The 573465-nt window shown below is 49.8% G+C and overlaps 3 protein-coding genes across 11 annotated transcripts; all 3 read right to left on the bottom strand.

Annotated features, from left to right (window-relative positions):
• Nucleotides 1-136305: 136305 nt before the first annotated feature.
• On the bottom strand, nt 136306-141778 carry EDN2 (endothelin 2). Its single transcript, XM_085081137.1, has 5 exons — nt 141639-141778; nt 141276-141408; nt 140073-140192; nt 139000-139104; nt 136306-138314 (listed from the first exon to the last, which is right to left on the bottom strand). Exons 1-5 carry the CDS (start codon nt 141694-141696, stop codon nt 138203-138205), a joined length of 528 nt encoding a protein of 175 aa, XP_084937263.1. The 5' UTR covers nt 141697-141778; the 3' UTR covers nt 136306-138202.
• A 39385-nt stretch (nt 141779-181163) lies between these two features.
• On the bottom strand, nt 181164-445175 carry HIVEP3 (HIVEP zinc finger 3). 9 transcript variants are annotated; one of them, XM_085081168.1, is made up of 11 exons: nt 444985-445175; nt 444438-444544; nt 316415-316486; nt 288193-288285; nt 265345-265439; nt 232970-238638; nt 228873-229018; nt 201520-201695; nt 192068-192166; nt 185107-186176; nt 181164-182484 (listed from the first exon to the last, which is right to left on the bottom strand). In XM_085081168.1, exons 6-11 carry the CDS (start codon nt 238073-238075, stop codon nt 181726-181728), a joined length of 7356 nt encoding a protein of 2451 aa, XP_084937294.1. In that variant the 5' UTR covers nt 238076-238638; nt 265345-265439; nt 288193-288285; nt 316415-316486; nt 444438-444544; nt 444985-445175; the 3' UTR covers nt 181164-181725. The 9 variants fall into 9 exon arrangements, with proteins under 9 accessions (XP_084937294.1, XP_084937295.1, XP_084937291.1 ...); XM_085081169.1 differs by lacking the exons at nt 444438-444544; nt 444985-445175 and adding exons at nt 319122-319327; nt 320618-320890; XM_085081165.1 differs by lacking the exons at nt 444438-444544; nt 444985-445175 and adding exons at nt 317372-317462; nt 317564-317666.
• A 106948-nt stretch (nt 445176-552123) lies between these two features.
• On the bottom strand, nt 552124-564695 carry SERINC2 (serine incorporator 2). Its single transcript, XM_085081063.1, has 10 exons — nt 564554-564695; nt 557594-557755; nt 556685-556872; nt 556216-556295; nt 555969-556106; nt 555277-555446; nt 555020-555110; nt 554769-554904; nt 553760-553981; nt 552124-552855 (listed from the first exon to the last, which is right to left on the bottom strand). Exons 1-10 carry the CDS (start codon nt 564590-564592, stop codon nt 552717-552719), a joined length of 1365 nt encoding a protein of 454 aa, XP_084937189.1. The 5' UTR covers nt 564593-564695; the 3' UTR covers nt 552124-552716.
• Nucleotides 564696-573465: the final 8770 nt, after the last annotated feature.

Below are 573465 nucleotides of genomic sequence, written 5' to 3'. Positions count from 1 at the left end.
GATGCAACCCTTGATGAGTCGCCGCCTCAGCCAGTGAGCTGATAGCAGACAAGTTTATGGCTCTCCTGGAAAACACAATTATAAATTGCATCCCCACCACAAGCCCTGGGAAAGGTTAACCCTTTCACTGCGGGGATTCACTGACTGCCCTTTCCCAGCAGGAAGGGAGAAGAGGAGAGAGGAATCACTGCTGGGGAGATCTGACAGGAAATGATGAATAAGAAAAGTGGGATGCACTGGCCTAGTTCCTGTTTACACCAGGGCTTTCCAAAAAACAGGACTGAGTTTTGGCAGGGAGCTGCAGGTCAAGGGAAAGTACCAGGAGATCCACTGGATTTGGCCATCCTGTGCATCACAGCCCTGCACAGGTCAGGTTGTGGCACTGCTGAAGCCACCCTGGTCCCAGATCCTTCCCTGGGATATGTGACCCACTCAAAGCTGCTCTTCATATTATTCCTCTTTTCCTCTTCAGCTCTGCACAGCTGGAATTGGGGAACAAACATCAGCAGGACTGGACACCCAGTGCAGACAGGAGCAGTGACTCAGGGGCACAGCATCTCCCATGCATGGCCCAAGACAACTCGGGGTGCTGTGACAAGGACAGATGGGATGGTTCTCCACAGCAGAGCAGCCCAGCACAGATAAATCAACTCTGTAAAAAACCACAACTGGGAAAGGGCTCAGAGCCTTTCACTCTGCTTGTCTCTGGGTGCAGCAGGACCTGCTTCTGCAGCCCTAATGCACCCTGATCTGCCCCGAGCTGTGCCCAGACACTGCAAAGGGTTAAATCCTGACCCAGGGCAACTCTAGCCTATCACTGATCCTGGCATCAAAAAGCTGCCTGGGGTTTGTGCAGAGAGCAGAGGGCAAACCCCACCGAGCTGCAGCCAGTGCTGCCAGGCACTGAGCCAGGGGTGATTCCAAACTGTGCTCAAAGACAGAAACACCTTCCACAAATAGAGAAGAAATGAATATATCTTGATTTCACTCTAGCTATTGGAAACAGGCCGAGAAGCAGCTGCCTGTCCTGGCCACCTCCTGTGCCCCAGGAGCACATTTTTGATGCAGAAGGGTGCCCAGAGAAGCTGTGGCTGCCACATCCTTGGAAGGGTCCAAGGCCAGGGTGGACAGGGCTTGGAGCAACCTGGGAGAGAGGAACCCATGGCAGGGAGTTGGATTTAGATGAGTTTTAAGGTCCCTTTCAACCCCAATCATTCTGTGATTCTAGAAGACTGCTAGACTATCTGAACAAATGCACCAGGTCTAGTTAATTAAGTTAATGGAGTGAAACCTTTAATAAAGCACTTCAGTAATAAATGTGGATTGTGCTGGGCCCATCTCAGCCATAAACCTTTCCCATGGCACCATTTAGAGTTTACTCTGCAATATTCCATGGTTAAGTCTGGGATGGAGCTGCCCTTACACCTGGGAAATCCTGCATCCTTCTCCCACCAAGCCCCAAACTGGGCTCACTGAGCCTGTGGTGGCACTTGCAAACCTTGATGAATCCAAGCAGCTCTAGAGAAAGCTCTGGAAAGCCTTTTCCTCGTCCTGCCCTGGATGGTCTCAGGCTCCTCTGGCAGGTTACACTGTCCTGAGTTCCAGCTCTGAGCCAGAGCCCAGCACAGGCAGAGCAGGGAGGATCACACAGGGACTGAGCAGAGGCTTGGAGCTCCCCTGGTGCAGGGCTGGGTGAGCAGGGAGGATTTCTGTGCTTGCTGGGTCACTGGCCAGAGTGACCACGTTGGTGCTGCTGCCTAAATCCAGGAGAAGAAATGGCCAAGGATGGCCACACCCAAAACTTCACTTCCCAGCAGTGTCACCTCTGAGAGCCTGCTCCAGCCATGGCCACAGCTCCCTCTCTCCTCCTGAGCTGCAGAAGGTGCAGAGGATTGGTGGCACAGTCCTGACTCTGTCTGGTGCTCAGTCAAACCTCTCGTTCACCCCAGAGTTTTCACCTTGGAGCTTTTATCAGGAAAGATTATATTCATTTCCATTTTCATATTTAATATCCATTTTCATTTTTAATTTTCATCCCAGGGAGAAAAAAACTTCAGGAATTTCTTGAGCTTCTCTAATTCAGAGCATGATGCTGCTGGGCTGGGCTGGGCTGAGTCGCAGAGGTCTCGAGGTGACCCCTGTGGGCCATCAGCTTGTGGCCATTTCCTTGCACCTTCTCCACTCAGCTCCTGCTGACTCAGGGCACAGAACCAGCCGGGAGCAAATCAACCCATCCCCTCTTCCCAAACCCTCTACAATCCGGGCCCAGGAATATTTACAGCCCCTCTGCCTGTCCCCGACCTTCAGCTTTTATTTGCGTACGTAAATTTGGTTCTATTCTGGGGCTACAAGTTTCATATCAGGGCAGTTCAATCTTTATGAGGATAAAGTGTTTGCAGTGCTCTTAAGCAGCTTAACGTAAGCATGGGTGTGAAAGATTAACAGCTCTGTGAGCCGGAGCAGTTAAGTGACAACATAAAGAGAAAGGGAAGGAGAAAACATCATCAATCTTCAGCAGCACCAGGAATATCTGGGATGAGTTACTGAGGGGAATGGGCTGCCAAGCCCAGCAGGGCATTGATGGCCAGAACAGGAAAGGATCATCATCATCCCACTTGAAAGGGTCATCAACAGCTCCCAAACTTGGAAGACAAAGGAAATGTAAATTATTCCCTGGTGTTCATGTCCATCACTTGGTGTTGTGTTCAAAGCAGAGCCTTTCACTTTTTTAGTCAAAAACCAATTAAATCTGGGAAATATAATTCCTTCTGCTAACCCAGGAAACACCCCAATATTTTTGATTCCAAAAAAAGACTAGTAAATAGAAACCCTTAAAAAATCTGAAAGCTATCAATGCTGCAATAGCCCCAATAAGCACACAGCAACCCAGAATTCCTAATCCAACAATGATCCCTCCATAAAGACTGTTTATCACATATTGCAAGGGAACAATGTTATAGAATACAACAGAGAAAGGGAGTGGAGGAAGGAAGAAGAAGCATACTCTGAGCATAGCTCAGCCTGTGCTTCTTCAAGGCACTGTCAGCTTGTAGAGGACAAATTCATCCCACAGCACCACAGGAACTGGTTCCCTGCATGGGACACTCCCCTTCTCACTGCTGAGGCTGAGGAAAAGCTCCCAGATGGTTCTTGCAGCTCTGGTGGACACAAGGACCATCTCATCGTGCTCTCCCCAAAGCATGAGGTAGCAGAAGAGCTTCCAGAAATGCTGGAAGACCAACCAAACATCACAGGGTTGTTTTTTACTGGAGAGGCAGTCTCTGCACCTGCACCATGCCCCAGAAACCTGTGCCAAGATATCGATTCCAAGGACAAAGATTTCTGTGCCCTCTGGCAAACCAGCTGATGGCTGTGACCTTGACCCCACTGACAAGGGCTAGCTCTGCCTGTTTTCCAAGGCAGGCGGCTGGTTTATGAAGGAATGGTTGTGAAATGTTCTGAGATCCTCTGATGAGGCATCCCTGGAGGAGAAAAATATGACGATGCCCACGGGAATTGGCTGTTTGGCTCTGGATTTTCACTGCACACACAACAAAAAGAGTGAGGCAGCAGGAGGAACAGGGAACAGCACTGGATGTCATCAAGCAAATGCTGGAGCTTTTCCTGCCCAAATCAGACATTGTGGCTTTGTCAAGAAAAGGAGAAGACTCCTCAAGGCTGCACTGGAGAGCTCCTGGACCAGTCCCTGGGATGAGATGCCCCATGAGTTTATCCCTGGATTCCCCATGGATTACAAATGAAGCAATGCACCTGCTGAACGACTGACATTCCCATTTTCTCAGGGAAATTTTTCCCCTTGTCAGAGCCTGGTAGGAGGCCTGACCCTCCTGGACTTTGTCCTGCTGCCTGTGTTTTTCTCCAAACATCTAATCCTCTCCAAATGTGTTGTGCACGAGTCATTCCTGCCTTTCTGGGATCATCCATCCAGGTTATCTCCAGCTTAGTGACAGGAAAGTTGGGCTTCAGTGATAACATCCTGTGAAACACCATGATTAGAGCTGGGGAATGTTTGGAAATAGAGAATATCTCTCTTGGAAAATGCCTGCACATCAAAGCAGAACTTTCTCTCCAGGGATTTGCTTTTGGCAAATTTCAGCATTGGATAAAAAGATCGAACCAAAATATTTGGGTGAGGTCAGAGGGCTTCACTCCAGAGCTGCTGGAATTTCCTTTTATGAGGAAGCCCAGAATTGCAGCAGCACCCAAACATCCAGATTCCATCAACATGGAGTATTTCATTTATCCTGATGGGGGACCTTTTCCTGTGTTTTTGTTCTCTTTTCAGTTCAGACCCAAAGAGATCTGTGCCAGTGGAATGGGAAATCAGACTTCAAAGCAAATCCTGACCAGGGCCATGAAGAATTGCCCAGGGTCACAGCTAATGGGGGTCCCCAGCGATGACAGGGAGGTCACCAGGGCAGAGCAGGGGAGCTGGAGGTTAACAAGCTCCAGAAATGTATTCCAGTGCCTGCTGTGCTCCCACACCAAGTCCAGGCTGTTTTCCAGGGAGAATAAAACCCCCACTCCATGCATCCAGGGAAACCTGCACTGTGCAAACAATAAAGATAACAGGGAAGATAACTTTGCAGACTGTTGTTTTTACATCTTGGCAGGAATAGAAATAAACCCGAACTGTTGCCTTAGAGATGGGAGAAGCCTGAGGATGGGGCTGGGAATGAATGTGCCAGGCAGTGAGCTCCAGTCAGCTCCCACCACACAGGCAGGAATCCATTCATCCATGCCTCCATCCATCCATAAATCCATCCATCCATCCATCCATGCATCTGTCCATCCATCCATCCATCCCTCATCCATCCATCCATCCATCCCTCATCCATCCATCCATCCATCCCTCATCCATCCATCCATCCATCCACCTCATGTCTTTATTTATTTCTCTCTCACCATGCTGTCAAGGCTTTGCCCATCTCATTTCCAGGCTATTTAATTTGGATTTGGGGCCATGTGTTGACAGCCATATTTGGATAAATGCACTGCAGGGGGAAAGAAAAGGATCCAAGGGGTATCCTTGGGCCAACTGGAGGTTTTCATGTGAAGGTTTCTTCCCCCTCTCACCCCAGAAAAGGCACGTTTTGGAAATTTGTGCTTCTTTGGGAAAGTCATTGGTTTCAGTGGCACCTGCAGGGACAGGAGAAAGGCCATGCAGCTGGTGGCACCCAAAGCTCTCCTCAAGCAGCTCACTTGGCCTGGTCACTTCTCTGCCTCATTTATTCCAGAGCTGAAAAAGAAAAGACTTTGTTAGTTTTTGTACAGGACTGAATTCTCCTGTCCAGCCAGCTCCCCCAGTGCTGGGGAGCACCCAGTTCTCTGAGCTGATGGATCCTGGATGGCCAATTCCCTGAGAACCTAAAGCTTCCAGCATCTGAGCATTTAATTTTACAATATTAATGATACTCATTCAGTCAGGTCTCCCTTTCCCCTCCACAGACTCTGCTTCCTTCAGAGCTTCCCTCTAACTGCTTATAAAAAACGAGATGAAACCACCTGTATGTCAAAGCACAGACCAAGAGGTGACACTCCTGACCCCAGTGTTGCTGACCATGTGTTGGAAGCCGAGGGCAGAGCAAATATTTCAGATCAGGGCAATCTGAGCACATCCAGCCCAAGGAACTGCTGCTGCCCTGGCAGGAAACTCCAGAGCTGAAATAAGATGGAATTGTTAACATTTTAAGGGTTACTCCTGAGATAACTTCCCAGGCAGGGAGTTAGACATGGATTACGTGGAGGATCAGTGATTCTCCAGCTGTTTTTCCACGTTAGGCAGAGTTGAACTGATCCATGTGTTCCCAAATTCATCGCAGTATTTACAGAGTGTTGGCCAACTCTGTGCTCCAGCAAGGACATCAAGGAAACCCAGGACACCTTCTGCTCTCCATGGCAGCCACATCCACATCCCACAGCCAGAGCCCCCACGGACAGAGCTGGCCACGTGGAGAAAGGCTGAAATCCTTCCAAATCCACAGGCAGCTTTCTCCCAGGGAAAACCATCAAATCCTGGATTTGGAAGAAGCTGGCTAAGAACCATTTCTTGAGCTTCTGTTATTTATAAATCAGGATGCATCTTCTGCACAGCTGGGATTTGTTAGGTGAAGTCAAATTCCTGCTTTTGGCTGTCTGGGCTCTGCCATGATATTAATACTGATTTGAATAAAACCTCAGATCTTTCTGGGATATTTTCTCCATGTTCTATTCCCTGCCTTTCTTTTCAGACTGCTTAGAGTAGGGAAGAGGATCTCACTTTGGTGACACTGAATTTCAACCTGAGATTTTTCAACATGAGCCTTTCTCTAGGATGGATTTTTTCTTACAGGTATTATTTGAATAGGTGTAAAACTAAGAATAACTCTTATCTAATACAGTCAGCACAATTCCCTTCAAGGAAATCCATTCAGACACTGATGTCCACTCAGTCAGATTTTCTGCTGTTCTGCATTATAAGAACTGAATTTTGAAGAAGAGAGAAATTCTCATTGAGTTATTTATACAGAATGTGGTTTTCCAAAGATTTCTTCTGGTAGTTGGCTTCACTCAGGTCCTGGGCGCTGCCCACCAGGAGGAATACAGAAAAGCTGTGCAGAAACTTGCACAAACTCTGTGATGGAACCCAGAAGGGTGAGATTTTTGATCAAATGAGGTGTCTCTGTGCCTTGGGATGGGGTTAGCCTCTGGTGGGTGCCTTGCACTTCCCCAGGATTTTCCAGTCCTTGTCAAAACCAGTGTGTTCCCAATACCTGTGCTGCTGGTCCCTCCCAGACCACCCAGAACAACCTCTGTTCCCTGTTGGATGTCCCTGTCCTGGCTGTCCCCAGGAGGGCTGCAAGGACAGGGATGGGAGAGACCAGCCCAGCCCAGGGTGTCCTCTGCCCTTCCTCCTCCTCAGCAGCTAAAACAGGCCATGGGATAAAGAGCAGCGAGAGTTCCAGGAGCAAAGTGCCATGGGGGTTTTCCCAACCATTCCCTTGGAGCACTTCCAAAGAAGCTGCTGGAATATTCTCCCCAGCAGCATGGCCCAGGAATGATGTCCTTTGGAAGCAAGGGGACTTTTGGGAAAGGTGCCTGGAGAGCTGGGGGAAGAAGCAGCCTCCCCAAAGTGCCCTCCCCACCTCAGACCCTTCACTCCTTCCTCCTTCCCACCCTCACCAATGCTAATGGACACTCACTGAACAGAGGCAGCCCTCCTCCAGCCATCCTGGCTCACTCCTGGCACCAGGATTTTATCCAAGCTCACCTGGGAAATCTGCTTTTCCTTTGGGATGCCTTCCCTGTAAGGGGCTGGCAGCAGGAGCTCCTGGGCTGTTCAGCTGTGGGATTGCACTACCCTTCTGGCAGGAACCAAGCCGTGATTTATGAGGCTGCTTGTTCCCAGAGCTGTGCAAATATCCTGACATTTCTGCCTGTCTCTGTTCCTGGTGTTGCAGACAGGGTTTTCCTGGTTTCTGTGTTGTGCCTGGAGCTCAGGGACCCTGGGGAAGGGCAGGACTCGGCTGCCTGGGGCGTGCAGCTGTGCCCAGGGTGTCTGAGTTCCCTTCTCCCTGCTCCCAGCACTCCCAGGGTGGCCATGGCAATGTGTTTGCCACCAGGATGCAATCCCATTTTAGGCTTTAATGGGACTTTTTCCCTCATGGGCTTTGTCTCTGTCTGGTAATGACTGGGATCTTCTCCAGGAGCTCAGCTACTAAACAAGACAGGCTTGGCTAAGGTTGTGCTTTCCAAGAAATGCATGGAAAACAACTCTCACAGAGTTTAACTCTTACAGAGGAACAGCAGAGAAGGTTTTGTTTCACTCCTCCTCCCACCCCTGGCTGTCCCGTGGTGCTGCTGATGTGACAGGAGCAGCCACTGGTGCCACAGCCACCGCTGACTCCTGCTGCAGAGGGACAGCTCCCTGCTGCTGGCAGCTGTGCCAATGTGTCACCTCCTCTTCCAGAGGGGAATTCTTCCATTCCAAAGGATCTGAGACTTTCCTTGGTGTTTGTTCACAGGGTGCCTCGGCAGGAGGCAGAAATAGTGGGAGCAGCAGAGAGAAGGGAATGGGAGTGGGATGTGTCCTCTGCACACTCCAGGCCTCCCTGTGAGGAGACTGGGCAGACTGGGCAGACTGGGCAGACTGGGCACGGGGCAATGGCAGGATGGGGCACTGGGAACTGGCAGAGGAGGGTCTGCTGCAGCCCGGGGTGTGCAGGGTGGGGGTGAGGGAGAGTTCCAGACATGCAGAGGTCCTTGCAGGAGGGTGGGAGAAGGGAATCCCCTCAGCACAGGACAGACAGTGAGGGGCTGGAGGTGTCCAGGGCAGGGAACAGAGCTGGGAAGGGTCTGGAGCAGCAGGAGAGGCTGAGGGAGCTGGAAAGGAGCTCAGCCTGGAGCAAAGGAGGCTCAGGGGGACCTTGTGGCTCTGCACAGCTGCTGACAGGAGGGGACAGCCGGGGGGTCAGGCTGTGCTCCAGGGAACAGGGACAGCAGGAGAGGGAACAGCCTCAGGCTGGGCCAGGGGAGCGTCAGGGGGGATTTTAGGAATTTCTTCACTAAAAGTGTGGTTAAGCCCTGGCATAGCTGCCCAGGGCAGTGGTGGAATTGCTGTCCCTGCAAATGATCAAAACCCAAGCAGATGTGGCTCTCCATGATGTGGTTTAGTGGCCATGGGGGTATTTGGTCAAAGGCTGGACTCAGCGATCTGGAGGTCTTTTCCAACCTTACTGATTTTGTGATTACATGAAGGGCCCTGAGGGAGGCCATGGGCTGTGGGGATAGAGGGGTGGCAACCACCAGGGTCCTTTGGCCAGCAGAGAGCTGGGTGCTGTGGCAGGGCCATGGGAACTGTCCTAGCCAGGACATGGGCAGGGATTTCTCCCTGTGGAAGGAAGGAAGGAAGGAAGGAAGGAAGGAAGGAAGGAAGGAAGGAAGGAAGGAAGGAAGGAAGGAAGGAAGGAAGGAAGGAAGGAAGGAAGGAAGGAAGGAAGGAAGGAAGGAAGGAAGGAAGGAAGGAAGGAAGGAAGGAAGGAAGGAAGGAAGGAAGGAAGGAAGGAAGGAAGGAAGGAAGGAAGGAAGGAAGGAAGGAAGGAAGAAGGAAGGAAGGAAGGAAGGAGGAAGGAAGGAAGGAAGGAAGGAAGGAAGGAAGGAAGGAAGGAAGGAAGGAAGGAAGGAAGGAAGGAAGGAAGGAAGGAAGGAAGGAAGGAAGGAAGGAAGGAAGGAACTCAAAGGCAAGAGAGCACTCAGCTGGCAGGGAAGAAGGGTTTGCTGCAGGATTTATTGCTCAGCTCTGGCAGTGATCCAGCCCTGCTGAGACCATCACCACCCCCCAGCTCTGCCACCCCTCCTGTACAAGAAGATGCTCTGGGGTCCCCCAGGCTGCCCAGCCCCGTCCTGCCTCCTCTCCTGTGGAAGGTGCCCTGCAGCTGACAAGGCTTTGCTGGAGCCAGACGCAGGAGGGAGCTCAGCACATCCCGGGAATGCTCAGCATCCCCTCGGAGCTGCCGGGGAGCAGGGCTGCCCCTGGGCTGCTGTGCGGCTCCTAAAGCTGTCATCAGGAGCCTCCCGAGCCGGGAGCAGCCTGTTCCCGAGCTGAGTGCCACCTCCCCGGGAGCTGTGCCCTCCAGGTGACAAGCTGCGGCTCCTGCCCTTGGAGAGGAGCCAGCGAGGAGCATTACAAGTTAATTAAATGACTAGCAGCTGCGAGGCAAAGAGCTCTGAGGAGAGAGAGAAAACAAGGTTTGGCTGTTACCTCTGGGAGAGGGGTGTGTGTGAGGAGCTGTGAGGCTCTGGCTGCACTCGGGATCCCCTAGCAGGGTACAATGAGGGGTAACCTTTTTTAGGTTCTCTCTGAAGTCTTGGGCAGCACTGTGGGACTCTCACAGCCCTGTGCAAGCCCAGGACAAGGCTGTAGATGTTTCCTCCTGCCCACCCAGAGCTCCTGTGTCTCAGCCTGAGCCCTGCTCTGGGTCCAGCCTTGCAGCTCCATCTCCTTGGAGAAGGGCAAGCAGACATTGGTGGCTGTGTGAATGGGCTGAGGTGCCCTACGGCCATGGAGAGCCAAGGAAACATGGGAAAATAAAGTTTTCCACACCCATTCTCTCCTTGTTTGCCTCTGGAGGATTTGCTGAGGTCTCCTCCTCCCTTTATTCCCACGCCTGTGTCCATCAGCTGATCCAGCAATAAAACCAAACCTTTGCCCCGTGCCTCACCCCCCAATTCCATCCTCCTCTAAATCCCTCTGGGTTTTCACTGAGTCTCCTGAGTGTTGTATATTTAAGTGAAAGTGCTGGAGAATTTTTGCTCCTGCTGTACCTCCCAAGGGAATGTGGTCACTGAAACATCCAGGGAGAAAGGGAATGTTATAGCTCAGGACAAAAAAGAGAAGATCCCTGGAAGGTCCTTTACCAGCTGGAGCACTGAGTGCTCCACATCAGCCTTTCCACAGAGCCTGGTGGGACACCAGAGCTCTGCAGCAAGCTGAAATCGTCTCACAGGCTTTAGCAACACCAGGAAAAATGGGATTTTCTTGATAAGAAATGAAAATAAACAAGGATGGTGTGGGAATGAAACTGCTTGAGATGCACTGAGATGGGATTTCATCACTCCAACATATAAAAGGGGGAAAAAAAAGCAGAGAGACTAGGCAGCAGAGCTGATAGAAGTCTGAAAGAGCCTGGGAGTTGGAGGGTGGTGGTCAGGCTGTTGTGGAAAGGTCTGAGGGTGGTGAAGCAAACAGTCCCCATCAGGGGAGGGTTAGGTGGGATTTCAGGGAAAGGTTCTTCCCCCAGAGGGTGCTGGCACTGCCCAGGCTCCCCAGGGAATGGGCACAGCCTGAGGCTGCCAGAGCTGCAGGAGCCTTTGGACAGCACTGCCAGGGATGCACAGGGTGGGGTTGTTGGGGGTCTGGGCAGGGACAGGGGTTGGACTGGATGATCTTTGGGGTCCCTTTGAGCTCAGGAGATTCAAGGATTCTGGGATTGTGAGAGGAGCTCTCAGATTCTGTGGCTCCTACTGGGAAGGTGGTGTCTTTCTGGGCAGGAGGTATCAATGTGTGACTCTTGGTACCTCCTGTGACCTCTTGATACCTCCTGTTTCTCCTCCCTGCCCTGGACCCTGAGCAGGGATGATTTCCCAACACCTCCTGCCTCAGGAGCTGCTGCATCTTTGTGCTGAGAGCTTTCCATGGTGATGTGTCTGGATTTCTCCTCCCAGGTTATCAGGGCTCCTTGTCCTGCCAAAATCATTTCCCTCTTTTGTCATGGTTGTCATGGCTGGGGAGTGGAGTTACTCTGCTCTGACCACATGGACACTTTTCCAGAGCACAGAACCCTGTCCTGGGCCTTTTCCAACTCGGCCATGGCTTGGCCACCCTTCCTGGAGGGACAAACCCAGTGCCTGTGTCAGCTGGACACAGTCCTTGGGCTGGACTCTCCTGGATGTCCACAAGACTTTGAGATGAGGAGCATCAATGAATCGGGGGTGGTGATGGAATCTCCTTGTTCCTGATGAGGCTGAGGGGGCTCTGGGGGTGGTTGAGGCCCTGGGTGCCCAGGACAGCATCTATCCCCTCTGGTGCCATTCTTCAGGCCCATGGATCAACCATTGCCCGTTGTCTGGGTGGGCAGACATTGAAATCCCCCAGCGACTGGGTCAGCTCCCTCTGGATGCTCCCAGAGCTCCACAGGCTGACTCCCAGGAGAAACGAGCATTCCCAAAGGGGCTGCCATTCCCTCCCACCCCACACAGGGAGCAGAGATGGACCTCAAGCCTCTGCTGATGCCAAGGTCTGGTTCCCTCCTTTCCCCCAAAACTGCAGCTGCAGGAACTGCAGGGATGGTGTGAGTGGATGATCCTGTCCCAGCCTCAGGAATTCTGTGACCCAGGGCGCATTGTCACCTCTCCCAGTTCATAATGTGACAGACAAAAAGGCACCTGCAGGTGCCACAGGCTTCCTGAGGAGGCCAAAGCAGGGAGGACATGGTGGGTGTTCAGCTGAGGGGTTTTGGGGTCTGCACAGGGGAATTGCATTGGGAAATGGGCACAATCCCCCAACAAAGCACATTCAGAGCTGCCAGACAGGGCCTGTGGCTCCAGACACTCCTGTCACCCTCAGAAACACTCATGATAAAGGCAGGCAATAAAAGCCATGGATGGAGGAATAATTACCCAGGGGCAGGAAGGGGATAAAAAGGGAAAGAGCCTTGATGTAACACAAACATCATAAAAGGCCATAAAAGCAAAGCAAAGGGAAGTGTGAAGGAGGCTGAAGGTTGGCAGCAAATGTACATAAACACAAGGAGCTGGGCTGGAACGGGCTGGAAATGAGGAAGGTTATGGATGAAGTGGAGAAAGATGAAGCTGAGATGAAAAGGAGCAGGGCAATAGATTGGTGGAGCAGGTAATGGCACGGAGAGCTGCAACCCAGAGCCACAGAGCTCATGGGGACACTGGTGGGGGACATTGCCAGGAGGATGAGTGAGGGGCACTGAGCAGGGGGATGAGGGAAGGCCAGAGCATCCCAACCACACGATGGGGAGTGAGGCCCAGGTGGGCAGGATGGCTGAGAGAGCCCTGACTGATGTCACACACACAGCAGAGGAGGTGGCCCTGCTGGGGAAGCTTCCAGGAGAGCAGGGCAGTGAGCACTCTGTGCCATGCCTGTGCCATGCCTGTGCCTGCTTGCACCCAGCAGGGGAGGCTGAGCCAGCACCAGCAAGGCTGCCTGGCCATGGGGCACTGTCCCCTCTGCTCACCCGAACTGTCCTGCTGTCCTCAGGGCCTGGTGCTCCCTGGCCATGGGGCACTGTCCCCTCTGCACACCAGAAGTGTCCTGCTGTCCTCAGGGCCTGAGGCTCCCTGGCCATGGGGCACTGTCCCCTCTGCACACCAGAAGTGTCCTGCTGTCCTCAGGGCCCCTCACTCCCAGCACATGAGGCCCATGGTGAAGCAGACAGCAAGAGGAGCCTCCAGGCCCCACTGACACCATCCTGGAGCCCTGGAGATGCTGCTGGGAGCGAGGGGGATGTGTCCTCCAGCCGCTGCTGGTGCCAAACACTCCTGTGCTGCTGTTAACACCTCCTCACGCAGCAGAGCCGTGAGCAAGGCCTTCCCGAGCCCTGCTAATTATTAACACACTCTGTGAAGTTTAACCAGGCGTGCCTGTCAGCTGCTGGCAGCAGCAGAGGGGTGGGAGAGCCCTGAGCACCAGGGATGACTCAGGGCCAGCCCTGCCAGCTCCAGAGCTGCTGCCTTCAGGTGTCGTTGTGTAGCTGGAGATCAGCCTGGGCCTGCTCTGGGCTGGGATCAGGGGCCAGGCAGGGGCTGTGCTGACAGCAGTGCTGGAAACCATATAACTTCTACATTTTTATTTTATTTCTCTAGTTAAGCGTGGTTTGACTTCGCCTTGGGGAAAGGGATTTTTTAAAGTTTTTTTTGGAGATGGGGTTAATATATTAACAGACTCTGAGTAGCCCAAAAGATACCCAGAAAGATAAAAGGCCATCAGTGGAACATCCACAGAGCATCAGTGGTCATCTACAAACATCTACCCCAGACACTGCCTCTGGCATGGTTGGAAATACCTAGTCCAGAGAAGAAAATCAAGGAATAAAGATCTAATTAACATCAGAGGCGAAGAAATTCAGATCCAATGGCAAACTGAATACTGGGGGCTGCTCAACTCTGGACCAATGAACTTTGAAACAATGCATGTCTGTGAGTTTTGACTGTGTAAAGTTTGGGGGGAAAATCATGTAAAAGAATGTGTGTTTGGAATATTTTCCTTGGCACATCCCAGCTAGAAAACAAAGTAATGCCTCATTCTCTATATAGTGGAGAGGGTTTTTATTCCCGATTTTCAGTGACAAGGGGAGGAGTTTTCAGGCTCCAGCACCTGCTCTTGACCACATCCAGAGGGTCCAGCAGGACCTGGGCTGCCCTGGGGCTTGCAAAGGCTCCTGTGGGATGATCTGCCCACCACAGAGGCTCCTGAGAGTGCTGCCTTGAAAACTTTTGCTGCTTCTCCAGGGGTTGGGTCAGCTTGAAGGGGATCGGGCAGCTGCTGCACCAGGAAAGGGGCTTTTAGGCTTGTGCAGGACAAACCTCACTCCTTCAAGGCCACTCCAGCCCCACTCAGAGCACACAGAATGCTCTGTTACCTCCCTGCCTTGGGTGCTTTGTACAGAGAGGGCAAATTCTCTGCTCCCTGGCTGCTTCACAGCACTAAATTCGTGCTGATGTAGGGAAGAATCCAGGGTGGATTATTGCCCTTCTCAGCCTGTTCAGAGGAGAAAAAGACTGTATATATTGTATATACAGATCAGCCAGTTAAAATCTGTGAAAATCTGAAACATTTCAACTATTGGATCGTAACTCCTCCAATGGGAAGTGCTGCAGAAAACATCCTGACCGGTTATTGTTTATTCACTTCTCATATTTTCTGAAAGTAACCAAAACTGAATCTTCCCTCGGGATGGCTTTGAGATCTGGAGGAGCTTTTTGCTCCCTTCAAACCTGTTGCTGTTGAGCCACTAGCAGAGAAGAAGACCCCGATTCTCAGCGTGGCAAGAGAAAAGAGGTTTATTATTTTGATTCCAACTTATATAGACTTTTCAGAGGTCACCCAGATTGGTCAGTCAGAAACCTCCCCCTAGGCCTGATTGGCCAGGCCTGAACTGTCCAAATCTCGAGACACTGTTTTTAATAACATCCAAACTTTATCTTTGTTTATAAAACACAGGAGAAAATTCTCATGGGAAAGACCTGTGCTAGCCACACAAACCTACCTGCAGCACAGAGGATTTTACTCCTCAGTGACAAAAGTCAGCCCTGGGTCAGAGCAATGCCTGGGATTGATACAGTCTGGGAGATGAACAGATTGAGAGCAGCAGGTGATTCCCCACCTGCAGAGCTCGGATCCAGCAGCAGGAGGATGTGGAGCTGCTGGAGAGTCCAGAGGAGGCCATGGAGCTGCTCAGGGCTGGAGCCAGGCTGGGAGAGCTGGGAATGTTCCCCTGGAGAGGAGAAGCTCCAGGGAGAGCCCAGAGCTCCTGCCAGGGCCTAAAGGGGCTCCAGGAGAGCTGCAGAGGGACTGGGGACAAGGGCTGGAGGGACAGGAGACAGGGAATGGCTTCCCAGTGCCAGAGGGCAGGGAGAGATGGGATCTTGGGAAGGAATTGTTCCCTGGGAGGGTGGGGAGGGGCTGGGATGGAATTGCCAGAGAAGCTGTGGCTGCCCCTGGATCCCTGGCAGTGTCCAAGGCCAGGCTGGAGCAGCCTGGGACAGTGGGAGGTGTCCCTGCCATGGCAGGGGTGGCACTGGATGAGCTTTAGTATCCCTTCCAACCCAAACCATCCTGGGATTCCATGAAAAAGCATGGAATGAAGATGAGGATTAACTTCCTTCCATGCTTCCTGCTGCAGAGCTCTCCTGGCTCTGCTCCTCCACCATCCACCAGAGGTGACTCCAGTTCTCAGCTCCAGGCAGAGGTGAAGCTGATGAGACCCCTGAGTCTGACTGGGATATTTTGGCACCACATGAGGCAATTAACCCCTTGGGGTGACCAAGGCCAGGACTGGGGTGGGAATGTCCCAGCTGAGTTCCCATCCATGGAATGCATGCCTGCTGTGCAGTGCTGAGCCTGGGCACACAGCACCACTGGCTTACAACTTCTTGTGTAGTTTTGGACACCCAATTGACACCATAAATAACAATCTCTCAGGCTGCATGCTGACCCAGGAAACAGGAAGAGAAATCCTGCATGTTCCCAAAGTGGCCAAGCAAATTCATTAATACCTTCGCTGTCATATCCACACTTCCTCTATAAAGATCTGTAATTTTCATCCCCTTTTTTTTTTTTTTTTATATATATAGAAAGGAGGCAGAAAGAGAAATTGCCTTTGTTTGATAATGTTAGGATTTAAGTACCCTTAGGTAGTCATGGGATAGATGTGCACAAACTGTTAGCTTCCTGTGCTGCTGTTTTGTGTTTGGAGTCTGTTTTTCTACCAGAGTGGGTTCAGGGCTGCACCATGGTTAATTTGGGATAGGAAAAGTTAGAGGGTTTTTTAAATTTGCTTGGGGTTCTTTGGGGTGTTTTTGGGGTTGTTTTGAAGGTTGTTGGTTTGTTGCTGTTTTGGGGTTTTTTAATGTGAGGATTATAATTTATAGATTATATCAAAACTCAAGGGCAAAACCTGAAAACTGAAAAAACCCCCTGAAAACCCCATTCCCATCCTTCCTGCAGGAATGTTTCTGTTAAGCTGGATAGAACCACAGAACACTGGAATGTTGGGATGGGTTGGAAGGGACTTGACCAACCATCTCATTCCAACCTCCTGCCACAGGCAGGGACAGCCGCAAGCAGAAATTCCTGATAGTCATGGATAGTGGACTCTGCAGAGAGAAGCCTGAGAGCCTCATGCCCTGTCCTCTGCAAAGCCCCTGGTGAGGGAAGGTGTTAACAAGAGTCAGAAAGGTGACACAGGGATTAGGGAAAACTTTGGGAACACAGGGATTGGGGAACACTCTCTCCATGGAATGCAAACTGCTTTTCTCTCTGAAACCCCAGAATTTATACTCCTTTGCCTGCAGCTGGGGGAGCAGCCCATGGGCTTTAACCCCTGCTTTGCTGGAAACCAGGCTCCAGATGACCCCAGGGATGTGCAGGATGCTCCATCCTTCTGTGAGTCTCTTTGAGAGTGAAGGGCAGAGATTGAGGAGAGGAGGGGAAGTGACCCCGAGAACCCCGGGGTTGTGTCTGTGCTCCCAGGGCTGTGCAGGTGGCTGGCAGCCAAAACTGTGCCCAGAATGGCAGAGCAGGGCTTTTATTTTAAGGTTGCCCTGAGCAGTGGCACACAATAAAATCTACTCCCGAGATAAGGAATGTTCCTAATCTTTCCCTTTCTGCCAAGAATAGAGTCCCTATCTCCAAACCCCTCCGCTCCAATCCAGTGAAACAAAGCCCTGTTGGTGAAAACAACAAAACCAGGAGCTGGGGAAGTATTTGGATTCAGGAAAGACTAAATATTTAACTTGTGAGGCCAATGCATCCTGGAATGTATGGGGCACTCCAGGAACAGCTCCCCATTGTCCAGAGGCCACAGGAGAAAGTCCTCTTGACCAGCCCATGTCCTGCAGGGCCACCAGGCTGTCCCAGTCACCCCAGTGCTGATGGGAGGCCAGCAGGTCCTTGCAGAGGTGAAGGTGAAGGTGTTTTCCATGCAGGGAGTCACAGGCAGGAGCAGTGCAGGGGCTGCAGCCCAGGGTGGTGCTGCTTTCCTTTGCTATCGGCACAACAAGGCACCAGTTCCTGCCTGGGCTGTTCTGGGATTGCATCCTTTGCTGGTTGCTGCCTCAAACATCCCACATTTATCAGCACCTGGAGAAACCTTTTTAGCTCAAGGAGCATCTCCAGGTTGTCTCTTCCACAGGGGAAAGCAGGAGATGCCATGAGTGACCCACCGGATGGAGCAGCTCAGGTGAGTGCAGTGAGGAGCACCAGGGGCAGCTCTGCATTCCCAGGAACATCCCAGCCTTCTCTGTCTGCAGGACCCTCCTGCTGGGCCAGCTGTGGCACTTTGGTGACATCACCAGCCTCTGGTCACTCCCCAGCCCCTGGCACCTCCAGCAAAACTACAACTGCAAAGGCAGAGGTTTTGCTGCTGAGATCAATGTCCCAGCTCCTCAGAGCCTGGCCTGTCCTGTCCTGGCAACTGCTGTCCCTAAAGGCTTGGCTAGGCCCTGGGCAACCTGGGCTAGAGGGAGGTGTCCCTGACTATGACATGGGGTGGAGCTTTGAGGTTCCAACCCGAACCATTCCATGACAGAGATGCCACCCTGACCATCCAGATCCTGCTAAGAGATCCAGGAACTCCAGATCCTGCTGAGAGCAGTCAGAACTCATCCTGTGAATTAATAAGGAAAGGCAACATCTCCTCTCCTGCTGTGTCCCTCAGGGGCTGTGAGGGACAGGAACCCAGGACAGATCCCAGGGCTCCCCCAGCCCAGCTCCCTGGGCAGCAGAGTGGACAGACCTGGGTGCAACCCAAATTTGTGCATAGGGGTGAAAGTGCAGAATTTTGTGAGAGCATTCTCCAGTCAGGAGAGACCAGCCTTGTGGAGTGGGAACTGGGAATGCCTTGATAAGATCCTTGGAGAACCTTGGAGAACCATCCCCTTGGTGCAGTGGTGCCTCTCCAGCCTGTTTTAGCTCTGTGTTCCCTTTCCTGACCCCCAGAGCCAGATCTCTGCCTGCCAAGATCTTGTAATCACAACATAAGACACAAATGCAAATCCAAAGTGTCCTGGGTGCTTAATAGCAAAAATAAGCACAAACCCAGGGCTCAGACTCCCAGAAATAGTTTGGGATCAGTGGATGGGGATACCCAAGTGTGTCAGGTGACCTTGGTGGCACAGAGAGGAAGGTCTGGACCCTGGGGCCTTGTGTGTGTCTGTGCCTCAGCCTGGAGAGTCAGGAGCTCAGGGAATTCATCCACACAACCAGCAAAGGGCAAATCTCCTCCAGCCCTGTCCCCAACAGTGCGAGAGAAAGACCAGGGGAAGGCAGCAAAACAACAAGACACTTGTTTTCCCATTTCCCCCCATTTTTATAGATATCTGTATGTATTTTTTACAAGAAAAGCAGCTCCTCTGAGTGAGGAGAGTGGATTTTGCCTGCCTTGCAAAGTTCACCCATTGTTCAAAGCAAACCCTCCTGTCCAACATAAACAGGGCCTCTTAAAAACATTCTCATCCAAAACAATTGCCATGACTTTTGATGTTTTCATGGTCCTCGCTCTCCCCCACTGTTTGATCATTATGTTTTACAATATTTTTTCCCCTTCCTCACAGGCTCTGTTCCAGGTGCCCCTGCTCTGGAATTCGTGGCTTCATCATCCAAGCTTCTGTATTCAGTGGGATACAATGGAAAGAATTCCAGGGCATTTATTTTGACTGGGAGGACTGGCTGCCCCCCGGGCCTGTTTGCACACCCTCAGCAGGGCTCCCAGATGTGCCTGTGGCCAGGCTGGAGGAGTTCAGCTCCAGAGGATCATCCCTTCCTTTCCAGGAATCCCATCCAGGGCTCTCCTGCAGGTCACCTCTCTCTTGGAGTTCCACCAGAAGTGCTGAGTGCTTTGCTGGAATTGTTATAAATGAAGCTTCAGGATCTGGCCAAGGGCAGGACGTGCTGGATGCTGCACTCCTGGATGATCCTTGCTCCTGACAACGACCCTGACAGTGCAGAAGGCACCTGAGGACACAGAGGGAACGTGAAGGGAGGGGTGGGGATGGAGTTGGAGAGCTCTCTCCAGAGGAACAGCCCCAGCCAAGCCAAGCTCTCCTGACCACAGCCCTGGCAGATGTGCAGCCCTTTCCTAGACAGGCTCGAGACTCCTGGGGGAAAGGAGGAAATCCCCGGAATTAAACCCAGCCTGGATCAGAACAGTCAGTTCTTTGTAATCCCAAATCCCTGCTCTTCACTGTCCAAGAGTGTGGAATCAGGGGCAGAACCAATTCATCTTTTCAGAGTGAAATCCAGGGAATCAGGCTCTGTGGAAACTGTTACATCTAGGGGGTTTTGAGCTTTGTTCACACTTCTAACCCTGTATTTTTAAAGCAATATGAGACTGGGCTAACCCTAAATTACATGGCTTGGATTAGGCACAGAATCATGGAATGGTTTGGGTTGGAAGGGACATTAAAATTCATCCCATTCCACCCCTGCCATGGCAGGGACACCTTCCACTGTCCCAGGCTGCTCCAAGCCCTGTCCAGCCTGGCCTTGGACACTGCCAGGGATCCAGGGGCAGCCACAGCTTCTCTGGACACTCTGTGCCAGAGCCTCCCCACCCTCACAGGGAAGGATTTCCCCATTTTCCCAACCTAAACTTCCCCTCTTTCAGTCAAACCATTGCATTAAAAAACTTCAATAAACTTAAAGCATTCCAGAGGCTGAAGGTCCAGTCCAGCACTGTGCAGGAAAACTCATCTTCCTTTACAAAATAAAAGAAAAAACAGACTCAAAGACTTCCAAATATTTCTGGAACACGTGAATTTTATGCAGTAAAATCAAAAGGACTGCTCAAGCTGGACTGTCCTTTTGGGAATTTTCTCTATATGGATCACCCTGAACTAAGCACTGGCTGAAATTACCACATGTGAGGAGAGCCAGGGGTGGCCAAGGGCACATTGCCACCCTCAGGGCTGTTCTTACCCCTGCCATTGGCTCCGAGGGATGGACAGCTCTGTCCCCTCTGTGTTTTTATTGCATAAAACATTCAATACCAGCAGCAAACAACTGCACAGAGCTCAGCCAAGGGCAGCTCCTCCATTCTCAGGGTGATTTTGGGGACAGTGACACCCTGCTCTGGGGTGTTCCATCCTACACCAGCGATGAGGCTTTGTCCCTGGGGCTTCCCCTCCACGTGGGGACACAGCAGGACCCCACCTTGGGAGATCCTGGGGGTTCCACACTCCCAAATGGGCTCTCAGCAGCTTTTTGTCCCATTCTGGTGGTGCTCAGAGGGGTGGCAAAACTTCCACAGTGACATCCAAGCACTCATCCAGCTCTGCTCTGCTCTGGGCAGAAATTAAATTATTTAAACCCAGCTTCTCCAACTTAACTCTTCGCTGTGTGGTCATTAAAAAAAACTAAAAAAGCTTTAAAAAAAACCCAAAAAAAAACCAAACAAAAGAAACAAAAAACCTCCAAACTTAAAAAAATGAAGAAATCTGGTGGTTGTGTTAATTGGGACAAAATAGAGCAGGCCTGTAGGGCCTTCCCTTAATTCACTCCCTGAACAATGTTCACTGATCAGGACTAGAGATTCAATTAAGTACCTTAGGGTGGTAATTCACAAAGACAAAATAAGGAGTTTGCAGATAATTTGTCTTTCCTTCTCTCCCAGAACCGCTCCTGCTGAGCGACACAGGGTCTGCCTATAATTGGCAACATTAATACAATTAAGATGGTAATTTTGCCCTGTTTTGCTGCTGTAGTACAAAGTATCTCCCTTCACATCCCTCGGCACATTTGACTCTGTTAAATTCCATCATTATTTCTTCCCTTTGGGCTAAGATGGAGTCAAAGCCAGGGCAGCTTCCCCCAGAGCACAGGAGCTTTGTGCTGCTCCTGCCTGAGGAATTCTCAAGGATAAAAAGGTGTCAAGGCCCGGGGAGGGGCAGAAGGAGGTGATTTGTTTATTTGGATTAAAGCACAGAGTTAATGAATCTCTCACGGAAGCACTGGGCACGTGGAGGTAATTAGGAGGAAAATGGGAAAATAATTACAATATCCAAACGCCCCCGCCAGGCTCCTGCCAGCCCTCCCGAGAGGCAATCCTGGAGATCCTGCCTGCTGGAGATCCTCCCCAGCATTGACTCAGCTCTTCCCATTGCTGAGGGCATGTGGGGATGGTGGGGGACACGGTGGGCCAGCAGGGAGGGCTAAGGGTTCCCGGATGGGCTGAAGGGCTCCAGGATGGGCTGTCCCTGGAGGGCTCAGACAAAAGGAGAGCTCTGGGGGTCAGGGACAGGGTGAAACGAGGTGAAGGCAAGGGATAAACCTGGACAGTGACATCATGTAGCAATAGGGAAGGATTCACCTTTCTCTTCCCTTTTCCCTTCCCTCTTAGACATCCCAGGAGCTGCTCCCTGTGTTTTGGCTTGGCTTCCCTTTTCCCTTTTCCCTTCCCTTCCCGTCCCTCTCAGACACCCCAGGAGTTGCTCCCCGTGTTTTCCAGGTCAAGGTCCTTGGGCAGTGTCCCCAGCAGCACCCAGAGGTTGTGCACCCACACAGGTCCCTGTCCTCACCCCAGCCCAGGTGCACCAGGAGCTCTGGGGGGAGATCCCTGCTCTGGGCTGACCCCAACCATGCCCAGGAGCAGCTTGGGAGAGCCCTGCTTGCTCTGGGGTGGAATGGCCCAATAGCTCTGGTAACTAATCACCCCAATAAATGAGTGCCAGCAGGCTGGAGGGATCCCAGGCTCTCCTGGATTTCCACTCCGAGGGAGCTGCTGCAGGGCTGGTGAGGATGGGAACTCCTTGGGGTGACTTGTCACTGTGTTTGGGGCTGCTCAGAGCCACTCAGAAGAACCAACAAAGAAATTATTCTCCTAAAAACCCACAAGCTTCTGCACACGGCCAAGGCAGCCTCTCCTGGGTCTGCTTCCCCCCTCCCACTCCACAGAATCACCTGATGGAGCACAGGTGGCTTCGAGCACTTCCCACTCCTGTGGCTGGTGGTGTGAGCAAAACCCCACAGGGCTGCCTTGCCCTGGGCTTTGCCTCCTCCAAACTCCTCCTTTGGGAGAGGAAACCGCTGGATTTGCTTTTCCTCCTGCCTGCTTCGAGCAGGGATTTTCTGGAAGCCAAACAAAGGCAATGGAGATTGTCTGGGGAGATAAAGAGGGAACAGTCTGAACAAGCAGGAAGCTAAGGGGGAACGAGGCTTAAACGTGGCCAGTAAACAAAGGCATTTCTATCCCATGCCTTGCAGAGGAGGAGGAACCCGAGGGGCTGTGAAGGTCCTTGCTTTGGGAAATGTGGAGGCTCTCCACAAGACCTGGGAGAAGTCTGGACTCTTCCAGGTTTGGTTCCCCCCAGCCAGGCAGTCCCTGCTGAAATCCAGCGGCAGAAAATCCCTGCACCTTCCCACAGACAGAGGAGCAGGACACACACAGGGTCCCACACCCCTGGTGGTCCCAAACCCTCCCCAGAGCTGCCCCTGCTCCCAGCCCTGCCAGGAGCAGCTGGGTTGGGGAAGGATCATGATTTAATCTCTTCCTACCTCAGAGCTCCCTGATGGATGGAGCAGCCCCGAGAGGGCTGAGGGCAGCTCCTGGGCTGGAGAGTCTTGGCCTCAGAAGAGACAAGCAAGAGCTCCCAGAGTGAGGAGAGGAGCAGGGCTGGGTGCCACCACCCCAGCATGTGCCTGTCCCTGACAGGGACCTGGAAAATGGCACCGTGCTGTCCCTACACCTGGGGAAATGCTTCCAGGGGGTGTTGGGCATGAGGTGCCAGCTTAGAAAAGGGACAGGGAGGCTTGGACAGGGAGATGGGGCTTTGCAGGCTCTGCAGGCTCTGCAGGCTCTGCTGCTGCTGGAGTTGGTGACCTCTGCTGCCTCCCTCTCTCACACAGCCAAAGTTAACCAGTGATTCCCAAATCATGAGCTGCTCAGGCTATCCCAGGGTAAGTGACATCAACTCTCATGAGGATCCAGAGTCCCAGCCTAAGCTGGAAAAAAGTAAAAACCTGCATGTTTGTGTCCACAGGAGGGGCAGGGACTGCCCTGGATGTGCTTTCCTCCTCCATGGGGGGGTCAAGCTGAAGATTTGGAGCATCATTTCTGAACTTGTGGGTACTCCAACTGCCCCGAGGTCCTTCCTGCTCCCTGGGCAATGTCTGAGCCTAAATCAAAGCGGTTTTCTAAAATTCTAGGTCCAAACGCATCATTGTTTCAGTTCAAGTCATGAAGTTCCTCTCTATAGAAAGGTGTGCCTTGTGCCTGCTCCAGCTTGGTCCTGCTCCCAGTTCCACCCACTCTGGGTCCTGTTTCTCTCGTGCCTGATGGGTTGTGGGGTGTTTAATGAGCAAATGCTCATTAGGTGCTCAGACACTGAACTTGTATTAGATCATCACTGTGCCTGCTCTGCTCTGCTCTCCTCTCCTCTCCTCTCCTCTCCTCTCCTCTCCTCTCCTCTCCTCTCCTCTCCTCTCCTCTCCTCTCCTCTCCTCTCCTCTCCTCTCCTCTCCTCTCCTCTCCTCTCCTCTCCTCTCCTCTCCTCTCCTCTCCTCTCCTCTCCTCTCCTCTCCTCTCCTCTCCCTGTGGTTCTCAGACACCCCAGGAGGTGCTCCTGGTATTTTCCAGGCCAGGTTTTGCAGGCAGGTCACTGTGAAGTGTCCCCACCAGCACCCAGAGGTTGTGCACCCACTCTGGAAGCAGGTCTGGGTGGAAACACCTCCTGTGCAGAGCAGGAATATTGGTGAGACCAGCAGTGCCCTGTGGCTGGAGCTCTCTGCAGAGGCCAGAGCAGGCTGGGCAAGTGTGGCCTGGCTGTGCCTGGGGATGAGCTGAGTTATCCTGGGTCTTTGTCCCTTTCCTGTCCCCACAATTGTCCCTGGGGTGGTGGCTGTGCCCCAGGACAGGCTGGTGCCCCAGCAGTGCTGGATCTCAGGCTGTTGGGCACCACTGGCACTGCCAACCCCCAGCTCCTGAGGCAGCCCAGCCCAGGCACGTGTGGCTCACACCCAAAGGAGCCCTCTTTGGATTCTCCAGGGATCAAGGGCTTGGCCAAGGCAGAGCTTCCTGCAGCTCTGAAGTCCTGGAGGCCACTGGGCACGTTTCTCCAGACCTGCATTTCTCCTTTCCAAGCAGTTTCCTCCCACTCAGCACAGTTGTATTTTTTGGCCTTTCCCCTGTGTTTCCTGCTGGCTTCCTTCTCTCGAGCTGCTGTGCTGGATCACTGCTCTGCCAGCTCCTCTCAGCCCTGCTCTGACCCTGCTGATGTTTGGAGCAGCCTTTGCCTCCCTCTCTGCCTCTGGCCCCATGTGACGAGGATTTTGGGTCCCCTCCAGGAGGTGATGCCCAAGAACCAGGGGTGAGGACACTCATTCCTTGCCTGTGCATCAGCTCCAAGGGCTCTGTGATTTCTGGCACCGCAGCCTCGACTCTCAATTGTTTCCTTAAGAGAGATTCCACTTGGAAACGTGAGAGAGGATTTGAAAAAGGGAAGCAAGGAACGCTCCAGGAGCCTGCCAAGTGGGGCAGAGGAGATGCTGAGCCACCAATCCCTGCTGTCTGCTGAGGCTAGAGGAGCTGCCAGTGACTGTGGGCAGATCCACAACTCACACACAGACAAATTCACAGCGACGTTTTCACCAAAGGGCCAGAATTAGTGTGATTTTTTAAGTTTCATAATAATAGAGTCACAAAATCAGGGAATATTCTGAGCTAGAAGAGACCCACAAGGATCATCCAGTCCAACTCCCAGTCCTGCACAGACACCCCAACAATCCCAGCCTATGCCTCAGAGCTGAGCTCTCGCAGAGGTTGAATGGGATTTTTAAAAAGGACTAATAATTTTCACTTTTATTCTTCAAGTCCTGATCCTTGTACACCTCTACCTGCAATCCCAAATACTAAGGTACTCTGATGCAGAAGCCAAGGGAGCTGCTTGAAATCCATTTACCTGCTTTACATCCCTCCATTCCCCAGGTCTGAGCCAGGGGCTGAACTGTGCACACCTGAGCAGTTCAACACCATTAGATTTATGGGAAAACTGAGATAACAGCAGCTCTCAACAGTCCTTGCAGATGGGGACAGAGGATTTTCTCCACTCCCTGAACATTTTGCTGTTGAGGATGGGTGGCAGCTCCCAGCTCAGACACCCCCATGCATCTGTCACAGTGTGTGACACCTTATTGTGGGGTGATTTCCCTCAGCTGAGGTGGCTGTGGTGGGGACATGGCTTATTGAGGGACCTGCCAGTGGGACTGAAAGGTCTTAGAGGTCTTTAATGATCCTGTGGGATCCCTTCAGGTGCAGAGGTGTCTCCATGGGGGTGATGCAGGGATGGAGCACTCACAGTGTATTTTCATTTCTTAGGCTTTCCCAAAGCACCTGCTGAGCTCAGCCTGGGTCCTGCCTTGCTCAGCGTGGCTTTAGTGGGCTTGATACAATTCTGCACACTGGTTTAGCATCTTCTCCTTCTCCTGCACCAGTCCTGACATCTGGAGAATCCCAGAATTCGGGAATGGTTTGGGTTGGAAAGGACCTTAAATCCCATCCCATCCCATCCCATCCCATCCCATCCATGGCAGGGACACCTCCCACTGTCCCAGGCTGCTCCAGCCTGGCCTTGGACACTGCCAGGGATCCAGGGGCAGCCACAGCTTCTCTGGCAATTCCATCCCAGCCCCTCCCCACCCTCCCAGGGAACAATTCCTTCCCAAGATCCCATCTCTCCCTGCCTTCTTACAAAGCAGGAGGCTCAGGTGCTGGGAGGTCACCTATGCTGTGTCACCTGGAGCGAGGATACCTCACATTTTCTATTTTCTGGAGGGAGCTGGGCTGTTTTACTCTGGGAACTGCCAACATCCCTGCTCCGCCAAACTCTCCATTCCCTCTTCTGCCTGATCATCATCTGCAGCTTTTGCCTCAATAACCCATGAGAGAAACGAGCTCCACTGGTTAATTATCCACTGTACAAGAGCAGGGATGCAATTCTTCCCTGGGCTGGGTTTCACATCCATCCCTCGCTCCCTGTCGATTGGCTCAGCGTGCCCTCAGCAATCTCCACACTCATTTGGATCTCAGTCTCCATCACGTGGATCAGGACACCCTGCTGGGACAGAGGGGAGGGCTGGCAGAGCCCCTGGGTCAGACACACACACACAGCCCCTCCCCAGCACTGCTCCAGGCCATCCATCACAGCTCGGCTGTCACTGGGCCTTGCAAAGCCTCATCGCCATCAGTGCTTCTCCAGCCTTGGCACAGAGCTCTGCTGAATCTCCTTGCAGGCATCACTCCTTGCCAGGAGGTTTTAGGATGGAGGAAAAGCACTCAGAGCAGCTGGGTTTGGCTTTTCCAGGGTGAGAGGCCACCGAGGGATTTTTTGGGTGCTGAGGGGGTCAGTACTGCAGCCAAGCCAGTCCCTGGGCAGGGTTTGGCTGTTATGCAGCATAAAGGCCTTGCAAAGTAAGGGCCTTGCTGCCCTTGTGAAATCCTTGCTCACTTCTGCTCCTTTGGCTAACTGGAAAAGCATTCTGGGAATGACTCAGCTGAACTAGAGGTGAAAAACAAGTTCCATAACTGTAAAGCAATGATTAGAACAATCAGTGCTCCCAGTGGGGCTGTGGTTGGTCACACCTGATGCTGTTCCTGTCTGCTCTGTGGTGTTGGTTAAGGACATTTGTTGTGCTTCACAAGGATGGAAACTCCTAACAAACAAACAGTTTAAGAACCCTGGATTTTTGCAATAAAGTGTCTTTGCCATACCATGGTGGAGATCATGTGTTTAACACCACATTTGGCCAGGCCTGGGCTGACCTGCAGGGTCACACTCAGTGACCAGAGAGCAGGAACCAGGAACATCCTGTTCCTATCCCTCAGGAGCCACAGAGCCATAAAGGTTGGGAAAGACCTCCAAGGCTGAATTTCTCTTTGACCAAATCCCACATCTGAGCCAGGCTGTGAAGTGCCACCTTTACCAGCTTTTTGAGCACTCCCAGGGATGGTGACTCCACACTGCCCTGTGCCAGTGCTTAACCACATCCTCAGTGGGGATTTTTCCTAATATCCCACCTGAAATCCCCTTGGCATTGCCAGGCTGTGCAAGGAGACCAGCAGAATGCTTCCGTATTAAATTCCAGCAATCCTGCTTTCCCAGGCATGCCCAGCCTGCCAGAGCACAGCAGGGCTGGCACAGGACTGGCACAGGGATGGCACAGGACTGGCACAGGGATGGCACAGGAATGGCACAGGAATGGCACAGGGATGGCACAGGGATGGCACAGATGTGGATCCCAGCTGTTTGGCTCTGTGCAAACACTCCTGGCAATGCCACCTGCTGCAGGTGCCAAGTGCTGGGACAATGTCCCCTGCAGGAGAGCTCTGTCCTTGGGCAGGCAGTGCAGAGAACAAACCCAAACCTCTCAGTCTTTAACATCAGCAGGAAGAATTAGAGGAGATTCAGGGTCCTGCTGTATTTGGAATAGTCAAGGTTTCTCCACCAAAAACTTAGCAGGCATTAATTTTTTGTTGTTTTTCTTTTTAACGTTGATATTTTTTGGCCTGTCCTGCTTTCTTTGACCCCAGAAAGGGAAATGAAGATGAGAATCCAGACTGCTCCTACAGGGCTGCAGCTGGGGGTTGTTCCTATACGTGGAGCAGCTATTTCCATTCAGCCCAAATTCCTTCACTTTTGGGTGGTGGGGAGAGGAGAAGCAAACCAAGCCCCAGAGGAGAGCTCTGAGATCCTTTCTGCAGCCCACAGCTGTGGGGCTCATCCTTGTGCCCAGCTGGGGAAACTGAGGCACAGGAAGGGACAGGGCCTGCCTGACACAGCCCAGCAAGGAAGGCAGGAAGAGTAAGTCCTTCATGGTGAATCCCAGAACCACTGAGGTTGGAAAAGCCCTCTCTGATCATCAAGTCCGGTCACCATGTCCCCAAGTGCCACATCCAGGCGTTTTTTGAACACTTCCAGGGATGGTAAATCCATCACTGCTCTGGGCACCCTCTTCCCATGCTTTAAAACCTCTTCCCTGAGGAATTATTTTCCCAATACCCAATCTAAACTTTCCCATTTTTTTCTCCTCAGTGGAGCTCACCACAGGCCATGAGGCTCATGCTGGGGTACAGGACTGGTTTTACTCCCAGTAAAACAAATTCCTCGTGGTGTCTGGAGTGGGGCTGGTTTGGGGGATCCCCCATAGCTCTGGCAGAGCATTTCTGAAGGCACTGATCCTCTGTGCCACATCAGAGCTGGGCAGGGAAACAAGAAGCCTGATTTAAGGGGTTTGGACATCTCTCTGAGGCGCAGATAACAGCTCCCAGGAGGACAGGAGGCACTGCCAAGGCTGCTGCTGGCTCCAGGTGTGTTTTCTGTGGCTCACAGTGCCCTGGCAGGTCCAAGGGGAGCTGGAGGACAAGCCAAGGGTGTTGTGCTCCTGGCTGGGCTCGCTCCTGCCTGAGCCAGGCAATGTCCTCACCCCCAGTGCCCTTGGGGACAGGGAGCACCCCGAGCATTTGCAGGAGATTTGGTTTTGTCATTTGGCTAGCCAGAGCCACATGTGCACATCTGGCACCACCAGCCCCTGGTGCTGCCCAGCCAGGATGGGCTCAGCTGTGCTCTCACCAAGCTCCCCCACCCCAAGGACAGCCTGGCTCCATGGCCAGATGTCCCCTCTGCTTCCCAGCCCCTCGTCCCATGCCATGGGGCAGCCCTGGCCCACAGGAAGCCCAGCTGGATGGGAGGAGTTTGTCCAGGAAGGAGAAACCATGGACCCTCTGAAGGCAGATCTGGGGCTGAAGGAACCTGCAGCTCCTATCTCCTGGAAGCCTGGAACCCAAGCAGCTGCTCCTGTTTACCCCAATGGGACAGAAATACCCCAAAGCAGGACAGAGTCCAACCAGCTCCACCTGAGCCTTCAATGTGGATCCCTCAGTGTGGATCCTCAATTGAGGATCCACCTTGCCTTCACCTTGGCATGCAGGTGCTCCCAGAAACTTGAAAACTTCCCCCCAGTCTGTATTTTGTCCTCCTGTCCCCTCCTCTTCCCAGTGTTGGATCGATGCACTCGCTCCCAGCAGGATTTTGCAGCTTCCCTGCAAAGCATCCCACAAAGTCACAGTGCCATGTACAGATTAACCACAACAAGACCAGCTGGAGTCCTCGTTTAGGTTTTAATTAAGGCAAAAGTATCATTAACTTCAGCAGGAGCTGCTTGATCAAATGCTGCATGTAAATGAAGAGGAGCTGAGTGAGGATTTGGCCAGCAATTATCAAAAAATCCTACTTGGATGCACCATGCCAGCAGGCCTGGGATGGGATTTCTTTTTTGGGAAAGATTCTAAAAGTGACCATCCTTGGTGACAAGGACAGCTCTGCTCAGGCCCCGGGGTGCAGGGTGGCTCTGTGCCAGCTGCTGCACACTCTGCAAAGGTGTCTTCTTCCCAAAGCCAGGAAGCTGCAGCAGGGATGGGATTGTTTTTCCATGTCTGGGCTGGCCTGATAAGGAGCCAGGGCTCCCCAGCCCTCAGAGCTCAGGCAGGAAAATGTCTCCTGGTATCTGCGAGTGCAGATGAGCCAAATGTGTGCCCTGGGCATTGCTCAGCTCTGAATGGAGCTGAGAACACACTTCAGAGCGTGGTGAGCACGAACATTCCCAGTCTGGGGGTGTCTGAGGAGGGTCTGGCTCCGTGGGAAGAAGGAGCAGCTTACCAGAGGGGACAAGGGGACAAAATGGTATTTAATGTAGGGGAGTGTGGACCTGCTGGAGCAGCAGTGCAGCCTGGGCAGAGATCAAACTTGAGAGCTCCTCTCTCGGGGTGGGCAGTGCCTCACTGAGCACCTCAGCTCCCAGTGAAGATCCTGACCAGCAGCAAATTCCCACCTGCTCCAAGAGAACTCAGAAATCCCAGAATGGTTGGGTTGGAAAGGACTTTAAAGATCATCCATTTCCATCCCCAGGGACACCTTCCACTATCCCAGGTTGCTCCAAGCCCTGTCCAACCTGGCCATGGACACTTCCAGGGATCCAGGAGCAGCCACAGCTTCTCTGGGCACCCTGTGCCAGGGCCTGCCCACCCTCATAGAGAGGAATTTTGAGGATTTGCAGCTCTCAAATGCCAATAAATCAGCACCAGAAGTCTCTTGGCCACACCCTGAGGGCAAGGGCTGTTGTGATGATTAACACTTGGACAACCTTTGCTGAGTGAGATGGATCTGACAGGACAAGGGGGAATGGAGAGAAACAAAAATACAGTAGGTCAAGATTAGATGTGAGGAGAAAGATTAGAGATTAGATTAGATTAGGATTAGAGGAGGATGAAGTTCTTCCCTGGGAGGGTGGGAAGGCTCTGGCACAGGTTGTCCAGAGAAGCTGTGGCTGCCCTATCCCTGGAAGGGTCCAAGGCCAGGCTGGACAGGGCTTGGAGCAACCAGGGATAGTGGAAGGTGTCCCTGCCATGGTTTGGGGTGGAATGAGATGATCTTGAAGGTCCCTCCCAACCCAAACCATTCCATGGTCCCATGATTCTGTGATTTAGGGCCAAATTCTGTGATTTGGAAAGCAGAGGCTCAGAGCTCTCTCCCACCTCCCAGCTCTCTCCAAAATCCTGGTGTGCCTGAAGGCTGCTCTCGCTTTGCTGCCTCAAGTCAGGCGGTTTCTGCTCCTGTTGATGTTTCCAGAAACAGCAAATTCTCTCCAAAACAGCCCTCCCCAGGATTTACTAAATGTGCCCTGAGAAAACAGAGAGAAGGTGAAGGGCAAAGGAGGGGGAATGGGAAGGTTGGGGATGTCAGATGCCTTTAAAATGTATTTTATCCAAGTAAGTGAATCCCCTCTTGCCAGCCTGGAGCCTCACAGGATGCCTCTGGCAAAGCAGCCAGGGGCACTGCCAGGAAAACCTCCTGGCCTCCCTGAAATGCCAAGCTGAAACATTTTCAAGGTAAAGAATGAAAAAGAAAAAACAAAGCTCTGTTTCAGATATTTTTATTTCTTTTCATACTTCTGGGATTGAGATAAGGGACAATAACAGGAAAATATCCGATTCAGGGTGCTGGATGAAGAAATTCCATGACAGATTTCCAACAAAACAAACCAAAAATCATTCATTCAAAATGAGTGGTGGAAAATTCCTCGCTGTGGCCAGTTCTGCTTTGAGGATTGTTTTCCCCCTGCACATAGTCATACTTCACATCCAAAAACCATAACCATGAGTTTCCCCCTGTGCACTACATAAAAACTGAGTCAATCAAACAATTAGGATGTTTGGGGTTTTATTTCTGTTTCCACTCACACCTTTTGCTCAGGATGGGTCAAGGATCAGTCAAGAGGTGCAAATCTAAGGGAGAAGAAATTCCTGATGAGAATGAGGAAAATGTAAAACATGCAAAAATATCTGGAATTAAAAGAAGGAAGCTGATCAATGGCTCCCAGGGAAATAGTTGGCTTATAAACTTACTCAAATGTCACTGAATAAATCTTTAATTTGTTATTAGAAGATTGTAATATAATGACACTGAGTTCTGAGTGCCATGGAGCCACTGAGGAAAATTTATCACTACCAGATTTGCAGCTCTGGTGGTTTAGGGGGCAGTGCAGATAACGTGTGCTGAGTACTAATGACCACTAGAGATCTGGAGGATTTTGTCAATGAATATAAAATATAAAACTATATTTATATATATTTTTTAATACAGCAGAAAACCGCCGAGCAAAGGGAAGAGACACAAACAGAGTACAGCAAAGCCTGAAAACCTGGAGGCTTTGCTTCTGCAATGCTTTTCCTTGGTCCCTTTCTGCCTCCTCCCTGTGGTTTCCCTGTCATGGCCAAGCCTGCAGTTCCCAGCTCCCACCAGGCTGTTCTGGGCACTGCTGGGACCACCAGGCCCTCCTCCCTCCTGGAGATGAAAGGTGAACAGAGGGCAATGGCTCATCCCTGTCACCCAACTGTCCCTGAGCACCCTGGTGCCCCCCAGGTGCCCCCGTGGTGCTCACTGCCTTTCCAAGGGAGGGTTCAGGGGGTTAAAAACCCTTTGGGGGTTTTTAAGAGTGGTCAGGCACTGGAAGAGGCTGCCCAGGGCAGTGCTGGAGCCACCATCCCTGGAAATGCCCAAAAACCAGGCAGATGTGGCTCTCCATGCCATGGCTTAGTGGGCATTGGGGGATTTGGTCAGAGATTGGACTGGAGGATCTTGGAGCTCTTGGAGGACATGGAAAGGTTATTTCTCCACAGAAAATGCTTTGATTTATTTGGAATCCCTCATTCATTAGGGTTTGATGCCAGGTCAAACCAAACATTGCTCCTCAGCTGCTCCATCCCACATCCTTCCCCCAGCTCTGGGAAGCATCCTGCTGTCACACTGACTCTGTGAGGATCCAAACCTCCCCTGAGTGCAGCACTCCAGCTGCTCCTTCAGCACTGAAGGAACCATCCTGAGCCATGGTCCTTTCTGGGGAAGAGGTGGTGCCACATCAGCTGACCTGGGCAGAGCTGAGCTACCACAGTTTTCTCCTGAAATTCACCTCTAAAATGCTGGTGATTTTGGGCTGCTCTTTGTGGTTCCAGAGCAGAGGCTGACTCAGGAAAATGATCCCATCCAAGCCATTTCTCAAAGTCATCATGACTAAAGCAGCCCTTCTTAGTCAGCACCCAGATAAGGCATTGCCTGCAATTATTTGTGGCAAATAATTTTTACAGTCTCCCTTTCATAAAAAGAAAAGCCCTTAAGTCTTCATAGTTGGGGTTGATAAATTTAGATAATGTGTGTTTGTGTATTGAATTGAGTTTATTATTGTCAGATAAGCTCCTGCATGAGCAAGGACCTCCCTGTTCAAAGGAAATTGTTCAAAGCTGACCCAGAAAAGTGGCCACAGGCAAATCTGGGCTGGCAAAGAGCACAGGGAGGCTGGGAATCCGTGCAGCTCCTTCCTGGGTCCCTTGAATTCTCAGCACACCAACACTGGATCTGTGCAGGATCTGTCAGCACTGCCCAGAGTAGCTCTGGCTGCCCCTGGATCCCTGGGAGTGTCCAAGGCCAGGTTGGAGAGGGCTTGGAGCAGCCTGGGATAGTGGGAGGTATTGCTGCCAATGGCAGGAGGTGGAACATGAGCTTTGGGGTCTCTTCCAACCCAAACCATTCCATGTTCTGTGATACCAAGGAGGGTTTGGGAGGGCAGTGGTTGGGCAGCCTCACTAACGTCTCTGCTGGAGGTTCCAGCAAGCAGCAGGAAGATCTGCACTGGAAGGGTGGTCAGGCACAGGGAGAGGCTGCCCAGGGCAGTGCTGGACTCACCATCCCTGGAAATGTCCAAAAACCAGGCAGATGTGGCTCTCCATGCCATGGCTTAGTGGGCATTGCGGGATTTGTTCAGAGATTGGACTGGAGGATCTTGGAGGTCTTTTCCAACCTTAATCATTCATTCTTTGATTCTTTGAACCAAAGATGCAGGAGCTGTGGTATTTCTGTGCATTCTCCTGGTGTGGGGAGCAGCAGGTCCCTCCCCAGTGCTGAGGGATGGGGGATTCCCCCACTGCCTCCCAACAGCCCCAGAAATTAAAGAAATGTTGGTTCTCTCGAGTGCAGTCGAAAGAAAAGTGGATTTCACTCCGGCAGCTTCAGAGAGCAGAGCAGAACAGCTCAGATTTGGCCGTGAGTCAAGGCAGATGACACATCCAATATTCCTCTGAGTGTGAACTATGCATTCCTCTTAGTCACACCTCAGGTATCCCTTTATTTCCCGGAGCTGCTCCAGCCAGCGACCTGCTCTGTAATTACCCAGCCAATGTCATGCAAATACTGCCCGGGCAGTATCTGGGGCAGGTCGGCGCAGGTTACCTGGTAATTATCCTCCCAATTACTGAGTAATTCCCAGATGAATTACCGGGTAATTGGCTGCCTGTAGATAGCATGACCAGCGCTGGGCTGGGACACACGGCGGATTCTTGTCTCATTGCTGGAGCCAGGCAGCTCTCCATGGACACACACAGCCACCAGGAAACACAGCTGACATCAGGAACCAGAGGCTCATTCCTCACTGGGAGTTCCAGATCATGACTTGTTGGTGGATTCCTAGCCGTGATAATAACAGGGTAATGACAATAATAATAATAATTAATAATAATAATGATAACATGGCAGCAGTGACTCATGGCCTGCAGGAGCCTTGCTAAGGGCTCACTTATGCTAAAGAAATCCTCTGGCTCTTTTCAAACCTTCTGTTAGCCTCAGTGGGAGTGGGGTTGGGCTGGATCCCAGCCCTATGACATGGAAAGGTTAATTCTCTGCAGAAAAGTGCTTTGATTTATTTGGAATCACTCAGTCATTAGGATTTGATGCCAGGTCAAACCCAAGGATTGCTCCTCAGCTATTCCATCCCACAAACAGCCCCAGGGGAGTCCCAGACACACCAGCTCTGACCCTTCTCCACCGATTTCGTGGCAGTGTTGGAAACAATGTAACTTTTAAAAATTTTATTTTCTTTTGTCTCTCTAGTCAGGCTTGATTCGCCTTTGCCTTGGGGAAAGGAATTTTTGAGGTTTTTTTTAAGGAATGTAGCCACTCTATGGAGATGAGCTTAACATCTCAACAGACTGGGAGTAGCCCAAAAGATACCCAAAAAGATAAAGACCATAAACGGAACATCAATGGAATATCAATGGAACATCAAAGGAACATCAACAGAACATCAACAGAACATCAACGGAACATCAACAGAACATCAACAGAACATCAACAGAACATCAACGGAACATCAACAGAACATCAACGGAATGTTAACGGCCATTCAACAGAACATCAATGGAACATTAATGGAACATCAACAGAACATCAACAGAACATCAAGGGAACATCGACGGAACATTGACAGAACGTCAATGGAACATCAATGGAATATCAACAGAACATCAAAGGAACATCAACAGAACATCAAGGGAACATTGACGGAACATTGACAGAACGTCAATGGAACATCAATGGCCATCCATGACCATCTAGCCCAGACACTGCCTCTGGCATGGTTGGAGACATCTAGTCTGGAAAGGACTGAAAACAAAATCAAGGAATAAAGATCTAACTAACATCAGAGGCGAAGAAACTAGGATCCAATAGGAAACCAAATACTAAGGGTGATGCAACTTAAGACCTCTACATCTCTACAAGTTTTGACTGTATAAAGTTTGGAGAAAAATCTTGTAAAAAGAATGTGTGTTTGGAATATTTTCCTTGGCACATCCTGGCCAGAAGATAAAGTAACGCCTGATTCTCTATCACTTCAAACATGGTGTTAGAGGGTTTTTGCTTTCTTCCTGACTTTCAGTGACAAGATCATCCTAATCCCAGCAGAGAAAGACAGATCTCAAATTGTAACCACACAACAAGACCATTTCCAATGAATGCATGGAAAAATATTAACTCTTCCCCAAAAATATTCCTCATGGCATCACTCCCAACCTTCTGGAAGGCCAGAGCATCCTGTTGGGTATTAATGCACAAACACAGGCGAAGAAGAGATAATTTTTTTAGGTTTCCAGTCCTGGGCTCAGCTCTGTGAAGATTCACAGCAGTGTTTGATTTGGGTTGTTGACCAAATCTTCCAGGAGAAGAGGTGGGAAGTGGCACAGGAGTGGTGTTCACCCAGACACAGCAATTCTTGTCCTGCTGGGGATCAAATTGGTGCCACTGTCACTCCAGGCTGTGCAGGAGCTAGTGTCAGCAGGCTCAGAAACGAATTTGATTTATTTATTAGATTTTTCCCTGGGCAGCAGGTCCCTGAACACATATTTCAAGGGAGAGGCAGGGAGGTGTGTCAGTTAAAGATGCTCAGTGAACAGAGGGGAATGGGCAGCACAAAGCAGCTCTGTGCTCTCCTGAAATAGCAACTCCACTGCTGCTCCAGAGACAGAGCCCTGGGCAAGCTGGGCCATCAGTCTGACCCATTTCTCTCAGGATTTTGTGCATAGAAATAATTCTACTGAAGGAAACCGTAGAAAGATTTGCAAACTTGAGCCTTCGATGAGGTTCACTAAATCTACCAGAGCTTCCTGAGCTGCCTTGGCCCCTGTGGGAAGGAAGGGAACAGATGTGAGCAGATGTCCCAGGACTCCCAGCAGAAACAGGACTGTGAATGGAATCAGAACTCAGCCCAGCAATGACTCCTTTGTGAGACACTTTGTGTGCTCAACAGAGATGAGTGACAAACCCTCAGATCCCTCAGCATCTTTGGGGTAAAAAGGAATTGGGATTTTTTTCTTCCCTTTGCCTCATAGTAATTTACACCCTCGTGGTGTCTTCCTTCCTCCTCCTGGGGTTATCCAGCACTTCTGCAGTGCTATTGAAGACCTTCAGGAAATAGAAATGTATTTCAGTGCCTGCACACCTCCAAGCCCTGCTGCAGCTTGTGAGTGCTTTAAGAACCCAGACAGGTTAAATCAGCAGCATCTGCCTCAGGATGAGCTAATTTTCTCTTCTCACAGGGCTCACTTTGGATCAGCCATTGCCTCGGTTGTTTCCAGCGATCCTAAAGCAGGGTTAGCCCATCTCTGGTTCCCAGCATTGCTCACAGCAGCTTTCCAAGGAGCTGTCCATGGCTGGCTGTAGCTTGGCCCTGGGGGTGGCACAGCATTGTTTTTAAATGTTTTTTTCCTGTCTGTCCAACAGAAGCTTCAGAAAGCAGGAGTGACTTCAGGGGAAGCATTTCTTTATCAGTCTGTGGTGAGGACACACAGAGAAATGTTTAGCAGCTTTGAAATGTGTTTTTTAAGACTAGATTCCTGTGTCTGGCAGCAGGGACTGAGGCTATGGAGGAAGTTTTGCCTGTGGCAGGGTCTCAATGAGATCTTCAGTCCATGTCAGGCCCTTTGGCATCACAGCCCCCTTTCCTGGGCACTGGAAATGCCCCTTTGGGAGCACTCCAGGGATCCCTGGGGAGCAACATTCCCCACTGAGCACTGCCCCTCAGCCACCCACAGTCCCTGGGTGGATGGACCTCACTCCATGGGTAAAATCCTTTAAAGAAGTGGTTTTAAACTTCCTAATGTTCCCATCACTTGTCTGTGTTTCCTTCATCATTCTCTTCTCTCTGCCCATTTCTCACCTCAACCCCCACAGTGTTTTTTTCTTTGGTTTTTGAGTTTTCCTTTCTTCCTCTTCTGGAAAATCCTATTCCCTTCCCTTCCCTTTCCATTTAAAAGGGTGAAAATGGAACAATCCAGTTTAGCTGAATCATATCTTTTTGGGGGAAAACTTCTCCCTTCCCCAAAGGAAACCTGTGCCTGCTGTCCACTCCTCAAGGGAAGGAAAAACTGGTTTTCCTCAACATGAATATCACCTGGTTTCCTTCTCCACTCTGTACTTTTGGAAGGATAAATCTCCACAGTGACCTTCCCATTTCATGCTAAAATTCCTCCCATGGCATGCAGAGAGCAGAGCTCTGGTGAATCTGTGTCATCCCCTGCTGTGGATAAAGCTCTGAAACAGCCCCTCCTCTTTGCCCTGTGCTGTTCTCTCTCTTATATAAGTTTTGTTTTGAATATTAACCAGCAAAATGTCCAAGGACAGTTGAAAAGGCAGAAATGGCTTGGTCAGGTAGGGAGCCTTGGCTGGTTTTTCTCACCTGCATAAGCAGTAATATTCAGTTTGGAGTTCAGTTTCTGCTGGAATGTGCTTGTGCCTCAGACATTTTCAATCAGGAATTGCCAGGAGCTAAGTGAGAGGCGATTTTCTGTTCAGGGCTGAGAACACCCAAAGTCCCTCAGCAGCTGTAAAACCAAGCCCTGGAAGGGAATTGGGATCCCCTGGGCTCTGGAGCAGAGGCTTTTGCTCTGACCAGGCTTCTCCATCCTCCTGGGATGGGCAATAAAGAGAATAAAGATGGCATCACCTCCGTGTCCCAGCTGAGGGGGGAATGTTCCTGTGACAGTGACAGAAAACCAGGAGTTCCCAGTGTCAGATGTTGCTGTCCACCACCCCTCTGGCTTTCCAAGACAAAACCTCCTCTGCTCCTACTCCATGCAATGCTCTGCTCTCAGTGGACCTCAGAAAACATTATTGAAAGAGACTTCTTTTATTATCTTATTACTATTTGCACAGCAGGACTAACTTGAACTGCCAATACAACAGTCTTTTTACAGGAAAGAGAGGAGAACCCTGTTCACTTTCCTCCAGACATTTGTATTCAGCATTTTTTTCCTTCCTTTTCCACAAGCAGCAGAATGCGTGGAGAAGGAAGTGTCCCATGATGGGCCCCCAGACCCTGCAGTACCTGGGACAGGATGAGTAATTTGTTCCTCCCTCGTGCACAGCAAGCTCCTGTTCGCTCTCTTTATTTATTCTGTCTTATCTTTCTCACATTTCATCACTTTCTTGTTATGTTTGCTCAGTTAAGTCATCAAAACCACTTTGTTTTTTCTCTTTCCATGTTTAGCCCTAGGAAAGCAGCTAAGCCTATGTAATTGATTTAGCATTTAATTTCCCTAAATCCCCCTCTTTCCTGCCCTCAGACATTCCCATTCCTGGCTGGATTGGGTGGTGGGAGAAGGAAATCTCTGAGCCAGCTGACGGCTTTGAGAGGCCATGGGGAGGTGTCTCCACCTCCAGGGCAGGTGCTCTGCTACCTGTGGGGGTGTTGTGGGGGAAATCCTTCTTTCAGGGGGGCAGCAAAAGAGAGAAATTTCTTGTAAGGAACTTCTGCATTTCTATTGTCACCCGTGGTGGTGGTTTGGGTTAAATCTCTGTTTCAGGGGCCATGAAAAGAGAGAAATCACTTGTAAGGCACTTCTACTCTTCTGCATTTCAGTTCTCACCTGTGGTGGTGTTTTGGGTTAAATCCCTGTTTCAGGGTGGAGGAAAAGAGGTAAATCACTTGTAAGGAATTTCTGCATTTCAGTTCTCACCTGTGGGGGTGTTGCTGAATGAAATCCCTGTTTCAGTGGGTAGGAAAAGGGATAAATAATTTGTAAGGAATTTCTGCTCTTCTGCATTTCGATTCTCCCCTGGGGTGGTGTGGAGAGCTGAGCTCTGCTGTTTCCATGTTACAAATCTGCATGGTGGGGGTTAAAAAACAGGAGAAGGGAAAGCAGGAATATCCAAATCCAAATAATTTGGCTTTCATAGAATTGTAGGGACTTTAAGGTTGGAAAAGAACTCCAAGATCCAACCTTTGACCGAATCCCAACTGAACCAGATCACAAAGTGCCAAATTCACTCGTTTTTGAACACTCCCAGGGGTGGTGACTCCAGCACTTCCCTGGGCAGCTGTGCCATTCCTACCACCCTTTCAGTGCCTCATTTTCTCCCAAGCCCAATTTCCTCAGAGACACCACCATGACTCCAACATGGACTTGTCCCTTCTCTGGTGAGATCTTGATGCTCCAACACCTCCTCAGCTCTTCTGGACCCTTTGCAGGAACCAGTCACACTCTGGCTCAAAGAGAGGTGACTCTCACCCGAGGGAATTCACCTCCTTGGGATTTCCCGAGGTGTTTGTACTCATCTCCTTGATCACTGAGGTCCTTAAGTTTATTCCCTTGGTAAACCTTCCTGATCTTCTGCTCTCTGGTAGATTTACAGAAGATTTGGGTCTTTGTTCTGCTGGATCAGATGAGTCAAGTTTTTGGGCTTCTCTTCTGGACACAACAATCCCAGAATTGCAGAAAAGACCTTTAGGATCATCCAGTCCCACTGTTCCCCCAGCAGTGAACCCTGAACCACATCCCTGAGTGCCACCACTGTCCCCATGTGCCACATCACATCCCCACGGGTTTTAAACCCCCCCCAGGGCTGGGGGCTCCACCTCTTCCCTGGCCAGCCTGTCCCAATTCCTGACAACCCTTTCCACAAAGGAATGAGGATGGAGCTTTGAGGGCCTCCTTGCCAGCTCCCAGCCCAGTTCTCAGGCTAAAAGAGCTTCATTTGTCCCACCCAGACAACCCAGACTGACCCAAACCAGGTCCCTTTGACACATCCTTCTGCAGAGCATCTCCACCCTGAACCCAGCACGGTCCCAAACCCAGCCTGCCAGGAATTCCTGTCACCTCCCCTGGCTTCAGGGGCTGAGCAGAGCCCTTCCCTGGCCCTCAGCATCTCCTCAGACAGAGGGGCTTTGTTGGAAATGGATTTAAATGGCTTTTAAAGAGGATGATATTAAAAAAAAAAGCCCAGACAAACAAAGCAATCCCAGCCAAGCGCATTACACATTATTGAGTTAAATCAGGGGATTTTCACAGGCTCTAATTGGGGTTTAAATCCTGGTTCCCAGCAGCTGCTGAGCTCCAGAAAGCTGCAGAAGGAGGTGCTGAGGCCCAGCCCTGCCACGAGTTGAGCTGCCCCAGCCCTGAATGGGCACATTCACAGCCCAGATTTTCTATCTGAACAAGGAATTTGCTGACTGCTAATCTCTGCTGATTAATGATGTTTTCACAAAGCCACCGCAGAAGGTTTGCTGGTCTTGTCTAGAGAACCAGACTTTGGCCAAGCAAAGCCCTTTATCCAAAAATGTATTTGTCTAGAAAGTGCCATTATTATTCTGAGGAATGCCAGGTATGGATGCCCGTGTTTCTTGGTCTTGTTAAATGCCAGTTGTTCTGCAGATAAGGAGGCGAAAGAGTACAAGATAGGCGAGGTTTGTCAGGACAGATAAAATCTTCAATTAGACCAAAAGCAGCAGGAGAAAATTCAGACAAACTTTCAGACACGGAAGCAGACGTGAAGGAAGCCTGGGTGTCCAAGAGCTGACAAATTTTTTTCTGCCTATTTATCACAGGAAAGATACCACCCCCCCACCCCCACTCCCCCAAAAAAAAAAAAAAAACTTGCTTTGTTTGGTTTAATTCCCATTAAAAGGGGATTAAGGCAGAGAGGAACAAGGCAGACTTGTTCCACATCCACAGTGTGGGTTCTGAGTCAGATAACTGTGCTTAACAGCAACCTTTAGCTTTTATCAATGTCAAAGCCAAATCTCTGGTGCTAAAATTATTCCAACTTTCATCTGGGTGTTTGACTGCTCTGGAGCAGGGCTATGGGGTGATCCAGTCACTGGGATAAGGGTCCCTCTGAACATGTGGGTAGGAAGATCTGCCTTTCATACATTGAACTGAAATAGGATTTCTGACAGTTTGACATCCAAATCCCACCAGGAAGAAGAACATTTCTGGCAGTGTTGAAATCTGGCACCTTTCTCCAGAGAACATCATCTCACTCCCAATAATCACCAAGTCGTTCTGAATAACAAATGATTTCCTAGAAATCAGCATCGAGGAGAGCATGCCAGTCAATATTGCAGCAGGGTGAATTATTTGGCTGCAGAGCTGGGGGAAAACAGCCAGGCCAGAGCTGTTCCTAATAACCACGAGTGAGGATCAAAGTGCTCTGTCCCAACAGATGCAGAGGGAACAGATTGTTCCTCAAACTGCTGCTCTGCCAGCAGCTCCAGCCCTGAGCTGAGCTCTGCAAGGATCCTTTGCTTGGAGCAAAGGGGGATCAGGGGGACCTTGTGGCTCTGCACAGCTGTGACAGGAGGGGACAGCCAGGGGGTCAGGCTGTGCTCCAGGGAACAGGGACAGGAGGAGAGGGAACAGCCTCAGGCTGGGCAGGGGAGGGGCAGGGTGGACATCAGCAGGAATTTCTCCATGGAAAGAGTGGTCAGGGATAGGAACTGCCCAGGGAGGTTTGCAGTCCCCATCCCTGGAGGTGTCCAAGGAACTCCTGGCTGTGGCACTCAGTGCTCTGGGTTGGGTGACAAACTGTTGTTTAGTCACAGAACAAGGAAACAGCCTCAAGTTGTGCCATGGGAGGTTTAGTTTGGCTGTTTGGGAACATTTCTTCATGGAAAGGACTGTAAAACATTGGAATGGGCTCTCCAGGGCAGTGTGGAGTCACCTTCTCTGGAAGTCTTCAAAGAACCTCTGGATGTGGCACTTGAGGCCATGGTGACCACAGTGGTGATTCTGTGCTGATGGTTGGACTCGATGTTCTTAAAGCTCTTTTCCAACCTCAAAGATTCTGGGATTTGGTGTTTCTGCTCCCCTGCAGGTGCAGTAGGTACATCCCTGACTTTGAGAGAGCAGCAGGCAGGTGGGATGTTCTCAGGGTCAGATCTGAGTGCTGACAGGTGCCAACACCACCTGGGGTGAGCAAAATAACCCACAAATCCTCAGTGGGAGCGGGGACAGCTCCGTGCTGCAATTTAATTTACAAATTAGAACTCATTTACTCATTCACACCAGTCCAGCTGCCAGGGCTGGCATCAGAAAGCACAGTTTGTGCAGTGGGGTTGTCCTGCACACCTCACACCCTTCACCCTTTGCCTCAGCGGGGCTTTGAGGGGATTTGCAAATCCAGTAAGTCACCAGCAAAGCTGGGAAGAAGCTGCTTGGTCACTGGGAAGTGCAGGGAACTGGCTGGGGAGAGTTGTTGTAGGAATTTATCAGATTCCATGGCCAACTTACAGCCTCCCAGCACCCTGAGGGCTCCAGCCTGGGTCAGGGGGTGGCTGAGGGGAACACAGATTGAAGGTCACAAACACTATGGCTGAACTTGCCCAAGTCTAATGCAGGAATTGGTGAGAATAACGATTTCTGTCACACTCCCAAAGGGATTTAGGTCCTGTGAGAACACCAAATCTGCTGTGTGGCACCTGAACAGCTCTGTGCTTTGAGTTCACCCTGAGTCATGGGGGATTCTGTCAGGCATTTCTAAAATCATGGCTGTGTTCTCTGTGTCCTTATCTTCGCTTAGGACAGAGGATACAGGAAATACAATTTACAAGGGGCACTTTGACAGTGTCCCCCACCCAACTCTGAAGACACAAGAGAGTTTTTGAAGCTCTCAAGGACTCGAGTCTGCAGCTCTCCACAGTCCCAGCATTGTCCTTGCCCAGAGCCAGGAAAAGGCAAGGAAAAGGCAAAATGCCCATCCTAGAGCAGCTTGCCTGGTGCAGGGGAGCTTTACCCTCTTATTTGTATCCCCAGCCAACCTCAGATCACTGCAGCACCACAGGGGATATTTTGGATTCCCCTCGGGAAAGCCTTTGGCTGGTGCATCCAAGGGGAAGGGGAAATGCAGCTCAGCCTCAGAGCAGCCATTGCTCCCTGCCAGCAACACCTTCAACCTGTTAGTCTTGGGGTTCAACTGTTCTTCAAAGTTCTTGGGGTTAAATCCCCCAAATCTTGGCTTAAATCCCCCAAAAGACCATCAAACCTTTCCCTCATGGACCATGTGTCACCTCCCAGCTCAGGTCTGCAGAAAAATCCCTTTCAGTCCCTCCTGAACCCACCATTCCCACACCAGAGATTGCAGGGAGCTCTCTGAGGTTCTTCTGTTACGGATCAGAAAAACCTTGCAAAATGAGGGCCTTGTTACTCTTGTAAAACTCTTGCTCACTCCTGTTCCTTTGGCTAACCAGAGAAGCATTCTGGGAACAACTCAGCTAAACTAGAGGTGAAAACCAAGTTCCAGAACCCTGGGAAACAAGTGACAGAACCAGTGAGTACTCACACTGTGGTGTATGGTGGTTGGTTCTAACCAGAGCATGTTCATATTGTGGTTTATTGTGGTTGGTTAAAACATGTTTGTTGTGCTTCACAAAATGTAAACTTATAACGAACTAACTGTTTAAAAATGCCAGGTTTTTGCAGTAAAGTGATTCCTCTTTATGGCTGCTAAGGGGAGTTCATGTTCATCTGTCACAGCTCCTGCTCTCTGGAACACAAAATCCTGGTTTGATTGACCCAGCAGGTGACCAACAATTCCCCCACATCTCCACAGTGCTGCTGAGGGCACAGAAACGGGAAATGATGCTTCAAACACACCGAGTGGGATCCTGCCAGGGAGGGGCTGCCCCACTGGACACCACACACACCCAGCATCTCCCTCTTTTAAAAGAAAAGAAAGGAGATTTTATGGTTTTGCTCCTGTATCAGCACCCGACCCTGGTAATCCACATCATCCAAGGAAGATGAAGAAAGCAGGTAAAAATAGCAAATGGGTCAGAGGAAGGTTGGAGAAACACCAGAGGATTGTTGATATTCCTCCAGGTGGCTGCGAGGAACAGTTGAACCCCAAGACTAGCAGGTTGAAGGTGTTGCTGGCAGGGAGCAATGGCTGCTCTGAGGCTGAGCTGCATTTCCCTTTCCCTTTGGATGCACAAGCCAAAGGCTTTTCCGAGGGGAATCCAAAATATCCCCCATGGTGCTGCAGTGATCTGAGGTTGGCTGGGGATACAAATAAGAGGGTAAAGCTCCCCTGCACCAGGCAAGCTGCTCTAGGATGGACATTTTGCCTTTTCCTTGCCTTTTCCTGGCTCTGAGCAAGGACAATGCTGGGACTGTGGAGAGCTGCAGACTCGAGTCCTAGAGAGCTTCAAAACCTCTCTTGTGTCTTCAGAGTTGGGTGGGAGACACTGTCAAAGTGCCCCTTGTAAATTGTATTTCCTGTATCCCCTGTCCTGAGTGAAGATAAGGACACAGAGAACACAGACATGATTTTAGAAATGCCTGACAGAATTTCCTCCTCGTGTGTTTTGGCCCTGATTTTCAGTCACTTGAATTTCATCTGTCACAGGAAGATCCATCTGTAAAAACCTTATTAGATTCAAACTAACATGAGACAGATGAGGCCAGAAAACTGTTTTTCTGCCTACTCAGAATATTTTTTTTTTTAATTCAATGCCATGTGGGATTTTTAAAGCAAATTTGCTTAATTGACAACAAAAGAGGATGAAAAAAGAGCTCTTTATGCCACAGGTGCCTGGCATTTGGCCAGAGTCAAAAGCACGACATTCTTGGTGGAGAAGGTGGGCAGTCATGAGTGCTTTGAGATAAGGAAACCAACTGGGAGAAAATAATGGGCAAAACAAGTGTTGAGCTATGTTTTAAAGTAGAATGATAGTCGGAAATTTGAGCTGTAGTGGCAGTGAAGGGTTGAGGGGTGGATTTTGTGTCATTTGTCCTTCCTGTTCTGTATTGTCATGATGTCATTGCTCAATATAGACTGGGAAACTTTTTTCTTCCTGTTGAGTTTGGTTGTTTGTTTCTTCTGCTGTTCTAAGTTCAGGTTGTGTGTTATATATGGATTTTGATGGTGTTGGCCAGGCAGGAGCTGCTGATCTCCCTGGGGACACCAGGGGCTGATCCATCTGCCAGCAGGAGTGGAAAAGCGAGGGACACTGACAGCCCAGAGCTGGTGTCATTCCAGTGCCACCTCAGGGGGACTTGGGGGTGTTTTTGGCACTCTAGATGTTGAATGTTCTGTGTCTGGGCGGCAGAAGGTGCTGGATTGTCTCAGGGAGGGCTGAGCAGCACAAGCCATGAGCACAGGGTGTGCTGTGCAGGGGACAAGGCAACCACTGAGCCACCCAGAGAGAAGGGAGACACTCATTTGTGGGGTGAGGAGATGGCCTGTGGGGCCTGGATAACCCCAAAGGGGCAGAAATGCTGCCACAACAGGAGGAATTGGCCTGGCAGGACACTGTCCCCAAAATGGGAGCAGGTTGAGCACAGAGAGATTGACTGTGAGACAGAGAAAGGGGAAGGGGATGCTGGAGGGGATGGAAAAGCTGCATTTGGAGGAGTGAGAAAGGTCTTTAGGAAAATGAATGGTGTCACCTCTTCTGCTCAGCCCAGACAGGTGTGAAAAGGAATCTTCAAGCATTTTTCTTCAAAAATCATATTCCTTTCCTCCTTCCCACCAGCTCCTGAGAGGGAAAATAACCCAATAAATCCACAGAAAACCTAGGCAGCAAAAAATCCCTACTTGACTTTAGATTTAGGGTTGCAAATATTTCTAGTGGAGACAAAGGTATCTCAGAGGAAATAATTCCTGGGAAGTCAGAGTATATTCAGGGAATCATGGAATGGTTTGGGTTGGAGGGAATTTAAATCCCACCCAGTGCCACCCCTGCCATGGCAGGGACACCTCCCACTGTCCCAGGCTGCTCCAGCCTGGCCTTGGACACTGCCAGGGATCCAGGGGCAGCCACAGCTCCTCTGGGGGGAATTTTGCCCATTTTTTGTCAGGGATATATTTAGATGCTTCCCTTTAGAATGATTTTTTCCCTAATTCCTGCTCTGGCAATGTCTGATGGTCTCCCAGCTGACAGGCAGTTCATCCCACAGCACAGAATAAAATGACCTGGAGCCCCAAACTTGCAGAATTTGCTCCCACAACCTCAGTTTGTTCATTTAAAGTCAGTTCAGCCCTGCAGTCACTCCCAGCCAGTGATGGAGACAGGAAGTCTCAAGATAATAAGCATGGGATCATTCTGGCAGTTCCTGCTCTGGGCTCAAAGCAAACTGAGCAGCTCCTTCAAGGTACCACACAAACCCTTTGAACTTTGCAGCAAGAGAAAGGATATTCAGTTACTTCCCTCATTTTTCCTTGTATTTATCAGGTGTCAGGAGAGATTACTTATCTGAGAACCCAGGAAACAAAGGAGGCTCCCCAGAGCTCCCCATGCAGCAGCTCCTGGGCAGTAGGGAATGTTCCCTTCAGCCCCAGCCATGCCTTGGGATGGGCATGGAAAATTCTGGATGCAGGATGTGGTTTAATGGCAATGAGAGCTTTCCTTGAGATCACAGAATCCCAGGATGGGTTGGGTTGGAAAGATCTTAAAGCTCATCCCATCCCATCCCCACCGTGGCAGGGACACTTTCCACTGTCCCAAGCTGCTCCAAGCCCTGTCCAGCCTGCCCTGGGACACTTCAGGGATCCAGGGGCAACTCCCTGACATTCCCATCCACAGGCCAGTGGATTGTTCCCAGCTCAGTTTCACAGAACCACCTGAAGAGAAACCAGAGCACATCTGGGGCTCTGTCATGGCCATGGGCTTCTTTCCAGGAGTAATTCTGAATTCTGGACAGGAGCCACTTGCTCTTGTACCAAACCCACAGCCAGGAGATTTCAGTGCCACCAAACACAGAGACCTCAGAGGCATTTCCAAATATCCCTGACCTCTAGCCTCAAAGGGAATTCTGCCTTCAGCTGGGATCTAAATGCTGCTGAACTTCAAAAATGTGCCTTGTCCTTTGATGGCTGAGATTTTTCTCTCCAGGAAGGGTGGAACAGCAGCATGGTGGGTGTGCAGGGAACAGGGTAGGAGACACAGAGAAGCTGTGGTGCCCCTGGATCCCTGGAAATGTCCAAGGCCAGCTTGGACAGGGCTTGGAGCAGCTGGGATAGTGGAAGGTGTCCCTGCCATGGCAGGGGGTGGCACTGGATGAGCTTTCAGGTCCTTTCCAACCCCAAACCAGTCTGGGATTCCATGGCAGTGTGCAGGTGGAGCCAGCCTGGTAGAGCAGCCTCTAAATTATTGAAATTCTTTGCCCAGTATTTGCCAGTGAAATTAATGTTTTGTCCTAAATGCCATTTTTTGGACACAGAACTGAGCTCCATTTCTCCCTGAAGGTGAGGAAAGGGTTGGATAACCAGAGCTCCTGGGATGGGAGCCCATCAGGGGCACAGATGGAGAGCTCTGTCCGGATCTGGGCACCAGCAGAGCTCAGGGCACTGAGGCCCAGCAGAGCAGAAGCTCTCAGAGCCTCCTGGGGTGAGGAAGGAACAACACCAACTCCTTTTTCCAGCGAAAACGAAGGGACTGAGAGAGCCAAAGGGCAGGGGCTGTTATCGGGGTGGGAAGGCTGGGCAGAGCAGCCTCTCTGGCGGCTGCAGGAGCACAATCTTATCTGCTGAGAAATGGCAGCTCAGCCCCTCCTGCCAGGGAGAGCCACCCCAGGGGTGTTCCCCACATTCCTGCTCCTCTTCCTCACCCTGGGTGTGCACAGGGCACACTGCTAGCCCAGAGCTGGCCCAGCCCCATGGGATGGTGACACCTTCACTGCCCCACATGAGAGGTCTGAGCATCTTGGTTCCAGAGTAGGTCCCTCAGAGCCCTGGACACTGCTGTGAGACACTGCTTGGTGTTGTGGGTGAGAGTTCCATGTTCAAACATGTTCAGCCTCACATCCAGGTGGTGAATGGTTATTTGTGACATCCTTAGAAATGCCCAAATCCTCTGTGCCATCCGTGGGCAGTCAGGAATACACAGCAGCTGTGGTTTCCCATCTCTGGGGGTTGCTCCAGGTGTTCCTGCACAGGGATGTGCTGGAGTCTGCAGGTGTCACCGTGGGACAGCTCCTGGTGACAGAGCACCATGTCCAGCACTGCCCCTGCCATCACTGGGGTGTTGGGCACTCCAAGGAAGACAATAACTTTGCAGATGAGCCCTGCAGGTCTCTGCTCCTCTCAGAGTGGCAGAGGTGACTTGAACTACATCTCCTGGCTCTGCTCATGGTTAGCATCACAGACTTAGAGCAAAGCATGGGATTGTTCTGTGTGCTCACCCTGCAGAGCTGTCACTGGGACTCTGCCCTGGCTCTGCTCAGTGGGCAAATGGACAGGAAGAATTTGGGACAGAGTCATTTGTAGGTTCTGCACTTCTTTTTGTTCCTTTCTCCCTGAACATTGAGTGAGGTGCTCACAGCCTTTTTTCCTGGCGGGGGAAAGCTTTGCCCCAGCAAAGGGAACAGGTGACAAAGGTGTCACCAAGCACAAGTCCCTGGCTATGTGCAAATCCCTCCTCTGGTGCTGCAGCTCTCCGCAAACTTCAGCTCAGAGGGGTAATTAATGAATTGAGTCCCTGCGGGGGTCTGTGTGTCCAGGGTGAGCTGTGGGTGGGGCATTTGTAGGTATATGTAGAGTACCACAGAATATCCTGAGCTCAAAGAGACCCACAGGATCATCCAGTCCAACCCCAGCCCTGCCCAGACCCCCAACAACCCCAGTCTGTGCATCCCTGGCAGTGCTGTCCAAAGGCTCCTGCAGCTCTGGCAGCCTCAGGCTGTGCCCATTCCCTGGGGAGCCTGGGCAGTGCCAGCACCCTCTGGGGGAAGAACCTTTCCTGATCTCCAGCCTGAGCTGCCCTGGGCAGTTCCCAGCTCCAGCCCTTCCCTGCCTCCTGTCCTGTCCCAGGGAGCATCAGCACCTGCTTGTGTGAAAGTTCCATGTTCAAATATATTCAGGTGGCAAATGGTTCTTTGTGACATCCTCAAAAACAACATTTTGCATGTTTTCTTCAGCAGTATTTATATATTTAAATTACACTGGAAGAGAAATGCAATTTGCATCTCGAAAACAACATTCAGCATGTCTGTGCTTCCTTGGAAAACAAGAAACTGCATCTATAGGCAGGAGTCTCTTTGGAAAGGTATTTTCAAGTGTTTTTTGCCTTCCCTGTGCTCTGTGGGAGTTGAGGCAGCAGCCTCCAGCCCCTTCTCTCCTGATGGCAAATCCATCTCTTTCAGCACCGTTGGCTTCAGATTTTCAGATGCCAGTTGGAGGTGCCATCTGACACCATCTCACATTTGAATATCTCGGTATTTTTAGTCACTTGTCATACTTATGGCATCCAAAACGGTGCTGGGAGCTGCTCGGGGAGGAGCACAGGGGACAGAGTCCTGCCCTGGCGGGTGTTGCATCACACGAGGTGCTCACAAGGACACCTCGTGTGTCTGCTCCTCAGGGCAGGGACAGCACAGGACAGGACCCCTCTGCAGGTGTGGGACAGGAGCTGCTCAGGTGTGGGACAAGAGCCCTGCTCAGGTGTGGGACAGGAGCTGCTCAGGTGTGGAACAGCCCCAGCAGGATCCCAGATTTTCCCTCGGAGTGCAAAGGGAACAAGCTCGGAGTTGCCCAGCTGGGCAGGCTGAAGCTCCCCATGCAGGTCACACCAGGCATTCTGGTCATCCCTGTGTTGTCCTAAGGGTGCACAGAGCCTTCCCCTGACTTCAAGGGCTCCCCTGGGGTGCAGGGGGAGGGCAGATGTTGAATGAATTAATGAATTTATTCCCTCCTTGCCATCTCTCACCCCAAGTGTTCCCTCAGTCTGCCCCGGCCAAGGCTGTGGCACTGGGACAGGGGACAGGGGACAGAGTTCACCCTTTATGGCCCCGGCTTTGATCTCCCAGATGTTTTCTTTGGATGTCCTTTCCAGAGAAGAGTTTACAGCTGCACTGAGCCGTTCCTGTCTGTGCTCCTGGAAGATTTGGCTCTCGTGTCCTCTGGGCTCTGCCAAGGTTTCCTTTATGGCCTCACCTTTGAGCTCCCCCATGAAATGATCTCGCTGAGGCACTCAGCTGTGACCCAGGCTGGCCCTGCCCAGCACCTGGGTTGGATTCCTTTCTGCACAGGCCCAGGGTGAGTCCAGCTCTGCCACAAGGAGATTTTGCTCCCTCTGAGGTCCCTGGGCTGGTGCCAGACTCACCACGCTGGCACAAGTGGTTGGAGGGGAAAGGGGCAGGGATGGTGGTGGTGCTCAGGACAGGCACAGAGTTTTTTAGAGTGTTGAGAAGAATAAATATCTGCCCAAACACAATCTTCCAGCCCCATTTTGCACCTAGAGACATCTGTTCCTGCTCAGCCCCACAGCTCTGCCTTGCTGGGGCACTATGTCCATGATTTCCAGCCCAACCCCTCAGCCACAGGTCAACCCAAGGGGGACAGGAGCTGGACAAGTAGCCCATGGAGGAGATGTGCATCCCATGCACCCCCTTTGCCCATGGAGAGCTGAAAATGAAATTCTTTCAGACCCTGAGAGAATCTCAGATGAAAGAAAAACTGAGAAATGAGCCCAAACTGGGACAGGTTGCACAGCAATGGTTTGGGTTGCACTCGAGTTTGCAGTTTTTAGCGATGCTCCAAGACCTGACTGCAGGGGCAGAACTGCAAACAACAGGCAGGGTTGGAAATAAAACTTGGAGGGATTCCTTTGCAGATGAGCCCTTCAGGAATCTCAGAGTGGCAGAGGTTCCTTGAACTACATCTCCTGGCTCTGCTCATGGTTATCATCACAGACTTGGAGCAAAGCATGGGATTATTCTGCTCACCCTGCAGAGCTGTCACTGGGACTCTGCCCTGGCTCTGCTCACTGGGCAAATGGAACAGAGTTCACTGGCAATTTGGGACCGAGTTATCTGTAGGTTCTGCACTTCTTTTTATTCCTTTTTCCCTGAATGTTTCCAGGATGTGGCCCTTCCTCCTCGATTCTTTCCACCTTTCAGGTGATTCTGCTCTGGCATCAGCCCTTGGCATGTCCCAGGGGGATGTCCCATCCTGGTCTCCTTGTTCCCAGGACAAAAAACAGGTGAAGGAATGGTGACAAAGACTCGACTCCCTGCTGCAGGGACCTCCTCCCGTGGTGGCATCTGGGCAAGAACCCTCCACTTCCAAAACAACCTCCCCACGCCCCACCCGAGGGTAAATTCCCCCCAATTCCTGCTCCCCTTCCCGAGGGGAATTCAGGAATGGCGAATCCGTGCTGTTCCATGAGAGGGCAGTGTGGTATGAGAGCAAAGAGCCTCTGGAAGCTGCAGGGATGGCTGGGCTGGAGGGGGGAAACCTCCCACAAACTTGGGTGAGGATGGGTTCAGTCCTGCTCGTGGAGACTGCAGAGCTCCAGGATTTATGAGATGAGATCCTCTCTCCTTTTTTCCAGAGTCTGGAATGGAGCTGGAAATCTCTTTGGAACGCTGGTGGAGAAAGGAAGGTAAAAAAAAGCGGTGATTATCCATGAAATTCCATGAATACTTTTGTCCAGAGTGGATTCTGAAGGACTCTGGGCTCTCTTTGGTAATTCTCCCTCTCTCCAAGGTGCCTGAGCTTTGTACTCCCAAAGACAGATCAGAGTGGACTCTTCTCACTGTTTTTCCCAAATCTCACTCAGGTTCCTGGGACATCATCGCACCTCCAGGAGACACTTGGACCTGCTGGCTGCTGGGACATGGAGCTGCAAAGGGAAATCTGGGGAGCCTTTCACCCCTGAAAAGAGCTCCCTGACCTTCCTTCTTCCCTCTCTGCAGAGCTCCAGGGAGGGTCAGGAGGCTTCTCAGCAGCTCCATCCCACAGCATCTCTCCCACAAGCATTTCCCACTCTGTGGATGAACCACAGCTCCGGAAGTTGCTTCTCAAGAAGGTCCAATCTCAAGCAGAAGCTGCTGTCCAGCACAGCTGGGGCTCATCCTAGCTTCCTCTGCCTTCTCTCCTCCACCAAGGAGCCACAGGAGCAGTTCCTGGTGGCTGAAGAAACCACAGCACCTGTTCCTGGTGGCTGAAGAAACCACAGGAGCAGTTTCTGGTGGCTGAAGAAACCACAGGAGCAGTTCCTGGTGGCTGAAGGAGCCAGACTCTGTCACACTTTGGTGGGAGAAGATCCCAGGTGAAGGAGAGGAAGGGATTCTGTCTCTCCTGACTTCATCCCTGTTTTGAATGTGCAAAAAAAGAGGATTTTCCTCTCTCCCACCGCCCTTCTCTGGAAAGAGGAGATATCCTCTCCTTCCTCCTCCTCCCTCCCGGCTCATGGCAGAGCAAAGGGCAAACCCCAAACATCCTCCCCTGAGCCAGAAACAGCCACCAGAGAGGCACAGGGACATCTCTGCTCCTTCAGCTGCTCCTGCTGTGGCCCCACAATCTCGGGGACTCTCCCAGTCCCTGCTGTGTCCCACCAGGTGATGCCTCAAGTTCCCTGTCTGACAAAAATGACATTTTTATCATCTCCCACCTCAAAAAGAGCCCTGAGTCCTGGAAGGAAGTGGCACAGGAGGGGCAGGTGCCATCCCTGTGCCCACAGAGCTTCCTATTGATTCCCAGCCTTGGACTGAATCCCACGTGCCTCAGATGCCTGTGGAGATGTCCCCAAAGCCTCTGCTGCCCATCAGTGTGGTTATGTAACCTTATTGGCCTCTCTGCTTCCAGAGGCCCCTGGGGCATCGGTGCTGATGGAAAATCCACCCCAGCAGGGAGAGCAGCCACAGGGTCAGCAGAAAGGCTTGGATTTGTCCCCCTGCTCTGAGGTCACTCCAGGAAAAATAATACAACAAAGCAGATGACAACCCTTGGATTTTGCAGTGCTACAGAGTCTGTTTCCAGCAGGCTGCACCTCTCCTTTTTGATTCCTCCTGTTGCTTCTCTAAAGATATTTTTTCACCTGTTAAACACGCTCTGCTCCACAATTTCCCTTGAGCTTCAGGTCTTTGGGGAGCCTTTCCTACAGGATCTCCCTCTGCCCCACAGCTCTGTAGGGAGTTGCCTCTGCCAGGGATTGGATTCTCATGCCAAGATACTCCCACATCACCAAATGTGGGTTTTTTATGATTCTGCTGAACCAGTTGCTGGAGGGATCCCAAGGTGATTAAGATCTTATGTCACAGGTCTTTGGAACTGCAACCAGCATCAGTTGTTTCAAATCAGCACTGCTGGGGTAGATCTTCGAAAGATTTATTTTTCAGGTAACTCTGAGGCACTTCCCAGTGCCATCCTCCATCTAAGGAGGTGCAGCAGCCAACAAACCCCAGATCTTGGTGTTTCTCAGATGTTGATGGGGAATGTTAGTGATGCAGGAGAGCAGATGAGTCTGTCATTCAAATTTCCAGGGGATGACAGTTAAAAATCGAAGTCAGGAACCACTGGAAAGGAGTGAACTGTGAGGCTGAGCAACCACTGCCAGAAATCCCTTGCTTTTACACCAAAACACAGACTGTCCCAGGCGATCCCATTTCTTCTGGCTGAGCAGGACTGTTTTGTGGGAACACCTCCTAATCCTGGTTTCAGGTTAAGTGAAGATTTCCCAGCGTGCTGCCCGCAGGATCCTCGGCAGTGACACATAACCACAGGATGATGAACACACTGGGTTTGCCAGCCTGCAGCAAATCCCAAACACAGCCAGGCCCACAGCACCCTACCTGCCCCAGATTTCCAGCTGTGGGCTGCAGGAGGCTGAGATCCTTGTAGGCAAGGATGGGAAGTGTGCCCAGCTGGCTGGGGAATCACTCCAGCAGTGGCAGCATGGCAGGAGCACAGCTCATGGGGCAGTGGATGAACCTCCAGTGCAGAGAACAAGGACAGCCTGGGCATGGAGGTATTGGGGAGCCACAAAAACAGCTCCCCTGACAGTTCTTGCTGAGGGACTATGAAATCCTTTGCATTTTTCACTTGGACCCAGCAGTGCCTGGAACTCCAGGGAACATTGGTCTGAGCTCAAGTAGCTCCTCGGAGCTCTTGTCTCTTGGAGCTGAGCTTTCCCTTGGGATCTGAGCTTGGAATCAGAGTACCACAGAATATCCTGAGCTGAAGGGACCCACCAGGATCATGGATTCCAACCCCTGGCCCTGCCCAGACACCCCAAACCCCACCCTGTGCATCCCTGGCAGTGCTGTCCAAACGCTCCTGCAGCTCTGGCAGCCTCAGGCTGTGCCCATTCCCTGGGCAGCCTGGGCAGTGCCAGCACCCTCTGGGGGAAGAACCTTTCCTGATCTCCAGCCTGAGCTGCCCTGGCCCAGCTCCAGCCATTCCCTGCCTCCTGTTCTGTCCCAGAGCAGAGATTGGAGCTTCCCTCAGGAGGAGCTGCAGATCCCTGAGCTCTGCTCCAGCTGGACACACCAAGTGCCCTCAGCCCCTCCAGACTCTTCCCCATCCTCATGTCTCTCCAGCTCAGTTGCCTCTCAAGCTTCAGTTTCCCTTTCCCTTGGGCAATTGTGAGCAGAGTTTGGAGGTTCAGGGCAGTGCCTCACACTCTCTGAGCTCAGGTGTGTTTGCAGCCGTGACTCAGAGCTCAGGCCCGGCTCATCTCTCATAAAGCTGGATGACTTCATCATACCTTCCCTGTGAACTCATGCTGCTGCACCTTCCCTCCTGGCTACCCCAGCCAGCATTCCTGGGCACTAACAGCCCTTCCAGCAGCTCCTGGCACAGCCAGCCCTGGCAGGGTGCTGCGAGGAGCTGCTGGGTGCTACTGCAGTGACACCAGAGTGCCCAGAGCTGCCCCTGCCTGCTCTCTGTTCCCACCCCACAGAGATCCCAAACCTGCTCCTGGTGCCTTGACTTTCTGAGCTTCCCTGAAACCAAGGCTAGGCAAAGTTAAGAGAATAACAAGCAGATAAATTTATTTAAGGCCTTCAAGGTGCATTTAGGGCAGTCACAGCCCAACCAGGGCTACACCCAAAATGGATGATGGATCACGAGTCAAAACTTTATAAGTTTTGTCCATTTGCATATCGAGGTTTAATCCTCTAATTACACCTTCGGGGAATAATGTCAATTACTCCAAGTTTGCTCCCCCAGTTCACTGTTGTTTAAATATTTTAGGACCTGAGACAGTGAGGTGTCCTTGAGTTTTGGACTTAGAGACGAATTGTTTTATCTAAAAACGAGAGTAAAAATGAGTACCTTAGCACCCTATATGGAGTCCAGAGTTACACACTAAAGAATTACAGGATTACAGACACATGGAAAATATAGAAGCTAAAATCTTAAGGCATCACTCCCTCCAGAGCTCTGCTTGCAGGCGAGGCTCCCTCCTGGACTCACCAAAATTTGCCCTGGCAGCTCAGCAAGAGGTGTCTGAAGGGGTCAGTTCAGCCTGGCAGAGGTGCAGACTGGCCAGAGTGCAGCCCCTGGTGCCTCCTCACCCGCTGGGCAGTGCCAGGGTCAGTCCAGCTCCAGCCCTGCTCCTGCAGGAGGAGAAGCTGCAATGAGGCTCTGCCAGATCCGTGCTTGCCAAGGAGAGGAGAGCAATCCTCCAGCATGACAGTGTGGTCTCCAAATAGCATCAAGGAACCTTTAACAGGAGGAGTTTTTAATAATTTAAATTGTTATTAATTAATTTGAATAGAAGGAGGTTTTAATAATTGAAAAAAACTACTTTCAGGAAGGTGAGAAGGAGAACGTTCCCTTGTTCACTGAGTGTGGCAGCTCACTTTGGGCACACCAGGGGAGGTCAGGTTGGATTTTAGGGAAAATTTATCCACTGGAAGAGTGGTTAAGAACTGGAACAGGCAGCAGTGGAGTCACCAGCCCTGGAAGAGTTCAAAAATTGCACAGATGTGGCATTTGGTGACACGGTTTGGGGACACGGTGATGTTCAGCCCAGGGTTGGACCTGGCAGTCTTAGAGGTCTTTTCCATAAAATGGTGCAGCTGATTGAAAATAACTGATGTTTCCAAAAGTCCTGAGCTTGGGGACCTGTTTGTGACAGTGCCCTTCTTAGAAATGGAGCAATTCTGCCTTGGTTTGGATTTTTGGGGTTGGTTTGTTTCGGTTTAGGGTTTTTTGTTTGGTTCAGATTGGTGCAGAGTGGCAATGGGAGAAAGAACACCACGCAGGAGGACATTTAGGGCATTTCTCCCACAAGTTCTCCCTGTAAATATTCCTGAAATGGCAGAAATAAACACTGCTCCTTGCTAGAAATAAGGAAAATTATTTGCTTATTTTGCAATAATATTGCAATAATTATTCGCAATATATATTTCCCAACCCACCTCCCCAAATAGCAAAGTTCCTATTGAAATCCTGAATTTCCCCAGGAGCCTCCAGACTCTCACAACAATGATTAGATTAAAAGCAGAACTTTCCAAGGCCAGGCTGGACAGGGTTTGGAGCAGCCTGGGATGGTGGGAATTGTCCCTGCCATGGCAGGGGTGCAATGGGGGATCTTAAAGGTCCTTTCCTGCCAAACCCCCCTGTGGTTTTAGGATTTTAGAGGGAGCATTTATGAGGTCACTGACTCATTCCTCAGGGTGCCCTCACAGCTCTGTGAAGGGTCAGTGCAAATTCTGGGATGCAGCACTGAAAAAAAAATAAATAAACAAAAAACCAAAGCATAACCCCCCCCCAACAAAAAACACCAAAAACCAAAACAAAACACAAAAAAGCCCTAAAAAAACCAAAAACCTGAAAAAACAACAAAAAAACCCAACCCCACCAAAAAAACCCACCAAACCCAAAACCAACCAACCAAAAACCAAAATACAACCAAACAAAACAAAAACCCAACCAAAAAAACAAAAAAAAACCCCACAAAAAACCCAAGTCACACCCCAAAAAAAACCCCAAACCCCAAACCAGTGCCCTCAGTGAGAGTTTACAAACTGCCACTGACCCCTAATCAATGGCCAGCTGGTGATCAGTTCTTCTCTATCCATCTGATGACATCCAGGGCTGTGTTACAGACCCTTGGCAATGACCTCTTTTGTATTTTAGCTCATTTCATGCATTATTTCCAAAACTGATCATATCTCACCACCAGTTCCACGAGACCTCCAGCATCAGTCATCCCTTTGGAGTCAAACCTGCTCCGTGTGGCATTTGTGCAGGAAAACCTGGCTCATCCCAAAGGATGATCCCAAAGGATGATCCCAAAGGATGATCCCAAAGGATGATACCAAAGGATGATCCCAAAGGATGATCCCAAAGGATGATCCCAAGGGATGATCCCAAAGGATGATCCCAAAGGATGATCCCAAAGGATGACCCCAAGGTGCCCTGGTGGTGTTCAGCCAAGGGTTGGACTTGACCATCTTGGAGTTTTTTTCCAAATTCAGTAATTCTGTGACATTCCATGTTTGCCTCCAGCTTTAGATCCATCCCTCACCAGTCCCTGCCCCACAGCCTGCTCATATTTTCGATGTGGGCAATGTTGCCACAAAACCCACAGCGCGAAAACACACATTCTTCAAACAATAATGAACAAAAGCAAACCAAAACGAAAAGGAAAAAAAACCAAACTAAAATGAAATGAAAAGAAAAAAAACCCAAGCCAAAATGAAATGAAAAAAAAACCCAAACCAAACCAAAACGAAAAGAAAAAACCCAAAACCAAACCAAAACTAAAAGAAAAAACCCAAAACCAAACCAAAATGGAAAGAAAAAAAACCCAAACAAACCAAAACAAAAAGAAAAAAAACCAAAACCAAACCAAACCTAACTAACAAAACACACCCCCAGAAAAACAACCCCCCCCAAAAAAAAACCCAAAGAAAAAAACCCACAAAAGCACCCCCAAAACCACCCCAAAACCCCAAACCAGTGCCCTCAGTGTGAGTCACCCTATTCCTGCCTCTACTGAATCCTTTGGGACTGCTGGGACCTGTCAGCAGCTGATGTTCTGAACACAAATGTTGAACTCTGCTGTGGGGAAAAGCCTCCCCAGGTCAGAGCTGTGGGAGGACAGGAATGCTCTGCCCACATCTCCTCAGTGCCCAGCAGGAAATCAGCAACACTCAGGTTCATGCCTTTAAATTCCGAGTGCAGATCCCAAAACCCACCCAGCTCTGGCAGCAGAGAGGCCTTTAGCTCAGGAAATAATGGGCAAAGAAATGGAAATAAATCCATTTCCCCACCTAGCTGGGGAACAAAGAGAGGCTGGCTGATAAAAATAGGATGGGGACAGCTCATGCCTGAAGCTGCGGTGACATTATATAATCCATCAATAAACTGAACCCTGGTGCTTCTGAAGGGCAGCAGAGGGGAGAGGGGGGTTGGTTTTGCACTTCAAAAATGCTTCTCCTCTTGCTGTGCAAGCAGGAGTGAGCAGCAGCCCAGAGAGCACAGCTAAAGCGGGTTTGGCCCCAGTCATTTTGGAGAAAATGCCCTTTTAAGGGTGGGTCTGGTGAAAACACCCTGCAGTGTGCGTGAGGGAACTTGTCTGTGCCCTCGGAGGCTGCCAGGCCTGCTGTTCACTGCCAGCTCCAGCTCGAGGGGTGCAGGAGGGCACCGAGCAGGGAATGTGCAGGTTTGGTCAGGGTGTTCCTCAACAGTCCCTTTTTTCTGTGTGTGGAAAGGCTGGAACTGCAGCTGAGCTGGGATTGGAGCTCACCTGCCTCCCCCATGAGCACTGAACAGAGGCTAGGCCCTGGCTCATGCACACCTGGCTCCTCTGCATTCCTGCTGGCTGTGACAGCCCCAAAAGCAGCCATAATCCCATTAAAAAGCTGCTCAGGATGGTTTCTGAGGCACAACAGTCCCTGACGTCACCCCTGAAGCGCTGTGCACGTGCAGTGGCTCTGCTGGCAGCGCACAGAGCTGTGCCTGGGCAAGGAGCCTGGGACAAGGGGACTCCCCAGGGCACAACCCACTGCACTGCCTGCGGGGCTGCTTGGGTCTGCAGGGCAGGGGGAGGGCTGGGGAAAGCAGGAGCTGCTTTAGCCCCATCCCGAGGGAATCCCAGTGTCCCGTTCTGGTGTGAAGAAATTCCTGCCTGTGAGGGCAGTGAGGCTCTGGCACAGGGTGCCCAGAGAAGCTGTGGCTGCCCCTGGATCCCTGGCAGTGTCCAAGGCCAGGCTGGACAGGGCTTGGAGCAGCCTGGGACAGTGGAAGGTGTCCCTGCCATGGCAGGGGTAGGATGGGATGAGCTTTAAGGTCCCTCTCAACCTAAACCCATCTGGGATTCTGGGATTTTGGGATTTTCTCGAGTGAGTCAGGGATAGTTGTATTTCTCAATGTGTTTCTCCCATAAGACAGATTTCTCTCTGTTCCCAAGCTTTGGCCCCAGGAGTTACTGGACTTTACTCTGATCCCAATGACTGCTGCCCCAACCCTCAGATATAGGATCAATCTGCAGCCAGGACCCAAATTTCCTAAGGCTGTTGAGGATGTTTGGACATGTGGGACAGCCCATTTCCCTCTGCAGGATGTGAGCCAAGATCACACAATCATGGAATCATAGAATCCCAGAATCCCAGGATGTCTTGGGCTGGAAGGAACCTTAAATCCCACTCAGTGCCACCCCTGCCATGGCAGGGACACCTCCCACTGTCCCAGGCTGCTCCAGCCTGGCCTTGGACACTGCCAGGGATCCAGGGGCAGAATCCCACATTGGATCAAAACCCAGAGCTCTGACAAATCCCCAGTGGTGTTTAAAGTCAGCAGGAACATTTTCCCTTCCACCTATTTGATGGGAAGAAGGAAGAAAGGTGAAAAGTATGAAATTTTACCAAGCAAATGAGGATTCAGCAAGGAAATTCTCTGCCTTGGATCCCCCCGTGCCTGCTCACAGAGTATTGGTAGAAGTGCCTCTGATAGGAACACAACCCCCACCTTGCCCAAAGTGATCCAGGCCAGTTCCTGTCAGCACAGACACCTTTCGTGATGGGAAAGGAAAAAAAACCCAGATCCTGGCTTACAGTGTGAAGATAAAATGAAATTGCTCACCAGAGGGAAGAAAATCACTCTCCAAACGGAATCTTTTTTTCCCCTTCTTTTTTTCGCTCTACACTTGTTACTCAATGCCAAAAGGCTCTCTTTGAATTGTACAGTGTGTTTTGAAGAGTTCTCCTCACTCCCATCCTGGGAAATGACTTATTCATCATGCTGGGCCTCGGAATAAATTGGATTCTTCTTTCCAGTTAACAGTGTGGATTGACACAACGTGCAGAGCTATTGCAGCCTGGTGAGCATTTCCAGCCTCAGCCTCTCATTTGCTCCCATTTGGAATCTGTCAGTTTATTTACATCAGTCAAGCAATTCCTCTACAGTCCCAGGAAGTGCTGTTCTCACTAAAAAAACCTCACCAAGCAGTGAGTTCGTCAGCACTGAAAGGGGATTTTTGTTCTGGACGGGGCTGGGAGATGTTTTGCCTCAGAAACACTTTGTCTCGAAGGAATGAACACCAAACTTCCCCAGTCTCAGGATCAGAGCCACAGAACATCCGGAGCTGGAAGAGATCCACAAGGATCATCAAAGTCCTGATGGTGTGATGGGAGCTGAGCAATTCCTGAGCTCACACATCAGCTGAGAGCATCTCGGGCAGCAACAGCCAGGCTTTGGCCAAGGTTTCCATGCCTGGCTGGAAGGTCCATTTTTGGTTGCCTAACCTGAGATTTTTCACAGCAAACAAGTTTCCCACAGGCAGCTGAGGAGCACTTCCCAGAAATAATGCATCCCAGGCACCTCGTGGCTAGAAAACTGGGCTGCAGCCGAGTGGGTGGCTGGAGAAGAGCCTTTCCACAGGGGCAGCAGCTGTGGAATTCACTTCCTCCGTCAGGCAGTGGAGCAGACTGTGAAATGCAGACAGGAATGTGCTGCTTCAGGACACAGCCCAGCCTTAGCTCAGGTTCTGGTCTGGGCACAGTGATGAGTCTGTGACACATCCTGCTTCACTGGGCATGGGAACTCCACTTTCAGGATTTCAGGAGCGAAACTCCTGGAGTTTTTATAAAACTGGCAGCGCAACCACCAGGGATTGGATCTCTCAGCAGGTCCCTTTGGCCCACGAGCCTTGCTCAAAGGAGGCAGCCAGGCCGGTGGCCAAGAAAAAATTGATAGTAAATAAGTCAATCTTATTTTCTGTGAAAAGGTGTGTGCAGAAGTACAGGCAGAGCCAGCTCTTGTTGGCCTCTCTTGTTGGTCTCAGGTGATCCAACTTGAAATCTACACCCACTGAGGATTGTCCACATAGCTGGTGTCCTGTTGATGCTTGAATCAGGCTACCTGAAACAGAAGCCAAAACAATTAGGGGTATAAAAAGCAGACAAATTTATTCAAGGCCTTCAAGGTACATTCAGGCAAGCAAAGTCCCCATTGAGGGAAAACTCCCAAAATGGACAATGAGTCAGGAGCTCTTCACCTTTAATAAGTTCTGTCCTGTTAGCATATTGGTCCCTAATTCTCCAATCACACCTTCAGGCGATGATATTGATCACCCCAGGCTCTGCTTCCCCCTTTCCACCGTTGTTTACATATTTTCAGGCCCTAGGGTAATGAATGAGTCCTTGAATGTCTATCCAGAGAGCTTTGTTTTGGCTAAAGGTGCTGAGAACAGAGGTTTTCAGCATCCTGTAAGAGCACTGAACTACACCAAGCTACAGATAAATGAAGAGGGGAAAACACCCCAAAATTATTAAGGTATCACTGTCACCATGACCAGAGCTCTCCTGGGCCCCCCCGTGTTTATTGGCTGCAGCCCCCCAGCCCCAGGGTGGGCTCTGGGTGTGGACAGCCCGTGGTGGCCTTGCTGCAGCCCCTGGTCACCTGCAGACACAGGTGGCTGCACTGAGACTCTTGGGAAGAAAGGGCAGGATTGATGTCACAGATCCCCAAATGTCCAAGAAGAAAGATCCAGTGAATAATGGATACTGGACAGTGAATGGGTGAATCCAGGAGATGGGAACCAGGGTGTGCAGCACAGACAAAAATCAGGTGCAATTACCAGACAAAAGCACGACAAGTTCAGGAGGATCAGAAAACCTCCTGCACATTTTCCTCCAGATGATCTCTGTTTTCCATTTGCTCCACAAAGAATGAGTAGCAGCATCAATTCCACTTTCCAGGAACAGCAACTTCTTATCAGCTCAGCTCCTGCACTCTTTCCCATCAGAAGTGCTGGGTAAGGTTTTGGAGCCAGAGAGCATCCAGGCAGTGGAGCAACTGCTCCCTCCTGGAGCAGCCTGTGGCTCAGATGTTCATCACATGGAGAAGAACAAATTCCAGTTCCTGCTCCAAATGAACCTCAGCTGTGACTTGACCTGGATGTGCCTCTGCTAACACTGAAATCTCTGCGTTATTTTGGGGTGACTCAAATGCCCTCATCCCCTCCACACCCTGCCAGAGACACCATCCCGGGCCTAGGAAACCTTTGTCAGCAAGCAAACACTTCAGCAGCACCAGTTCCTCCTGTGAGGAATCCCCGTTGCTCCCAATCCACACCCAAATGAGTGTGCAGACAAAGGAAATGCCATCTCCTCTGACAGAGAGGACAGAGATGTGGCCAGAGCAGGGGTGGGGGTCCTGACGTCCAGGTACTTCCCCAGTTGTTCAACCATCCATGGGGAGGCCTTAAAGCAAAGCCATGGATGCTGAGCATTCAGGAGATGCTTTCATGTCCTCCTTCCGAATTATTTGTGATGAGCACTTTGGGACAATCCATATATTTATCTGCTTTTGTTGGCTCCACAACTCACAGAACACCTCTGCCTGGCTGCTGGGGGCAGCGACCTGGGAGCCCCAGGGATGACAGGATAAATGTCATTAAAATTTCCTGGTCAGAGGTATTCATTGTTCTGTCTGCCTCTTTCTTGCTCCCAAGGTGCTTTCCTTGCAGCGGTTCTGGGTAGGGAGGTGGGTGGAGAGTTTGGAGCAGAGCACATCCCAGGGAATGGCTGTGGAGAGTTTGGAGCAGGGAACATCCCAGGGTTGGCTGTGGAGTTTGGAGCAGAGCACATCCCAGGGTTGGCTGTGGAGTTTGGAGCAGGGAACATCCCAAGGTTGGCTGTGGAGATCCCTGCAGCAGGCAGCAGCAGGAAGGAAGGCTCCATGGCTGTGGGATGGGAATACAAAGTCCCAGCACAGCCTGGCTTTGCTCTCCAAGTGTCTCCTCTCCTCACTGAGCAGCAGCTCCCCAGGGCTCCTCTGCCCTTGTCAGGACATCAGACAGTGCCAGAAAGCACCACCATGCCCATGGCTGCTGCCCAGCCCTTCCAGACGCTCCTCTGATGCTGACAGACAGATCATGATCACGTTTGGCATCCACTAACCCCCACACAGCATCCCTTGGTCTGCTGTCCCCTCAGCCCTGGCAGGGAGCACTGCAGTGCCTCCTCTGGGGCAGCTCTGAGTGGCTCTGGTTAATTCTTTTGGGCAGCTGCCATGGGCAGCGAGAGCTGCAGTGCCCCTGGACACTGTGTCACTGTCCCCAGCCAGCCTGCAGCTGAGGGCTGCCAGAGCCATCCCAGCCAGCAGCTGCTCGCTGCCCTGTGCCATGGGCACTGCTCCAGCCAGGGAGGATGTTCCCAAGAGTTCACTCTGCGAGCTGCAGATCCTGCAGGGTGACAGAGCTCTGTCATTTCAGCTCTGCAGGCCTGGGAGGACATTGGTGCAGAGCAGGGGTGAAAAGGCCACAGAGGTGGGAAGTGTAGATCAAGAGCTGAGCTGTGGCTGCAGACACCTCCCAGGCTGTGCCCTGGGCTTGTCTGAATTCCAGCAGCCCCCGGAATAGGTGACAAGGAAGAAAGTCACCTTTGCTTCCCATTGTCACTCTGCTGAGGGCAACTGCATCACCTGGTCACTCACTGAGCTTGGGAAGTGCTCTCAAACAGCCTGAGAGAAAATGGGGGAAGTGTGGAAGGCTGGAGAGCAGGCAGTGCAAATCCTTCTGCCATAAAGCACCTCTTCCTCCTTTCACTAAACAGCCCCAAAGTGCAGTCCCCCTGCTCCCCTTCCCTGCAGGGCCTGGTGCTTCACCTCCTCTCCAGACCTGGCCCTGCCTGGGAGCGGGAATTGAGGGAGCTGCTTTATCCTTTACTTTCATCCTTTTATTTTTATTTCTATCCTGCCCCGAGGCAGGAGCTCAACCCCAGGTTTGCTGTTCAGGTCTCACCTTTATCCAAGGAGCAGCAGGAAAGGGTAAAATCCTGTTCTGGGGTAGGAGCACCAGGAGCTGTGGGAATGCACTGGAGTGGCCATTCCTCAAATCCTGGGATCAGTTCTGGGCCTCTCAGGACAAGAAGGACACTGAGGGGCTGGAGAGTGTCCAGGGAGGGAAATGGAGCTGGGAAGGGTCTGGAGCACCAGGAGAGGCTGAGGGAGCTGGAAAGGAGCTCAGCCTGGAGCAAAGGAGGCTCAGGGGGACCTTGTGGCTCTGCACAACTGCTGACAGGAGGGGACAGCTGGGGGGTCAGGCTGTGCTCCAGGGAACAGGGACAGGAGGAGAGGGAACAGCCTCAGGCTGGGCAGGGGAGGGGCAGGGTGGACATCAGGAAAATTTCCTCATGGAAAGAGTTGCCAAGCTCCAGGGCAGTGGTGGAATCACCATTCCTGGAGGCATTAAAAGCCATGTGGATGTGGCACTTAGGGACATGGACAGTGGTGGCCTTGGCAGTGCTCAGAGATGGCTGGATTTGAAGATCTTGAAGGCTTTTCCCAACCCTAGTGATTCTGTGACTTTGTGCCACAAACTCAGATCCCTCTGCACAACCTCTGGCCTGGGTTAATACCAGAACTAAGGAATCAGCTTTGCAAGGATCTGCTCATCCCTTCCAGGAGTCCATGGAGAATTAGGGAGGAGCCCAGCAGGGTCAGGGTGACCCTCAGCAGGACTTGAAGAGCTCCAGCAGAGCACAGAGCCAGGCTGGTGGCAGTGGGGACACCCCCAGCCTTCAAAAATGGGGAAATTTGCCATGAAAAATGAGGAGACAGAGCTCTCCCCAGGAAGGTGTGGCAGGAGAGGAGGAGGAACAAACAGCACATCAACCCCACTCTGAGATCCTGCTGGAATAAGACAGCCAAGGGTGTTCTGGATGTAGCCAAGGAGTCCCCAGACCACAAGGGAATCGTTGTTTTCCCATCACTGCAAGAAACACATGAGCTCACTTCAATTTTTCCTTCAAAACACAAGTTTAAAGGAAAAAAATCTCCACTTAGAGAAAAACTCGGAGTGTAAAATGTTAGATTTTACTCTATTACCTCAACACAGAAAGTTCAATAAAGTAATTTTTTCCAAAACTATGTATTTTTGTTGAAAAAAATCTTAGACATCACTATTAACAGATTTTTAAAGCTAAAATAGACTTGGAGATATGAGATTTTGTCAGATTCCTTATGTTTTCCAGATTCCACTTCCAACAATGCATAAAGAGTAAAATAATTTAAACTTCCCCAAATCAATTTCTCAGCATTCACCTGGAAAGAGTTGCTTTGTTTTAAGCCCTGTGGCCAAGGAACTCTGTCCCAGAGCTCCCAAACCAAGGTGCACATCAAAAAGAACAAAATCAGAGATTACAGAAGATTCCAAATTCCAAATGACATCCAGAGGATGAAACTCCATTACTCCACTTCCCATGGGAAGGACAAGGAGCTGGTGTGGGATGAAGGACCACTCCAGACATCCTGGAATGAGATGTCCTCTCCCAGGAGCAGGGATGAGCTGTGGTTTCTCTGGGCTGAGCTCATTTTTCTGTGTCTGAGGAATTTCCTACAGTTCCCTTTGAGCCCAGACAAATCCCACAGCCTGATTTTGGAGGCAGGGACAGGCAGCCTGAGTTTTCTGGGACACCTCCCTCACTCCAGAGGCAAAGGCAGTGTTTCCCAGGGATGGAATTCCCCAGGGAAAGCTGCAGGACATAATCCATGGCCAGGTGAGCCTGCCAGGGACCTGGGGACAGAGCTCAGAGCTCAGCCCTGCAGCCCCTTCCCTTCCCTTCCCTTCCCTTCCCTTCCCTTCCCTTCCCTTCCCTTCCCTTCCCTTCCCTTCCCTTCCCTTCCCTTCCCTTCCCTTCCCTTCCCTTCCCTTCCCTTCCCTTCCCTTCCCTTCCCTTCCCTCCATTCCAGCTGGAAGAACATTTTTGGGGCTCACCAGGGCCCTGACAGCAGCTCCACCCTCAGCACAAGGTTAATTTGTGCCACTTTATGTTTGGCCTCAGCCTTTAAGCTCTTCTCCCACCTCACAACTCCTCGGATTGACCCTGCTCCGTTCATTGCTCCCAAGACTCATCACCCACAGCCTTTGGGAAGAGCTTTCCGAGCGATTCCTCTGCTCACTCGAGGTGTTGTCATCGTTGTGGTCTCATCTAATTACACTTTTGTTTTTCCTAATTACACTTTTATTATTCTTACCTTCTCCTGGCTCATTTGCGCTGCAGAATTTGCAGTGAAGCAAAGGGCAGCCCTTGCCAAGCCTGCAGGAGCTCTGTGCCCCACAAAGGCCACGTGCCCTGAGTGAAATCAAAGGAATCTCATAAAAACTGCAGCAGAAGAGCTGGACAAGTGGCCAGAACGGCACAGAACAGCACTATTTCACAGGGGGCAGTTTGTGGTTATCCCACATTGCCACAGAGGTAAAATTGAGGAAATTTCTAAATCTCTGGAATGAATTCCCCTCTCTGGAGCTTGAGAACCCAGCTGGGCTCAGCCTGGGCACTTCCTGCTTGGCTCTGGGGACAAAAGCTGTGGTTTAATGGCACAGATCTCCTTTAAATGGTTTGGGGTATTTTTCTGAGGTTTATAACATCTTATGTTGCCCATCATGGAAGGTTTTGACTGACACAGGAGATGGAAATCCCTCCATCACTGTTTTGTAGAACTGGAAAAATTCTACCTACAAGAAGTGCTGAAGTTCCTGGTTTTATGTTTTTTAATGATTTTTAGGGTCTAGTAGATAAAGGCAGTTGCAGAGCATCAGCTGCAGTGGCAGCTGCTCTGCCAGGCCCTGTCCTCACCACAGCTTCTCTGCCTTCCCACAGAAAATATTAACCACAGAGATCCAGCAGGAATTAGGGATTTTTGCAGCTACAATTCCATCTCTGCACACCCTGCTGCCCCAGGGCTGGGGAAGATTCTGGAAGTGTCCAAGGATGTGGCAGTCAGGGTGACAAGGTGGTGACAATCAGGGTGACAATCAGGCACAGGTTGGACTCGATGGCCTTGGAAGGCTTTTCCAGCCTCAGGGATTCTGGAGTTCCAAGGCAAGGCCAGCAGAGGATTGTTCCCAATGATTCCTGCACATTTAGGATTGAGATTTAATTCCCTTTTGGTGTCTTCAAAGGATATCCCAGCCATGAAATGCACAGCAGCAGAAGGGAAAATGCCATTTTTCCACAGCACAGAGGTGCTCCCTGTGGGGCTTTGGCCCCAGGCTGGTGACAAACCCTTTTGTCAGGGGTTAAAGGCATGGATTCCATTTCAAATTCAGGATTTCATGGGGATGCTTCAAGTTAGAAACATTAAACAAGTGGTTTTCCTGCTCTGTCAACAGAAGGATGTGACATCAGGGCTCTGAACACCCTGCTCCAGTGGGACAAAAAACTCATTTTTCCAAGTCTATTTTAGCTTAAAAAAAATCTGTTTAATAATGATGTCCCAGATTTTTTTTCAATGAAAATATGTGATTTTGGAAAAAATTATTAACATTTCTGTGCACCAACAGCATTTCTCCATCACTTCTTTTCAGGAATGCTAAACTGCTAAAATAATCAGTGCCAGCTCTGTATGTTATCTATTATTATCTGTTATTATTCAGAAGGGCAGGTAGAGCATTCTGACTACTCCAACTGCTCCAAGAATTCTGTACCCTCTGCTGGAACCCAGCCTTTTCTGGGGTGAAAACATCCCAGAAAATAGGAAATAATGATGAGTGTTCCAGTTTGAAGGCATGATGGGGAATTTGGGCAGAGTTTGCTGACGAAGGGGACTGAGCAGCTGAGAGGAGACTTGATTACAGTCTGTAATTAGCAGATCCCTGAGGGGGCAGCCAGGCTGAGGCAGAACCCCTGCCACACCTCCAGAGCGTGGATTCTCCATCACCTGGAGATTTCGGGGAAAATACAGGGCAATTTCTGTCCACATCAAAGCATTTCTCCTAAACCACTATTTACCCTCAATAAGCGTCAGAAATGTGATTTAAACCCTGCCAGAGAGGAGATTGGATGTCACTGGGATGATTCTGTCAGGGCAGCAGTGGTGCTGGGGATGTCTGACCTCCTCCTCCTCCTCACTGCTGTTTTCCCTGGGACTGGACAGGACTCTGGCCTGAGGCATAAACACCTCACTCCTTCCCAGCACCCCTAAATTGGCTTCCTGTGGGTAATGACTGAGACCTTTCCTCTTTAAACCTCCGAGCAGGGTGGGATAAATGTGAATTAACTGTGTGGGACAGATGCTGACAAACAGATCAGCGTGGGCTGCACCTTGACTCAAATTGGGCTAAAGTGGCTAAAGAGCAGGAAAAGGGGGAGCAGGGCAAATGCCAGACGTGTCAGAGGAGCAGGGAAATGAGCTGGGACTTCCCAAAAGCGCAGGCAGCAAATGAATTCCAAGTGCTGATAATAAATGAGGAATTTCTGCTTGTCGGGTGGGAGAGAGACTTGCAGCAGTGATGAGACAGAAAATGAGGAGTTCCTTCAGGGACAGAGCTGCTGCTGCCCTGAGCTGCACCAAAATCTGCTCCTCATTAAAACTCAGGGCTGCACCACGGAGAGTCTGAGCCCTGGGAAGAGCCAGGCTTTTCTGGTGAGCCTTAGAGTCTGTCTGAGCTGCTGTTGGGTAGCTCATGAGTGATTTGCACACACTAATTCATCAAAACTTAGCTATTCCAGGCTTTTTTGGTGCGGTTGTGGTGCTAAATGGCCAGGTTTAAATTCAGGGTTGGATGTTTTATCCCTGTAGACATCTTGCTCCAAGCCATGGCAAGAATGCAGCCAACAAGACAGGGACACTGAAATGTAAAATTGGACACTAAAATGTAGAATTGGATACCAAAATGTAAAATTTCCTGCCCTGGGGCACTCTGTGACCCTGAGGTCTCCCACGAAATGCCATCTGTGGGTCTCTAATGCAGGCAGAATGGGGTCAGGTGGGGTTTGGGGTCCTGTGGCTCGCCCCCAGCAGGACCAGCTGTGCCCAGGGGTTTGGGTGGCTCAGGCTCAGCCCCAGCACGGCCACAGTCCAGGATATCCTCATCCCCAGCAGCCCTCAGAGGTGCAGCCTCAGCACAAACCATTTACAAACCAACTAAACCAAACCAAACCAAACCAAACCATTCCCCCATCCCAATGGCCAAACCCTCTGCTGCCAAGTCCTGGGCCTGTTTTCCCCAAGCTGCTGGAAGGGAGATGGGAAATATTTGGGGCATCTCCAAGCAGGTGTCTGGGTATTTATTATTTCAATATTTAAATATTTAATTATTTTTAAATTATTTTATCATTTTAATTATTATTTCATTATTTATTATTTTCTACTCTGGGTATTAATTCACAGAAGCTGCCCTGAGCAGATCAGATTCTTGATCTCCATTATCAATCAAACCTGTCCCTGTGCTCCATCCTGCATTTTGTTTCCTCCTCAAACCAAACTATTCCTTCTTCCTGCACTTCCTTGTAGAGCTCAGCTCCAAATCCCACTGAAATCAGGAACCAGCAAACCTTCAGAACAGTTTTATCCCATTCCTGCATCATTTAATTGCTCAGTTGAACTGCAGCTGGGCCTGAGCTGGAGGAGAGATGGCACCACCTTGGTGGGTGTGGGAAGAAATTTATTTCCAGATAATGAATTATTAATTTCCAGACCCACGGAACACCTTCTGTGGGTACTCCATGGAGTTTTCTTGAGATTTAGGAAAAATTCTGGGAAAATAGTGAATGGTGGGGAGGAGGATCAATCTCCAGGTAACTTTTTTGTGTCACTACACAGAGCAGGAGCAGTGAGATAAATTCCCTCAGGGTCCAACCCTGCCCTGCTGGCCTCAGAAGGAGCCTTTAGTGGAATTCCCACCACGAGAGCAGCTCCAGGTGGTCCTGGATCCATGGTGGGTATCTCTGCAGGGATTGCTGAGAGCCTGGTGCTGACAGGGTTGGAAAACATAGCAGTTTAAAAATTTTGTATAACTTTAGTCAAAGGTTCTGTTTGTCTTCACCCGGGAAAAGGAATTTTAGGTTTCTCTCCAGGGCATTGTTCTACCAGGTGAGGTGTGATGAACTCAACATACCAACAGACTGGAGGAACCCAAAAGATCAAGAGCTCTCAGCAGAACATCAGCAGCCAGCAGTGGCTATCTACAAACAGCTACCTGCAGCAGGGCTGAAGACATCTGGGCAGGAAAGGACTGAGAGGGAAATTGGAGAATGAAAAATCGAATTAACATCAGAGGTGAGGAGATTCAGATCCAATGGGAAACTGAATCCTGGGGGTTTGCTCAGCTCTGGCCCAATGAACACTGACCCAATACATTTCTGTGTATTTTTACTGTATAAAATATCTGAAAAATCCAGTAAAATCCATGTGTGATGGAATGATTCTCTCTGCCCAGCCGGGCTGTGTGTGGATGAGATGATTTCTGTGGTACATCCTGGCCAGAACAACATCCTGGCCAGAGAATAAAGTAATGCCTTGACTCTCTAACATTAAAATGCTGTTGGAGGGGTTTGTTTTTCCTGCAGTTTCAGTGACAACAGGAACCCTCTGCTCTGAGGTTTCAGCCTCACCACACCCTCAGCAGGGTGGAAAGTGAGGCTGTGGCAGCTTTATGGCTGAAAAATTTAAAGCCAGAAGGATGTGTTTGCTTGAAAGCATCAATTTGCAGTAATGGAGCAGAGTTGCAGAAATATAAAACAATAAAACACATTATTACATTTGCATATAAAGTGAAGGAACGTCCTTGTGTGGCAGCTTGTCTGGAAAGGTGGCCAAAGTCTCTGACCCCAATTTCGGGGCTGGCAAGCCCTGGGAGCTCTCAGAGATGAGTGTTTCCTGCTCTGATTGAAAAGCTGGTGGAGGATATCAGTCTCCCTGGGCAGCCCCTCTGCCTCCAGAGGCAACTTAACTCCTCATTCCTTAATTCCTTCCTGCTGCTTCATTCCTTCATTCTGAACTTCCCCTCAATCCTTGCACTGAAGCCCAGGATACCCTGCAGGGCTGTGGGCTCAGCCACTCATCACAGAGGTGTTTTGATTCATAAATGCAGCTTTAAACTTCTTTCTCTGTGCTCTGCCTCCTTGGGGTGGCTCTAGGTGTGATGCCCTCAGTTCTGTGCCTTTGTCAGTGTTTCACATGGAGAAATCATCACCTGAGCTGCAGCCAGGCCCAAAGCCAGCCTGCTTCAGGCACCTGCAGGACAAGGACACAGCTGGACACTTCAGCTCCTGGCAGGAGACAACATTCACTGGCCTTGGCACTTCTGCAGCACACGGTGTCAGGGGCTGGGAAGCTGGAGGTGTCCAGGGCAGGGAACGGAGCTGGGAAGGGTCTGGAGCACCAGGAGAGGCTGAGGGAGCTGGAAAGGAGCTCAGCCTGGAGCAAAGGAGGCTCAGGGGGACCTTGTGGCTCTGCACAGCTGCTGCCAGGAGGGGACAGCTGGGGGGTCAGGCTGTGCTCCAGGGAACAGGGACAGGAGGAGAGGGAACAGCCTCAGGCTGGGCCAGGGGAGGCTCAGGGTGGACAGCAGCATGAATTTCTCCATGGAAAGGGTAGTCAGGCCTTGGCAGGGGCTGCCCAGGGAAGTTTGGAGTGCTCATCCCTGGAGGTGTTTAAGAAAAACCTGGATGTGGCACTCAGGGCCATGGGTTGGGTGACAAGGGGGTATTGGGTCACAGGTTGGACTCAAAGACCTCAAAGATCTTTTCCAATTTATTCTGTGACTCTATGACTCTGTGATTCCATGATTCTGTGATTCTGTGACTGTCACTCTGTGACTTCAGGATTCTGTGAATATGTGACTCCCTGACTTTGTGACTCTGTGTCTCCATGACTCCGTGACTCTGTGGTTCTGTGACTCTGTGACTCTGTCACTCAGTGACTCCATGACTTCATGCTGTGATTCCATGATTCTGTGACTCTGTGATTCTGTGATTCTGTGACTCTATGATTCCATGATTCTGTGACTCCATGTCTCTATGACTTAGTGACTCTGTGATTCCAAGATTCCCTGATTCCATGATCCCATGATCCCAAGATTCCATGATTCCACGAGTCCGTGATTTTATGATTCCATGATCCCATGATTCCATGATCCCATGATTCTGTGACTCCATGTCCAGCAGCCCATCCCTGGCTCAGCCAGCTCTCCCTCTGGCAGCACCAGACCCAGTGTGTCCCACAGACGGAGCTTTGTGCTCCTCAGAGTGGGAATTGCCCAGCTGGCAGCCTCAGGAAGAACCGTTTGGAATTCCTGCTGTTGTCAGCCTCAGCCTGCTGCAGGTGCAGCTCTGCCGGTGGCACACAGCTCAGGCTGCTCCCCTCACTCCTCACTTTGGGGCAGTTTTCCCCAGCCCCACTCTCCTGCCCAGTGTTTGCTCCCCGTTTGCTCAGCCCTGAGCGCTGTTATCTCGGGGTGAGGCTCTCGCCCAGCTCCCTGGAGCCTGCAGGGATCTGATAAGCCCATCGGGGCACAGCAAGCCCATCCCAGCCCGGCTGAGCCCAGCCTGCCTGCTCTGGGCCGGGCCAGGCAAAGTAGGGCACTGTGATACCAGAGCAGCCCAGCAGCTCGGTATCTGCTGATAATGAGGTATTTAGTTAGTGATAAATGAACTAATGGGCCTGATAGTCTGGGAGGACATGCTAATACCAGTAAATCCCCATTTATCAGCTTGCAGAGAGCCCCAGAGTGGTTTGGGTGGGAAGGGACCTTAAATCCCATCCCATTCCCCCCCTGCCATGGCAGGGACACCTTCCACCATCCCAGGCTGCTCCAAACCCCGTCCAAGCTGGCCTTTGACACTTCCAGGGATGCTTTCCTGCTGCATCTCAATCCCCCCAGGTCCAAGTCCCCCCTCTGCAGCAGATTTGTGGACCAAGATCTTCCCTCCCTCTCCCAGCCTCAGTCCGCTTTGAGCAGAAGCTGCTATGGGGTCTTTTTGGGGAAAATTGATGCTGCAGACCCACATTTTCTCTGTCTTCACAAACCAGCTCTCACCAGGTTCTCCGACCTCCTCTCTTGCACTCCTGGTGACAAAAAAGGATGTAGAGCTTCGGGTTTCAGGAAGGAGGCCAATAAATCACTCACCTGCTGCTGGGAGGAAGCCATAAAATGGGGTTTGTCGTTTTGCAATTGTATCGAAAGTCCCACGAGGTTTCATCATTGTGCAATGAGAGTTTCAGCTCTTCTGAATGGAGCACAAATGAAAATATTTATCACAAAGCAGCAGAAGAAACGGTGGAGCAAAGATTAAAGGAAGGTATTTATTGATAAATTAGGGCAGTATCAGGATCAGACAGGTATGTACTCAGGAATGTGCATTTGCATAAAGCCCAGAGAGCTGCTGAGTCACTGGGGAAGGATGGGGCAGTAACTGGAGGATTTCTGAGGAACAGCTGTGTCTTACTTCCCCTGAAATTAATTCCTGACTGAATCAGATGGAACAGCCCTGCCAGGGCAGCCAGTGAGCCCTGGTTGGTTTAGGCATCTTCTCAAAAGATGTCCTGTCCTGGAGCCACAGTCCAGCCTCAGTCCTGCCCCGCTGCACTCCAGGGAGCCAGGGCTGGAAAAATATGGACTTAACCCAATTCTGAACTTCCTGCACAGACTTTGCTCACTTCTCCTGCAGCAAAATATAGCTACCTTCACACACACAAAAAAAAAAAATTAAAAAAGAGAGAGAAGCCCAGCCCTGTGATATCCCAGTACAGCCAACCTGAAAGTCTCACAAGTCAGAGATTGGCTTGGCAATAACTCAAGGGTTAAACATGAAGGGTTTGGGGTGCAGGAGGTGATTCTGAGCCTGTGTGTGATCCTCCAGCTCCTCTCTGCACTGCTGAAATGTTCAGGAGATTGCAAGAGAACCCCCAGGGCTTTGGGAAGGCTGTGTCTCCCAAACCCTTACACCTTCCTTGGCCAGGGAGCAACAGAGAGAAGGTGATTCCAGGATGGTAATTCCAGGATGCCTCCTCAGCTCTATTTCAGATATTCCAGGACATGGCACCAGCTGTGTGAGGAGAAAATTCTGAGCAGGATTTCGGAGAGCAGAAGCTCAAATCCGTCAGGAGAAGGTGTAAAACACCAGTCAGGAGAAGCTGAGAACAGCCAGGAATGCTGGCAGCACTCCCTGGTGGGTCAGGATCTCCCAGGGATATCCCAGTGCAGCTTCAGTTATTCCATCCTGCTGATCTGCATGCAGTGAAAATGTGAATTTTACAGCTGCAGAACTTTGCCTGAGCAGCAGCATCCCAAACCTTGGCCTGTGAGCACCCATGGGGCCACTCAGGGTGTGTTATTTCAGCTCAGAGTTGGCCTGAAGAGCGTTTGAACCAACAGCACCCTTGGGAATTGAAATGGAATAATGTTTTCTCAAAGAGCAGCTCTACACTGGCTGAGCTTCCTCCTCTGCCCCTCTTTCCAGGAACAATCACCTCCCTGCTGGGTGCCAATCCCCTCTGCATTTCCAGCACATGGATCCTTGCCGGGCACACCTGGCACCTTCCCTGCAGGGCTTGGTACAGGAAATTGGCCCAAGAACAGCTTGTCCTGAGCCTAGAGGGGACAAATCCCCGGGAAATTACCATCCTGGAATCACCTTCTCTCTGCTGTTCCCTGGCTGAGGAAGGTCTAAGGGTTTGGGAGACACAGCCTTCCCAAAGCCCTGGGGGTTCTCCTCAGTCTCCTGAACATTTCAGCCGTGCAGAGAGGAGCTGAAGGATCACACACAGGCTCAGAATCACCTCCTGCACCCCAAAACCTTCATGTTTAACCCTTTGAGTTATTACCAAGCCAATCTCTGACTTGTGAGACTTTCAGGTTGGCTGCACTGGGATATCACAGGGCTGGGCTTCTCCTTTTTTTTTTTTTTTCCGTGTGAAGGTAGCCATATTTTGCTGCAGGAGAAGTGAGTAAAGTCTGTGTAGAAAGCTCAGAATTGGGTTAAGCCCACATTTTTCCAGCAGTGGGAGAGGTCTGGCTCCCTGGAGTGCCTTCAGGGATGCAGTGGGGAGAGCTGAGGGTGCTGCATCTGACAGGGAGAGGGAGAGGGAGAGGGAGAGGAGAGGGAGAGGGAGAGGGAGAGGATCCCTGCTCTGTGGGAGCAGCTGGAACTCTCCACGGAAAACTCCATATCTGGAAGAGGGGATCCTTGGGCTGAGGGTGCTGCTGTTCCCAAAACCCTTTTTCCTTCGACACAGCACAGCTCACCTTCAGCAGCAATCCTGGGATAATCAGTCCGTGCACAGATACAGAAATGACTTAACTCTCCCATATCCATCTCTCTCCCTGGGATTCCACTGGTTATTCCCAAAGCCTGGGCTCACCACCCAGCACACATTTCATCCCTTTCCTCACTGACTGAACAGGGGATGAAAGGATTGATCTGTGCCTTGTGCCCAGCCCAGGCCAGGGCAGAGCAGGGCAACATCTGCTCTGCAGGGAAAGGGATGGGATGGGATCAATGGGATGGGATGGGATGGGATGGGATGGGATGGGATAATGGGATAGGATAATGGGATGGGATAATGGGATGGGATGGGATAATGGGATGGGATAATGGGATGGGATGGAGCCCAGGGACAGCATCAATGGGGTCAAATCCTCCCTGCTCACCCAGAGCTGGGCAGGGTGTTCTGGGTGCCTTCAGCCAACCCCAGGCAGCAGGACTCAGCTTTCCCACCCTGGAAAAGGAGCATTCCCTGCATTTGCCATGGAGCCACAGCACATCCACAGCCATTCCCATCCCCTGGCACGCTGTGCTGTGTTTGGTGGTTGGAATGGGACAAATCCTGCTGCTTCTGGGAGTCCTGAGCTCCTCAGGGCTGACGGCACTTCTGAAGGGAAGGCTTAGGTGTGCCTGTGACTGGGGGAGGAAAAATTGTAACCCTGAAGTCATTGGGAAATTTGGGAAGTTCAGCAGGGCTGGAGTGAGCTGAGCTGTGGATTTGCACTCATGGCCTGTTCTAGATTTGAGACTCCTCTGGGCCAGCTAAGTGACCAAAGCTTCAAGGCACAGGTGTCCACCCTCAGTGATGATTTTGGGATCTTTGGAGCTGTGTTTAGTTTTCCTCATGGTGATGGAAGAGAAGTGAGTGTTGAACTTTGATGATATTTGTGGGTCCTTTCTAACCTAATTTATATTTCTATGTCTCCACAACTGTGGTGGCTAACAGTGATTTGAAGAACTAGTCCAAGCAGGAAATTATGTTGCTTTGGGTCTTTGCTGAAGATCTTTCTATTACCTGCACTACATTTTTTTTTAATTTCCCCTTAAAATGTGGGGGAACCACCCCCCTGTTCCCTTCAAAGTGCTCCTATCCCTGTTCCAGGGGGATTCCTGCAGGAATCCCACAGATCCTGCTCCTGGACAATTGCTCTGAGGACCAAAGGTGGGCCCAGGAAAGGTAAATCCAGCCTGTGTAACTCCAAATGGTAAAAAGCCATGGAAGGTCTAGATTGGATATTGGGAAAGATTTATTCACTGCAAGGGTGAAGGCAGTGGTGGAATCCCCATCCCTGGAGGGATCTGAGATCTGTGTGGCTGTGGCACTTGGGGACATGGGGCAGTGGTGGCTGTGGCAGTGCTGGGGGAGGGTTGGACTCTGATCTCCGAGGGCTTTTCCAGCCTTAGGGATTCTGTGATCCTGAGAGACTGCAGGCAATTCCCAGCCCTGCCCTCCTGCTGCCTCCTGGGTGGGGATTGAGGGAGCAGGGCTGGCCCAGCCTGGCAGGGCTGTCCATGTTTAGGTCCCCACAGGTTGGGGACCTAAAAAAAGGCAAGAGGTCTCCTAGTAGTTGGGGACCTAAATAAGAAGGCAGGAGATCTTCATCATCCTCTCCCCATGCACAGGAGTTGGCCTGGCAGCAGAGCCCATCATGCCTGGACTCATTTCACAGCTCCATGGAACCTCTGCGGCCTGGTGAGCTCTGTGCATCCTCACCAGGTGCCAAGGGTGGATGTCCAGTTTCTGCTCGTTAATGTGCTCGTTAATGTGCTCGTTTCCATCTTCTGCTCATGACTGTGCTGTCCCTGGCTCTGGGGCAAGGCCAAACTGCTCCAGGTGATGTCCCCAGGCTGCAGCTTGGAACCAAACCCAGCTCAGTGCTCTGCCAGGGCCACAGTGTGGCCCCAAGGCAATGGGCAGGGGTGCCATGCTGAGGGATCTCTCTGTCCCAGGGCTGCACTGATGGGCTGTGCCCAGGGGCAGGTGACATTCCCTGGGGCAGAGGATATTCCCTGGGCAGGTGACATTCCCTGGGCAGGTGACATTCTCTGGGCAGGTGGCATTCCCTGGGCAGGCACCTTCACCATCACAGGATATCACAGAACACCCTGAGCTGAAGGGACCCCCAGGATCATCCAGTCCAACCCCAGCCCTGCCCAGACCCCCAACAACCCCACCCTGTGCATCCCTGGCAGTGCTGTCCAAAGGCTTCTGGAGCTCTGGCAGCCTCAGGCTGTGCCCATTCCCTGGGGAGCCTGGGCAGTGCCAGCACCCTCTGGGGGAAGAACCTTTTCCAAACATTCCTGGCAGTGGGATAAAACCAACCTGAATATTCTTCTCTGGACAGCAAGGCTGACATTTCCCAAATGGTGTCTTGACTACCGTGCTGTTGCCACCACTTCAACCTTCAATCCCATTTCTCAGTTTTCCTACGCTTAACTTCCAAAATAGGGACCACCAAGACCCTTCAGGGGGATTGTGAGAAAACTGGAAAGCTCTGAACACAGAAAAAAAGTTTGGCAGCAAAAAGTCCAGGCTGAAGGGAATTTCTGATTGACAACTTCCCCATTGTACATGATATGCACAAGGCTGAAGTTCAGATCAGAAGAACGGTTTTGCTTTCATCCTTGAATTGCACAATAATGAAATCTTCCAGCTCTTGCCATCCCTTGAGCTGTTTCTGATGAAGCTGCACTAAAATATGTCAGTCCAAGTCAGAGCTGTCTGTTAGAGGAACTGCAGAGAAATAAAGAGAATTCATTTGAGGCTCCTCACACCCAGCTACCCTCACTCAGCAAAGATTTGTAACCCTAAACCACTGCTCCCAGGGAACAATTCCTCCTATTATCCAATCTAGATCTACCTTATCCAATCCAACCCTTCCAAATTTTCTTGTGCTCATTTTTCCTAAGTTATTTTCTTTTAGGGTTTTACAGGTAAGAGTACTTTTATTCTTTAATATTTTTTTAATCATCTTTCCAGCACACCCCAATGTGTACAGCAGGCTGGGGAAAGGCTTCAGGTGTGTTTTGTGATTCTGTGATTCTGTATGATTCTGTGATTCTGTGATTTTGTGATTCTGTGTGATTTTGTGATTCTATGATTTTGTGATTCTGTGATTCTGTAATTCTGTGATTCTGTGATTCTGTGATTCTGTGTTATTCTGTGATTCTGTGATTCTGTGATTCTGTGATTCTGTGTGATTCTGTGATTCTGTGATTCTGTGATTCTGTGATTTTGTAATTCTGTGATTCTGTGATTCTGTGATTCTGATATCCTGTGTCTGGCACAGCTCGGTCTGGGGCTTCTCCTACCTGCCTGGGTTGCAAAAGGAAGCTTTGCCATTTCATTCCCCATGCTGGGAGCTGAAAAGGAACCCTCTGCCTCCTTCCCCACCCGTCTGCTTCACAGACAGGAAAATCCCTGATTTTTTCCTTATCCTACCTGAAGTTCCTTAACTCTCCCGTGTGCAGCAAACTCAAGCCCCAGACTGACACCCAATTCTCCCACCTTGAGAAGTCAATTCCTACTTGGGATTCCTGTTCAGAGCACTCCCAGAGCGAGTCCTGCCCCTGCCAAGGGCACCCAGCTGGAGCCGTTGGTGGGAGTGCAGCTCCCTGCCCTTGGCAGCCACCCACGATCACACCTCGTGTGCTGCTCCTCCAAACTGCCACGAGGAACAGGCACAGCTTCCAGGAATAAAGCTGGCCAGGCTCCCATCCCAGGGCCCTGACTGAGACAAACCAGGCAGGAGTGACCATCCCAGGACAACCCTTTGGGTTCTTCTTGTCACTGATTTGTCCTGCCAGAGCCTTCAGACCTCAAGTCCTGCTGATCCAGGATCTCCTTGAACTGGAACTGGGTGACAGTGGAAGCTCCCAGTGAGACCTGGTGGCTGCAGCAGACAATAAAACATCTCTAGAATAATCATTGAGGTTTCCAATGCATAAATCCTGATTTATCTTGTTCAGGGTTGATGTGATTTGCGAGCCAGAACAGGGCAGCTCCTGAGCTGGGCATGGAGAATCGACACAGTTCAGGAAAAGGCAAGTAGCTCTGGAGCCAGATCTGAAGCCAGATCCCCCACTGACATTAAAAGGCAGAAGATCTTTTCCTGCTCCACTGTCATTGCAGAGGTGCAGCCTGGCCCTGGCTCCGGGCAGAATTGTCAGACAGATGTGGTAATCTCTGCTGGAATCCAGGAGCACATTGGATCAGTGCCTTTATACAAAATATATAGCCAGGGGTCTTTGGAGAGCATAACCCATCCCAGCCTCCTTCCAGATCCCAAATCCATGGAGGGAGCTGTGACTCACAACTCAGCACACCAGGATGGAGCTTCCCTTCCCTTCCCTTCCCTTCCCTTCCCTTCCCTTCCCTTCCCTTCCCTTCCCTTCCCTTCCCTTCCCTTCCCTTCCCTTCCCTTCCCTTCCCTTCCCTTCCCTTCCCTTCCCTTCCCTTCCCTTCCCCTCATGGTCTCCATGTGTTCCTGGCAGGTGGCACAGCTTGGGTACAGCAGGAGAGCCTCCCGGGGGCTCAGGGGGTGACACAGCTCAGTTATGGGGACAGGACCCTCCCTTTGGGGTCAGGGGGTGCTCTGTGCCCCTGTGGGACTGCAGAGCTCCTCAAACCCTGCAGTTTGTGTGAGCACAGCAGGGCTTCCCCTGGGGCAGATTTCTGTGTCCTAGCCTGAGGCACCATCTCTGCTGGCCTGGTGCAATTTCCCTTTTCCAAACTGCCGCTTTGGGGTCAAAAGGAGAGCAGCCATTCCCATGCCTTGCCCCAATGTCCCTCCCTGCAGGCTCCCCCTGCGCTGGTGGCCTGGGGACAGCTGGACAGCAGCCTTTCCCAGTTCAGAGTGTGCTTGGGCATGGAATTCCACCCCCTCTTTGTCCAGCCTGCTGGCTGTCATCTCCAAATATTCCAGCTTTCTGCAGTTTTATTCATATAATTTAATTGGTTTTTTATTCCTATAAAACAGCAAGGCACGTTGTGAGGCATGAACCAGGATATGAGCCCTGGTTGGAAATATCCCCTGTTAAATATCCTTCAGTCTGGGGTAGTTCCTCCCCAAGGGCAATTCCAGCTGCAGCTCCTCTGCAGGGTGACAGAGCTGTCCCAGCTCCCAGGAGCTGTCCCAGCCCAGAAAAGAACATTTCACAGAAACCCCAAAGTGAGAGTGCAGTCACAGTGCCCGATGCCATCCCAGAGAATTGCTCAGCTCCTGGCTTTGCACTTCCAGGCTCCCTGGCAATGGATTGCAGCACAGCCTTGCCTCCCTGAGACACTGTGCTGGGTGTTCTGGATAAATCCTGGGCAAAGGAAGGCAGGCAAACACGTGGAGCTCCAGCTGCTTTGCAAACCCAGCTGCTTTTTGGAACTGCAAAATTGTGGGAAAGTGTAAATCCTCGGGAGGGAAACAGGAGGGCAGGGTGCAGAGGAGCCAAAGGTAGCAATGCACCTGTTCATTACATAATTCCTGGCTGATAAAATCTATTTATCTCCCTTTTTTTTTCTTTCCTGCACTTTGTCAGGCAAACTTTCTCCAGGACAGACTTCCAAAGTCCCAGGGCAACTTCACTCAGTGAATGCTTTTTATCAAAAGCAGTGTTTCTCTCCTTCCTCAAGGCATTGTTGTTTGGGGTGAATGACATTTGTCAGATAAACTGTGACCTTTCTGAGGCAAGAGCAGCAGCCTGAAGAGGGAGATCTGGCACTTCCCTGGCCAGGAGTCTGCATTTCCCAATCCCTTACCCAAGGATTTCATCTGGACCTGCACTGACTGTGCCTCAGCAGCTCCCATTTTATCAGTGAATACCCCACAAAGCACCTCCTTGTTCCCCTGCCTTGCTGCTCATAGCCAAAAACTGCCATCCCCTAGGAATTAGGTGCCTAATCTTGGATCAAAATCCTAAATCTCAGCTCAGAGTTACCCTGCAAGGATTAAAATCAAATTACTTGATATCCCAAAGAAAAAGGGAACAGCTTGAGTGTCCACAGCCACAGGAACCTGTCTGATTTGTGGGACCTTTCTCAATTAAAGAGGGATTGTTCTACCCCAAAGTTTTTGAAACTGCTCACATATGGGGTGATGTGCCGTGGGGTAGAGCCTGGATTATTTACAAGGGCCTGGAGTGGGGAATGGCTTCAGACTCAAAGAGAGGGCTTTGGATGGGATTTCAGGAAGGAGTTGTTCCCTGGGAGGGTGGAGAAGGGCTGGGATGGAATTTGCAGGGCACAGATAACACTGACTGAGGATTTTAATGGCAGCCTGGGCACACAAACCCACACCAAAGCCAGCCCTGTGGCCCTGCTGATGGACAGGTCACTCCTTCTGCAGTGCAAAAACCCCTCTGTTCTTCAGCTTGAATCTCCTCCAGTCTGCTCTGGGTTTGCTTTGTAACTCCAAATTCTTTGCTCTTCGTTGTTTTGCATTTTTTCATCTCCTTATCTCTGAGGTAACAGGTGGATTTGACTGACCCCAAAATCTAACCCTGTGCTGCTCCAGGCTCAGGAACCTTCCCTGCAGGTGAGAGTGGCCTGTGAGCCCTGGGGCTGCCAACGCTGGGGCTGGGAGTGCAGGAGCCCCAGGACATGAGCAGCATTCCCAGGAGAACAGCCTGGAATCTCCCTTCTTCAGGTCAGGTGTGAAACCACAATTCCCATCTACTAACCCGGGAGAACAGCGTGGAATTTCCCTTCTCCAGGCCAGGTGTGAAACCACAATTCCCATCTATTAACCCAGGATGTGTTTCCCAACAGCAGAGCCAGCAGACTCCAGAGTTCATTTTGCAGCTCCAACCATCCCACTCCCAGCTACTTCCAGGACAATATTTCCTTTCCCCAACATGTTCTGCAATATGTTATCAACCGTTGCCCTCTCCCTAGAGAACATGCCTTTTTTGGGTTCAAAACCTGAGTCCTATAGCATCCTAAACAAAGGGAATTTGATGTTTCATTTGAAAATGTCTTTGCAGTGGTTGGGTGCCTGGAAAGAACCTGAAGATTTTTCTCCAGAAAAGGAAGACCACATGAAAGTTTTTGGAACAGCACAAAGAAGGGGCCTCCAAATACCAAATCCACCCAGGTACTGAGGCAGGTTTGAAACTCAGCAAAATGAAGCTTCTTGGTGTAGGTACTTGTACTCAAACCCATGACATACTTCAAGAAGCTGTGGCCCTAAATCCAGGGATGCTGCAGCCTCCTGAGAGTCTGGGCCACAGAATCATTGGAGAGGAGGAGATTCTGGTGCTTTTATCACTTTGAAACTGTTGCTTTCTCATTTCCAACAATCCCTAAAAGATTATACATTATTTGGGCAGTGTTTGCTCACTGGTTCTTTGCTTTCCTCCTCCAGGCTGAGTAGAACAGGGCAAACCCTGGGCTTTGGTGGGAGTGCTTTTGTTTGGACACTGGAGTGTGATGGAGAGGCTAAAAACTGCCTCACACAAACAGATCCTTCTGCAAGGAAACCTCGTCCAGTTTCAGAAATAAATCTGGAGTAGAAAAGGGGAAAAAATTATTTGCATCCTCAAGGCTCTGCTTAGCCCTCTGACCCTCCTGTTTTGCATGGACCTGGAAGTTCAACACCACAGAGCCTTGCAAAACTCTCAGCTCTGCCTTTGGGGCAGATGACATGTCCTTCACTGCTGCTCCACCTCAGTTTTTTCCAGAGTGTGCCCAGGTGGCACAAAGGCCAGTGGCACCTGGCCTGTCCCAGCCATGGAGTGGCAGCAGGACCAGGGCAGTGTCCATCCCCTGTGTACCTCCAGTCCTGGGGTCAGTTTTGGGCCCCTTTAGGACAAGAAGGGCATGGAGATGCTGGAGAGTGTCCAGGGCAGGGAACAGAGCTGGGAAGGGTCTGGAGCAGCAGGAGAGGCTGAGGGAGCTGGAAAGGAGCTCAGCCTGGAGCAAAGGAGGCTCAGGGGGACCTTGTGGCTCTGCACAGCTGCTGCCAGGAGGGGACAGGCAGCAGGGGTTGGACTCTGCTCTCATGTGCCAGAGGAGGCTTAGATTGGATAGTAGGGAAATTTTTTTTGTGGAAAGGGTTGTTAGACATTGGAATGGGCTGCCCAGGGCAGTGGTGGAATCCCCATCCCTAGAAGTGTTAAAAAAACGTGGCTGTGGATGCACATGTGGCACTTGGGGACATGGCTCAGTGGTGACCATGAGGTGCTGCTGGTCAGTGGTTGGGGTTGACGATCTTGAAGCTCCATTCCAACCTTAAGGGTTCTGTGGTTTGCTGACTCTGTATCTTCCTGACAGTCAGATGGACAGAGAAGGGTTAAACAGATGGAAAACACACTGAGATTTGGCCATGGCAGGAATAGTTGCAGCCGTGGTGCTTTCCAAGAGCTTTTATCATTGCGAGGAGGGGAAATGAGAACAATGCAGAGTGGATCTGTGAGCTGCGAGTGCTCCTGGCCTTGGCAGTGCCCTGGCTCAGCCTCAGCCTCAGCCTCCCACCGTGGAACAGCAGCTAATGAAGCAGCCAGGGGCTCAGGGCAGCAGCTCACTCCGAGCCCTGCTGCTCGTTTCCCTTTCCCCTCTCTGCCGGCGGAATTCGGAACCGGCGGTGATTAACCCTGGGTTAAGGCAAAACAGCAGCGAGAAAAACAAGGGCAGGCCTGGCGGGGCTGCTGCTGGTGCCCTGAGCTCTGCTGGTGCTGCTGGTGCCCTGAGCTCTGCTGGAGCTGCTGGCTTTCCTGAGCTCTGCTGGTGCTGCTGGCTTTCCTGCCCTCCCCAGAGCTGGGGTGCTGCAGGAGCACCAGGAGTGGGGATCTGGGGCAGGAGCTGCAGGGAATGGCAGCAATTACAGCTCCCTGGGAGCTCAGCTCTGGAACACAACCAGGGGTTTCCTGTGGGCTTATGGAGGCTTTGCTTTTCCTGGAATACGGAAGGGATGAGGCTGAGGAAGAGGAGATGCTCACACAGGCAGGGCTCAGGTTCCTCTGGTGTGCCTTGTGGGGTTCCTTTGAACCCTGGAATTGCAGAGTGGTTTGGGCTGGAAGGACCTTAAATCCCACCCAGTGCCACCCCTGCCATGGCAGGGACACCTCCCACTGTCCCAGGCTGCTCCAGCCTGGCCTTGGACACTGCCAGGGATCCAGGGGCAGCCACAGCTTCTCTGGGAATTCCATCCCAGCCCCTCCCCACCCTCCCAGGGAACAATTCCTTCCCAAGATCCCATCTCTCCCTGCCCTCTGGCACTGGGAAGCCATTCCCTGTGTCCTGTCCCTCCAGCCCTTGTCCCCAGTCCCTCTGCAGCTCTCCTGGAGCCCCTTTAGGGCCTGGCAGGAGCTCTGGGCTCTCCCTGGAGCTTCTCCTCTCCAGGAGAACATCCCCAGCTCTCCCAGCCTGTCCTTTGTGCCAATCCCTGTCCATGCCTGTGCATTTGGAGCGAAATCCTTGAGATTCCCCCACAAAGTTCCCTCCTGAGGTCCCAACTGACCCCAATTCGAGACCCAACAGGAAACACCCAAACCTCAGCCCAGCTGGCTCTACAGACTTTCCTCCTGACTGTGTGTCCTCACACTCCAAAGCCTGACCAGAAAACGAAGAAAGGATTTTCCAGTGCTTCCAGGGCTCACTTCAGTAGTTCCATATTCCTCAGTAAAAGGAAGGAACGTGCAAACCTGAGGGTGACAAGAATTTGAGAGGGGATTGAAAATGTGTTGAGAGATTTAAACAAAATTCAAAACACTCAAGAAATGTCAGGGAAAAAAAACTCCAACCAAGGACAACAACAACACCCAAAAAAACACCCCAAAACTCTTCTAGAGGGGAAGATGTCTCCAGAGGGGGATTTGCCTTTGGACACCTCTCCTGGATGCCCTAAGCTGCTACCTTGAGATGTTTTTATCTCCCAGTGACTGGAGGCACCCAGAGAGTGACAGACTCAGAGCTGCACCTCACTAGTGGGTGTTGAGATGGGAATTCTGCTCACACTCTGGAATAAAGAGCTCCAGGAATGCTGGGAAGCTTCAGATGCTGCGGCAGATCTCTAAATCAGTGTTTGGTGCCAGGTGGGAAAGGGAAATGTCCCATTTTGGTGCTCATAAATGGAAAAGGAGCTGCAGGATCTTGTGCCCAGGGGTCCAGGACACTCCAGGAGAGCTCTGGACCACTTGGAGATCATCCCCAAGGAGCTGCACATCTGGAAGGTGTGAACTGAGTGGAAATACTGTGTGATTTGGGCTGTGAAGGGGAAATTTCCATGAGTGAGAAAGTGCTGTATGGGAATATTTTGGGAATATTTTCCCTGGAGGGTGATAAAAACTTCTTCACGGGGGGGTGTTTAGGAAGGACAGAGACACAAACAAAGTTGGTCTGCCTTGGGCAGGGAGTGTTAGCTCCATTTCTTTATGAATCCATGGGTTTATGGTTTCTTTTCCTGAAAAAGGATATTCTTCCCCTAAGGAGGTGAAGGAAGGAGACAGAGCACAGGCACAGGCAAAGCATCCATTTCCTCAGAGAAATCTTCCTCCAGAGAGCCAAGACACAAGAAGGGAGGATGAGAAGTTTTCACCAAAGCCAAGACATGCAGGGGAAATGAAGATTTCACCCCAAGTCACTGTGCAGTCTGAGAGAAAGGAGGTAACTGAGGGCAGCCCTTGTGAAGGGGAAAAAATGCTGACTTTAGATCAACTTGTGAATATTCCCAGTCTCTGCTCATTTCTTGCCTCTGCTTATAAATATTTTGCGAGGAGTAGTGGCTGCTTTTTCAAAAAAGGTGTTAAAATGAGCACAGTGGGAGGACTGAGCTGCCATGGCAGGTGAGGCTGACAAAAGCTCTGCCCAGAAATTCCTGCAGCTCCTCAGGACCCTCAGAGTCATTTGATAAACAGCAGAAAAGCAAAAAAAAAAAAAAAAAAAAAAAACAACCCAGAAAAAAGAAAAATTTCAGAGAGAAATCCCCAAAGCCCAAAGCTTTTTGTGACAAAGGTGGACTTTTGCCACCTGGGTTAAATCCTGAAGAGGGAAATGGTTGTATCATCTTCAAACCCTCGTGCGGTGAATGCCCTGCGGCAGCTCAGCACGGCAATTAATTTCAGGAGGTATTACCCAACCCTTAATTTTTCTGAGCAATTATCAGCTCAGGTACCAGCCAGCAGCCGAGCGCTCCCTGCTCCGACGAGGGCTGGCTGCAAGTAGCTGCAGGATCCCTGCCAGGCTGCTCCTGGCCGGGAAGGCTCCTGCGGGATCTGTCTCCAGATGCCCCCACGGGCAGAGCGTCCCAGATAGCGATCGCAGCCTCTCCCGGGACCCAGCTCCGCTCTGCTCTGCTTGTCCTTCCGAGAAGTAGTGCAAAGGGCTTGGGCTGGGGAAGGAGTTCAGCCTTCCTCTTCTTCCTCCTCCTCCTTTTCAGCCTTTCTCCTCCTCCTCTTCCTCCTTCTTTTCAGCCTTCCTCTTCCTCCTCCTCCTCCTCTTCCTCCTCCTCCTCCTCCTCCTCCTTCTTTTTCTCCTTCTTCTCCTTCTTCTCCTCCTCCTGCAGAAGCAGAGTTGCAGATGGCAAAGAGGAGTTTTGGGTTCTGCACTTTGGGTTATTTCTCCGTGAGGACCTCACTGGGGGCTGCAGCTCCTCCCGAGGACAGCTCTGATCTCTGCTCTGGGACAGGACAGGGACAGGGAAGGGCTGGAGCTGGGAACTGCCCAGGGCAGCTCAGGCTGGAGATCAGGAAAGGTTCTTCCCCCAGAGGGTGCTGGCACTGCCCAGGCTCCCCAGGGAATGGGCACAGCCTGAGGCTGCCAGAGCTGCAGGAGCCTTTGGACAGCACTGCCAGGGATGCACAGGGTGGGGTTGTTGGGGAAACTGGGCAGGGCCAGGGGTTTGAATCCATGATCCTTGGAGTCCCTTCAGCTCATGATATTCTCTAATTGGCTTTGTAGGGTGACTGGCAGGGGCCAAGAAAAATCCTGGAGTATCACAGGGTTTGCGAAATGCTGATGATGCCTAATAGATAAGGCATTGGCCTTATAAGACAAGGATCTTAGCTGCACAGCTTTTCAAAGGAGGAACACACTGAGATGCACATTAAAATACCAAGGTAAAACCCTTTTAACCCCTGTAACCATGTCTGCCTTGTAATTCTAAGACCAGCAAAAAAGTAACAATTTTCTGGCACCCCAGATGGGACCCAAACCCACAATCCCTGCTTGGGATGCCAATGCCTTATCCTTCAGGCATCACTGACACCCAGCTCACAATGGGTGGGGGAAAGCAGCTGGGGATGCACCAGGGGACTCCTGCACGAGCAGGGACATGGGGCAGGCAGCTCACGGGGACAGTGGTCAGGAACATCTGTGAGCCGAGTGGCTCAGTGCTGGAAAAGCAGTTTTTTCCCTGGATGCAGCTAAATATTGACACAGCCAAACTGCAATGAAGACAACTCAGAACTGCAGCTTGGTCACTCCAGGAGTAACTCTGGAGACAGCAGGAGGACATGGAATTGCTCTGAGACCTTTGTTTCACTTGCAGAGCTGATGATCCATTCTGTAGATCCACAGGAAATATGGGTCTGACTGCCAGGACAGTGATGTGAGTGGAAAATAAGCTGTGATTTCCACTTCTTGCAGCTCCTCCCTGAGCAGGCAGGCCTGGCAGTCCCTGAGGTGTGATGGTTGTGATGGGCAGAGAGTGATGCCTTAGGATTTTAGCTCCTATATTTTTCCTGCATCTGTAATTCAGTGTATAACTCTGCACTCCATACAGGGTGCTGAAGCTGCTGTTCTCAGCATTTTTAGACAAAACAATTCCTCCCTAAGCTCGAGATCCAAGCACACTGTACTGTCTCAGGCCCCAAAATATGTAAACACCAGTGAATTGGAGGAACAAACTTGGGGTAATTGACTTCATCACCTGAAGGTGTAATGGGAGGATTAAAGATCCATATGCAAATGGACAAAACTTATAAAATATGAAAAACTCGTGACCTGGCATCAATTTTGGGTGTAGCCTCTCCAGTAGGCTTTGTCTGCCCTAAATGCACTTTGAAGGCATTTAATAAATTAATCTGCTTTTTATTCTCCTAACTTTGTCTAAGCCTCTGTTTCAGGTAAGCCTGTCAAGGCATCAAGAGAACAGAAACAGGATCCTGATGAAAATCCCTCGGGAATGCAGTGCATTTCCAGTGTGTACTGAGCACCTGGATTTGGGGCTGCAGCTGATCTGCCTGTTCCTGGGGCTGCCATGAGCCTGGCTGAGCACTGCTTTTGGACAAGGCTTCATTCCTGATTCATTTTTAGCTCTGCCTGGCCTGGCTGTGGATGCCAAAACTGCTGCCATGAACTCAACATTCCCTGGGACCGCTCTGAACCCACGCCTTTAGAACCCTGAATGTTTTTCCACATGGATGCCAAGCACAGCCAGGTGTTTAGGGAGTCTGAGGCAGGTTGAAGCCCTGCTGGAGATCCCTCAGTGCTGTCACCAGCTGGCCCTTCCCTGCTGACTGCAGCAAAAATCACTGTGGCTCTGCTCTGCTTAGCTTGGCTCTTGCTCCCAGGTGATGGAGGAGCTTGAACCAGAGCCCACTGAAGAAGAGGTTGGAATTCCTTGAATTCCCAGGGTCCTCCATGAGCCCCACACACCCTGTGCTGTGTGCTTGGGAGAGAAACTCTCTGAATCTTCCCGTGCTTCACTCCTCTTCGGTGGAGCATCCTGCATCCCTCAGAAATGTGGATCCAAATCTCTCCCCACACGAGGGTGGCTCTGCCCTGCAGGGCCTTGGAGGTGCCAAGCTCACAGCTGGGACAGGCTGGGGTTCAGGTGACACCAGGGACGTGCAGAGGTCACACAGGTGGCGCATGGTGAGTTCAGCTCTGAGTTTGTTTTTGGGCAGCATCCTCGGTGTCCTCAGTCCCTGATGTCCCCATCACACACACCAAACCCTCCAAGCTCCAGAGCCACATTTCCAGGGGATGGGGATCATCTTTCCAGGTGGAGAGAGGAAGGAAGCCTGTTCTAAGTGCATGGATTTACACAGGAATAACCATTGTGGTGATGGCTCCACACCTGAGCTCCCACCAAAACCCAGGATCAATCCCCTCAGGGTTCTGGGAAGCTCAGTGAAGCCATGCCCCAACCCATCAGGCTAAAGTTCCTTTTCATCTTTTCCTTTCATTTAACTACGAAGATTGTGAAAAAGAAATCCAGCATTTTCACAAAAAAAAGGAAAATATTCCCTCCTTTAAAAATGTTGATTTGGTTTTGCTTTCTTTTCTAACATTTTTGGTTCCCTCTTTGCTCATCCTTCCTGAGGCTGAGCCTGCCAAGCGGCCAGAGTGCTCCAGAAATGCTTCACCACACAAGAGAGCACAGAGAAGTTCCCTTATCTAAAGGTTTCTTTATCACATCCTCTCTTCTGATTTAAATAAAAATTGCAGGTCTTACTTTACCTGGATCTCCAACAGGTCAGGTTAAGGGCTGTGGAGCTCCTCAGCATCAGTTACCCCAGCTGGAAAACCAGTTGGGACTGGGCAGGGACTGGGCAGGGACTGCAATTCTGACCCTGCAGTGCCTTATTTGATGTCATTTGATATGTTTGCTCCCCCTGAGCTCCCCGAGCTCCCCAGACCCGCCCAGGGTTTGTGAGGAGCACCAGGGATGGGTTTGGTGCCTGCTGGAGGAGGTGCCTGGCCAAGGAGCAGGACCAAGGGCTGGCTGAGCTCCTGGGAAGTTCTCCTGAGGGAATTTTCTCCCTGTAGCACCCTTGACACCCATTTGAAGCCTTGGATTCTGCCCAGAGATTCACAGATTGGAAAGGAGGAGGTGCTGGGACACCTTATCTGCCTTCCCAGGTGAGAAAGGCCTCGAGATTGTGGGGAATAAATTCCTGAGCGAGGCAGACTCTGTTGAAAAAAATTTCATCTTTTTCTCTACTCAGCAGTGCTTTGTACTGAGTCTGGAGGACCTCAGGGCTGTGGCTGTCAGGACTGCTCCAGCTGAGCTTTTCCTGGTACTTTTGGACCTTTATTTCCCAGGATTTGCTGGGACATCAGTTTAGGAAATTGGCAGGAGTCTGTGACTGGTTTTTTTATTTCTGTTCTATTTGTGTGCCACAATCAGAGGTTTTTAAAGACTGAACCAACCAGGGCTTATCCCAGGCACAGTGAGAAGTTTCAGGCTCTCAGACAAAGTATTAAAGTCAGGAAATACAAACCAGGGACAGCAGCAGAGAGGCTGAGGAGCAAAGGCCCAGGATGCAGAGCAGAGGTGAGGTGAGAAGGCATCATCATCATCATCATCATCAGGGGGCTGAGGGACCTCTGTTCTTCTCAGGCTGGGAGAGCTGGGAATGTTCCCCTGGAGAGGAGAAGCTCCAGGGAGAGCCCAGAGCTCCTGCCAGGGCCTAAAGGGGCTCCAGGAGAGCTGCAGAGGGACTGGGGACAAGGGCTGGAGGGACAGGACACAGGGAATGGCTTCCCAGTGCCAGAGGGCAGGGAGAGATGGGATCTTGGGAATTAGGAATTGTTCCCTGGGAGGGTGGGGAGGGGCTGGATGGAATTCCCAGAGAAGCTGTGGCTGCCCCTGGATCCCTGGCAGTGTCCAAGGCCAGGCTGGAGCAGCCTGGGACAGTGGGAGGTGTCCCTGCCATGGCAGGGGTGGCACTGGGTGGCATTTAAGGTTCCTTCCAACCCAAACCATTCTGGGATTCCTTGCACTCTGTGCTGGACAAGGAAGCAGCCTCAGTGCCAACCCAAAGGAAAGGAGGGTGTGGGTGAGGAGATGCCCAGGGGCACTCAGAGAGCTCTGCAGGTCCCACTCCTGTCACTGAAAGGGTGGTCAGGGATTGGAACTGCCCAGGGAGGTTTGGAGTCCCCATCCCTGGAGGTGTCCAAGGAATTCCTGGATGTGGCACTCAGTGCTCTGGATGGGGACAAGGGGAGGATGTGGCACAGCTTGGACTCGGTGGTCCCAGAGGTCTTTTCCAACCTAAATGATCCAGTAATTCTGTGATTTTGTGATTTGGTGATCACTGCTCTGCACCAGCAGTGTCTAAAGGCCTTTTCCATGCCTTTTCCCACACCTAGGAATGCCAATGCAGGCAGCAGCTGAAGCTGATTGTGTGGGATTGGAGCCTGAAGGACTCAACATCTGTTTGCAGCAGCTTGGAAAGCACTGGCAGCACTCCTGTCCCCATTTTTCCTCCAGCATGCAGGAAAATTGCCTCCCTGCTGAACATCAGTGACAAAGCACCGATGTCCTCATGCTCCTGCAGTGCTGAATTATGGCAGTGACAGCAATGTGAGATTATTCTGGGCCAGGGCTGTGCCTGCAGGCAAAGTGGGGCCAAGCAAAACTAACACCACTTTGTGGCTCTGCTTGGAATCACTCCTTGAGCACCAAAGCAAAATACAACTCTTTAGTAGAAGGGTTTGTTAAAATAAAAATAATTAAAAAAAAAAAAAAAAGATAAAAAAATGTGGCCTGAGGTATGGCAGTGCTTCTGGGAAAGTTGTTTTTCCCACTTTTGCCAGGTGAAAAAGCCGTGTGGAAGGGTTTGAAAATTAAATTTCCATCCTGACAAACTGCAGCAGACAGGGTTGGGGAAGGAGGTGATGGGGGAAAGAGGATTATTTGCCCTATTTCTGCCTCAGCGCTGCCAAATTCCTGGGCTGTTATGTAATTAGCACATTCTGCCGGTGCTCCAATCATGACAGCACGTGCCTTCCTGCCGTTCCCCAGGCACTGGCGAGGCTTTTATCCATTCACAAGTGCCTTAAAATCTGTAACTTACAAGTTCTTATTGAGAAATAGGGCGGGAGGGCAGAGAGGGGGAAGAAACTTTGTGATTTCTGTTGTTGTTATTCCGTTTCCAGGCGAGATTTCTTCCTCCCAAGCTCCATTTCCCGGTGGGATTTCTCCCTCTCCCACTCCCTTCTCACTTTCTGGATGCTCCTGCTTGGCTGCAGCCCAACCCTGTGGTTTGTGCTGTGCCAAGGCCCAGTAGGATCCACGTTTTGGGGGATTTTTTTGGACACAAAGATTGCTCCCAAACTACCATCCCTGCCTCGAGATCTTGCAGATATTTTCACAGATATCACACTTTATTTCTTGCCTGAGTCACCCACCCAGAAAAAGAGATATGCAAACAACTTCCTGCCAGCCCTTCCCATTTTTCCTGGTAGCAGCAGGTCCCTGGTGCAGCGAGCTTCCCAGGTGACAATTCCTGAGGGGAACAGAGATAAAATCATCCAGGAATAGGAACAAACCCATCCCCATTTCTCAGCACTCAGACCTCGCTCGGCACCTCTCGGGGCAGATGGTGAAATCCCCTTTGCCAAGGTTACTTTCACGCTTTTTAATGAGCTCTTATCTTGAGAACCACAATGAGGTTTCAGGGCTTAATCCAGCTCGGGGAGGAGCAGTTCTAGGGCTTTTTAGTGCCTCGGGACAGAACATCCAGGGCCAGACCCAGAGGGACAATTGGAGGACACCAGAAATCAGAGCTGAAGTGCACTTGGTCCATGTTTTCCTCGAGGCGCCAGAGGGAAAAGCAGTTTCTCCAACAGTGGTTTTAAAAATAGATATATGTCATGATTTTACTTCATAAAATGGAGTTTCTACAGAAAATTTGGGGTTTTTTTAAGGGAGGCAGGTGGGGATCAAGCTGTGCTCCCAGGGAACAAGGGACAGGATGAGGGGAAATGGCCTCAAGCTGTGCCAGGGGAGGTTCAGTTTGGATTTTAGGGAAAATCTCTTCATTGACAGAGTGGTTCAACATGGGATCAGGCTGCCCAGGGCCGTGATGGAGCCACCATTCCTGGAAGTTTTTGAAAATCCAGTGGATATGGCACTTGGTGATGTGGTTCAGTGACTCCAAACCCTCATAACTCTCATGGTGGGATTCAATTTTAGGACCTCAGAGGTCTCTTCCAACCTCAATGATTCTGTGATTCTGTGATTGAAGCACTCAGCTCTCTGGGACCACAGAAATTACAGCTGAAAAATGGGAATCATCCCCACACTGGGACCACTTCACTGAAATTGGGCGAATCTGGGTGGTTATTCCTCATTTAATGTCAGGAAAGGTGTTGGACCTTTGTGCTCCAAGTCATCAAAAGTTCCTGACAATAAAACTGTTCCCCATTTTCAGGATTAGTTGAGAAGGATGATCTATGGGTGGAACTTGTTTCCCGCCAAGGCTGACTGGAAATTGAGATATTTTCAGTGGAAAACCTCCACAGCCTCTCTCCAAGGCTTTTAACATAGCTGTTCTCTCTCCTGCTCTTCTCTTTTTCCCTATTCCATGCTATCCCAGCACCTGCCTCTGGCTGGGTTTGATGCTCCTGGTGCTGGGAACAGACTCACCAAACCTGCACATTGTACACCTGGGGTCAGCTTCCCCACATCAGCTCAGAATTAGGATTCCCACTATTCCTTTTCCCAGTTCAGGGGACATTTTAAGACCTGAAAGTTCCAAAAGTTCCCAGAAGCTGCATAAGCACCAACTATTGCTTGATCTGCAAAGTTGACCTGAGTTTGGAGAAAGCAGCTCTTTAAACCAGTAAAGGATCAGGTGGGGGTTGGATACACCAGAGCATCCCATGGCACTGGCATGAGGAAAGGCACTGCAACAGGCTGCGAAAAGCCCTGGGCTTTCCAAGCAGGTGAGGGCAGAGCTTCCAGTGGAAAGTGACCCTGCCTGTGGAATGAAATGATTCTTGGGGTCATTTCCAACCCAAACCCTTCAAATATTCTCTGATTCATTCCCAGCTGAGTTCCCATTTATGAGTTGGCCTAAGGATTCCTCATCTGCCTCGTGTCTGGGTGATATTGGTGATCACACCCTTAAAAACAAACGCTCCTCGCTCTTTAGGGAGCCTCGTTTCTCTTTTGTGCTTCACCATAAATCATCTCCCATGGTCAGACCTCACACTAATGAGACCTTCAGAAATTATGAGTAATAAACCTTAATGAGAGCCCACCAGTGCAGCCAGGCAGGCTGTGCACACAAGATCTTTCTTTAGGCAGTGTTTTCCCCAAAAGGGAGATGGAAAACCTTCCTTCCCTTAATTCCAGAGGTCAGAGCTTTTCTGCTCCCATCCCGGAGCAGTGGCACCAGCCTGAGGCAGATCCATGCACCTCCCCATTCCCACTCTCCCCGAGCAATTCCTGAAAGCACCACATTTATCAGAGATCAGCAGGGGCTGGAAATCCAACCTCCTTTGTTTAGTCTTGGGGAATGTGCAGCAGGAAAACATCGCCATCCTGTTTTCCAGGCTCTAGCACGCAAATAAGGATGGAGGAAAAATACAGCAGCGTCTCTGACAGGCTGTGATTAATCCTCATTGTGTCCCGTGCTGAAGAGGTGCCAGAGGTGCTGCTGGCCAGGCCATGTCCCCCCTGGCTGCCCCAGCCTGGGGACACCTGCTGGGCTGATCCCGTGAGTGGGGACAAGGAGGATCTGCCAAAATCCCGGGCTGGAAGAACCCATGGAGCTAAAAGATGTAAAAGAGCTGCTGGGCCAGGGTGAGTGGGACTGGGACAGGGCCAGGGAGCAGCTCCTTGTGCTCCTCCCTGGGCAGCCTGACTCACCTGCCCCTGGCCTGTCACTGTCCCCTGGCCACCCCTGGCCAGCTCAGCCCGGGAAGGGCTGCTTGGCTTTGCTTCCCTCCTCCCAGCACTGTCCTTGTGTGGAAACATCCCGAGGCAGCAGCACTGAGGCTGCAGAGCAGGGAAGCTGCACAGAGCTTTGGGGTGAGTCAGTGGCAGCCCACAGAGTGTCCCCAGGCTGTGACCCAGCTCAGAGCACCCCAGGACCTGTTCCAGCTCAGTGTGGGGCCAGCTGGGTCACAGTGGTGGGGAAGGGAGTGACAGTGGGTTAAAAGCCTCCTCCTAAGACAGGGCAAAGCTTTGAGAGCCATGGATGTGCCCTGAGTCCTCACTGTGTGCACTTTTCCCAGCACAGCCTGTGCACCTTTTGCAGCCAAACCCTGACACCTGTGCAGCCTGAACGGTGCAAGGGTGAGGGGGACACTGGGACCAGGCTGGGGTGAGGGGGACACTGGGACCAGGCTGGGGTGAGAGGGACACTGGGACCAGGCTGGGGTGAGAGGGACACTGGGACCAGGCTGGGGTGAGAGGGACACTGGGACCAGGCTGGGGTGTCTCTGCCCCTGGGATCAATCTAGGGGCTCACTTCAGCATAACCATCTGCCCACAAAGTTGCTGTGATGTGCTGCACCTTCCAGAAGAGCAAATCAGTGAGGATTTGTTCTGTTGCTCTGCACCTCTTTGGTCTTTGCCACAGCTCACCTCTGCTCATTTTGGATTTCAGGGACTTTGGGGAGTGATGGCATTTGAGCCATGACTGTGCAGTGAGACCCATCCTTGTCCAGAGGCCTCTGGGTCCTACCACGATACAGATGATAAACAGCCTCATTGGTAATGCCAATAATGGCGGATAATGGCTTTACTCATGTTTGCAAAAACAGTTCAGTGTTATTTGAACCAACCAGGAGCTGTGGCTGCCACAGCCAGGAGGGAGCAGTCAGGGCAGGATGCACCACAGTGGGATCAGGGGCTGCTGTTTCTGTGCTGATACAGATCTCTGTGCTCGGCAGCCTCCAGGGAGTTCCAGGATTTAAACAGTGATGAGATCTGAACACAAGTTTCAAACGTGTTTACATCCCACAGAGGTCAAAGCCTCACGTTTGGGCTCATAGCTGAGCTTCCCTGGGCCACCTGCACAATCCTGGGGGGAATGAGACACCCCAAAACTTCCCAAACAGTCTCCTGCTTCCTTCATTCCGGGTTGTTCCATGAGGTGGGAAGAGGTGGTGTGGAAACAGGGGGACAAAGCACAATCCTCTGTTCTTGCTGGACAGGGCAGCTGATTCTAAACCTGGTGTGAATCAGGGTGGGATTCTCAGGGCTGTCCTGTGCAGGGCCAAGAGCTGGACTTGGATGGTCTTGGTGGGTTCCTTGGGGGAGCTCAGAAGATTCGATTCTATTCTATTCTATTCTATTCTATTCTATTCTATTCTATTCCATTCCATTCCATTCCATTCCATGATCTCTCTAGACCAAAGTCTTGCAGGAAAAGCACAGCCTGGAAGCGAGCAGTGTATTCTGAGCAGGAGTGGAGGCTGTGTGCTGTGGTAACCTGGCAGGTCACAGGCTCAGGGACAGACCCCCCTGTGCCTCAGGCTCCCTGTAGGACAGCCAGGAGCGATGGCCTCGGCGTGGGAATCACCAAGTGTGATTCCAAGGCTGTGCTCCCTGGGAAGGCAACATGACATAATTACCATGGTCCCTCCTGACCTTGCAATCTCCAAACCCTCATAATTTGTAATCAGGATACAAATTATTTGCCTTGTGAGCTGAGGAAGGAAGTCTTCTGCATCACCTATCTGCTCCCAAACATCCGCTATTGCACAACTGCTCTGGGCAAGGGCAGGGCTTTCCCTGCAGCCTCCAGCCCAGCTGCAGCCAACAGAGCTTTGGCCAGCCTGGGTGCTCCAGTTCAGCCTGGATGCTCCAATCCTGGCTGCACCAGTCCAGCCTGGATGCTCCAGTTCAGCCTGAATGCCCTAATACATCCAGGCTGCTCCAATCCACCCTGGCTCTTCTGATCCATCCTGGCTGCTCCAATCCAGTCTGGCTGCTCCAGTCCATCCAGGCTGCTCCAATCCTGGCTGCTCCAGTCCATTCAGGCTGCTCCAACCCAGCCTGGCTGCTCCAATCCACCCTGGCTCCTCTGATCCATCCTGGCTGCCCTAACCCAGCTTGGATGACCCCACCACCCTCTCAGTTATGCGTTTGAACATTTCATTTGGGGAGGAAATGCATATTGTTTACCATGATACCAATAACAGTGGTTCTTCCTTTCAGCTTGGTTTAAGGCAGAGTTTGAGGAAGCTCAAAATGTAGCCAAAACATTTCTGTAAAATCAATCACCTCATTTTTCAAATTATTTTTTTCCCACAAAGACATGGAGTCAGTTCACATCTGCCTAATGGGTAGCAGAGGCTGTGACCACCCTGTGATGGCCACTGTCACCTGCCCTACATGGGACACTCAGAGGAGGTGGCTGTGTTTCAGAGCATGTCTGTCACATGCCACTTGGCACATTCATCGCTCCAAAACCTCTGCATCCCAAAGTGCTCTGAAGCACCATGGCTGTGCTACATCCCAGAGCAGCTGTGCTGCCCCTGCATCCCTGGCAGTGTCCAAGGCCAGGCTGGACAGGGCTTGGAGCAGCCTGGACAGTGGAAGGTGCCCTTGCCATGGCAGAGGTGGCACTGGATGAGCTATAAGGTTGCTTCCAACCAAAACCATTCCACGATTCTGTGATTCCATGATCCCAGTGTGCAGCCCTGTCCCAGCCAGGCCCTGTGGTGTCACAATGAAAACATTCCTGTCCCCTGTGGAATGTGCAGGGTGACACCCTCACCATCACCACCCCAGCCCTTGGTGTTGATCAAGGACCTCACCACAGTGAAATTCCTTGTTACAGCCTCATCATCTGTCCTTCAGCTCCATAAAATGAAAATATTTGGAGGAATGGGGACTTTTCCACATTCTGAGGTTTGCTTTTCAATTTATTTATCCTATACATTCCCAGAACTCTGATTTTAAATCACCCTGATAACAACCTGGCAGAAGTGGAAAATGCAACTCCTGTCATTTGCTCTCTGCTGTGCAGCATGAGGAGGCAGAAGGGCTTCAGTGAGGGAAGAACTTGGGATTCCACCTCGGAGCTGAGTGGAGCAGACAGGTCAGCAGAGGGAGGGAGCTGCAGTGCCCTGAGGCTGTCCCCAGGACAGGATTAGAGTCCTTTGCAGGGCTCAGTGCTCCTGCAGCAGCTCCTGTCTGAGCTCCTGTCTCATTGCCGTGGGAGGGAACACCAGCAGAGACATCTCCAGGACACCAGGGACCCCATGGCCATCCCTGGAGGAGGGACCAAGCTGTCAGCCTGCTCTGCAAGTGCCTCTCCACATCCAAAGCAGCTCCTCCAGGCCAGCCCTGACCCATGAGCCACCTCCAGTGCTGTGACCTCGGGGAATTGTACCTGGAGAGGTTAAATCCCCGATTTCCTCACACTTCAGCACGTGTGCTGCTCGGAGGAAATGCACTTCCCCAGCCTTGACTCAGTGCCCTCGGCGCAGAGGAGAAATGAGCCTGGAAGCACAGGGAACTGGAGCAGGGATGGCAGCATTAGTCAGCAGCACTCCTGGGGGCACTTCCAGCAGGAATCCGGGCTGAGCATGGAAAATGCACTGTGCAAAATATTTGTGCAGAGCAGGAAAACGCTGCATTCCTGGGATGACAATGGCCCTGTGTCACTGTCTGTGGCCACAGCCGTGACTCAGGCTGTGGCCGGGGAGGGACAGCAGGGTGAGCAGGCAGTGCTTGCTGCCAGCCATGGGTGTGCTGCTGACTCTGCTGGGGCTGACAGCTCCAAAGAAAACACGGAGCTATTGTTTGCTGTTGCTTTTCTCCGAAGGACTGGGACTCTGGCAGAGGGAATGCTGCTCCTGGGGCATGTGTGCAAGGCACAGGGAGCACAGGGCTTGTGTCCCTGGGCAGGGATGGGTGCAGTGTCCAGGGCAGCTGGCCAGGCCTGGGGCAGCTGATGCACCTCTGCTCCCCAGCGCCCTGAGCCCAGGAATGTGCAGTGTCTGCCCCAGCTCTGAACTCAGGGGCTGGAAGGAGAAGATTCCACCCCAGCTTGCAACATTTGGAAAGTCCCTGCGCATCATTCCTGTTTGTGACCCCGTGGAAGATGCTGATGTGTGTGGTTCCTGCACATCCCTCTGGCTGAGCAGGGCTGGAGCAGAGCTGCCTGGGCCTGGGAGCTGGCCAGGCTCTGCAAGGCTGAGCTCAGGCTCTGCTGCAAACCCCTGGGTGTGTCTCAGGATGGCAAAGATCCCACTGGGACAGGGCAGCTCTGCCCTCTCTGCATGACCCTCAGCCTGTGGGATGGGATGGGATGGGGTGGGATGGGCTGGGATGGGATGGGATGGGACGGGCTGGGATGGGATGGGATGGGATGGCAGCTGAGCCAGCCTTGGCTCCATCAGGAGTCTGATGTTCTCACTTGGCTCTGTTCCCAAGTGATGGCCAGCTAAGAAATCTGGATGAACTCCTAAAAATAACAAGTCTTAGCACAGAGGGCAACAAACACTGCAGCGAAAGCAACTAATTGGGGGAAAATGGTCAGAATCTGCATCTTTTGCAGCTCCTCACTCTCTGCTGGACTCTGAAGGACCAGCATCCTTTAGAACTGTGTCTCTTTCCAGCACTTTGTCCACATGATACTCTTAGCTCTTTTCAATCCCTTGGACTTGGGAGACAGGTGTGGGTGAAACTCTCAGGAAAAAATGCCCAGGGGGCAGCAGGCTGTCCTCTGCCATCGGAAAATCATGATGGGTGGCAAGATGGGGACAAGGAATGTGGAAAGCTTTCCACCCAATTCCTTTGGAGCCTCAGCAAGTGGGCTGGACTCTGTCAGAGCAAGGAACCGGAGGTGGAAGGAGCTGCTGTGGCCAAACCCCTCAGTTTTATCTCCCCAGGTTAAATTAGAGTGATTTGTCTGGGAAATTTGGCTGCTGGGGGAATCCCTGGGGAATGCAGCCCTCCTTTCCCCTGCCTCAAGGCACAGCTCTGGGCTCAGCTTGTGCTGACCAACACACGCTGCAGTGAGGCTAAAAATGTGGGAACCTCTGCTGGCACAAAGCCACAGCAACTTCTTCATTAACTTCTGCTGGGGGAGAGAAATGGAAAACAATTTTCCTTACTTTCCTCATTTTCCTGCGAATGGGGAGTTTTTGTGCTGCTCTTGGAAACAATTTTCTTTCTGAGAGGAGGGTGTGGATGGAGCTGGATTGAGGCACTGGAAGAAAACATCTTTCTCCTTCACTAGCAGCTCCTCCTCCCATCTGTGAGGCAGGAAATTCAGGAAACCTTTGAAAGGCTGTGGAGCATTAACTGTGAGCATCCAGGGCTCCAGGAACAAAGACCTTCATCCCATCCCCACCGCTGGGGAAAACTTCTCAGCCCTCGACTCATTTCTGTGCAAAACAGAGGAGGAGGAACACGACGTTCTGTCAGCATGGAAGAGGCAGGAAGACACTTCTCCTGTGCCCTGCCAGGACCTGGATGGCATGTCCAGGGAAATACATGTGTTCCCTGAACTTCCTGGCACTGGTGGTGGGGTTGGCCTTTGCTCCCTGCCAAGGACAGTGCTGTGTGTCCTGGTGACAGTTCTGATTTCCCCTTTGCTCCAAGGCTCCCAGGTGGAGCTGCCTTTGCCAGGAGAGTGAGCTGGGGAGAAAACCAGCATTGCACACCTTGAAATGAGCCCAGGGCAGATGGCTGTGTCCCACTCCAACACGTTTTTCCACACTCAGAGGGACTTTTGGCTTTCCACCTCTACCCCAAGCTCCCTTCCCACAAACATTTCGCGCTTTTCTTATAAAATCCCCAATTTCGTGACCTGCTGGCAGGATGGAGGCTGCTAGAAGCACCTCTCACCCTCAAAGGAGCCTTCAAGATCGAGGGCTCTGTGCTAACTCCTTCTCCTTTCAGGGAAAATTAGGTGGGAAATATTTCCAGCAGAAGGTGTCAGTGAAATGCAAAGGGAAATAAAAAAGGCTGAGATTAGAGCAGGAGTGCTGCAGGCAGGCAGTGTGGGAAGTGCAAACAGAGAACTTCAGGCCAGCTTACAAAATCCCTGGGAAGGAGTCAGGAGCTCACCACTGCTCCTCCTGAATTCCAAATGACACATCCAGGATTGTGCCCATGACTTCTGTCAGTGTGGGTTTGCCTCTTCCTCAAACCCTTCTTCATTTTGCTGTGGATTTCCACTCTGAGCTCAGCCCAGATTTCAGGCAGAGCCCTTCGAAAACCACAAGTGATTTGTTCTTGGTTGTTTGGCACAGGAAGGCAAGGAGCAGGTGTGCCCTGAGGACAGCAGTCAGATTCCAGAGCCTGACAAGTCTTCAGCCTGAAGAAAAATTAGGGAAATGCCCAGGTTTGCAGACATTAATGATTGTCCTGCAGAAGCTGGAATGTCCCCTGGCTCAGCAGGGCTGAGGGTTGGGCTGTGGTGAGCACTGGGGCATCTCTGAGGCAGGGAGAGCTGCAGGTGAAATTCGGATTTTTCCTGGTGCCATTCATACCAGGGACTGGCTAGCTTTGCAGATATAAATCCCCTCTGTGCCCATGGCTGCTGTTCCAGGGAACTTCTGCTTTAGCTCCTGTAAATCTCCCCTTTTCCTGTGCTCCACAGGCACCAGCAAACACATTCCTCTGGGGAATGCAGGCATGGGCAGAGCAGCACAGCTTGGCTCTTCAGATTCCATGGCCTTCAGTGAGGTGGGATCTCAATTCCTGCCTCTTTCCCCACTGCCCTTTCCTCTCCCAGCCCCAGGACAGGCACTACCTCCATCCCATCACTGATGGAGAGGGCAGTCTCTGCTGCTGTGGCTTCTCTGGGGTCCCCAGCTGACCCCAAAACTTCCAGTATTGGAACCATCATCCCAAACCTGCCCAGCAGTCAATGGCTTCACTCCCCAGCCCTGCTGGGCTCTTCCAGGAGATGCTGTTGGAAGTTTTTCCTCTGCTTTCTCTCTTGGAATGAGAGCCAGAGGCCCAGCAGAAGGTCAGAGAGATCCCTGGTGCACAAGAGAGAAAGGCAGAGTCCTGCTGTGCTGAGCTGCTGGGCTCCTTCAGCCTCAGCCCTGCAATTCCAAAGGAAATAAAAGTGCTCTGCAAATCTTCTGTTGAGGTGCTGGGAGGTGGGGAGGCCCTGGAGCAGGGAAGCTGTGGCTGCTCCTGGATCCCTGCAAGTGTCCAAGGCCAGGCTGGATGGAGTTTGGAGCAACCTGGGACAGTGGGAGGTGGAACAAGTCTGTGTTTAAGGTCCCTCCCAACCCAAACCATCCCATGACTCTGTGGTTCTAAGATCCTGAGTGGAAACTCCACCCAGAAAGAGGGAAGCTGTGGAAGGACAGCCAGGCTCCAGTTTGGGAACATGTTTCCTGGGTTTTTCAGCAAGGCTGCGACAATGAAATTTTATCCCAGGCAGGCTCTGGAGCATCCCCTGGGCAGGCCCTGTGCTGTGCCCTGGGCTGGGAAGGGCTCCAGGGTGGGCTGTGTGCCCTGGCTGCTGCAGTGGGCACAGGGCACCATTGGCACGAGACAGGGGGACAAAAACCCCAGATTTGGAGGCCCTGAAGTGACCCCAGAGCTCCAGGAACAGTGGGGAAGCACTGAGGGGACACTGAGGGGACAACGAGCAGAGCAGGAGCTTCCCACGTGGGACAGTCCCACAGGTGATAAGTTTGTTCATTTGTCCATTGCAACCTCTTGCCTGGGAAGATCCTCTGCCCCCTTGGGAATGCACAGCCTCCTTCTCCACTTCTCCAGGCCAGGCTGAGCAGGAATTCTCTAGCCTCATCCTCCCCCTGAGCCCTCTCCACCTGCTGCTGAGCACCTGCAGTGTCCCCAGGCCAGGGGGCTCTGTCACTGTTCCCACACAGAACTGCTCTCCCTGCCTTTGAAGGGACCTGATCCCAGAAATATCCATTTCTATCTCTTCATAGTCAGTTTCTACCTCATTTTCACATCCTGGGCACCACAGCTCATTCCTGGGGCAGTTCTGTGATGTCCTCTCTCCACCTGCTCTCTCTGCAGAGGAGCCTTGGCTCCTTTCTCCCTCCCTCCCATCTCTGCTCAGCCTGGGGTTTTCCACCTGAGCAGGCTCTGTCCAGCCCTCCAAGGTGAGTAATTTGGTTTCCAGCCAATTCCTTTGGAGCCTCAGCAAGCTGGCTGGACTCTGTCAGAGCAAGGAGCCAGAGGTGAGGGAACTGCTTTGGCCAAACCCCACAGATTTATCTCCCAGGTTTAATTAGAGTGATTTGTCTGGGAAATTTGGCTTTCTGTGATAAAAGACCTCTCTAATGAGAGCGACCATAATCACGAAGTGGATGCTGATCTCTGAGCTCCCATCTGAGTGTTCCCATGCCAGTGTGCTCTTGCATAAATAAATCTGTTTACCAAACAGCTTCAACCTGCTGCACCACACAGCCTGGGGTTATCTTATCTGTCCTGCTGAGGAAAATAAACAGATGCATCCAAACACCCAAACACTCCGGGATGAGGAGCTCCTTATCAGCCCTGCCTCCCCCCACTGGCCCAGTTAAACCTGCAGTCAGTCATTCATTTATTTCCCATCCATGGCTTTTTAGGAGCATCAACCAACATTCCAACCTTTCCTATCAGCGTATTTTTGATCTTGGGAAGCTGCAATTCCCTGATGTTTTGGTTGCTTTCTGCATCCATCCCTTCATCTTTGCCACTGCTTTCCCACCTCTGCTAATTAGCACCTCTTTTCCCACATTTCCCTCCTGGATAACTCCCTCAAAGCCTTGGCAGAACAAAATCCTCCCCAAAAAGAGAAATTATCCGAAGCCTGGCAGCAGTTTTGCTTTTTGTATGTTTCCTCAAGGAAGGAAATAAAAGGGATAAAGTTCCAGGATATCCCTCATTCTGAGCTCGTTTCTCCACGCCCCAGTTGTGGTGAAGCTCCTAAAATTCCCTGACCTTTGGCAGAGATGCCTGTGTTGCCCTCTGCCGTCTCCAGGGGAAAGGGAGTGGCAGCAAGCAGAAGGAGGTCTGGGTTCCCCCTGAGCACTCGGGGACAGTGGGACACCACATCCAACCCCTGCAGGTGCCACCTCTCCGTGCACCCCTGAGCCCAGGGACACCAGCACGGGCATCTCCTGCTGTCTGGAGCTGTTTGGGAAGGACCTGCAGGAAGGCTGGGACACCATGGAGTCAGCATCAGGCACCACCCTCTCCTCCCAGACCTCTGGCTGAGGATCTCTCCCTCTCTCCAGCCGAATTCCCACCCTGTGGGTTTTCCAGGACAAGCCAGACCAGCCCCTTCCAAGGCCAGCTGTGAAATACTCACCTGCTGTGCCCCAAGGCTGAGCCCCAGCATGAGGGAGCTCAGCTCAGCTCCCTGCCCTGCAGGAGGTGGCAATGAGATGGTCTTTACCTCCCAGCCCAAACCATCCTGTTCCGTTTGTAAAACCTTTTTTTTTTTTTTTTTTTTGGTAAAAAAACCTTTTTTTTTGTAAAGAGCATCCCTGAGTTCCTTTTTGCAGCACCACCAACAGAGCAAGGTGCAGGCTGGGAGAGCATCCTTAGCTTGGGGATATGGGAATTCCTGAGCCTCAGCACTGATAAGAAACTTTCTTTCTCAGTTCACAGCACTACTGGGACACTGCACCACCTCCCTCTGCCTCCCTGCCAAAACAATGCATGGCTTTATCCCCAAATGTCCATCCCTGGACATTTCTGATCCACCTTTTCCTGAAACCATGGCCACCCCAGGGACTTTCACAGCTTGGTGTCCGTCAATGCCATCTGTCACTGTCCCCCTGGGTCTGCTCTGGGAGGATTCCACAGCTCTGGGGACACAGGGAGAGACTTCTTTTCTAGGGGAAAAAAAGTCAAGAATGAGTCAAAGAGGATGGGTCAAAGGACTCCTCTAGAAATTGTGTTCACCACTTAGAGAAATGCAAAATTCTTAGGATTGTTTAGGGAATAAAAAGATGAACCCATTCACAGGCTTATTAGGGTTTTATTAGGGATAAATTTTTCATTGAAATATGGCTAAAATCTAGTTTTTCATGGAATATTTGAGCGAGGCTGGAGTGGTAGCAAAGGATGAGAGCTGCAAGAAAAGGACTGCAGGGATATGGAAGCCAGGGGATGCCTCCAGTGCTGACTGTGGCGAGCAGAACTTCCCCAGCATTGCCAGAGAGATGCTCAGAGGCTCAGGGTCAGGATTTGGGATTTGGACAATGCTGACATCAAGCCAGGACCCCTTGGCCCAAGAAAGAGTTTGTAAGAAAGGGCATTGCCGACCCAACCAGGTTCTGCTGAGGCTTAAACCAAAACCCTCCCATTGCTCACCCCAGGGCTTCATCAGCAGAATGTCCTCAACTCCCCTGTGACCTTGCAGTAAGGCAGAGCAATTTCCCTGCACTCTCAGCATGCAGTGCACATTTCTGCCCAGAGAAACCCCATTTTTCACTGGGATTATTCCAGCTACATCTCCATGATAAAGGGTTATTTTAAGGACAACACAAAAGATGCTCATATCTGTCTTGATATAAAGACATAAAGGATTCTGCCTCAGCCCAGAGCCTCCTGCTGTCTCTCCTGCTGAACCTGCAGAGGATTTTTCTCGCCTGTCTTTGAGGTTGAACATTTCCTCAATGACTCTGAGCAGGAGGCCTGATGGAAGAGGCTTGGGCAGGAGTGATCATAACTCAGATTTCACAGAAAATTAACTCATTTGTTTTCATATTTACACACAGGAGATGACTCTGCTGTTGTCAGTCAAAGATCAAGTTAAATCAGAGGCCTCATCAACCCCTCCTCTTGTGGGGATCAAGCCAAGGAGAAGGAGAGAAAGTCACCCCAGATAATTGACTGTACATGGATCTGAGCAGCTTCAAACATTTGGGAAAGCAGTTGGCAAACCCAGGGATTAGGAAATTATTTGTCTGGTTGTCTTTATGCAAAGATAAAACTCAAAAAAGCAGTCAGAGAAGAGCTGAAAAATATCCTTGAGTACAATAAGAGAACCAGAGAGTGGGAAAGAACCCTCAAGGATCACCCAGTCCAGCTCCTGGCCCTGCACAGACACCCCAACAACCCCACCCCGAGCTGGGCACCCTCCAGGGACAGCAGCATTTCTTAGCCTGATAAAGGCTCTTACCAGATGCAAAAACCCAAATAGAAAAGGTGTTATGATGCTGGAAAACAGGTTAATACTGGAAATTAACCCCCAACAGCATCAGGGATAATCAGCAGAATTAGGCACCAAATGGGAGCAAAGGGAATTTGCAGTTTCCTAAGGGAAGGAGCAGAAAGAACCAACAATAGGGTCTTTTATGGTTGTTTATGGAGAACACTAGACTGAGATCAGAATTTGGGAGTTGTACAACCCCACAACCCAGGCCACGCCATGCAACTGAAATTGGGGTTTGTACAAGGCAAGGAAAGCCCTTAAACCCCAAAATCTGTGCATTGAAAAGAGGAACAAAGGAAAAAGAAAAATCATTGACAGCATCTCTGTCTCACAGGGTTGTTTGCACTAAATATCCTTGCACTAAAAAGCTGCATTTCCTCCTGGTTTGTTTTTCTGCTGCTCCACCCGAGGAATGGTCTGCACAGAAAATGAAAATGGCTTTTGTAGTAACAGAAGAATAACACCAAAATCATGAAAGATCTTTCTTCAAAAGTTGTACAATCTAATGCAGCATTCACCAGAAAATGTTCTGAACTGTTCCAAAGGCCAGAAGTGCTGGGATGCATTCTGCATTTGAGACACCCAAAATCCACTGCATCCCTGTGCCCTGCAGCTCTGAGCTTCCAGGAAAGGTGATGGACAGGTGGAGTGCTCTGTGCTTTTGTCTGGAGAGACAGCAACTGGAGTTTGAGACACCTTCAGCTATCCCAAACATCCACAAGGAATAAATTGTCACAGGAGCCTGGAGTAAGTGATTTTCTATGGTGTGAGCTGGGATTGGATGGGATAAAGCAGTGATTTGAAATGTTTGGGATGTTTCTGTGGAAGGGAAGGGGTTGAGCCCTTGGTCAGTGGAGCTGAGGAGTGACCCAGGTGATCCAGGGGGGCTCAGGACCTGGCTGATCCCCTGCAATCAGACCCTGCTGAGCTGCAGCTCCTCAGGGGTGCACAGCGACTTCTACCTGCCTTAACTGAGCCTTGACCCTCACCCTGAAGTTGTGTGGGACGCTGTGGCTAGCACAGGTCTTTCCCATGAGAATTTTTCTCTTGTGTTTTATAAACAAAGATAAAGTTTGGATGTTATTAAAAACAGTGTCTCGAGATTTGGACAGTTCAGGCCTGGCCAGTCAGGCCTAGGGGGAGGTTTCTGACTGACCAATCTGGGTGACCTCTGAAAAATCTATATAAGTTGGAATCAAAATAATAAAGCTCTCTTTTCTATGCCATGCTGAGAATCTGGGTCTTTTTCTCTGCTAGGGGCTCAACAGCGACAGGACACCACCAGGTTTAGGATCACTCTGGCCCTAAACTCCACAGACGAGGGCAGCTGAGTGCAGGGATGCAGCCCCACTCCAGGGGCAAGGGCAGCCCCATCCCCACCAGCTGCCACCCAGCACGTCTGTCACCCTCTGCAGGTGTCCCAGACACCCCAAGGTGTCCCAAAGGTCCCCAGAACTCTGTGATCCTTCATCGACCCCAAAGGGACAGTCATGTCCTGTGACCTTGCAATAAGGCAGAGCAATTTCCCTGCACTCTCAGCATGCAGTGCACATTTCTGCCCAGAGGAACCCCATTTTTCACTGGGATTATTCCAGCTACATCTCCATGATAAAGGGTTATTTTAAGGACAACACAAAAGATGCTCATAAATGTCTTGATATAAAGACAGAGAATTTTTTTTGCCATGTCTGTGCAGGGCCAGGGGTTGGACTCAGTGGTCCCCGTGGGTTCTTTGCAGCTCAGGATGTTCTGTCATTCTGTAATTGCATTCAAGGATATTTTTCAGCTCTTTTGTGTCTACTTTTCTGCTGCTTTTTGAGCTCTATCTTTGCATAAAGACAACCAGACAATTCATTTCCTTACCCCAACGTGTCATGGCTCTGGATGGGGCTGTTTTCAGCAGAGGATTACCTGAAATCCCAGACCCTGCCAGGCAAATCAGCACTCCATGAAAATGGAATGAGAGAACTTCCAGGGGGCTCTGAGTGAAGGCAAAGTTCAGCCCACAAATCAAAGCTGGCTAAAATCAGAAACAAGCTGATGTCTTGCTGATATCTCTGCCAAATCAGCTGTGCACTTCAAAGCCAGGGGTTGGGATTGGGATTCCCAAAGGATCCCGCAGCATTCAGCTCCCCAGATCTCCTTGGAAGTCAAGAATCAGTTCCTGCCTCACTCTGAATTAATTCACTGAGAGCACAGACCTGATCATTGTGTTTCTCCTCTGCTCTCCACCCCCAGTTCTGCACCCCCTGAAGTGAGGCCATCCCAGCAGCTCCAAGCCCGAATTCCCTTCTCCTTCCTCTGCAGGGAAAGCATCGCCCAGGGAACAATTGACACCAGGGTCTTGCAACACCCAGGCTCTCCTCGGAGGTCTGCAGGGAAGGAACAAACAGGCCCAACCCTGCTCTGTTAGGAGGTCTGATAAGATCACTGCCCACGGGCCGTGGCTGCCGGCCAGGGCTCGGTCCCAATAAACCATTTTCGGCAGGACCACCTTGCCTGGACTTGTCTCGCCACACAGAGCCAGGCAAAGCAAAGCATTCAGATGCTAAAAATGTGCACCCCTGGTTGGTGTTTGTCCAACATCGGGAGGCTCATAAATCTCCCGGGAAAGGTGGAATAGGAGTGTGATTAAGAAAACAAGAAGCTTTCTGCATTGATTGCTCTCCTGCTGCTTCCAGAAAAGCTATTGCCTGTTGATGAAATGCCTCCCTGTCTGGCTTCCAACTCAGCACTATCCCTGCAAGAGTTCTTTCCAAATCTGCTGCATTACAGGGCAGACACACACATGGGCTCAAAGGGAAAACACCAACTCAGGTGTGAGACCTGGCCAAAGGCGGAGAGCAAAGCCAGCAGCAAGAGAAAGTGAAGAGACCCCAAAGAGAGAATGTTTAGAGACCTCAAAGAGGAAAGTTTAGAGACTCCAAAGAGAGAAAGTTAAGAAACCCCAAGGAGTCTCTTTTCTGCCTTTTCACTGCAGCTAAAGCCCCAAACTGAGGAACTTAAAAAAAACCCCAATTGGCTCAGTGCTTGTGCTTTGCAGGGACTGATCAGTGCTGTTTGCAGCAGCTGAGATAAACCCAGCCCAGCCATCTCCACACTGTTCTTTCTGTGTCCAGCTGTTCCCTCGGGATGTGCTGCCTGTCTCCTCCATGCAAATGAGAGAGCCATGACCAAAATCCTGCTGGGGAACAGGAGAGCAGGCTCAGCCCGGCATGGCTGGAGAGCAGCGCCGAGGAAAGAACATTTCCTGTTTTCCAGCAGCCAGCAGATACAAGGAACAATCCTTTGTGCTCACTGCCAGGCAGGGAAATAGCTGGAGCTGCCGGCATTCTTGAGGATGTGGTGTGAATACACAGCATCTGGGGAGAAGGGGAGGTGGAATGTCACGTAGGGAGGACAGGAGGACACCTGTGTCCACAGACAGCACAGCTGACCAGTCCAGCTGACCAGTGCAGCCCTGCTGCCTTCTCCCACTGTCCCAGGGGAAGGGAATTTTGTGCAGGAGCTGGGCTGGAACAGCTCTGCACTGAGAGGGACTCAGGAAGTCCCAAATTCTGTCACAACTCCCTGACAGGAGTGCTGAGGTGGAATTGTTCCCTTGTGCCACATCCCGGGAGGAATGGCCTTAAGTTTCACCCGGGGTGATGCAGTAAGGATTTTTAGCTTCTAGTCTTCATGTACCTGTAGCTTTGTGTGTAGCTCTAGGCTTCACATAAAGTGCTAAAAACCTCTGATCCCAGCATTTTAGACAAAACAATTGCTCAGTTAGAAAATCCAAGGACACTTCGCTGCCTCAGAGCCCCAAAACCTGTAAAACACAGTGAACTGGGGGAGCAGGTTTGGGGTGATTGACATCATCACCTGGAGGTGTAACTGGAGAATTGGGGCTGATATGTTAATGGACAGAACTTACCAAATGTAAAGACCTGGTGACTTGGTGTCCATTTTGGGTGTAACCTCACAAGTGAGCTTTGTTTGCCCTGAATGCACCTGAAGGCATTTAATCAATTTGTCTGCTTTTTATTCTGATTTTGCCTGGCCTCTGTTTCAGGTAACCCTGCTTTAGGCATCAGGGGAGGTTCAGATTAGATGCAAAAATACCCCAATAATCACTGAAAAAGTGCTCAGGCATTGGAATAAGTAGCCCAGAGAGGTGGTGGTGGAGTCACCCTCTCTGGAAGTGTTGGAGAAGTGTCTGGATGTGGCACCTGGGGACATGGTTTGAGTAGGATTTGGTGGCACCTGGGGACATGGTTTGGGTGGGATTTGGTGCTGCTGGTTTGATGGCTGGAGTTGAGGATGTTGAAGGTCTCTTCCAGCCTTGATTCTGTGGCTGAGGTGGGTCTGGAAGAATTTGGGGTCAAAAAAAAGGAGATTCCTTTATTTAGGAGCCTCCTGCCTCTTCAAGGATCCCTCCTGTTCCCAGACTGGAAATGCAATGGAGCATCCTGCCCTGGAGACATTGCTTTGCAATTCCCAGAGCAGGGGTGAGCTGGAACTGGGATAAAGCTCATCCCTACTCTGGGATAAACTGGGATAAACCCTCACAAAGCTGCAGTTCAGGAGGTTCAGCTCAGCCCTGCAGGTGGGATTTCAGCCATGCCCACACCTCCTGTGCCACAGGGCAAGGTGGGGATTAAAAGGCCTTTGGTGAAACATTCCTGCCAAACACTCCATAAGTGTGGAGGGTTTCCAGACATGTTCAGGAAGAGGCCAGAAGCTGGTGTTGGTGGCATTCTGGAAAGACATGGAAGAAGAATATTTCCACGCAGAAACCTTTTCCTACTCTTTCCTTGGGATCCCTGTAACAATTCCAGTAGAAGACAGAATAATTAAGCCTCTTAACCTTGCAGAAAAAAAAAATATAAAAGAAGATAACTGGAGGAGGGTGAAGCATGGATGAAGAAGAGCCTTCAGAGAGCCCTTTTGAAGAAATAAAATCCTTTTATTTGCAGGACTAGGGAGACACTTACAGCTCTGTGGTGCAGCTCCTCCTGTAAGTGCTTTCCTGGGCTGTCCACAGCCAGGAGCAAGACTTGGTAAGGACAATCATGGGAAATCAGTGTCTCTCTGAGCAGGCAGCTCACCCCAAGGTCACCCCAGACCTCTCTGGGGCTGGGCTGCACACTGATCTGCACAGACACACAGCCACGGTGGGTTTATCCAGCCAGGAATTCCACCAGTGTCCAAAGCAGGACCTGTGTCTGCCTTGGCCATGTCCAGGTGTGTGCAAAGCTCTGCCACAAAGGCATGGCCAGGTGACCTTTAAACAGGAGCCCAAAGTGAGGGCAGGGCTGAGTCACATCCGTGGTGCTGAATGCCAAGGCTGACATTTGGGGAAGGAAAACAGCCTCTGTCTTCAGCTAAAAATAGAAGGCAAAGTGGAGAGAGGTCCAGCCTTTCACTGGGGGAGCAGAAGGTGCAGACACCACACAGCTCTCGGGACTGAGGCAGAACCTCCAGGCTCTGCTTCAAAGGAGAGGAACAAACAGCAAGACAATGGAATGTCCCATGGAGAGAGAGCCCCAGGTGTGTGTCCTGCACAGCAAACACTGCTGGGAGCAGCTGGAACAGCCTGGGCTGCACTTCTGTCACTGCCAGGGGGATTTCAGTGTGCAGGGAATGGATGGGCTTTGCTGGACAGGTCAATAGCTGCTGGTGGGAGCTGGTGGTGCAGAATGACAGAGATTGTGCCTGCAAGGTCCTGGCAGCTGAGCTAGTCAGGGTATTTCATACAGAGATTGAACCTGCAAGGTCCTGGCAGCTGAGTCAGTTGGGGTATTTCATACAGAGATTGAACCTGCAAGGTCCTGGCAGCTGAGTGAGTCAGGGTGTTTTACACTGAGCTTACAAGAGTTACACAAACAGCTCAGCTTGGTACCATCCATGTCATATTTAAAAATATAAACTGTTAAGTGGCCTGTTCCCTGCTCTGGGGAAAACGAGATGCAGAGACAAGTGGCAGTGTTTTGGTTGTGTTCCAGCACCAGCCTGGGCCTGTCAGTTCCCATGGGAGACCTTTACAGGCTGGGGATGCTGCACGGGGCAGAAGGAATGGCAATTCTTCTGCACCATGTCCTTGCCTTCATCTGCTGCCTTCCCTTTGGCTTGGAAAGGGAATTTTGGCCTCTTTTGCACAGTTTGGTGATGGGTGACAGTGGGGTGAGCTGAGCACACAGTTCTAAACTCTCCAGGACCTGAGCAGCCTCACTGGGTCCCTTTAGGGATAACTCAGAACAAGCTCTGGAGAGCTGAGCCAGTCAGGCCCCACAGTCACTCTGAGCAGCTCTCCCTCCTGAACTCACACATCTGCACAGCAGTCACTCCAGCACTGGGACAGCCCTGACTTTGGTCCCAGCAGGTTGATTTCCTGCAGCCTCAGGCTGGGGTTTGCCAGCTGTGCCCATGAGAACTGCTGTGCAGGGAGCCTGGCAGAGTGTGACACCCGTGTGAGAACGTGGCCAAGGCACAGAGCCACTGCAGAGCTCCTGGGGGAGTTCTTGTCCTCTGTTGCTGCACAGCTCAGCCCAGGAAAGTGTGTTTCTTGACACAGCAGGAGCACATGGAGCATCACTGGGAGCTGCTGGATCCACATTGTACACATTCTGGATGCAAGGGGAGCCCCCAAATTCCCGTGTGACACTGGGGGATGTACCTGTGTCACCTCATGCTCCCACATCCCCCTGCATTGTTTGCTGTTTCTCGAATTATGGCACCCAAAGCTGTCCCCAGATCTGAGCTCAGGCCACTTGTGTGCCCTCAGTGTCTTTGGGGTTAAACCCATCCCTGTGTCAGCTGTGGCTTCAAGCCCCTCTTGTTTATGCTCCTTTCCCCAGCACCTCTGCACAAACATGGATTTCACAGTTTCCCACCTCCTCCCACCTCTCCAGGAGGAGCTGAAATGAATTCCCATTAACGTGCCAGCCCGGCACACTCCCCTCTTCTTTCAAGCAGCTCCCGTGGCTGTTGCTGCCAGCCCTATCTGGAGCCACATCTCTCCCCATCCCTGTCCAAAAGCCACTCTGCCGTGTGCAGCTCCTCCCTTCGTGCCAAGAGCTGCAAACACACCCCAGAGATCTCAGGTGAGAGATACCAGGGGTGAGGAGGAATCCTGCTCTTGAGGGTGATCAACAATCGTGTTTTATTTTCTCTTTTGTAATCTTCTCTCGAACTATTGGAATGAGGAATTTAACCTCTTGTTTTGCCAGAATAAACTTGTTTTCACCCTTAAGCATGTCTGGTATTAAAGGCAAGTCTAGGTGAAGCTCTGAAATCGGGATGAGCATTCCCTGTTCGGAGACAATGCATCCAAACACAGCACTGGGGGACACCTGGGAGCTGGCAGCCCTTGGGATTGTGCTGGAGCTGCTCAGTGTGCCAGGCCAGGCACGGATTTGCCACATTCCAGCTCAGATGGGATCAGCAGGAAGACACTTTGCAATGCAGGCAACCCCCAGGCTGGGACATTTGTGGTGGGGTGACACTGCAGCCTCCCTCCCTCCAAAGGGACACGCAGGTGTCACCTTCCAGCAGAGCCACAGAGCTGCTGCCAGAGGAAAATTACTTTTGTCTCAACTGCAGAATTCTCCTTCTGGGCTGGGAGCTGGTGCTGAGGGAAGTTCTCCTGCCAGCTCATGCAATCTGCAGCCAGGTTCAGATATGACCATTTTTCATATGGAAACAGGTGTCACCAAAACTGCAGGAGAAAAAAAAACCCTCCAACAACATCTTTAATGTCAGACAGTCAAGGCATTACTTTATTTTCTGGCCAGTAATGCCTTGACTGTCTAACATTAAAAATGTTGTTGGAGGGTTTTTTGTTTTTCCCACATTTTCCGTGACGTTTTGGCGACTACTTTCAACACTCTAGGGATTCCAGGACCTTGAAGGCCTCCAAGTATGCATGACAAAGGGAGCAGTGAATCCTCTGGAGCAGTTCTCAGCCCTTCCTTTGAAGCTTGGCCTGGCTGCTCTCAGTTCCACAGACTCAGGAGGTTCTCACTGCAGGATGAGGGAGAACTGTGGGACTCGGGAAGGGTTTGTGGAGGTGGCATCCTCCTGAGTGGTGGTCCTGAGTGGTTCTCCTCTTGCCCACAGGAGTTGTATGCAGATGTCACCAGCTCATCCCCTCCAGACTTTGGTTGAGAAGAGGCCAGAGCTGGGCAGGTGGGCAGGAAACAAACCCCAGGGCAGGCTGAGTCCAGAGAATGAATTCTGCATTCCCTGAGGCAAAAACCAGCTGTAAAAAACCCCATGGGCAACAAAAATCCCAGTCAACATCCAAGGGAGATCTGTGGCTCCTCCCCAGGAGCAGCTAAGACCAGAGGAAGAGCAGCACTGAAACCAGGCCCAGGAGAGGTTGGATCAAGGCTTTTGGCAGGGAACATCAAAGAAGATCAAAGCTGCCCTTGGGGAAAATAAAAATGGAACTTTGCCCCCATTTTCACTGTGACAGACACTAGGTCAGCATTTCTGATGGAATTGCTGATTGATTTCCTCCCTGTCATCATCCTCTGCATTTCCATGGACAGGCAAACTGGAATTCTGCCAGGGAGGGATCTGGCCTGGGGTGACACAGAACCACAGCCCCTGCTCTGCCCATCATGGTCCCCATTCTCCTCCTTTGTTTCTCACCAGGGCAGTAAGGCGAAAAGAAACTCCAGTTTTGGAGTTTGATCCCAAATGTTATCAAAACCTCTCAGATTTAGTGGGAAAAGGCATCAATTCATGGACATATCAACACTGTTTTGCCACTGCTGACCCTCCGAGAGTTTGGGCCAACTCAGTGGTGAAAGGACAGCAAAAAATCAATTCATTGAGAGCTCATGGAGAACTCTTTGGAGTAGAACGTTTAGAGACCAAGCTGGAATTGCTGGTTTTTTTCTCATCACCATCTGTTATTCACCAAAGAGAGGGAAATGTTACCCTCCAGCTAAAGATACAAACGACCAAAAGGGAAAACAATGGGAATTTGCATTGTGATGTAGGAGAAAAGACAGAATCACAGAATCATTTGGGCTGGGGAAGTTCTCCAAGACCATTGAGTCCAAGCTGTGCCCAACCCCCACCTTGTCCCCAGCCCAGAGCACTGAGTGGAATTCCAGGAATTCCCTGGACACCTCCAGGATGAGGACTCCAAACCTCCCTGGGCAGTTCCTGCCAAGGTCTGACCATCCTTTCCATGGAGAAATTCCTGCTGCTGTCCACCCTGAGCCTCCCCTGGCCCAGCCTGAGGCTGTTCCCTCTCCTCCTGTCCCTGTTCCCTGGAGCACAGCCTGACCCCCCAGCTGTCCCCTCCTGGCAGCAGCTGTGCAGAGCCACAAGGTCCCCCTGAGCCTCCTTTGCTCCAGGCTGAGCTCCTTTCCAGCTCCCTCAGCCTCTCCTGGTGTTGCCTGAGGAGCAGCTCAGGGCTCTTGGAATGTCCAGCTGGAGCAGAGAGCTCAGGGATCTGCAGCTCCTCCCGAGGACAGCTCTGATCTCTGCTCTGGGACAGGAGAGCAGCCAGGGAACAGCTGGAGCTGGGAACTGCCCAGGGCAGCTCAGGCTGGAGATCAGGAAAGGTTCTTCCCCCAGAGGGTGCTGGCACTGCCCAGGCTGCCCAGGGAATGGGCACAGCCTGAGGCTGCCAGAGCTGCAGGAGCCTTTGGACAGCACTGCCAGGGATGCACAGGGTGGCATTGTTGGGGGTCTGGGCAGGGCTGGGGTTGGAATCCATGATCCTGTGGGTCAGTTCCAGCACTGGATATTCTGTGATTCTCAGACTTTGTGTCCTGCTCTACCTGTTGTGCTGGGAGTGCACAAGTCCAGCTCACACAGGATCCATCAAAATAATTTTCTTTTCCAAAATGGCAATTTGGGTGTTCCTGCTGAGTCCTGCTCCCCACTCACTCCTGGTCCCTGACCCTTCCCTCTCTCTGAACCATCAAAACCATTCTTCTTTTCTAGAATTATGGTGTATTTAAACCTGAGCCTGGCTGACACCTCAGAGCCCATCTCAGTCCCTCTCTCTGCCCCTGGCAATGTCACACAGAGCTCAGAGCTGCCCCATCTCCTGTCCCCAGCCCTGCCCAGGGCTCACCTGCCCTGGGACACCTGCACAGGTGCCCTGCAGCCATGGAGGTCCTGGCTTGTGGGTCACAGCAGCAGCACCTGGGGACACTCAGGACTGGATGAATTTCATCTCTCTGGACTCCAAACGTAATTAATCCTTAAAATTCTTCCTATCCTTTAAATAGTACATCTGAAGGAGGAGTCAAGCAGTGCTGGAGTGCTCTAAAAATCCTCTTTAGATCCACCTGGGAACCCCCTTGGAGGGGAGGAGTCCCTGGGAAGATGATGGGAGAGGAGCTGCAGCCCCTGGAGAGGTGGGATCCCTTCACAGGACAGGGGATGCTGCAGATGCTGCAGACCTGTCACTGGGCAGCTGCAAACAGCTGGAATTAAACCCTCACGGATGGTTTGGGATTTATGGGATGCAGAAACCCATCTGTGGAATCTCACACAGAAGCCACAAGCGACATGAGGGGGAAAAAAAGCTAAAATTTCTTTCAGGTATCAAAATTAAAATGCTTCCAAATTAACAGAAAACTCACAGTTTTTCAGGCACTTTGTCTTTTAATAAGAAAAAAAAAGTCAAACTTCTGAAGGAAGCGACTGCTTCTGGGAAAGGCTTCATAAACTCCAAGGGTCCATAAACTCCAAGGCTCATTATTTTGTCAAAATAAAAAAAAAAAATCAGCCTAAGCTTTTCAGCAGGCACTGCAGTATTATTAATCACCTCCTTGGACAGTGTGTGTAATAAAACAAACTAAAATTAGCTGGAAAAAAAAAATTTCAAAGAAAAGGCCACTTTCCAACATCCTGACAAATGAAATAAGTGGATGGCCAAACAAAGGGCTAAGAGCACAATTAAGGCAAAGCAGGAACTGGAGGGGCAACGCTGGTCCAGTGCACTTCACATGGAGCCTTTCATCCATCAGAGCCCCCAAAAGTGCTTAATCAAAATAATGGAGAGCAGGAGGAGAACAAAACGACTTGGAGGCAAAGGGAGAAGATAAATGGAGGCTGTGGCACACAGCAGAGAGCTGGGCAAGGAGCTCCTCACCATTTCCTCTCACAGAAATTCCTTCAGGTCACTTCTCTCCATTCCTTGTCTCTGAAATGAATCCTTATTTTGTCCCTAAAGTAAGGTGACAACTGCCCAGCACATTGCCAGTGAGAACAGCACTGACTGATCAAATGTTTGTATTTTTCAGTGCCATTTTTGTCTCATCCTTTCCCCAGCCCACCATCACCTTCACTCTTTCTCTCCCGCTAACCCAAGTTTTTGGTGGAGATCTTGCAGCTTTTCCTTGCCCAGCCAAAACAAAAAAAAAAAAAATTATCAGTTTATCCCTCCTAACCCAGTGGTTTTCCACCTTACATTTCATCCACCCCAACCTGCTCCCTTGGCAGGTCCCCCTGGAGTTTTTCCCATTCTCCCGAGGTCCTGGCTGCCCTCAGCAGTTCCCTGTGATCTGTGGATGGTTCATTGTTCCCTTTCCTTTCAAGATCACACACGAGGCCGCCTGGGACAGTGTTGGGCTCACGAGTGAAATGCAGAGTGGCACTTGCCCAAATCTGTGAGTTATGGCCACACACAGAGCCAGCAGAGGAAGCTGAGAAATAAAAGCTTGTGTTTGAATAATACCCCAGTCAGCCTTGATTTGATCCATTATTTTGGGGTCTTTTGGTTAATGGTTGCCTGTTTTTCCCAAGTGGGGGAGAATTTCAGCATGGAAAGAGCTGTGTTAACATCAGTGGAGCTGCAGAGGACAGGAGAGAGGGGACATGGTGCCATGGCAGGGCAGTCAGCACAGCCAGGGAGGGATGGCCTTGCTGTCCCATCCTGGAGCCATTTGCTGCTCTCCTGAGAGCTCTCTGGAGCACTTCTCAAGCCTGGAAGGTTCCTGAGGAGCTCACAAAGCCCAGAAATGTCTTTGGCTGCCTTAAATGTGCAAATAGTTTGTGTATTGTGACAGCAAAATGCCGAGTCCTGCTCCCCACTCACGCTTGGTCCCTGACCCTCCCACCTCTCTGAACCATCACAGCCATTTATTGTGGCTAGCACAGGTCTTTCCCATGAGAACTTCTTCTGTGTTTTATAAACAAAGATAAAGTTTGGATGTTATTAAAACAGTTTCTCGAGATTTGGACAGTTCAGGCCTGGCCAATCAGGCCTAGGGGGAGGTTTCTGACTGACCAATCTGGGTGACCTCTGAAAAGCCTATCTAGGTTGGATTCAAAATAATAAAGTTCTTTTCTATGCTATGCTGAGAATCCAGGTTTTTCTTCTCTGCTAGCGGCTCAACAGCGACAATTTATCTCTTCTAAAATGGCAATCTGGGGGTTCCTGCTGAGTCCTGCTCCCCACTCACGCTTGGTCCCTGACCCTCCCACCTCTCTGAACCATCAAAGCCATTTATCTTTTCCAAAATGGCAAGCTGGCTGTTCCTGCTGAGTCCTGCTCCCCACTCACTCGTGGTCAATGACCTTCCCACCTCTCTGAACAATCAAAACCATTTCTCTTTTCCAGAATGGCAATTTGGGGGTTCAAGGTACAGTGTCACTGGTCTCTCAGCTAACCCACCAGAAATGGGAAATTAAAATCAGGATTCTTGCCTGGAAGCAAGAGGAGAGGTTGTGAACAGAGCTGGCAGTGGAAGAATAATGATCATGAAATGAAAGCAGCTCTGCTGGCTGTTCTGATGGGACACAGCTCCCCTGAATGAAGAAATTCAGATCATCCCACAGAGCATTTCTGTGTTAGCTCCACCAAAATGAAAGGAAAAACTCCATTGCAGAAAATCTAGAAAGGGATAGATAAAAACTATGAACATTGCAAACTTTAAAGCAAATATCCACACAGAAGAGATAATAAATTTTGAAATAGAAATAGCAATTTGATAGAAATTTTGGAGATAATAAATTTTTACCCGTGCAGGGGTTCTGAGCTCATCCAAAGCAAAACCCTTTGGTCTCTGTCTCCAGGGATTTCTTATCCTGACCTCAGCCAGCCAGCGAATCACTGGAGCAGGTCCTGGACTTGTGTTCACATTTACTGTGGATTTGGTGGGACAGCAAAGGGCAGAAGTGCAGAATGCAGGACTCCAGAATGTATTTTCTTGTGGATTTGGAAGGAATTTAAGGCACATGATCAAAAGCAAGGGAAAAAGTGAGTGGTAGGAGGGAGTGCAAGCCCTAATTCCTGCCTGGCTTAATTTTTAATATCTGTCATATGCTTTGAGGACACGAAGGGGACCAGGGTTTGTGTTGGTCATTTACCTGGAGCTGGGTAAGAACCTCCTTGAGTTTTGGAAGCAAAACCCTGACCCTCAGCTTTATTTTTCATTGCACCAAAACCCTGACCCTCCTTTTGCATGTCTCTTTGACCAAGGCTTCCTCTCACCCAGGGACTCCAAACCCTTCTCTCTATTCCATCCACTGACCTGGGAGCAGACTTTGCTCCTCTCCTACCATCCTTTGTCCACTCCATGAGGTCTCACATCCATTGGCTCTTCAGATCTGTCCAAAGGGACTCCTGCTCTCCCTTTTAGTGGTTTCTCTCCCCTGCTTGTGGAAATCTCCATCACATCCCTTCTCCAGCTTCAGTTGTTCCTTCTTCCCAGAACATCTGCCTTGTTCCAAAGTGTTCCCAGGGCTAAGCTTGTGAGCTGTGTCCTGAATTTCCCCTGTGGAACCATGGAATGGTTTGGGGTGGAAGGGACCTTAAAGCTCAGCCCATCCCATCCCATCCCATCCCATCCCATCCCATCCCATCCCACCCAGTGCCACCCCTGCCACGGCAGGGACACCTCCCACTGTCCCAGGCTGCTCCAGCCTGGCCTTGGACACTGCCAGGGATCCAGGGGCAGCCACAGCTTCTCTGGCAATTCCATCCCAGCCCCTCCCCACCCTCCCAGGGAGGAATTCCTTCCATAATATTGAACCTGAATTTCCCCTCTTTTGGTGTGAAGCCATTCCCACTTTTCCTATCACTCCAGTTCCTGATGAACAGTCCCTCTGCAGCTCTCCTGGAGCTCTTGGAGTTGGACCAACCTGGTTATCCTTCAGGAGTGCCCTGAGCATCTCTCCCCAGGCAGGGGTTTGAACTCATTGTTCATGGCTTCAGCAATCATTCACAGCTCCTTTGTTTGCCTGCCATGGTTAAATTGGGGAGGTTTGCAAATGGAGTCACAGTTTGGAAATCCAGAGGGAATGTCTGATGGCCCTGCTGGTGTCCTGCCGGGGAATAAGGAGATTTTCCCAATGATTTGTGTGTCAAGACTCCCCATGACATCAGCAGGTGGCCACAGCCCCCTGACCTGGATCTGAGAGAGGCAGCTGTGACTTCATCCCTACCTCAGACATTGTTTGCACAGGAGTGGGGAGAGAGAGGTCACAAAACGTGAACTAAAAAAGTATTTAATTACTCCAGTTCCAAAGTTCTTTTTGTAGTGCAAACAAGTGCATAAATTACAGGGAAAAAATCCACTCTAAAGTGGGTGAAATAACTGGAATTTTATCCATTTCTTTTGCCAAAATGAAACATTTCCTTCATTCCAAACTGGCTATTTTAGCTTGTTTAAACTCCCAACAAATCAATAAAGAAGAAAATAATTATTGACCAAGCTTTTCCATTTATTTTTTTTTAATCAAGACTTTTTCTCCTTATAAGGAAAGTCAACAGCCTTTGTTCTGAGGTAATTCAAGTGTCTCCACTGGCAGGAAAGTTTCCAAGTTTTCGGTTTAGATGTTTTCCTTTGTGTTCTGACCTTTCCTCCAAGCTCCCGCCCTCTCCCTTTAATCTCTAACCAGCGCTTTGGTGCCGTGGTTGGGTTGGGTTTTGTGTTTTCCTTGAGAGCAATCCATGCCTCTGGAGTGCAGTCAGTGCTCCTGCTTTCTTCCTGGCAAGGGAAAACTGATCCCTGGTCTTACAGACACAATTCTGAGGTATTTGGATATCGCCCAGCACTGGGAAAGATGAAGTTTGTTCTGTGGGTCACCCATTGAAACCAACCTGCATCCCTGGAATGTTCCAGGCCAGGTGGGACAGGGCTTGGAGCACCCTGGGATGGTGGAAGGTGGAATGGGATGGGATTTGAGGTCCTTTCCAGCCCAAACCATTCTGGGATTCCATATCTGAGCACCTGCATCCTATTTTCAGTGTCCTCTTGTCCAAAAAAGGGTGACTGATGCCTTGTGCTCCAAGCCTCCACCTTTAACACGGATTTTACTCTTGGTTTGACCCTGCCTCTGAGGGACACCGGGAAAATCATGCCTGGAATCAGCAGATTAAAGTCTCTGCTGGGGTAGCTCCATCCAGGAGTGATTCCATAACCTTTCCACACACTGAAGGGGTTTGACATCCCACCTGAACATGAGGAGGAGATTATTTCCTGAGAGCAGTGGAAGAGCTGCCCAGGGAGGGTGTGGAGCTTCCTTCCCTGGCGCTCCAGGAGCAGGTGACCCTCTGTGTCCCCTGCCAGCACCCTGGGATTCTGTGGGATCAGGGACTGGGAAGCATGAGGTGACCCAGGAGAAAGCCCTGGAATGTGTTAGACACCAACACAGAGCTACTGGAGGGGAGCAGTGGGACTGGGATGGACTGGGAATGGGAATGAGGCTGGGATGGGGATTCAAACCAGGACTGGGAATGAGAATGGGAGTGGGAATAGGAATGGGACTGGGACAGGGATTGGGACTTGAAATGGGAATGGGAATGGGAATGGGAATGGGACTACAACTGGGACAGGGACTGGGACTGGGACTGGGATTGGAACTGGAACTGGGACTGGGACTGGAATGGGGACTGGAACAGGGACTGGGAAGGAGACTGGGATAGGGATTGGAACTGGGACAGGGACAGAGACTGGGATTGGGAATGGGACTCAGAATGAGACTGGGATTGGGAATGGGACTGTGTTTGGAACTGGGACTGGGACTGGAACTCAGACTGGGACCTCCTGCCATGGCAGTCCCAGCCCAGAGCGCTGTCTCAGGAGTGGCCAGCTGGCTGTCCTCTGCAGTGTCCAGCTGCTGAAGAGGCTCTGGACATTCGCAGGCCAGCAGGCAGAGTTTGGAGCTCCCTCTGGAGCTGAGGCTTCTCACCTGCAGCATCACAGGCACCTCCAGAGAGCTGAGGCACAGACTTTTCCCCCTCGTGGCTCTGTGGGGGCTAAGGGGAGCTCTTTTCCCACCCATTTTTTTGGGATGGGGACCTGTGGACAGAAACCAAGAGCACTCAGAGAGGAAGAACCAGCACAGGGACCAATCCTGCTCCTTGATTTGTTTCTGTTTGTGACAATGGCACCACTGGAAGCATGAATTATGTCATAGGATGTATTAGTCATCATGGAAAGGCTGGTAAAGAATTCCAAGACTCCAAGACCTCCAAGTCCAACCTTTGCCCGAATCCCCCCATGCCCACTGAACCACATCTCAAGTGCCACGTCTGCTTGGTTTTTGAACACTGCCCTGCAGCCTGTGCCAACCTTTAAACACTCTTTCAGTGGAGAAATCTTTCCCAATATCCAGCCTGAACCTCCCCTGGCACAACTGGAAGCTGTTTCTCCTTGTTTATCTCCAGGTTTCTGGAAGAAGAGGCTGAACCCCACCTGGCTACAACCTCCTTTCATGTAGATGTGGAGTCCAGGCTGGTGAAGCACAATGGGCTGAAAACTTCAGGGCCCACATACAATTCTGAGTTTTCATCATTTATGGAAAAATCACATCCTTTTGGGACAGTGGGACAAAGTCTCTGAGGTGGCACAATGAGCCCACAAATGTTACAGCAAATTTGCCTCTTTGGTGGAGACCTCTCTTGGATCTGATGGAGAACTAAAATATGAACCCAAAGCAGGAACAATAGTTCCTGGAAGAAGATCTGAGGTAATCCCTGAGTCTCCTCTGGAGAGGGGAACCCCAACATGGATCAGGCAAGGAGCAGGTGTGGTGGGGAAGGATGGAAGAGTTAAATGGAGATAGCAGGAGATCATGGAGAAGGAAAATAACCTGGATCCAACCTCACCTGACTCCAGGTGCTTCTGGATTGAGGTTTCCTTAGAAAGACAGCAGGGAAATGGAAAGGGAGAGTAGATAACAAAGGGAGATGGGATGCAGGAGGACTGGAGATAAGAGGGGCTTGGGATGTCCCCCAGTGGAAACTCCAGGTTGCTGGAGCCATCAGTGGCACAGCTGATGAGCTTTGATGAGCTCCAACATCCTTTGGAGAACAGGAGTGGGCAATAAGAGGAAAGAGGATCCCCTGGAGCAAGGGGGTCTTCAACAGGGGCTGCAGCAAGCAGGAAAACCCTCCAGGGACTCCTCTGCAGGGTGGCTGGGGGAGCTCAGTGCTCCATTCCTGTTCCAACAGCTCTGCTCAGACAGCCGTGAGTCACCCCAGCATTTTTAGATCCTTACATAAGCACTGCCAAAAGGGAAGGTGTTCCAGCAGAGCTGCCAACACAAATGCCCAGGGACCAGCTCCGCAGCCGGCGGGATGAGTAAGCAGCGGCTGCGGGACGGGCTGGGAGCATCTCTCACACCTCACCAGGTGTTTTGCAACAGGGCTGAGCTGGAGCTCTGCCTCTGGTGGCAGCTGCTTTACAGAACGCAGCCTTGGTGGGGCAAAGCTGGGGAAAAAACACCCAGGAAAATGTCCATGTTCCCAGGGCAAAACCCTGCCCGTGGAGTTATCCCCGTGCACAGCCCCTGGCTCATTCTCCAGCATCTCATCTGAGGTGTTTCACCTCTGCAGACCCCAGAGGTGCTTGTTACCAAATTTTGCAAGCCTTGTTTCTCTGCTAGAAGTCCACAGGCACTGTAGAAATTGAATTAACACTTTTAAGCATCACTGCAGATCCCCTACAAACCAGAGCTGGGTTTGCAAGTCCCAATCAGTCCTGAACAGCACCAGGAAACTTCTCGAACCACTCAACAATGTTGAGTCCCACTGAGTTGGTCCTTCAAGTCTTGTGCCACTGAACAAGTGTGGAGTGACCTCAACAAGAAGAACCTTTTCTGTGTTCCCCAAATTTCGCATCTCCCCCGGCTCCCCAGACCAGCAGCTGCCTCACACCTGCCCAGCGCGAGGAGGGAAACTCCCTCTATTAAACTTCTGTCCCCAGGAAACAGAATGGCACCCTGGGCTGCAGATCCACACCACGCCCTGCACTTACCAGCCTGCTAACCACTTCAAAGCAGAGCTGCCCTGAGCAACGCTGATCCCGAGAGGGTTCAATCAACATTTCCTAGCGAAGAACACCACAGGGTGCTGCTGGGCAGAGTCTGGTGTCTCTGCAACAGCAGGACGTGGTTTGGGTGAGGGATGAACCCAGAAACTCTGGTGTCTCTTTGTATTTCAGAAGAAGTGAAGGGAAACTGCCAAATTCAGCTTAGAAAAGTTTTCTTGCCCCAAACCTGGTGATAAGGTGGGGCCACGGGCAGGTAAGGAGGTGCTGGAGGGTCTCTGTCCCATCTTGGTACAAAATCCCAACTCATCTGGGGTGTCCTAGGGGAGGTAAAACAGAATTCAGAACCCTCAGGCAGCAAAGTCCCAAATCGGCAGCACAAGATTAGAGCAAAATCCTTGTTTTACCAAAGGAAGAATCCCCTTTCCTCCAGGAGGGATTGAATATCCCACTCTGTCCAAACCCTCAGCACCAGGGCAAAAGCTGCTCTGTCAAACATCTCCTGGTGCTCAGGGACCTCCTCATGGCACCAAGTCAGCTCCTCGGGTCTGGGGTTATCAAAGAGAAAACTCCTATTTTCATTGCCAGGCTCCCTTCCTTCCTACAGACAAACCTGCTCACTCGAATGGCTCTGCTCTAAATCTACAGCTCTTCTTTCACCCCAAACCACCCTGCTGTGCTGCTCCTCGAGCCTCAGAGCTCAGCAGGTCTCAGGTAGTTGCCCAGTTAAAATAAAATATCACCAAAGAGGTCTCTCCATATCCCTCCTCCAAATGGATTACCCAGAATCTTGGCATTTTTGTCGTAATTCCATGACTGACACATTTCCATCCTGGCTCTGGGAAAGGATTAAAGCTCATTATCCCACATTTCTTGTGCCCTTGCAGCCTCCTCACCACCGTCACCCCCTGATTTCCAGGGTGGATCTGATATTCCTGGAGTAAGAGAATGGCTCCATGTGGGCTGGACCAGAACTGGGGATCACCAGAATCATTTTTCCTGTCCTTCAAGCAGATCTCCCTGATCAGCTGCTCCCTGTAGAAATTCCTCCATTTTCCCCCATCAGAGGCAACCATCTCTGATGTCTCCTTGCCCAGTGATGTCACAGGTTCTGAGAGAGTAAAACAAACACCCATTAAACACATTTGAAACTCTTCAAGTGACATTAAAGTGCTTTTTCCTTTGGGAAGAAGGGCTGGCTGAGCCTGCTCAGTGCCCAGGAGCTGTCAGAGTTCTGCTTTCCATCACAACTCGTTCATTGTAAATCATGCTCAGGCTGAGAACTTCTGCACCAGCCAGGTTTATTTTGTGGAGCTGAGGGGACAATCCAGCAGCTGCAGGTGGCTCCACTCTGAGAAGCTGGGCCTGGCTTTTCCAGCAATAAATGCAGTTAAAAACATGCACAAAACTCATTCATGCTCCAGCAAATGGAGTTAATCATTCACAGTGCCAGTGCAGGACAAGAATTCCACTGACAATAAACCACAACAGATTTCCTTGAAACACCATCCCTTCATTCCAGAGCGACTTCTTCAAACGCCTGATAATTTTCTAGATCAGTGTCACAGGTAGGTCAGCAGGAGGACAGATTGTCCTCCATTCCTGCCTGATTACACCTGTAAGCAAAACTCTCTTATCAGCTTCAGAATTGCTTCCAAGTTGCTGCCACCAGGATCCCTGGCTGCAGCACCAGCATCCCTCTTCTCCAGCACCAGAATCCCTCTTTTCCACCACAGCAACCCCTCCTGCCTCTGGAGACACAGGCTGGGGAGGAAGAGGAGCACAGAACTGATGGATCTGTCTGTGAGGATGAAGAGAAGCTGTCGTGATCGCCCAGGAGCAGCCAGGCTTCTCACAGCCAAAGTGAAAGTGAAAGTTCTGGAAATGCCACACCTAACGGGTGGCAGTAGGTGGGAAGATCTAGGTAGGCACTGGAGAAGGTTCACGTTGGGTATTTGGAAGTGTTTCTTCCCTGGAAGAGCAGTCAGGAACTGGAAGGGGCTGCCAGGGCAGTGGGGGAGTCACCATCCCTGGAAGAGCTCAAAAACCAGGCAGAGGTGGCACTTCGTGACCTGGTTCAGTGACATGGTGGGATTCAGTCAAAGGTTGGACTTGATGGTCTTGGAGGTCTTTTCCAACCTTAATGATTCTGTGGAATGGAGAATGTGATCCAAGAAAGCTTTGCTTGGTCACAGTCCTTGAGTTATCCGAGAGGAGATTCAGGCAGAGCTCTCCCCACACACCTCCTGATGGGATCAGCAGCATTCCCAGGTCTTCCCAGCTCCAGGGAAGCAGCAAACAGGCAGCTGTGTCCTTGGTTCTGCACTCACCCTGGCCTTGGGAGCAGCACCTCCCTCAGTACCTGATTCCCACCCACTAGTGCAGCTCTGAACCTCAGGAGGATGAATTCCTTCTGCTGGAATTCTGCTGGAGCAGCACCAAGAGCCACAGAGAAATCTTTAATTGACCCTGCTTGTGCTGCAAAGCTCAGCACCATCCCCTCTCCCACCCCACTGAGCCATGGCAGGCTTTCCACATGCTGGGAATAGAGGATCATTCAGCTTTGGTTGAGAGACACAGGGTGGGATGATCTGAGCAAATCCCAGCTCTGATTCCAGTCACAAGAGACTCCTTCCATGCCCAGGACAGTGAGGAACACCAGGAGCTGTCCTTTGGGGAACACCAGGACCTGTCCTGTTCTCCTTCCCTGTCAGAGGCTTCCTGGGGGCAGCTGAAAACTCACACTGGAGATGATGTCCTGACATCCATTTCAAGGGGTTCTGCAGAAAAAGAGCTCCAGAATTATCAATTAATCACCAATTCAGGTGATTAAACAGAACCTCGACAGGACAGGACATCTCTGAGGGGCAGCAAACCTCTCCCCTCCACCAGCAGCTCTCTGACCCTGCTGCTCCTTCTCCTGTCTGGATGACAAGTGTTATTCCAAGCCTGCAGGCGAGCTGTAAATACAAAAACATGCACACCCTCCATTAACATTAGCAACAATATTTAAATCACACTCTAGAGGCTAATTGGCGAAAATTCAAAGGTGACACAGAGAGAGCAGCCCTTGAACAAAGCATCAGATGTGGAGGTGCTGTTCCAGCTTGCCCAGGCTCTCCTGCTCCCCCTGATCCGAGAGGGATCCAGCACAGCCCAGGCAGTGGGAACTGAGCTCCCAGGGTGCCAAAAACACACTGAAGGGCTGAAGGGCTTCACGGGGAAGAAAAGTGAGTTTCTGTCCAAGATGGCACAAACAGCTGCCCAAGGAATCCCAGAATCATGGAATATCGGGGTTGGGAGGAACCCTTGAGCATCAGAGTTCTGCCAAGGCAGGGCCACCTGGAGCATCCAGGTGGGTTTGGGATGTCCCCAGAAGGGACACTCCATGCCCTCCCCTGGTGGCTGTTCCAATGCTCTGACACCTCCATGGAAAGAAGTTCCCTGTCTTGTTGAGGTGGAATGTGTTGTGTTTTAGTTTATGGCCATTGCTCCTCATCCTCTCGCTGGATGAGGCTGAAGGGCTTCACGGGGAAGAAAAGTGGGTTTGTGTTCAAGATGGCACAAACAGCTGCCCAAGGAATCCCAGAAACATGGAATATTGGGGTTGGGAGGAACCTCAGAGCATCAGAGTTGTGCCAAGGCAGGGCCACCTGGAGCAGGTGACACAGGAGTGCATCCAGGGGGTTTGAGATGTCCCCAGAAGGGACACTCCACATCCTCCCGGGGCAGCTGTTCTTGTGCTCCATGGAAAGAAGATCTCTGTCATGCTGAGGTGGAACTCATTGGGTTTTGTTTTATTTTATGGCCACTGCTCCTCATCCTGTCCTGGGCACCACTGAACAGAGCCTGGCACTGTGCCAGGGGGGCTAAAACTCCAGGTTTTTAATTGGAAAGTGGATCCCTCCTCAATTGGAGTTACGACCTGTATTTGACATCTCCCTTCACTCCCCAGCTCCTGGCTGGATGGTGGGATGTGAGACTCTGCTCTTTCCACAAAGGCTCCCTGTTGAAAAGCACACTTCAAACGTGACATTTGCTGGCTCAGTATCAAAAAAATGCCTTTAAATAGACCCACACTGACATTCTCTACACAGCCAGATGTTGAAGTCAGTGTTAAACTCGAGTCATTTTCATACAGATTCGTGATCTTTAACATTTCTGAGCTAGGAGAGAGAAAGTACTTTACAAACCCCTCTGGGGATATGACCCATAGAAGAGTAGCTGAACCGTGGACTCTCAGGAACTGAAACTTATGCAGTGTCTTTATTTAAGTGGCTGCACTTCATTTTCTCCCCAATTTCCATCCCTTTCCCAAAGCCATGAGTCACAGCCCCAAGAAGTCTCCCGTTGCCCCCCATGGCAGCTCTCCAGCTGCTCTCTCAGCAGCCAGGATGAGATGAGTTCGCAGGAGCAGCTCGAGGTGTGGTCGAGGAGAAAGGCAGGAGGAGGAGGGTGGAAGGGGCAGCAGCCCGGGGCGCTGTGGCTGCTGTTTTCCCAAGGGAATGGCTCCCGCAGGAATGTGCCCACAGCTCTGCAGGGCAGGGGGGGTGTGAAGCACTTCTGGGCTCTCCTTTCCCTGCCGTGTCCAGGATCTGACACATTCCCGTGGCAGCAAAAAGGGAACTCCTCTCTATATTTAGGATGGGAGCTCTGTTTGCTTAGCGCCTTTCACCCGAGGTTTTGCACATCGTAAAACGACCTGGGAAGGAGCAAACCCTCGAGGGGCAGCATCTGACTGTCCAGCCTTTCCCTCACAGCAGCCACCTCTGCCCAAGGCTCCTCTTTGCCAGTTCTCTCCATCATCCTCAGAATTTCTCCTGCATTCTGTCCTTCCTTTCCAGGGAGAGACTGTGAGGTTGGAAGGACCTGTCCAGGTGGAACTAAGCAAGGTGTCAAACCAGACATCTCCCCTGCTCCCTGTCACGGTTCTTTTCACTGCTGGACCCAACATTGGCCACAAATCTGCACCTCAAGGAAATTTTGGCCAAAAAACATCTCCATGAGAAGCCCAAATCTCCCACCCACAGTGCCCAGAGGCTGCAGCTGTGGAGTGAGAGGGTCCTGTGCCCAGCACAGCACCCAGAGCTGGGCACACCATTGGTGTCACCTTCCCCTGGCTGCTCAGGGCACTCCTGCCCACGTGGCTCTTCCTCAGAGCATCCCCTGAGGCTGTTCCTAGTTGGATTATCCTGCTGGGACCTGGGAAACCACCACAAAACCAATGAGAGTTCAAAAAACCCTCAGGATCCAGGCCCTGTGCCCTGGAGCAGCTCCCCTGAGCAGTGGGACGTGAGCTGCTCATTCCCACAGGGTTGGGGATAGGGTCTGCCTGTAGTAGTATAAATTTAATATATTTAGTATAAATATTTAATCTAAATGAGACCAGCTCATTTCACTGCCCACCCCAAAGGTGTGAGGTGACATTGGGATGCCCTTTCCTGCTGCTTCTTTCTCTTTCTCTGCTCCACAGGTCCTGTCTTGACCTTTCTCACCTATCTCTTTTCTTTCCTGTTGCCCTATTTTTTTACTCAAATCTAAAAGCTCGCCTGCTGTAGAAAATACAAGGAAAAGCAGAGAGGAATAGATGAAATAAAGAAAATTGAATTAATCATGGTGTAGTCATAACAACAAAAAGGCAGAAAGATAAAAGAAGGGGAAGGAAAAGTGGAGCAGGAGAGCTCAGCAGTGGGATGGAAATGGAGAAAGGGAAAAGTGGAGCAGGAGAGCTCAGCAGTGGGATGGAAATGGAGAACGGTGTGCAAAGAAAGTGTGGAAAGCTTTAGTCAGGAAAATGTGGGAAGAGAAGAGGAAAGGAAAAGGCTGCCCTGATCCAACAGCACAGACAGGGAGCAATAAACTGGGACAGGATTGCACATCTGGAGCAGATGTGATGGTGTGCAGTGACTGACAGGCACCAAGCAGGAGATGCCCAGGGCACAGAGCACAGAGGTCTGGAAGTTTCCTGCAGGTGGGAACAGCCCAGAGAGCACAAGAAGCTCCTGCTGAGCATTTCCCCGTTAACTCAGACACTTCACCCCCTGGGCCAGCCTGGCTGATCCCTGCCCTGCCCACCATCTCCACTTGCTCCATCAGGCGCTGATGTGCCTGGCCTCCCCCACATCCTGTCCCTCCTGGCTGGGCTTCCCCTGACCTGACACGGCTGGGGGAGAAGCTTTGGCTCCCAACTGTGTCTTTATCAGCACCACCTCCTGATGGGTGTGCCCAGGAGTGGGGACAGTGTCCAGAGAGATGCTCCAGGACACCAGGGGCTGAGTGCCACGTGTCCTTGCTGGCTCTTGGTGTCAGCTCTTTGGCTTGGGGTCTGCAGGGCCTGAGTTCTTACTGAGCCAGGGTTTGCAGGGCTGAGTTCTTAACTGAGTCAGGGTCTGCAGTGTCTGATTTCTTACCTGATTTCTCATCTGATTTCTTACCTGATTTCCTACCCAAGTCAGGGGCTGCAAGGCCTGATTTCCCACCTGATTTCTCACCTGGACCAGGTGTGTCTCCCTGAGCAGGTGTGTCTCCCTGAGCAGGTGTGTCTCCCTTGCCCCAGTGACTCCAATCTCACACCTCTGCCCACACCGCTGCCCCTCAGGTGCTGACAGAGCCATTCCCAGCTGCCACCACCCAGGAGGACAGACAGGAAAGCCCCTGGGATGCCTGCAGAACCCCGTTTTTCCTGGAGATTCCATCCCTGCGCTCCAAGCTCTCCACTCTCGCACATCACCCGCGGGCTCGGAGGAGCTGCCGCCTCTCCCATCACCCTTCCCGGGAGCTCGGCGGCTGATCCCGGCGCTCCGGAGGCAGCCCTGGCCGTTGGGGCAGATCCCAGCCCGATGGAAAGCTCAGCCCCACCCTTCGGACCGGGATCATGTTTTCCCAAAGCCTCGCCGTGGTTGGCTTTTGTTTTGCTGAGCTGTTGCTACGCACCTGAGGCTCCGCCGGGGCTCTGCGGAGGAAACAGCCCTGGCAAAAGGCACCAAATCATTGTTCTGGCGCTTTCTGTGTCATGGACAAACACATGAATCTGCCCTTGTTTATCGGGAGGCAGCGGGGCAGGATTTCGCTGGGTATCCGCAGGGCTGATTTGTCTGTCGGAGCTGCTGCTCCCCGCGGCAGCACTTAGCCCCAAAAAACAAAACCAGGAAGAGACTAAGTGTTCCCATACAACTTCCAGCACAATCAGCAGCCCTCCTCGAAAGCGCCTTTGAAACAAAAAAATGCGAGAGGGAAAAAACAATTAACTCCAGGGACTTTATTGAAAAAAAAAAAAATACAAAAAGACAATTCTTCCATTAATCAGAACCTTATCAGCAGCAAGGTGATATAAAGGCAGGGTTTAATTGGAAGTGAGCAATGTGTTTGTGCTGCTGTGGAGAGCCTTGTCTATGCGAGCAGGAATGTGGCCTGCATCCTGTTTTCCTTGCTGCTGGGGGAGGAATCCGCTCGGCCATTCCTTGAAAGGCTGCGGCGTGTTTGCCACCAGCTCCATGCTGGGCTCGTGAATCGAGTTCCTGCTCCTCAGCATCCTCTGTGCTCCCAGGGATCCCAAAACACCGGGATGTTTTGGAGGAAGGCAGCAGCCATCCTTGCAGCAGCAGCAGCAGGTGTTTCTGCTGCTGGCCCTGCTGTCCCTTTGTGCTCCATGCAGCTCTCCTGGGGACAGCAGGACAATTCCCAACTCAGGGAGATTCCAGATTCCAGCAGTGTTTTATTCACTGACCCTGTTATTCACCTGTGCCTTTGCAAAGGGCAGCACAGACAGATCTTGGCTTGCAGAAGGGGTTTTGCTCCACCCTGCCCTGCGCAGTGCCTGGGGCTGCCCAGAGCTCCCAGGAAAAGCAAGACAAGGCATGAGGCACGGCAGGATCCTCCTGTCCCTCTGCTCCTCTGAGGGACCTTTGAAGGGCGCTTGGTCAGTGCCTTCCTTGGCAAACACTCAGGGACAGGATTTGACCTCTGCCAGCCCCTCAGCCCCATCCCAGTGCCCAAAGGGATCTCCCTGGTTGATTCTGGCTTTCTGCTCTTTCTGCTTCCTTAATTCCACCCCTTTTCAGCACAGGGAACCTTCACCCTGTTCCGCTGTCATGGCATTAAATGTTAGGCTGCCTTTAACACCAGGATGCATAAAATTTATAATTTTTTCCCCTCTTCCCAGCCCCAACCTCTCAGGAGGGGAATCACAGCGATACCTTCATCCTGCATTTTGTCATGATGAACAGCCCCAACCCAAACTCAACACCTTTTGCTGCACCAAAACGCCACTTGGCTTGGATGGAGATGTGTCCAAACCTCTTAGGGACACACCTCTTGTCCCTGGAGCACACAAATCTGAAGTTTGGCTTTCCCCAGGCAGGGGTGGCAATGTCACCCAGGAGCAGCTCGGTGGAAGCGTGGCAAACGCACCCAGCAGTGCAGCCTGGCATAATTAAGCAGCATTCTTATTCACGTCATCCCCTGGCTTTGGCATGGCTTTTATTACAGTCATTACAAAGACAGATATTACTTTTGGATTGACTCACTTGATGGGTTGATCAGCACTTTATTGTAGCCTCCAGTTATAGCACTTTTTATGGCAGCCAGGAGAACTTAACCATTAGCACACTATTAGGAGGAACACTGGCAACTGATTAAGTTGCTGAAGGTCAAAGACATTTTTCTTAATTGCTCCATGTGTGCTCCCTCCTCCTCCTCCCCCTGCAACGGAGCTGGAGGGAGATTGTTCCCTTTTAATAACAAAGTCACAGAGCAGCGCCTCGGATTTGCCATCAAATCCCCAGGGAGAGGCTCATTCCCCACCCCAGATCTTCTCTAAACTGTCACAGTCTCGCTGCTGAAACGAAGCCTTGGAGATTTTCATCGATGAAAACTAAAAAAGTCATCAGGGTGACTTATTGGGCACCACAAAATACAAATAATGGGGTCAGAATGAAAGGAGTGGGGATGCCAAGGGGTGGTTCTTTTATGGAAGATGATTTTCCAGCCTTTGAGGGCTCTCACAGCTCAAAGTTGAATTTTCCAGCTTTGCTGAGCTCTCACAACTCCTGGCTGGATTTTCCAGCCTTTCTGGGCTCTCTCAACCCCCAGTTGGATTTTCCAGCCTTTCTGGGCTCTCTCAAACCCCAGTTGGGTTTTCCAGCCTCTGCAGGCTCTCCTGGTTTGTCTGCTGCCAGAACAACTCCACCACAGGCAGGAAGAGATCCCAGAGTTTGGGAAAGGCTCTCAGGTCAGCCTTGTCATTCTCTCCCCTGGAGTGCAGCACTTGAGGTGTTTTCCCACTAGTTCACAGGGAAAGCTGCTCAGCAAGGTGTTCCTTCCCCATTCTCCAGGCTGGGCTCCCAGTGTGCTCCAGAAGCACCACAGGAATGACAATTCCCAACACAGGCTGAGCCAGTGGCACTTCCCTCGCTGTCCCCAGCACAGGCACAGAGTTTCTCCTTGTGGGATCCAGGATGTGCTTACCTGGAGCTTGTTCATTACCCAGCACAGCTAATTAACACAATTACAAAGTGTGGGATTCCTTCATTTGACTGTGGCCATTTAAATTTTGTCCTCCAGCTCCTCCCCTCTCCCTGCCCACCTGAGCTGAGAAGTCAAAACCAGCAAAAGCCATTTCTGTGGCGAATTCCACCTGCAGAATCTCCATGCTCCTGGTGGTTTCCCACCTGTCAGAGCCTCAGCCCAGGTTTAGCTGCTCCTGGGGCTTCTTCTTCCAACCTCATCCTAATTTCTGTCACCACGTCTTCTCCTGAGCAGAACCTGCCAGTTCTACGAATATGGGAAGGGAGAAAGGTCCCATGAAAAAAAGATATTGCCCAGCTTGATGAGGACAGAATTGTCCCAAGGTGTAGAAGGGAATTTTGCTGCCCATGGGTCATTTAAGAAGTGCTTTTTTTCTCAGGAATTCTGGAAAAATGGGAGAGTCACATGCAGGGCACAAAATGTCCATTTTGATGGGAATTGGCAATAGGAAAAAATCTGTATCATATTAAAGATGCCCCATCACTTCTGCTCAGAACTGCCTGTGGAAGTTGCCTGATTTCCTGGATTTTCCACTTAAACGAAATTTTATTATTCTGCTCTTTCCTATTACACGCGAGAATTTATAAAATACACCTCCTTCAACCTCCTTCAGCTAATCTTTATCAGCGAATTCAATAACCTCAAGAATAAACACAGTCCTCTCTTATCCCTTTTCACCCTAATTAAGATGCTCTTAAGCATCTTCTTCCCTCGGGCGATACCTAATTAGGGCTTGTAATTAAAGCTGTGCCCGAAGGCTTTGCTCAGAGGTTGGCATCAGTCCAGACCCCACCACGGGGCTCCTGCCAGGCTCAGGTTGTCCCTCAGCCCTTGGTGGCATTGAGGGGCTCTGCAGGACATCCCAACGAGGAGCTCTGATGAGGTTTTGGGATGAGAGAACTTTTCTGGCTGTCTGGAATTTCAGGATTTCCTTTTGTGATTCTCTCTGGTCCCAATTTTCCCCATTTGAATGTGTGGAGCCTACCCTGAAGACTTCCCACCATTCAGCCCTGTGCCAAATTTTCCTGTTAATCGATCTTATGGCCCCAAAACCCTATCAATCCACCCCTAAAAAGAGTTCAGATTTTCTCTCTCCCCCTCTGCTCCCAGCCCAGACACTGGCAGGGCTGGAGAGCATTTTTCATGGTCCCACCTCCCGAAATGTGGTGCTCCCCTGGTGCCATGACCCTCTGAGCATCCCAAACAGGGACATGTTCCCTCTGAGACTGAGGTTGTAGCTCCTTTGGGACTTGAAGAGGATAAATACAAAGCTGAGCCCAAGGCTGGCTCAGGGGACATTGCACAGGGTGGGGAAATCTTTCCTGGGAAATGCACCAAGCCCCAATTTCCCTCATTCACACCCCTGAAATCAGCCCAGCAGGACACCATGGGATTTCACCCAAACAGGCAGTTTCAGGCCTGTCCCAGCAGAAGAGGAGAGATGTTCACTTTAGATATAATAAAAACTAGACAGGACATTTGCAGGGGTTTGGAATATTTTTTTCTCACTTTTACCTGTAATTCCAGGTCCTTTTTATCATGCACCTTTACCATTAAAGCTACATAAACAGTGATTTATTGTCCCAGAAACATCTGAAGGACTCTGGTTTTCACACCAAGCCCGAGGGTGGAGGTTTGGCTGTGGGAGATGCAGCTCAGCCACAAAAAATCAGGGAACAGGAAAGGATGGAGCCTCTCCTGACCTTTCAGCATTCTCACATCCTCCTTTGGATGATGGCTTTTGAACTGCACTTTAAAAAATGATAAAAACATAAAAACCACAGAGCCATTCCCAGATCTGAAGCTCTGTCGCTGCCCTGCTGAGCCCCCAGCCAAGGGGCTGGGAAGAGGATTGGACTGAGCCATGGGGAAACACCTCCAGGATCCCCTGGCACAAGGATCTGAACTGCTCACCCCCTCAGCAGCCTGGGGATGATTTCACATCCCTGCTCCTAGAGAAACCCAGGAAGGAAGAAGGTGTTGAAGTTAAGGAATATTTAATCCAGCCAGATGGATCCTAGATGGGTTCTCTTTGAACTGAAATGTGTCCAGGACCATTGCCAGCCTCCCCAGCCCCATTTCTTTAGACCATCCTGGATTTCTTGCACTTCACCCACCACCCTCACCCAGCCACCAAATAAGGAACAGAAGCACCATTGACTGTTGTCATTATTTATTACAAATTAGATCTTGAAAATTACTGTCTAAAAAACCAAAATCAATAGATTTAAATAAATATACAGATTTCAGGATGCTACATATGGCAAGTGTGCAATAAGTCACTTAAGGAGAGGACATTACACACACGAGGAGATTGACATAGTACTTTACAGCAGTAGTTTTATTTTAAATTACTCACATTAAACCATGTGCAAAGTTTCCTCTGGAACAAATCCTTTCAGGATTTTCTTTTTTTTTTTTTGGTTTTTGAGAATGACTCCAACCTGCAGAAGGTCAAATATGAACCAGATTCTCTGCAGCTTTAGGGACCAAATGATTCACCTGCTGTTTCATTCAGGATACAATCAATTGGTCTTATTTTTCCCCACTCTGGGGCTTAAAGCAAAATCAAGGAATAATTTTTCATGTCAATCAGGACTATGCTTGCAACAGCCACAGATTTTGGTCCACCACCAACTTCAAGCAGCCTTTCCAAAGCTCCTGTGTCATCCTGGCTTGGGCAGCAGAGGGACCCAGCAGTGGCTCCAGGAGAGCAGTTCTTTACCTGCCCTGCCCAGGTGACAGCCACAGCTTCTTGAGAATTTCTTACAGAATTTTCTCTGCCCAGGCAAACAAAAGTGCATTTGTGACACAGCTCTGGAGCCTTGAGGCTGTTTGCCTGCAAGGCTGGTTTCTAAAGCCTGGGATCAATGGTTTTCCCAAATTCCTCCTTTTCCTGGGCCAGCAGATCTGGGATTACCTCTGAGCCTGAGCACAGACAGGGCTGTGTTCTCTTAGAGGAGCACACGAGGTTGGGGTTGGAAGGACCTCAAAGATCATCCAGTTTCACCTCTTCTTCCTGCCAATCCTTTCCCCACACCATTCCCACCTGGCTGTCCCTCTCCTGATGCACTCCCCACCCAGGCTCCCCTGCCCAAGCTGACCCATGGCTGGTCATTTACTGTCCAGAGCTCAGCTCAGACCTAAGCCAAGCAGCAAGCCATGCTTTGGCTGCTCTCTGCCCACCTCCCATCTCCCCACCTCAAATCTTTCTCTCCAGGCAGAGCTGGAGGGAAGCTGGGATGTCAGGAGCTCAGGTGCTCCCTGAGGGTGTGCAGGGAGAGGGGATGGGGTCACTGCCCCACAGCAGGGCTCAGCCCCTCCCCTGCCCATGGGGGTCCTGCACAAAGCCACCCCACAGCAGCCTCCCCACCCCACAGCTGCCAGGGGACACCCTGGACAGGATGCCAGCCTTGGGGTCACTGATCCTCCAGCTCAGCTACAGCCACTCCAGGACCTCCCAGTGATTTCTCAGCCAGTGAATGTCCCTGACTGCTCAGCTGGCTTCCAGGTGATGAGGATATTAACTTTTAATACAAACTGGGAGCTGTTTCAGCACAGGAGTCTCATCCATAGGCACTGACTGACAAGAGCAAATAGTGCAAAGGTGGGCTGGAGGAGCTCAGCCCTGACTGCAGCAAGCAGCCAAAGCCCTCGGGATGGGGCCAGGCTGGGCCAGGCTCAGACTCAGCTGAGGCAGAGCAGCCCAGGACAGTGCCAGGGGCTCAGTGCTGCCATGTCCAGCACTGCCCAGAGCCCCCTGGCCGTGATTCACCCAGCGTGGGCTGAGGGCAGAGTCCAGCTGCTGCTGCTCCAGCACGACCCTTGCCTGATCCAAAGAGGCACAGCTCAGCTCCAGGACACTTCTCAGACTGTATGGAGACAGTTTTCCCTGCACAGCAGTCCCTGGAGTGCTGATCCACGCAGCAGGAACATGGAGACTTCCACTTCCTTCCCTTGCACTCACGGCCTTTCCTTCAGCTCTACCAACCAGAGCTGGTGGCACCCGCAGGACTCCAACTTCTTCTGGTGAACTCGGTCTGCTCCTGTCTCTTATCTCTTCTTCTTCCAGATGTTTTGTTCCCACGGCAGCTGCGGTGGCTGTGTGTCCCTCCGGGAGCGCTGCTGGTGTTTGCCGGAGCGCAGGCTGGACACCCTGAGGTCCCTGGGGACAGAGGGGACACTGTGGTCACTCTCAGCCCTTCGCCCACCCCTCAGTACCCCACACTGTGACATTTATCCACCCCCACCCCATTTGCTGGGAGGCAGCAGATAGAGGAAGAGAAGGAATTCCTATCTGCAGCTGGATGAAGCCCCAGTGGAGCTCCATCAATCCATTCTGCAAGGATTGGGGAATCAGAGGCTTCAATCAGACTTCAAGTGCTGCTTGCCTAGATCTGCCTTTCAGAAAGCATTCCCCTCACTTTTGATTTAACTGCCACCAATTCGTTAATTTGCCAACCCCCTTTAATCACTTACACTCAAGCTGTTGTTGTTTCTCCCCACAATTCCCCGATGTGGGGTTAGAAAAGTTCTGTCCTTTGGTCCAAAGTCGCTGCCCAATAAATAATCCTCCTACACGATGCCATTCCCCCTCCCTCCCTGCCCCACATCAGAGGAACTCCAGTCAAGAATCACATTTCATGTGGCATTGCTCTGGTTTGGGAAGGACACAAGCAACCCTCAGCTGGAGCCTTCAGTGCCACAGAGAGCAGAAACAGCCAAGCCTCCTCATGGAAAGCAGACAGGAGGAGGAAGGGGTCAGACCCAAGAGGAAACTGCAGCCTGGGGCCACAAGCACAGATTGTCAGGTGTTTGTGAGGGATGCTCAGAGAGGGTTAGGTGCTCACCTGAGAGCTCTCAGCAGGCTCTGATGGGGAGGCCTCGTGGCAGCGCTCTGCAGAGACCTGGCTGATGCTCCAGAGCTCGTGGGGAGCTTCAGACTCTGCAGGTACCTAGAGAGCAGGAGGAGAAGCCTGAGCCACCCACAGCCGGGCCGCGGGGAGCACAGGGGGAGCTCTGCCGGTGACAGACAGCTGAATGCACGGCTTTGAAGGGTTAATTGCAGCTATTTGAGAGCTATTCACGGCTCACTTTGACTGCTATTCCCCTCTGCCAGAGCTCCTCTATTCACAAGAGTATTTAATGATCGGGGATTTTAACTATTGCCTTGCTATGGAATTAATGAGATTATCCACCTTGACTTTGCTCCTACCTCCCTCCAGCAGCGCTGCTGAAGCTGAGCAACTGAGACCCCACATGCACCACGAGCAGAGGTGGCCACAGGGGATGTTTGACTTCTGGGTCCCAGCAGCACAGCAGTCCTGCTCTGCTCCCCTCTGAGCCATGCAGGGGACACAGGAGTCCCAAAACCCCACATCTCACTTGTCCCCATTCCCAGGGTGCTGCCAGCTCTCCCATCCAAGCAGAGGACACTGGTGTCCCAAAGCTCTATACCTTGACTTGTCCCCATTCCCAGTGCACTGCCAGCTCTGCCCTCTGAGCCACACAGGGGACACTGGTGTCCCAAAGCTCTGCACCTTGACTTGTCTCCATTCCCATGTGCTGCCAGCTCTCCTTTCTGAGCAGAGGACAATGGTGTCCCAAATCCCGACACCCTCACTTGTCCCCATTCCCAGTGCACTGCCAGCTGTCCCTTCCCACCAGCCCACCCAGCACTTCCCCAGCCTCCTGGCAGCAGCAGCAGCAGGGATGGAGGTCACAGTGCTGCCTCTCAGCTGCTCGAGGGACTGCTGCACACCCAAACCAGCCGGTGACACTGCCAGGGCTCTTGGGAGGGGAGAAAAAAGCCACCAGACACATCCCAGCTGTTCAGAGGCATCCCCAGGGAGGCTGTGAGCTCCTGAGCTCTGCCTGTCTCTCATCCCGGCTGAGCAGCCCCAGGGACATCCCCAGCACTCACCCAGGCTTCCCCTGGCAGAAGGTGGCACAGATGCTGTCCCTGGAGTGGGAGCACTCACACCTGCCCGCTGACCTCTTGCGCCGCCTTGGCGGGCTGCCCAAGCCGTAGGGAGCGGTGTGCCTGGGAAAAACAAAGGAATTCAGCTATGCCACCAACTTTTTATTGGCCAGCAGGTTTACAGCAGGGTCCTGGGAGGCAGCCAAGCCAGTGCCAGCATAGTAAAAGACTCATCTATAGACAGAAGGTGAAAAGGTCACTGGTAGGTCTGAGCCTTGAAACTCCAGCTCCTCTGCCACTGACTGTTCTCCCCACCCAGGAAAACAGGAGAACCCCTCCCAGGAGATGCTGGAAAGGGGAGTTTTCTCTCCTTGCAGCAGCCCAGCTGCCCGTGCCAGGGCTGCCACACGGGCTGGTGGAGCTGGCAGCTCACACGGCTGGCACAGCCCCCGAGGAGCACGGCTGGCCCAGTCCAGCAGCCCCAGCCCAGCTCTCCCTCCCCGCGGGCTCAACACACACAGCACACTGCACAGCCCGAGATGTCCCGCGGCCAGAACAGGTTGTTGTGCTCACAGCCTGCTCCCGGAGCTGCGAGCACATTCCCGCTCCATCTCTGATGGCAATCTACTCTCCCAGAGGCTCCGGCATTGGCAGGGACTGCAGCTCTTCCCCGAGCAAGCAGCGAGTTGTAAATGCATGTCAGCGAGCGCGATTCTAACCACACCTGAGCGCGCGTGTTGTGCTCTGGTGCGATGGCCATTGGTCTGAAAGCGCTGGGAAAGCTGCTGGAGCATTCCTGAGGGCAGGACTTGGCAGCCGCGGCCCGCAGTGCCAGCCCACCACTGTCTGATGAACAATACTGCAGGCAGCAGCCAGGGCTGCAGTTGCGAGCGGGCAGAGGAACTTTCTGACTCGCAGCTACAACATCTCGGTGCTGCTCTGGGCTTGCAGAGGTGCAAACCTCAGGAAGAGCTGAGCCCGCGGGGAAACAGCGCCCTGTGCTCTGCCCCAGTCACTGCGGGTTGGACAAACGCCTGAGCAGCAGCAGCAGCACAGACTGTCCCTGTGAGGCTGAAGGTGCTCCCTGGAGCAGGTGCTGCCAGAGCCTCGCCGCGCTGGGACCTTTTCCCACCTCCCTGCAGCCTGACCGTGTCCTCCGGCAGAAAGTACAGCCAGAGCCACCCCCAGCGCTGCCCCGCTGCTCACCCAGGTGTGTTGACCCAGATGATGTCCAGGTGACAGAAGTAGATGCATTCCTTATCCAGCCAGCTGTTGCAGGAACATCGCTTGGTCCTGGGCGGCGCGGCCAGCTGGGGCTCGGGCGGGGGATGACCCAGACCTGCGGCACAGCGAGCGAGGGGTGAGCGGCCCGGCCGGCTGTCCCTCCGAGGGTCGCGGCGATGTCCCCGTGCCGGAGCGCCATGAGGCTCCGCAGGGACCGCGGGGGCTCCCCGGAGCGAGGGTCCCGCAGCCTCCCCGCACACCCGGGAACACCCTGGGCACCCCCAGCCCCGCTCCCCGCGCCCAGAGGCCACAGAGGTCCCCCAGCGTCCCCAGCCCGAGGCTCACCGGCTTCCAGGAGGGCGCACAGGGCGAGCGCCAGCAGCACGGCGGGGTGGCTGCCCATGACCGCTGCTCTGCGCTGCTTTGGGCTTCTGCTGAGCTTTTCCTCCTCTCGCTGCCGTCGCTGCTCTTCCAGCGGAGCCGCCGCGTCTGCGTCTGGAGCCAACGGGCGCCCGGCAGGTGCTTTATAGCCCTGGCCCGGCGCGTCAGCCGCTCCGCCCCCGGGGAACGCCGGGCTGCCGTGCGGCGGGCGGGGACCCCGCGATCCTCCCCGGGGTGGCACAGGGCGCAGACCCTCCGCTCCTCCCCGGGATGGCACAGACCCCCGCTCCTCCCCGGGGCACACAGACCCTCCGCTCCTCCCCGGGGCCCACAGACCCCCTGCTCCTCCCCGGGTTGGCACAGACCCCCTGCTCCTCCCCGGGAGCACACAGACCCCCTGCTCCTCCCGCCACACGCCGGGGCTCCTCTGCTGGGTGCGATGGGGAGAAAGTGACGGGAGCAGGAAAAGTCGCCGGGGGCAGTGCGGAGTGTGCCCCGAGGGGTCCCGGCGGGGCTGGGGCTGCAGGGGAAGGCAGCGAGCAGCCAGGGGGGTTTGCAGGCAGTGTCCCCCTGGGAGCCCCAGGGGATGCTTTAAGCCGCACCGCTGGGCAGAATTCAAGATATCATTCAAGTTTTCGCTTGAAATGTCTTGGTTGTCCTTACTTTATTTTTATAAAAAACTTATTGATAAACTTGTTATTGATAAACTTATTGTTGATAAACTTACTTGAAATTGCTGCTCAATTCCTGCAGTGACAGTCTCATTTTCTCTCCTTTTTTTTTTATTCCTCTCTAAATCAATTTAAAGATTTTTGCTACGTTGAGCAATTAACAACTCTCGCAATAAATCCACCCGAGCGCTGACTGATTTCACTTCAGCTTTCATGTGGTGCATTAATTCGCCATTATCTGCACATTTTTAGGATGCGAATCATGTGAAGCAGAGTCACCTCCTGGCATGCACGAGAGGGAGTCAAAGCCCTTCACCTTGCCCGTGCTGTGTCAGGCTGAAGCAGGAAACTCCTCCGGAGAAGTCCTGACAGCACCAGGGATGGATCACAGCTCCAGGCACCCTGAATCCCCTGGGATCACCGTTGCAGCTTGGAGAATCAGCTCCAGGCATCACAAACCTCGGGCAAACCCTGCGAGCAATTTGGAAAAGCGAAATCACCGCTTTTGCCTTTTGCAAGAGGTTCTCGAAAGCTTCTTGGGGGAGGGAGTGTATTTTATTTGTTTACCACGAGCAGTTCAGCTTTTTATGGCCCTGTTGGCATGGGCAGATGCAAGGTGGTGGCAATTACAGCCACAGTGAGGTCTCATGCACAGGAACACGTGCGTGGGGGAAAGGAGAGGGAAATAAGGAAAAATTCAGGGAGGGAGAGGGAGGAAAACAGTTCCTGAGCCAAAAGTTGTGCTCACCGCAGATCCTGGAAGTAAAACAGGTGATGACTGCAATCCTGCAAGAAGAAATGGGAGGATTCAACATTCCCTTGGTCCGAGGAGCAGTGGGAATTCCTCTCTGCACTCATGCAAAATGCACACAGATGTGTGCAGGGAAAAAGTAGTGAGAGCAAAAAAACTGCACAGGAGGGCACAGGCATTTACAGAGGGCTTGAAGTGAGGGGGGAAATGTATATATGGGCAGGTGGGAAATGTATATATGGGCATGCCATTAAAATAGCAGAGCGGAGGACAAGTCAGGCAGAGCAAATCAGGAAGAGCGCAAATGATAAAATAATAAGAAAATAAAGTAGAGCTCATAAAATAAAGCAAACAGAGGGAAGTGTTTAACTTCTGCACCAATGCAGCAATTATTCTAAAGAAAACAGGGAAGCACAAAAGCAGCAGTACCTGTTACAGCCCAGATTCCAGCTGTGCCAAGTTTCAGAGTTATGTCACAGCTCGGGCGCTGGGTGACATTCCAGATGCCAGCCCAGTGATACAATAAATCTCCCTTGGCTTCCGTTCCTGCGCTCCTCACCGCGGGCACCGCGGGCTGAAAGACGATCCCCTGGACGTGGGGAAGGCAACGCAGCCGTGTTTGCTCACCCCGGGGGAAGGCTGGCAGGGCAATGACATCATCGGACACAAAAAGGGGCTCTCTCTGCCGAGGTGCCCGGCGGGGTTGGTTTGCCCAAGGGATCAGCTCTGTCACACACACACACCTCGTGGCTCGGGCGAGGAACAAGAGGCTCGAGTTAACCCGAGGCTTTGGGCATCTGGGTTCAAGGAATTTCCTCCATTTTCGAGGCTCTGCCACCCAGCTCACGTTTCCAAGGAGCACCTGGAGCTCCACGTAGCTGTCTGCAAGCTGCAGGGGGCTGGAAGTGCCCAGATGTCTGCTGCTATCTGCCTTTTGTGCCAGCTGCAAAAACATCTTCACAAACCAGGCCTTTCATCCAAAGATTTCTCAATTGCTTTCTTCATTTCCCATAAATCCCACCCGACTTGACACTGCCACAGAAAATGGAGCAAATGTTACACCTTTGCGTTCATCTGTGCCTGCTGAAGGGAGCCTGAATGCCTTTTTTTTTTCTGCAGGAAAAACCCTCCTGTGCTGAGCAGGCAGCAGCCTGAGCAGCACACCTTGGGATGTCCAAAGATCCCAAAGGATGTGGGGTTAGGTGTGAATGTCTCTGGGTCTTGCAGGGATGTGGGAACTGCAGAGAAGAGGTGGGATTGGCACTGAATTGGCTTTGAACTTAGCCAGCTCAGAGAGCTAAAGAGTTCCTGTGGAAAAACAATCCTTGAAAAAGTCACTTTGCCTTTAGGGCTTCTGAGGGAGAATGTCCAGGCAGAAGGGGAAGCAGCTGCTTCAGCATCAAACATCCCCATGGAGCAGGTGGGACTTGGTGGCCTTGGAGGTCTTTTCTGACCTTAATGATCCCATGATTCAGAGATGATTCTGGTGTCTGTGGTGGTTTCAAAGGTAGCTGCTTGTTTTAGGCTGAATCATGGAATGTCCTGAGTGGAAGAGACCCTCAGGGATCCTGGAATCCAATCCTGGCCCTGCCCAGACCCCCAACAACCCCACCCTGTGCATCCCTGGCAGTGCTGTCCAAAGGCTCCTGCAGCTCTGGCAGCCTCAGGCTGTGCCCATTCCCTGGGCAGCCTGGGCAGTGCCAGCACCCTCTGGGGGAAGAACCTTTCCTGATCTCCAGCCTGAGCTGCCCTGGGCAGTTCCCAGCTCCAGCCATTCCCTGGCTGCTCTCCTGTCCCAGAGCAGAGAGCAGAGCTGTCCTCGGGAGGAGCTGCAGATCCCTGAGCTCTCTGCTCCAGCTGGACACACCAAGTGCCCTCAGCTGCTCCTCCTGACCCTTCCCCGTCCTCATGTCCCTCCTTTGACCACTCTCAAATCCCTTCAGATCTCATTATTTGGGTGCCCCAAACCCACAGCTGTTCAATCCCCCATGCTCTGATCTGGTGCTCACCCTGCACTGGGAGCTGTGCTTCTCCCTGACCTCCCGAGCAGGAGAACCTGCCCAGCTCCTGCCACTGTCCCGTTGCCCCGATAAGGATCAGGACCAGGAGCCAGCTTCTCGAGGCCAATCCTCCTGGCACTATCACCACGCTAAATTCACAAAGGAAAACAACAGGGCTGGAGGAGAGCCCTGCCCGTGCTGCACAAACACAGCTCCCAAAGAGGGAACAAAGACTCACGCAGGGTCCTAAACGCCAAAGATGGGCTTTGCCTCCTGCAGTTATTTTTTCCCTTTTGTTTCTGCCTGCAGGAGAACGTTGTTGGTGTCACTGTGAGGAGTTCCAGGCAGACATGACGAAAGGGACAAAGCAGCCCAAGACAGGAGACATCCCGTGCAGCCTCCACGAGCTGCACTGTTTGGAAACACGGAGTGAGCAAACAGGAAAGGCCTTTAACCACCGAGGAGTCGGGATCCCGGCGTGCTCTTGGCACCAGCAGGAACAATGGGCTGATGTCACGAGCCAGAATTCCCCATGGTGGATGGCAGCCCAGCAAATAATCATAATTCTTGTCGCGGGACATGAGCAACATTTTTCCAGCGTCGGTCATCCCCCGCGGAGCCGCCGCGAGGAAGTGTAGGAAAGAGACATTGTCAAGTGAGGCTTCCTTTGGGATTTTCGCTGCCCCCCCTGCCCTGGCCCAGCTCAGCACATCAGCTGGAATCAATCCCAGCGTTCTGGATGTGAGGAGGTGCCGGGAGGCTGAGGGAGATGTTTCACACAGGGAAAGGGGTGAGCAGCATGGGCTGGGTGTTTGGAAGGCAAAAGGGCTGAGTTTTCTGAGCTCTGTGGGGCTTTGAGCTGACACAGAGTGAATCTGGAGCATTGTCCATGTGATTCCAAAGGTGCTGAGGATGGCCAGGGGCTCAGGATTGAGTCCTGCACAAACAGGGGTGGTTGGGGGATTTCAACAGTTTTTTCAACAAATTTTTCAACAATTTCAACAATTTTTTAAACAATTTTTATTATTATTTTTTAAGGTTCTAAATGACATGAACAATATGAAGGCATCCTCCAGATCCCAGTTTCCTCCTTGTTTTGGCTTAAAGTCAGCTCTGTGCTGAGTATTCTGAAGTTGGTTTGCAGCACCCAGGGCTCTCCTGAGGCAGCTCTTGAATTCCCTCTTGGCTCCTTTCCTTTGATGGGGACTGGTGCTGTGGGAGGACAGGGAGAGCTGGGCAGCCCTCAGGGCTTGGGGTGGCTTTTGGTCATTATTGGGCTGTTACTGAAAATACAGATTTGCTCTGTGAGCCAGTGTTGATCTGTAGGGATGGATTAACCAGTTGTGTTCTGCAGGGATGGATTAACCAGTTGTGTTCTGCAGGGATAGATTAACCAGTTGTGTTCTCCAGGGATGGATTATCCAGTTCTGCACTGAGGGGTGATTTATCCAGTTGTGTTCTGCAGGGATGGATTAACCAGTTCTGTTCTGCAAAAATGGATTATCCCAGTTTTTCAGGGATGGATTATCCAGTTCAGTTCTCCAGGGATGAACTATCCAGTTGTGTCCTGCAGGGATAGATTAATGAGTTCTGCTCTGTAGGGATGCATTATCCAGTTGTGTTCTCCAGGGATGGATTACCCCAGTTCTGCACTGCAGGGATAGATTATCTAGTTCTATAATGCAGGGATAAATTATCCAATTGTGTTCTCCAGGGACGGATTATGCAGTTGTGTTCTGTAGGGATGGATTAACCAGTTGTGTTCTCCAGGGATGGATTATCCAGTTGTGTTCTCCAAGGATGGATTATCCCAGTTTTTCAGGGATGGATTATCCAGTGCTGCTCTGCAGGCCCAAGAGACAAAGCCAGAGGTGCTGTCCTGTAGGATCTGGTGGCACTTAGCAGCCTGAGAACTGAAATTTCCAGTGGCCACAAGTGGCTCTGGGATGGCAAAGGGGGAGGACAGGAATGGAGGCAAATCCTGTTCCCTTTCTGCAGGGCTTTCCCCTCTACCTGCAGCTCTCAGAAGGCACTGATCAGGGCAGTTTGGTGTTCCTGGGATTCTGGCACTGATGGGATGCTCTGGGATGTCTGTCAGGCAGGAATCGCCAGGGCAAGGAAAGAGAGGTGTGAGCTGAGGGGTCTTGAAGGAAAAAAACCCCAAAATTAATGTCCCTGAGACCTTTGAAATGTCCTGAGCTGTCTGTCTGCAGTCTGAGGTGATTCTGACCCTGGTGCACTAATGTCATTGAATTTTCAGCAAAATACCCAGGCTTGGAGTCAAACAAAAGAGGGCAAGATGTGCCTATGGGACAAAGGTGTGAATTAAATCCGGGAAAGCAGCAGATAAACTGGGAATATTGGGAGTACCTGGATGTGTGAACAGCACGTTGAACTTCATGCAGAGCTCTGGATAAATCCTTCTGGATAAATCCTTCAGGAGCAGCCAAACCTGGTCCCTCATGGCCTCACCTTCTGCTGGCCACAGACCTGCTCTGGCTGTGCAGTTACTGTAAAATCATAATAAATGTGCTCCTGATGATCCATCCCTCTCCGTGCTGCTCTGGGAGCTCTTGAAGAGGGAAACAAACACTGGGAAAAACGTACAACTCTCCCACATCAAGAAATCCACTGAGGATTTTCAAAAATGTCAGGACTCCAAAGGTTCCAAACTCCTGCTGCTCCTTTCCTCGCTACCTGGGAAGCAGAGCACGTTTCCACCCTTTCTCTGTGGATGGAAAAGGAAATATTTGCAGTTAGGAAAGGAGTTTTTTAATGAAGTGAATGACAATTACAGTCAGCCCCGTGTGCCTGCCTGATCACACACTTTTTGTGCCCAAAAGGCAAGAAAAGCAAAGTGCAGAGTGTGTTCAAACAGCCCCGTGGAGACATTCCTGCTCTGTTGAGTGTTCATTGGAACACTTTAACAGGGATGTCTGCCTTCACTCCACCCTGATGGCTGAACCCCTGCAGCTTTCCAGCACGATGAGTGACCTGGAATTTATAATTACCAGAGGTGTCATGCAATTAATCACCACCTGGGAGCTCTCAGGGCTTCCCGAGCCCCAGCCTCGGCAGCAAGTGCAGGGGAGCAGCTTGTGCAATTCCAGGGCTGTTCCAGCTGGGACAAGCCTGCTGGGGCTCCTGCCACCAGGATGGGCACAAATCCCCTTCCTGCAGCAGCTGCAAACACCGAGGTGCTCCAGGTTCAGGCACTGCCATGGGAATCAGATCAGATACCAGGAATAAAGTGATTTCAAGCCATCAGTTTGGATGTGTTCAGCAGCTTCAATCCAGTCCAAATCTCTCCTTCTAGGTTGTTTCTTCTAGGGGAGATATGTGGGGTAAGCTGGGGCAAGGGAGCTGCAAAAATCAGAGATGGAAATTCATGCAGAGAACAAGGCAGAAGTTAAAGAGAGAATCACAGAATTCCAGAATGGTTTGGGTGGGAAGGGACACTAAATCCCACCCAGTGCCACCCCTGCCATGGCAGGGACACCTCCCACTGTCCCAGGCTGCTCCAGCCTGGCCTTGGACACTGCCAGGGATCCAGGGGCAGCCACAGCTTCTCTGGCAATTCCATCCCAGCCCCTCCCCACCCTCCCAGGGAACAATTCCTTCCCAACATCCCATCTCTCCCTGCCCTCTGGCACTGGGAAGCCATTCCCTGTGTCCTGTCCCTCCAGCCCTTGTCCCCAGTCCCTCTGCAGCTCTCCTGGAGCCCCTTTAGGCCCTGGCAGGAGCTCTGGGCTCTCCCTGGAGCTTCTCCTCTCCAGGTGAACATTCCCAGCTCTCCCAACCTGGCTCCAGCCCTGAGCAGCTCCATGAATTCCTCTGGACTCTCCAGCAGCTCCAGGTCCTCCTGCTGTTGGAATGCCCAGGGCTGGGGCAGCTCAGCAGGTGAGGAATCACCTGAGCAGGGCAGAGAAGGACAATCCCATCCTTTCCCTGCTGATCCCAATTCCTCTGCTGCAGCCCAGGACATGGTGGGAGGTTTGGGGCTGCAAACCTTCACTGCTGAGCTCCCAACCCCAAACCATCCCCACTTCCTTCCCCCAGGGCTGGTTTGGATCCATCCACCCAGCCCTGCCTGTCCTTGGGATTCCCCAGCCGCAGGACCTTGCCCTTGGCCTTGGTGAACCCACGAGCTTCTCCCAGGCCCCCTGTGCAGCCAAAGTCCCTCTGGGTGATGCCACAAAGCTCGGAGAAAAGCCAGGAAAACAAACAAAATGCAAGTGTCTGCCCTTTACACCTCAGCACCTTTAATAGGAGGTTAATTATTAATGATTGATATGGTTTATTGGCGCATTGATTGTGCCACCTGCAGGACGGATCCCATTGTTCTGAACAATGTGCAAAGCCAGGGAAGTACCCAGAGGGGTGACAAAGGTTTGCCAAGGAAAAGTGCTGATGCTGGAAAATGCGAGCATTGAGAATATCTCGCTTTCCCCCCTAAATTAAGGGTAGAGAAAAAATGAACTCCTAAGGTTTTGAAATTGTTTTTTACCTTCAGTGAAGTTATTCCAGCTCTCAGTCTTGCAATTTATTGAAAATAATTGGATTTGTTTAATTTTCTTTACTCAGGGACTCAAAATCATAGTGGAGAAAAAATTCTCCTGTCAAATTATCACATTTTAATAGACTTGCAACTTTTCAAAACATCTTGTTTTTAGAAGAAGCCAGAAACACTCGATTTGGAGGAAAAAAAACCAACCTCAAATTAGGGGTGGAGAAGAAATGAACTCCTGAGTTTTTGAAACTTTTTTTACCTTCAGTGAAGTTATTGCAGCTCTCAGTCTTGCAATTTATTGAAAATAATTAGATTTGTTTAATTTTCTTTACTCAGAGACTCAGAATCAGAATAGCACGCTTTAATCAGACTTGCAATTTTTCAAAACATCTTGTTTTCAGAAGAAGCCACAAACACTCGATTTGGGGAAAAAAAAAACCAACAAAAACAAACCAAACCCAAAACTACAAAAACATCTCCAGCAAACCAAGAAGGTCATAATTTCCATCCAGCTCTGTTTGGGAGGAGAGGAGAGGAGAGGCTGCAGCAGCAGATCAGTTAGGGAAGGAAACAAGGAAAGTTGTGCGAGAAAGTTTAATTAAAGTGGGAGTAATTAGGGGCTGAGGAATCCCGAGCAGCACTTGGCACAGGATCAGTCTGGGCAGTGTCTCTGCCCTTGGCCACATGGAGCTGTAATTTCAGTTACTCGTTAACCACTTTGCCATGAAATTCCATTCCCTTCCAGCCTGGAACTCTCGGGATTTAACTCCAAGTGCAGAGGGATCAAAGCTGAGGGGAGCAAACCTGATTTTCTGCTCCGCTGGGAATTCTGTGATTTTTCTATTCGGACCTAAAAATGATGTTGAATATCTTGGAATTTCTATTTAAAAAAAAAAAAATAATCTCGCAAGCAATTTTATCTCACGTCACAGAAATGTGTTATTGTGAGCAAACAGTTGCAATTTTTTCATGTCCTAAACAACATTTTAGCAGATTAGGACAAGTGTTGCAATTTGAAATCTAAATTTAAACATAATGGAGACACAACCTGTTCCCAAACTGATAGGAGATGTTGCAAAATTCCTAACAATGGCTGATTTTGTGACCTCTGCCGCTGATTTGGTGGTTTCAGAACAATCAGAAGGATTGTTTGGAAAGGACTGGGAAGGATGGATTTATAAAGGATGTTTGTCAACACTGGCTGTGCTTGGGATTCAGCAAATGGAGCTGCATTTGAATATTCACTGCCTCAGTCTCCCAATAGGAAAAGGGAAGGGAAGGGAAGGGAAGGGAAGGGAAGGGAAGGGAAGGGAAGGGAAGGGAAAGGGAAAGGGAAAGGGAAAGGGAAAGGGATCTTGTTTTGTCTCTTTACCCCAGCACCTCCTGTCTGTCCATGGTGGTTCTCAGCTCTCCAGCCCCAGCTCCAGGAGCACTTTTCCAGCAGGAGCTGCTGGGCAGGAGCTTGGGGCTGCCCTGGGTGGTTTTGCCCCAAAGGCCACACTTTAGTTCTGTCTGACATCCCCTGGATGCCACAAACCCCTCCTTTGTCACTGTAGATAAAGGGAAATCTGGGAGAAAACAAGATGAGGACAGAGGAGGGGAGAGGACTCAGCTCCCCATGGGGTTTTTACTATTTATAACCTCAGGGCTTCCTCAGAATAGCCCTGGCTGCGTTTGCAGGGTGGTTTTGTCTGCCATGAGTCGTGGGGATGCACATTCCTGCTGCTCAGCATTCCCTGAGGATCCTGGGGTCTCACCTGCTGAGGGACAAGCTCGGCCCTGGGGGAGCTAAAACCCAGAAACTCTCTTAATCCCCCAAAACTCCTTCCTTTGAGCACTGAAGCCTCATCCACTGTGAGTTTGGAGCAAACCCAAACCTAGGTTCATCCCCTCAGGGCCCAGCTGATGCCATGGCCTGAGGCTTCTGCAGTGGGGAAAGCTCAGCTCCCAGCCCAGTTCCCTTCTCTGGGGGTCACCAGCCCTGGCAGTGCCCCAAAAATCCATCAACGTGGCTCATGGGGCCATGGGAACACAGTGTGGGGCTGGGCTGATGGTTGGGGTTGACCTTAGAGGGTTTTTCCCACCATTCCAGCTCTGGGTCTGGGATCAGAGTGCAGGACAAGCCCGGGGGGCTGGCAGGGCATCCCAGCCCATCCCGGTGCTCCAGGGGTTCTTGGCATCCAATCCCAATGGATACTGAGAGCCCAGGTGCAGTTTAGGGTGCTGGAATTAGAGAACATCCTCCTTAAATCCCATCTACAGCCAGCCTGAGGAAGCATCAGGAATTTCAGCCATCCTTGGCGTGGTCTCTGCTGCATTTTTCAGGCTTTTCCTGAGGAAAGGTTTGGATAATTCCACTGAAAGCCAAATAACCCCCAGCCCTTCCATAATCCCAGTGCCCTGTGCTGAGCTCTGCTCCTCAGAGCTGCCCCAGAGCTGCCCCCACACTGTTCCCCTTCCCCCCAGAGCATCCCCTGTGCCTCCTGTGGGGCCTCAGCTCCATCCCTGTGTCCCTTGTGTCCCCTGGGCTCGGATGTCACATCTGCAGCTCAGATATTCCTCTTGCTGTTCTCCCAAGACCCAAATTACCACTTTACTCCACTTCTCTCTGCTCAATAACCCTCATCTCTCTGCCTCAGCAATTGTCAGACTTTCTAAATTGATCATTACCCAGCGCTTCATTGGAAAGCAGCTCCAGCCCCATTTTTCTGCTCCAAGCCTCCTCCAGAGCCCTGGGAAAAGCCAAAACACAGATTTTTTCAGTTTTAGGTTTCTCCTGCTTGCATGGCAAGACAGGGTTGCTTTAGGAACATGGATTTCCAGAGGTGCTTTTGTCTCAGATGGTGAATGCACAGAGCAGGGCTCACAGAAGGCCCAGTGTGAGCAGAGAGCTGCCTGAATCAGTGGGAAACCCAAAGGATGGGGTTGTGCACCAGGAGCAATGGGAGCTGGGAATGCTCTCCAGGAGTTCAACAGGAGATGTGGTCATTTATCCCAGGATAAATGAGGCACTGGAACAAAGGAGGATCGAGGTCTCTCCTCACTCCACCCAGCAGCCCATGGATTCCCAATCTTTGATTTTCCCCACTACTTAATGATCTGTGCAAACTGCAAGGAAAGATACACAATTCCATCCCAGAAAACCTCTCAGTCTCCTCCCCAGGGGGCTCTGGAAGAGGCAGGGCAGATCCCAGGTGAAGTGATTCCCACCTGGCCTCTCCCTGGCAGCAGCGGGCTGGGAGGCTGCTGCACTCTCACACGTCTGAGGGCTCAGCTCTGCCTCTTTTGTGTGGCTTTGGCAAGCCCTGCACATGCCTAACGGGGCAGCTGTGCCAAACCAGCAGAAAGTGGGGCACACCCAGCGCCAGAGCTCGGCAGGGCCGTGCACGAGCAGCTCCCGTGTCCAAAGAGCTCGATCCGCAGCGGATTAAGCGCTCAAAGCTTGCGTGAGGCATCCTCGAGAAACCTAAAACCCGAGGTGCCACCTCACTCTGGGCTCCCGGCGCTGGTGTTCCTCCCCAGGAGTGCCCAGGCCACTGTCACCACCCCGGGCCGGGTGCCACTCGGGGTACGTGCACATCCTCATGGCTCCCCGGGAGGCCGGGCTGCTCTCCCTGCCCCGGCACTGCAGGGCTGTCCCTGGGGGTTTGGGACATCTTGGGAAGGAATTCAGCAGCACTGAACCCCTGAACTGAGATCCCAGCATCAGTGCAGGGCACACGGGGCAGGGACAGGGCTGGCAGAGGGGCACACGGGGCAGGGACAGGGCTGGCAGAAGGGCACACGGGGCAGGGGCAGGGCTGGCAGAGGGGCACACGGGGTGGGGGTTGGACTGAACCCCAAAACAGGCTCTGCTGAGCGATGGGAGAAGTGCAGACAGGACATCCCTGCAGGGTGTCTCTCCAGGAGAGGCCCAGCCTGAGTTTCTGTCTGCAGAGGGGTTGGAGCCAGCAGGGCTTTTCTTGTGTAAGAGAGAAAACAAGACAGAACAGAAGTAGTCTTGATGTGAGGAGCGTGTGAGTGTGAGAGTGAGTGTGTGTGGCAGTGTGTGTGAGTGTGAGTATGTCAGCGTGTGAGTGAGTGGCAGTGTGAGTATGTCAGTGTGTGAGTGCTAAAGATGAGGTTTTAGGAAGGCCTTGAGTGGTTGTGCTGCAAATTAATGCTAATTGGCTGTTGTCACTGCTGGGAGTTGATTTATGGTGGAAATTCATTGGGATCCCAGAATGGTTTGGGTTGGAAGGACCTCAGATCCCACCCAGTGCCACCCCTGCCATGGCAGGGACACCTCCCACTGTCCCAGGCTGCTCCAGCCTGGCCTTGGACACTGCCAGGGATCCAGGGGCAGCCACAGCTTCTCTGGGAATTCCATCCCAGCCCCTCCCCACCCTCCCAGGGAACAATTTCTCTCTAATATCTAATCTTTCGATTTAAATCCATTTCCCCCTGTCCTCTCCAGGGAAACAGGGCCACATCCTCCCCTGGGCAGTCCCAGCAGAGGGTGAAAGTGTTGAAAGTTAAAGCCAAGGTTTCCACTGGAATGACCTGCTCAGGACACCTTGTTCCTGGAGTTTTATTTCTTGTGAAGGAAGCAGGGAAATTGAGTACAGAGAAGAGAGATGTTAGAAGAGAAAGCTGCAGGGAGAGCCCAGAGCTCCTGCCAGGGCCTAAAGGGCTCCAGGAGAGCTGCAGAGGGACTGGGGACAAGGGCTGGAGGGACAGGACACAGGGAATGGCTTCCCAGTGCCAGAGGGCAGGGTTATCCCTAATTGCTCTTCAGAATCCAGGACTGTTTCAGGAGCACACATCAAGGAGGGATCAAGAGTCTGGACAACAGAGAAGTGTCCAAAAGAGCATCCACAGCCAAAAACTGACCAAGAGTCTGTCTGTCAGGGGCTGAGCATCCCGAGGTGGGGACCTAGAGGGATGTGCCTTTGGAGGGTTCTGCCAGGGCAACCCAAACCCAGGTTCCTCTGAAGTGTTGGATGCAAGAATCCAAACCTTTGGAGCTGTCTGTGCCCTCTGAAGATCTGTCCATGAGACAAAGTTCATTTCAGAAAAGTCTTTCCAAACTCAGCTTTGGTGTGCAAAACACAGGAGGTCAATTTGTCCTTTCCCTGGGTGTCCTGAAAGCTTCAGCACAGGCTGGGAGCTCTCCCCATGCTCCCAGGAGTGCTCCAGGTGTTCTCTGTGCACAGCGAGGGGGAAAGGACCTCACCAGAACAGCTTTAGAGGGGAAGAACTCCTCCAGAGCAGATTTAGAGGGGAAGAACTCCTCCAGAGCAGATTTAGAGGGAAAGAATTCCACCAAAACAGCTTTAGAGGGGAAGAACTCCACCAGAACATCTTTAGAGGGAAAAGATTCCTCCAGAACAGGTTTAGACTGGAAGAACTCCTCCAGAGCTTTAGAGGGAAAGGACTCCTCCAGAAGCTTTCAGGCCCACTGTTAACATTTCCCCCAGCAAGCTGGAAGGACATTTAAACTCATCCAGTCCCACCCCTGCCTGTGCAGCCCTTCCACCATCCCAGGTGCTCCTGGCACAGCAGTTAGGACCCACGAGGGGCTGTGAATGCTTTGGAGGCTCAGCTCTGGCTCAGCCATCCCCTGCCCGGCGTTTTGCTCAAATCCCCGTGTTTTGGGGCTGAAACGTTTGGAATTGGGAGGCAGCACTCGGGGCTGCTCCGCTCGGGGAGTTGCAGGCAGCAGCAGATGCCTGCCGTGCTGTGGCTGCCCGGACATGAAGCAGAGCTGGGCTGGGGATGGCAGAGGGATGAGCTCGGCAGCAGGGAGGAGCTGATCTGCCCTGGGTTAATGGCATAATGAGTGAGGTGTGAAAATGACGAGTCGTGGCAGCCCTGCGAGGCAGCAGATTTATCTGCCCGGTGACAGCTGCCGGCCGAGGAAGGGCTGAGCGCTGCAGATGTGATGAAACCCAAATCTGGGCGAGCACGAGGCGCTGGGAGCAGCAGGGCAGGTCATGGAGAGTGCCCATTCCTGCGGCTGGAGAATTCCCAGCTCGGAGCAGAGCAGGAGCTGCTGCTCCCAGCTCAGTGCCATGGGGATTGGAGCCACAAGGACACTGCTGGGGATGACTGTGGCACAGGGATGGTGGAGAAGGGAAGGTCATGGAAACATGGAGTGGTTTGGGTTGCAAGGGACCTCAAAAATAATCCAGTACCACCCCCAGGGACACCTCCCACTGTCCCAGGCTGCTCCAGCCTGGCCTTGGACACTGCCAGGGATCCAGGGGCAGCCACAGCTTCTCTGGGAATTCCATCCCAGCCCCTCCCCACCCTCCCAGGGAACAATTCCTTCCCATGATCCCATCTCTCCCTGCCCTCTGGCACTGGGAAGCCATTCCCTGTGTCCTGTCCTTCCAGCCCTTGTCCCCAGTCCCTCTGCAGCTCTCCTGGAGCCCCTTTAGGCCCTGGCAGGAGCTCTGGGCTCTCCCTGGAGCTTCTCCTCTCCAGGGGAACATTCCCAGCTCTCCCAGCCTGGCTCCAGAGCAGAGCAGCTCCAGCCCTGGATCATCCTTGGCCCTCAGCTTCAGCTTTCCCACCCTGTTGCCCTGTGCAAGCAAAACAAAATCCCAGGCTGATGTGCAGCACTGCTTTTTTGGGATACTGGATGACTTCAGAAGTCCATCAGCACCAGCCATAAGAGTATGATTGCAAATCTAATTAAAATCTCCCTTAAAATCCCAGGTTCTGGGATTACATGGTTTGAAAGGAGGCTTCTTAGTCTGTGTGGCTTTAAAGAAAAAGAGTAAAGCAGAAATCCTAACTCAGAAACAAATAATTACTGGAGGAGCTCTCCAGCCAGTTTGAGAGGAGCCGTTGGGGATGCAGCCTGGAGGTGATGACCTGAATTCCCTCTGGAGCAACACCTGTGGCTGCTGCAGTGAAACTTCCTCCCGAGGACAGCTCTGCTCTCTGCTCTGGGAGGAGCTGGAGAATGGCTGGAGCTGGGAACTGCCCAGGGCAGGTCAGGCTGGAGATCAGGAAAGGTTCTTCCCCCAGAGGGTGCTGGGCACTGCCCAGGCTCCCCAGGGAATGGGCACAGCCTGAGGCTGCCAGAGCTGCAGGAGCCTTTGGACAGCACTGCCAGGGATGCACAGGGTGGCATTGTTGGGGGTCTGGGCAGGGCTGGGGTTGGACTGGATGATCCTTGTGGGTCCCTTCAGCTCAGGATATTCTGGGATTCCGTGATCCCCACTGCAGGACTCTCCCTCAGGTTTGCAGCAGGATTGTTCCTGAGCTCATAGACACTGATACCTCCTGGCAGAGATCCCCATGCTGGGGTTGCTGCTGCAGTGGGACAGAGCTGGGGCAGCCAAAGGCTCAGCAGAACCTCTGCAAGGTGGTGCTTCCCAGCACGTAGGACTGAGAAGGACCACGGGATGCTTTCACTGCACCACGTTCCTCAGCTGTCAAGAAGCAAACACCGCCGTGTGGTCAATCAAAACAACAAAAAAAAAGTATTTTAATCCACTGAGATGCTTCATTTGGCCTTGACTGAAAGTGCTGAGAGAGGATAAAAGCTTCTGGGAGGACCAGATGGGAGGATTATCCGCGGTGCTTTGGGACTTTACAAACACTCGGGGGTGTTACAAAGGCTCAGCAGCGAACAAAAGCATCTCTCGCGGTGAGCTGCGTGCCCCGAGCCCTCTCCCGCTCGCTGATATGCAAATCCCAGCGCACGCGGCTCGCCTGGCACCTTCTCGGCACCAATTTTGGTCATGGCTTTCGACGTGACTCGGGGCTGAGTCAGCAGAGAGGAATTAGCGGGGACTCTTTGTTCCCAGAGCTCCGCCGAAATACGGACGTGCCGGGCTGACAAAAGGCGGCTTTGGCAGCGGGAAAGCAGCGAGGGCTGGCAGGTCAGGCGGTGACATAATGGGCTCTCTGGGAAGTGCGGGCAGGCCAGGAATGACAGCAATGTGCGCGGCAGGGAATTGGATCCCCGCGGTGCTGCGCTCACCTGGGGCAGAGCGGAGTCATCAGAGCATCCACGGAACGGAGATCGGCGGGGCCAGGAGGGAGCAAAGCCTTCTCGGGGCTCTGCTGGACCTTTGGGTGTTCCCAGGAGGGAGCAAAGCCTGCCCAGGGCTCTGCTGGACCCTCGGGTGCTCCCTGAGGAGGAGGAAGGCTCTGGAGAGAGGCTCTGGCACACAGGTGTGGAGGTGCAGACTCTGCAGGTGAACCTCAGATGTGCAGGACAAGCAGGGAGTGCTGCAGCTTCTCCCCACCCGGGTTTGGTTCTGCTGCCAGGGATGAGAATTCCCATTCTGGGCACTGAGTGGGAGCCTTGGAAGCTCTGAGTTATTTCCCAAAGTTGGAAAACAGCTCACAAAGATCCTTCCTTGTTCTCTGTGGACAGGGCTGGAGGTGTCCAGGGCAGGGAACAGAGCTGGGAAGGGTCTGGAGCAGCAGGAGAGGCTGAGGGAGCTGGAAAGGAGCTCAGCCTGGAGCAAAGGAGGCTCAGGGGGACCTTGTGGCTCTGCACAGCTGCTGACAGGAGGGGACAGCCAGGTGGTCTCTTCTCACAGGTAACAAGGAACAGGATGAGAAGAAACAGCCTCAAGTTGTACCATGGGGAGGTTTGGATTGGATATTAGGGAAAATTTCTTCACAGAAACAGTAGGGAAACATTGGAAAAGGCTTCCCAGGGTGGTGGGTGAGTCTCCATCCCTGGAAGTGTTGAAAAACCTAGTGGATGTTGCACTGGAGGACTTGGTGTGATGGGATGTGGGGTTCCTCCATCCCCAGCTGCTCCTCTCAAACTGGCTGGAGAGCTCCTCCAATAGTTATTTGTTTCTGAGTTAGGATTGATGCTTTACACTTTTCCTTTAAAGCCACACTGAGTAAGAAACCTCCTTTCAAACAACACAATCCCAGAACCTGGGATTTTAAGGGAGATTTTAATTAGATTTGCAATCATGATCTTGGGGGGCTTTTCCAACCTCAAGGATTCCATGATTCCAGTGAGCAGAACTTTGCTGAGTGAGGCTGTGGAATCCTGAGAAGCTTCCCAGGACATCTCCTGAGCTCAGGAAATCAGGCTGTGACCTCCCTGGCCAGGTCCTTGCAGGGATGGACTAAACCCTCTGCCTGCTCAGTGGGGCACATCTCATGCCATGCTGAGGACCTGGGATGGAGATCAGGAGCTCTGGGGAATGAATTTCACCCCGAATGCTTCAAAGGGAAAGTGGCTGCTGTGTCAGGAGCCTGCTAAGGCCAGGATGATCCCAGAGGGGTGCTGAAGGGTTTCTCTCAGTGCAGTGGCAGCAGGGGAGGAGGTGAATTTGTCCCTGTTCATGGCAGGGGGTTGGGAGGATATGATCCTAAAAGTCCTTCCAACCCAAACCGTTTTATGGTTCTGTGAATCCCAAACCTGATTCCTCTCCAGGCCAGGAGGGAGAGCATGGCAGAGGCTTGGAACACGATGATCTTCAAGGTCCTTCCAGCCCAAATCAGTCTGTGATTCCATGAATCCCAAACCTGATTCCTCTCCAGCCTGAGGAGAGCATTTCTGGGCTCGTGCTCTTGCCACAGCTCCCTGGAAATGTCAGATTTCCCCTTTCAACAGCCACCCCAAGGTGAAAGGCATTTTCTGCAGGTATCCTGGGCTCCCAGGAGCACCCTGTGGGGTTTTCCTGGCCACTGGAATGCAAACCCTGGGGTATAAATCAGCCTTGAGATGCTGCTCATTGAAGCAGAGCAAGGGGGAGTTCTTTGGAGGATGATAAATGGGAGCCTTACGGGGTAATGAGAAGCTCAGAAGAGCTGGAGGAATCTCAGGAAGATAAAATCAATCCCCAGGGGATGTCCTAAGGAGGCAGAAGCCCCCTGGGGAGTCTCATAAATACATGTTCAGTGTTTGCTTTGCCCCTTGCTCCAGCCTGCCCTGGACAGTCCTTCCCTGGAATGTGCTCCACTCTGCTCCTCCAGCCTGGCCAAGGCCCCAGGTGCCTCCTCAGCCTGGCCAGTGAGGTGTGGAGGTGTGAGGGACCAGGGAAAAGGGCACAGTGCAGCTGGAACCCCAAATAACCTGCCAGGATGAGGGAAATGCTCTGGCAAAGGGGCAGAGGGGACAACCTTCAGCCCTGTGGCCTCCTCTGGGGTGGCTCCAGCCCCAGTATTTTGGACTCTGGGCAGCTCTTGGTTTGGTCTTTGCCAATGCTTCCCTCTCTCCAGCACTGCCCTCAATCCATCCCTGCTGGAATCTCCTCTCACCTGCACTGGGCTGGCAGCACCACAGCCACTCCCAGATCAGCCCCTCTGGGAATTATGGGCAAATGAGCCCCAGGGTTGACTCCTAAATCTGCATCTCACGGGAATTATAGCCAAACAAGGCCCAGGGTTGATTCCTAAATCTGCACCTCATGGGAATTATGGCCAAATGAGGACCAGGAGTGATTCCCAAATCAGCACCTAGTGGGAATTATGGCCAAACAAGGCCCAGGGCTGTCAGACAGAGCTCAGCCACTCCTGGAGCAGGAAAGGCTCACCTGCCACCTCCTGACATCCACGTGTGCAGCCAGAGTGGCTCTTCTGGAGCCATGGACCACTGGAAAAAACAGTGGGGAAGAGGAGACTTCAACCCCCTGCCCCCAGAGCACACTGCACCCACACCCTCAGCCCCAGCTGCCTCCCAGGAGCTCACAGCACAACTTGTCTGGCAGATCCACAGCATCCTCTTGCCTTGTCTTCCCGTGGAGAGGCTGGAAAACAGGCTCTGAGCAGATTAGAAGGGATATCAGGGAAAGTTTCATCCCATAAAAAGGTTGTCAAAGTCTGGCACAGCTGCCCAGGGCAGTGGTGGGGTCAGCAACCTTGGAGGTGCTCAAAGAACAGGTCAGTGTGGCACCTGGGGACATGGGTGGCTTTGAAATGCTGGGGGAATGGTTGGACTCGAGGATTTGAGGTTTTTCCTGTCTTAATGACTCTGTGATTCCATGATTAACCATCCCAGCCTGAGGAGATCCTGGTGGCACCTGCCCTGTGCCCAGCCCAGCTCTGCCTGCCCTGCAGGGCTTGGCAGCCATGGCACAGCTGGGACAGGACTGAGCCAGGGCTGACCATCAGAGCTGGCCTGGCCCTCCTGGGTCACTCCAGACTGTGTCTTGCCTGACAATCCCTGAGAAATGCAGAGAAATTTCCAGAGGGTAGCACTTGAATCAGACATCTAAATCAGCAAACTGCCAGGCTGGGAGAGCTGGGAATGTTCCCCTGGAGAGGAGAAGATCCAGGGAGAGCCCAGAGCTCCTGCCAGGGCCTAAAGGGGCTCCAGGAGAGCTGCAGAGGGACTGGGGACAAGGGCTGGAGGGACAGGACACAGGGAATGGCTTCCCAGTGCCAGAGGGCAGGGAGAGATGGGATCTTGGGAATTAGGAATTGTTCCCTGGGAGGGTGGGGAGGGGCTGGGATGGAATTGCCAGAGAAGCTGTGGCTGCCCCTGGATCCCTGGCAGTGTCCAAGGCCAGGCTGGAGCAGCCTGGGACAGTGGGAGGTGTCCCTGCCATGGCAGGGGTGGCACTGGGTGGCATTTGGGGTTCCTTCCAGGGGGAAGATGCTACACCTTTGTCACACCTGATATAATCCCAAATGCAAGCCTTGCCCTGACAATTCCAGGGCTCCCAGGGAGCTCAGGGCACAGATAAAACTCAGGTGGGTCATTCATTCTCATGTCCCATTCATTCATTTACTGCTGAGCAACTGCCCAAAGCTGGCATAACATACTTTTTTTAAAATTTTTACTTTATACAGCAATTAAAACACTGCCATGAGAGAAAATCCTTCAACAAGTCCATTTTTGCCACCAGAGAAGCTTTCCAGCACTTCACTTGCATGCAGCTGGGGTCATCTCCCTGCTTTCCCTGGGAAGGCTGAGCAGGAAAAGGAGCTGGGGGTGAGTGGGGCTGTGAGCAGTGACTTCACAGAGGGTTTGGGGGTCTGGGGGCTGCATGGAGGGGTGGATCCTGAGTCCATCTGCTCGGTTCAGCGAGGGCTGAGCAGGCTGTGGGTCACAGAATCACACAGAATCACACAATCACAGAACCACAGGGTTGTCAGACACCTCCAAGCTCACCCAGTCCAACCCATGCCCTAACACCACCTCAGCTAACCCATGGACTGAGTGCCACATCCAACCTTTTGTTAAACACACCCAGGGATGGTGACTCCACCACCTCCCCAGGCAGATGATTCCAGAACTTTATCACTCTGTCAGTAAAAAACCTTTTCCTAACATCCAACTTCAATTTCCCTTGGTGCAGCCTGAGACTGTGTGCTCTTGTTCTGTCAGCTGCTGCCTGGAAAAAGAGACCAAACCCACCTGACTACAACCATTCAGGTAGTTGTAGAGAGTGATAAGGTCTCCTCTGAGCCTTTTTTTCTCCAGGCTAAACAGCCTCAGCTCCCTCAGTTGTTCCTTGTGTTCTGAGCCCTTCACCAGCCTCGTCGTGCTCCTTTGGACATGTTCGAGTGTCTCAATGTCCTTCCTGAGCTGAGGAGCCCCGAACTGGACACAGCACTCGAGCTGCAGCCTCACCAGTGCCGAGTACAGGGGGAGAATGACCTCCCTGCTCTGCTGGCCACACTATCCTGTCCTGGCCGCGCTCGGGGCAGCAGAGGCTGCAGCAGCCTGGCAGGGCTGGCAGAGCGCTGACAGCGCTTCAGAGCTGCTCTGCCTGCCCGTGGGAGGTGAGAATGAGCCGCTGGAGGCTCCCCGTGCCAGTGATTAGCAATCCGCCGCTATAAATAGCTGCAGCCTCGCTCCCCGCGGCTGAGTGATCGCCCTGCTCACGCTCCGCGCTCCGTGACACGCCGCTTGCTCTCCCGCTCCGTCCCGCTGGTGCAAGGCAGCCTCGGATGAGCTGCCAGGGCAGCACAGCCCCGGGACAGCGAGCAGAGCTCCGGGGAACCCTCCCCGGGAAGCCAGGCACATTCCGAGCTCTTTCCCCATCCATGTGCAAGGAGGGAAGCAGCGGGAGAATCGCAAAATTGTGCTGGAGGGAAAGAGAGAGATTTCTTCTGACCCCAGCTGCACATGAGCTAAATGCTGAAAAGCTGCTCTCGTGTCAAAAATGGGCTTGTTTAAGCGTTTTGTCTCCTGGCAGTATTTTAATTGCTGTATACATTAGAAAAAGAAAAAAAAATGTGTGTTACAAGAGCTTCCTGCAGTTGCTCAGCAGTGAATGAATGAATGAATGAATGGGACATGAGAATCAACGACCCCACCTGAGTTTCAGCCAGAGAGTTTGCAGCATTTTGGTTCATTTTCCTGCTCTTTCCCCCTGTATTTTGGCGCCAGAAGCACTATGGCAGAGGCTGTTCTGACAGCACCACGGAGCTCCCCAGATGCCAGGGGATGCTGGAGAAGATGACCCTGTGTCCAGAGCCTGCTGGTGCCCATCAGCATTCCCCCTGGGCACAGACTGACAGCAGCTCTCTCCCCTCTGAGCTGCTCCTTCCCTCAGCCAAGCAGCTCTCAGGTGAAGGTCTTTCCTTCCTGGGCTTTCTGAGATGCAGCAAGTGGAGCTGGGATTGAGCAGGGCTGAGCCAAGGAATTACTGGGATCAGTGACCCTGGGCTCAGAGCCCCATTCCCTCATCCTGCCTCAGTGAGGGGATGGGGACCACACACCTCCTCTGGCCCATCTGGGCCACTCCAAAGGGCTGCAAAGCCGCCCCGGGCTGGGTTGGGAGCCCCAGGTCCCTGTCACACCCTGTTTCCAGCACTTCTTCACACCCACAAGGTCCTGAGGATGCAAAAGGGCCATGGAGGATTCACTGCCCTCTGGGGATGTCCTTCTCTGCAGGTCTGGGAGCTTTGAGCAGCCAGGGATCCCAGCAGTGGGGGGAGCTTGTGACACACAGAGGCAAAGCCAGGACTGTCCCTGCAGATCCCTCTGGATGCTCTGCTGTGTCCCTAATCCCTGCAGATCCTCTGGATGCTCTGCTGTGTCCCCGTTCCCTGCTCTGCTGTGTCCCACAGGAGCAGATTCCAGCTGCTGACCCCAGGCTGGTCCCTGTCCCCACATTCCCACCCCAGCCCCAGTTCCAGGGGCTGAGCCAGGAGTTCCCAGCCCCAGGAGGATGAGGTTTCCCACTCCCCAGCCAGCCCCAGTGCTGAGGGGCAGATGTGTGGCACAATCAATGACAATTCTTGGATGGCCACCAACAGCTCTGCTTGGGCCCAATTCCCAAAAAGGGCCCTTTGCTGCTTCCATGGTGGCTGTGGGCAAATCCCTGGAGAGCAGCCTGCTCCCAGCTGGAATCTGGTTTGGATGAGCAGTGTTGGGTTGTAGCTCAGCAGCCTCGAATGCAAACCCAACCCCAAACTCAGCTCTCCTGGGGGAACCATGGCAGTGGCTGTGGGGCCACCATGGATGGAGGACACTGGGAAGTCCTTCATTCCAAGAGAAACCTCAGCAGGGGGATATTTCCCTGTGGGTTGTGGTGTTGCACTGAGCAGCTGCTCCTAGTGGAACTTTGGGATGATTTGGGATGGTGATGACTCCACCTGCAGGACGCAGCTCTGCTCCCCTGCCTCGTTATCCTTGAGAAGGAGAACTCGTGTGGGATTAATTAAACAACTTCTCCTCTCTTCCCCTGCGAGAGAAACCCTGGCAGGAATTGCCTGTGGAGCCAGGGGCTGATCCTGGGAATAAACAGAGCCTTTTCCCAAGGCTCCTCCCGGCTCCAGGACTATCTGAGGATTAATGACAGCAAATAAGAGAGCCCAGCAGCAGCCAAGAGTGCAGAGACAGGAGCCAGAGCCAAGCTCAGTGTTTCCAAACCCAGGGATCCATGTGGGAATGCAGGCCTCCAGCTGGGCTGGGAATTCAGTGCAGCCTTTGGCTCTGCCTTGCCTGGGGCCATCCTGGGCAGGAGGGAGAAATTGCATGGAGGAGACAACTCCTGGAGACCTGGATCAGCCTGCAGAGCACATCCCAGGTCCCCAGGCACACCCTGGGCTGTGGGGAGCAGTGATGATGCCATCTGGGATGACACAGGTTTGGGGTGTTTGGGGTCTCCTGGTGATGAGTATGCAAATAAACGCAGGCAGAGAGCTCAGTCTGGATCCTTTTGCCTCCTCAGCGCTCACACGAGGCGTTTGTGGGTGGTGACTTGAGTAAGGAATGAATAAAGGATGATTAATGCTCCCTAGGACTGGCTCTGACAGAGAGACTCACAAGGCCCACAAGAGAAATGACACCACTCTGGCTGCTCCTCCTGTCTCACTTCATTCTGAAACAAAATGGAAGTTTAGGGTTAATTTTCAGCAATTAACTTTGATAAGCTGCTGATGATTTTTTTCCTGTTTTTTAAGACTTCAGGCTTCAGTCAGGGCCACATCACTGGTACTATGGCAGATGGGATTTAGAAATCCCAGAAGGGTTTGGGTTGGAAGGGAAATTTAAAGGCCACCCAGTGCCACCCCTGCCATGGCAGGGACACCTCCCACTGTCCCAGGCTGCTCCAGCCTGGCCTTGGACACTGCCAGGGATCCAGGGGCAGCCACAGCTTCTCTGGGAATCTGTGCCAGGGCCTCCCCACCCCCACAGGGAACAATTCCTTCCCAATATTTAATCTAAATTCCCATTCTTCCAGTTTGAAGCCATTCCTGTTGTCCTGTCCCTCCAGTTCCTGCTGAACATCCCTCCCCAGCTTCCTTGGAGCCCCTGGAGATCCTGCAAGGTGCTCTGAGGTCTCCACACAGCCTTGTCTCCTCCAGGCTGATCAGCTACACCTTTTTTCTACCCCATGAACAAATGCTTTTCTAAACTGAGGATTTCTAAGAATTTTCTGAGGATTTTCCAGCAGCTGAAGCTCTTTGGCATTTTGCTCCCAGCAAACTTTGCCTTGTGCTCCCAGGGCAGGTGACCTGGCTGGGTGATCATTCATGCAGAGTCTCCTCACTCACCAGGGGCATCTCCTGCATCCCTTTTCCAGCATTTCCCTGGAGAAACTTCCTCCAGCCTCTGTGCCCAGCCAGCAGAGAACAGCTGGAGAACAGCTGGAGCATCCGGGTGGTGGAGCTGGAGCAGCTGTGCTGGGAGGAGAGGAGAGGAGAGGAGAGGAGAGGAGAGGAGAGGAGAGGAGAGGAGAGGAGAGGAGAGGAGAGGAGAGGGGGAAATCCTCATCCCAGGTGATGTGGCCTCTGAAGGGCTGAGTTTCTTGCAGCTTTAAACCTGACCCTCAGCACAGGACTGGCCCTTCCCAGCTCCAATTCCCTTACACAATCCTACAGAAATTATTCCATGTTTTCTGAAGCTGTTGCTGTGTGTTGGAGGGACAGAGACTGAGACTGTCAGTTCATTTCTTTGGGGTCACAGTGTCCCTGTGAGCACAGGGGGGTGTTGGCACCTGCCCAGGGCACATCCATGGCTTTTTCCAAGGGACAAGGAGTGTTTCTCCTAGTTTCTCCCAGTCCTGCTCCCCTCTTGGCCCTGCTCTTGGTGTCCCTCTCTCCAAGCTGGCATTTCCAGGCAGGAGCTCAGCATCACCCACACCTCACAGAGACCCCCACGAGCACATCTGGGCACATCTGGGCACATCTGGGCCAGGAAAGCACTGGAGAGGCTTTCCCAATCTCCCTCCAATGGCTCCACGCTGGAATTACCAGGAGCACAAGGATCAGGCTTTCCCTGCTGGAATTCGGGCTGCTGCTGCCTTTGGCTGGTTTTAGAATTATTATTTAGAAAGGGTGAAAGGGTTTGATTTTGATATTTTAATAGGATTTTAGGTGTACAGCTCATTGAAGGTGGAATACACTGAGATGCACGTCGTATAATGTGTATACAATTTGTATGGACTTTGCAAATTAGTGTATTTGTTTAGATTTTTCAAGAAGAAATTTAATAGATGAAGTAATTTTTTCTAATGTTAAGATTATTTTTTAATGAGGTTCGAGTTTAGTTTATAACATATGTTTTAGAGAGAACCAAGGTTGAAACTCGAGAGTTTCAAGATATTATAAGGGATTTTTGGTTTTTTACTGTGAATGTTTGGGGATTTTATCTTGCAGAACTTTAAAATTAAGTTAGAATATTAGACTACAAAAATTACAAGTATGTAGGTTAAGGGTACAAAGAATGTATAAAGGGTACAAAGAAAATATAAAAAGCATATAGAAAATATATAAAAGGGTATATATTAAAAAAAAGGCAAAAATTATCAGGCTGCAATTATATGCAAAATTATCGCTGCAAGGAGCCAAATCTTCCATTGAATGTCTTTGGGATTGGCACCAGCATGGAGAAATACACAATGTCCTTGGAGAAACTCTCTCTCACAAGAGGATCTTACAAAGAAATCGACATTTTACAATATTTATCCACCCCGCAGTAGCCCTGAATGGCCCTTTAAATACCACAGAAAACCTGCACCATTTCCCTCCTGGAAATGTTCTAAATCAAGATTGATCTGATGCCAGGGAAACGCAGGCATTGAGCAAAGGGAGCTGCAAGAGCAGCGCTGGGAAGGAGCTGCCAGGAGAGCAGGCGAGAGGGAAAATTTGCATTAATTAGTCGGTGTTCTCCTCTCGGACGTGCAGCAAATCTGTGCACAGCGCTGCTTTTAGGCAAAGGCAGTTTTCTTGTTGAGGAAATGTGGATGGCGAGATGGAATCCCACTAGATGGCACTCGGTGGACGCGCAGGATTCACTGCCGCTCCGCGGATGGGGCTGGCTGGGGACATCGCAGGGGCTGGGGGGATCCCAGGGGTTGGGGACACCCCAGGGGTTTGGGACATCCCAGGAGATGGGGACACCCAAGGGGTTGGGGACACCCCAGGGACTGGGACATCCCAGGGGTTTGGGACACACCAGGGGTTGGGACACCCCAGGGGTAGGGGACATCGCAGGGGCTGGGGACATCCCGGGGGTTGGGGACATCCCAGGGGCTGGGGACACCCCAGGTGTTGGGGACTGGGGAATCTCCTTCCCCTCGTGCAGCTCTGGGTTCTGCACTTGCGGGAACTTGAGCCCCGAGGGCAGGGAGAGATTTGCTGCGATGAAGGGAGGGAAGCCCTGAAAATGCTGCTCCTGTCCCTCTGCTCTCTTTGGGGGGTTCACCCAGGCACGAAGGGTGGCATTGCAATGGTGTCCCCAGCACCCCCCAGCCTGGTCTTGGGTGACATCACAGTGGTGTCCCCAGCACCCCACAGCCTCTTATTGGGTGGGACTAGAAGGGTGTTCCCAGCACCTCACAGCCTGGTCTTTGGTGGCATTGGAATGATGTCCCCATCATCACAGCCTGGTCTGGGGTGGGGCTGGAATGGTGTCGTTATTACCGCAGAGCCTTTTCTTGGGTGGCATTGAAATGATGTCCCCACATCCCCCAGCCTGGTGTTGGGTGGCATTGCAGAGGTGTCCCCATCATCACAGCCTGGGCTGGGGTGACAAATCTTGCTTTGACTCATCCATCAGTGCCAGGGAGCTGCCCTGTAATGGAGCTGTAGGACAGGGACAACAGGAAGGGACATGGAGATGCTGGAGGTGTCCAGGGCAGGGAACAGAGCTGGGAAGGGAATGGAGCAGCAGGAGAGGCTGAGGGAGCTGGAAAGGAGCTCAGCCTGGAGCAAAGGAGGCTCAGGGGGACCTTGTGGCTCTGCACAGCTGCTGCCAGGAGGGGACAGCCGGGGGGTCAGGCTGTGCTCCAGGGAACAGGGACAGGAGGAGAGGGAACAGCCTCAGGCTGGGCCAGGGGAGGGGCAGGATGGACATCAGCAGGAATTTCTCCATGGAAAGGGTAGTCAGGCCTTGGCAGGAGCTGCCCAGGGAGGTTTGGAGTGCCCAGCCCTGGAATCAAAGCCCTGCTCAGTCACAGGTGGGACTCGATGACATTGGAATCTTTTCCAACCTCAACAGCTCTGTGATTCTGTTATCAGGGTGGCTGCAGAGCCCAGTGAGGGGCACAGTCTGTCCCCCTGTCACCCTGCTGGGGACTGTGAAGCACCCAGGGGAATCCAGGTGTCTCTGGCTCGAGCTCACCCAAGGCTGCTGTGAGCAGCCAACACCCAGATGTGCTCTGTCCTCGCTGAGCTCTGTTCCTCAGCCCTGCAGAGCCCTCCGTGCCAATCCAAGCTTCTCCCTGTTAGAAAACACAGCAGTTTAAAAATTTTGTATAACTTAAATCAGGCTTGGTTAGCCTTTGCCTTGGGGAAAGGAACTTCTAAAGTATTTTTAAGGGATGTAGCACCACTACATGCCTTGTATGAGTTAAACCCTGAGATGAGTTTAACATTTCAACAGACTGGAGTAGCCCAAAAGACTAGCAGTGGCCATTAATGGAATGTCAGCTCCAAACCTCACCCTTGGCTGCTCCAAGACACACAGTGTTAAAGAAAAGAGATAAAGAAGGAAGACCTAATTAGCATCATAGGGAAAGAAATCTGGATCCAATAGGAAACCAAATACTAGAAACTCTGCAACTTGGGACCAATGAACACTGACCCAATACATTTCCATGAGTTTTGACTGTATAAAATATCTGAAAAATCCAGTAAAAGCCATGTGTCATAGAATTACTCCCTCTCCACACCCAGGCTGTGTGTGGATGAGATGATTTCTGTGGTACATCCTGGCCAGAACAACATCCTGGCCAGATAATAAAGTAATGCCTTGACTCTCAAACATTAAAATGTTGTTGGAAGGTTTTTGTTTTTCAGTGATGTTGCCTTCATCCCTGTGCAGAGTGGGCTGACACAGTTTTTGTTGGGATCTGGAGCCCAAGCAGAGCCCCTGGATGCACCCCAGTGTCACTGAAACTGCGGGAAAAACAAAACCCTCCAACAACATTTTTAATGTCAGAGAGTCAAGGCATTACTTTATTATCTGGCCAGGATGTTGCTCTGGCCAGGATGTACCACAGAAATCATCTCATCCACACACAGCCCGGCTGGGCAGAGAGAATCATTCCATCACACATGGATTTTACTGCATTTTTCAGATATTTTATACAGTAAAAATACACAGAAATGTATTGGGTCAGTGTTCATTGGGCCAGAGCTGAGCAAACCCCCAAGATTCAGTTTCCCATTGGATCTGAATCTCCTCACCTCTGATGTTAATTCGATTTTTCATTCTCCAGTTTCCCTCTCAGTCCTTTCCTGCCCAGATGTCTTCAGCCCTGCTGCAGGTAGCTGTTTGTAGATAGCCACTGCTGGCTGCTGATGTTCTGCTGAGAGCTCTTGATCTTTTGGGTTCCTCCAGTCTGTTGATATGTTGAGTTCATCAGACCTCACCTGGTAGAACAATGCCCTGGAGAGAAACCTAAAATTCCTTTTCTGGGGTAAAGACAAACAGAACCCTTTGACTAAAGTTACACAGAATTTTTAAACTGCTATATTTTCCAGCCCCAGGATAAACGGTGCCTTGTGCAGCTCCCTGGGTGAGCCCAGCCCGTGGCCAGTAGCCCAGGCAGGTCCTTGCCCGCCTCCTCCTCAGTCTGGCCGCGATTTCTGCTGCTGGCTCTCTCTGTTTTCCCATTCCGAATGGGAAACGCAGCCCCTTCTCCTCGGCAGGAAAACGAGCCGCGAGTTCGCCCTGGATGCTCTCAGCCTGCTGGGAATAGCTCATGGGCCAGGAATGTGCCTCTTCCCCACCGCTGCTATTTTCCCACTTAAATCCAGAGGAAAGAAAAGAGATCAGCGGCTAATTAGCGGCAGGGGAGCTCGCTGCAGGTTTATGAGGATTTTCCCCTTCTCCAAAGTGCCTGATTAACGGGGAGGCCGCAAAACGGCCGGAATTCTTCCAGCCCTGCCCAGAGAGCTGCCGCTGCCCCGAGGATGGATAAGGAGGAGGGAAGGATGGTGCAAAGGCAGGAAGGGAGGATGTGAGGCTGCCTGGAGGGCTGATGAGTGCCAAGCAGCATCCCTGGTTGTGCCAGGGGCTCCCAGCACTGCCAATCCCCGGCTGGGTTTGATCGGCGGGATGACCTAAGCCCGGAGCGAGCTGAGCTGCCATAAAAAGGCTGGCGGCTGCCGAGAGCTCCAGCCGTATCACGGCAACAGCAGGAACATTTCCGAGCAGCCTCGGCTCCGCCGCAGCCCCTGGGGTTCTGGGGAACAGCTCGGTAGTGTCTGCAGAAGCGCTCGGAGAGCCGGCGGGGGAAATGGGGAAATGGTGGGAACAGGGGTTGGGCTGCAGGCAGCTCTGGGCTAAACAGCTCAGAGGAACCAGAGCTCAGCTCACATTGCTCCCCAGGACCCAGCTGGGGAAGATCCAAGGAGATCCAGGAGCTGCAGGACCTGCAGGTGGGAAAAGAGCAAGTGGGCAGTTGGTGATGATGAGCAGTGCCCGAGCTGGCAGGGCTGGGCTGGGCAGGGAGAGCTGGGATTTCTCCTGCTGCTGGGCACATGGGGATTCTGGACTCCTTCCCTCACACCCAGAGCTGGCTGCATGTCCCTGGAAGGGTTCTGGAAACTTCTGTCCCCCCAAAAATAATTCCTCTAGATCACTGAGTCCCCCTGGGGGATTTCTGCCTCAGCCTCACTGGAAGGCAGAGTGGGGTTTGTGGCCATCGTTGTCACCCCCAGGATGGACCCAGGCTGGGCCAAGGTCACTGCCGCCTCCTGTGTACCCCTGGAAGGAGGAGGCAGAGAGAGGAGAGCCCAGAATGAGCCCCTGCCCGGAGGGGATGTGCTCTGCCACCCCCAGGTGCCCTTTGGCTCGATCCATGCCCGCTGCAGGGTCAGCCAGGAACAATCCTCGCCAGGCTGCAGGACACAAACCCACAGGAGATGCCAATGGGGTGAAGGGGAGCAGGGCAGGAGCTGCCCAGAAAGGTTTCCAGGTGAAAAAAGGAATGGATGAGCTCAGGGCAGCTCAGTTTCTGGAGGGGAGCAATTAGCAAGGGGAAATTCCAGACTTTTCTTTATTCCTGTTATTTACTTATTTAATTATTTTTCTAAAGTTTGTGTCCAATGTGCCTTGCACATTTTGGGATTGGAGCTGGCGAGGCACAGAGCTCTGGATCTCTTCCTTGCCAATGTCAGAAAGGACTCCAAATGTCCTAATGGGGCCTCTGGTGTCCAGCAAAGCAGTGACTGTTGGATTTCACAGCTTCTCCTCCTGGCTGCAGCAGCACCCCTGGGTTATTGCACTGATGAAATTAGGAGCTGTAAAGCAATTGGGTAAATAATAAATTGCTAGGAGGAAATAAAAAAAAATAAAAAAACCTTCCACCTATTCCAGTTATTAGTCCAGATGAGTGAATTAGGTGTGGAAACAGCAGCTTTGAAGTTCGCCTCATTAAATCACACACCAATTCAGCACTTATTAGGTCTCCAGTCAGAGATAAAGCCCTGAAGATGTGGCTGCTGTGAGCAAAAGCCATCACTGCTGCTCTCAGCCAGGCTCTTTCCTCAGAGGCTGCCAGAGGAGGGTTTAAAGCTCCTGGTGCCTTGTGTGAGCTGTGGAGTTTGTCCCTGAAGGAGGAGCTCAGAAAGGGGTGATGACTGCACAGGAGTCAGGAAAAGAGTCAGGAAAGCATGGCAAATGGGATGGGAGGGGATTTGCAGAGCTGGGGTTTCACCCAGCCTCAGCCACCACCGCAGTGTGTGCCTCAGCAAGTTGGGCTCTTCCTCTGAGCACATAAATGCACATTTCAAGGCTGCTCCCTATATCCTCATCCATCCATGCATCCATCTGGCTTCCTTCCCCATAACCCTCACCTCCCCTTCTCCCCACACCTGTCCCCTGCCAGCTGGCACTGGGTGACAGCCCAGCAGTATCCACAGCCCAGGCCAAAAGCCACGGGCACAGAGCTTGTTAAAAAATACGAAAATCCCTTCCTTGAGCACAATATCACCTTAAAACACCACCTGGTTTTTATCTAGCCCGACTCCTGTTGTAAATTTGCACCCTAATGGGTTACAGAGATCCTAAAGCTGGAGATCTCTGCTGGAGCTCGGTGTCACACAGGACCCTGCTGGCTCTGTGTCTCCAGAGTTATGAGGTTAAAGGAATAACACATTTTGCAGCCCTCGTTTCTGCCATGTGTTAGGAAAGATAAGGTCATGATTTCCAGCTCTTTTCGCAGCCACGGTGCTTAGAAATCTATTTTTGTAGTGAAAGAATCCGGATTCTCAGGGAACAACCTGATTCCAGGAGGGGAAAGCTGTGAGGGAAAAGCGCTGAGGGAGTGAAGGATCTGGAGGCAGCAGTGGCACGGGAGGGCTGGGAATTCCCAGTGCTCACACACTTCCAAAGGTTTGACCAAATACTGGGACCATGAAGCCAACTGGGAGTTTAGGATTTCATCTCCTAGCCCAAGTATTTCAGCTGGAATGCTGCATTCCTGTAGGACTGAACGATGGGGCAGAGCTGTGGCCTAAAGTGCAATTTGCAGTGAAAATGGGGAAAGACCTTCTGAGACCAACAGTACATGGAATATGTCGTCATCCACAACCATCTCCTGCCGAAAACATGGCCTTTGTGCAGCTGACCTGGGATTCGAGGAAGAATAAAGCAAATTTACCTCATGGGCTTTACTTTTTTAAAGTTTAAAGTGGTTCTGGTTACGTGGTTAAGGTGAGTCCCCAGGGCAGGACATCCTTCTGGGATGGGTTTGACTCACAGACCCCTCTGGGCACACGGGACAGAAGCAAAGTCTGGCCAGTGCTGCCTTCTGTGGAGTACCTGGGAGGCTTTAACCCATCCCTGACTGCCTGATGGATCACTTGGATCACAGGATAACCCAGGATAGCCCAGCCAGGGAGTCAGCCCAGCTTATTCTGACCTTTGTCTCCTCTGGGCTTGGAAACTTTGCATTTCCCCCCTCTGGCAGAGTTCCTGAGGGATGTGAGCAGCTCCCGGGCAGGCAGTGCAGACTCCTGTATTCCACAGGGCTGTTAATCCCTCCTGGCAGGAGCACGGGGTCACACTGCCAAGTTTTCCCCCATAAAGCACAGGACACTGCTGTTTGCATCCTCAGGATGAAAGCCAAGCTTTCACTTCACCCTCTGGGCGCAGGAGCTGTGGGTTCATGGAGAAGGAAACGTCAGGAGACTCTTGATTCAAACAAAAGCACAGCCTGACACCTCGGGCTTCCCTCGGCAGCTTTCTGCACCTCCCCTCTGTGCCCCTGTTGAGGGAGGGAGCCTGGTGACCCCAGCAGGACACAGGGTTTGTTACCAGGTGATTTTTTGGGTTTCTTACCAGGTGATTTTTGGTTTGGTTTTTTTTTTTTTTTTTTGCTGACTTTCTGGTTTGTTAATAGGTGATTTTTAGTTTGCTTTGCTGATTTTTTGGGTTTGTTCCTGGGTGATTTTTGGTTGGTCACCAGGTGATTTTTGGTTTGCTTTGCTGCCCATCCAAGCAGTGTCTGTGAGCAGGATGAGCTCACAGCTCGGTTTTCCCCAGGAGGGATCTGCTGCAGGAACCCTCAGGCTGTCATTTTGGGCATGATTTTCCCAGTTTTTGCCCACTGCAAAGTCCCACCTGTGGTGAGGTTTGGGCTGCTGGGACTCAGCCCTGCAGGCACAGCCAGGCCCTTCTGTGCCCAGCAGTGGCATGAGCGAGGCACAAACCCAACCCTGATGTCCACCCTGGCTGCACCCCTGGGGCTGCTGATAGCCATCTCTGGGGCTGCTGATAGCCATCTCTGGGGCTGATATCCATCTGTGGGGCTGTTCTCCATCCCTGGGGCTGCTGATTTGCATCCCTGGGGCTGCTGATCTCCATCCCTGGGGCTTCTCTCCATCCCTGGGGCTTCTCTCCATCCCTGGAGCTGCTGATATCCATCCCTGGAGCTGCTCCCTCTCCCTCCCTGCCCCGTGCTCACCCCATCCCTTCCCCAATCCCTTCTATCCCCCCAAAGTCGTGCCCTCTGTGGGTGGGTTCCGTGGGGACTGTGGGATTCAGTCGAAGGTTGGATTTGATGCTCTTGGAGGTCTTTTCGAGTCTCAACGATTTCACAATTCCCCGATTCTCTGATCCCTTTTCCTGCCTTCCCTCCCCGTTCCCTGCTCTCCTCCCGTTGTCATAACAACGAGCAGCAGCCCGGCTGGCCTGCCAGCCCTGCCAGCTCCAGCAGCTCCTGCCGGGATGCAGCTCCAGCCCCGAGCCATCTGCCCGTGCTGGGGAGGAGCCCCGCCTGCCCCGGGCACAGGGGATGCCTTAGGATTTCAGCTCCTGTACTTCCCATGCGTCTGTAATCCTGTAATTTCAGTGTACAACTCTGGGCTCCATGCAGGGTGCTGAGCTGCTGTTCTCTCAGTTTTGGACAAAACAATTCCTCTCCAAGCCCAAAACTCAAGGACACCTCACTGTCTCAGAGCCCCAAAATATTTAAACAACAATTTGGGGGAGCAAACTTGGAGTAATTGACTTCATTACCTGAAGCTGTAATTGGAGGATTAAACCTCGAGATGCAAATGAACAAAACTTATAAAATGTGAAAAACTCATGACCTGCTGTCCATTTTGGGTGCAGCCCTGGGTGGGCTGTGAGAGCCCTGAATGCCCCTGAAGGCCCAAAGCTCTGCCCTCTGACCCTGCTGAGCTGCAGTTTGCTCTGAGGTGCTGCCCGGAGCTGGGGAAACTGAGGCACAGAGCAGCCGAGTCCTGGGAATTGCATAAAGTTCCTCCCTTGAAAAGCAATAAATCCTGCTGGAATTCATTGCTGGAAATCCAGCAGATCTCAGTGAGGGGGAAGGTGGAGGTTTGTACCCAGCACCTCTCCCTCCTCTTCAGAAAAAAAGCACAAATGTGGCTTTTGTGAGATTCACAGAGACCAAAGAACCTTCCCCAGCCCTTCCCTCCCCTCCCTCACCCAGCTCAGCAACCAGGGCTGGAAAATCCAAATATTCAGGTCCTGGGCTCTGATGTTTGGCCGAGGAGCAGCAAGTTCTGCAGCCCCCGGGAGAAATCCCATGGCAATTTCCTTCCCTGCCCTGTTTTTCGGAAGCCCTGGGGCTGATGGGGTGAAGGGGAGCAGGGCAGGAGTGCCCAGCAGGGTTTCCAGGGAAAAAAAGGGAATGGATGAGCTGAGGGCAGCTCACTTCCTGGGGAGGAGCAATTAGCAGGGGGAAATTCCAAATTCTTATTTAATATTACTATTATTATTATTATTATTATTATTATATATAATTTTTTCCTGAAGTTTGTGTCCAAGGCCAGGCTGGACGAGGCTCTGAGCACCTTTGTCCAGTGGAAGTTTCTGGAATGAGAGGATCCCAAACCAGTCTGGGATTGTGGGAATTCAGCCTGGACCCTGCAGAGCTCCCTCAGAGCATGCTGTGCTCACAGCCTCAGTGCTGCCAGGAGGAAAAACTGAAGAAAAAAGGGAGAAAAACTGGAAAAAACCCACAATTGAGGCATTTCCACGAGGGCAGCACTTCCCCTGCCCTGGGGGTTGAGCAGGGATGGGGTGACTGCAGCAGAGCAGGGATTTATCCAAATTCCATCATTTGCCAGGGAAAATCAAACGGGAATGAAAGAGTGCCACTCATACAACTGGGGATATGTTGGGACTTTAAAATTTATTCCAACATGCTGTTTTTTTAAAAATACGCCCAGACCGAGCAGACAATCTGAGCTGTAGTAAAGGCAATATTATACTTGTAAAAACTTCTCATTCACAGTACAGATGTCATTTACAATAAGGGTCACAAACATCAAATACTGAGTATTTCTCTTCTTTTTTTTTTTTTCTTTTTGTTGTTTTCTTGTTTTTTGTGAGTTTTTTGTTCTTTTTTTTTGTTGTTGTTTTTACATCAGACTGTGCTTTTTACCTGCATTTATTTTTTTTTTGTTTTTTGCACTGATATAACCATACAGACATTGCAAGATGCAAGTGTAGAAACTGGAGTTCAAATAAAATTACAGGCAAAACTACCAAATTCCATTGGACGCTGTACATATTTACAGTACCTTTTTTTTTTTGGAATGTATTGCCATTTTAAGAACATATAGAAACTTTCTACAGACTATTCCACTTACAGAATACATACACCTTTTAGAAAAAAAGGCAAATATTTATCTTACATGAGACCATGTATATTAAATTTGCGTACACATTATTATTATTAATTATTATTATTATTTTTTTTTTACATTACATTTACTAAAGTGATCGTAAGTGCCATCGTATCTCAGTAATGAAAACAGATTGGTTTTATGCCATCAGGACTGATGTTTTTAATTTTTTTTTCCTTTTTATTTTTTTTTTTGTAAATAATTTACAATACGGTTTTACTTGTAAATACTGTGCAATAGACAGAAATGTTCAAAGGAAAAGGAAAAAAAAAAATAAAAAGCAGATGATGAGCAGAGGAAAAGCAAGGAGAGCAGGGAAGGGCTAGATCAAATCCTGGAGGATTTTGCCTGGAAATTGGGATAATTTGAATGACTTCTCCCAGGATATTGCTCATTCAGGTGCTGTCTCTGTGGATTTGAGACAAACCCAGGGCAGGGAAAGCTGCAGGTTTGTTGGGGAGGCGAAGGCAGAGCCACAGGCAAGGCTGGAAGGATTTTGGGATGCTCTGGTTGGATACAATGGGAATTCCCTGCTCTGCCAGAGGCTCTCCTGCCCCAGGGTTGGGCCAGCAGGACCCACAGCAGGGCTGGGGCAGGATTTGGGATCAGAGCAGGGACCAGTGGGGACCCCAGGGCTGGGATGTCACCCCTTAGGAGCAGGTGAGGAACTGCATTTCTCTGCCAAAAGCTGTAAAATCACAGCTGTTTCACCATGGGTTTGTTCCCTGCTGCAGCTCCTGGGGATCCAGCCAAGGAACTGGGAATAACTGGGAATAACTGGGAATAACTGGGAATAAGCAGAGCTGTGCCTCGGGCAGGCAGCTCCCCCTCTCCCCATCCCATGGGCTGCTGGGCCCTGCAGACCCCAGTGAGTAGCTGAATCCCTGCTGCAGCACTGAGGAGTCCCTGAAACTCCAGGGATGCTCAAGCTTAAAATCCAAGATCTTTCTGAGCTCTGGATGTCAGTCTTGGCATCGGGAAGATTGTCCAGGAGTGATTCCAGAGCTCGGGCCAAGTCCTGCCTGTGCAGGAGGAATTTTGGCTGCCAGAGCATCTGTGTGATCCAGGAGCTGCAGGGATGCAGGGAAGGAAAAATCCCAGCAGGGAGGGAAAAATCCCACTGGGATTTGGGCTGAGGGAGCAGCCAGACAACAAAGAGGAGCAGCCAGGCCAGGTGCCCTCATGGATTATAAATTGGAGCAGCTCTGCCATGAGAAAAGCAGGGGATTTTATTTCCACCTGCTGATGGAAAGGAAAGGCCAGGCTCTGCTTTTTAATTTGCCTATTTGCATTATTAATACATTCTCTGGCAAATAATGCCGCTAATTGCTCTGCGAAGCAGCCCAGCCACCCTCGCAGCCCTTGTGGGAAGCAAAAAGAGGTTTCCATCCCTATTTCCAGCCCTGTTCCGCAGGCAGAGCAGACATTCAGAGCGACAGGACAAGCCGTGAGCAGCAATCAGCTTTCACCGAGGGCCACACGGGGAATTCGGGGCGGATCCGGGGGGGAGCGGCAGCCACCGGGGAGGGCTGGGAATGACACCCAGCCCTGTGCAAATCCCGGGAGTGACATTCCTGCGCCCCTGGGCAGAGGGGACACTCCAGCCCGGGGTCACCGGGGGCTCCAGGCGGGGCTGCCCGGGACAGATGCTGGTGCTGGCGGGCTGGGGCTTCCTTCCCGCGGAGCTCGGAGCTGGCAGTGCGACCATTAGCCCTTAATTAGCAATTAGTGATTAGCGGGGGCGCCTTGTCGCCCCGTGGGTACAGCGTGAAGCACCAATGTCACCCCAGCCGGGGAAGCCAAAGTGGGCTGAGACTCGGTTTTTGCGCCCATCTCCTGAGTTTGCGGCGGTCCCTGCCTGCCCCGCTCCGCGCCTGCCGGGGTGCGATGGGCTCCGGGCAGGGAATATCCCCGGGAGCACCTCAGCCCTTTCCCAAATTCCTTTTCCTGCTTTGTTTTTGGCCCCGGGTGAAGGGATCCGGACGGTTACACATTCCCACTGCCCCGATGCCCCGCGGCTGCAGGAAAAGCTGATAATGACAATAAAAATCCTGATGATGACGATAATAAAACCCCGAAACATCGAGAAAACAATCAATAAACCAACGCAAAGACTTTTGGGTTTTCTTGGGATTTTTTCCCTCTTTCCCCAAATGACAGAGAGGGGGGAGAAAATCCACACAAAGTTGAAATAAGTTAAGGATTGAAACGCAGTTACAGAAGGAAGCCGAGCAGATTTGATCTAGCCCAAACCTCATGGCAAATGCACCAAAAATCAGAACGCTGAGTGCACAACTGCTGTATTTGTCTTTATGTACAATTTATATATATATATATATGTGCGTGTGTGTGTGTGAATATATATATATATATAATTAACTACAAAAAGGTACCTTGGATCAAGTTAAGAGTGTGACAAGAGGCAAAAAGTGGCAGGAATGGGGGAATTCACTCGATTTTGTGGATGTTTCCCAGGGATGCTCACACCAGCCCTGGCCGAGCACTCCACTCCCACTCAGCCCGGGATTAAGCACATTTTAAGCACATTTTAAGGACGTTTTAAGCACGTTTTAAGCACGCACTTAAAGCCTGAGTGGGGCTTAAGCTGGTGCTGAAGAGCTCGAGGCAACAGCCGAGCTCCAGCCCCTGCAGCTTCCAGGCTTGGGGCCAAAAAGGGGGCGATGGGAAAAAGGGAAACCTGATCAAAGTGCTAATTAGGGGGTAAAGGGGGTCTGGATGTTATTTTGGTCAGTGTCACAGCCTTAATGGTATTTCCATGATATCTTTTTTTTTTCGTACTTAATTCCCTTTACAAGAAGAGCCAAAAAAAAAAAAAAAGAAAAAAAAAAAGAAAAAGAAAAAAAGAGAAGATTATTAAAAAAATTCTATTCTTTGCCCGTGAAACGGGAACAGTTCGTAGCTCATCAAGTCTGGCAAGGAAATATGTTTTCATTCAGGGTTTTATTTGATTCCTTTAAATTAATTTTTTTTTGTATTTTTATATATTTTTTTTAAAAAGTGTATTACGTACCCGATAAACTGGAACAGCTCTGAAAGAAGAAAGAACTGGTCCACTGGTTAAATATTTATATATTTTTTCTTTTTTTTTCTTTTTTTTTTTTGTTAAAATAAAAAAAAAAACAAAACAAAACAAAAAAGAGGTTTGTACAGATTTCCATAGACCAGAAAACCCTCTGAAGTAGTAAAGAACCTGCTGGGGCAAACGGCTCGAAGCTTTGTGGTTTAAAAAGGTGTGACAGAGGAGCAGCTCTGTCGGGGTTGCTCTGGATTTGGTATTGGGTTCATTGGCAGTTGAGGCCTTTGCTCTGCCAGGGGTGCTCATCCCGAAACATCTGCTCTGGAAAAAGCTGCTGCGCATGCATCACGAGCTGATTCTGCAAGCATTCACCGCTCAGCATCGCTTTTTTATCTCCCAAAAACACTCCAAAACACCCCAAAATGGGGCCCTCGTGCACCGGAAGGGCTGAGCTGGGGATGTCCTGCTGGGATAAATAAATAAAGGGGAGAAGAAGAGGCAGAGCCAGCGGGGAGTCCCAGCAGAGCCCAGAGCCCTCCTGCATCCCTGGAGCTCAGCGGGGCCAAAGCGGCCAGGATTGAGCTCGGGGTGGGATAAGGGGATAGTGGGATGGATGGGATAGTGGGATGGATGGGATGGGGTGGGATGGGATGGGATGGGATGGGATCAATGGGATGGGATGGGATGGGATCAGTGGGATGGGATGGATGGGATGGGATCAATGGGATGGGATTGGATGGGATGGATGGGATGGGATCAATGGGATCAATGGGATCAATGGGATCAATAGGATCAATGGGATGGGATGGGATGGGATTGGATCAATGGGATGGGATGGGATCAGTGGGATGGGATGGGATGGGATTGGATCAATGGGATGGGATGGGATCAGTGGGATGGGATTGGATCAATGGGATGGGATGGGATCAATGGGATCAGTGGGATGGGATGGGATGGGATGGGATCAATGGGATAGGGTGAGGGCAGCATGTCCACAACTCAAAAATGCCGGGGGGAGAAAGGGTTTCATGGCTGAATTTCTCCCGCCCGGAATGCAGGGAGGGGTTGGAGGCTCCCCCAGCCCCAGAGGGCTCAGGCACGGCAGGGCTTTGCGGGAGGATTAAAGCAAAGCAGGAGGCTCGTCCAGCGAGAGACCCTTCCTGGCACGGGCTCTACATTCCATACATTCCTACCTTCTCGCAGGTAAATCTTTGAAGAAGAACATTATTTTTTTTCCTTTTTTTTTTTTTTTCCTTTTTTTTCCCTTTTTTTTTTGTCCGTTTTTTTTAGAAAAGTGCTTTGCTGGGTTCTGCAGGAGGGAGGGGTGCCCGCGGTTCGTTTTCCTCTTTTCGAGGGACAATTTCTCTCCCTGCCGGCAAACCTCCCCTCCTCGAGGAAGTGCTACTTTCAGTCACAAGGTCAGGGTAAACACTTTTTTTGTTTTTTTTTTTTCAAATGTAAAGCAGTTTCAACTGTTTAAAGCACAACCATAGGGATGCGAGGAAAAAAATAACCAAAACAAAAAACCCAAGCACTTTGCAAGAATTAAATAAAGCATGTAATAAATATGAATCATAAACTTCTGTACACAGGAGCAAGGGTTTGGGTTTTTTTTCTTTTTTTTTTTTTTTAATCATTTAATCAATATAAAAAAAAAGTTTTTTTTCTGTTTTGCTTTTGTTTTCAGTGCATCGTCTTCCTCTTTAAAACGCTTAACCCTTTCCTTTCTGCATCTCTCAGGCCCAGGATTACGCACACCTCAATGGCAAAAAAGACAAGGTCTAACAAACCCCCTTTCCAAAAAACTCTAAAAAAATATTCACAGCCTCAAACAGTTTTGTACATTTCAAGCAACAAAAGGTATAGAAAAAGGCACAAGTAACTGCATACATGTGGAGATAATACCAGACTGGGACAAAGAAAAAACCAGGAATTTTTCCATGGGTTTGGTCATTCACTAGAGTGCTTCTTATGATTATACTAAAGGAAATAGTGTTGAAAACGTCTGCTGATTTTACAGAGGAAGCCTAAAGGTGGAACAGCTGGCGGAGGCTTTGGGAACTCCCCGTGTTTCCATCCAGCGGGGTGGGATGTGCCCTAAATCGGGGCGCTGGGGCTGCGGGCTGCTCCTGCCGGGCTCGGCGGGGATGTTGCTGCTGCGGGAGCTGCGCTGAGGCTGGGGCTGGCCTGGGGGGGTCCTGGGGGGCTGCTGTCCGCCGAGGGCGCGGCTGAGATGAAGGTGCAGGCTGGCTCCGGGGGGCTGCTCGAGCTGCCCGATGGCTGCTGGCCCGATGGCTGCTGGCCCGATGGCTGCTGGCCCGTGGCTCCGGGGGGATCATCCCTGCCGGCCGAGGGCTCCGCAGGAGGGTCCGGGGTGGCGCTGGGGCTGCGGGGGGACAGCGGGGGCTGCTCTGCCGGGCTGGGCTCAGCCGGGGCTCCTCGCCGCTCCTGCTCCTGCCGGACATCGCTAGTCCTCGGCTGCTCCTCCGCCTGCTCCGGGGACAGGGCGAACTTGGACACCTTGGCCACGGGCGACACGGACGCCGACGATGGTTCCGGAGGGGTCGGGGGCTCCTCGTCCCTCCGGGCAGCCCGGCCGAGCTGGGCGAAGTGTCCGGCCGGCAGGGTCACTGGCACCAGGCCGGGGTGGGCGCTGGGCCGCGGCTGCACCATCTGGATGCCCCCGATGGGGATCATGGGGTACGGGGTCCTGGCCAGCTGCTGCGAGTGCAGCGGGAGGTGGCTGAAGACATTCTCCTCCCCTCGGCCGGGGCTGTGCGGGTCGTGAGGGGCAGCCAAGGGCCGGGGGCACTGCGGGCTGGCCGGGGAGCAGGGTGGGCTGCGGGGTTCCAGCTTCTGTGCCGGGGGAAAAGAAAGAGCCGGGTCAGTGTGGCACGCGAGTGACGTGGTTGGCAGCTCTGGTGGCACTGCGAGGACTGGGGTTAGTGGTTTATTCTGCTCTGAGGGAGGTCAAGCGACCCGGGGAGATGTGCAGCTCCAAACCTTGAAGGTGAGGAGCAGCACAACCCCGCAGCGTTTGGGGACAAATGTGCCCCTGGTGTGTTGGGGCACAGAGCAGGGATTTGGGTTAGGCCTGGATCTCTGTGAGAGGTTGGGTTGGGAGGGACCGTTAAAGGTCATCTCATCCCACCCCTGCCATAGGCAGGGACACCTTCCACTGTCCCAGATTGCTCCAAGCCCTGTCCAGCCTGGCCTTGGACACTGCCAGGGATCCTGGGGCAGTCACAGTTTCTCTGGGAATCTTTGCCAGGGCCTCCCCACCCTCACAGTCAGAAATTTCCTCCATCTCCCCTCTTTCAGTTTCAAACCATCACCCCTTGTCCTGCTCTCAGAGCTGCCTCTGCAGCCCTGGCAGAGGACACCAGTGTTTGCTGCCAGCTGAGCTGCTCTGGATCCCTGACAGCGCAGGAGGTCCCCGAGAGCCCAGAATGCTGCTATTTATTCATTTTTATTGTATTTTCCTGAGGCAGGATTGCACCCTTCCAGCTGCTGAGTGCAGGGATGCTCCCGGTGAGAGGTGGCATCAGCTCCAGCAGTGGATCCCCACCACCACCCTCATGGGGTGCTCGGTACAAATCAAGGGTTCAGACCCTACATTTTACCTTTTCCTCTTTCTCTCCCGGTGCTTCCCATAGTTTCCTAACGTACATCATGGAGAGATATGTGGCTAAACAGAAAGGGATTAATTAGTGATGAGGTTAGAACTAAACCCCTGCGCAGGGCTCCCGAGAAGAGGAAAACCGAAACTGAACTCAACTTTCCATTTAGATGGGGTTAAAGTGGGAGGGACCACTGGAGGGCACATTTCTTTGTAGGATTATGGGGAATAATTTGCTGAGCCTGTGAGCTGGGTGTCTGTGAAGAGGCAGCAGAGGAGGGCAGGAAGAGAGAACAGACAAGAGAAAAAGGAAGAGCCACCAAAGGCAGTGTGTGCTGGGTCAGCAGTGACAAGCCCAACCACTGCTAAATGTCACTTATCCACAGGAAGTCTTGGCTAAATCACTTCAGGGATGCTGGGAAACCCCAAACAAATTCCTTCAGTGGTGCAACAATCACCACGAGGAGAGACTGCCCCAAGCAAGGGCCAGTGGGAGGAGAGATGGTCGTGGTGAGATTTGGCAGAGAGCCTGACACAGAAACTGAGCTAAGATCATCTTCAAGTTCCATTTGATAAATCCTCCTCTGGTCCTTCTGTCTCTTGTGGCCTCACCAGGAATGTTAATTTTGCAATGAAGGCCCAGATGTCTATCGTGCTGATAAATGGGAAATTTCCCGTTCAGGTTGTTGGTTTGGAGGAACACGGAAAACCCACCGTGGTGGCTCTGGGTGCAGAAAAGGAGCAGGAAAAGGAAGCCAAAGGGTGAATGTGAACACAGGTGGGGATGGCAGACAAGCAGGGAGTAAAACATCATCTCCTGCTGTGGATTTGGGAGCTGAGGGGATTTGCTCCAAGGAGAGGCAGCAGGAAGTTATCCTGACAGAAGAGATGAAGGATGGGCTTTTTCAGAGCCCTGAGATTCACCACGAGAAGTGAATTGACAGGAAAGGGAAATAGCATTACAGGAAGCCAAAGCTTGGACCTAAACTAAAGGACAGTCTCTGAGAAGGTGAGACAAAGAGTGAAAGGAGAAGGAAGGAGGCAACACAGGACAGAAGATTGTCATGGCATGGGAGGAAGGTCTGGAGAAGCCCTGGCTCAGCACCTGGGGGGGCAGGGCCTCTCGAAGGTCTCTCCCTCCTCACTGCAGCCCCTGAGGGCTGAGGTCTCTCCCCACAGCAAGGGGATCTCAGCTCATCACACAACTGACAGCAGAGCCAGGCACTGCAGCGGGAATGGGAAATATCCTGGGAAATATTCCACCAAACCCCACACAGAACGTGCCTGCAGAGCTGGGGGAACAGGCGAGTTCCTTTCACCTGCAGGATTGGGTTTGTCTGAATCCCTATTTCAGAGAGGTGAAATAATGTTCTGGACCCAGGGGCAAACTCTCTCTGTGTTTTTTGAGATGGAATCAGAGAATTCCAACAAGCATTTCTCAGCAGTTCGCCCAGCAGAGCTGGCTGGGGTGGACACAGCCCAGGGCTCAGGTCACCGAGCAATGGCAAATAGTCACAGTTCCACCCTGGCTGGGGAAAGCTCAGGGATGGCAATGAAATTCCTGGGAGCAAAAAGGCTCTTAGTGACAATTCATCATGAAGAGGTTGTCCTTGCTGATTGTCGCAGCAGGACTGGCTGGCTCAGGAGTGGGAATAACCCCTTGGAGAAGGGAGAACTTTATTTCTCTCCGACTGAGAAGGGTAAGACCCAAATGGGTGCAAAGGCCACTGCTGTCCTCTGACCCTTTCCTCTGTGACATTGGTCACAGAGTCCCTGTGCACTTCTGCATCACAACCTTGACCCAAACCACATCAGAGAACACCTGAGGGGAGCAGAGGGCAGGAGGGCACTGCACTTACCAGCTTGGACTCGTAGAGCTGTAAGTTTTTGCCAAAGAACCTGTGAGGTAGAGGCATCGAAGAGAATATCCCGGGCTGGGCTTGATATGAGCTTGGAACTTTGTCCTCTGCTGCTTTGCTCGTGCCAGGCAAGTCCTCTTTGCCAGGGGATGGATACCTGGCCAGCTCCAAGCAGCCTGGAGACAAGACTTTCTTCAGGGAGAAGTACCTCAGCGATGCCATCTCTCTGCTGGGCGACGAGTGCCTGGCAGGGGACACTTCTCCTTCTGCCGGCAGGGGTGTCCTCGGGGACAGCTCCCTGCGGGGGGACAGGTGCCTGCTGGGCGACAGCTCCAGCCTCGGGGACACACACCTCAGGGGAGAGGCCTCCCTCCTGGGGGAGAGGCGCTGGCAGGGGGACAGTCCCCTCCCCGGGGACAGGCACCTCAGGGGGGACAGCTCCGCCGTGGGGGAGAAGCGTTTGGGGGAAGTTTCGTTTTTGGTCAGTAAGTGCTTCCTGGCTAGCACTGGTCTGCTGCTGCCACCCCCTCTGCCACCCTCCTGGCTCGGGGACCACCTCCTTCTGGGGGAGGTGTCTTTGGAGGTCGACAGGTCCATGGCCAGGGACATGGGTGACCTGGTGACAGACTCTCTCTCAGCAGAGGCCAAGTGCTCGGTGGAGGTCAAAGCCGGTCTGTGGAGGCTCAAGAAGCTGTGGCACACAGCAATGTCACTGCTGTCTGCCGACCACTTGCTCTCCAGCCCTGAGGAGGAGGAGGAGGAGGCCTGCTGGCCTTCTTCCCCTGCTTTCGAGGGGCTAGGAGCAGTTTCTCGAGCTGTGGATGGTGCTGGTTCAATGCCCTCCTCTCGAGAGGACGGGGAGCCCCCCGAGGAGCGCGGCAGGACGGGGCTGAGTTTGCCCTCGGGCAGCCGCGGGGTTGGCTCGTCCTGGCTCTCCTCCTCCTCCTCGTCTTCCTCGTCCTCGTTGTCGTCGTCGTCGTCAGATTCCTCGAGGTCTGAAAACTGGTGCTCCTCGATGGGCTCAGATCCCTCCCGCCCCTCAGAGTCCTGGAAAAGGTCTTCACTGGTTCCTGGGGGCAAACAGAGAGCACAGGCTGTGAAACACACGCTCAGCGGATGGGTTTTGCTAAATCTGCTCGCAAAACACACTCTCGGGTTATTTTTGTGTTAGAGCTGCTCAGAAAACACATGTAAGGGGCTATTTTGGTGTGAAATCTGCTCACAAAACACATGTTCAGGGTTTATTTCTGTGATAAATCTGCTCATGAGCTCGAAGGGCACAAGAGGAGAGAGAGCCCTGCTGCTTCCCAGGGCTGATCACCTCCTGCTTTGAATCTGCAGCTTTGCCCTCTGTGATGCCTTAGGATTTTGGCTTTTGTATTTTTCGTTTATCTGTAATTTTAGTGTATAAATCTGGACTCCATACAGGGTGCTAAAGCTGCTGTTCCCAGCATTTTTATACAAAACAGTTGGAAAATCCAAGGACATTTGGCTGTCTCAGAACCCCAAAATATGTAAACAACAATGAATTTGGGGAGCAAACTTGGAGTAATTGACATCATCACCTCAAGCTGTAATTGGAGGATTAAAGCTCAATATGCAAATGGACAAAACTTATAAAATATGAAAACCCCGTGACCTGGCATCAATTTTGGGTGTAGCCTCTCCAGTAGGCTTTGTCTGCCCTAAATGCACCTTAAAGGTGTTTAATAAATTAATCTGCTTTTTATTCTCCTAATTTTGTCTAGCCTCTGTTTCAGGTAAGCCTAGCAGACATCATCTGTGCCAACTCCACTGTGATGATCCAGAAGATCCCAGTGAATCCCAGTCTATCCCAGTTCCAGTTCCAGCTGCCAGCACAGGCAGCTCAGTCCCTGCTGGGCCCCTGCCACACTCTTTTATTTGCTCTAAAATGCCAAAAAAACCCCTTAAATAGCTGAGAACAGCAGTACCTTCATGCTTCAGAAGGGTTTGATGATTATTTGTCACAATAATAATAACAGTCTGGTGACTCCAGAATATCCACAGCTGCCAAAGCTCCGAACTCCACAGGTTGGGCCTTTTCCTGCCTGGATTTCACCACAGATAAACATCAGCAAGGCAAGACTTTTGCTAAATTCAAACAGCAGGGTGGAAGGAACCTCAGTGGGTTTTCCCTTTCTTGGATAAATCCCAGCTGTGGTTCAGATGCTCCTTTGGGCAGAGGGTTGGGTGCTGTGTGTGGAAGGCCTTGCACGGGGATGCTTTGCAAATCACAGCAGGGAGGACAGAAAAAGCAAATTCAGAAGGATTTTAAATATTTCTGCAGCTTAAAATACATCTTCCTTCTTCTTGAAGGGCCAGCGGGAGCTTGCTGAGCTGAGTGCTGAGCTTTCAACGCGCAGAGAAAAATCTGCTTTTGCCCTGCCAGATGTGCAGAGCTCCTAGCAGCTGGAAAGGTCCGTCGGGAACAACCACTGGATGTCACTGCAGCTCAGCAGAACCACACCGCCAGGGCTGCGGGTGCCCTGCTCCCCAGGGGCAAAACAAGCAGCAAATCGGATTTTGAAGTAGAATGATGGCTGGAAGTGTGTGTTGTAGTGAAGGGCTGAGGGGTGGATTTGGAGTAATTTGTCTTTTTGTCTTGTATTGTGATGTTATTTTGATGTTATTTGTTGATTTGATATAGAGACTTTTTTGTTTGTTTGGGATTTTTTTTTTTGGTTTGTTTTGGTTTGGGTTTTTTTGGTGGTTTTGTTTGTTTTTGATTTTTTGGGGGTTTTGTTTCTTTTTCGTTCTTTTTTTTTTTCTGTTTAATTGTTCTTTTGGGGTTTTTTGTTGTTTTAAGTGAAAATTACAAGTTAACTGTGGATTTGAATGAGAAATGTCCAGCTGTGCCTGTTGCAGGCTCCCAGAGCATGGAGCAGAGCTGCTGGGACTCGCTGGGATGCAGCTCTGGAGGGGATCCCGGCTGCTGGGGACACCTGGCTGTGACAAATCGCAGCCCTGCTGGCTCTGTCCCCGTGGGTCAGCCTGGGCCACTGCTGCTCCCTGAGCTGGAGCTGCTCCATGCAGAGCTCATCTGTCTGCAGGGGACAGCAAGGGAGCTCAGCTGGGCCACACCTGTGGTGCCAATTTGATTTTGGCCTTTTTTGTTTCTATATTCTCTGTATTCCTAGTATTTGTAGCCTATTATAGTATTAGTGGCTACTTTTCCCAGTTGATTTCCATACCCTTTCCCTAGGCAGAAACACAAAACTCATTCCAAAGCCCTACCCTGTCTTGGTTGTCCCTGGCTAACGAGGTTGAGAGCAGCTCTTTGAGACACAATTTCATTGACAAAGTTCAGCTTCCTGCGATGCCAGATTGATTTTTGCCTTCTTTTTCTTTTCTTTTCTATATTCCCTGTATTCCTTGCACATATATTTGTTAGTGACCACTTTTCCCAGTCATTTTCCATACCCTTTCCCTAGGCAGAAACACAAACCTCACTCCAAGGCCCTACCCTGTCTTGGCTCTCCCTGGCTACTGAGGTTGAGAGCAGCTCTTTGAGACACATTTTCATCCACAAAGTTCAGTTTTTATCTGAGAGGGGAGGATCTGCAGAGGGGGAAATCACCTCACCTCTTATGTACCTATTGGGTGCTTTTTGTCAAATATGCCAATTTGCTAAACCTATAAAACTCACCCTGTGGGGGGTGGAATTTTGTGGACATTTTCCACATCTGCCCCAGGAGGCCTCTGATAAAGACCAACCTTTTTATTACCTCCTATATGAATATTATCCTGAAAATGAGGTGTTTTTTGTTTTCTAGGGTTTTATTTTCTAGGCTTTAAGGCATTCCTGCCTGCAGCAGCCAGGGTGGCTGCCGAGGGGACACAGCACGAAGTGGCTGTGATGGACTAAAAAGTCAAATTCTGTTTATTTTGAATGCCAGGGCCTCACAAATAACTGCTCACAGAGTGCTTGGCATTCCCAGCCACACGGATTTTCCCATGGCTGATTATCCATCCAAGAGTTTGCCTGAAACTGGGAATGGAAAGGAGCATCTCATCCCTGTTCAGAATATCCCTGGATGTTCCCTGCAGGCAGAGCTCTCCCAGCAGCTCTCCACAGAGAGGGATTCTGGCTCACATTGTGAAATCCTCCACACTGCCGGGGGCTGCTGGGCCCAGGCTGTTTGCAAACTCCCAGAGGAACTGAGCTCAGAACAAATATTATTCCAAACTCCCAGCTGTAGGCTGAGCCGTGCAGATTTCCTGCTTGGAAAAGGAATGTGTTCACTGGCAGAGCTCGGAGCCAGGCCTGAGTCTGGTTTTGGGGTTTGGGGACAGACAGGAGCTGTGCCTGGTCCTGCTGCTCTCCTTCCTAGGACAGAGCAATGTCAGGGGTCAGGAGTGAAGGGAAGCCAGACCCAACTTCAGGAGCTGTTTGTGTTTGGCACCCCAAATTCCAGCAAGGGAAACATTCCAGTGAGTCCAGGGCTCTGCTCTGGCCGTCTGACACCATCCCTGCCGGCTGGGACAGAGCTCAGGCCTCAGCCCAGGCTCCCAAAATTCATCTGGCTGAGCTCACGGGGACAGAAAGGGCAGGACAGGGAGGGAGGAAGGAGAGAGGGAATCAGTGGGAATGAATCCTGCTGACAGCTTTGTCTGAGGTTGCATTTCACTCCATGTGTTATTTATCCTCCCCAGCTGGTGCCATCCCACCCAGCCCAGCCCAGGCAGGAGTGAGGAATTCTACTCCAATCTCCTTTTATAGTAACACCCCTTGCTTTCTGTTGCCCCTTAAATAGAAATACAAACAATCAAGTGAAACACAAGCCCGGTTTAAAATAATCCAGGGAGTTTTAGGAACTGCTGCTCCCTCCCCGCCTGCCTGCCCCCGAAGGAAAGCACAGCAACCTCCCTGGGCTGCTTTGTGTCACATGGAAGTTGTGGGGGTTTTTATTATTATTATTATTATTATTATTATTATTATTATTATTATATTAAAACAGTCCTTTCAGTTCTTGTTGTGAGCCTCTTTGCAAAGAAGAGAGAGGACACAGGGGAGGACTCTTTGTGACTCTGAGAACTCTGTGATCACAGCTGGGATCTCAGATTTCTCAGGCACCTTTCTGCCATGCCTGGGTTATTTTCTCATCCATCCAAACAGCCCCAACCATCAGAGGACAAAATCCCATTTTCGGCCTATTTTCTCACTGCTGCATTCAGTATTCCCTTGACATTTGTGAGCAATGGGTCTGATGGAGCAGAATATTCCCATCTCCAGCAGAAGTCCTTTGCTGGCTTTAACCAGGTGGGAGAGAAGCTGGGAGGGAAGAAAGGGAACTTGCTGTGATCCCAGCTGTCCCGAGGGCACCCTTGTGCATCCTCTGCACACAAACACCAGGGCTCTGTGCCCATGGGAGCAGCAAATGGGGACTGGGGGTTGGGGTTCACCTCACTCCTGCCCAGGAACTGCTTTTTGGGAGGATCTCAGGACAATCCAGCTGCAGACACCACCAGCCAGGGTGCGAATTCCCAGCTGGGAGAGCCACATGTCCTTGGCACAGCCCAGAGTCATTCCCAAACTCACAGAGCCTTGGGCAGACCCTGGTGAGAGTTGGTGCAGCAGGAGATGGAAGGAGCAGCAGGTGAGGCAGGGGAGGTGGATCTCATGGGAAATCCCTGGAATAATGTCCCTCCATATCACAGCACTGCTCTCCTTGCCCTGTGGAAAAGGGGGAACAGGAAAGGATCCCTTTCCTTTCCTTTCCTTTCCTTTCCTTTCCTTTCCTTTCCTTTCCTTTCCTTTCCTTTCCTTTCCTTTCCTTTCCTTTCCTTTCCTTTCCTTTCCTTTCCTTTCCTTTCCTTTCCTTTCCTTTCCTCTTTCCTTTCCTTCTTTCCTTTCCTTCTTTCCTTTCCTTTCCTTTTTGTCATTCTGGGGTACAAAAGGAGGTCCTGGGGGACATTTCAGGTACTGTGCAGCCTGGAAAAACTGGGAGAAAAGTCTATGGGGCATCTGTTGGGGTTGGGGGAAGGAAAGGCCTGGGTTGCTTTCAGCTGTGAGGTTGCAGCAAACAAAAAATGGTAAAAAATTAGGGAAAGGAAACCCATCCCAATGTGGCATCACCTCCAAGCTCATCCCTACGGAGAAATCTGCCAGATCATTCTCAGCCTGGATGATTTCCCTTCATCCACCCATGGAAGAGACCCCTGGGAGCAAGGGATCCCCTGGGATGTCCCCAGGCTGTGTCCCTGCAGTTGGCAGCAGGGCCTCCAGCTGCAGCCCAGTTTGCACTGGGAATTTGGGAATTCCTGTATCAGTAGGATGGGCAGGGCCCTAGAAGATGAAGATGATCCCTGGGGAAAATCCCTCTCAGGATAAAAATATCACCTGAACCATGAATCCTCCTGCATTGCTGGCGCAGGAACACCAAAGGGAACCCCAACACTGCCATCCAGCACTTGCAATGATCAAATATCCCCCAGATCCAAATCCAGCCTGCCAGGACTGCTTCTTCCCTCTCACCCTCCAGCCTGTGCTCCCAGTGGGGCTCCACAGCCTCATGCAGTGAATCCTTGGGGGTCTCATTTTGCCGCTTCGGAGCCTTTGGACACATCCAGGACAGACCTGGGCTCTTCCAGAGCTCGGCAGAGACACCATTGGAACACCAGCAGTGTCCTTCCCATGCCACAGATCCCATTTTCTGGGATGCACACACAGAACTCAGCAGCATGAGCTCTGCCCATCCCTGCAGCACCAAAAACCTCAGGCAGGCTCAGAACCAGAGGCAGGAAAGCTGGAAAAACCCTCTGGGATCATCACCCCCAGCAAAGCTCACACATCCCCATGGATGAGGATCCCAGGATAACCCCATGGAAACTTCTAGAAGGAACCTGGGGGAACAAATGCTCCCATGTGGGGCAGGATGGTCTGGGGGGTCCTGCCCTGCTCTGAGCATCCCCAGCAGCTTTAGGAAAGGAAAGGTTTTACCTTCTTCGGCTTCCAGATCCACCAGTGAAGATACCAACACGCCCAGCTCCTGACATTTTTTGCTGTGGGCCTTTGACTTCATGTGTTTAGTCAGATTCCCTGAAAAGAAGCAGAAAACACATTTTGGTCCTTTTTTTATATTTTCTTTTTCTTTATTTTTTTTCTTCCCCCCCCCCTTTTTTTCCACTTTTTTTTTCATTTTTCCTTTTTTCCTTTTTTTCTTTTTTTTCTTTTTACCTTTCCCCCTTATTTTCTTTTTTTTTTTCTTTTTCTTTTTTTCCCTTTTATCTTTTTCCCTTTTTTTCTTTTTCTCCTTTTTCTTTTCTTTTTCCTTTTTTCTCCCTTTTTCCTTTTTCTCCCCTTTTTTTCCTTTTCCCCTCCTTTTTTCTCTTTTTCCTTTTTTTCTACTTTTTTCCTTTTCACCTCCTTTTTTTTTCCTTTTTCCTTTTTTTCCCCTTTTTTTCTTTTTTTTTTTTCTTTTCCTTTTTTCCCCTTTTTAATTTTTTTTTCTTGTTGTGCAGCCTGGAAAAACTGAAAAAAAAAATCTGAAAAATATATTTGGGCTTGGGGGAAGAAAAGGCCTGGGTTGCTCTCAGCTGTGAGGGCGCAGCAAAGAAAAAATGGTAAAAAAATTTGGGAAAGAAATCACATCCCAACGTGGCATCACCTCCAAGCTCATCCCATCCCACCTGCCCACCACAGGGCAGAGTGGCTCCACCCTTGAAATGTCCCAAAAACAAGTGGAGGTGGCACTTGGGGACATGGAGCACAGGTGGTGGCCTCAGCAGGGCTGGGGGATTGGTTGGACTTGATGATCTTGGAGAGCTTTCCCAGCTTTAATGATTTTAGCATTCTACAATAAAATGAGGGTTTGGGTTGCCAGCAAGAGGGAAAAACCCTAAATTCCCCTTTTCCCCCAAAAGGATGGCTCAGGGGCTCTGGAAAGCCCTGAAGTGCCAGGGCAGAGTTCTCAGCATCCTGAGGAGCTTTGGACACCTCTGGAATTGAGCAGAGGAGCTTTGGACACCTCTGGAATTGAGCAGAGGAGCCTTGGACACCTCTGGAATTGAGCAGAGGAGCTTTGGACACCTCTGGAATTCAGAAACCTCCCAGCAAGGCTTCCTCGGGGCCAGGAGGGGAAGAGCAGCCCCTGGAGGGGAGAAGGGGGATGTGGGGTCAGTGGGGCTGCTCTGGGATGGGAGAACTCCTGAGCACCTCGGCAATTGCACCTCCCAAATTACAGGCAGGTTAATTAGATGCTAATTAACCCTCCGTACTGCTCAGGGAAATGCTGAACAAAGGGGAGGGGGAGAAGCTGGCAGGTGGAACAGACAGGAGAATAAAGGGTAGGAGAATTAAAGGGAAAACATCCCATTTTCCCTTTTCCTCTCCTACAGCTCTTCCTAAAATCCCAGACTGGTTTGGCTTGGGCAGGACCTTAAAGCCCAGCCTGTTCCACCATCCCAGACTGCTCCAAGCCCCATCCAGCCTGGTCTTGGACACTTCCAGGGATTTCTGGGCTGAGGGGATGATGAGGAGGAACCTGAACCCTGCTGGTGTGAATTTCCCAGGAGTGCTGGCTGAGCATTCCCACTCCCTGTGAGCCCTCAGCCTGGCACTGACACCTCAGGGCACTGAGGAAAACCAGGGCTGCTTTTCTCACCAAAAAAAGGAGCAAAAAAATGAATTCTCCCACTTTATTCCAACCTCCAGCTGAGGGCTGAGGTCCTGCAATCCATGGGGTTCCTCTCTGAGCCTCTCCTGCTGGTGCTCTGGATATCAGAGCAAAAAAGCCACTATTCACCGGAGCAGAGCATTCCCCATGGTGCCCTCACCTCTCAGAGAGTGCCACAACCACCCAGCTGCCACCTTCATTCCTCCTGAGCCCATGAATTATTTATTCCAGCCCGTTTGATCCAAAATAAATGGAACAGCTCCAGCAGGAAAGACCACGAGAGACAAAGGCTGACTCTATATCCCTGTGTATCTGGCACCCAACCTGGGCGTGGATTGAAGGGATGTTTAATTACTCCAACGCAGCCAAACAGCTCCAAAGAGGAGAGATTTATTATTTTTAAGCCTGGTGTTTAACTCCCCTCAGCCCCAGGGGCAGCACTCAGGTGTGGGGATGGGGCCAGCCTGGCTCAGTCCTTGCTCAGGATCAGAGCTCTCTTTCTCCACCCCAAAGCAGCATCTCTGCTGTGGCCCCAAAGCCACCCTGTGAGCCAGGAGTGTGTTCTCATGGACACCTCTGCTCCCAGTGAATCACCATTGTCTGAAAAGGGAAAAAAACCCTCCAGCCAGTCCAAACTGCGGCCTCATGGAAGTGGAATTTCATTTTGGAAAGGAAACGGAGCACAAACACAACCTCAGTGTGCTGCAATCCCCCCTGCTGCTGCTGCCTGTCCAGCAGGGCAGCCCTGGCACAGCCTGGCTGGCAGAAATGCCCTCTCCCTGCTCAAAATCCACAGCAAAATCCCTGCCTGGAGTCACTCCGAGGGCAACAAAGGGAGAATCAGCCCCAGGCAGTGTGGGCTGTGGGCAGAGACACCCTGGGAAGGGACATCCCCAGGGTTCTGGTGCCACCCCAGCCCCTAAAGCAGCCCTAAATCCCCTGTGCCACCAGCACCTGGCCTGGGAAACACGAGGAGGGAAGAGCAGGAATTCCTGAGGGGGCAAGAGCAGGAATTCCTGAGGAGAGGGAGCTGTTTGGGGCCTGCTTTGGGCTCTGTGCCTCAGTGGCACTCAGAGGCCACCATGGCTACCTCGGGTGTCTGAGGGGAGGCTGGCTGGACACCCCAGTGCCCCTGGAGCTGCAGGAGCCTGGCAGTGTTCCCAGAGCCCTCCCTGCCCCTCTGCTGGGCTGCTGAGCTCTGCCAGGAGCCATCAGTGTCCCTCCTGTCCTTCCCTTCCCTGGGCTGGCCCTGGGCAGGGCAGGCTGTGCTGCTCCTTTCCCTGCCAGCCCCCAGTGCCAACACACTCACCCCAAACCACAGGACCAACTCATCCTGTTGGAAAATATAGCAGTTTAAAAATTGTGTATAACTTTAGTCAAAGGGTTCTGTTTGTCTTTACCAGAAGAAAAGGAATTTTAGGTTTCTCTCCAGGCCATTGTTCTACCAGGTGAGGTCTGATGAACTCAACATATCAACAGACTGGAGGAACCCAAAAGATCAAGAGCTCTCAGCAGAACATCAGCAGCCAGCAGTGGCTATCTACAAACAGCTACCTGCAGCAGGGCTGAAGACATCTGGGCAGGAAAGGACTGAGAGGGAAATTGGAGAATGAAAAATCGAATTAACATCAGAGGTGAGGAGATTCAGATCCAATGGGAAACTGAATCCTGGGGGTTTGCTCAGCTCTGGCCCAATGAACACTGACCCAATGCATTTCTATGTGTTTTTACTGTATAAAATATCTGAAAAATCTAATAAAATCTGTATATCATGGAATTATTCTCTCTGCCCAGCCGGGCTGTGTGTGGATGAGATGATTTCTGTGGTACATCCTGGCCAGAACAACATCCTGGCCAGATAATAAAGTAATGCCTTGACTCTCTAACATTAAAATGTAGTTGGAGGGTTTTTGTTTTTCTGCAGTTTCTGTGACAATCCCAAGCCTTATTTTCCTTCCTTTCCCAGCTCTTCCTGCTCTGCTCTGTCTCTCTCTCTCCTTCCCCCCTGCTCAGAGCAGGTCATGCTGCTGGCCAAGATCCTCTGGGTGCAAATGCTGCCCTAACCCCAGGAGAAATCCCAACAACACTGGGGTGCTGAGTCCTTTTAGGGAAGGGAGACCCAGCAGGATGGATCCTCATCTGCCCCCTCTGCATTATATGAGGGAAATTAAAATCTGGAGCCTCGTTTGGACCAGCTGAGAAGCTGAGTGATCATCCTGGAGGACAAGGATATTTATCTTATCAGGGCTCTTCCTCCAGTTCTGTGGTTTTTCAGACCCCTTAATTAATGCTGGCAGGATTAAATGCTCAAGTCCTCCGGCAGATTTCCAGGAAAATCAACACCACTTTGCCTGAGAGAAAGCTGGATCCGAGTCCTGCAAGGAAAGGCTCCCAGCTACTTGTTGCCTTGCAGAGTTCTGGCTCCTGAGTTAAAAAAAGGGAAAAAAAAACCACCAGAAAGAAAACCACACAGCGTTGCTTCCTTGGAAACCACAGAAAAATATCTTGGAGGGAGCAAGAGAAAAAGCAGCAGGGAAGCTGGATTTAAATAGCAGAGGAATTTCACTGAACCCTGAGCAGGTAAGTGGCCCTCATTTGGGGTTGTTTACTGAAAAATTCCCAGATTTGAAATAAACTGGCTATATTTAAAAAAAAACTCAGGAATTCGTGGAAGTTGTGAACCCCCAGGAGGAGCAGAGCTCCCATTACGCCTGCCCAGAACTATGTGCTGCAGCTGCTTAAGCTCTCCTGATGCTGTGAGGTCTTATTTGGGACTTAAAGCAGCTTAAATGCCTGTGTTGTTTGGAGAAAGCTGAGACTCAAGGCTTCCAAAAGCACCTAAAGCAGCTTAATAGGGACTAGAAGTGATTTCCCAGTTAAATTTCCAGAGGGAAATTAATTTTTTTTTTTTTGGAAGAGCCATTATCGTATTTTCAAGGTGACAGAGTTAAAGCAGAATGTAGGGAGCTGAAGCATTAAAATTCCTGGGGAAATGCTCCTGGCTGTGCTGGGGATGCACCACAATTTCTGTTTCTGCTGTTAAATCTCATCAATTTAGCACCATCCAAAAAAAAAAAAAAAAAAAAAACAACCCAACAAGTGACTGAGGGCAGGAGCTCAGCATTGGGGCAGCACTGTGACACAGAGAGTCAGAGCCTTCCAGGATTGGGAATTGTCACCTTCCCCTTGGAAAATCATTTGCAAGGAGAGGAGAAACTTCTCTGGAAGGAGGAGACTCCCATGGAGCCAGGCTGGGAGAGCTGGGAATGTTCACCTGCAGAGGAGAAGCTCCAGGGAGAGCCCAGAGCTCCTGCCAGGGCCTAAAGGGGCTCCAGGAGAGCTGCAGAGGGACTGGGGACAAGGGCTGGAGGGACAGGACACAGGGAATGGCTTCCCAGTGCCAGAGGGCAGGGAGAGATGGGATCTTGGGAAGGAATTGTTCCCTGGGAGGGTGGGGAGGGGCTGGGATGGAATTCCCAGAGAAGCTGTGGCTGCCCCTGGATCCCTGGCAGTGTCCAAGGCCAGGCTGGAGCAGCCTGGGACAGTGGGAGGTGTCCCTGCCATGGCACTGGGTGGGATTTAAGGTTCCTTCCAGCCTAAACCGTCCCAGGATTCTGGGATGTTGCTGTGGGATTCACTCACACCCAGAGAACAGCCATAACAGATACCCTTCATCCCAAATAAATCCTTGAAACAGGTTTGATGTGGGATTTAAATAATGCACAGGCCTTGATTTAGGTCTTGGTGGGGAGCAAACATCCCCAGGTGAGACTTTATGAGGAGGAAAGCTTTAATTTATAGAATTCATTGGGCAAAAGATTTCAATTTTTTAAAAAACTGATGATTATCTTTTATCCTTATTGACATAGAGATAAGAGGAGTGAATTTGCACAGCCAGCCTGTATCCTCACAGGCCAGAAAACATCAGCCACCTCCTGGATCAAACCATCCCTTACACCAGCCAAAAGCTGATGTTCCAGAAGGTCACCCAGGATTTGCAGATTTCCAAACCCCAACAACGAGCAGATTTCCCAGTGAAGCTGAGACTTTAATGGCTGAGCTGGTTAAAGAAAATCCCAGTTAATATTTCACTGCCAGTCCTTTCCTTCCAGCCCTAATTCCTGGATGGTTTTCCCTTTCCCTGGAGAGCCCCAGAGGCCTTTTTCTCAGTGTTTCATCTCCTGGCTGGACCACAGGGACATTTTCTGATTTTCTGTTCTGCCCACACATCCCCCAGCAAATCCCTGTGGATAACTCACTCCTCATCCCAGGAGAATTTGGGACATCCCAAAGAGCAGAGGCACCAAACCCAGCGATGCTCATCCCCTTCCCCTCCTCCAGGAAGAGCCAGACCCTCAGGATATTCTGGAAATCTGTCCATGCCTGAGCCCTGCTCTCCCAGAAGAGAATTCTGCTGGAGTTTTCCAGCAGCTGGATCCATTCTGCTCTTTCCAGAGGAGGCAGAGCAGGAGCTAAGTCTGTGATAACAATAAACTGGGCAGCCCTTTAAGGGCTGCGGGGTGCATTTAATATATTTAATTTAATATATTTGATTTAATATATTTAATTGAATCAATTTAATTTAATGCATTTAATCTATTCGCATGTGCAGTCACCTCGGTGCTGTCAGGGGCTGATTTAAGGAACTGCAAATGAATTTAGGAAAGGAGAAGTCTGGTGTCTGGGAAGTGTGAATGGCCCAGACTGTAAAATGGGAATCTCCAGCCAGCAGCACCTAAAATGTCCTTTACACTGCACTCTTTAAATGAAAATGAAACTCCTCGTCCCTTCTGAGCTCCCAGCAGAGGCAGCAGCATCCACACAGAGCTGCTCCATGCACTCTGCCCAGGAATTTTGAGGAAACTTGAAATAATCAGGATGTGAGAGGGCAATGTGAGTGTGGAGGAGGACAGAAAACACCTGGAAAAGGGGAATGTCTGCACAGGGGGGAATGAAGCCCTGGAAAGAAGCTTCAGTTGTTTTCCCCCAGGGCAAAGTGACCAAATCTGACTAAAGTTATATAAAAATATTCAAATTGGTATATTTTCTAACAGCAGCACTGCCCTCATCCCAGCTCCCCCCAGCCACGGAAAAGCTCTCCCCAGCCTTCCTGAAAGGGAAAACAGCTTTTGCTCCATTTCCATTTCATTTTTTCAGCATTTCCTTCCTGCTCAGGAAACAATGAAGGAGCTGCTTGGCCTCCTTTAGACAACCTCGGTCACAAAGCTGCCGTGGAGGCACAGACACCTCGTTAAAGAGGAGCCTTTAATCTGCTCCAGGAACATCCAATCCAACCAATCTCCACAACCCAAATTTCCAAGGCTGCTGTTTCCATCAGCTGAGCTAGCACACAGAAAGAAATCTCATGGATTTAAAATAATTTAAAAAAATAAATTTTCCCTGCAGGTCTGTAACCCAGAGGAACAGCTTTGCTTCCAGTGACAGAAAGACACAAAAATCAGACAGTTAGTGAATAAAGGGGGAATATTTCAAGCTTTTTCTGTTGCAAAAGTTTTCCCAGTTCTTGGAACACGGAGATGGATTTTCTGGAGTGGGAGGTGTGGGGGGGGGGTGAGGTACATTTGAACCAGATAAAGATCCTCATTAAAAATAATAGTAACAATAATAATAAAACCCCATTTAACTGCTTCCAGCCTAGCTGAGAGTTTAGAGCATTAGATCATGCTGGAGAGATCGACCCCAGGCAGAAGGCAGCCAGCTCTGCAGATCTCCCCCTGGAGCTGCTGCTGCAGGCTAAAATTAACTCTGGAAAGCTGATTTCTAAAAAAGCTCCGTGTTTGTGCAAGTGCAGCCCGGCAGGAGAGCTGCAGCTTCTGCATTCTGCACTCCCCGGGGCTGGCAGAGGCACCCGGGCCGGGGAGCTCCCGAAATGAGGCAGGGAGCAGCAAAGCCTCCGGAGAGGCTGCAAAATGAGCTGTGCAACCCCAAATCCGCAACCCCTCGCTCCCCCAGCAGCACCCACGGCGAGGAGGCTGGAAATGAAGCTTTTATCGACACACAACGGGCTCTTCCCCACTCTTCCAGAGCTCCTCGTGCCCCCAAAGAGCTTTTATCCCATTTCTGAGCACAGCCCGGGGCTCTGCCCGTCACCCCTCCCAGCACACAGCCCTTCTCATGCAGCTCCAAGTCACCATCATGCAACTATTTCTCCATAAACCACAGATCCAGGGGAGTTCTGCCCATTCCATGCATCCGTAGGCAAACGGATACTTTGCCATTCAAATCCCAACAGAGCGTTGATGATTTATTTCGGTTTTTTGGAAGGAAGCATTTCCATGCTCCCTTGCCCATGGCAAGCGGGAGAAGGGAAGTGTCTGTTTGCAATGTGCAGCCAGAGCTGACAGATCCTTCAAGGGAGCAGAGATGAAGAGCAAAGCAGGCAGAGAGGTGGTGGAGAGGATGGTTTGATCCCAGAATTCCTGAACAAAAGCCTGCCAGGAGCATGGTGGGGAGGGAGGTGAAGTGATGGGAGAGGCTGAGCGGATCCAGCTCTCCGAGGGAAACCTCGGAACAAAGTCAAAGCAAGAGGGGAAGAGAGAGGAAATGAGTCAGAAACAGCTCCAGGATGGGAGGGAGAGCAAGAACCATCGCTGGGATGAGCAGAGTGAGAAGCTGACCCCAAAGCCGGTATCACTTCCCCGTCCTGCCCCGGCCCCAGTGAGCACCCGCACGTTGTCACCCCGAAATGCCCCCAGCTTTCCCGGCAAAGCCACCAGCTCCGGGCACTGCCCACCCCGAGTCACTCTGGTCACTGCTGCTGCCCTCCCCTGTCGCCTCTGGGCCAGCACAGAGCACACGGTGCCACCTCCCCACACGGTGCCACTGCCTGGGGACACTGGGTCCTGCCTGGGTAATGAGCCCTCCTGGCTGTGCCACCCCTGAGCCTGCTGGAGCCACACACCACGGGCAACTCACAATATCCTGAGCTGGAGAGACTCCCAGGGATCACCCAGGGCAGCTCCTGCATGGGACAAACCCCAAACCCCCCCAGGTGCCCCAGAGCATTGTCCAAAGGCTCCCTGAACTCACCGATTTCTGCCAAGCTGCAACCAAGAACTGAGCTCCACACCTTTACCCCAAGCCTTGCTGCCAGCACAGATCTGTCCAACCCCCAGTGCCAGACCCCTGCGAGAAGTTAAAGGCACCTGGGCACCTCTGGCACATCTGGAAAGACCCATTCCCCATTTCTCTTGGAAGAGAGGGGGTTATATTCCATGTGGTTTGCAGGCTCCTGCCAATGCTCACTCACACCCTCCCCGAGGCAATGGCAAATGGGGCAGTGAGGCTGTGGATTGCTGATGTCCTGGGATGGAGATCTTTAGGGAGAAGGTCCACTGATGGCATACAGAGAATGTGGAAGCCACATGCAACTGCAGAGGATGAGAATGGGCAGATCTGGAGAGCACCAGCAGGAAAAGCCACCCAGAGCCTGGATCCAGGGGCTCAGCCAGGAGCCTGGAGCTCCAACTCTCATTTTGGGGTGGTTTCGTTTGGAAAGCCCTGCCAGAGAAGCTGCATTCTGGGATTTTCTCCCCAAGGAGGATGGCAGGGATGCTCTGCTGCAGCCTGACAAGCACAGCTGAAGGCAGAGCTGCTCCTTTCCGAAAACACCAACCAATTTCCAACTCCCTCATCCCCCTCCCTCCAGCTCCTGGCCATTTCCATCCCCTGGGAAGGCCTTCCCTTCCCCTTCGCCAGTGCCCCCCAGCAGGCTGGCAGAGCCACCAGGGTGGGCTGCGAGGTGGCTGTGGCTTACCTTTGGTTTTAAAAGCAAAGTTACAGTACTTGCAGACGTACGGCCTGACGTCTGTGTGCGTGCGAATGTGCTTCTTCAGCATGCTGGGTTTCTTGCAGCGAATTCCACACTCCTCACAAACATACTTCCCTCGTCCGCGGCCTCGCACATACACATACTCTTCGTTTGATTTGTACCTATGAGCAACAGGTGGCGTGATAAAGGGGAAAAAAGGGAAAAAAAAAAAAAGATTCCCACCTCAGCGGAAGAAGTCACAAGTTTGCTGGGTTAGTTCAGAGCGTTATGGACACCAGAGGTCTTGGTTGCTGTTTGGTAGCTTGGGGTACTCAGGCTAAATGGAAATTGTCCAAAAAGTTGTCTCAAAGCTTGTGCCCAGATGCCTCCAGACACCTGATTCCTCTTCTGGAATGTTCTATGTCCTACATCTGCTCCGCGCAGGCCAAGAGCCCAAAGGCTCAGAGAAGTCACAGGGCACTCCTGATGTCCCCATCCTCAATCTGAGGCACTCAGGCCAGGCTGGATGAGGCTGTCCCAGTCCAGCCTAGCTGCCCCAAGCACCTCACTCCCTGCCTCTGAAAATCTGCCCAGGCTGCCTCTGCAGGGAGCTGGGAAAACACATCACATCCCAACAAACCTGTGGGGAAAACACATCCCAGCAAAGCTCTGGGAAAACACATCCCAACACACCTCCTTGGAAAACACATCCCAGCAAACCTCTGGAAAACCACATCCCAGCAAATCTCCAGGGAAAACACATCCTAACAAATCTGCTGGGAAAATATATCCCAACAAACCTCCAGAAAACACATTCCAACAAAACTCCTGGGAAAACATCCCAACAAACTTCCTTGGAAAACACATCCCAACAAACCTCTGGAAAACGCATTCCAGCAAACCTCCTTGGAAAACACATCCCAACAAATCTCTGGAAAACACATCCCAGCAAACCTTCTGGGAAAACATCCCAACAGAGCTCCTGGGACTCAGCCTCCCCACCCACCAAGGCTGCAGCAAAAGCCACCTGCGAGGTCACTGATGCCACATTTCCAGTTGTGACCCCTGAATGAGACACCCAGAATGGACACAAAGAGAAGAAAACATCCTTTTTTTCAAAAAAAAAAAAAATTGTGCTGCCACTAAATGTAAACACTGCAGCCTCCTGACTCTTTTATCCGTGGCACAGGATCACGATTTAGGTTTCCCCAAGAGAATGAGATTGGTCATCCTTCCTTCCCATGGCGGATTTTATTTTCTGTCCATGAATTAATGCACGGGGAAGGCTGCAGGATGGGGTTTGAAAAACCCTTGCAAGACTGAGACAAATCTTCCAGCCTCCTGCTGCTCAGCAAATGAAGTCTGCAATTTCCTGTGCCTGCAGCACAAGAAGAATAAGGTAACACGAAATTGCTCCCCTCAGATCTTAAAGAGGCCAAATTTTTGAAGCATGGCACTTCTTGCAAGTCGTTTTTCTACCCAGGAGGAATTAAGGTTGGCCTTCAGAAATCTCCAAACATCCACCCTGGAAAAATCAGGCTGTCTAAAGCCTCTTAATAGGAGATCCACAGGCATCCAGCGCCATCAGTCAGGTTTTAGTATCTTCCCAATGAAGCTTATTCCAAACCAGAATGGTGAGAAAAGAGCAGCCAGGCTGAAGGGAAACTCGAACAGAAACAGCTGCACTGGAATAGACTGAGCACTTCAATAAATTAATATATAATAAACACTAAAATGTATGTATTTACAGTGAAGGAAAACAGGGGTCACGTAAAATTGAGTAAAAAAAATACACAAAGGTCCTTAAATGCAGCCAGTTTGGGAATGGCATGAATGCATCCATGGAAAAACATCCCAGCTGCCTGCAGGGATGGGTCAGGAGTGGGGGAGTCCCACTGCAGGGACCCCTGGATCCTTTTGTCCCATTCCCTCAGGAAAACTCCAGGCAATCCCAGCTCCAGGGGGTGTTTGGGGCAGCTGGAATTCGGGATGATCCCCCTGGGGTGGGAAGGGAGTTGGGACTGAGCCTTTCCCGTGCTCCAGTCCTGGCTGAGCCCTCTGAGGGGTGGGAGGAGCTCAGAGGGGGTGAGCTGCTCAGGAATTGAGGGGATGAGGCCACGGATTCAGGTTTGGACACAGATTAGGGATGAGAGAGGAAAACTGGGTGTTTGAACAGCCCCAGTCTGCCCCAGTAGCATAAACCAGATTTTGGTGTCCAGAACAGTTTCTGTCCTTCAGCAGCAGCAGAAGTTCTCCAGATCATCCCCAAGGTCACCTGGTGGCCCAAATCCTCCATTTTATCTCCTGTGACCGAAGTCACAGCAGTGCCACCCCATTGTGCCACTCCCAACCACCCAAAACCCCCAAAAAACCCAACACAGACACCCTGTGTCACAGGGCTGTCATTATCCAGCCAGGAGGGGCTGAGCTGGTGCCTGAGGAGCTCCCATCATATCCCAGTCTCCATCCCAGTATGCCCAGTTAGCTCCATTTACCCACACAGACTCCAAGGCGCACAGAACTAATTCTCAGCAATGTCTGCTGTCCCTTTTTCATTCTGTCAGGGACTTCACATCAAGCATCAAAAGGAGCAAAAGGAATCAGGAATCCTGATTTTTTTTTTTCTGTTCAGATTTTTCCTACAGGCTTCCTTCTCTGCCTCCTTCCTGCCTGTCACTGTGCTGGGAACCACCTGGCCAGTGAAAAACTGGAATTGCTCCTTCATCAGCCTTGTACTTGCACTGCCCTTAGTTCCACCCTCCCCTGGAAATGCCTTTGTGTTTCTTCCTCAGCCTCATTAAAGCCATCAGGGTTCATTCAGAGGGACGTGGGATTTAATTTGGAATCAGGCACTGCACTTTATCTGACACTCTGAGAGACTCCAGCTCAGATATTCCCCTACAGCTCCCTGAAACCACATGGAAAAGAGGCAGGGAGAGAGAGGGAAAGCAATTAATTTAAGGAATAGCAAACCAAACAGGAGGAAAGCAGGAGGTGACAGTGCCATAACCCAGAGAATGCTGCTGCAGATGCCATCTGCCTGCTCTGAGGGCTGCAATGGATTTATGGACATAACTCCTTCCATGTGATGCTGGTTTTTCTGCTCCTGTGCCCATTTGATTTGCATCAGAAGGACAAATCAGCCCCAGCTCTCTCTGTGTGAAGACTCACCACGGGCACAGGATGCTCCTTGCTGCAGGCAGATCCTGGGAATTGCCATGGCCAGAGTTTGTGTCAGCAAATCTGAGCTCCTCCAGCCTGGGGGAACTGTGGGATTCCTGATCCCATCTGAGCAGCTCCTGCAGTGCCTCATTCCCTCTCTCCAGGATGGCTGGGAACCCAGGGGTTAATGGGCCATTAGGAGCCCAGACCCTGAGTTAGGGAATTTAGGGATTTAGGGAACAGACCTTTCAGACTGGCCCACAGAAGGGTAAAAACTCAGCTGGTTGAGGCATTTCTGGAAGGTTCTTGGGTGTGTCCTGCTGGCACACTTTGGGCCACGGCTACAAACCCTCCTCAGGGCAGGAGGGACTGGCACAGTGCTGCTGTCACCCTGGGCAGCACCTGGTGGCCCCAGAATGGGCCATGCCTGCCAGGAGGCACAGGAAACCCAACCATGGGAAACCACAAACCTGGAGAAAGCTTTGTCTCAGCTCCTTCCCTTCAGCTGAAACCCAAACCACAGAGCACTGACTCTGCAGCCTTCAGGAGCTTTGGTTCTCAGTATCTGCTGTTACAAATTCCTGACCATCCTTTCTAGCCACAAACACTTCTCTTTTTTCCCCTCCGTGCTGTGAGCCACATCCAACATCTCCATGTGGCTGCAAACCACAGGATAAAGCCTTGGAGAGCCAGGGGGAAGGAAGTTTGGTGGTTGGCAGGAGGGAAGGCAGAGCAGGTTTCTGGGGGACTCATTGCTCACAGCTGGGCTAAATCACCCCTTCCCTCCTGCTTCCTTTTTCAAATTTTTTTTTTTTTTTTAATTCTACCAGGAATTTACCTTGCCCTGCAAAGGCTTTGCTGATGTGACCTTCCTGGGCACAGTGGTGACATTTTTATCATTAAGTTGAGCAGCCTTAATTCTGTGAATTCTCATGATTTGAAGCTTTCCTCCTGCTTCCTTCTTCAATTTTTTTTTTTTAATTCCACTTGGAATTTACCTTGCCCTGCAAAGGCTTTGCTGATGTAAACTTCCTGAGCACGGTGGTGACATTTTGATAATTAAGTTGGGCAGCCTGAATTCTGTGGATTCCCACGATTTGGAGCTCACTGCTGTATCCAAGAACAGCCCTGGAGAGTCCCACAGCAACTGAAGAAGTATTTCCTCGGCTGGTTTTGACATTTGATGAACTCCCTTGTTTGCTTTTCGGATTTTGGGCGCACAGGAACAGCACTGGGATATCTGATCCCTGCTCCCTGGCAAGTGAACCGAGTCAGGCTGCGCAGTTGCTGCCTTTGGTGTCACATTTGGGGTTTATTGATGGCACATTTCATCTCTCACCAGGCTGCCCACTCATCTGGCTTGGCTAAATCCTTGGGAAGTTCCTGAGAGGCTGTGCTGGGATTAATTAATCTCATTTATGCTTCACGTCTCCTGCAAGATTTGCCAGATCACGGATAAATGAGTAACTACCACAACACCGCTGATTACTGGTCGTTAATTACCTTCCTCACAACTCTTCCCAAGATGACCACTCTGAACCTGAGCGTGGAATTCTCAGCTTTTCCCACGGAATCCCTGGGGAAACAGCAGCTGGGAGAGGATGAGCACAGGCAGGTGTGTCCTCAGGGCCAGACGGTCACCAGGAAATGTCCCTTTGCTCCTGCCAAGCCTCAGCAGGGCAAACAGGAGGATTCCTTACAAACTCACAGCAGGCAATGGCATTTCCAGGTTCCTAAAGCATCATAAAACACTGGAGTATCCCCATTTCCCAGACAGGGAATTGCACCAAGGCAAACACGGTGCTTCCAGAGCAGCACAACAAGAGCTGGGTATGGATTTGGTGTGGAAATCTCCTTTTCCCTGGCTGGAATAATGGATTTTCAGAGGCAGAGCTCACAGAGCACTGGGCCCTGCTTTGGAGTGGGATTTCATTGGGATGACAGGTTAGGATCATCCCGAGACAAGGAGCTGCTCTGGGGAATCCCAGAGAAGCTGAGGGGTGTGGAATCTTCATTATTTCACTGCAGCTTTTCCCAGCACAGAGAGCTCCTGGCCAGGCCCTGAGTGTCCCCAGAGTGCTTTGGGAAAGGGTGGCAGAGGCTTTCCCAAAGTCCAGAGAAACATCCACACCTCTCCTCACCCATCCTGCCAGCAGAGCAGCCCAGGGCACTCGTTATTCCTGAAAAAATTCCCAAGTTACCCTTTCTGCTTTTTATCCTATCCTTTCTCCAAGCCTGGTCCCTGGCTGTCCCCCACACTAGGTCAGGCCTGCAGACCCCTAGCTCATCCTCTGACCCTTCTCGGGGTCACATTTGGGAATCTCCAGCCAGCTGTGACCTCCCTGTGAGGCAGGATTGGTGGGAAATGATGGGAAGTGGCTCTGTGAGTGTTTCTGCCAATTCCATCCAACCCCATTCCAACCATTTCCCTTTGGATTATGGGGCTTCCTGCTGCTCCCACTGCTCCTCCAGCTCAGGGGGCTGGGAACCCACAGAGAGCTGATCTGACTGGGGAAGGATGGGGCAAAGCACCTCAGGATTTCCCTCCTGAAGGATGTCTTGGACTCCTGGACTCCTGGATTTCCCTCCAGAAGGATGCTCAGCTTTCCTGGACTCCTGGATTTCCCTCCTGAAGGATCTCCAACTTTCCTGGACTCTTGGGATTTCCCTCCTGAAGGATATCCTGGCCTCCTGGAATCTTCCTGAACTATTGGGATTTCCCTCTTGAAGGATGTCATGGACTCCTGGACTCCTGGATTTCCCTCCAGAAGGATCTCCAGCTTTCCTGGACTCCTGTGCCCTTCAGGAGGGCTTCCCAAGGGACTCTGACATCCTAAAATCTGCCCTTGGGGAGCTCAAGGTGGCACCTGTGCTGTCCCTGCACTGAGCACCACAGCAGCAAAATGCACCTCAATCCTGCAGGAAACCCTAAATGCACAAATAAATGGAATTAACACATCCTGTTCACTTCCTCTCTGGGGGAGTCCAAGCATGGGTAGGAAGAGGAGGGATTTTATGGCACTGCAAAAAAAAAAAAACCCAAAAAACCAAAACAAACTCAAAAATGACCACACAGGCCTGAGTTACCCTTTCTGCTTTTGATCCCATCCCTGCTGGGTCTCCACAGCTTGGATTCCACCTGAGGGTGCAGCAGAATTTGCTGCATTTCTGGCAGAACATCAGCACAGGGGGAGATCAGTGCCACCAAATGCAAGGAAATCTCTCCTGATGGGATCCCACTTTGCTGTGTCCAGGGGTTTTGGGGGTTTTTTTTGCACTTCAAAGTCGGAATGGTGCCAGCAAACCAGGAAAACTGGGAGGGAGGTGCCTCTGGTGAAGGGGATGGATGCAAAGATGGGTTTGGGAGGGAAGGACACAAAAAGGAAATGAGGAGGTCAGGAGAAGGTCCAGAGACAGGGTGATGATGTGGAAAAATGGGATTGTCAGGATGGAGGGACATTCCTTATGGACAGTGGTGCTGAGAGCTGCAGGTGAAGCCATGAGGTAAAAACTTCAGCTGAACATGAGACAAAGATGGGCAATGTCCTAAATCCCAGATTTCAGGATTTCAGCAGTGACACCCCTGCAGGTTCAGCCCTTAAGGCTCCTCTCCCTGGACTCTGCTTCCTGCTGGAAATCCATGGGAGGAACTCCCAAAAAACCTGACACCCCTGACCACACCCAGAGGCAGCGAAATCAATGCAGGAAACATCCCAAAACAACCCAAACCCACACAAGGAGCTTTCACAGGGCTAAAACCAGAGAAAGATAGTCCCTTTCAATGCCATTTCTCCATCAGCAAAAGCAGATTGTTTTGCCAGTGGAACACGTTTGGATTGGGAGGGTTTTGTGGGCTGCAGGGATGGGAGGATCTGGGAATGCAGGAGGTGATCCTTCACCCTGAGCCTGATCCCTGAGCCTGGAGCTGTCCCTGCAGGGCTGTGGGTGTCCAGGAGGGAATTCCTGAGGGCAATGGCCCAGCAGGGGCTGGCTGTGCATGGAAAGCTGCAGCAGCAGAGCAGTTTGTGTCACTCCTGTCACTGTCACGCCTGACTGAAGGCTGGATTCAATTTGGGGTTGTGGCATCAGCTCTTGGTCTGACAGAGGTGAAATTGCAGTTCTGCTCAGCAGCAGCTTCATCCTCTGCACGCTGGAATTGTCACTTTAATTGTCACTGCAAACCCCAGCAAAAGCACCAAACCCAAAGCAAACAGCCCCACAAACAGCTGCTTCAGAGAGGCTGCAAACCAGGGCTGGGGCTCAAATGCAATCAGAGAGGGGAGCAGAGGGAAAAAATGGAATTCAGTGCAAGGTGAGAGGATTTCCATGGAATGGGAGTGCAGTGTCCCTGCCAGGTGCTCAGCTTTGGCCAGCAGAGCATGCAGAAATAGGGGTTGCACTGATTAGAGCACACACTAATTAGTCCCTCCTGGGCTTCCCTGCCATTAAATCCAATTTTCAGAGCAGACAGGCAGTGCAGGAGTTCCCAGGCTCTGTCTGAGGCTGGGCTGAGTGTCCCTGTCCCCAGAGGGTGCCACAAAACAGCCAGACAGCTGCTGGAACCCAAACTAAATCCAAACTCCTCACCCAGATCCTGAAATCCAAAATCAATCCAAACTCCTCATCCAGCTCCTGAAATCCAAAATCAATTCAAACTCCTCATCCAGCTCCTAAAATCCAAATTCAATCCAAACTCTCCATCCAGCTCCTAAAATCCAAACTCAATCCAAACTCCTCATCCAGCTCCTGAAATCCAAAATCAGTCCAAATTCCCCATCCAGCTCGTGAAATCCAAACTCAAGCCACACTCCTCATTCAGCTCCTAAAATCCAAATTCAATCCAAACTCCTCACTCAGCTCCTGCAGAGCCCTGAAACCCAAACTAAACCCAAACTCCTCATCCACCACCACAGGGGCAGGGAAAGGGAAGAAAAAAGGAAGCCAAGAGCTGCTGCAGTGTTTGCAATGCCAGGGTATGAAGGCAGCATCTTCATGCACATTTTCATGGTATTTTGGGTTTTTTTAGGATAAATTAAAGCTGCATCACTGCTAATGCAAGGCTGGAGGTATTTTTTTACCCCCCCAGGAGCAGTCAGACAGGTTGGGCAGTGATTTAAAAGTCCACACTTGAGCTCTCACACTCAGCCCTGGGCACTGCTCCAACAGCTCCCTTGGAACATCAAACAGAAACAGAATAAAACACGAGATGAAAAAAAAAAAAAAAAAGAAAAAAAAAAAACCCCAAACAACCAACAGCTCATCCAGCTGATTCATAAAATATTCATAGGGCCAGTGTAGCAGGAAATCCCCCAGATGACCTGTCTCACTCCCAGCTCCCCTGATTGATTGACCAATTTCCGGGGCAGGGACACTGATGGCTGGGGCTGCCTCAGTGACTGGGGCTGACAGAGACACTTCTGCCTCTCCAAACACCTCCTGCTGCACCACAGCTCCAAATTCTCTCCCTGATTCTGCAGGCCACTGCTGCTTTGGTGAATTCCAGGCTGCCCTGTCACTCTTTGTCCCCCTGTCACTCGTCCTGGCAAGGAGGGAGGGCTGTGACTCCCGGCTTTGCTCCAGGGCTTTATTTCCCAGCACTGCCTGCACTCCCTGCAGGATCTCACTGAAGAGATCCTAAAATCCTTGAATAAATTGTTCTGGATGGAGGTCAGTTATGGAAATAAATCCACAGGAGGCCCTGGAGCTGCTGCAGGGCTGGAGCCAGGCTGGGAGAGCTGGGAATGTTCACCTGGAGAGGAGAAGCTCCAGGGAGAGCCCAGAGCTCCTGCCAGGGCCTAAAGGGGCTCCAGGAGAGCTGCAGAGGGACTGGGGACAAGGGCTGGAGGGACAGGACACAGGGAATGGCTTCCCAGTGCCAGAGGGCAGGGAGAGATGGGATCTTGGGAAGGAATTGTTCCCTGGGAGGGTGGGGAGGGGCTGGGATGGAATTGCCAGAGAAGCTGTGGCTGCCCCTGGATCCCTGGCAGTGTCCAAGGCCAGGCTGGAGCAGCCTGGGACAGTGGGAGGTGTCAGGGTTGGAACAGGATGGGATTTAAGGCCTCTTCCAGCCCAACCCATTCCATAAAATTCCATCAAATTCCATGGAATTCCCAATGTCAGAGGCAAGTGCCTCCATCCACACATCCCCCACTGCTCTTGGGCAGGGCCAGCAGCTCCAGGGCCTTTCCTCTCTCTCTGTTTTGATCCTTCCCCCAATCTACCCAAGGATTTATTTTAACACAGCTACAAACATTCAATGAAATGTGAGATCCCCATGAGGATTTGGCTTCTGAGATTCAAAAAACCATAAATTCCCTTTTTTTGGGTGCATTTCTGTACAAAGAACCCTCCATTTCTGCCCAAAGCCCCTCTGGGGGTGCCCAGGAACACCTTTACTCCAGGCTGGATCCATCACATTTCATCCACCTCCACATTCATTTCAAGCAGCGTTTTTTCCATGGCATTTACCGAATGATTGATGCCATTAATTAGCATTTTTTACACTTGCCAACTGCCTCATTTGAGAAGCAGAACTTCCAGTAGCCCAGCAAAACTCCAGGGCTGCTCAAAGCCGAGTTCCTTCCTCACAGCAATCTTGATTTGAGCTGATTATTCCTCACAGGGCTAAATACTACTGATTCTCCAGTCTTTAATTAATCCACTCATTAACTGCTGCACTACACCCACTGCAGAATTCACAGATCTGGGCTGGCACAGGCAGCAGAGCCTCCTGATAGACAGATCCTGGCAAGAAAAAAATCAGCTTTCTGAGGTGATCCTTCCCCCTGACTCCAAGTTTATTCCATTTTGAATGAATTTTCTCTGGTTTTCCATCCCTTCCTGCTCTGACTGGGATACACAGAGGATGCTCAGCCCTTCTAGGGGGCTGCAGGATTTATTTCTGGACCTGGCTGTGTCCTCCCTGAGCTCCCTGGGTGATGCTGTCCCTCCTGAGGGGCTCTGGTGCTCTCCTTGGAGCCAAGTTCAGTTTTTCCATCTTTTCAGCATGCAGCACTGGGAAGTGCTGGTTTCAGTCTGGTCCCCAGTTTCCCAACATAAATCAAGGGGGAAAAAGCTCAATATTCAGCCATGGGACACGGTGAGAAACCATTGACTGCAGTGAAAATGTCCCAGAACTGCATTTTCTCTGCTGTCACCACAGCTGGCACTAATCTTCTTTTCTCCACCCTGAATATCCCAGTTAAAATAATAGATAATATCCCAGTTCAAACCTCCAGCCCAAAGGAACAGCAGGGGGGCTCCTGGGGACAAGTGCCACTGCCCCTCTCTGCTCTCCACTCCCTTGGAAATTATTAAAAATTACAATTCCATCACCTCACTCAAGAATCAATCCCAATCACAGAAGGCTGGCTAGGACATTTTTTCTCCCATTTTGTCAAAAACGATATTTACATTGTTACAACCAACTATTGCCTCATTTTCTGCAATCCTCTGCTGCTCTCAGAGATCCCTGATCCCAAATGGATCAGTCCCACCCACACTCACCAGAATTCCCAGGGGGAAGGAGGAAAAAGAGGAGACATTTACTGACTTTTACAAAAAATCTGAGTGCAGCAGCCAATTCTGTGAGGTCTTTAGCACAGAAAACATCTTTTCAGGGCTCTCTGATCCCAGCACAGAAATGGAGGTGGAGATCAACACCACCTGCTGTCAGTCCATGGTTCCCAAACTCATCCCACATCCCAGGGATAACTTCCTGCCAACGGCACTGGAGGAGCTGCAGCACCCAGGGGATGGCAGGGAAGGTCTCAGCAGTGCCAAGGGGTAAAATAAATCCTATTTGCACCTAAGGTTGGAAGTTACATCCATTAAAAATTAGGAAATTGAAAATTACATCAATTAAAAATTAGGAAATAGAAAATCACAAGGATTAAAAATTAGGAAATACTACATGAAAGGATCTTTAAGTTCCCTTCCAACCCAAACCATTCCAGGATTCCATGATTCTAAGTGATGTGATATTTCCAAATTCGTATCCATTTTTTAGCATCAACAAATTGATTTTCTTAGGAATGTTCTAATCCCTGGAATGGGAAATGTGGAGCCTTTTGGCACTCCCTGGAGTGGGCGAGACATGAACTGCAGTCAGAGCTAAGCAACATGGCATTGGAGTAGAATCTGTTTGAATATAATTTATTTGAATAGAATTCATTTAAATAGAATTAATCTGAATAGAATTAGGGGCTGGAAGATCCTTGCACTGGCCAAGTGCCCCTGGTGCCAATGGATCTTCCAGGATCCTTGTGTTCCTCACAGTCTGGCAGGAGATCCACCTAAACCCCCCAAGTTCTCCAAGTGAAGGAAAGGAATTTCCAGCCCTGATTGGTGTAAAATTCGTAAAGTATTTCCCAAGATGACCCAAAAGCGTTTCCTGGTGCTGCTGCCTCACCCCAGCAAACTTCAAAAGCTGTGACTCCTTTCTCCCAGAGGAGCAATCCGGGGATTTGGGGTCACTGCCAGCTTCCCTTCAGCCTCAGCCAGCATCAGCAATGCTGACCCTTAGAGGATGGAATAGGAAACACTGATTTTTCCACACAGATGAGCCACAAAAGGCCACAAAAAGCCACCCTCTGCTGGGCTCTGTCTGCTTTATCACATCCTTTAGTTTCCCTCTTGTCCCTCGGGCTCTCAAGCTCCTCTTCCTGGAAGTTTTGCTGGAAGCCTTTGGCCTTTGGCAGTGACCTCCTGCCTCTCCGCTCCCAGATATGGGAGGATTTGGGAACTCCCCAGGAGGAGCCTGTTGGGGTCATGGAAGGAAAGAAAATTTCCTCTCCAGCAGCCCAGGCTGGAGAAGTTCTGCTTGGGGATTGTTCCTCTCTGAGCCACCCTGGAGGGGCACAGGGGCTTGGGAAGGTGCTGGGCAGGATCTGTGTTTATTCCCAGCCTGTTGTTACTCAGCAACAGAGACCCAAACATTCTCCTTCCAGCAGCTCCAGCCCCTCAGGGAATGTTGGATTTCTCCTTCTCCACCAGTGCCAGCAATATCCATCCATGGATATTTGGATATTCAGACTACTGGCACAGCCTGAACATCCAAAAACCTCTGCCATTCACAACAACACAACCCCCATCCAAGGGTTGGCCCTGGGACACTCTGGAATAACAGGGAGAGCCTCGATTCCAGAGGATTTGAGATGGGAATTTGGCATGCTGCACGTTAGGGAACAACTCCTTCAACACAAACACTGCATTTCCAAATGCTTTGACAAGGCAGCCCAGATAGCCCTGCTGCCAGGCCAGGGGAGGCTCCAGCACAACCTGAGGAGCAGCAGGATGATTTTCCAGGAGAAAACCCCAGAAGCTCCAGCAGAACCTGAGGAGCAGCAGGATGATTTTCCAGGAGAAATGGTCCCCTTTGGAGGCTCAAGCCCTTCCCTGGGTGGGACTGGCAGCAGCAGCCAAGCCCTCTGAGGTTTCTCAGATGTGCAATTCCCTGTGGAATTCCCGAGGTGCTGGAGCACAGCCCTGTCCTTGCTGGCAGCATCCTGGGAGATTCCCACCAGCTGATCTTCCTGGGATCCATCCTTGGCTCTGCCAGCTGCTGGAATTCAGAGGGGAATCCCTCAGCCTGACACCTCCCTAAGCGAGGCCCAGCTCCCCAGGGAAAGCTCCTCATTAATTACAATAATTAATAATGATAGGCTGGATCAATTTCCAGAGCAGGGGAGCCAAACAGCCTCTGGCTCTATGAAAATGTAGCTAACAAATCCAAGCCCAGCTGCCCCATCCCTCTTTTCCAGAGGGAATAAAACTCTGCAACAGCACAGGAGAGACAATTTGAGAACCAGCAGCAAGAAAAATCCTCAGGAAGTATCCAAAAAAAATCAATTTCTGCTCTGCTCTTGCCCTCATCACCGCTGGGCATTGCTGGCTGATGAATTTCTGATCTCCAGATATAAATACCACTGCCAGAATTCCCAAAGCCACTCAGGTTATTACAACCCCTCGACATCCCAGCGGATCTGATGGATTGGTTTGGGATTATCACCTCGGAGCAGCTCATCCCATCCTGCTCCATCCTGCTCCCCAGCACCTGGGGCTGCAGTTATTAATGGAATTCTGCACGTTGCTCTGGTGGAGAGAGAAACGCTCTGAGCTCCACACTGCAGGCCCTGCCCCATCCCTGGATCCCAGACCAACCAATTTGGAGGATCTGATTCAATTACTCCTCATTTCCTGCCTCCTGTCAAAACCAAGTGAGGAAATGAGGACTGATCCCAGGGAGGCCTGAGATACCATCAGTCCCTCTGGACAGCACAAACTGGAGGACAGGAAGTTTTATCCTGCAAAATTCCAGGTCAGTTCTGGACAGGTGAGAGATTCCAGGTGTTGCCCCTCAGGCTTACATCTGGATCAGTGGGATGGGAGGGTTTAAGGCCAGTATTGAGGAAGGACCTGGGTTGTGGAACACCTGGAAAAAAACCCTAAATCATCAGTCCTGCTCAATCCATGAGCACCAGGATGCCCTTTTAGTGCTCCTACAGCCAAAATCTGACTCCCAATGCAGGCAGCTGGAGGCTCTGGACACAAACTGGGCTCACCCATCCCAAAGGAATCCTTGCCAAGTGTCTGAACTCCTGCCAGGCTGGCAGCTCACTGCCCCCTCTGGGAGCCCCTGTCCCCATCCTGTCCAAAGTCCCACATCCCTAAGGACTGTTCCCCCTCAGCCATGGGGTCTCCAGCAGAATTCCAAACCCCTCTGGGGTTTTCCAGCCCCTTCCCAGCCAGGAGTCAGAGTCACAACTTCCAACTGCAGCTGGAATTCAGTTGTGATTTCCCTGGATTTCCCTGGATTTCCCTGGATTTCCCTCTGCTGCTGCAGAAGCCAGGGCAGCCCAGGGAGGGGAGGTGGATCCTGCTGATCCCTGCTCATCAGCAAGGCAGGGATTGAGGGAAACCACAGAGGGAAGGGAAGCAGGGCTGGAATGCCATTCCTGGGATGATGATGATGTGGTGTGAGGAGCTGAGCAGAGCCAAAGCTCTGGGAAGGAGCTGCACTTCAACCCCCTCAGCTTCTCACTGGGAGCTGAGGAACACCCGATACCACAATTAGTGGGGAAAAAAGCTGGAAAACCCATAATGCCATTTTCCCAGGCATTTTTCTGCAACTGAACCTAAAAAAATCCCCAAACTCTGTCTTAGGCCAATGCTTTTAGCTGGTCCATTAACTGATTGTTATGCAGAAGGTTCAGTGTATATTATTATTATTGTTGTTATTATTATTATTATTACATTAATAACAACATGTATAGTTCTAGAACCAGCTATAGTTATATGGTTATAGCAATACATTATATATGAATATATTTTAATATATATACACCATATATGAATATTATAATCTAGCATTATTTTACATTATATTTTACTCTATTTTTTATTATTTTACTATTATTAACTATAACATATAATATAAAGATATATATAATATATTCACATTATATATATGGTGTATATATAGTATTTATATTCAAATATATTCCTGTATAATATACTGCTATGTATAACCCTAAAACTCTACCAGTATAGTTATAGAACTATATATGTTATTATTAATGTAACAATAATAAAAATAAAAATAATAACAGTAATAATAATAATAATAATAATATGCCAAGAGCACACTCTTGTATAGCTTAAGCAGCATCCTGACATACCCTAAGTAATTCCTTTTGGAAGTCTCACTTAGTTCCTGCTCTTTCCCAAACCCTTTCCCGCAGTTTCCCAACTCCAGCACAGGACTCTCCAGCGGGGTGTTGTTTTCCCAAGGCCAGGAGCTCAGCAGTTCCCACAGCACATCACCCCCAGGCCAGGCAGGTTCTCCCCACTTCCCAAGGATGCAGCCCAGCTCTATTCCCAGCCGGGCCATGGGATCCTGCTGATCCCACTGCTCCCAGAGCTGTTCCCCCTCGGGTGACAGAGACAGCTGGGGGATGAGGCAGGCAGGGATGCAGCACGGAAGGGAACACACCGGCAGCAGGAATCCTCTCCCAGGAATGCGGACATGGTGGGAGGAGGAGGAGGAGGGGAGCAGCTCCCAGGGCAGCGATGGAAAATACCCCAGGCTGGCTGCCTCCCCTGGGGATGGAATGATCCCTGCTTGGGAAGTTTCCCGTGGAAATCTCACAGGCACAGCACACAGAGCAGAACGGGCTGTGTTTGTGCAGCAGGAAGACCCAGGGCTTGGAGGAGGAGGAAACAGGATGAAAAATACAGCTGAAAGTCCCCTGAGAGGCTGAGGGGCTGTCACTTGGATCTGCAGTCCATGGCCAGCACAGCCATTTGCTGGTGACTGCAGCTGGATTCCAATGGACTGTGTCCCTGCTCCCCCAGCCTCCCTTCCCAGGGCACAGTGGGGTGCTGGGAGCCAGGATAACCTCTGGAATGGGAAGAGATCCTGGTCTGTCCTCCCAGGTGAGCTGGATTTGGGCAGCTTTGGCCAGCAGGGAACAGCCAACCTGCTCAGAGCGACAGGAAAAGGAGAAACAGCCTCAAGCTGTGCCAAGGGAGGCTCAGGTGGGATATTGGGAACAAATCCTTCATGGAAAGAGTTGGGACAGGCTGTGGGGGAGTGCCTATCATTGGAGGGATTTAAAAGCCATGTGGATGTGGCACTTGGGGACATGGGGCAGTGGTTGGACTCAATTATTGCAGAGGGATTTCCCAGCCTGAACATTTCCATGATTCTGTACTCAAGGGAGTAAAGACCATTGCCCCTGGATTTCAGGAAAACCCTTCCTGCTCTAACACTTTGGGATATTTCCCTTAAAAAATTCCCACTCAGCTGTGGATCCAACACCCATAGAACCTCCCAGAGCATCTCTGCCTCCCAGAGCTTGGGAATTCTCTGCTGGAATTCCCTGCTGGAAAAGCCCAGCTGCAGATCCCACACTCCCAGGATCTCCCAGAGTCTCTTTCACAATAAATTCCTGTAATTAGGGAATCTTTGCAGCCAGCCTGGCACGTGGCAGCTCTGAATCGCCCAGCCTGGGTCAGTAATTGTCCTTTCTCTGTGCTGGGACTCTCTGCTCTCACACACACCTCACTGTGGTGCTCAATACTTAAGGGAAAAAGGGAAATATCCACAAGGGAAGACAGCAAAAACCCTACATTGTCCTCTACATTTACACTCCCTGAATAACCTGAACAATGCAGCAAAACATTCCTTGGCCTCGGTGATTCCTGGGAAAAACCTGATCAGCCTTGAGGCCAAAGTCCCCAAAGGCTGCTTTTTCCTGCTGCATTTCCCCACTTCACCCCCTTGGGGACACCTGGGAGCTCCAATTCCCAGTGCCCAGTCCCAATTCCCAGTGCCTGACCCAAATTCTCAAGGCCCAACCCCAATTCCCCGTGCCTAAATCCCAATTCCCAGTGCCCAACCCCAATTCCCAGTGCCTGAACCCCAATTCCCAGTGCCCAACCCCAATTCCCAGTGCCCAACCCCAACCCCTGGCAGCCCCAGCTCTCCCAGCCCTCAGGATTTCTCCTGCCAAGCACAGAGCTGGATTTTTAGCTTTCCTCAAGTTCTCATTTGAGAAAGTTCCCAATTTTCTCAGCCCCAGCTTGCTGGCACACTCCAGGCTGAGGCTGTGCAGATAACCCCACACTGGGAAGGGTTGGGGGTTTGTGAGGAGCTGAACCCCTCATGAGAGCTCTTGCAGCCCCAAAACCACCAGAATTCTGCCATCAAATGGTTTGTTTAAATAAGGATGCCAAGGCAGCCACAAAGGTTGAGAAGCTCTGGTTTGAGTGCTGATCTGAAACATGGGGGAGAAATATCTGCTCTCTGCAAGCATCACTACTGTGCTGCTCCCCTGAGAGGAGACACAGAAACCAGGCTGGTCTGAGGTCTACGAGGAGCCAGAGCACCCAAAACCCAGAAAAATTCAGAAAACTCGGCAACATCCATCGGATTGTTCTCAATGTAGGAATAAAGGTTAGAGACAAGAGCACCCAAGCGTGCAGAAACACCTGAATTTCCAAAAAACAGATGCCAGGGGAGATCACCAGGAGTGTTTGCCTAGACTCTGCCTCTAATCTGCCCTTTTTCCAGTTTAAAAACCCTCTAATTCTTCAGTCATATCTCCACACCAGCAAGACCAGCTCATCATCTTATCAGGTCACATTTTCTCTGTGTTTGAGGCTCTACAGACCAAAACCCTGCAGTGACAGCTGCTCTGCATTCGTATTTTCAACCCATGCACAGGATTTTGCCCCATGGCTCTAAAGGGGACTCTGCACCCCTCCCTGCCCATCCCAGGGGACACCCTGGGCAGCAGGAAAAGCCTTTAAACACCTGCAGGGAGTGATCTCAGCTTTTCCCAGTGCTCCATCCTGGGGGAACTGAGCTGCCTTGGAGCACGTGGTGATCCACAAGTCTGGGACTGAGCTTGGCTGCAGATTTGGGATGAAACTGCCTGAGGAGCTCCTCAGAAAAAGGATTGAAGATAAAAAGTAGGTAGAGAAGCTTTACCGTTATAAAAAAAAAGAGAGAGAAAATAATTTTTAAGTAGTGGAAAGCAACTTGGGAAGGTGGGATATTAAAAAAAAAAAAAATTACATGCAGACCTGCCCACCATATCCTTCCATCATTCCCAAGAATTCCACATCCCATCTGCCACCCCCAGGACTCTCTGGCAGTCAACACTAAAGAGAACTGAAAACCAACTACATTTGGGAACATTAAAAGGAAAAAAGAAACAAACCCAAAAAGACACCAAGCAGGAATCAGATCCACACCAGCCTTGCACAGAGCTGTCTCCTCAAAGTAATGTTTTCATCATTAGAAAGTGACAGAAAAGGAAGTTCCAGAAGCTCAGAATTGCTTTCTCAGAGTCATCTTCCTGCCCTTTTCCCAGCAGAGCACGGATGGAGTGTCAGACACTCAGCCTGGCTCTGCCTGTTTGAACATCAGCATCCTAATTGATTGCACAGGACTCAGAATCCATTAAAAAAGTCCCACAAATCCCATCCCTGCCCGGGAGAGGCTGCCTGCATGTGCAGATGGGAAGAACTGCCTCACCCTGAGTCAATCTGATAAAAACATTCTCCTGCTCTGCTTCTCCCCCCAATTCACGGCAGGGATTGAGGATGAAGTGCAAACCCCAGATTTGGGGCTCTGCCAGCAGCCCAGGGGTGCTCTGCTCACACTCCCAGCTCATTATCCACACATTGGCCCCTGGCAGCCAGCAGCTCCCAGCCAGGCACTGGGAATGGGACAGCCCAGGGGAGCAGGATGTGCTGCAGGACTTCCCACAAACCCTTCTGCATCTTCATTTTCAACCCCCTGGCCGAGGGAAGTGTCTGAAACAGCAGGAAAATGTTTATTCCTAGGACACTGAGGGCAGGTGCCCTCTGGGAAATGCAACCACCAGGAGTGTTTGGAGCTGCTATCTGCATCCAGCATCCAGCCCTTCCCAGGAATTTGGCATTTCCCTATCTCAGGGTCATCTCTGACCCTCAGCCTTTCCTCCCTTCTCTGCTGGCACCAAGCTGGGCCATTTTCCTCTCCATTCCACACCTCCTTGATTGTGAGAACTCAGAGCTTCCAGCCTGTCCCTCTCCCACTGGATAATTGCAATCCCTGCCCTGCTGACCAATTCCTGCCTCTCTCCAGGCCTGTCCAGCTGCCAGAATGGTCTGTCTGATCAAATCCTCCTCCTTTCCACCAGCATCCTCTCAGCTGTGGGATCACACAGCTCTCTGGGATCAAGGCACTGGGAAATGTTCCTTCAGCTGCTCTTGGACATCCCATTTGCTCCCAGCTCATCCCATTTGCTCCCAGCTCATCCCATTTGCTCCCAGCTCTTCCCATTTGCTTCCTGCTCTGCTCTGCCCAAAGCCCTGGAATTCCCTGGTCCTGGAGCACCCACAGGCACTTTCTGGCCCAAATGTTCTTTGTTCACTTTGGTATATAGTTATAAAATATATAAAATATAAAATAAATATAAAATAACTATATAAAATATAAAATATAAAATATAATATAAAATCACACCAGCACAGAGGTTCCACCCCCAGACTCCCCTCACAGCAGCATCATCTTCCCCCCATTCACCTCCCCTCCCTCCCAGACCCCACAAACCTTGCCTTCCCTGCAGGGAATGACCCCACATGGAGCACTCAGGGTTTCAGCAGCGAGGCCCAGACGCAGATATGAGGTGGAGTCACAGCAAGGTCCAGGGAGGAGGCAATCTCCAGCCCTGTGGGTGATCTCAGCAGCCCCAAGGAGACACACGAGGTCTAGAAATGCAGCCCCACTGCTGGCACCCTTGGCTTGGCAGTGTTTAGCACTGAGCCAGGGGGTCTCCAGGGCCAGAGGTGCCTGGCAAGGCATGAAGAGACTCCCCAAGCAGGGAAGGGCTGCCTTTGCCCCTCCTTGCTCCCTGGATTCATCTCTGCCCTGCAGGAGAAAGGCAAATGCTGCTCTGTCCTCCCCAGGCACCCACCTGTGTCCATCCCAGAGCAGGAGATGCTCCTCCCCACCCATCCACACTGACCCTTGCATCCCCAAGGTGCTGCAAGCAAAGAAATTGCTTGGAGAACATGCAATAGTGGGTAGATTTTCAATTCCCTTAGTGCCCAGTGTGGCACTGGAGCAGCCCTCATCCCCAGAGGGACCCAGCCAGGCACCCCAGGCACCTGGGAGAGGCAGCAAAGGCATTTTCCTGCTTGATCCCTAAATTCACTAAATCTTCATTTCAACCGGAACCAACAGCAATTCTTGTCAGAGAGATGATAAAACTCACAGTGAGTGGAGTAAGGAAACCCCTGGGAATGCTGGGCTCAGGAAGAGCATCCTCCTCCTCCTCCTCCTCCTCCTCCTCCACCAAGGACCACGCTCACCCCAAATCCCACAGAGGAATCCCGTGGGCTTGGCTGCCTGGATGCTCCCAGGGCTCTCAGGGGGAAGGAAATCCCTGCAGAAACTCGAGCAGCCCACACGAGGTCAGGCAGGAAACTGGAGACGACATTTTTTGATAATTGGCTGTGGGAAATTAGCACCAGGCTGTACCTCGAGCACGGGTCAGGAACAGGGCTGGCTGCCCTGGCAGAAATAATTGAGGAAAAATAATGAAGGAACCCAGACAACATCCTAAACTCAATCCTTCGGAGTTTGTCAGATTTCCTGGGAAAACAGGAATAAGCTGCAGAATAAACCCAGAATTTGTCAACTCCACGAGGAGTCCAGGAAACATCAACAACCCCCAGTGAGGAATATTGAGACACGTTGCTTAGGAGTCTGTGTGCCTCACACAGCAGGAACTGAAGGACTGAGAGGAGGATTTGTCCAAGAGTCCTGCTGAGCCATGAGCCCACCAGCCCCAGTCCCTGCTGGATCCCAGTCCTGCTGGTTTGGAACAGCCTGTGCAGGACCTGCTGGGCACAAACAGCTGCTGGCACAGCAAAGGCTCAGGGGACATCCTGCATCCCCAGCTGACCTGGGCAGACCCCAGTGTGCCCAGGGCAGGGAGAGCCTGAGCCTGGCAAGTCCTTGTCCCTGCAGGGAAGGGCTGGGATGGCACTGGGAAGGGTCTGTGCTGAGGGACTGAAATGTGTGCAGGATTTAATCAGGTTTTGGGGATTTAGTGGGGTTTGTTACACCCCCATCTCTGAGGAGACACGGGAGGGAGGGAGGGAGGGAGGGAGGGAGGGAAGGGGGGAAGGAAGGAAGGAAGGAAGGAAGGAAGGAAGGAAGGAAGGAAGGAAGGAAGGAAGGAAGGAAGGAAGGAAGGAAGGAAGGAAGGAAGGAAGGAAGGAAGGAAGGAAGGAAGGAAGGAAGGAAGGAAGGAAGGAAGGAAGGAAGGAAGGAAGGAAGGAAGGAAGGAAGGAAGGAAGGAAGGAAGGAAGTTGAATTTGGTTGAGGCTGAGCTGCTTTGCACAGATCCTTGAGACATTCCCAAAGGTTATCCCAATAACTCACAGGTTCTTGTCATAAAAGCAAGGAAAATGCAAAGCTCTGCCCTGAGCTCTGCAACATCCCCTGCCCAAGGCAAGGCCTTGGAATGAGATGATCTTTGGAATGAGAGGATCTCTAAGGTTCCTCCCACCCCAAACCGCTGTGGGACTCTGTAACATTTGGGGTCATGCCTGAAGCTGCTCCTGACTGAAACGAATCTCCTGATTCCAAGTGGATAATCCATGGTTATTTCCATATTATCCAAAATTCTGCTCCAAGAGCTGCTGGCAGGCAGGGCAGCTCTGGGCAGTGATCCCTGTGGGATGGGAACCTCCCAGCTTTTCCCTGTTCCCTACCTTGCTGCTCCCCATCCAAGAAAAGATTTCCTGAACAAACCGCTGGAAAAAAAAGATTTTTCACTTTGACTGTTCCCTGAGTTACCAGGGAAAACATTTTCTTTTTAACTAAACCCAAAATTAATGAGAAAAGCCCAAATTTTCATGAAGACACATTATGGGGAGGAAAAAAAGCATTTGCTTCCAGTTGAATTGAAGCTTTTTGTCAGATTGGCTTTTAAGTATATTTTACTGTAAGAATATAATGATTTTCAAAGCACAAAGCACAGATTCCTTTCATTTTGCAAATATTTTTCTCTCCTTGCTGTTTTTCTCTCCTGTTATTGAGGAATGCATCTTTCCAGCAGCCGTTCCCACGGCAGAGCTGCCTCTCAAACAATTCCTCCTTTTATCTTGTCAGCATTGGGAGAATTTAAAGATCTCTCCCTCCTTCAATTGCCACCCTGTGTTTTGTCTCCTTTGCATTAGGTTTTAAAGCGGAAAAATCGTTTTTCTCGTGCTATTAAATTTTTTTTTTTTACTATTTAAAGAGTGTAAATTTATGGTGATCAAAGAGACTGAGGGTTCTTTTATGAGAATTATGGAATCAAGGAATAGCCAGAGTGGGAAGGGATTCCCAAGACCATGGAATCCAATGGTCTGTCCCTGCTGGGCTCAGAGGGACAGGAAATTCCCCTCTGCATTGGTGGGAAAGCCTTGTGTGCAAAACAACTACACAAAACAACTAAAATTCCACATAGAAACCCCACTTTTTTCCTAAAATGTCCTTTCCAGAGGCTGGATAAACACCAGGGCACAGGGTAATGCTTGAGACTTTAGATTCCTGTGCCAGGGAGCAGCTGGGCACAGCCAGGACTGGGTTTAGTGGGGGCAGCCCTGACCGTGCTGAGGGACTGCAATTAAATGGTCTCTAAAGTCCCTTCCAACCCAAACCACTCTGAAATTCCATCATTCTGGGATCCCCAGGAGAGCTGTGCAGCCACAGGGCGGCAATGCCTGCTCAGCACTTCTCAGGACAGGGAAAAGCCAGCGACCAAAGCCCCAGGAGATGCTGGAGGGAATGCTGAGTGGGCAGTCTGGCACTGCCTGTCCTCGTGGAGAAGTTTGGACACCAATTTCCTCCATGCAAAGCAAACAGACTCAGGAAAACCCCTTTCACTCAGAAATGGAAATTACAGGAATTCTTTGCTTGTATTGAGGAAGACAGGCTGGGAGAGCTGGGAATGTTCCCCTGGAGAGGAGAAGCTGCAGGGAGAGCCCAGAGCTCCTGGCAGGGCCTAAAGGGGCTCCAGGAGAGCTGCAGAGGGACTGGGGACAAGGGCTGGAGGGACAGGACACAGGGAATGGCTTCCCAGTGCCAGAGGGCAGGGAGAGATGGGATCTTGGGAAGGAATTGTTCCCGGGGAGGGTGGGGAGGGGCTGGGATGGAATTGCCAGAGAAGCTGTGGCTGCCCCTGGATCCCTGGCAGTGTCCAAGGCCAGGCTGGAGCAGCCTGGGACAGTGGGAGGTGTCCCTGCCATGGCAGGGGTGGCACTGGGTGGGGTTTGAGTTCCAAACAAACCACTCTGGGATCCTGTGGTTCCTATTTAACCCCACAGAGGTTGTTCCCAGTTCAAGCACTGCCTTGGGGCTCTCAGGTGAGTTCACTGCCAGGTTTGTAGGTGAATTTGGGACTCGTCCTGGGCAGAGGCAGGAGTTGCACTCCATGGTCCTTGTGTGTCCTTTCCTACTCTGGACAATCCCCGATTCCACATTTTAAGTTAAATGAAGGAGGATCACCCTTGGTCTCCCTGGCACTCAGAGCAGCTGGAAGTGCCTCAGATTCCTCCTTCCCTGGTGCCCTGCCTTTGGGATGAGTGACTCCTTCCAAAACAAACCCTGGGAATTCTCAGAACTCCTCTCAGCAGCCGAGGAAATCCCTTCAGATCATAGATAACCCCAAAGTGGTTTGTTTTTTTTTCTCTTATGCATCCATTGATTAGGTTTCGTGGTCAAATCTGATCAAACAGCCCCATTTTCTCATTCTCCTTGTAGCAGGAGAAAATCTTTTGCTGGACAAGCTAAGGGAGGCAAAACTATGGCTTTGTGGTGTTCCTGAGAGCCTAAAACCCCAAAAAAGGGAAAGAGAAAGGGAAAGGGGAAGGAAGGGAAGGGAAGGGAAGGGAAGGGAAGGGAAGGGAAGGGAAGGGAAGGGAAGGGAAGGGAAGGGAAGGGAAGGGAAGGGAAGGGAAGGGAAGGGAAGGGAAGGGAAGGGAAAAAAGGAACAGTTTTCCAAAGAGCCAAATGTAGTTTTCACTATCCATGGCACTGGTTTGGGGATCTCAGTTTAAGTTTTTAACTTTGTCTATCTTGCTCCTGGTTTTCCCACTAGTTGCAATCAACTAATTAACCAAACCAACACATTTTCCCCATCCCAGCAGCGAGGATCAGGCTGGGAAGCAGAAGCCATGGATTGAGTGTCCCCAGCCTGCTCTCAGATGTCACCGTGGGCATGGCAGCAAGCAGGGAACATGGCCCTGAGAGCAGCACAGCCCCCTCAGGTCGATAGGCAGCTCTGCTTTCATGATGTCAGATTGCACAATGGGCACACAGGGGTGGCTGAAGGTGACACTGAGCCCCCGAGGAGTCCCAGCCCTGCTCCTGCAGCGCTGCTGGCCAGCCTGACCTTCAGAGATCATTTTCCCTGCTCCAGACCCCAGAGCATCCCTCAGGACAATCCCGGTGGATGTTTTGATTGGCACAGCCATTGACCTGGCTGGTTAATGGTTCTCCCCAACACCCCAGGAGCCTGCAGAGCCTCCAGCCTGTCCCTGGGGTGTTAAATGACTCCAACCTCTGCAGTCACAGCCTGGGGCCACCTGCTTGCCGTGGGGTTATTCCCAGCCCGACAGAATTCCACTCTAAAGAAAAAGCTGCTGCTGAATTGCACATGGAGTGACTGCGAGAGATGTTCTCCAACGGGAATTCAATCTTTAAACAGAAAACTCAGCAGATCTCCTCCCCAGTTCGATGTGGAGAGGTTGCAGCAGGACCATGCACATCCCTCCTGAGGTTTCCAGAGAACCAGGGACTCTGCAAAGGCTCTGCAGAGCTCTTCCCACCAGGAATCCAGTGCTGAAGGGGCCGAGAGCCCTCCAGGAGCTGGGAACATCCCCAGCCAGGTCCTGCTGGCAGCCCCGGGGCTGCACCCTGAGCTGGCACCACAAATCCTTCACACAGAGAGTGGTGAGGAAAGAACTAAGCCTGAATCCCAAACCCAGGCAGGAAATGCAGGCTGAAGGAACCTGCAAATGCTGGATCCAAACCCCTCATGAGGAGAAACACCAGCAAAGGAACCATCCAGAGGTTGGGCAGAAGCTCCAGGGAGGGGAGGGAAGCCAAGCTGCCCCCAGTGCTCTGCTGGGCTCATCTTTCATTCCTGACAAATGGGAACTGCGCATGGGGAAAGGAGGAAATTTGGCTTTTCTGGTCTTCCCTGAAAGCCAAGGAATATAACTGCAGCTGGAGAGCAGCAGGAGAAATGTCAGAGCTGGTCCTGGAAGGGCTCTGAGGAGCGTGGCAAAGTGATGGCAGTAGGGAAGCCAGAAGAATGCACGGAGGGAAGTGTTGGAAATGGCAGAGAGAAAGGCAAGATCTCAAAAAGAATAAACAATGAGGGGAAGAGGATCCAAAAGAGCTGCAGCAAGTTCACCTTTTGTGAATTTCTTGATGATCTCCCTCCTTGGTTGAGACAACAAAGCATGAGATGACTCCAAAAGCTCTGAAACCAACTGCATCCCACAGGAAAGATGGAACTGGCCAGCAGCATTCAGTGTGAAACCAAGAAATAAGGGGCAAAATGAGCCAAGGAGGACATCTTTATGGGGAAAAAATAAACAAGAGAGTGAAATAATGCCTTGAAAATGGCTGCACTTTGTGTGAAACGTTTTCAAGAGATGGTCAGGACAGGGAGTCAGATCCATTTGGGAGCTTGCAGACAGCACCAGGCACCCTGTGGGTTTATCTGCAGGAAAAGGTCCTGGCAGACACCTGGGAAAGGGCAGCAGGGAAAGGTCCTGGCTGCAGGGACTGAATACCTCGGGATCAGAAACCTTGTGGGAATGAGGCATGGAGCACACAGAGCACCCTGGGAGCACAGCCTGTCCTGCTGGCCCTGGGCAGGGCCATGGGACTCAGACATGAAATTCTGGTATGAAATTCTGATACAAAATTCAGACACGAAATTCAGATATGAAATTCAGAGACGAGTTTCAGATACGAAATTCAGATTTGAAATTCAGATACAAAATTCAGACACAAAATTCAGATACGAAATTCAGAATGAAATTCAGACATGAAATTCAGATACTAAAATCAGATACTAAATTCAGATACTAAATTCATATACAAAATTCAGATACTAAATTCATATACAAAATTCAGATATGAAATTCAGACATGACATTCAGATGCAAAATTCAGACATGGAGTTCCAACATGGAATTCACTGCAGTGACCTTTGTGCCTGTGCCTGGCTTTGTGTCGCACCCAGAGGGACTGTGGCCATCAGTCACAGATGGCACAGAATGGCACAGAACACCTGGAGAGGATGCTCTGGGCTGTCTCTGCCGTGGGGGAGATGTGGTGTCACCACTGCTGTGCTGGGCTGGGGACAGAGCCACCCTGTGAGCACAGGAGCAGGGGACACAGCTCCTCACGGGGTCACCACTGGAACCCCAATCTCTGCCCAAAGTGCTCTGTGAAGGGCAGAGGGGCTTTTCCTTCGAGCTGCTTGAATTCCAGGAAGGAATGCAAGAATCCCCCTGAGCAGCCACAGGGACAGCCCAGCCCAGGGAAACTGAGGTTCCTGTGGGGCTGAAGGAAACAAACCCAGCTGGGTGAGTCCCATGGGTCCCACCTGCTCCAGGAGGGTGACAGGGATTCCTGAGCCCATCACAGTTCTCATTCTGCTGCTCCCTGAGTCATTTCAGGTCACAACCACGTCAGGGATGTCCCTGCTTGGCTCTTTCCATCCCCACAGATCCCAACCTGAGCCCACACCTGGGGCAGAGCTGAGTTCTCCTGCCAAACAAACACCTTTCCTTCCCACAGCACTGCTTTTCCCTCCTGCTTTGCCGGTTTGATCATCTGCTAATGAGGTATTTTGAAATAAAAGCAAATTTCAGCTGGTAACAGCAGAAAAACCACAGGCGCTGCCTAATGGGAGCTTTTTTTCCAACACACAGAAACCAAGACCACCCAACAGCAAGGGCAGAACCCATAAATCCTGCTGGGAATTGCCCACACCAACCTGGCCCCCTCTGCAACACCCAGGAAGGATGATCTTTAATTGTATCCCACAGACACATTGCTTATTAGCAATTTTTAAAAAAAAATTTAAAAATTCACAGCAGCATTAGACCAGTGCTGAATTCCTGAGGCATCCTCTGAATTACCTGGAGCCAAGGTTTAAGATACACATCAAATCTTGCATCCATTCTGGTTTGAGCTATTTGGGTTGGGTGGGATGGAAAATCCCATGAACTCACTTTTGTTCCCCACCCAAAGCCCAGGGAAGATCTCCCCAGCTCCTCCCCCTGATGGGAGCAGCCATCAGGAGCAGCATTTCCAGGAGAAGCCTCTGGAAAGATTAAGGAGATGCAGAGTGCACCTCTGTCACTCCAGACAGCTCCGAGATGGATTTGTGCTCTTCACTCAACCACCCACTCAGAAAAGAGATCCAGGTGATTGCTGACTGAAAGACAGCGCAGAAATAGGGAATTAATGCACTCCAGCTCTGGAGGGCTGAGTTTTTGCAGTGATTGTGGAAAATAAACCGAAATCCAGCTCCATCTGCTCACCTCCAGCAGCACCTCGACATCATTGCAACAACTCCACACAAGTGCGAGACACAAAAAGAGAAATGAAATGAGACACTCACCCTCCTTCAAAGATCTTGATCCTCACCGGCTCCCCTCGCTTGGTTACAAGAGCCTCTTCTTCTGATTTTCCCCTTTTCTCCTCTTCCTTCTCAGCTCTAGTTATATCTTTTCGACCTTCATTAGAAAGGAGCGAAGGCAAATGAACCTATCTCCCCAAAAGAGCAAAACAATCCATGATTACAGACAAAATCACCACACAGCAAACAGCCCCAGCAGAGCCAGCAGCGTCCCCAGGGCTGCTCCCGACAGCCCAGGGCTGGAATTAGGGCTTTTTCCCAACAAATGGGGCCTCTGCTGCTGGATTTGGGGCCCTGAGGGTTGTGCTGGATTTACTGGGAGCCCTCACAAGTTTTTAATTGCCCTCTCCGTGTTATTGAGCTCTTGCCAGCTGGGAAAATGAGGGATGAAAGAAGCGGCGTGGCTGAGGTGACTCTGAGCTTGTGGGGTCTGTGTTCCCAAATCTCTGTCCCTGGATCGTCCTCTCTCTAAAATACACATCTGAAAGGTCTGGAGAGGAGGCATCTGCAGGATTCATATCCTTGACCTCCGGGTTTGCCCCCCATGCACACACACACTCACACAAATCTGGATTTTGGCCACCTCAGCCTGGCAGAAATCCCTCACCAGGCAGCACTCCCGGGTGATTTCCTGTCACTGCTGCCAAGGGCACAGCGCAGAGAAAGCCACAAAACCCACGGGAGAAAAGAACCCTCAACCTCCCCACACATTCCCAGGGTCAAATGTGCTTTTTCACTGTTCAATTGCCACCTCGTTGAGGGGGTTTTGTGTCTAAACCTCGGTCAGCCCAGGATTTAAGCCATGCCTGGACATCTCCCCTACATGCTGAATGCTGTTGGTTATAGGATAGCCCTAAACATCAAAGCTGCCTCTGGGGCTCTGGGGAGGAGGCAGGGAGAGCTCTCCACACCTGGGATGAAATATTTGGATTTTTTTTTTTTTTCTCCCCTAAAATGGAACAGGACAAACCCAGGGAGAGCTCTCCACACCTGGAATGTTAGGATTTTGCTCCCCTAAAAAAACATAACAGGACAAACCCAGGGAGAGCTCTCCACACCTGGAATGTTGGGATTTTGCTCCCCTAAAACCTAACAGGACAAACCCAGGAGTCTCCAGAGAACAGGAAAGCAGATTCCATTCCCCCAGGTCACTTCGCACACAATAGATCTGCCATGCAATGGAATCCCTGTATCCTCACGTGATCTGTAATTTAGGGAAACAGGCTGAAGGCATCTGGGAGCAGAGTTTTGGAGGGGTTTTGGCCCAACTGCAGCCCCTGAAGCCGAAAGCAGAGCTGGTCAGGAGTGGAGGCTCTCCAGGTGATTCATCTGCCCTGCCTTAGCCTTGTCTTGAGGCAATGAATCACCCCAGTGGAGCCTCTTTGTCTCCCCTGGTTTCAGGGGAAGCCACAGAGTGAGCAGAGGAGAATCCAGGGGGATATAACCCAACCCCCCAGCTGCTGGAACTGCCACAGGGTGCTCAGCAGGAGGAGGGATGGACTCACTCGAAAAATAGATTTGGAAAATGAGGTCCAGCATTTCCAATTTGCCCAGGGATTTCAAAGCATTAAATGCACCCTCGGGGCCAAATCAGCCCCATGGCCACACCATCCACACACCCTTCCTAGGAGCCTCCTGGGAATACTGTCCTGTCTCCCTAAATGTGCCATGAATTGTGTGAGAAAGGGCCTGGGACAGAGCAGAGCCACGAACCATTTGGATATTTAACAGCAGCAATGGTCTCGAGCTGGTGGCGCTGGGCATGGAGATGACAGTGAGGAAACCAGGGGCAGGAGACACACTCTGAACCCTCAGAAATTAAACTTTTTGGGTTGGGACTTCACCTCCTGATAGGAGCTACGGGCTCAGAACACTGCTAGGGACAACCTTCCCAGGGCTTCTGAGGAATACAAAACAATTGACTTGCTAGATGTAGCACGAGGTTTATTTATTGCAACTTTCGAAAGCACAGAAACATTGACAGATGAAAGGCACCAGAGAGCCAAAACCATACAGTCACTGCTGTCCCCTTTTACAATCCCGTTGGAATTTACAGAGTGTGCAAGCCCCAGTACAGTGTCACCAGCCATCCCTACATGCATGCTGGAGCCCGCAGCCACTCCAGATAATTCCAGAATTATCTGCTCAGCAAATCCCGCTGGAAATTTCAAATCCCCAAGGCAAGGACGGAGACAGCACATACAGAACTACTGCTTGCTGCATGCACAACTGTACAAAATACCAGAGCTTTTTTACATCTCCTGGGAGGGTCACTGACAGCCTGGAGTTACAGAAAGGAGGGAATATCGAAGGGAAGGAGCCAGAGCAGAGTTAGCTGAGGGTTGGACTCCCCACCTTGGAGTGATGCTGCAGCTACTGCACCTCCTGGCAGTCGCTGTCTCCCCGAGCGTGTGTGAAACGCTGCACGGAGATTTCACTCCCACTGATCACAAATTAGCTCTGTGCCTGGCATGAATTCCATTTATCTCCACTGCAGCTATCAGGGTTTCTCCCTCCCCATCAGGGAGCAAGGCTGGGTTTAGGATCCACCAGGGGAATGGGGCAGGGTGAGCTCTTCCTTTAGCAACCCTGAACCTGCACCGCCAGACAGCTCGGAGGGGTTGGTGTGGGGGTTGGTTGGGGGAAATGCATGCAGTGAAATGTGTATTTGGGTGAGGAAGGGCTGGAGCATTCCTGTTGAGCCTTTCCCTTGAGGGTGTGAGGGTCTCGTAGCTCTGGACACACACTGGGTGTGAGTTTAGCACCATGGCAAAGAGCAGAGCTCGGAGAAGCACAGGCACTTCCTTTAGAGATTGAAATCGAGGATGCTACGACACCACTCAGATAAAACCCTTGGAAAAATAGTGCATAAATCTCAGCGTGGTTATTGCACTGCTCAGGTAATTATCTGCCCTTGTGTCCCTAGAAATCTGTCTTTTGGATTTTCTGCAGGAGAGTGATGGAAATGCTGAATAGAAATAAAGATTTATTGAATCAAAGCGACTCCACTGTGTATTTGAAGGCATATTTATAAGCAGCAGCTGCAGCAGCGATTATGATAAATTTAATATTCAGAGTTCATTTCATGACACAGAAATAAAATGAATAATCCATCAATATAAATTGACTTGAGATGAATATCAAATGGCAAAATCTTTAGAGCGATTCTCTTTGCTAATCTACATGAACATGATCTGGATTAAAGGGATCTGTTTGGTTCAGCATTAAGCAGGAGGGGTAAAGGCTGGCTTTAAAATGAGATACATAAAATTAGGCAGCTCACATTAGGAAGGTCTTAAAGACTTCTGTGCCCATGTGGGCAACGCCTTGGGGGAGCTCTGCCCCCAGGAAGCCACTGTGAAGTCTTAACTCGAAAACGAGGTATAAAATATCCTTAAATACCTGGAAAAGCAGGTGGACAGCTATGGACCAAACGGACCAAACCACAGGGGTGTCAACAGGATGTGTCTGACCCGCTGAGGCACTTTTACAAATGTCACTGCCAGCCTTTGTGCTTCTTCAGGGGCCTAAATACACTTGCAAATCTCCCTTTAATATTTTTTAAATACTTTTAAGCATGCCTCTCCATGTTCATTAATGTGAGATGAGCAGATGCACAACCAGACAGAATCCCATTTCCCCAAGGTAATCCTTTTTTTTTTTTTTTTTTCATTTCTAACATGCAAAATGTAGGGAATTATAACAGCATTTAAAAAAAAAAAAAGAAGTTGTAAAGCTATTTGAAATATCAAGACAAATGCAAATGAAGTCTAATCCTTTGTGCTGGAGCGGTGGTGACTCGTGGGGTGGTGGTGATTCCTATGTTTTGGATTACAAGGCAAGCAGAAACTGGAGAACAGAAACCTGCAGCAGGCTCTGCTGCCTCCTGTGCCTGGCTTGGGATCTCAATGGGGTTTTTGGGTTCTTCACTCTAGCAGCTTCACCGAGAACACGCGCTTCCCAGAGTGCCAGCGGGACGAGTAAAGCCCAACCAACCTGAGCACAGCCACTCCCCGGCCCTCAGCCCCCTCTGCCCACGCGTCCAAACGGATCAGGAGAAAGAGATAGGATTGCATTACCTCGGTCATTTTGGGCTTCCTGGAGCCGGCCGGGACCAGCCTGCCCGCCTCGGGCCGCGGAGCGGTGGCCATGGTGTAGGTCTCCTTGCTCACCTTCTGCTTGGACCTCAGCAGGGCCAGCGCGGCCTTGGTGGAGACGCCGGGCAGGTTGGGGTTGTAGAGGCTGACGCACCAGCCGGCGTACACCGAGGAGCGCCCGTCCGCCTGCGGCGTGGGGTTTGGCTTGATGTAGTTCAGATAGCACCAACTGACATTAGTGGTTGTGTGGAGACTGGGGAACTGCAGCACCTTCTTGGTGTCCGTGCCCTCCCGAGCCTTCCCCGCGCCGGCAGAGCCCTCGGGCGCAGGGCTGGCGGGGGCTGGGGAAGGCTGCTCCGCCGCTTCTTTGGAGTCTTCCTTCTTGACGGGCTGCGGAGGCTCCTGGCTGGGGAACGCTTTGCCAGCGGGCTGCTCCAGCTCCTGCAGCGCCTCAAAGCTCGGGGAAGCCGAGCGCGACGCGGCCTGCTGGGAACTGCTCGGGGTTTCCTTTGGCTCCGACTGCTCCGCTGACACACTGGCTGGTGTCTCGGCCTCAGCCCTGTCTTGGCTTTCTGCAAGGAAGTGGGATTTATCCTGCTTTTTCCCTTCCTCTATTGCACTGGGAGGCTTTACCACTTCCAGCTTCTCTTCTGCTTCAGACACTTCCTCCTCCTTCACTCTCTTCTGCTGCTGTGTCTCCATTGTGAGCTCCAAGCTGCCGGCTGGGGATAGCATTCTTTTGCTGCCCCCGACCGTGGAGGAGCCTCCTTCCAGGCCGAGGACGCTGTCGGAGGGGCAGGTGAGGGGCATGTAGCCCTTTCGCTCCGGTAAGGGCAGGGGCACTCGCAGGTAGGGGCTCTGGAAAAGGCTCCTCTGCTCCTCTGTGATCATCTGGGCCAGGTCAAAGCCCAGCCCGTGGACATCAGCGCTGCACACCAGGGCGCCCTTGGGCTGGCGGTCATCAAATTTGGGGAGGACGATGGTGGAGGAGCTGCACTGGGACTGCGTGACCAGGATCTGGGAGAGCGTGGTGTACATGGCGCTGCCGTAGGAGGGCATGTTGGTCTGGATGCGGACGGGGACAACCAGGGACACCATGGGCTCTGTCCGTGTGGGGACAACGAGCTGGGTGACGGTGACAGACACCGCGGGGCTCGCCGTGCACGTCAGGGGGTGCAGCCTGCTGTCAGAGTCATAATCCGTGCACGGAGACAGGCTGGAGCTTCCTGCTGCCGAGAACAAACTGGATTTGATCTGTGGCAAGTGTCCACCAGCATCGCCTGGCAAGTGGAGAGCAAACTGGGACTGGAGAGGCAGGAAAAAGGCCGAGGGGATCGGGGAGGAGCCGGGGTAGTGCACGGGCAGGAAGGAAGGGTGCCTGAAGGACACCTCGGCGGGATGGGACATCAAGGGAGGGGTGATGTGAAGCGGGCCAGGGTGGATGAGCGTCTGCGGGAGAGGTAGCGGTGGGGTCTGGAATATGGAGGGAGGGATCTGCGGCATGGAGAACTGGGCAGAGAGGATGTCAGACATGGTGTGGGCAGCAAAGAGCTCTGCAGACTGCCCCGGCTGCGGCAGGAGGTGCTGGTAGGGGAAGATGGAAACCTGGGGGGCCATGAAGTGCTTCTCGTGCAGCGTCAGCTGCGGCACGGGGTGGTGGAACACCTGTAGGGCCTCAGTGTAGGGCGGGCTGTAGGGTGGCTCGGGGCTGTCCTTTGGCTGGCTCTTGTCGCTCGGGTAGGTGCCGTGAGAGGGCAGAGGGGAGGACGAGGTCGGCTGATGGGGCAAACTCGTGGCGGGAGATTTGCTCGAAGAAGGAGCTGGATCCTCCGTGTCCGGCCAGCCCGGCGGGGTCGGGTCCGGCTCGTGCTCGGGGTGCCTGGTGAGGGACGCCTGCCTCACCAGGAAGCATTTCCTCCTCTCCTGGGGGGCCGAGGAGGTGGAGGGGCCAGGGGTGGAGGCAGGAGTGGACGACAAGCTCCCGTAGTCAAAGGATTTGCTGCGAGTCTCTGTCATCTGGGAAGGGTGGGACACGTTGGGCGTCTGCTCGGAAGCGGATCTCCGCATTTCCCTGGAATGGTGATGGTGGCTGGGGACCATCAGCATGTGGGAGCCAACGCCGGGAGGTTTGGGGTGGGATTCAGAGGACTGGCCGCTCGGCTCCGGCTTGGTGTGGTCATCCCGATCGAAGGACACGGAGTGGCTGGAGCCGTGGGATAGGCTGCTCTCCTGGCTGGGGCTCCGGGTGAGAGACACGGACTCGAAACTGGACTCTCCGGAGGACTGGGCCATCTCTGCCAGCCGCAGCCGCTTCTTCTTGGGTGGGAGTTTCTCCGCAGGGAGCTGGGAGAGAGTCTGGCTCCTCTGCGGCCACTGGAATTCCTCCGTTTTCTCTGGCTCCTTCGGAGGAGGCTCTGGCTCTGTTTCTGGTCTGTCCGGCTCCTCTGTGACCAGAATCTCAGGGACCTGGATGTTGGGCTGGCGCACCAGCCTGGGCTGCAGGGAGTGAGGGGGGCGGCTGTGCTGGGGGGGCTGAGATGGAAACTGCGACAAGGGCTTGTCCTCTTCCAAGCTGCTGGCCTGCTCGATGGAGTCTGACTTCTCAAAGGAGCTCGTGTGCTGGATGACAGAGATTTCCTTCGAGGTTGTTCTCCTCTCCTTGCCCTCTGCGCTCGACGCCGGTTTGGTGTTCCTGGAATGGAAAGCGGCGCTGGCCTCGGAAGGTGCGGATTTTCCCGACTCTGCTGGTGACTTCATGGGCTCACGGGTCAGGTTTAGAGCCACATCGGACGAGGCCGGGTTCGAGAACTGAGCGCCAGGGCCGATGCTGGAGGAGGGTGTGTCGGACAGCTCAAAAGCTGGAGGTTCCTCATCATCCCCGAGGCTCTTCTCCTTCCGCCTCTTCCGCAGCGGGGTGAGCTCCAGCGTGCTGCCCAGCTTGTAATGCATCATCTGGGGCCACACGTCAGGATCTGCCGTGCTCTTCTCAGGCTCCACTGAGGTGTGGGACGCGGCTGAACGGGGCTTGGAGAGCTGCAGTTCCGAGCAGTAGTACTTCTTGTGGGCCTCGTAGTTGTCCCGTTTCTTGTAGCGCGCGCCGCACACGTTGCACTCGTACATGAACCCTTTCGCCTTCGGGCCCTTGCGGGACTTTTTGGTAAGATCGCTTTCCTTGGTTTCAGGCTCCTCGGGAGGTTTGGGAACAGTTTCTTTGCTGGCAGAGCCGACCTCCTCCGAGACGTATTCCACTCCCAAGGGCAGCTCGATGGCTGGCTGGCGTTTTAGCATCCGCGGGTGGGAGGAGAACGCTTGGCTGCGGCTTAAGACTTCAGGCTCCATGATGTGATCATCGAATGAGTAGCTACCTCTAAAGGTGTGAGGAGAGCTGATAGTGCATGCAGCAGAAGGCATTGAGTGGCTTCTTAGGAGAGGCACTGTCTCTGTGGCACTGTGGGATTGCTGAAGTGACAACAATGATTGTTCGGGCTTCATTTTCTCGCCGTGGGACGCCAACGCTTTGGCTGCATCCAGCTGGCTGCTGGAGCCAGACTTGATATCGAACTGAAACGGTTCTCTGTACGCACCAGATTTTGGGGATTCGATGCTGCTACGCCTCGACAGAGAGCTTCTTCTGGGCTTCACGCTGTCGATCTCACTGGTGTCCACGACGGCTTCATTAATGGTAATTAGCTTAGTGATGTGCTCGATCACCTGTGTTCTAGGCACAGACAATGGGACCATGCTGGGCTTCTCGTCACCGGACAGGTGTGGGAACCCCTGGGTTGTGTTGGCAGCCAGCGCCGCCGTCCTCTGCCCGATCCTGCCGCACTTCCCAAAAATGATCTCGGCGTAGGATTTGGCGTTGGTGTTGGGAGGGCTGATCTGCTGCTCGGCGCTCTCAGACCTGGAGAAGTAGCCAGACTCCGTGCTGCCCTTGCTGCCGGGGCTCAGGAATGCCTGCTCGTCGATCACCTTCTTGCGCTCGCTCAGGCGCAGCGCCAGCTTCTGCTTGATGGTGTGGGTGTCCTCGGATTTATGGCTCAGGGCGTGCTCTGACGACGGCTCCACGAACGGGGAGCTGTCCTCCAGAGACTGGGACATGCTGGAATGGGACAGGGAGCAGCGGTCACTGCTGGAGCCCTGGCTCCCCGCGCTCAGCAGGCTGCTGGACAGCAGGCTGTGCTTCCGCCTGGGCGACAGCTCCACGGCGTGACCCGACATCGCCGCCGTCTCCTCCTCCGAGTCCGTGCTCTCCCCTTCCGTGGGCTCCTCGAAATCCTCCCCACCGATCCTCTCCATCTCCAGGCTCGACGGATACATCTCCGCTCCGATCCCTGAGGCCAGCCCGGCTTTGATGCGGTGAGCGTGAGACTTCCTGTGTTTGTACAAATTGCTCTTGGTCTTGAAGGAGAAGCCGCAGGGGATGCAGGGGTAAGGCCTCTCCCCGGTGTGGGACCTGATATGTTTCTGGAGCACGCTGGGCTTCGCGCAGGGCCTGCTGCAGTACTGGCAGATGTACTTGCCCGGCTTCTGAGGCTTCTTCTCCTTCTTGTGCACCTCCTCGGCCTGCTTGAGGGACACCTGGGCGGGCCGAGGGATGAAGACCTTCTGGACGGCCGGCATGTCCTCGGCGGGAATGATGGGCGAGTGGGCGGGCAGGAGCTGGCCGTGGTGGGAGTGCAGCGCGGGGGACGGGAAGGAGCCGGAGGGCCCTGCTCTGACCGGATCGACTAGCTGCCATGTGGGACCTTCCAGGACGTGCTCCGGCTTCCCCGGGGACATGAATGCTGGTGCCAGGGCGTGCTGCTGGAGCTGCGGGACGTGGGCGGGGTGGTCGAAGGAGGAGGGCTTGGGGGGTTTCTGGTGGCCGGGCTTCTCCTGGGGCTCCTCGCGCGGGACGGGCAGAGAGCCAGAAAAGTGCTGCTGCGGGATGATGTCTCGGAGAGGAGTTCCTTGGGAAGGAGCGGAGCTGCCCTGGTATGTAGTTGGGGATGAAATACTGCCTTGGAAAGCCTCTCCTTTGGGAAGCCTCTTTCTTGGACTTTCCTCAGCCTTTTTTGTGCTCTTCTGGCTTTGTTCAGGATCCATGACCTTAAAAGGGTCTTTGAATGCTATTTCGGGAAGGTTTTGGCAGGCTTCATTTACGAATAATAAAGGTCTCCTCTGTAGATTCCCTGTTTTGCCTGCATTTGCTACGAAGCTGGAGCCGCCAGGAGATGGTTGTTGATTTAAGATTTTCCTAAAGTGTCACTAGTTGCTATTTGATTTAAAAAAAAAAACCGCTTCAAGGTCAATAAAGTTCACATTGGTAACACATGACAAACTACTTCAAAGAGAGAAAACTTTCCAAAACTTTCAGTCCAAATATTTTCCTTGTGAACTTGGTTAAGGCTTTAAACCTTGCCATTTTATTTCAGTTGACAGTGGCAAGCCTTCAAAGTCAAGATGCAACCCACAATGTGTCTCTTGTTTGTTATGCAAACCTTTGAAAACTTGAGACTTTAGTGCTCATCTCAGAAAGATCCTTTTCTTTTTTTTCTCTCTCTTTCTCCTGCGCAAGGAAAATAACACTGAACGGTGGATGTCCCCCTGTGTCTTCCTTCTGTTCCACTTTGGAGTTCAAAAGCCTTGAAAAAGTATTTCCCACATTTCTGTAATTACATCCAAAAGAAAAACAAACAGACAAAAAAAAATTACTTTAGCTTTTGTATGTAAGCAATTAAACGCTGCTCGTTCTGGAGGGGGGAACAGTAAATATTTTGCACACAAATAATTCGGAATAACTCATTGAATGTCTGCCATTCACAAGACATTACTTTTAATGGCAACCTAAACATAAATTGCAAACCTCAGGGACTTGGTTTAATGCTCCCAAAACCTGGCTCTGAGGCAGCAACCAAAGACAGGAACTTGAAACAGTTTGGAAAAATGCATTAAAATGCTTTCAAACTCGAATTCCTCCTAATCTCCTGCAAACATTTAGGGGTTTAAAGTTTTTATAATTGTATTTCCCTTCCGAACTGACTGCACAGGAAAGCTGACTGACTCCAAAGTACTGCCTCTTAACATCCCTGACAAATCACAAGGAATCTTTTCTGGATAAAAGCTGCTCTTGAGCTGTGTTAATCTTCAGTGTCACCCACAAAGGCAGGTAAAGAGGAGCTGCAAAAAGGCTGTTATGGAAATATTTCATTTTTTATTTAATTCTTATTTAATTTCGTGCCTTTTGTCACCAAACAGAGGTGCAAATCCAATTTCTGTGACACACATGTGAGGTGTCACCAGGTGCTGTTCCTGAAGGGAAAACTTCTTGAAATGAGTGTGGAAGGAAACCTCTCCAGCCCTATTAACCACCCTCACCAGCAAACACAGCTCCTGCTGGGACACTCTGTAGGGAATTGTGCTGGAATTTCACCCTGGCTGCACTGGAATCAGCCAGAGTCTCCGAGGGATGAAGATGGGTGGGATGATCCCAAGGTAAAGAAGTGAAGCCAATTTTTTTAAGTGACGCCAATTCATAAGTGTGATTTGCAACGCAAATAGAATTCTTCTCCCTCTTTCTGAAGGTATTGTCTTATTTCGGGTGCAGTGGCTTGCTGGGACAGAATTCCATTGGATTAATCTGAGGAAATTGCTCCAAGCCCTGTGCTCTGACCCTGGGGATGGAGTGCAAGTCCAGAGCAGGGAGGAGCAGGGGACAGAGATTTGATGGCCCCAAGTTCCTCCTGAGGAGTGAAGAGCCAGCAGAAGACACCCCAAAATCCGCCAGGGATTACTGAGGAGAGACCCCAAAATCCGCCAGGGATTACTGAGGAGAGACCCCAAAATCTGCCAGGGATTACTGAGGAGAGACCCCAAAATCTGCCAGGGATTACTGAGGAGAGACCCCAAAATCTGCCAGGGATTACTGAGGAGAGACCCCAAAATCCTCCAGGGATTACCAAGGAGAGACCCCAAAATCTGCCAGGGATTACTGAGGAGAGACCCCAAAATCTGCCAGGGATTACTGAGGAGAGACCCCAAAATCTGCCAGGGATTACTGAGGAGAGACCCCAAAATCTGCCAGGGATTACTGAGGAGAGACCCCAAAATCTGCCAGGGATTACTGAGGAGAGACCCCAAAATCCTCCAGGGATTTCCCACTCCTCATCCATTCCTACAACCCTGAGGACTCACTGAGATGCAGACATGGAGTTTAGGGTGATTGAGGCGATTTAGATTAATTGAGCAGAGTCTAGTGATGCCCATCATGAGCAACCAGACCACCCAACTCTCTGAAAACTCTGCTCTTTGGACACATCAACTCAGGTGGCCAAATTCAGGGTGCAAATCCTTGGACACAGCTCTATCCCAGAGAGAGGCAGGGATACAACAGGGACACAGCAGGGACATGACAGGGACACAACAGGGACACGACAGGGACAATGCAGCCCCATGAAGGGCTCAGTTCAGGGACACAGATTGCCCTGAAATGTCATTTTTTACTGCTTGGATTCGGGGCTTCTCTTCCTGCCCACCTGTGACCCCACATTGTAGGGAAATGACACAAAACCAGTCCTACCCTTGAACTTCACCTCCCTTCTCCCAAATCCAGGTCCTGCTCCCCTCCAGCACCAAAGCCAAACTTCCCAGGACCTGCAGAGCACCTGCTCTTGCCCTGACTCGCTGGGAAAGTCAGGCTCATTGCTGGGAGAAGGATTTAATTACGTTTTGGAACCTCTTTTCACAGAGCCCTCAGTGCTGACTAACCCTGGCTGTGGTCTGGGCTAGACTTTGAGCCCAGCTCTGACTCAAGATCAAAGACACTCGTGGAGCTGATTTATCACCTTGATTTCTGCCCACACTGCTGGGCTTTGCCCCACTCGTGACACAGAGATCATGAACTTGGGAAGGTGGATTAAAGCAGGGATAGAGAACATTTCACCGGGTAGAAGTGGATTTTAGCAGGGATTTTCTCAGCAAGTGCACTGTGAGCTGCCACCAGCTCAAATATTCACATTTAAGAACTCCCAGCTCAACCTGAACTTTGTAATACTGAATTTCCTCCTACAGGCCACATATCAGCTCCTAAATGTACAACAATTAGGCTTGCCAAGAAAATTCTTGAGTTAATTCAGCATCACCCCAAATGTTCCAACCTTCCTCAGCCTCCTCTGCTGAACACATGGGCCACAGCTGAGTTCTATTTTTTAGGAATTCTGCACAAAAGCGAACAATGCAAGATCTGGCCAACAAACAAACACACCTGGCTGCCTACAGCAGCGAGCAGGGCCATTCCGGGCCAGTTCAGGCTACTTGGGACATCTTTATTCCATTACTGGGAACGAGGCTCCTGGAATTATCCAACAGCACAGGAGAATTCAGTTCAACCAGGCTGAGACTTCTCCAAGGAAAATTTAACAGTGCAACAAAAAAATGGGAGAGAAAAAATGAAGTCTGGGAGGGTTTCTGCCCTGAGAACACGGAGGGAGGAAGGAGAGATCCCAAAAAGCTGAGTGCAGGGGCACCCAGAGCAGGGAATGAGGGTCCCACAGAGCCCCAGCAGCTCCCAGGTGTTGTTCCTGCTGCTCCCTGTGCAGCTGGCACTGAGGTGGAGGCTGGCATGGTCAGCCCTCCACAGAGCTCATCTGGAAAGCCAGCGGGATGAACGGCTGGAAAAACCTGCTGTGCTTTTAATTCCTCGTTTTTCTTCCAGTTTCTATTTGCTTTGCCTCAGTCAAAACCTGTTTCAGACTTCAGGCCCTTAATATTGATTACACTTTCCCAATTTTCCCCTTTTTTTCACAGACAAGACACATCTTTTGTTTTTATTTCCATCTCCTCCTCATGACCTGCACAGCTCCATCTCCCTGCCATGTGTTCTGCTCCTGCTGGGGCTCTTGGAGTGTCCAGCTGGAGAGCTCAGGGATCTGCAGCTCCTCCCGAGGACAGCTCTGATCTCTGCTCTGGGACAGAAGAGCAGCCAGGGAACGGCTGGAGCTGGGAACTGCCCAGGGCAGCTCAGGCTGGAGATCAGGAAAGGTTCTTCCCCCAGAGGGTGCTGGCACTGCCCAGGCTCCCCAGGGAATGGGCACAGCCTGAGGCTGCCAGAGCTGCAGGAGCCTTTGGACAGCACTGCCAGGGATGCACAGGGTGGGACTGTTGGGATTGGATAATCCTTGGTCCCTTCAGCTCAGGACATTCCAGGATTCCACAATCCTACACTATTTTCCTTCTCACTTTCCCTCAGCACCCTGAGCACAGCACTGGCACGACGACAGAGAATCCTTGAGGAAAAACTCCATGGATTATATGGCACTTGGCTCCCAGCTGCTGCCACTGCAGCCCAAACCCAAGGCAGCCAGTCCAACTGGGGATTCCAGCTTTTATTGCTATTCAAACGGAATTTCTTAGGGTTTCACTTGAGATGCAGTGGAGCGAACACGACCAGGAATGCCTGTGCCATTCCCTGTGCCAGCAACAAAGGCTGCCACCCCAATGGAAGGAATCAGGGCAGAATTCCCTCTGATTTTAATGGGGCCAGAGTTTTACCCTAAAGCCTGAGATTAAATGCTCAGAAAAATGCTCCTTTAGAGAGTCACAACTGTTGGGATTCTGAATTACCTGAAAAGAATTAATGCTGAGAGGCCCAATCCTAAACCTCTCCCAATCCTAAACCTCACCCAATCCTAAACCTCTCCCAATCCTAAACCTCACCCAATCCTAAACCTCACCCAATCCTAAACCTCTCCCAATCCTAAACCTCTCCCAATCCTAAACTTCACCCAGTCCTAAACTTCACCCAATCCTAAACCTCTTCTAATCCTAAACCTCTCCCAGTCCTAAACTTCACCCAATCCTAAACCTTTTCTAATCCTAAACCTCTCCCAGTTCTAAACTTCACTCATTCCTAAACCTCACCCAATCCTAAGACTCACCCAAGTTTAAGCCTCTGTGCCTGGGACCATCACCCCACCCACACAGATTTGGGACTGAAACCCTTCCTAAATGGGATGGGAAATGCTGGCCTCACCCCTGAGCTCCAGGAGGGAACATCACAGAGAAGGAATTGGGATTTTCCAACGTGATTTGTGGGAAGCTGTGGGAAGCTGTGTGCTGCCCTTCCACACTCTTCCAACCTCAACAGCATTTTCCTCTCACTGTACACCAAATTCCAGCCTGTTTTTAGGGATGCCAGGCTTGTGAGGAATGTCTGGTGGGCTGCAGGAAAATTCACCTGTTTATTGGTCATGATAATGGTGAAGCTGAATTTCAGACAAATTTACTGACTGAATTTCAGACAAATTTACCAACAATATCTGACACACATTAAATAGACTTTAAATCTTACAAGTTTTGCACAAGTGGGTGATGCAGGCACAGCACAAGTTGCTATTTCTGTTCCACAGAGGGAACTGGCAGCCACTAAAATGTCCTGCCCCAGTTATTCCTCCTCTTGGACCAGCTGTTCCTCCTGGACCAGTTATTTCCCTCCTCCTTTATTCCGTCTCCTAGACCAGGTATTCCTGTTCCTGACCCATGTATTCCTGTATTCCTCATCTAAACTAGCTATTCCTCTTTCTGGACCAGTTACTTCCCTCCTGGACCAGTTATTCCTCCTCTGGCCCAGGTATTCTCGTCCTGGCCCAGCCCTTCCTCCAAAGCTCATATTTTTTCCTGAGTTTTGCATTTAGCCCACCTTTAGTTTTAAAGAAACCATTGAGTTGCTCCACACTCACCTTCCACAAACCTCCCAGCTCATCCTAATATCGTTCCTTTAAGGAAAGGCTGGGAGAGCTGGGAATGTTCCCCTGGAGAGGAGAAGCTGCAGGGAGAGCCCAGAGCTCCTGCCAGGGCCTAAAGGGGCTCCAGGAGAGCTGCAGAGGGACTGGGGACAAGGGCTGGAGGGACAGGACACAGGGAATGGCTTCCCAGTGCCAGAGGGCAGGGAGAGATGGGATCTTGGGAAGGAATTGTTCCCTGGGAGGGTGGGGAGGGGCTGGGATGGAATTGCCAGAGAAGCTGTGGCTGCCCCTGGATCCCTGGCAGTGTCCAAGGCCAGGCTGGAGCAGCCTGGGACAGTGGGAGGTGTCCCTGCCATGGCAGGGGTGGCACTGGGTGGGATTTAAGGTCCTTCCAGCCCAAACCATTCCAGCATTCTGGGATTCACATGTTTGGATCCTCAAACTTGAGCAACATCTGCTTGAGCCACTGTGGATCTCCAAGGGGAGAGGAAAACCCAGAGCTAAACTGGGGAGATTTGGGTTCAATTCCTGCTTTGGTTCCACATTTCCTGTGTGCAACTGAGCAAATCCATCTTTCCTGCAGCCTGGCTCAGTCCCATTCCCCACCAGGGACACCTCCTGATCCCACAGCTGTGCTGTGACTCAGCCATCCATGTCTGGGGGGCCTTGAATCCTCCGGGAAGGGAGAGACCCACGGAGATAAACACAGATCCTCTTAACTGGAAACACATGGGGAGACAGCCAGGAGACTTTCTCTGCTCATTAAAAAAATCCAGGATTAAATGGCTGTGCTTACTCACTTTTATTTTCATCCCACATGGTTTCGGCAATTTTCCTTCCCACCTTTCCTCGCAGACAAGGGCCCCAGAAGCTGAGGGAAACATGGAACAAACCCAACTCTGCCTTCGTTCCAGGCAAAGGGTTAATCTGCAGAATTTCATCACTTCAAAGAGGTTTTCCAGAAAAGCATTTGAGTCACAACAGAGGAATTATTGCAAAATCTGCATATTTGAGAGCTAAATATTCCCAGAAATATCACCAGCAGAACTAGGAGGGGGGAAGGGGGGAAGATAAAAAGCAGCAGAGCCTGTGCAGCCTGAGGAGCAGCAGAAGGGCAGGGATGGAGCAGAGCAGCAGCACTTCCATGAATTCCTTGGGAATTCACTCGGCTCTGCCCAGCCGGGACAAGGCTCTGGCTCAGCCTCCAGCCCAGCTCGTGATGCTCTATTTCCATCCCTAAATTGGGATTTGCAGCCTGGCTGCTGCTCCTGCAGGCACTGCCAATCCACTCCCTTATTCCACAGGCGTGCTCAGGGCTTTTTTTTTTTTTTTTTTTTTTTTTACATTTATAATGCTCCTGATCCTGTTTTCTTGCAAACAAAATTCAAGAAAATCAGCTTTTTTAGAGACATTTCAGATGACCCTCGAGGTCCAGTGCCTGTGACTGTGAGGAATTCTGGGCATTCCCATCACATCTCCTCCATGGGATTGTGCAAACCCCTGCTGCCCTCCCTTCTCACTGTTTAGAAGTCACTATTTAATATTTAAAACTACTCCTGCCTAATGATTCCTTGGAAATCCCTCAGGATTGACCACTCCAGGCCTGCCAAACGCAGGGTGGGGAGGTGAACCCAGCTAATTCCATCCAAGATAACGAGCCCTGCCCACAGGGAAAGCAGGAATTGCCTTTCCTGCAGGGACTTCTGGTTGAACTCATGGGTTGAGAAACCTCCCGGAATGGTTCTGCATCGCTGCAAACCGCAGGAGTGGGGAAAAAAAAATAAGGAAGGGACAAGTCCAGTTCAGAGGGAGTTTGTGATTCCTTCCCAACCTCAGGATTGCAGGGGAATGAGTGGGGAAGGAGTCAATCCCACAGCTCTGCTTCCATGGCCAGGGAGCTTGGGAGGGGTGAGTGGGAATGGCTGTTCCTGAGCATCCCCTGGGGGAGCTTTCCTTGGACACTGCCTGCCTTTTCCTCCAGGGATACACAGGAGTTCATGGCTGGATACACCAATCCATGGGTACACAGAGTTCATGGATACACTCCCAGCCCATGGATGCACAAACCAATCCATGGACACACAGGAGTTCATGGATACACTCCCAGCCCATGGATACACATGAATTCATGGATGCACAGGAGTTCATAGATGCACAAGAGTTCATGGATGCACACACCAATCCATGGATGCACTCACCAAGTCTGGACATCCCCACAGAGTCAGGACTGGCTCCACACTCCCTGCTCCCCTCTCCATCTGCCTCTTGCGAAATCCAGCAGCCCATGGATACACAGGAATCCATGGATGCACACAGCAATCCATGGATGCACTCACAGCCCATGGATGCACAGGAATCCATGGATACACACAGGAATCCATGGATGCACAAGAGTTCATGGATGCACACACCAATCCATGGATGCACACAGCCCATGGATGCACAGGAATTCATGGATACACTTACAGCCTATGGACACACACCAATCCATGGATACACAGGAATCCATGGATGCACTCACAGCCCATGGATACACAGGAATCCATGGATGCACACACCAATCCATGGATACACAGGAATCCATGGATACACTCACCAATCCATGGATACACAGGAATTCATGGATGCACTCACAGCCCACAGAACATCTCCAACACCAAACCCAGGCAGACCCAGGAAGGGATTTTTATAAGGATTCTTTTCTGTCTGAGCAGCAGGACCTTGCTCCAAGTGGAATCTCACCCAAATCCCAGCCCCTGAGATGGAGGGAGCTCCTTCCATTCAGGAATTCAGTTCAGGAAACTGATCCTGGCTCCTTCACCTGCAGGATTCAGAGCAGCCCCAGCAGCAGTGACCTGCAGGGTGGAGGTGACCCCACAGCAGCCCTGCCCTGCTGCTCCTCCTGCTCCCTGCAGAGCTCCAGCAGGGATGGAGAGGAGGGAAGAGCTCCAGGGAAAGCTGCAGCAGGACAGGTGGAGCCCAGCAGAGCTCAGGATGACAGAATGTTCTGGAAGGGATAGGAGGGCAGCCCGCAGAGACCCCACTGAGGGCTGCAGCTGGGAGGGGGCTGGGAGAAGTCCAGGGATGAGGAGGATTCCCAGATAATCCCATTTTCCCCTGGAGCCAGGTTTGGCCCTGGGATGTGTCTGAGCCTGGCTCGTCCTTCCAGCCCTGTGCAAATCCCAGCCCAGGCAGTGCCTCAGGGGGAGCTGAGACCCCAAACTCCCAGCTGGGAACCCAAACTCCCAGCTGGGAACCCTGCAGGGATTTCGGGGAAGCCAGCAGGGATTTTGGGGAACTCACCAGGGATTTCAGGGAACCCAGCAGGGATTTCAGGGAGCCCAGCAGGGATTTTGGGGAACCCAGCAGGGATTTTGGGGAGCCCAGCAGGGATTTTGGGGAGCCCAGCAGGGATTTTGGGGAGCCCAGCAGGGATTTCAGGGAACCCAGCAGGGATTTTGGAGAACCCAGCAGGGATTTCAGCCCTCAGGACAGACCCAGGCCCAAACCAACTCCCCGAGTGGGGACAGCTGTGTCCCAGCCCTTTCCAGGTTTCCTTGCCCCCAGGTCCCAGCTCTGCTCACACACCTGGGCTGTGCTGGCCGGGAGGGATCAGTTTGGAATCTCCCCTCTCCTGGAATGCAGGAGAACAATTCCTGGAGCAGCAGGAGAGCTGCAGCCACACCAATTAATCACCAATTAATTTGGCTAATGAATCGCCCCGAGGCAGGGCTGAGGCTCAGGCAGGAGGCAGCAGCAGGGCAGTGGTGGCCATGCCGAGTTCATCCCCATTCCCAGAACATTCCCAAGCGGTTTATCCACACGGATTTGCCCAGCCAGGACCCCACGGAGCTCCTGCAGGATTTCCATGGAAACACTGAGAGCCCTACGGGACAAATCCAATCTTCAACCCAATCCCACCACGTTCCCAAACCACAGCACCACGGATTTTCTGAGTGCTCCCAGGGATGGTGATTCCAGCAATTCCCTGGGAATTCTGCTCCAATAGGGACACAGGGAAACCTTTGCAATAAGATAGAAAATGTGTCTTTTTCAGCCTGGAGCTCGCAGTAACTCCCTCAGGCTCCCCTGGCTCTCCCCAGTGGGGAACACCCAGGACCAGCCGGATTTTCCCAAGTTTCCTGCCTGACGCTCACCAGCTGAATTAATACCATTTCCTTCCCGGCTTATTTTGCATTCCAGGGGCTTCCTGAGAGCAGCATTCCCCTCAGGCTTCACTAAAGAAAATAATTGGGAGAAAAAAAAAAAACCCACAAAGAAAAGGCAACAAAAACTCCCCGAGAAGTGCCGTGGGTTGTTGGCTGCATTGTTTGGCTCAGCCCTGGCTTTCCTGCCCCTCGGTTCCTGCGGGAGCTCAGGCCATTCCCTAATGGGGAAAACGAGGAATTCCGCTGTGCTTTGAACATGGTAAGAAGACAGAGACACTTCTGGCTGCTTGCAGAAAGGCCCAGAACTGGAGAGCTGCAGAGGGCAGGGAGGCTGTGCCTGGATCCAGGGATGTTCCTCCCTGGAGAAGCTCCATGATCCAGAGATTTCCCTCGGGATGCAGCGGCAGCTCCAGCCAGGGCAGGGATGTCACCTGCAGGCACAGCAGCTTGGTGCCACCGAACAAAGCCAAGGCAGGATTTTGATGGCAATGCCAACAATGAAAATGAAACTTTTAACATGCAAATTCCAGCTCTGCTCCTCGACGATTTCGCTCTCACACAAACTGCTCTTTGTCTTGTTAGCGACAAAGCAGAAGCAATTAAGCAAAGTGCAATAAAACTTCAGCAGAATGGAATTCAAACCGACTCAGAGATGATTGTACAACGCCACTGAAGTGATCCTTCCAGCTGACATCACAAAAAGCTCCCAGTTTGCTGGGAGTGCAGGAGTGAGGAGCAGGAATGCTGCAGGAAACATCTCCCTACAAACAACCTCTGCATTGGGAGATATATATATATAATATATAAATTTAGGAGATAAATATATATATATATATATATATATATATGGAGATATATATATATACACAAAATATAAATTTAGGAGATAAATATATATATACACATATATGGAGATAAATATACATGTGTGTATATTATACATATTTATATATATATGGAGGTAAATATATAAATTTAGGATATATATATATATATACACACATATATATGGAGATAAATAGATATATATATAAATACCTATATATAATATATAAATGCCCACACTATCCTTTGAAAGTGAGGGTTTGAGGAAGGAAAAATTCCACCTCCTGCAGCTGCCTCTGTGCTCCCAGGTGAATCCTTTGCCAGCAGCTCCACCTTGCCTGGGAAAATATTTACCTGGAGAGAAGTTGTGTCAATGCAGCCTAGCAATTCCCCTGGCGTGGAGCACAGAGAAGGCTTTATGGAGCTGAGGGTGGCTTGGGGACAGGCAGAGACATCTCTGTGTGTCCAGTTCCCATTTCTGGGGTTGTCACCGTTTCTGCTCTGTGACAACATGGAAATGAATCTCAGGATATGCTCCCTAGGATATTCAGGATATCCTGAATTTAAGGATAGGCTCTGGAAATAAGAGATTTCCAGTCTGGAGAAAGGATCAGAAACTCTGGGTTTTCCCATAGGGATTTTAAGGATCATTTTCTTCTCTTTCTGCCTTTCTTGTCAGTGAGAATAGGGAAAACCCCATTGCCTTTGGTCCTGAATTGGTTGGGGAAGTTTCCTTGTTGAATTATTTCCACTGAGATTCCAGTTATTTTTTTTTCCCTTTGAACAGAAATCTTTCAGCATCTCCTCTGTATATTTAATTAAATAAGACACAGACTGGCATAACACAACATTGTGGATTGATGCTGCATCCAGAGAGTGGAAAATCTGATTTATTTTTCTTTTCCAGGGCTGCACACAGCTGCAGGAATTCCCCCATCTACATCCTGCTCTTTGCACCATCCTAATTTAGGGAACTTACAGCATGTTTGTATTTTTACAGTATTTTTTTATCCTTACTGGATATTAGAACTTGGTTAAATCGAGGAAGTCCTTCCAAAGCTGGAATTCCGTGCATGGAGAGAACTCCCAGCACTTCCCAAGGGAGCTCCTAAAGGCTCACAGCTGGAATGGCAGCAAGGTTTTCCTTTCCCTTTCCCATCAAGGAAATGATCTGCAGGTCAGAAATGAAAGCTTTCAAGGCAGATAAATATTTTTTTGCAGCCTGGTCCCACATCCTGGCAAAGGCAGTGGCTATAGATCCATGTGGATAGACATCCAGGTACTCTGAAATCCTGTTCCTTCTGCTCAGCACAGGGCTCAGCAAAAAATAGGCTTCAAAACATTCATTTGGGGACATTTTTTAAGCAATTTCAATGTATTTGTCAAGGAAAATTGGACAAATATTTTCCTAAACCCATCCAATCTGTTTTATTTATTTATATGTGTGTTAGCTTTTTCTAAGGAATTAAAAAAACAGATCTGAAACCTGCAGAGAACCCAAAGCCAGAAATTACTCATGTGCTCAGCTACTGATCCAAAAAACCTCCTGCTCTGCAGAGCCCTGAGAGGAAGAATGCTTCAAAAATCCTCCCTGGGATGAAATCTCTGATTGAACAGCTGAGAAATCACCCCAAAAAAATGATTTTAAAGCAAGCAAGGAATTCTTCAGTCAAAGATCACGAGCAGCCACACATCTGAACTGGAGATTAAGTGGCTGCCTTAAAAAAAAAATAAATAAACCAAATAAAACCACCTCGAACCATCAACTGCTGGCAAAATGGATCCTCAGCCTCCCTGATCGTGCCAGGTCAGTGGGAAAAAAATTCCCTGAGGAATTTTTGCCTTGTTGTTCAGATTCCTTGATGAAACCTAGGAATCCTCCCAGCTGGGTTCCCAGTGAGCTTTCCCTGGTGCATCCCAGAGCAGCAACCATGTTTTCCCCAAATACCATTTAAAAGCACAACCCTGGACCTTTAACCAGTGATTCCCTAAAGGGGCTGCTGCAAACCAGCCCTGAGCACTTCCCTTAGCACAGAGACCCCTCAAGGATCCCAAAAAAATCTCGGTTTGGATCCAGGGATGGACAATTCCCTGTCAAACCCACCCTGGGGAGCAGCAAGTGCTCTACCCAGACTTCTGCCTCTCCCTCCATGTGCAGAGCAATACTTGGACATGAGGCAAGTCTGAAACTGCCTCCAGCCTCTCAAAGAAAGGTTAAAATAAATTTAAAAGTACAAAAAAACCCCCTCTCCAGGGGCCAGCATTCCTGCTTGGAGCCTGAACATCGGATGAAGGGTGGCTGCAGGCCCTGACAGGCACGGGCAGAGCTCAGGGCTGCCTTTGGGGCTGGTTTGGGGTTTGTGCAGCTCTGATCCTGCAGGCAGCACAGCTCCGGGGCTGCAGGGCTGCTGAGAGGGACAGCAGGGACACTGCGGGGGGACAGCAGGGGGACAGGCTTGGGGAAGCCGTGGGGTGAGGAGAAGCTGTGGGGTGAGAAGGTGTGGGGTGAGGGGAAGGTGTGGGATGAGGGGAAGGTGTGGGATGAGAAGGTGTGGGATGAGGGGAAGGTGTGGGATGAGGGGAAGGTGTGGGATGAGAAGGTGTGGGATGAGGGGAAGGTGTGGGATGAGGGGAAGGTGTGGGATGAGGGGAAGGTGTGGGATGAGGTCACTGAGTGCACAGACACCTGGCATCAGCCAAACCACGACACTCTTGTGCAGAATGCGGGCAGTCAGGAGTACTTTGAGATAAGGATACCAATTTGGAGAAACTAATAGGCAAAACAAGTATTAAGCTATGTTTTTAAAGTAAAACAATAGTGAAGTATTCGTGTTGTAATTGTAGGGAAAGTTCTAGGGGTGGATTGTGTGTAATTTGTCCTTTTGTTCTGTGTTGTAATAGTGTTGTTTGTAGATTTGGTGTGAGAAACCTTTTCTTTCCTGTCTGTTTAGTCTGGTTTAGTTGGGGTTTTTTTGTTGTTCTATGTTAAGATTGCACTTGAATGTTGATTTTAAGGTGAAAACGGGCAGATCCACCACACCCAGAGAGGGAGGGGAGCTGGAGATGTCCCAGGGCAGAGCAGCAGGGCTGGAGGAGAGCTCAGGGCTTTGAACACAACTATTGGCACACGAGAGCCACACAGGGCCACCCGGAGCCACCCGGAGCCACCCAGAGCCACCCAGAGCCACCCGGAGCTACCCAGAGCCACCCGGAGCCATCCAGAGCCACCCAGAGCCACCCGGAGCCACCCAGAGCCACCCAGAGCAGCTGCAGCCCTGCTGCAGGGCAAGCAAATGTGATTTGTGCCCAGGGAGAGCCATTGATCCCAAACAGTGAGTGACCAGTGACCAACCAGTGACCAACCAGTGCCCAATGACCAACCAGTGCCCAGTGCCCAACCAGTGCCCAGCCAGTGACCAACCAGTGAGTGACCAGTGAGCAATCACTGAGTGACCAGTGAGCAATCAGTGAGCAACTAGTGACCAACCAGTGACCAACCAGTACCCAGACAGTGACCAACCAGTGCCCAGACAGTGACCAACCAGTGACCAACCAGTGAGCAACCAGTGAGCAATCAGTGAGCAACTAGTGACCAACCAGTGACCAACCAGTGACCAGCCAATGACCAACCAGTGACCAACCAATGACCAACCTGTGACCAACCAGTGACTGACCAGTGACCAACCTGTGACTAACCAGTGCCCAGCCAATGACCAATCAGTGCCCAGACAGTGCCCAACCAGTGACCAACCTGTGACCAGCCAATGGCCAACCAGTGACCAACCTGTGACTGACCAGTGACCAACATGTGACTAACCAGTGCCCAGCCAGTGACCAACAGTGACCAGCTAGTGATGGGGTGGGTAACTGAGGGGCAGCAAAAGAGCTCCCGTGGGATGGTGGGGAAGGGCAGGAGGCTCCTGGGTCTCCCCGAGCTCTGCAGCTCAGTGATTCTCCCTGCACTCTGCAGCTCAGTGATTCTCTCCCTGCACTCTGCAGCTCAGTGATTCTCTCCCTGCACTCTGCAGCTCAGTGATTCTCCCTGCACTCTGCAGCTCAGTGATTCTCTCCCTGCACTCTGCAGCTCAGTGATTCTCTCCCTGCACTCTGCAGCTCAGTGATTCTCTCCCTTCTCTGCAGCTCAGAGATTCTCCCTGCACTCTGCAGCTCAGTGATTCTCCCTGCACTCTGCAGCTCAGTGATTCTCTCCCTGCACTCTGCAGCTCAGTGATTCTCTCCCTGCACTCTGCAGCTCAGTGATTCTCTCCCTGCACTCTGCAGCTCAGAGATTCTCCCGCTGGGTGCAGCCGGAGGCTCCTGGCTGTGGCAGGATGTGGTCCAACACCTCCCCTGCACCCACAGCACCCCCAGGGCTCGGAAACCCTGCACAAGCCCAGCTTGAGGGTGGCTCTGATCCCACGGCAGGCCTCCATCCCCTCGGGATCTGGCCAGGAGCCATCCCGGAGTTTCCCCCCACCCTGGCAGCAGCAGCAGCTCTGCTGACCCATGGTGGAGCAGGGCTGAGCAGCTCGAGGTGCTGCTGCAAGGATGGAGCTCACAGCCCCAGCCAGCCCCAGCCCAGCTGCCTGCGAGGTGCTGAATCATCCCTGGGGCTGCAGGAAACCCCAGAGCCCTGCGGAGCTGCTCACCCCACAGCCACATGGGGCACGGCTGGGGAACCCGAGCGCTGGGGTCACCGCCCAGGGAGGGACCTGACATGACAGCTCGGGTTTCTCAAAGTTTTGTGCAATTTCCCTCCCCGAGCCTTTTTGTGCTCGTTCATGAGCAAGGATTGCTGCAAAAAAAATTAAAAGTACCAAAAAATCCCCTTTCCAGGGGCCAGCATTCCTGCTCTGGCTGCATGGAGAGGATGCTTGGAGGATGAGAAGAACTCTGACCTCACACCAGAAAAGAGAAACTTCCAGCCTGGGATAGTGGGAGGTGTCCCTGCCCATGGTCTTTAAATCCCTTCCAGCCCAAACCATTCTGTGAGTCTATAATGCCTTTATTTCTCAGGGTTTTTTTGGTCCCTTTTGGTTTTGGTTTTTATTTTTCCCCCTAGAAGTCAGTTTGGAAGATCTCCCAGCAAAAGTGTCAGTCCTACACCCACACCCGCAGTTTCAAGGGAAGGGGCTCAGATCTATCAGAATAATCACCCCAAAATGTGTTCAGTTAAAAATTAATTTCAATTATAATTTAAATTCAAAAGGGTCATGGCACAAGAGGTTGTTGGTTTGCCCAGGGGGCAGAATGAGCCATGGAGTCCCTGCAGGCCTCAGCTTTTCCTTTGTGAGCTGTGCAGAAACCAGCCTGAAACTCCTGAAACCCACCAAGGGAAATGAAGGGAAATTAGTGAAATTGGAGTGAAATTAGCCCAGGATTTATCTCGGGAACTCTCTTAGCCCCAGACTGAGCTCAAACACCACTGATGCTCCTATTCATGGGGCACTGCACAGAGGGGATGTCAGCAAAACAACTCTGTTGCACTCAAGGCCCTTGGTTTTTGGGGATTTCCAGGAAGATGAAAAGTTTGATGGTTCAAAAAGTGCAGCCACAACCCCAGAGATCCTCACTGAGCTCAGGATCCAGCCCAGGGACTGGCAAAGCCCAACCTGCCAAAGGCAGGCTGCAGAGCCCTCTGGCATTCCTGCACCAGGCTCAGGACTCAGCCTGCAGCTTCCATTTCTCGTATGAAAATAGAAAATAGTCTCAATTTAATCTCCAGACAGTGGCAGGGGCAGCAGCTCTGCGTGAAGATGTTCTGGTGATTGATTTCTGCTCTGCTCAGATTCTGTTCCCTTTTTTCCAAGGCTTTTTTTGTCTGGCTTCGCTGCCCAGACCTCTAAAACTCAGCAGCAGATGCTTTTTGCTGTTGTTGATTTTGCTCTTCTAGGAGAAATACCCCAAAACTCCCAAAAGCCAGGGACAGATCCCTGTGGGCTCTCCCTAAACCCAGCAATTCCTGTTGGAACTCCCCACCTACAATTGCTGCTTGAGATCTGTTTGGGTAAAAAAACCCGTATCTCGCATTTTAGGCCTTGCACAAACCAAAACATGGGGAATTCTTGGAAACATGCTTCTTTTTAATCAGCCCTCTGTGCCTCTTGCCTAAACCCTCTGGCTGCAGCTGGGGTTGTGGTCTGTGACACTCTGGAATGGGTTTTGATGAGCAGCAATGGTCAGAAACCAGAAACCATCACGATTTTCTCCGGTTGTGGAGGGCATACAGTGCTGAAGGTCAAAGGAAAAAAATTAAAATAAAAAAAAATTCTATTCTTTGCAAAGTGTTTGGCATTCCTGTAGCCACATCTGGCAGGCTGCCAATGGCAAAATTTTGTATTTTTTTTTTCTTTTCCTGCAGCACCAAGATTTTTAAAATTATATTCTTAAATAGTGCATCATCCAGCTCAGCTCCTGGAGCCCAACAGTCCCACCCTGTGCATCCCTGGCAGTGCTGTCCAAAGGCTCCTGCAGCTCTGGCAGCCTCAGGCTGTGCCCATTCCCTGGGGAGCCTGGGCAGTGCCAGCACCCTCTGGGGGAAGAACCTTTCCTGATCTCCAGCCTGAGCTGCCCTGGGCAGTTCCCAGTTCCAGCCATTCTCCAGCTCCTGTCTTGTCCCAGGGAGCAGAGCTCAGAGCTGTCCTTGGGAGGAGCTGCAGATCCCTGAGCTCTCTGCTCCAGCTGGACATTCCAAGTGCCCTCAGCTGCTCCAGACCCTTCCCCATCTCCCTGTCCCTCCTTTGGTCACTCTCTGAACACCTTCAGATCTGTCTTACACCCCAGGCCTGGCAAGGTGGGCTGTGCTTTGTGGAGCTTTCTCTGGCTCCTGGAGAAAGGAACAAGAGTGAGATGTTTTTACAAACAAACTGTGAGCCCTGCTGGTAGGTAAAGACAGATACTGATAGGTGAAAGAAGAAATGGGAAGAACTATCAATTCCATAGGAATTCCATTAATTGACACAGACTGTTACTCACCCAAGGCTGTGCTAAATCCCTGGACTTAGAGAAAAGGAACAGAGACACAAATAAAAAAAAAGGGGGGGAATGTACATTAGAAAGGGATCTGTATTAGGAAATTCAGGAAGCTTGTAGATAGGAAATTCAGGAAGCTTCCTTATCTACATTAGGAAATTTGGGAAGCTTGAGTACCTCAGCCAATGGGAAAGAGAGAGGGAAATGTGGCTGGGAAATTAGGATAAAAAGAGGCTGTGTCCTCTAGCAATTTGGAGACCCCATGGGAAATGCCCATGACTTGTCCCTTTATTCATTAATAAAGTCACAGGACTCCTCTGTCTCCTTTTTGGAGATAAACCTGTGGTGTTTTTGGATTAATTTTCCCGACATGGCAGCAGCAGTGACACCTCAGGGCTGCTGCAGCAGTCAGAAATGGAGCCTGGAGGGCAGCAGGGCTGGGGCAACTCCATCTGCCTGCCTCAGTGAAGAGCTGGGCTGCTCTGACCACTCTGATTCACTCAGGGCAAGGGCAGGGCCCCAGCTGTGCCCAAGCTGTGCCCAAGCTGTGCCCAAGCTGTGCCCAATGCCCACACAGTCACCAGGCCAATGTCCAGCAATGTCCACCTGCAGGGATTGGAGCTCCAAACCTCCCTGGGCAGCCCTGCCAAGGCCTGTGGCTCCTTTGGCACACAGAGCAGCCCCAGAGCCTCCCCAGCTCAAACAGCCCTCTGGATATTAGAAATATTAAGATTTCTACTAATATTAATTTTGGAAATACAGCAATACTCTGCTGAGCTGCAGCAGAGGAAGCTCCCCAGCCCTGGGCACAGTGCTCAGTGAGGTTCATTGTCCCTGCAGGGTGTTTGGGGTGTTTGTTCCACCTGCAGCACACACAGCCCTCACCCCACAGCCACAGCAAACTCCTCTCCAGGGTGATTCTGTTGGGATTCATGCTGTGCCAGTGGGGTTTCCTCCTGTCCTGGCGCTGCTTTGACACCAAGCAAGCAGAGCTGAGGACACAAAGGTCACCACTGGTGTCCCCAGCGTCCTGCTGAGCTAAAGAGAACTCGTTATTGCACAAACGGGGGAGATTGGGGCTTTTCCCAGTTCTTCATGGGTTACCATCTCTTGTGTGCTCTGTGTGATCACAGAGTCATGGGATTACAGAATTATGGAATCATGGAATTATTGAATCATAGAATCACAGAACCATAGAATCATGGAATCACTGAATTATTGATTCATAGAAATAGAATCACAGAATCATTGAATTATTGAATTATTGAATTGAATTATTGAATTATTGAATCATAGAATCATGGAATTACTGAATCACTGAATCATAGAATCACAGAATTACAGAATCATGGAATCACTGAATTATTATTGAATTTTTGAATCATGGAATTATAGAATCACAGAATCATGGATTAATAGAATAGTTGAATTTTTGAATCATGGAATTACTGAATCATAGAATCATGGAGTCAATGAATCATAGAATTATTCAATCCCAGAATCCTGGAATGGTTTTGGTTGAGAAGAACCTCAGATCCCATCCCATCCCACCCCTCCCACTGCCCCAGGCTGCCCCAAGCCCATCCAGCCTGGCCTTGGACACTCCCAGGGCTGGAGATGATCTCATTCCCTTCCCCACGAGGCAATGCAAGGAACAAACCCATCCGAAGGGCTGCACTGCAGCTCTGGGCAGATCTCCACACGTGGAGAGCTTTTATTTCCCCGGGGTGTTTCATTTTCACTCTGAGTGTCAGCTCCCTGATGAAGATGAATGAAGGAAACAGCGATTTACAGAGCCTGAACCCTTGCAAATAAAAAGAATTCACCTCTGCTCAGCCTCAGCCCCTGGCACTCTTCTGCCTTGGCAACAATTCTGATTTTTTTTTTAGCTGTTTTTGCTGCCTTTGAGGCAGCTGTTCCTGAAATGCACAGCAAACAAAGCCAGAGTTAGACCTAACCTGACCCTCTGCTCCTCCCCACGCTGCCAGTTCAGAACTAAAATCTCCTGAGCAGCACTTGTGACCCCAGCATCCCAAACCCAGTGCCAGCCACTCCTGGACAGCCTGACAAAAACCAAAATTCCTCATTCCCTGAATGAAGCCCAGGGCCTGGAGCAGCTCTGCACAGCCCTGGCATCCAGTTCTGCCTCTCTGATCACAATAAGCCTGTTTGTTCCACTCAGAAGAAGCGCAGGGTGAACAAGCAGTGCTGCTTTCCTCCCAGCTGCCTTCCCTCCAGCAGGCAGAACAGCCTCTGTCACCTTCTGCAGGGCACAGGACATCCCTGCCAGCTCCCTGCAGCTTGGGGACACTGCAGAGTGCTCAGGGGGGAGGTTTGGGGGGTGCTGGGGTTGGAAAATATAGCAGTTTAAAAATTCTGTATGACTTTAGTCAAAGGGTTCTGTTTGTCTTTACCCGGGAAAAGGAATTTTAGGTTTCTCTCCAGGGCATTGTTCTACCAGGTGAGGTCTGATGAACTCAACATATCAACAGACTGGAGGAACCCAAAAGATCAAGAGCTCTCAGCAGAACATCAGCAGCCAGCAGTGGCTATCTACAAACAGCTACCTGCAGCAGGGCTGAAGACATCTGGGCAGGAAAGGACTGAGAGGGAAATTGGAGAATGAAAAATCGAATTAACATCAGAGGTGAGGAGATTCAGATCCAATGGGAAACTGAATCCTGGGGGTTTGCTCAGCTCTGGCCCAATGAACACTGACCCAATGCATTTCTGTGTATTTTTACTGTATAAAATATCTGAAAAATGCAGTAAAATCCATGTGTGATGGAATGATTCTCTCTGCCCAGCCGGGCTGTGTGTGGATGAGATGATTTCTGTGGTACATCCTGGCCAGAGCAACATCCTGGCCAGAGAATAAAGTAATGCCTTGACTCTCTGACATTAAAAATGTTGTTGGTGGGTTTTTGTTTTTCCCGCAGTTTCGGTGACACTGTCACCCCTGAAAGGCACCTTCACCCCAGGAGGGGACAGGGTGGCAGCTCCAGACCTTGGCCCCATGGAGAGCAGGTTGTGAGCATCTCCACACCACTGCCCAGCCCTTGGAGGAGTTTCCCAGTCCTTGGAGGAGCTCTCCTGTTGTTTTGCATTGAGTTTTGGCACTTCTGTGGTGCCCAGTGCTGTGCACAGGGTGTGGTTCCTGGGCTGGGCTCATCCTTGGGGATTCCTCCCAGCTCAGGATATTCTGGGATTTTCTGACTTATTGTCCCAGTCGATACCATTCCTGATTTGAGGAGTCTTCTGTCCTTATTTCCCTGATTTTAGTTAATTCACCCACATTTCTCCTCCACTTTGTGGCTGATTTGTTCTCTCTGGCATGGGCTTTGCCCCATCCTGTTTTGAATGCTGTTTTACATGGGATGCCAGCACAGCCTCCCCTCTGCTCTGTCTCCTCATGAAGAACCCAAATTCTGCCCCAAACCTGCCCCACAGCAGATTCAGAGCAGAAGGAAAGCCTCGTTTGCAACTTCAGAGTTTGGTACAACATCCCCTGCACACCGACTGGGCCACAGGTGGGGCTCAGCTTTGTTTGCCTTTGCCCAGGGCACCAGAGAGGGCACAGGACAGGTTCCTCTGCTCAGGGACACCAGAGAGGGCACAGGACAGGTTCCTCTGCTCAGGGACACCAGAGAGGGCACAGGACAGGTTCCTCTGCTCAGGGACACCAGAGAGGGCACAGGACAGGTTCCTCTGCTCAGGGACACCAGAGAGGGCACAGGACAGGTTCCTCTGCTCAGGGACACCAGAGAGGGCACAGGACAGGTTCCTCTGCTCAGGGACACCAGAGAGGGCACAGGACAGGTTCCCTGTGCCAGGTGAGGGGACAGGACACCCTGGATTGTCCCTGCAAGAGGAAGGGGCCAAGCAGGACCTGTTCTGGCAGCTCTGGATGCATTTCTGGTGGCACAAGAGCTTCTTTTAAAGGTGACCTGGCTGGAGCAAAGGTGACCTGGGTGGAGCAAAGGTGACCCTGCACCTTCCAGGATCCCATATGAACACCCTACAGGGTTCCCTTATCAGCCATGTGGGTCTCTCAGGCCCATGGGGACAAACCCATACGTCACCTCATGCCTGTGAGTCCTGCTGCCAGCTCTAAATGTGACCAGTTTTTTGAGCAGCATGGCTTATCCCAGGATCTCAATGCCAGCAAACCCTAAACAATGCCCCCAAGCCCTAAATAAATGCCCCCAAACCCCAAACAATGCTCCCAAACCTGCACAAAAATAGAAACACATCATTCCCGTATTGGGGCTGAAATGTGGGATCCTGGAGAAGCATTTCATGCCAGTCCAGACAAAGCCAAGCTCCCAGATCTCTGGGAAGAGCAATGCCAGCACTGCCCTCAGTGTGGGGATGATTTGTCCCTGTTTGTCCCACAGGAGATCCCAGTTCCAGGGGGTTTGGCCTTTCAAAGCCAGCTGGGATCCTCACGGCACACAAACCCCACCAGCACTGGGATTTGGGGGAAGCTGAGCCATTCCTGCTCCCTTCACTTTTGGTTCTTTCTCCTTATTTCACAGTCAGCCCTAAATCATCCCCAAGTGGTCACTGACCCAGGAGAGGGCAAATGCCAGGGCTGGACAAGAGGCCAGAGGGTTTTTTGGGAGCTGCTCATGTTGTTGGCCAGGCTAGGGTGACCATGAATAGACCAGAAAATAAGATTTGTTCTTCTTAGCATTAAAAAGATCTGATCAGGGAGCTACAGAGAGGAAGCTGCTCCCCCCAGGATGTGGAATCATGGAATCACAGAATCATTCCTGCTGGAAAGGAGCTCCAGGATCATCAAGTCCAAGCTGTGCCCAATGCCCACCTGGTCACCCAGGCCAATCCACAAATTCCCTGGACACCTCCAGGATGGTGACTCCAGACCTCCCTGGGCAGTTCAAATCCCTGACCATCCTTTCCATGGAGAAATTCCTGCTGATGTCCACCCTGACCTCCCCTGGCCCAGCCTGAGGCTGTTCCCTCTCCTCCTGTCCCTGTTCCCTGGAGCACAGCCTGACCCCCCGGCTGTCCCCTCCTGGCAGCAGCTGTGCAGAGCCACAAGGTCCCCCTGAGCCTCCTTTGCTCCAGGCTGAGCTCCTTTCCAGCTCCCTCAGGGATTCTCCATTCCCTTCCCAGCTCTGTTCCCTGCCCTGGACATTCTCCAGCCCCTCCAGGTCCTGTCTGCAGCCCAGAACTGACCCAGGGCTCAGGAGGAATTCGGTGGCACTGTGGGAGGGCAGAGTCATCTCCTGCTCCTGAGATAATGATGAATTATTCCTCCACCTCTGGCTCTTCCCCGTAGCTCTGAGCACACACAAGTTTTAAATCTCCACCGGAATTCCCAGAGGAATCATCTCCTCCCTCCCTCCTTCCCTCACTCATTATCCCTCCCTGGATGTGACAAAGCCATCGACTCTCCAAAGCCTCACTGTCCCTGCACAGGATGTGCTCTGCCAGCTCCCAGACACCTCCAGGGGCAAGAGCTTGTCCAGTGCTTCATGTGGCACTTCAGCCTTGGGGGAAAAGCCAAAGAAAAGGTGGAGAAAATCCCAAAATTCCTCCTGGCTGCAGAGCTCGGTGTGCAATCAGCAAATCAGCAAATCACCTCGGCTGTCTCACCTCGGGGCGAAACTTGGAAAGCTCAGCTCCTTTCGATGAATCACCCTCAGAAAACAGCCCCAATTAAGAGATAAAACATTGCTGCCACAACAGCAGCCCGGGCGGGGAGTTATTTTTAGCAGCTGCTTAAAATAGAGTGTGGTACCTCGTTCAAAACATCCCCTGGGTGGTGATGGCAGAGCTGAGACTCTCCTGGGGACAAACACTTCACACCCTGCCCAGGACTCCTGCACGGCACCAGGCTGAGAGGAAACACGGGAAAAACACGGGAGGAAACCCAAAATTGCTGTTAACACCTCCCTGCCAGTGTGGTGAAATGCCGGGGCTTGAAGAGAGGCGTGTAAAGGGATGGTTCGAGGCAGATTTTGGAAATGACAGTGTACTTCCCACTAAAAATGAGCAGGAGAGGCTCTGTGTGACTTGGGGGAAGGGATTTGGGTCCTGAGAGCAAACCCTGGGGCTGGAACGGGCTCTGGTGCGAGGTTGGGTCCTGATTTGAGATGCCATGGACAGGGAGATGCCACTGACAATGAGATGCCATCGTCCCTGTGGGGCCAGCAAAGGGCTGGGGACAGCTCCTGGTCTGACAGCTCCAGCACTAATTCTGCACCAGGGAAGGGATGAAAAAATGAAGCTTCAAGATCACAGAATATCCTGAGCTCAAAGGGACCCCCAGGATCATCCAGTCCAACCCCAGCCCTGCCCAGACACCCCAAATCCCACCCTGTGCATCCCTGGCAGTGCTGTCCAAAGGCTTCTGGAGCTCTGGCAGCCTCAGGCTGTGCCCATTCCCTGGGGAGCCTGGGCAGTGCCAGCACCCTCTGGGGGAAGAACCTTTCCTGATCTCCAGCCTGAGCTGCCCTGGCCACTCTGTGCCCTCTGATCTTTTGGGAAACCATGGATCAGGACAGGGCAAAATCCCAGCAAGATCAGATGGGAAGATCCAAAACACCAGAGGTTCATGGAGCTGTGAAACCAAGTGTGACAAGAAAAGCTGATTAAAACCTGAATTCCCTCAGTGCTGGGCACTGGGGAGGCCTCACCTCCTGGCTGTGTCCAGTTCTGGGACCCTCATGGCAAACAGGACATGGAGGGGCTGGAGAGTGTCCAGGGCAGGGAGCAGAGCTGGGAAGGGTCTGGAGCTCCAGGAGAGGCTGAGGGAGCTGGAAAGGAGCTCAGCCTGGAGCAAAGGAGGCTCAGGGGGACCTTGTGGCTCTGCACAGCTGCTGACAGGAGGGGACAGCCGGGGGGTCAGGCTGTGCTCCAGGGAACAGGGACAGGAGGAGAGGGAACAGCCTCAGGCTGGGCCAGGGGAGGCTCAGGGTGGATATTTGGGAATAATTTCTCCATGGAAAGGATGATCCAGCCCTGGCACAGCTGCCCAGGCAGGTTTGGAGTCCCCATTCCTGGAAGGGCTCCAAACACCCATGGCTGTGGTGGTTCTGCACAACACTGCTCAGTGACACAGTGGGATTCAGTCACAGCTTGGACTTGGAGGAGTTTCCCAGCATTTGTGATCCTGTGGCCATGGAAAGCAAAGCAGAACTGCAGCCAGGTGAGTTTGGAAGGTGATGAGGATCAGACTGCTCTGCCTGTGCCTTTGGCTCCTCATTCCCAGCCCTTCCCAGCTCACCCAGCTTCCCACCAGCTCCTTCCCAGGGAAAACCTTCTCCCCCTCCAGCCTGGCCAAACTCTCCATGATCTGCAGGAATTCAGCATGGAATGGGAGCAGAGGGGAGCAGCTGATGGCAAATTCCCTCCTGGACAGATCCATCTGCACACCCATGTGCAGCTCGGCCAGGAGGTGTTGGGGGAAAAGCCAAACAGCTTTCCTAGGGATGGGAAACAGTGAGGGAGAGGAGTGAGGAGAAAAGTCAGCAGGATAAGGAGGTGAGAAAAGAGGCAGCCCTGGGTGGAAAATTCCAGGAGGATTGGTCCAGAGGGGAAAAGCCATGAGTGGGAGAGCAGGAGTGCTGCCAGAGGGGAGGTTTGGTACAATTCTCAAAAAAAACCCCCTAAAAAACCACATTTGAAGACACCCAGGGCGAGCTGGGTGACCTCCAGATGGGCATGGGGACAGGAGATGGATTTAATGACAACAAAACATGGCAGAGGAGATGGAGAACTAATGGCTCTGCATGCTGGGTGCAGAATAATTCTCCCTAAAAGCCCAGCCAGCAGAGATTTCCACATTGCCCAGGTGGAAGGACTTGAAAACATCACTAAAACTTACAAAGGCTCTCAACAGAACTCCTCAGATGTGTTTTTATTCCACATCAATAAAAGCCAGGTGGCCAAATTAATCCTCATTAACCTGATTAGGTTTATTGCAGGGCTAAGAATCATTCACTGGTAGCACAAGGGGTTTTTTTTCCTTTTCTCCTGAAAGAATTCCCTTTGTGCACCTGCTTTTCACATCCACATCCAAATAGAATTCCATTATGGCTGGGAGAGCTTCAGCCATTCCCTGAAATGCAGGGAATAAACACAAAATCGTGCACATTATGTACTCTCTGCAGGGATATTTAAAGCTTTTTCCCCTCCCAGTAAATCAGTTTGATGTCGCTAAAGCCCTTGGAAATATCAACTTGCAAGGCTTTGCTCGCAGGACTTCACTGTCTGCTCGAGTTCCTGTAACTTTGGGAATGCCAAGTCCCAGGGAATCTGCATTTCCCACTCGAGGTCACCCTTGGGGACAAACTCTGCCCTCTTGTGCCTCAGTTTCCCCCTGGATATGGGAATGGCATTTCAGAGGTGCTGAAAATCCTAATCCAGCATCACTTCTAGGAAGTCCAAGGTGAAAAACAGGCAGGAATTACTTTTTTTTTTGGTATCAATTTAAACTTCCAGAGCCAATGGATGGCACAGGGAAGGCTGGAGAGCAGGAATGCTCCGACAAACACAACAGCAAACCCAGATTTGGGCTCCTCCTGAGGGAAAAACAAGGAACTAATTCAATTTATTTGCTCCTGATCACCTTTGGGGACCTGGTTTGGTTTTCATTTCTGATTTGTTCAGCCCTGACAGCTTCAGGGACACCAACAGGGCTGCACTTTGGTCCCTCTGGGCAGCCCTTTGCTTTATCAATATCAATTTGGTCTAAATTAAAGCTTGGATTCCTCAGAAAGCCAAAAATCCAGGAATTCTTGCCATCTCCACAGAAATGAACCTCAATAATTCCCAAAATACGGACCTGGAGAGCCCCAGCTGCCTCCTGTGCTTTCAATTCAGGGAATAAACCCTGTTTGCATTTCTTCTTGGCCCCAAACACTCTTGGAAGAGTTGGAGAAAAACAGAAAATTCCCAAATCCACAGGGAAAGGTTGATTTGCTGAATTTCCAAGAATGGTTTGGATTGGGAAGAACTCAAATCCAGTTCAACCATCCCAGGCTGGCCTTGGACACTGCAGGGATCCACAGCTTCTCTGGGAATTCCATCCCAGCCAGGAATTCCTTCCCAAAACCCAAACAATTCCCAAACCACATCTCCTTCCCTTCCAAACCCTTCCCTGCACAGAACCAGCCTCGTTCACACAAAGAAACGGAATTTTCCTTACAAATATCCCGAGGGGCAGCAGAAACCTCCCCTTTGGGACACAAATCAGCCTCATTCACACAAATAAATTGATTTTTCCCTATAAATATTCCAAGGGGATGAGGAAATCTCCCCTTTGGGACACAAATCAGCCTCATTCAGACAAATAAACTGATTTTTCCCAGCAAATACTCCAAGGGGCAGCAGAAATCTCCCCTTTGGGACACAAATCAGCCTCGTTCACACAAATAAACTGATTTTTCCTTACAAATATCCCGAGGGGATGAGGAAATCTCCCCTTTGGGACACAAATCCCATCAGCCCGAGGAGTTCCATCACCTTTTGGACTTTTCACAACCCAAACAGAGCATTTTAGGAATGCATCCAGCATATGGATCCACCAGGATCATCAACTCCAACTCCTGCTCCACACCAGGAAGGGAAAATGGGAGATGCAGCACAGTTTGGAACCTTTAAAATCGACTGGAAGGGTGGAAGATCAAATGCTTACTGAAATTCCTGCAGATCCCAGGCTGGGACAGGCTGGAAGTGCTTCGGAGGCCAGGATTAGGAGTCCAAATGGTCTTGGTAAATCGTGGAAATGGTCTGGAGAAACAGGGGAAAAAAAAGAAAGAGATGCTTGAGGAATGATGGGGGAATTGGTGATGCAGGAGTTATCAGTGGTGTGGGAACAAGGGGAATAAATACAGCCTTAGGAAGGTTTCCAAAAAGGATTTTTGGATTTTTTTTCCTGCAGGTTTCCAAAAAAAGATTTTTGGATTTTTCTCTACAGGCTTCCAAAAAACAGATTTTTTTTTTGGAACATCGTCAGGATTTTCATGGAGCACAAAGTGAACGGGAGCTGAACATGAAATAATGCAATAAAACCAAACATTTGCTGGGATACAGAGAGGGAAAAAATGTCCAACAAATAGGCAAAAGGAACTTTTCATCTCTTTGGCCCCACTGGGGTTCTGTGTTGGACATTCCAGTGAGAAATTCAGTGAGAAATTCAGACATTGCAGTGAGAAATTTGGAAATTTCAGTGAGAAATTCGGAAATTTCAGTGAGAAATTCAGAAATTTCAGTGAGAAATTCGGAAATTTCAGTGAGAAATTCCAAAGTATCAGTGAGAAATTCTGACTGCAGACAAGGAGGATGATCAGGGATGGAGAGAGAGCACAGACTGGAAAAGCAGCGAGGAAAATCCCATTTATAGCATCATTCCAGCTGGAAAAGCCCTCTGAGCTCCCCCAGCCCAACCAGCAACCCCACAGCACCACGGTCACCACTCAGCCATGTCCCCAAGTGCCACATCCCCGGGTTTGGGGACATTTCCAGGCATGGGGACTCAGACTGCCAGGATGGGATCTCCTGCTCTCCAAAGCCATCCCAGCAGCAAGGGATAAATGACCTTTGGGGTTTGGCAAGGGCAGCAGGAGGGTTCTGCTCCTAGTGGCAGCAGGGAAGGCAGGCTGGGCAGCAGGAGGTGTTTCCTGCCTGGGAATTCAGGGGATTCAGGGAATTCAGGGGATTCCAGGCCTCTCCATCACCTGGAGCAGGGAATTTCAGGCACAGGGAATTGAAGGAGGTGGCTCAACCTTGAACTCCTCATTCTCTTGGTTTCCAGGGGTAAAAAACAACCCCTTAGGAAGCAACTGAGTGACTCAATTAGCCAACTTAATTAAGGAAATTAAGAGCTGAGGCCATGGCCTTTCCACCACATCACCCACACAGGCACAGGGAAAAAAGGAAAATTCCATCAATTTTCTGGAGAAGAAACAGAGACTTGGAGAGACCAAGAAGTGCCAACATCACACTGAATGGATTGATGGAGTGGGAGCTTTGTCCAGTGAAATAAACCCCAAATCACTTATAATCAGAGAAAAATTCAAGTCGATTCAACTCCCACATTTGCAGGTGCCCTGCAGGGGACAGGAGGTGTATTTTGGCATCCATTTGCCCTCCCAGAGAGCAGGGAAACCTCCCTGTGCAGGTGAAAGGCTCAGATGGTCACCAGGAGCTCCTGGAGTGCTGATGGGCTGCAGGGCAGGGCTGAGAGTCCTGAGGGACAGAGAATATTCAGAGCATTCAGTGAGCACAGGAACAGATTGGGAACAGGCTGCTTTCCCAGCTCCCTCCCCGGGCTGGAAATGCTCCATTTGGGGACACTTTGGGCCACTCTTGGCACCAATAAAATCTTCCCTCGGCACACCTGGGGCCAGGGAGGGTCTGGGATGTGCTGGGATTCGCCCAAGGAGCTCCAGAGTGCAAAAAGGGTCCCCAAACATCACCCCTGGCACAGGGAGCCTGGAGAAACTTCCCCTGCATCCCTGGAATGTCCAAGGCCAGGCTGGAGCAGCCTGGGATGGCGGAAGGTGGGAGGAATGGGATGGGATTTAAGGTCCCTCCCAGCCCAAACCAGTCCATGATTCTGGGATCCCAAATCCCATGACTGGAGTTTCACATCCCTGTTGCTGTTGGATTCCTGACTCCAGCAGCAGCTGGGCTGAGGCAGCCTCACTCCTCTGCCCCCCAAAGCCACATTTCCCCCCCAGATCCCCCCAGCCACAGCAGGATCTGGAATATTGACATTTTCCTAGGAAATCTGGAGGGGAATCCAGGACTGGGCTGCTCTGCCCACCAGGAGCAGTGAGGGCGAGAGGAATTTTTGGGAATTCATATCCCACAGCAGCACTCCCAGCTGGGAGGAGATGGAAGTTTGGGATTGGAATCTGTGGGTAGCATTGAAGATGCCATAAACTCATCTGGGAATCCCCAGCCTGCAATCCCCACTCTGCAATCCCCACTCTGCAATTCCCACCCTGCAATTCCCACCCTGCAATTCCCACCCTGCCATTCCCACTCTGCAATTCCCCCCTTGCAATTCCCCCCTTGCAATTCCCCCCTTGCAATTCCCCCCTTGCAATTCCCCCCTTGCAATTCCCCCCTTGCAATTCCCCCCTTGCAATTCCCACCCTGCAATTCCCATCCTGCAATTCCCACCCTGCAATTCCCACTCTGCAATTCCCACTCTGCAATTCCCACTCTGCAATTCCCACTCTGCAATTCCCATCCTGCAATTCCCATCCTGCAACTCCCACTCCTGCAATTCCCACTCTGCAGTTCCCATCCTGCAATTCCCACTCTGCAGTTCCCACTCTGCAATTCCCACTCTGCAATTCCTACCCTTCTGGGCAGATTTTCCTCTCCCTGCTACTCTCTCTCCATGCACAGAATGGGAATGGAATGGGAAGATCCCAAACTTTCCTTCCATTCCAAGCCATTCCATGATTCCATGATCTCAGAGCCCTCGCTGCCACCTGGCTGTGGAGAACCTGGAATATTCCCTGCCAGGAGAGGCTTCACAGGGGCTTTTCTCACAGGTGAATATTCATTTAAATAGGAAAATAAAGATAAAAATAAAATTAAATCAGGAGAACATTCCAGAAGCACCCAAAAAGCTGCAGTAGGGAATCATTGTCACATCCTTCCCCTGCTGCCAAGGCTTCTCCAACCCCTAGAACAGCTGGAATATCAATGGAAAATGGAAATCCATGGGAATAACTGCTGGCCCTGCTGATGAACAAACATCCCAACATCTCCCTGCCCTGACAAGTGAAGCTCCTTGTTCCCAGTGAGTTCAGGAGCATCCAGATTTCTGGATCAGCTGCATCTGAACTGGGAGCCAGCAGCCCCTCCTGCGTTTGCAATGAAGAATTTTAGGTTAAAAGTGGGTCAAAAATAACCAAAAGGAGCAGTCCAAGCCCTGGAGCTGAAGCAGCTTTGGCAGTGTCCAATTTTAGGTGAAAAGGGGAAAGAAACACCCAAAAAGAGCAGTCCAGGCACTGGGGATGAAGCAGCTTTAGGTTCTTTCCTCAGGTGTGTTCCACCTGCAGGCACTGGGAAAGCAGCTGAGTGGAAGTGAAAAATCCATGTCAGAAAGGAATTCCCAAAATCCCTGTGGCTCTCAGCGAGGCAGAGGAGGTGACAGCTGCTGCTGGGGGTGGTGGCACTGCCAGAGGGGTGGTGGCACTGCCAGAGCCATCGGGCACCTCGCAGCCTCCCCTCCGCCAGGGAAGGGCTGTGCTGCTCCTTTTGTGGAATCAAAGCTCCCCGAGCCGTTGAGAGGGAAAATCTCTTTTTTGGGGTTGAATACAAACCCCAGCATGGTGCTGTGGCAGAGATCCTGGCCAGGGCAGCACTCGGGATTTCCATCTCCCCCACCACTGCTGCATCCCAAACATCCCTTTGGATGTTTATTGCATCAGCCAAAATCACAGCCAAATCACGAGCAGCTAAAACCTCTCAGGGCCTTGATTCCGAACTAAAATCCTTGATTCTGAGCTCAAATCCTTGATTCTGAGCTCAAATCCTTGATTTCCAAGCTCAAATCCTTGATTCTGAGCTCAAATCCTTGATTTCCAAGCTGAAATCCTTGATTTCCAAGCGGAAATGCTCAGGAGGTGACAGCACTGAGGAACTGAATCTCTGCAGAGACCATTCACCCGCTAGGATGGAAGAAACCCCAAAATTCTCCCATTCCTGGGCAATTTCCCCCTGCTGACAGGAAAGAGATGGAAAGGCCATTGCTGCTGAGCTGAATTGCATCCAGTGATTTGAAGGGTGAGGGGAAAGAGCCCTTCATGAGCCAAAACAGGAAAAAAATATTTATATTAATATATATATAAATATATTATTTATATTAATTAAAAAGAATATATTACGGTGCAGCAAGAGCAGCATCTTCAAAGCTTTGCTCCCCACAACCTCATGTGTGAAATCTGAGATTTTTTTTTTTCAATTTTTTTATTTCTCAGTGATGCTTTTTGCTCATTTCCTGCCTCTTCAGCTCAGAGAACTGAATCAGGATGAATTACCATCAGCAGAAAGATTAGGATCAGCCTAACCAGGACCTCCCTGCATAACTCCAGGGGATTACACCCAAGGCTGTGGGTGATGCTGGGCTGACCATGCTGACCCTGGGGATTTGGGGATGCCCAGGGGATTTGGGGATGTTCTAAGGGATTTGGGAATGCTCCAGGGGATTTGGGGATGCTCTAGGGGGATTTGGGGATGTTCTAAGGGATTTGGGGATACCTCCAGGGGATTTGGGGATACCTCCAGGAGGATTTGGGGATGCCTTCAGGGGTTCCAGGGATGTCTCCAGGGGATTTGGGGATGCCCAAGGGATTTTGGGGATGCTCCAGGGGATTTGGGATGTCTCCTGGGATCAGCCCAAACCGTCCCTAATGGGAAGCTCTCCCCAAGCTGCTCCTTCCCAGCCCAGCATTCCCATTTGTTTCCCACTCCCAGGCTGGAAGGGCCATGGAGCAGCCTGGAGCTGTGCAAGATGCACTTGGAGCTGAGGATGCTGCAAGTGGGAAAAGGAAAAGTCCAGCAGTTTGTGCAGCTCTGAAATCAGGGATGAGCAGCTGAGAAAAGGGAATTTCTCAGGATTTTCCACCCAATCTCCACCCCTGGCCCCATCAGGCTCCAGACCCTCACAGGGTCACTCACTGCTGTTAAAATGGTGAAGTTCCAGGCAGGTTTTGCCAGAGGAGGAGAGACCTTTTTTGTCTCCATAAAAAGCTGGGGTGGAAGGTGGGGCTGCAACCCCAACTGTCACCTCCCTGGAGGGGACAGGAGAGCTTTTGGCTGCCCCTGGATCCCTGGCAGTGTCCAAGGCCAGGCTGGAGCAGCCTGGGACAGTGGGAGGTGTCCCTGCCATGGCAGGGGGAATGGGGTGATTTTTAAGGTCCTTTCCCACCCAACCCATTCCCACATTCTGGGCTGTGGCTCCTCAGAGCAGCAGCTCCAACCTCTCCAGCCCACCAGGGATCCATGGAATTGCCTCTCCAGCGTCACAGCTCCAGGTTTTCTCCCTGAAAACCCCCAGGAGATCCTCATCCCTCCCTTCCCACAGCTTGACAGCACATTCCAAACACAAAGTCCTCCAGAGGAATTCACTCTGGAGCACCACAGGGTTTGCAGCAGCTTCTGCTCCTTCATTTCCCCCACAGCCACACCAAGAATTCACCAAAACCAACAGAAACATGATTCCTGTGGCTCATTCCTGGCACTCCTCGGGTTGATTTTCCTCAAGTGTGGCACTTCAGAGGTTGTTCAGGGCGACCTTTGCCTTTGGAAATCATTTCAGAGCAGCACAGAGAGTCTCAGGCGTGGGGAAGTGTGAGGCACTTCGAGATTTTGACACTTCTGCAGGGGAAAAGTTCTGTGCTGAGCTGAAGGAAGTGGAGAGAGGCTGTGAACTGAGATTGAACCTGCAGCTCCTGAGGATGCAATCAGTGAGAGAAAAGAGTGAAAAAAAACCCCAAAAAAACCACCAAAGCAGAATGTCTGTGCAGAAGGTTGGCTGGGAGCTCCAGCTCTGAGCAGGAAATGTCACCCAGGGCGGCAGGAAAGAAGGAGCTCAACCTGAGCGCTAACGACTCAGCGAGGGAAAACTCTCTGCCTCGTCTTCCCAGCCAAGAAAATGAATGCAAAATGAAATATTTCACTCTGCAGCCTCCAAACTGGGAACACCCAGGAAGATCCCAGCAGCAAGGGGACAGGGGACACCTCCTGCCCTGCTCTGTGATGTCACTCTGAGCCCCAAATTGGGACCTTTGGGGCTTTGAAGTCTTTTCCAGCTGGAGGAACACAGGGAAGGTGTGGAGCTGCTGGAATGAGCCAGGGGGAGCCCAGAGCTGCTGCAGGGCTGGAGCCAGGCTGGGAGAGCTGGGAATGTTCATCTGGAGAGGAGAAGCTCCAGGGAGAGCCCAGAGCTCCTGCCAGGGCCTAAAGGGGCTCCAGGAGAGCTGCAGAGGGACTGGGGACAAGGGCTGGAGGGACAGGACACAGGGAATGGCTTCCCAGTGCCAGAGGGCAGGGAGAGATGGGATCTTGGGAAGGAATTGTTCCCTGGGAGGGTGGGGAGGGGCTGGGATGGAATTGCCAGAGAAGCTGTGGCTGCCCCTGGATCCCTGGCAGTGTCCAAGGCCAGGCTGGAGCAGCCTGGGACAGTGGGAGGTGGCACTGGGTGGGATTTAAGGTCCTTCCAGCCCAAACCACTCCCTGACTCTGACAAATCCACCCCAAAAGCTGATCTCTCCCAGCCTGGCCAGCAGCAGCTCAACCCCCAGGGCTGAAATCCCTCAGCATTTCCCTCTCCCTACTGGAGAATCTCCCACATTTTGGCCATTCCTGCACCACCCCTCTCTCTCCATCCTTCTCCTCTGAAACACAACCCAGAAGTGTCTCCCTGAACCCTTTGCCTCAGAGCAATTCCCATTTTTAAACCCCAATCACACCCCTGACTCCATTCGTAAGAAGCACAGCAGAGTTTTTTGGGGATTATTTGTTTCTTCCCCCTAATCAGAGATATTCAAACCCCAAAAAGTATCAAATTCTCCTGTGAGCAGAGGCTGTGCTGCCCTTTTGCTGGATGACACCAAACAACCACAGCTGCAGAGCCACAGGGAGGCTGAGGCCTCAGAGCAATTCCAATTTTTAAACCCCACTCACACCCCTGACTCCATTCCTAACAAGTGCAGCTGAGTTTTTGGGTTTTTGTTTCCGTTATTGGAGAGATTAAAACCCCAAAAGCATCAAATTCTCCCTTGACCAGAGGCTGTGCTGCACTTTTGCTGGATGACACCAAAGAACCTCAATGCAGAGCCCAAGGGAGGCTGAGGCCTCAGAGCAATTCCAGTTTTTAAACTCTACTCATGCCACTGACTCCATTCCTAACAAGTGCAGCGGAGTTTTTTAGGATTGTTTGGGTTTTTTCCCCTTATCAGAGAGATGCAAACCCCAAAAAGCATCACTTCTGTGCACTGAGGCTGTGCTGCATTTTGCTGGATGACACCAAAGAACACAACTGCAGAGCCTCAGGGAGACCAAGGGACTAAGAACAATTCCAGTTTTTAAACTCCTCTCACAAGAAGTGCAGCTGAGTTTTTTTAGGTTTTTTTTTTCTTTCTCCCTTATCAGACAGATTCAAACCACCAAAAAAGCATCAAATTCTCCCTTGACCAGAGGCTGTGCTGAGGGAAGGGGACTTTTGCTGGATGACACCAAAGAATCTCAATGCAGAGCCCAAGGGAGGCCAAGGGACTAAGAACAATTCCAGTTTTTAAACTCCTCTCACACCACTGACTCCACTCACAAGAAGTGCAGCTAAGTTTTTTTAGTTTTTTTTTTTTCTTTCTCCCTTATCAGACAGATTCAAACCACCAAAAAGCATCAAATTCTCCCTTGACCAGAAGTTGTTCTGCATTTTGCTGGATGACACCAAAGAACCACAACTGCAGAGCCAAGGGAGGCCAAGGGCCTCAGAGCAATTCCAGTTTTTAAGTCCCACTCATGCCACTGACTCCATTCCTAACAAGTGCAGAGGAGTTTTTTAGGATTGTTTGGGTTTTTTCCCCTCATCAGAGAGATGCAAACCCCAAAAAGCATCACTTCTGTGCCCTGAGGCTGTGCTGCATTTTGCTGGATGACACCAAAGAACACAACTGCAGAGCCCCAGGGAGACCAAGGCCCTCAGAGCAATTCTAGTTTTTAAACCCCACTCACACCCCTGACTCCATTTGTACAACGTGCAGCCAAGTTTTTTGGGGTTGTTTGGGTGTTTTTTCCCTTATCAGAGAGATTAAAGCCCCAAAAAGCATCAGATTCTCCCTTGACCAGAGGCTGTGCTGCACTTTTGCTGGATGACACCAAAGAACACAACTGCAGAGCCCCAGGGAGGCCAAGGGACTAAGAACAATTCCAGTTTTTAAACTCCTCTCACACCACTGACTCCACTCACAACAAGTGCAGCTAAGTTTTTTTAGGGTTTTTTTTTTCTTTCTCCTTTATCAGACAGATTCAAACCACCAAAAAAGCATCAAGCTCTCCTATCTGCAGAGGCTGTGCTGCATTTTGCTGGATGACACCGAAGAACCACAAGAGCAGAGCCTGGGGAGCCTCGAGCTGATGCAAACGGAAAACAAAGCAGCAGAGGAAGTCGTTCTGTGGGGCTTTGTTCTGCTGGGGTTTTTGGGGTGACTTCTTTCCATCCAAAGTTTCCACTGCAGTTATTGAAATGAAACCTGGGTGGATTTTTTTTTGTCTCTGAACCCGTGAGGCTGCTGAAAAAAATCGGTGAAGCAACACAGAGCGGTGGCAGGTCAGAGCTGGGTCTGGGTGTGAAACGGTGACAACACCAGGAATGCCCCAAAACCATCGGAAATTAAAAACCATTTAATTTCCTTAAATTAAAACATGGAAAAAAACTCAAGATCTCATTCAGCTAAACCACTGGAGGTGTTTTAGGGGGGACAGAAATTCCAGAGAGCACAACCTGCCCAGGCAGAATGCCCTGCTGGGATGGGGCAAGGCAGGGAAAAGTGGGATGGACATTAGGAAATCCTTTCAAAAATACTCATCCCATCCCTAGAAGGCTGCACAGACATCCCACACTGCCAGCGACAAACCTTCCATCCCAGGATGAGGAATTCCATGGAATCTCCTCAGTTTTGGGCTCTGGGGGTTCAGCCATGGGGGAAAAACAACATCCTGGAAAATTCCAACTTCTGCCAGAGCTGCTGATCCCCTGATCCTGAGCTTCCAAGGGGTTTGGGGAAAAATCCAGGGGATCTTGGGGATGCTCCAGGGGTTTTAGGGATGCTCCAAGGGATTTGGGGATGCCACCAAGGAGATTTGGGGATGCTTCCAGGGGGATTTGGGGACAGCTCCAGGGGATTTGGGGATTCCTCCAGGGGATCTGGGGATTCCTCCAAGGGTTTTGGGGACACTCCAGGGGATTTGGGGATGTCTTCAGGAGATTTGGGAATGCTTCCAGGGGTTTTGGGGATGCTCCAGGAGATTTGGGAATGCTCCAAGGGATTTGGGGAAGCCTCCAGGGGACTTAGGGATTCCTCCAGGGGTTTTGGGGATGCTCCAGGGGTTTTGGGGATTCTTCCAGGGGTTTTGGGGATGCTCCAAGGGGTCTGGGGATGCACTGCCACCTTCCAGGAGCAGGCTGAGTCCAAAAGCAGCTCCTGCTCCCCAGCCCTTTGCAGCAAAAGGAACCCCAAATTCGGGATCTCCAATCCCCATCCCTCAGCAGATTCCCAACCCTCCCCCAAACCCCCCAAAGGGTTGGATAACTCAGCCAGCCCGGAGTTCTGCTGGAAAAATGCCCCACAGGAAGGATGGCAACAAAGCAGGGCCATAAAATATTCAAGAGAACAGGTCTGGCCTGGAGGGGGAGAATAAAACCCGGGGAAAGTGGACCTGGGTTGTTCTCCAGGATCCTGGAGGCATTGAGGGCTCTGGGAACAGTCAGAGAAAAACCTGGAAAAACCTGGAAAAAACTCAGGATCTCGTTCAGCAAAGCTACTGGAGGGGTTTGAGTGGGGACAGGATTTTTGGGGAGCAGGGAGAGCCCAACCTGCCCAGGCAATTCCTTGGTGGGATGGAGCAAGGCAGGGGAAAGTGGGATGAGCAGAAACCGCGATTTCCTGGCTGCCAATTAGCGCCTGACGTTAATTAAAATTTCATCAGGGTCATTCCCAGCAGCTCCTCCTGCAGCAGCCAGGGCTGGGCTGGGAAGGAGAACAGGAGCATCCAGAGAGGAATGGAGCTCTGGGGAGGGAGGGAAAGGGCCTGGGGGTCCTGGGCTTCTTGGGGTTTGTGCAGCACCAGAAAATCAGAAAATCCTAAAATCTCACACTGGGTTGGGTTGGAAGGGAATTGAAAGTCATCCCTGCCATGGCAGGGACACCTCCCACTGTCCCAGGCTGCTCCAGCCTGGCCTTGGACACTGCCAGGGATCCAGGGGCAGCCACAGCTTCTCTGGCAATTCCATCCCAGCCCCTCCCCACCCTCCCAGGGAACAATTCCTTCCCAAGATCCCATCTCTCCCTGCCCTCTGGCACTGGGAAGCCATTCCCTGTGTCCTGTCCCTCCAGCCCTTGTCCCCAGTCCCTCTGCAGCTCTCCTGGAGCCCCTTTAGGCCCTGGCAGGAGCTCTGGGCTCTCCCTGCAGCTTCTCCTCTCCAGGGGAACATTCCCAGCTCTCCCAGCCTGGCCCTTCAGGAGAACCAACCCCAACAGTTCCCCTGCCCAGCGTGGGAGGAAACATCTTCACCCCAAAAAGCTCTCAATTCACCATTTCATTTCCCACGTCAGAGACCTTGAAGGTTCAATCCCAGCCCAGTGGGAGCACCTGAATACCTCATCTTCAAAGATTTGTGCTTTTTTTTGCCCAAAAATGATGACTGACCCTCCTTGTTCCCAGTTTAGCACTGGGAGGCATCAGGGCCAGGTTCTGCACCCTGCCCAGATCTTCCAGAGGTTCAGCTGGAGAACAGACAGGAGCACAAAATCACTATTTTCCCCCATCCTGCACTTTTTTTCCTGGTGGTTTCAGTAAAACCAAGTGTGAAAACAACCCCAAGTACAAGAGAAACAGCAGTTTTGGGGCTTTGCACACAAATCCAGAGGTTCTGGAAGGGATCAGAGCTCCCCTAAGTGCCACCAGCTGGGGGGGAAGAAGAAAATCCCACAAAACCCTCAGAGGTATCACAGCAATCCCAAACCCAGGAGGCAAACATCACAGGGAGGGAAGGAAACAGCCACATCCATGAGCACTGCTGCTGGAGCTCTCCAGATGATCCTAAATGTCAGTGCCCTGCTGCCAGGCCACCCTTCAGCCGGAAAACAAGAGGGAAGGAAAGCTGGAAAACAACACCAAACATCCTCAGCTGCTTCTGCTTTCAGGGAAGCTTCCCCTGCTCCCTGCAGGAAGGCCTGGAGCAGAAACCCCAAGGAGAGCAGAGTTTTCCTGCTGGGCCACAAATGAGCTGAGATGCTGAGGAGGAAAATGGCAAAACCTCCCAGGTCACAGCTGGAGGGAAAAGAGCTCCTGTTCATCCCAGGGATTCACAGGGATTCACAGCATCCTCGGCCCTGCAGCTCTGGGGAAGCAGCAATTTGGGGTGGAAGCTGAGGGTCTGGGAACACCTGGAGGGGCTGGGATGGGCTGGGGGTCCTGCTTGGGCTCCTCAGGGTTTGTGCAGCACCAGAAAACCAGAAAATCCTAAAATCTCAGACTGTTTTGGGTTGGAAGGGAATTGAAAGTCATCTCTGCCATGGCAGGGACACCTCCCACTGTCCCAGGCTGCTCCAGCCTGGCCTTGGACACTGCCAGGGATCCAGGGGCAGCCACAGCTTCTCTGGCAATTCCATCCCAGCCCCTCCCCACCCTCCCAGGGAACAGCTCTGCTCCTGCTCACCCCAGGGCCAGCAGGGACTCACAGCATCCTCTGCCCTACAGCTCTGGGAAAGCAGCAATTGGGTTGGAGAAAGGTTCTCAACTGGGAAAGCTGAGAGTTGGAGAACCTGGAGCAGCCAGGGGCAGAGCAGATCACAGCTCCCATCTGGAGCCTCAGGGGTTAAGGCAGGCTGAGCCCAGAGGGGCTGGAGAGGTTTCACCCCTGAGCAGCTCCTCTGGAAGAGCCAGGGAGGGATGGATGCAGAATGAAAAGCTGGATCAATAATGGATGGCTGAGGTCACTGAGTGGTGGGGATGTGTCCATGATTGAAAATATCTGTTCCACTGTGGGACTGCAAGGAGCAGAACTGCAGCCCTGGGGGCCACAGAAATCACAGCCAGACATCACCTGGGGAGGTTCAGCAAGCACAGGGGGAGTGCTAAAATAAAATAATAATAAATAATAAACAATAAAATAAATAATAAAATAATAAATAATAAAATAAAAATAATAATAAAATAATAAAATAAAATAAAATAAAATAATAAAATAAAATACCCCAAATAAAGTGAGAGGCAACTCAGAGTCGTAACTAAGATAATTATTAAAATGCAAACCATCAATTATGCACAGCACAGACAAAGCTGCTTTCCCTCCTCCCTGTGCCTGATGGAAAAGGAATTCCCACAGATAAACCAGACCATGGAAAGCCCCAAACCCACCTGGGGAAACCCTTTTTCTCCCCCTGTCAGCACAGCAGCTCCTCCAGCCCTGCCTGCCCTGGAGAACTGCCCAGAGCTGGCACCATGCTCTTCTCCTGGGAAGTGCAATTCCTAGGGAGTGATGCTGATCTGCTTCTAAATCAGTGCTGAACAACAATGAACGTTCAATGAATGTGAATTAAAGAGGTTTGTCCCACAGTGCAGAGCTCTGGAGCATCATTTCGTGGGAAAAACAACAAAAAAACCTCCTAACGAGATTTTTAATGTCAGAGAGTCAAGGCATGACTTTATTCTCTGGCCAGGATGTTGTTCTGGCCAGGATGTACCACAGAAATCATCTCATCCACACACAGCCCGGCTGGGCAGAGAGAATCATTCCATCACACATGGATTTTACTGCATTTTTCAGGTATTTTATCCAGTCAGAGCTCATGGGAATGAACTGGCTCAGTGCTCCTTGGTCCCAGGCTGGCAGAGCTGAGGGATCCAGAGCTCCACAGCTCCCTGTGCTCCCAACACACCAATCCAGCCTCAGGACTGGGCAGATCAGCAGGAATGACCCCCAGTGTGGGAAGCACAACCAGAGCAGAAATTTGGGGTTATTTTTCCATTCCAGGGGGAAATCAAGCAGCTCAAGCTGCAGTTTGCTGAGGGTTGATAATGTGCTACAAACCCAGGAGCTCAGGCAGGACCTCCCTGCTTTGTGCTGCCCCAAAAAATGGGGTTTAGTGCTTCTCTGGGAGTTCCTGAGCAGGGTTTGACCTCATCCGTGTGGGAATGCTGTGGGTTTGGTGAGGAATGTCCCAAAATTCGGCTGAGCACAGCCAGGAGCAGCTCCTGCAGTGCCTCCAGGGCTGTCCCCCCACAGCCACCCCCCTGGGGACACCATGTCAGCCCAAATCCAGCCTCACAAACCCACCAGAGCCACTCGAGCCATGGCAGAGCTGCTGCTGACACCGTTCATGAAATTAAATGTTTCATTACTTTAATATAAACATTAAATAATTTAATTTTAAAAAATAAACTTAAGGGCTGCCTTCATGGATCCAAACACCTCCACCACCCCAAATCCCACCCATCCCAGCTCCTCCCATCCCTCCAACACAGGGATAACAACCCCATCTCTCCTCACTTTTTTTCCCCTCTGATTTATTTTATTTTTTCCCCGAAGCACCACCAGAGCCCCAACACCAACCCCCCCTTTCCCAGGGATTTTTCCCCCCTTTCCCAGCCTGCCTGGGGCTCTCCTCTGCCATTTCCTTCAGCTGCTCCATGGGAAGCAGAGCCAGCAAACCCTCCTGCCAGCGCTGTTCCCAATTAGAGGAGCCCTGATGGAACCACCAGCACAGCCACTTGCCGCGGAGATTTCTGCCTGCAGCGCTGCCTTGGTGAAGCCCCAAGCACAACAGCTTCCACTGCCATTGCAGAGCTGCCGCCAGAGCCAGGAGTAACAGGGACAGATGGAAAACATCCCCTGCTCTGCCTCGATCCCACAGCAGCGCTGGGGGTGGATGAACCCAGCCCTGGGCAGCCAGGGGGACACTGAGCCAAGGTGGCATTCTGGAGCAATTCCCTGACTCTGAAATCAGTGATTTTCCTGATTCCCTGACTCTGAAATCAAATGGTGATTTTCCCAATTCCCTGACTCTGAAATCAAATGGTGATTTTCCCAATTCGCTGGGGTAACACAAGGGCTGTGCTCTGCATTCCCACCCTGAATGGAAGGATAAACCATGGCCACAGCCCAGAGCAGCTGGATAGCAAATATTCAGGATATTTGATGGATAAAATACCCCAGGTGGTCTGTCCTGCCTTGGGAAGGTGATTTAGGCTCTGGGGCAGAACAGGAATGGGAAGGGCTGGGAGTGGGATCTCCCTGAGCCACCCCTGTTCATGAATTCTGGGATTTAGGCTGCACTTCCATCCCTGAGGAGCTGCTGGGACATTCCCAGGACATTCCTGAACTCCCAGTCCCACCCCAGATTTAAGGATAGTCCACGGCCACAGCCCAGAGCAGCTGAGTATCAAATATTCCAGGTATTTTATCCACCTGAAGTGTATATTTTAGCCTGAGGTGGATAAAATTCCCTGCCTTGGGAAGGTGATTTGGGCTCTGGGGTAGAGCAGGAAGAGCAGTGCCAGCTCTGGGATCTCCCTGAGCCACCTCTGGTCATGAATTCTGGGATTTGGGCTGCACTTCCATCCCTGAGGAGCTCTGCTGTATTCCCAGGACATTCCTGAACTCCCAGTCCCACCCCAGATGGAAGGATAATCCATGGCCACAGCCCAGAGCAGCTGGATAGCAAATATTTAGGATATTTTATGGATAAAATACCCCAGGTGGTCTGTCCTGCCTTGGACAGGTAATCTGGGCTCTGGGGCAGAGCAGGAATGGGAAGGGCTGGGACTGGGATCTCCCTGAGCCACCCCTGTCCACGAATTCTGGGATTTGGGCTGCACTTCCCATGCCTGAGGAGCTCTCCTGCATTCCCAGGACATTCCTGAGCTCCCATTCCACCTCCAGCCCTTCCCACATTTATTTACCAGGACTCAGAGAAAGCTTCCAACAAACACCTCTCCCGAGCCATTTCCTGCCCCGAGTTTCAACTCTTCACTCTCAAGGAAAGAACAAAATCAGCACCTTTTTTCTAAAAACAACCTGAACCTGTTGCTCCCCACAAGCCTCACGGGAACCTTCTCCACCTCTCCTGTCCCCATGTCCCTCCAGGGCCCTCCTGAGCCTTGTTTTGCCTGGGGAGAACCCAAAATACCAGATTTATATGGAAAAAGACCTCATTCGTCACCTGAATTTGAATTGGGAATTATTAAAGCACATAACTCAAGCCATTGCTCGCTTCACTCTGATTCGGCAAAAATGGCTTCAAAAATCAAACAAGCCCTGAACAGCCAGGATTTTTGTGAGAGGTTTAGTGTTTGACACAACTCCTTCCCAGTTCCTTCCCAAGATCCCATCTCTCCCTGCCCTCTGGGAAGCCATTCCCTGTGTCCTGTCCCTCCAGCCCTTGTCCCCAGTCCCTCTGCAGCTCTCCTGGAGCTCCATCCACACCTGGATCCATCCCTGAATTCCAGCAGAGCCTCATTTCCACTTCCCAAGGAATGGGATTGGGGAATTCCTTCTATTCCAATTCCCGATTTCTGCCTCTGCACAATTCCTACAATTCCAGTTCCTGATTTCTGCCTCTACACAATTCCTGCTATTCCAATTCCTGATTTCTGCCTCCACACAATTCCTGCTATTCCAATTCCCCACTCCTGCCTCCACACCTGCTCCCCTCACAAATTCCTCTGCTGGTTTCCCATTTCAGCTGTCACCTCCCACCCCGTGCTGAATTCCTGCTGATTCCAATGAACACAAACAGCAACACCGAGGGTTTTCTGCCAGCACATCCCCAGGTGAGGCCACAAAAACCCCCAGGCAGCAGTGTGGCCACAGCATGGAATTAAATCCGGAATTAAATCCGGAATTAAATCCAGAATTAAATCCACAATCCTACAGCAGCTCCAGCCCGGGGAGCTGCAGAGCAACCAACGCCTCACCTGGGACTTCCCCTTCGCTCCTTGAAAGCCCCAAAAGCTGCAGATGCATCCTAAACCCAACCCTGTGGGGTTTTGCTTCGGCAGAAACACGGAACTGCCTCGGGGGAGGAAAACTCTCTGGTTTGGCAGCGATGGAGTCACTGCTCCTGAATGAATGAATGAATGAATGAATGAATGCAGCAGCATCCCGAGCAGCTCTCCAGAGGCACTGAGGGGTTGGGATTAATAAACTCTGCTGGAATGAACCAGGATTGGCTGAGCAATGACCCAAACCACGGCAGGGAGCTTGGAGGCAGCACTGGGGGATGCTGCAGAGGTGAGAGGGGAGAGCCTGGGCTGCTTGTAGGGAACAGGGAAAATCCTAAAGGATTCTGGGATCTCTTTCACCCCTTCCAGCAGTTTTTTGGCCATCAGGGCTGCAAATCAGCAAATATCCCTGTCCAGGTTGTGAACAGAGCTGGGAAACTTTAATTAATGAGAGAGGCTGGGAGAGCTGGGAATGTTCCCCTGGAGAGGAGAAGCTCCAGGCAGAGCCCAGAGCTCCTGCCAGGGCCTAAAGGGGCTCCAGGAGAGCTGCAGAGGGACTGGGGACAAGGGCTGGAGGGACAGGACACAGGGAATGGCTTCCCAGTGCCAGAGGGCAGGGAGAGATGGGATCTTGGGAAGGAATTGTTCCCTGGGAGGGTGGGGAGGGGCTGGGATGGAATTGCCAGAGAAGCTGTGGCTGCCCCTGGATCCCTGGCAGTGTCCAAGGCCAGGCTGGAGCAGCCTGGGACAGTGGGAGGTGTCCCTGCCATGGCACAGGTGGCACTGGGTGGGATTTAAATTCCCTCCCAACCCAACCCAGGCTGGAATTCTGTGCCAGGAGCTCACTTATTCCCAGTCCCTCGCCGTGCCTGCAGCACTCCCAACACCATTTCCCAGGAACACCATCACCAACAGCCTCCATTTATTTTTATTCACCATTTTTTTTCCGCGCTGGTGGAAAAAACTCTGCGGTGTTTTGCAAACTGCTGCAGAGGGAGTGTGGCAATGCCCCGGGGAGGGAGGAGGGATATTTTTAACCCCATTTTACAGAAGTGGGAACCCAGGCACGCACTTTTTGCACCCTTTTGGAGTCCTTGCAGGGCAGCTTCCAGCAGAGATCCCCACTGCCAGAAGAAACCCACACTGATTCCAGACGACACTGCTCGCCCTGTTGGGCCCAGGTTGATTTCCTCACGTAAACAGAGCAGTTTCTCTTCAGGTTTTGTTAATTTTAGCCTGAGAAAGTCACGGAGGAAATACCTCAGTCCCACGGCAGGTCGGTGGGAGGTAATTAAACACCAACTCTGCTTCCCTCCCAGCTCCGAGCAGCTTCACCTTGGCTGGAGCTATTTCTAGATCCAGTTCTGTCCCTGCCTCAGCCTGACCTTCCCTGTTTTGTCCCACATCCTGCGGGGTGAAGGCATCTTTCTCTCCAACACAGGCCAAAGTTTCCTGGAGTCTTTCAAAACATCCAATAAATGTGTGTTTAAAAACACGCAGAGACTCGGAGGATTGAGAATCTAAACCCGCTAAAAGTGGGGTTCAAATGCACCCCAAAAAAAGCTCATCCAAAAGGGTCAAAACAGCCCAGCCAGCACTTGTGGGGTTATTTATTGTCACTTTTTATTGGGGTTAGGAGGAGATTTCTGTCTCAGGTGCTCCAGACCTCCTCCACCCTCAGGTTGGGATTCACCTGCTGGCAGCTGGGATTTTGGCACTGAGGGATTTTCTGCCCCTCCCTCCCTGAGCTGGGAGCTCCCAGTTCAGAGCAGCACAGCTGGGACTCCCAGAGGCCTCAGATCTGAGGAATTTGTGCAAAGAATTGAAGAATCTCTGCTCCCAGTGGGGCTGAAGGGTCCCCAGGGGTGTTGAGCACATTTACACCTCTGGGGCCAAAGGGTGAAACCCAACTCCCAGCCCAGCAGCTGCTCCTGGTTCTCAGGTGTTGGGATCATCCCAGGGCTTTTCCATGGCAACCCATCCATGTGGCCTTCAGGAATATTTCCTATTTTTAACTCCCATTCGACTCATTTCAGCCCCATCTTTCCCCATAGCTTCAATTTATAACTTACAGCTTTTAATTTCTATTGCTTTTAATAAAGTTTGCTTTCTTACAGCTTTTAATTCCTATTTTCACTATAGCTTTTCATTTCCATCGCTCTAATTCATAAATCCACTTAATGAATCTCCCCAGAAAGGGAACAAAACCCCAAAACCCCTTGAACAAAGGGCAGGAAGGAGCACAGGAAAGCCATGGGCAGCTGTCTGAGGACTCATGGAAAACTCTGAGCTCATCCCTGGCAGTGCCAACCCCTCTGCTCCATCCTGGGGTCACTCCTGGCATCCCTTGGGACCCTCAGGCACAGCAGGGAATGGGGAGAGACTTCCCATCCCACCCTTTTCCCTGGATGTGTTCGAGGCAGGAGGAGCCAGGAACAAATCCAGGCTTTGGGAGGTTCTTTCTGAACCCCTGAAAAGCTCCTAAAACCCCTCAAGAGTTTCCCAAGCTGCACAGAAAACCCCTCAGTGCTGAAATCACATCTCACAGCAGGTGAATCCCAAACTGAGGAACACCTGAGGCTGAAATCTCCTCCTAATTCCTACAAAAAGTGACACTAAATGGCCCCAGAAGTGCTGGCTGTGCTGCTTTGACCCTTTGGGGTGAGTGAACCTTTCAGGAGAGGCTGCTGAGTGATCCAAAGTTGGGTTTAATCCTGGAAAGATTTCAGGGAATTACTGCACATCAAGCTGAGCTTGCTGGGAAAAGGGCCAGGCTGGATTTCGTGGATTCTCCCGAGGTTTCCCTGTGACCTGCAGCACCAAGGAGGGCTCAGCAAGGGCTCAGCAAACCCCTCCAGCTCTCGGTGCATCCCATTTGGGAGAAACCCAAAACCTGAATTCAACCCTAAAACCTGCAGGGCTGTTGGAGAAGCAGAGAGAAGTAACTGAAACCCCAAAGCCTGGATAACCCTTTAAGGAGCAGGAGATCTCCAAAGTCCGGGAAAGGAATGAGGGATGGGCTAAAAGGAAATTTAGGAAATCTCGAAAAGGAAGTTTGTTTAGGACCTGGAAACTGAGGAGCTGCCGAAGCTGAAAACCTCATTAGCACAAGAAAGGGATTAATAAGGTTTCCCTCGATGCTGAAGGTGCTCTGCTCTGACTCTGGGACTTCGGGCCAGTGGCTGAGCCACCAAAATGCCCCTAAAAAGCACTTTGTGCCCACTCAGGATGCAGCGAGGAGCAAGCAGGTCCATTTTGGGAAGGTAGGAAAACCTGAGCTCATGTTTTCCCCTCAGCTATCCCGGCTCAAAAGTTGCCCAGCAGTTCCCAGAAGGAAGGAAAGAGTCCCCAAACTGCAATTTTTCCGTCCGACTGGAAACAAAACAACACCAAAAAAAATTAAAAAAAAAAAAAGAAAAAAGTTACAAAAATACCGCCGAGGTCTCGAATGGGTTGGTTCCTGTTCCTCTGCGGGAAAAGGCTGCTCAGAAGGTTTCCACTGCCAACACCCAGGGATGGCTGTGCTCACCCAACCCAGCTCTGCAGGGCTCATCTCCTCACCTGCTGCTCCTGCAAACCACGCTCAGCTTCTCAGAATGCTCCAAAAAGTGGGCAGGGGACAAAAATAAAAAATTAAAAATCAAAAATTAAAAATCTAAAATTAAAAATCAAAAATCAGCACTGCAGGAGCTTCTCACAGCCTTCCCAGGGAGGAAAGCCTGGGCTTGGCTCAGGGCTTTGCGGAGAAAACGAGGCCAAGGAAGATTTCTGGCCACATTCACCTTCCCCAAACGCTTCCCGAGCGCCTGAATCGCCCCCAGCCCCCTCAGCAGGGACACACAATGTGCCTTTTGATGCTCCTGAGGAGGTTCACCTTCTGCACGCTCGTAATGAGAGCCGGGCGGGATGAAACTCTCCTTTATTCCTGATTGCCGCGCCGATCGCACGGAGCTCCATCCCAGCGGAGCGCCCTGGGAAATCCCAACTGCTGGAATTCCAGCCCAGGCACAAACCAGCACTGTCCTCCTGCCAGGTGGTCTCAGCTCCGAGAGCAACGGCTCGGATTAACGAGCCAGGATTGGGGAGGGAGAGCTCGGCGAGTGCAGCAGGCAGGGTGGAAAACAAAATCAACTTTTCCCTGCATCCCCACAGAGCCATAAAGCTCCCCTAACAAGCAGCCTTTCTGGAGGCACAGACAATGGCGCTGGAGGTATATTGGAAACGAATCGCTTTCCTTTCCAGAGGGTAATTTTCCTTTTCCCCCGCGTTTGGCTCTCCCCTCGCCAGGAAACCGAGCGCTCCGAGGCGCTCCTGGCGCTCACCACGTGCGGCCGAACGCGGCCAGAGGTTGGGACAGCCGAGCTGGGAGCCAGCAGCAACTCCAGCGAGGAGGAGGGAGGAGGAAAATCAGCTCTGCCGAGGCTGGAGCAGCTGGACGGAGCGCTGGGACAGCGCCAGTGACGCGCGGGGAGTTCCCAGGAGCCCCTCGTTAATCGCTGCCACCCAACCCCCAGCACGCCGCGGTGATTTCCCTGCAGGACACACTTCCCTGCCGCCCCGGCTTCCTGGGAACTGTCCCAGGGCAGAGCTGCCCCTGCCCCGCCGCCCGGCGAGATTTCTCAACAGCGCTGCTGTTGTTCGCTGCAGAATAAATGTTATTTTCGGGAGCGCCGCTGCCGGGACTCACCCGCGGCTCCCCGGAGTGGTTCCCCACATCCGATGCGAACACTGAGCCATTCTCCTGAGCCGTGTTTTCCGAGAGCGAGCTCCAAACAGTTGGGATTTTGCTCGCCCGCCAGCCCAGCTGGGAACGTGCTGGGCCAGCAGAGCCAAGCCGCGGAGCTGCTCTGCTCTCTGCCTCTCCCGCACCTGGGCAGCCTCTGAGGGGACACAGAAATCCTTCTGACAGCGCCTTGCTGCCCTGCTGAGAGCAGGAAACCACCCTGGCACGGCTGAGGGCCGGCAGAGGGAAAGGAGAAGTGGCCGGAGTGGGTGAGGATGGCGATGGTCACTCCGGGCAGTCAGTCCCTTCCCGCAGGCTGCTCGAGCTGCCCCAGAGCATTTCTGGGGCTGCACAGCACTCGTGCCCCAGAGACACAGCCCAGCCCTGCCGCACACTTGGCTGCATTCATTAACCAAATTCATTAATTAATCACCCAGTAACTTCTGCAAGTTCGTTCTGCCATGCACAGTTCACACAGGCCCTCTGCAGATCTCCTTTTCCCTTCCTTAACGAGCACTGCAGAGAATCTTTCCCCAGCCCGAGGAGCCCCAGGGCAAACCCTGGGGGCAGAATTTCTGAGAATCAGCTCCGAACAGCCCAGCTCAGCCCCCTGTCCTGCAGCAGCGTCTCTGCAGCCTGCCCTGAACGACACTTCCCTGGGGATGACAGAAATCCTATGAAAGAAATCCTATTTCCAGCACCCTTCGGTGCAGAAGGGGAAGGCAGAAGGGGATGAGGACATTGTGACACTTTGGAGCCTTTTGACACCCTGAGCCAAGTGAGAATCACAGCATCCCACCCTGCAGGAGCCCCACCTGCTCCGAGCGAGGAACTCTGCTGGCAGCGGCAGCATTTTCCCACAAGAATCGAAAGGAAAAGTTCCTGAAACACTGAGATGGTGAGAAAAACACGACTCCCCGCAAGCACAAACACCTTCCCGGAGGGTCACAGATGCCAAATCAACCGGGAGGGCCGGGAGGCAGGACAGAGGGGCCACCAGGACGTCCAGACAGCCAAGGTAAAACCTGGCTCCGTGCCCGGACACGACTAATCCTTCAGCACCAGGGAAACTCAAAGCCTGGGAGCTGCAGGTGATCCCCAGGCAGCGGAGCAGAGCTTGGATTGTATTGCTCACGCCATAAATCACCGTGTCAGCTGCCCCAGCCACTTCCAGCCACAGCCCGGAGCTGGCTGACAGTGCCAGGCCCTCTCCGCACGGCCGGAGAGCTCAGCAACGAGGAGGGGAAAAATAAAATCATGCACGGCGCCTTTTTCCGGAATAACAATGCCCGCATTTGCATAGAGCGGCTCAGCCCGCCAGGCGCTGCCGATCGCACCTCCGGGCGCATCAAAGGCGTTATTAATTTCCATCGAGGAGAATTAAGCAGCTTAAATCGTTAGCGCTCATTCACTCAGCCTCAATGCATTTTTAAAGGCGCCTCATTTTCCGCTGCCGTGCAGGTGCTGAGCGAGGAGCGCCGCAAAGGGCTGGAAGTCCCCGCGGGTCAAGGCTGGGGACAGCAGGGCCAGCCCTGGCCGGGGACATCCGCCATCCTCCTTGGCAGGAGCTCCCGCGGGGGTTTCGCTGGCACGGCTCCTGGCGCATCACGTGTGGCCCCAGAACAACCCCTCGGCTCCCCGCTCGCCTTCCTGTGCGAGCGATAAGGAGGAAATCCGTCCCAGACGGGCACTCGGCTCAGCCCCGCCGCCGGAGCGCTCGGGGGCTTCATTAGCGGCTAATTACCAGCCCGGCTTTGCGGCGCTGCCCGGAGGTGTGCGAGCCAGAGCGCTCCGGAGCGAGAGCCACAAGCCCCGCGGTTGTCCCCAACGCCTCGCCGTGCCCGCGACTGCGACACCCAACCGGCGGCTCCTCACCGCGGTGACCTCAGCGGCGATGCCCTTGTGCCACCAGTGTCCCCAAGCACGGAGCCCTCCCGGCGCCGAGCGCGGCTGACAGCGATCAACCCCATCAACCCCTCCGATCCCCCAAATCCCCCAGTGCCCCAGTCCCCGCTCTCCGGGCACCGCAGCCCCGGGCCGGGCGGAGGAAGCGCTCGGCGTTACCTGCACTGTCCCCCCGCGCGGCAGCCGCGGCTCTCCCATGGCTCTGCCGGCGCCAGGCTGGACCCCGCGGCTCCAGGGGGATCTTCTGCCGCGCTGCAATAGAAAAGGTTGGTTTAAAGCTCCTTATTTGGGCAGTGATGTCAAGGGAAGTCGCTCGGGCAGCGCCTCCCCCTTTTTCCATTCACTCCACATTGTTTCCTGTTGTCAAAGCGGCGGCTTGGGGCTCCGCGAGCGGCCAGGGAGCCTCCGGGCACAGGGCAAAGGGATTGTCCGGGAAAAGGGACTGTCTGGCCAGGGAGCCTCCGGCCAAGGGGGTCCTCCAGCCCTAGGATCCTCCGGGCACAGGGATCCTCCGGGAAAAGGGATTGTCCGGCCAAGGGGATCCTCCGGGCACAGGGATTGTCCGGGCATGGGATCCTCCGGCCATGGGATCCTCCGGGCAAAGGGATCCTCCAGTTCCGGGGATTATCGAGTTCTGGGGGTGCTCTAATCCTGGGCTCCTCCATCCCCAGGGACCCTCCAGACCCGAGAATCCCTCAGCTCTGGGAGTCCTCCGGCCAGGGGGATCCTCCAGTCCTGGAGTTCCTCCATCCCCGGGGATGCTCCGGCCGCTGCCCGGTGCCGAGCTGGGCTGGCCGGGCACGGCAGAGGCTCCGAGCTGTCCCCGCACTGCCCAGCCCTTCCCATCCCTCACCCCGCCGTTCTCCCCCTCCCCTCCTTGCCTGCAGGCCCGGGGGCAGCCGGGGGTCCCGGAGCTGCTGGCCCCGCGCTGAGCGCCGCTCGCCTCCTCCCTCCCTGCTCCATCCCTGCCGCCGCCTTCCTCCCCCACATCCTCCTCCTCCTCCTCGTCCCCTCCCCATCTGTCCGGCTCTCGGCGCTCCCGCAGCGGCCACCGCCGGCAGCGCATGGCGAGGGAGCCTCTCCGAGCCTCTCCACTCTTTTTTTTCTGCGTTTTCCCTCTCCTTTCCTGTCTTTCCCTCTCCTTTCCTCTCCTTTCCTCTCTTTTCCTCTCCTTTCCGCGTTTTTCCGCCCCATTCCCGGCACGGCGCGCAGCAGCTTTTCCCTCGGCATGGGACCGCAGCGGGGCAGTACCGGGAGCATCCCGGAGCATCCCCCGGCTGCAGGGACAGCGGGGACAGTGAGGACATCCCGGGACAGCCGGGGACTCCGAGCTCAGCCACATCCATGGAGCTGCCCACCGCCGGCTCCGTGCCTCGTGAGTCCCTAAAACACATCCCAGGCTTTGATTTTCATTTTGATCCCCTTGTTTTGTTTTGTTTTGTTTTGTTTTGTTTTAAATTTTCTTTGTTGGTTTGTATTATATCTGTGTTTGGGGTTTGTTGTTTTGTGGGGGTTTTATATTAAAGTTACCACTTTATGCTCGGATAGTTCTCAATTTGTTTTTGCTTGGATTTTTGCCATTCGTAGTGGGCCTAGGAGAGAGCTGGAGAGGGACTGGGGACAAGGGCTGGAGGGACAGGACACAGGGAATGGCTTCCCAGTGCCAGAGGGCAGGGAGAGATGGGATCTTGGGAATTAGGAATTGTTCCCTGGGAGGGTGGGGAGGGGCTGGGATGGAATTGCCAGAGAAGCTGTGGCTGCCCCTGGATCCCTGGCAGTGTCCAAGGCCAGGCTGGAGCAGCCTGGGACAGTGGGAGGTGTCCCTGCCATGGCAGGGGTGGCACTGGGTGGGAGTTAAGGTCCTTCCAGCCCAACCCATTCCAGAATTCCATGATCACTCCATCCAAAGGGGAAGCCTTGGGATAAGAAGGGGACACCAAGGGATTCCCTCACCCTTCCCAGCCAGCATCCCTGGGCAGCCCCAGCTGAGCTCTGACACCCCTGGGTGCTGCTGGCAGCTGGGGGCTCAGGAGGGAGCAGGAGAGCAGCTCAGGCTGTGTTTGCATTACAATCACATCAGCTCATTCAGCAGAGCTGTTCTGCTCCTCCCGCGGGCACTGCAGTCCTGCTGGAGGGGAGCTTTGACCGGGGAAAGGAGAACTCTGGCCAGGATTGATGTGCTCAGTTCATCAGGACAGGTTTGAGAAGAGATTGCTGCTCTGGGGGGTTTACCTGGTGAAACATCCCATGGTAAAATATCCCATAGTGAAATATTCCCTGGTGAAATATCTCATGGTAAAATATCCATGGTAAAATATCTCATGGTTAAATATTCCCTGGTAAAATATCCCATGGTGAAATATTCCCTGGTGCTGATGCCCGATGATTTTTCCCTTTTCTTTCATACACCCTTTTCTACATTTTTATATTCTTTTTTCCTGTTTTCGACCCTTTCTACACTCTTTGTAACCCTTTTCCCATGTATTTGTAATTCTTGGAGTTTAATATTTCTAGTTTAATTTGAAAGTTCTGCAAAGCTGAAAAACTCCACATTCACAGCAAGAGGCCAGAGAGCTCTACACTATCTCAAAACTTTTCTGAGATATATTTCAGAAATGAGTATACGAATATGAATGAAATGAAATACATTTCTATAGTTTTCTCTGGAACATATTTTATAAACTGAGCTCTTGTCACACCTAAAGGAAGCAATTAAAATAAGAAAATTACTTCATTTATTAAGTTTCTTATTGAGAGATTTTGGGTAAATATGTTAATTTTCCAAGTCCATAAAATTGTTTACACATTATAGGGTGTGTGCATCTCGGTGTGTTCCACCTTGAAGGGCTGTGCACCTAAAATCCCATTAAAATACCAAAGTAATACCCTTTTACCCCTTTGAACTCTGTCTGCCTCATATTTCTACCAACCTAGAAGCAGCAGTGGAAGCAGCAGTGGAAGCAGCAGTGGAAGCAGCAGTGCCCCAGCAAAGCTCCATCCTGCTTCCCCTCCCTGATGCTCCACAAAAAAAGGCTGAAAAGAGAAAAAACCTTCCCCGCTAAACTCTGCTCCCATCTGACTCTAGGCTCGATTAAATTAAAAATAAATCAGTGTGAAGTCTCTGTGGTGGAAAGAACAAAACCCCAGCCAGAGGGGGAAGTGCCAGGATGTGCTCTTTGGGGTGAACATCCCCAGAGTTGTCCCTTTGCTCACCTGGTTTGCCAGCAGAATGAATAAATCTCAATATCAAAACCCAAACTGCAGCCTGGCTCACCCCCAGCCATCCCCAAACTGCACCCCAGAATGCCAAACCCAAGCAAACACCCCAGAACACACTTCCTACAGCACTTTATCCCCTCAGTTGCTCCACTTCACCCCAATTTCAGCTGTTCAGCCAGGAATGAGGATCAGAGCCTGCTGGGAAAAGGTTGGATTGGTTTGATTTTCCTGCCCTGTGCCCTGCCTGAGTCACCCTGGTGTCACCCTGGTGTCACCACTGCAGCCACTCCAGGCATTTAGGGAATTCCAGCGATGCAGGGAGACACTGAATCCACCTGGAGGGTCTCAACCTCCCAAATCTCCCTAAAAACCCTGGAATTTGGCTGATTCCTCCTGCAGGGATGTTTGCCAGCACTGGGATCAGGAGCTCTGCACTGCCCGGGACAGCAGCAAACAGCCTCGGGATGCACCAGGGCGGGTTGGGCTGGGTTGGATGGCAGGGAAATTCGGGTTGGATGGCAGGGAAACTCAGGTTGGATAGCAGGGAAATTTGGGTTGGAGAGCAGGGAAACTCAGGTTGGATGGCAGGGAAATTTGGGTTGGATAACAAGTAAAATTTGGGGATGGATATCAGGGAAATTCGGGTTGGATTTGAGCAAAATTTGGGTTGGAATCGGAAATTTTGGGTTGAATATCAAGGAAATTTGGGGTTGGATATGAGCAAAATTGGATTGGATATCAGGGAAATTAAGGCTGGATAGCAGGGAAACTCAGGTTAGATAGCAGGGAAATTTGGGTTGGATGGCAGGGAAACTCGGGTTGGATAACAGTGAAATTTGGGATGTACATCTGGGAAATTTTGGTTGGATAACAAAGAAAAATTTGGGGATGGATATCAGGGAAATTCAGGTTGGATATGAGCGAAATTTGTGTTGGAATCAGAGATTTTGGGTTGGATATCGGGGAAGTTTGGGTTGAATATCAAGGAAATTTGAGATGGATATCAGGGAATTTTGGGTTGGATAGGAGGGAGATTTTGTGTTGGATATCAGGGAAATGTGGGTGGAATATCAAGGAAATTTGGGGTTGGATGTGAGCAAAACTGGGTTGGATATCAGGGAAATTAAGGCTGGATAGCAGGGAAACTCAGGTTAGATAGCAGGGAAATTTGGGTTGGATGGCAGGGAAACTCGGGTTGGATAACAGTGAAATTTGGGATGTGCATCAGGGAAATTTTGGTTGGATAACAAAGAAAAATTTGGGGATGGATATCAGGGAAATTCAGGTTGGATATGAGCAAAATTTGGGTTGGAATCAGAGATTTTGGGTTGGATATCGGGGAAGTTTGGGTTGAATATCAAGGAAATTTGGGGTTGGATGTGAGCGAAACTGGGTTGGATATCAGGGAAATTTGGGTTGGATATCAGGGCAGGTTTGGGTTGGATAACAGAGAAAACTTTGGGTTGGATAGCAGGGAAATTTGGGTTGGATAACAAGGAAATTTGGGTTGGATATCAGGGTGGTGAAAAATCAGAATTCACTGCCCTGGGCAGTGGTGGAGTTTTAGTTTTCCTTTCCTGGAATTGCTCAGAAAACATGGATGTGGCACTTGGGTTAGTGTTGGAACCAGCAATATTGGGTTAATGCTTGAATTTGGTCATTTTTGGGATCTTTTTCCAACCCTGATGATTCCACGAAGGGCCAGGAGCAGCCCAGGGTTTGTCACTCAGAGGCCACAAAACCTGGACTGAGCAGGGAGCAAGAAAAGGACAGGACTGAGCAGGACAAGAAATCCAATTTCTCCATCAAAATGGACACAAATATTTCATGGAATTAATGAAAAACAGCTCCCAGGAGCACTGAGAGGATCCCAAGGCCACCAAGGCAAAAAAGCAAAAGCAGCCACAAAAAAAAAAAATTAAAAATTTTTTAAAAACCCAAACCAAACAACAAAAAAAAAAAATCCTTAGTTCAGTTCATGTCCCAGTGGGAAGAAGTCGGTGACACTCTGATGCTCTGAGTGCCACCAGTGTCCCCAGCAGCCTCCCAGGGCTGGGATTTCAGCAGGACACACTCAGGAGCAGCTCCTCCTGACACATCCGTGCTCTTCCTTCCTTTTTTTGCTTTTTGGGCAGATGGGGATGAGCCGAGAAGGGGCTGGGAGGAGCTCCTGTGACAATGTGACAATGTGACAGTGTGGAAATGTCCCAGTCCCTCTGCAAGGGCTGCAACCTCTGCTCCGATCAGCTGCATCTCCTGGGATGGCGCAGGGGAAGGAACTCGTAAAAATCACGGAATTATGGAATATTTGGGGTGGAAGGACCTCAAATCCCACCCAGTGCCACCCCTGCCATGGCAGGGACACCTCCCACTGTCCCAGGCTGCTCCAGCCTGGCCTTGGACACTGCCAGGGATCCAGGGGCAGCCACAGCTTCTCTGGCAATTCCATCCCAGCCCCTCCCCACCCTCCCAGGGAACAATTCCTTCCCATATCCCATCTCTCCCTGCCCATTCCCCATGTCCTGTCACCTCAGACCTTTGTAAAAAGCAAAAAAATAGAGTAACAAAAATCCCAGCAAAGTGCAAATGCTGCTTTCCGAGTGCTTCACACAGAGCCAAACATGAAGATTTTCATATCAAAAAATGCTGCAGATTTTTTAAGATTTCCATTTCTCCAGGTCTCTTTGCTCTGCCCATGACACCCAACAGCCTCTCCCACCTCTGGAGTCCATCTCTGAGCCCCAACACCCAGAAAAGGTGGCTTTGGGGTCACTTTGGGGTCATTTTCCCCTCAACAGCACAAATGGCCATTCAGGACAATCCACACAAAGGTGTTTGCCCAGTGCTGGTGGCAGAAAAAAATTATGGTTTTGCTGAAATTGGAAAATGAAGGCCCAGCCTCCCTGGAGACTCCAGGGGCAGGAAAACACGGGGTGAAGTGCAGGCCAGGCTGGTTTTTGTGGAAATCCTTTGTTAGGAGCCATTCAGCCAGGAAAGGAGCTGTCCTGAGCTGCTCGAGGGTTCAACACCCACAGCTCCCTCACCTCAGCCTGGGAGGTGCAAAACTGCCCTGAAAAGGTTTCTGTCAAACTCTCCCCACCTCTCCTGGTGGGATTATTTTGGGCTCCATTCATTTTCCCACCTTTTTACTGCCCAGGATTCCCAACTGCTCCTCACAGCACTCTCCCAGCTCATCCCTCTCCTCCTAAAATCCATTCACAGAGCCTGAGAGTGCTGTCAGCATTCCCAGCTTTTCCATGCAGAGCTGCTCTGGGAAGAAGAGTGGGAAAGGAAATTCCCAGCAAAGAACCCCCTTGGCCCAGGGTGGGAACTGGGAAGTTTCCTATCAGTTTTCCCATGGATTTCCTGGGCAGCTCTGCAGGAATCACTGCAGCTTTCTGGAGAAGTCTTCCCATCCAGGGAAAATGTCTGGGAATGGGGAAGTGCTGTGGGATTGGGAAGGGTGGGAGAGCTGGGAATGTTCACCTGGAGAGGAGAAGCTGCAGGGAGAGCCCAGAGCTCCTGCCAGGGCCTAAAGGGGCTCCAGGAGAGCTGCAGAGGGACTGGGGACAAGGGCTGGAGGGACAGGACACAGGGAATGGCTTCCCAGTGCCAGAGGGCAGGGAGAGATGGGATCTTGGGAAGGAATTGTTCCCTGGGAGGGTGGGGAGGGGCTGGGATGGAATTGCCAGAGAAGCTGTGGCTGCCCCTGGATCCCTGGCAGTGTCCAAGGCCAGGCTGGAGCAGCCTGGGACAGTGGGAGGTGTCCCTGCCATGGCAGGGGTGGCACTGGGTGGGATTTAACATCCTTTCCAACCCAAACAATTCCATGATGATTTTTTTTTTTAATTTTAAAGCCCCAAAGCCCAAGGCTGAGCATTTCCACTCCTGACAGGGAATGTGCTTTTCCCTCCCCCTGGGAAATCTGGAGCAGCAGATCTGTGAATCCACCAGATTTCGGATAAATTTAACAACCTTTTACCACCTGAGCTGTCAATCTCTGGAAAATGAGAACCCTCAGGAGTTTCAGACTCTGACAATCCCTGAGCTCCCCCTGCTCATGGAAATCCCTCCAGGCACCATTCCCGAGCTGTGTTTATTGGGAATATTTCAGCCCTAGAAGCCCAAGCCCCTTTTCAGACATCCATCAGCAATTAGGCAAGCAGAGGGTAATTAACCCCCTTAATTAAGGGCAGTGCTCATTTGGCTGCCCAGGACCTTCCATTCCCTGATCCCAGGATTTCTGCATCCCAATTTTCACATCTCCAAAATTCCTGAACTCCAAAGCTCCCTGCGCTCGTTAAACGTCTCAAATCCATGCAGGAGAATCTCCAATTATCCCAAAAAACCCTGCAAAGTTGGGTTCAGATTCCAAAGCTCCCACTAAACACACACGGCCTGGGAAGTGCAGGCAGGAGGAATCATCATGCTAATTTTAGCCCGAGCATCTGCTCCACGTTAAATCCCAAACTCCGTCTCGGAGAAATCATCGGAATTCTTTTTTTCCCCCTTCAGAATTGACATTTGTCAAACAATATGTTGGGAGTTGAGGCTGCAGCCAAGTCTGAGCAATCCCAGGGAATGGAGCTGGAGTTTGGGAATTCAGAGGAGCCAGGCTGGCTGTGCTCCCTGGATCCCTGGCTAAAGGGATTCCCAGCTCCCTGCCTGGCTCCTGGGATGCTCAGCTGGAAATTTGGGAATTCTCCTGGAGGGAGCAAATGGCCTCGAGTGATGCTGATTGACTGCTGGAATTCAAACCTTCCCACCCTGGGTTTATGGGGTTTGGACAGCCTGAGCAGCTCCCAGTCCTAATCCAGCTGGGGAAATCCCTCAGGACAGGAGAGAGACCCTGCAGAGCTCCCAGCCTGGATTGTCTCCTTGCCAGCCCTGCTTGTACCAGGGAAGGGACAGAGACACCTTCTGGCACATTCCATCTTCTCCTTCTCCTTCTCCTTCTCCTTCTCCTTCTCCTTCTCCTTCTCCTTCTCCTTCTCCTTCTCCTTCTCCTTCTCCTTCTCCTCTCCTCTCCTCTCCTCTCTCCCCTTTCCTTTTCCCTTCCCTTCCCTTCCCTTCCCTTCCCTTCCCTTCCCTTCCCTTCCCTTCCCTTCCCTTCCCTTCCCTTCCCTTCCCTTCCCTTCCCTTCCCTTCCCTTCCCCACAAACCGAAGGAATTTCCCCCTGACAGCATTTTTTCCTTTCCCCCAGCTGAACTGACAGCTCAGTTCATTATTTATGGTTTATTATTTTTAAATCTTCCCCTCTGGCCACCCAGCCAGGCTCCCCCAATCCCATCCGTGCTGACACAGAAAAACAGGAAGGTTTTCCCAACAATTTGCCCATTCATTCCCACCGAGTGACTCCCAGGTGGAATTTGGCCCTGGATTTTGGTCAATAGGGCACTTCATGCTGCACGTGGCCCTGGAGTGGCCCAGGAAGGAGGAAAATAACCAACGACCCAGAAAACATGGAATAAATCCTCCTTGTTACCGGATTCATCCCAAAATTCCACCTGGAATGGGGCTGCATCTGGGGTGGGGCTGGGAATGCCAGCTTGTCCTTCTTCAGGGGACAAAACACTGATGGATTCCCAAAAACACCCTAAAACACCCCAAAACTGCCTAAATACACCCCAAAACTGACTCAAAACGCCCTAAACCCGCCCAAAACACCCTAAAACTGCCTTAAAAATACCCTCAAATTGCCTGAAACACCCTAAAACTGCCCAAATGCACCATAAAACTGCCAAAACCACCCCAAAACCTGCATTTAAAAACACCCTAAAACTCCCTAAATATGCCCTAAAACTGCCCCCAAACACCCTAAACCTGCCCAAAACACCCTTAAACTGCCTTAAAACATTCTAAAAGTGCCTAAATACACCCTAAAATGGCCTCAAAACACCCTAAAATGGTCTGAAATCACCTTAAAACTGCCTCAAAACACCCCAAAACTGCCTGAAATCACCCTAAAGCTGCATTTTAAAAACACCCTAAAAATACCCTAAAACCTCCTCAAAAACACCCTAAACCACCCCAAAAATGCCTAAAATCAGCCTACAACTGCTTCAAAACACCCTAAAACCACCTAAAAATATCCTAAAACTGCCAAAAACACCCCAAATCCACGTCCCATGACGAGAGCTCCACCAGAAGCTTTTGCTGCTCTTTCCATTAATTAAATTAAATTCAATTCTCTCCCTCCTGCTTCTCCCCAAAGAAATTTTGTCAGTTCAGCTTCTCCCTTTCAAGTCGGAATTAGCACTAAAAAAAACCCCAAAATAATTTTATCGCTGGGCTCTGTCCTCTTCCCCAAACTCCCTGATGAGTTTTTCATTGATTACCAAACTCATTTTCCATTATTAAATTAATAATAAATATAATGTTGCAATAATAATAATAATAATAATAATAATAATAATAATAATAATACTTTCCCATTAATAAATTTCCTTTTGTTTTCCATTAATTGCCAAATGGAGAGGAGACAAGAGCTGGTTTGGCCACTAAAGCAGAATTTTTTGATGGAAACCCAAGGGAGAGCAGCCTAAAAACACCAGAAAAATGGGGAAAAACGTGAAAGAAAGGGGGATAAATGGGGGAAAATGGAAAAAAAATGGGAAAAAATGCACCAGTCAGGAAGCAAACATAATTTTATAGTTAGGAATCATTTAAGGTTGGGTTTTTTTTTCATCTACCAAGCAAGGATTTCAGGTCTTTGATGTGTAAGAAAATGCACTCAGCACAAATCTGTAGGATTTATTTTAGGGTGGATAACGGGAAAAGTGGGGCAAACCCAATTCCTGCAGCAAGTTTGCCCTAAGCAAACTCTGAAATACTTGGTGCAAAGTCCAAAATCCAGGAAAACCTTTAAAATAAACTCAGAAAACTAGAATTAGCACAATGAGGAGTGGCTGTGGTCACCTGCATCACTCGATGCACCACAGCAGAGGCTTGGGGAGAAAATCCACCATTTTTGACCTCAGGAAGGAAGGAAATGGCCTCAAGCTGAGCCAGGTTGGATATTAGGGGAAAATTTCCTCATGGAAAAGCTTGCCAGGCTTTAGCTGCCCAGGGAAGCGGTGGGTGAAGGGTTAAAAATGTGTGGGTGTGGCACGTGGGGACATGGGGGACAGCAGTGACCGTGGGGGGGGAATGGCTGGACTTGGCCTTGGAGGCTTTTCCAGCTGAAAGATTGGGAATTCCAACCTTGAGGAGATGGTTGGATTGATAATTTAAGGATTGGGAATTCCAACCTTGAGGAGATGGTTGGATTTGGTAATTTAAGGATTGGAAATTGCAACCTTGAGATGGTTGGAATTGATCATTTAAGGATTGGGAATTCCAGCCTTGAGGAGATGGTTGGATTGATAATTTAAAGATTGGGAATTCCAGCCTTGAGGAGATGGTTGGATTGATAATTTAAGGATGGGGAATTGCAACCTTGAGGAGATGGTTGGATTTGATGACCTCGGAGAGCTTTTCCAGCCCTAAGAATTGGAAATTCCAACCTTGAGGAATCCAAGGTTGGACTTGATCTTGGAGGCTTTTCCAGCCTGAAGACTGGAAGTTCCAGCCTTGAGGAGATGATTGGAATTGATAATTTAAGGATTGGAAACTCCAACCTTGCGATGGTTGGACTTGATGATCTTGGAGGGCTTTTCCAACTGTAGGGACTGGGAATTTCAGCCTTGAGGAGATAGTTGGACTTGACCTTCAAGGGCTTTTCCAGCCTTAATGATTGGAAATTGCAGCCTTGAGATGGTTGGACTTGATGACCTCGGAGGGCTTTTCCAAATGTAAGGATTGGAAATTCCAGCCTTGAGGAAATGGTTGGATTGATAATTTAAGGATTGGGAATTCCAGCCTTGAGGAGATGGTTGGATTTGATGACCTCGGAGAGCTTTTCCAGCCCTAAGGACTGGAAATTGCAACCTTGAGGAATCCAAGGTTGGACTTGATCTTGGAGGCTTTTCCAGCCTGAAGATTGGAAATTCCAACCTTGGGGAGATGGTTGGAATTGATGACCTTGGAGGGCTTTTCTGACCTTAAGGACTGGGAATTCCAGCCTTGAGGAGATGGTTGGAGTTGATCATTTAAGGATTGGGAATTCCAGCCTTGAGGAGATGGTTGGAGTTGATAATTTAAGGACTGGGAATTCCAGCCTTGAGGAATCCAAGGTTGGCCTTGATCTTGGAGAGCTTTTCCAGCCTGAAGATTGGAAATTCCAACCTTGGGGAGATGGTTGGAATTGATAATTTAAGGATTGGGAATTGCAACCATGAGATGGTTGGTATTGATGACCTTGGAGGGCTATTCCAGCTTTCCAGAATTTCAACCTTGAGGAGATAGTTGGACTTGACCTTGGAGGGCTTTTCTGACCTTAAGGATTGGAAATTCCAGCCTTGAGGAATCCAAGGTTGGAATTGACCTTGGAGAGCTTTTCCAGCCTTAATGATTGGAAACTGCAACCTTGAGATGGTTGGACTGGATGACCTCGGAGGGCTTTTCCAAATGTAAGGATTGGGAATTCCAACCTTGAGGAGATGGTTGGACTTGACCTTGGAGGCTTTTCTGACCTTAAGGATTGGAAATCCCAACCTTGAAGAATCCAAAGTTGGACTTGGCCTTAGAGGGCTTTTCCAGCCTGAAGATTGGAAATTCCAGCCTTGAGGAGATGGTTGGAATTGATAATTTAAGGATTGGAACTTCCAACCTTGAGGAGATGGTTGGAATTGATGACTGTGGAGAGCTTTTCCAATGTTAAGGATGCGGAATTCCAGCCTTGAGGAGATGGTTGGAGTTGATAATTTAAGGATTGGGAATTCCAGCCTTGAGGAATCCAAGGTTGAACTTGGCCTTGGGGAGCTTTCCGAGCCTCAAGGACAGGACATTGCAGCTGCAAGGGTTTGGAATGGTGAGGGGACAGTGACAGAGCAGTGACAGGACAGTGACAGGACAGTGACAGGACAGTGACAGGACAGTGACAGGACAGTGACAGGGCAGTGATGGAGCAGTGATGGAGCAGTGACAGGGCAGTGACAGGACAGTGACAGGGCAGTGACAGAGCAGTGACAGGACAGTGACAGAGCAGTGACAGGACAGTGACAGGACAGTGACAGGGCAGTGACAGAGCAGTGACAGGACAGTGACAGAGCAGTGACAGGACAGTGACAGGACAGTGACAGGACAGTGACAGGGCAGTGACAGGGCAGTGACAGGACAGTGACAGGGCAGTGACAGGACAGTGACAGGACAGTGACAGGGCAGTGACAGGACAGTGACAGGACAGTGACAGGACAGTGACAGGGCAGTGACAGAGCAGTGATGGAGCAGTGATGGAGCAGTGACAGGGCAGTGACAGGGCAGTGACAGGACAGTGACAGGACAGTGACAGGACAGTGACAGGGCAGTGATGGAGCAGTGACAGGGCAGTGATGGAGCAGTGACAGGACAGTGACAGGACAGTGACAGGACAGTGACAGGGCAGTGACAGAGCAGTGACAGAGCAGTGACAGGGCAGTGATGGAGCAGTGACAGGGCAGTGACAGGACAGTGACAGGGCAGTGTGCCACCAGCTCCCACCCCTCCGTGTCACAAACTCCAGGACACCTTGACCCCTCGGAGCTCCCAAAATTCCACCTCCCTTTCTGGAATCCCCAACCTGCTGCACGGCACAAAGGAATCCTTTGAAATGCAGAAGGGCTGTGGGGAGAGCTCTGCCCCTGCACACCTTTTCCCAATCTGCTGCTTTTGGCACTTCTCCCCAGTAAAAATACCTTAACGCCTGTCCTGCCTCCCGGCTGGAATTGATCCCATCCAGCCCTTTCCTACAAAGGGAATTCCTTCACGCCTCCTTTAGTGCAGGAAGCCTGCAGCTGATTCACTCCAAGATCCACATCTCAAACTGGGGAATCGAGGAGTTTTTTCACTCTGCTGACTGCAGAGGAGATGAATTGCCAGCGGGACAAGGAGGAGAGGAATCCCAGCCTGGGATTTGTGCAGCTGAGGAGTGATTTTACACCTCAGAACCCCAAAAGTGTCACCTGGCCACCCTCAGGGTGATTATTAAATGATCAATACCTTTGGTTGTGCATCATTCCCCAATGAACACGCAGTAAAAAATAAATCCCAATCATTTCAAACAAGTGCTAAGCTGTGTTTTTAAAGTAGGATGATAGTGAAATATTTGTGTCGTAATTGTATTGAAAGTTATAGGGGTGGATTGTGTGGAATTTGTCCTTTTGTTCTGTATTAGGATGATGTTATTTTTGGATCTGGTGTGAGAAACTTTTTTCTTTTTTGTCTGTTTAGTTGGTTTTTTGAGGGTTTCTTGTGGGTTTTTTCCTTGCTCTAAGTTAAGATTGTATGTTAAATGTTGATTTTAATGATAGGAAACTCATCCAGAAGACCCTTCTAAAACCAACGTAGGAACTTGGAAATTTAGCAAGGGAAGGCTACAGGCCACACACAAAAAGAAATTCAAATAAATTCAAATAATCATGTTGAAGTGGAGGATCAAACCCCCTCAAAGCATTGCAGAAAATCCTAAATTCTCAGGAAATCCTAAAACACTGGAGTTCTGGGGCTTCCAGCAGCTGAGCTGCCAAACCAAGATCTGCTCTCCAGGAGGGACCAGAATGGTTCCACATCTCCTCAGGGCTGGAATTCCCAATCCTTAAGGCTGGACAAGCCCTCAAAGGGAGGGAAGCAAGGATGGATCTCCAGCAGCTGCCTGAACTCCATCGAGGCCATCAGAAAACCCCAAAATCATTGGCACAAAGCATTGGGGACCCTTGGGAACCTCTGAGCAGGCAGGAATTGTTGGCACAGCCAAGGAACCTCAACCTGCAGCTTCACTGGGGTTTTCACTGGGGAGCTTTCAGGTGGAGTTTGAGCTGAAATTTAGGCTGAAGTTGGAGATTAAATAGGATTTCACTAGGAGCTTCCAGGTGGAGTTTGAGCTGAAATTTAGGCTGAAGTTGAAGGTTAAATAGGGTCTCCTATTTAATTGATTTGCTCCCACCCCTCTGCTGTCCCCAAAACCCCAGAGCTGGGCAGGACATTCCTGATGGAGCCAAGAGCTGCCTGCTGTCCTTCCAAACAGCTCTGACAATTCCAAAACCAACACTCCCCGAGGAAGATCCCAGCTCTCCTAACACCTCTGTTTACTTAGGGTTTTTGTCTGCTTATCCTAGAAACAACACAGCCTTGTGCCTTTTTAAGGCCCAAAGGAGTTCTCACAGCCCCCCAGCACAGCCCCTGCTAAACCTCCTCGACGTGAGAAGAGATTTTGATTTTTTTGTGTGAGCTCAGGGTGGCTGAAGCAGCTGGAAGAATCCGAATTTGCCGTTTGGGGTTTGATTTCTGACAAACACCACGTGGCCTAGGAAATGGGGATGGGGATTTCTGGGAATCCTGAGAACAGCAGGAAAATGAGCAGAAAAATGAGCACAGGGGATCCCCTGGACTGCAGTCCAGTGCACAGATGTTTTATTTCACAGACTGGGGGTGGAACTGGGATATTTCCCATCCTTCAGTGTGAAAAATGGAATCAGGAGGAGGAACCTCTCTCTTGCCCAGAGTTCATTTGCTGTTTAATTCAAGAGTTAATTTGCTGTTTCGAGCGTTAATTTGCTGTTTAATTCAAGAGTTAATTTGCTGTTTCAAGCGTTCAGCCTCAGAGGGGGAAGCTCAGGTGAGCTCTGGTTTTCTCCTGCTCTCTTCCAGGGTGGATCAGAACTCTCTCCACATCAGGATTTGCATCTTTCCCAAGCAAACCAGGAGATACCAGCTGGAGGAAAACATCCCGAGGGTTTTCCATGCAGGAGCAAGGCTGGACACACTCAGAACCAGCTCAGCCTGACTCTGCCTTACATTTCCTGATTAAAAATTCAAACCTTCCCAACGCTGGGCACTTTTTAAAGGATTTTTCATTCAGAGCTGCTCCAGGTTCAATCTGCAGTGTCGTGTCGTGTCAAGGGTGTAAAATCAGCCAGGAGATTAGCTTTGGCTATTTCCCTGGGCAGAGAAAGGCATTAAACCCTGGTAGTCCTCTTTCCTTCTAAATCTCACAGCAGCTAAGAAGGACAAATCCCGAGGCTTTGTTTTAGTTCAGACTTTTTACTCTAAAGATAGAAAAGCATTTTCTGGCTCTGAGCTCCTGGGCAAAGCTGGGCCAGGTGGGTGATGCTTCCCCCTTTTCTGCCACCCAAAGGAGCTCAGGGCTCCTGGATCCCTGAACACCCTCAGCTTTTGGGGTGAAACCTTGAAAACTGTGCTCATCCTCAGGGCTCCTCTACCCCTGAGCATCCTGAGCATTTTTGGAGGTTGAAGCTTTAAAACTTTGCTCATCCTGAGCATTTTGGGGGTGAAGCCTTTAAAACTCTACTCATCCTGAGCATTTTTGGAGGCTAAAGCTTTAAAATTCTGTTCATCCTCAAGGCTCCTGCACCCCAAAACATCCTGAGCATTTTTGGAGGTTGAAGCTTTAAAACTCTGCTTATCCTGAGTGGTTTTGGAGGGTGAAACTTTTAAAACTCTACTCATCCTGAGCATTTTTGGAGGTTGAAGCTTTTAAACTTTGCACATCCTGAGTGTTTTTGGAGGGTGAAGCCTTTAAAGCTCTGCTCATCCTGAGAATATTTGGAGGTTAAAGCTTTAAAATTCTGTTCATCCTCAGGGCTCCTGTACCCCAGGCATATCCTGGGCATTTTGGGGGTGAAGCTTTTAAACTCTTCACATCCTGTGTGGTTTTGGAGGGTGAAGCCTTTAAAACTGTGCTCATCCTGAGCATTTTGAAGGTCATCCTGAAGCTTTTAAACTCTGTTCATCCTCAGACTCCTGTACCCCTCAACATCCTGAGTGTTTTTGGAGGGTGAAGCCTTTAAAACTCTGCCCATCCTGAGCATTTTGGAGGTTGAACCCTTTAAAACTCTACTCATCCTGAGTGGTTTTGGAGGGTGAAACTTTTAAAACTCTGCTCATCCTGAGCATTTTTGGAAATTGAAGCTTTTAAACTGTATACAACCTGAGCGTTTTTGGAGGGTGAAGCCGTTAAAACCCTGCTCATCCTGAGTGTTTTTGGAGATTGAAGCTCTTAAGCTCTGCTCATCCTGAGAATATTTGGAGGTTAAAGCTTTAAAATTCTGTTCATCCTCAGGGCTCCTGTACCCCTGAGCATCCTGAGTGTTTTTGGAGGGTGAAGCTTTTTAAACTCTGCCCATCCTGAGCATTTTGGAGGTTGAACCCTTTAAAACTCTACTCATCCTGAGTGGTTTTGGAGGGTGAAGCTTTAAAATTCTGCTCATTCTCAAGGCTCCTGTATCGCTGAACATCCTCAGCTTTTTGGGGGTGAAGCCTTTAAAACTCCACTCATCCTTGTGCAGTTTCCCACTCTAACTCCCCACCATGAAAAAGCTGCTGCAGCCCCTTGGAGAATAAAAAATGGCAAAGGCAAGATAGAAAATCAAAGCTTTAAACTCAGGAGGAGGAAAAAGGAGAGGCAGAGCTGCCTGGGAAATGGTGTTTGAGCTGTCAGGCCCTGCTGGTGGCCAAATGAAAGGGAAAGAGAGCATTCCTGGAGCTCTCTGTGATTTATTTGCAGACACAGGGGGACAGGACAGGCATGGAGAGAGTCTGGAGGCAGAAAGGGGAGGTTGTAAATCAGGCTGACACTTCTCCTGCCTTCCTAAGAGGATCCCAGAGAGGTCAATTTAAACGTGGAGGTGTCTGTCCCACTCTCTGCATCACCCTCTGTCCCCCCTGGCTCTGTGGGGTCATTGCTGGACATCAGCCAGAGCTGGGGAGCAGCAGAGATGGGGAAAACCTCAGAGCTTTAGGTGATCTCCAGATGTTTTTACATCTGGATCTGTGCTGGGGCACAGGATGAGCTTTTAGGATGTTCTGCCCCCCTTTGCCGGGCTGAGGAGCAGAGGATGGAATTCTGGAGAGTATGGGATTACAGAGAATGTGGGATTGCAGAGAATGTGGGATTACAGAGAATGTGGGATTGCAGAGAATGTGGGATTACAGAGAATGTGGGATTCTGAAGGGCTGGCTGGGCTCTGCCATTCCCAGGAAGGAGGAGGAGGAGGAAGCACAAAGAACATTCCTCAGGTGCTCTCAGGTGCCTCTCAAATATCCCAGAAACCTGCAACCTCCTGAGTCAGGGTATTTTTGGGAATCCTCTACCATCACTGCCCTTCTGAATGTGGATTTTGGAAGCAGCAAAAGCTTCAAAAGGAGCTCCTCTGCTCTGGAGCCAGGCTGGGAGAGCTGGGAATGTTCCCCTGGAGAGGAGAAGCTCCAGGGAGAGCCCAGAGCTCCTGCCAGGGCCTAAAGGGGCTCCAGGAGAGCTGCAGAGGGACTGGGGACAAGGGCTGGAGGGACAGGACACAGGGAATGGCTTCCCAGTGCCAGAGGGCAGGGAGAGATGGGATCTTGGGAAGGAATTGTTCCCTGGGAGGGTGGGGAGGGGCTGGGATGGAATTGCCAGAGAAGCTGTGGCTGCCCCTGGATCCCTGGCAGTGTCCAAGGCCAGGCTGGAGCAGCCTGGGACAGTGGGAGGTGTCCCTGCAAGGTTCATCCCATTTTCCTGGCCTGTGAATTTTCCTTGGGTTAGCTCAGAGTGCGACTGTGAAATCCTGGCAATGCTCACAGGTCCCTGGGCAGGTTATTCCCTGCTCCCTGCTCCAGCTTTCCTTTGGGATCTCAGCAGCAGCCCCAGCCCCAGGCTGGGCTGTTTGCAGACAAATCCTCTCCAAAAACACTCAATTTTGCGAGAATTGACACCTTTTGGGGGTTTTTTGGTGCTAAATCATGACCTCAAACGGCCCAGAATGCCTCAGCTGACCCAGGGCTTATCTCAGCAGCTCCTTAATCTCCAAACCCTCCCTGGACTGTGGCTCTGCCAACACCTCCCACTTCAAACCAGGTGCAAATCACAGCAGAATCGGGAGCAGAAAAGAAAAATTTAAAAAGAAAAAGAAAAAAAAAAAAGCTGAGTTTGACTTGCAAAAATGAAAAAAATAATAATCGGAGTTTGACTCGCACGTGTCGGGCTGCTCCTGCAGCAGCCTGGCTGGTTTATCCCTCTCCCAGAACAGATCCTGTCTCGTTTCATTAATCAAAGACGTGACTGTCTCTCTCTCTCTCTCTCCCTCTCTCTCCCCTTTTTTTTTTTTTTTTGAAAATGTTATTAAAATCCACGGCGAGGTTTTCATTGGCAACGCGTTCCGGGGTTTAATTATGCGCCGCGTTAACAGCCTGGCTGTTTTTACATGTCTGGGAGCAGCCACGTGCTGCTGCTGCACCCCTGAGCTGATGAAATCACCACCCAGACGCATCCTTTCCACCTTTTTTACGGAATCTCGGTGGATTGGGGGAGGATCTGCACAGCCAGGCACCCCTGGGAATGCTGCAGGGATTTACAGAAATCCTTCACCTCCACCTGAATTACCACTAGAAATTCCCCACTCAGCCCAGCCATGCTTCCTGTAGGGTTCGGGGGAAATAAATGAGTTTACAGAGTGTTTATTCCAATAAGCTCCCCAGTGGCTGTGGTGGCAGGTGGCAAATGTCACTGTCCCAGCAGGGCTGTGCAGAAAGCTCCCAGAGGATTCCCTGGAGGTCAGCTGGGCTCACCCTCTGCAGGGGATTTACACTCCCGAGGTGCAGGGAAAGGTTTCCTGGCAGCCTCTGCTCCTGAGCTGCAGCAGCCAAATGTTCTCATGAAGCTGTGGCTGCCCCTGGATCCCTGGCAGTGTCCAAGGCCAGGCTGGACAGCCTGGGACAGTGGGAGGTGTCCCTGCCATGGCAGGGGTGGCACTGGGTGGGATTTAAGGTCCTTCCCAACCCAAACCATTCCAAGATTCACCATCCCATGACACCACAGACAGATCTGAGGCTGATGAACCACAGAACCACACAGCTAATGAGGCTGGAAAAGAGCTCAGAGCTCATCAAATCCAACCTTGTTCCCAACCCAGAGCACTGAGTGTCACATCCAGGAATTCCTTGGACACCTCCAGGGATGGGGAATCCAAACCTCCCTGGGCTGTTCCAATCCCTGACCACTCTTTCCATGGAGAAATTCCTGCTGCTGTCCACCCTGCCCCTCCCCTGCCCAGCCTGAGGCTGTTCCCTCTCCTCCTGTCCCTGTTCCCTGGAGCACAGCCTGACCCCCTGGCTGTCCCCTCCTGTCAGCAGCTGTGCAGAGCCACAAGGTCCCCCTGAGCCTCCTTTGCTCCAGGCTGAGCTCCTCTCCAGCTCCCTGAGGGATTCTCCATTCCCTTCCCAGCTCCATCCCTGCCCTGGACATCTCCAGCCCCTCACTGTCCTTCCCAAACTGAGGTTCCACAAAGATTCAATGTCTCACAGATTTCTCTGTTGCTTTCTCCTGCTCATCCCTGGCTCCACCATTCCCACTGCCGAGAGTTGATTTTTATTTTCTGTACCCAGAACAAATCTGAAAATGAACTTTCCCACCTGCCTGCCGGAAAATGCAGTTTAATCACCTCCTTCATGTTGCTCCTGTGCCATAACGATGATGATAGTAATAATAAAATAATAAAAAATAAAAAATAAAATAATACTAATACTAATATGAATACAGATACTAATGATGAACTAATAATAATAGAAGAAAGAAGAAAACAACCAAGAAAAAATGAAGGCCATTTTATCTGCGTCAACATGAAATAGCAAGCAAGGCTGGCAAAACTTGGGGATCTTTTGGAGTTTAAAAGTTGGAGAATCTCCCAGGGTTAAATCAGAACTGGTCACGTGGGTTTAAATCCAAAACATTCATAAACTCAGACTGCCTCCTTGGCTGGGAGAAGCTGATTTTTGTTTCTACCAACAACAGGAGCATGGAGAATAAACAAATAATATTCCAATTGCTTCTGTGGCTGCAGAACAGAGCAGAAATCTGGATTATAACCCAAAGCAACACCGAATTCTGGAGATAAACCTTGTTGAAAGGAAAATGTTTGCAGAGCTGAGAGCTCTCCCGTTACAAATGTTGACATCACATCCTTTTCCAGGCTTTTCCCTCACTTTCCCTGGGTGGTTTAACACCTCGAGGCAAACACACCCCCTGAACTTCCCATGACAACGTGGCTCAAGTTCACTGGAGATGTCCCACTGCTCACGGGGGATTTCAACAGCTCTTTGCTTCCAGATTCACATATTAATGCATTAAAAATCCAAGTGCCAACCCTGAGCCTCCCTGAGCCTGAATCCCCCAATCTCTGACTGCCCACCTGGGCTGGCTGTGAAATCCCTGCAGCTGAAGCCTCTCTGGGCTCTCAGACCCCTGGGGTTTGGGATGTGGTGGTTTTGAAGGATTTCCAAGCAGAGGGAGGTTGGAAGGAGTTGGTTTTTAAGGTTCCTCCAACCCAAACCACCCTGGGATCCTGTAACTCATCAATACATGGAGATAAGGAAACCTTTTCCTCCAAACCTGACCATCCACTGGTGCTCCTCTGCACATTTCAATTCCTGACGTGAATTTTCATCATTTTTGAATATTTTAATTATTTTAAATAATTTGATATATTTTACTATTTTAAATATTTTTATATTGTAGATATTTTTATATTTTAATATATATTTCAATATATATTTTAATATATATTTTAGTTATGTTTATCCCAAAATTCTCAAGGAATAATGAAGCCCTTGACCAAACCCACAGGCAGAATTGCCTCATTCCTGTGCACATGAAAACACTTCCCAGATCATCCCTGAAAAAATTCCAAGGGAGGAGCAACATATCCCAAACCCACACTATTCCCAAGCAGGCTGTGGAGAAATGGCAATTTCTGGTCTGTTTTTGGTTTTCCCAATCCCACTGCAGGGATTATGGATGGAAGACAATAAAACCTGAAGGATGACATTTGACAAGGGCTAAAGGGATCCTTTGACTGGGATTGCTGCTGTTCTTTTGGGATTTCTGCCTCACAGCAACAACAACACTTCCCTAAGAATGGAACCCTTCAGCCTGAACGTCCCAAATGAATATCCTGAATGAATATCCCAAATGAATATCCCAAATGAATATCCTGAATGAATATCCAAATTTCCATTTGGGAAGTGGAAGGTGGGAATATCCCAGTCAGGAAAATCCTACCTTGGATTAGGATTTGGAGCTGAAATCCTCCCCTGTGAAGAGATTCCCAGAGATCTGGCAGATTCCCAGGGAATCCCTGGAAGGCTCCAAGCAGCCTGGGATCAGAAAAGGGGTGGAATGGATGGGATTTGAGGTTCCTCCCAACCCAAACCATCCTGGCATTCCATGAACAAGTTTTCCCATAGAATTACCCCAAAATCCCCACTAAACCAGCTCTCTTCCCTGATGGAAATCCGCAGGAAAACAGGGATCTGATCTCTGCTGATTTTTAATCCTACAAAGAGCAGCAGCATGGAGAACAAACAAATCATATCCCAATTGCTTCTGTGGCTGCAGAGCAGAGCAGAAACCTGGATTTGAACTGAAACTGGAGTCTGGATTATAGCTGAAGGGTTCAGCTCTGAGACCTTTCCCTGGCTCAGGGCCAGGAGCTCTGGGGCTGCAAATGCCAAGGAATATTTTGGGATTATCCCGTGGAACTGCTCAGCCGAGCTGCTGGAGTATCCCAACATCCCTGCTTTGAATTCTGCACTTCCCAATGGAGGCAGAGCCTTTCTGCATCTAAAATCTGGAATTTGGGAATGCCCAGCAGCAGATCCAGCCAGGAGGATCTCACACAAGCCCTGCCCGGTTCTGAGGCACAAAATCCTTCGGAATTTTTCTGAATTCATGCTCATTTCAACTCGAGATCCCCTGGGACAGCTCTGCTTCCCAAGCAGCTCCGTGAGGCCTGCAGGAGCATCTTGGGAGAAACGCTAAAAATAACCCCCCTGGTTGCCACAGCAGAGGCCAAACATGCCCAGAAATATTGCAGTGCAAACACAACCTGCAGGGCACTTTTTCCTGCCCTCTCTCCCAGCACAGACCTGCCACAGGAGCAGAGAATTCCAACCCAACATCTTTTCTCTCCTCCAGCTCCATCCATGTCTTGCACTGAATTTCAGCCTCATTTCCTCACAGCTGCCTGGAATTTCAGCCCATCCAAATGGGAATTTCATGGCTCTGAATGCAAAGAACATCCACAGCTTTCCAATTGTGTCTCAGTGAGCAGAGCTCTGTGCCCAAGTGCCACCAGAGCCACCAGAGAAGGGATTCAGGAGCTCCACTCTGGTTTTTCCAACCCTCCTGAGCCCTGGTAGCTCTGCAGAACCAACCAAGCCTCTGGATTCCCTGTGGGAAAGGAATGGAAGAAATGAAAGGGGTTAGAGGAATTTCTCCTGCTCAGTGAGCAGTTCCTGCAGGGTGGCACAGGAATTCTGGGGAGCTATGGCCATGCCTGCACTTCCAAACTTCCAGTTCCTAAATGCCAGGGGACAACTTGGGCTCCTTGGCTGTGCAGCTCCACCTCAAAGCCAAGGGAAATCCACATTTTGGAGCAATTCCTGCTTTTGCAGAGCTGCTGCTGCTCCTTCTGCAGAGTGTGCATCCCCAGCAGCACCAGCCAAGCCCCAAAATCCCCTATTTTGTCCTCTCTGGCTCAAGCCAAGCAAAAACCATCCAAATCCAGATGTCTCTGGGTGAGAATTGATTCCTTTTTGTGGCTCCTGGAGGCACAAGGTGAAGGAGGAAAGCTGGAGGTAAATGGGAGCTCTGGCAGAGCCCAGGGAATCACAGGGTTAAGGTTGGGAAAGATCCAGTGCAACCATCAGCCCTAAATTGTGTCCTCGAGAGCCATTATTGTTGTTATTATTATTATTATTATTATTATTATTATTATTATTATTATTATAGGTCTATCCTGATTTATTTATTATTTATATCCTGGTTTATTTATATTTAATTATTATTTTTTGTTATTATTATATGTCTATTATTATTTATTTATTTATAAACTGGTTTATTTATTATTTATATCCTGGTTTGTTTATATATATTTATCATTTATTATTATGTCTTTCTCTATTATTATTTATTTATTTACGTACTGGTTGGTTTATATTTATTTATTATTTCTTTATTATTATTTATCTGTTATTATTTATTTATTTATATAGTGGGTTATTTATATAGTGGCTTATTTATATTTATTTACTATTTCTTTATTTATTATTATTTATTTCTTCGCCATTATTTATTTATATACTGGCTTGTTTACAGTTATTTATTAATTATTCCTTTATTATTCTTTCTCTATTATTATTTATCCATTTATATACTGGTTTATTTATTATTCATTAACCTCCCTGCTTTATTTCCAGTGAGAGCTGGACGAGGATCCCAAATCCCAACACCCCCCAGACGCCACGTGGCAGAAGCTGCCAACCTGCTCTGAGCAAATCTCTGTCCAAAAAGTGCACGGGTGTGGCTAGCACAGGTCTTTCCCATGAGAAATCCTTTTGTGTTCTATAAATAAAGATAAAGTTTGGATGTTATTAAAAACAGTGTCCCAAGATCTGGACAGTTCAGGCCTGGCCAGTCAGGCCTAGGGGGAGGTTTCTGACTGACCAATCTGGGTGACTTTTGAAAACTCTATATATATGATGAAATCAAAACAATAAAGGTCTTTTCCTTCTTGCCACTGAGAACTGGACTCTTCTCTCTGCTAGCGGCTCAACAGCGACACACGGGAGAAACCCCATGGGGTTCAGCACCAAACAACACCCCAGAAATCCCAAATCCAGCCGCAGAGAAGGGAATTCCAGCGCTGTCCTGGGGAGCTGGGCAGTGCAGGCAGGCAGGGCTGTGAGCAGTAAGAAATGCTCACTGCCATCCCTGCCCTGCCCTGTGCCACCTGCCCAGCTCAGCTCAGCACAACCAGCCCTTCCTGCTGCCGAGGAACAACCTGAGCCTGTTCTCCCCACTGCAGCTGCTGCTGAGCACACAGTCGGGCTGGGAAGCTCTGTGCCCCTCCTCCCCAGCTCGCTCGGGCAGTTATGAATGAGGCATTGATGGTGCCCAAACCTCAGCCATCCACCTTGGAGGGAGAGCTAAAATTAGGGTGGAGAACATTCCCCGAGCTGTCAGCAGGGGAGACAGCTCGTGTGGGATGCTGGGGATGCGGCAGGCAAAACAGCCATCCCAAAAATACAGGTCCTTTATTTGGGACCAGAAAAAGGATCCAGGCTGTGCCCCTTGTTGGAGAGCTGCTGGGTTTGCACACACCCCATATCCCCATTTATCCCAAAAACTCAGCTATTCCTGGAAAGTCCAGCAGGGTTGAGTTGTGCCAACACATGCAGGCAGCTCCTGGGAGCAGAGGAAGAAGCAAGGTGCAATGACTGAGCTGAATTTCCACCCCAGCAGAGCCCAATGAGGCTGTAAATGCAGAGCTGACATTGCTGATGGTGGGGAAACAGGCAGGGCTGGACAGAGAATGGCACTTGGACCAGCAGAGAATGGGGAGAAAGGAAAAGAAACTTCATTTTCACTCCAAACGGGATCGGGGAATTCATGGCCAGGGGTGTCCAGCTTTCAGGAGAGAGGGAGAGGTCAGCGTGTGTGAAACCCCAGAGGAACTGGAGAAGGGAAGCAGAACCTTCCTGGCTGGAGGGAAAGCAGGGGGTGTGGGGTTTGTTCAGGACTGAGGGCAGAGCTCAGGGATCTGCAGCTCCTCCCGAGGACAGCTCTGATCTCTGCTCTGGGACAGGACAGGAGCCAGGGAAGGGCTGGAGCTGGGAACTGCCCAGGGCAGCTCAGGCTGGAGATCAGGAAAGGTTCTTCCCCCAGAGGGTGCTGGCACTGCCCAGGCTGCCCAGGGAATGGGCACAGCCTGAGGCTGCCAGAGCTGCAGGAGCCTTTGGACAGCACTGCCAGGGATGCACAGGGTGGGGTTTGGGGTGTCTGGGATCCATGATCCTTGGGGTCCCTTCAGCTCTGGATGCTCTGGGATCCTGCTCTGGGATTCTCCAATCCATCACCTGGGATTACCTATGGATAACCTGAGCACCCCTCAGCGCCCACCAGGCACAGCCCCTCCTTCCCCTTCCCAACCTTTGCTTACATTTCATCTCCTCCGCTCTGATTCCAAGGTTTAATAACATTTAATCCCGGCATATCCTGAATGAATTAATTAATTAGATCCCATTCCCAGCCACGGTGCCAATTCCTGCAATCCCCCCGCAGCAGCTCAGCCCCTCCAGGCCAGCCCAGCCCGCTCAGCTCAGGGCAAAGGAACTCATTCCCAAGCCCTCGGAGTTTTCCCCTCGCTGGTTCGCCACTAGAGCTCCTGTGGGTGTAACAGTGATATCCTGCCAGCCCCACTGAACTCACAGCCCTCAGCAGCGCTGGGAGCCAATCCCTGGAAATTCAGCCTTTATTCACTCAAATCGATGGGTTAGGACCGAGGGGACACTGCGACCATCCAATCCATCTGCTCCAACCACAGCTTGCTGCTCCCTCCCTCCTCAAATCCTCCCCAGCCAAGCATTCTTTTTCTTCCCCGTTGCAAAGAAACCGCTAAACTATTTTTGTTTTCTTCTTTTTTTTTTCACCAGGAACAAGCTGTGTGAATTCAGCAGAAACAGGGCTATTTTGACAGGCCAGACGCTTTCCCTCCCCGCGCTGCTCTCCCTCCGCTGCGAGCTGATTTCCGAGCCGAGCTGACACCTCGGCGGAGCATCCTGCCAGCCTCCCACCCTCTCCCTCTGTCTCCGCTCATCCCCTGCCCTGTCACCGCTCCGGGAAGAGCCACCCGCTGCTCGGGGACACAGCCGGGCTGCCAGGCACCGCGGCCCGGGAGATGCTGCCCGCTCTGCCCGCATCCCTGTGTGCTCTGCCCGCATCCCTGTGTGCTCTGCCCGCATCACTGTCTGCTCTGCCCGCATCCCTGCCCGCTCTGCCCGCATCCCTGTCCGCTCTGCCCGCACCCCTGCCCGCTCTGCCCGCACCCCTGCCCGCTCTGCCCGCATCCCTGCCCGCTCTGCCCGCATCCCTGCCCGCTCTGCCCGCATCCCTGCCCGCTCTGCCCGCATCCCTGCCCGCATCTCTGCCCGCATCCCTGTCCGCTCTGCCCGCATCCCTGCCCGCTCTGCCCGCATCCCTGCCCGCTCTGCCCGCATCCCTGTCCGCTCTGCCCGCATCCCTGTCTGCATCCCTGCCCGCTCTGCCCGCATCCCTGTCTGCTCTGCCCGCATCCCTGTCTGCTCTGCCCGCATCCCTGCCCGCACCCCTGCCCGCTCTGCCCGCATCCCTGGCCGCACCCCTGCCCGCTCTGCCCGCATCCCTGTCTGCTCCGCAGCATCTCCGCGCCGTAATTAATTCTGATCTCAGCCCAGCCTCATCAGCTCTGTCTGCTGCCGGCGCTGGGCGGAGCCCCCGCTCGAGTGCGGCTGTTTACAAACACCGAAAAGCCAATTTCAACCCCATTTAGAGCCATTGTGTCTCGCTCCAGCTGCCCGAGGAGCTTTTACTCAGCTCCTGGCCCCGCACCAGCGAGCGGAGCGACAGATTGCCAAGAAGGGTGGAGGGAGGGGTGGCCAGACGACACAGCAGATGAATTTATTGAATTTCTCGTCCCAGAAGGGAGGTCAGGAGCCAGGCCCGGCTGCAGGGACACACTGCAAGGAGGTGGCAGGAGAGGTCGGCGATAATCAGCTCTCAGGCAGCCGGTCGGGAGCGATTGCTGCGGGAGGTGGCTGGGAAATGTCACCGCCGCTGCCAGCCCTGTCCCCTGCAATTAGCGCTCGGCCAGAGGCTCCCCGAGCCCCCCGAAGCAGCTGAGCCTCTGCAGGGCCAGCAGCACACTGGGCTCGATGGTCCTTCCTGCTCTGGGTGCTCTGTGATCTGCTCGGGGATTCTCTAACCCACCGCCTGGAACTGTCTGTGGATAATTCCCATCCCAGCGCTGGTGGCACCGCGTGTGGCACAGCCCGGCCCGTCCCCGAGCTGCCCTGCTCCTTCCCTGCCCTGCTGCCCATGCTGGGCCATCCCAGTGGAACCGGGAAAATCAAATCCCTCTGGATTTGCGGCCTGGATGCAGCAAGGGATGTGGATCCCGAGGGATAAAGCTCTGATGGAGGAGCAAACAGTCCCATTTTCTGCTCAAGGCCAGGTTTGGCTGCTCTGCCTGGGGATGGAACTGGGACATTTCCTATTCTTCAATGTGAAAAATGGGATCAGGAGGAGGAACCTCTCGCTTGCCCAGAGTTCATTTGCTGTTTAATTCAAGAGTTAATTTGCTGTTTCAAGCGTTCAGCCTCAGAGGGGGAAGCTCAGGTGAGCTCTGGTTTTCTCCTGCTCTCTTTCAGGGTGGATCAGAACTCTCTCCACATCAGGATTTGCATCTTTCCCAAGCAAACCAGGAGTTATCAGCTGGAGACAAACATCCCGAGGGTTTTCCATGCAGGAGCAAGGCTGGACACACTCAGGCCCAGCTCAGCCTGACTCTGCCTTATGTTTTCTCTGATTAAAAATTCAAACCTTCCCAACTCTGGACATCTGTCTCACACCAGCCAAGGGATTCCCAGTCCTTCAAATACCCCCAGCACCAGCACCAGCACCAGCCCTGGAAGTGAGTCCCTCCAACTCTCCATATCCATGGCCAGCAGCACTGGGCTCTCCAAGAGCTCCAGGAATGGCATTTTAGTCCCACAAATCTCCTCAAAGTTGGGCAGGCAGCATCCCACAGGCAGGGAAAACTTCCCCAGTTTGGGATCTGGTGCTCAACCATGAGGGGAGAGACCCAGCAGCAGCTTCTGGTGAAGAATATTTGATATTTTTCAGCCAGATGAAGAGCCAGAAGGAAAATCCCAGCGGCAGGAGCTGCCAGCTCCACCCTCACCCTGCACACCATGAAAATCCCTGCAGACAAACACCTCTGTGGTGCAAACCAAACCAGAGCACTCTGACAGCACAAATAAAGGGAATAACCAGGTCTGGCTCAGTCCTTACCCTGCAAAACATCATTCAGTGCTCAGTCACCAAGGCCTGCTGTAGGAACAGCAAACCCTGTGGCTGTGTCACCTCAGAGGGACACAAATCCTGTAGGAAACCCGCAAAAAGCAAAGAATTATCCCAAAACCAGGCAGAAAATCCCCGAGGGCACAGAGTGAGCTCCTCACACCCCAAATCTCTGGAGCCACAGCCGAGTCTCTTACCTGTGGAAAAGCTGCTACAGGTTCATCCTCGGAGATGCAGAGGTGACTCAGGTGTTGATGGGATAAAGGTGCCTGGGGTGGGAGAAAAGGGACATTGATGAGGTGAGGCAGCTTGAAATGTTTGTCGTTCTATCTCAGAGACACTCACAGCCCCTCCAAAGCAGGATTTTATTCCTTGCTCCCATCCACACTTCAGGGATTTTCCTTCCTTGCCCTCTTCCTCCTTATCTCAACCCTCCTGTCACACTTTTGGCTTTATCTTTATCTTTTAGGCATTTTCATCTGCTCTTCTCCCAAACAACCATATCATTTTGGGAGAGGAGAACTGCAGGGAGTTTTCTTTGCATGGGAAATGCTCCATTTCCAGAGACAAAGCTAAGGTCCAGGAGCCAGGCTGGGCTTTGTGCTTCTCCTAAAATCACACCCTGAGTGCAAATTCAACCCCATCTGGACCAGTTCAGAAAATTGGGAAATAACGCTGAGCTCTGCCCTGGGCACAGTCAAGGGTGGATCATCCATTCCCAACCTCAGTGGGGCTAAACTTTAACAGAAAATTAAAAATCCCAACCAGACACCCAGGAAAAAAAACGTTCAAAAGGCTAGGCTGGCTTAACAAAGTTCACAGAATCACAGAATCACAGAATCACAGAATCACAGAATCACAGAATCACAGAATCACGGAATCACGGAATCACGGAATCATGGAATCACAGAATCCCAGGACGGTTTAGGTTGGAAGAACCTCAAATCCCATCCCATCCCTGCAGGGGTGACAGAGGTGACATCCCTGGAGCATCCTCAGTGGCCAAGCTGGACAAGAGGAGCAGGAGGAGTCACTGCAGGACTTCATCCACATCCTCATCCTCACCCACACCCATCCAGGGCTCCTCTCAGAGTGTCTTTAATTAATCGTTCTCATTAAACAGCAGAAAAAAAAATTAAAAATTCAACAGTCACTCCAGACAGGTCAGATCTGAGCATTTAACAGAACCAACACCACCAGGCCATTCAGGAACTCTTCCCAACATCTCCCCCACCATTCCTTCAGCTGCCAGCAATGAAATCCAGTCATGTCCAAGCTCTGTCTTTTCTCCTGAAAGCATTCTGGGCTCTTGCAGAGCTCCCAGGAAGTCGCAGAAAACTCCTCACAACGTTGTTGCAAAAGCTCCTCTGCACAAATAAATGCTGAATAGGAATGCTGAGAATGCCTGGAATCACCGTGGCAGGAACTGAAGGCACAGGTGAACTTCAGCTTCCCCACAGGTGAATTTCAGCCATTTCACAGGTGAATTCAAACCACCCCACAGGTGAATTTCAGCCATCTCACAGGTGAAATCAAACCACCCCACAGGTGAATTTCAACCAGTAACGCTGGACTAAGAATAAAACCATTCCCCTGTTAAATTTGAAGCTGTGTTGAAATGCAGTGTTTGGTTCAGCGAGGGGGAAAGCCCAAGGAAGTGCTACAAAAGCAGTGAGCAAATGTTGGTTTTAGGATCAGGGCCCAGCACCATGGACACGGCTCAGTCCATCCCCGGGGTGATGAACAAACACTCCACGTCCTGGGAATTCTCTTCAGGGGCTTTGGGGTCCCTTTTTCCTGCAGGAATTGAGGTTTTGCAGAGATCAGAAAGCCCCAGCTCAGGGCTGTGCAGAGCTCTGCCCCACGCTGCTCCCCAAGAGCACAGTGTCCCCAAACCACCAGAACCTCTCTCAGTCCACACAGAAACACTCCAGGTCAGCAAATCCAGAGCCTGCCAGGTGCTCAGGGATACCTGCAGAGCCCCCTGGATCTGTCACTTGCACACCTCGAGTTATTCAGTTATTCCTGCACAATCCTCAGCCTTTCTGCTGCTCCTTTCCTTTCTCCTTTCCTTTCCTCTCCTTTCCTTTCCTCTCCTCTGTTCCCTCAGAGTGGCAGCAAGGGGACACAGGGTGACTCCAGCCACCCCCATCCATCTCCCCATCTCTCTCCCCCCGGTGGCTTCTCCCAGCATTAGAAAGTGCTGAAGCCCTGGGATGGAATTGCCAGAGAAGCTGTGGCTGCCCCTGGATCCCTGGCAGTGTCCAAGGCCAGGCTGGAGCAGCCTGGGACAGTGGGAGGTGTCCCTGCCATGGCAGGGGTGGCACTGGGTGGGATTTCAAGTCCTCCCAACCCAAACCACTCTGGAATTCTCTGTCCCCTTTCTCACCCCACCAAAAAAGCCTGGGAATTACAGAGCCAAACGGATGGGGAAAGTGAGAATCCAGATGAGATATCCCTGGATGGAAGAGGATGAGGATGAGTTATGAGGAGGCTCCCATCTGTCAGCACATTCCTCAGTCCGAATGAATCCCAGCTCAGCAGGACGCTGGGATAAAGGGTCCTGCTGGGGAAAAAGGGTCCTGCTGCCCCCTCAGCGTCCTGCAGCTGTCCCTGGCTCCCTGCCAACCCTCCCCAAATCTCAGCTTTTCTGGCCCAAATCTGAGAGGGCACAGAATCACAGAATTGTGAAATCTGCCTGCACACAGCCGCTGTCCCGTCCCCTGTCCCCTGTCCCCTGTCCCCCGCCTGGCCAGCGCATCCCAGTGCGTGCGGGAAGGGCATGGAAAAGCTGGATCCAGCCCGGGGCTGCTCGGGAAGGCCATGGAAAAGCTGGATCCGCCCCGGGGCTGCTCGGGAAGGCCATGGAAAAGCTGGATCCGCCCCGGGACTGCTCTATTTCACCTCCTTCAGCGCTCGGGAAAGATTCGCAGGGAGCCAGGCGGGACGAGCGCGCATTCCAGCTCCAGAAATAGCTCAGCTCTGCAGAGCTGCCTGCGAGCTCCGCAGCCTCTCCGGTGCACGGAGCAGCTCCCGGGCAGGCAGGGCGGCGCTCGGCATGATCCCGGGCGGGAAGGGAGGTTTTTCCCTGCGGGAAGAGAGGATTTTCCCTGCGGGAAAGGTTCCCGGCTCAGGTGAACAAAGCAGCGCTGGGTTTGGTTTCCTCGCTCTGCAGAGTGGTTTAATGAGCTCGTTTGTGCCTCGGAGAGGGAGCTGGGCTGAGCTGAGCCCTGGCCTGTCCTGAGGAGAAGCTTCCCGGATTTCTGCTGTGCCAGCCTGGCCTTGGCAGCTGCAGAACCAGCACGGGGCAAGGGCTGGCTCTGGGAGCTGCTCAGAGCAAATCGCGGGGATTTCTGGTGACTCTGACAATCCCTAATCCTCGGGATAAATGGAATTGGTGCTGCGAGTGGCATTCAGGCCCATGGGACTCTCTTTTCCCGCTCAGACTCTTTTCCATTGCTAATCCACACTTTCTGGCCACCATTCCCCATTCAGGGTTGTTTTTTTGGAGACACCAAACCTGGGGACACCAAAGTCAGCATTCCCAGCACAGCCTTTTCCTCGTGTTTCCAGCACCAGCACTGAGCCCCATGGGACTCCCTTTCCCCACTCTTAATCCACACTTTTTGCTCATCATTCCCAATTTCAGGCTCTGTCTTTTGGACAGGGGGAGCCCAAAGACAGCCCCTTCCCTCCCAGATTGCAGCCTCACAGAAGTGCCAAACAGCCCAGGATCCACCCAAACACCAGCACAGCACCGAGACATGTGGCACTCTCTTTTCCCACTCCCTTTCCCCACTCTCTTTCCCACCATTAATCCACACTTTTTGCCCTTCATTCCCGATCTGGGGCTCTGGTTTTTTGGAGAGGGGCAGAGCCCAAACACAGCTCTTTCCCTCCCAGATTGCAGCCCCACAGAGCTGCCAAACAGAGCCCAGGATCCATCAAACCACCAGCACAGCACCAGCCCTGTGGGACTCTTTTCCCACTCAGACTCTTTTCCATCACTAATCCACACTTTTTGGTCACCATTTCAGAATCAGGGCTCTGGTTTTTTGGAGACACCAAACGTGGAGACCCCAAACCCAGCATTCCCACCAGCACACAGCACTGAGCCCATGGGACTCCCTTTTCCCACTCCCTTTTCTCACTCCCTTTTGCCACTCCCTTTTTCACCATTAATCCACACTTTTTACCCATCATTGCCGATTTAGGGCTCTGGGTTTTTTGGACGGGGAGAGCCCAAAGACAGCCCTTTTCCCCCCTTTTTTCCCTCCCACGGAGGTGCCTTGCAAGCTAGAAACAGCCCAGGATCCATCAGAACAGCAGCACAGCCCCGAGCCCTGTGGGATTCCCTTTCCCCACTCCCTTTCCCCCATGAATCCCCACTTTTTGCCCACCGTTCCCCACTCCGGGCTCTGCTCCCTCCCGGCTCGCAGCCGCACGGAGGTTGGCGAGCAGAGCTCAGGATCCATCACAACTCGGGATAGTTGCCACGGCAACGCCGCACGTGTGTCTGTGTGCGCCTGGCGAGCAGACTCCAGCCCGGGTTGCCACGGGCAACGCCAGCCACATCCCAGCCCCGGCCACCTCCCCGGTGTCACCTGCGGGAGCGGAGCTGTCCTGAGATGTCCCCGAGCTCCGCTCCGCTCCAGCTCCTCCGGGCCAGGAGGATTTTTATTGGGATTTTTCTCTCCCCATCCCCTGCAGCACCTGCGCCCTGCTCGTGGCTCCTTCCCAAACAGATGGTGATCCCAAAAATAATCGCAGCCCCTCTCCTGCGGGGTCTGAGCCCGAGCTGCTGGCGGCAGAGCTGTCCCCAGACCACCAGGAGCAGCAGATGGTCACGGCGTGAGCTCGGGGCTGGGCAGGGATGTCAGTCAGAGCGCCGAGTGCCAGCCTGGGATGTGGCACAGAGCAGGGAGGGCACAGGCTGCGGCTGGAGGGCTGGCATTGCCCACAGGGCATGGGGTTTGGTTGGAATAACGGGGAAAATTCAGGGGTTTGTGATGCTGCAAAGATCAGACCTCACGCTGCTCCAGCCCTGCTGAGCCTTTGGCCATGCCTCACTGAAACCTCCAGCAGAACAGGGAAAAAGGAGGGGAAAAGAGGGAAAAAGAGGGAAAAAAGAGGGAAAAAGAGGGAAAAAAGAGGGAAAAAAGAGGGAAAGAAGACGGAAAAAGGAGGGGGGCAAGAGGGAAAAAGGAGGGAAAAAAGAGGGGAAAAGAGGGAGAAAGGAGGGGAAAAAGAGGGGAACGGGGGGGAGAAAGGGGGAAAAAGAGGGAAAAAATAGGGAAAAAAGAGAGAAAAAAGAGAGAAAGAAGAGGGAAAGAAGGGGGAAAAAAGAGGGAAAAAGAGGAAAAAGGGGAAAGAGCAAGCACAGAGCCAACTGCAGAAATGAGAGCAGGACAAACCCCCAGAAAAGCAGCAATGCTGTTATATAAAAGCATTCAGAACCTCTTTGGGGGCTTTGGGCTCCCCCAGGCTGCTCTGCTCCCGTGGGCTAGAAAATCAAAGGGAAGGCACAGCAGAATTGTCTCCTTCATCCCTTCACGGGGGTTTGTGGCCAAATTTGTCAGGTTTTTTTGGCCAAATCTCAGTTTTTTTGGCCAAACCTCTCAGGCTGATGCTGCTCCACAGCAACCCCAAAACTGTGCTTTTTGCAGAGCCCCATTCAGGCTGAAGGTTTCCTGCTAAAATCTGTGGTCAGACTGCCCCAGCTAGCAGCAGTTTGGAGTCTGGAAATGCTGATCCCTTCGGAGAAATTAAAGGAGAAAAAGCTGCATGTTTCAGACGAGTCCAAAAAAAGAAATAGAGGAAAAAAAAAAAAAAAAAAAAAGGAGAAGAAAAAAAAAAAAAAAGTGTGAGGGAATAAAAACCTGCAATAATTGACGGGTGGGAACGCCAGATTGAAAAGAAATTTCTGGGGAGTGTGTTTTGCTAATGAGGCAGGTTCTGGAAAGGAGAATTGAGCCGCAGAAAGACAAAAACAACTCCCAGGGAGCAGAAAGGACACCGGGGAGTGGGACAATCCCTGGGGACAGGGGGGAATTGTCCCTGGGCTGGGGCTGAAAGGAGCAGCAAAGCTCATTTACCTTCCTCTTCCCCCCCTGGAGCCCAGAATTCCAGCAGCTCCTTTCCTCACATATTCCTCACTGGAAAAGCTGATTTTCCTCCATTTTTTCTCCAGCAGGACTTGCCAAACTCTGTTTGCTGTGTTCCCAGAGAGCCCAGTTACCCCAGCAGGACACAAACACCCCCTGGAAACCGCAAATACCCCTGGAAACCCCAAATACCCCCTGGAAATCCCCAAATAGCCCCTAGAAATCCCCAAATATCCCTGGAAACCGCAAATACCCCTGGAAATCCCAAATACCCCCTGGAAATCCCAAATACCCCCTGGAAATCCCAAACACCCCCTGGAAATCCTAAATACCTCCTGGAAACCCCAAATACCCCCTGGAAATCCCAAATACCCCTGGAAATCCCAAATGCCCCCTAGAAATCCCAAATACCTCCTGGAAATCCCAAATGCCCTCTGGAAATCCCTTTCCCAGTGGGAATTCCATCAGGACCAGCAAAGGCAGCAAGCACAACCCTCGGGCAGTGTGTCCAGGCTGTTCCTGCCGTTCCCAGTTTGTCTCCCCAGTTCCCAACTGGGAAAAGCAGGAATGGGGTTCACACCCTTCAGCACCCCGAGCTTTCCTGCCGTGCCACGAGGTCAGCTGTGGCTCACTTAAAGCCAATAATTTGATTATTTCTGATCATTTAATTTGAATTCTCTCCCCTGACGTGCTCCATGGATTAATTCTCCATGTGATGTGATGCCTTGATGAACTTTTACTGTGAGATTCATCTCCATGCCAAGAAAAAAAGCCCCAGAAATCCTCCAAAAATCCTTTTATTGACCTCTCAGGCCCTAGAAACACCTGAAAAGAATCCCTGGAAAGGCTTTGCCCAGGGAAAGGCAGGAATCCAAGAGGAATCCCTGGATCCCAGATCCCTGGGGAGCTGCCTGGGAAGATTTTCCCAGGGGATGAGGCAGTTTTGGGGGAAAACCTTGGCATAGACACCTGGGAGGGACCTGCTGGGGTTTTCCAGCCAGGAAGGGGCTGGAAAGGGATGAGGGATGATTTGGGATGAGGGGTGATTTGGGATCAGGGATGAGGGGTGATTTGGGATCACGAGTGATTTGGGATCAGGGATAATTTGGGACTGGGCTGCTTTAGGATCAGGAGTGATTTGGGATCAGAGTTGCTTTGGGATCAAGGGTGCTTTGGGATCAGGGATGATTTGGGATTGGGGACGATTTGGAATTAGCAATGATTTGGGATCAGGGATGCTTTGGGATCAGGAGTGATTTGGGATCAGGGATGATTTGGGATCATGGAGGATTTGGGATCAGGAGTGATTTTGGATCAGGGATGTTTTGGAATCAGGGATGTTTTGGGATTGGGGATGATTTGGAATTAGCAATGATTTGGGATCAGTGATGTTTTGGGATCAGGGCTGCTTTGGGATCAGGGATGATTTGGGATCAGGTTGGGATCAGGGCTGCTTTGGGATCAGGAGTGATTTGGGATCAGGGATGATTTGGGATCAGAGATGATTTGGGATCAGGGATGATTTGGGATCAGGGATGCTTTGGGATCAGGAGTGATTTGGAATCAGGGATGTTTTGGGATCAGAGATGCTCCAAACCCCCTCAGCTCCACGCAGAGAGACAAAACCCCCCAGCTCTCATTTCCTGCTGCCCCAAAGGTTCATCTTTGCCCTTCTGCCAGATAACCCCAAACCCAGACAGGATCTGGAGCCCAGACTGCACCCCAGGACCCCAAACCCAGCATTCCCAGCAGGAGCTGCTCCTGGGCACTGCTGAGAGGGAATTTCAGTGACCTGGGAGTGATGAGGACATTCCTGAAGGAGCTGGAGAGAAGCAGAACCTCCTAAAATTGGGGTTTTCAGAGCAGCACAACCCCAAAATGCAGCCCTGGGACCCCAAAGCCACCACTCTGAGGGCACAGGAGAGCCTCTGGACAAATCCCTGCCCCAAATTGGGTTTGTCACCCTCAGCTCCCAGGGATGGAGAGCTGGAGAGTTCCTGCACGGCAGCAAAGGGATTAATCTGAATTTCCAAGTGGGATCCAAATGCCTCAATGTGTTTCCTGGTGGTGCTGCCAGCAAGAGCTCAGGGCAACAGCAACCCCGAAATGAGCCCCAAATCATCCTCAAGATTAACCCCAGAATTAACCCCAAAACCAACCCCGAAATTAACCCCAAATCATCCCCAAAATGAACCCCAGAATGAACCCCAAAACCAACCCCAAAATTAACCCCAAAATTAACCCCAAATCATCCTCAAAATGAACCCCAGAATTAACCCCAAAAATCAACCCTAAAATTAACCCCCAAATTAACACCGAAATCAAGTCCAAAATAAATCCCAAATTCAACCCCAAAATCAGCCCCAAAATGAACCCCAAAATCACCTCCAAAATTAACCCCAAAATCAACCCCAAATTCAACCCCAAAATCAACCCCTGGGAGCCATGAGGAGCCTCCCTCTGACCCCAGGGAATGGCAAATGGGATTTTTCAGGAACAACGGGAATAGCCCCATCCCAAATCCCAAATCCCAAATCCCAAATCCCAAATCCCAAATCCCAAATCCCAAATCCCAAATCCCAAATCCCACAGCTCTGGGAAGGATTCTGCTGCAGCCTCAAAAATAAACCCAAGGAAGAGCTAAATTCACTTCCAGCTCCTCCCAACACCAAGAGCTCTGCAGAACCCCAGGCTGAGTTATTCCCTGGGAGGAAGGAGTTGGAAAATTCCCGAGGATGTTGGGATTGATCCCAGTGCTCCCCAAATCTGCTGGCAGGATTTACTCCAGTCGCTCTGGGAAACCCTGGAAACCTCCAACTGCCATTTCCCAGGGCAACCTGAGGAGATGAATTGATTGCTGGAGATTAATTCAGGGTTTAGGGAGCAGCATTGGGGTGGAAGTGCAGTTTTCCCATTTCGGTGGGGAAAAAGGAGCAGGGAAATGGGACAGCCCAGCCTGGGGGGTTTCCAGGTGGAACCCATGGGAGCCTCTGGAATTTGGTGCTAAAAATCCAAGGAATGGGAGGGGAGAGACTCCCTAAATCCTGATGGGATTTCACCTTCCCCTCCAAAATACGAATAAATGTCAAATTTTCAGGGTGATGACTCAAGTGCTTGTATTCAATGATCATCTCCTAACGATCCCAGTGCTTTCCAAGCTCACTCGCTGCTTCCTGGGGATGATTTCACCTCCAGGGAGTCAGGGATGAACGGGAATGTTACTCATGGAAAACACAGCTCGTTTATAACTTTGTTTTGGACACTTAAATCAGCGAGGATCAGCTCACCCCGACTGGAATAACCATCTCAGCAGCAGAGTCAAGAAGCAAATGCAAAGCTAATGCCTCATCCCAAATCAAAATCCTTCTGCTGTCCCAACATTCCCCTAAAAAACCCTCTCAGCTGGCAATTTGTCCTGGCAGAAATCCTGGATTTGGGGAAGGGGATCTTTATAGCTCCCATGAAAACTGGCTCTGAGTCCCTGAAAATCCCACCTGAGCTTGGGGCTCCTTGTGCTCCCTGCAGGTCTCCCAAATCTGGATTTGGGACACAATTCCAGCTCTCCCTGCTCACAGGGAGGCACCAGGATTCCCAAAAATCCCCCAGGTGTCGGGAACACCTTTCCTGGAGTCCCACAATTCCCAGAGCTCCAGAACTGAGCAATGTCTGCCATGGATCTGGAGAAGAGGCAAATAAATCCAGAGCTCGGGCAAATAAACTGAGGGAAGTTGCACAAGATCCTGGTGCAGGTTGGGCTCCAGGGCTGGGAATAAATCTGGGAATGGCTGAGCCACCCTGCCTGTGCAGATCCCACAGGGAATTGGGTTTGCCCACGAGGAGCTGGTGGAGATGATCAGCAAATCGAGCTCTGTACACCAGAAATCCCCCAAAAATCCTCTTATTAACCTCTCAGCCCTAGAAATACCTGAAAAGAATCCCTGGAAAGGCTTTGCCCAGGGAAAGGCAGGGATCAGTGAGGAATCCCTGGATCCCAGATCTGTCCCTGGAATCCTGGAATTACAGAGTCATTGGGGTTGGGAAGATTGTCTGAGATTTCTGAGTCCAACCTCAGCCCAGCAGCACTGTGGTCACCACTGAGCCATGACCTCGAGTGCCTCATCCACATGGGTTTTGAGCATTCCAGGGATGGTGATTCCACCATCCAACCCTTTCCATGGAGGAATTTCCCAAGTATTTCTCATCTCAGGACCCTCTCCATTCAGGTTGTTTCTCCCACATTCAGGCACAACCCACCAGCAGCACAGAGGGACAGTGAGGCTGTTCCTGGCTCTGGCAGCTCCTCACACAAAACAATCTCATCATTATGGAATCACTAAGGCTGGAAAAGACCCTAAAGAACAGGAGTTCAACCTCAGCTCAGCAGCACCATGGTCACCTCTGCCTCTGTCCCCAAGGCCACATCCATGGGTTTGGAGCACTTCCAGGGTTGGGGACTGCAAACCTCCCTGGGCAGCTGAGCCAGGGCTGGATCACCCTTTCCATGGAGAAATTATTCCCAAAATCCACCCTGAGCCTCCCCTGGCCCAGCCTGAGGCTGTTCCCTCTCCTCCTGTCCCTGTTCCCTGGAGCACAGCCTGACCCCCTGGCTGTCCCCTCCTGGCAGCAGCTGTGCAGAGCCACAAGGTCCCCCTGAGCCTCCTTTGCACCAGGCTGAGCTCCTTTCCAGCTCCCTATGGGATTCTCCAAACCCCTCCCAGCTCCATCCCTGCCCTGGACACTCTGCAGCCCCTCCATGTCCTTCTTTTCCCCAGGGGACATCTCCCTGCCACCCAGCTGGTGTCCCAGCAGCAGCAGCAGCAGCCAGGCAGGAATATCCTCAGGATAAACAGGAATGTTGCTGCAGCAGCCAGCTCAGCTCTGCCCCTGTTTGCTTTTCCTAAAACTCATCGGAAGCGAGCAAGGAGCTTTAATTACAGCAGGTTTATTTGCAGAGCCGAGAAATGCCAAGATCCCCACGACCTTGACTCGTCCCACTGCGTGCAAAAAGTGGGATTTGCATCCATGGAAAGGTTCTTTCCCTTTCTTTTTGTGGGGTTTTTGCAGGGCTGGACGAGCCAAGAAACCCAGGCTGATCTCAGGGCTGACCTGTTATCTGCAGTACCTTAATGTCATTTTAATATTGTTTCCGTGCAATTGCACTGAGATTGTTGGATAATCGAATTTGGGTGGGAATGTTGCTCCTCCCAAGCAGCAGCTCATTGTCCCCAAAAGCACCAAGGCTGCTGCAGAGAGGGATTCAGGGCTGGCAAAGGGCTGGGTGGATGATCCTTGGAGAAATTCTGATTTTTTTAACCCTTTCACAGCACAGAGCGACCTAAAACCTGGTGTGGCTGCTAATTATAAAACTCAGCAATTAATGGGGTTTATACCCAGAGCACAGATTCTGCCCACAGCCCCAGATTTCCCATCCCAGCTCAGATGTGGCTCCAACCCAACGTCATTTTAATTCCCTGGATGCCAACGTTTGCAGAATTTCTCTGTCTGCAGCTCCAAAGTCACACCTGATGCTCCTGAACATCTGTAGGGTGAAATTTAGATCAGTTTTCACTGTGTTTTTATGGGAAAAAACAGATTTTTTATCTCTGGAAGTGTCCAAGGCCAGGCTGGACGGGGCTTGGAGCACCTGGGATAGTGGGAGAAGTCCCTGGGGTGGGATGAGATGGATTCCAGTGCCTCCCCACCCAAACCAGTCTGGGATTCTCTAAAAATGGGGAAAATCAGTGGCACAAAGTGGCACAAAGAGACTTCCCACCCAAATGAGACCATGAAGGCAGAACGAGGTGGTGAATTAAAAATAACTTGACAAACCTGGGCAGGGAAACCTCAGTGAGGGCAAAGAATGGAGAAAAACAGAGATGGGTTGATCTCAAACCAGTTAGGGATGATTTTATCATCATTTTTATCATCATTTTTATAGTAATTTTAATGGTGATTTTTATTCCACGTCAGTGGCCAGTGTGGGGTAGAAATGTCCACCCAGAGAATGTTGAGTTATAAAAGATTTGGGTGTTCTCCAGAATCTCCCCAAGGATCCTGCAGTGTTTCACACACCCCAAAATGCTCTCCCTGCCTGTCCTGCCCCACATCCCACCTTCCCCTGCTCAGGACTCCAATCATTGGGATTTCACTTCATCCCAGCCATGATTTTCCCCTCCTGGCTGCTGGGATCAGGGAGATGCTGCAGATCCCAATCCATCCCCAAATCAGCACCCAAACCTTTCCATTTCCCCTTTTCCCACCCCCAGTGTTCACCAAACATCTCCAAGGCTGGACAGGACAGGTGACATTCCTTTTTTTTTATAAATAATGCTAAAAACCCTTCCAAGTCCAAGCCTGGCTTCCTTTTCACAGAAAACAAGGGAAAGAGGAGGAGAAAAGAAGAGGCAAGCTGCCAGGGATCTGAGAGCTTCAGGAGCTGACAAAAGACAAGAGAATTTGGGCTGATTTTCCTTTTTTTTTTTTTTTTTGTTAATAATAATTAAAAGAAAGCAGCTTTGCGATGCTGAATTGCCGAGTTGTTATGGGAACTGGCGGCACAGCTGATGCCCCAGAGGAGCACTGAGATCTGCAGGGATAAAAATGTCACACAGGCTGTCTGGGGTGGGGGTGATTTCACCCAAATCGGGGGATAAAACAGCCCTGGCAGTGCCCAGGGTGTGCCAGTGCTGAGCCATGGCCTGGGCAGCACCTCACACCTAAATGGGCACCGATTCACGCCAAAATGGGCATCACTTCACCCCAAAATAGGCAGCACTTCACCCCAAAATGGGCACCGATTCACACCTAAATGGGCACCGATTCACCCCAAAATGTGTATCAATTTACCCCAAAATGTGTATCAATTTACCCCAAAATGGGCAACACTTCACACCCAAAGGGGCACCAGTTCACCCCAAAATGGGCATCAATTCACACCTACATAGGCAACACTTCATACCCCAAAATGGGCAACACTTCACCCCAAAACAGGCATCACTTCACACCTACATGGGCACCAATTCACCCCAAAATGGGTATCATTTCACCCCAAAATGAGCATTTCACACCCCAAATGAGCAACACTTCACACCTAAATGGGCAACACTTCATACCCCAAAATGGGCATCACTTCACCCTAAACGGGCACCAATTCAACCCAAAATGGGCATCAATTCATCCCAAAATGGGCATCAATTCACCCCCAAATGGGCATCACTTCACACCTACATGGGCACCAATTCACCCCAAAATGTGTATCAATTCACCCCAAAATGGACATCAATTCACACCTACATGGGCAACACTTCATACCCCCAAATGGGCATCAATTCACCCCAAAATAGACAGCACTTCACACCTAAACAGGCACCAATTCACCCCAAAATGGGGACCAATTCACCCCAAAATGGGCATCAATTCACCCCAAAATGGGGACCAATTCACACCTAAATGGGTATCAATTCACCCCAAAATGGGTATCACTTCATACCCCAAAATGGGCGCTTCACACCTAAATGAGCACCAATTCATACCCAAAATGGGCAACACTTCACCCCAAAATGGGCGCAACTTCTCACCCCAAATGGGTACAACTCCACACTCAAATGGGCACCAGTTCACATCCCAAAATGGGCATCACTTCAAACCCCAAATGGACACCACTTCATACCAAAATGGGCAGCACTTCACACCCAAAAGGGCACCAATTCTTCCCAAAATGTGCGCCAATTCACACCCTAAATAGGCACAACTTCACACCCCAAATGGAAACCACTTCACACCCAAATGGGCACTTTGCACCAAAATGGGCACCAATTCACACCCCAAAATCGGCACCAATTCATACCCCAAATGGGCACCACTTAAACCCAAAATGGGCACCACTTCCCACCCAAAATACACACCAATTCGCACTGAAAATGGGCACAACGTCACACCTCAAACTGGCACTTCACACCCAAATGGGCACCATTTCACCCCAAACTGGCACCACTTCCCACCCAAATGGGCACCACTTCACCCCAAAATGGGAACAACTTCACACCCTGAATGGGCATTTCACACCCCAAGACGGGCACCACTTCACCCCAAAATGGGCACCAATTCACACCCCAAAATGGGCACCACTTCACCCCAAAAAGGTACAAATTCCCATCCCAGAATGGGCACAACTTCACCCCAAAACGGGCACCGCTTCACACCCTGAATGGGCAACACTTCACACCTGAAATGGGCATTTCACACCTAAGACAGACACCACTTCACCCCAAAATGAGCACCAATTCACGCCCCAGAATGGGCACAACTTCACCCCAAAAAGTCACCAATTCCCACCCCAAATGCGTTCCTGTGGCTCCCCAGGGCAGCTCTGGCTGGAGAGTTCTCCTCACTCTGACCTCAATCCCTCCCTGTCCTGCCCAGCGCCTCACCTTGCTGTGCTCAGCAGTGCAATTTCAGTTCCCCCAGCTGTGATTACCTGGCCTGCATTTGGGATCAGCCTTTCCACATCCATCTAAAGCCTCCGAGTGCTTCCCACCGCCAGGGAAACCCAAATTGCCCCGCAGAGCTCCAGGGCAGGTGGGAGCAGAGCCTGGAGAGAGGATCCCTCCGTGTTTGTTTATCTTGACAACACATTCCTTCACCACACACCTTCCAGGACCTCTGGCCTGGGAAATGACCTGGCTGGGAGCTGGACAGTGGAACTGGGAGGAGTTTGGGATGCTGGAAGTGAGGAGGATCTGAGGGGAAGGTTTGATCTCTTTGGGAAGCACCTGAGGCCATCATCTCTGCACAAATTATAATGTTCACTGCTCCTTTCTCATTCCAGGACCCTCTCCGTTCAGGTTGTTTCTCCCACACTCAGGCACAACCCACCAGCAGCACAGAGGGACAGTGAGGCTGTTCCTGGCTCTGGCAGCTCCTCACACAAAACAATCTCATCATTATGGAATCACTAAGGCTGGGAAAGACCCTAAAGAACAGGAGTTCAACCTCAGCTCAGCAGCACCATGGTCACCGCTGCCTCTGTCCCCAAGGCCACATCCATGGGTTTGGAGCACCTCTTGTCCGTGGCTGGAGGGGAAGTGGGGCTTGGGGAACTGAGCCTGCCTGCCCAACTCCTTCTGTTCCCAGCTGGGTGTCCACCTTGGGCTGGACAGAGCTTTTCCCAGCTCTGCTGGAAGTGCTCAGCAGGCCAAGGGTTTTCCAGGAATGGAGACAGCAAAAGCCTCTGGAGTGTTCTCAGAATGGGAACATTTAATTTATGAATGAACACCTTTGTGCCCATGAGGGGCTGGAGGTGTCCAGGGCAGGGAACAGAGCTGGGAAGGGTCTGGAGCAGCAGGAGAGGCTGAGGGAGCTGGGAAGGAGCTCAGCCTGGAGCAAAGGAGGCTCAGGGGGACCTTGTGGCTCTGCACAGCTGCTGACAGGAGGGGACAGCCGGGGGGTCAGGCTGTGCTCCAGGGAACAGGGACAGGAGGAGAGGGAACAGCCTCAGGCTGGGCAGGGGAGGCTCAGGGTGGACAGCAGCAGGAATTTCCTCATGGAAAGGGTGGTCAGGGATTGGAACTGCTCAGGGCAGTGGTGGAGTCACCATTCCTGAAAGGGTTAAAAAAACGAGCAGATGTGGCCTTGAGGACCAGGTTTGGTGGGTTCTGTTAGGGTTTTTTGGGTTCCATCAGGGTTTAGTGAGTTCCATCAGGGCTTGGTGGCCCTTGAGGACAGGGTTTAGTTTGGATTCAGCTGAAGGTTGGATTGGATGATCTCCGAGGTCTTTCCCAACCTTAATGATTCCATATTTTCCCTTTTAGGACATTCCCAACCTGGTGGCACAGAGGAGTTCACCCTGCACAGCTCACAGCTAAACCCAGAGTTGGGTTTATGGGGGAGACAGAAATGCAGCCAAAATCACAATTCCAGCCGTTCCACCCCAACCCCAACCTCAGGGGGTCTGCAGGACACCAAACCTGCTCCAGGCTGGGTCAGGGATGTTCCCAGTGCCCCATGGCTCTGTCACCATGGCAACGGGACATCCTGGGGACAGCTGGGGTGACAGCAGAGCACAGCCACCCCACAGCCCCCAGAGGCTCCCAGGGCATGAAAATGAGCTTCTCCAGGGATGGAAAAGAGCTTGGAAACAGCAGGGAAGGGGCAGAGCCCAGGGACAGCACTGAGATGGCACCAAGCAGGGTGAGCAATGCTCCTGCAGCCTGGCACAGCCCAGGCCTGCCCAGGGTGTGAGATTTCCTGGGAAAACCCTAAAAAAGGAGCTGAGAACAGCAGGACCAAGTCCCACATCCCTGCAGATGATTTTTTGCTCAATTTTAATGTCCCTGGGATGGGAAGGAGCTCAGCTGCTGGGCTGGGAGTGCTGAGCTCTGTGGGGTTTGGGGATCAAATCACACCTGGACGTCTCCTGGGAAGGAAATCCAGGAAAATCCTCAAGGATTTCACCTCCTGCTGCCTTCCAACCCTCCTGCAGCCCTGAGCTGAGCTGGTCAGGGCAACTGTCACAGGTCAGGCTGTCAGCACCCAAATCAGGGTTTCCTCACCCAAATCATGGTATCCTCACCCAAATCAGGGTTTCCTCACCCAAATCATGGTATCCTCACCCAAATCAGGGTGTCCTGAGCCCCGAGCCAGGCAAGGGCAGCCTGGGGGAGCCACAACCCCACCCCACTTTGATTTTGCACACTACAGCAAACCCTCCCTGTTTGTGCCCAGAGAGGCTTGAAATTTGGGTTCTAAATCCAGTGTGGGACTTTGCCTTCAGCCCCAGTGTCTGTGCCTTATCCCATCCCATCCCATCCCATCCCATCCCATCCCATTATCCCATCCCATCCCATCCTGGGCTATTTTTCCAGCTGTTTTATTTTCCCAGCTGTCCTTTTGGCCCGTGCCAGGAGAGGGCTCTGGGTCTCCTTCCCCTCCAGCACACCAAAAATGACAGATTCCTCCAACGAGCACCGGGAAGGAAACATTTCCTGCCCCCAAAACCTCGCAGAAGCCCCTTGACTGGGACAGGAGATCGAAAACTCATTTGTGGTTTTTTTCCCTGCTCTGAACGACCGAATTTCCCGGAGTTTGGGAGAAGGAGAGAGCTCAGGTTGAGCACAGGACCTGCAGTTTGCATTTACCTCCTGGAATCTCCTGCCAAGTGTCCCTGTGCTCTTCCAGAGGCAGTAAAGCTGCACCCTGCCTGCTCTGCAGAACCACTTCTGGGGTTTGTTTGGTTTTGGGGTTTTTCTCTCAGTTCCAGATGAATTCCAAGCAAAGAGGACACATTTTTTCAGCATTTTCTGTGTCTCCTCTTTGAGCCACCCAACTGCTCCACCTCCACCAGCAGATCCAACTCCCTCCCCAGAGCCCCAAAAGTCCAATAGTATAAAGCAGAATAAAAAGAATATAAAGTAGTGTTAAAAATATTATTGAGTAGGCATACATTTATGTTATGAATATGAGCAAAATTACATTTTTTGCTATTTTTTTGTAATTTAAGACAACAACTCGCACTTGTGGGGAAGGAAAGCTAATAGCTTGGCAAAAGATGCTCCACAAATTATCCGATTTTATAGGGAAATGATTCGATTGAATGGATTTTATGCTTGTAAAAAAACCCCAAACCCAGAATGACTTTTGCAGCTTCTGCTAGATCCTCTGGAAATTTTGGATTCCTTTTCCTGGAAGGTTTCCCCAGGAATAGCAAGGGAATAACCATTAAGGAGAATAAAACGGATTGGCAAAGTTGCCAGGTGAGTTTTCCTTTAGCACCTTGGGAAATGAGATCTTTTTCTCAAGAATAATGGAAAATGAAGGGAGAGGATTGCTCAGCCCCCCATGGATCTGCAGGCAAATCTGGATTTTTCCAAAGATCTCTCCCTGCCCTGCTCTCCATCCCAGCCTGAGCAGAAAGTCCAACAAGCTGCTTCCAGCTGCAAAAGGTTTGCATTTCTCCCCAAATGGTCAATGGAAACTAATCAGGCTGATCAGAGTCACTTTTTATTGGGGTTTCAGCTCTGTGGTTTCCTCTCAGTGGTTCCCACACTGATAAAGAAGGAATTCCTCAGCTCTGTCACTTGATTCCCTTTATCCTGCAGCTAATTAATTAACAAAGGGAAGTTCCATGCCCAGAGTGACACATTTCTGTCCTGCTCATGTCAGCACTGAGCTGTGCACCAGAGCAAACATTTCAATCCCATGTTGGAGCCTTGCTAACAGATCTGCAGGAAATCTGGACTTCCCAAAGATCTCTTCCTGCCCTCCCTCCATCCCAGCCTGGGCAGAAAGTCCAACAGCAGCTCCCAGAGCTTCCAGCTGTGAAAGGTGGAATTTCTCCCCCAAAAATAAGCCCAGGGAAGGCCAGCCAGGCTTCCCTCTGACTGCTGGGATGGAGGAAAGCTTTCCTTCCGAGCAGCCTTTGGAAAGACGGGAGGATGGGTGGAAATCCCCTGGAATTGGAGTTGAATGAACTCCCAGCAGAGCTCAGCTGTGGTGTTCATGGATCCCAGTTCATCCATGGGGCAGCTCCATGGGAATTCCTGCTCTGTGGCCCCCAAAGGTCTCTCCTCACAGCCCCAGAGAGCTCAAACTGCCTCAGCCTCACTCTGTGCCTTTGCAACACTGGGGAGCCCCAAGAAGCAGCAAAGCTGCCCAGATGTCACAGAATCAGAGTCACAGAATCACTGAACCACAAAATCACAGTGTCACAGAGTCACTGTATCATTGAATCACTGAATGTAAAAATCACAAAATCACAGAATCACACTGAATCACACAGAATCACAGAATCACAAAATCACAGAGTCACAGAATCACTGTATCATTGAATCACTGAATGTAAAAATCACAGAATCACACTGAATCACACAGAATCACAGAATCACAGAATCACAAAATCACCAAATCACAGTCACAGAATCACAAAATCACACAGAATCACAGAATCACAGAACCACATAATCACGAATCACAGAATCAGAGAATCACAGAATCAGAGAATCACACACCACAGAACCACAGGGCTGTCAGACACCTCCAAGCTCACCCAGTCCAGCCCATGCCCTAACACCACCTCAGCTAACCCATGGCACTGAGTGCCACATCCAACCTTTTGTTAAACACACCCAGGGATGGTGACTCCACCACCTCCCCAGGCAGATGATTCCAGAACTTTATCACTCTGTCAGTAAAAACCTTTTCCTAATATCCAACTTCAATTTCCCTTGGTGCAGCCTGAGACTGTGTGCTCTTGTTCTGTCAGCTGCTGCCTGGGAAAAGAGACCAAACCCACCTGACTACAACCATCTTTCAGGTAGTTCTGGGGAATGATAAAATCTCCTCTGAGCCTTTTTTTTCTCCAGCTAAACATCCCCAGTTTTGGGCTGCAGCTCAGGAATTTCACCCAAGCAGCTCCCCCTGGTTTCCCCATCCCAGATCTCTGGCCAAGGGTGAAGCTTGCTGGGAATAAATTCCAACCACCCCAAAACTGCCTTGGCAGCAAAGCCTGTTCTTCACAGCAGCATTAATTCACTGCTGTTCCATCAATTCCTGCTCATTCCCAGCCTTCCTTCCAGCCTGCTCAGCCCTGGTCCTGCTGAGTGCTGAGGAATCAATTCCCTTTGCCCAGCACTGTGCAGCAAATCTGCAAAGTTTGGGAGGGAAAAAGGGTTTTTTGTTCCCCTTGAGATAAGAAAATTTAAATGGAATTTTCCCCCTTTCTTGTATCTTAATAAAATTCCTGTTAAAGGCCATTCCTGGATCTTTAACTTGTGGTTTCCACCAGGCTGGAGGAAAAAAAACAAACCTGATTTCCAATTTAAAACACGATAAAAAAAATAAAATGAAGTCCAGGTTCAGTTCAGAAAGACCAGAAAGGGTTGAGTTTAAAATGCAGTTTGCTTTACTTTCCATTTTCCTTTCTAAATCTAAAGGATATCATCGAATCACAGAGTGTTTGGGGTGAAAAAATCTCAGGATATTCCATCCCAGGGACATTTCCACTCTCCCAGGCTGCTCCAAGCCCATTCCAACCTGGCCTTGGATATTTCCAGGGATCCAGGAGCAGCCAAAATTTGTCTGGGCAGTTTTATTCAATAATCAGGTGTAGAGAATTGTTTGGAGCTGCTGAGAGCTGGACTGAGCATTTTCAAAATCAAAAATTACTTTTCTATCCAAGAAAAGTCATCTTTGGTGTTGAAGATTTATCTCCCTTTCATCACCTTCCCAACTCAACTCTTAGCAGCACAATCCAAATAAAAACATTCAGATTTAGGCAGGTGGAGAAGTTTTGTCCTCTTATTTTATCCATTTTCCCTTTCCTGGAGAATCTGTCAGGGGGAAAACTGTGCAAATAATTCCAGGAATTCCATGTTAAATCATGGATGATCCTTGATCCTTCCAGCTCAGGATATTCTGGGATTCTGGAATTCCTCATGGGACACAAACACCACCACGATGAGGTGTTTTTGGAGCTGCTGGTGGCAATCTGGGGGTTGGAGGAGTTTCATTCTCACTCTCACAACTCCAGTTCTGAATTTCCCTCGCTGTCCTTAACTCCCCTGAGCTCCAGCTGGATTTTCAGAACTCTGAATCTCCCACAGCAGAAAAGAAACCTGAAATAACAACTGAGGTAACTCCAGCTCAGTGTTCTCTGAGTTGACACAGCATTCCTATTTAGTTGATTTTATTTATTTTATTTTATATTATTTTATATTATTTTATATTATTTTATATTATTTTATATTATTTTATATTGTTTTATATTATTCTATTTTATTTTATTTTACTTTATTTTACTTTATTTTATTTTATTTTCTGGTCTGATTGATTGCATGATGGAAAAGGACTGCTTTGCATCTGCATTAAACATCCACTAAATCCCTCCAAACCATGAGCTCACAAGAAGGAAGGGTGAAATCATCATCCAGGTTGCTTTGCTCATTTCCAAACTGCTATTTTTGGCTGAATTCCCTGCCTTTCCTGCGAGGAGCAGGGCGGGAGGTGACATCCCAGCAGAGCAAAGCATTTTCCTTTTCTCTCTTCTGATCCTGGCTCTGCAGCAAGGAGTGATTCCCATGGAAAAGGAGAGCAGGGATTGGGAATTATCCCACAAAAAACAGCCCCAGCAGCAGGGGAGGCAGGGAAAAATATCAGGGAGGAGCAGAGCAGAGCCAAGGATGGGCTGAGAGGTGAAAATGCCTCTAAGATGTGTTTGTGCTGCAGGTTTTTTAGGATATTGTTGTTGATATTTGGGATTATGGCTTTTCAAATGCTCTGCCAGTTGCCATCCTGTAAGCCAGGCTGGGAATGCACAGATAAATAATGAATACATTTATTATTTAAATTTAAATAGTGATAAATAAATGGCCAGGTTGGCACCTGGGACAGAATATTCTTGTTCTTATAGAAATGAGATTGATGTGATATATCAAAGCACCTGGACAAGACAGGGGAGAAAAGTGAGAAAAGTGAGTTTTTCCTGGGTTTTCAGCCAGGTTTACATTATTTTCCCCACATTTAGGATCTCCTGCAACTGGATCTGCTCTGGGAAAAAGGGTAGGAAGGAGGCTGCAGATCCCTGACTGTGCAAAGTGTGCTGTGATTGCATTTTTGGGGATAAAATGCCAGGAATGTGTTTGTGTGCACAGCTGGTTATCCAGGGCTGCAAGGAGGGGTTTCCCTGCTTGGAGTATTCCCAGGAGGGAAGGAGAGGGGATGAAATGTCCAGGAGTTCATTAAACACGGCAGTAAATAGATATTTAATTCATTTATTGACATTATATGTGTTAACTGTATTAACTGTGTATTTATTAACTGTATATTAACTGTATATTAACTGTATATTAACTGTATTAACTATTCTATGTATTAACTATTCTATGTATTAACTGTATATTAACTGTATATTAACTGTATATTAACTGTATATTAACTGTATTAACTATTCTATGTATTAACTGTATTAACTGTATTAACAACTCCCGAATCCCTGGAGCTGGAAGGGTGGCAGAGGAAATTTAATAATTTATTAATTTATTAATTTGTTAATTTATTAATTGATTAATAATTTCCCACTGGAAATCAATAAACACCTGCCTGGGAACACCTGGAGAAGCCCAGCAGGAGCTCAGGCCCAGCAGGGCAGGAGGGATTGGTGGGAATCACTGATCCACCAGGAATTCTGTCATTTCCTGGAGTTCCCACAGCTCTGGGGTTTTCCATGGATGGAGCAGTGAGCAAAACCAGAGGGAGCTGGGAGATGATCCTAATAACTGCAACTCTCTGTATATATATTTATTAAATTAACTTCAGGTTCTTCATGGATATAACAATGAGCAAAACCAGAGGAAGCTGCAGGATGATCCTAATAACAGCAACTCTCTGTATATATATTTATTAAATTAACTTCAGGGTTTTCCATGGATATAACAATGAGCAAAACCAGAGGGAGCTGTGAGATGATCCTAATAACAGCAACTCTCTGTATATATATTTATTAAATTAACTTCAGGGTTTTCCATGGATATAACAGTGAGCAAAACCAGAGGGAACTGTGAGATGATCCTAATAACAGCAACTCTCTCTGTATATTTATTAAATATAAATATATTCCCTTCAAGGACTCTAACACCATCTCTCTTTGTATATTTATTACATTAACCCCAGTCCAGATCCTTCTCCTTCAAGAATTTTGACTCCATCTTTCTTTATATATTTATTAAATCAACTCCAGCCCAGATCCTGCTCCCTTCAAGAGTTTTAACACCATTTCTCTCTACATTTATTAAATTTAGTCCAGTCCAGATCCTGCTCCCATCAAGAACTTTGACTCTCTCTATATATATTTATTAAATTAACTCCAGCTCAGATCCTGATTCAATCCAGAATTCTGACTCCATCTCTCTTTATATATTTATTGCATCAACTCAAGCCCAGATCCTGCTCCATTCAAGAATTCTGACACCATTTTTTTCTACATATTTATTAAATTTACTCCAGCCCAGATCCTGATCCCTTCAAGAACTTCGACTCCATCTCTCTCTATATATTCATTAAATTAACCTCAGCCCAGATTCTGATCCAATCCAGAATTTTGACTGCATCTCTCATACATTTATTAAATTAACCCAGCCCAGATCCTGTTCCCTTCAGGAATTCTGACACTGTTTCTTTCTATATATTTATTAAATCAACTCAAGCCCAGATTCTTCTCCCTTCAAGAATTCTGACACTATTTCTTTCTATATATTTATTAAATTAACCCCAGCCCAGATCCTGCTCCAATCCAGAATTCTGACACCATTTCACCATACATTTAATGAATCTCTCAAGCCCAGATCCTGCTCCCTTCCCAATTCTGACCCACCTGAGTCACCCCAAGCCACCTCCACAGCATCATTTTCTCCCCCCAAGCTCTTTAACTCTCTCTCAATTCCTCCTTCATGGGATGAAAGGTTTTTTTTCCTAGGCAAAGAGCAGCCAGGCTCGGTGACAGGAGGCAGAGGGACTCAGTGCTCAGCAGCCACCCACATGCCTTGTGAATTCAGCAGCACACAAAGCTCTTTGTCTCCCTGCCTGCCATTCATCCATCCATCCATCCATCCATCCCGGTGAGATTCCCTCCCAGGAATCACAGCCTGGCAGGAGGAAAAGAGAGGAAAATACAGAAATAAAGAGACAAAACCCATCTAATCGGGTGGCAGACTTAGCCCCATTGTCACAGACAATTGGTTTTTTTTTTATTTAAAAATAATATATTTTTAAATAATTTTTTTTTTTATTTTGTTAAAAAAAACCCAATGTATATATGGCAAAAACCTCTCCAAGCAGCTCGGGGGAGAAGAGTTCATTGTGGCCACAAACAGCAAATCAGGGGAAATGTGGAGGGAAAATAACAATCCCAATTGCCTAGGAATGATGCAGAGGGGATACCCTTGGTTTGGGGTTGGTTTAAACCATGGGAACACTAAATTGTGTTTATTGTATTTATGGTATTAAAGGTATTTAGTGAATTTACTGCATTTATGGTATTTATTTGGTTTATTGTATTTATATTATTTATTGTATTTGTGGTATTTATTTCATTTATTGTATTTATATTATCTATTGTATTTATTGTATTTATTATATTTATGCTGCTTCTTGTATTTAAGGTATTGACTGTTTTTATTGCATTTATATTATTTATTGTATTTATTATGGTCTTTATTGCATTTTTTGTATTTATTGCATTTATGGTATTTATGCTTTTCACTGTATTTATGGTATTTATCATATTTATTGCTATTCCTGGGAAAGCAGGAATTTCAGAGTGGCAGCACTGCCAAAAATGTTTTCACCTCTGGATCTGCAAATACTTTGCTTTTTTCCTCCGCAGCCCTGCAGGGGTTAACTCTTTCCCATTGTTTGAATTGGCTCAACAATTGGCCTCCTGCCACTTCCTCGGGAGATTATTCCAGGATCTCATCCAAAGCAGCGCCAGAAAGTATTTTCCTGAGTCTCCTTGCCAGAGGAAACACTCTGGGGATGGATAAGGTTTGAGCTCCAGCAGGATCAAATATTGCAGTTCTGGTCCTGCTCAGCCCTGGGGGAGTTCTGCACTCACCATTCCCAAATTTCAGCATCCTGGGAATCCCCAGGGATGGGAAAATTGACCAAAAACCTGCAGATCGGACAGATGAAGGGAAAAAGGAGAATAAAAAGCAATGCCTAACTCTCTGTTGGTGGTATTGCTTGACAAAGACAAAATCCAAGTCCCAATTGTTTCAATGTTCACTTATATTCACTTAAATTCACTTTTATTCACTTAAATACACTTTTATTCACTTATATTAATTTATATTCACTTCATAGTCACTTATATTCACTTAAATTCACTTATATTTACTTATATTCACTTATATTCCCTTATAGTCCCTTATATTCACTTATATTCACTTAATTTATAATCACTTTATAGTCACATTCACTTTCTATTCACTACATAAAAAGTATATACTAGAACAATATCAAAGCATGTATTTTTCTATGTGTTTTTAATTTCTTAACGATGAGACATCTCCCCTGCCTGTTCCTAAAAACAAACCACAACCATTTCCATCTCTCCACCAAAATCAACCCAAATCCACACCCAGCTGGGATGGGAAAACCTTTTCCAAACAACTCCACCACCACCAAAAACTCCATGTGAATAAATAAATAAGTAAATAAATAAAGTCTGAAACAAATAAATAACTATAAAAATAAATGAATAAGTAAATGAAATATCCTGGGGAGGCTGAGGTGAGACAGAACTTTCTCTCCAGGAGCTGAAGGGGATGAAAAGCACTTTGTTCCTTCACCTGCTTGAGCAGAATTCCTCAGAATTCCTCAGAAAAATCCCTTTTTTTGGCCTCAAATTCCCTTGATGTCCCGTTTAGTCCCTGGCCAGGCAGAGGGGATGCTCTGAGCACTGCAAATACCTGCAGGATGTGTTTGTGCTGCAGGTTTTTTGGGATATCACTACTGATATTTGGGATTATGGCTTTTCAAATGCTCTGCCAGTTGCCATCCTGTAAGCCAGGCTGGGAATGCACAGATAAATAATGAATACATTTATTAGTTAAATTTAAATAGTGATAAATAAATGGCCAGTTTGGCACCTGGGATGAAATATCCTTGTTCTTATAGAAATGGAGATCAATATGAACTAAACATGGATTTCCATCACTCGAGTGATCTCAGCAGTGAGAGCAGTGAGATCCTAAATGTGCTCTCCCTGCTGAAACTCAGGGGAAAATGGGGATTTCTGTAAATATAAATATAAATATAAATATAAATATAAATATAAATATATATTTTATTATATTCATTATATATTTATATATTGTATGTTTATATGTTTATATTGTATTTATATGTTTATATATTATACAATTATATTTATGTATTGATATAAATATAATTATATTTATTATATTCATTTTGTTTCTTGTGTTTATTTATTAGATTTATTGCTGTTCCTGGGAAAGCAGGAATTTCACAATTCAAAAAACTCAGAAGAGGAACCAAAGATGACAAGTTTGGGATTTCTAGAGAGAAAATTCTTGGGGGAACTGGGGCTTCTGAGGGGATTTTGGGAAGGTCCTTTTGGGGTTTTCCTTCTCCTGCCATGGGGCAAAACCCTGCCTGAGGGCACAGAGCAAGTGCCCAGTGGGCAGTGCCATGTCAATGGTCAGTGCCAATGTCAATGGGTCAGTGCCCAGTGGGCAGTGCCATGTCAGTGGGTCAGTGCCAGTGTCAATAGGTCAGTGCCAGTGCCCAGTGGTCAGTGCCAGTGCCAGTGCCCAGTGATCAGTGCCATGTCCATGGGTCAGTGCCATGTCAGTGGTCAGTGCCAATGTCAATGGGTCAGTGTCATGTCAATGGGTCAGTGTCAGGTCAGTGGGTCAGTGCCAGTGCCAATGGGTCAGTGCCAGTGTCCAATGGTCAGTGCCATGTCAATGGGTCAGTGTCAGGGTCAGTAGGTCAGTGCCAATGTCAATAGGTCAGTGCCAGTGCCCAGTGAGTCAGTGCCAGTGTCAATGGGTCAGTGCCAATGCCAGTGGTCAGTGCCCAGTGAGTCAGTGCCAGTGTCAATGGGTCAGTGCCAATGTCAGTGGTCAGTGCAATGTCAATGGGTCAGTGCCAGTATCTAGTGGTCAGTGCCAGTCCCAATGGCTCAGTGCCAGTGCCCAGCAGGTCAGTGCCACAGTGCCCATTGGTCAGTGCCAGCGCTCAGTGGGTCAGTGCCAGTGTCAGTGGTCAGTGCCAGCACCCAATGGTCAGTGCCAGTGCCAATAGTCAGTGCTGTAATAAATTACAATCAGTTTAGTTCACGAACTGTTTGAAAAAGGTGATAAGTCTTAAAATTGCCTTTCCTTTTATTTTTCTTTTTTTCTTTCTTTCTTTCTTTCTTTTTTTTGCTGTTATAAAAACGAATCTTGTTAGGAACCCTGCCCAACCCCCATGAGGCAGATACAAAGGAATTTGGCTCAGGGGCCATAAAAAACCTCCCCCTGTGCAGCCCCTATGAGGCAGATACAAAAGGAATGTGGTTCAGGGGTCCATAAAAACCTCCCCCTGTGCAACCCCCACGGAGAGACCATCCCAGGAGGCCCAGTAACCATCACCCAACGCAGAGCACACCAGCCCAAGACGTCTCAACAGCCAATCAAGGATTCATGAAGAGACGCCAATCAAGACATACGGGGGGAGTGGGGTACTAAAGGGTTATAAAATTCAGTCCTCTGCAGGCCCGAGGCGCGGTGCATAGAGATATGCTTGAATCTCTGCCCGTCCAGCGCTGACTTGACTGATATCCGCTTGCTTTTAATTAATAAATTTTTTTAATTGGATCTACGTCTCTGATTGGATAATGAGGCTAAATTGATAACAAATTTTGGTGCCGTGACTCGGATGGAGAAATTCCTCTGGAGTTCCCCAAAGGGAGGCGCCCCGTCGTGATTTGACGGCCTAAAGAAGACACTCCACTGGCACCCCTAACCGACGAACCCAAATTTCGGATATCAGCCAAGGGTTCAAGACCCCTGAAATTCCGTGCACAGAAGACCACAAGACGCCAGACAGCGGAGTGTGAGTATCGGTTGAGATACAGAAACACACATGGCGTGGGTGGTTGGGGTGGTTTTCCCGGAGTGCAGCGTGTGAGACGTCCATATGCGGACGAAGTGATTGGGACTCTCCAGTAGTGCAGTTCCTGTTCCCCGCGAGGGGTCAGGTCACGACCGAGAGAAAGCGAGTGTTGTGTTGTTGGTGCGTGTGAGGGCACTCCGGAAGATGGGACAGAGGGACAGCAAGCCTTCTGCCTCCATGAAGAAAAAAAATGGGAGACTCCCAGGGATTCCCCCTGACAGTCCGTTAGGCATACAGCTGAAATATTGAGCTGATGATCCCCGGACCCAGGGGAAGAGTAAAAATAAAATGATTAACTATTGTGTAGCAATTTGGGGAGGAAGGCAGATTAGGGCAGACTCCTTATATTGGCCGGTCTTTGGATCTGACGAGGAATCTCTGTGTCAAGCCCTAAATCTCTGGGTTAACAGCAAAAGACCATTTAACCCAGAGGAGAGCGACTATGCGGCTCTTTGGCTCCCTTACGAGAAGGGGGTGGGAGTGTTTGTGCTCCAAAGAAAAGACAAAAGAAAGAAACTTGTTGATACACCCCCACCATACGCACCACCTCCTGCAGCTCCACCACAGCGGGAGGCGGGAGGAACTCCCCCACCACAGCGGGAGGCGGGAGGAACTCCTCCACCACAGCGGGAGGGGGAAGGTGCGGCTTTGTTACATCAGGAAAGAGGGGGTGTAGATCCGTTAGTCCGAAGAGGGGGAGGTGCGGCACCACCACCTCCTGCAGCTCTACCACAGCGGGAGGCGGGAGGAACTCCCCCACCACAGCGGGAGGGGGGAGGTGCGGCTTTGTTACATCAGGAAAAGGGGGATATAGCTCCGTCAGCCCGAAGAGAGGGAGACAGCCTGACTCCGGGGGGAGGTGCTGAGCCATCGTCTCCTGGGAAACGGGAAAGTCCCTTATCTGACTATGAAGTCAACACTCTGCAGGGTCCGATTACCCGGAGCAGAGCTCAAAATTTATACCCTCTAAGGGAAGTGGCTATGGGGATGGTAAACCAAGAGGGGCGTGGCCAAGTCCCAGGCATAGGGTATGTAGAAGTGCCTCTGAACTCCATGGATGTCCGTGAATTTAAAAAAGATATGGGGCATCTTTTAGAAGATCCACTTGGGGTAGCAGAGCGAGTGGATCAATTCCTAGGTCATAGTCTCTATACATGGGATGAGTTACAATCAATTTTGGGGATACTTTTCACCATAGAAGAGAGACGCATGATCCGAATCGCAGGCATGCGTATTTGAGAAAACCAGCACCCACAGGGTCCCATGGGTGATATAAAGTGGCCTTTGCAAAGGCCCAATTGGGACAATCAAAACCCACAAGATCAGGCTAACATGCAGGACTTGAGAGCTATTATAATTCAAGGAATAAAGGAGGCTGTGCCTAGAGGGCAAAATATGCACAAAGCCTTTAATGAGAATCAAAAGAAAGATGAGGATCCAACCACCTGGTTGGAAAGGCTAAGGAAAAACTTGCAATTATATTCTGGAATAGATCCTGATAATCCGGCAGGCCAAACCCTTTTAAAAGTGCAGTTTGTGTCAAAGGGATGGCCTGACATTCGGAGAAAATTGGAGAAGTTAGAAAATTGGCAAGAGAGAGGGTTAGATGAATTGTTAAGGGAGGCACAGAAAGTGTATGTGAGAAGGGAAGAAAAAAGTTATAAAAAGCAAGCCAGAGTGATGGCCGCGGTGGTGAGGAGTGAACAAGGAAATGCAAGAAGGCAAGAAAAGGAAAGTCAGCTTCTTCGGTCTGAGAGCTTGCGAGCTGAGAGAGAGTTTCACCCCCCCCAGAGAAGGGAAGGAAGAGATATGAGTAAAGTTGTGTGTTTTTATTGTCAAAAACCGGGGCATGTGAAAAGAAATTGCAGGCAGAGGATCGCCGATGAGAAAATGTTTGCCGAGGAATAGGGCTGTCAGGGGCTGTATTTGCTGGAGTCACATAAGACCGCTGAGCCCTTGATAAAGATTTTGATAGGACCCCAGCGCCAAGAATTTGAGTTCCTTGTAGACTCAGGAGCTGAAAGATCAACAATTCAATCCTTGCCATTAGGGTGCAAAATTTCCAGAGATACAGTACAAGTGATTGGGGCCAAAGGAGAACCTTTTGGAGCATCTGTGATTAAGGATGTACTATTTGAAACACCATCTAAATTAGGGGTGGGATCACTACTACTATTACCAGAAGCAGAATTTAACTTGTTGGGACGAGATTTAATGGTTGAATTAGGCATTGGGTTACAAATAAAAGAGAGTGAATTGCAAGTTAAATTATATACCTTGTCTACTCGAGACGAACAACAAATTGACCCACAGGTATGGTATACACCAGATACCGTGGGTAAACTTAATATTGAACCAATCACAGTTACTCTCAAAAACCCAGAGATACCGATTAAAATACAGCAATATCCAATATCTAACGAAGGCAAGAAGGGTCTGCAACCAGAAATAAAACGATTATTAGAACAAGGTATCCTTGAACCATGCATATCTCCCTATAATACTCCAATTCTGCCAGTTAAGAAAGCAGACGGCAGCTACCGATTAGTCCATGATCTAAAGGAAATAAATAAAAAGACCATTGAGCGATTCCCAGTAGTAGCCAATCCGTACACTATCTTAAGCCAGTTGGGACCACATGATATATGGTACAGCGTCATAGATTTAAAGAATGCCTTTTGGACTTGCCCACTCGATGTAAACTGCAGGGATTACTTTGCATTTGAATGGGACGATCCAGAAACACATATTAAACAGCAACTCCGATAGACTGTGCTGCCTCAAGGATTCACAGAGTCCCCTAATTTATTTGGCCAAGCACTAAATCAAATTTTACAAAATTACCAACCAGGACCTGCTATAAAATTAATTCAATATGTAGATGACCTCCTCATAGCCGGACGGCTTGAAGAAGATGTTCGACGAGAAAGTATTAAACTATTAAACTTTCTAGGTTCTCAAGGACTGAAAGTGTCCAAATCCAAATTACAATTCACAGAACAAGAAGTAAAGTACCTGGGACACCGGTTAGTAAATGGAACCAAGAAATTAGATCCTAGTCGAGTCCAGGGCATATTAGATATGCCCCCTCCGAGAACCAAAAGGGAAGTCAGGCAACTACTAGGACTGTTTGGATATTGCAGGCAGTGGATTTTGAATTACAGCCAAAGAGTAAAATTTCTATACGAAAAGCTAACTCATGAGGGCTTGCTAAAATGGACAGAGCAAGATGATGAAGCTTTTCAAGTTTTAAAACAAGAATTAATTAATGCTCCTGTGCTAAACCTCCCAGATTTAACAAGGCCTTTCTGTCTGTTTGTAAATGTAGATGAGGGCACAGCGTATGGGGTGCTAACTCAAGATTGAGCTGAGAGCAAAAAGCCTGTGGCTTATCTGTCTAAACTATTGGACCCAGTGAGTAAAGGGTGGCCCACTTGCTTACAGACAGTAGCTGCAGCCGCTCTGATGGTGGGGGAATCAATAAAAATCACCTTTGGAAGTGAGATCCGGGTATTTTCACCACATGACATAAGGGGGATTCTAGCCCAAAAAGCAGACAAATGGATTACTGATGCCAAGTTACTAAAGTATGAAGGAATGTTAGTGGCATCACCTAAACTGACTTTAGAAACCACATCTCTCCAAAATCCGGCACAATTTCTATATAGAACCCCCTCCACAGAACCACTGACACATAATTGCCTTCGAACTATAGAAGAACAAGCAAAAATTAGGCCTGACCTCGAAGAGGAAGCACTTGGAGAGGGCAGAGAACTCTATATAGATGGGTCTGCCAGGGTGGTAGAAGGAAAGAGAAAATCAGGCTATGCAGTGATTGGTAAAGGCTTTGAAGTACTTCAGTCAGGACCCTTAAGTCCTGCTTGGTCAGCGCAGGCTTGTGAGTTATATGCCTTGCTGCAGGCATTAAAAATCCTGGGCTCCAGTAAGGGAACAATTTATACGGATTCTAAATATGCTTTTGGGGTAATACACACCTTTGGAAAAATATGGGAAGAAAGAGGCTTGATTACATCTCGGAGAAAAGAACTAATCCATGAACAGCTAATTAAAGAGATCCTAAAAACAGCCAGGAAACCAGAGCGATTGGCTGTGGTACATATAAAAGGGCACCAAAAGGGGTTTAGTAAAACTATCCGGAGTAATAACATAGCCGACCAGAAAGCCAAACGTGCAGCTTTACTAAATATAAGAATTGTGAGTAAGCCTGGTGACCCCTGGAGACATCCCCGGTTAAGTTGTGAGAGCTGCAAACAAGATCCCGAAAGTGAACCCTGTTATTCCTGTCTAAAGGAATTAGACCCAATGGATGCATTTGTGTGTAGCTGCTACAATCCTTACAGAAACTACTGCTATGCGTGTAACACAGATACTGAAGATCATAAGAAACTTGCCTACAACCCTTACTGTAGAGACATAGAATATGTTGTGCCAAAATTACTAACATTTACTATAAAAGAAAAAGAGAAACTAACACAAACGGGAGCAATTGAAAATTCAGAAGGGAAATAGATGCTGGCTGATGGGAGGGAGATCTTACCCAAGAGCATGGCACTTCGGGTATTAAAGAAATTACATGAGAAAACACACTGGGGAACACAAGCTTTGGTAGACCACTTTGCCAATAAATATATGTGTCTAGGGGTGTACAACCTAGCTAAACAGATAACTATGGGGTGTATAACCTGTCAAAGAGTAAACAAACAGCATTTGAGAAAAGCAGTCCCAGGGGGAAGGGAGTTGGCTCATCGTCCATTTTCACATGTGCAAGTAGATTTTACTGATTTACCCCAAGTGGGACGATATAAGCACTTGCTTGTTATCGTAGACCACCTAACCCACTTTGTAGAGGCCATTCCTGCAACTAGAGCCACGGCACAAACTGTTACTAAAACTTTATTGGAACACATAATTCCCAGGTATGGGCTAATTGAAGTCATAGACTCAGACAGAGGACCACATTTTGTCTCTAAAGTATCTAAATTAGTTGCAGATGCACTGAGAATCCGTTGGGAACATCACACACCTTGGCACCCACAAAGTTCGGAGAGGGTAGAGCGTATGAATGGAGAAATAAAAAAACAATTAACTAAATTAATGCTTAAAACAAAAATGAGCTGGGTAAAGTGCTTACCGCTAGCTCTATTAAACATCAGGACACAGCCTCGCTCAGATGTAGGAGCGTCTCCATTTGAAATGTTGTATAGAATGCCCTTTGATGCAGAAATCCCTGCAGATCATCCTAAAATCTCTGATGCTCATTTACAAGCTTATATTAATCAGTTGTTTAAACGGAGAGAAAAACTACGACAAAAGGGCTTGGTAGTTCAAAGACCTCCCCTCTGGATACCGATACACAAACTTCAAGTGGGAGACGAGGTACTAATAAAATCATGGAAAGAATCCACACTAACCCCTCAATGGGAGGGACCTTATGTTGTCTTACTCACCACAGAGTCTGCCATACGAACTGCTGAGAAAGGGTAGACTCACGCCAGCCGTGTAAAGAAGTTCACCCGAGACCCGACGTGGCAGATCATCCCATCGCAACGGCCTGAGGACTTAAAGCTAAAGTTTAAGAAGCAATAAGCTTCCTATAACTCACATGAATCTTGTCAACATTCATTTAAAGAAGCCTGTTTACAGTTATAGATCTGGATATGCTCTTAGCCTATATGCACAAGATTATGTGGTTAAATGTTATGATACTAATTGTGATTGTTATCCTTTTGTGTACTTTGTTTGCAAGGTATGTAATGAAAAGTGGTGGATCCATTGCAGAAAAGAGAGACCCCCATCAGGGGTTTGTCTCCCTTGCTATAAAGCAGAAAGAGCTGAGACAATGCAAATGTTATAATTGGCACCTATCATAGGCAGATTGGAAAAGGAGTCTAAAGAATGGTGGGAGACCTTCGCCCATGGCATTCACCCCGACTTGTACTGTTATCACTCCGATAAACCCAGACCCATGGTGGCCGAGCTTATTAAGAGCGAATGCAGAGTCAAACTTGCGCACTTACCCTGCTCGAAAGGAGCAGTCAAACACACAAACTGGATTAGTTACCAGAACCGCTGGAAGCAGCGGCACAGGTGCTTCACAGAGGTGTATCCTTGCTGCTGAGAAGATAGATACCCCTGTGGCTGGAAGCAACCCAGTCGACAGGCGAAGCAGAAGTGAGAAACCAAATGTGAGAATGCAACCTGGAAATAAGACTCTGAACTTCCTTTTCACGAAACGGAGTGAACCGGGATATTTACCAATCAAATTAGAGAATAATCTGACATTATTTAAAATATCAAAGGCAGTGAGATCCTCCACTCAAACCTTGCAAATATATTATGTGTTACTGATAATAGCCTGTTCCATGCCATGTAGCAATGCAGCTTTGACACTCTCACACCACCCACACCAACCATTTAAGTGGACACTAAGCAGGTTAGACAAATCTACTGTAATACAAACCCACATTATGGTAAGAGCCCCAGTTTTCACCGTCACCTCGTGTGACATGGTTGATTACTCACCCTGTGAAAACCCAGAAGCACGAGCAAAAAGATGGGTGGGACCAAGAGCCTTTTACATGTGCCCTAATCCAAATCCAGCAGACACTAAGAGGGGCGAGATTTGGTGCGTCAAACAAAATTCGTACTGTGCATGGTACAGATGTGAAACTATAAACTCAGTTTATTCTCCAAGAGCCGGAAAAGATCAATTTATCACAGTCTGGTGAGGACCATACGGGTGCAAACCACCTAGATATAACAAGGGACCTTCTGCCTATGATCCATATGCCAGGAGTGGTTTAGAAGAACAGAAGGGAGTTCCTTGTCAATTTGCAGATATACATGTGGAACAACCCGATGATCCAGGGTGGATAATTGGAAAAAAATGGGAGTTTAGACTTTGGATTCCAAGCAATAATCCCATTAACAAACCGGGAAATGGTCTCAGTCACGATCCGAAAGGCCTCTTTTACATAAAAAAAGAAATAGTCCTTCCAGACCCACAACCTATAAGTCCAAACACAGCAATCAATCCACGGAATATGCTACCAGAAACTAACATCACAGATTCAGATAATCTATGGAAATTAGTAAAAAATAGCTACTATGCTTTAAATGCTACTAATCCTAACTTAACAGAACATTGCTAGCTTTGTTATAGCTCTAAACCACCCTTTTATGAAGCTATTGCTATTGATGGAAGAGAGACTAAAACCAATGACAGCAATCCTACCCAGTGTAAATAGAGAAGTGATTTAAATATAAGAACTGGAATCACCTTAGCACAAGTAACTAGAACTGGCACCTGCATCGGTCGAGTGCCACAAGAAAAACAAAGCCTGTGCAGTAAAATTGTGGAAAATCCTAACAATCAACAACCAGCTAAATAGTTGTTACCCGCAAAAAATGCACATTGGGTTTGTGCCAGTGTTGGAGTCACCCCATGCATACCCTCGAATGCTTTTAAAACCACGGATCATTGCATTCAAGTCATGATTATTCCCCGACTTACTTACCACTCTAATGAATATGTGCTGGATCATCACATGATACCAGAACACCCTATAATAAAAAGAGAGCCGATCACAGCTATAACCATTGCCACTTTATTAACATTGGGAGCTACTGGAGCTAGCACTGGTATAGCTTCCCTCGTACAACAAGGAAAAGAGTTTTCCGCACTAAGAACAGCAGTTGATGAGGACCTTGTAAAAATCGAAAGTTCTATTACTGCGTTAGAAAGTTCTCTAAGATCTCTGTCTAAAGTTGTATTACAACACGGAAGGGGTTTAGAGGTTTTGTTCGCACATGAGGGTGGATTGTGTGTAGCTCTAAATGAAGAATGCTGTGTGTATGCTGACCATACTGGAGTAGCCCGAGATGCAATGGCAGAGCTACGAAAAGGACTAGAAAAGCGTAAACGAGAAAGAGAGGCCACACAAGCATGGTATGAAAATTAGTTCCAATCTTTTCCCTGGTTAACAACCTTACTATCCACTATTGCTGGACCCCTAATTATGTTAATCCTAGCCCTAACGTTTAGACCTTGCATTTTTAATCGTTTAATTACACTTGTTAAAAACCGTTTAGAAGCAGCACATCTATTGCCTATTACAATACAGTATGAAGACATTCCAGTTAATGAAGATTCGGCTCTCGAAGATGAAGATGACTTATAAACAAGTTAGTCATCACTGTCAGAGCCTAGATTATCATCCAGACAAATTCGTGAACTAAATGAACATGAGAGAGGGGGGATTGTAATAAATTACAATCAGTTTAGTTCACGAACTGTTTGAAAAAGGTGATAAGTCTTAAAATTGCCTTTCCTTTTATTTTTCTTTTTTCTTTCTTTCTTTTTTTTGCTGTTATAAAAACGAATCTTGTTAGGAACCCTGCCCAACCCCCATGAGGCAGATACAAAGGAATTTGGCTCAGGGGCCATAAAAAACCTCCCCCTGTGCAGCCCCTATGAGGCAGATACAAAAGGAATGTGGTTCAGGGGTCCATAAAAACCTCCCCCTGTGCAACCCCCACGGAGAGACCATCCCAGGAGGCCCAGTAACCATCACCCAACGCAGAGCACACCAGCCCAAGACGTCTCAACAGCCAATCAAGGATTCATGAAGAGACGCCAATCAAGACATACGGGGGGAGTGGGGTACTAAAGGGTTATAAAATTCAGTCCTCTGCAGGCCCGAGGCGCGGTGCATAGAGATATGCTTGAATCTCTGCCCGTCCAGCGCTGACTTGACTGATATCCGCTTGCTTTTAATTAATAAATTTTTTTAATTAGATCTACGTCTCTGATTGGATAATGAGGCTAAATTGATAACAAGTGCCAGTGCCCAGTGGTCAGTGCCATGTCAGTGGGTCAGTGCCAGTGTCCAGTGGTCAGTGCCATGTCAGTGGGTCAGTGCCAGTGCCCAGGGGATCAGGGCCACAGAGCCAATGGGTTTATGGCCAGGTCACCCACAATTTAGGTACAGGTCACCCACACTATTTAGGGACAAGTCACCCTCAGTTCAGGGCCAGGTCACTCAGTTTAAGGACAGGTCACTCACAGTTTAGGGTCAGGTCACTCAGTTTAGGGACAGGTCACTCAGTTCAGGGTCAGTTTAAGGCCAGGTCACTCAGTTTAGGATCAGGTCACTCCGTTTAGGATCAGGTCACTCAGTTTGAGGTCAGGTCACTCAGTTTAGGGACAGGTCACTCCGTTTAGGGTCAGGTCACTCCTCAGTTCAGGGTCAGGTCACCCCACAATCTCCAAGGCACAGAACGAGGCACAGCCTGACGAGGTTTGGCCCTAATTAGTTGTGTTTGTTTGCTGATTGCCCCAGCCAGGGCTGCAGCTCTGCCACACTGCTGCTCCATCCCATCGCCCATCGGAAAAGGTTCGTTAGGAGTTCAATCAGTGCTCAGTGATGGATTTCCCTCTCCCCACAGCTCTGCCTGTCCCAAACCCCAGTGGAAACTCCATGTGCAGAAAAGCTGGCAGCACCAGGGCATCACCCAAATTCTGGGATTAAATGGAACCACTCGGCTGGAAAGGGGAAAAACCCAACGCAGGGCAAAGGGTGGCCTGGGGGGGATCTGTCCCAAATCTGACCTGGGGTGATCTGTCCCAAATCTGCCCTGAAGTGACTGTCCCAAATCTGCCCTGGGGTGATCTGTCCTGGGGTGATCTGTCCCAAATCTGCCCTGGGGTGACTGTCCCAAATCTGCCCTGGGGTGATCTGTCCCCAAGCTGTCCTGGGGTTGATCTGTCCCCAAGCTGCCCAGGGGTGACTGTCCCCAAGCTGTCCTGGTGGTGATCTGTCCCCAAGCTGCCCTGGGGTGACCTGTCCCCAGGCTGTGCTCCTCACAACCCCACAGAGGCACTGGGGATGTGACAAATCCGGGAAGCTCTGCACTCCCTTCCCAGCAGGATCTGTGAGTGCAGAAAAAACCTTAAAGAAAACCTTCCCCAAAAAACAACCACCTTTCTGAAAACCTTAAAGAACAGCAGTTTTCAGCTGCTCCAGCAGGGAAAACACAACAGGATCGAGCTGAGCAGGACTGTGTCAGAGCAAAGGGAAATTCCTCTTGTCAGGAGGCACACCGCTGAGACACAGGGCCTGTCACCGTGTCTGTCACCTCCCATCCCGTCCCTCTCAGCATTCCCAGCTCCTGACACCTCCTGTCACTCCCTGCCAAGGGCAGTGTCACTGTGTCCCTCTGCCAGGCAGCACAATGAAACAGAGCAGAGCAGCAACTTCGGCAGAGCCAAACTACATCCAAATGGCACCAAAAACCCAAACTGAGCCTCTTTAATCAAAAATTCAATATATGCATTGAGAGACGGCGATATCAATATAGAAACACAAATCTGTGGGGTTTTCTATCTCACCCTGCTTTATAAAACATATCAAGTTCTATAAAATGTATAAAGACCCTCCAGTCTGCAGCCCACCAAAGTGAAATACTGCAGCTAGCAGACACACAAATTCTATTTTCAGCTGTCTTGGGGTCATTTCCCGAGGATTGCTCTGCACTTATTCAGTGCCTGCTGCTTCCCACAGGATGGAGATTCTCCTTCCCAAGGGCAAAGGATGAAACCAACTCTGATGGACCAACAGGGCAGGGGAAGTGGGAAAGTTCAAACGAGGCTTAAAGAGCAGGGAAAGTGGGAAAATTTAAACCTGGTTTAAAGAGCAGGGAAATGGGAAAGTTAGTTTAAACCTGGCTGAAAGAGCAGGGGAAGTGGGTAAGTTTAAATGAGGCTTGAAGAGCAGAGAAAATGAGGAAGTTTAAACCTGGTCTAAAGAACAGGGAGAGCAGGGAAGTTTAAAGGAGGCTGAAAGAGCAGGGAAAGTGGGAAAGTTTAAACCTGGTTTAAAGAGCAGGGAAATGGTAAACTTCAAATGAGGCTTAAATAGCAGGGAAAATTGGAAATTTTAAACCTGGCTTGAAGAGGAAGGAGAGCAGGGAAGTTTAACTGAGGCTAAAAGAGCAGGGAGAGTTTGAACCTGGCTTAAAGAGCAGGGAAAATGAGAAAGTTTAAAGGAGGCTTGAAGAGCAGAGAAAATGAGGAAGTTTAAAGCTGGCCTAAAGAGGTCTTCAAGCCCTGCCAGAGGTGGGAATTGCTGGGATGAAGTTTTTCCCTGTGTGCTGGGTGGAATCAGTGCACCTCTCATTTCTGCAAGGAGCAGAGAAAAGATCTTTGAAGATCAATCAGAACATCCTAAAAATAACCAGGAACAAACCTAGGGAAGTGTTTTTGCCGGGAGGAGGGGCTGGAATGAGAGGAGCAGAGCTGGGATTCGGCTGGGGGAGCAGAGAGGTGGGAGGGGAGAAGAGGAACCCCCAGGCCATGGAAAAAGAGGGGAAAGCATGGATTCCAGTGGGAAATCCAGTGGGAAATCCAGTGGGAAATCCAGTGGGAACTGGGAAACTCCTGCTGAGGTGGGAGGGCAGAGCTGGGGAGGTGCAGAGCCTTGGGAGCACCTTGGGGACACAGCTGAGCCCAAACCTGCTCAGAACAGGGCTGGATGAGACATTTTGGGTGTTGTGCAACCCAGGGATGTTGATCCAGTCAATTCACGGAGTGGGGATGCACTTCAGAGCCTCTTTTTTCAGATTTTGTCCCATTTCTCACTGGGATTACTCCCTAAGCAGCACCTCTGGTACCAGCACAGCCCCAAATCCAGAGAAAAACACCTCATTCCCTGCTCCCAGTCCCTTCCTGCTCATCCCTCTCATCCTGTTAGAAAATACACCAGTTTAAAAATTCTGTATAACTTTAGTCAAAGGGTTCTGTTTGTCTTTACCCCAGGAAAAGGAATTTTAGGTTTCTCTCCAGGGCATTGTTCTACCAGGTGAGGTCTGATGAACTCAACATATCCACAGACTGGAGGAACCCAAAAGATGAAGAGCTCTCAGCAGAACATCAGCAGCCAGCAGTGGCTATCTACAAACAGCTACCTGCAGCAGGGCTGAAGACATCTGGGCAGGAAAGGACTGAGAGGGAAATTGGAGAATGAAAAATCGAATTAACATCAGAGGTGAGGAGATTCAGATCCAATGGGAAACTGAATCCTGGGGGTTTGCTCAGCTCTGGCCCAATGAACACTGACCCAATACATTTCTGTGTATTTTTACTGTATAAAATATCTGAAAAATCCAGTAAAATCCATGTGTGATGGAATGATTCTCTGTGCCCAGCCGGGCTGTGTGTGGATGAGATGATTTCTGTGGTACATCCTGGCCAGAACAACATCCTGGCCAGAGAATAAAGTAATGCCTTGACTCTCTGACATTAAAAATGTTGTTGGAGGGATTTTGTTTTTTTCACAGTTTTGGTGACAATCCCTCCCACCCAGGCACAGGATGGGAATATCCCACAGGGAATGTCCCACATGGAGCCACAGCCACCAGCAGTGTCACCCTGCCACACTCTGTGCCACAAAGGAATGGCACTCCGAGCACAGAAAGAGGGATAAAAGGCAGGAATGGGAAATATTTGGGTAAAACAGAGCAATCCAACTCACTGCTCCAGGATATAAAACCCAACAAGAAGGGAATTTTCAGCCCAGGACACTCCATGCTGTGGCCAAACCTTCTGGAGGCCCAGCAGGGCTCAGGTCATTATTAATTGATGGTCCATTTGCATTATTGGCTCAAAGCATTGCTCAGCACAAGCTGCTGCTCATTCGGGTCTCTCTGAGAGTCACAAGAAGGACTAAAGAAGAGATGAGGTCATTGCATCACAGGCCCGAAATGCCATCAGTGATTTTATGGAATTTCCCTGTCCCAAAGCACAGCTTTGATCTTGTTCACTAACACCAGCAGCAGATCTGCCTCAGAAACAAACTTTAGGTCAATATATTTTTAAGAACAAGGTTTCCTGATGAAAATTGCTGGCACTGCTGAGGGTCCTCAGAGCCTGGGGGCAGTTTGGGGACCCTCAGGGTAAGAAATGCACTGAGGGGCTGGAGAGTGTCCAGGGCAGGGAACAGAGCTGGGAAGGGTCTGGAGCAGCAGGAGAGGCTGAGGGAGCTGGAAAGGAGCTCAGCCTGGAGCAAAGGAGGCTCAGGGGGACCTTGTGGCTCTGCACAGCTGCTGCCAGGAGGGGACAGCCGGGGGGTCAGGCTGTGCTCCAGGGAACAGGGACAGCAGGAGAGGGAACAGCCTCAGGCTGGGCAGGGGAGGCTCAGGGTGGATTTTGGGAATAATTTCTCCATGGAAAGGGTGATCCAGCCCTGGCTCAGCTGCCCAGGGAGGTTTGGATTCCCCAACCCTGGAAGTGCTCCAAACCCATGGATGTGGCCTTGGGGACAGAGGCAGAGGTGACCATGGTGCTGCTGAGCTGAGGTTGAACTCCTGTTCTTTAGGGTCTTTTCCAGCCTTAGTGATTCCATAATGATGAGATTGTTTTGTGTGAGGAGCTGCCAGAGCCAGGAACAGCCTCACTGTCCCTCTGTGCTGCTGGTGGGTTGTGCCTGGAGTGTGGGAGAAACAACCTGAACGGAGAGGGTCCTGAGATGAGAAATACTTGGGAAAGGTTCTGTGTGTGAATCCCTGAGAACAGGGAAAACAGGATCCCTCAGAGGATGCAAGGGGCCTTTCTCTGTCCCTGGGCCTGGGAGAAGCTCTTAACAAGGATTTGGGTGCTCAGGTTGAATTTCCAAGTCCAAATTTGAACCCTTTAGTGTTAATTAACCATGAGTTTGTCCTGCTTTAAAGCAAAGGAACAAACTCCACTGGCACCTCAGGCCTGTGTCACCAAGGAAATCATGGAATCCCAGAATGGTTTGGACTGGAAGGACCTCAAATCCCACCCAGTGCCACCCCTGCCATGGCAGGGACACCTCCCACTGTCCCAGGCTGCTCCAGCCTGGCCTTGGACACTGCCAGGGATCCAGGGGCAGCCACAGCTTCTCTGGCAATTCCATCCCAGCCCCTCCCCACCCTCCCAGGGAGGGATTTCAGAGCTCTGACAAGCAGTGTTGCATCAGCTCCCTGTTTGAAATCTGCTTTTCCAGCCTTTGAGGCTTTGTCTTTGTTCCTGTGCTGCAGCAAAACCTCAATAGGAAACTCGGCTTGGCTTCTCTTCACCACTTGTTGCTTAATTTACCCAACAAAAACACCTTCCTTGTTTGCAAAAACCCATCTCATCTTCCTTCAGAGGTAAATCTGAGTCTTTTTTTAGCCAAAAATCTGCCATTCTGAGGCACTTCAAGGTGGTGCTCAGGGAGAGCAGAGCCACAATCCTCTACCACTTTGATAACATCAATTATTATTTTCCATCCTGATTTTCCCCCAACCTGTGTTTCCTTCCTTTGGTGAAATGCAGAACTCAATGCTGAGTTTTCCAAGTTTTCCCTGCAAAGGTTGAAATCCTCCTGAGCCACTCCAAACCCTCCCCACCCACAGCACTGACACAAACCCTGCCCTAAGACAAGTCCAGCTTCTCCTCCATCATCTCTGAAAATCACCTCTGAACCTCTCTAGGTGAGATTTTCCTCCTCACAGATTTTCTGGAAGTTGATCCAAACCCCAGCCTGACTCCTCAACCTCCATGAAAAAATCAAAAGTGGTGAAACCCAGCAGAATCCCTGTCCTGGGAGATTTTAGCATCTCTCCCTTCCAGGTTTTTGGGAGCTGCTCTGGAATTCTCTGCCATCACAGGGTTCTGATCCCAGTTTGCCAGGGAGATTTCCACAGGTTTGGGTTGGTGTTGGCAACTTCTCCCAGTGCCCTAAGAGCCTTGGCTGCTTCCTGCTCTGTCCTGGTTCATTCTTGCTCTGTCCATCCCCAATTATTGCTCTGTTCCTGATTAATTATTGCCCTATCCCTCCCCAATTATTGCTCTGTCCATCCCTAATTCTTGCTCTGTCCATCCCCAATTCTTGCTCCTTCCCTGATTAATTCTTGCTCTGTCCATCCCCAATCCTTGCTCTGTCCCTGATTAATTATTGCTCTGTCCATCCCTAATTCTTGCTCTGTCCCTCCCCAATTATTGCTCTGTCCATCCCTAATTATTGCTCTGTCCCTGATTAATTATTGCTCTGTCCCTCACTAATTCTTGCTCTGTCAATCCCCAATTCTTGCTCTGTCCCTCACTAATTCTTGCTCTCACTAATTCTTGCTCTCACTAATTCTTGCTCTGTCCCTGATTAATTTCTCTCCACTCTGGGTTTTTTCTCAAACCCTCTCTCCCCTCAGGGCTGGCTGAGCAGAGGTGTCTCCTGTTTGCTCTCAGCCTCAGGAGCCTCGGGAAGCTGAATCAAAGTGAAAACAATGACGTTCTGAGGGGTTTTCCCCGCAGATCTCGTGGTTCTAAATGCATTTCTGACCACCTGAGGTGTCTCACAGCAGCTCCTGGCTCAGGTGAGCCATGAAAGAGCAGAACAAACAGTATGTGGGGTTTGGTTTTGTTTTTTTTTTCTTTTTCTACAGCTCTGAAAGCAAGGTTTTCACGGTGAGTTTGTTTCCTTATTGTGCTCCAAGAAAGGGAATCAATGCCAGATTTATAAGGAATAATTGGATTTCGTGGTATAAAGTGAACGTGGGTTGATAGTTGGGGATCTTAAAGGTCTTTTCCAACCTTAGAATTTCTGATTTTATCACCCTTAAGAAGTGTCCTCAGCAAACCCAACCCCCAGAGGTCCCAGCAGAAATCAGAATTGGGGTTTTTCCTGCAGATGTGGTCAGGTTTTGGAGTAAGTTGTCCAGGGAAGGAGTGGAGTCAGCATCCCTGGAAGTGTTCCAGGAACACCTGGATGTGGCACTTTGGGGTGATTGGGGTGGTGATGGTGCTGGTTGGACATCCCAAACCCTCCTCACCTGTGCCTGGGGACATCAGGATTATCTCTGGGAGTTCATCTGATGGGAATCATCACTTCATCCCAAAAAAATCCTTTCCCTAAGGGTGGAAAAGACCTCGAAGATCCCCAAATCCAACCACCACATTCACCCTACACCCCAAACATAGGAATTTTTCCCTGCTATCCATCTGGCATTGAGGGATAACCACAAAATCCCTATTCTGAAGTTGGACTCGAGGATCTTGCAGGTCTCTTCCAGCCTGGATGAGTCAGTGATTTCCAGACTGTGGGAGAGACATCCCTGCTGCTTTCCCTGAGCAATTCCTGGAAGAAACTCTGAGCAATTCCTGGAGGAAACGATGAGAAAAAGCTGACTCAGAGAACAGCAGAGGACAGGGCTGGATGAGTTCACCCAGAGCATCCCAAACCTGCTCCCAGCTCCCCCCACTGCCCTGGAGACGTGGGAAACAGAATCCCAAGGATTGCAGAACAGAATCCCAATATTCTGCACAGCCAGGAGAGGCATCAATATTCCAGCTGAGGAATTTTTGCTGCTCCAAGGTTTGGCACCTCAGCCTGGGAGCAGCAGCACAATTCACATTTTCTGGAAATGAAGTCATTCCCGCGGCAGGGAGATGTTTGTTCCCAGAAAATACCTCCAGCTAAGCCAGGGAAAAGGAAAGAGATCCTTCCAGCCCTGACTTTATTCCATCAGCTTGGGAAGGGGGAGAGGGGAATCTTTCCCAATCCCTGCTGGAGAGGATTCCTCAATCTTGGGCATGGAGAACTCATCCTGAGCAAATCCTCCTTCCCCACCTAGGCTTCTGAAGGAAAACAACATCAGCATCATTTCCCTGGATAAACACCACCAATATTTCCCCATCATGGTTTGCCTGGATTTAGGGAAATCCACCCAGAACATTCCAGGAAAATGCCAAGTGCTGCTGAATAGCAGATCAAAGCTGTCGGGAGCTGTTGGCAGCAGCACTGGGAATCATGGAATGTTAAGGGTGGGAAAGAGCTCCAGGATAATGGGATCCAGCATTTCCCAGGGGAAAAGGGTCCTGCAGGAAAACAGGATCTGGGAAACAGGGATTTGAGATCTGGGAAAGCTGGGAAAGCTGGGAAAGCTGGGAAAGCTGGGAAAGCTGGGAAAGCAGGATCCACCTGGTCCTGCAGATCCAGGGAGGCTCCACAGCCCAAAGTGAGCCAAAGCTCCTGTGCTTCCCAGGGTCAGCTGGGATGGAAATTCTCTTCCAAGGAATTCATCCCAGGAGTTCAGCTGCTGCCCTGCCCACCCTGCAGCCCTGCTGGGAGAACCTGTGTTGGGGAAGATGAAATAGGAAAGCCTGATAGATATGATTACCTTGGAAAAGATGCTGAGAATATGGAAAATATGAGCGAGATTGAAATGAAAACAAGATTTGAGTTGTAGAGTAACTAAAAAACAATGGTATGGCCAAGGCAGGTAATCCCCCCTCTTGATAGAACAATGCCCTCTGCCCAGGCAGGTCCAAAGGTCAGAGCAGACCCTACCTGCCTGGTAGAAATCCCAAAAAGCAGTTTTTTTAAGGTTTGAAACATGACCCTATATGGTAATGTGACGATTCTTATAGGCTGTATGTAAATGCTGTAGGGTTTGTAGCTTGTCTTAGATTGGTTAAAGAAGAGTTGAATATTCAACAGAGAAGACAATTTATTGTATTGTAAACGGCAAATCTCTCTCTTTTTCTCTCTCTCCCTCTCTGCTGGCCTGTCTGGAGTCGCGCCTGGCGGCTCAGCAGGCCTCTCACCCCCACTCTATTTCACAATAAACCCTCACGTTCTAAAACTCATCTTTAGAGATCTCCTGTCCCTATTTTATCCCCATAACTGAACCCCATGGAGTCTATTCTTACAAACCTGCCGTGGTGTTCCTGCTGCAAAGGACCCCAGAAGGGACCCAGGGAGCTCCCAGGGCAGCACCTCTGCAGTTCCAGCTCCTCCCCACAGCTCCAGCCTTTACAGACCCACCGAAACAGCAGGAAAACAGCCCAAAATAATGGCACTGCAGGAGCAGTGCACAAATACTGGCTGGGTTTAGGGTGTTCTTTAGGAATTACAAGCATTCCGTGGACTTTATGGAATGCTTTGGGCACAGCCAGGGAGGAGCAGAAAGGCACAATATTAATTCCTAGAGTTCTAATATGAGTTCCTAGAGTTCTGGTCCCATATATGTATATATCTATATAATTTTAATTTTAATTTTTATTTTTAATTTTTAAATTTATTTTTATTTTTATTTTTGTTTTTGTTTTTATTTTTGTTTTTATTTATTTTGTTTTTTTTAAATATTGGTTTAGGGGGTTTTCTGGTTTTTTTTATGGTTTTGGAGTTTTTTATTTTGTTTTTGTTTGGGTTTTTGGAGGTTTTGTTTATTTGCTTGTTTTTGGGGTTTTTTGGGTTGTTTTTTGGGTTTTTTTCAATTTTTATTTTCTTCCTCTGAGGCAGAAAATGCCCTATCCTGTTATTCCTGGCTGTGGGATCACCCCACTCATTCCCATTTCTCCTCCCCAGCCCAAGAAGGGATTTGCTCTGCATTTCCCTGGAATTCCCTCCACTCATCCCAACATCCTCACCCCGAGCTGGCTGCCATGGAAGGGCTGAGGAGAAAGATCAGCCAAAAAAAGGGATATCCTGGGGGAAAATGTATTTATCTTCCTGCTTTTCTTTACCTTGCTCTGAGACTTGGGGCAGACCTTTGCTGTGTCTCCCCTGGAATCACCAAGTAACCTCACCAGGTTGGATTTTGGGGCTTTTCCCACCAAATCCCCTTCACTCTGTGGTGGGAAAGTCATGTGGAAAACCCAAATGCCAGGATTTTGTGGAAACCCAAATGCCAGGATTTTGTGGAAAACCCAAATGCCAGGAATTGTGGAAAACCCAAATGCCAGGATTTTGACTGCACACGAGGAGAACACAGGGATGGATCCATCAAAGATCCATTAAACTCCACCAGCTTGGATCTGGGGCTTTTCCCACCAAATCCCCTTCACCCCATGGCAGTGAAGTCACATAGAAATCCCAAATCCCAGGATTTTGACTCCACGTGAGGAGAACATGAAGGGATTGATCCATCAGACAGAATTCCTGAGATAACCCCAATCCTGATCAATGTCCCTCTGCTGTCACCCTGCAGGAACTTCATGTTTTTTCCTTTCCAGGAAATCAAAGTTGTTTTTCCAGCATCTGTTACTCCAGAGTCACTCCCAGCCCATCTCTGCCCTCCCTCCCTGTGACCCCAGAGCCAGCACGGGGCTGATAACCACAACAAAAGGCAATCAAACCCATCAAAAACCCCAAAACAAACCGGCAGAAAGGTTCTGGGATCAATCCATCACCACCCTGGGCCATATCCACCAGCAGCAGGCCCTAAAAACAACGGGATAAATCACAGGGATGGACAGGAGGGAATTTTATCTGCGGGAACACCGCAGAGCCCGAGTGATTTCTCAGCCAGAGCCATCCCCTGCCTGCCACGGGATGAATTCTCCTCCATATTTCATGGGATAATCTCGTTCCTGCTGTGACAGCAGGGAGGAAATCACTCAGCTCCTGGTCAGGGGAGGTGTTTGCAGGTGGTTTTTTGGGAATGGCGCAAATCTCTGCTTTTTGCACCCCACAGCTTCTCCCAAATGCAGAACTCAAGGAGACTGGGTGCCAGAGGGGGACAGGGAAGGGACACAGACTGCCAGCTGGGCTGGCTGCAGGACAGAGCCCTGCACTGCTGTGCTCCTCAGGAAGGTGGTGGAGCAGCATCCCCAAAAATTGGCTTTTTCAGCACTTTCCGTAATGGAAATTCCATCTGCAGCCAGCCTGGCCACACACAGGGGGTTTTATGGGATATTCCAGGTTGGAAGGAACCCACATGGATCATCAGCTGTGCAGGGAATGGCCCATCCAGAGATTAAAGCCCCAGTTTTGGCATTAAAGCTCCAGTTTTGGCATTACCAGCACAGTGCTCTGCCCAGCTGAGCTCATCCAGGCCTTCAGCAGAGAAATCCAATCTAATCCCATCCCATCCAATCTAATTCAATCCCATCCAATTCAATCCAATCCAATCCAATCCATTCCAATCCATCCCAACCCAATCCATTCCAATCCAATCCACTCCACTCCAATCCCATCCAATTCAATTCAATCCAATCCCATCCAATCCAATGCAATCCAATCAATAATCCCACTGACCTCATCCCAGATCTTTTCAGGAAAATCCCATCCAATCAATGATCCCACTGAGCTCATCCAGGCCTTCAGCAGGAAAATCATATCCAATCCAATCCACTCCCATCCCATCCCATCCCATCCCATCCAATCCATGATCCCACTGAGCTCATCCTGGGCCTTCAGCAGGAAAATCCCATCCCATCCCATCCCATCCCATCCAATCCCATCCCATCCCTGATCCCCCTGAGCCTGTCCCCTCCAGCAGCCAGACCAGCTGACCCCACAGATCACAGACACCACACACCAGGACCCTCATTTTGGGTCCTTTCACTTCCCTTCAAAACCCCAAACCCACAGAAACACAACAGAAACCACCTGAGGGCTGCTGGGCCACAGCTGCCACCTTTATAATTCACTTGTAATGAATGTAATTGAATTTGGAAATCCGGTGATTAAACTCCAGCTCCTCCCAGAGCAATTCCACCTCTCCGTGTTTCCACCCTACAGGAGGTGAACTGAACCAACTGCTGAAGGATCTCCTTGACATTCCTGCAGAAAATCCCTGCAGCCTCACCTTCCCCACCCCAAAATCCACACAAAGGCTGTCCTTGTCACCCCATCCCCCTTGGAGCAATTCCCACCGGGCCAGAGGGGCCATTTCAACACTGAGCACACATCTCCAGCTCCCCTTTCAGGAGAAACACCGACAAAAGGAGTGTTTGACCCCGTGACGTGAGGAGGGGGAGCAGAGGAAGCTGCCCTGCTATAATTAGCAGGTTTCACACCCCCGGGGCGGCTGCTGCAGCCCACGCCTCTCATCACGAGTGGGTGCTGGGCTAAATTTACCTCCTGCCAGAAGGGTTTGGCCACAGAAAACCCCAGCAGGATGTGGTGAGCGCCAGGGGAAGTTCACGAGGTGCAGGAGCTAACTGACATCATTGGAGGCACAGCTGAAACTCAGATGATTTGGGGGTTTTTTGTGTGAGAGAGTTGCTCGTTTAAATAAGAAGAAAAGAGAAAAAGGAAGGAAAGAACGACGCCCTTCAGAAAAAAAGCACAGTGGTGACTCTGGGGTGACTCTGGGGTGGCTCTGGTGTTCACTGAGCTGTGAGTTCCTTCCATGCAGCCCAATCCTTGTGCTGGTGGAGGAAAATCCTTCTCGTCAGGGAGGAAATCCCTCTGTGCCACCAGGGAATGGAGCTGATGGGATGGAGCTGATGGAGTGGAGCTGATGGAGTGGAGCTGATGGAATGGTCAGTCCCACCCGAGCCAGCCTGGCCCAGCCAGGGGACCCCAGAGCCACCTCCCCTCCCCACAGCCAGGGCCAGCCTGGGAAAGGCTTTGGGGAAAGGAGGGACATGGGCAGGAGTGGCTGTGCTGGTGTCCCCAGGAGCTGTCTGGATGGGCAAGGGGACATTCCTGAGCTGAAGGGACCCCAAGGATCGTGGAATCCAATCCTGTCCCTGCCCAGACCCCCAACAACCCCACCCTGTGCATCCCTGGCAGTGCTGTCCAAAGGCTCCTGCAGCTCTGGCAGCCTCAGGCTGTGCCCATTCCCTGGGGAGCCTGGGCAGTGCCAGCACCCTCTGGGGGAAGAACCTTTCCTGATCTCCAGCCTGAGCTGCCCTGGGCAGTTCCCAGCTCCAGCCCTTCCCTGGCTGCTCTCCTGTCCCAGAGCAGAGATGAGAGCTGTCCTTGGGAGGAGCTGCAGATCCCTGAGCTCTGCTCCAGCTGGACATTCCAAGAGCCCTCAGCTGCTCCTCCAAACCCTTCCCTGTCCTCCTGTCCCTCATTTGGACACTCCCTAAACACCTTCTGATCTCTCTCACCCCCAGCCCAGAGCAGAGCAGACAATTCCCTCCTCTCACTCTCCCTATTTCCCATTTTTCTCTTCCTTCTCCTTCTCTCATTGCCTCTCTGACCTCCAGCTGATTTCCACTGGACCTGGAGGTTCTCAGAACCTCACAGACACCAAGGCTGATCCCTCTGCTCCTTCTATCCCACAGCATCAGCCTGGATAACTCGAGGAGCTGAACCTCAGGAATGATTTCCCAAGGTCTTCCAGGAATGATTTCCTGACGTCTTCAAGTGGAGAAAAAGAAGCTCAAATGGAGCTCCACAGTCATTGGGGTGATGAACGAAATATCTGACAGCAACAGAGCAGGAAGGAAGTCCTGGGAGAGGGGAGAGCATTAGAAAATTCCCAAATTTCAGTACTTTCATCCAGAGCAGAGACTCCCAAGGGAAGAGCATCACCCTTATCCCTGAGCAGCTGAAGCAGGGATTACAATGAGCTGCATGCAAAGGCTTGGCAGAGAAAGCACTCATGAAAAATGAAATGAAAAGAGAAATAATTCATGCTGGTAATTTCTGAACTGAATGTCAGCACTTTCCAGTCCCACCTTTCCCACTGCCAGGACAAGGGTGGATCCTCTGCAGCCCCCAAGAGCTGCTGGACCCACAAATCCCCTCCAGGGAACCCCAAAAAAGCACCTGAAGTGCCTTGCTCAGCGCAGCCATCACCAGGAGAAATCCCAAAATGATAACCTCAGCTTGACTTTTAATGTTGATAAATTTACAATTCCATCTTCCCTCTCATCCCACCTTCCTGTCCCTGCATGGCCACGGGAAGAACAATCCCACCAGGAAAACCTGAGCCCAGCCCTAGAGAAAACAGCCCTGAGGCCTCAGAGACACAGAGCAGAGAAGCCCTGGGAGCTGCAGTGCCTTGGCTTTGGTCATAATTTGATTAAAATCCATGAGATCAGCAGAATTCGTTAATTTTCTGCCTTCCTTTCCACTTGATCTCAGCCTTCCCAGCCCTCTCGGGGTACCAGGAAAGGAGATCCCAAATCCCAGCCTTCCCAACCTCCTTCCTGCACGGCCAGGGAGACAGTTCCAGGCAGGAGAAGCATCCCTGGTGCTCTGTGCTTCCTTTCTCCTCAGTTCCATCCCCAAATCCCCATCCTGACACCTGGAATCACCACCAGAGCCGATTCCCAGATTCCCCCAGGAATTCCTCCTTCATCAGCTATTCATTCCGGGAATTCTGTTTCATTTTCAGGGACGGCTGGGAGGGAATCTCCACTGGCAAAACCAAGGATTTTTATCTCCTCCTGCTTCGCAAAATCGGAAATTTTCAAAGGTGGAGCTCAGGCTGGGGCAGGACTTGAAAATAGAAGGGGAAGAGGCAGCAGAGATGTGGTACTCAATCACTTATTGATAAATAAAATCTATTTATTCCATATATTTCATTCCTGGGCAGGTTCAAGAACTAAACTTTACCTCAGGATGAGGATTTTAGGGAATTCTCAGCGCCCACCAACCTCTGGAGAGATCTGGAGTGAGGATTATGGAGAACACCAGCAAATTTCCAGTGGAAAACTCAACAAAACCTCCAAAACTCTGCCAATTGTCATTTCCAAGAGGAAGAGTTCAGCCCCAGGCAGAATCTGGGCTAAAATCCCATTTAAATCTCCACAGAGATTTCAGTTCCCCTCCGAGGCAAAACCCCCAAATTCTGCTCTTTGCCCCAGGTTTGGCCCAGGATGTCCCAAAAAAGCCTCACAAATATTCCCACAGCTGCTCAATCAGGAGGTCACAAATTCTGATGAAAATGGATTTTTTTGGCACCAGAATCCTCATTTTCAGGGATATTTCTCTCCCAGGTTGTTTCCCCTTTGGATGGGTGGGAATTGTGCCTCTGGAGGGGCAGGAGAGACACCAGGAGGGATTCTGACCTGGGCAGAGATTGGGACTGGGATTGGTCCAAAGTGAATCCTTTAAGCACCCAAAAAAATGAACAAACCAGCAGAAAACCAAAAAATCCAGATCAGAAACCAAAAAACAAACAAAGAAAAAAACATGAACAACAACAACAAAAAAACCCAACAAAAAACACAAAAAAACCCCTCAAACAAACAAAACCAAAAAACCCAAACAACAAAAAACACCAAAAAACCCCAAGCAAACAAAAACGAACAAAAAAACCCCAAAAAAACCAAAACAACCAAACAAAAAACCCAACCAAACAAAAACAGACAAAAACTAAAACAAAATAAAAACCCCCCAAAACAAACAAAACAAACAAAAAAAACCCAACAAAAACCCCCAAACCAAACAATAAAAAACCCCAAACAAATCAAAGCCAAAATCACTTTTTTTCTGGGTATTTTTCATTCTCAAGCCCTTTGGGAAGATCCTGGGCTGTATTTCCCCCTCTTTGCAAGGCTGAGGCCACAGAACATTCCCTGCTCTCATCCCAAACTCCTCACCTGCAGGAGGATAAATAATCCAAACTTGGGGTTTTGAGGCCAAATCAGATGTGAGCAGCAAAGTCACTGGAGGGTTTCAGGTTTATCCAGAAAGCACCAACCCCTCTGCATTTTAATTACCAACACCTCATTAAGGTTCACCTCGAGCTGCCTGGAAATGCAGGGGATGGAGGAGCAGAAACACTCCCTGATGAGAGGCAGGAATGGGATAAATCCCCAAATTCCCCAAGGCTGGGCTGGCAGGGATGCAGTGATGGGAATTTGGGCTCCAAAGGCTCCAGGTTTGGGATTTTCCAGCCAGCAAAGAGCTCTGGGGCTGCACTGCTGTGTCATCCCAAAAAAACGGGATACAGGTGGGAAGGAGGATTTCCAGAGCATCATCCAGCTTTTCCCATCTCCCTCCAGTGCTAAACTGGAGTTTAGCTCCAGGAAGGACCAGACTGGGTTGGTTTGGAGCTCTCTGCCTTCTCAATAACCCATGAAGCATTTTATTTCATTTTATTTATTGCCATTTTGTGCTGAATGGGAATGAATGAGATGAGAGAGCCCTGGGTGTCAGTGGGATGGGATGTCACTGGGAATGAACCAAACCCCAAATCCCACAGGGTCAGACCCAAAGCAAACATGGATTTGAAGTCATCCCAGAATTCTCCAAACAAACAGACAATATTGGGGATGAAAGGCAAACACCTCTCAGCCTGCTGGTTTCAAAAATGGGGAAAAATCCCCAATAAAGTTCCCTTTGCTGACCCTACAGCTCTGCTGGCTGCTTTTCCCTTATGGGGATGGTGCCTTCAGCCTTTTTGGGATGATTCTGGGTGGAAAATCCAGATTTGCCTGTGATGGAAAATGAGCTTCAAACAGGATATTCAGCAAAGTCTTCTTTCCTACAAAATTCATGGGGAAAGACCTCACATTTGGAATTTCACCCAGGGCTTCCTTCAATGCCTTTTGGATTTTCCACTTAATTTTTTTTTTTTATTTGTTTGGGTTTTTTGTTTTGTTTTGGGATTTTTTGTTGTTTTTGTTTTTTGGTTTTTTTTGTGGTTTTTGTTTGTTTGTTTGTTTGTAAATCCCTATTAAGGCTTTAAATTAGAATTCTCTGGGTTTTCCTCATCCATCCTCTCCTCACCACTGCTGTTCCCTGTTCCCAGTGGGAATGCAGAGGGTTGGAATCCCAACAGGATGGGGAATTTGTCTTCACCAGACATAAAGTGATGGAAAAAAGAGAGCAAATCCCACCTCAGGCACATCCCTGCAGCCTCTGGCTACTGCCCTGCTGAAATCCAGGGATTTATTAACATCCAGAAGTCAGAAAATCTGGAAATATCACCAAAAGGGGGTGGGATTTGAGGTCAGTCCTAAAACTACCCAAAAATCCACAAATCCTGATTTCCAGGAGCCAAAAAGCCTCAGGATTTGAAGGGATGAAGGAGTTTCTCTTGACCAAATTTTTGTGAGAGAGAGAAATTCTCTGAGCCAAATTCTGCCTTTCTGCAGCCAAACCAAACCACAAAACCTGTCTGAGAGTAAAGATGCAAATCCTGATTTTCAGGAGCCAAAAAGGCCAGGATTTGAAGGGAGAAAAGAGTTTCAATCTCTCTTGGCCAGATTTTTGTAATTCTCTGAGCCAAATTCTGCCTTTCTGCATCCAAACCAAGAAGCCACAAAACCCACCCAGGAGTGAAGGCAAATATCCTGATTTTTAGAAGCCAAAAAGCACCAGGAGTTGAAGGAAGAAAATAATTTCAATCTTTCCTGACCAGACTTTTGGACAGTGAAAAATTCCTTGAGCAAAATTCTGCCTTTCTGCACTCAAACCAAACCATAAAACTGATCCCAAAATGCACAAATCCTGATTTTCAGGAGCCAAGAAACACCAGGATTTGAAGGGAGAAAAGTTTCATTCTCTCTTGTGCAGATTTTTGTAATTCTCTGAACCAAATTCTGCCTTTCTACACCGAAATGAAGCCACAAAACTGACCCAAAAAAGGCACAAATCCTGATTTTTAGAAGCCAAAAAGCACCAGGATTTGAAGGGAGAAAATAATTTCAATCTTCCTTGAGCAGATTTTTGGACAGTGAAAAATTCTCAACTAAATTCTGCCTTTCTGCCCTCAAACCAAACCATAAAACCAACCGGAAAAAGGCACAAACCCTGATTTTCAGAAGTCTAAAACCACCAGGATTTGAAGGGAGAAAAGGTTTTCAATCTTTCCTGAGCAGATTTTTGTACAGTGAAAAATTCCTTGAGCAAACTTCTGCCTTTCTGCACTCAAACCAAACCACAAAACTGATCCCAAAAGGCACAAATCCTGATTTTCAGGAGCCAAGAAACACCGGGATTTGAAAGGAGAAAAGTTTCATTCTCTCTTGTGCAGATTTTTGTAATTCTCTGAGCCAAATTCTGCCTTTCTGCACCAAACCAAACCACAAAACTTGCCCAAAAAAGGCACAAACCCTGATTTCCAGGAGGCAGAACCCAGCAGGATTTGAAGGCTGGGAAGGTTCTGAGTGTGAGGGACAAACCAGAGATCCACAGCCAAGGATCCACTGGATCCCAACTGGATCCTTTCTTGGATCAAATCCCAATAAAACTTCCTGCAGTTGAACCTATCAAATCCAAATCTGCCAGAAAGTCCCAATAGCTGGAACATTTCCAAGTTCCATTTCCATAAAAATGCCATTTAAAGCAGATTTCAGCTCAGATCAGCTCCTTCCCAAGGCTGTCAGGCCCAGCAGGGTCAGAGGGAAACCAGGGATGGGAAATGTGGGAGAAAAGTTCCCAAAACCATCCCAGCCTCAGCCCTGGCTGAGCTCCTCCAGAGCTCTTGGGCTAGAAATAAAAACCTGATGGGATCAACACAGACAGAGCCAGATTGAAAAGTCAAAACAGGTAAAACCCAACTCCTGCAAGGCTGGGAATAAAAATAATCCATTGTCCCCAAAAATCCACAGGTTGGGAGTAGGAAAATGGCATGGAAATGGAATTAATGGTCCAGAAACTCATGCAGGAGGTGCTTTAAAATAAATTAAAAATTTATTTCTTTTAAAAGAAAATAAATGTATTTTTGAAAAATAAATAGAAAATTAAAATGTATTTATTTTAAAATAAAAGAGTGCATTTTATTATGTATTTTTATATTTAAATTTTTTCTATTTCAAATAAAATAGAAAAAGAAATTTTTTTTTAAAGCCAAAAAAATATGGATATCTCATGCCTGGAAGTCTCCAAGGCCAGGCTGGATGGAGTTTGGAGCAGCCTGGGGTAGTGGGAGATAAATAAAGATAATAATAATAAATAATAAAGATTTTTAGGTGTCTTCCAACCCAAACCATCCCACCATTCCATATTAAAAGCTGTCAGCAGAAATATTCTCTGAGTGTTGTTCCAGCAGCAGAAACTCCATGAAAAATTGGGTTTATTTTGCTAAACTCTGGATGACAGAAGATGCACCACAAAACACAGACAGAGTACTAGAGTGAAATAAAACCCTAAAGGAGAAATAAATCCTCCAATCATCAAAAATGCCTTTCCAGCAGCGTTGGGAAAGGACTTATTGGGAAAGGGGGAATTAACCCATTTCCAGGTCCAGCCTCACACCCACACCACAGCAAATACTGAAATATTCCTTGATTTAAATATTCCATGATCGAAATATTCCAAGATCAAAATATTCCACGATTGAAATATTCCATGAACAAAATACGCCATGATTGAAATATTCCATGATTGAAATATTCCATGATTAAAATATTCCATGACTAAAATATTCCATGATTGAAATATTCCCTGATTGAAATATTCCATGATCAAAATATTCCATGATTGAAATATTCCATGAACAAAATACGCCATGATTGAAATATTCCACGATTAAAATATTCCATGAACAAAATATGCCATGATTGAAATATTCCATGATTGAAATATTCCATGATCAAAATATTCCATGATTAAAACATTCCATGATTAAAACATTCCATGATTAAACCATTTCATTCCTGCTCCTGAAGAGGTCACAGCCTCGGCGTTGGAATTTGGGACACCAAAGCTCTGCTCTGCCAGGTGGAGGATTTGGGGTCCTGCTGGGCTCATCCCAGCCCTGGAAAATTTGGGAATTCTTTTGGGAGAATTCCCAAATGCTCACCCAGCCTGCACTATCCCAACCCCCTGGATCTGTTCCCTGTTAGTGCTGAGCAGATCAGAGCTAATTCCAACCAAGGAATTAGGATGAAATCCAAAATATCCTCTCATTGCCTCAGTGCTGCCTGGGAGTGGCTGTGGGGAAACTCGGGAAAACAGCACTGAATTCCTGCAGGTTTAGGCTCTGGGAGTCCTGGAAAAGTTATCCATGGAGCTCCAGAAGTGCTGCAGGAAGGGCAGAGAGCAAAGCTTGTCACTGAATCTGCGGGAAAAACAAAACCCTCCAACAACATTTTTAATGTCAGAGAGTCAAGGCATTACTTTATTATCTGGCCAGGATGTTGCTCTGGCCAGGATGTACCACAGAAATCATCTCATCCACACACAGCCCGGCTGGGCAGAGAGAATCATTCCATCACACATGGATTTTACTGCATTTTTCAGATATTTTATACAGTAAAAATACACAGAAATGCATTGGGTCAGTGTTCATTGGGCCAGAGCTGAGCAAACCCCCAGGATTCAGTTTCCCATTGGATCTGAATCTCCTCACCTCTGATGTTAATTCGATTTTTCATTCTCCAATTTCCCTCTCAGTCCTTTCCTGCCCAGATGTCTTCAGCCCTGCTGCAGGTAGCTGTTTGTAGATAGCCACTGCTGGCTGCTGATGTTCTGCTGAGAGCTCTTGATCTTTTGGGTTCCTCCAGTCTGTTGATATGTTGAGTTCATCAGACCTCACCTGGTAGAACAATGCCCTGGAGAGAAACCTAAAATTCCTTTTCCCGGGGTGAAGACAAACAGAACCCTTTGACTAAAATTATACCAAATTTTTAAACTGCTATATTTTCCTACAATCTCACCAGAGAACCTGGAGGAGAAGTTTGAAACAGCAAAAACCAGATTTTACTGGCAGAGTGGGCAGGGAGAGCTCAGAGCCTGCTGGAGTGGAGGGAAAATCCAGGATGGGAGGGAATTTGTAGGGAAAGAAGGGAAAAGTCAAGAGCCAGAGATGTCATCATCCCTTGGGTGACAACCCTGAGAGCTGATGGGGCTGGGGAGGAAAATCCCCCAGGAATTTCCTGGAGCTGGGAAAGAGCAGTTCCAGCAAAAAGGCATCTCAACGAGAAAAACAGGGATTATTTCATTTCCATCAAAATATTCCAACCTCCAGCACTCCCCATTAACTGGTTTTATTCCCACAAAATCCAGAGCAGAGCAGCAACGAGGAGTAAAATGCTTATAAAGACTAAAACCTGCATTTCTTCCCTAAAGCAGGAGAGGAGGTGATTTTCCAGGTGAACTCCGTGGTGGATTTGTGTCCAAAAGGACCTTTTTTCCTGCGTGGAGCTGAGCTGCTGGAGCAGCTGGGCTGGCAGATGGGAGTCAGAGCCACGCAGGGAGCGTGAGACAGGCAGGGAGAGCCTGAGCAGCCCAACTCCTGCTCCTGGAGCCATGCCTGAGGCTGCAGAGCAACCATTCCTGATGGGAAATCAGCAGGATAATCACCTGGCAGCACCTGAGGTGGGTATGGGGGGAGGAAACCAGAGAAATCCAATTTTTGGTGGTTTTTCTGGGCTGGAAAAATGACCAAAAAATGTATTTCTCAGGATTTCTCGCTCTGTGTCCAACTGAGGTGCTGCTGGGGTGATTTAGCCATCAGGAATTCCAGGCTGGAAAAACATTTTGGTTTCATTCCAAAGGGTTTCCAGTTTAAAAGGAGGTGTTTGCTAACAGATATTCCAAGATTCATCCCTAATTCCTGCTGGATAAATCACCCCAGCAGCACCTGAGCTGGACATGGAGTGAGGAATCCAGAGAAATCCAATTTTTGGTCATTTTTCCAGCCTGGAATTCTGGATGGATAAATAACACTAGCAGCACCTGAGGTGGATATGGGAGGAGGAAACCAGAGAATTCCAATTTTTGGTGGTTTTTCTGGGCTGGAAAAATGACCAAAAAATGTATTTCTCAGGATTTCTCGCTCTGTGTCCAACTGAGGTGCTGCTGGGGTGATTTAGCCATCAGGAATTCCAGGCTGGAAAAAGGCTTCAGTTTCATTCCAAAGGGTTTCCAGTTTAAAAGGAGGTGTTTGCTAACAGATATTCCAAGATTCATCCCTAATTCCTGCTGGATAAATCACCCCAGCAGCACCTGAGCTCGACATGGAGTGAGGAATCCAGAGAAATCCAATTTTTGGTCATTTTTCAAGCTTGGAATTCTTGATGGATAAATAATACTAGCAGCACCTGAGTTGGATATGGAGGGAGGAAACCAGAGAAATCCAATTTTTGGTTGTTTTTCTGGGCTGGAAAAATGACCAAAAAATGTATTTCTCAGGATTTCTCGCTCTGTGTCCAACTGAGGTGCTGCTGGGGTGATTTAGCCATCAGGAATTCCAGGCTGGAAAAAGGTTTCAGTTTCATTCCAAAGGGTTTCCAGTTTGAAAGGAGGTGTTTGCTAACAGATATTCCAAGATTTTGCCCCAATTCCTGATGGCTAAATCACCCCAGCAGCACCTGAGCTGGACATGGAGTGAGGAATCCAGAGAAATTCAATTTTTGGTCATTTTTCAAGCTTGGAATTCTGGATGGTTAAATAACACCAGCAGTACCTGAGTTAGATGTGGAGTGAAAAATCCAGAAAAATTCATTTCTTGGTCATTTTTCCAGCCCAGAAAAAGAACCAAAAATGCATATTTCAAAGGGTTTTCAGCTGATTGCTTCCAGATATTCCAAGATTCTGCTGGACAGCCCTAATTCCTGACAGATAAATAACCCCAGCAGCACCTGAGTTAGATGTGGAGTGAGAAATCCAGAAAACTCCATTTTTTGGTCATTTTTCCAGCCCAGAAAAATTATAAAAAAACAGACACTCCAAAGGGTTTCCAGTTTGAAAGGATGTGTTTGCTAACAGATATTCCAAGATTCATCCCTAATTCCTGATGGATAAATCACCATGACTTAGATGTGGAGAGTGAAATCCAGAAAAATCCATTTTTTGGTCATTTTTCCACGTCTGGAAAAATGACCAAAATTGAATTTTTTAAAGGATTTCCAAGTGATTGCTGCCAGATATTCCCAGATTCTGCTGGACAGCCCTAATTCCTGGTGGATAAATAACACCAGCAGGACTCCAGTTGGACATGGAGTGAGAAATCCATTTTTTGGTCATTTTTCCAGCCTGGAATTCCTGATGGATAAATAACCCCAGCAGCACCTGAGTTAGATGTGGAGTGAGAAATCCAGAAAATCCATTTTTGGTCATTTTTCCTGGTCTGGAAAAATGACCAAAATTGGATTTTTCAAAAAATTGGAATTTTTTTTGATGGATAAATCAAAATTGGATTTTTCAAAGGTGATTTTTCCAAGTGATTACTTCCAGGTATTCCCAGATTCTGCTGGACAGCCCTAATTCCTAATTTCAGGATTTACAGTCCTACAGAAAAATCTCTGCTAAAAAAAAAATCCCCTAAAACGACCCTAAAACCCCCAAATTAAACCTCCCAAGGAACCGAAACCCTCCTGGTTTCATCCGACTGCACTTGGAATTTCATCCAGGATTTTCCCCTCCCATTCCTGCCTCGGTGGGAACCAAAATAAATAAAGGAATACATCAAATAATAAATAAATACATCAAAATAGGAGGTTTATTTTAACTTAGCGGCTCAGCAGAGCTGGGGGGGAAAAAAGAGGAAGAAGCTCCATTTTTGGGGATGTCAGAGGGAATAAACCAAACCCCAAATCCCACAGGGTCAGATCCAAAGCAAACGTGGATTTGAAGTCATCCCAGAATTCTCCAAACAAACAGACAATACTGGGGATGAAAGGCAAACACCTCTCGGCCTGCTGGTTTCAAAAATGGGGGAAAATCCCCAATAAAATTCCCTTTCCTGACCCTACAGCTCTGCTGGCTCCTTTTCCCTGCTGGGCTTGGAACCTCCAGCCTTTTGGGATGATTCTGGGTGGAAAATCCAGATTTGCCTGCGATGGAAAATGAGCTTCAAACAGGATATTCAGCAAAGTCTTTTTTCCTACAAAATTCATGGGGAATTTAATGCCTTTTGGATTTTCTATTTAATTTTAATTTTAATTTTAATTTTAATTTTTATTTTTATTTTTGTTTTTGTTTTTGTTTTCTTTCTCTTTCTTTCCTCCCTCCTTCCTTCCTTCCTTCCTTCCTTCCTTCCTTCCTTCCTTCCTTCCTTCCTTCCTTCCTTCCTTCCTTCCTTCCTTCCTTCCTTCCTTCCTTCCTTCCTTCCTTCCTTCCTTCCTTCCTTCCTTCCTTCCTTCCTTCCTTCCTTCTTCCTATTAAGGTTTTAAATTAGAATTCTCTGGATTTTCCTCATCCATCCTCTCCTCACCGCTGCTGTTCTCTGTTCCCAGTGGGAATGCAGAGGGTTGGAATCCCAGTGGGAACAGCTGGGGTGAGGTTGGTTGGTTGGTTTTAGGAGGAATTTCCACTCTTCTCTTTGTGTTTGCTCAGGTTTTGGGTGGTTCTTTTCCTATTTTATTTTTTTTAATTTAAGATTTATAATTATTAATTAATTTCATTATTTCTATTGGTGTTCTTTTTTATTTATTTGGGTATTTTATTTATTATTGTATTTATTTTTTACATTTATTTTCTTTTTGTTTTGGGTTTTTTTGTTTGGTTTGGTTTGGTTTTTTGGGGGTTTTTTGGGGGGTGTTTATTATTATTTAGGGGTTATTTTTTTATTTAAAAATATTTTTTATATTTTTTATATTTTTTTCACCCGCTGGAATTGGTGAATTAGAAAAAAAAATTATTTTTTCAGGAACTCTTGGTTTTTTTTCCACTATAGTTGGAGAATTTATGCTTTGGGTTGGACATTGATCAGAACAGAAGGAGCAAAGGGAATCTCCTCGGGAATTTTTCCTGGGATTAGCACAACACAGGGAATTCTGGAAATTCCCTTTTCCTCCCTTTTCTCCTGGTCTGGGAAAAGATCAATGAGAGAACCAAGAATGAGGAGCTAATTAACACCAAAGGTGAAGAGATAATAACCAATGGGAAACCAAATGCTGAGAATTGAGGAATTTGGGATCAATGGCCATGGAACTAAAGGATTTCTGTGGGTTTTGCCTGTAAAAATATGGGAAAAATCTAGGAAAAATCCTATGTGATGGAATGATTTTATCTGGACAACCAAGGCAGTGTGTGGATGAAATGATTTCTGCTGCACCTCCTGCCAGGATGAAGCAATGATCGATTGTCTGACACTGAAATTGTGCTTGGAGAGGGAAGCAGGAGGGGCAAATCCCACCCTGGATTTGGGGAATTCAGTCCAGGAGGGGCAAATCCCACCCTGGATTTGGGGAATTCAGTCCAGAATCCCAAATCCGGGCTGGAAGGGGCAGAGTGGGATGGTTTTGGGCATCCCTTGGGAAGTGTAATTCTGGAAAGGACAAAGGGGAGCAGATGGGAAGAACCACAAGGGCTGGGGTGGCTCAGGAACATCTCCAGGAGGGATGAATCCCACACTGGATTTGGGGAATTCAGTCCAGGAGGGGCAAATCCCACACTGAATTTTGGAAATTCAGTCCAGGAGGGGCAAATCCCCAGCTGGATTTAGGGAATTGGGTCCAGAATCCAAAATCCAGGATTTTGGGCAGGCTGGGCTGGTTCCTGGCATCCCTTAGGAAATGTAATTCTAGGAAGCACAAAGGGGAGCAGATGGGAAGCACCACAAGGGCTGGGGTGGCTCAGGAACATCTCCAGGAGCAGCAAATCCCACACTGGATTTGGGGAATTCAGCCCAGAATCCCAACTCCAGAATTCTGGAAGGGTCAGGCTGGGCTGGTTTTTGGCATCCCTTAGGAAGTGCAATTCTGGGAAAGACAAATGGGAGCAGATGAGCAGCAGCCATGGTGCTTTGGGAACTCTTCCAGGAGGGGCAAATCCCCAGCTGGATTTGGGGAACTGGGTCCAAAATCCCAAATCCTGGCTGGAAGATCAGGCTGGGCTGATTCCCTATATCCCTTGGGAAGTACAATTCCAGGAAAGGCAAAGGGGAGCAGATGACCAGCAGCCATGGTGCTTTGGGAACTCCTCCAGGAGGGTGAATCCCACACTGAATTTAGGGAATTCAGCCCAGAATCCCAAATCACGGATTTTGGGCAGGCTGGGCTGGTTCCCTGCATCCCTTAGGATGGGATCAGAATTCCAGGGAAGGCAAAGGGGAGCAGAGCAGCAGCAGCAAGACAGGCCATGGTGCTTTGGGAACTCCTCCAGGAGGTGTTCCGAGCTGGATTTGGGGAATTGGGTCCAAAATCCCAAATCCTGGGCAGGAGGGTCAGGCTGGGCTGGTTCCCTGCATCCCTCAGGAAATGCAATTCCAGGAAGGACAAAGGGGAGCAGATGGGCAGCAGCAGCACCAGCAGGCCTGGGGAGAGCAGCTCCATCTGTGCTCCAGAATCCCAAAAATCCCTCCCTGCCCTCCTGATGCTCCGCAGGAAAAGCAGGAGAGGGAAGCTCCAGGCACTGAAAATCCATTTTCCAGGGAAAAAAAGGAATTTTCTGCTGAGGAGAAACTGCTCAGGATGGGAACAGGGAGAGGAAAGGAGAATCCACCTGAAAATCCATCTCTGAGGAGAAAAAGGAATTTTTGTCTGAGGAGAAACTGCTCAGGTCAGGCTCAGGATGGGAACAGGGAGAGGAGGAAAACTGGGAAAACTGAGGAGACTCTGGGGAGTGATTGGAACAGGCAAACCCAAAAATTCATTAGTGTTTGCAGGGTTAATTAGCACCTGAGATGGCTAATACCAGAGATTCCAGGCAGGAAGAGATTCCTGCAGTACAGCAGAGGTTTTCCAGCTCAGAACATCTGGTGGGAAGAGGCAGATGTGACCCAGGGAGGGATTGGGATCTGCAGGGCTGAGGGGAAGAAATCCCACAAATTCCAGCATTCCCTGGGTTCATTTTAAACATTCCTTGAGGTATTTCTGCCCCAGAATTCACCTGATTCCAAACAAATCCTAAATTGGTGTTTGGATGATCTGCCCAGAACTCATTCCCATTCAGTTTAAATATTCCATGAGGTATTTCTACCCTGGAATTTGCCTGATTTCCAACAAATTCTAAATTGATGCTTGAAGGACTTGCCCAGAACTCATTCCCATTCAGTTTAAATATTCCATGAGGATTTTCTACCCCGGGATTTGCCTGATTCCCAACAAATCCTAAATTGGTGTTTGGAGGATCTGCCCAGAGCTCATTCCCATGGGGGTTTGAGGAAGGATTTCTCACAGAGATCCATGGAAATCCAAACTTTGGGAATGACAGCAAGAGTGGGATTTCAGGGGAGGTTTGAGGAGGATATTCCCCAGGGATCCAGGGAAATTTATCCTTCAGGAATGACACCAAGAGTGAGATTTCAGTGGCTGAACCTCCCCCAGATCCCCTCATTCCCCTGGAGAAGGAGCTCTGGGAAGTTGCTGAGGATGAGGAGGAATTTCTGGATCACCTCTGGGGATGGAAGGCGAAGGTTCCTCACAATAATTCCTAATCCAACAACAAATATTTGCATTTCTGGAGCAGCAATGTGTGTGTTGGGAAAACAGGGAAAGAGCAGCAGATATCCTGGTGGAGGAGGAATTTTGGAATTTTGGTTCATGTGATTCCACATGCAGGCAATCAGCTGGACCTTAAAAAGCTAATTTTAGCTCCTCTTAGACCAAAAAAAACATTAAAAATAAAGAGTTTTCACCCTGAGCACTCAGGAGTTTCTAAATCACAGCTTTGCAAGGCTAAAACTCAGAGTCTAATGAGCAGAATAAACTAAACTCAATTTAGTCCTGATTTAACTGTGGTGGTTGGGAAAAAAATGGAATTTTTCCTGCTCTTCTTAGGGTTGTTTCCCATTCCCATCAATTATTATAGCCTCAACAGAGGTCGAGAGCCTCAGGCAGCAAAGAGCAGGAATTTCTGGAATTTCTCCCTGGGAAAGGCTGGAAAAGCCAAAGGGGGGAAATCTGGGAAGAGCAGGGATGGAATTTTGGGGTCAGGAATTCCCAGGATGTGGAATTTTGGGGATGAAAATCAACTGGATTTGGAATTTTGGGGTCAAGAACCTCTGGGTGTGGAATTTTAGGGAAAAAAATCAACCGGATTTGGAATTTTGGGAGCTGAGATTCCCCTGGAATTGGAATTTTGGGGATGAAAATCACCTGGATTTGGAATTTCGGGGTTGAGATCCCACATGGTCCACATGGTGAAGGTTTGGATTTTGGGAAAATCTCAGAGATTTCCTCCTCAAACCAAAGAACAAAAGTGCTCTTCATCCGTGGGGGAAACCTGGCCTTCTCTAATAGCTGGAATTTTTCATTAACAGTTGGGAATTTTTCATTAATAGCTGGGAATTTTTCATTAATAGCTGGGAATTTTTCATTAACAGTTGGGAACTTTTCATTAATAACTGGGAATTTTTCATTAATAGTTGGGAATTTTTCATTATTAGCTGAGAATTTTTCATTAGTAACTGGGAATTTTCCATTAATAGCTGGGAATTTTTCATTAATAACTGGGAATTTTTCATTAACATTTGGGAATTTTTCATTAATAACTGGGAATTTTTCATTAATAGCTGGGAATTTTTCATTAACAGTTGGGAATTTTTCATTAACAGCTGGGAATTTTTCATAAATAGCTGGGAATTTTTCATTATTAACTGGGAATTTTTCATTAACAGTTGGGAATTTTTCATTAATAGCTGGGAATTTTTCATTAATAGCCGGGAAATTTTCATTATTAGCTGGGAATTTTTCATTAATAGCCGGGAATTTTTCATTATTAGCTGGGAATTTTTCATTAATAACTGGGAATTTTTCATTAACAGCTGGGAATTTTTCATTAATAACTGGGAATTTTTCATTAACAGCTGGGAATTTTTCATTAATAGCTGGAATTTTTCATTAATAGCCGGGAATTTTTCATTAATAGCTGGGAATTTTTCATTAACAGCTGGGAATTTTTCATTAATAGCTGGGAATTACTCATTAATAGCCGGGAATTTTTCATTAATAGCCAGGAATTTTTCATTATTAGCTGGGAATTTTTCATTATTAGCTGGGAATTTTTCATTAATAGCTGGGAATTTTTCATTAATAGCCAGGAATTTTTCATTAATAACTGGGAATTTTTCATTAACAGTTGGGAATTTTTCATTAATAGCTGGGAATTTTTCATTATCAGCTGGGAATTATTCATTAACAGTTGGGAATTTTTCATTAATAGCCAGGAATTTTTCATTAATAACTGGGAATTTTTCATTAACAGTTGGGAATTTTTCCTTGTTTGTCCCCATTTGGAATTCTGCTCGCTGCAGGAGTTTGGGGTGGATTTTCCTGACCCCAAACAGCTCAAACCCAAAGCCATCCCTGTTCCCTGGTGGCCAAAAGCAGAGGAATCCTTTCCCTCTGGGATCACAGGTGGGACAGATGGGTTGAGTCACCCTCCAGCAGCTCCTGATTTGCTGGGAGGCCTGGAACTTTCAGACCATGAAATAAGGGAAAATCAATTCCTTTTCCCTTTTTTTAATTCCTTTTTTTTTTTAATTAATTTTTTAATTAATTCCTTTTTCCTTCATTTCCTTTTTCAAGTGGAAAAATTAAAAAAAAAACCCAAACAAACTAACCCAAAACATGAAAAATTCCAAACTTTGGGCAGAGTTAAACCCTGCAGAATTCCCTCCTGGGTTTGCAGCAGGTTTTTCTTTGGAAAGACTTTATCAGGGATAAAAGATGTATTTTCAAGCTCCTCATTCCCAAAATCCAGGTTATTTTGGGACACCACAATCCCTGCTTTTCTTGTTTTCCTCCTGCCTGCTCTTCCCTGTGGGAGTAGCAGGAGCAGAGGAGAAAACCTTGGGACTTGGGAATTGTCTCCTGTGCTCTCCTTGACTATCAAACAACTAAAACATCACCTCTAAGCCATTTATCTGACCTTTCCTATAGAAAAAATGTACAGAAAATGCACTTTTTCCCACCTGGAAGGACATCCACCCTGGACACATTTGCATTTCAGGCATTAGGAGCACAGGAGAAAACCTTGGGAATATTGCATTTGCCTCGTGTGCTCTACTAACCCTGATGATTAAAATACCATTTCTAAGTCACTTATCTGACATTTTACTAGGAAAAAAACCCCAAAAATGTACTTTTTCCCAGCTAGAAGAGCATCAAATATGGACACATCTGCATTTCAGGCACTGGGAGCACAGGAGAAAACCTTGGGACTTGGGAATTGCCTCCTGTGCTCCCCTTGGCATCCCAACAATTAAAACATCTTCTCTAAGCTATTTATCTGACCTTTCCCTATAGAAAAAATGTACAGAAAATGTACTTTTTCATCCAACCTGGACACATTTGCATTTCAGGCATTAGGAGCACAGGAGAAAACCTTGGGATTACTGGATTTGCCTCCTGTGCTCTCCTTGACATCCCAACAATTAAAACATCTTCTCTAAGCCATTTATCTGACCTCTTCCTATAGAAAAAAATGTACAGAAAATGTACTTTTTCCCACCTGGAAGAACATCCAACCTGGCCTCACTGGCACTTCAGACAGGCCTTGAAAATGCTGCTGGAGAGCAGCGAGCCCTCCCTGAGATATTGCCAATATTCCAGGAAAACAGGAGTGATTTGGGCAGGGAACAGCCAGCAACTTCCCAGTCCCATTCCAACCTGGGATGGGGAAAACCCTTTCTACACTTGTTTTTCTCACACAGGCTGAAGGAGCATCTTCCTAAAGAGCTCCCAAGCTTTTGGGAATGCTCAGTGGCCATGTCCTGATCCCTGTCCTGCTCCATGTCCTTTTCCTGCTCCATGTCCTACTCCTATCCTTGCTCTATGACCTGATCCATGTCCTTCTCCATGTCCTATTCCTGCTCCATGTCTTTCTCCTGCTCCATGTTCTATTCCTGCTCCAAATCCTATCCCTGCTCCATGTCCATGTCCTTCTCCATGTGCTAGTCCTGCTCCATGCCCTGTTCCCGCTCCATGTCCATGTCCTGCTCTCTGTCCTGCTCCATGTCCCATTCCTGCTCCATGTCCTTCTCCTGCTCCATGTTTATTCCAGCTCCATGTCTTATTCCTGCTCCATGTCATTCTCCTTCTCCATGTACCATTCCTGCTCCATTTTCTGCTCCATATCCATGTCCATGTCCTGCTCCACATCCTATTCCTGCTCCATGTCCTATCCCTACTCCATGTCCATGTCCTGCTCCATGTCCCATTCCTGCTCCTGCTCCATGTCCAGCTCCTACTCCACATCCTGCTCCATGTCCTATTCCTATCCTTGCTCTATGACCTGCTCCATGTCCTTCTCCATGTCCTGTTCCTGCTCCAAGTCCTATTCCTGCTCCATATCCTGCTCCATATCCATGTCCTTCTCCTGCTCCATGTTCTATCCCTGCTCCATGTCTTATTCCTGCTCCATGTCCTTCTCCTTCTCCATATGCCATTCCTGCTCCATTTCCTGCTCCATATCCATGTCCATGTCCTGCTCCACATCCTATTCCTGCTCCACATCCTATTCCTGTTCCATGCCCTATCCCTACTCCATGTCCTATTCTGTCATTGTTGAGCTGCTAGCAGAGAAAAGGACCTGGGTTCTCAGTGTGACAAGAAAAAGAGGACTTCATTATTTTGATTTCAGCTTATATAGACTTTTCAGAGGTCACCCAGATTGGTCAGTCAGAAACCTCCCCCTAGGCAGATTGGCCAGGCCTGAACTGCCCAAATCTCGAGACACTGTTTTTAATAACATCCAAACTTTATCTTTGTTTATAAAACACAGAAGTTCTCATAGAAAAGACCTGTGCTAGCCACACTATTCCATGTCCTGTTCCATGCCCTATTCCTGATCCATGTCCTGCTCCATGTCGTTCTCCACGTCCTATTCCTGCTCCATGCCCTATTCCAACTCCATGTCCACCCTGCTCCATGTCCTCCTCTTGCTCCCTGTCCTATTCCTGCTCCATATCCATGTCCTTCTCCCTGTCCATGTCCTGCTGTCCCCAGGACCCTTTCCCAGTGACACTGCCACCAAGCCACCACCACCCAGAGTCCCACCAGCATCACCACATTCCCTGCTCCCTGTTTCCCACCCCCTTGGGTGTTTGATCTCTGAAATTCCAAATTCTGGTCTCCAAAATTTGGTCTCCAAAATAGGCAGGGAGGGCTGGGATCATTCCCAAACACAAACACACTAAGGAAATTGGAAAATCCAAATTATCCCTCAGCTGGAAAATTTTTCTTTCTCGGCTGGTTTGTTGATTTCAAGTCTCCACGCTGGAGCTGTGGGGGTTTTTGCAGCTTCTGGGTGTTTGTTAAACAAGGAAAAAGCTTCTTCTCCACGGCCTGGCTTATTCCAGGGAATGTGGGAAAAGCAATTCCTTGGAGAGCAGGAAAATCAAACTGGATCTGAATCCTGGAGAGCCTCATCAAGTTTTCCTTTCCCTGCATTCCTGACCAGGAATTCTCCACTCCTGGGTCAGAGGGAAGCTTGAGGAGCAATCCCAGCTGGAATCTCCCATATCCCCATGACAGGAGAGCATGGAATGAACCAAAATACCCTCCAGGGATTCCCTGTGGCTCCAGAGACATGCCAAAGTTATCCCAGAGTTATCCCAGAGCTATCCCAGAGCTATCCAAGAGTTATCCCAGAGTTATCCTAAAGCCATCCCAGAGTTATCCCAAAATTATCTCAGAGTTATCCCAGATCCATAAAAGCAGCCAGGCTTGGAATTGCTTTGCATCCCAAAGCCTGGGAGGCACTGGGAGCACTGGGAGCACTGGGAGCACTGGGAGCACTGGGAGCTCTGGGAGAACTGGGAACACTGGGAGCAGGGCTGGGAGTGGATGTTGTCCCTTCTGTGCACCACGGAGGCTGCAGGAATTAATTATCCCATGGAATTTTCATTTTTCCCAACACATCACAGCTTAAGGGGGCTCTGAGTGAACACTGAAGTCCAGGAGAGCCCCTAAATTCACCCCCTAAATCCTAAATGCACCCCCTAAATCCTAAATGCACCCCCTAAATCCTAAATTCACCCCCTAAATCCTCCATTTCTCCCCTAAAGCAGATCTCCGGCTGGGAAGGTGACAGGAAGGTGACAGGAAGGTGGACAAGGTGACATTAAGCTCAGCTGGCAGGCACAGGCAGCCCAGGACACCTCCTGCTGCCCTTCCCTTTGGATTTCACTTCCAGGTTGGGAATAGACCTCACTGCTTTTCCAAAGGACCCCAAACCATCGCCTGGGAGCCTCAGGAGTGCAATGAAATGATAAAATCCAGCATCATGAGCAGCCAGGAGGCTTTGTTTGCCCTTTCAATTCCTGCTTGGACTCTCCACAGGAAAACAGGAACTTTATTAGACTTCTGTGGCACAATTCCAGCAGAAACTCCTGGAAAACTGTGGAATTGTGGGTTGGACAGGGCTGGGAGCGACTTGGAGTGGTGGAAGTGTCCAGAGGGAAAGGATTCCTCTCCTTTTGTCCACCATGGAACAATGGGGATGACTTTGGGTTTGAGGTATTTGGGGTCAGGAAAATCCACCCCAAACTCCTGCAGCGAGCAGAATTCCAAATGGGGACAAACAAGGAAAAATTCCCAACTGTTAATGAAAAATTCCCAGCTATTAATCAAAAATTCCAGCTATTAAGGAAGGCCAGGTTTCCCCCATGGATGAAGAGAACTTTTTTCTTTGGTTTGAGGAGGAAATCACTGAGATTTTCCCAGAATCCAAGCAGGATGGACATTTCCATCCAGGGGTTTTGGACACATTGGAGATGAGTTTTGAGGTCATTTCCAACCCCAAACCACCCCAGGATTGTGGGAATTGTGCCCTGAGGAGACACCAAGGTGATGGAGGAGAGGATGGACCACATTCCCTCATCCTCCCAAAATCCCAGCCTCATCTTCCAGCAGGAGCAGAACTGATGTTTAGGATTTTAGCTTCTGTATTTTCGTGTCTCTGTAATTCAGTGTATAACTCTGCACTCCATACAGGGTGCTGAAGCTGCTGTTCTCAGCATTTTTGGACAAAACAATTCCTCTAAAGGTTGAGATTTCGCTGCCTCAGAGCCCCAAAATATGTAAAAAACAGTGAATTTGGGGAGCAAATTGGGGTGATTGACATCATCACCTGAAGGTGTAATTGGAGGATTAAAGATCAATATGAAAATGGACAAAACCTATAAAATATGAAAAACTCGTGACTCACTGTCCATTCTGGGTGTAGCCTCTCCAGTAGGCTCTGTCTGCCCTAAATGCACCTGATAATAAATTAATAACATTATATATATATATAAATTAATAATAAATCAATAAATGAATAATAAATGCACCTCCAATAAATTAATCTGCTTTTAATTCTCCTAACTTTGCCTAACCTCTGTTTCAGGTGAGCCCAGCAGGAATCAGACACCAGCTCTTCCTTTGGGATTTCACTGAATTCCCATCCCTCTGGGATGTCCCTGTGCCCCACACACCCCAAGGGGTGAGCAAGGGCAGCAAATCCTCCCTCAGACTCCCTTGGAATGGGAATTTTCCCCCCTGAGGACACTCCGAGCAGCACTCAGGAGGTTTCTATTCTGAGCCTCAGACACCAATTAAACCCCTAACCCCAATTACCTCAATTACCCCGCGCTGTTTGCAGCCACTCACCCCGCAATTAGCGACCTCAAACCCTCCCAAAATAGCCCTTTTTTCCCGGGAAAACAGCCCAGGCACGTTCTGCTGCTATCCCGGGCTGGTTAGTAGAGCCTCAGCACCCACTCGCTCAAGATTCAGACCCAAACCTTGCCGCCTGAGCTGTTTGGAGTTAATTTTCCCTTTCCCCGAGTATTTTGGGGTTGGACAGCACTGTCAGCCTGGCCAGACAGGGAAACTTCCCAGGAGAACCCAAGGAATGGGGGAAATGAGCTGGGAATGGAGGAAAAAAAGGAATAAAAAGGAATAAAAAAAGGAATAAAAAGGAATTAAAAAAAAGAATAAAAAGGAATAAAAAGGGAAAAAAAGGAATAAAAAGGAATAAAAGGAATAAAAGGATTAAACGGAACTCTCCAGTGTCACCAACTCATTTAAAGCCACTCTTGGTGGCTTTAAGTCAAATTCTGCCCCTTCCCCAACCCCTCACAGAACCCACAGAGCTGCTGGGAGGAGCAGGGAAATATTTTTGGCTCAAATGTGCTTTTTTCCCCCCCAGTTCAGACAGAAAATGGGTTTTTGGGGACTCGAGGTGCAAGGCTGGCAGCCACAGGGAGCTCTGTCCTCTCCAAACTGCTCCCAGCCCCCAGAATGGCTTGAAAAATGCAATTTTGCAAAGCCAAGAGCACACAAACTCCTGATCGCAATTCCCAGAAATCCTCTGGGATGGAACCAGGATTTGGTGAGGATTTGGTGAGGATTTGGTGAGGATTTGGTGAGGATTTGGTGAGGATTTGGGGACACTGAAGGTTTTTCCCAACGCTCATCATTCCATGGATTTCACCTGACAAAGGCAGAGCCCTGAGGAGAGCAGAGAACTGCAAACACTCCTGGCTTATTCCATCCGGGAATGCTTTCAAAAACTCGGGAAGTGGTCATGGGAATGAGGGAATGACCCAGAAATTCAGGATTTAACTGATATTTCCCAACTCTGACTCAAAATATAACCATTATTGAGCTGCACAGTTGTCACCCGAATTCGCTGACATCACCAGGACAAGAAACTCTTGGCATTTCCCAGCCAAAGGGGAAAATAAATACTGCTGAAAAAAATGCTCCAAACCAATTCCCTTCGGCTGCAAAGCTTCCATTCAACCCCAGGATTTCCCCTCGGTGGCAGCCAGGAGGATTCCCAGGAATTTCGGAGGGAAGGAGACAAAAATCCCACGGAAAGCAAGGAGCAGGTGAGGCTGGAAGCACCAGGAGTGAGAGGGTGGGTGGGACAGGCAGGGTTGGACCCAAGGATGGGGAATTGTGGTTTTTTCCCTGAAATAACCTCTTTTTCCCTCAAAAAAAATTTGCTTTCCATGCATTGTCTTCCCAGCAAGGAGGAAAACCCACAGGGAATGTCATGGAAGGGATGGGAGAGAGCAGGAGTGGGGGAATCACCTCAGGCAGGGCTCAGGAATTCCACAGAAATCGATTTTTGACCAATATTTATCAATTTGTAATACAAAACAGCTCCTTGCTGCTTATTTTCATATTATGTTTTTATCAATTGATAATATTATAAATGTATGTTTTAATAAGAAGAAGCTCTTTGCCCCAGAGCTGGGGGAGCATCTCACCTGTCCTTGGAATTCCACAAAATTCCCACCCTGGATCTCTGCTCCTTCCTCACAGAAATTTGTATTTTGTCCATATTTTTATAGATTTTTTAATAAGAAGCAGCTCTTTGCTGCAGAATCAGAGAGGAGCATCTCTCCAGGGCTCACCTGTCCTTGGAATTCCACAAAACTCCCTCATCCTGGAACTACACAAAGTTCCCACCCTGGATCTCTGCTCCTTCCTCACAGAAATTTGTATTTTATTTATTTATAATTTTTTAAATAAGAAGCATCTCTGCTGCAGAATCAGAGAGGAGCATCTCACCAGGGCTCACCTGTCCTTGGAATTCCACAAAATTCCTTCATCCTGGAGCTCCACAAAATTCCCACCCTGGATCTCTGTTCCTTTATCAGAGGAATTTATATTTTATACAGACATTTATAATTTTTTTAACAAGAAGCAGCTCTGTGCTGCAGACTTGGGGGAGCACCTCACCTGTCCTTGGAATTCCACAAAATTCCCTCATTCAGGAGTTACACAAAATTCCCACCCCGGATCTCTGTTCCTTCCTCACAGAAATGTATATTTTATCCATATATTTATAGATTTTTTTTTTTTTTAATAAGAAGCAGCTCTTTGCTGCAGAACCAGGGGAAGCATCTCACCTGTGCTCACCTGCCCTTGGAATTACACAAAATCCCCTCATTCTGCATCTCTGCTCCTTCCTCACAGAAGTTCATATTTTCTCCATATATATATATATATATATATATATATATATATATATATTTTTTTTTTTTTTTAATAAGAAGCAGCTCTTTGCTGCAGACTTGGGGGAGCATCTCACCTGTCCTCACCTGTCCTTGGAATTCCACAAAATTCCCTCATTCTGGATCTCTGCTCCTTCCTCCCAGAAATTTAAATTCCCCATGGTTTGCAGGAATTTGATCAAACTCCGATACCACCAGGCAATAACCACAATTCCTGCCATTACCTCAGCTCAAGGGAGGGAACAACACAAACCTCTGGAATTCCCGAGGAAAATTCGGGAACAAAGCAGCCTTCAGGGAGGCTTTGGGGTTATTTCCATAGGGAGGAATTTTATCTCCTTCCCATCTCAGCAAATCCACGGGAATCGCTCTGATCGTTCCAGCGGGACAGGGAAAAAAATCCCCTGGATTCCGAATGAATTCCTGCCTGTTCTCCACCCCCTCACTCACACAAACGCTCACAGAATTCCCTGGACAAAGCCGCAGTGCCAGGGGGGGAAGAAAAGCTCCTTTTATTGCCATCAATGGCCATTTCTGTGGCGGTGGAGGCACATGCTAACCCAACTTCCAGCGGGACAGCCAGAGGAAGAGAACAGAGAAAAACTCTTCCTCTTGTGCCTTTAACGCTTTAGGGCTGGGAGGGTTTGGCTGGAGGAGAGAGAGAGGAGGGAAAAGGGAGGGAAAAGGGAGGGAAAAGGGAGAAAAGGATCTGCTTTGCCCTTGGAGCTGATTGGGAAAACTGGGAATGTTCCCCTGGAGAGGAGAAGATCCAGGGAGAGCCCAGAGCTCCTGCCAGGGCCTAAAGGGGCTCCAGGAGAGCTGCAGAGGGACTGGGGACAAGGGCTGGAGGGACAGGACACAGGGAATGGCTTCCCAGTGCCAGAGGGCAGGGAGAGATGGGATCTTGGGAATTAGGAATTGTTCCCTGGGAGGGTGGGGAGGGGCTGGGATGGAATTCCCAGAGAAGCTGTGGCTGCCCCTGGATCCCTGGCAGTGTCCAAGGCCAGGCTGGAGCAGCCTGGGACAGTGGGAGGTGTCCCTGCCATGGCAGGGGTGGCACTGGGTGGGATTTAAATTCCCTCCCATCCCAAACCATCCCAGGATTCCCTGATATTTTGATCTCTCCTCAGTTTTTTAACCTCACACACCATCAGGTGAAAATCCTCTCCCAACACAATCACCACAAAACGGGAAGGAAGGAATTCCCCACGTTTTCCACGAAAAGGGCTCTCGTTGGGATTCCTCCTTCCTGCAGCCACGACACCAAAACCATCCAGAATTCCCCAAAATTTCACTGCCTAAATCTGTGGAAAAGCCCTGGATGCCCTCAAAGCAGCCACATCTCCACTCACCGACCTCCCACGAGAGATTCAAGCCTTGAAAACCTAATTTTTTGAATAAATTCATGGATTTATTGATTCAGCTGGAGTAATCCACAGCAGGGAGTTCATTTCACCTGAGGAACTCAGGGCACACCTGAGTTATTCGCTGTTTTCTTTCACCATTTTTCACCAATTTTCTTTCCCCAGTTCAATCCCCTCCCAAGACAACTTTTACAGCATTAAGACACAGCAGGAAGGGGAAATAAAAGAGTGGGAAAATCGAAGTAAAAACCTTCAGCTGCACGGGGAGGAATCAGCCTGCTGCTCCTGAGGATCCCAGGCTGATGTCAGAAATAGAAAAGGGAGATTTGAGATTGAATCCCCCCAAAAACTCAGGTTAAAATCCCAACCTCAGCAGATTTTTGCCCTTTCCAAGATTTCCTTCCCATCTGTGGTGTGACCCAGCCTCAGAAATTCAGGATTTTGGGTGATTTTTGGGATTTATCCCCTCCCCATTCCCTGTTTGCAGTGCTGGACCTCAGCAGGGTTTTCTCAGTGGTTTTACTCTTCTCCCCCTGATGATTTTTACACATTTCCCCTAATTTAGCCCATTTTTGATGACAAATTCCCAACCCAGGGAAAACAGGCAGTAGCTCTGCTTGGCCCTGAACATCCCACACCACCCTGGGACAGACCTGGAGGGCCAGAAACTACCTGAAGGGGACAGAAAACACCTAAAGGGGACAGAAAACACCTGAAGGGGACAGAAAATACCTAAAGGGATCTGAACAGACTTAAAGGGATCTGAAGAGACCAAAAAGGGACCTAATCAGACCTGAAGGGACCAGAAAAGAGCTAAAGGGACCAGACCAGAGCTCAATGGATCAGAAAATACCAAAAGGGACCTGATCAGACCAAAAGGGACCTGAAAAGACCTAAAAGGACCTGAAAATACCAAAAGGGACCAGACCAGACCTAAAGGGATCTGAAAAGACCATAAGGGATCAGAAAAGACCCAAAGGGACCTGAACAGACCTAAAAGGACCTGAAAAGACCTAAAGGGACCTGAAAAGACCTAAAGGGACCCAAACAGACCTAAAGGAGGCTGAAAAGACCCAAAAGAATCTGACCAGACCTAAAAGGACCTGAAAAGACCTAAAGGGATCTGAAAAGACCCAAAAGGACCTGAAGAGCCCTAAAGGGATCTGAAAAGACCAAAAGGGATCAGAAAAGACCCAAAGGGTCCTGAACAGACCTAAAAGGACCCGAAAAGACCTAAAAGGACCCGAAAAGACCTCAAGGAGCCTGAAAAGACCCAAAAGGAGCTGAACAGCCCTAAAGGGATTTTTCCTTTTCCCTGCAGGGTGTTTTTCATGCCTGCAGCTGCTGCTGGCAGAGCTCTGCTGGGAAATGAGAGTAAATTGCTTTATCCCTGAGCAGTTCAGAGCTGCTCAGTGGCTCAGGTGGCAGCCTGGCAGCTCCTCAGGATGAGAGCAGGGCTGGGCTCTCAAATCCCCATTTCTCAGCCTGCTTTGGGGTGGGAAAGACCTTAAAAATTCCACCTCATCGCAGCCTTTCCCTCACCCCAGGCTGCTCCAAGCCCCATCCAGCCTGGCCTTGAAGGAGATGTTGAAATGCTTTTAAAGTCCTTTAGATCTCTTTCATTTTTGTTGCTTCATTGTTAATATTGGAGCAGAAACTTCCACCTCCTTTTCTCAATGAGGGGAAGTGAGAATCCAGCTGGAAGCAGAACACAATCCACGCTGCTCTTGAAATGTTGCTATTTTAAGGTGCTAAAGGAACGTTTTTTTAAGATTTTTAAACCTCCTCCTCTCACCAAACAGCACAGACCCTCTTCCATTTGTTTAATCATTTAAAAAAACCCAAAAAACCAACAAACCCAGCAAATCTTTGCTAAAAGAAATAAAGCAATAAAGAGACACAGCAAAGAAATAAGGAAATAAAACCACACTGAAACAAAGAAATAAAACCACAAAACCACTGAATTTCTGAACTGGGCTCTGTGCAGGACATGGTTCATGTCAATTATCTTATAAAGGGAAATCACATTGTGATACAGAATGAGATTAAGGGAAATAAAATTATAAAAGGGGAAAAAAAAGTCTTAATGGCAGCTCAGCATCTTTAGAAGGAGAAGGAAAGGGATTTGGGATCAATCTTGGCATCCCTTTGGCAATGCCAGGGGATTGCTGAGAGGTTCTGAGGGGCTGCAGAGGAAAATCCAGGGAAATTTGGGAGCAGGGAGGAGGAGGAGGAGGGAAAACTCCCAGCCTGGGGAGTTAGCAGGGAACAAATTGGTCACTGTTGCTCCTGAAGGTGTACATGGATAAAAAACCAATATTTTTATGTCCAGAGCAGTGGGATATTCCTTATCCCAAAGGATGGGAATGATATTTATCCCACCAGGATCCCAACTGCCATCCCCACACGGACAGGGTGGTCCCAGGCAGAGCCATTCCTGCTCCTGGAATGAAATGGTGTCACCCCAAAAATCCATCAGCTCTTCTGGCAATGGATGGGCAGGAAGGAGGGAAAATCCTCCACATTGCCAGGGAAACCCACAGGGGTGAGAGGAGAAGTGTGGGATGGTCACAGGAATTCATCCCTCAGCACACCCAGTGGGAAAGGAAATCCCAAATTTCCAGAGAACAGGAAGGGAGTTGAAATCCACCAGTTTGGAGATGGAATTGCAAAGGGAGAGCTGCCAAGGAGAGGCAGCTACACCCCAACATTGGGATGGGCATAAAGGAAATTTGGGATTTTCTCCCACGGCAAACACAGCCCAGGGGATGCAGGATCCTGTGGGGAAGGAGCAGAATTCCAGAGGAATCCCACAATTCCCACAATCCCACAAATGGGGTCAGACTTTGCACCTCCAACCAGTCAGACCCCAATTGGATTTATTGGTAAAGTCACAAAGGAGAATCCTGCACAGAAATTCAGGAATTTCAGGTCCCCTCCAAGCCAGGCCATTCCATGATTCCATGAGATTCTTGCCAGAAGGCTCCTGGGGATGATTTATTCCACAGCCACAGTGGGATAATTAGTTTAATTAGCGAGGTGATGCTCATTAATGATGCTCCCAACTTCCCCCAGGATCAGCCTGGCCTTGAAGTCCTCAGCTCCTCACAATTCCCTCCCTTCCTCCTGAACCTCACTCAATTCACATCCCAAATCCACTCGGTTCCCCTTGGAAAATCTGATTAATTTGGGGATTTTGGGGGTGGAAAGGCCTAGCAGAAGCAAAGGTTTACTTCATCCTCTGCCCCAGGAGGTGTTTTGGGGTCTGAAAAGGGAAAACAAATGGGAATCAGTGCCCTCAGTGCCACCCCGGGGCTGCCTGGGCGGGAGAATCCAGCAGCTGGAGGGTGGGGAGGATTTGGAGATTTTTACGGAATTTTAATGGAGAGATTTCTGACATCGGAATTGGGATTTTGGGGATTTTCACAGAACTTTTAACAGAGAGATTTCCAGCATTGGAATTAAGATTTTGGGGATTTTCACAGAAATTTTAAAGGATAGATTTCTGGCGTCGGAATGAAGATTTCAGGTACTGTGATATCCCTCTGCTGGGGATTGGGAACTTCTAATGGAGAGATTTCCAGCATTGGAATTAAGATTTTGGGGATTTTCATGGAACTTTTAATGGAGATATTTCCAAGGTCAGAATTAAGATTTTGGGGAATTTCATGGAACTTTTAATGGGGAGATTTTGAGCATCAGAATTAATATTTTGGGCATTTTCACGGAAATTTAAGTGGATATATTTCCAGCATTGGAATTAAGATTTTGGGGATTTTCATGGAACTTTTAGCGGGGAGATTTCCAGTGTCAGAATTTTGATTTTAGGCACTGTGATATCCCTGCGCTGGGGATTGGGAACTTTTTAATGGAGAGATTTCCAGCATTGGAATTAGGAATTTGGGCATTTTCACTGAACTTTTAACGGAGAGATTCCCAGCGTCACAAGTAAGATTTCAGGTACCGCGATATCCCTGAGCTGCACTCGACGGAAAACAACCTGGAAATAACTCAGTGACAGTTTTACGGCAAATCCACTTGGAAAACAACAATCCCAAACCTGCAGAGAGGATGAATGAGAAGGGGAAAATCGACTAAACCTGCATTTGTCCTCAGCACAGCCTGAATTCTGAGTAGCTGAACTCAACACGGCGACAGCTCCGGAATAAATGCTCTGCCAGGGGGAATTTTGGGGAAGGAAACAGGGAGAAGGGAAAGGTGGTGGAATCAGGGTTAGGATTATCCAGGATAATCCACAACACGACCCTAATGAAACACGGGAACAGCCAGGAAAAGGGCAACAAGGAAAGCCTTTTTTTGGAATTTCCCTTTCTTCCCAACACAGACACATTAATTCCTTTTTTTTTTTTTTCTTTTTGTATTTTTGTTTTCACATTCTGAATTTGCTGGGGAAGAGCATTCAGCAGCTCCTCTTTGGGGTGGCAACGAATGCTTGGGTGAATTCACACTGAAATTGGAGAATCCCAGAATTTTTAAGGGTTGGAAAAGACCTCGAGGACCATCAGAACCAATTTTGGTTTAGTTTGCAATTAAATCAAAGAATCCCAGAATTTTTAAGGTTGGAAAAGACTACAAAAACCATCAAATCTAATTTTCATTGAATTTGCAATTAAATCGGAGAATCCCAAAGTTTTCAAAGTTGGAAAAGACATCCAAGACCACCAAATCCATTGAATTTGCAATTAAATCGGAGAATCCCAGAATATTTAGGGTTGGAAAAGACCTTGAGAACCATAAAATCCAATTTTGATTGCATTTGCAATTAAATTGGAGAATCCCAGAATTTTCAAGGGTTGGAAAAGACCTTGAGGACCACTAAATCAAATTTTGGTTGAATTTGCAATTAAATCAGAGAATCCTAGAATATTTAGGCTTAGAAAAGATCTTGAGGACCATTAAATCAAATTTTGGTTGAATTTGCAATTAAATTAAATCAGAGAATCCCAGAGTTTTTACGGTTGGAAAAGACTTCGAAGATCACCAAATCCATTGAATTTGCAATTAAATTGGAGAATCCCAGAATTTTTAAGGGTTGGAAAAGACCTCAGAGACCATCAAATCCAATTTTGGTTGAATTTGCAATTAAATCGGAGAATCCCAGAATATTTAGGGTTGGAAAAGACCTCGAAGACCACCAAATCCATTGAATTTGCAATTAAATTGGAGAATCCCACAGTTTTTAAGGTTGGAAAAGACCTCAAGGACCACCAAATCCAATTCTTGACCCAACACCGCGTTGTCACCCAAACCACATCACCAAGTGCCATGTTGTCACCCAAACCACGTCACCAAGTGCCACTTTGTCACCCAAACCGCATCACCAAGTGCCACACCCACAGGGTTTCCCACACTTCCAAGGGATCAAATCCACCCAATCCCCTCTCCGACCCCGAGCAGCACCAGGAAAATCTGCACCAAGAGGTGCCAAACCATCCCAGAGGGTCAGCGCTGGGAATCGCCGCTGTTCCCAGAGCTCTGCGCCATCCCCACGCTGGGAATTCCAACATAAAGCTGGAATTTCCACCTGGAAACCCCAAACCATTCCCAGGTCACCAATCCCTGTGGGAATATCTTGGGATCTCAGGCCCAGGGCATGGCTGGGATCAGCAGCTCCCACGTCAGCCGGGAGAGAAATCCCTTTAATCCAATTATTATTCTATATCTATTATTATATATATTATATATATTATTATATATATTTTATATATTACATATATTATATATATATTATGATATTATAATTATAATATGGAATTATTTTTCCGATCTCCTCTCCGGATCCACACACCTCTCCCAAGAGTGCTCCCATCCATGAATGATCCCATTTTGGGAATCAGTGAGTTTGAGGCATTGAACAGCCAGGCTCACCCAGAAACAATTATCATTCCACGTTTTTAAATGTCTTAATATAGAAATGGGGGGAAAATAGCAATAATGCTCTAGAAAGCATTAAAGTTTGCACTTTATTGTTTTTTTTTTTCTTCTAGGGGCTTTTTGTTGTTGTTGTAAGTGAAAATTATGTACTGAATGGGGATTTTAATGATTATTCTTAAATATATTATATACATTATTCTTGTTATATATATATATTATTCTCTTATTTATTCCCTCTATATAATCTCTATATCATCGCTTAAGCTGAGTGCAAATGCTGACTCTCAACCCCAAAAATCCTCTTTAAACTGAAGGTTTTTTGTGCTGGAAAAGGCCAGCTCCGCGTGGAAAACCACCAGGAGAAATAAAGCCTCATTGCTGAAGGAAGAAAAGTGCAAATACAACAACAATCCTCATTAATGAAACCCAGAATGACAGACAGATGGGAAAACAACAACAGCGAGGGAGGAACAGCAGCAAAAATTGTCAAACACTCCGTGGAAAAGGAGGAATTGGATCCAGGGTTTGTTTTAGGAGTGAGGATGGAGGGAGGGAGATGACACCAAGCTGGGGAGAGAAAATAGAGATTTGGGCTCTGAAAGGGACAGAGTTGATTTCTAGTCACAGCCTGAATTAATGCTTAACGAGCTCGCTGGGTAATTGGGCAGGAGTGAGGCACAGGTGGGGTGGGAAACACCTCTGAAAAAAAAAAAAAACCTGGAAAAACAACACCTGGGAAGGTCCAGCAGGCTGGGGATGCTCAGGAGGTGACAAAATTGTGTCCCTGTGTCACCTCCTTGGACACGCAATGCCCCAAACTCTGGGACGCAAACAGGAGGGCGTTTTTCCTGTGTTTTTTTCTTTTTTTTGTTGGTTGGTTTGGTGGTTTTTTGGGGTTTTTTTTGGTTTTTTGTTTTGGTTGGTTGGGTTCTTTTTGTTTGGTTGGGGTTTTTTTGTTTTGGTTGGGGTTTTTTTGTTTGTTTGGGGGTTTTTTGTTGGTTTTGGAGGGTTTTGTGTTTGGTTGGTATTGTTTTGGTTTTGGGGTTTTTTTGTTTTTTGGTTTTTTTTGTTTGTTTGTTCTGTTATTTGGTTTGGGATTTTTGGTTTGTTGGTTTGGTTTGGTTTGAGGGTTTTTCTGTTGATTGGTTGGTTTGGTTTTTGGTGGGTGTTTTTTTGGGTTTTTTTTCGGTTTTTGGTTGTTTTTTTCCTGGCAGTGCTCATTCCCTGCACAGAAATCACGGAGCAATAGCTGTTGGCTGCTCCCTGTTGGAAGGGAACAACCCCAGCGCCTTTCCCACCATTCCAGAAGGTTCCACCTCCTGCTCCCTCCTGGGGCCAGCCCTGTCCTTCCTGGAGCAGGGAATGAGCTGATATTCCCAGAAAATCCCGGATTGCTGCTTTCCCCAGCCTGGTTTGTCCTTTGGGACAAAATCCAGTAGGAAACAAACCTTTAACCAGCCCTGAAATCCTCCCTCTGCACCGCGAGGAGATTCCAGCTGGGAATCATTCCTGCCACAGCCCGAGGCTGGGAATGGCTGGGAATGGAACTGGAATAGCTCTGGGAAAGGATGGATGGACAGCCCTGGACATGGGAATGGCTCTGGGAAAGGATGGATGGACATCCTTCGACATGGGAACGGCTCTGGGAGAGCAGGAAAGGGTGGATGGACAGCCCTGGGACAGAGGGAAAGAATGGATGGACATCTTGGACATGGGAATGGACCTGGAATAGCTCTGGGAAAGGATGGATGGACAGCCCTGGGACACTTCCCACGCTGGGAGGGAATTCGTGGGATCAAATTTCACCCCATTCTGCCCCATGCCAAGTTTAACAATGTGAGTGGGAAAACTGAGCAGGAGATGAGATGCACTGCCAGGAAAAATAGGAAAATTGGGAGAAACTTGTAAAATGTGGAAGTCTTCAGGCAGAGCGAGCTGTCAGCTTTGAGCACTGAACCCCTGCAGATTTAATTCGCCCCTTCCTGCCTTTTATTTTCATCTATTGGAGCAGCAGAGGGAGAAAACCTGAACCCTTCTGGAGCCTGCATCTGCCAGAGCCTCGGGATTCAAATTTCTGTCACCAGGGAAGGAGGAAATAAATTTTAACAAAACGTGAAAGAAATGAGAGAAACCAAAACAACCCCAGAGAAAGGCAGGGGAAGGAGGGGAGAGGAAAAACCACACAACCACAACAGATCTGCCACAGATTTGGGGGATCAGACCCTTCCTGGGCATCCGAGGGCATCCTGTGGTGCCAGCAGAGGATGGCAAAGTGGCTGGAGGGGACCTGGGTGGCACAGGATGGCACTGCAGAGCTCAGGTTTGGGGTTTTCTCCGGGGGATGACCTTGCTTCACCACCCGGAGCTGTGCTCCCATCCCTGGGGATGCAGCAGGGAGATGCCAGGGATTGCAGCCCGAGGGATGGGGACAGGCTGCAGTCAGCTGGGGAGCTCAGCATTCCCTGGGACAGGAGAGCAGCCAGGGAATGGCTGGAGCTGGGAACTGCCCAGGGCAGCTCAGGCTGGAGATCAGGAAAGGTTCTTCCCCCAGAGGGTGCTGGCACTGCCCAGGCTGCCCAGGGAATGGGCACAGCCTGAGGCTGCCAGAGCTGCAGGAGCCTTTGGACAGCACTGCCAGGGATGCACAGAGTGGGGTTTGGGGCTCTGGATGATCCCTGCTGAGGATATTCCATGGTTTTATGGTTTGCAGGGATGTGGGAGGCACTGATTCACACCCTCAGCTGCACCCAGCACGTCCTGCCTCCCCTCTCTGCTGACACAAACCCATCCTTGGAACTGCATTCCCACAGTTTCCCACAAAACTCAGCCATTCCCTGCCAGTAAATCCACCAATTGCTGCTCCACAATTGTTGACTCCATCAATTCCACAGGAGGAATCCACGGGCAGGACTGTCCTGACCCTGCTGAGGGAACAGGACTGGAGATGGGGAGTTTGGGGCTCCTCAGTTTTTGTCGGGTCCATCCTGAACCTCTGCTTACAGCCCTCAAGTGCCCTCTGTGCTGGGAAATTGGGAAAAGGGGAAAGGGGAAAATGGAAAGGAAAATGAAAGGAAAGGGAATGGGAAAGGGGAAGGGAAGGGAAGGGAAGGGAAGGGAAGGGAAGGGAAGGGAAGGAAAATGGAAAAGAAAACGGAAAAGAAAATGGAAAGGAAATGAGAGGAAAGGCATTCTGCTCCCTCGATGACACTCAGGACTTCAGAGAAATCTCCAAGCATTTCAGTGAAGCCAAATACGAGAAAAGACTTTTACAAAGTGACACAATTTCACTTTTCCTCTAAACACTGCAGTGATTTGCTGAACACCAAAGGTGGGAAAACTCCTTAGCACCTCTGGGGTCCAAATCCCCAATCCCCAAAGCTGCAGGGACACTGCAGGACACCAACCCTGCCCTGAGCAATGGGCAGTTTGCCTTGGCTTGGCTCCACCAAAACTCAGCCCAATCCCCATGGGATCCACCAGCACCTCGGGATTCCTCCAAACGAGGAACAGCAACTGCTCTCCTCCTCCTCTAGCCAGGAGCTCATCAGACAACAAGGTGAATGAACACCTCAGGACCATTTTGGCTGTTTTTCCCCCAGAATCAGGGGGTGCAGAGCTCTGAGCCTTCTGCTCCTCATCCTCCTCCTCACCCCAGCCCAGATCCCCCAGAACGGGAGGAAAAAGGACATTTTAACATTTTCACACCCAGTAATTGCTGCTAGCAAAGCCCCATGGCCAGCTCTGCATTCCTCACCCCAGCCCGAGCCACTCCCTGCAGGTAACTCCAATTATTTTAATTGAAGCTTTCATTTCAGTTCTTGTTTAACCTCATTTGCCATTGCTCCTAACCGTGAAGTCTTTGGGAAAAGAGTGTCTGACAAGCTCATTCTGAGCTCAGTGGCTGTGAATTCATTTTCCAAAAGCCTCATTCTGCCCTGGAGAAGCTTCTCTCCTCTGGTTCCACCTGCAGAACAGACAGCAGCACATGTTTTTGCTCCAAAATCTGTAATTTTGTTATTTAATATTTAATATTTAATATTTAATATTTAATATTTTATATTTTATATTTTTTTATTATTTATATATTTATATGTATGTATTTTAATATATTTATATATTTATTTTATATCTATGTATTTTTATATATTTGTGTATCTATTTATATATATGTATTTTTATATGTTTATATATTTACATGTACATAATTTTGCATTTTTATATTTATTTATATATTTATTATTTTAATATCAATTTCTTTTATATATAGCAGTGTATAGCTCTTCTGAAATAAACTGCAAGAGGTGCAAACCAAAGGGACAAACAGCAGGATCAGGAGGAGGATTTGGAATGTTTTCCATGGCAAAATGGATCAGCATTGAGGGCAGAATTATCAGGGAAAAGACACTGACACTGCTCTGGGATAAACTCAGCTGGAATTCCAGGGGGAATAAAAAAGTCCCAAAGCTTTCAAATTGAGAAATAAAAATACATATAAATAAATGAATATGATCATATTTGTGAATTTGAAATTATTCATATTTTTTAATTCATCAATCAGCTGTCATTAGTGAGCTCCTCGATCACTGACAAGTGACAGGGAGAGTTGGAAATTCACCTTTCCAGGGCAATTCTGGCAGCTCAGAACCCCGAGAAGAAAAGCTGCAGCATCCCAGGGAGCTCTGGAAATAACAGCCAGAGCTGGAACAGTGCTGATTAACGCAGCCTTTCCCCAATATCCCAACCCTGCCAGCCCTGGGTGGCGTTTGGAGGATAATTTGGGTAATTTGGATAATTCTGAGGCTTTCAGGAGGGAAGAAATGTGAAACCCCAGGGCGTTGGGCTCATTGTCCCCAGGGAAGGTGACAGAGGTGAGCTCACTGTCCTGATGGAGAACCTCGGCAGGAAAGGGAGATTTGGGGGTTTGGGGGGTTATTTAGGGGTTTTAGGGTCTATTTAGGGGGGTTAGCATCTATTTAGGGGTTTCAGGGTTTATTTAGGGGTTTGGGGGTCTATTTAGGGATTTTGGGGTTTATTTAGGGGTTTGAGGGTTTATTTAGGGGTTTGAGGGTCTATTTAGGGATTTGAGGGTTTATTTAGGGGTTTCAGGGTGTATTATGGGGTTTTAGGGTTTATTTAATGGTTTCAGGGTTTATTTAGGGGTTTGAGGGTTTATTTAGGGGTTTTAGGGTTTATTTAGGGGTTTCAGGGTTTATTTAGGGGTTTCAGGGTTTATTTAGGGGTCTCAGGGTGTATTTAGGGGTTTCAGGGTGTATTTAGGGTCTCAGGGTTTATCCCAGCACTCAGGCAGCACAAACACAAACCAAACCACGTCAGGTAAAGAGGAGGAAGAGATAAAAAAACACACATTTTGTCTGGCGGCAGCTGGAGCTGTGGGAGGAGAGAGCAGGAGCACTTTGGGGACATTTAGGGGTAAAGAGGAGGATTTTTTACAATTAGGGTGTTCACAGGATGCCTAGAGAAACTGTGGATGCACCATCCCTGCAAATATCCAAGGAAAAGGGTTTTTTTTACAATTAAGTTGGTCAGATACTGGCACAGGAAGTCCTATCCCTGCAAATTTCTAAGGAAAAGGGTTTTCTTAGAACAAGAGTGGTCAGATACTGGCACAGGATCCTGCATCCCTGGAAATATCCAAGGAAAAGGTTTTTTTTTTTACAATTAGGGAGATCAAAGGCTGACACAGGATGCCCAGAGAAACTGTGGATGCACCATCCCTGAACATATCCAAGGAAAAGGGTTTTTTATCACAATTAGGGTGGTCAGATACTGGCACAGGATGTCACATGCCTGGAAATACCCAAGGAAAAGGGTTTTTTTAGAATTAGGGTGGTCAGATACTGGCACAGGATGTCCAGAGAAGCTGTGGCTGCCTCATCCCTGCAAATATCCAGAGAAAAGGGTTTTTTTTACAATTAGGGTGGTCAAAGGCTGGCCCAGGATGCACCATCCTGACAAATATCCAAGGAAAAGGGGTTTTTTTACAATTAGGGTGGTCAGATACTGGCACAGGGTGTCCTATCCCTGCAAATATCCAAGGAACAGAGGTTTGTTTAGAGCAAGAGTGGTTAGATACTGGCAAAGGATGTCCCATTGCTGCAAATATCCAAGGAAAAGGGGTTTTTCACAATTAGGGTGGTCAAAGGTTGGCCCAGGATGCTCCATCCCCACAAATATCCAAGGAAAAAGGTTTTTTTCACAATTAGGGAGGTCAAAGGTTGACCAAGGATGCTCCATCCCTACAAATATCCAAGGAAAAGGGTTTTTATCACAATTAGAGTGCTCAGATACTGGCACAGGATGTCACATCCCTGGAAATACCCAAGGAAAAGGATTTTTTTTTTACAATTAGGGAGGTCAAAGGCCAGCCCAGGATGCTCCATCCCCACAAATATCCAAGGAAAAAGGTTTTTTTCACAATTAGGGTGGTCAAAGGTTGGCCCAGGATGCACCATCCCTGCAAATATCCACAGAAAATGGGGTTTTTTTACAATTAGAGAGGTCAAAGGCCAGCCCAGGCTGCCCAGAGAAGCTGTGGCTACCTCATCCCTGGAAAAATCCCAGGCCAGGCTGGATGAACCTCTGAGCAAACCTATTGAGGGGAAGATGTTCCTTCTCACCGAGGGGATTTGGGCTAAATGACCCTAAAACATCCCTTCCACCTCCTACTCTTTGCACTTCCCTCACCCTTGGATTTCCGGAGGGGAAAAACGGATTCATTCCAAACACACCACACCCCAAACCTACCCCGAAAACCCCTCAAGAAACCCTAAAACCCCTCAAGAAACCCTAAAACCCTCCGGGAGCCCCACAGGCTCCTTCCTGCCCCCCTCATCCCAGCCCAGCCCGGGGCTGTTTCCCTCTCCCCCCGCAGGGCTGAGGATGCTGAGGCTTCAAACCAGCGCAGGAATGATGAATTCCGAGATCAGAGAGAAGGGAAAAAAGCAGTTTCGGGTTTTCTCGGCGCTCGTGTCAGGTGAGATGAGTCATTCCTGCCATGAGACAGCCGAGAGGAGTCTTTTAAGGATTCGGGAGAAAGCGGAGCACGTGGATGGAAGGCTGCGAGGAGCAGAGCGTTGCAATTAGAAATGTTGCTGTATCTGCTCGCCTGGAACCGCGGGGGATTTTGCAGCCTTTTCTCGCGGAGATGAAATTCTATTTTAGGGAGAAAATCGAGCTCCTAGAAGCGGGAAAACTACCTGGGAAAGCGGAGGGGAAAACAGTCGGATTGCCGAGGCAGATGGAGCCGCTTTGCCCCTGATCAATCACTGGCTGGTTTTATCCTCAAATGACCCCTCAGAAAAAAAAAAAAAAAAATTAAAAAAAAAAATCGGTGCTGGAAAGCGAGCAGGAATCTCGTGTTCGCATCCTTCCCCCGGCTGGGGATTTTGGAAGGAGCCGCGAACGTTTCCAATGGCAACAGCGCGATGTCCCACCCGAGTCAGCTGCTGATTGTTCTCGGAGCGGAGCTGCCAGGAGGGTGATGACTGCAGAACCCAAATCGCTTCATTCTCACCCCCAGTGCAATCCCTGCTGAACCCAAATCGCTTCATTCTCACCCCGAGTGCAATCCCTGCTCCCCGCGGGAGGGAGGGAGGGAGGGACAGAGCCGGGCTGACCATCTGCGGCTGCCAAACCCGCGGGGCTGGATGGTGGTTTGTGTGTTTTCCAGCCGGGATGGGGTTGGATTCCAGCCGGGATGGGGTTGGATTCCAGGCGGGATGGGGTTGGATTCCAGCCGGGAGGTTGTGTCCTTCCCGAAATCAGCCTGGCTAAAAATAGGGGACAGCGCAGGGAGCAGGGCTGGATGTGCCACAGGGCGGGAGAGGATCCAGGGGAAGCAGGGCTGGAGGGCTCAGAGCAGCCCTGGGCTCTGCTCCAGCATATCTGTAAATATTCCCGGGGGGAAACGGGCAGGAATCAGGCTGGGCAGGGAATGAGGGATGGGAGAAGAGGGAACAGCCTCAGGCTGGGCCAGGAGAGGCTCAGGGGGGACAGCAGCAGGAATTTCCTCATGGAAAAGCTGGTCAGGAGCTGCCCAGGGAGGTTTGGAGTGCTCAGCCCTGGAGGTGTCCAGGGAATTCCTGGATGTGACACTCAGTGCTCTGGCTGGGGACAAGGTGGCCATTGGGCACAGCCTGGACTTGGTGACCTCAAAGGGCTTTTCCAACCTCAGTGATCCTGTAATTCTATTTATATATATATATATATATATGGACTATTTTATACATGGATTATACATTAGGGATACATCATACACACTCATACATCATTATACATTTGTATATCTATTACACATTATAGATACAATCTAGAATAGATAATAATAGATATAAAATATATCATAGGTATATATATGCATACATATATAAAATATTATATATGTATGTATGGTTAATATATATGATATAGATAAAAGTAGATATAGATATGATTTATAAGGAATGTCATTTTAGGATTATATATTGTATAGTATAAAATACACCATGTAAAAACATATAAATGTATATTCTAAAGATAAAATTATATCTATAAAATACCCATATAATGTCCCATGTCTGACCCAGTGCACGAACTGCAAGCTCAAAGCCAATTTTACATTCCCAGCTCAGATTTCCCCACCAGATCCCTTTCTCCAGCCATGCCATATCTCCCTTTTCCCTTCAAAGAGCCCTGCAGTGGCACTGGAGCCTCCAGGCTCTGACAATTCCAGCCTGGGTGCAGCCCTGGCAGATCTGGGAAGGATTAAAAGTTGGATGTTCAGTGACCTCGGGGCAGTTTTGTGTTCACACCCCTGAAAAACCTCCTCCTGCCCTGGCACAGAGCTCGGAAAAAGGGAAAAATTAAAAATAAAAAAGAATCCAAGGAGAAAAGAGTTGATTCCTCTCACCAGTGTTGGTGGGAAGCTCGTGGAATGATGCTGGAAGGAAATGTTTCAATGGGATTTTCTCGGGGAAGCTGAATTTGCCACAGAGCAGCAAAGCTGATCAAAAGGGGAGACTTCCTGAATTCCTCAGACCTCAGAAACCACCAGCTAAACCCTCTCCAAAATCCCAGCTCTTCCCAAGGGCAGGGAAATAAAATTCCTATCGATTTCCCAGTGAGCAGCACATTGTCAGGGATATAAATATTTGTGCCTCACTTCCCACCTCAACACTCAACCAGCAGGGCTTGGAAAACCCAATCCAATTAATTTTGAATTTTTTTCCTTTAAAAGCAAACCCGTATTTGCCGATCCCGAAATCTTTTGTTTCCAGAAGACCCGAAAAGCTTTAAAAAAAAGGAGCAGCGAGGTCAGGGAGCCCCCGAGCCACTCGATCACCCCCGGGTGACCTGCTGGAGGTGAGCTGATGCTGTTTTGGCTGCGCGAATTCGCTTCAGGCGAGCAGTTAATCCCTTCTGCTTTGTTTCCCCATCCCTCTCAGCGCTGAGGATAATCCCCAGGCTTCCCCAGCGGCACAAAGGCACTCGGGGATGGAGTGGCTGCAGGAATTCCTGCTTTTCCAGCTCCCGAGTGGCCACGAGCCTGGGCTGGCTGGGATTGGAGTTCCTCAAGGGGATCAAACTCCGGGATTAAGGCTGAGATTCTCCCCGGGGATTTCTGCCTCTCGATGGCTTCATTGGCCATTTGGCACGAGTTGGCGATGGCTGGAAAATCCCGGGTGATTCCAGGCCAGAGTGGGAATTTCAGGGCTCCAAATTAAAAGCCATTTTTCGGCTATTAGTCCTACTCGTGATATGCCTCCTTTTCCCGCGTTAATTAGGCTAATTAACGTTTTCTTACTGCACTTCAAAGCTGGTGTTTGAGGTGTCTCTGGGAAATGCTTGTGCAGCACAAAGTGAGCTCCCATTATTGCCACCAGCCCTGCTCCATGGGGGATCCTAACTCTGCTCCTTCCACCCAAACTGCTGGAAAATACACCAGTTTAAATATTCTGTGTGACTTTAGTCAAAGGGTTCTGTTTGTCTTTACAAACAGAAAAAAGGGAAAAGGAATTTTAGGTTTCTCTCCAGGGCATTGTTCTACCAGGTGAGGTCTGATGAACTCAACATATCAACAGACTGGAGGAACCCAAAAGATCAAGAGCTCTCAGCAGAACATCAGCAGCCAGCAGTGGCTATCTACAAACAGCTACCTGCAGCAGGGCTGAAGACATCTGGGCAGGAAAGGACTGAGAGGGAAATTGGAGAATGAAAAATCAAATTAACATCAGAGGTGAGGAGATTCAGATCCAATGGGAAACTGAATCCTGGGGATTTGCTCAGCTCTGGCCCAATGAACACTGACCCAATGCATTTCTGTGTATTTTACTATATAAAATATCTGAAAAATGCAGTAAAATCCATGTGTGATGGAATGATTCTCTCTGCCCAGCCGGGCTGTGTGTGGATGAGATGATTTCTGTGGTACATCCTGGCCAGAGCAACATCCTGGCCAGAGAATAAAGTAATGCCTGATTCTCTATCACTTCACATATAGTGTTAGAGGGTTTTTCATTTTCTTCCCGATTTTCAGTGACAAAACCATTCCACCATCCCACATTTCTCTGGCAGGTTAATGCACACACCTGGGTGTGCCCAGAAACCAGCGATTCCATCAGCAGCCTTCCCGGCCAGAGTTCAGATGCCAAACGAGGTAACTCCTCCCTTCCAGGCTGATTCCCTCCAGCCAGGGGTGAAATCCCTTGGGATCCCACTGACCAGGGCACGGGCAGAGCCAGCCCAGCCCAGGGATCAGATTCCAGCCCAGGGATCAGATCCCAGCCCTGTCACTCCAGGGCTGAGCTGCTCTGCTCCGGGTGGATCTGAGCGCTGCAGACTCAGCATTTCCCCCAGAATATTCCAACACTGCTTCCCTTAAAGGCCCAGCTCAGCTCCTGGAGATCTGGGACAATTCCAGTTCCTTTTAACAGCCTCAGCCCGAAGAAAACTTGACCTTAAATCCTTAAACCCCATGAGATAAAACTCCAGCAAGTAAACAAACACCCTAAATCCCAAACTGCTTTATGCTCAAAACCTTCCAAACCATTTCCATGAGTTCTGGGGCTCTGCTTTATTTTTTTCCCCCTCATCCTAAGCCTGCTGGTGCTGCTGGAGTTGTTTGGAAACGGGAAGATTTGGGAAGGGAATCCTGCTGCTAAACCCAAAGTGGGGAAGCTCTGCTCAGAAATCTGAGAAATTCAGAGACTTGGATATGATCACACTGAACTCGGGGAATTTCTCCCCCTGCATCCTCCCAATCCCAAAAAAAACCACCGCCGCGGGGGGCTGAGCAGCCCCAGCAATGCTGCAGCCCCCGGGGTGGATTTTAGGAGAGGAAATGAATGCAAAAATCATCTCCCGAGGAGGCAGCGGAGCCTCCAGCAGCAGCGCCTGCCCCGGCAGCTCCCAGCGCCATTCCTGGGGAGGGAGGAGGCGCTGGGAATTCCCCTCCTGCAGGGATGGGCTGGGAATGCTGAACCTCCCCGGGAAAAGTCTGCTCTGGGGGTTAAAAATCTCATTATTCAGCCAAATCGCCCCAAAGCTGCAGCTCTGCGAGCTCTGCAGGATTTCTTGCTCAGCTCCATCTCTCCCTTCCTCCCGGATTTCCAGCTCCTGTCCTTTCCCAACCCCAGCACATCCCATTCCTGCCTTTCCCGATGCTTCCCAAACCCCTGCTCTTTCCCAGCAACACCTCTTTTCCCCAAAACCCAGCAAATTCCAGACAAACAGCCCCGAGCTTCCCAGCAGCGGCACTGAAACGATCCAACGGTGCATTAAACAAACATTCCCTGTCCTCCGGTGTCCATTAGGTTCTCTGGCATTACCACATCCATCTCAGGGCTCTCTGCAATTCCAGCTTATTCTCCACTCAAAAAAAAAAATGATGCTGCACTTTTTCAGATGATTTTTTAACTGAAAAAATATAAATAAATAAATGAAAAGCCAAGTTCTAGGGGGGTTGGATAAAAAATATCCCCCATTCCTGTTATCTTAGAGCTGGAGCTCCAGGGTGACATCCTGGGAACATTTTCAGGGTCACATCCCGAAAATGAACCCAAGGAAAACCACCAGGGAACAAGGGCAGGTTGGATGGAGCAGCTGGGGCTGGATGGGCTGCAAGGACCTTTCCAGTCCAAACCATTCCATCATTCCAGGATCTCTCTCTCCCTCTCTCGGGATTCTGGATCACCAAGGAATTGATGGCAGAAAATCTGCAATTCCAGTGATTTCAAACGGGACAAAGCCCTGGAACTGCTGCCCAAGGAATGCTGCTCCCAGGGGGAAGTGTGATGTCCTAATTGTTCTTTTTCTTGCATCTGATTCATCGATTTCTGAAACTTTGCATCAAAGTTATCTCCATTTCCCTTTGCTTGTTTTTAAAACCCTTCAACCACCATCAGTAACGAGGAAAATCTAGGAAAACAAACAAGGCAAAAAAAAAAAAAAATTAAAACCTCACAGAACTTTTCATGCTGTGTCAGGTCACAGAATTTCCAGTTTTATATTATTTTTCCCTCTTAATGATTTCTCATTAAATTAGATCCTCATAACGACCAACAAAACACTTTTCCATTTCTTTTAACAGCACCATTTAAACCAGACAAGAGCTGGAGGTTTCTCTTCCTGTCAGCTGAAGATTTTCAGGTTACAAAAAAACCTGCAGGGATATTTTTTTCCTCCATTCCAATGGGATGAGGGGAAGAGCAGGGATGAATAAACTCAGGGAAATAATGAGAACCACACCAGTTTGGGCAAACAAGAATCTCCTACAACAGAGACTCAAATATTAACAATTTGACTTTTTTCCCCCCCAGCTGGGTTGCACAAGGGTTTTGGCTCTGAGCCTGAAAATAATTTATTGTCACTGTCAGGGTGACTGTCACCTCACAGCTTGGCCCCGTGCCACCAAGGGTGACTGTCACCTCCCTGCCACCCTGCCTTGGCCCTGTGCCACCAAGGGTGACTGTCACCTCCCTGCCACCACAGCTTGGCTCTGTGCCACCAAGGGTGACTGTCACCTCCCTGCCACCACAGCTTGGCTCTGTGCCACTAAGGGTGACTGTCACCTCCCTGCCACCACAGCTTGGCCATGTGCCACCAAGGGTGACTGTCACCTCCCTGCCACCCTGCCTTGGCCCGGTGCCCACCACTTTCCATGCTTTGCTAAAAATGAAGCCCCAAGGTGCAGCTCTGAGCTGCCAAAACGCACAGCCTGGAGCAGGAAATGCATCAGGAGAGAAAACATCCCAGCTCTGGGGGATGGCAGAGCAGGGATTGGTGTCTGAGCAGCAGCTGGGGTTGGTGTCACCTTGGTGTCACCTGGGACAGAAATAGGGACCTCATCACCTTCACCCCGGGGTGATCTCCTGAGCTGGGAATGAGTGAGCTTGCAAGCAGCAGGAGATGGGGTTTGTCACCTTGGTGTCACCTGTCCTGGCCATGGGGACAGCAAAAGGGACCAACCCCATCATCCTCACCCCAGGCTGATCTCCTGAGCTGGGAACGAGCTGGGCTGAGCAGCACAGAAGGGACAGCTGGTGGGGTTGGTGTCACCTTGGAACCAACAATGACCTGTCCTTACTGGGGACAAGGACAAGGACAGGGACAAGGACAGGGACAGGGACAGGGACAGGGACAAGGACAGGGACAGGGACAGGGACAGGGACAGGGACCAACCCCATTACTTTCATCAGAGGCTGAAGCTCCTGCTGAGTTGTTCCCAAGCCCACAAGGAGCTTGAGAGGAGCAGCTTGAGAGGCTTGGTGTCACCTTGGAATAAGCTGTCCCAGCTGGGGACAGGGACCAAACCCCATCATCCTCACCCCAGGCTGAGCTGGGGCTGAGCAGCACAGAAGGAGCTGGAGAGGAGCAGCTGGTGGGGTTGGTGTCACTTGGAGTGACATGTCCCAGTTGGGGACAGGGACAGGGACAGGGACAGGAACAGGGACAGGAACAGGGACAGGGACAGGGACAGGGACAGGGACAAACCCCATCATCTACACCCCAGGCTGCTGCTGCTGCTGTGAGCTGGGAAGGAGCAGCACAGCAGGGATTTGCAAGGAGCTTCCTCCGGAGCCAGGAATGCCCTTGGCCAGCCCTGCCAGCCCCTGCAGCTCCTGCCAACGGCAAAGCAACAGGGAGAGCTTCCCACCATCACTGCTCCAAGGCCTCCAACCAGCACCATCTGCAGCTCTCCTGCTGCTGCAGCTCAGCTCTGCCCGGCAGCTGCAGATCCAGGCAGCAGTTCTGGGGCTCTGCAGCTCCTCCCCACCTGCAGCACGCCGGGAGCAGGGGGAAGTGTGGACAAATTAATTACCTGCCTGAGGCGAGCTGATATTTCCCTTAACTAGGTCAAATAAACTCCGGCAAATCCTCTGCCTCCCTCTCTCCTTTAAAAAAAATTAAAAAAAAGAAAACTAGGGAGGTTTAAGGAGCTGAGGTTGCTCTGCAGGTTGGGGCTGCAGCTTCCCTGTGGCACAAAAGGAGAGGCAAGGAGGCAGAGATTCCATGTGCCAGGAAGAGCTTTGGAGGCATTAGGAATAAGATTTGGGATTTTCACCTCTAAGCCATGGAGGTTCAGTGCCTGGGGCAGCTCTGGGGTTAGCCAGGGGAGTTTCCCAGCGGGAGGAATCCGAAGGAAAGATTCCATCTGCCTGGATCCTGCGGATAATGTGCTGCTAAATCCAGGGAATCCACCAGAAGCAGCATTCCCAGGACATGGGGGCACTGCTGTCCAAGCCAGCATGGTGGCAATGGTGTCACCAACACGGCTGATGCCACCCCTTTGTCCCTGGAATTTCCAGACAGGACCAAGAGGGGCACTGGCACATCCATCTCTCTGTCTGAGATCCTCACAGCTTCCAACAAAACACCTTTTCTATTTCATTTAAAAGGATTTTAAAATTTACCATTCAAACCAGACAAGAGTTTGAGGTTTATCCTCCTGCCAGCTCAGGATTTCCAGGTTGAAAGAACCTTCAGGGATTTCTCTTCCTGCCCAACATCCCATGGGATGGGGAAAAGTGAGCAGCTTGGGCTCAGGGACAGAGCCAGGAGGTGATGATCATCTCCAAATGGTCCCACTGCCCTGAAATGTGGGAATAACACACAGGAATCACAGAGCCCTGGAATGGTTTGGGCTGGAAGGACCTTAAATCCCATCCAATGCCATGGCAGGGACACCTCCCACTGTCCCAGGCTGCTCCAGCCTGGCCTTGGACACTGCCAGGGATCCAGGAGAAGTCCCACAGCCTTCCAGGAGGAAGGATGAGCTGCTGGCTTTCCCTCAGCAGCCCAAGATGCAGCAGGAATCAAGGAAAGCCAGAGCCAGACCTGGCAAAGCCAGCAGAGCCCGAGGGGAAAGCAGCAGCAAAAGTGGGAAAACACATCCTGGAGGATTCATTCCCTGCAGACACCAACCCTGGGATGCTCCAGGTGTTCCACAGGGCAGAGGAAAATTCTCTTTCCTGCAACTCTTCCTGGTCCTCAGTTTGGGGAAAACAACAAGTGGCAAGGAAAATCCTCTCCAAAGCCATTGCTGCTCTCCCCCCAGGGAACAGGATCTCCTCTCCAGCAGCTCCTGCCGTTTGGGGTCATCCTGGGGTAATATTTGGGTTTCAGCCACGGGATTTTGTCCTCCTGGATAGTCAGTGCCGTGATTATCACTCTGCATTTCTGATTTCCTCCCAGAGCCTCCCAACAATCCCCGTAAAACTGCTGGGCCTTCAAGATTTTGGAAAGCCTCAAATCAAGACACAGCTGAACACAAAAAATCACACTGCTTTGCTTTTTTTTGTTTTACCACTTTCAAGCGCCAAGATCTGAATATGTTTTTGAAGCCAATAAAATAAATCCTCTCCCCATTCCTAAAAAACTCACTTCACCTTTGCTAGCCGTTCCCAAACTGAGCTCCCCTTCAGCTGTGCCCTTTGTTTGACAGTTGCGTAAGAATGAAATCAGGATTTTATCAAAATGTTCCCTTTCTGCACTGAGCTCCAGGCCAGTGGCAAACGCTGCGTTCTGCAGGGAAGGGGAGAAGTGCCTTTGGAATGAACAGCTGCACTTGAGATTTCTGTTTAATTAAAAAACAGCTGGGCTGGAAAGTGACTGCTTGGCAAGAGCTGCTGAGTGCATTTCCACTAATGCACAGAGTGCTGCAGCAGGGGCAGCCAGAGATAGGAACATCAGAGATAGATTTATATATAGAGTTATATGTGGTTTTAATATGTTATATATTTATGTGTATTTTTTATATATTATGTATTTATGTAATGCATTTAAAATAATTATTTATATCTTTCCATATATTTATACATTGAATATATATTTATATATTACATATTTATATATATTTATAAATAAATAAATATATGTATATTATACACGTACATATTTTATGTTTTTAAGCATTACATATTTCTATAACATAAAATTTATTTATTAATTTATATTGATATATATTTTATATATTTATATATTTTTCCTGTATCACATGTTTATATAATATACATTTATAGACAAATATGTATATATTTATATATATTTATAGATATATTAAATATATTTTATATAGCATATTTACATAATATATATTGATAAATAAGTGTGTATATTTTATGATATTATATAAATATTATCTATAATAGATATTATAAAATATCTATATATAATATTTATAATATATTTATAAGTTTATAAATATTGTATATTACTTTATATAATATATTAAATTGAAGGTATTAGGTTTGCCAAATGCCATATTCCAAGGAAGAACTTATCCCCACAAAGGGCTCCCAGCTGGGCATCTCAATAAATCCTCAAATAACTGGAATTCCACTTAAATCTGCTCATCTCCCACCAAAACCATCCATCCTGGCAGCATCCTGGATCCTCCTGGAGCCTCAGGAGCAGCGAGCTGAGGGCAGCAAAACCCCTGTGTGCTGCTGGGGGGAACCAGGGCATCCCCAAAAACACAATCCCAAATTTGGGGCACAGAAATCCAGTGGAATAGAGGAATCCATGGAGCTGCTCCAGGGCTGGAGCCAGGCTGGGAGAGCTGGGAATGTTCACCTGGAGAGGAGAAGCTCCAGGGAGAGCCCAGAGCTCCTGCCAGGGCCTAAAGGGGCTCCAGGAGAGCTGCAGAGGGACTGGGGACAAGGGCTGGAGGGACAGGACACAGGGAATGGCTTCCCAGTGCCAGAGGGCAGGGAGAGATGGGATCTTGGGAAGGAATTGTTCCCTGGGAGGGTGGGGAGGGGCTGGGATGGAATTGCCAGAGAAGCTGTGGCTGTCCCTGGATCCCTGGCAGTGTCCAAGGCCAGGCTGGAGCAGCCTGGGACAGTGGGAGGTGTCCCTGCCATGGCAGGGGTGGCACTGGGTGGGATTTCGGGTTCCTTCCAACCCAAACCATTCCATGATCCCGTGCTGATTCCCTGCAATGAGGAATTCCCTGCAATGAGGAGCTGTAAACGCAGCAAGGCAGAACCCAAAGGCTGCAATCCCAGGGAGAATCCAGCACTGCCATTTTGGGGACAGCAGGAATTCCTGGGCCCTTCACCCCTCTGACACTCCCAGGCTCAGGCCTGCCCAGCCCCGGAGATTCCTCCACATCCTCATTTCCCCTCCCATTCCTCTCCCTGCCCTGCTTAATCCTCTTATCTCCCACACAACCCGGGCAAACCATGCTAATAACACAGGGATTCCCATTCCTGCACAAATCTCCTCTCCCAGCTCCAGGAGCCCTTTTCCCTCCCTCAGCCCAGGAAAAAGCCTGGAGCAGCTGGGATCCAGCAAGGGGAGCCTTGTACTCCCTTGTATTCCCTTTTATTCCCTTGTATTTCATTTTATTCCCATTTATTCCCTTTTATTCCCTTTTATTCCCTTTTATTCCCCTGCTCCAGGGTCAGCAGTTGCATCCCTGGAGTTCAGTTTCACATTCAGGGGTTCAGGAATTTCACATTCAGGGATTCACAGATTTCACATTCGGGGATTTAGGGATTTCACATTCAGGGATTTCACTTTCACGGATTCAGGGATTTTGCATTCAGGGACTTCACATTCAGGGACTCAGGGATTTCACTTTCAGGGATCTCAGATTCAGGGATTCAGGGATTCCACATTCAGGGATTCAAGGATTTCACATTTAGGGATTCAGGAATTTCACATTCAGGGATTCAAGGATTTCATGTTCAGGGATTCAGGGATTTCACATTTAGGGATTCAGGGATTTCACATTCAGGGATTCCCAGGAGCCAACAAAGCTGAGGCTGTGAGAGCAAACCCAGCCCCACTGCTGACACAGAACTGTCAGATATGACCAACACCAAACCAAACCAATCCCACCACCTCCCAAAACAAAGAATCCCAGCAGCATCCCAAGCCCCAGGGCGAAGGAATCCATTTTCCCCCTGGAATTGCTGTTCCCAAGCTCCAAATCCCACTCGAGGCAGCCTCTGACACCTCAGCTGCACATCTGCTTTCCCTTTCTGCCCTTTACCCGGTGAGCTCCTTTGATCCAACATCTGGAGAGCTTCAAGGAGCTTTTCCATCCTCTGGGTGCTTTCCAGATGGGGAAGGAGGAAATGTGGAGCCACGGAAAAGGGAGGGGATTGGCATTCAGAAATCCAGACCCCAAACCCTCCTCCCTGCTGAGAACCTGCAGATGAGGAATCTTTTCCCAGTCTCCTGGGATTTTTATAAAAGATCATCTCAGCTCAGGCCGAATTTGGGGGTTTTTAGCTCTTTTCCTACTAAAATCAGGGAAAGGTTGTTCCCCCAGAGGCACTGCCAGGCTCCCCAGGGATGTGACATTCCCAAGGCTGCCAGAGCTCCAGGAGCAGCTCAGGATGCCCAGGGTGGGATTTTGGGGTGTCTGTGCAGGGCAGGATTTGGGATTGATGATCTGGGATTATCCTTCCCACCCAGGATATTCCATGATTCCATACTGAGGTGTCTCCTAGCAGAAATATCCTCCCCCAAACTTCCAACTTTGACTTATTTCCCCAAAACTTGCCCAACACCTGCCCTGAAGGTTTTTACTTTCGAGGAGCTCTAACTGATCAGCTCCCCTGGAATTGATCAATTCAGGATAAATTCCACCTTCAAACCCCACAGGGAGAGGTTTGGACCCACATTTAGCACAGCCTGACACAGGGCAGGGGAAAAGAAAGGGAGGGATATAGAGAAATAAATCAAGGGAACAGCAGGAATTATCCAGATTTATCATGAGAGAATTATCCAGATTTATCCCTGTTTCAGGGATGTGGAGGTGTTGAATTGCTGGGAAATCATTATAAATGTTAATAAATATAATAACATCATATAAAATATACAATAATATATGATATATCATATATCAATCATATTCTATATTATATACTATATATTATATATTGCATATTGTATAATAGATATTATATGTTATGTATATTATATGTTATATATTATATATTGCATATTGTGTATTGTATATTTTATATAGTAGTATAATATAATATTATAAAAAATAAAAAAACCAATTAAATATAATAATAAAATATAACAATGAAATAGCTGTCCCCTGCTAAAGGACACAGCTGCCCTTTCCCCAGGTTATCCCTGCAGTTTTTGGGATCAGCTGCTCCCCACATTCCCTGCCCATCAATCAACATTGGGATAATCAGCTAATGACAGGCTGCTAATTACTGACAGGCTACAAATAACCCTCTAAGCTGCTTTCCAGGAATGGTTTTCGGATTAAAAAGGACATGGCAGCTCCGGGGGAATTACAGAGTCCAGGGGGGATTTGGGAGCTGTTCCAAGGTTTCCTTCCCTGCCTGCTGCAGGTGGAGTCCCAATCCATGGAAGTGTCCAAAATCCACCTGGGTGCGGCACTTGGGGATGTGGCTGATGGGATTTGGTGATCTCCCAGGGTTTGTCCAGCCTCAAAGATTCCCTGAGGGAACATCAGGAATCAGGGAGGGAGGGAGGGAGAGCACTCCTGGAGTCCCCATGGCCATCAGCTCAGGGCTTCAGGGACATCCCAGCCCTCTGATTCTCTTTTATTCCCATTTATTCCCTTTTATTCCCTTTTATTCCCATTTATTCCCTTTTATTCCCTTTTATTCCCTTTTATTCCCTTTTATTGCCCTTCTCCAGGGTCAGCAGCTCCATCCCTGGAGTTCAGCTTCACATTCAGGCATTTCACTTTCCGGGATTTCTCATTCAGGGATTCAGGGATTCCACATTCAGGGATTTCACATTCAGGGATTTCACATTCAGGGATTCAGGGATTTCACCTTCAGGGATTCAGGGATTTCATATTCAGGGATTCCACATTCAGGGATTCACTGATTTCCCATTCAGGGATTTCAGATTCAGGGATTCAAGGATTCCACATTCACTCAAGGATTCCCAGGAGCCAACAAAGCTGAGGCTGTGAGAGCAAACCCAGCCCCACTGCTGACACAGAACTGTCAAATGTGACCAAAACCAAACCAAAACAATCCCAACACCTACCAAAATAAGGAATCTCAGCAGATCAAGCTGTGCTGGCACACACAGCTCTCCTAAAATCCCAGCATTTCATCCCAAAATCCCAGCATTTCATCCCAAAATCCCTGCATTTCATCCTCAAATCACTGCATTTCATCCTCAAATCACTGCATTTCATCCTCAAATCACAGCATTTCATCCCCAAATCCCAGCATTTCATCCTCAAATCACTGCATTTCATCCCAAATTCACTGTGTTCCATCCCAAAACCAATGTGATCCATCACAAAGTCATTGCACTTCAGCACAAAATCACTTTGCTTTTCATCCCAAAATACTGCATTTCATCCCAAAATCTCAGCATTTCATCCCAAAATCCCAGTGTTCCATCCCAAAATCCCTGCATTTAATCCCAAAACCACTGCATTTCATTACCAAATCCCTGCGTTTCATCCCAAAATCACTGTGTTCCAACCCAAAATCCCTTCATTCCATCCCCAAATCAGGGTTCCAACCCAAAATCCCTACATTCTGTCTCAAAATCATTACATTTTCCCCCAAAATCCCTGCATTCCATCCCCAAATCCCTTCCCATCCCATCCCATCCAATCCCACACTGACCACTCCATGTCCAAGTGCTACAAAATCACAATTCCATCAAAACCAAACCCCATTTTGTAGGAATTCTTTCCCTTTTCCCCTCCCTTCCCAGCACTGCCAGCTCTCCTCAATCCACATCCCACCTCCCTTTCCATCTGTTCTCCACCCTCATCCCATCCCAAATCCCAAAAATCCCCACTGACACCACGAGGATCAACCCAGCTCCCACCAACATTCCCAAATCTCCCCACAAATCCCTTTTTCCCTGGAAAACGTGGATGCCCAGAGCTCTCCTCACACCACACCAGGCACCATTTGCTGCTCTTCCCTTCCCTTTTTTCCCCTTTTTTTTTTTTTTTTCTGGGATTCTTCAAAGGGAATTCTCCCCCTCTGGACACCTGCTGGGTTGAAAGGCTCTTTAATTCGAACAAGGCTCTGCTGCAGACAGAACAAAGGAAAAGCACTCGGGGAAATCCGAATCCCAGAGATTTGGGATCCATGTGTGCTCCTTGGAAAAGCTCTGCCTGGGAGCTCAGCCCTTGAGAGACCCCAGCAGGATGGGGCACACCACAGCTCTTTTTATTCCTTTTTTAAAATCATTTCATCACGATTTAAACCCCAAAAACTCCTTGCAATCTGTATTTTTCCTGTCCTGTTGGAGCAGCTGATTACACAGCCTGGAAATAGGCAAGGATGTGTTTGATTAAATGGAATTATGGAGCATTTCTGAACACAAATCTGGATGGTTTTGAAAAACCTGAAGCCAGTTTAGGATGGAAAAGGAGTCAGGAGCAGCCTGGTGCTGTTGAAGACACCAGGGAGGGAGACATTGATGGGAAAATCTCCCCAGAAATATTTGTTTCCAAATTAAATCTCTAAAATCCAAGTGGAAAATACCCATTGATGCAGCTGCCTGGGCTCATCTGGAAGAGTTTTGGGGTAAAAATGCCAAATCCTGGGCCAACCTGGGATGGGGGCAGTGAACCTCCAGGAGCCTTGGGATCACAATTTTTTGGGATTATTTTCATCTCTATGACTCAAAAAAACCTCAGGTTTTGTCCATGGCTCTTCTGCTGACCAGGTCAGCCCCAGTTTAGGGTCTTTGCTGGAAAAACAAGGATTTTCCTCCAAAATCCAGGGGTTTGGAGATGCTGGGATGTCTCTGGGGACACTGAGGAGGTGGCAGAGCCCAGGCTGTGCCCAACTGCCAGAGAGGGAATGGAAATTCCATCATCCACAATTCCCTCCTGGATTCCAAATGCTGCTCCAGCACTGGGAGGGCAGGGAGAGAAGTCTGAGAGCATGAGAGCCTGACAGCTGCATTGCATCCCCAAATCCCTGAATTTTGTCCCAAAATCCCTGTATTTCATCCCCAAATCCTTGTATTTCGTCCTCAAATCTCTGCATTCTGTCCCAAAATCACTGCATTTCATCCCCAAATCCTTGAATTCATCCCCAAATCCCTGCATTTCATTAGGAAATCACCGTTCCATCCCCAAATCACTGCATTTCATTCCAAATTCAGTGTGTTCCATCCCAAAACCACTGTGATCCATCACAAGATCCCTGCATTTCGTCCCCAAATCCCTGCATTTTGTCCCAAAATCACTGCATTTTGTCAGGAAATCACTGTTCCATCACAAAATCCCTCTATTACATCACATAATAACTGCATTCCATCTCAAAATCACTGTGTTCCATCCCAAAATTGCTGCATTTCACACCAAAATCCCTTCATTTCATCCCAAATTAATTGTGTTCCATTCCAAAACCACTGTGATCCATCCACAAATCCCTGCATTTCGTCCCCAAATCTCATAATTTCATCCAAAAATCCCAGCATTTTGTCAGGAAATCACCGTTCCATCACAAAATCCCTTAATAACATCACAAAATCACTGCATTTTATCCCCAAATCCCTTCATTTCACCCCAAAATTGTTGCATTTCACACCAAAATCCCTTCATTTCATCCCAAATTCACTGCGATCCATCCCAAAATCCCCGCATTTCATCCCAAAATCTCTGAAATTTCATCCCCAAATCACTGCATTTCAGTCCAAAATGCTGCATTCCATCACGAAATCCCAGCATTTCATCCCCAAATCCCTGAAAGAAGTTAGCTCAGATTATGGAATTGTTCCCTGGGAGGGTGGGGAGGGGCTGGGATGGAATTGCCAGAGAAGCTGTGGCTGCCCCTGGATCCCTGGCAGTGTCCAAGGCCAGGCTGGAGCAGCCTGGGACAGTGGGAGGTGTCCCTGCCATGGGATCTTTAATTTCCCAACCCAAACCCGTCCAGAATTCCATGCACAGCTGAATTTCCAGGCCAAAAAGCTTCTCCAACTCAAGAATCTCCCCTGCCTTTCCCAAGATTTTAATCCCACGAAAATCTGCTCCCAACAACACATCAACACTTCCCAAACATTCCCACCAGCAGAATCCCCCCCAGGAATTTCCTCCCATCTCCCGCTGCCCTTCCAGGCTGATCCCAGCGGGAACAACGCGGAATTCCTCCCCAGGCAGAGCACAAACCCCACTTCTCCCGCCGCCACAATCCCGCCATTGTCAGCTGGAGTCACCACATGGCCGAGGCTCCCGAAACCTCTGTGGCACATCCCGGGAATATTCCGGGAGGACGAGCGGCGGCGGCACAACGCGGCTATTCTGGGAGCGCCAGCACTCCATGAATGCAGCAAACATCATCAATTCCCTTCGCCCAGTTGGCTTTGCCAGTTGTTTTCTCCAGTTGTTTTTTCCAGTTGTTTTTTCCAGTTGTTTTTCCCCTCGGGGAGAGAATTGTGGGGCAGTTGTTCCCTCAGCCTCATCCCGTGGGGATTTCGCGTCCAGGAAATCCCAGAGCGGAGTTAACGTGGTTTTTTGGGAATTTTTGGGGGATTTTTTTCTCCCTCTCTCCCGTGGTTTTTTTTTGGAGGAATTTTGGTTCCAGCTGTGGATGCGGCTGGCAGCTCCTGGGTGAGAATTTCGTGTTCCTAAAACAAACCATCCCGAGGGAGCTGCGTTTGCTCCCTGGGAATCCTGAGAGGCGTGAGGGAAGCCTGGAGCTTGAGGGAAATACGGAATTGTTGAGGGAAAAAAGGGATTTCTCTCAGAAATTGAGGGAAATACGGAATTCTGAGGGAAATATGGAATTCTGAAAGAAACAGAGGATTTCTCAGAAATTGAGGGAAACACGGGATTTCTCTCAGAAATGGAGGGAAATATGGAATTCTGAGGGAAAAAATGGGATTTTTCTCAGAAATTGAGGGAAATACGGAATTCTGAGGGAAACATGATTTCTCAGAAATTGAGGGAAATATGGAATTCTGAGGGGAAAAATGGGATTTTTCTCAGAAATTAAGGGAAATATGGAATTCTGAGGGGAAATACAGGATTTTTCTCAGAAATTGAGGGAAATATGGAATTCTGAGGGAAACATGGGATTTCTCTCAGAAATTGAGGGAAATATGGAATTCTGAGGAAAATATGGAATTCTGAGGGAAACATGGGATTTGTCTCAGAAATTGAGGGAAATATGGAATTCTGAGGGAAAACCAGGATTTTTCTCAGAAATTAAGGGAAGTACGGAATTCTGAGGGAAACATGGGATTTCTTTCAGAAATTGAGGGAAATACAGAATTCTGAGGGAAACATGGGATTTCTTTCAGAAATTGAGGGAAATATGGAATTCTGAAGTTCAGGAGAAGTTTTCTGCCATGTCCAGATGCACAGTTCTAAGAATTCCTCCCTTTCCTTCCCAGCACTGAGCTCTGAGCACCATCCCAAAAAACCACCAAAAATCGCTGATTTTGTCTCCAGGAGGTTTCTCCAGGAACACAGCCAGGTGAGGAAAGTGATGGAGCAAGCCAAGGGTTGGAGAGCAGGGAAATTTTTCCCCCAGGGGAATTTTTTAAAATTTAAAATAAAATTTTAAAGGCAAAATAGAGAAAATAAATAAAGGCAAATATATAAAAAATAAAATCTAAAGGAAAAAAGAAAAAGCCTTTAAATTAAAACTCAGGGAATGGTGACATTCCCAAAAGTGCCAGAGCTGCAGGAGTGTTAGGACAGCACTGCCAGGGATGCCCAGGGTGGGATTTGGGGGTCTGGGCAGAGCCAGGATTGGAATTCTGTGATCCTTGAGGGTCTTTTCCAGCTCAGGATATTTTGGAATTCTGTGATCTCAATGCTTTGCCCCTCTGAGCTGCCCCAGCTCCTCAGTGGGACATCCAGAGGGACAGAGAGGATTAAAGAGGAAATCACATCCCCAAAAGAAACGGGAGGTGGGAATTCTGTGGTTCTCCTCTGCCTTCCCGAGATCCATCCCAATGGAATTTGGTCTGGGGAAGATCAGGGAACCTCCCTGTGCTGGGAGGGGATTTACAGCTGTAGCAGGAATTAGGAACTTTATTTTCTGTTCATTCCAGAGGAACAGCAACACTTCCCACACACCTCCATCCCCCCGGCGGGAATCCTTTAGCCTTGGCAGCAGCAATTGAAGTATGGCAGAGAAAATACCCCAAAATCCCTGCAAAGAGTGCCTGGAGTGGGAATACCTGAAAATCCCACTAAAGTGTGTGCCAGGGATGTGGAATATCCCAAAATCCCATCAGAGAACACCTGGGATGTGGAATACCCCAAAATCCCATCCAAGATTACTTGGGATGTGGAAGAAAGTGAGACAGGAACCAGCTGGGCCAGGAATTTGGGATCTGCTCCACCCCAGGGCACAGCAGGAGCTGCTTTGGGGTCAAACACGTCCCCATCCCTGTGGGATCCTCATCACATCCAAAAACAGGGATGCAGCAGGGATGATGTGGGACTCTGGCACTGGGAATGTTCCCCTGGAGAGGAGAAGCTGCAGGGAGAGCCCAGAGCTCCTGCCAGGGCCTAAAGGGGCTCCAGGAGAGCTGCAGAGGGACTGGGGACAAGGGCTGGAGGGACAGGACACAGGGAATGGCTTCCCAGTGCCAGAGGGCAGGGAGAGATGGGATCTTGGGAAGGAATTGTTCCCTGGGAGGGTGGGGAGGGGCTGGGATGGAATTGCCAGAGAAGCTGTGGCTGCCCCTGGATCCCTGGCAGTGTCCAAGGCCAGGCTGGAGCAGCCTGGCACAGTGGGAGGTGTCCCTGGGGTGGAACAGGATGGGATTTGAGGTCCCTTCCGATCCAAACCAGTCTGGAATTCCACAATCCCACTGGGGTTTTTCAGTGGATCTGGTGATGTCCCCCCCCAGGGTGACCCCCAGGACACCCCAAACTGTCCCTTGCACCTGCAGCTTGTGGCTTTGTCCTGCTTTGCCTGGAGCAGGGAGAAATCCCAAATTCCTGCCTTCCAAGGAGACACCTGGATTGAACCCTGAGAGGCTTTTTTCCCTCTAAACCCCCAGGAATCTCCTCCCTGGAATGTCAGGGGCACTGCTGGGAATTCCTGCTATCTGATCCCATAAAGGACAAATCCCTCAAATCCTCTCCTCCCCACCCAGCTCCATTCCCAGCCCCACCTGCCCAACCCGAGCAGCTGCTCCTCGAGCTGGGAATTCTGCAGATTTGTGACTTTTTCCCGTCGGAGAATTTGGGATCAACAGGAGCCAAATGGCAGAAAAACTCGTGGCTTTTCACCTTTTCCCCATCTGCCACACAGGGAAGGTGGGAAAGGAAGGAGTTTTTCCCAAAATCCCTCTGGAAAAGGGCAGTGAGAGGTCACAGCCTGAAGGCTGATGGTGTCAAGGCTGCCCAGATTTTATTTTATTTTATTTTATTTTATTTTATTTTATTTTATTTTATTTTATTTTATTTTATTTTATTTTTTATTTTATTTATTTTATTTTATTTTCCTTAAGGAGAAAAATATGGAAATACTGAAAATTGCTGCATTTTCTTGTGACAAAGAACTGTTTTTAAGATGCATCAGGACACAGAAAAATCCTCCTAGCAGCTGACACAGAAAAGCCCAAATTTAATATAATTTGTAATCTAAACTCTTCAAAAATCATGGAATAAACAGAGCTGGAAGTGACCCACAAAGATCACCCAGTCCTGCCCCTGATGATGATGATGATGATGATGATGAAGAGGTTTCTGTTCTTGCACCTTGCAGGGTGAAGAACACATGCAAAGAAAATCAATTTTAAATTCAGAAATTCCCACTGAAAAAGATTTAAAAAACCTCATTGTGGGCACACCTGGATAAAAATCCCCACCATGTGCAACTCCAGTGGTTTCCAGCTGATTAAAACCTCGGGGCTGCAGCATTGCTGAAGGCTTTCAAACCAGGCAATTTTTAAAATTTAAAATAAAATTTAAAGGCAAAATAGAGAAAATATATAAAGGCAAATACACAAAAATAAAATTGAAAGGAAAAGAAAAAAAAAAGCCTTCAAATTGCTCCCAAGATCCACAAAAGTCGTTTCTGTGCTGTCAGGGTTTGCAGGGCTCCATCCTGCACTATTTCATTAGCAGATTTTAATTACCCAAATTAAATTACAGACAGGGCAGCAGCAGCAGCATTTCAGGAGAGGACAACAGCAAAGAATTTCAATTTTTTTTTCACTACTGCTGCACCTCCAAACCCACCCTGGCTGTGTTCATCTCTTATTTAGTGCTGCTCTTAGTCAAACCGAGTTTAAATTGTAATTCCTGCATCAGGAAAAGGTTTAGGATGGGATGGGATGGGAGGGGATAATGGAATGGGATAATTGGGATGGGATGGGATGGGATGGAATAATAGGATGGAATAATAGGATGGAATAATAGGATGGAATAATGGGATGGGATGACGTTCCTGGAGGGCTCCTCTCCCTCTCCCCCAGTCCCAAAAAGGACCAAGTGACACTTCAGGCACAATTTTCATGGAGCAAAGGTGCTCTGGAGTGAAACAAATCCCATGATAAATCCAGCAGAGCCCAAGCACTCAGCTCAGCACAGCTTCTCCCCCAGCTTTGACTTCCCCAGGTGTGCAACCCTTCGGGAGATCCTAAAAACAACCCCAAAGCAGGAAAAACAAATCCCTCCCAGAGCCCTGACTCAGCTCCGGGTGCCCAGAATCCGGATGATTCCCAGATCCAGCAGAATTCCTGACAAAAACAGGATCCTGCAATTCCCAACTCCTCAGGTAACAGCACTTCCCAGCTTTTTGTGCCAAATCCGGGGACTAGCCGAACTTGTCGGGACAATCCCCTCTCCCGAAAAATCAGGGCATAAATTCCAGGTATTTACTGCATTTGTTCTTGAAATGCTGAGCTTTGATCTCAGCTCTGATAACGGGGGAGCGACTGAGGCTCGCCTGGAGCACAGAAAATCAGATTTGGGGTGGATCTGGCAGCCCTGAATCCATGATATCGAATGGAGAACAGGATTCCAGCAGCTCTGGAGCACAGAAAATCAGGATTGGGGTGGATTTGGCAGCCCTGAATCCCTGATATCGAATGGAGAACAGAATTCCAGCAGCTCTGGAGCACAGAAAATCAGAATTGGGGTGGATTTGGCTGCCCTGAATCCCTGATATTGAATGGAGAACAGGATTCCTAAGGCTGGGAGAGAGGGAGGGAGGGAGGAATTCCAGCATCCAGGCTTTTGGTTCAGCATTCCCAAACTCCACAAGGGCTGCATTTTCCCCATCCCATTTTCTCCCATCCCCATCCTCCCTTCCTGCCATGTGCTGCCTGAGTATTCCTCAGGGAATTCCTACAACTCTCCTCAAACTCCTCGATATCAACATAACAGAGGAGCTCAACCCACAACTGCTTTTTGAGGTCTCTTTTCCCATTTTTTCCTGGTTGCCAATTCCCCATGAGCTGCTCTCTGCTCTCCTTGCTGGGAATTCCTCAAAATCTCCTCAAACTCCTCAAATTCCTCAAAATCAGAGTAGCTCCACACACAACTGGTTTTGGGGTCTCTTTTCCCAGTTTTTCCTCTTGAGCTCCTCTTGATCATGGAGTCACTAAGGCTGGAAAAGACCTCGAATCACTGAAAATCACTGCAGGTGGATTTTCCTGGTGGCTGCAAGTCTCTGCCAGGAAACCAAAAGGATTAATTCCTCTTGAATTCCCCCATAAGCTGCTCTCTGCCCTCCTCACTGGGAATTCCTAAAAAAATCTCAAATTCCTCAAAAATCAACCTAACAGAAAAGCTCAACCCACAGCTGCTTTTTGGAGTGTCTTTCCCAGTTTTTCCTGGTTGCAAATCCCCCATGAGCTGCTCTCTGCTCTCCTTGCTGAATTCTCCCAATTCTCCTCAGGAATTCCTCCACATCCCAACCCCGAACACTTCCAGGGATCTCCAAGTTCTGCAGAACCTGCTGAACAATCAGCTCTGCCCCTGAGCAGTCGGGACAGCTCAGGGTTTATTTAATCATTAATTATGCCATGAATTAATAATAACCTGATCGACATGGCTGAGACTTTTCACCTGAGCTCTGAGCTGGGGCTGCCCTTTGGCTGGCTCTGCAGGAAGGATTAAAAAACCACCAGAGAGGTGAGAAAAGTGAGAATTAGAACATTTTGGGCTGGATGGCCCAACCCCAAATTTAGGAGGAAAGGCAGAAAGTGAAGATTGTCCCCAACCCAGCTGTGGGAGGAGCAGCACAGTGGGATTTTTCATACCCCAGAGTAAAAGCAAGCAGGGAATCCAGGAGGGGTAACATCCCCAGAGCTTCCCATGTGAGCTGCAGCCTGGAATCCAGGAAATCTCGGGTTACACGGATGTCTGGCAACCCTAAACCTCGTGGAAGGCTGTGGGAGTTGGCCTGGAGCCCAAATTCCTGCCGCGGTGACACACGGTGACATCCAGCCGTGTCCCCTCGGTGACACCCCAGCACCCCTCCAGCTCCACCCCAACTCCAGTTCCATGCAGGAAGAGCCCTCGGTGAGTCTGTGGGAAGTGACACAACTTCTGAAAGGATTTTTTAACTCGAGTCAGGGCTTGGTTTGTCTTTGCTGGGGGCGAAGGGAACTGAAGATTTTATTATTTTTGAATTCTGCTCCCTGGGTGAGGCCTGAGGAGCTGAACATCAGCAGGGTGGGAGAAGCCAGAAGATAATCAGGAGATAAAGACAATTAACAAACATTACCCTCATATATTTGCTATTACCCCTTCTATTTGATATTTGATATTACCCCTTATATCTGATATTTGATATTACCCTCAAATATCATCCCCAGGCATGCTGATCACACCTGCACTGCGAAAAGATCGATAAGAAATCAGAGAATGAGAACCTAATTAGCACCAAAGGGATCAATAACCAACAGGAAACCAAATACTAACAATTGGGTGATTTGCCACCAATGGAAGCAATGCATTTCTCTGGGTTTTGCCTGGATAAATATGGGAAAAATCAGGTAAAGAGCCATGAGATGAATGATTCTCTCTGCACAGCCTGGGCAATGTGGGGATGAAATGATTTTTCTGCACCTCCTGGCCAGGAGAAAGCAATGCTGTGATTCCCTGACACTGAAAAATGCGGTTGGAGAGGTTTGGTTTGTTTTCCCACAGTTCTGGTGACCAAAAATCTGGCACTGAACTCCAACTCGGGATGAGCCAAGTGCCTCCTCAGAGCCTGAGAGTCACGGAGTTCCTAAAATCAAGGATCAGGGAAAAGGACTGGGATATCCCAATCTGATAAGGATATTCAATGGGATAAGGATATCCAATAGGATTAGGATATCCAGATGGGATTAGGATATCCAATGGGATAAGGATATCCAATAGGATTAGGATATCCAGATGGGATTAGGATATCCAGTGGGATAAGGATATCCAGATAGGAAAAGGATATCCAATAGGATTAGAATATCCAGATGGGATGAGGATATCCAGATGGGATTAGGATATCCAGATGGGATGAGGATATCCAGATGGGATGAGGATATCCAGATAGGAAAAGGATATCCAATAGGATAAGGATACCCTGACAGGCACAGACAGAAAAGAGCTCTGTGGGGGATAAATGCTCAGCCCCAAAACGAGACCCACATGCCCTCAGCCAAAATTTGGGGTTGAGCCTTTACTTCCCACGGATTGCACTGCCATGGAAAACAGGGATTGGGATTGGGATTGGGATTGGATTCCCCCAGTGCCAGCTCCGGGTGAGCTTTGGTTCCTCTAGGGTTATCCCAAACTAAAAGCAGGATTTGTGCTGTGACCCCGAGAGTGTGGAAGGAGCCGCTGATGGATCATCCCATGGGAATTAGGGCTGCAGGTGCAGCAATCCTACAGCAATTGAAGGGAAGGGAAGGGAAGGGAAGGGAAGGGAAGGGAAGGGAATTAAGGATTTAGGGATTTCCTGCACCAACCCCTCCCCAGCACCAACAACACCTGGATTTATTCTCATCCCAGGTTTTTCTGCTGTATTTTTAGCCCGCAGTTGGGATTTTGCAGCCACATTCCAGCAGGAAATCAGAGCCGCCGCGGTTATTTCGGTTATTTCGGTTATTTTGGGTATTTCGGGGCTGTGCAGCTCCCGAGGAGGAGGAGGATGGATTTGCATCCCACAGGAAGCCCTGGCAGGGCAGGTGTGATTCCCACATCCCCCAGGGCCACACAACCCCAAAAGCTCCACGCAAAGCAAAATCAAAATGCATAACATATAAAAATTAACATAGATAACATACAAAAATTATAATATATGACATAAAATAAAAATAATAAAATGAAATTAAATAAAAATTAAATTTAAAAAAACCCACTAAAAACAAAATACTCAAATATGAAATACTAATTAATAAAATAATAAAAATTTTTAAATGGTGGTGCCCTCGGCAGGGAGAGGAAAAATCTCTTCAGCAAGGAGTTTTGGGGAGAACTTGCTCAGGAGAGCAGCTCAGGGCAGTCTGGAGGGCAGAGCGAGAAATTGCATTTAAAAAACCCGAGAACTAAAATAAAACCATCAAAATATAAACCCATAAAATATATAGACATATAGATATAAAATATTTTAAAAATTAAAATATAAAAACATATATATAGATATCAATGTAGATATATACATCGATATCAATACATAGATATATATATAGACAAAAATATATAGATATAGATATAGATATAGATATATGATATAAAATAAAAATAAAAATAAAAATAAAAATAAAAATAAAAATATAAATATAAATATAAATAAAAATAAAAATAAATATAAATAAAAATAATATAAATATAAATATAAATATAAATATAAATATAAATATAAATATAAATAAATATAAATATAAATATATAAATATATAAATATAACCCCACCTGGTCTCATCACACCTTGAAGCCACAACTACTTCTTCCCCACCCCATGGGAATCTCCCTGCTGCTTCCTCTGAACAATCAACACCTCTAAAAGCAACAAAACTTCCTGGATTTTCAACCAAAAATTCCAATTTTTTGGTGCTTTCCTTTGTTCCTGACTTCTACTTTGTGAAGAAAAAAAAAGCATATTTTATACTTTGTATAAATAAATAAATATATATATATATATACACAATTCTGCTCTGGTACTTCACTACCTCATGGGAAAAATGAGAAAAAAAATGGGATTTGATGCAGAATAACACTTGGAGACATTAACTAATCACAAGAAAAGGGTTTTTTTTTTTCCTATTTAATTTATTTTCAATGCTGTTCTCCACTAGCAAACACAGTCCCAAAGGGAGCAGCCAGCAGCTCGGGGAGCTACCAGGAATCCTAGAGGATTTTGGGGAAAAAGCAGCGATATTTGGTGTTCCAGGAGGTGCATGAGATCCCAGCAGGATGGAAATGCAGTGGAGAAATCCAAGTTTTAAAAGGAACATTTTAATAACAATCCCCATGAAAAGCCTAAGAATGGTTATGAACCAAAACCCTTTTGCTGAGAATTGGCAGTTTTCAGGGAATTGAACTATTTTTCACTTTTAATATTCTCCAGGAATGTTCTGCCCTAACCCATGGGATTTTCTCGCTGTTCCTTTTCCCATCCTTCCCCACACTCATCCCCTCCCTGCTCTGTTCATTACCTTGGGAATTTTCCTGGTTTTTTTTCCTTTTTTACCCACTGGGGCTCTTTGTTCCCATTTGATTTTCTGGGAGGGAGGAGTCACACCTGGATGGGCTGCAAAGGCCCTAAAATGACCTTAAAATGACCCTCGAAGATCCTAAAAGACCTTAAAAGACCCTAAATGACCCTAAAAGATCCTAAAACCCCAAACCCCAGCGATGCCTGTGCAGAATTCCAAACCTTTTCCAACTCTGATCACTCCATTAATATTTTCCTTCTGTTTTTTACACCAAGATGGGCAAAGCCAGTGCTGGGAAAAGGTTTAGGGAACACAGCTGGGAATTCCCGTTGGCTCCAGGGTGCCTCAGCCACCCCAAAGAGACACAAATCCCCCAAATCGCCACCTAAAAACACCTCCTGAAGGTCCCACACTGCTGAGTGTCCATCAATCCCAAAATCCCGGAATGGTTTGGGGTGGAATGGAGCTGAAATCCCATCCAGCTCCACCTTCACTATCCCAGATTGCTCCAAGCACTTCCAGGGACACTTGGACACTGCCAGGGATCCAGGGGCAGCCAGAGCTTCTTGGGAATTCCTCAGGAGAGCAAATCCCATCCCAGAGCCCAGCAGGAATTCCTTCTGAAATATCCAAATCCCATCCTAGAGCCCAGCAAGAATTCCTAGAGATTCAAATCCCATCCCAGAGCACAGTAGAAATTCCTCGAATATCCAAATCCCATCCCATCCCAGCAGGAATTATTTAAATATCCAAATCCCATCCCATCCCATCCCAGCAGGAATACCTCAAATATCCAAAGCCCAGCAGGAATTCCCAGGAGAGCAAATCCCATCCCAGAGTCCAGTAGGAATTCCTTAAATATCCAAATCCCATCCTAGAGCCCAGCAAGAATTCCTAGAGATTCAAATCCCATCCTACAGTCCAGTAGAAGTTCCTGAAATATCCAAATCCCATCCCAGAGTCCAGCAAGAATTCCTCAAATATCCAAATCTCATCCCATCCCAGCAGGAATTCCTCAAATATCCAATCCCATCCCAGAGTCCAGCAGGAATTCCTCGAATATCCAAATCCCATCCCATCCCATCCCATCCCAGCAGGAATTATTTAAATATCCAAATCCCATCCCACCCCAGCAAGAATTCCTCAAATACCCAAATCCCATCCCAGAGTCCAGTAGAAATCCCTCAAATATCCAAATCCAATCCCATCCCATCCCAGCAGGAATTCCTCAAATATCCAAATCCCATCCTACAGTCCAGTAGAAATTCCTCAAATATCCAATCCCATCCCAGAGTTCAGTAGGAATTCCTCAAATACCCAAATCCCATCCCACCCCAGCAGGAATTCCCAAGGACACAAATCCCATCCCAAGGTGCAGCAGCAGCAAGGAAGTGCCTGAGCTCCTTTTCCCAGCTGAGGAATTCCAGAGGAAAATCCCCCTGATGGTGTTTCCTCCCAGCTGGGATGGGATTGATCTCCTGGAGAAAATATTCCAGGGGCTGCTGCTCCCTCAGATCCCAGGAAATGCCTCTGGGGGAATAACTCAGCTCTCCAGGGCTGATTGATTCCTGATTTGGTTTATTCTTGATTGGGTTTATTCCAGATTTGGTTGATTCCTGATTTGATTGATTTCTGATTTGGTTGATTCCTGATTTGGTTTATTCCTGATTTGGTTGATTCCTGATTTGGTTTATTCCTGATTTGGTTTATTCGTGATTTGGTTGATTCCTGATTTGGTTTATTCCTGATTTGGTTTATTCCTGATTTGATTGATTCCTGATTTGATTGATTCCTGATTTGGTTGATTCCTGATTTAATTCAGGAATACCCCAAACCCTCCAAACCTTCCAGCCTGGATTCATCCTGATTTTCCATCTCCAAAAGAAGGAGGAATCCAATCCCACATGGACAGCAGGAGGATGTGGAGAGAGGAGCAGGGAATGTCTGAATTCCCTCCGAGTCTGGACTCTTTCCCTGTTTGTGCACTTTTTAATGAGGTTTAATTAAGGCACCACATCTTCAGATGGGATTTTCAAACTCTGGAAGTGATTTGGGAGAATCCTGACTGCCCAGGGCAGCTCGTGACCCTGAAAATCCTCACCTGGGGGAACAAAATTCAGCTTTTCCTGCAAATTCCCTGTGGATTTATCCCAAATCACCCAGGACATCAGGAGTTACAAACAATCCTGACCTGAGCACCAGGGCAGCATTAAGGTGACAAATTCTGTTTTTTTGTCGTGTTTGGAGTCAAAGTATCAAAAATCCAAAGTGTAAAAATCCCAAAATTCCCTGATTTTCTCCACCTCCCAACAAGAATTGGTTGGGCAGAGTCACAGAACAAAATTCGACTTCTCCTGCAAATTCCCTGTGGATTTATCCCAACCAACCCATGATATCAGGAGTTACAGACAATCCTGACCTGAGCACAAAGGCAGTGTTAAGGTGATAAATTCTGATTTTTTTGGTCATGTTTGGAGTCAAAGTATCAAAAATCCAAAGCGCAAAAATCCCAAACTTCCCTGATTTTCTCCATCTCCCAACAAGGACTGGTTGGGCACAAATTCCCACTTTCCTGCCGTGCCAAAATATCAAACATCCAAAGTGTAAGAATCCCAAAATTCCCAGATTTTCTCCATCTCCCAGCAAGGAACTCTTGGGCAGAATCACCCAGTGGTGCCCAAGGTGCCACCAGAACCACCCCAATCCCAAAATCACCCAAATCTGGCCAAATCCTTCCCCTAAAGCCGCAGATCTGTTTAAGGAATTTGGGATAATCCCAATCCTCCCATCGGCACGAGCTGTTTAACACGATCCCGGGATTTGGATGGCTTTAAGCTGCTTATGGAGCTTTAAGGGGTTTAAAAGGTTTATCCTGGGAAAAAAACCCCTTTTCCCAAAAAGCCAGTGGGGTTGCTTGGTGGTGCAATTCGGTTTGGAATGGGAAAATATCCAGGAGGCAAATGTTGTGTTTGGAAGTGGGAGTGAGTGAGGAACAAGTGGGAAAATCCTGGATTTGGAGAGGATTTCTGTTGGGATAAGTGGGAGAGGAGAGGAGAGAGGAAATCCATCCCAGCAGGAATTCCCAGGAGTGCAAATCCCATCCCACAGTCCAGCTGGAATTCCTTAAGGCACAAATCCCATCCCAGAGAATGGGAATTTCCACAGCTTAAGGAATTTCCAGGATCTCCAGAATTAAGGAATTTCCAGCAGGAATTCCTTAAGGCACAAATCCCATCCCATAAAAAACACCACAAAAACTGAATCAAACAATTCCACAGTTTAAGGAAAAAGAGGAAAACATTTCACTCCATAAACCCAACAAATCCAACTTTCCTCTCCTCATTTCCAGCCTTTTATTCCCCAAAATTCAGTTTGGGGATTGATGGTCCTGTAGGGCTTTTCCAACCCCAGTGATCCCAAAATTCCCTCCTGGGGCCAAAACTCTGCTCCATTCCTTGGGCTCATCCCAAACCTGGATCCCAGTGCTGGTGTGGGATGAGGACAAAGCTCAACCTGGAAAACCAAAGCAGGGATAGATCCCACCCTGGGGAGCTGGAATTGTCTTCCCAAAACACTGGAAAATCAGGGAAAATCAGGGAAAATCATCAGGGAAAATCAGGGGATATCAGCTCCTGGCTCAGGGTTCACCTTTTGTCAACATATTTAAATCCTTTTAGCTCCTTAAAGCACTGAAATTTCCAGTTCCCCTGGGGAAAGGACAATTCCATCCCTTCCTCCCTGAATTTCTATCCCTGCCTCCCTAAATTTCTATCAGAACCCTGGAAAAGCAGGGAAAAACTGGGAAAATCAGGTCCTGCTTGGGGGAAACACCTTTTATCAACACATTTAATTCCCTTTAGCTCCCTAGAATGCTGCAATTTCCAGTTCCTCTGGGGAAGGGTCAGTCCCATCCCTCCCTCCCTGAATTTCCATCCCAAAACACTGGAAAATCTGGGAAAACCAAGGAAAATCAGGGAAAAACTGGGAATATCAGCTCCTGGCTGAGGGTTCACCTTTTGTCAACACATTTAAATCCTTTTAGCCCTTAGAGCATTGAAATTTCCAGTTCCCCTGGGGAAGGGTCAGTCCCATCCCTCCCTCCCTGAATTTCCATCCCAAAACGCTGGGAAATCTGAGAAAATCAGTGAAAATCAGGAAAAATCAGGAAAAATCAGGGAAAATCATTAGGGAAAATCAGGGAAAATCAGAGAAAATCAGGGAAAATCACCTCCTGCTGGGGGCAAAACCTTTTACCGAGACAGTTAATTCCTTTTAGCTCTCAGAGCACCGAAATTTCCAGTTTCCCTGGGAAGGGACAGTCCCATCCCTCCTTCCCCGAATTTCCATCCCAAAACGCTGGAAAATCTGGGAAAATCAGGGAAAATCAGGGAAAATCAGCTCGTGGCTGAGGGTTCACCTTTTGTCAACACATTTAAATCCTTTTAGCCCTTAGAGCATTGAAATTTCCAGTTCCCCTGGAGAAGAGACAGTCCCATCCCTCCCTCACTGAATTTCCATTCCAAAACACTGGAAAATTTGAGAAAATCAGGGAAAATCAGGGAAAATCAGGGAAAATCAGGGAAAATCAGGGAAAATCAGGGAAAATCAGGGACAATCACCTCCTGCTTGGGGGCAAAACCTTCTATCAAGACAATTAATTCCTTTTAGCCCTCAGAGCACCGAAATTTCCAGTTTCCCTGGGAAGGGACAGTCCCATCCCTCCTTCCCTGAATTTCCATCCCAAAACACTGGAAAATCAGGGAAAATCTGATTTCAGGAAAAGCTCCTGCTCGACGGTACACCTTTTATCAAGACATTTCATTCCCTTTAGCTCCCTAGAGCACCAAAATTCCCAGTTTCCCTGGGAAGGAGGCGATGATCCCATCCCTCCCTCCCTCCCTCCCATCCCGCCGCAGAAGGGACGGGAATTGGGACAAAGAGGGGTTTTTTTTGGGATGCAGAGCCCCCCTCGGCTCTCATTTCCACAAAGATAAAGGCAGAGCATCTGGCCGCGTGTCAGAATCGTTAATTACACCCCGAGCTGATCCTAAATACCCATTTATTGCCCCTTTTGAAAGGCGGGAGATTGCAGCTCCTCCCCGCGCACAAAGGGAGGTGTGATTGCACATTCAGCCCCAAGCTGCCTCATTCCCGCGCTGGATGCTCCACTTGGCCACTTTCTGCGATATTCACATCCTCTGTCCCCCCCGGGCTTGTTTTAGGGGTTTGCAGCAGGGAAAGTTGGGTTATCATGGAGGATTTTATCCTAAAATGTGGTTTGGGACTGAGAGCCCAGCAGGAATTCCTTAAGGTATAAATCCTATCCCAGAATCCGGCAGGAATTCCTGAAATATCCAAATCTCATTCCAAAATCCAGCAGGAATTCCTGAAATATCCAAATCTCATCCCAAAGTCCTGCAGGAATTCCTGAAATATCCAAATCTCATCCCAAAGTCCTGCAGGAATTCCTGAAATATCCAAATCTCATCCCAAAATCCAGTAGGAATTCCTTAAGGTATAAATCCTATCCCAGAGTCCAGCAGGAATTCCTAGAGATTCAAATCCCATCCCAAAATCCAGCAAGAATTCTCAGGGGGACAAATCCTATCCCAGAGCCCACCAGGAATTCCTGAAATATCCAAATCCCATCCCAAAATCCAGCAGGAATTCCTGAAATAGCCAAATCCCATCCCAAAATCCAGCAGGAATTCCTGAAATATCCAAATCTCATCTCACAGTCCAGCAGGAATTCCTTAGGACAAATCCCATCCCAGAGCCCAGCAGGAATTCCTTAGGACAAATCCCACCCCATAAAAAATCCCCTCCACCCATAAAAAATGCCACAAAACCTGAATGCAAGGGGAAAAAAAAATTGGGGAATTCCTGCTAATAAATTATCTGATTTATTTGATTAAATGAGGAGCAGGGACTGTGGTCCTGCAGCAGCTCCTGGGGTGGCAAACATGGAAAAAAATCCACATGGATTGGAAAAAAACCACGGATAAACACAGCCAGGAATAGCAACAGGAGCAACAGGAACCTGTTCTGTGCAGGGAGCTGGGAAAATTCCCCTTGGAATTCTCAATTTCTGGCAGAACAGGCTGCTGAGGGAAGGGCTGAGCTCAGATCCCAAAGGAAGTGTGGGATAACGATGGATCCGGGCTGACTGCAGCTTTCCAGGATTCCTCTCCATCAAAATATTATCCTAAGGTTTGGAAAAGAAAATCTGGGAAGATTTTTCCCAAGAAAATCTTCCCAAAGGAAGATCCCAGCAGGAGGGAAGGGATGGTAGGAAAAGGCTCAAGAGCTGAGGGACCAGGGAGGGAAAATATTCCTGTTTGATCCCAAAATTCCAACAGCAAAAGGGATATCAGGGATTTTGTACAGCTTTATCCCAGCTTGGTGCGTTCCTGCATGGATAGGCTGAATTACAGCTGAATTCTGGGAATTCTGGCACCTTCCTGCTGCTTCCCCAGGCGAGTTTTCCAGGAATCCTTGGAATTCTGGGGCCACACAAACCCCACAGATCTGGGGTCATACAAACCCCACACAAACCCCACAGAAATTGGCATTTGCACCTCTGGGGGCACAAAAAACCCCACAAAAAATGGCATTTCCTGCTCTGGGGGCACACAAACCCCACAGAGATGCCATTTCCTGCCACACAAACCCTACAGAAAATGCATTTGCAGCTCTGGGGACATACAAATCCCATACAAACCCCACAAAAAAGGCATTTGCAGCTCAGTGGACATACAAATCCCATACAAACCCCACACAAACCCCACAGCTCTGGCTCTTGCTGAGGAGGAACTCCAGCCAAGGGACACATTTTGGCCCTAAAGGCAAAACTAGAACAAACCCCAGGGTTTTCCTCTCTCCACCTGCAGAGCCAGGAAGCCTCGGGAAGCTCCATCCACCTCCTCCTTGGGGTTTTGTGTCTCTGGATTCCCCCAGGGATTGAGGAACACAAACAAATCCTGAATTTAGGGACAAAACCCCCAACAGGATTTTTGCTTCCAGGTCCCTCTGACTCCCCAAAGGAAAACTAAATCCCACTGAGGTGTAAAATAATGGGATTAACCTGTTGTTCTCCCTATAAACCAGGTTTATCTAACGAAATAAAACACAGATTTGGATGAATGGTTAAAAACCAGGTTATTATTTCTAAGCCATATTCCACAACCCCAAAAATCCCAAGATATTTGCCCAGTTCATTTGCCTACAGCAGCAAGATCTTTGATCATTACCTGATTTATTTAGTTAAATAATAAATAAATAATTCAAATAATTATCTGATTTATTGATTTAAATAATAAATAAATAAATAAATAAATTCGATAATTACATGATTTATTTATTGAAATCTGCAGTTCCTGCTCTCCTGATCCTCCCAGTGCACCTCAGAGCCCATTTGGGTGATCCCAAAATATTTCCCTTCCATCCCCTTCACTTCCCAGATTTTCTATTTTTTTCCCACTGCACAGAATTCCTCTTCAATGAATTAATCCAAATTATAATCAATCCCATATCACCAGAGAAGGCATTCTGTGTGTTTTTGGGGACATTTGGTGCAATTTTGGGGACATTCTGTGCATTTTTGGGGACATTCTGTGTGTTTTTGGGGATATTCTGTGCATTTTTGGGGACATTTGGTGTGATTTTGGGGACAATCTGTGCGTTTTTGGGGTCATTCTGTGCATTTTTGAGGACATTCCGTGTGTTTTTGGGGACATTTGTTGCAATTTTGGGGACATTCTGTGCATTTTTGGGGTCATTCGGTGCATTTCTGGGGACATTCCGTGTGTTTTTGGGGACATTCCTGCTGCACAGGAGAATTCCTTTCTTGCCCCAAATTCCCTTGCAGCAGCAAGGATGTTTTATTTTGGTTTTGTTTTTTTTTTTTTTCTTCCCCAGGACAAATCTGGCCCAACTGCTTTGGAACAAAACGAGTTGTTTGTCTCGGCGATTTGCACTCTCCCATGAAATTCCCTGCGATGCCAGGAGGACGGGAAACAAAACAAATCCAAAATATGAGCCCAAAACTGGGGGGGAAATGCAGTGAAAAAGGAGCACAGAGTCAGGTAAAGGACAAGAGAGGTAAAGGATTTACTGTAAATAAAAGGATTTATTATATATAAAATAAATTTATTTTCCTGGATTAGAACAAAGGGGAATTGGCTGGGCAGGACTGGGAATGCTTTGGGAACGGAGTGGGGTGGGTGGGAATTCCAGGGGTTGGGATTGGGATGGCACAGCTGAACCTTCCCCAGGAATCTGCTGCTTTGCACGTCAGCATTGATCAAATTCCATATAAACCTCAAATTTGGACCTAATTATTATTAATTATTATTATTGTCAATTATTAATATTATTATTATTTATTATTATTTATTATGACTTTTTTTAAAACATATTTTTCACTTTAAACCTCCTTAACCTTTTGTTTTCCAATCCATCCACCAGGAACAAATCCAACCAGGAGCATCCAGTGGGATTATCGAATATTATCAGATATTCTCAAATATGATCAAACATTATCAAAGATGCTGAAACTCTCCCGGCAGCTCCAGAAGCAGCTTGGCAGCTTTCTCTGGCTGTGAGGTTCATTCCCAGGCTCAGAGCTCCTCTCTGCCATCACCAGCAGCTTTCCTGCTCCCTCCTGAGCTCAGGGATCAGCTCTGGGCTCGCTGATCCCACATGGGGTCACATCGGGGTTTGCTCCCTGCTTGTTCCTGCAGCCCCCAAATCCCAAAATCCCGAATTCCCATCAGCCTTTCCCTCATGGATCAGGAGGAGAGCCTGGAAATGCCCAGCAGGAGCAGGGCTGGGAGCTGAGCCTGCAGCAGCCCTACAGGCCTGGGGCACCCAAACCCCATACAAACCCCACAGAAACCCCACTGAAACCCCACACACATGGCATTTGCAGCACTGGGGACACACAAACCCCACAGAAATGGCAATTCCTGCCACACAAAACCCCACAGAAATGTCATTTGCAGCCCTGGTGCCTCACAAACCCCACAGAAATAGGGCCACACAAATCCCACAGATCTGGGGCCACACAAACCCCACAGAAATGGCATTTCCTGCTCTGGTGCCTCACAAACCCCACAGAAAAGGTATTTGCATCTCTGGAGCCACACAAACCCCACAGAAATAGGGCCATACAATCCCCACAGCTCTGGGGCCACACAAACCCCACAGAAATAGGGCCACACAAACCCCACCGATCTGGGGACACACAGACCCCACACAAACCCCACAGAAATGGCATTTGCTGCTCTGGTGCCACACAAACCCCACAGATCTGGTGCCACACAAACCCCACAGATCTGGTGCCACACAAACCCCACAGATTCCCCTCAGAAGAAGACCTTCCCCCAGGGAGCAGGAGCTGCTCAGCCATCCATGGGCATCCATCTCCTCCATGGGGTTTCCCTGTCCCTGCTCTGTCCCTGCTCTGTCCCAAAGTCCCCCAGGAGCTGCCAGGGGGGCACAGAGGAGAACCAGGGAGAGACATGGAAATCTGGGCTGCTCCAGGGCTGGAAAATCCTATGGGAGGGCTGGAATCCCATGGGATCCTCCTGTGGGTCATCCTGTGGGATCATCCTGTGGGATCAGCCTGTGGGATCACCCTGTGGGATCCTCCTGTGGGATCCTCCTGTGGAATCATGCTATGGGATCCTCCTGTGGGATTTTTCTGTAGGATCCTCCTGTGGATCACCCTGTGGGATCCTCCTGTGGGATCCTCCTGTAGGATCCTCCTGTGGGATGATCCCATCCCTGCTGCAGGAGAGGCAGCTCAGGCAGGAGCAGTGGGGTCAGGGTCCCAACAGCTCCTGGGATCATCCCAGCAGCAATTCCCAGTTTTTCCCTGTGCTCCCAGAGGATTCCAGCAGCATCCCAGGACAGGGACAACCCTGAGAGCACAAACTGTCCCAGCCTGACACGATCCCATAATTCACTTCCAGGTGGGAAATTCCCCTCCACACAACCCCCCAGCACCCTCAGCCCTGCAGTGCCACAAACCCCACAGCAAAACGTGTTTCCCCCACAGCATTTCCCCTGCAGGAGTCTGCCCAGCAAATAATGACCCAAAATTCCAAAACAACCCCAAAAGCCCAGCGAGCGCTGCTGTCTGCAGCTGGAGCTCAGAGTCAAAACTTGTTCCCTTCCTTTGCAATCTGCCAGCGACTCACACTGAGAGCTTGGCCAGCCTCCCCTCCTGCTTTCCACACAGAAGGAAAAGGAAAAACTGCAGGAAAAGGTGAAACAGGAATAAAAAAGTATGGCGTTTTTCATTCTGGTTCCCCCCAGCTTCCACTCCACTCAGCGTGGAGCAAATCCCTGATTTATGGAGCTGTAATATATTCAGTGTTGGCATTAAAAAGTTTCTGAGATTTTTGAAAGAGCTGAAGGGAGAGATGTGGCCTGTGGATCCTGAGATCCCTGGCACTGGAAGGTCAGGAATGGGGGGAAAATGGGGAAATGTGGGTCAGGAATGTGGGTAAGTATGGTCAGGAATATGGGTTAATATGAGTCAGGAATATGGGTAAAAATGGGTAAATATGGGACAGGGATATGGGTAAATATAGATAAATATGGGACTGGAATATGGGTAAAAATGGGTAAATATGTCTCAGGAAATATGGGTAAAAAAGGGTAAAAATGGGTCAGAAATATGGGTAAATATGGGTCAGGAATGTGGGTAAAAATGAGTAAATATGGGACAGAAAAGTGTGTAAAAATGGGTAAATGTGGGTCAGGAATATGGGTAAATATGGGTCCCAACCAGCAGCCCTGTAAGATATTTTGGAAGATCCTCTCAGGTATCACCACAGACCTTTAACCAGGGAAATCAGTCAAGGAGCTGAGCTCCCCATTCCCATACTATCCCACATTATCCATCTGCACAAACCCAGCCAGCTGCAGAAACTGAACTTGACAGAGAGAAGAGAAGGATTTTAGCCCCAAACCAACCCCGAATTCTGGGAATTGCTGGGCCAGGTGGAAATCAGAATTCAAGTGCACCTGAGGAGGAGGAAGAGGAGGAGGAGGAAGCCTTTCAGTGCTCCCTGACTCCTCCAGGGCTCCATAAACCTTGCTGGCCCTGAAGCAGCTCTGAATTCCCAGCAAATTCCCAGGGAACTGCCCCAGCCATTCCCAGCAAGGAGCCCAGAGCCCTTTGGAAAGCCTGGCCTTGCCTGGGCTGTGTTTACAGAGTTTTACAGCTGTTTCCAGGAAAATAATGGCCAGGCTTCCTTTATAATGCCAGGGGAGCTGGGCTGCAGGGCCTGGGACTTAAACTGCTTTATTTCCCTTTCTCAGGAGGGGGGAAATGATGAAAATCAGAATAACACAGATTATTTATTATTTATTATCCCACTTGTCCCAAGGTTTTACAGAGCAGCTCCTGGCAGGCCTCAGGTGCCACCAGCTCTGCTGAGGGGAATCCTGGGACAAAACCAGGAATATATGTAAAAATGGGTCAGGAATATGGGTAAAAATGGGTAAAAATGGGTAAAAATCAGTGCCAACCAGCAGCCCTCTAAGATATTTTGGGAGATCCCCTTCAGGTATCACCACAGACCTTTAACCAAGGAAATCAGTCAGGGAGTTAGCTCACAATTCCCGTGCTATCCCACATTATCCATCTGCACAAACCCAGCCAGCTGGCTCAAGGGGCTGTTTATAGAAAATAAATCTTTTCCCTCACGTGCTGCCCACCCTCAGTTTGCACAACTCATCGGGGGAAACTTTTCCTGCAGATCCTTTCCTGAACAGCCAGGCAAAAACCCTACAAACTCCCCTTTCTCAGGGGGTAAAATGATAAAAATCAGAATAATGCAGGGCCACCAACTGTCACGTGTCCCAGGGTTTACAGAGCAGCTCCTGGCAGGCCTCAGGTGCCACCAGCTGTGCTGAGCAGAGCCCTGGGGACAAACCCCACCGTGTCCTGCCCAGATTGCCAGCTGAGGGTTTGGGCTCTGCAGGGCACTGAGGTGTTGGTGAGCCCAGAGGCAGCGCAGGAGCCCAAACCCCACACAGGAGATGTTTTAATGGGGGAAACAGCACTTCCCATGGGGAAAACAGCACCTTTTATAGGGAAAACACCACTTTCCATGGGGAAAACAGCACTTCCCATAGGGAAAACACAACATTCCATAGGGAAAACAGCACTTTCCATGGGGGAAACAGCACCTTTTATAGGGAAAACAGCACCTTTTACAGGGAAACCACCACCTTCCATAGGGAGAACATCAACTTCTAAAGGGAAAACACAACATTCTATAGGGAAAAACAGCACTTTCCATAGGGAAAACACCACTTTCCATGGGGAAATCACCACCCTTTATAGGGAAAACAACACCTTTTTTAGGGAAACCACCACCTTCCATAGGGAGAACATCTACTTCTATAAGGAAAAACATCACTTTCCAAAGCAAAAACATCACTTTCCATAGGGAAACACCACCTTCCATAGGGAAAAACACCACTTTCCATGGGGAAAACATCACCTTCTATAGGGAAAACACCACATTCTATAGGGAAAACATCACCTTCTATAGAGACAACACCGCTTTCCACAGGGAAATAACACCACTTTCCATAGGGAAAAACACCACTTTCCATAGGGAAAAACACCACCTTCCATAGGGAAAAACACCACCTTCCACAGGGAAAACACCTTCCCATCCTCTCCCTGCTCGGTCAGCACCCACTCAGGCTTCCTTGGGAGGTTTCTGATCCCAAATATTTGGCTGAGCAGAGCGAGTGCTGGGATGGAGCACATGGCTCTGCTGTTGGGGATCCGAGCGCTCGGCTGAGCCCAGGAGCAAGGAATAAAGCCAAACCCCCACGGTCTGTTACAGCTCCCAGGATTTGCAATATCCCAAAGAAAAAGGAAATAAAAGTAACATTGGGCAAACTCTGTTACTGGCAGGGCGAGAAAATCAGGGAGAGATGAATCCTGCGGGACCAGCAGCTGCCTAGGCACAGGAACATGAGGTTTTGAGGGAAAATCCATGTGTTTATATCCCAAAGCCTGAGGCTGGGGGTTTCCAGCAGCCCTCAGCACCTGGGTTTGGCTTTCAGAGCAGAAGGGAAGAGGACAGGAGGTGCTGCTGGAACCACGAGCAGAGGAACATTCCCCTCCAGAGCACATCTGAATCCTTTTCCCTGCACACACACCCCAAATCAAACCCTTCATTACAAACCATCTGCTTTCGGGATGGACAGAGCAGACTCACACCCAGTTTGGGTTCCTTCCCCTCTGCCGGGTCAACCATTCCCAAGCTCTCTTTCGAGGAAGCCTGGAGGGGCTGTTTACCCAAAATAAATCCTTTCTTTCGCACGCTGCCCACCCTCGGCTCGCACAACTCATCGCGGGAAACTTTCCCCGCAGCTCCTTCCCCGAGCAACCGGGCAAAAATCCTCCAGACGGGGCTGGATTTGTATTTCTATCGCTCAGCAATACGGAACACTCCAACCCGCCGAAATATAAACACCAACTTCCCCACAAAGGGCTAATCCCTGCGCTGGGAGCTTCCCACAGCCGGAGGAGCTGGCTGAGCCCGGGGAAGGCTGGATTTGGCCCTCGGAGAGGCCACTGCAGTGGCTGCTGCCCGCCCGGGCTGGGGAGCAGGGCTGAGGATCGGGCAGAGCCGCGGGCAGGTACCGCAAGGGGCTGCGGATTGCTCCACCTGCCTCCAGCACCGCCAGGAACCCAGCCTGCCCGAAGGACAAACCTCACACCATCATCCCCAACGCGACAGCCAAATAAAACCGAGCGGCAGGAGGGGAAAAATCCCCCAAAGGCAGCGCTTTGTGCGTTCAGCCACCAGCAGGGTGGAATCGGGCTCGGGATGGTGTTTGATTTTGAATTGTCGTGTTTCTCTCGGCGCTGTAGCGTCGGGGAGCGGGAAGGGAAGGGATGAGAAGGGAAAGGAGGGGATGGGAAGGAAAGGGATGAGAAGGGAAGGGAAGGAATGGGAAAGGAAGGGATGGGAAGCGATGAGAAGGGAAGGAATAGGAAAGGAAGGGAAGGGAAGCGGCGCAGGCCCCGGCAGGACGCGGCTCTCCCCCGGAGCAACACGTCCCCAGCCCGTGTCCCTCCGCACGGCCCTGGCCGCCTGGCACGTCCCTGTCACAGCCGCGATCGCCTCCCACCGCCCCCAGCGCTGCCTCCCACCAGCCAGCGCCAATTCATCCTCCTCCTCCTCCTCCTCCTCCTCCTCCTCCTCCGCCTCCCCGCACGGTGGGAGAAAATGAAGTTGCTGTCAAGCGACGATAAATTCATGCGACAGCCAGGGCTAATTAAGCGGCAAAGTAGCTGCGAGCGTGGCGGGGCCGGGGCTGCGGGCTGCGGGCTCAGGGGCTGCGGGGCTCAGGGGCTCCGCGCTGGGCTCGCTGACAGCGCCGGGCTCGCCCCGGGCTCGGAGCGCTCGCCCCGCGGCCACCCCCGGCGGGGACAGGGCTGGGGACGCGCGGGGGCTCCGGCAGCTCCGGGCAGGCAAAATGGAATCTGGGCACCCGCAGCGAGCCGGGGAGGGAGGGAAGGAAGGGCGAGGAGAAATCGCCAAGATCGGCGCGGAGAACAACGGCAGAACCATCGCGATCGAAGCCGCCGTGCCTACCTTTGCCGGGCCGGCGGGCAGATCCGGAGCGCTCGGGGTCCGGGGCTGTTCCCTTCTTTAGGAAATGTTCGGCTCAGCCGGTGCTATTTGCATTCTTTCATTAGCACCTGTTTCAAGTAAGGAAGGAGAAAGCTCATTACGAGATCAGCTTCCTCTCCGAATAAATTATTAAAAAATAATAAAAAAAAATATATAGGGAGAGATGCGCGCTGCCAAATAATAATAACGCTAATAAAAATCCAAAAAATGCCACATGGATATTAAAGCCCAAAGTAGGCAGTTTAATAATGGGAGGTCTTGCAGGTTGTGAGCATGCTCCAGCCGGAACAAATCCTTCCTCTGTTATTCCTCTGAATAAAAATAAACCACGATCAAGAAACCCAAACGGAAGCTTCCTCCTAGAATCCCTGCTGCTGAAAAATATGTAATAAATTCAGCCCGAAGACGCAGACTCTAATCAGCAGCTGTTTTCTGGATCCAAAGCCAGCCAAAGCCTCTCTTGTCTTTTCCCACTATGAGTCTAGGCCTTTTTGAAAAGGGTTTTAACCTTTTAAAGACACAGCGCACCAATTATCACTTCTGGAGGACTGTCACTCACGGCGCAGGGAAATTAATAAAGCGGCAGCGGTGGCACGGTGGGAGCACGGGGAGGTGTGGTTTGCCCCGCCGGGATTGCCTCGGGAATATTATTGTATGATTATTATTTTATTTTTTAATCGGACCCCCTCTCCTTTGGGGAAATAATAATAATAATAATAATAATAAAGTGCAAACTCGCCAGCCGGCTCTGGGGTAAATGCAAAGTCATTATAAAAAGGAGCAGCTGCCGGATGCCATTCCGGGAGTTGTGCCGTGGCTCCGCGGCGGGGTTAAATCTGTTGCGAGGGAATTTTCGGGATTAACAGTTTGCAGCCCGGCCGGGGCTGGGAGAGGGTTAACGACACGCACAGAGGAGCTCTGTCAAGTGCTTCCCATCAAACCGAGGACCAGGCTGCGAAGTTTGAACCGAGCAGCTCTGGCACGGCGATCCCAGATTTGGGGATTTTAGCAAACCCCACCAAACCCCCCCCCCAAAAAAGCTCAGCGCTCCGCTAAGCAGTGGCACAGCTCGCCGGGGGCCATCGGCTGGAGGGGACAGATCTCCGGGGCAGCCGGGTGGCACCGCGGCGGTGTCACCGTGCCCAGCCCAGCCGGGTGGCAGTGCCATCCCCGCGGGTGGCTGGCGGGGCCAGCCCGGGGTGCCACTCGCTCAGCCCCCGGCAGCCCAGCCAGCGGCTCTCCCGCCCTCTCCCCTCCTCCTCCTCCTCCCGAAAATCATCATATTTCATGTGTCGCCGCTCCGGCCCCGCCAATTGGCTGGGCACCGCGGGCGGAAATGTCAGCGGCAGCGCAGCATCGCCTCCGCCCCGCTGCCCCCGGGACCCCCTGCTCCCCGGGCTGCCAGCGCCGCCGGGGTGCCGAGAGGCGATCCGGGTGCTCCCCGAGGGGCTCTGCTCCTCTGGCTCGAGGAAAGCCCGGCTGGCGGCGAGCAGCGCTTTCCGGCGCGGGCAGATCCGCACAGCTCCGGGGAGCTCCGAGCGCCGAGCCCCGGGAAATGCGGGATTGCTGGCGTTCCCGACCGTTTGGAAGGCGTTTGGTTGCAGTTTGCTCCTTACTTCCAGAGCTTTCTGACAAGATGCGTCAGCATTTTCTTTCTGTTTCAATAGCGGGGATTTGGGAATAGCTGGGATTTGGGAGTAGCTGGGATTTGGGAGTAGCTGGGGTTTGGGAGTAGCTGGGATTTGGGAATAGCTGGGATTTGGGAGTAGCTGGGGTTTGGGAATTGCCTGAAGCTGCCCTGGAAGTGTCCAAGGTCAGGTTGGGCAGAGCTTGGAGCAGCCTGGGATGGGGCAAGGTGTCCCTGCCATGGGATGGAACAGGATGGGCTTTAAGGTCCTTCCCAACCCAAACCAGTCGGGGAGGCTGGGATTCCATCCCCAGCTCAGTGGGAAGACAGCCCAAGACTTCTCCTCATCTGAGCATTTTCCTTCTCCAAGCAGGTGGGAAAAAATAAAAAAAAAGAAATCCAAAAGCCTTTGGAAATGAAGCAATGGAATGGCAGAATGGAACAATCCTGAGGAAAACTGGCATCTCTCTCCCCTCAAACACCTGGAAATGGAAAATGATCACATCTAGAAACAATGGAAAATATTCTCCTAAGGAATAACAGAGCCACCTCTGCCTGCTGGGCTCTCCAGGAGTGGAAGGAACGGGGGAAACACAGCAGCCAAAAGCCAACTTTTATTTCCTGGCTGCTTACACAAGGATAAAAAAAAAAAAAATTGCATTGTCACAGAAACTAAAGAGGATTTGAGTGCAGCACTTGTGGCACAAATCAGCTTAGGGAACCTGCAGATCTCTGCTGATGGGGAAAAACCCTGTGGGAAATGGGCAGCAGATGGGATGGAAGAGTGAAAGCTCCAAAGCTTCCTTCTCTGGCCACGTGAGGAGCAGCCTGGAGCCCAAATCCCATCAGGATGAGGATCCTCCTGCGAGGGGAGCCTGGTGGTCACCACTGCCACCATCTGCAGTGGCCTCCCCGTGCCCAGGAGCAGCAGAGCCCATCACCACTGTGTGTCACTGTAGGCATTGGAACCAGGGCAGGAGCGAGGAGAAATGAGATCATCAAATGGGATCCTGAGCCAAAAACCCCGCAGCCCCAGAGCCAAAAACCCCAGAGCCAAAAACCCCATAGATCCAGAGCCAAAAACCCCAGAGCCAAAAACCCCACAGCCCCAGAGCCAAAACCCCCATAGATCCAGAGCCAAAACCCCACAGCCCCAGAGCCAAAAACCCCACAGCCCCAGGCTAGAGCTCCTCACGCTGCTCTTCGTTGCCCAGATTCCAAGAGGAAGCCACAAAACTGGATATTCCATCATCCACCCCAGCCTGGGATTCTCTGGTGGGTGAGCCAAGGTGTGAGTTTTCCTCAGGATTGTTCCATTCTGACATTCCATTGCTTCATGGAGTGACCATCACTCCATAACTGGGCAACCAGAGTGACCATCACCCCATAACTAGGCAGCCACAGTGACCATCACCCCATAACTAGGCAGCCACAGTGACCATCACCCCATAACTGGGCAACCAGAGTGACCATTACCTCATGGAGTGACCATCACCCCATAACTGGGCAATCAGAGTGATCATTACCTTGTAACTGGGCAGCCACAGTGACCATCACCCCATAACTGGGTGGCCAGAGCTTGTGTGAGCAGGAGCACACAGTCTCCAACATCCTGCCCCAAATAAATCCATCCTGCTGCCCCAAATAAATCCCAGGAGATTGGACCTGGAGATTTCCTGTGGGAAAATGGACAATCAGCTCCAAACCCACTTTTAGGGGCTCTGTAGTTTCCCTGAGCCTCGTCACCAGCCAGGAGCTCCTCCGGGTTCCTGGTTTGGGGATTTTGTCCTTCCTAACTAAGCCCAAATCCCATGTAAACCTTGTGAAAGTTCTGTGAGAAGACCCCAAATGGGCAGGAGGTCCAAAAGCTGAGCTCTGCCACGTTTTTTTCTCCATTTTCTCCCTCAAGCCATCACCCTCTTGTCCTCCACACAAGGGGTGGATGGGAGGTGTTGAACGACTCTGCCCTGAGGAATCTCCTTCATTAGGGTCACTCAAGCCTCCCTCTGACCCCACACAGTCTTTAGGAGTTCCTTCCCAAAAAAAAAAAAAACCTCACAGAGTGGAAGGTGAAAAACACAGAAGCCACAAGCTCACAATTGATCTCTGGAAACAGAAACGAATAAATTCATCCCCAAACCAAGCAGCTCATTAGGGTTTAGTCCTTTTCCCAAGTGCCACGCTGAGGGTGCTGGAAAGCAGCATCCATGGAAGATTTTTGCCCCCAGTTTTCACTTTTTTCACCACTTCTGGTTTTTCCAGCAGTGGTACAAATTCAGCTTTCCTCCAGCACTCTGAAACTTTCTCAGCAACTCAAAAAATTGTTGTGAATCAACCTCACCAGCGAGGAGAGATGGTTGGGATCGATGAAAAGAAAGGACAGGAGGAGTGGGATGGACAAAAAAAAGTCAAAGCTGTTGGTTTTCCCCTTGTTTTGCAGGCAGGATGTGCTGCTGGCACACCCAGGGATTGGTTATATCTCAGAGCTCACAGATATTCCCTCCACGGCTCATTCCTCCTTCTTTTTCTCCCGTGAAAAGAAACAATCAGGTGAGAAGTGAAGCGTGGAGAGGTGTTTGACACTTCCTCCTGGAGGCTTTTCCCGTGACACCGCCAGCTTGGGAAGGACAGGGGTGGAGGGAGCAGCTCGGGGCTTGCCAAAATCCCTGGAATATTTCCAGCAGGCAGCCTCAGCCCTTTCCCCAGGATCATCCCCGATGGGCACTCAGCCCAGCAGGATCAGCCTGGGAATTCCAAATTTAACGGGAATTCTCCTGTCAGCAAAGTCAGGGAGCCTCGGGAAACACCAAACACCACGGATTTGGCCTTTTTCTGCTCAAACCACCCTCAAAGCTGCTCAGCAGGCAGCAGGAGCTGCATGTCCTTTAACTGGTGTTTCAGGAATGCTTTTGGGAGTGAAAAGGTGAGGGATGGGTTGGTTCTGCTGCTGCTCTTTGTAACGAGGAGCAGAGACACCAAGGCCAGGCCTGGCTGTGGGTTCAGTGCTCTGCAGCCTTGCTGGGAGCTCAGCAGGCACAGAACTGCTGGTGGCACAGGGATGGAGTGCTTTGGGATCACAGCCTGGTGCTGGCAGGTTCAGAGGATGAAGGAGAGGGGAAGGGATGTGTGGCTAGCACAGGTCTTTCCCATGAGAATTCCTTTTGTGTTTTATAAATAAAGATAAAGTTTGGATGTTATTAAAAACAGTGTCCCAAGATCTGGACGGTGCAGGCCTGGCCAGTCGGGCCTAGGGGGAGGTTTCTGACTGACCAATCTGGGTGACCTTTGAAAACTCTATATATATGATGAAATCAAAACAATAAAGGTCTTTTCCTTCTTGCCACTGAGAACTGGGTTCTTTACTCTGCTAGCTGCTCAACAGCGACAGGGATGGGCTGTGATTAGGGTCAGGAGCTGCTGCCCTCCTGAGCAGCTCTGTCCCACCAGGGGAAGTGCTGCTGTGTGAGTCCTCCTTGAAAATCAGAAACAAAACAAAACAAAACAAAACAAAACAAAACAAAACAAAACAAAACAAAACCCTGTTCAATAAAAAAAAAAAAGATGAGAGCTTGTGGTTTGTGGGGTTTGTGTGTGGTGGGAGCCTCTGTAGCCCATTCCCATCCCAAATCCCTGCCCCACAGCCTGTCCTGAGGGAGTCCCAGCATTGCCAGGAGCCCTGCAGGGGCTGAGGTGCTGCACAGGGGAACCTTTATCATGGAATCCTGGAATGGTTTGGGTTGGAAGGGACCTTAAAGCTCATCCAGTGCCACCCCCAGGGACACCTTCCACTGTCCCAGGCTGCTCCAAGCCCCTTGGACACTCCCAGGGATCCAGGGAGCTTCTCTGGGAATCTCAGCCTGGTGATTTGTTTGAAGCAAGCACAGTCCCACAGGGGACATGAGGATCACTGAGCAAACTTGAGCCCCTTCCAGTACCAACCTTGCTTTTTTTGTACTATTATCTGCCCTTTTCCTATTTTTCCTGCTATTCCTTCTGAAATGGGCTCTCTGTGGGACAGCAAACTGTGTCCCAAACATGGGAATGGATTCCCATTCCATCATCTGGGATTCCCATTCTATCACCTGCAATTCCCATTCCCATCCCATCCTGATTTTGAGATACAGATCTCTAAGCTCATCTGCACTCCCAGAACGAACATTCATTAAAGAAAAGCAAACCTCTGCAGACATTTGGATTATTCTGCTCCCCAAGGTCACCATCTGATCCCAAATTATGGGTCAATCACAAAGACCTCAAGTTTCAAACCAAAAAAACAGGAGATTTAGGAGAGTTTCTCCTGCTGAATTTTTCCTGAGCTCACGACCTTTTCAGAGCAGTCACATTTTTTCCCCTGGCTAACTGCAAATGTGAATAATAAAAACCCACAATCTGCCCTTAGGATTTACAGAATGTCCCAGCAGAGAAAGGAGAGCCAGGAAAGCTTTGTTGCAATCCCTTCACAGCAACGTTTCCCCCTCAGCTTCCATCCCCCTGTGACATCCAGGGACAGAGCAGGGATGGGGAGATTTTTTTTGTTATTGGTTGGTTTTTGGGGTTTTTGTTTGTTTTGTTGTTGTTTCTTTGTTGGGTTGTTTGGTTTTTTGGGGTTTTTTTGTTAAACAGGAGAAAAGAAGAGCTCAGAAAACTCTTGATGATTTTTTTTTAGCTCAAAACCTGCCTGAAGATTTCATCCCCAATATCCACCCCCAATCTCTGTGGGATCTCCCATCTCCTCCGTTCCCCACGGCTTTTGATGCTGCTCAGGGCAGATTCTGGGGCTTTGGGGGTTTGGATGATCTCAGCTGGCAGGAGGGGAGGGAGGAAGGAGAGGCAGAACTTCCCGAATGACTCCTCAGGGTCTGACAGCACAGTTTGGAGTTTGCTCAATCCCACACGACAGAATTCCCTCCAAACCCCAATCCTGCCTCTGCTTTGCTTGAGCTTTGCTCATTGCTGGATTTCCCCTCCCTCCATCCCAACCCTTGTCCTGGAGCAGGGAACACTCTGTGATTCCCTGATTTGTGTCATCCCTGCTAACCCAACCCTCCATCCCAGCCCTTGTCCTGGAGCAGGGAACACTCTGGAATTCCCTGATTGGTGTCATCCCTGCTAACCCAACCCTCCATCCCAACCCTTTTCCTGGAGCAGGGAACACTCTGGAATTCCCTGATTGGTGTCATCCCTGCTAACCCAACCCTCCATCCCAGCCCTTTTCCTGGAGCAGGGAACACTCTAATTCCCTGATTATTGTCATCCCTGCTAACCCAACCCTCCATCCCAGCCCTTGTCCTGGAGCAGGGAACACTCTGTGATTCCCTGATTGGTGTCATCCCTGTTAAACCAACCCTCCATCCCAACCCTTGTCCCGGAGCAGGGAACACTCTGTGATTCCCTGATTTGTGTCATCCCTGCTAACCCAACCCTCCATCCCAACCCTTGTCCTGGAGCAGGGAACACTCTAATTCCCTGATTGGTGTCATCCCTGCTAACCCAACCCTCCATCCCAGCCCCTGTCCTGGAGCAGGGAACACTCTCTCATTCCCTGATTATTGTCATCCCTGCTAACCCAACCCTCCATCCCAGCCCGTGTCCTGGAGCAGGGAACACTCTGTGATTCCCTGATTTGTGTCATCCCTGCTAACCCAACCCAGCCAACAGCCTCGGCCCGTTCCGAGCAGGAAGCTCCCTAATCTGCCGTGCATTAGAGAGCTAAAATAACCCTGCCTGATGTTCCAGGAGCCTCGAGCTGCTAAGCCAGGGCTTAGCTCCGGTAATGCAGCAGGAAGTCTCTGCCGTGGCACAAACACTGAGTTGTTTGCATTTTCTCCCAACGAGCACGTGAGCCGAGCGGTTAACGAGTTCCCAAAATATCCCAACAGAGAGGAGAAATCTGAGAGGTTTGGCTGCCCAGGGAGGGGGAAATTATAATTGAAATAGTGAATGGGCAGAAGGAGAAAAAAAAGGCTGGGGGGTGATTATAGAATTGTTGAGGTGCAGTAGGGAGGGTGAAGTGGCACAGGAGGTTCCTGGGGCTCTCCATCCCTCTGCCCACTTTTCAGCAGGAATTCTGATCCCTCCTCTTGGATTCAACACAGGGAAGTGCCAGGAAAATCACTGACTTTGGGAACACTTTTCTTTGTGAGCATCAGAGCACATCCCAGATGTCAATTGTGGTATTCTTCATTGTGTTGTTCCAGAATTGTCTCTTTAAAATCCACAAGTGGAGAGATGTGGGGTGGAATTTATCAGGAATTCTGATCCTTCCTCTTGGATTCAACACAGGGAAGTGCCAGGAAAATCACTGACTTTGGGAATACTTTCCCTTTGAGCATCAGAGCACATCCCAGATGTTTATTGTGTTATTCCTCATTGTGTTATTCCAAAATTGTCTCTTTAAAATTGCAAGTGGAGAGATGTAGGGTGGAATTCATCAGGAATTCTGATCCCTCTTGGATTTGACACAGGGAAGTGCCAGGCTTTGGGAATGCTGCTCTTTGTGAGCATCAAAGCACATCCCAGATGTTAACTGCATTATTCCTCATTGTTATCCAAGGATCCCTCTTCCCTCTTCTCATCCTGCATCCTCAGGAATTCTGATCCCTCTTGGACTCAACCCAGTGAGGATTTAAAAGAAGTACCATCTTCTTTTAAATCATTTAAATCAGGAAAATTATTGATTTTGGGAGCACTTTCCCCTGGGAGCATCAGAGCACATCCCAGATGTTAATTGTGTTATTCCTCATTGTATTATTCCAAAATTGTCTCTTTAAAATCCACAAGTGGAGAGATGTAGGGTGGAATTCATCAGGAATTCTGATCCCTGCTCTTGGATTAAACACAGCGAAATACCAGGAAAATCTTTGGCTTGGGGAGGACTTTACCCTGTGAACATCAATGCACATCCCAGATGTTAATTGCATTGTTCCTCATTATGTTATTCCAGAATTGTCTCTTTAAAATCCTCAAGTGGAGGGATGTAGGGAATAAATTGTGTGGAGAGAGAAGGAAGAGAGTCTGCAGGGTCTGTGAACTCCCTGCTGCAGGGGGATGGATAACCATGATCCCACTGATCCCAGCTGGGTCTGGAATTCCCACTGATCCCAAAGAGCCATCAGCAAGGTGGATCCAGTTTTAAAAATTCTGGAAAAGTCTGGGCTTTAAATGGTTTTGTGCTTGATTTGAAATCCAAGCAGGGCAGTGTGATTATCTTCCTTCCATCCATCCATCCATCCATCCATCCATCCATCCATCCATCCATCTATCTATCCATCCATCCATCCACATCCATCCATCCATCCATCCATCCATCCATCCATCCATCCCTCCTCCTCCTCCCATCCCTCCTCCTGTGTCTCACTGCAGGGAAAGTAGCAAAACCCTGAGACAGAATTTTCCTTTGGAGCGAGAGAGAGACCCAGGCAGGCCAGAGCTGGGATGGGAATGGGGATGGGAATTCCAGACACAGCAGCGAAGATGGGATTCGGGATTGGAAAAATGATCCTCACAGGGCTGGGAAGAGAATCCTCACCAGGCTGGGAAGAGGATCACCATCAGGCTGGGAAAAGGATCCTCACAGGGTTGGGAAGAGGAAAAATCCATTTGACATTCCATGGAACAAACCCTGGACAATCCAGGAAGCTCCAGTGCCCATGGCAGCTCCAGAGCTGCACTGGGACCAGGAGAGGCACTGGGGACTCATCTCCATCCCTGGGAGGGATTTGGGATCAAAATCTGAGCTCATTCCCCACAGAGCTGCCTTAGAATTGCTCCAGGTTTCCTTTTCTTGTTTAAATCCTTCCGCACATTCCATTCATTGGGGTATTGGGATTTTTGGGGGATTTCTTTTGGCTGTTGGTTGATTTGTTTTTGATTTGTTGCGTTGTTTTTTTTTTTTACCGTAGAAAATAAGAGCTCAGAAAACTCATGATGATATATTTTTTTTTAGCTCAAAACCAGCCTGAAGATTTCATTTCAACTCGAGCTCGGGGAAAGTAAATTGCATTTTGGCCAGAGGCCAAGTCCTGAATTTCTAATTAATTGAATCAAACTTTTTCCTAGTGGAACCCTTGATAATTCCTATCAGCAGTTTCCCTGGGAAGGCAGTCAGGGGATGAATCTGCACCCAATCAGACAGGAATAACCACAGAGTTCAGAGGATTTGTTCTCATGAACCCCAGAGAGAAGGAGTTCAGCCACAGGTAGGAGCTCCAAAAATGGATTTTAAGAGGCTGAATAAACACCAAGCTGGGTGATTTGACCAGAAATATTGATTATTTGCACCAAAAAAACCCCATTTGACATTGATATCAAGCAGTGATCAACACACAGGAGAATCCAAGTGTGAAAAAATTTATATTTCTGTTAAACCAGCTGATTAAAACTGGAATGAACAGCCCAGCCTTGCCTAAACCAGGCATTTTTATCATACTTTTATCAATCTCAGCCCAATGAAAGGTGTTGCCAGTCCTTAGGAACTCCTTTAACTCCTTGGGATGACAAAATCCCAAAATTTGGAATAAATAACAGAAATCCCTGTTATTCCTGATTTTAGCAGGGATTCCAAACTGTTGGATTTTCAGCTAAACAGCTGCCTGGGGAAGCAGAAATTAATGAAATTAATGGGAATATCCATCTCAGGAACAATTAATTTTGATTAAAGAGACCAAGAGCATCACACTTGAGGGACTTGGAGGTCCTTGAGGGGATAAATTGTGTCCTGGAGAGTTCCCAGTGCTCCTTTTCCCAAAAAACCATCCCAAGGCACAATCCCATGGGATTTGGGGCAGATTTGATTGTGTCCCATGACCAAGGATGGGGGTGAAGGAAAGCTCCAGACTGAGTGGGTTAAATCTCTCAGAAGATACAGGAAATAGGCAGAGAGAAAGCAGAGAAATGCCAAAGTAAAGGTTCCTAAAGAAAGGTGGAAATAAGTGATCCCAAAGAAATAAAGAAAAAAATAATCCCAGAAAGACAAAAAGAAATTATCCCAAAGAGAGAAAAAAAGAAAATATCCCAAAGAAAGAAAAAAGAAATTATCCCAAAGAAAGAAAAAAAGAAAATATCCCAAAGAAAGACAAAAAGAAAGAATTCCAAAGAAAGCTGGATCTCAAGGGTTGGGAAAGAGTGTTTTAAGTGGAAAATGACACAAGTTAAACAGAATTAGAGTTTGCAAAGAAAATTAAAGAGGAGAGGGAGAAGGAGAAGGAGAAAAAGAGGAAAGGGGAAAAGGGAAAAAGAGGAAAGGGGAAAGAAAATTAAAAAAAAGAAAAAAAGAAAAAAAAGGAAAAAAGGAAAAGGAAAAGGAAAAGGAAAAGGAAAAGGAAAAGGAAAAGGAAAAGGAAAAGGAAAAGGAAAAGGAAAAGGAAAAGGAAAAGGAAGAAGAAGAAGAAGAAGAAGAAGAAGAAGAAAAAGGAAAAGGAAAAGGAAAAGGAAAAGGAAAAGGAAAAGGAAAAGGAAAAGGAAGAAGAAGAAGAAGAAGAAGAAGAAGAAGAAAAAGGAAAAGGAAAAAGAAAAAGAAAAAGAAAAAGAAAAAGAAAAAGAAAAAGAAAAAGAAAAAGAAAAAGATAAAGAAAAAGGAAAAGATAAAGGATAAAGATAAAGATAAAGATAAAGATAAAGATAAAGATAAAGAAGAAAAAGAAAAAGAAACAGAAAAAGAAGAAAAAAAAAGAAAAAGAAAAAGGAAAAGAAAAAGAAGAAAAAAAAAGAAAAAGAAAAAGGAAAGAAGAAAAAGGGAAAAGCCTTGCCCAGGAAGCTCAGGGCTGTGCTGAGAGCCAAGGGCAGAGCTGAACCAAACCCACAGCTCAGCTCTCAGCTCTGCTCCAGGAGCATCCTGGGATTCCTGGGATGAGGAAAATTCTGGGAGTGCATTTGGCATCTCCTCCTGTCCTGCACGGCTGGAGATAAACAACTCCTCTGCTCTGTTTGGCTTAGGAGGAACAGAAACACAACTGGGGAACGTCTCAGGTGAGATTGTGCAGAATTTCCTCTCTGTCTGGTGTTTGTTCTTCCTGCTGACATCCTGCTGGGATCCAGGGAAGATCCCATTAAATCCCAAATGGGGCCAAACATCCCAGCGGGAATCCTGGTTGAGCTTGGAGTTTCAGTGATGGGAACAGGGAGCCAGATCCTAAAATCCTAAAATCCTAAATCCCACCAAAATCCCTAAAATCCCACCAAAATCCCTGAAATCCCACCAAAATGTTGGAGGCAGAGGAAGAGCTCAGCCTGCTCCCCAGGGGGCTGAGGATGAAGCCACACTCCAGAGCAGCTCTCACCTGCTGGAGCAGGAATTCCCCCCTGGCTGAGGTTTTTCCATGGAAAAAATCCCTGCTCCATCCCTGGGAATGTCCAAGGCCAGGCTGGACAGTGGGAGGTGTCCCTGTCCTTGCAGGGACATTGGGATGGACTTTCCAACCCAAACCATTCTGACTCCACGATTTCAGCAGGATTGCTGAAATAATTAATTCCCACACCCTTAATTTGCATTGTCACATCCTGAGAATCAGAAGTTCCCAGGGCAGCAGCACAGCTGGGCCTGGCAGGAGCAGCTTTAGGGTGAAACAATCAATTTGGGAACACAATCAATATCCCTGAATAAAGGGAATCAAATGAATCAGGATGTTCTCAGCTCCCAGTCCCACCACACCTTGCATTTCCCACCTCTGGGAATGTTTTGTTTTCCCCATGAATTGCATCAACTCCTCCAGAGGATTCATCATGTGAGAGGAAAACCAAACTGAGGATTCACTGAGAGGAAAACCAAACTGAGGATTCGTTAGCTGAGAGGAAAACCAAACTGAGGATTCATAATCCAAGAGGAAAACCAAACCAATTTGCTATTCTAGAGAAAAACCAAACTGAGAATTTGCAATCCAAGAGGAAAATCAAACTCGGAATTCACTATCTGAGAGGAAAACCAAACTGAGGATTCATAATCCAAGAGGAAAACCAAACCGAGAATTTGCTGTTCTAGAGAAAAAACAAACTGAGAATTTGTTATCCAAGAGGAAAATCAAACTCAGAATTCACTATCTGAGAGGAAAACCAAGCTGAGGATTCACTAGATGAGAGGAAAACCAAACTGAGAATTTGCAATCCAAGAGGAAAATCAAACTGAGAATTTGCAATCCAAGAGGAAAACCAAACTGAGGGTTCGCTATCTGAGAGGAAAACCAAACTGTCGCAGGTCACCTTCTGCAAAAAGGGAAAAACGCCTCAGGGCAGGGATTGTTTCCTGGGTTGTTTTTGTTATTTAAAGAAAAACTTTTAACTGTTCAATAAATGCAGCAGGGGAAGGGGAGGGGAAGCTGTTTGTCAATAAACTGCCACGGGGGATAAGGAAGGGAGGCAAAGCAAGGCAGGGGTTGGCAGGGGTTGGCAGGGGTTGGCAGGTGCCTCGTGGGTGTTCTCAAGGGAAATTGGGATCCAGAATAAGAAAAGTATCATTGGGAATCCAGCCAGGGTTTCTGTCGGGTGAAACAGCCAGGAGTGGGCAAAGGATGAGCTGGCAGGGAAGCCTGAGAGGCTCAAAATTCACATTACACTGTGATTGCATTGGCAAAGCTTTTCCAGCTTTTCCTTCCTTGGGATCCCAATTTGGGTTTTGGGTTCCCTGCTTGGGATCCCAGCTTGGGTTTGGGTTCCTCCAGATCCCACCTTGGATTTGGGGTTCCTTGGGATCCCAGTTTGGGTTTGGGTTCCTTCCTTGGGATCCCAATTTGGGTTTTGGGTTCCCTGCTTTGGATCCCACCTTGGGTTTGGGGTTCCTTGGGATTCCCCCTTGGATTTGTGGTTCCCTTCTTGGAATCCCACCTTGGGTTTGGGGTTCCTTCCTTGGGATCCCAATTTGGGTTTGGGTTCCTTGGGATCCCACCTTGAATCTGGAGTTCCCTTCTTGGGATCCCAGTTTGAGTTTGGGGTTCCTTGGGATCCCCTTGGCTTTGGGTTCCCTCCTTGTGTTCAGGGTCCTGCCCAGCTCTTTGGGGTCTCCATTCAGGTCCATCCTCCCCTTCCCAGCTCCAATCACCTCCCCAGAGTTCCCCTGCTGGGAAATTGAAAAGCTGAACAGTGTGAAACTCCCGGGAGGGTTGGGATGGATTTTGGGGAAAGGTGGTCTGGGAGTGCCAGAGGATTCCAGGGATGCCCAGGGTGGGGTTTGGGGTGTCTGTGTGGGGTCAGGACTGGCCTGGATCCCTGTGGATTCCTCCCCACCCAGGATATTCCATAAATCTCCAATAATAAAGTTTCAAATCCACTAAATCCACAAGACCTCTATGAGAAGCAAAAATCCCTCACTGAGATACTTCAAAGCTTTGCTGAAGCTCCAGCAGCTCTGGAAGTTCCTCCTGGACATTCCCACACTGAAATATTCCTTTTCCCCCTTCTGCTCCTCCGAGTTCCACCCTTTGCACAATTTCATCCTTTGCTGCTCTCCAAACCCCAAACTGGGAATTCTGATTTGAGCTCCGAGTTCCCAAAGCCACCGTGGATCACCTTTGGGGAGTGAAGCTCTGGAATCTCCATGGAAAACAGGAAAACCACTGGGAAAGGAGAGGAAATGGAGACCAAACAGCCCAGCCTGGTGGGCAGCGGCTGGAGAGGTGACTTATTTTTTAAATAATTGAGTTTAAATGACTCCTGAGGTTGGGATTCATTGGATCTGCTCCAGTGGGTTGGTCAGGCCTTGCAGGAGCTCAGCGAGGAGTAAAAATAGCACTTGGTGGTGCTAAGAATAGCTGGGGGACAGCAGCTGAGCCTTGTCACCTGCCAGGCCTGTCCTGGGCTGAGTGTCCTTCCTGCAGCGCGACAGCTGGGGTGGGGAAAACCACCCAAAATGTGGGGAAATCACCCCAAAGAGGCACGAAAATGAGCCAAAAGGATGAAGGAAAATGACCCAAAAAAAGATGAAGGAAAATTACCCAAAAAGGTGAAGGAAAATGACCCAAAAATGCAGGAAAACAACCGAAAAAGATGCAGGAAAATGACCCAAGAAGATACAGGAAAAGGACCCAAAAAGGAGGAAGGAAAACTACCCAAAAATGCAGGAAAATGACCCAAAAAGATGAAGGAAAACGACCCATGGAGACTCAGGAAAATGACAAAAAAAAGGTGAAGGAAAATGACCAAAAAAAGGTGAAGGAAAATGACCCAAAAAGAGGCAGGAAAACGAGCCAAAAATGTAGGAAAATGAACCAAAAAGATGCAGGAAAATGACCAAAAAAGATGAAGGAAAATGACCCAAAAAGGTGAAGGAAAACAACCCAAAAAGATGTAGGAAAATGACGGAAAAAGATGAAGGAAACTACCCAAGGAGAGGCAGGAAACCCACCCAAAAAGGGGAAGGAAAACAAGCCAAAAATGCAGGAAAATGACCCAAGAAGATGCAGGAAAATTACACAAAAAGAGGATGGAAAATGACACAAAAAGAGGAAGGAAAATGACCCAAAAAGATGCAGGAAAATGACACAAAAAGAGGACGGAAAATGACCCAAAAAGGTGAAGGAAAATGACCCAAAAAGAGGAAGAAAAATGACCCAAAAAGGTGAAGGAAAACAACCCAAAAAAAGGCAAGAATACGAAGCAAAAAGATGAAGGAAAAGACCCAAAAAGGTGCAGGAAGATGACCCCAAAAGAAGCAGGAAAATGACCCAAAAATGCAGGAAAATGACCCAAAAAGGTGCAGGAAAATGACCCCAAAAGGTGCAGGAAAGCCCCGATTTGGAGGCTCACAGCTCCATCCTCCATCCCTGAGGTGGCAGAAACTCCACGAGGATGGGAAACTTTGGGATCTCTTTGCTCACCTCCTCCTCATCCACGGGAGGATTCAAAATGGCAAAAAAACCCCAAGAGAAATCCATTAACAACGAGCTCTGCAAAATCCTCGGGGAGTTTTTTAGGAGGGACAAACCCCAAGACTTTCTCTAGGTGGGGATGAGAAGAAAAATCCCCCAAAAATGAAAGATTTCATCCTTTTCCCTGCAGCTAAAATCTGCTTTAGCCTGAGCGTGCCAAGGGGTGTCACCAGCCCAGGGCAAAGCCTCGGAGCAGCTGAGGGGGAAAAAAAATGAAATAAAAAAGAGGCTCTGGCTGGATTTGGGAAGGATTTTTTGGAAAAAGGATTTTTTGGAAAAAGGATTTTTTAGGAAGGATTTTTTGGAAAAAGGATTTTTTGGAAAAAGGATTTTTTGGGAAGGATTTTTTAGAAGAAGGATTTTTTGGGAAGGATTTTTTGGGAAGGATTTTTTGGGAAGGATTTTTTGGGAAGGATTTTTTGGGAAGGATTTTTTGGAAAGGATTTTTTGGGAAGGATTTTTTGGAAAAAGGATTTTTTGGGAAGGATTTTTTGGGAAGGATTTTTTGGGAAGGATTTTTTGGGAAGAAGGATTTTTTGGAAAAAGGATTTTTTGGGAAGGATTTTTTGGGAAGGATTTTTTGGAAGAAGGATTTTTTGGAAAAAGGATTTTTTGGGAAGGATTTTTTGGAAAAAGGATTTTTTGGAAAAAGGATTTTTTGGGAAGGATTTTTTGGAAAGGATTTTTTGGGAAGAAGGATTTTTTGGGAAGGATTTTTTGGAAAAAGGATTTTTTGGGAAGGATTTTTTGGGAAGGATTTTTTGGAAAAAGGATTTTTTGGGAAGGATTTTTTGGAAAAAGAATTTTTTGGAAAAAGAATTTTTTGGAAAAAGGATTTTTTGGGAAGGATTTTTTGGAAAAAGGATTTTTTGGGAAGGATTTTTTGGGAAGAAGGATTTTTTGGGAAGGATTTTTTGGGAAGGATTTTTTGGGAAGGATTTTTTGGAAAAAGGATTTTTTGGGAAGGATTTTTTGGGAAGGATTATTTTTTGGGAAGGCTCCGTGCTGAATGGGTTTGTCATTGAAATGAGGAGGAAATCAGGAGCCAAAGTGGCTTCTGTCAGCCCTGCTGGAGGCAGCAGATGGGGCTGGAAAATAAAAATCCTGGGGCTGAAAGGATTTTGAATGGGAAGTTTGGCTCGGGGCAAAAAATAAAAAAAAAAACCAAAAAAAGCCAAAGCCAGTGGACAAAGGGAGAGGAATTTCTGCAGTTAATTCTCTTTTTTTGGATTGGGAAAGTTGATCTCTGACAGCAGAGACCTGTTGGGATCGACATCCTATAGGGGATCCCATAAAACCACAGTCATGGTTTTAAATTAAATAAAGCAGTTAAGGAGCAGTGGGATTTCTATTTCTATTTATTTCTATTTCTATTTCTATTTCTATTTCTAATTTCTTTCTATTTCTATCTCTATCTCGATATATATTTATATTTATATTTATATTTATATTTATATTTATATTTATATTTATATTTATATTTATATTATCTATACTGATATTTATCTCTATACTGATATTTATACTTATATTTATATAAGGGAATATAAACAATATGAAGGGAATATAAATATATAAAACCTATCTTTATTATATGTATTTATAAACATAAATAAATAAATTACATGCATATTTATATTTATATTTGTTTTTATTTTTATTTTTTAAATTTATTTTTTATTTTTACTTTGATTTGTATTTTTGTACTTGTACTTATACAAATACATATTTATATATATATATATTTATATATGTCATATATTTATATATATTTTTATCTATATTTTATATATTTCTATATATTTCTATCCACACATGGGAATTTTCAGGAGGTTTGCTGCATCACCCCACACGTCCAACCCCAAACCCAGGAGTTATTTTGAGTCCCACCTCCTTCCCTTCCCTCAGCCTCCCAGGCTCCTCAAATCCCCATTCCTGAGGGTTTTTACAGCACAGAATTCCATATTTTCAGTTGGGAATTCATCACCCAACCCAGAGCCAGCAGTGCAGCTCCCCAGGGGCTGTAAATTGATTTTTGTGCTCATTCCCTGCCTGGGGCTGTTTGATCCAAATCCTCCTTGGGGGCAGGAAAGGGAGAAAAGGATTTTTGGGAAAATCCTGGTGGATTCGAGGGTTTGAGTGGCTGTTTGTGGGCAAGTGATGGCAGGAAAATGAACAAAAAGAGGAAGAAAAATGAGCCCAAAAATGCAGGAAAATGACCCAAAAAGGGGAAGAAAAAGGAGCCAAAAAGAGGCAGGAAAAGGAGCCAAAAATGCAGGAAAATGACCTCAAAAGAAGAAGAAAAATGAGCCAAAAATGCAGGAAAATGACACAAAAAGGGGAAGAAAAAGGAGCCATAAATGCATGAAAATGACCCAAAAGGAGGCAGGAATATGAACCAAAAGTCCAGGAAAATGACCCAACAAGAGGAAGAAAAACTACCCAAAAATGCAGGAAAACTACCCAAAAAGAGGCAGGAAAATGAGCCAAAAATGCAGGAAAATGACCCAAAAAGAGGCAGGAAAACGACCCAGAGAGCAGCTCTGGGGACAGAGGGAACAAATTCCCAATGAGGTCAGGAAAAGGCTGACATTCCAACAGAATGATGGAATTCTGGGATTTCCAGCAATGCAGGATCTGAAGGCCTTGATGGAGCTCAGAACTCAATTTCCATGGAGTTTCTCTCATTCCAAACCTCTCCATCCAAATCTGGCCCAAAGTTCCTGGGATTTTTTCCTCTTGGGATCTCCTGGCAGAGCTGGACAGCCTGGAAGGAAGGGAAGGGAAAATCCTTGTGCTCCTTCAATCCCTGTGCTCCTTCAATCCCTGTGCTCCTTCATCCCCTTCTGCTCCCATCCTTTTCCAAGGCAGGACAACCTCAGGATCTTCCAGCAAAAGCTGCTCAAATCCCCAGGGAATTCCAGAATTTGGGAAGGATTTCATCCCTTTCCATCCCAGAAATCCCTTTAACAGGAAAACCTCCTTCCCTGGGTGCTAATAAACTCCTCAAATATGAATTTCATGGAATCACAGATTCCTTGAGTTTAGTGATGTCCCAAAGTATGGAAACCTGACCCTCAAATTCCAGAATTTGGGAAGGATTTCATCCCAGAAATCCTTTTAACAGGAAATCCTCCTTCCCTTGGTGCTAATAAACTCCTTAAATATGAATTTCATGGAATCACAGATTCCTTGAGTTTAGGGATGTCTTCAAGTATGGAAACCTAACCTTCAAATTCTAGAATTTGGGAAGAATTTCATCCTTTTCCATCCCAGAAATCCCTTTGAACTGGAAACCCTCCTTCCTTGGGTGCTAATAAACTCTTTAAATATTCATTTCATGGAATAACAAATTCCTTGGGTTTAGTGATGTCCCAAAGTCTGGAAATCTGACCCTCAAAGTCCTGAATTTGTGAAGAATTTCATCCCTTTCCATCCCAGAAATCCTTTTAACAGGAAATCCTCCTTCCCTAGCTGCTAATAAACTCTTTAAATATTCATTTCATGGAATCACAGATTCCTTGAGTTTAGTGATGTCCCAAAGTCTGGAAATCTGACCCTCAAAGTCCTGAATTTGGGAAGAATTTCATCCCTTTCCATCCCAGAAATCCCTTTGAACAGAAAATCCTCCTTCCCTAGCTGCTAAAGACTCCTTAAATATTCATTTCATGGAATTACAGATTCCTTGACTTTAGTGATGTCCCAAAGTCTGGAATCCTGACCCTCAAATTCCAGAATTTGGGAAAGATTTCATCCCAGAAATCCCTTTATCAGGAAACCCTCTTTCCCTGGGTGCTAATAAACTCCTTAAATATTAATTCTGTAGGTTAATTTCAAGATTCCTTGAGTTTAGTGATGTCCCAAAGTATGGAAGAGAATCCTGAGCCTCAAATCCCAAAATCTGGGAAGGATTTCATCTCTTTCCATCCCAGAAATCCCCCTAACAGGAAATCCCAGAGTGCTAATGATCCTCCTCGACTTTCCTGCTTGGCTGAATTCCTCCCAGTTGCAGATTTGCTGCCAAAGCAGCTCTGAATTTAGAGCTGCTCTGCCTGAACTCCAATTTCTGCTCAATCGACCTCCTGGGCTCCTTCCTCAGCCATTCCATGGAAAAGATGGAATTTTCCCATAGTTTGGGATATTTTCCCATATTTTCTCTCGGTGGGAAATTCCCAACGTGGCTTTTTTGGGGTTTATTTATTTATTTATTTTGAGTTTCTCAGCACTTGCAGGCTGCAGTGTGGAACATGGAAATAATGAAAATTATTCCTGGATTGGTTTATTTTTAATTTCTATCTCTGTTACCCAGAGTGTCATCACTGCAAGGCTTTGCCAACTCAAATATCGCTCAGAACTGGGATTAAAATACAGGAAAAAAGGAGGAAAAGCAGGAAAATTGATCTGTTTGGTTTCCCACAGGAGTCCTGCAGTGATAACCCAAAAAAATTAGAATGAAGTGTTGTTTGTGGGCAGATTTATCACCTAACTCCAGCCCTGAATTAAATTATTATCATATTATATCATATCATATCATATTATATATAATATCATATTATTATATTGCCTTATGTTGCCTTGTATTGAATATATTATATTATATTATATTATATTATATTATATTACATTACATTATATTATTATATTATATTATATCATATCATATCATATCATATCATATCATATTAATTATTATGCATATTTTATATTTATTTTATATTTATATTGTATTATTATAAATAATAAAATGTCCTTATCTCAAAAATGAAGGAAGGTCAAGCCTGGGGATCTGTAGGGGAATCATTCAGGATTTCTCTGTCCAAAATATCAGAAAATTATCTGGAAGAGAAACCCCTGAGTGATCCTTGAGTTTGGATTCTATCCTTGGGATTCCACCTTGGATTTGGGATTCCTTCTTCCTCTGAGGCAGAGCTGAGCTTAAACCAGACCTGGAATTCCAAAAAAGGGATTCAAACTCCTGCCCAGCCTGCAGAAATGAGGAATTCCTGATGTTTTCCAGGACCTTTGAAGGGAATTTCTCCCAGGAATCTCAGCTCTGAGGTTCCACAGCACCAACCCTGAGCTCCCCAATGTTTTATTGCTCAGCATTGCACAGAATCTCCATCTGACTTCACCTCAAATCCCTTTTTTAACCTGCATTGGCTCCAATTGCCCAAAATTGAAACCATTTTTCCACAGAAAAACCAGGATCAGCTGCTCAGGGCATTTTCTCTGCCTATTTTTAAGCACAAACCTGTTTTTTTGTGTTTTTTTTCCCATGGAAAAGCCTCCAAGGAGAAAAAATTTTATAGAGATTTGAACATCAGCAAATCTCCTCTTCCAAACTGCATCCTGGCAGGAAATTTGGGGCATCAATCGGAATTTTGGGGCATTTGGAAGATGCTCAGCTGGGATAACCTGGCACAGGGTGGAGGCAGCAATCAAATATTTACAGGGGAATTCATAGAATTCATAGAAAAAATCGAATTTAAAATGAATAGAATTAAAAAATCCCATTTTTTTTTTAAATAACACCTGCAAACTGCTGGACTTCCCATGGTTTGTCAGTGTGGAGGACAAACTGAGGCTTCAACCAGTCATGGTTTGAACTTCATTCCTCCAACCCCAAGCCAGGATCTCCCAGGAAAAACCAGGAAACATCCCAGGGAGGTGAAGATCTGCTTTTCCCTCCTCAAAAATCCAGAATTCCCCCATTTAGGAGAGCAATTTAATTAACCTGCTGCGTTATTTAATCTTCCTGCTGCACCTCAGGAAGGAGAGGCTCAGGTTTTATGGACAGCAGGAGGAACAGCAATTCCAAGTTCTGCAGAGGAAATGTTTTCATTTCCCACCTGCAGCATTTCCTCTCCACTGAAATCACCATTTTTTGGTCTCTCTGTGTTCCCAGAGGCCCAGAAATCTGCAGAGCTCCCAAATTCTAATTTTCCAGGAGGTGTGAGAGAAGGAAAACAGAATTTCCTGCTGCATCCCTGGAACTTCTGCTCTCCGTGGTGAAGCCCAGGAGGCTCCAACAACCCCAAAATGTGACACAAAAATCATTTCCCATGGAGGATTTGATAAAATTCCAGCACTAAATCACTCCTGGAAAATTAAAATTTTTGTCCCAAACACCACCTAAGGAGGAGTCCAAGCAGCCTGGGATTATTTCCCCAAAAACTTGGGCTTTTGCCGAATTATTTCACCAAAATTTGGGTTTCTACCACAACATTCCAGTGAGGCAACCTCACCTGCAGCATTTTCTGCCCACTGAAATCACCATTTTTTAGCCTCCCTGTGTTCCCAGAGGCCCAGAAATCTGCAGAGCTCCCAAATTTTAATTTTCCAGGAGGTGTGAGAGAAGGAAAACAGAATTTCCTGCTGCATCCCTGGAACCAGGAGGTTCCTCCTCTCTGTGGTGAAGCCCAGGAGGCTCCAAAATGTGACATAAAAATCATTTCCCATGGAGGATTTGATAAAATTCCAGCACTAAATCACTCTTGAAAAATTAACATTTTTGTCCCAAACACCACCTCAGGGTGGATCCAAGCAGCCTGGGATTATTTCCCCAAAAACTTGGGCTTTTGCTGAATTATTTCACCAAAATTTGGGTTTCTACCACAACATTCCAATGAGGCAACCTCACCTGAAATATGGGGGAAAACAGGAATAAAACCTCAATTCTGGCTGGTGAAGCATTTCCAGCTCAGATTTCTCCTCTGTTTCCAAATCCAGGCTCTTTGCAAGTTTAAGAATTAATAACCTGCAGGACAAACCCCTGAATTGTTCTATTTATTTACTTTATTCTCTGGGTTTTTTTGTGACTTTATTATTTTTTCTTTTTCTATATTAAACAAACTTTATTCTTTGTTTTCTTTGGTTAGCACAACCCCAGGATTTTACCCCACAGAACTGAAACTTGGGCCAGAATTGCCTCCCCTGCCCTTTAATTTATCCCAAATTTAGAGCAGAAACTTTAATTACCGCCACAGTTTCGAGCAGCGCTAGAAACCACAAGAAACTTTCATTTCCAAAAATTTGATTTTTATCTCTTCCCTGATGCGTCCAAACTGCTGGGGAGGTGAGGATAAATTAATTCACCCTGCATGCTAAATTTGGGGGGTTTTTGCTACCTAGAGAACACCAAATATTCTCCAAGTGTTGTCAAGCAATCATAACCCAGATTCTCTCAGTCAGAAGTTCCATTTGAAGCCCTAATTGATTTATTTGCTCTGCTTTATTATTCTAAAAAAAAAAAATAAAAATAACCAGAACGGCTTCCATTTGCTGTTTGATAATTCTTGACAAGCTGTCTTGGAGCTGAAATTGGAATTGGGTTGGATTTGTATAAAAACATCACATGTTTTGCTCGTCGTTTAGTGAAATAAACTCAAATATGCTGGAAAGACACAAAGAGTGAATTATCAAAGCCTATTTTGTCCATAAAGCAATTTTATGCACAAAAATAGCATTAAATGGAGTCTGTGAGCTGAAACTTCCGGGTTAACATCTGATTTTTCAATGCATTTATCTGCCTCGAGATGCCCATAAAGCTCCTCAGAGGAGTTTTAAAAATACCTAAAAAATGGAGATATCAAAGCACGGTGGAAATGAGGAGCCAAGGCTGGGATTCCACAGGTGCCTGCGGGGATTTTCAAAGGTTTTTAGGTGAAAAAAATGGCTTTGAAGGTTTAAATCCGAGGCTCAGGAGGTGTCAGAGTTCATCCCTCCCTGCGTGGTTTCAATTCTGGCTGCAAAAAACCCTCTTGGTTTGGGAATTCCTCTCCTCGGGATGGGTTTGGTGTGGAGAAATCCAAATAAAAACACTGAAAAACCCTCCCCAGATATTCGATGGAAAACAAAGGTTTGGAGAATGGGCTTTGGGGGGAAAAAAACAAAACTTTTAAAAACCAAAACTTTAAAAAACCCTTCAACCTCCAAGAGATCTCATCCACAGCACTCACTGAAAAAACATGATGGAACCCCAACTGGAAAGAGAATTCCAGAATTCCCAATTAACCAGCTGTCCCCAGCATTCATTCTGCATCTAAATTTGTTCCATTTTCTATTTTTTCATTTCTATTTTTAATTTCATTTTCTATTTTTATATTTTTTTTAAGTCTCGTTGAAAGCCCCAGATGTTTATGGGAAGTTTTGGGGTTTTTTTCCCATGTCTAAGGCAGTTGCAGGACTTGGAGCTTCACACATTGTTTGTGGCTTCCTGCAGTTCCCCAGACCAGAAATCTGGGATTCCTTGGATTTCTTGGATTTCTTGGATTTATTTCTTGGATTTCTTGGACTTCTTCGATTGATTTATTGGATTTCTTTGATTTCTTTGATTTCTTCTATTGATTTCTTGGAGTTCTTGGATTTCTTGGAGTTCTTGGACTGATTTTTGGAGTTCTTGGATTTCTTGGATTGATTTCTTGGAGTTTTTCAGTTGGTTTTTGGATTTTTTTGATTGATTTCTTGTACTGATTTCTTGGATTTCTTGGATCAGGGATTTCTGATTCCTCTCCCTGATGGATGTCCCAAGGATGGGAGATAGGAAAAGGGATATCCAGGAATAATCCAGGTGGTAATTCCAGCTGGGAAGTGAATCCTGGACATCCTGAGGGGCAAAGCCAAACCTTCCTGGGGGGAATTTGGGGTGAGAGAATCATCCCAGGTTTGGGGTTTCACCTCCCAGCCTGGAGCCCTAAATGAGCTAAATCTGCTGCATCCATGGGAGCTTTATCCCTGAAAATGGGGTGGGAATGAGGGAATGAGGGAATGAATGAGGGAATGAGGTTGTTGGAAAATATATCAGGCTAAAAATCTTGTATAACTTTAGTCAAAGGCTCTGTTTGTCTTTACCCCGGGAAAAGGAATTTTAGGTTTCTCTCCAGGGCATTGTTCTACCAGGTGAGGTCTGATGAACTCAACATATCAACAGACTGGAGGAACCCAAAAGATGAAGAGCTCTCAGCAGAACATCAGCAGCCAGCAGTGGCTATCTACAAACAGCTACCTGCAGCAGGGCTGAAGACATCTGGGCAGGAAAGGACTGAGAGGGAAATTGGAGAATGAAAAATCGAATTAACATCAGAGGTGAGGAGATTCAGATCCAATGGGAAACTGAATCCTGGGGGTTTGCTCAGCTCTGGCCCAATGAACACTGACCCAATACATTTCTGTGTATTTTTACTGTATAAAATATCTGAAAAATCCAGTAAAATCCATGTGTGATGGAATGATTCTCTCTGCCCAGCCGGGCTGTGTGTGGATGAGATGATTTCTGTGGTACATCCTGGCCAGAGCAACATCCTGGCCAGATAATAAAGCAATGCCTTGACTCTGTGACATTAAAATGTTGTTGGAGGGTTTTTGTTTTTCCCGCAGTTTCAGTGACAAGGGAATGAGGGGATGAGGGGATGAGGGGATGAGGGAAGGAGGGAATCAGGGAAGGAGGGAATGACTGCCTGCAGCTCTGGCTCGCAGCCAAACTTGCCACTTTCTCCCTAACGAGACAGGCAGTGAGTCTAAATTGGCACCAAAACGCTCAGATTTGCATAAATCCCCAGGCAGGCTAGGCTCGGCTCCTTCCTCCCCTCCCGAATCCTCCTCCTCCTCCCCTGCAGGGCAGGGAATGAATCCCAGATAACCCCTGGCATTCCCAAAGGAGTCTGCACCTTCCCCGGGAGCCGCGGGGAGAACAAAGGGCAGGAAGGAGGAGAACCCCGAGGGGTGTTTTGGCCATTAGGAACCGGGAAAAAGGAAAAGCAGAAAGTGTGACCCCAAATCGGGGCTGGGAGCCCTGAAGGGGAGATGGGGTCGAGATCCCAGTATTCCCAGTGCTCCCAGTGCTCCCAGTGCTCCCAGTGCTCCCAGTATTCCCAGTGCTTCCAGTGTTCCCAGTGCTCCCAATGTTCCCAGTATTCCCAGTGCTTCCAGTGCTTCCAGTGCTCCCAGAGCTCCCAGTGTCCCCAATGCTCCCAATGTTCCCAGTGCTCCCAGTGTTCCCAATGGTCCCGGTGTCCCCAGTGCCTCCAGTGCTCCCAGTGTCCCCAGTGCTCCCAGTATTCCCAGTGCTCCCAGTGCTCCCAATGCTTCCAGTGCTCCCAGTGCTCCGTGTCCCCAATGCTCCCAGTGTTCCCAGTGCTCCCAGTGTCCCCAGTATCCCCAGTGCCTCCAGTGCTCCCAGTATTCCCAGTGCTCCCAGTATCCCCAGTGCCTCCAGTGCTCCCAGTATTCCCAGTGCTCCCAGTGTCCCCAGTATTCCCAGTATTCCCAGTGCTCCCAGTGCTCCCAGTGCAGTGCCGGGAGAGCCCCTCCGGCTCCAGGAACAGCCTGGAAATTTGGGACAAAACAAGAAATGCGAACAGATGTCTGAGGAGAGGGGGGAGGAGGGATCTGTTCGGACTTGTGAGAGAGAAGGAGACGAGGAATGCAAATCGCTGCTCCTTCTGACAAACAGCCGCGCCGGGCTTTGGGGAGAGGGATGGAGGAACAAAGGGATCCTCGGGGGTTGTGGAGCACCTGGAGGGAGGCTGGGCTGGGGTCACCCTGCTGGGGTCACCTGGCTGGGGTCACCCTGCTGGGGTCACCCTGCTGGGGTCACCTGGCTGGGGTCACCCTGCTGGGGTCACCCTGCTGGGGTCACCCGGCTGGGGTCACCCGGCTGGGGTCACCCTGCTGGGGTCACCCTGCTGGAGTCACCCTGCTGGGGTCACCTGGCTGGGGTCACCTGGCTGGGGTCACCCTGCTGGGGTCACCCTGATCCTCCCATCCAGCCTGGCCTGCCTCGGGATTTGGGATCTCCAGGGCATCCAGAGGCTGCTCCGAGTCAGGGCTTGGTCTGGATAATCCCTGGGGGTCACTTCCAGCTCAGGATATTCCATGTATTTTATATATGGGATATATTCCATATATTCTAGATATTCCATATATTCTAGATATGGAATATATTCCATATAGTCTATATATTCTATATATTCTATATATCCCATGTGTCCCATACATTCTATTTATTCCAAAATATTCCATATATTCTGTAAACTCCTTATATTCCATATATTCCATGTATTCCAAATATTCCATATATTCTGTAAACTTCATGTATTTCATATATTCCACGCATTCCATATATTCCATATACCCCATATAGTCTATATATTCTATACATTCTATATATTCTATATATTCTATATATTCTATATATTCTATCTATTCTATATATTCCATATATTCTATATATTCCATCTATGCCATATATCCCATATATTCTATATATCCCATATATTCCATATACTCCATATATTCCAAGTATTCCATATATTCTGTATATTCCATATATCCCATATATTCCATTTATTCCACATGTATTCCAGCCCCACCATCCTCACCCCTTGCAGCAACACCTTCCAATTTGGAGATTGGAGATTGATATTGAGTATAAAAATCTCCATTGCAGATTAAATATTTCCCCAGTCTGGAGCAGGGAATGAACTCAGAGCTTTGGGCATCACCACTGTGATCACTCCATGGACTCAGCAGGAAAATGCAGCCCAGCTCGGGGCTGGAGCCCTTCATGGCATTCCCAGAGAGACACTCAAACCAGAGATTTCACACTGGAATTCATACAAAAATAACATATCAGCAACCAACACTTTGCCCCCCTGTAACATCCCTGAATGTCCACAAAAGCATTCAAAAAATTTCATATGAAAATATCAACAACCATTGCTTTACCTCCCTGTACCATCCCTAAATGTGAGCAAAGGCATTCAAAAAAGGGATTTAATACTTGAATTATATGAAAATATTAACAACCAACACTTTGCCTCTCTGTACCATCCCTAGATGTGCACAAGGGCGTTCAAAAAAAGGATTTAATACTTGAATTATATGAAAATACTAACAATGAAAACTTTGCCTCCCTGTACCCTCCCTGAATGTCCACACAGGTGCTCAAAACATGAGATTTAATACTGAAATTATATAAAAATATCAACAATCAACACTTTGCCTCTCTGTACCATCCCTGAATGCCCACAAAGGCACTCAAAACATGAGATTTAATAATGAAATTATATAAAAATATTAACAACCAACATTTTGCCTCTCTGTACCATCTCTAGATATCCACAAAGGCATTCAAAAAATTTAATACTGGAATTAATATGAAAATATCAACAACCATTGCTTTACCTCCCTGTACCATCCCTGAATGTGAGCAAAGGCATTCAAAATAGGGGTTTTAGTACTTGAATTATATGAAAATATCAACAACCAACACTTTGCCTCCCTGTACTATCCCTGAATGTCCACAAAGAGATTAAACGAATTTAATACTGAAATTAATGTAAAAATATCAACAACCAACATTTTTCCTCACTGTACCATCCCTAAATGGTATTTTGCTTTTAGAGCAAAGGCGCTAAAAAATGGGATTTAATAGTGGAATTAGTAAAATATCAACAACCAACACTTTGTCTCTGTACCACCCCTGTACCATTTGAAAAAGAGAGATTTCATTCTGGAATTAGCATAAAAATACTACCAACCGACACTCTGCCTCTCTGTACCATCCCTGAATGTCCACACTGGCATCTAAAAAAAAGGATTTCATACTGGAATTCAGACTGAAATTAGTAAAAACTATTTTTATACTAATTTCAACCAATACTTTGCCTCACTGTACCATCCCTGAATGTCCACAAAGGCGCTCAACACATGAGATTTAATACTGAAATTATATAAAAATATCAACAACCGACACTTTGCCTCCCTGTACCATCCCTAGATGTGAGTAAAGGCATTCAAAAAAGGGATTTAATACTTGAATTATAGAAAAATATTAACAACCAACACTTTGCCTCCCTGTACCATCCCTGAATGTCCACAAAGGTGCTCAAAACATGAGATTTAATACTGAAATTATATAAAAATATCAACAATCAACACTTTGCCTCCCTGTACCATCCCTAGATGTGAGCAAAGGCATTCAAAAAAAGGATTTAATACTTGAATTATATAAAAATACTAACAATGAAAACTTTGCCTCCCTGTACCCTCCCTGAATGTCCACACTGGCATTTAAAAAAAATAGAATTTCGTACTGGAATTCAGACTGAAATTAGTATAAAAATACTACCAAACCAACGCTTTGCCTCCCTGTACCATCCCTGAATGTCCACAAAGGTGCTCAAAAAAAGGGATTTAGTACTTGAATTATATCAAAATATCAATAACCGATGCTTTGCCTCCCTGTACCAGCCCTGAATGTCCACACTGGCATTTAAAAAAATAGGATTTCATACTGGAATTCATACTGAAATTAGTATAAAAATACTACCAAACCAACGCTTTGCCTCCCTGTACCATCCCTGAATGTCCACAAAGGCGCTCAAAAAAAGGGGATTTAATACTTGAATTAATATAAAAATATTAACAACCAACACTTTGCCTCCCTGTACCATCCCTGAATGTCCACAAAGGCACTCAGAAAAAGCGATTTAATCCTGAAATGCTATAAAAACACGAACAACCAACATTCTCCCCGCACGGAGCGCTGCGCAGAGGCGACACTCGCCATCCGGTGGCACCGGGAACTGTCGCCGCTCCCATTCCAGGCGGTGTCATTCCAGGACACGGGCAAGCAGCGCGGCGGCGGCGGAGGGGTTAAAGGAATTCTCCCCTTCAGGCACCATCTGATGTGTTCAACCCCAAGCGCTAATTATGCCTCACAAAGGCGCCGCACAAAGCCCGACATGATACTGGCAGCGCTGCCAGCGCCGCTCCGCAGGAGCTTTCATTGGAGTTTTTGTTAATTTTTTTTCTATTTTTTTCGGTGGGTTAAAATAGAGGAGAAATGTTCAAAGGCTGCCCGGGTAGTGCTGCTGAGCTCGGGGATTTGGGGGTTAAAGAGAGGTTTGGTGGGCTGGGCTGGCAGGGAAATGGGGACAATGAGGGTTTGGGGACAATGAGGGTTTGGGGACAACTCACCTGGGAAAGGAGGTGGATTGGGAGTTTAGTTTGGGGTTTTTTGTGTCTCTGTAATTCAGTGTATAACTCTGCACTCCATACAGGGTGCTCAAGCTGCTCTTCTCAGCGTTTTTAGACAAAACAATTCCTCTAAAGGTTGAGATTTCGCTGCCTCAGAGCCCCAAAATATGTAAAAAACAGTGAATTTGGGGAGCAAATTGGGGTGATTGACATCATCAGCTGAAGGTGTAATTGGGGGATTAAAGATCAATATGCAAATGGACAGAACTTATAAGATATGAAAAACTCATCACTCACTGTCCATGTTGGGTGTAGCCTCTCAATCAGGCTCTGTCTAAATGCACCTTGAAGGCCTTCAATGAATTAATCTGCTTTTTAATCTCTTAATTTTCTCTAATCTCTCTCTTTAGGCATTAAGATGGATGAGGTTAAAGCAAGAGAATTGGAGAAGGGAAAAAAAAAGCAGATTTAAGGGATTAGAGGAAAAGGTTTCCTGGCTGGACAGCAAAGTTCTCCCCAGCCAAGGTGTCAGCCCTGCCAAAATTGGGGAAAGTTCTGAACCACAAAATCCCTCCTGCAGCAAAACCAGCAGCACTGAAAGGCAGAAATTCAGCTTTTTCCATGGTTTTGGGATGAGGGAAAGAGAGCAGGGAAATTTCAGAAACACTCAGAGTTTATTCAAGCTGTTCACACAGAGACAGGAATAAAAAATAATAAATCACTGTGGCAATTATTGTTGTTTTATATTGTCTGGGCAGCTGAGATTTTTCTGTTTGTATTGTAATATTGGTGTGAATTGTATCACTAATATTGGTGTAAATGTTATAATTAATATAAATAATAATAGTAATCTAATAGCTGGGACATTCCTGCTCCTCCAGAGGGAAATTCCAGATGTGAGGATGAGGATGAGGATGAGGATGAGGATGAGGATGAGGCAGGGAGGGGACAGGAAAAGAGAACAGCTGGCAAAGGGAACTCCCAGCTTTGTGCCCAAATTTGTCAATTCACCCCCCGAACTCCAGCAGCTCACAGAGCCAAACCCAACCAGTGACCAAAGAGGATTTAATTATAGAATTCTGGCTTTTTTAAAATTTTCCTTGAGTCTGCATTTTTATATTTATACCCAGGAGGTGAAGCTCAAACTCCCTGAGTTGCTGATATTTTTTTTCCTGCCTGGAATTGCAGGAGTTGGGAGCCCAAGGCTCTGTCATGCCCTGACTCGTGGGGTGATCACAGGGGCTGGAAATGCCTCCAGCAGGGCTGAAAATGGAGTTAAAATGGGGCTCGAAAGAGGTGAAAACGGGGTTAAAATGGGGATTTTACGAGGGGAAAAATGGAGTGAAAATGTGGCTTAAAAGAAGTGAAAACTGGGTTAAAATGGGGGTTTTACGAGGGGAAAAATGGAGTGAAAATGTGGCTTAAAAGAAGCGAAAACAGGGTTAAAATTAGGGTTTGTAAGAGGGGAAAAGTGGAGTTAAAATGTGGGTTTGTAAGAAGGGAAAGAAAGGTTAAAATGTGGATTTCTAAGGGGGAAAAAAGGTTAAAATGTGGATTTGTAAGAGAGGAAAACAGTTAAAATGTGGGTTTGTAAGAGGGGAAAAGAAGGGTTAAAATGTGGCTTAAAAAGGTGAAAAGTGGAGTTAAAATGGGGCTTAAAAATAAAAACTGGGTTAAAATGTAGGTTTGTAAGAGGGGAAAAGAAAGGTTAAAAAGTGGATTTGTAAGAGGGAAAAGAACTTAAATTGTGGCTTAAAAGAGGTGAAAACAGGGTTAAAATGTGGGCTTGTATGAGAGGAAATTAGAGTTAAAATGCGGATTTGTAAAGGGAAAAGCAGGGAGAAAATATGGGTTTTTTAAGGGGGAAAAGAGAAGTTAAAAGGTGGGTTTGTAAGAGGGGAAAAGCGGAGTTAAAGTGTGGCTTAAAAAGGTGAAAACAGGGTTAAAATGTGGGTTTGTAAGGGGGAAAGCAGGGAGAAAATGGGGGTTTGTAAGAGGGGAAAGGGAAGTTAAAAGGTGGGTCTGTAAGAGGTTAAATTGGGTTAAAATTTGGGTTTGTAAGGGGAAACGTGGAGTTAAAATGGGGCTTAAGAGAGGTGAAAACAGGGGTAAAATGTGGGTTTGTAAGAGGGAAAAAGTGGAGTTAAAATGTGGATTTGAAAGGGCAAAAGCAGGGAGAAAATGTGGGTTTGTAAAGGGAAAAGAGAGATTAAAATGTGGATGTGTAAGAGAGGAAAACAATTAAAAGGTGGTTTTGTAAGAGGGGAAAGGAAGAGTTAAAAGTTGGGTTTGTAAGAGGGGAAAAGAAGAGTTAAAATGTGGCTTAAAAAGGTGAAAAGTGGAGTTAAAATGTGGCTTAAAAAGGTGAAAAGTGGAGTTAAAATGGGGCTTAAAAAGGTGAAAAGTGGAGTTAAAATGGGGCTTAAAAGAGGTGAAATCAGGGTTAAAATGTGGGTTTGTACGAGAGGAAAGGGAAGTTAAAAGGTGGGTCTGTAAGAGGTTAAATAGGGTTAAAATTTGGGTTTGTAAGGGGAAAAGTGGAGTTAAAATGTGGCTTAAGAGAGGTGAAAACAGGGATAAAATGTGGGTTTGTAAGAGGGAAAAAGTGGAGTTAAAATGTGGATTTGTAAGGGCAAAAGCAGGGATAAAATGTGGGTTTGTAAAGGGAAAAGAGAGATTAAAATGTGGATCTGTAAGAGAGGAAAACAATTAAAAGGTGGTTTTGTAAGAGGGGAAAAGAAGGGTTAAAATGTGGCTTGAAAAGGTAGAAAGTGGAGTTAAAGTGTGGCTTAAAAGAGGTGAAAACAGGGTTAAAAGGTGGGTTTGTAAGGGGGAAAAGTGGAGTTAAAATGTGGATTTGTAAGGGGAAAAGCAGAGATAAAATGTGGGTTTGTAAGAGAGGAAAGAGAACTTAAAAGGTGGTTTTGTAAGAGGGGAAAGGAAGAGTTAAAAGTTGGGTTTGTAAGAGGGGAAAAGAAGAGTTAAAATGTGGCTTAAAAAGGTGAAAAGTGGAGTTAAAATGGGGCTTAAAAGAGGTGAAAACAGGGTTAAAATGTGGGTTTGTCCGAGAGGAAAGGGAAGTTAAAAGGTGGGTCTGTAAGAGGTTAAATAGGGTTAAAATTTGGGTTTGTAAGGGGAAAAGTGGAGTTAAAATGTGGCTTAAGAGAGGTGAAAACAGGAATAAAAAGTGGATTTGTAAAGAGGGGAAAGGAAGAGTTAAAATGTGGAGGAAAACAGAGTTAAAATGTGAGCAAAAGCCTCCCAAGCAAGGATTCCCCAAGTGTGGAAAAGGATTGGAAGGAACTTTTCCTGCTTTCCAGCCTGAGGCCATTCGCCTGTCCTGGGAGAAGAGAAAACCCTGAAATTCCCTCTCGCTGCAAAAATCACATTGTTGAACTACAAAATCCCTCCTGCAGCAAAACTGCAGCACTGAAAGGCAGAAATTTGGCTTTTTCCATGGTTTTGGGATGAGGGAAAGAGAGCAGGGAAATTTCAGAAACACTCAGAGTTTATTCAAGATGTTCCAACAGAGATAGGAATAAAAAATAATAAATCACTGTGGCAATTATTGTTGTTTTATATTGCCTGGATAACTGAGATTTTTCTGTTTGTTTTGTAATATTGGTGTGAATTGTATCACTAATATTGGTGAAAATGATATACTTAATATAAATAATAATAGTAATCTAATTATGTATTTAATTAGATATTATTATATATTATATATTTACTACGTATTTTTATATGTATTTATTATGTATTATATATTTATATTTATATTTATATTTATATTTATATTTATATTTATTATGTATTTAATTATACATTTAACTTTAAACATTGAAATGTTAAGTATTTAATCCAACTTGAAATGCAACTTTAATTTTCTTTAATTATTAATATTATTATAATAAATATATTGGTGTGAATGTTATCATTAATATTGGTATAAATGTTATATTTAATATAGGTGTAAATGTTATAATTTATATTGGTATAAATGTTGGAATTAATATTGGTGTAAATGTTGTATTTAATATTGGTATAAATGTTATAATTAATATTGGTACAAACATCATGGCTGAACTTCAGAGCACAAAAATTACCCAACACTCTCTGTTTATCCTGAATTTCTGCCATTTATTAACTGCCAGAATCAGAATATCACAGAATCACTAAGTTGGAAAATATCTTTAATATCACCAAGTCCAATTTTATCCCATTTTTCCTGCTCCGGATGATAATTTCCTTTTAAAGCCATCAGAATATTTCTTTTTTAGCTTTACAGCCTCAGTTTTTCCCTGCACTGGAGTTTATCTCACACTGTGCTCCACAATTTTACCAGGATGGCAAAACCAAAGTGTCCAAAGCTTGGGAATGTGAAAAACAGGGTTTTTCTCCCTTGATTTTAAATAAAATCTGTTGCATTTATAAATTGTGTCCAAAATATTCCTGGATTTCTGGGATTTTCCTTCTGTTTTCAGCCCTGTGTTCCAGGTGGGGAATTCTGGCCGACATGTGGAATTGTGAAATTAAATTATTATGTTGTGAAATTGCAAAATTGTTCAATTGTGAAAGTGTGAAGTTGTGGATTTTTTCCCTCAGTTTGGAAAATGCTCCCAGGGGGTGCACAGGGTGGGATTTTTGGGGTGTCTGGGCAGGGCTGGGGTTGGATCAATGATCCTGGTGGGTTCTTCCAGCTCAGGATATTCCATAAATTCCACATATTCCATATATTCCATTTATTCCATGTATTCCATGTATTCCATGTATTCCATATACTCCATATATCCCATATTTTCCATATATTCCATATATTCCATATATTCCATATATTCCATATACTCCATATATCCCACATTTTCCAACCCCACCATCCTCACCCCTTGCAGTAAGATATTTTAATTTGAAGATCGATGTCAAGGTATAAAAATCTTCATTGCAGATTAAATATTGGAATTTCCCAATGATATTCCCATAACATATGGGAATTTCCCATATATTCCCATGGATATATTCCCATAATATATGGGAATTTCCCATCTTTCCTTGCCAGTCCAGTTCCCACCCTCTCATCATTCCTGATCCTTCCTGATCCCTCAGGAATAACCACTGGCAGGGAACTTTGCCTGAGCTCCTCATCATATAACATTTTTGGTATTTAAGGACATCAAGAATTTCCTCAGCCCAAAGTAAATTTAAAAAAAAAAAAAAATCCAACCCAACCCAAAGTTATTTATTTAACATATTCTGGATTGTTCTTCCCCAATTCAAGTTTTTATTGTCCAAACATTCCTTGGACTAATTAATAATGATAAATTATCGAACTGTTCATAATGATAATTATTAATGACAATGTTTGACACGATTATTAATGATAATGTTAATGATGACACTGGGCTGCAGCTGATCCTTTCCACAGTGGAATTCCTCAGGGTTATCCCTTGGGAAAGCCTAAATTAGGGACAGATTAATTTAGGATTCATTTAGGATTTGGGCTCAGACATTCAGCCTGACCCCAAACGAGCCAGCTTTGATATTTTCCCCTTCCCAACGTGTCAAACCCTTTCTGTCCCCTCTGGAAAGGAGCAAGAAGAGTTGGACAGAAAAACATGACTCCAGTTTGGGAATTAAATCCAAAAAAAGGAATTTCCAGTTGGCATCTTGACCCACTGGGCAGGAGAACCCTTGAGTTCATGGATCTCCCGACCTCACCCTTCCCACCACTCTGTGATCTCCTTTTCCTGGCTCAAAAAAAGGCAAATTTCAGCTGCAGAAGGATCATCCCAACCCCAATCCCTGCAGCTGCCGAGGGGAACAAAGCTGCTGATGATTCAGGAGCTGCGGCAGATCAGCTCTTGGCTCCTGGGGAGAGGGGAGGGAGAAAAAGAAAAAAAGAAAAACCGAAATGTGTGAAGCAGTGGAATCAGCAGGGCCTGGCTGTCAGCAGTTCTGTTTGTTTTCGGCGCACATTTTGGAGTTGTGAATCTCTCAGGAAGCTGCTGGCAGCTGGGGATTTTGGGATGAGATGGAGCTGACGGGGTGGTTTTGCTTCCTGAGCTCAGGGGGGTGAAAGCTCTGCGGTCCTGCTGCTGCCAGCCCTGCCCGGGGGACAGCGACAGGGACAGGGACAGGGACAGGGACAGGGACAGGGACAGGGACAGGGACAGCGACAGGGACAGGGACAGGGACAGGGACAGGGACAGCGACAGCGACAGGGACAGGGACAGGGACAGCGACAGGGGACAGCGACAGCGACAGGGACAGGACAGGACAGGGACAGGGACAGCGACAGGGACAGGGACAGCGACAGGGACAGGGACAGCCTCAGCCCCGAATCCCCCTGGCTCAGCAGCCACTCATCCCCTGAGCTCCAGAAAAACCCCTGGAGCGCTGGATGGGGAAGAACAATCCCACAAAATCTAGGGAATAAAAGGATGTCCCCTGCCAGGTGTCCCTCGTGCTCTGTGGGGCTGGGAAAGGCCAAAGGCAGGAGAGGGAAGGGGAAGAAGAGAGGAGAGGAGAGGAGAGGAGAGGAGAGGAGAGGAGAGGAGAGGAGAGGAGAGGAGAGGAGAGGAGAGGAGAGGAGAAGAGAGGAGAGGAGAGGAGAGGAGAGGAGAGGAGAGGAGAGGAGAGGAGAGGAGAGGAGAGGAGAGGAGAGGAGAGGAGAGGAGAGGAGAGGAGATTTATTGTCATTTACAGACCATCCACAGCTTTAATTACTGCTTTTATTCTCTAATATTAGTATATATTTGTATTTTTTTATGTGGCATTTTAGCAAAGTTTATTTGCTGACAATTACTTGGGAGATTTTTTGGTTTTGTAACTTTTAATACAATTTTTCTGCTTGCATTAGGGTTGGTTTTGTAACAGGATTTACACTTCTTTGCTATAGATTGTACAACATTACTTATTTTTCTTTTTGCTGCTATTTTTTTTTTAGATGTTTTAAAAGGTTTTTTGGTTTTTAATGGGCACTTTTATGGAGTTTTTTTTTGGTGCTATCAACGAAAAGGCTCAGCCTCCTCCACCTGATGTGGTTATTGCTGCTTCCAGGCTGTGTTTCAGCTTGGGACTGATGTGGGGGAGCTGATGAAGAGATTTCATGTAATTAATTCTCCATAAAACACAGCCTGAGGTGACTGTGGGACGAGGGGAGCTTTGCACCGAGCCTGGGGCTGCAGGGCAGCTCTCTCCTGCTGCTTTTTCCAAGGCAAAACACTTTTTTTTTTTTCCCCTCTAACAAAGCCCAGCCAAAAAGGAAAAAAAAAAAGAAAAAAGTGCCAAGAAGTGAAATGGGGACAGCAGCAGCAGCAGCCCACCAGTGGCTGCACTATTTCTTGCAACGTGTTATTTTCTTGTCTGATTTGTCAGAGAGTTTCCTGTTCGATGCAGAAATATCCAATTGAAGTCTGGCTCCTGCCTCCCTTCCCAGGGAGAAGGGAGAGACGATGGAGAAATATCCAAAATATCCACCAGAGCATCCACCGACCCTCCTGGGCACCACCCTGCTTTTATCCTTTAAAAAATCCCTTAAACACCAGGAAGAATCAGCCTCGTCCTCATTGAGATGATGGGAATAAAAGAGCATAAAAATGTCCAGGTTTTCCCCAAAAATCAGCCCCATCCTCATGGAGATTATGGGAATAAATAACCAGAAAAATGTCCAGATTTTCCCCAAAAATCAGCCCCATCCTTATAGAGATTACCAGAATAAAAGAGCATAAAAATGTCCAGGTTTCCCCCAAAAATCAGCCCCATCCTTATGAAGATTACAGGAATAAAAGACCTCAAAAATGTCCAGATTTGCCCCAAGGTTGGCAAGAGCCAGAGCAGGACTCAGGGATTCCCCCAGCGCAGCACAATTGCCTCCTTCTCACTCCCAAAAGTTCAAAAGGACATCAAAAATCAAATCCCATTTCTGTCTGCTGACTGGAAACCACCAGAGCAACCCCACTGGAAAAGTTCATCCCAGGAAATGGAAGTCAGGAGCTGCAGGGTTTCACTTTTCCCATCGAAACAACCAAGGAAATATTTCATGGTGTTTCCTTGGGGAGTTTTCCAGCAGCATCCCAGGAAACAGAGCCAGGGAAGGCTGTGGGATCGAGGAGAGCAGCAGCAATGTGTGAGGAGGAATATTTTAAAATCCCAAATCCTTTGGGACAAAGAAAAAAGTTAAACCACACTGAAAAAATTAAACACGCAGCATGAAGCCCTGAAAATCCATGGATTTGGTTCTTTCGGATTCCTGGAGGGAAATCATTGATTTCTGCTGTGTGGTTTGTCTCAAAACGGATTGGGAGGAAAACACCTGAGCTGGGCTAAGGTTTGGAATTGTGAGTTTTGTTAGGGAGGAGAAAAACGAGGAGAAAAAAACAGGAATAATTCAACCACACCAGCAGCATCCCCCGAATTGTGCCACCAGCTTGGATTGGCACCATTGATTCCCATGACCTGACAGGCTCAGACCCACATTTTGCCCAGGGTTCAGGAGAGATTGGGTCATTTTTCTATAAATACTCCTTTTTTTTCCCACTCGAACACCGCCCTCTGCTGCGAGCAGCAATTCCCCAGCGTCGCCCTTGGCAACGCGGCTGTTGAAGGCGATAAAAATTCTGATGTCTCGGTGCTTTCGAAAATGCCAGAGCATCAAAATGCAAATGATTCCTCCTCCTGCAAAGGGCATTTGAGGTGAGGGAAATGTTTAACTCTGGGAGGAGCAGAATGGTGAGAGCTGAGCTGTGACACCTCAGGCCCTGTGGTGGTGTCACCTCGAGGAGACTCCTGCCACACTTGCGACTTCTTTTCTCTCAGAAATTCACCCCAAAATGGGATTTTTAATCCTTCTTTTCACTCTGTGCACATTCCCTCTTTTCCCTGCTTGGGGGAAATGTTTAACTCTGGGAGGAGCAGAATGGTGAGAGCTGAGCTGTGATACCTCAGGCCCTGTGGTGGTGTCACCTCCAGGAGACTCCTGCCACACTCAGGAGGTCTTTTCTTTCAGAAATTCACCCCCAAATGGGATTTTTAAAATCCTATTTTCACTCTCTGCACATTCCCTCTTTTCCCTGCTCGGGGGAATTGTTTAACTCTAGGAGGAGCAGAATGGTGAGAGCTGAGCTGTGACACCTCAGGCCCTGTGGTGGTGTCACCTCCAGGAGACTCCTGCCACACTCTGGAGTTCTTTTCTTTCAGAAATTTACCCCCAAATGGGATTTTTAATCCTATTTTCACTCTGTGCACATTCCCTCTTTTCCCTGCTCGGGGGAAATGTTTAACTCTGGGAGGAGCAGAATGGTGAGAGCAGAGCTGTGATACCTCAGGCCCTGTGGTGGTGTCACCTCCAGGAGACTCCTGCCACACTTGGGACTTCTTTTCTTCCAGAAATTCACCCCAAAATGGGATTTTTAATCCTATTTTCACTCTGTGCACGTTCCCTCTTTTCCCTGCTCGGGGGAAATGTTTAACTCTGGGAGGAGCAGAATGGTGAGAGCTGAGCTGTGACACCTCTGTGGTGTTGTCACCTCCAGGAGACACCTGCCACACTCAGGAGGCCTTTTCTTTCAGAAATTCACCCCAAAATGGGATTTTTAATCCTTCTTTTCACTCTGTGCACATTCCCTCTTTTCCCTGCTCGGGGGAAAGGCTCTTTTTAATCAGATCTAATCGCCCTAGCCTGGCAGAGGAGGAGTGAAGCTGAGCCAGCTGCTGGAATTTGCATTTCACCCCTCGCCATTCTCCCCTCCAGGCTGGAGCTGCTCGGGCTTGGCCCCGGAATTTCACAACCAGCTGCAAAAATTCACCCTGCCCACAGCAAAAATACAGATTTCACCCTGCCCACAGCAAAAATACAGATTTCACCCTGCCCACAGCAAAAATACAGATTTCACCCTGCCAGCCTGGGGCTCCCAGGGAGAGCTGCCCACGCTTGAGCCACAGGGAAGTGTATTTATTGGGAACAGCCCTTTCCAAGGCCTGACTAATGCAGGAGCAGCAATAATTAAATTGCAATTCCCCGGGTAGATCTGGTGTCCCTGGGGTTGCTGTTCCAGCTCAGCACGAGGCCCTGAAAATCCATGGATTTGGTCCTTTCGGATTCCTGGAGGGAAATTATTGATTTCTGCTTGTGTGGTTTGTCTCAGAATGGATTGGGAAGGAAAACACCTGAGCTGGGCTAAGGTTTGGAATTGTGTGTTTTGTTAGGGAGGAGGAAAACGAGGAGTGAGCTCCACACAGAGTGGGGACAGGCCCTGGGATTTCCTTTTTTTCCAACTGATCTGGCAAAAAATAGTTCTAATTAACTCCTCAAGCTGCTGCTGTTCCTTCCCTCAGGAGTTCCAGGGGCTGCTGGATAAAACCAGAGCCTTCTCTGGGATGGGGAATTTGGAGGAACTGTGGCTGTGGAACCGAGCTGAGGCTGCAAAAAAAGCAAAAAGCAAAGCAGAGCCTTCCCAGCCAGAGAAAAATGTTCACAAATTCCCAGCAAATCCAGAATTCCCTCCTAGGAGAGGAGCTAAGGAGCATTTTGGCTCCAGGCTATCCAGACACAACAGATCAGGAGGCTAAAAGTCATCTCAGTTTGAAATTCCACCAGAAAAAAAGTGGCCTGGTCAGGAAAATATTCCACATTTTCTTTCCTGTTGTTCCTGTTTACTGGTAAGGATTGGAATTCTCTAGTGTGGAACAGCTCAAAGTTCCTGCTACCCCATGGAAAAGCAACACTTTTCCAGGACTATCCATCCCACAGGAAAGTTGGAAAATAAGAAATCAGCTGGTTCAAGTCTGAAATTTGCTCTGAAATTACCATTTGGAGAGAAGAACAAAATGGTCTTTAAAACGAACAGATTTTCTCATAAAAGTGCTTATTTTGGTTGATATCCCAACAGGAAAAATGGAAGCCCAGTGCTTGGGCAACATTTATTCCTTGGAATTTATCCCTCAGCAGTGGCTGCTGACCTGGGGGCAAATCCCTTTGTGTTTAAAGGAGAAGAACAATTTTGCAAGGATAAAATGTAATAATTTATCATTTAATCTTCCCAGCATCCTGGGACAAGCCTGGGGCTCCAGCCAGGGACTGCAATCCCATGGAGGAGGATGGGATAGAGGGGAAAAGTAGGATCAATCCACAGATGTCAACTGGTTTGACTTCAAGGAGATAGGGTTGTGTTTCAACAGATTTGAGTACAAAGCAAAGATCAGGAGCAATGGTGTTGGAAAGTGATTCTGATCCAATCACAGAGCATGGAAAAAAGGGAATTTTGGGACAAAGCTCAGTAGGGAGAAGGGAATTTCTTTTCAGCAGCTGGTTTTGGTCGTGAGAGACCAGGAAAGGGAGATATCATTTCTTCTCTTCATATGGGTTTGGGGATGAGGTGGCATCCAAAGGAGGACATGAGGATGGAGAAGGTGTGTGAGGAGCAGCTGAGGAATGTCCAGCTGGAGCAGAGAGCTCAGGGATCTGCAGCTCCTCCCAAGGACAGCTCTGATCTCTGCTCTGGGACAGGACAGGAGCCAGGGAAGGGCTGGAGCTGGGAACTGCCCAGGGCAGCTCAGGCTGGAGATCAGGAAAGGTTCTTCCCCCAGAGGGTGCTGGCACTGCCCAGGCTCCCCAGGGAATGGGCACAGCCTGAGGCTGCCAGAGCTGCAGGAGCCTTTGGACAGCACTGCCAGGGATGCACAGGGTGGGATTTGGGGGTTCTGGGCAAGGCCAGGATTGGAATCCATGATCTCTGTGGGTTCCTTCAGAGGATTCAGGACATTCCCAGAATTCAGGATATTCTGGGATTCTGTGACCTTGCCAATCTCAATTACAGAATCACAGAAGAGTTTGGGTTGGAAGAGACCTTAAATCCCATCCCACCCTGCCATGGGCAGGGACACCTTCCACTGTCCCAGGTTGCTCCAAGCCCTGTCCAGCCTGGATTTGAACAATTCCAGGGATTACCTCTCACCAAAGAGAACCAAAGAGACCAAAGCTGCCCAGCAGAGGAAACACCAGTCCTGGGTGAGCCCAACCCAACCCAGCATTGTCCAATCTCAATCCCCACTCTGGGGACAGATGTGGCCGAGCAGCTGGGATGTCCCCACTGCTGGGGGTGACCCCAAACCTCCAAATCGCCCCAGCAGGGTGGAGATGCTGACCCCACAATTGTCCCCCTCAGGAGAACAATGCTTCTCATCCCACCACCAACACAGTTCTCGGAATCATGGAATCATGGAACCATGGAATCACAGAATCATGGAATCATGGAACCACGGAATCATAGAACCATGGAATCATGGAACCATGGAATCATAGAATCATGGAACCATGGAATCATGGAACCATGGAATCATGGAACCATGGAACCACAGAATCATGGAATCATGGAATCATAGAACCATGGAATCATGGAATCAGGGAACCATGGAATCATGGAACCACGGAATCATGGAATCACAGAATCATGGAACCATGGAGCCATGGAATCATAGAATCATGGAGCCATGGAACCATGGAATCATGGAATCAGGGAATCATGAAGGTAGGAAAATACCTCTCAGGTCATCAATTCCAACTGTTCTTCTGTCACAAAACCATCTGCCATGGCCCTAAATTCATCCTGCTGTGCCCATGGACAGGGTGGAGCTCTTTCCTCCAGGAGCTTCCCTGGGCCTGAGAACCCTCAGCAGTTGCTTGGGGTTCATATTTTAACTCTAGACATGAATATTCGATGTTTGGGGTTCAGATTTAATTTTAAATGTGGATTTTCAAAGTTTTGGGTTCATATTTAACTTTAGCCATGGATATTCAATGTTTGGGGTTCAGATTTAACCTTAGCCATGGATTTTCAAAGTTTGCTCCTGCGCCTTCAGCAAAAAAAGGTCTTGGAGCAGTGGGAAAAGAAACTCAAGAAGAAAATAGAGCCAAAATTTGGACAGATTTGGCCAAAGAAGCCAACAAGGATGGAAAGGAAGGAGAGCAAACCCCACGACAGAGTCCAGCCCCCCAGAAAGGGTCCAGCTGATTTCCTACATGTGAGAATCCCAACCCCTAAACAGGCGGAGAAATCCAAACCTTACAGAGTCAGAATCCTCTCTGGTCATGGGATTCCCGGGATAAACCAGCCCAGGGAGTTCCCAGGGATCAGGTTTAACAATTCCATGAGAATTCCATTTTCACGGCAGTTTTAAAGAGCAGGAGGCAACAAATGCAATTAAAAAGTGTTAATGAACAGTTAAAGTCACATCTTAAGATACTCATAATTCAAAAAGTGTAAAAGTCCAAGGCTGGATTAACTTTGAGTGTTTAATTCACCAACAACTCCTCATTTTTACCACGTGATGTTTGCAATTTAAGGAATACCCAGTTAATTACCTGCTCAGACCGCTGTGAGATTTAAACATAAAAAACTAAAATTAAAAGAGAACAATCAATAGAACACCATGGATTATTGGAAGTATTTAACACTCTATCAACTGTCCAGGAGTTTTAAAGCTGACAACAGGAAGCAGAATGGTTTCAGTTCTGTTTATCCCATTCACAACCCTCTTTATTTTCTATTTTCCTTTTCTTTCCATGAGGTTTAAAATCTCAATCAAAGAGTCAAGTCCATGTCTCCTTCCCCTTGGACCCTCATGAAAAGCATCTGCACCGCAATCTAAATATAAAACTTCCCTTTCCCCACTTCTTTTGAGGAAGAGAAGTTTATTTGGCAAAACAAACATCATTTCCAGCTGTCTGCTCCTGCCTGGTTTATCCGAGCATTGCTCGGGGAGAAATTCTGTTTATTAAAGGAATTTGGCTGGCAGAAAACACTTCCCTGAGCTCCCAAAATTCCACAGCAACAAGAATTGTCAGGATGCATCTTCCCCAACAGCCCCACAGTGGGAAATCCAGTGAAACCAAATTTTCGTCAGATTTTTCCAACACTGACCCCGTGAGCCCAAACCCCTGCTCCACCTCCACGGGACATGTCCTAGCACAGAACCCTTGGAATTGCTTCCCAGCTTATCCCAGCCTGGGGAGAAAAGGCTCTGAGAGCCACTGAGGGGAGAGGGAACAGGGAAAGCTTTGTTTCCCTGGGAAAAGGAGCTGTAAAATTCCCAGTCAGCCTTTCCTCCGAACGCTTCCATGGATGGGGAAGCAGAGAAAGCTTGGCTTGGGACCACCAGAGCTTCCTGACCACCCTAAATTCCCACAATCCCGAGCCTCCCAGGATGTCCAGGTGTGACCCAGGGTGGCTCCAGCAAGGGCTGGTGGAAAACTCTTCCCTGAGCTCCCAAAATTCCACAACAACAGGAATTATCCCCATGTACCTTCACCAACAGCCCCGAGTCTCCCAGGACATCCAGCAGCTCCTCTGTGCACCAGGATGGCTTCAGAGAGGGCAGGAACCACCCTGGGCACCTTCCAGCTCCGAGGTTGGAGTCCCAGTCCTGTTCTCATCAACTTCTTGGCATCACTGGACCTTCAGAGCTCAGCGGTGGAGCAGAAGGGGCTGAGGCAGGAGGAGAGCAGCAAAGTCCTCCTCACCAAAGTCCTCCTCACAAAGTCCTCCTCACCAAAATCCTCCTCACCAAAGTCCTCCTCACCAAAGTCAAGTCCTCCTCACCCACCCAGCAGCCGAGGCTTCCAGAAGAAGAATTTCCCTTAGGGCAGCCAGGAAACGAAGGTGGTTTTCCTCACCAGGACCAAGGTTTGGGAAGAGAAGCTCCAAAGGACACGGATGGGACACTGGGAACACCCAGAGCAGCCCAGGGTGCAGCCAGGAAGGGCCTTGGGCTGAGGAGCACCTGAGCCTTCAGCTCCAGCCCACGTGGGAAGGTTGGAGCTCCTTTGGATGGTTCAGAAAGGATCGCTGGGCTGAGGAACACCTGAGCCTGAAGCCCATGTGGGAAGGTTGGAGCTTCTCTGTCCAATCCAGAAATTGTCTCTGGCCTGAGGAACATCTGATCCTTCACCTGCAGCCCACGTGGGAAGGTTGGAACTCCTCTGATGGATTCAGAAACTGTGCCACGGCTGAGGAACACCTGATCCTTTGCCTCCAGCCCATGTGGGAAGGTTGGAGCTCCTCTGAGTGATTCCAAAACAGTCCCAGGGCTGAGGAGCACCTGATCCTTCACCTCCAGCCCACATGGGAAGGTTGGAGCTCCTCTGATGGATTCAGAAATGATCCCATGGCTGAGGAACACCTGATCCTTCACATCCAGCCCACGTGGGAAGGTTGGAGCTCCTCTGATTCACAAACAGCCCCTGGGTCCTGCAGGGCTGGAGGTGTCAGAGCTCCTCCACCCCAGCCCAGCTCAGGCTCCACCTCCTCCATGCCTGGCTTTGCTCGGAGGTTTAATTCAGCCCACAAGTCGTTGAGAACAGGTAGGGAATCATAAAAATTCAATTTTTTTTAGATTTTAATACAATTTTTTCTTCGCGCTGAGCAATAACTTTGTCCTCTTTGCTGTCTGACACTTTTCTCCGAGTTGTTCCATCATCCAGTGTTTCCTCAATTGTTTTTATCTGAATAAAAATCTGGGGAGAATTGGGGGGATATAAACCCTAAACCCTCAATCCATGGCAATAACGTATTTTTCCCGAAGTGATCAAATTCCTGCTAAAAATTGGATAAAAATATCCCTGGAAAAGCCTCCGAAGCAAAGACATTCCCCACAAAGTCACGATTCCAACGCACTCTTCCCTTCTAGTGGCAAAATCCTGATTGTGCTTTGTGCTCTGCAAGATTCTCTTTTCACTTCACATTAATCTTTAACAGGAATTTATTTGGGAATAATCTCGCTGAATTCCAGGGTTTACTCTGGGACAAGGAAAAAAATTCTTCCCTCTCCAGCCTCTCCTGTTTAACACAGAGAATTTTCCCTTGGAATAACCAACCTATTTCAGGGACTGGAGAGACAGAGCATATTTTGGCTGGAATTTTATCTTCAACTCCCTATTTAAATTGGCCCAAAAAATGCCTCTAACCCTGAACAAGCTTTTAAAAAGGGAAAATAAGAGCCCTGATAGCTGCCTGAGCCTCCAGCGCAGTAAGATTTCAAATTCTTGTGGTCTGAAAGCTGTTCAGAGATGAACAGATCCTGGATTTTGACGATGTGAGGCTGCCCTGTGAATTGGTGGTGGCTCTGCAAGTGCTCCAGTAACCTCTGGAGGCTGAAGGGGAGCAAGCAGTGAGAAATTCCTTCTTTATTGCAAGGAAGTGGATGCAGGAAGAGCTCAGCATCCTTGAAACAGCTGTTGGGGGGTGAAATGAGCAGAGGGTCCTTTGAGACTCAGGGATTGGGCTGGGAGGGATCTCAAATCCCATCCCATCCCACCCAGTGCCACCCCTGCCATGGCAGGGACACCTCCCACTGTCCCAGGCTGCTCCAGCCTGGCCTTGGACACTGCCAGGGATCCAGGGGCAGCCACAGCTTCTCTGGCAATTCCATCCCAGCCCCTCCCCACCCTCCCAGGGAACAATTCCTAATTCCCAAGATCCCATCTCTCCCTGCCCTCTGGCACTGGGAAGCCATTCCCTGTGTCCTGTCCCTCCAGCCCTTGTCCCCAGTCCCTCTGCAGCTCTCCTGGAGCCCCTTCAGGCCCTGGCAGGAGCTCTGGGCTCTCCCTGCAGCTTCTCCTCTCCAGCTGAGCACCCCCAGCTCTCCCAGCCTGGCTCCAGCCCTGCAGCAGCTCCATGGATTCCTCTGGACTCTCCAGCAGCTCCACATCCTCCTGCTGTTGGATCCCAGCTCTGCATGTGAGGAATCTCCTGAGCAGAGTGAATCTCCTCAGGTGAAGGAATCAAACATCACTTTTGGGACATCACTCGTGACAGCAGCCCTAAGAAATCACTGCTGCAAAAATTCCTATTAATAATAGTGAAAGTAAAAGAATAATTCTACAGAGGCATTGGAATGTAATGGACAGGGAAGGGAAAACACTTCTGGAAGCAGCTGGGATTGGAGTCACCAGGGCAGGTTGCCTCATTCTCGTGCTCAGCACTGCAGCTGCAATGGGATTGCACTGGTTTGTGTTTGGGGCTTTGCACAACCCAAACTTGTCGCTGTTGAGCTGCTAGCAGAGAAAGGACTTGGGTTTTCAGTGTGGTAAGAAAAAAAAGCTTTATTATTTTGATTCTAACTTGTATAGACTTTTCAGAGGTCACCCAGATTGGTCAGTCAGAAACCTCCCCCTAGGCCTGACTGGCCAGGCCTGAACTGTCCAAATCTCGAGACACTGTTTTTAATAACATCCAAACTTTATCTTTGTTTATAAAACACAGAAGAAAGTTCTCATGAGAAAGACCTGTGCTAGCCACACAAACTCACTCTGCTCCAAGGGCTGTGCCAGGATTTTGGGAAGTTGCCTTTGCTGGGTTTTTGGGATCCTCGGAACCTTCCCGAGGTTTGTGGAGCTGCTGGCAGGGATAAGATCTGCTCAGCAGCAAAGAGGGCAAAAACCCAAATCCTTTTGGGATCCAGGATGGAATTACCCCACGGAGCACTGCAGACCCCATTTCCTGTGGGGGAAAGCAGGGATGGCCCAGGATGTGGGATTGGGGATGGAACTTCCCACAGAATGGGATCACTGCCAAAGCTGTCCCAGAGCCCAGGGCAGCTCCGGAATTGCACAAATCCTCTGGAATTGCACAGATTCACAGGAGCCCCGGGCTGTGCTTCCTCCCCTGGAGATGGGAACACCTAATCCTTGGGTTGGGAAAGGTCAGGGTTAGGACATTCCAATGCTGCAATGCCAGCTCACAGTCCTGGCTGTTGGACAATTCCAGGGTGGGGATGGGTGGAACCAACATCTCACCTGGAATTCTCCTGTCTCCCTGAGCTGACCTTCCCTGTCATTCCCACACCGCAGAGCCCCTGGAATGCAGCCCTGGGATGCCCCAATCCCACTGGCACTGCTGGAAGGAAATCTTCCCCAGCTGTGCAGAATGAAATGATATTTTTATTTTCCAAGGCAGCTTTTCCTTGGATCAGGGGGGCTGAGCAGGTCTGACACCCAGGAGCTGAAGTGCTTTGGATCTCATCCTGCAGGGAGTTCACCTTCTGTCCATCAGTCCATCCATCCATCATCCATCCATCCGTCATTTTTGGGAACTGATTCTCATTTAATTCCCATTTCAGAGGGAGGTGAGGCCCCAGCACAGATTCCCAGAGGAGCTCTGGCTGCTCCTGGATCCCTGGCAGTGTCCAAGGCCAGCCTGGATGTGACTTGGAGCAGCTCTGGGACAGTGGGAGGTGTCCCTGCCATGGCTCTGGATGAGCTTTAAGGTCTCTTCCCACCCAAAGCATTCCAGAATTCCATTATTTAATTTATACTCCTTTAATCATCCTGCCCAAATTTCCTCATGTATTAAAAATACATATTTTTTTACGCATTTCCCTTTTTTGGTGTAGAAATGGCGCCCCAAAAATGCTGTGGTCTGATTTTATGATGTGAAATTTTGGGGTTTATTTCACATGCACATCCCTGAACAACACAGGGACCAAAATATCTTCGCAGCTAAAATATCTTTGCTGTCAAACCTGCAGTGCTGGAATTATTATTTAATGGATATTTGAACCTCCAGCAGATCAGATGTGGTGGGAAATGATGTCATGTGGGTCATTAATGCGTTTGCTGCTATTCCGGGAGGGCAAGGAGAAGTCAGAGTAAAAAATAAAAATAATAAATAAATAAATAGATAAATAAATAAAAATGAACAAAAAATGGAGGTAAAAATAAAAATAAAAGTAAAAATAAAATATAGAAATAGAAACAGAAATAGAAAAAAATAGAAATAAAAACAGAAATAGAAATAGAAATAAAAATATATAAAAATAGAAATAAAAATAGAAATAAAAACAGAAATAGAAATATATTTAAAAAAAAATAAATACATAAAACCCCCAAACAAAATAAAAGTAAAAAGAAATAGATAGATATAGATATAGATATAGATATAGATATAGATATAGATAGATATAGATAGATATATAGATATAGATATAGATATAGATATAGATATAGATATAGATATCAATATAGATATAGATAGTTATAGATATAGCTATAGATATAGCTATAGATATAGATAGATATACATCGATTATATAGATAGATATAGATATAGATATAGATATAGATATAGAGATATAGATATAGGTATAGATATAGATAGATATAAATAAAATTATTTTAAAAATAAATAAAAATAAAAATCCCTTTCCAATTAGAGGGAAACTCTGCTTCTCTCCATGTCAAAGATTTACCCAAACCCCAGATTTTAGGTGATTTCACAGTGAGCCCAACCTCAGCCCCCTTCTCTGAACCTTTCAAAGGATGAAGAGAAATTTCAGGATGAAGAGAAATTTCAGCATGAAGAGAAATTTCAGCATGAAGAGAAATTTCAGGATGAAGAGAAATTTCACGATGAATGGAAATTGTATGGCGAAGATGCTAAGGACACAGAGCCTGGAAAATCAATTTGGGCACTGATCACTCCATTTAGACTGAATTAGGAGAGCAGCTCCAAATTCTCCTGTTTCCCAGGTTTTCCTGGCCGGGTGGGATTGCTGCGGGATGGGAAGGCTCGGAATTCTGTCTGCTAATGGCTCTGGGGATGAGGAGTGGCTGCACTGCCTCTGGAGCAGGAAGAGTCTCTAATTGCCTGATTAATTCCCTCTAAAGTGCTAATGCCGACATCCTGCAAATCTCTGCTCCTTGCGGCCGAGCAGCTCTAAAAGCACTTTAGGATGTCTCTATTTACGAGTTTAAAAAAAATAAATACATAAGAGCAGCTCTCTAACATCTTAAATCTGGCAGAATTCCCATTTTTCGGGAGATTGAGCAGAGGTTGGGGTTATTTCCCCCTGGATGAGCATGGATATGAGATTGTTCCCTGCAGAATGCAGCAGGAATAAGCCACAAATCCAAATTTTGGACAATTTAAATCAATTCTTTTGTTGCTGTGTTTCCATCTGGGGAAGGGAATGAGGTGTTGGTTGTTCAGGGCTGGAACTTGGATATTCATGGGTTATGGGATATTTATTTAAACACTGGGAATTTGAAAACTGCCAATTTTTTAGATTCCTAAGCCTAATTGGAGCCTCTTTTGGGGTTCAGTTGGCTGAAATATTTGAGCATTTTCCCTCCTGAGGAATCCACCCCAAAATCTCCCAAGGTGGCTTTGGGGTATGGGAAAATGGGGGTCATTGGGTTGGGGACAGGAGGGGAACAATGCCCCAGAGCTGGGCTCCCCCTTCCTGCTCCTGTCACCAAGCTCCTTCCCGAATCCCAAACCCCAAATTCCAAATCTCAAATCCCAAATCCCGAATCCCAAATCCCGAATCCTGGATCCCAAATCCCAAATCCTGAACTCCAAATCCCAAACCCCAAATCCTGAACTCCAAATCCCAAATCCCGAATCCCAAATCCCAAATCCCGAATCCCAAATCCCAAATCCTGAACTCTAAACCCCGAATCCCGAATCCCAAATCCCGAACCCCAAATCCCAAATCCCAAATCCCGAATCCTGAATCCCAAATCCCAAATCCCGAATCCTGAACCCCAAATCCCAAATCCCGAATCCCAAACCCCAAATCCCAAATCCCAAATCCCGAATCCCAAACTCCAAATCCCGAATCCTGAATCCCAAATCCCAAACCCCAAACCCCAAATCCTAAACTCCAAATCCCGAATCCTGAATCTCAAATCCCAAATCCCAAATCCCAAACCCCAAACCCCAAATCCCAAATCCCAAATCCCGAATCCCGAATCCCAAACCCCAAACCCCAAACCCCAAATCCCAAATCCCAAATCCCGAATCCCGAATCCCAAACCCCAAACCGCAAATCCCAAATCCCAAATCCCAAACCCCCAATCCCAAATCCCAAATCCTTGCACTTCCATGGGGTTTGTTCCGCTCGGATTGTGCCACCAGCTCGGCGGGAGAAGGACAAGGACACAAGGTGATCATTTCCTCCAGGAATTCCTGGGGTTGTTGCCTCCTTAGTGTTTTTCTGCTGAGGAAAAATAATTGGCTGTTGACAAAAAATGAAACAAAACAAGATGAGATGAAACAAAACCAAACAAAAACCCCACAAAACAAAACAAACAACAACAACAACAAAAAAAAAACCCAAAAAAACCTAACCCCCCCAAAAAACACAAAACAAACAAAAAACCAACAAACCAAACCAAACAAAAATAACCCCCAAACAGAAAAAAAAACAAAGACCCAAAGCAAAAACAAACAAAAAACCCAAACCAAACAAAAAAAAAGAGCTCAGAAACCCCTGAAACTACAACAAAAAAACCCAAAAAACCAAAACCACAAAAAAACCCCAAAACAACCATAAAAACAAAACAAAACATAGCAAAACAAAAAAAAGCAAAACCAAAATCAAAAAGAAGAAAACAAAAACCCAAAACAAACAAAAAGACACCAAAACCACAAAAAACCCCAAAACAAACAAACAAACAAAAAAACCCATAACAAAGAAAACCTCAAAGAACTCAAACCAAAAACACACCCACAAGAAAACCCCAAAATCCAGGACAACACCTCTACCAAAGGAGCTAAAGGCAATTTCTCAGCCCAAAATTCCCTTTGCCCAAAGATTTGCACATCTTAAAACTGTCGTGGGAAGCTGATCTGTGCCATTCCCAACTTCCAGGCATCCCAAACCAAACCACTGACGAGATTCCATGACCCCAAAAACCTTCCCAACCCCAAAACACATCCCTGGGGTGAGGGGAAGGTGCTGAGGATGAAAGTCTTGATTTTTAGAGGAGAACAGCGGGAAACCCCAAAATTTTTTTGGGGTTCGAATGTGGAGCAAAAAGGACTTTTTGTGCCTCCCCTATAAGGATCTGCACAAAATGGATTTGTGGGAGCCTCGAGTTTGGGAAGAGTGGCAAATGTGTCGTTGAAAAACAACTTCATTCCCCAAAGCCTCGCTGTGATTTTAAAGCGTAAATAAAAATCGCGGCGTTTCCTCCCGCCGGAGAGCCCTAAAACCCCAGTTATGGAGGATAAAATCCTTTTCTGCAGCCCTAAAATGAAGATTCACGGGGCTCTGCCCGCCCTGGCGGAGGCTGTGTGGCACTGACTGTCAATTTCAGCGTTTGCTTTTCGTTTAGGAAAAAAGAATTGGCTGTTAAGAAAACACGAAACAAGATGAAACGAAACGAAACAAGACGAAATGAAACAAAATAATTAAACAAAATAAATGGTTTCATTAAGGCCAACCCCATAATGGCCCTAATGTGCCAAACCCAACAGACCCTCCCCGATTTGGGGTGCCTTTGGGGGAGATGGGGATATCCAAAGGCTTCTGCTGCTTTCCAACCCCAAATCCTTCTTTTCTCCCAGGAACATCATCCCAAGGTCTCTGCTCAGCCGAGGATTTAGGGCTGTGCTCAAATCCCTCCATCCCCAAAGGTGGGACAATGTCCCACTGAAGTGACAGCGTTTAACTCCAGCCCCAAAATTCAGGATTCCTCGGCTTGTTCTGGGAGCTGTGGGATCAGTGTCCCCAAATTCAGGATTCCTCAGGATCAGCATCCCCAAATTCAGGATTCATTGGGATCAGAGTCCCCAAAATTGAGGATTTCCAGCTTGTGGCTGGGCTGAGCTATGGGATCAGCATCTCCAAATTCAGGATTCATTGGGATCAGCAAAATTCAGGATCAGTGTCCCCAAATTCAGGATTCCTCGGCTCGTTCTGGGCTGAGCTGTTAACAAAAAACAACACAAAACAAGACGAAACAAAATAAGAAAAAAAACCCAAACCAAACCAAACCAACAAACAAAAAAAAAGAAAAAAACCCCAAAAACAGCAACCAAAAAAAAAGACAACCAAAAAAAAACCCCAACAAAACAAAATAAATCAGAAAACCCAAAAAAACCCCAAAAGAAACAAAAAGGAGGATTTTGATTTCAGGGTGGTTTTGTTAGTTCACAGCATTTTGGAGATCTCTGCTGTCACTTTCCCCATGGCTGCAGCCCATCATAATGCACCAAACCTGGGCTGGCACTGACTTCCCAGGGACAGGGCTGGTGACATCCCTGTGACCAGAACTGCAAAGCTCTGCCTGTTCTAACTTCACCAAATCGCTGCTGTTCTGCCTGAGATTCCAGATGGGGTCTGGCATGAATTCATGGGGAGGTGAGGTTGGATTTATTCCATAAAACCTGACCTGAGCCATTCCGTGATGGAAAACTGAGGAGGGAACAGCGAATTCCCTGTCTGATGATGCCTCTGGCTGTGGTTTGGTGAAAAACCCACTGGGAAAAACCTGCTCTGGAAAGCAAAATTGGGAATTTTGGACTTTGTTTTGCCCCTGGCTCGACACCACTGAACGCTGGGAAAGGAGTGAGTGCTGAGTGGTGTTTTTGGTCAGAACAGCAAACATTACCCCTGGCTTCAGCAGCAAAGCTCCTGCACATTTCTCCAGTTGGAAATACTTCATTTTTCCCTTTCCTGGCCTGTCTTCCCACAGCAGCTCCTGCGTGGAATTCCCATTTGTCAGTTGGGCCGTTCTTGGCTGCAAAATCTCTGAGGTTTCGAGCTGAAGGGGAGAAACTCTGGTGGTTTGGGGTGTGTGGATGTGAAAACCAGGGGATTTTCACTCTGTCCCACAGCATTCCAGCCCTCCTGAGCAGGATTTATATTGGAATTAAGCCACCAAATACCAGGATAACTCCTTTTTTTTTGCTTTTATTTTTATTTTTCTGGCTGCTCCTGCTGCCCACCAGATCCTGCAGGATAACAGTGGAGACAGCAAAGCCTGAGAGCAAAGCCAGGGTAATTCCACAGCACAAGTTGTAAACTTTATGATCTGGTACTTTTATAATCTTTATATAACCCAGAGAAAATGCCTGACTAGAAAGAAAAACCCAGCAATTCCGCACTGGGCAATTATGGGAATGAGGAAAAAGAGGGATTTCCAAGAAATGCTTCTTGTTTTCCTTCCTCTGCAGGGATTTCACTGGGGGAGTTGCATTTCTTGCCCTCCCTTGGTCAGTTTTATGGAGGGAAAAGGTGATTTTTTGACAAGAGGGTGTAAAAACAGGAGCTGAGGAAGTCTGATCCGAACATCCCACTTGGCATTCCTCACCTTTCCCCAATTCCTATGGAATTCCTCCTTCCCAAGATCCCCAGGGCATCATCACCCCGTTCCTTTGATGCCAACAACCTGACATTTGAAATCCGGGGAGGTGATTCAGGCAGGATGGAGGATCAGGCTGAAGTGATTTTCCAGGAGCTGCTCAGGCTGCTCCCCATCCCCGCGAAGCGCTAATGAGGGGCTGGGTGACCGCGCTAATTGCTCCTAATTGCTCCCACCTCACAGATGGGAGCTTGGGAAGGAAGGAGGAAAGAAGGGACAGATCCAGAGCCTGGGAAGCTTTTCCCAGAGGAGAAATCCCACCAACTGGGATGATATTTGAGGGCTCTTGTGGTTGGAACTCAGATTTGTGTCCTGAGCAAATCCACATCCCACTGCTGGCGCTGCTCAGAGTCACTTCCAAGGTGGGATTTTTCCGGAATCCAGGTCGTTGGGAACTTGGATTTTGGCCATGGAGGTTCTGGTTGTGATCCCTGAGAGAATTTGGGTTGTTCAGCCTGGAGAAGAGAAGCTTTGAGGCAACTTCATTGTGGCCTTTCGGGGCCTGAAGGGATGGCAAGAAACATGGAGAGGGACTGGGGACAAGGGCTGGAGGGACAGGACACAGGGAATGGCTTCCCAGTGCCAGAGGGCAGGGAGAGATGGGATCTTGGGAAGGAATTGTTCCCTGGGAGGGTGGGGAGGGGCTGGGATGGAATTGCCAGAGAAGCTGTGGCTGCCCCTGGATCCCTGGCAGTGTCCAAGGCCAGGCTGGAGCAGCCTGGGACAGTGGGAGGTGTCCCTGCCATGGCAGGGGTGGCACTGGGTGGGATTTAAGTTCCTTCCCACCCAACCCATTCCCTGATCCTATAAAAGCACCCAGCAGTGACACGAGGTGGGATTTGAGCTTTTCCAGAGCACTGGGATGAATTCCTCTGGCACATTTGGGCTCCAACCATGTCTGGGATTAAGTTCTACCCCAGGTCAGTGTATGATGGGGAGGCTGAAGTCCCAACTCCAACCCCTCCTGAGGCTGTGCCAGGCTGCTCTGCCTCTCTCAGGAAGCTTTTTAATTCAAATACTATAAATATATAAATATATGTTTATAATATACAATAGTAAATATTTATTATATATAAACATAAATGTAAATGTAAATGTAAATAAAATAAATATAAATATAAAAATAAATATAAATATATAAATATAAATATATATAAATATAAATATATAAATATATACAAATATATATAACTATATATATAAAAATATATATAAATATATATAAATATATATAAATATATATAAATATATATAAATATATATAAATATAAACCCTCTCGGGGTTTATATTTCAGGCCACAGAGCTGCTGCTGTCAGGATTTGGGACCATCTGCCTCTTCCCAACTGGGGACACTTCCTGCTGCAGGACTCTGGGCTGCTTTCAAGGTTTCCAGATGCTTTTTCACATTTCCATGGCAATAGAACCCTTCTCTGCACTCCTGAGCTCTGTCAGGTGCATCCCAGGTTGGTTCAGCCTTGATCCAGTGTGAGGATGACACCAAAATCCTTGGAATTCCAAAATCCTTGGAATCCTCCAAGAGGAGCATCCGGAGCTGCAAGGCTGGGCTGAGCCCGGATCAAAAGGGGCAGGAGGATACCTGGCAGCGTTCCTGTCCAATTAAAGCTAATTTATTGTCCATTTCCCTCCTCATTACCGCTGCGTTATTAATTGTTAATGCGGCGGTGCGTCGCTGTGCGCGAGGAAAGGCTGCTGGGAACGGCTGAGGGGAAGGAGAGCGGGAAGGAGAGAGGGATGGGGAGGAGTTGGGTCTGGAATTTGTGCAGAAAGTGGGAATTCTCCTGGCTGGCTCGGCTCTGCAGGGAATTCCTGCTCTCAGAACAAATTTGCTCTTGGAGGGCAAAAGGATGGCAAAGCAAATAAAATGTTTGGGGTCACCGTGGTGTGGCAACACAGACTCTTTCCCATGGGAATTTTCTCTTCTTCCTGTGTTTTTATAAATAAAGATAAAGTTTAGATGTTCTTGAATAGGTCTCTGGAAAGATAGGAGGTTGAAGCCTGGCCAATCAGCCTAGGGGGAGGTTTTGGATTGGCCCAGTCTGGATGACCTGTGAAAGTCTATATAAGTTCTAAGATTTAAATAATAAATTCAGAACTGTGCCAACCTGAGGGCCTGTCTGGTTTCTTCACTGCGCTAGCGGTTCAGCAGCGACACCCTGGATTATAGGGATGTCCATGGGAAATGCTGGCAGGAAAGGAAACGCCACAGGAATGGAAATTTGCCAAACCCCATTCAGGAATTGCTCAGGAACTCAGAAATATGTGCTGTTTTCACTGTAAATGGAAACAATTCCCTGCTTCACGCTGAAACCCAAAAATGCTGTGTTTTGGGTAATCCCTGGGTGCTTTTCAATCCTCACTCTGACCACATCAACCCCCTGGGAATTTTTTAGGAAAACCTAGCACTGAATACATGGAATTAGAGAGTCTGAACAATCAGGAAATGGACAGAACCAAACAAAGAGAGGCAAAGGAGAAATAAAAATGCTGAAAATTGGAACTGGAGCTGTGAGAGGATGCTGTGATCTGGTAGTTGTGTAACTCAGGCTCAGCTCACAGAGCTCTCCCAGCTCCCTCTGATGCATTAAGAATTTTTATCTTCTATTCTTCATGTACCTATAGATTTGGTGTGTAGTTTTAGGTTTCATATAAAGTGCTAAAAACCTCTGTTCCCAGCATTTTAGACAAAACAATTCCTCAGAGTGGAAATCCAAGGACATTTTGCTGCCTCAGAGCCCCAAAATATATAAACAGCAGTGAACTGGGGGAGCAAGTTTGGGGTGGTTGACATCATCACCTAAACTGGTAATTAGAGAATTAAGGCTCAATATGCCAATAAGACAGAATTTATAGAATGTGAAGACCTGGTGACTTGGTGTCCATTTTGGGTGTAACCTCACAAGTGAGCTTTGTTTGCCCTGAATGCACCTGAAGGCCTTTGATAAATTGTTTGCTTTTCATTCTCCTAACCTGGCCTGGCCTCTGTTTCAGGTAAGCCTGGCTAAGGCATCACCTCAGACTCCTGGAATCAGCTCCGAGCTCAATCCTGCAGCCCCAGCCCCAGCAGAGCTCCCAGGGCAGCTCCAGGGAGAGCTGGGAGAGGGAAAACTCCGAGGGAAGGAGTGGAAGAGATCCCAACCCAGCAGAGCTGAGCCAAGGCAGCTCCGGCTGCTTCAGCACAAAACCAAAGCCTCTCCCGCAAACCAAAATATTTTCGGATTCCGAAACAGAGCAGAATTCATCCAACCTCGTGCTGCACAGCAGAGCCAAGCCAGAGCTGCCCTGACAACATCTGGCCAGCTGCCACAGCCTCCCCAAACCGCTGCTGAGGCTCGGGGAAGTGACTCTGAATGCCTTTTTATTTCGGTGGCTGCCCCCAGGCCGTGCTGCGCATGAAGGATCCATTTATGGACATTTTACACGGTGTTAATAAATTTACAGAGTGTTAATAAGCAGGGGGGAATTGTTTGTTGGTGTTTCTGATGGAATGCAAAGCTCCCCATAAAGGATCTCTGGGGCTGTGCTCAGGTGAGCACATCGAACACAGCTGGGACGGGGGCAGCACATCTTTGAGCCATTAACTCTTCGGAACTTTTAAAAGCAGGGCTTAAATATAAAATTTCTCCTCAATAGCAGCAGCCTGGTGCTCACTGGGTGTTTGAAGATCGAGGTTCTTCACCATCTTTGTGACTTTCCTGTGGACACTCCTTCACACCCTTCATCTCCTGGTGACTGGTGGTGAATTCAAGCCAGACCTCAGGCATTTGTGGAAAACAAGTTTGGGGGCAGAAATGGGCTGTAAGCAGCTCCCTGCACTGACTGAAATCCCCTCCCAGGGCCTGAAGCTTTCCTGGTCATCCTGCCAGCTCACTGCATGGCTGTAACTGCATGGCTGTAACTCTGTGACTGTAATTCCATGGCTGTAACTCCATGGCTGTAACAACTACACAGCTGTAATTCCATGGCTCTAAATCCATGGTTGTAAATCGTTCCATGGCTGTAATTCCATGGCTGTAACTAATTCCATGGCTGTAACTCATTCCATGACTGTAACTCCATGGCTGTAACTCTGTGACTGTAACTCCATGACTGTAACTCCATGGCTGTAAATCCATGGTGGTAAATCGTTCCATGGCTGTAATTCCATGGCTGTAACTCAATGATTTTAACTCATTCCATGGTTGTAGCTCTATGGCTGTAGCTCAAATCTTTTAACTCTTTCCACGGCTGTATCTCCATGGCTGTATCTCCACGGCTGTAATTCCATGGCTGCAACTCATTCTGTGGCTGTAACTCAATGATTGTAACTCATTCCATGGCTGTAATTCCATGGCTGTGACAACTCCATGGCTGTGACAACTGCATGGCCATAATTCCATGGCTGTAATTCCATGGCTGTAACTCCATGACTCCAACTCGTTCCATGGCTGTAATTCCACAATTTTAACTCAATCCACGGCAGTAGTTCCATGGCTCTAACTCAATGATTTTAACTCACTCCATGGTTGCACTTCCACAGCTCTAACTCATTACGTGGCTGTAACTCCATGATTCTAACTCATTCCATGGCTGTAACTCCATGATTTTAACTCAGTGATTTTAACTCATTCCATGGCTGTAATTTCATGGCTGTAACAACTGCACAGCTGTAATTCCATGGCTGTACATCCATGGTGGTAAATCGTTCCATGGCTGTAATTCCATGGCTGTAACTAATTCCATGGCTCCAACTCAATGATTTTAACTCATTCCATGGCTGTAATTCCATGATTTTAACTCAATCCACGGCCATAGTTCCATGGCTGTAACTCAGTGATTTTAACTCATTCCATGGCTCTAACTCAATGATTTTAACTCATTCCATGGCTGTAATTTCATAGCTCTAACTCATTCCATGGGTGTAATTCCATTATTTTAACTCAGTGATTTTAACTCATTCCATGGGTGTAATTCCATGATTTTAACTCAACCCACAGCAGTAGTTCCATGGCTCTAAATCAATTATTTTAACTCATTCCATGGCTGTAATGTCATAGCTCTAACTCATTCCATGGCTGTAACTCCGTGATTCTAACTCATCCCATGGCTTTTACTCCATGATTTTAACTCAATCCACAGCAGTAGTTCCATGGCTGTAACTCAATGATTCTAACTCATCCCATGGCTTTAACTCAATGATTTTAACTCATCCCATGGCTCTAACTCAATGATTTTAACTCGTTCCATGGCTTTTACTCCATGGCCATAACTCACTCCACGGCCGTAACTCAATGATTTTAACTCAACCCACGTCCATAATTCCACGACTGTCCTGCCTGCTTCCTGCCCGGCACAGTTTCCTCCGCAGCGGTGATCTCATGGCCCTTAATGGGCTCTAATTGCGCCTCTCCACTCGGCAACAATCAGCTGAAAGCTCATTAAGCAGCGGCCTGCGGCTGTGGAGAGCAGCGCTGGCTCCTCTCAAACCTCTGCCGGGTGTCGTTTTCCTTCAGAGCGCAGCGAAAGCAGGTTGGGGTGGGCTCGAGGGTCCTGCAGCAGAGCCAGAGCCAGCGTTTATGGACTGGGGGATGTTTGCCGTGGCTGGAATTCATCCCAGGCAGCTCTGGGTGCTCAGCGAGAGGAGGGAGATGCTTCTCCAGATTCATTTCCCCACCGGTTTGTGCCTCTGGGGTTTGCTGAATCATCAGAGAATCAGAGAATGATTTAGGTTGGAAAAGATCTCCGAACCTAAACTAAACCAGAGCCCTGAGTGCCACGTCCAGGTGTTTCTTAGGGTTTTTCAGTCACTTTTTAAAGTGGGGCTTTTTGCAGTCAGAAATCCTAAAAACATTTCAGATTTTTTTTTAAATTTTTTTCCAGTTGTCTTCTGAATCCAGAAATGAGTTTGGATACCTTGAGTGGTTCTTCCTCACCTTGCAGGAAAATCTCTCTTGCTCTGCAGGGAGCCCAAGGATTTCCTGGCATTCAGGGCTCTCCCAGCCTGCAAAGCCACTCATTCCTTGCTATTCCTGCATCTGAGAATCTTGAATTCCATGGGAATCTGAACTTCCGTTGTGGTTTTTGCTGTTTTCTCCTCCAAGCTGGATCTTTGCACAGCCCTGCCTCGCTGAGATGAAATGTGGGGTTGAGCTGCATGGGTAAAAAAATCCCTGTAAAATCAAAAAAGGAGGATTGATCCCACTGGGGGACACAGAGATCCAGGGAAGAACCCCAAATCCTGGGGCTGGGCTGTGGCCTGGGTCAGGAACTGCAGACAGAGTCCCCAGTGCTCCCAGGCCAGGTTTCCTCCTTGTCCCAAAGGAGGATTTGCTGTTTTCCACCAAATAAGGGAAAACAACAACCAGTGCTCCCCAGGGCTATAATTAACTGCGTTCCCTGGGTGGTGCCAAAACCCAGGAGTGACAGACAACCAAGGAAAACAAGTCTTGGAATGTCATTTCCTTCACCCACCGTCAGAGCAGGGTGAGCTGGGAATTTCTGAGTCCTCTGTCCTTCAAAATCCCGGGAGATGGGGATTCCTCGACCATCCCTGTGCCCAGAAATCCTCCATCATGGGATTATTTCCCTAAATTTCCATTTAAATTCCCTCTTGCTCCACCCTTCCTCTTCCTGGAAATCCTTGCTGTGCTTCCCTCAACCTTCCCAGTTTTGGATATCTCAGCCCATGGTCCCTCCTTTCCCATCAACTTTATAATTTCTTTGGGATATTTTTCCAGGATATTTTTCCAATTGATTGAGGTCATTTGAAGCTTGTTTTGCTACCTCCATGGAGTGGTTTCCTGGATGCCTGGCTGTGGTTGCACCCATGGTTTGGGTAGGAATTTGTACCCTTTTATTGGGAAACTTCACACGGAAATTCAGGGCAGAAAGGAAAAGCTCCTGGAGGAGCCGTTGTTTTTCCAGGGTTGCTGATTCCAAGGAATCTCCATGATAAACAAAGTTTGCATCAATCACAGGGGAAAAAAAAGGAAAGAAAAATATGTCACTGAACTCTACCCCTCCTTGGGTGATGCAGCTGCTGGGTTGTCCCAGGAATGTTTTCCTGGAAGGAAATTCTAAGTTGTTCTCAAGAAGTTTCTTGGAAATTCGGGGAATGCTGCTGAGTTTTCAGCCCTGCCCTGGTGTTTTTGGCCATGTGAGGAACATCAAATTCCTTGGATTCACCCCAGGGACGCTGAGTCCATGTCCTGTGGTGTCTCTTTGCATGAACCATCTGATTTCCAGGAGATTTTCATCCTCACCATTTCTGGAACCCTGGAAACATCGTCAGAGGGAGGCAAAGCCCAGCTCAGCTCCAGTCTGGGCCAGGATTGAGTGGGCTGAACGTGACCCAGGCTGGGGACAGCCCTGGGACAATCCTGGGAGCCACAGGGAAGCCAAGCTTGGCACACATGGCTGATTTCAGAATTCCTGAACTTCTGCATGATGGCCTTGGTGGAAAAGCCAGGAAAAGCCATCCAAAAGGACAAAAATGGAGAGGAAAAAGGACAAGGGAACAACCCTGGAGCCCAGGCTGAGTGACAGGAGGAGCTTGAAGGGGTGACAGCAGGACACTCCCAGCACTCAGTGTCCTCCTGCTTTATCTCTTGGGAGCTGCTTTATCCTGGGGAATTGTTGTCTCCTTGGGGAATGTCATCTTCAAGAGTGTGAGCAGGAACGTCCTGTGCCTTCAAACAACCTTTTTGGTCATCTCAAAACCCGAGTTTCCCTCCCATTAATTCTAGAGGGGTGGGAGAGCTCCTCATCCAGTTTTCCTCGTTGTGATTTCCAGGGAGGATCACAGAGTCAGGAGCTCTGTGCTCTTGGATCTCCTCCATGGCCTCGTGGTGCAACTTCCCAGAGCAGGAATCAACCATGGGAAACTCTTGCTGAGTCCCAGGAGAGCCATTCCTGGCACATTTATCCATGGATGCACTCTGGGAAAACAGAATGTGCTCTGGCATTGCTCTTGGGGAGGTTTTGGATGCAGGGTTTGGGATCAGAGCCCTGCAGACTCATTCCCTGTGCTCCTGGAGCAAATTCCTCCCTGGAGCTGGGTGGAGCAGAGCAATTCTCTGGTTTTTCACACAGTACCAAGGGAAGGACCAGGTTTGTCCCTTGAGACTGGACCCAAACTGAACCTGGCAGGAGGTTTCTGCCTTTCTGGCTTTTTTAAGGGATTTCCTTACCTAAATTCAGAATTTCTGCTGATTTAAGGGAGATTAACTCTGGTGAAAGGCTGGGATTTACCCTCTTGTAAAGGGCTGAAGCAAGGGAAACCAGGATTTTTGATATCCCTGGATTTGCACCAAAGCTTCACCCAACAGCACGAGTGATTCATCTCTGAAACAGAAAATTTTCTTACTTTCTCTGTTTACCTTCACCTGCCAAAGAGCTGAGCTGGTGGTGCTTGAGGTCTGTTCCTGCTCTGGACTTGCTAGGAGCTGTTTGGACTGAATTTTTCAAAGCTGTTAAAAGAGCCTTTCATGTCAAATGACCAAATTAAGCAAGTTTTTTAACCACTTTGCTACTTCAGCTCTCATTGCTCTGGGGCAGCCAAACCTTCCCATCTTGGCCTGGTTGGTAGAAGAACAAATCTCCTGTCCCCTTGGTGGCTCAGGGACACAGGGCTGGAATTGGAACAGTGACTGGAGCTGTTAACTGGAATTATTGTTTTGTATTTATTGATTTCTTTGTGTTGCCTTAACAGCAAAACCTTCTGGGGTGGCTGTCCAGGCCACAGAGTGAAGGACAAGAAAGGAGGAGGGAAATAAATGAATAAACACTGTAAAATTCAGCAGAGAGTCGTTACAGTGCACATGGAGTTTGCTTTTCCGCTTTTGCCTTCCATTCCCTACTTCAGGCCATGCTTGGGGCCAGTGAGGTCCCCAGAAAGCCCAAATTCCCACCAAACCCCAAATCTTGGACACCCTTGGTGGTGTTTCCCATCAGCTCAGCCAGCAAACACAGTTCTGCCTCCTTCCTTGGGGATTTTGGGATGTGGGGAATTTCCCTCAGATCCACACCCATCAGCAGAGACAGTGACAGTGGGGAAATGGGAAAGAGGATCCCAGAGTTTGGTGGTGGTTGTGGAGCAGAAAGGCCTTGCAAAGTGAGGGCTTTGCTGCCCTTGGGAAATCCTTGCTCACTTCTGTTCCTTTGGCTAACTAGAAAAGCATTCTGGGAATGACTCAGCTGAACTAGAGGTGAAAAACAAGTTCCAGAATTGTAAAACAATGATCAGAACAATCAGTGCTCCCAGTGGGGCTGTGGTTGGTCACACCTGATGCTGTTCCTGTCTGCTCTGTGGTGTTGGTTAAACACATTTGTTGTGCCTCACAAGGATGGAAACTCAGAACTAACTAACGGTTAAGAACTCTGGATTTTTGCTATAAAGTGTCTTTGCCATACCGTGGTGGAGACCATGAGTGCCTTAACACCACAGATGGTCACTTGGAAGCTTCTGCCTTTGGAACCTGGGCTGGAACTCCAAAATTTCCCAAATTAATGTGCCCCAATCCCTGCTCTGGGACAGTACAGGAGGCAGGGAACGGCTGGAGCTGGGAACTGCCCAGGGCAGGTCAGGCTGGAGATCAGGAAAGGTTCTTCCCCCAGAGGGTGCTGGCACTGCCCAGGCTGCCCAGGGAATGGGCACAGCCTGAGGCTGCCAGAGCTGCAGGAGCCTTTGGACAGCACTGCCAGGGATGCACAGGGTGGGATTTGGGATGTTTGTTTTCCTTTCAGCTCTGAAAACCATCCCAGGTGGGGGTGTTGGGAAGGATTCACTCAGGATCCAGCCAGACTTGAGTTCACTTGGGAGAAAACACCTCCTGGAGAGCTCAGCTCTGCAGTTTCCCTGCAGTTCCTTCCGAGATATTTTTAAACCAGCAGTGAAGATGCCTGAATTGAACACGGCGATGCTGAGGGTGCAGAGATGTTCTGAAATTCAGCTGTTCTGATTCCTGGGATAATGAGAAGCCAGGGAGCTGCTGCTCCCTGTGTTATCCTGTAAAGATGATTTGGGTTGATTTTCCTCCAGGAAGAAGCTGCAGAAGCTGCTCAAGTGATCATCTCAGGGCCAGAAAGTCCCTTCCTGAGGAGTCCCAACCCCTTGGATGCTGGGAATGAAGGGATGAATTCCTGAGGGATTGAACCCAAATATTTCCAGCAATGTAAAGCTGATGAGATCATCTTTAAATGATTTGAGTGTGAAATTTGAGATTTGGGTCTTGAAACTGTCAGGGTGGGGTGAAGATGATCCCAGACCTTCCCTCAGCCCCTAGAGTGAAATATTTATGGAATCTCAGAATAAATCAGGTTGGAAAAGACCTCTGAGCTCACCAGAGCAGGTGTTAATGAGCAGGAATCCTCTGATCCCATTCCTTGGGAGCATCTGGGAAAGGAAGGAGAACTCAGCAGCACCTCAGCCCCCAACCTGCCCCTTTCCCAAGGACTGCCCAACTCAACTCTTCCAGGTTATCAGGAGGTGGTTCACAATCCCGGGAATGTGTGGGAATTTGGGGGTTTTCATCACTGCTGTGAAGGACAGGAATGCAGCTCTGAGCAGCTCAAATGGCCCCAGGCAAGAGGGGAAAGCAGAGCTGCCCAAACACCTCTGGGGGTTGGTTTGGCTTCCCCAGTCCTTGGGAAATGGGAATGGGAATGGTGGTTTGGAATTCCCAGTCCTTGGGAAATGGGAATGGGAATGATGGTTTGGCTTTCCCAGTCTTTGGGAAATGAGAATGAGAATGGTGGTTTGGCTTTCCCAATCCTTGTGTGAAGCTCCATGACCCAGGAGGAGCCCTCAAAAGGAGTAAACAAAGGCAGCATTTTTGTTATATTAACATTACATCAAGTGAAAACCCAAAAAAACCACCAAAACCCCAAAAAAACCCAATCCAAAATATTTTCCAACAGTATTTTGATACTGAACCTCTGGGAATGGAAACCAAGGATCACATCATTCCCAACACCATGTGTTCTCCACTCCTTAGGGAAAAGGTGGAAAAATACTCAGCTTTTGAGGTTTTTCATGCAAATTTTGTGTAAAAAATTGGCAGAAATTCTTTGTTGACATTTAAAAAATTCAGTGGATGTTCCTCTAGGAATGCTGCTGACTCAAATGAACATCTTCAGCTTCCTGGTCTTTAAAGACCATCACAAGTTTTTGGGAAATCCTTTACTTCCCTGAATCCATGAAATAAACAGAGATTTAAAAAATATTCCATGTGGACATGGAGGTGACCTCACTGCTGCAGGATCCCAGAGAAACCACAGTGGAAAATCCCCTCTGGATCAGATTCCAGCAGTGGAATTACAGGAATTCCAGCCCCTTGTTCCCCGTGGGATTTGGGGTCTGTGGGATTGCTGTGGCCATGGTGTCACCTGACACCCGAAATGCTCCCGGAGCATCCCCAGTCTGGGAGCAGGGAAGAGCAGGGAAGAGAGAGGAATCTCCCTGGGGGATTCCTGCCCATCTCTGCACCCCAGGAGTGCTCAAACCTCCAGCCCTGGAGGGTTTTGTGGGCTCAGCTCAGAGAGGAACCTGCAGCCCTCCAAAAACCCCCCTGTCACTAAGGGGGAAAATAAAACCACAGAAAGGTTCAAGTTGGAAAAGACCTCCAAGGGTTCCAGCTGTGCCCAATGCCCACCTTGTCCCCAGCCCAGAGCACTGAGTGCCACAGCCAGGAATTCCTTGGACACCTCCAGGGATGGGGACTGCAAACCTCCCTGGGCAGTTCCAACCCCTGACCATCCTTTCTATGGAGAAATTCCTGCTGCTGTCCACCCTGAGCCTCCCCTGGCACAGCAGGCCATTCCCTCAAAACTGCCTTTCCCAAGGTCTCCTGCCCCTCAGGCATCCCTGCTCAATCCCTTCTCCTCCCTCCCTGATGGATTCAGCTCTCCTGTGCTGAATCCTGGAGGAGAAAAGCTCTCCATCACATGGAAACGCGGAGCTTCCTGATTAGAATTTAATTTGCAGCGATAGAGAGGAAATTATCCTGTCAGTGCCGAGAAAAGAAACAGAGATCTGGGCCAGGAGCTGCTCCATAAATCCAACCAAGGACTCTGGAAGGCTCCAAAAGAAGATTTGCCTCGTGGGGGTTGGAGCAGAGCTCCAAAATGACCCCCATGGAAGGGACAGATGGCCCTAGGGACAGTGGGATCTCTCCTGGTTTTTTCCTGAGGAGCTGGAGCGTTTCCATGACAACCCCCATTGCAACAAACCCCAGAAATGTCTCCTCAATTAATTCCTGAAAAACCTCCGGAGTGGGATGTGTTTCTCGAGGAGACTGAGACTCCTGCGTTGGCATTTTCCTGGTGGGAGTTGTTCTCCCACCAGACACTCCGCCGGCAGAGCAGAGCAGAGCTCCGGAACGGCTCAGCAATGGGGAATTTGGGAATTTGTCAGCCTGGGATGATGTTAACCCTTTGCCAGTCTTTCCAGTAGGGAGGTGAACATTCCACACTCCACAAACACCTCGGGAGTGGAGAATCTCCATTGCCATTGTCGCTGTTGAGCCGCTAGCAGAGAAGAAGACCCGGATTCTCAGCGTGGCAAGAAAAAAGCAATTTATTATTTTGATTCCAAGTTATATAGACTTTTCAGAGGTCACCCAGATTGGTCAGTCAGAAACCTCCCCCTAGGCCCGATTGGCCAGGCCTGAGCTGTCCAAATCTCGAGACACTGTTTGAAAAAACATCCAAGCTTTATCTTTGTTTGTAAAACACAGGAGAGAATTCTCATGGGGAAGACCTGTGCTAGCCACACCCCATCACCCTGCAAAGGGACAGAGGCACCACTTCCTCAGCAGAGGTGCCAGTGAGGCCAAACACCCAACAAAATAAGGGATTTTTGGGAAAAGTTGAAAAAATACTCACCTTTTAAGGGGTTTTTTATGCAAATTTTGTGTAAAAGGTTGGCAGAAATTCTTTGTTGACATTCAAAAAATTCAATGGAAGTTCCTTTAGGAATGCTGCTGACCCAAATGAACATCTTCAGCTTCCTGGTCTTTAATGGCCATCACAAGTTTGTGGGAAATCCTTTACTTCCCTGAATCCATGAAATAGATAGAGATTTATGTATATGTATATGTATATGTATAATATATATATTTATATACATTTTAAATATTTTATATACATATATATATATATAATGGTGCCTCATTCCCATCTGGAAGCTCTGGAATGCCCCAATCCCTGGAATGCCCCAATCCCTGGAATGCCACAATGCCATGTCCTGTGGCTGTGAGTGTCACAGAGGTTGAAGGAAAGCACCTCCAGAGGCAGCCAGAGCTTGGGCTGGAGCTCTGATTCATTCCAGGCTGTGGGAATCCATCTCCCCTCAGCTGCCTCGGGATTTTCCATCCTTCCCACCTGGATTTCTGCAGGGCCATGTCCAGACCTGAACTTTTGCTCAGTGCAACTGCATTTTGCATATGATTTTTATTTTATTTATTTATTTCGAGTCACTTCCTTCTCTTTTTCAAATCCTCTGCTGCCTTTGAACCTCTGATTCCTCCTTGGGGATGTTTTATGATTTTTCCATCTCTTCCCAAAGTGTTTCTCCCCCTGCACTGCTCCTGTTGTCCTATCTTTGTGGAGAAGGAATTTTTCTCATTCTCCCTGAGCCTGAATTCCTGAGATCTCTCACTCTGGTGTCTCTTAGGGCTTTGTTTCCACTGGGAAAGGATTGCCTCGCTCAAGGCGTGGGGATGTGGAATTCTGGGGAAGGAATTTTGCAGTTTTTGAAGAAGAAAATGCAATTAGTGGTGAGAGACCTCCCTGGGGTGAACCAGAGCCCTTTGATGCTGTGGCTGTCCATGCTGGGCAGCTCCAAATTCCCAAATCCCAGTGCAGGTCAGGACTGGACTGAGGCATTTCTCACTTCCTCCACATCCCCATGGATCACAAGGAACTGAAGCTCCAAATTCTCACATCCCAGTTCAGGTCAGGACTGGACTGAGGCATTTCCCACAACCCCAAATCCACCTCCCCATGGATCACATGGAGCTGCAGCTCCAAATTCCCAAATTCCCAAATTCCCAAATCCCAGTGCAGGTCAGGACTGGACTGAGGCATTTCCCACAACCCCAAACCCACATCCCCATGGATCACACAGAGCTGCAGCTCCTCCAGTGAGCCTCGGGCAGCCTGCATTGTCCAGCCTGGATTGTCCAGCCTGGATTGTCCAGCCTGGAAAGGGACGCTGCAGGTGGTCTGGAGATGTTTATCTCCACTCCAGCTCTGCTTCCCGCAGCTCTCCAGCTCCAAGGTTTGCCAGCAGCAGCGTCAGGAGAGGAAAATCCAGGCTGGAGGATCAGCCTGGAAGGGAGCAGGAGGAGCTGGAGAGCGATCCAGCAGCAGGATTCTGTCCTGTGTTACCTTTTTGCTGGTGTAAGAACTATGAGGCAGACACAGTTTAAAGGGTTTTAATTCGATATTTTAATAGGGTCTGAGGGGCACAGCTTTTCAAGGTGGAGCACACTGAGATGCACACATGTATAATGCATATACAATTTTTATAGAGCTTGCAAATTAACATATTTGACTAGGATCCCCCAATAAGAACCTCAATAAAATGCAGTGATCCCCTCTACTCTAAAGAATTCCCCCCTAAATGAGGCTATAGCCCAGTTTACAAAATACGCTTTAGAGAGAAGGTTTAGAAAGAAGGTTTCACTTTTCACTGAAGGTTCTCAGTGGTTGAAACCTCATTTTTCACAGCATAAGGCTCTCTGGCCTCCTGCTGTGGATGTTTGATTTTTCTGCCTTGCAGAACCCCAGAACTAAGCCAGAATATCAGACTGAAAAATTACAGCTATAGGCTAAGGATACAGAGGATATATAAAAGGGTATATAAAAAAATATTAAAAGCGTGTATGAAAAATATAAAAAGGGTATAAGAAAAATATAAAAGAGGTATATGAAAAATACAAACAGGTATATAGAAAAGGCAAAAATCATCAGGCATCACCTGGGGCTCAGCCACACCCACGGGGCATGGAGGGGTCAGAGGGAGCTGTTTTGGGCAGGAAATGAGGAGCAGAGATGAGAGCACTGAGCGCTCTGCTGGGGCTGGATAAGGAATGCCACCCTCACCATGGGACACCATTCTGGAATGCCACCCTCTCCTTGGGACACCATTCTGGAATGCCATCCTCTCCCTGGGACACCATTCTGGAATGCCATCCTCTCCCTGGGACACCATTCTGGAATGCCACCCTCTCCCTGGGACACCATTCTGGAATGCCACCCTCTCCCTGGGACACCATTCTGGAATGCCATCCTCTCCCTGGGGCTCAGTTCTGGAATGCCACCCTCTCCCTGGGACACCATTCTGGAATGCCATCCTCTCCCTGGGGCTCAGTTCTGGAATGCCACCCTCTCCCTGGGGCGCAGTGCCAGGCAGGAAGGACAGAGTGGTAACATTTCGGGAGGGATGTGTGACAAAGCCAGCTCTGCCCGAGGAACAGCAAGGATGTCACTGGCAGAGTGCTGGGAAAATCTGTCCTGGAAGAGGGACAGGGACACCTGTCCTCCAGGGGGAGGCTGTCCCAGGTGTCACCTGGGCACATGGGATGAGGTGTGGAAATCCAAGATGTTCATTTTCAGGCCGCTGAGATCTTTTCCCAGGGGTTTAACCCTCTGCATTCCTGATTTTTTCCACCTTTACACATCTAAGTTGAGCTCATCGCTGGCCTCGAGTTGCTCCAGGTTGGATATTTGGGAAAAATTCCTCATGGGAAGGATTGTAACTGCACTAGGGCAGTGGTGGAGCCACCGTTCCTGGAGGGATTTCAAAGCCACGTGGATGTGGCACTTGGGGACATGGATCAGAGGTGGCCTTGGCAGTGCTGGGGAATGGCTGGACTCAGTGATTTTGGAGAATTTTCCCAACCTTGATGATCCTGTGATTGCAGAAATATCTCTTGGTGAACCATCCCACTCCTGGCCAAGGAAATTTTATCAAACTGAGCTGAAGCAAGCCAAATTGCTGGGAAATTTTGGGATGTGTGGTCAACACCACCCCCCTGGGATGCAGCTGGACCCCAATTTTCCCTTCCAGCTGAGGTTCCTGAGAAACAGGGATCAATTCCTGGTGTCCCTTCCAGCTCTCACCTGTCCCAAAAAGCATCGAGGTGCTCAAATGTGGAGGAATTTGAAAGGATTTTAGCAAATACACAGAACTGGTGATGAGAAGAGAGGTGAAGGTCAGGGTTTGGTCCTGAGCTAATCCCAGCCAGGCACAGTGGAAACTCTGAACCTTCTGCCTGATTTATCCAGGCAGGAATTTGCTGCATTTGGGAATCTGGCAGGACTCTGCTGCTTTTCTCAACTGCTCCACAGCAGTTTTGATGCTCAAATGAGCAAAAATACAGAAAAATATCAGCCAGGAGGAGACTTTGTGCTCTCCAGGAGGAGACAAAGTTCTCTGCTGTGGGTTTCTCCCTGATCCCTGTTTTTCCAGCCTGTTTGCTGCTCATCTTTATCTTAAAATGGGTCGGAATCTTCTCCATGCTGAGAAGGAGCTCATTCCTTTGTTCTTCCCCACAGGCTGCACATTCCCATTCCCTCCCTCTGTTACACTTGAGGATTTCTGGGCATCCAGCAGTGCTGGGCACAGCAGCATACAGCAGCCCCATTCCCACTCCTGCTCTGCTCACATCCTCCCTCTTTTTGGTCGATTTTCCTCCACAATCTCCCACTTTCCCTGTTTTCCTCTGCTTCCCAAATCCTTCTTTCCACACCTCGTGGATGCAAACCATGCAATGCACAGTGCCTGGCCCTGAGCTGAGCTCTGGTTCTGCTGATCATTTCTCCAGCTTGTCAAACCCCTTTGGAATTCCAGTGCTGTGGTTTCCCCCAGCGCTGCAATCCCTGGATTTGGTGAATTCCAGCTGTGCCAGCCTGTCCATGCAGCCCTTGGAAAGGCCATTCCCCATGCCAAGGGTGCCAGGAGGTGCTCAGACAGCCCCAAATCCTGCGGTGATTTCCGAATTCTCTTTGCCCACCCCGGCAGCTGAAGGGTTTCTGTTAGTAGGGTTGTGACTGTCCCTGAGCTGAAAGCAAAGTCCCGCATGAGGATGCCAAAATTCCACACCAAAAATGCCTCTGGAGCTGATTTTGGGATGCTGGCCAAAAATCAGGGGCAGTGCCATGGACTTCAGCACCTCCTGCTCGACACACACCTTGTGGAAAAATGTTGTGGGTGACAGAAGCGCCGAGGTTTGTTTGCATTTGTCAAATAAAGAATGAGGAAAGTCACCTAAACTGCTCTGGGTTTCAGTGAGGAAACAGGAAAAAAGGGATTGGGGGTTGGAATGAGCTGCGTGTAGCAGATTTAGTCTGACTGAACTTCACAGGAGTGAAAATGTGTGTGGAAAATAATGTGGAAAAATGGCCAAGCCCTTCCTTCAGCAGAGCTGTGCTAAAGATCACTGAAAGGAAAGATGTGGTGGAAACCATGTAGCTCATCAGAAAATAATTATTATATTGTCTTTGAATTTCAAATAATTATTATATTGCCTTTTAAATATTTTTATTGTGTTGCCTTTGAATTTCAAATTAATTAGTATGTTGCCTTTTAAATTTAATTATTCTATTGCCTTTGAATTTCAAATAATTATTATATTGCCTTTTACATTTAATTATTATATTGCCTTTTAAATTTAATCTTTTTGGTCTTCCTTTACATTCCCATTAAAAAAAAAAAAGCTTTTCTGCTTTTCTGATCTATTATTTCATACTTCCCAAGGCCCAGCCTCCATTTCCATGTGCCTCAATTCATCCCAAGCTGTTTTCCCACTCCAAACCATCCCGGTTTGTGCTGCAGGCAGTGCCATTTCCACCTGACAGACAGCAGGCTGTCCTGGAGCTGAACCCTTCTTGTAAATCCTGAGCACATTTAGTCCTTCCAGCCTCCAAAAAAAAAAACCATCCCCGGAGCAATTTGCTGCAATTTCTCAGCATCACGTTGCTAATGAAGTGTCTATAAACAGATCCACAGCATTCCCTGGGAGCACTGGGAATGCTGCAGCTCCGAGCTCTGCCCACAGCTGGGGTTATCCATGGCCATTCCCACTGCAGCAGCTCAGCCTGGGCAAAGCTGCAACACCCCTGTGCTGGCAGAGCTCCCCGGGTGGATTCTGGATGGATTCTGGATGGACAGGATGGATGGAAATATTTGTTTGGTGTCACAGAGGTGAAAATCCACTCACTGCCACATCCAGCAGGGAGAGCTTTGTCCCTGGGTCTGGATCAAGCTGTCACCAGGCTCCTCTGCTCCATGGGTGACACTTTCAGCCTGGTTTGCAGCGTTTGTCCTGGAGTGACAGTGCTGCTGGAGTGACAGTGCCACCGTTGCCATGGCAGCTGCTCCCTGTCCAGGGATGGCACATGGAACAGAGCCTTTTGTTTCTCCCACGGCAACCACAGAGCAGAGTTCCCTGGGTGATCCCATCACGGCAGGGTCCATCCAGAGTGGAATTCTGCAATGGTTTGGGTTGGAAGGGACCTGAAAGTCCATCCTGTGCCACCATCCCATCCATCCCATCCCATCCCATCCCATCCCACCCAGTGCCACCCCTGCCATGGCAGGGACACCTCCCACTGTCCCAGGCTGCTCCAGCCTGGCCTTGGACACTGCCAGGGATCCAGGGGCAGCCACAGCTTCTCTGGGAATTCCATCCCAGCCCCTCCCCACCCTCCCAGGGAACAATTCCTAATTCCCAAGATCCCATCTCTCCCTGCCCTCTGGCAGTTTAAAATGGGAATGGGAACGACTCAACTCATCCTTTACACATCTCCCAGGATGAGGAATGAGCTGGTTTGGAAAGGGTCTCATCCCGTGGCTGGGCAGAGCAGTGTGGCTGTGCCCCCTGGCAGGGTCCCTGATGTTTTTAGGATGTCCAGTGTCCCAGCAGTGCCAGGCTGGGCTCATGTCCAGCCTGACCTTGGACCCTTCCAGGGATGGGGAATCCACAGCCTCCCTGTGCCAGTGCCTCCCATCTTTGTATTAGGGAAGGACCTTGCAGGACCTTGGCACAAGTGCTGAGGTGATGGAGTTTGTGAAATCCCAAATATTTTCCACTGGAAATGGGATCAATTTCTCCCCTTTCTCAGCAGTGGCTTATTTTTCTGGCCCTGGCTCACAGGCTGCTGCATTTCTCCCACTGCATTTCCCTGCTGTATTTCTGCCCCTGCCTTTTCCTGCTGCATTTCTCCTGCTGCATTTCTCCCTCTGCTTTTCCCTGCTCCATTTCCCTTCTGCCTTTCCCTACTGCATTTCCCTGCTGCATTTCTCCTGCTGCATTTCTCTTCTGCCTTTCCCTGCTGCATTTTCCCTCTGCTTTTACCCTGCTGCATTTCTGCTACCTTTCCCTTCTGCCTTTCCCTACTGCATTTCTCCCTGTGCCTTTCCCTGCTGCCTTTCTCCTGCTGCATTTCTCCTGCTGCCTTTCCCTGCTGTCTTTCTCCCTTTGCCATTTCCCTGCTGCATTTCTCCTGCTGCATTTCTCCCTCTGCCTTCCCCTGTTGTATTTCTCCTGCTGCCCTTCCCTGCTGCACTTCTGCTGCATTTCTCCCTTTGCCCTTCCCTGCTGCCTTTCCCTGCTGCCTTTCCCTGCTGCATTTCTCCTGCTGACTTTCCCTGCTGCATTTCTCCCTCTGCCTTTCCCTGCTGCATTTCTCCCTCTGCCCTTCCCTGCTGCATTTCTCCTGCTGCATTTCTCCCTCTGCCTTTCCCTGCTGCCTTTCCCTTCTGCCTTTCCCCTGTGCCCTTCCCCGCCGCCTTTCCCCGTGCCTGTCCCCGCCCGTCCCGCAGAGCCGCCCCGCCGCGATGCGCACACGTTCCCAGCCATCCGCATGGCAGCACGGGACACGTGCGGGGCGGCAGGGGGTGACAGCCTCGGGGACAGCTCGGCCACCTTCACCTCGCTGTTCCCGCAGCCCCACCGTCCCCGGGGACTGCGCAGCTCAGCCGTGACGCACGGCGATCAGGAGCTTCGGAAACCGCTGGAAATGGGGCTTTTTGCCCGAGCTGGAGCGAAGCTCATGCAGGGGAGCTGGTTCAGCTCTCAGGCCGTGATTTGGCTCAGCCCTGCTGAAAACATTCCCTTCTTTTGGCAGATATCCCGCTGGGGTTGTCGCCCTTCCCTGTCTGGCCTCTGGGGTCTGCAGGAGGGAGCTGCACCTTGTCCCTGTCACCCCTTCACCTTGTCCCTGTCACCCCTTCACCTTGTCCCTGTCACCCCTTCACCTCGTCCCTGTCACCCCTTCACCTTGTCCCTGTCACCCCTTCACCTTGTCCCTGTCACCCCTTCCCTCCTGCCCCTGGGATGGCTGAGGGAGTTCTGTCCCTCCTTCCCTGTGCTTTTGCTGTCCCTTCTCTGCCCCCCTCAAGGTCAAGCCCCCACCACTCTTGCCCTCTTCTCTGCCTTTATCGTCCTCAGAGATTTGGGGATTTTCCCTGCCCCAGACCCTCTCCACCCCATCCAGATATCACCTGACACCTTCTCTCTTCCTTTCCCCCCTTGCCCCCTGCCTGGCTGCTCCTCGGGGATGGATTCCACCCCTTCCCTCCATCCTGCCTCTCTCCCGGGGTCGGGATGGGAGGGAAGGAGGGAAGGATGCAAGGATGGCTCAACTTCAAGGGAATAAACTTCGGGAAAGGCAGGAATTCCTGCAGCAGCCTCCAAGCCTCTGCTGCAAACGGGGAGTTGCTTTTTGTCAGGGAAAAACAGTGCCTGGCAGTGCCTGACCCACCAGGATCCAGCCTGGGAGAAGGATGCAGCTTTGTTGTAAATAAAAAGCAGGGCCTTTTATCATTTTGAGTGGCTCGTTTTTCATCTGGAGGGCTGTGGGATTCCAGCAGGGCAGTAAAAACTCCAGCGTCTCCTCTTTGCTCTGGAAAAGGCAGCCAGAGCTGCTGTGCCAAGGGGAGGCTCGGGCAGGGATTGCTCTCCAGCAGCAGCACTAAAACCCAGCCCTGCCCCTCTTCCCGGCAATTCCTGGCTCTGCCACAACCAAATTTTGTAATTGACCCGGTGAGTTGCCTTTCTGCATGGTTTGTTGGGAAAAGGCAGAGTTGGCAGGTTGAAATCCTGAGGCCAATTGCAAAACTTGGTATTTCCTTACTGCCGAATCGAGTTCCTGAGGGTTCCTGCAGAAGGAACCCTAATCCCTACAGCGCTTTGTTTTAGCTTTTGCACCAAAAAAGAATCCCCAAAAACAAACTCCATATCCTTGTGTACACCAAAGACTTTTGAATTTACCATGCACTTGTATTTTCTATCACTACAGCAGAGATTCTAAGGCACCAATACTTAAAATCATGATTATAAGCACAAAAACACTCAACCTCACTTTGGTAGTTACTTTGAATAGAGGATAGCAAATTACACCATCACTAGTGATTTCTTTTTGTTATCCAATTATACCATCACACTTAAATTAACTGTAAAGACATGCCTTTATATTTAAAAAAACAGGGATCTTGCTTTGAACTCACCAGACTCTGGGAACTTGAGGTCTCTCTGGGTAATATTTTCCATGTGCACTTGGAATATCCTGGAATCCATGGAGTGTCGAAAGTTCTGTCCCTTCGTGGTTGCCAAAATTGTCACCAAAACTGCAGAAAAAAACCCTCCAACAATATTTTTAATGTTGCAGAGTCAAGGCATTACTTTATTTTCTGGCCAGGATATTGTTCTGGCCAGGATGTGCCACAGGAATCATTTTCTCCACACCGAAGGGGAATCATCAGCTGGGAAGGCACATTCCTGCCCCGGGGCAGAGCTTTCCCGGAGCTGGGGATGCACTTTTGCAGAGCAGTTCAGGAATTGATGGAAAGTTGATATATGAATGAGTCAGGATCGTGCTGTTGCTTCTGACACACAAAATCAAGGCTCTTCGTGGTGAAAAGGTTCTCCTCTTGTTCGGGGGAAAATTTCAAAATAAAATAAAGAGGTCTCAGCAAAACCTTATCCTCCCCTCAAAGCAAAAGTGCTCTGAAATCAGCAAATTCTGTACAAAAACTTTTACATCTTTTAACAAAAACATGATAGAAAAGCTGCCCAGGACACAGAGGAGAAATTCCTCTCTGGGCATCCCTCGGGGCTGCTTTGATTCCCTCTGCTGACATTTGGGGTGCCCAAGTGCAGCTCAGCCTTCAGGGGTGGCTCCAAAAGGGGTCATGTACCAAAAATCCCTGTGCTTTGTGCCCTCAGGAGCAAACCTGGGCCTGATGGATGGGCTGAGAGCACCCCAGAGCCTGGATGGGCTGAGAGCACCCCGGAGTGTGGGTAAGATGGGAACACCCCAGAGCCTGGATAAGGTGAGGACACTGAGAAAGGGGTAATCAATAGGTAACTCAAGTTAACTATTGAGAGACAGAACATGTGAATTCCAAAACCTAGAAAAACCAGGATTCCCTTAATCTTATCAAGATAAGAGGAGCAAAAGAATCCATTTGAAGCCAAGCTCAGAAACTGCTGAATCATCCCATGAAGGACCAGGCATGCTCCAGAGAGAAAGGTGAAAAGTGCATTGTGATGAAGACTACTGGGACCTTCATCCTGGAGGGGTCTTTGAGGTCTCCAAAGACCACCAGGACATACGGAGCATGCGTGGTGCACATGCTAATGATATTATTGACTTCTGAGAAATGATTTGTATAACCACTCCTATCCTGGGGAATGTGATGAATATTCATGAATTTCACCTATAACATTGTGGTTTTGGAAGTGCATTTTGTGTGTTTGAGGAGTGAGCTCCCCACACCCGGTGCACCGAATAAAGCAAATACCCACTGCGGCAGCGCAATCTCGCAATTCACGAGCGACCACCCTGTGGCTAGCACAGGTCTTTCCTACGAGAACTTCTTCTGTGTTTTATAAACCAAGATAAAGTTTGGATGTTGTTAGAACAGTGTCTTGAGATTTGGGCAGTTCAGGCCTGGCCAGTCAGGCCTAGGGGGAGGTTTCTGACTGACCAATCTGGGTGACCTCTGAAAAGCCTATATAGGTTGGATTCAAAATAATAAAGCTCTCTTTTCTATGCCACACTGAGAATCTGGGTCTTTTTCTTCTCTGCTAGCGGCTCAACAGCGACACATTCCCACCCCACACCACATAAGGAGGGAGTCGCTCGGGGCCAAAACACGCCAGGGGCACACGTGGCTGTGGGAAGCAGTGATGCTGCTGGGGACACGAGCTGCTGTGGAGGCGCGGCGATAAAAGAAGTGCAGGATCACCATCTGAGATTTCCAGGGAATTTATTAAGGCCCACAGGTGAGGGTCCGGGGATGGCGAAGAGGGATGGAGAGGCAAGGGGTGGTGACAGGGCTGGAAATCCAAGATGGTGAACCCCGAGCGAGGTTCTGCAGAGGGTTAAGAGGAGAGGGAAGAGGGGAGTGGTTAGCTCTGAGAGCCAATCAGGGAAAGCTAAAGGGGAGGAGCTAAGGAGGGGAAAAGGATACACCAATAAGCTTACAGCAGGGGAGGGTACAGACTCGGGCTAGGGAGAGATTTCTGGAACATAATCTAGATACAAAAATCCTATTGGCACACTGCAACAACCCACTGCTCTGGTTTGGTCTCTGAAGTGTCTCTGGGCTCAGAGCACCCCAGAATGTGGGTAAGGTGAGAACACCCCAGGGTCTGGAGGGGCTCAGAATATCCCAGAGTGTGGATAAGGTGGGAACACCCTGGAGTGTGGATGGGCTGAGAACACCCCAGAGTCTGGAGGGGCTCAGAATACCCCAGTCTGGGCAGGCCCAGAACACCCTAGAGTGTTGATGGGCTTGGAACACCTCAGAGACTGGATGGGCCCAGAACGCCCCAGAGTTTGGATAAGGTGAGAACACCCCAGAGTGTGTATGGGCTCAGAACACCCCAGACTCGAATAAGGTAGGAACACCCCAGATCCTGGGTAAGGTGAGAACACCCCCAGTTCTGTGGACAGGCTCAGAACACCCCAGATTCTGGAGAGGCCCAGAACACCCCAGTCTCTGAATAAGGTAGGAACACCCCAGATTCTGGAGGGGCTCAGAACACCCCAGACTCTGAATAAGGTAGGAACACCCCAGATTCTGGAGGGCCCCAGAACACCCCAGACTCTGAGCACTGCCCAGGGCTCTCCCTGCACTCCCAAGGCCCACAGGCTCAGCCCAGCCTCCCTCCCACAGCCAAGCAAGCTCTCCAGCAGCCGCAGAGGCCACAGCAGAGCCGCTGCCAGCCCCTGCCGGGAGGTGATCCGTGAGCAGTGCTGTGCTTGACGGCTGGCGGCACAGAGAATTCAGCCGCAGGCGAGAAGGGAAAGGTCAGGAGAAGCAGGGGAGCCCTGCAGGAGGCAGCTGTGTGAGTCATGCTGCCCTGTGGGTAAAGCCTCAGCGCTGCAGAAATGACAATAAATCCATCCCCACTTCATCCAGGACAGAGCAGAGCCTGCTCGGCTTGGCCAAGGCAGAGCTTGGGCTGAACCACAAGCAAAGCCTCCTGGAGGTTTGTTGTTGAGGCCTGGAGAGCTCCTCGGTGGGGAAACAGCTCCTGGATTTACAGCAGGAGGGTGGGATGGACTTTTCCTGCTCGGTGTGTTTGGGGAGTGGGGCAGGGTGAGGTGGAGGGAGAATGGAGAGGAAGGTCTGGAGAGATGCACTGAAGAGAATTTCTAGAATTTAATAAAGAATAAAAAGAAAGAAAAGGAGGAGGAGGAGAAGAAGGAGGAGGAGAGGAAGAAGGAGGAGAAGGAAAAAAGGAGAAGGAAAAAAATAAGGAAAAGGAAAAAAAAGGAAAAGGAGGAAAAAGAAAGAGGAAAGAGGAAAAGGAAAGAGGAAAACATGAAAAAGAAAAAGAAAGAAAAGGAGAAGGAAAATTAAAAGGAAAAATGAAAAAGAAAAGAAAAAACAGAATAGATAGAGAAAAAATAAAAATAAAAAGAGAAAAAGAAAAAAAAGAAAAAGAAAAAGAAAAAGAAAAAGAAAAAGAAAAAAGAAAAAAGGAAAAAAAAAAAGAGAAAGGAAAAAGAAGCCCTATTGGTTTTCAGCCCAGAATTCTCAGAATTTTTATTTTCTATGGGAAAAAATGTTAAATTTCTCCTGAACCTTGCCAAGGGAACAGGAATTACAATTTTTCTGCCTATCTCTGTCATCTCAGCATTTGCAATCTCTCAGCACTCCCTGCTGGGGGAGGCCTTGGGGCTCCAACCCTCCTCAGGCGCAGGGAAGGAACACCAGACCAGGCAAACCCAGCAGCTCCTGGGGCTCCACAGTTACAGCAAAAATCCTAAACCTCAGTGTCTGGCGGCTGCTGGATTTTGGGATCCTGAATCGCGAGGCAGAGCCACCCCTGGGTGATCGCTGGAGCTTGGCTTTGTCCCCTCCACCTCCCCGGGGAGCTGTAAATCCAACTGCTGGCCAAAGAAATGCACAACAATCTCTCTGCTCCCCATCCCCGGCCAGGGAATTGCTTCCAGCGGGTCCCGCCAGGGAGAGAGGAGGATCAGCCGCTCCAGGATGCGGTCAGAGGTCCCAAAAACACGCCCTGTGGGGCCAGGAGGAGAGAGCTGGGCTTGTTTAGTCTGGGAGTGCTGGAGGGGAGACGTGAGAGCAGCTCGGAGCTATGTGAGAGCTGCGGGGAGGGCAGACAGAGTGCTCTGCACAGCGTGGGAAGGGAGGTTTCGGGTGATTTCGGGTGATTGTGGGGAATTGAGGGTGATTTAGGAAGCAAATCCCAATGGGAGAGTCGGGAAGTGCCAGCCTTGCCAGCAGAGGTTGGTTGGGTTCTTCCCAGAGGTTGAGAGGCTCTGGTGCCCACCAGAGACAAGGGTGGCATGACCTGGCAGGGAGTGGCTGATGTCACCTCCTGGGGTGTCCCCAGCCCAGGAATCTTGGAATCTCCCAGGAATCTTGGAGCCCACAGCTCCCCCTCAGGAATTTGGGGGATGAAGCCCAGCAGGTGCCACCGCGATGCCCTCGAGCTCCAGGACAGATCCCTGAGCTCCTCAGGTTTATGGGGACAGAGAGGGACATGGAGAGCCCCACCCCATGTCCTGACGGGGGAAAGGAAGCAGGAGGTGTAGCTGTCACCATGATGTCACAATGATGCCACAATGATGTCACAATGGTTCACGATGATGTCACAATGATGTCACAGTGATGTCACAATGGTTCACGATGATGTCACAATGATGCCACAATGATGTCACAATTGTTCATGATGATGTCACAGTGATGTCACAGTGATGTCACAATGATGTCACAATGATGGCAGAATGATGGCAGAATGATGGCAGAATGATGTCACAATGATGTCACAATGGCCAGGCACCCTGCAGGACGCCAGCAAGAAAAGCCCTAAAAAAACCTTGGAAAAGGAAAAATTTGGCATTTCTAATTCCTTCTATGTCCTTCTCACTTGCAGCCATGCAGGACATCCCTGGAGTGCTCCCAGCCCTCACTGGAGAAAGGATCAAGGTGTGGAACCAGCATGGAAAATCTGCGTTTGGAGCTGTGTGGGGTGGATGGGAAAGTGGTTTGGAAGTGAAACTTGAGCTGAGTGGTCCTGAAAATCAGGGAAAACGAGGGAGAGGAGGAGACAAATATCCAATAAAACCTGGAGTGTTTACTGCTCACTGGGGACAGGGCAGGACAGGGTGACACTGGGCACAAAGTGCCACCAGCAGCTCCACGTCAGAGATCCCAGCAGGACGAGCAGCACCTCGGAGAGCCCAAACTCTGTGCTGGGCATTCCCTGAGCTGCTGCTCCCCATCCCGAGTGTATTCCCCCAGCTCTGCCGTTCCCAAATCCTGGCCAGCAGCACAAAAATCCATCTGCAGCTGTCCTGGGAGCCGAGGAGGTCCCCAGGAACAAAGGGTTGCTGGGGCTCTGCGCAGGGCTGCCCAAACCATCAGGCACCTCGTTAATCTCGTGGTTAATTCCCTGCAGGAGGCTGCCTGGGAGGAGGAATCAATCCTCCCTTTTAATTCCGGGGGGGATAACGAGAGTGGCCTTTCCAGCTCTGTTTTTTGCCTTGCTTTTGGCAACCTGTTGGCAGAGTTGTTGTCCCTTGGTGTTTTTCCCAGTTTTTTTAGCCCTGCACGGGCAGGGAGCTCAGAGCAGCACTGGCTCCACCACATCCTGAGATCAGTGGCTCCGAAATCCTGGAAAATCCAGGAAACCCCTGGATATGAGCTCAGCTCCTCAGCCCACCAGGCAGCCCTGGGGCTGGAAATGCTCCAAAGCCCATCCCTGCCTGTTGTCCCTCCCGGGGAGCTGGAAAGGTTCAGGGAGCTCAGGCTGGAGCAATCCCAGCGCCCTGACTGATGTCTCCAAGCTGTCCCAGCAATGAGCTCTGCGAAGGCACTTGGCAAAGGGCAAAGCTTCACTTTTCCTGGGCTTCATCCCAGCTTTTGTCCTTTCCTAGAGCTGCACATTCAGGGTTGGCTCTGGATCCAAGTCCAGCTGCCCCACCACGGCTTTGCTCCTGGTTCTGCTCGGCATTCCCAGCTCCAGACCTGCTGGGATGGCACAGCTGGGAATTGCCCTCATCCCAGCCCCAGCACAAGGCATTTTCCCCTTTTGGGTCCTTTCTTTCTCTTGCTCTCCTCCTCTCCTTCACTTCTCTGCTCTACGAACTGATTTTGACCTGGCAAAATAAAGTGCAGCCTCTTTATTAATTTATTTATTATATGTTATTCCAGCCTTTCTGCTGCAGTGGAGCTGAGCTCGACACCCTCTGTCCTGCCTGGTCACAGCACTGCTCTGTGCTGCTGGGGACACTGCTAAACCATGCTCCACAGGGCTAATTGATCAATTAATCAATCAATCAATTAATCAGTCCAGCTGGGGATCACATCCAGGCAGGAATTGTTCATTCTGCCCAGACACAGAACTCTGAGAGGGAAGACACAAGAGCCAGAGGGTGCAGAGATTTTGGACCTGGGAAGAAAACCAGCCATTCCTGGTTTTTTCCCCTCTTTTTCTGCTCCTATGTGCTCAGGGAAGGGTTTAGGGACAGTGAAAAACTCACTTTCTGATGGGACACTTCTCCTTTGTCTCATGGGGTTCCTGATCCTGGAATGACATCCCAGTGTCCCCAAGCCCTGCCCTGGCAGCCCTCATGCCCCAGAGCTGCCTCGAGGATCAACCCTCTGAGGAATTTTTGTTAATTTTGTCCCTTTTTGTTAATTCTGCTCAGCCTGTCCCCAGAGGGACAAACTGTGGCAGCCAAGTTCACTCCAGATGAAGCCACCCCAGCCCAGAGCAGAGCAGGACAATCCTTTCCTCCCTGCTCTGGCTGCTCCTGGTGCCCCCAGGCCAGGGATTGTCCCTCCTGGCTGCAGGACACGGGCTCAGGTCACATCCTGGGGCTGGGCAGGGCTCTGGGATGTGCTCCCTGCAGAGCAGCAGTGCCAGGCTGGCCTCGTGTCCCTGGCATGGTGACAATCCCAACCCAGGCATCCCCTGCTCCTCCCCACCCCAGCACAGAGCACTGCCCTGAAACCCAACCTGTTCTGCTGACTTTCTCCAGCCCTTAACGTTTAACCCTGCAGGGAATCCACACCGGGAGGGGAGTGAGGAAAATGATCCTCCCCGTGCCTTTGTGAGGGGAGAGAGAAGCAAAAATCTGATTTCTGAAAGCCAAAAAACATAGAAGTAACGAGCGACACCCCTCCTTCCACACACCTCCTCCTTAAACATCCTGAAGCCAACTGAAAAGCCAAGATCTTCAAAAATAGCTGAAGTGACAGGATCTGCTCTGGGCTCAGCTCTCCTGGCTGAGCCAATCCCACCTCCTCGGGAAATTTAGAAGTGTCCAGCAGTGGCACCCAAGCTCTGCAAGCCCAATCTGGGAGAAAACAGCCATTGTGCAAGAAAATCTGGCAAAAACAACCTTCTGTTTGCTCTCCTCCTGTTGTTTGCCCGCCGGGCTTTGAGGCTGCACGGCTCGAGTTTTCCGTGTTTCCTCCAAAACAAATAATTGCCTTTTCCAAAGGAGCTTGGGATCAGCAAATCACCATCACCTGTTTCCTTGGGATGAGGCAAGGAGGGAGCAACCCAGGGTGGCCAGAAAACCCCAGAAAAACCCAAAAAAACCATTCACCCCAGAAATGAGGTGTCTGTGGAGAAGGAAAACCCTGACCTCCCCTTTTCCAGACGTCTGTGAGATGTCTTCCCCTCTCTAGTGAGACTTGCTGCAGCCACAGAGCTTCACAGTGCATCCAAAGAAGTGGAAAAAAAAAAAAAAAAAGTGGGGAAAAAAACCCTGTTTTCCTTTTCCTTGCCAAAACCTGTGCCTGGTGTTGCACCTCTGGCTTGGGCATCTCCCTCATGCTGCAAGAGGGGGAAAAACTCCAGGGGATTTTTTTATGGGATGGGATGGGATAATGGGATGGGATGGGATGGGATGGGATGGGATGGGATAATGGGATGGGATGGGATGGGATTTAAGGTCCTTTCCCACCCAAATCCCTCTGGAATTCCACAGAGCAGCAGCAGTTCCTGGCCCAAGTCTTGCCATGCTGGTCCAGCTGTGCCTTTCCTTGGATATCTGCAGCTGCATGGATGCAGAGCCTCCAAATCCAGATGGCAACTCCAAAATCTGCCTTTCCAAACCTTCCTCCTCCTCCTCCTCCTCCTCATTTCCCCAGAGCTTGTTTGTCACCTACTTCAGAAAATATTACTTTTTTTTTTTAAAAAAAGGCTGATTATTTATGTAATCCAATTTTGCTGGGGAAAAGGGATTTTCCCGAGGCACCTGAGGGGTTTTTTAGCTGCCCCACAAATCTGCTGCTGCCCTGAGGTTGTCACCCAACACCTGCTGAGGAAGTGGCACCAGAGGAGAAAAACACCTCCAGAAGAAATTCCCAAATTGTTCATCTCCAGGTCATGGATGGAGATTTTGGACCTGGGAGGCAAACCAGCCATTCCTGCTTTCTTTTTTTTTCTCTTTTTTTCTGCTCCTCTGTGCTCAGGGAAGGGTTTAGACAGTGAAAAATTCACTTTTTGATGGGACTCTTCTCCTCTCTCTTATTCCCACCTCCCTGCACGTGAGGACAGTGAAGTCCTTTGCTCCCCAGAGCTAAAAGAATTCCAATCAGGACCTTTTCTTCACAAAATGTCATTTTTTAGCTGGCTTATAATAATTTCTTTTGCTCCATCAAAGGATGCAAATGAAAGGAAAAGTCCTGGAGGATGCTTAGAATTGGAACTCTTAAAATTGTTTGAAAAATATTAAATATATCATTTAAAAAAATGGGGGGAAAAAGGACTATTCCAAACTGGAAGAAATTAGGAATTATGCCTTGATTTTTCATTTGTTCTTTTGTCTTTAGGGTTAAACCAACGGTGCTTTTGGCTCCTCACAAGAAAAAAAAAGAAGGATAAATGCAAGAGGAAGGTGGCAGGAAATCAGAAATTCCTCGGAGCAGCCCTGAACTGCTGGAATTCTGCTCAGCTCCGTTGGTTTCTGTGCTGCACCAATTAGTGCTGCCCCGAGTTTCTCCCCTCTCTGATTTTCTCTTTAATTGCTGTTCCTGCCTCTAATTGTGCAGAGAGGCCCATGAATATTCCCCAGGAAAAGCAGGGATTCTCTGGCCCCAGCTGGAGGGGTTTGGTCTGTTCAGGAGCCCTGAAATCCCCCTTGGAGAGCTCTGCTTGGAGCTGGAATTTTAATTTCAATCATTTCTGCTGAGATTTTCTCTCGTGGAGCATCAACCTCGGGCTGGTTTTGCTTTTTTAGGGGCAAGGAACAAAGTTAGAAGGAAAAAATTCCCTTTTTCTCCCCGCAGCCTGGGAATTCTGGACAATTTTTGTTCAAAATTTGTGACCTTCCCAGGTTTCCCATCGGGGCCTGCAGGGGAATTTATTCCCATTAGAGGGATTTAGATCCTAACAGCTCCAACTGCAGAGTCTTAGATTCCCCCTGCCCTCGGGGATTTGTGAGTTTGGGGTCTTGAAAGTGAAAATTTTGGAGATAAATCCACAGGGAATGAGGCAGGGGTGGGTGGAGTGTGGGAAATGGGAACAGAGCTAAAGAGACAGGAAAAGCACAGGGATTTGGGATTGGGGAAGAGCAGGGGATGGACATGGACCTGGGGGGGTGGAAATGGAAAAGGGAACAGTTATAGATACAGGAAAAGGACTGGGATTTGGGATTTGGGATTTGGGATTTGGGATTTGGGATTTGAGATTTGGGATTTGGGATTTGGGATTTGGGATTGGGGAAGAGCAGGGGATGGGCCTGGAGCTGGTGGGGTGGAAAAGGAAACAAAGTTAAAGATATGGGAAAAGTCACCATGATTTGGGATTATATAAGAGCAGGGGATGGACACAGAGCTGGGGGGATGGAAGTGGAAACTGGGAACTCCCCAGGCTTCCCATCAGGGCCTGCAGGGTGAATTTATTCCCATTAAAGGGCTCAAGATCCTAACAGCTCCAACTGCAGAGTCTTGGCTTCCCCCTGCCCTTGGGGATTTGTGAGTTTGGGGTCTTGAAAGTGAAAATTTTGGAGATAAATCCACAGGGAATGAGGCAGGGCAGGGTGGAGTGTGGGAAATGGGAACAGAGCTAAAGAGACAGGAAAAGCACAGGGATTTGGGATTGGGAAGAGCAGGGGATGGACATGGAACTGGAGGGGTGTTTATGGGAAAGGGAACAGTTATAGATACAGGAAAAGGACAGGGATTTGGGATTTGGGATTTGGGATTTGGGATTTGGGATTTGGGATTTGGGATTTGGGATTTGGGAAGAGCGGGGGATAGTCATGGAACTGGTGGGGTGGAAAAGGAAACTGGGAACAAAGTAAAAGATACAGGAAAAGCACAGGGATTTGGGATTGGGGAAGGGGCAGAGGATGGACACAGAGCTGGTGGGGTGGAAATGGAAACTGGGAACAGAGTTAACCCTCTTTTTAGGACCATTTCCACTCTTTTTAGGACCATTTCCACTCTTCTTGGGACAGCTGGATGCCACTTCCATGATTCTGGGCTGGTGGGAAGGGAAAAAATTATAAAATATGAAGCAATATTTGAGAATTCCTCACTCGGATATTCATGTTTTCCAACAACAAATCTGCTCGGAGAGGATTTTTTCCAAGAGATGTTGCAATTCATATTTTTGGCATTCAAAAAAAGTGTTCCAGGAACAAAGTCCTTGTGAGCTGCAGCCAGTTTTGTGCTCAGATTATAAATGGGAAACTGAGGCCCAGAAATGGGGAGTTTCCCATGGTCTGTGAGCCCAGAATTCCTGCAGATATCCCAGTAAAACCAGTTTAAACTGAACAAAACCCCAGCGGAGGTGAGCACTGCCGTTTATCTCCCATCAGATCCTAAATGTCCTCTTTCCAATCCAATCCCTGCTCCTGTTTCACCCGGGGAGAAATGGGAATTCTCACGGATCAGGGAGGAAATTGCTTTCCCTTTCGTCAGGAATAATTAGGAATGCAATTTATCCCCTCTTCCCTTAATTACGAGGGCAGGAGGATCCATTTGCCTCGTTAAATATTTATCGTTCCAACCAAGGTAGGAAGGAGCAGAGCCCTGGAAGTGCAGCCTTGGAAATCCATCCCTGTTTTCCACTGAAATGATTCCATCTCCGCTCTGCTCCTCGGATCACTTTTCCCACTCAACGTGCAGCACAAACCCACTGGGGTTTTATAAACTTTTACTGCAAAAACCTGGAATTTCAGCCTCTTGGCTTGGAGATCAAGAGTGAAACTGAACAGGGAAGATCCCAGTGCAAGGCTGGGATTTCTTTCGTGGGGTTGTCCATAAATCACGGACGATTCCACGTCCATTCCGCTCGTTCCTGTCTGGAGTTTGCAGAGAGGAATCCAGAATTCGAGTCAGATGGGAAATATTTCTGTCCAGCTGCTCCGAGGAATGTCGGAGAGGAGCAACTCTTCCAAGAGCTGCTTTTGTCCATGGGAAATCTCCAAGGAGAACCCGGCAGATGTGGAGGGTGGGTGCTCCATGCAGACCTTCAGCCACGTCCCGAATTGTTCTCTCCAGACCTTCTCTCCAAGGAAGATTCCCAGAATTCTTGGATTGCTTCAGCTTGGAGCAACTGAGAAAACATCTCGGGCTGTTTGACCCGTTGGGTCGTGAAAATAAATGTTTGAAGGGAGGAATTTCTGGGGAATATTTGGAAGGTCCAAGGGCTCGTGTGGTGCTCTGGCTCATGAGGTGACAGGTCCGTGGCAGGGAGCTGGGGACAGAGCCATGGTGGCTTTTTGTGGTCCCAAGAGGAGAGAGAGCCTGGGATACCTGGGGAGGTTGTTGGGAATGAGGAGAAGGAGGGAATTTTATGGGTAAAGCACTGATTGCTGCTGCAGGAGCTCCCAGTGATGTGACCCCATAAAAACCCCATTTCTGTAGGGTTGAGTTTACAGAGGCCTGGGGAGCTGAGGGGATCTGCATGGTCACCCCAAAGGTGTCCTGCTGCCCAGCCCAGGGATCTTTCCCAAGATCATTCCCAAATTCCCCTTCTCCTCATCCCTGGCACTGGCAGTTAATTGTTTGTAAAATCAAATTATCACATTCTGCACACAGCAGGGATCCAGGATTGGATCATCCTGGTCAGAGGAGACCAGGGAGAAACACCACTGAGGGATGAGGAGGAGGATGAGGAGGAGAAGGGGAAGGAGAAGGAGAAGGAGAAGGAATCTTATAAACCTTGACAAACCCCTACAAACCCTTACAAATCCTTACAAACCCCTACAAACCCCTACAAAACCTTGCAAACACTTATGAACCCTACAAATGCTGACAAACCATGAGAAACTGCTCCAAACCCGAAGCTCTTTTCCATAAGTGAATGTGGGATGTTCTCCTGGGGTTCCCCTCACTCTCTGGCAGGTGTGAGGGACAGAGAAAGGGAAAGGAAACCTCTGATCCCCTGACAGCCTCGGGTTTAGGTTTTCCAAGGTTTCCTTTCCAAACCCACACTCTGAGAGCAGCACTCCCATTTATCCCATCAATCTCCCAACACCTGAGCCAGCTGGGACCAGTTTGGCCTCCACTTCTCCAGTTCTACGAGAATTCACAATTCCAGGTGGGAGCAGCATCCTGTGGCTCGTGGGATCAGGGTGTTGGAAAACAGAGCAGTTTAAAAATGTTGTATAACTTTAGTCAAAGGTTCTGTTTGTCTTTACCCCGGGAAAAGGAATTTTAGGTTTCTCTCCAGGGCATTGTTCTACCAGGTGAGGTCTGATGAACTCAACATATCAACAGACTGGAGGAACCCAAAAGATCAAGAGCTCTCAGCAGAACATCAGCAGCCAGCAGTGGCTATCTACAAACAGCTACCTGCAGCAGGGCTGAAGACATCTGGGCAGGAAAGGACTGAGAGGGAAATTGGAGAATGAAAAATCGAATGAACATCAGAGGTGAGGAGATTCAGATCCAATGGGAAACTGAATCCTGGGGGTTTGCTCAGCTCTGGCCCAATGAACACTGACCCAATGCATTTCTGTGTATTTTTACTGTATAAAATATCTGAAAAATGCAGTAAAATCCATGTGTGATGGAATGATTCTCTCTGCCCAGCCGGGCTGTGTGTGGATGAGATGATTTCTGTGGTACATCCTGGCCAGAGCAACATCCTGGCCAGATAATAAAGTAATGCCTTGACTCTCTGACATTAAAAATGTTGTCGGAGGGATTTTGTTTTTCCCGCAGATTCAGTGACAAGGGCAGAATTAGGAATTTTTCCCTCATCCACTCCAAGCCAAAGTGTCGTTCCTGTCACTGCCGCATTTCCAGGTGGGGTTTGTTCTCTCCTGGCTCTGGCCGAGCTGCATTTCCGGGCTGAGTTTGGGAATAAAACAGGAGCTCCACCTTTCTCCTGGCCCTGCTGCCCAGCAGCACTTGGAGCACATGGAGCTGTCACTGAAAATCGGGAGGAAAACAAAAAACCCTCTAACACTATATTTGAAGTGATAGAGAATCAGGCATGACTTTGTTTTCTGCCCAGGATGTGCTGCGGAAAATAGTCCATAAACAGATGGATTTTACAGGATTTTCCTCCAAACTTTATGCAGTTAAAACCCATAGAGATGGATTGGTTCAATGCCCATTGGTCTGAAGTTGCATCACCCTCAGTATTCAGTTTCCTATTGGATCCAAATTTCTTTGCCTCTGATGTTAATCAGATCTTCATTCCTTGATTTTCTTTTCCAGACTAGATGTCTCCAACCATGCCAGAGGCAGAATCTGGGCTAGGTGTTCATGGATGGCCATTGATGTTCCATTGACGTTCTGTTGATATTTTGTTGATGTTCCATCAGTGTGCCATTGATGTTCCATTGATGGTCCACTGATGTTCCATTGATGTTTTTTATCTTTTTGGGTTTCTTTTGGGCTACTCCCAGTCTGTTGATATGTTAAGCTCATCTCCATACAGTGGTGCTACATCTCCTAAAAAACAAATTTTAATTCCTTTCCCCAAGGCAAAGGCAAACTGGGCATGACCAGAGGAATAAAATGAAAGTTTTAAAAGTTATATTGTTTCCAGCGCAGCCTCCCCTGCCAGCTCCCAAACTGGTGAGTGGGAAGCCATTCCCTGTGTCCTGTCCCTCCAGCCCTTGTCCCCAGTCCCTCTGCAGCTCTCCTGGAGCCCCTTTAGGCCCTGGCAGGAGCTCTGGGCTCTCCCTGGATCTTCTCCTCTCCAGGTGAACATTCCCAGCTCTCCCAGCCTGGCTCCAGCCCTGCAGCAGCTCCATGAATTCCTCTGGACTCTCCAGCAGCTCCACATCCTCCTGCTGTTGGATCCCAGCTCTGCAGGTGGGGAATCACCCGAGGGGCACAGGGGGATGATTCCCTCTCTCCTCCGGCTGCCCAGGCTGGGGAATGACCTCCAGGCAGAAGCACAATTTCCTGCTGCTTCTCCAGCCGCTCCTGAGAAAGCCTGTGGGGATTTTGGCATCTGTTTGTCCATGGGGACAGCTCCTCCCTGTCCCCACCTGGCTTGGGGATGGGGACACCCAGCAGAGCATCGAGGCCTCCTCACTCCCTGTCCTCTCCTCCCGACCTGATGGATGTGATCCAAACAAAGCACAAGGAGGCACAGATTATTTTGGGAGCGCAGCTGTCGGCACAGGCGCTGCAAACACACATCAAAGGCCTGGCGAGGCCTCTGCGCCTCCTGAAACCTCCCAAAACCTCCCAAAACCTGCCCCTGCTTTCTCCTGGCTCCAAGGGCTGCTTCCTCCTCCTGGCCAGGTGACAATTTCCCTCCAGGAGCTGTTGCTGGGTGAAACAGCAGGATTTTATCAGCCTCCTGCTCCTGCCGCGCTTCCCAGGTGTGGCAGGCCCAGCTGGCTCAGCTCTGCAGCTCCAGGAACACTTTCTAAGCACTCCTGATTGAATTTCCCAACAGTTGTTATCTCTCATCTGCAAACACCTCCAGTCTGACACTCCATATCCTCCGGCTGAGGGGAGCAGCACTGAAATCAGCAGTGAAATCAGCAGGGCTAAAGTGGAAGTTTCCTGCTCGACCTGCAGATGAAGCTCCATCCGCAGCCAGGGCTGCTGTCCTGATGTGACTCCAGATCCTGGATCCTCCTGGCAACTTGGAAAATGTTCAGAGCACAACAGGAGATATTCCTCCTCCAGGTGACTCTTTCCAGCTGTGCTATCCCAGTCCTCACCGCCTCCAGGATTGCTGCTTTTTCCTGGGATGGAGCAGTCAGATGAGTTCTTTCACATCTTCAACTTCCCTGGCAGTGTCCAAGGCCAGGTTGGAGCAGCCTGGGTAGTGGGAGGTGTCCCTGCCATGGCAGGGGTGGGATGGGATGGGATGGGATGGGATGGGATGGGATGGGATGGGATGGGATTTAAGGTCCTTCCAACCTGAACCAGTCTGGAATTCTGGGATTCACAGGGGCTGTTTTCAGCTCACACCACTGGAATGTGCTGCCATTCCCGTGAGGAATGGCTGAGGGAGCTGGGGAAGGGGAGAAAAGGGAGAAAAGGGAGAAAAGGGAGAAAAGGGAGCAAAGGGGGATCAGGGGGACCTTGTGGCTCTGCACAGCTGCTGCCAGGAGGGGACAGCCGGGGGGTCAGGCTGTGCTCCAGGGAACAGGGACAGGAGCAGAGGGAACAGCCTCAGGCTGGGCAGGGGAGGCTCAGGGTGGACATCAGCAGGAATTTCTCCATGGAAAGAGTGGTCAGGCCTTGGAACTGCCCAGGGAGGTTTGCAGTCCCCATCCCTGGAGGTGTTTAAGAAATCCTGGCTGTGACACTCAGAGCTCTGGGCTGGGGACAAGGTGGGGTTGGATCACAGCTTGGATTTGACGATCCCAAAGGGCTTTTCCAGCCCAGCTGATTTGGGGATTCTGTGGATCTGTGAGGTCCCTGCTGGCAGCAGCTGCCTGAGGCAAAGCTGAGAGACAGCCTGGGCTTTGCTTCCCGACATGGAACACACTGTGCGAGACACATCCTGGTGGGACTGCGGTTCACACATTCCCAAAGAAGTTTGGATGGAAGATCCAAGTGAGATGACACTTTAACTGGAAATAACAGCAGCAGAGAAATCAACAAACTCCAGGCCTTGGAGGCTTTTCCTTCATTTCCATCCCATCCAGCAGATTCCTCCCCAACTGTCTGCAGCAGAAGTTCTGTGCATTGTTTTTATTCCATCCCAGAAGACACCACCACCAGTTTCTGGTTCAAATTAAGGAGGCAATAAAACAAAAACCTCACCCCGCTGATGTTTGTTACTAATTATGGCACTTCTGTTTTGGTATCAGCAGCTCCCAGCTCCAATCCGCTGGCAATACTAACAATAATAATCCGAAAGCAATTCGGGTTGGGTTTTTACGAGCCTTTAAACACATTATCTCTGAATCCAGTCAAATCATCACTCGTGGATGATATTCCTGCAAGACATGGGCAGCATGTTCTGCAGATGTTTCTGAGAGGGAGTCCAGCTGTTTTCTCTGCTGATGTGTGGACAGCTGTGAATTTATCTTTAATATTATCCCATGGCCAGGGGTGGAATTGGAGTTCTGGGAGGTGGGATTGTGGTGAGTTTTAAGACTCTACGATGGTATGGCAAAGACCCTTATGGCACAGTTCAAATTCCTTATGTACTCCAACACAAACAGGAAGCAACTTTACACTACAAAGTGCTCCAATTAACTATCGTGTTTCACAACATTACCTTTTAGGACAAGTAAACAGTACCTGTTAAAGTAACTAAAGGTGTTCCTCACTTCTGACAAATTCAGCAGCTCACAAACCCACATTACACTCTTTTCACTGTCCTTGTGACCACTTCCCCTGTAACCAGGATGTTTCTCACTGGTCCCAGGGCTTCTTCTGAACCAAAAACAAGAAGTCCCTCTAGCTTTCAAAGCCTGTTGCTCTGCTGCCTATATCTTGTAACTCCACATGGGATGGCAGCAGAAATGGGATCCAAGCAAGGAATTCAGACAGGAGGAAGAAATGGCTCATCTCACACCATGGGAGTGGTGGCTCTGGATGTTTCCAAGGATAAAATGCACTGAAGCCATCAGGTGATTCCACCTGCCCTGTGCCAGAGCTGGACAAGCCTTTCCATGGAGAAATGTTCCCAAAATCCACCCTGCCCCTCCCCTGCCCAGCCTGAGGCTGTTCCCTCTCCTCCTGTCCCTGTTCCCTGGAGCACAGCCTGACCCCCCGGCTGTCCCCTCCTGTCAGCAGCTGTGCAGAGCCACAAGGTCCCCCTGAGCCTCCTTTGCTCCAGGCTGAGCTCCTTTCCAGCTCCCTCAGCCTCTCCTGCTGCTCCAGACCCTTCCCAGCTCCATTCCCTGCCCTGGACACTCTCCAGCCCCTCCGTGTCCTTCTGATCCCGAGGGACCCAAAACTGCCTCCAGGACTGGAGATTCTGGGCTTGGCACTGCTGGGTTAACTGTTGGACTCTATGATCTCAGAGGGATTTTCCAATCTTAATGATTTTATTGTTCCAGCCATGGCTACAAAGGGTTGGGCAGATGGATTTGGGGCTCAGGGCTTTGAGGGTCTCCACAGGGAATGTTGTCCCTGGGGTCACAGACCTTCTGCCAGGAGCATTTGGCTCTGCAGGATGAGGCATCTGAAACCCAGAAGGCACCAGGGGACAGAGGATTGGCCAAAAATCCAATTTTTTATTCCAGAAATGGTCCTTGCCATCACTCCACAGTGGAAAGATTTAACAAAGATTTAACAATACCAACCTCCCTGGTGTATCCACAAAGAAAAAACCAACCCAGGAATGCTGCCAGGGCTTGTCTGGAAGCCATGGCCAGGTTTCACACCTCACTTGTCCCCCTTGGATGGCCCCAGTTGCTCCACCAGCCTCCCCCCAGCTCCTCAGGGGGTTTTTCTAGGCTCTCCTTGGGGTAGGAGCAGCTTTCCTGGAAATCTTCCAGTCCTCGTGGCTGTGGGCAAAACGGAGGCAATGAAAGGAGATGAAAGGAGGAGGAGGAGATGTCCATGTGCAAGGAAAACCATTCCAGCTGCTCCCTGGACACCCCCTGCTCCGAGGCCGTGGGGTGGCTGAAGGTGGGGACAGCAGGGGACACAATCCCCCAAGGGAAACCTTCCCATTTCCCCTTTCCAGGTTTATCCCTGACGTTGGGGACAGCAGGGGACACAAACCTTCCCATTTCCCCTGCCCAGGTTCATCCCTGCCATCCCTGGCAGCCCTGAGCACCACAAGCCACCATCCCTGCCTCCATCTGGCCTGGAAAAGGTTCCTTTCAGCCTCGAATCCTGGGATTTGCTGCCAAGCCCCGTGCGAGGCCAGCTGGTCCTGCCGGGCTGAGCTGCAGGAGGAGAGGATGGAGCATCCCTGATCGTCCATCCCGCCTGGAATACTGAGGGAAGGGGCTGAGCTGCAGGAGGATAAGAGAGGATGGAGCATCCCTGAGCCTCCATCCTGCTGGAATACTGAGGGAAAGGGCTGAGCTCCAGGAGGAGAGGAGAGGATGGAGCATCTCTGAGCCTCCATCCCCCCTGGAATACTGAGGGAAAGGGATGAGCTGCTGGAGGAGAGGAGGGGATGGAATATCCCTGATCCTCCATCCCGCCTGGAATACCAGGGGAAGGGGCTGAGCTGCTGGAGGAGAGGATGGAGCATCCCTGAGCCTCCATCCCAGCTGGAATACCGAGGGAAGGGGATGAGCTGCTGGAGCAGAGGAGAGGATAGAACATCCCTGAGCCTCAATTCTGCCTGGAATACCAAGGGAAGATCACAAGCCACCCACATGTTTGCCATTAAGCAGCCTCAGCCTTTCCAAATCTGGATCCACAAAACCCAGGGAAGCAGAGCTGCCAACAGCAGCACCAGGAGCCTCTGGCAGCCAAGCCCTGCTGGCTCCAAAGTGTTCCTTGGCTTTCCAGCTTTTTGGAAAGAGCCGAGCAGCTCTGCAGGAAGCTGATGTGCTGCTGGCTCCCAGCCTTCGCTGGGGGGTTGGAAACTCCCGGGATGGCTCCCTCAGGACAAATCCTGGGAATTTTATTTGCGAAAAAACCATCTTTGGTGCTCAGTGTTCAGGATAAAAACCCTCTTTTCTGGGAGCTGAGAGCCCAAAGGTTTTATTTGCCGAGGGAAAAGGCATCTTCTGTGGAATGAATGTTTTCTGCTGGGAAGATAAGAAGTGATTTCAGGTCAGGGAAGTGTTTAGGTGGAAAATTCCTCCCCGCTTGGAAAGGTTCCTCTGATCTCCCTGGAGACTGTGGCGGGTTGGGAAGGGAAAAGGAGCAGCAGGGATCTGAACCCAGCTCTAAAAGAGACTCCAGAGTGGAGCAGCAGGGATCTGAACCCAGCTCTAAAAGAGACTCCAGAGTGGAGCAGCTCCCTCCCCATCACCCCAGGGGCTCCATGGAGAGGCAGATCGCTCCGGAGCAGCAGATTGCACGTGGGAAGAGCAGGATGGGGAGGGAAAGATAAATCTGGAGATGGACTGTGGAGAGACACAGCGAGTTTTGGTTCAACTTCTGGCAAAACAGCTCCAGGTTTTCTTCCCTGGCCTTTCCCAGGGGGAATTTCAGCCAAAATAAGGGTGGTTGTGGCATGGGACAGAGAAAAATCCCATTTATGGGGATGCTGGGCACAGCCAAGGTTGTTTTCTGCCACAGCTGCTATTCCAGGGAATGGGAAGGTCAAAAAAGTCCCTCGAATCCATGGATTCTCCCCATTTTCTGGGCAGGAGAGTTTGTTGGAGAGCTCTGAGGAACAGTGAGGAACAATTCCCACCCCAGCACTCCTTCCTGGTGACCTGGGGAGAACAAGGATTTTTAGGGAGATTTGCCCTGGATTGGAGCATGGAGATGCTCCAGCTACATCCCCCACAGGAGCAGGACTGTCCCCTTAGACTGTCCCCTCAGATTGTCCCCATCCTCAGCCAGTGCCACAGACCTCCACTCCTGAGCCTCTCACCTCCTCTGAGACTCCCAAACTTTTCCTCACCGCTGAGGAGATTCCAGAACAACTTCCCAAATTTCCCTGAGGAAGAATGGATTTGGTTTTGCTGGCTTATGGACAATTATTGGGCTTGTTGGTCCTGTCCTGAGAAGCCACCAGGCTGGGACAACCTGGCTGTCACCCTCAGAGAGCTGCTGGGCTGCTGAGGGGAGAGGGAAAGCCTGGGAGAAGTGTCTGGAGAGCTTGGGAGCCACGGAGAGGGATGGAAAGGAGAATTCCTTGAGCCTGGAAGGCAGAGGAGGCCTGGGAAGGACATGGTGGCCCTGGATGGAACCAAGGCAAGTTTGGTCTGGAGGTCAAGCACAGCATTCCCTCCCTGGGTCCTGCCAGCTCCTGGGAATGCTCCAAACCAGGACTCATCTGTGCCTTTGCCATGTCTGGAGGTTTTCCCCACATCCATCCCCTTATGGTGGGAAAATCCGCAGTTTGGAGGGGGAAAATTCACAATTTTGGCTGGAAAACCTGCAATTTTGGCAGATTTTCGGAGGGTTGGGTCGCTCATTCCTTGCCAGTGTCCATGTTTGAGGTGCTGGAAGAAGATTCCTGGTGAGGTTTCTGCTTGGTTTTTATCCATCCACAACTATCCATATATGTGTGTCCATATTTATTCATGGATATATGGATTATGGATTCATGGATGTGTGTCCATATTTATTTATGGACATATGGATTATGGATTTATTGATGTCTGTCCATATTAATGGATGTGTGTCCATATTTATTCATGGATATATGGATTATGGATTATGGATTTATGGAATTGTGTTCATATTTATTCATGGATGTGTGTCCATATTTATTCATGGATATATTGATTATGGATTTATCGATGTGTGTCCATATTAATGGATGTGTGTCCATATTTACAGATGTGTGTCCATATTTATTTATGAAAGTATGTCCATATTTATGGAATTGTGTCCATATTGATTTAAGGATGTGTGTCCATATTTATTTATGGACATATTGATTATGGAGTTATTGATGTGTGTCCATATTTATTCATGGATGTGTGCCTATATTTATTAATTGATGTCTGTCCCTAGTTATGGATGTGTGTCCATATTTATTTATGGATATATTGATTATGGATTTATTGATGTGTACATATCAATTATGTACATATTAATGGATTATGTACATATTAATGGATATCAATTATGTACATATTAGTAGATACATATTAATGGATGTGTGTCCATATTTATTTATGGAATTGTGTCCATATTTATTAATGGATGTCTGTCCATATTAATGGATGTGTGTCCATATTTATTTAAGGATGTGCGTCTATATTTATTTATGGATACATTAATTATGGATTTATGGAATTGTGTCCATATTTATTCATGGATGTGTGTCCATATTTATTCATGGATATATTGATTATGGATTTATCGATGTGTGTCCATATTAATGGATGTGTGTCCATATTTATTTATGAAAGTATGTCCATATTTATGGAATTTTGTCCATATTGATTTAAGGATGTGTGTCCATATTTATTAATTGATGTCTGTCCCTAGTTATGGATGTGTGTCCATATTTATTTATGGATATATTGATTATGGATTTATTGATGTGTGTCCATATTAATGGATGTGTGTCCATATTTATTTATGGAATTGTGTCCATATTTATTAATGGATGTCTGTCCATATTTATTAATTGATATCTGTCCATATTTACAGATGTGTGTCCATATTTATTAATGGATGTCTGTCCATATTTACAGATGTCTGTCCATATTTATAGATGTGTGTCCATATTTATTCATGGATGTATTTGCACAGGAACTGCTCTCTCCACAACCTCTCCCTCCCAGGATCACACCTCAGGATTCCTGGGATTCTCCCTGCCACCCCCTGGGGGACAGGGACATCGTTCACTCCTCCAGCTGTTTCCAGATGTTCCCTCCTTTGGTGAACACACATTCCTTGGGTTTGTTTCACTCTCCTCCCAAGGGACACTGATGGAATTGGGTAAATCCCTGCCCTGGACACCAGGATTGCTGGAATTTCAATTCCTATTTTCCAGGCTGTTCTCCCAGACCCTTCAGGCTCTGCTGAGCACCCATGACTGAGTGTCCTCCACCAAAACATTTGGGAATGTGAGGAGAGGGATACTTGGGACATCATGAATTCCTGTGTGTCCTAGAGATCCTTAAAATGGGGTGGGACAGAATATTTTGGGGGAAGTTCCAGAATGTTCCAGGTCTATTCCTGGTTCAGCTCATTCAGGATCCCATCGAGGTTGGGAAAGATTATCCAAGATTATCAAATCCAAGTTGGAATCCCAACATTCCCACTAAACCACTTTGTGAAGTGTCTGCTTGGGTTTTGAGCTCTTCCAGGGATTTTCCAGTTCTTCCCAGTGGAAAAGGGACTGTCAGGACCCTCCTGTGACCCAGAAGGGATCCCAAACCAAGGTGTGAGCTGTGCCACCAAAATCCTCCTTCTGTGCCTGATTTCTTCACCCTCAGGAGGAGAGAGAGGCCAGGAATGAACCAAAAAAGCCAATTTTCAGGATAAAGTGGGAAGGTGAAGGAAAAAGCAGTTTTTTCCCATCAGAGTGTTCAGGACAAAACCCTCTTTTCTGGGAGCTGAGAGCTCAAGGGTTTTATTTGCTGAGGGAAAAGGCATCTTCTGTGGAAATAATGTTTTCTGCTGGGGAGATAAGAAGTGATTTCAGGTCAGGGAAGTGTTTAGGTGGAAAATTCCTCCTAGTTGTGATTCCCAGAATTTGGATCCCAGAGCCTGCATGGACCTGGTGAAGGCAAGCCCTGCATCCCACAGGCACTGCAGAAACTTCCCTGATTTCCTCAAATTTTTTATTGCCTGGGAAGGGTTGGGACATTCTGGAGTGGAGAAAAAGCCACCAAAGCCCACGATGTGCCAGACTTCCAGCACAGACCATGTGGAACTTCCCAGCACAACATCCCTAGGGAAAAGCAGGAAAACAACGAGATGAAGAGATGTGCAGCAAGGAAAGGAAACTTTTCCTTTTTTCCCCTCTTCCAGAAATCATCTCCCCAGTCCATCCCCCTGGCAGATGAGGATTTCTGTTGCCCTGCTGTGACAGTGCTGTGACAGCTCTGCAGGGAGAGGATGGAAGGGAGGCAGGGGTGACTCACAAAAACCTTTAGATTAAATGGGATTGAGAGAAAAAAAGAGTTTTCCCACTTTTTCCATGATTTCCACTGTCCGTGGCCAAACTCGGAGTTGTGGTTAAAAGCCAGGCTTTATTTTCCAGCCCTATAATTTGATTTAATGTAAACCCTTATTTCTTCCCCTCAACCAATGCCTCTTCCTCAATAAAGCTCTCCTTGGTGGAATTTTGGGATAATTATTGGCTGCTTTATTCCTTCCCAGCACTGCTCAATCACAGAAGTCACACAATCAGTGACAAACACGTCCTTAAAGGATGGAAGGAGCTTTATTTAAAGCAAGGATATGATTCACCCTCCATTTTTATATCCCAGGCGGTTCAGAACATGGAAATACGTGGGGAATGAAGATCCTGCAGCCAGATTTCCTCAGAAGCAAAAAAAAAAAAAGGCAAAACACTGAAATTATTTTGATTTCAACTTGAGACAGACCATAGGAAAGCCTGGAGAGTCCAGCCATGGGATTTCTCCTGAGGGATTCGGGATGTCCCTGGGAATGGGAAGTGCTCAGGGATTCAGGGGTTTTCAGGGAATGGGAAGAACTCAGGGATTCAGGGGGTTCCTGGAAGGAACAGCTCAGAGATTCAGGAGATTCTTGGGAATGGGAAGAGCTCAGGGACTTGGGGTGTTCCTGGGAAAAGGAACAGCTCAGGGATTCAGGGGGTTCCTGGGAATGGGAACAGCTTAGGGATTTGGGGTTCCCTGGGAACAAGAATAGCTCAGGGATAAATGAACAGCTCAGGGATTCAGGGTGTTTCTGGGAACAGGAACAGTTCCACTGTGGACACATCCACACTCCTTTCCCAGTGTCCACAGTCGCCAATAAACTCCAGCAATCCTTCCTGCTTCCATCGTTTTTCAAAACCACATCATCTCCATCTCATCCTCTCTTAAAACTGATGCCAGTCAGGAATGTTTTATCTGGGCACTGCTGGTACTAAGAGCTCCAGGAGGTTCCTTCTCGTGATTTACTTCCCTGAGAGTTTGGCTCACCCCTGGTTTGGAAAAGGGAAAGAGTCATGGATTCACAGAGTGATTTGGGCTGGAAAGACCTTAAATGCCACCCAGTGCCACCCCTGCCATGGCAGGGACACCTCCCACTGTCCCAGGCTGCTCCAGCCTGGCCTTGGACACTGCCAGGGATCCAGGGGCAGCCACAGCTTCTCTGGCAATTCCGTCCCAACCCCTCCCCACCCTCCCAGGGAATATCTCCCGAACATCCCATCCATCCGTGCCCTGTGTGGGACAAACCCAGCCGAGCACAAGGCGCTGGTGGCGCTCGGGAGCAGCAGCGCTGGGGTTGGAGTTGATCACATGCCGAGCGTGACTCAGAGCTGATCAGCTGTCACAAGAGAGGAACGGGGCGCGGGGACCTGGAAACGGGAGAAAAGCTGGGAGACACAGGAAGGTGCCAGGCTGCTCCACGATGGGTGTTGGGGACATGGCAGAGATGCCCGCGGAGCTGGGAATGGTCCCTGCAGGGAGGGACAGCTGGGACAGAGCTCCAGCGCCAGGGTTTGCCTGGCGGGGATGCAGCATCCCCAGAGCTGCGGGGATTTAACTCTTCTCTGGGGGATCTCATGCCCAGAGAGGGAAATGTCTGTCAGGAGTGATTTATTTAGGGTCAGCATGGCTCAGTGAGTTCGCTGCGGGAAGCACCAGGTAGAGTCGAGGACAGCGCGGGCAGGAGGGACCCGGACCGCACCCTGTGTGACCCGGGCAGCCTCCGGGAACAGCTCCAAACCCGGAACCTCTGTCCCGGGGCTGTGCTGTGCCCGGGGTGCCCCTGGGGACAGCAGGGATGACCCGCTGGCCGTGCCGGCCCAGCCCCGCCGGTGGCCGCAGGGACACGATGTGACCATGGCCACATCCAGGCCGCAGCTCCCCCGGCGAGAGCCTGAGCTGCTCGTTTATTTTTGACATCCCCGTGACATCGGCGGCTCGGGGCTGTGAGAACGGGGGAGGCTGCCCGAGCAGCTGCTGTCCCCGGGGACGCGCGGGGACAGGAGCCGGGCGGGGAGGGGACTCCTCCAGCAGATCCCTGTCCCTGCTCAGCTCCCTCCGTGAAACTCTCACCTTCCCCACCTCCTCGTCCTCAGCCTTTCTCTCCTGGGAAAAGGTCTTTCTGCTGCTTTCCCAGCCGGGCGGCAGCGCTGGATGAGCAGCCGAGCCACCTGCAGCCCCGGGGCACTGCTCGCCGTCAGCTGAGCCTCACTCATTGAGCACTGATGGTTCGGAGAGGCTGGGGAGGCAACCCCAGAACCCCCAGCACTCCCAGTGCCCCCAGGACCCCCAGAGCCCTGCCCGAGGGAGCAGTGACACTGAGGGTGTCACCCTGCTGCTGGCACTCAGCTCCCGATGTCCTCGGGCGTCCCTCGGCAGCTGAGGTTTGGGGGCTTTGCTGGTGGCTCACACTCAAACCGTGTTTGCAGGGTTTGAGCAATTTGGCAAAGAGCTCTCCTGCCCCGAAATCCAGGAGGAAAAGCGATGTGGCACCGAGGGAGAGGTGAGAAACTGGCAGCAGCAGCAGCCAGGTCACCCCAGGAGGGACAATGGCACCTCTGCAGTGGGGTCAGGGCAGGAGCTCGGGCCACCCCTGCCAGGGAACAGCCAGGGCTCGGCTCTCCTCAATTCCCAGCTTTTCCCACCAGAAGCCACAAAATGAACCTCATAAATCCTCCAGCCCTGTGCTGCCTGAGCCCTCAAATCCTGCAAATCCAGGCTGCAGCCTCGCGGGAGCAGGGACTGCAGTGTCACCAAGGTCTGTCCTCCCTGTCCCCACGAGGGCACAGCCCGGGGTTTCCCCTCTCCAGAGCCCTGGTAAAGCTGTCACTGCACAAAGGGACTTTTTGGTGACAAAAGTTCCCCACCCCACTGCATTTGTGTCCAAATCTTCTGCACACTGAGTGTCCCTGCTTTGCACTGGCATGTGTCTCTTCCACAGAGCTGCTCCAGGGCTGGAGGCCCTCTGGAGCTGGGCTGGGAGAGCTGGGAATGTTCACCTGGACAAGAGAAGGATCCAGGGAGAGCCCAGAGCTCCTGCCAGGGCCTAAAGGGGCTCCAGGAGAGCTGCAGAGGCACTTTATACACAGGCAGATCATGACAGCAAGAGAAAGAACAGTTTCAAACTAAAAGAGGCAAGAATTAGGCTGGAAATCAGGGAGAAAAATCTTCCCTGGCACAGGGTGCCCAGAGAAGCTGTGGCTGCCCCTGGATCCCTGGCAGTGTCCAAGGCCAGGCTGGAGCAGCCTGGGACAGTGGGAGGTGTCCCTGCCATGGCAGGGGTGGGATGGGATGGGATTTAAGGTCCTTCCAACCCAAACCATTCTGTGACCCTGTAACTCTATGATTCTGTGATTCTGTGATTGATTCTAGGACTTTTTGATTCTGGGATTCTCTGCTTTGGAGGCCTGGATGGGACTGAAGCCCTTTGCAGCCATTGCCCCATAAATTCAGTGAAGGTTCAGTGCATTCCCAGCCCTCCAGGCTGAGCCACACCACAGTGAGGGATGTCCAGCGTGGCTTTTGGTGCCACAAACCCAAGTTTGTCACCAGCTGGGTCTCTCTGTGACAGCAGCCACTTCTCCAGGCTCTTGAACCCCTTTAGTGGGGTGCAGAATCCCCTTAATGGGGCAGGTGGGGCTGGGCTGCTGGGGGTGCTGGGATTAGGGGGTTGGGGTTTGGGGCTTGAAGAGGAGTCAGGGACTGGATTTGTGGATCCCAATTAGCCAAATGGATCTGGATGGGAAGGGGAGTGGATGGAAGGGGCTGGTGGCTTTTGTTCCCCAGTTTTTCTGGAGCACCACTGTCCCCAGAGGGCTCTGGGGACACAGCCAGGACTGGCAGCCACCAGGAGTTTTTATTTCTGAGGCTTTGCAGGTCACTGACGGGTGTGGGACAAGGGTGGCACAGGTGCTGCCATGTGACAGCACCGCTGCCGTTTTGGGGACAAACTCCTAGAGCCATCTCCATCCCTGCAGGTCCCAAACCCTGTCCTGGCCTAGTGTGACAGCAGGACCGGGGTGACCACACCTTGTCCCCTCCCCAGACACCAACAGGGATGGCACAGGGTGGTGCTGGAGCAGCCCCTGCCACATCTCCAGCTGCATCCATCACGGAATCACTTCCCTTGGAAAAGCTCCTCATCCCACCCGTGAAGCTCCACGGAAACCCCACAGCCACAGGAGGGGGAATTTCTGCCTCTGAACCTCTCGGGGATGAGTTGTTTGTTTCTGGAGCTGAAATTCCCTGCTGGAATGAGCACAAAGGGAAAGGGAATGTTGTCTGTGCTGCCTGCAGTCCCTCGTTGTCCCCTGCCCCGGGATTGTCCCTCCTGCGGCAGGGACGTGGGGACAAGCACATCCCGGCTGGAATGACAGCGGGAATGACTCAGAGAGGAAAAGAGGGGGAGGGAGGCGGCTGGTGAACAGTCCTGGTTGTTTCAGGGGGATGGGGGAAGAAAAGAAGGGAAAGAAAAGGGAAAACAACTCAGCTCCGGCCTGAGGTTACAGAGGGGACCCTGCAGACGGGAGGAGAGGGAGGTGAGGAATGTTTCCCACCCCATTCCCTCCGGAGAGGATCCCGAGGGTTTCCCATCTGCCCAGCCCTACGTGCCGGGAGGGAGGGAGGGAGGGAGGGAGGATGCTCCTGGCACGGGAATCTCCAGGAGCCGGGATGAGCTGAGTCCTGGCAAAGCTGGGACAATGATGTGTCCCCAGGACTTCTAGCTGTAGCAGATGGAGTGGTAGGAGCTGGATCTCTGGGATGGGAATAAAACCGCGCTGTGGTGGGAATAAAACCACTCTGGGATGGGAATAAAACCACCCCAGAATGGGAATAAAACTGCCCTGGAATGGGAATAAAACTACCCTAGAATGGGAATAAAACAGCCCTGGAATGGGAATAAACTGCCCTGGGATGGGGATAAAACCACTCTGGAATGGGAATAAAACCACTCTGGAATGGGAATAAAACCACCCTTGAATGGGAATAAAGCCACTCTGGAATGGGAATAAAACCAGTCTAGAATGGGAATAAAACCACCCCAGAATGGGAATAAAACCACTCTAGAATAGGAATAAAACTACCCTGTGATAGGAATAAAGCCACTCTAAAATGGGAATAAACTGCCCTGGGATGGGAATAAAACCACTCTGGAATGGGAATAAGATCACCCCACAGGCCCTGATCAGGAGCATGGGGAGGAATTTTGGGAGAAGCCAGGAAAACAGGGAAAATGGGATCCAGCAGGAAGAGCAAGAGGTCTGTCAGAGAAAGGTTTCCACTCCTCGCTCAGCCCTCAGGGATTTTCGGAGTTGGGGGATTCCAGCCCCTCCTTCCCTGAGCCAAATGGGGCTGAGCTGGAGGGGATTCCTGAGGATTTATGGCCAAGATCCAAGGGAGAATGGCCATGGATGGTGTTGGGATGATAAACACAACGGCTTTGTGGGGTTGTGTGGAGAAACAGCCACCCCACAGTCAGGGTGTCCTGAGGAGCCCCACAGCAGCCTGTGGGATCACAGGATTTAACTGGGTCAGGTCAGTGATCTGGAAATGGGAAAGGAGATTCCCTAAAAGCTCTCGGGAAAGCTGGGTGTGCAGGGTGCTGCTGGGAGGGATGAGGATGGGGTTAGCTTTAGGGGGAGTGAGCAATGTGGGGTGACCCCATGTGCTGGGGAGCTCTGGGGTGCCCTGTGTGTCCCCACTGCCCCAAACCATGTTATCCCATGTTAGGGGATTGTGATACAGGATTGGGATACAGCTTTGGGATACAGATTGGGCTAAGGGATTTGGATATGGGATTGGGATACGGGATTGTGATATAGGACTGTGATATGGGATTGTGATACAGGATTGGGGTATGGGACTGGGATACAGATTGTGGTGAAGGATTGGGATACAAGATTGGGATACAGGATTGTGATATGGGATTGGAATATAGGAATGTGATATGGGATTGGGATACAGGATTGGGATATAGGATTGGGGTACAGGATTGGGATATGGGATTGGGGTACAGGATTGGGATATGGGATTGTGATATAGGATTGGGGTAAGGGATTGGGATATGGGATTGTGATATGGTATTGGGATACAGATTGTGATACAGGATTGGGATATGGGATTGTGGTAAAACACTGTGATATGGGATTGGGATGTGGGATTGTGGTATGGGATCATGATATGGGATTGCAATACAGGACTGTGATACAGGATTGGGATCCAGGATTGTGCTAAGGCATTGTGATCCAGGACTGTGCTATGGGATGGTGCTCCGGGTTTCCCTGAGCTCACACGGTCCCGGCTGCAGGGAGGAGGTCACCTCTGCAGTGCCAGCGGGGCTGGAGCAGCACAGGACATCGTGTCCCTGCAAGGACAGCCCCGCTGCCCCACAGAGCCCGCTGACCCCAGAACCGCCGCTCCCCCTCGCCGGGAACGCGCTGCCAACAAAGCCACAACCCTCCTTTATTCCCCGCTTTTTTTAGAGCCCACTTTGGGGGGTTTTATCCCCAAAAGCTCCCACCGGGCTGCGGGGACTGCAGCGTTCCGGGAGCGGGGTGAGCCGGGGCGAGGCTGCTGCCGCCTCGGGGAGCTGCTGGGTGCAGCCTGTTCCCACTCCAGCAGCAGATATTTATAGATGCAGATGTTTCTGCAGCAGCAGGGTTCAAGCTGGATCTTTTAAATTTTTTTTTTCCTTTTTTTTTTTCCCCTCCCTGTCTCTCTTCCCGTTCCTGCTTTGCTCTTCAAAGCCATGCTGAAGGTGGATGCAGCAGCTCCCAGAGCAGCGGGGAGGCTGAGCAGTCGATCCCGGCTGCAGGGAGTGGGAAATAAAGGGTTTCAGCGCGTTGAGGTGTCCCCGTGTCCCCGTGCAGGGCCAGCGGCACCTTCTGGGAGCCCCCAAAGCACGGCCGGGATCGGGGGGGGTCTGGGGAGCTGCAGATGGAACAGCCCAGGGAGGGATTTCTGCCCCTGTGGGATCATAAGGGAGAGAATTCCCGAGGGCAGGAGGGGCTGAGAGCCCGGCAGGGTCCGTGGAACAGCCCAGGGAGGGATTTCTGCCCCTGTGGAATCCCCAGGGAGAGAATTCCCGAGGGCAGGAGGGGCTGAGAGCCGAGCAGGGTCCCTAGAACACCCCCGATGTCTCCCAGACCCTTCACGCTTGGAGCAGGGGCAGCCTGATCCTACAAACCGGAGATGTTTGGGGCTAACGGAGCCCTTTGGTCCCCACCGCAGGGGTTTGTCCCCTCCCAGGGTCCCTGTGTCCCCTCCCCGGGCGGGGGTCAGCCCTGGCACTGCCCCTCACCCCCACAGCCCGGCCGGGCAGGGATTTTCCAGCCCAGCTCAGCCTATTCCTCCCACGGCTCCCACCGCACCCCTCCCCAGCACCTTCCTGCCCCAAGGAGCATTTTGGGAAGGAGAAAATCCTGGGGAAATAAATAAATCCTCAGCCCGGGAAGCAGCGCTGGGCATCGCTGCCTGTGGCCCTGAGCGCTGTCTTTGCCGGCTGGGCAAAGGCTCTGCTCCACAATTAATTAATTATCCATGCCCTGCGCTCCGTCTGGGAGGCATTAATGGCTCCAGACGCGGCTCGCGGAGCTCTGCGTGGCTCTGTAAACATTCTGCAAGTCCAATTTGGGTTTCCTCGGGTGCCTCATTTCAATGAATTATGGAAACGCTTTCCCCTCCTCTCTTGAGCAGGAGCCAGTCCGGCTGCTGCCCGATGTGTTAATCGCAGGAATGAAATAAAAAGCAAAGGGGAGCATGCATTAGAGGGAATAAAATGGTGCTGGGGAGCTCCTGGAAGCACTGGGATCGCCGGGGGACAGGATGGGACCTCAGTCCCCAGCACCCAGAGCTGGGTGTCGCTGGGGTGTCACTCCTCACGGTCCCACCCCCTCGGTGACCCCAGGAGGGTCCTGTGCCCATCCGTGGCTTAAATCCAGGTTGATTTGGCAATGCAGAGGTCGCAGTCACCTCCTGTGGCTGCTGCACGGCTTCACCTGGGGTCCCCAATGTCGCACGTTTCTCTTCATCCCCCCCAGCCAGCACTCTGGTGGCCCCAAGGGAGAGTAATTAGAGCAATTAAAGCCACCTGGGAGATAATGAGTGGTGTGGGAGGTGCCAGCGTGTCCCTGCTCTGATCCCGGGCTGGGGTGGGCACGGACAGGCAGGGAGGGGACTCAGCCCAGGGCCGCGTTTTCTGCTGAGCTGGAGGTGGCAGATGTTCACTGATGAATTATTCACCCGGAAAATCATCATGGAGACAGAATGGGCTGGGTGGGAAGGGATCTCAAATCCCCCCAGTGCCACCCCTGCCATGGCAGGGACACCTCCCACTGTCCCAGGCTGCTCCAGCCTGGCCTTGGACACTGCCAGGGATCCAGGGGCAGCCACAGCTTCTCTGGCAATTCCATCCCAGCCCCTCCCCACCCTCCCAGGGAACAGTTCCTTCCCAAGATCCCATCTCTCCCTGCCCTCTGGCACTGGGAAGCCATTCCCTGTGTCCTGTCCCTCCAGCCCTTGTCCCCAGTCCCTCTGCAGCTCTCCTGGAGCCCCTTTAGGCCCTGGCAGGAGCTCTAGGCTCTCGCTGGATCTTTCCCTTCTCCAGGTGAACATTCCCAGCTCTCCCAGAAATGCAGCTGCTGCAGCCTGTGGGGACATTGCCCTTTGGAAGTGAGAGCCACCTAAAAAAGGAAGATTTTAGTCCCTCATGACTCTGGGTGCAGGATCGGTGCAGGATCGGTGCTGGATGCGGGATGAGGATCGCTGGGTGCGGGATCGGTGACGGTGCGGAGCGCAAGTGTCGCACTGCGGGCTCGCAGCGCCACCGCGTGGAACGGGAACGGGAATGGGATGGGAATGGGAACAGGGATGGAACGGGAATGGGAATGGGATGGGAATGGGAATGGGAATGGAATGGGAATAGGAATGGAAACAGGGATGGAATAGGAATGGGAATGGGAATGGGAATGGGAATGGAATGGGAATAGGAATAGGAATGGGAATGGGAATGGGAATGGAATGGGAATAGGAACGGGAACAGGGCGCACGGCCAGGATGGGCTGCACGGGTGGGCAGCAGGCACTGCCCGGCCCCGCGGCTGCCAGGGAGAGCAGCCAGCCGGGGCAGCCCTGCTCTGTGCCCCCAGCACTGCGTGTGCCCCAGCGGGGAGCTCACCCCAGCCCATGTGCCCCGGGCAAGGTCTGCACCATTGTGGCTCTCGGGGTGTCCCAGCTGGCAGCAGGTCCAGGGCACCGAATTTCCATGTCCCAAGGCGATGCCACCCCTACCTGCACCCCCGGGTAGCCAGCTGTGGTGCCACCCCAGCCAGCTGTGTCCCCAGCTCTGTGTCAGGTCTGATTTAAACACCCCCTTCCCTCTACCGTGCACTCACACCTCAGGAAAGACTCCAAAAGGACAAATCCACCGTGTTTATTCCAAACGAGACTTTATTAACGAGGCAAAGCGCTGGGCCAGGCCAGCCCAGCCTGAGGGAAATGTGACCTGTGCTGCAGAGGGGACACACCTGTCCTTCTGCCAGGACAGCCCCGAGGAGCTGGGGCCACCACGAGGCTGGGCATGCAGGGCCACCTCTGCCTCCAGCCACAGCTCCCCGGGGTTTGTTTTCCCACAGGCTGGTTGGGGACACAACAGGTCCTGGGTCCTGGTGCCCAGCCAGACCCCAGAGACCCCAAAAGGCACCGGGGCACCAACTGCTGGTGAGAGCCAAACCCTCCCAAGGCAAGGCAGTGGTGTCTGCAGGGAGGAGAGGCTCTGGAGGCACTGCCAAAGGCACTACAGACATGGAGATGAGGAGAGCTTCAAAAACACCCACAGGTCTCTCTCAGCCCTTCATTCTCTCCTCTTGGCACTTCATCCCTTTCAAATTCAAACCAAAGAGCTGCAAGAAGGCACAACCCAGCACGGCAGCTCCCGCAGGCAGAACTGAGGCTGAGGCAGAGCTGGGGCTGTCCCCAGCCTCCAGGGACAAAGCCACGATGGCAGCAGCACGTCCAGGGCCACCTTAGCTGAAGTCCCGGTCCGGCAGCACCAGTGGAGCCACCAAGGTCCAGAGGTAGAGCAGCAGCCCGGCCCAGCTGGAGCTGATCTTCACCCACACGGCCGTCCAGGGGCTCCTCAGCTCCTGCAGGCTCTCATCCGGCCTGAAACAGCAAGCAGCAGGGTGGCACCGTGGCTGTGACACCCTGCCAGCACCCCGGGAGGGACAGGTGCCACCCAGGGGACACAGGGGAGCCCCATGGGTCAGCCACAGCAGGGTGTGACCCCAACCCTGCAGCCTCAGGCACTCAGCCTTGCTCCTCCTCATCCCAAGGGCTCCTGGTGATGCCTAATGATTTTTTGCCCTTTCTTTCTAAATACCCTTTTATACATTTTTATACCCTTTTTCTATTTTCTGTTCCCTTTATACATTCTTTGTACCCTACAGCCAACATGCTTGTAATTTTTGTAGTCTGATATTCTAGCTTAGTTTTGGAGCTCTGCAAGGCAGAAAGACCAAACATTCTCAGTAAGAGAATATAATAAGTACATTACAGTAATAAGTAAGTAAAAAACTTCTCAGTTTTTTTACCCTATACTATCTCAAAACTCAAGGTTTCAGCCTTGCAGTTGAAAGGTTGACATTTTCTTGCTAAAACATATTTTGTAAACTGGGCTCTAGCCTCATTTAGGGGGGAGATTTTTAGAACAGGGGGACATTGCTTCATTTGTTAAGCTTCTTATTGGGGAATTTAGATAGATGTGCTAATTTGCAACATCTGTAAAAATTGTATATGCATTACACATGTGTGCATCTTGGTGTGTTCCACCTTGAAGAGCTGTGCACCTAAAATCCCATTAAAATACCGAGGTAAAGCCCTTTAACCATGTCTGCCTCATAATCCTAAAATTTTAAAACCAACCAAACTGGCACGCCCAGGCACATCTATAAAGATCATTAACGCTGATAAAGGGGCACATCCAGTGGCCTGGAACACCTCAGCTCTGCCCAGGAGGGGACGTGGAGGGACAGGGACAGCCTTGGGTGTCCGGGACAGCTCTGCCCACCTGTACCAGTTGGTGAGGGTCATCATGATGTAGAGCGCGGCCAGGAGGAGGCAGAGGTGGAAGAAGGTGTAGCTGTAGGAAACGCCGTCCTGCTCGTTGTCGTAGGCGCGGTGCACTCCGCCCTCCTCGGCCGCTCCGGCCCCACTCCCGGCCCCATTCCCGGCCCCGCTCTCCTCCGTCAGCATCAGCTTGTTCACCTGCGGGTGGTCCGAGGAGCGCAGGCTGCGGGCACAGACAGGGACAGGGATCAGCACGGCTTGGGCACTGCTGACACGGCAGGGGTTTTGTCCTTGGGGCTGTTCCCGGGGCAGGTGGGGCAGTTTGGGGGATGCAGGCTGTGGGGAAACCCTAAAACTGACTGTGGTCTTTGTCCAAAGTCTCTTTCCAGCTCTCCTGGAGTCCCTTTAGGCACAGGACTGACAGGGCAGTTTGGGGATGCAGGCTGTGAGGAAACCCTAAAACTGACTGTGGCCCTTGTCCAAAGTCTCTTTCCAGCTCTCCTGGAGCTCCTTTAGGCACTGGGTGGCTGATGGAACCTCGTCAAGCTCAACAAGGAGAATGAGTGGCAAAGTTTTGCCCCTGGGGAGAACAATCCCAGACTCCAATGTGTGATGGGAGCCACTCAGCTGGAAAACAGCTCTGGGGAAGGCCCTGGGGGTGCTGGGGACACTGGGTGGGACATGAGGCAGTGATGTGTCCCTGCTGCAGGAGGGGATCCAGCGATCAGCTCTGCTAAGGCCACCCCATGGCAGGGGTTTTGTCCTTGGGGCAATCCCCAGGACAGGCAGGGCAGTTTGGGGGATGCTGTGGGAAAACCCTACAAACCCTGAGAGGCTGCACAGCTGCCCCTGGGGACAGGGGTGACTTGGCAAGAAGCCTTTGGTGACAAAACCCCTGGGCCAAGATGTGACCTCCCCTCCAGAGGTCACACCTCCCGCTGCTCTGCTCTCCAGGCAGAGGGACAATCCCAGCCCCAGGGACAATCCCAGCCCCAGGGACACGTGCTCACCTGATGAAGAGGGTGCAGAGGATGAAGATCACCAGCCCCACGATGCTCGGCGCGTCCCACCAGGTGGTCAGTGGCTCAGTGGCCGTGGCCAAGCCAGTGCTGTTCCTCAGCAGCAGTGTGGGGTTACAGCGCTGGGCTGGGGGGACACACAGGGGGTCAGACCCCAGGACACCGAGGGACAAACACCCACCCCAGGGAGTGCTCCTGCTCCATCCAGCCCTCTCCCAAAGCCCAGGCTGGGTCTGGCTTACTTGGAACGTTGGCCAGGGCGGCCCAGGTGACGTAGATGGTGTAGAGGGTGATGAGGGATGCCTGCAGCAGCCCTGAGTGCGGCTGAGCCTCCTGCAAACACAACAGTGGGGCTCTGGGTGCTCTGTACCCCGGGGTGACACAGCCCCAGTGTCCTGGGTGCTCCTGCACCCTGGGGTGACACAGCCCCAGTGTCCTGAGTGCTCCTGCACCCCAGGGTGACATAACCCCAGTGTCCTGGGTGCTCCTGCAGCCTCACCTGGATCTTGGGCAGGATGGACACAATGGAGACGATGAGGCAGAGGATGAGGTTGATGCTGATGAAGGCTTTGCCCTCCGTGCAGCCCTCAGGTTTGGTGTAGTAGACATAGAGAAGCACAATGGCCGCGATGGAGGCAGAGTAGAAGATGAAGGTGACAGTGCAGAGGGCTGGGGGAGGACAGTGAAAGAGGCTGGAGCAGAGTGTCACCCAGCCCAGTGTGCCCCAGCACACTGTGTCATCCAGCTCAGTGTCAGTGTCACCCAGCCCAGGGTCACCCAGCCCGGTGTCACCCAGCCCAGTATCAGTGTCACCCAGCTCAGTGCCACCAAGCTCAGTGTCAGTGTCACCCAGCCCAGTGTCAATGTCACCAGCTCAGCATCACCCAGCTCAGTGTCAGCATCACCCAGTGTCAGCATCACCCAGCTCAGTGTCACCAGCTCAATGTCTCCTGGCCCAGTGTCAGCGTCACCCAGCCCGGTGTCACCCAGCCCAGTGACAGAGTCACCAGCTCAGTGTCAGTGTCATCCAGCTCAGTGTCAGTGTCACCCAGCTCAGTGTCACCAAGCTCAGTGTCAGTGTCACCCAGCCCGGTGTCACCCAGCCCAGTGACAGAGTCACCAGCTCAGTGTCAGTGTCACCCAGCCCAGGGGTGACTGACCCCAAGCCACAGGCGGTGCCACCACACCCACCTGCATACCATCCCCTGGCGCTGCTCTCCTCCGCGTTGCGCAGCCACCGCTGGCTCCAGGAGTGCGCAAAGTCGATGAGGAGCACCAGCTGGATGAGGATGAAGAGGAAGGAGCCAACCACGCCGAAGTAAAACCAGACTTAGGAGGAGGAGGAAAACCAGGTGAGAGCAGGGCAGGTGACACCCAAGGGCACAGCCTGGGCTCAGTCCCGTGCAGGGGGACAAGGAGAGCACAGGCAGCTCCTCACCTGAGGTGAAGACACCGTCGGGGATGTAGAAAGCTCCCACCGTGATCCCCACCAGCACCAGGAACTTGAAGAACCAGAAGCTGTGGGAGGAGAGAGAAGGCTCAGTGTGCACCTGGCAGGGACAGGGGTGGGGGAATTGTCCCCCCAATGCCACCTCCCTGGGGACAGGGGTGAGGTGACACAGCTAAAGCCACTCTGCCCCCTCCACCTCAAGTCCCACAAGTGACTTGCAAGTCATCAGTTGAACCCCAAAAAATGCTACATAGGAAAGTTTCCTGGGAAAGCAGGAAGGTTGGATGGGGCAAGGGAAGGTGGATGGGCTTTAAGGTCCCTTCCAAACCCAGCCATTCTGTGATTCTGTGACTCCACACCCACCACGAGCCCTGATGCCACCGAAGATCGGTGCCACCAATGCCACTGTGGTCCTTGTCCCCACCCAGCACCCCAGGACAGGAGGGACCCCACTCACCCATTCTGCAGGGCAGCCCGCGGGTCGCGGCTGCTGCGCACACACACCATGAGCAGGGCGAAGAGGCAGAAGAAGGCAGCCATGGCGAAGCCCATGCGGTACACGGCCTTGTGGCCCAGGAAGCTGCTGCAGTCCACGTTGGTCTGGACGCCCAGCACTGAGCCACTGCCCTCACAGAACCCGGGGAGCTGAAATAGGGGTGGGACAGTGAGCATGGCCTCAGAACGTCCTGCTGGGGGGTGATGGTGGGAGAAGGTCTGCATCGAAGATCTACTGATGGCATTCAAGATCAGCTCCTCCATTGGGAAGCCCTCAGGTTGCCCAGAGAAGCTGTGGCTTCTGGAAGTGTCCAAGGAGTGTCCAGCCTGGCCTTGGAGCAGCCTGGGACAGTGGTAGGTGTCCCTGCCCATGGATGGGCTTTAAGGTCCCTTCCAACCCACAGGCCATTCTGTGATTCCACACCCACCATGAGCCCTGGTGCCACCAAAGATGGCCCAGACCATGCCTGCTGCAATGCCACTTGCCTGGGGACAGTGGTGAGGTGACACAGCTAAAGCCACCCAGCCAGTCAGTGGAAAGCTGGGATGAAACCCAAACCTTTCCCAAAATCCCAGCTCAGCTGGCAGAACTCTGCTCCCTCCACCTCAAGTCCCACTTCCCTGACTTGCAAGTCATCAGCTGAACCCCAAAAAATAGGAAAATTTCCTGGGAGACATCTGGGAAAAACCTGACAGTGCATTAAATGATCCCACTGCATTTTCCCCTCTGTGGAAAACCAGGGCTAAAAACACCTTCTCCCAGTGAGATATTTAGAAAAAAAATAGGAACAGAAACACATGGTGACCCAAAAAACCACTTTTTTGATTCAGCTGGGTCATTTCTTCCCAGCCACCTCCAGGAGTTCTTTACCTTGTGCAGCTCCTTCTCCACGCCAGGGATTATCATGATGATGGACACGAGGGTGCCGAGGAAGAGGAAGAAGGTGAAGAGCAGGCGGGAGATGGTGGAGTTCTTGGCCGAGGGGCAGCAGCCACAGAGCAGGCATGGCGCAGAGCCACACAGACATGACACCTGCAAGGGCAGCAGAATGTGCTGGAGGGGAGAAACTGCCCCAAAATGTGTGCCCAGGGCGATCCTGAAGGGGATCTTCCTGGGAATCCACACTGTTCCTTAGAGCTACTCACACCATAGCCCACAGGATCTCATGGAAATGGCATCAAATCATCCCAAAAAATGTTGCTGAAAACCAAAAGAGCTGCAGGAGCAGCCAGCGTGGAAAATGGCACCAAGCAAAGGTGCCATTGGCTCCATGCAAAGGTCCAGTGAAATTTTGGGAACCTCGTTTTTGTACAAAAAGGAAACCCTGCCCTGCAGGAGCTTCCTTTCTGTACAAAAATGAGGTTCCCAAAATAATTCCAGGCTGCCCTTTCAGTCCAGTCCAGGATGGGGAAGACACTGACATCAGCACCTCATTCTGCTGCCCTCCCCCTCTCCAAAGGCCATTTTACAGGCAGGGAAACTGAGGCACAGAGAGCCCACAGAGGGTCCTGGCTTCCCAAATCCAGCACAGAGCTCTGCCAGCCACTCCCTGTTCCAGAAGAACATTGCTGGGGAATTCTGGCTAAGGAAACCTGTCGGAGGTTGGGGAGCATTGGAATTTTTTCTCCATCCTTGTTACCAAGCAAGAAATATCTGGGTGATTAGAGCCATCAATTCTTTTGTAAGAAACAAAAGGGTGTGCTGGGTGGGGCAGGGGAAGGAAGGAGCCGGCCGTTGGGATCGGCACTCGTTCCGTCGGACACCGGCAGGAAAGGGACTGCTCTTGGCTTCTGGCTGCGACCGCGGGAGATCCAGCTGTGCTCTGTCTTCTCCTCCTGGCTGGTGAGCTTTGATCCAACCTCTTTCCCGTTTGGAGTGCGCGCTTTTCCCGGCTGCGTTTTCTCGCAGCAGCTGCCGGGGAGTCCGGCTGTCCCTGCTGCCCGCCCCGCTTTCCGCCGCACAAGACTGCAGCGTCTGCTGTGACTGCAGAGTCCTTGCTGCCTCGCTGGCTAGCCTGGGAGAGCCAGCTCCTACCCCTGCCGCCCCAATTTGCTGCTCCAAGCTGCCTGCCTGCTCCTCAGCCTGCCCGCCATTACCAGCTGCGTGAGGCTGACCTGACCCTGCGCCACAGCGCCACCTGCAGCCGCTCGGGAGTCATTGCACCTGCCTGACTCGCAGGGAGCTCAACAGCGCCCCTGCTGCTTACGACCGTGATTACACCACACGGGAAAAGGCTCGGCAGCTCACAAGTCATCTGCCATTGGTTTCTGGTTCTATTTGTGGTTGCTATTATTGTTATTGCTTGTTTATAGATACTAGTAAAGAACTGTTATTCCTTTTCCCATACCTTTGCCTGAAAGCCCTTGATTTTCAAAATTAAAATAATTCGGAGGGAGGGGAAAAAATCACATTCTCTGTCCTAAGGGAGGGTTCAACCTCTCTTAGCAGACACCTGTCCTTCAAACCAAGACAAAACCCAAATTTACTGATAGCCAAATACTGGTGTGAGTTTCATGCACAAGGACAGAGCAGAATGAAGCTCCTTCCCTCAGAAGAGCTCTTGCTCTCCTGCACTCAGGGATATCAGCCAGACACACCTGAAGGGCTCTGCTCTCTCCTGCTCTTAGGGGATGTGCATGAGTTGTGTGTTTATTATGCCCACGTGCTTCCCAATCAGGCCCTGCAATCACTGTTAATTAAAGACAGCTCGCTATCGACTCAGATCTGTATTTCTCATCGGTGAAATCAGCATAAAAGATGGACAGGGCAGAAAACAAAACCAGATGTGGAGCTGCTGTGTCAGCAGGACCTCAGGCCTGAGGCTCCCTTGGCACTTTGATGTGCCCAAATCACTCAAAGTGGCTTAAAATATTTTTTAAACATAAGCAGAGCACTATTTGAGAAAAACCTCCTCCTTCCTGAGTTATTCCTCTTATCCCCATCCCAGCCCCACATCCCTGCCCAACTAACAGCTGTGTTGAGCTGATGTTGCCCACGGGAGCTGGGTGGGTGAGAGACCCCAGATATCCCATGAAAACCCTCATCCTGCCTCTCCAGGAGCTGCTCAGGGGCATCACTTCATGTTTTCAACTTGGAAGCACTGGAAAATGGCTTTCAATTAGAGACTGCTTCATTTCAGCCTCATTAAATGCACCACGTGCATCGCAGTGCATTAAAATTCACCAGCGTTGCTGTATTTCCCTTCTAATTAAAAAAAAAAATAGGGAACAACAGCAAAAATCCCTTTAAATGCAGAGTTACTGCATTATTTTGCCTGATGTAGGGAAGCACCTCAGTGCTCCATCCATGCCTCCAGCTGCTCTCCCTTCAGTGCCAACTGAAACAAAAAGCACCAGTCCCAAAATCACCAGATCTGGCCCGGAAAATCACAAGGTTTGGTGTTGTTTAGGAAGTTGTGGATCTGGGGGTTCAGATCATCCAGTGCCACCCCTGCCATGGCAGGGACACCTCCCACTGTCCCAGGCTGCTCCAGCCTGGCCTTGGACACTGCCAGGGATCCAGGGGCAGCCACAGCTTCTCTGGGAATTCCATCCCAGCCCCTCCCCACCCTCCCAGGGAACAATTCCTAAATCCCAAGATCCCATCTCTCCCTGCCCTCTGGCACTGGGAAGCCATTCCCTGTGTCCTGTCCCTCCAGCCCTTGTCCCCAGTCCCTCTGCAGCTCTCCTGGAGCCCCTTTAGGCCCTGGCAGGAGCTCTGGGCTCTCCCTGGATCTTCTCCTCTCCAGGTGAACATTCCTAGCTCTCCCAGCCTGGCTCCAGAGGGGCTCCAGCCCTGCAGCAGCTCCAAGGTCTCTTCTGGACTCACTCAGAGGTTTTTGGGAGCATACAGCTTCCCTGGAGATTTATTTTCCAGGATGACTCTCACACAGCCAAACTCCCATGCTGAGTTTGTATTTCAGGTTGTATTTCAGGTTTCACAGGCTCTTGCAGTAATGAGATACAACATCCCCACCCCGCTGACCTGCTCCGGGAGTCCTGTGGCACCAGGAGCCTTTTCCTTAACTCCTGCTGCCCCTTTGGGGTACCCCCTGAAAGATGACCCCTCCTGCTGCCCAGGCATCTCGTAATTCCAGCCTTTTCCTTTAAAATACAAGTGTTAGAGCAAAGATAACCATCCCAGCAGTGCTGGACGCTCTGATTCTCCCCCCGAAGATTTTTAACGATGTCCAAAAATGTGAGCACAGCCAAGGTCTAAAGAACAGGCTGGAAAAAGCCAGCGAGGGAAGTGGCTGCGAGGGAGAGCAGGGGTTAATGAGGAAGTGTCGGTTTGCAGCGCTGGTGGATGATTAAACTCTCCGGTTTCAGTGACTTCCTCCGGGAAGCCTCCAGCTCGCCTCCAGGGCTATGGGGCTGCTCTGATCCCTCCTGGGCCCGGAGAGTGGGGCTGGAGCTGGACAAGCCAGGGAAACACCGCGGAGACACAACTGCACTGGTGAAAAACCAGCAACCAATACAGCACCCCAAAAATGGCACCTCAAAAACAGCATCCCAGAAACAGAAACCCAAAAACATCACCCCAAACCAGCACCCCAAAAACGGCACCTCAAAACCGGCACCCAAAATCAGCAACCCAAAAATGGCATCCCAACAAAGGCACCCCAAAAAACGGCACCTCAAAAACGGCACCCAAAATCAGCACCCCAAAAGCAGCACCCCTAAACAGCACCCCAACAAAAGCACCCAACAAGAGCACTCAAAACCAGCACCCAAAACTAGCACCCAACAACAGCACCCAAACTCCACTAGCCCAGAAATTTCACCCCAACAGCCCAACTACACCAATACCAGCACAACACAACCAAGCCAACGGCACCACCCCAAGTACATCATCCCAACTCCATCAGCCCAACAACATCACCCCAACAACTCCAGCCCTAAAACACCCACCTGAAGTCACCCCAAAACACTGACCTGCACTACCAATCCAACTACATCACCCCAGTTACATCATCCCAACTACACCACTCCAACAACACCAACACCAGCCCAACACAGCCAACCCAAATCCTTCATCCCAACTACACCAGTACAGCAGCTCTACAACAACAGCACCCAAGCTACAACAGCCCGAGTACAACAGCCCAACTACACCAACACCAGCCCAGCATCACCCCAAAAACATCAACCCACACCACCAGCCCAACTCCACCAGCCCAACTACACCAACCCAACTCCACTAGCCCAACATCACCTCAAAAGCACCAACCCACACCACCAGCCCAAACCCACCCCAACACCAGCCCAACACGACCAACCCAACATCACCCCAAAAACACCAACCCACACCACCAGCCCAACTACACCGACACCAGTCCTAACACAACCAACCCAACTGCACCAGCCCAAAACAACCCCAACACCAGCCCAACACAACCAACCCAACATCACCCCAAAAACACCAACCCACACCATCAACCCAACTCTGGCAGCCCAACTACACTGACACCAGCCCAAAACAACCAACCCAATAACGCTAGCCCAAACCCACCCCAACACCAACCCACCCCACCAGCCCAACTCCACCAGTCCAACACCACCATCCCAACAACACCACCCCAACAACACCACCCCAACAACATCACCCCAACAACCCCACCCCACACCATCAACCCAGTGACACCACCCCAACAGCATCACCCCAACAACCCCACCCCACACCACCTACCTGATGACATCACCCCAACACCACCCCAACACCATGTCTCCCTTCACCCCGGCAGGCCCAGGAATACCAAGAGTGAGTCAACCCAAAGCAATGCCGAGCAACTGGTGTTTCTCTGCTGCCAAATTAACAAGCAGGGAGGTTAATCAGTACCAAACCCACCCTGACAGGCACAGGCTTTGTGGCCTTCCTGCCTGGCAGGTGGCTTTGGGTTGGTACCACGAGGCTGATTGTCCCCAGGAGGTGCCTAAGGGCTGCCCAAGCCCCTGGGGTTCACTTTGGCTTCTGCTGGTAACCCCAGCCCTGCCCACCCAGGAAAGCAGCTCAGATTGACCACTCGGCTCCCAGCAGCTGTGGACAGAGCCTGGAAAACCACTGGAGGCAGGGAAAGAGAAATTTTCCTTTGTGATGCAAGGTTTCACTCAGGAACAGCTTGTAGGGTTTTAGTGGGAAAGCGCTGAAGGAATGGCTCAGCAATCTCATGGTGCTGTGACTCAAGGGATGCAGGCAGAGCAGAAGGAATTAGTCAGGATGTTCTTGTGAAAAATTGTTAATAATAATAAATTACACAGACTAGGGGGGTTGTTTGGTTTGGTTTTGGGTTTTTTCAGTGTTCATCAGCTCAGACCTGTGCTAAAACAGCCCCTTTGTCAACAACTTCCATCGAAAGGAACAAGAAAATTAAACCAATCCAGTGACTCTACTTTGTTACCACGATCTGAGTCACAAGTATTTTGGGGAAAATAATCCAGAATTCATCCAGAAACCTCCACAGCCCTGCTCTGGAGTAACTCCCTGCTTTCCCAACAGCCGTCCAAAAGGAAAATATGGGGATATGTTACAGAGGGGGAGCCTTGCAGAGCGCCCTCTCTGCCACCCCAGCATTTCTAAACACTCCAACGCTCAGAGGTCAAATTGCAAAACATTACTGCCAGGTTTCCAGGCCGGCAGCTCCCGGGTTGGCTCCACAGCCCTGCCCTGGCTCTGTGCCCACAGGTGAGGCACTGCCGGGGCAGGAAGTGCTGCTGTGGGCAGCTGCCTGCGTCACCTGAGCCACACACGCCATGGCACAGGGCACAGCGCCCCGAGTCACACACCATGGGCCAGGGCACCCCGAATCACACACCCTGAGCCTGCCCTGGGCAATGGTACCCCAAACCATGGGCCAGGGCACCCTGAATTACACACCCTCAGCCTGTCATGGGCCCCCAAATCACACACCCTGTGCCTGCTGTGGGCTGTGGTACCCCAAATCACACATCCTGTGCCTGCTGTGGGCTATGGAACCCCGAATCACACACCCTGTGCCTGCTGTGGGCTGTGGTACCCCAAATCACACACCATAGGCCAGGATACCCCGAATCACACACCCTGTGCCTGCCCTGGGCAGGTCACCCCACACACAGTCCCTGCACCCCTGTGCCAGCTTCTTCTCTCCCTCCATCCCCACTTTGGGGCTCGGCAGTGAGAACCAGGCAGGACCCCCAGCCTCTCATTCCATGGCAGGGCCAGGATCTCCCACTGCTCCAGGTTCAGCAGGACATCACTGCTCTGGCTTCCCACGTCCCCCCAGTGCCCTGGGGTGCAACACCCTCCCCGTTCCCCTCCCCACCATGTTCATGAGCCCCAGAGCTCTCCGGAGCCAACACTCTGTGTCTCCCATGGGTACCCCGGATGCGGTGGGATGCCCTGCGCCCACATCTCTCCAGGCACTGCGGGATGCACCCCCTGAATCCCCCAAATACAGGGGTTCATCCCTGGGAGTGCCCCACATCCCCCCTGTACACATGGCTGCATCCCCCGGGGGTCCTCTGCATCCCCCCGGCCACACAGGGCACATCCTCTCGGGGGTCTCCTGCATCCCCCCAAATCCAGGGGTGTATCCTGCCGGGGGTCCCCTGTACCCCCTGGTACACTGGGGTGCATCCCGCGGGGATCCCCTGCATCACCCTGCTGGCATCCCATGGACCCCCCGCGTCCGGGTGTAGCGGAACACATCCCCGGGCTGTCCCCAGCCCTCCCCAGCCCTCCCCCGACCCTCCTCCGGCCCCGCCGCAGCCGCGCCTCGCCCGCCCCGGCCGCGCCCGCCGCTGCGACACCGCAACATCGCGACATCGCGGCTGCCCCGCTCCGGGCGGCACTCACACAGCTGAGCAGGGAGCACACCCCGAGACAGGCCCCCATCGTGCTGCCGCCGCTCCCGGCTCCCGGCTCCCGGCTCCCGGCTCCCGGTGCTCTCCGCCGCCGCCGCTCTGGCTCCGCCCGGCCCGGACAGCTCGGGGCGGCCGCAACCGCCGCGCCTCCCCCGGGGCGGCCCTACGGCGGCGGAGTGGGGAGAGAAGGAGGGTCCTGGTCCCTCCCGGCAGCAGGGGAGCCCCTGCTTTGCTGCTGCATCCTCACTCCACCCCGTCTCCCTGCTCCTCCATCCCTTTCCGTCTCCTTTTCATCCTCCTCCATCCCCGCTCTGTCCCTGCTTTGTCCCAGCGAGGTGACACCATCCACGCCGTGAGGACGGGCCGGGGTGGGGGTCTGGGACACAGCCGGGGCCCTTCCTGGTTAGAAGCAGCCCGCGGGAAGGGTCATGGAATTCCAGAATTATTTGGGTTGGAAAACATTAAAATTCATTCCATTCCACCCCTGCCATGGCAGGGACACCTCCCACTGTCCCAGGCTGCTCCAGCCTGGCCTTGGACACTGCCAGGGATCCAGGGGCAGCCACAGCTTCTCTGGGAATTCCATGCCAGGGCCTCCCCACCCTCACAGGGAAGGATTTCTCTCCAGTATCCCATCTGACTCTGCCCTCTGGCACTGGGAAGCAATTCCCCCTTGTCCTATCACCCCAGCCCTTGTCCAAAGTCTCTTTCCAGCTGTTCTGGAGCTCCTTTAGGCACTGGGTGGCTGATGGAACCTCATCAAGCTCAACAAGGAGAATGAGTGGCAAAGTTTTGCCCCTGGGGAGAACAATCCCAGACTCCAATATGTGATGGGAGCCACTCAGCTGGAAAACAGCTCTGGGGACAGCCCTGGGGGTGCTGGGGACACAGGGTGGGACACGAGGCAGTGATGTGTCCCTGCTGCAGGAGGTGAGAGCAGTCCTGGGCTGCACCAGGCAGCACTAAATACTCCCAGCCTGCTGAAGCATCCCCTGAGCTGCTCCTCTTCCACCAAGGGTCTGAATTCCTCACTCCAGCCTCCCCCCGCGGGATCCCTGCATCCCTTTTCTCCTGTAGGATGCTTTCTAGCTGGATTTGTCAGCACACCTTCCAGCTCCAGCGTTCCCACTGTTCCCAGCATTCCCACCACGCCCAGCACACCCTCCAGCCCTAACCCACTCCCCTGCAGGGCCAGACGGCTGGCCAGGGGGGCTGAGGGTGGAACTGCAGGTTTTCCTTGCTCTTCCTGCCCATCTGGAGCCCAGCAGGTCCTGCCAGGGCAGTGAGAGCTGCTCTGCTGCTGCCATGCATAATTCAGGGGCTGGGATAAGCCGGGATGTGCCAGCCCACTTCCCGACCCTAAATTTAGACAGAGGAGAAAGGACATGACTATGTGACAGCAGCAGGCTCGGGGGCACAGGGCTGGGGCCACATGTCCCCTGTGTCCTTGAGGAAGAGGAAGGTGTCACACTTCTTGCTCCAGATGTGAAACACCAGAGTTTGGCCCCTGAGCAGCAGTTAGCACAAATTAATTAAAGATTGTCTGAGCCTCTGTTGGCTCCCAAAAGCTGCCGGCTGGGCGAGGTCAGCACCCGAAAAGTGCTCTCTGATCTCAGCCCGGCTCGGATTTCTCCCCTTCCCGGAGGCGCTGGGTGTAAGCGGGGACTGCCCGGCCGGGCACGGCTCTGGCGGTGACACACATCGGGACACGAGGGCCGGGCTGTGACACAGCCCTGGAGCGGTGAGGGGGTCTGACAGAGCCCATCTCCTCCTGGCCGGGTGTCAGAGCCCTGTGACATCCGCAGGGGGAATGTCCTTCAGTCCCTGTCCTCCCAGGGGGGCGGACAGGTATTGTCCCCTCGGTGCTGCTGTCCTTGCAGGCACGCCAGGAGCAGGAATCCTTCCTTGCACCCCGGAGGGACCAGGAGGAATCAGTCCCGCCCCGTCCCTGTCCCCTGGTCCCTCTGACGGTGCCACCAGATGGCAGTGCCGGAGTGAGGCCGCTGCGCGCGCTGCCGGACACAGGGATGGTCACCGGGCTCGGTCCTTGTCGCTCCCGCAGGACCAGGCAGGGCACAGCTGGCAGCAGGGACAGTCCCCCCCCGCCTGGCAGGGCTGTCCCCCAACAGAGGCCGCCCCACTGCCGCCACCTCCAGCAGCAGCCCCACGGTGTCCCCATCTCGATGTCCCCTTCTAGGGAGGGGCTGTGGGCAGCGCGGGGTCCCAGCGATGTGACAGCCGTGTGACAGCAGTACCACAAGTGACAGAGCCGTGACGGCACCCGGACAGACGAGTTTCACATCACCCTGTTCCATTCACAGGGAGCCATTTCCCTGTTCTCATTTACAGGGGGATGAGGACCGGGAAATGGGCGATGTCACCAGAGCTCGGGGACATGGGGCTGCCTCCAGCCACCCCAGCCCGTGTCCCACTGCTGGGAGCATCCCTGTCCGTGGATCCCAAGAAAACACCTTTTTTCCCATCTGCCTCCCCTTCTGCTTCTTCTCCTGCATCCCTCACCATCCCCGAGGCATCTTTCCCCCGGTGTGTGGTTCATTAGGGCACCTAAAACCTAAAATATGGTTCATTAGGGCTCAGGGCCCCATTTCTCCCCCCGTGAGGGGATTACAGGGCTGGGGGAGCAGAGCCAGGGGCAGCTTGCCAGGGATGCCCTCAGCCCGGGAAAACAAATGCTCTCATGTGACTGAATCTGGGACAATACCAGCTTAGCCGTGGGTGCAGCCAGCAGGAATCCTGCTGCTCCCGAGCCCTGCTAGTCATGGATAAACCTACATTAGAGCAATTAATAGTAATTAATAATCGGGTCTGCATTGGGAAAATCGGCTAAAGCCATCCATGCTCTCCAGAGCATTGTCTGATGCAGGGAAATGCAGCTGTGGCACATTTTTGGGGTGATGGGTTTGGGTTTGATAAGCCCCTGCTCTGTGGGGTTGTCCTGCCTTTGGGGCTCCTGGGTGGGATTTAGGGCACACAGCTTCCCCTCGGCCCCAGCAGTGATCAGGCTCATCCCAGGCTGCTGTTTGGGGTGCTTTGGGGAGCTGTGGGGGTCCCCCTGCCCACCCTGAGCTGCAAGAAGGGGCAGGAATGGAGACCCCAAAGTGCCTCTGCTTGGCTCTGCTACCTCCCTTGGGGCTTGCTGCCCGACATAAGAATGGGGACAAGGGACAAACCCGGCCTGGGACTGGAAGGATGAATGCAAAAGGGCTGAGATGGAAGCTTCTCCCTTCCCCCTGGTCCGAGGATGCCTCTGAGGCAGTCGGGGAATTAGTTTTCCATTAAGCTCCTCTGTAATAAACAGAGACACGGAGCGCCGGGCAATTGCTCGGCCTTTAATTACAGCCAGCCAGGGTGCTCAGGGTCACGGGAGCTGCGATTCAGAGCCAGGGGAAGTGGGAGGGATGATTTTTGGGAGAAGCACAGCAGGAATCTGCAGAACCTTCCGTGTTTGGGCTCCTTTGTTGTCCTTTACGTTCACCAGGACCCTCCTGTTCTCCCAGCCCAGAACAGCTCAGATCACAGAATCACAGAATCACAGAATCTCCTGAACTGAAAAAGACCCACAAGGATCATCCAGTCCAATCCCTGGCCCTGCCTAGACCCCCCAACAATGCCACCCTGTGCATCCCTGGCAGTGCAAACTCTCCTGGAGCTCTGGCAGCCTCAGGCTGTGCCCATTCCCTGGGGCTCAGCCCTTGAGAGCAGCCCAGCCCAGCCCAGCCCAGCCCAGCCCAGCAGCCTGAGGGAGCCCCAGAAAACCCTCTGAGTCTCCTGATGATTTCCCACCCTCTAGCATTGCTGCTGGGAAATTCACTGAGCAACTGAGACCCTCTTCAAGGACCTTTTGCCGGTCTGAGGTGTTTCAAAGGCCGCGGGGATGATGTGGAGCTGCCGTGGCTGAGTGCTGTCACCACACCTATCCCTTGTCATCGAGCTGAGGTCTTCTCCCCACAGCCTCTCCCAGCCAGGAGGGTGAAGGGCTGTGAGGCCAGGAAATGCTGTCCTTGAATCCTGATTTATCCTGAGCTCCCAGACACAGGGACAGGCTGGGAAAGCTGCAGAGTTTCCCTGCTGAGCTCGGACAGATGCTGTTTGTCTTTCTGCTGGCGGTGCCCAGCTGCCTGGCTGGTGATGGATGGCAGTGTCACACCAGAGATTCTGTGCTGTCACAACCGCTGGCTCTCTCATGGGGTGGAAAATTTGGGGTGTTACTCCACCGTTGAGCTTCATTTCTTCCCCAAGGATCTAGAGGTGGAGGGAGCCTGCAGGAGGAAGCAGCAGGGTGACACTTTGCTCTGAAGGTGTCCTTGGTCCCCTGGCAGGAGGAGTTGGTTCTTCCCTTCCCTTCTGGGTGTTCCTGCTTGGATCCTCAGCCCAGCCCTGGATCTGAGCCCCTCAGCTGACAAACCCTTCCTGCTGTCCAAAATCACCCAAAGTCACCCAAAGTCACCCAAAGTCACCAGCCTCCCTCCAAACTCCATCTCGAGCCCCCCTGAGCCCCTCCATGCATTTCCCATGTCCCCTGGCTGACAGGACATCCCGCTGGATGCACAGGAGCCGTGGGGATGGAAATTTGGGAGAGCTGCCCAAGGCACGTGTGGTTTCCTAGCCTCTTCATTTGCAGCCTTAACGATTCTCCCTCTCGGAGAAATGGCTAATGAGCCATGGGGATCCAATTAGACTTCTCCGCTCGGCCTTTCACCTCGTTCTCGCCAGTTAAAACCAAAAAGAGAAAGGAAAAGGAAAAAAAAACCCCACAAGTGGCGGAGTGGAGACAATTAGATCAGTGTCTGCTTAATGAGTTCATGGCTCCGGCGGAAATATTCCTCTTTGACAGGAGAGGCAGAGCCGAGCTGAGCCCATCCCCGAGTCCTGAGCCCATCTGCGGGGCCTTTGTGGGGTGCGGGTGAGCCCGGCTGGCTCCTCCCTGCATTTTGGGTTCGCTCCCAGAGCCGCTCAGCCGCTCTTTGTTAGCCACACCGCCTTTTGTTAGCCACACAGGGCTGTTGTTAGCCACACCTGGCTTTTATTAGCCACATCGGGCTTTTGTTAGCCAGCCGTGCTCTTCCACCGTGCTTCCCCAGCATCAGGGACCCTAACCACCTCCAGATGCTCCAGCTGGGTGGAAGAAGCCCGGCAGAGCTCGGGCTGGGAGCGGAACGGCGCGCCGGGGCGGGGAGAAGCGATGGCAAAGCGCTGGGAGGGAGCGCCGGCGGTCACCTGGGTGACACCGAGGGGTGACAGATGCCACCAGAGCGGACCTGGCGGTGTCCCCCCGGTGCTGGCAGCCCCCCCGGCTTGGCGAGGCTGCGGCGGCGCTGCCGAGCTCCACGTGGCCGTGCCGAGCAGATTTTGCTTGGCTGCCTGGGCTATATTTAGCCGCCTGTAAAAGGGGTTAGCGAGCAGCGCTGGAGCCAGTGGCACAGCTAAGAATGTCAACGTAAGAGCAGCCAGGGATAAAAAAAGCCCAACGCGGGCGCTGGGAGCTTTGCACAAATCCCCGCGGCTGCGGGAGGTGGAGGCGGCAGGGCTGCCCGCATCGCCCAGCTCGCAGCTCCGGGCCGCGGCCACTGCCCGGCCACCCACCTGGGCATTGTCACCTTTCTGGGGCTGCTTGCAGCATCCCTGCGCTCAGCTGGGCGGTCAGGGCTGGAATCTGGTGGGTTTGGGTAAATCCCCGAGCTCTGGGGGTGGATGTCCCCCTGTGTGTGTAGGGGACAGTGGGACAAGCCGCTGCCCCGAGCCGGGAGCTGCTGGTGAGGCTCCACATCCCCATCCAGGCATCTGGAAGTTACTGGAGCGTGAAGAATAGATTTCAGCGCTTCTTCTTTTTTTTTGCCCAGGAACACATTTTTTTTGGGATGCTGGCTTTCTGCTCGGTTAACTCCAGCACACCTTTCCTCCAAACGCTCCCCTCGCCGCCCTGGGCTGGCATCTTAAGGAAAGAAATGGCAAATCCACCGCATCCCAGCTCTTCCCAGCGCATCCCAGCTGTTCCCAGCGCATCCCAGCTCTTCCCACCACATCCCAGCTCTTCCCAGCGCATCCCAGCTCTTCCCAGCGCATCCCAGCTCTTCCCACCGCATCCCAGCTCTTCCCAAGCCCTCCTGTGCTGCTCTGAGCTGTTCTGACCTTGCCTGGGCTCCCTGCTGCCTGTGCGATCCAGGCTGCTGCCCAGAAATGCGGGATTTCAGCCAATATCGGCGCCAATGCATAGGCAAGGTGGTTTCCTGAGCTAATTCCCAGAAATAATTTGCACGTTCTGCTGGCCCACCGAGGCGGGGGATGAATATTTCGGTGGCTGAGCCCCGAGAGAGGCACTTTGAGTCATTCAGTGCCCCTTTTTTCCACAGCTCCTGCGGTGAACTGGCAGCAGGATGAGCCTCAGGCTGGGATTGCATCTGGCTGCGGGATCCACCTCACCTTCGGGTCAGGAAGGAGCTTCTGCTGCTGCAAAAACAACAACAAATCACTCTTTGGGTCGAAATTTTCCATTCTGCCGGGGACAGCGAGACTGCAGACGAGTTGCAAAGACCTGTGCAACTCGTTGCAGGTATTCCAGCTGCCCTGGCGGCTTGGAATTGGGAATAAAACTAGGAGAAGCAGCTCGTGTGTTGTCCCCCACCACGGGAGGATGCTCTGGGCTGGGCACACGCCGCAGGGGAAGATCTCCAAAACCTCCATCACGTCCTGGGGGCAGATGGAGCTGCAGCATCCTCGTGCCCTGCGAAGGACAGGGCGGAGCGGCGCACGGGGATGCAGATGGCAGTCCTGGAGCTCGGAGGCTGCCTGGGAAGGGCATTGCTGCGGCACGGAGATGTCCAGACTCTCATCTCAGCGTGACGCCCCAGCCTGCCTGGTGACAAATCCTCTCCCCGGGAGCTCTTTGCTGGCATTTTCCCTCTGGTTTTGAAATCCTCCGGGCAAGGAAATGCTCTCGCTGCCTTTGGCCCCCGAGATCTCGCTGGCAGGAAGGTTTTCCCCCAAGGCTGAGCAGGTTTCCTGCAGATCCATCCCTCAAGAGTCACCTCCATCCCTCCGGGGGTGGCCTGGGGGACATGTCCTGCTGGAGCTGATGGAAAGTCCCAGCGCCCAGCCAGGGAACAACCTGCAGGTCCCCAAACCCTGTGACCCGAGTCCCGAAATAGCACCTGAGCAGAGGGACTGACGCAGCCCCCGGGCTCAGCTGTGACCTTTCCTGCGTGTCACCTGTGTCCCCAGCGGGGCAGCAGGGGCTTAGCCGGGCTGGAAATGGGAAAGATGGATCTAAAAGAGGAACAGCGAAGGGCTGCTCTCCCCCAGCAGTGACTTTTAGCCCAGATCGGAGCCCGCAGTGCCGGGCAGGGGAGTGGAAAACAGCTCTGCTCCTTCCCTGCTGCCTCCACACCACCATCTGCCCCAGACCTGCGGCACCTCCAGGGTCGGTGGGGTTTGAATCTGCTCCAGGGGGATAAAGCAGCTGGGCAGCAGCAGCAGCAGGAGGAGAATAGACTCTCCCAAACCCATTTCCTCCCAGTTCTGGATCCTGCTTTTTTAGGGGAAAATGGGGTTTGGAGCAGGTGGCAGAGCAGGGAGTGGCCTGAGCCCATCCTCGCCGGCTTCACATCCCCGGTGAGTGAATCAGGGACTCTGATTTCAATGCTTGGGAGGGCACAAAGGATATATTTTCGGCCCCACAGCAGCAGGGAGACTCATCCTGGGAAGAGGATCTCAAGGTCTGCAAAACCCCAGAGCAGAGCAGAGGGAGCAGAGCAGCCTTTTTCCCCACGTTGGTGCAGCTCTGGGCACCACAGCCCTGCCCTGGGCTAACCCCCGGTGGGAGATGCCTGAGAAGGGAATATTTTTCCTTCCCCCCTGCTGTCCTAAATCCCTGAGGTTTGTACCCAAGAGAGCTCCAGCTGGTGGTTTGGGCTCCTGAAGCTCAGCATGGCCTGGATGCAGGTGGGTTGGGAGAGGTTATTCCGTGTCAGCACCGCGCTGGTGGGATTGGAGGGACTCACACACCTCCCGTGTGCCTCAGTTTCCTCAGCTGCCATCCCCAAAGGATCACACAGGGACAGGGGAACGTTCAGCCTTCGGGGAATGGGGATGTGGTGTGTCAGCTGGCCCGGGGCGGAGCATCCCCTGGGATGAACTGGGAGAAAGGGAGAACTCTCCAAGGTGCTCCGAGTCACTCCAGGCTTCCCTCCTGTCCCTCCCCATCCCCACAACCTCCCCTCCTCGCTCCCAGCCGCCTCCAGGAGCACAGGGACAGCAGCCACCCCTCGGCCCGCGACAGCCGTGTCACATCCCATCGGGTGCCAGGCAGGATAAACATCGCCGCTGCTCGGCCCGCGACTGCTGGGGAGAGAGAGGGGAGACAGTCAAGGAGAAAGCGGAGCGTGAGCAGCTAAAAATAGCGGCTGGCGAAGGCTCGGCTCCCCGGCGGCCGCGCTGGAGCTGCCACTCGCCCGTCACCACGCGTGAGCGAGCAGCGCCACCAATGTCCCTCCCCCGGCTGCCGGGCACGGGGCTGCAGCCCCTCCCGGGATTTTGGGCGCCGGGGGTACCGGAGAGCAGCACCGGCCGTGTCCTGGTGGCTCGGGTGGCTCGTGTCGCTGTCCCCGCCGCTGTCCCGCTGGTGGGTGCGCCTGTCCCGGGCTGCAGCACCGGCTGTGCCTGGAGAGGCCACCGCGGTGTCCCCACGGCCCGCTGGCGGAGGGGACAGCAGGGACACCTTGCTCCGGGTGCTGAGCATCGCTCCTCGCCAGCAGCAGGGAGAGGAGCTTGGCAGAGCCGGGAATTTGGGATCAGCCAGCCCCATTCCTGCTGGGAGCAGCGTCCCGGTGCAGGGTGGGCAGCAGGGATCCCATCCCCACGGGGGTCCCTCCCGAAAGCACAGCCCAG

The sequence above is a fragment of the Lichenostomus cassidix genome, chromosome 23, assembly GCF_008360975.1.
Source record: "Lichenostomus cassidix isolate B80296 chromosome 23, HeHo_3.0, whole genome shotgun sequence".
In the NCBI taxonomy this organism is placed as follows: domain Eukaryota; kingdom Metazoa; phylum Chordata; class Aves; order Passeriformes; family Meliphagidae; genus Lichenostomus; species Lichenostomus cassidix.
This window is presented reverse-complemented; position numbering and strand designations above follow the sequence as displayed.

Coding starts and splice junctions, on each gene's coding strand:
- EDN2 (XM_085081137.1), bottom strand. CDS start 141,696: ATGGGCAGCCACCCCGCCGTGCTGCTGGCGCTCGCCCTGTGCGCCCTC. Junction 141,409..141,638: donor GTGCGCCCTCCTGGAAGCCG/GTGAGCCTCGGG, acceptor GCTGTGCCGCAG/GTCTGGGTCATCCCCCGCCC. Junction 138,315..138,999: donor AGCCTGCTGAGAGCTCTCAG/GTGAGCACCTAA, acceptor CTCTGTCCCCAG/GGACCTCAGGGTGTCCAGCC.
- HIVEP3 (XM_085081168.1), bottom strand. CDS start 238,075: ATGGATCCTGAACAAAGCCAGAAGAGCACAAAAAAGGCTGAGGAAAGT. Junction 229,019..232,969: donor GGAAGCCCAAAATGACCGAG/GTAATGCAATCC, acceptor TTGGGGAGATAG/GTTCATTTGCCTTCGCTCCT. Junction 182,485..185,106: donor AGCTCTACGAGTCCAAGCTG/GTAAGTGCAGTG, acceptor CCCCCGGCACAG/AAGCTGGAACCCCGCAGCCC.
- SERINC2 (XM_085081063.1), bottom strand. CDS start 564,592: ATGGGGGCCTGTCTCGGGGTGTGCTCCCTGCTCAGCTGT. Junction 556,296..556,684: donor CGGGCTGCCCTGCAGAATGG/GTGAGTGGGGTC, acceptor CTCCTCCCACAG/CTTCTGGTTCTTCAAGTTCC. Junction 552,856..553,759: donor ACCCTCACCAACTGGTACAG/GTGGGCAGAGCT, acceptor TTGCTGTTTCAG/GCCGGATGAGAGCCTGCAGG.